General features: G+C 46.8%; 5 protein-coding genes and 3 long non-coding RNA genes across 19 annotated transcripts; 3 read left to right on the top strand and 5 right to left on the bottom strand.

Moving 5' to 3' along the window:
* The first annotated feature begins 2,725 nt into the window (after positions 1-2,725).
* LOC128107267 (uncharacterized) lies at positions 2,726-82,859 on the top strand. Its single transcript, XR_008217028.1, has 5 exons — positions 2,726-3,056; positions 47,284-47,447; positions 78,727-78,810; positions 81,505-81,610; positions 82,635-82,859. It is a non-coding gene; the product is annotated as an uncharacterized LOC128107267 (long non-coding RNA).
* Positions 78,554-95,382, bottom strand: LOC128107269 (uncharacterized). Of its 2 annotated transcripts, none has more exons than XR_008217031.1 (3): positions 88,953-95,382; positions 81,522-81,655; positions 78,554-78,790 (listed from the first exon to the last, which is right to left on the bottom strand). It is a non-coding gene; the product is annotated as an uncharacterized LOC128107269 (long non-coding RNA). The 2 variants fall into 2 exon arrangements; XR_008217032.1 differs by lacking the exon at positions 88,953-95,382 and adding an exon at positions 82,853-82,958.
* Positions 95,383-102,393: 7,011 nt separating this feature from the next.
* On the top strand, positions 102,394-436,911 carry Msra (methionine sulfoxide reductase A). 8 transcript variants are annotated; one of them, XM_052732958.1, is made up of 6 exons: positions 102,414-102,849; positions 234,964-235,032; positions 260,625-260,744; positions 319,171-319,275; positions 348,594-348,700; positions 436,143-436,911. In XM_052732958.1, exons 1-6 carry the CDS (start codon positions 102,714-102,716, stop codon positions 436,305-436,307), a joined length of 702 nt encoding a protein of 233 aa, XP_052588918.1. In that variant the 5' UTR covers positions 102,414-102,713; the 3' UTR covers positions 436,308-436,911. The 8 variants fall into 8 exon arrangements, with proteins under 8 accessions (XP_052588922.1, XP_052588918.1, XP_052588923.1 ...); XM_052732963.1 differs by lacking the exon at positions 102,414-102,849 and adding an exon at positions 126,146-126,879; XM_052732964.1 differs by lacking the exon at positions 102,414-102,849 and adding an exon at positions 126,146-126,870.
* LOC128107266 (uncharacterized) lies at positions 288,899-312,228 on the bottom strand. Of its 4 annotated transcripts, XR_008217024.1 has the most exons (6): positions 310,386-312,228; positions 310,086-310,236; positions 297,803-297,965; positions 296,523-296,686; positions 295,827-295,987; positions 288,899-293,655 (listed from the first exon to the last, which is right to left on the bottom strand). It is a non-coding gene; the product is annotated as an uncharacterized LOC128107266 (long non-coding RNA). The 4 variants fall into 4 exon arrangements; XR_008217026.1 differs by lacking the exon at positions 310,086-310,236 and having other exon boundaries at positions 310,386-312,225; XR_008217025.1 differs by lacking the exon at positions 297,803-297,965 and having other exon boundaries at positions 310,386-312,225.
* Positions 436,912-444,314: 7,403 nt separating the features above from the next.
* LOC128107910 (serine protease 52-like) lies at positions 444,315-454,940 on the bottom strand. The gene is made up of 5 exons (XM_052734248.1): positions 454,859-454,940; positions 449,449-449,647; positions 447,314-447,564; positions 445,955-446,097; positions 444,315-444,787 (listed from the first exon to the last, which is right to left on the bottom strand). Exons 1-5 carry the CDS (start codon positions 454,938-454,940, stop codon positions 444,530-444,532), a joined length of 933 nt encoding a protein of 310 aa, XP_052590208.1. The 3' UTR covers positions 444,315-444,529.
* Positions 454,941-463,602: 8,662 nt separating this feature from the next.
* Prss51 (serine protease 51) lies at positions 463,603-465,997 on the bottom strand. Its single transcript, XM_052734249.1, has 4 exons — positions 465,978-465,997; positions 464,985-465,244; positions 464,070-464,212; positions 463,603-463,899 (listed from the first exon to the last, which is right to left on the bottom strand). The coding sequence occupies exons 1-4, from the start codon at positions 465,995-465,997 to the stop codon at positions 463,603-463,605; spliced, it is 720 nt and encodes a 239-aa protein (XP_052590209.1).
* A 7,489-nt stretch (positions 465,998-473,486) lies between these two features.
* Positions 473,487-488,068, top strand: Prss55 (serine protease 55). The gene is made up of 5 exons (XM_052731872.1): positions 473,487-473,508; positions 481,911-482,100; positions 484,184-484,431; positions 486,345-486,487; positions 487,742-488,068. The coding sequence occupies exons 1-5, from the start codon at positions 473,487-473,489 to the stop codon at positions 488,066-488,068; spliced, it is 930 nt and encodes a 309-aa protein (XP_052587832.1).
* A 42,986-nt stretch (positions 488,069-531,054) lies between these two features.
* On the bottom strand, positions 531,055-542,270 carry Rp1l1 (RP1 like 1). Its single transcript, XM_052734250.1, has 3 exons — positions 541,653-542,270; positions 537,529-537,670; positions 531,055-535,907 (listed from the first exon to the last, which is right to left on the bottom strand). Exons 1-3 carry the CDS (start codon positions 542,268-542,270, stop codon positions 531,055-531,057), a joined length of 5,613 nt encoding a protein of 1,870 aa, XP_052590210.1.
* Positions 542,271-576,716: the final 34,446 nt, after the last annotated feature.

Below are 576,716 nucleotides of genomic sequence, written 5' to 3' on the forward strand. Positions count from 1 at the left end.
CTACAAGTGACTTTAAAGGAGGGTGTTGACGTCTATCTCTTCGGTTTACTTAATCTCATGGGCTTGTTTGCTCCTCCAGATGCTGTGCTGGAGATGGGTTCTGAAGCAGAAATGCCCCCTGTGCTCTAATACTCTATCCTTGTGGCTTATTTATTTTTCCATCTTGTAAATTTGAGGAATCAAACCAAGATTCCCAGTTAAATTCCTATTTACTTTCTAGGCCAAGCAGCAGTTGGAGGGGTATTCAGATATTTAGGTGGAGGTCTCCAGCCTGCGCTGATTCTGTGGGGACCGTCCCTGTCTCTTCTCTGGTCTTTCACGAAGAGAGCCTGTGGAGGAGAATGAGATCATGTCTGCAAAGTGAGCCGAACTCCTTGGAGCGAGAAGCTAATGATCCCAGGGCCTACGAGTGCCATTATCTGTCTCCAATTTCTAATCCTGATTCAAGGGCCAGACTGAGTTTATCTTGCAGAACTGGTCAGCTCTCGAGTCAAAGAGCTGAACTCTCTTCTTTTCCTCTTCTGGGTTTTCAGATGGTGACAAGAGCCCCTACTGCCATGGCAACGGGAACGGTGGAAAACTTAACCCTGAAATGTGGGCTGGAGTTGGCAGCTTTTGTGGCAGGGCCAGTCATCCCCCAGAGGCTCTTCCTCCATTTTGACTTTGCTTACCGAAGCTGGGATTGAAGGGACCCAAACCAGAGGCTCTGGGGGCATGCGGTGCGTTCTTCGTCGGGCGTGAAGAATGGCTCCGATACTCACAGGCTGCATGACGCTCAGCAAGTCACTTAACCTCTCTGAGTCCACATTGTAGGGACGCGACTTAGGCCCTTAGATGAACTTGAGAGTGCTCTATCCATGGGGTCTGTTTGAAGCAAGAAGTCTAGGTTGTCCCCTATCAGCTCGTGCTTGTGAGTTCATCATTCTGTAAGAGTGTGGGCCAGGACAAACACCTGAATCTTAAGTTTTCTTAGGGAAGGGAGATTTTGGGAAAATCAGCCTAAAACTTTCTTTGTAGTAGACATTTCTTCTTAAGATGTGATAATGTAAAGGACCAGGTGTCCAGCTCAGTGGCAGAGTACTGACCTAGCATGCATAAGGCCACGAGTGCAACACTGCAATAAAAAAAATGTTCACACCCGGGCGGTGGTGGCGCACGCCTTTAATCCCAGCACTCGGGAGGCAGGGCCAGGCGCATCTCTGTGAGTTCGAGGCCAGCCTGGGCTACAGAGAGAGTCCTAGGACAGGCACCAAAACTATACAGAGAAACCCTGTCTCAAAAAATCATATAACATTTTTTTTTGAAGGGAAGTAAAGAAAAAAAATAGTGTGATAGCATGGAGAGAAGAAGAAATTTGCAGCAGCCAGCCAGGGAACAGAGAACCAGGCCTCTGCAGGTCTGGCCCACAGATACACTCTGAGTCATTCGCTTCCTCTCTCTGACTTAGGACTTCCACTTTGTCCTGTGGATTTAAAAAGTGGAGGGTTCTTTGAAAAAACAAAACCAAAACCAAAACAAAAGAAAAAAACAAAACAAAACTGAATAAAATGCCTTTCAGAGTCGGGACGAAATTATCTTCACCTGAAAAATGGCTTTCTCTCCAGCTCTCCCAGGACTGACATCCGACAGCCAGTGCCTCCTCGACAGCACGTTCCCAACAGGGCTCCACTGTCTGGGCTCAGGACAGCCCCCGCACTTGTCACCGAGGGGGTTCTGGCGCTAAGACTGGAGAGGGGAGAATCCACAGGGGAGAGAGGGAGAGGAGGGCCTAGAAGCTTAGGCTCAGGTGTCGGTTTCACCTCTGGGTGCTTTTCTGGGCTGGGCCACCAGCCCCTCGCCAGAGCCTCTGTGTCAGAAACGGTGAACGAGGCATTCCAGAGCTCCCTGTGAACTTCAGGAAGGCCACCGCGTTTCCCCCATCACTCTGTCCAAAGAACCAGATCCCAATGACATAAAGCAGGAGGGCTTTATTTGAATTCATTGCTTCAGAGGGTTCAGCCGGTCATCGCCTGGTTCCATATGCTTAGGCAGAACAGCATCCTGGCAGGGACCTATGGTGTAAGAGAGCGAATCACTACTTCATCTGGGAAGTAGAGAGCAAGCCAGGAAGTGACCTGGGATAATATACGTCCAAGCATCTGCCCTCCATGACCAACTTCCTCTACTAGGCCTTACCTCTTAGAGTGGCCATAGCCTTCCTAAATAGTGGCCCCAACTGGGGGCTACACATCCAAACCATGAGCCTGTGGGGACCTTTAATATTCAATTTATAACAAGCTATCGTGTCTCCTGGGGCCCTAATGGCTACCTACATCCATAAAGCAAAAGCATTGGCCCTTCTTGAAGCTGAAGCCTGAGTTACACGTCTGTGTGGCTTCGGGGCTACAGGGTCAAGCATGAGCAGCTTCTGCCTTGGGGCCTTTTCAGGGCCTGCTGGGAGAGAAGGTCAGCCGTGGCTCTCTTCAGAGTCCCTTTGCAAGCTCTCAGTGAGGAGGAGGAGGCTGGGTGGATGGAGGGATTCACAGGCGAAGGTGAAGATAGATTGACAGGATCGTTTCCTTTTCATGGGTGGCGTTATTTGCTTTCTAGAGAAATCTTTATTCCCCACCCAGCAGGGACTTGCTCACATCAGTATACAAAGTACATGCTTTGTGTGTCCTGGGGTTTCCCAGTTTTTCTCTCTTTGTCCTGCCTTTTCTGTAGCTGCTCTTGCTTCTCTTCCTCGTGCCCCCACACCCCCTACCTCTTTGGTTTTTCTCCCCAGGCTGGGCTCTCCCTCAGCTTGCCCTCCCTATCTCTAGGCTCTGCCTAACTCGGGAGGCTGAGTGTTTTGGTCTGCTATGGGCAAACATCAGCCAGACAGAGGCTTAGGAGAGGAAATCCCTGAGGGAGTTCAGTTGGTCTGCAGCTCTGAGTGACAGACTGGGTGGGTTGCCTGTGTGCAGCGGAGGGCAGAGGCAGGAGGCTTCTGGTGCCTTGGTGATGAACTCAGCCTCCAGGCCGGGGATCCCGCTGCAAGACTCAGCTCCTGTGCATTCCCAAAAGGGATCATCAAGGTACAGATGATGACATCATCTTATGTTTCTGAGAGAGAGCCTCACTGCAGCTTAGGATGCTTGTTAGAAGGGAGTAAGAATGTGTTTGGAAGAGCTTTGCTGAACTGCAGTGGAATATGACTCTGGGTGCAGGGTGGGAAGTCATGGTTGGGCTGAGGAGGCAGGCTCAGCCTGCAAGCCTGCAGGAATGTGCGTTGTGGGAGAAGGCTAGGTATGCTGCTCACGTAAGGGAAAGCAGAGCGATCAGTCCCATCAGAGCTCTGTGCTGGCCCAGGATTAGAACAGCCCTTTTTTTTCCTGGGCTAGAGTAATTTAAATGTAATGGATGGGATATGCAAATATTCCAGTTAACGACTGAGGAGAGAGGACACAGTTCAAGGACATGCATATGTGTGGAATGGGGCTTCAGCTGCACGTGTAGCATCTGGTGCCCTGACACTCCAGGTAGCACCTGGGATGCTAAAGTCAGAGGGATGAGGGTGGAAGAACTGGAGTGTGGTGAGGATGCTAAGGTGTGACTGGATGCCGGAATGTGGCTGGGATGCTGGGGTGTGGCTATGACGTTCATGAGAGCATCTTCTGTCTGAAGGATGATTCCTGGTGGATGATCACTAGACTTGTCATAGCTCCTCAGTAAATTGAGTGCATTTTTACATTCTGTTGAGGCAGAAGAACTTTAGTCAAGCTTATTTATCATTTGTATCAAGTGTTACCTCTCTGTGCTCTGTACCCATTTTCCACTGGCTTATTTGTGCTTTTCGTTGGATTCTTGGGGGACCTTAGTATCTCATACATCATAACTTTTATTAAATTGCTGCAATAATTGTTACAAATCATGGCTGATTTGAGCTTCTTTGATATATATAATCTTTGAGGTACAGTTGGTACACAATAAACTTCCCATAGTTATGACATTCAATTTTATGGGTTTACGAATATACACACCAATGAAAGCATCACAATCAACTAACATATTCATGTCCCCCAAAGACCCCTGAACCTCCTGGTCATCTCTTCTCTGTTGTACCCTCACTGAAGCAATCTATGATCTTTCTGATACCATAACTCAGCTTACATTTTCCAAGTTTTCCTAAGTAAAGCTGTACAGTATGCACTCCTCTTTTTAAGATATGACTTCTTTACTCAACACTCAATGTAAGATTTTGGACTTTATCTACATTGTTCCTTGATTCCATGGTGCATATTCTTTGTTGCTGAGTATGGATTTGTTACCATTCGGTTAGTCATTTCCCCAATGGTGGGCATTGTCTCCAGTTTGTGGTTATTAAAAAATAAACCTGCTGCAAAGTTTTTGGCCATGGAATTTTGGTAGTAGAATTCGAAAAAAAATAAAAGCATGTTTTAGACAGAGATGAACAGGGTCACAGAGAAGGAAGGGCCAGGGCATGGACAGGGGACAGTGAAAGACAGAGTGTTAATATGGAGGGAAATGAGGAAAGACAGAGCTGACTGGAGATGTATTTCAGAGAGGCTAGAATTTATGCATGAGGAGCCATGACAGTTCTTTATTAAGGTGCAGAGGACATGGTAAAATTTTCAGTCCTTCATATTGACATCCCTTCAGTTCATATTGAATGACCAAAGTTCACACTGATGTCCCTTGGTTCACACAGAATGAGTAGTGTTCACACTGACATCCTTTAGTTTATACAGACTGAGCAGCATTCACACTGATGTACCCTTGGTTCATACAGACTGAGCAGCACTCACACTGACGTCCCCTCCGTTCATACAGACTGAGCAGTGTTCACTCTTGCATCCCTTCAGTTTATACAGAATGAGCAGCATTCATTCAGACATTCCCTCTGCTCGTACTTACTGAATGAGCAGTTTGCTTTCAACCTTGCATTAGGAAACATCCCCTTAAGCTTGGCACTAGGAGCTGATGAGCAGTTCAATCCCCACTGCTGCAAAATAAATTTGAAAAATGAAAAACATAGATTTTTTATGAATAACCTCTAGTTTTGAGTCAGGCATGGCGGCACTAGCCACTCAGGAAAGGCTAAGGCAGGAGGATCTTAAGTTCAGGACCAGCCCGGGCAACTTAGTGAGACGTCTATCTCAAAATAAAAAGCAAAAGGATGTCTGGGAATCTAGCCTGTGGTAGAACACTTGGTCAGCAAGTGTGAGGCTTTTGGTTCAATCCCCACTGCTGCAAAATAAATTTAAAAAAATGAAGCTTTAGTTTCACAGTAATTTCCACTAAAAATTGAGACTGTGTTAGCATGGGAAGATACAACATCACAAATGAAATATTTCCTCTTATAGACACCATCATGTGGTAACAGGACAGGACCCAGGGTAGACAGTTGTTGGGGGATGTGCAGGTAATTAAGAAGTCAGCCTGCCTGCACTGAGGGGCACAGCCAGTTGGAGATAACCCCTCAAATGCCCCAACCCCTTTCTCATCATTGCCATGGGTTAATCCCAGATGGAAGCCTCCATGTGGTCCAGGCAAGTAGACAGGCCTGCTGAGCGGGCCAACGTGTGGGCACATTTGCTCCCTTCATCTGCCCTCTGTCCTCCATCCTGATTCATATACTTCAGGATCATCGGTACCCTCTGACTTAGATTTGACCAACAGGAGGCACCACCAGGGGGAGTGACAGGGTCTTTATTTCCCTGCTGGCTGCTGCAGCCTGGACCAAAGGACCAAAAAGGACCAAAGGACCAAAGGCCACACAGCTCTTCCTATTAGAAAACTCTACCACCTTCAAATGCTATTTCCTTGGGTTCTAGCAACCAGTAGATTCCCACGTCCCTTTAGATCCAGGGATGGTAATGAGTCCCTGATAATGGCAGCCCTGGGCACCACACCATTCCTGGCTATTTTTTCTAATTTTGCTGATGGCTTTATGAATTGTCTCTTTGTGTCTGTCCTTGGTGACCTGGTTTGTATTCCATCAGTTTCTTACCAGGACTGACTGTTACAAATAGACTAGGTCCTTCCTTGCAAGAGAGAGGAAGGCTGTATTTCAGGGAAAGATCTGTTAGCACAATTTCTTCTAGCATGTTCCAGCAGAAAGGAACACAGGCTGCATTACAGCTGCATCAGCTAGTGACCCTAGCACAGCTAAATGAGTCACTGGTTTTAGACTTGTTATAGCTTCTCTTTTAACAGGTTGTTCCATCTCCAATTCCTAGTCCACTTTTATTAATTAGGCTGCTGAGCGCATCATCTTACACCCCACTCCTGCCCCTGTTCCCCAGATTCCTTGCCTGGGGTGGGTGTTTTCTAAGGTTCTTGGCAAAGTTGCACAATTTGTAGACTTTTCTCGTGATTCTTAGTTCTCTTTAATCAATGGCAGGGTTGGGAAAGAGCTGATATCCCACCACTGTTAGAGGCTGGTGGTTCGTTATGAGGCCAGGCACCTGGAGATATGCAAAATGCAACATGAATTATAACATTAAAGACAGCCAGGCAGTGGTGGCGCATGCCTTTAATCCCAGCACTCAGGAGACAGAGGCAGGTGGGTCTCTGTGAGTTCAAGGCCAGCCTGGTCTACAGAGCTAGATCCAGGACAGCGGAGGCTATCAAGGACATTTGAACAACACAAGTGTAATCAGAAGTAAGCTGTTCAGGAGGTCGCGGCACTGGTGTGTGGGTTCATGTGGATCAGTGGAAAGAAAACTCAGAGGCACCTTAAGAATGAATTTAGCCTTTCTCGGCTGCAGGGGGATCCAGTCTCTTAAGGACTGAAACACTTTCCCTTTGCCGAGGGCATTTTTATTTTTCTCTATATTTACAGTTTAGTCAGTTGATTTCCACATGTTCAAAACAACCTGAAAGAAGCTCCCAAAAATACAATGCCAAGTACAAATTCCTCGATTCATCAGGTACACAGTTTTCCGGGTTTCCTGAACCAAGTTTTGCATAGGCCTTTGTATCCTTGGGAGACTCTGAGACAAGATTCACCTAGGGAGAAAAGAGAAACAAAAGGTGTCTGCTACACAAAAGATGGATTAGGGCTAGGTGCTACTCTCTGGAGCCAGGCCAGGTGTAGCCCAGTGGGAGCACAGCCACATTTGAACAAGATGAATGTAATCAGAAGTGAGCTGTTCAGGAGGTACCTACTGAATGCATGCTCTGGGTCAGGCAGTGTTCTAGGAGCCAGGGGGAGGACTTCACACTGGGGCTATTTCCTGCCTCATGCTATTCTTATTATGCTGCTATTAATAGGAATAATGAGGTATAACTGGCATATTAATGCATTGAAAATCTGCTGTCTAATTAAGTAATTAAATCAGTGACTGCTTAGCACACACAGTGGGGATGTATTGGTCTTGGTGAAGTCAGCACTGAGGAATGCTGGTATTTTGGTGGAGGTCATTGAAAGCTCTGTCACACACAGTGTAGCGTGTGTCAGACAATATGGTTTGTGTGTGAATGTGAAGGGTCCAGAGAGTACCATAGGACAAGCTGGTCTTCAGAGCCTGGCTGTGCCTGTCACTGTATGTGAGCTCTGGTGAGCTTGGGGACCTCTCTGTGCCTTAGCTTTCTGGCTTGTCAGCTGTAATGCCTGCATCATGTTCTTCTAGGGTCCATGCTTGCTCTCTGCGTGACAGCTGCTTAGGAGCGGCCCTTGGTGACCCTTGATGTCCTCCCTTGACTTAGTGATTTTAAGACTTTATTTTAAATTGTGCCTACATGTGTGTCTATCTGTGGGCATGGACACATGAGTGCAGGTACCTGTGGAGGCCGGAAGAGGGTGTTGGAGCCCCTGGATCTGGAGTTACCGGTGGTTGTGAGCCACCTGGTGTGGATGCTGGGAACAGAACTCAGGTCCTCTGCCAGAGCAGCAAGCATACTTTATGGCTGAGTCATATCTCCAGTCCGGACTCTGTCTTTGCTCACTCTGTCTCCCCTCTGACAGACAGCAAGCATCTCCAGGGCAGCTCTCTGCCTCTCCTGGGGATAAACAGAGGTACTTGATGGAGCAACAACTGAGAAACAACACAGCTGGGAGCATTTCTGTGGCTTAGGTGGCGGGGCTGACCCTCTGCACAGGAGCTGCTGTCCAGCTCTGTAGTTGAGCAAATAGAAGGGTAGAGGGCACCGAGTAAGCCAGCTTAGGGGCACAGAGATAGTAGGAAGCAGCGTCAGGTACTGGAGATGAGCAGTAATAGGAATGTACATGATGCTACAATTAAAAATGCCTGGAAATGGTTAACCAAAACAAGCAGAGTCAAGAATCGAACCTATCCGGAACTGCATTGTTCTGTCTCTCAGAGGTGCTTAATAAAGTTCTATATTGTGGCTATCAAATCGGGGTGCTGGGAGTCGGGTAAGGAAGGCTATACAGCTCCTTGATTCTCCAAACTAGGGAGGAATGCAACTTTTTCACCTTTTTTTTATAAAGTTTAGTTTTGTTTTAATGCATTTATTTGTTTATTTAGTTTTCTGAGATAGGGTCTCTCTCTCACGTAGCCCAGACTGGCCTCAAACTTGCTATGTAACCAAGGATGACCAGTAAGTCTTGATTTTCCTGCCTCTACCTCCCGTGTGGTAAGACGCCATGAACCACGACATCCCATTTTATGTGGTGCTGGGAATCAAATCCTGACTCGTGTGGTAAACAAGCACTCTACCAGCTGAGCTACATCCGCAACCTCTGAAGTCCTTAAAACAATTAAAAGTTAAAAATATGTTTGTTTATTTATTTATTTCCTTTCCTTTCTTTTTTTTTTTTTGAGATAGGATCTCACTATGTAGCCATGACTGGCCTGGAGATCATTATCTAGATCAGGCTGGACTTGAACACATGTAAGTCTGCCTGCCTCTGCCTCCCAAGTGTTGGGATTAAAGGTGTGTGCCGCCACCATACTGGCTATTTAATTTTATTGGTGTGTGTGTGCCTATTTGAGTTTGTGTGCATTATGGCATGCAGATACCCACTGAGGCCAGAGGGTATTGCATCCCTTGGGAACTGGTATTGTAGGCAGTTATGAGGTGCCAGATTTAGGTGCTGGGAACTGAACGTGGGTCTTTTGCAAGAGCAGTAAGTGCTTTCTATCCATTGAGCTCTCTCTCCAGCTCCCTTTAAAAATAATTTTTAAAGTAATATGTAGTGATGTGTTCACTCTTTTTTCCTTTTTAAAAATAAGTTTTAAGTTAGAATGCCAAGTTAATTACCTACCAATAGCTCCTCAGATAGGGGTGGGACTCTGTGCATACCTTTCCACTCCATGATGGGATTTTGTCTGACTTGAGGTTTCCCAAGTCTTGTATACACTGTCACAATTTTTTTGTTGTTGTTTTTGTGTTTCAAGATAAGAGTTTCTCTGTGTAGTCCTGGCTGTCCTGGAACTCGCTCTGTAGATAAGGCTGACCTGGAATTCAGAGATCTGCCTACATCTGCCTCCCAAGTGCTGGGATTAAAGGCATGTGCCACCACCACTCTGCTACAATTCTTAACATAAGAAGTTAAGATGGTGGCCAGCTGAAGAGGATACTGAGTGTCTTACTTAGGGTTCCTATTGCTGCAATGAAACACCATGACCGAAAAGAAAGTTGGGGGAGAAGGAGCCTATTTGGCTTACTCAAACCGGGCAAGAACCTGGGGATAGGAGCTGATGCAGAGGTCATGGAGGGGTGCTACTTACTGACTTGTTCCTCATGGCTTGCTCAGCCTGCTTTCTTATAGAACCCAGGACCACCAGCCCAGGGGTAGCACTACCCACATTGACGGGCTCTTCTCCATTAATCACAAATTAAGAAAATGCCTTATAGCCGGATCTTATGAAGGCATTTTCTCAACTGAGGTTCCCTCCTTTCAGGTGACTCTAGCTTGTGTCAAGTTGACATCAGATTAGGCAGCACACCGGTAAATGCTACCCAGACTCATCTTTAACTGGGACTCTTGGCTGTGGATGGCTTAGCGCTCCTTCTGGCTGAGACTTGTTCTTGGCAACAGGGAAGTGCCTCATCTAAAATTCCATCCCTTTCTTTTCTCCCTTGGTGTGGCATCCGGTGATGGGCTTATAGAAGAATACCAAGCCAGGTGTCCCTGTCTCACTTTGGGGCAATTCTGAAGTGCCATAACAGTCCCAGAAAGCCAGGTCTCGGTCTCAGTTGCCTCCACACCCTGAACCTGTTCCCACCTTATTTCATTCTTGGTGACATCACAGCACAAAAACAGACAACGACTATATTAAATTTCCAGGAAGGTGGAGTTCACCTAAGCAATGAGTACTTCCATGAGACAAACCTACTTTTCTGAGTCTCTTGTACAAAATGGCTCAGCCCTGGACTTAGGGGGCAAGGAATAAAGTTCAAGTCGATGTGTGCACTACCATGATGTATATGTTTGTGATTCAAATATCAAAACTGCTCTGGGGTGAGTAGGTCAGGGTTCCAGATTCTGCTCAGGCTTCTCCCAGTTGCCTAGCCTCACCCACCCTCTTGTTCTGGCTGTCTGATCATCAAAGGACCCCAGCTGCTCTTCGGCCACCCATCTCCTAATACTGCCATCTGTCTCATCTCCCCTACTGAGGGCTAGACTTTGGCAAGGCCACCAGGTCGTCTGCTGTGGTGGCAGCAACAACAGCTCCAGTGTCTGTGGGTGACCTGCACATGCCCTAGGCACAGAATTTGGTTTCTCCAGGGCTTCCTGGAGGAGCTGGACAGCATACTCTGGATGTGCAGAGGGTTATAGTGTCCCATGGGGTGATCGGTGATGCATGAGAGAGAAGACATGGAGGATCCAGCAAAAGCCTGGCTCTGTTTGGCCCCGCTCTGCCACTCTGGGCTGCCTAAAGTACAGAGGTAGTGTGTGAACTCTGACAGCCAGTTCTGGTTAACGAAATGATGCAGATCAAATGACTTAGAAATAAGAGGCACTGTGTGTGTGTGTGCGCGTGTGTGCGTGTGCGTGTGCGTGTGTGTGTGTGTGTGTGTGTGTGTGTGTGTGTGTGTGTACACAAGTGTGAGTACAGTGTGTTGGGGTATACATGTGTACATTTGCAGGTAGAGGGCAAAGGGCAACCTTGGATGTTGTTTCTGAGGTACCATCCACCTTTTTATTTATTTATTTTTTTTTAATAAATTAGGGGCTGGAGAGATGGCTCAGCTAGGCTGGTTAGCTACTGAACCCCAGGGATCCTTCTGTCTCCACCTCTTCAGTGCTAGGGTTACAGGTGGGCACCATCACACCCACCTTTCTTACCTGGGTCCTCAGGAATCAAGCTTAGGTCCTCACCACCTAAGCCATCTCCTCAGGCCTCAGACACTTCTTTGTAGTGCTGGAGACCTGGGAGTCCTACATCACAGTCCTACAGTGTGTCTGAGATGGGCCTCATATGCTTTTCAAGTTAAGCTATGTGTGCTTACGTGTTTTTAAATTGGAAATTTACTTGGCATGTTATCTGCCATTGCTTTGCGTTGGAGCAGGGAAGGACACCACAGTCTTCATCGGCCATGCTTCCCTGGATGTGAATTGCTTCTAGGTCTTTTTGGAGTTAGATTTATTTCCTTGTGGGCACAAACTATCTAAAAACTTCAGACCTCAAAAGCTGAGACTTGTGGAAGACACTAGAATGAGAAGTGGTGTTTTTTGGTGCTGAGGACAGATTCCAGGACCTCACGCCAGCCCAGTGAAGGAGTTTCACTTAGATGGTATTAGAGAGAAAATTGGTTACCCATTGTGTATCTTTTTTTTTTTTCTGAGACAGGGTTTCTCTGTGTAGCTTTGCACCTTTCCTGGAACTCACTCTGTAGACCAGGCTGGCCTCGCACTCACAGAGATCCACCCTCCTCTGCCTCTCGAGTGCTGGGATTAAAGGCATGCGCCACCACCACCGCCCAGCCCCATTGTGTATCTTGCATTGAGTTTCAATGAAGTAATCAACAGGGATTTGCCTTACAAGCTATAAAGATCTCTGTGACTTGTAGTTGACTGAAGAAGGGTTGTCAGTGGAGGAGTCTCTTTCCGTGAACAGTTGAGCCTTGTGCAGGGGAGAAGAATTCTGGTTTAATTAATTAATATGATTTATTTCATTTTTATTAAGCATGTATATCTGTGTATGTATGCATATGTGTGTGTTTGTATGTGCGTGTGTGTGTGTGTGTGTGTGTGTGTGTGTGTGTGTGTGTGACATGTGTATGAGTACCTTCAGAGGCTATCAGAGGGTATCAGATCTCCTGGAGCTGGAGTTACAGGTGGTTGTGAGCTACCTAATGTGGATGCTAGGAACTGAACTTGGGTCCTCCAGAAGAGCATCAAGTGAGTACTCTTAACCACTGAGGCATCTCTCCAGCCCTCTACCTTTTATTTCCCATTCATCCCTACCCTAAGGCTCTGGTGCTATCGCCAGACATAGACTGGAGCCCATGCCAAAATGAAGGGAGAAACATCTGGTTATTCTAATCAATTCAATAAAAACATGCTTATAAATGCATCCAAAGATTCGGAACACAGACGACAAGATAAATGACTTCAATGACTGGCTGAATTTTCTTACTCCACAGATAAGGCTGCGTGGGTTGTATGGATGCTTCTTATGAGGGCAAAGGTCACGCAGCAAAGAGAGAATCTAATCAGGCTTAAGGCTTGGCTCTCCAGCCTTAGGCAAGTCTGTGATCTGAGAGGGGTCTCTGAGGCTGTGGATAGAAGCAGGGGATCCAGACAGGACAGAGGGAGCTCATCCGGTTTCATTTTTCAGGGTACTGTCCAGGGAGCTCCTTCTGCATGTCCTTGTCCTCCAGCTCTTCCCAGCTCCATTTTAATGTCATGGGTGATGGATCACTTCCTGAGGGATGCCTCTTCCTTAATGCATCCATTTTCTGTCCTCAGGGGACTGCCCTTCCTCATGCTTTTCCCTGGATGGCTCCATCTGGGCCAAGACACTGGACCCACACCACCCTAGGGGCTCTCAGCTTAGCAGGAGTCCCACCAATTACTTCCCTTTCCCAGAATCACTTTACAGGCTGAGATCCAAGACAGGCCCAGAGGACAAGGCAGCAAGGAGGAAGTTCAGGAAGCAAGCTGGACTGGTGAGGGGAAGAATGAGAAAGTGTGTGTGTGTGTGTGTGTGTGTGTATACACATGCCCATGCATGTGGAGGCCAGAGGATTTTGCTTACAAAAGACATGTTATGTGATTATGTTACTCTCCTATTATTTTTAAAAGTATATATTAAACATTTAAAATTAGATTTATTTATCTCATTGTATGTATGAATGAATGCTTTGCCTGCATTTCTATATATGTACTGCATATGTGCTTGGTGCCCACAGAGGTCAGAAGAAGGCATCAGGTCCCCTGGAACTGGAGTTACAGATGGTTGTGAACTACTATGTGGGTGCTGGGAATGGAACGCACGTCCTCTGAAAGAGAAACAAGTGCTCTTAACCACTGAGCCAATCTCTCCCACTCTCCTGTTCAAAGTCTTATGACAAAGGCTAGGAAATCTAGATATGCTTCCAACCTCCTTTATAGCTAAAAGTAGTCATCTGACAGCCCTAGCTAGGGAGATCTAGTTGGGATTTTCAAGGAAGGCCTGTGTTCCTAATAGATTCGGCGATGTTATAAAGTTACTTCTGCTTTGTCTTTCTTGAGTGTGCATGTGACATCTGGAGCAGAGTCAGCCATCCTGAGACCGTTCTATCACAACCCAACAGGCTAGAGATGGAAGAATCGAAGCTAAGAAGACTTAGACTTTCTGGTGTCCTCATGGAGGTCTAAAGCAGCACAGACAGCCACACATGCTCAGGCGCCTAACTCTCTAAAATGAAGTAATGTGGACGTCCTGGGAGGGGGTGGGCAAAGGATGAGAGCCTGATTTCTGCCTGGTTCCAAGGTCCTGTGAAAGGAGTGTCTGGGCAGATAGAGAAAACGAGCCCGCTATGAGCTGTCCGCCAGCGTGGTGCTGATCTGCATATTCTTTCCAGGGACAACTGAGGAGCCTGGGAGCTGTCCTTGCTACTGCCCAAGTGAATGCCTGCTGCTCACCTAGGCATCCACCAGGGGTGGTCAAGGATATGTGCTTGCATGGGTGTGTTTCTCAAAATAAGATATGACTGCCATTCCAGGGGCTCACCTTTAATTGGGACAACCCCTGGGCTTTGGCTTTCCAAAGCCTCCACTAACAAAGAATGGAATATGCTGGGGAGGGAAGTTGGGGTTCTTATGGGGTCTGGGGTCAGGTAAAAGATCATAAATTCTTTCCTATCCCCTTTAGTCCTGGGGGGCACTGGCCCAGGGAATGTGGGATACAGAAGGGGGGGGGTCTGAAGACTAGGCTATCTGGTTTGATGCTGATTTTTCAACCCCTGAAGCTTCTCAAGGATGGTTCCATTAGGAACCATGGTCTGTGACATGTTCCTCAGGCCATTTTTGACAGCGTGGGGCTTTGTTTTGCTTTTCTGAGAAGCACAAGAATTGGGCCTCCCCCCACCCCTTATCTTTTATTTCCTGTTCTGTCTTGTTACCACTGTGACATTTGGGACAGGGCATATTTCAATACTTTGCTTCCCATCACTCAGTTAACACACAACCCTAAGCATTTTTACCCCTGATAGTTACTACCGAGAAATTGACATGGGAAAAAAAGGAAAACAAAACCCAAACGTAGGTCAGTTGCTAAGTTACGTGGACTCTTAAAAGCTTTGGTGAAATAGCTGGTGTTGATCTTGGTTGCAATCTAAACAGAACTCCTGGCTCCACTTAACCCCTTTCTGACCCTTCCATAAGCTCATCTGTTGGCTTCTCAATCATCCTCTGATTTCTTTGCTGATTCACTGGCCTGATGCATTTGAATCTTCCACTTTTCTAAGACCTTCCAAGAGACCTGACAGGGGGAAAGAGCTGGGTGAGGCTGGCAGCACAAAGGAGAGGATTACCTCTACCTGTGTGGAAACTCCTCTTTACCCTATCCTCCAAATCCTACACCATTCAGGAAGTCCTTTTTGAAAAGACCTCTGTGTCCACCACCTTGTATGGGTCATGGCAGTATTAAATAATATCCCTGAGATCTAATAGTATTTTTTAGCTTCTCAACTTATTTAAATTGAGACTTGCTTTGCATATTTGGAATTTCTTTGACATATCAAACTATATCATTTATCTCCACCTATCTAATTTTTTAAATTTTGAGACAGGATGTGGTTATATGGCCCAGGATGGACCCAAACTCATGATTGTCCTGGCTGCCCTTTGGATAGTAGGCTTTCAGGCAGGTGCCATCACTCTGACTTTCTCCTCCATCTTCCTATGCCATGCAAACCCTTTCATTTTTATTTAATTTATTAATTTATTTATTTATTTATTTATTTATTTATTTATTTTTGGTTCTCTGTGTAGCTTTGTGCCTTTCCTAGAACTCGCTTTGGAGACCAGGCTGGCCTCACACTCACAGAGATCCACCTGCCTCTGCCTACCGAGTGCTGGGATTAAAGGCTTGTGCCACCACCGCCCGGCTTCACTTTTATTTTTTATGATTGTTTACATGTGTATGTGGGCACACATGTGTGTTGGTATGCACATGAAAAGGCCAGAGACAACTTTGGGTCTCATCTTTAGGGAAGCCAACTGTTTAATTTGAAACAGGGCCTCTCATTGTCTTGGAGTTCACCAATTTGGTTAGACTAGCTGGCCAGTGAGCACCAGGAATCCTACTGACTGTGTCTCCATAGCTCTGGGATTATAAGTATGTGCCACCATACATGGAATTAAAAAAATTGTGTGTGGGTGCTTTACCTGCATGTATGTATGTACCTGCATGTATGCTTGGTGCCTGTAGAGGCCAGAAGAGATCTTCTGGGCCTAGAGCTACAGATGGTTGTGAGCTGCCATGTGAGTGCTAGGAAATGAACCCCAGTTATCTGGAAGAGCAGCAAGTATTCCTAACCACTGAATTATCTCTCCAGCTTGATGCCATATATTTTCACATGTGTTCTAGGGATTGAACTCAGGTCTTACAGATACTCTATTGACTAAGACATCCATGTAGCCCCCATGTAAACTCCATATAAAGGCAAAGGAGAAATTCTCAACCCTCTACCCCAAATAGTACTGGAGACTCAGTCATTGTTGAAAGAATGGACAATTGCTTTGGTATTCAGACTTGGGCTATAAGGAGGGTGTACTCTATTTTTCGGACAAGTGTGATAATCCTAAATGACTATTGGGGATTAGAGCCTGCTCACTCTCCATCTCCTCACCCTGTATACCTTCTTAGAGATTCTATGCCAGGTTTTCACTTGATAGGTCTTTTTATTTTGGAGTCCATGACTTATACTCGATTACTTAAAGACAGTCTAAGCAGTTATGCCTCTGGATTCAGCTTTGATTGCCTTTTCCTACCTCCCTTTCGAAATTACCTAGCTTTCTCCATCTTTCAATTTCCCATCTGGACTCCATCTTTTCTGGGAATGCATTCCAGGAAACACAGCACAGAGGCTGTCTGCTTTTGGCAGTGAGAGTCAAGATATGCAGGATTATTCAATTAACACTAAATTACTCATGTCTTCCATGGCTTCCCACTAGAATGCCTCTCTAGCTAGTTAAGAACTCGCAGATGCCCCACAGGTAATTGAATTACTAGCATTTCAAAAACACTGCAGCTATCAGCACTTGGAATTAAAAAAAAAAATCCTTGACAGTCTTATACATTCACATAATGAATTTTTGTCCTTTGGCATTTATTTATTACTATCATCGTGAATGTGTGCATGTGGGGATCAGAGGACAACTTTGAGGAGTCAGTTCTTACCTTCCACCCTGTTGAGGCAGGGTCCCTCCATCTTGTTTTTGTGGTGCTGCACCCTTGAGGTGAGTTGGCTCCCGAGCTGGGAAATTCTCCTGCCTCTGCTTTCCATCTTGAAGAAGTAGTGTTGGGGCTGCAGACACCTGCCACCATGTCTGGTTATTTTTTTTCTGTGAGCTCTAAGGATTGGATTTAAGTCTGAGGCATCTCGCTAGCCCCAAATTTTGGTCTTTGTCACCTGCTAACCTATTTCACCCCCTTCCTTCTCCCACCGAAACTGTTATTCCAGTAAGTCCTCCTGTGCCCCCTCTCCGCCGTGAGCCACTGAGTTTAATTAGGGTTGTGTGAGCATGGGTGGAGGGCTATTTACTGGAATGCCATCAACTTATCTGTGGCTACACTGCTGAAGGAACCCCGCCCTCCACTGCACAAGCAGCCATTAACTACCTACAGTCCCTCAGGGAGGCATGTGGCCTAATGAACCCCCTTTCCATCCATGATGCATCTTAGCACTAGAGATCTTCAAGGTAGGCTAGGGAAGAATTTAATCATGATTCAAGCAATATCTCTCCATTTTGGCCACTTATCTTTTTGAGTTCATTTTTTTTTACATTTATGAATATGTGTGTGTGTGTGTGTGTGTGTGTGTGTGTGTGTGTGTGTGTGTGTGTGTATGTGTATGTGTGTGAACATGTGTGTATATGCATGCATGCCACAATGTACTCATGGAGGTCAGAGGACAACTTACAGAAGTCAGTTCTCTCTTACCATATGGGATCTGGGAATCAAACTCAGATCCTCAGTCTTGGCAGTAAGCACTTTTCCATCTGAGCATCTTGCTGGCTCCAGTTACTCATTGCACTACGGGCTGGTTTTGTGTGTCAACTTGACACAAGCTGGAGTCATCAGAGAAGAAGGAGCCTCAGTTGAGGAAATGCTTTCCTGGGATCCAGCTGGAAGGCATTTTCTCAGTTAGTGCTCAATGGCGGAGGGCCCAGCCCATGGTGGGTGGTGCCATCCATGGGCTAATAGTCCTGGGTTCTATAAGAAAGCAGGCTGAGCAAGCCATGAGGAGCAAGCATCTCTCCATGGCCCCTGCATCAGCTTCTGCCTCCAGGTTCCTGCCCTGTTTGATTTTCTGTCCCGACTTCCTTCAGTGATAAACAGCAATGTTGAAGTGTAAGCCAAACAAACCCTTTCCTCTTCAACTTGCTTTTTGGTCATGGTGTTTCGTAGCAGCAACAGAAACCCTATCGAAGACACTCAGCTTCTTTTTGGCCCACCTCCTGTGCTGTCTATCAAGACACCTGTCCTTTTCTAGCAGCCCCCCTGCCACTCCCACTGGCTACCCAGATTTCTCAAACTCCTCCCGAGTCAAAAAAAAAAACGTGACTTTTTTTCTTTTCCTGCCTACCTACTCATTTTCCCCAAGGGCAGGCTCTATTGCTTTTTAGGACGGGTTCCTCCACCCCTAGATGCTGTTTCCAGGACACAGACAAGCTGCGTTCTGTCAGACATCTTGGTGGTGATGTTCCTGGCGCAGGCTGTTTGGGAACCTCAGCCTTGTAGAACTCTAGCTTTAACAAAAGCTTCATTAGTGGGTGATTATTCACTCCACAAAGGATTCCTTTAAATAGAAAATTCCCCAAATGGGCTTAAAATAGCTTTCATTTAACCCAAGTCCAATTTGTATGCCCTATTCAATAACACACTGATTGTTAAGGATGAGGTACACTTGTGCTTATTTATAGACCACTTGCTTGTTTGTCCTTTTAGCCCCCTGCTTCTTACCTAGTAGACCACACCCCCTCTTTCAAATTCTTCCAGACTCTGTTCTGAGGAGAAGGCTATGCATTTTCTGGATGAAAGGGAGTCCTCCAGGTCTCAGTCTGTGTGTTGTCCTGTGAGTCCTGTTGTTAGTACTACCCGTGACCCAAGGGGATTTCCTCCACCAGAGACTACCCCAAGACACAGCCACTTCCTCTTCTCTTCAGATCGCTTGATGTATGCTACCAGTTACTGTAATGTCTACACTTGATTTTAACTGTTTTTTTGTTTTTGTTGTTTTGAGACAAAGTTCTCTGTGTAACAGTCCTGATTGTCCTGGAACTCACTTTGTAGACCAGACTGGCTTTAAACTCACTGAGATCTGCCTGCCTCTGCCTCCCAAGTACTGGGACTAAAGGCATGTGCCACCACCGCCCATCTTTTAACTGGTTTTCTGAATGCCTCCATCAGGGTTGTGCCCATCCTATTCAAGAGCTATGAGAGAAGCAAGGGAAAGTCTACATCTCATTACCCAAAAACTAGACCAAGAGACGTTTTCTCCAATTCCACAATAGATACTTTATTAGTCTCTTTAAATCATTGCTATAAAAAAAACACTCATGACTTGGAAGTTTACTAAAAGAGCCCCGTTTAGGAGGAGGAATGTTCATACGGCATGTTACTGGTTCTGGTGAAGGCCCTTGAGGTGTAGCACATTATGGCAAATGTGTCATGGCTTGAATATATACTTGAGGGAAAGATCACATGGTGAGACAAGAAGCCAAGGAAAGACCATGACCATGCCAGGATAGCTCTTTTATAACAATCTTCTTCCTGGAAACTAACCATCATCCCAAGAGAACTACCTTAATTTCTTCCTAGAGCAGTGTCCCCTGTGACCTAATTACCTCCACTAGAACTTACCTTTTAAAGGTCCCATCACCTCTCCAATCGTACACTGGGGACCAGGCTTCTAACACAAGAACGCTCGGGGGGCACACTCAGCACATACCCAAAACATTGCACATTTTAGTGCAACGACCTGTGGTTATCACACCACAGCTATGTCTGCAACAAGAATTGTTTCAATGTTTCACTTGCTACCTGGATATTTTAGAGGATATTTAGAGTATATTTAGAGGAGATAGTGGCCCATAGGCAACTGTTAAGATGCTGTTTGATGTGAAGGTCTAAAGTTTATTATTGTTTTGTAAGTAGTCTTCCAAAAGCATCACATCTTTCCAATGAGAATCTTCCCTCTTTAGTGATGTATCTCTATTTTCAATGTACAGCTGAATCTGGACACTTTGTCTAAAGTATAGATTCTGGGGTTGGGGAAATAGTAAAGTTCCCAGTGCACAAATATAAGGACCTGAGTTCTGATCCCTAGCATCTATGTAAAGGGTAGGTACGGCAGTGCCTCTCTGCAATCCCCGTGCTGGAGGGACTGTGATGGTAGAGAAGGTGGATTCCTGTAGCTCATTGACCAGTGTGCCTAGCTAATCATTGGTGGCCTCTAGATTCAGTGAGAGACTTTGTTTCAAAAAAAATAAGATTGAGGAAGTCACTTGACACCCACCCCTGGCCTACACAAACACATGGATTTTGGTTTGGTCTGTTTGGGATGCAGCCTAAGATCTGTATTTTGCACAAGCTCTGGGACAATGCTGGTGGTGCTGGGGACCACACTTCAAACAGCCAGATGCATCCATCAGTAGAGCTGAGATTCTAAATGCAAGCCTCACCATGACAGTTCCCTCCTTGCAATCCATCAGTAAGCCCCATCACTGAAGGTTAGGTCCAGTGTCCTTAGTTGACACCCAAGAGTCTTTAGAATCAGCCTCTTGCCAACTCTTTCAGTGTTACCTGTCACTTGGTTTCACAAGACTGGGCATGCTCTTTCTCATCCTGTCCATTGGCCTGGAAACTCTGACTCCAGGAGTCCCTGCCTGTCATCCTGTGCTTCTTCCTTGGGCCTCCCATGTCCTTGCCTTGTCATCCTTGGTCACACTGTGTGGCTGGAAAGTTTTGTCTCCTTCTCCTTCACTCCACTAGACTATGAGGTCCTATGGAGACACAGAGCACCTTTCCTTAATCTCGGAGACTCCAGCACCTAGCACAGTGACTGCATGCACTCTTAGTAAACATTTGCACGGAGGTGGAAATGAACCTGTGTGTTTGTCTTTCTTCCCCCGAAGCATGGCTTGCCCAGCTGAGGTCAACCTGTCTCTGATTGTTGTTTGCCCAGACCTTGTTCTCAGAAATCTACATTTAAGCTTCTGTCTGGAGAGATGCCTCTGATGTACGGGAGTCGTGTCTAATTCCGTGCCCTGAACATTAGCAGCAGTTCATCAGTTGCTGTTGTTTGGAAATGTTACCAGATCAACAGTGCTTTTCTGGTGCTTGAGGTAAAAAAAAAAAACCAAAAAAACCAAAAAAACAAAACACAACAACAACAACAACAAAAAACCAAATTACTCTAAGAGCAGTATTTAGCTCTTTAGGTAACTAAGTTCTGTTAGCCAAGGCACTGGTTTCCAACTCAAGCCACCCTTTGGAACCACTTGGAGATCTTTTCAAAAATACTGATACAGAAATTCTCATGTAATTGGTCTTGGGTAGGGTCTGGCATGAGCATCTTAAAAGACTACTCAGAGATTCATTGAGAGTCACTGTACCAAGTTAGGCATCATAACTAGCAATCATAGGGCTGTCCTAGTAACCCTTGGCCACTTATATGATGGTGGATTATCCAACTATTGTTCCTCCATGCAAAACTTTGATTTAGATTTCTTCTCGACATTAGTAGCACCACTCTTGATGCACTTCTTTTCCCAACATATTCACGAGCTCCCATTTACAGCTATGTTTCTAGACAGCCTGGCATTTTGCTAAGAGGTCTTTAGAAAAAAATTATTTATTTTATGTGTATGGGTATGCCTGTGCGTATGATGTGTATTCAGTGACTTTGCAGGTCAGAAGAGGGCATTGGATCCCCTAGAAATGGAATTAAAGATGGTTGCTAGCTGCCGTGTGTGCACTGGGAATTTAACCCCAGTCCTCTGGAAGAGTAGCCAGTGCCCTCAACCATTAGCCCTCTCTCCATCCCCACTAAGAGCTCTTTTGAAAGAAAAACCTGTGCACATAGATCGCACATGGAAGGAAACTCATCTCTGGGCTGCTTTCCATCAACTCCAGAGGATGTTGTAGACACAGGTGTAGGGGGAATTTCAGATGAGGGTATTATGGGGGCAACTTTTTAACTTCCTGGGTCAGTCTTGCTGGAGTAGCCTCCTTGAAGCATTGTATAACCTCAGGAGCCCTGGACATGACTTCTAGATTCACAATTATCTTGCAATGAAGCTGTTAATGATATTTTCCCCTTGGCACAGAGAACTGATGACAGTGTTTATACAACCTTACTCCACAGAGCCCAGAAAAATGGGAGGAGCCTGCTTCCTCTTGGAGGGGATGGACTGTCAAGAGTTGAGTCCATGTGCCTCAGAGGAAACAGGGCAACTTCCCAGTGGTCCACAGGATCCCAGAAACCATCTTCCCATGAGGGAATGGGAAGAGTCATATATATTGGACCACAGGACTGTGGACTATTCCTCAGGGCTGTTGCATTTTCTGATGTCAAATGCATGGTAAGAAGGGGTAGCTGTAGGAATGAGACATAGGCTGGTCAATTTCTAGTCAACTGGTGGTTAAGAGGCCACTTCTTGTCCAGTGTAGTTCAACATGACTTAGTTCACCTGGTTCTTTGAGTAGGTTGGTCCTGTGTTATTATACTGGATTAAGACATAAACCACACTCTGTGAAAATTCCCAGAATAAATCATAGAATTCCTTAATTCCCTCAATCACTGTGAATTAAATGTTGATTTTTCATTGCTTTATTTGAAGTGTTGGTTAAAAATCTCAGGTTATGTGGCCTTTTTCTTTCCTGAGAATTCTAGAAGGTGACTTAAGGTAGAGTCTTAGACTTTGGACTGCAGGAAGAAACTTGAGGTAGACGTACCTCCCCCTGTTATGTTCTAGCTGAAGGATGGCTGTCCCTGTGTACTCCATTAGGGGGCACTCAACCTCTCCAAGGACCCAGGGTGCGCCATTGTTTGAATAGCTTAAGCTACTCCTCCTGTATATACATATATATATATGTATATATATTTAAATTGTGTGGGGCTGGAGAGATGGTTCAGTGGTTAAGAGTACATGCTACTCATCCAAAGGACCTGGGTTTGATTCCCAGCACCCCACATGGCAACTCACAACCATCTGTAATTCCAGTCCCAGGGGATCTGACACCTTCTCTGGACTCCGCAGGTACTGGGCACACATACAACACACAGATATCCGTGTAGGCAAAACACCCGTATACATAAAATAATAAAATAATTTTATTAAAAAAAAAGAAATTTGTGTAATACATCCAATAACAGATTGTGCACTCACCTACATTGTTCACTAGTTTAGCATATGCAGCACGTTCAGCCTTGGGAAACCTGGCATGAGTGATTCCCATATACTTCCCAACCTGCTCTCCCCCACAGGGACTTTCTTTCTCAGGGTTGGTGTTAATTATTCTATGCTTTTTGTGCCTTCAAACACTTTATCACTTATATAAGGATTGGCTTGTTTTAGATTTTATTACGGAGTATATGGCAGAGGTGACTGCTAGCAAGGACCTGGGCCAAGGTGCCCCATGGCCAGCCAGTTGTACATTACTGGGAAAGTAATTCATCTTTCTTGTGCCTCAGTTTCCTAGCCTGTGAGATCAGAGCAATGGCAGTTCCTGCTTCATAGAGTTGCCGTGAGAAATAAACATCTGTGTTGTTTTCATAGCAGAACTTGGGTTCAATAAACCACACCATTATAGTAACTGTTGTTGACATTAAACCAATCCCTACCCTTCTTGCAGACCAGTTCCTCTCAGCTATCTGGTGAAAGACTGTAAAAATAAAAGGACATTTTCAGGCCATGGTGGACTCATAGGTTTGTGAAATACAGTAACATTAAATAATTAGATATGCAGGATTCAACCCTCACATTTTTATTGCCAGAGTTAACAAAAGTAAGAACACTAGGCCAGACTGCCATCTGTGGTTTAAGCGATTCAGTTTCTTTTCTTTCTTCTTTAAAAAAGATTTGTTTATTATTTAATTATGTATATGCACACAAATGCTGGATCTCCCTCAAGTGGCTGAGAACCACCTGACATGGGTGTTGGGAACCGAACATGTGTCGGAGCAGCACGTGTTCTTAACCATTGAGCCATCTTTCTAGCCCAAGCGATTCTGTTTCTGTGATTGCTTGTCATGAACTTGGAGCCAACAGCTTGTGACTGCCACCGGCTCAGACACACCCCAGCTGCTCTGTTCCAGGTTTACACATGTGGATTCTAGGTCCTGGGGGAGGCCCTGTCCTTCCTCAGGAAGAAGGGTTTGCAGCTTTCAGCCTGGCAACACCCAGGAAGTGGTTTCCCTTCTTAGCATTTTGCACTTTCTAGAAATAGAAAGGATTTAAAAATAAACAAACACTCTTTGCAAGAGCTAGTGATTGACAGAGGCCACAGTTTTCTGCCTGCTTTTTAAATACTCCTTTTCCTTGTGTTAAGGAATCTTCTCTGCAAAGACAAGCATCTCTAGGAGAAGTCCACATCGTGAATTTTCAGACTTAGAAATCCAAACTAGAGCAGACTGGGGATTTTTCAAATCTTTGTGTGTGTGTGTGTGTGTGTGTGTGTGTGTGTGTGTGTGTGTGTGTGAGAGAGAGAGAGAGAGAGAGAGAGAGAGAGAGAGAGAGAGAGAGAGAGAGAGAGAAAGAGAGACAGAGAGACAGAGACAGAGAGAGACAGAGACAGAAACACAGAGACAGAGACACAGAGACAGAGACACACACAGAGAGAGAACATGCATGTAGAGACAAGGTGGTGACTCTGGGTGTTGTCCCTCAGCTGGTGCCCCCTTTTCTTTGAAATGGAATCTCCTACAAACCTGTAGCTCACCTTGTAGCCTAGACTGGCTATTGAGTAAGCCCTAGGGTCTCACCCATTTTACTCTGCAGTGCTGGATTACAGTGTGTTGGACCACAGCTGTACTTTTGTTGTTGGTTTGTTTTTTGTTGTTGTTACTGTTTGACAGGGATTCTGGGGCTCGAACTCAGGTCCTCTTGCTCATGTGGCAAGCACACTCCAGACTGAGCTGTCAGCTTCCTCACCTCTGATCGCCTGAGTTTGTATTTGCGCTGTGAGCTCTTTGAAGCTTTGCAATTCCTCTATTTGGCTGGCGTCTATGGACAGAAGTGTCTGTCAGACTGTCCATAAGCTGGCTTAAGACAGCTCTGAGGAGACCCACAAATACTGTGTTGAACTGTGTGATCTAACTTGCCATCATTCTGTCCCTTACGACAAGGACAAGGTCTGTTTCAGAGAACCCAGTCTCCTCCATAGGCTTCAGGCTTGACCCATTGTATCTGGGAAGGATGACCTGGTGACCTTCTCTTGACTGTACAACCTAGATTTTCAGAGTTGCTGCCAGAACCCAAGGCCAAGAGTGGGCTCCCTAGCCCCCCACACTGCTCAAAGAAGACTGCTTTGCCATTCAAGCTGGGTAAGAGCCAGGTGAACAGAACTGTGGGGGTCAAAACCAGAACTTGGGAGTTCTTTTCCAAGATCCCTTGTGCATTTTCAGCCCAGCCCATCCTGTCTTCCACGTGGATTTCTATGGTGGCCACAAGTGTCTCCACACTTGACTAAGACGAGGATTTAAATCAGACAGTAGCTCAGAACTCCTTCACAGTGAGAAAAATCTACTCATTTTACTATTTATTTTTAAACTATTAATGCTCATACAAGACTAGGGGTCAGAGGCTCTGTCTGCCTGATGTGAAAATTACTGTTTTTAATTCTAACAACTGTGAGGCCGCTTGAATTTTAGTCTAAAACAGTCAACTGACCCCAGTTTAACAAGTATATTTCCCAGTAAGCCCCAAGAGATGAATTTTTATAGTCGTTCTTTTTGAAAGAAGAAATGTGTCACTTTTAGCTTGCCTGGAATATGCCTTTACAAGATCTATGCCTGCCACCGGCCCTCAAACTAAGGGACAAGCTGCCAGAGTCTGTCACAAGCTACTGATCCTTCACCGTGATGTGGGCCTGAGAAGAGTGTGGCCTCTCCATGACAAAATCTGTCCTTCTGTCTTTTTTGTTTTTCCTCCCTATGATGGGCTAAGTTGTGTACCCCTACCCCCCAACTTGTCTGTTGAGTCCCCAACCCCTGATGTGTCCAAATGTGCTTGTGTTTTCAGACAAGCCTGTATAGAGGTTAAGTTAAAATGATGCCATCAGGGGAGAATTAACCCGGTGAGATTGGTGTCCTTCCAAGGAGAAGGTGAAACACAAAGGTGTGTCTCGATGAGGGAATGGCCACACGAAGAGGCATCAAGAGGGCAGTCATCTGCAAACAAGGAGAGGCCTGAGAGGAAGCCAGACCTGCCACCACCTTGATCTTGGATTTCCAGCCTCTGGACGAGGGGAATTCTCTGTCCTTATTGGTTCTGAAGTGCTGTGACTGTGTGATCGAGACTAGATACAATCTCTGCTGTTGTGGGGCAGTTGTGTCCTGCAAGGGCTGTTCTGCAGCATCTGAAGATTGTTTTTTTTTTTTAATTAAAAATTTTTTAATTGTATGAAACTACATGCATGACTGCACGTGGGTATATGAACATGAGTGCAAGTGCCTGTGGAGGCCAGAAGCATCAGGTCCCCTGGAGCTGGAGTTACAGATGGTTGGGAGCCTCCTGATGTGGGTGCTGGGCATGAACAGGAAGTGCTCTTAACTGTGGAGCCATCTCTCCAGTCCCCTAGAGATAGTTTGATTCTCACCACTTGAGGGAGATGCTACTGGCATCTGGTGGGTAGAGGCAAGGGATGCTGGGGGACTAGCCTATAAATATACAGAATGCCTTCACAGCAGAGATACCTGGTTAAAATGCCAGTAGTACCCATGGTGAGAAGCCCTGCTGGGTGACCCAGGCACTGAGCAGTGATGGACTGAGGGTGTGGCTCAGTTGGTAGAGTGTTTGCCTAGCATGCTCGAAGTCCTGGGTTTGATCCCAGCTCTGCAAAAACCAGACCTGGTGCAGGGTTGCAATCTCAGCACTCGGGAGGTGGAAGCAGGAGGATCAGAAGTGTAAGGTCCTTCTCAGCTACATACCGAGTTTGAGAATAGCCTGAATATATGTGACTTTGTCTCCAAACAAGTAAAATAAACAAGCCAGATTTATGGTGGATTTTTCATTTCTCTGACAAGACTCTGACAGCTCGATTCCTGCTTCCGGGGTTCTGCCATTCACTCTGGGATGGTCCACAGGACAATGTTGACCCTCGGGACACTCTGCAGATCTCAGATCTCAGGGCCCATTCCTAGCAGGGTGAACTTCCAAAGCCACATTATCTATCTAAGACCAAGCAGGCTCTGCTGTAGATCAGGTTGACATTGCCAGCTGACTGTACTGTGTTTCCTTTCTCAGCTTCTGACCCGTGGACTTGAGAACTCAGGCAGGCCCTTGTGATTCTGATCAGAATCTTCCCATGCCAAGTCCCTAAGTTTGTAAAATGTTGTAAGACAGACTTTGTGTGTGTGTTTAAAAAGGGGGAGGGGCAGGAGCGTGTGTGTGTGTGTGTGTGTGTGTGTGTGTGTGTGTGTGTGTGTGTGTGTTGAAAACCGCATATTCAAGCCATTGCCTATTCCTGCACCTCATCCTGCCAATTACAATCTGCTTGGTGGTGTGAAACTGACAGCCGGCAGCAGTGATGGAGACAGGAGGGCCAGGGAACAAGGGCTTTGTGCATTCTCAGCTTCAGAGAGAATGTTCAGCGGGGCGGACAGGCATGTAACTGGCAGGTTTAGGAATCAGTCAAAAACCAAGAGCTGGAAGTCCTAATTTATCGTCTGTTTCAATACAAGGCTAGACACAGGCTATTTAATATAATGCATTGTTTTCCAGTGGAGGAGAGTGGAAGTTATTGATGCATTACAAATGCAGGCAAATGCATCTCATAAGCCAAGGGGTAGGTAATAACAATTGCAGAAGACTAAATTTGACTTTAATCCCCTGAAGAGTGGCATGCATGCAGCTTAAAATGATAAAAGCTGGAGGGGGTGGGGAGAGAGGGAAAAGAAGGGGGGGTAAGAAGGAGTCTGAGTGAGATGGCAGGGTGGGAGGGTGGAGGCAGACCGAGAGATGGAGAGAGAAAGGAGAGCTGATTTTTCTCTTGGGATTGTGCATTTCTTGGTTAGGAAATAGAGTGGAAATGGAAAGAAGAGATGAAAAGGGTCTTGTTTTGGTAAGCAGCACTCTGCTTGGCAGCGTGTGTTTTCTGGAGCAGGTCTGGCGTCATGCGTGGTCAAGCAGCTTGGAGCTGTTTAAAGATCTTCCAATCCCTTAGATAATCCCAGAGGCAGAGAGAAAGGAAACTCTGGGTCCAGGAGCACATATAGCCTGTCCAGTGTCCCCCTCCTAGGATCTCTGGAAGCCTGGCCACAGCAGATGTACTGTCTGTGGGTTAGAATTCCTCACCACAGAGGATAATACTTCAGATATAGAGGTGCCACCCCATGAGCACTGGCAGAGAGAAGTGTGAGCAACGGAGATGCTAGGCTGAGACATGAAAGTAGCTTCAGAGTGAACAAAATAGTGTCCTCCAGCAGGGTGTGGTGACATGCACCCTTAATCCCAGCACTCAGAGACAGAGGCAGGTGGATCTCTGTGAGTTCGAGGCCAGCCTGGTCTACACAGCAAGTTCCAGGCCAGCCAAGGCTACATAGTACAACCCTGTCTCACCAAACCAAAACCAAAAACAACAGCAACAATAGAAAATCTCCTCCCAACCCATACTAAACACCACTGTAACTGACCAGGGTGTTGAAATTCTAGGTAAAAAGTCATGTGATAGGGTACCTCTTAATCCTGGGCAGCCTACTCCTTGGTAGAATGGGATCTAAAGTCAGTCAATACGTATTTGGTATGTCTTGACATGCCCATGTGCCTCTCTCTTAATGCTTGTATTTAAGCTTAGGAAGGATCCATCATACTCCCCTTTGAAAGATGTGGAAAGTGGGGTACAGCTGATGATAGAGGAGTGCTTCAGACCTAGGTGTACAGAAGCTGTGGACTGCATTTCTTCTGGGTTGAGCAGAAGTTTGCTTGCCTTTCTGCTACCATCCATTGAGTGGTCCCTAATGATGCCGTGCCCGATGCTGGCTTTCCATTATCAACACAAGTCACATTTGCCTGGTTTATAGATGTGCTTGCAGGGCACCATCTGCCTTCCCTGGTGATCCAGTGACAAACAGAGGGAGAAAGACGATTGGCACCAGAAGAACTTCCTGGAGCAGCTTTGGAACAGTAGCAGCCAAGTGTATCCAGCTTGGGTCATGGAGCACAGAGTCCCTGGTCATAGCTGCCTGAAGTCAGCGTCTGTGGGCCACTTGGAGATAAACAAATGGACTCACTCACGAGAACACATGGTGCCTGCTAAGGGGAGCCAGTGATTTCGCTTCTCTAGGCTTACCCCGATGTAGTAGACCCTCAGTCAACATCCGCTAACTCTCTGATCTGGCGGTGCTCAACCCAACCACGATGCTGCCAGTTCACGTCCCAAGAAGTGCTTAGCCCACAGGGAGAAATCCTTTTTATTTGGAAGAATGAACTTTACCATTTGCCTATGACTATAGGGTAAGTAGACCTCACAGGTTAGGGTCTTACTCCCTTGCAACTGGCATGCCCTTTTGTGTTCTGTGTCTCTTGGCTCTTCACTCATGAGGAATGATGGGGCCACTGTCTGGTCCTGGTTTCCTTCTGGGAAGTAATCTCTTCTCTCCAGGATAGACATGTACTTTTAGGATGCTTCAAGGAGAGACAAGCTAAACTAGAGCCAACGAAATACACAGAATGCCCTGAACCGGGTAGATCATTTGCTTCTCTTCCTGAGAACTCTTTCTATGGGTGGCAACTTAATTTTCATCATCATATAAACTTGGGAAATCAGAGGTATCTTTGTTCTCTCTGGTGACTCCCACACCCAATCTGTCCTAGTGAATTTGAGTCTCAAAGCATGTGTAAGGCTGGTTTAGGTCTTCCTCTCTCTTGTCTGACCTGTGTTGCTACAGGAGCCCCTCATTGCTATTCTTGCCCCTAGCTCTCCAATTCCCTTGATGAGTAGCAGTTTTTAAACTCTGCTCACCAAGACTTAGGTTTTCGGAGACCCGTGTGAAGTCCTCACCCACTAGTGAAGGATCAAACCGAGTCAGGATGAGGCTCTTAAGCCCTCACTGCAATCCAACCTAAGTTCTCATTTAAAATATTTTTTAGAATTCTGAAAAACAAGACTTAAAAAAGAAACCCTCGAGGGACAACTCTATTTTTAAAATCTGTTTTCGGACTTTTGGGTGAGATTTCTCTTAAAGAAATCCGTGGCTCAGATTTCTGGAGGGCATTGTGTTAAGTGGAATAAGCCAGGCTCAGAAAAAAAAAAACCCCACACGTTCTCACTTACATATAGAATCTTTAAGAAGGTGATTTCATGGGAGGATGGAGTAGATCAGTGCTGGGGAGGAAAAAGGACAGAAGGGATAACTCCCGGTGTTCTGTAGCACAGTAGGATAACTATGTTAACAATTCAGTGAATACTTCGAAGTAACTAGTAGAGAGGCTTCTGAGTGTGTTCAACACGAGGAAGTGAGAAGTGTTTGAGGTGAAGGGATATCCCAATAACTTTGATCTGATCACCGCTACACATTGTATTTGTATACTGAAATGTTGTATTGCACTCCACAAACATGTACAATAAAAATCAAAACCTTTAAAATGTGTTGTGGTTATAAAATACCCCTACAGGCTTGTGTTTTGAACACATTTTGAACACCTCCCATGACAGGTGCTGTTTTGGGAGGAGGTAGAAAGTTTAGGAGATGTGGCTCAGCTGGAGATTACTTGGAGTTTATGCCTGGGGCTGTGTCTTGCCCTAGTCCCCTTCCTGTGTTTCTCCACCATTTCCTGTCCCCTGCGATGTAAATTACTTGTCTGCCGCTTGTCTGCAATGAGCTGGAGAACTCTTCAGCACACTGCTGCTATGATGCTTTGCCCACGCAGGCTGCAGCCTCTAAACTATAGGCTCAAACAAACTTCTTCTCCCATGAATTGCTTTGCTGGGGTAATCTATCACAGCAGTGCAAAAGTCACCGATACCACATGGAGCAGAAATCTGTTGTTAAGAGCGTTGAAAGGGTCTTGTCCCCAATGAAAGAGACTACCGAGGAGGCTGTGAGGTGCAGGCTTAGTCTAGTTTTTCTTTTTTTTTTTTTAATTTTAATTTATTTTGCAATACAATTCAGTTCTACATATCAGCCACGGATTCCCTTGTTCTCCCCCTCCCATCCCCCTCACCTTCCCCCCCCCCCCAATTCCCATCTACTCCAGGGCAAAGCCTTCTCCACAGCCACAGACTGAGGTCAACCTGGTAGACTCAGTCCAGGTAGGTCTAGTCCCCTCCTCCCAGGCCGAGCCAAACAATCCTGCATAGGCCCCAGGTTTCAAACAGCCAACTCATGCAATGAGCACAAGATCTGGTCCCACTGCCTGGATGCCTCCCAAACAGATCAAGCCAATCAACTGTCTCACCCATTCGGAGGGCCTGATCCAGTGGGGACCCCTCAGCCATTGGTTCATAGTTCATGTGTTTCCATTCATTTGGCTATTTGTCCCTGTGCTTTATCCAACCTTGGTCTCAACAATTCTCACTCATATAAACCCTCCTCATTCTCGCTAATTGGACTCCCAGAGATCCACCCAGGGCCTTGTCATGGATCTCTGCATCCAGATCCCTCAGTAGTTGGATGAGGTTTCTAGCACATACCACCTTACGCCTGTCAGAATGGCTAAGATCAGAAACACTGAAGACACCTTATGCTGGAGAGGATGTGGAGCTAGGGGAACTCTCCTCCACTGCTGGTGGGAATGCAAGCTTGTACAACCACTTTGGAAATCAATATGGCGCTTTCTTAGATACAGCTTAGTCTAGTCTTGAAGGCTCTCCTAGAGCAGGCTGTGAGTGGGGCATTTATTCATACTAATGTGGCTTTATTGGTTCTCAAAGGCTAATAGGGCCCAGGACACTGGGTGTCTTCCAAGCCAAGGGTGAGAACGGTGGGCCTGAAGAGAGAAAAGGGAGAGCTTGGCCAGGCTCCCTCTGTTCCATGGAAGCTTGTTATCAAGACACCAGAAAGATAGACATTGGGAGGGTTTGTGCTGAAGCTGAGCTTGAACGGGGGACTCTCTTGACACCCCCACTGCACACCAGTGAAGGACAACCTCCTGCAGTTGGTGGGTGGATGTGCTTCATGGAAGTTCACAGAGGGAAGCAATTTCTAGAGAAGTCTCCCCTGTTTGTGTTTTACAAATAAAACCCAAAGCGACAAAAGCTCCGTTTAAAGTCGACCCGGGAAGGAAGGGTTTGTGGTCCCACTGCCTGGTCCCTGGTGTGGAGAAGGGGCTCCTCAACCGGGGTTAGGGGTGTGCTGCCTCCAACTGCGGCTGAGGTGTCACTGCTGCTCTTCAGGAAAGGGAACTTGTGATATCTGTTTGGGAGGATTTACTAAGTTTGGTTTTCATGGATGTGACCAACACTGAGCCCGGTTACTGGGAACAAATGGTCCAGTGTGTGTAGAAGGTAACCTAAGGTTCACTATCCACATTCTGTCTATAGGGTCCACCACAGCTCAGCCTGATGGCAAATCCCATGTCCTTGTCACTGTGGCATAGCATTTAGCCATCATGGACTGTTATATAATTATGAGATATTATTATTATTATTATTATTATTATTTTGCTGATTGAGAGAGCATGAAATTCTAGGTCACAGAGAGGCTGTATTCTAATGTTCTTATTATTACGTTTATTTACGTACTTGTATGTGTGTTTACAGGGTGTGTGTGCATGTCCCTCAGTGTGCCTATGGAGAACAGAGGAGAGCTTTGTGGAGTCATTTCTCTCTTTCCGCCAAGCGGGTCCTGAGGATGGAACTCAGGTTGCCAGGCTTGGTGGCAGGTACCTTCTTCACCACTGAGCCATCTCACCAGCTCAAGGCTGTATTTAAAGAAAGCAACTATCCCATGCCTTTTCTCCAAGAAATGTCAACTGGTTCGGAATAAAAGAGAACTATTAACACCCTACTGTGGTTTGCACGAGAAATGTCTCCATTGGCTCATGCATTTATGTGCTTGGTCCCCAGCTGGTGGCACTGTTTGGGAACCTTCCGGAGTTGCAGCCTTAGGGGAGGAAGTACAACATGGAAGGGCAGGCCTTGAAGTTTTCTAGTCATGCCCTGCCTCCTCCTCTCTCTGAGTCCTGTGTGGGGTTAAAAGGTGAACAGTCAGCATCTTGCTTTTGTTTACATGCCTTCACTGCCATCAGGGTCTAACCCTCTGGAGCCATAAGTCAAAATGCACTCTTTCTTCTAGAAGTTGCTTTTGGTCATGGTGTTTTTATCACAGCAACAGAAAGTAATTGATACGGACTCTGAAAATTTAATTCAATAATGAGACAATGAGAATAAGTCATGAACGGGAGCGGGGAGGTCCTTACAAGTCCAAAATTCACAGACTGGATGGCTGCTGTCCTAACTCGAACAAGCCAGCCATGAGCATCTTCCCCAAACTCAGTTCTGCACTCTCGTGTTGGAAGCAGCAACAAGAGAACTATTTATGCCCCAGAAACCGGCAAATGCTTGGGGAGAGGGGGTTTCTGTTTCCCCAGGACAGTGGGCTGAAGGACATTGATTGACACTACCCAGCTAACAAATGTCACTGCAAGTTAGTATGATGTGCTTTGGGGATTTGGATCTGCTCTCTGTAGGGTGCTGACTCTGGACTCCCTGCTTTCGCTGAGATGGCTTCCATTGTAACTTCTGATACAGGGGTGGCATCAGCTGTGGCTGTGCAAGTCATTTGTCTCATGCTGTAACATCATAATCAACAGAAACAGCTGATGGGAGGAGAGGTTTAGTTTGGCCGACGGTTTCAGAGAGGTTTCGGTCCATTATGGTAGGGAAGGCATGGCCATGGGGGCTATCAGTTTGTGGCTGTTCACATGGTGTGGACCAGGGAGCAGAGAACACAGGCCAGAACCAGGGATGATTATAGTCTTTGAAGACCTGTCCCTAGGGACCTACTTCTGCTAGCCAGATTCCACCTCTTAAAGATTTCATAGCCTTCAAAATTGTACTAGAATCTGGGGACCAAGTATTCAAAATAGATGTCTTTGAGCGATATCTCAGATTCAAGCCATAACAGTGAGCAAGTGGCTAAGGTAAGAAAGATTGTCTCAAAGATCCTGGTTTTTAAGGAACAAAACCCATCTGTTTTAGTCTGCTTTGTGAAGCTCTACCAGGGATATCTGAGACGAAGCAATTTATAAAGAACACAGATTTATCGTGGTTCTAAAGATTAAGTCCTAGATAAAAAAAAGAAAACAACCCTACATCTGATGAAGGATCTTGCTACATGGTGGAAGGCAGAAGGGCAACGTAGGGTGCACGTGAAAGGGGCCCACTCGTGTGACAATTAATACATTCCCGTGACAGCAGCAGGCACCCATTAACGAAGGCTGAGCCCTCACAGCCTCATCACCACTTAGCAGTCTCCTGCCCCAACACTGGGAATTGAGTTTCCACGTTCAAATCACAGCTCCAGAGAAAGCCATCAGAAGAACCAGGTGTCTGTCCACTAGCACAGTGACGGAATGACTGCTGGGTCGAATGACTGGGTGGAAGCCGTGATTGGGACACCCTCAGGCAGGAAGGCTTCCTCTTCTTCCCCATACTCCTCTCTTCCTCCTTACTCTACCTCTCTCCTTCCATCCTTTTCTCTCTTATAAACCATTTTGGAGACAGAGTCTTGCTATGTCACTCAGGTTAGCCTCAAGATTGCAATCCTCCTGCCTCTGCCTCCTGAGTTCTGAGATTATAAGTGTGCATGGCCATATTCATCTACTATCCATATTCTCATTTCCCCCTTTCTGGATATCTGCTATGGCTTTCCTCTCTAGACAACATTTCTTGATCCTGCTTTCATTTGGACCCATCACAATGTACACAGTCTTGACCACGTTCCAGGTTAAGTACCGAAGGAGGCTAGCGAGAATTTCGGTCTCAATGATTGTGTCTTAGTGACAGCATCTGACTAACCTTGCTGGGATCAAGTGGCCATTCTTGGTTCAATCACCTGCAGTTGATGGGATGAAGTCACTTGTCATTGGTCCTCAGCAGGAATATTAGAACTAGCTCTTCTGAGAAAGATCATGGCAAGGCAGCAAGGCAAACCAACCATGGGGTCTGTTGTGTTGGTGTCCTCTGTGTGCATGGGTAGTGAAGGTGCCAGTGGGCGGTGGGTCTCCTATCTGTCAAATTCCTCTGAATATGAGAAGTGATCTCCCATGTAAAAAAATTGATGAGTATTAAAACCCCCCTAGTTCTGTTCTTAAAAAAATAACTAGAGTATTGCCTGCAACCCAACTCTCTCGTGAATGTTCACTGTTCACATATTGGCTATTCTAGGTGAAGAGAAAGAATGGTGGGAAATGGGTAGGAGAGGAGAATTAGAATTATAGCACCAAGGAAAAAATATCCAGCAGCCCTCTGTTTTAGCCAAGAACAAATTCTGCTCGTTGACTCACACAGACAACTATTTTAGATTTGTATGTGGGACTGTCCTGTTCTTTTGATCCAGGGTCCAGACACTCCACACGGGGAGCTTGTCAGGTGGTCCATATCTAGGTATCATATGTAGATCTATAGAGTCAGGATAGAATCTTCTGTTGCCAGAGTTTCTCCACCAACCCCTAGAAAGTCAAAGGGGCATTTGAGGCAGGGGAAAAAAAATGATTCGTGATCTAAGATCATGTGTCCTTGAGATGTTCCTGGTCTTAATTTAGTCTTTGATGTAATTACACTGTTTTATCAGGGTCAGGGTGCAAGGGGACCTTATCAAGGGCAGGAGGGAATCTGACCAGTTTGTTCTAACACGATGGGGGATGTGAACCGCTCAAGTCCTCGGCCTCAGGGCTGCTGTTGGCGGGTGGGGTGTGTCAAAGGCTTCAGACTGGCAGTGTTTCTGCAGCATGGGGAAGGGAAGCGATTTCTATTTGGATTTGACAATCACTTCCTGGCAAAAGCAAGAAAACTGTAAATTCCTAGTCCTCTCTTAGTACTCTGGGGACATAGTATTGCACAGTGGAGGGAGGTAGAGAGCAATGGAGGAAAGGGGAGAGTGTGCGATTTTGAATATCGTGGAGGAAAAACCGACCAGTCCTGAGGTGATTCACAGTGAATGACTAGCACGAAAGCAGGCACTTGCTCCTCTTTAAGCATGCTAGGTGAAGACTACTTAAAAGCTGAAAGAAGAGACAGATATTTTCTGAAATGAATAGTACGCATAGCGACACCAGGGAGCAACCATTTCAGCACAGAATGGCACGGAACAAGAACACAGTCTACCGCATAGAGATCGGCAGACAGGAGAAAACAAACTAACTGTTCAGGACCAGACAAAGGCTGTGCTTTGTCACATCTGATTAAGGGTTTCCATCCATGCCTTAATGAGGAAAGACTGGAAGTTACTCTAAGAACCCTGCCATGGGTTTCCTGTTGTTTAAGTTAACCCTACACAGTATCCCCTCTTATCAGTGTGGAAAAAATACCATGAGCCACGATGGATGCATGAAGCTACAGCTGGTACCACGGGCTAGGGAGATAATGTTTTTTTTTTTTCCCCTCAGCAGACATACTTACGATCAAGTTTCAAATAGAATAATTGTAACAATACATTACAACAAATGCCAGCATTATGACTCCTGTGCTTTGGAGTCATTATTGAGTAAGATAAGGATCATTTAAACACACATACTGAGATATTAGACAATTGATAGGATTACCAAGTTAGTATAAGTAACTAACAAGAGAGGAGTGTATATAGGGTACATTCTCTAGACAAAGGTCAATTTTTTTTCCTCAGCAAACAAGCTACCCCTCCAACCCCTCCAAACCCCTTGGGATCACTTTCACTTCTGGAATCATCCATTCTTTCAGCTAATATTTTTGAATCAGGATTAACCATGAGTAACTGAAACCATACTATACCATAAATGTATACCATACTATACATTTTAAAGTTACATTTATTTTACTTGTGTGCATGCGTGCGTGTGTGTGTGTGTGTGTGTGTGTGTTTATGGCACGGCATATGTGTAGAGGTCAGAGGACAAGTTGCAGAGTCAGTTCTCTCCCTCCATCATGTGGGGTCCAGGGACAGAACTTAGGTAGTCAGGCTTGGGAACAAGTACCTTTACCTTCTGAGCATCCTGATGTTCCCAGCTTATTTAGGTTTCATTCCATAGCGCACAGTCATTGAGTCACTAGCTGTCTTTGTGTTGTCCTCATGGTGCCCCGGCTTAGAGAATTTCTTCGGAGGTTCTTGCAGACTGATCTGAGAGCCAGCTGGATTTCTCTGACCTCTGCAGGCAACACTGGAGTCCCGAGCATTGGCCTTATGGAAAATGGACTTAGCCTGCAGTATTTATAGGTCTCTCTGTCTTAGATCATCACTCCAATTCTTCAAGGAGCTGTTGCTTTAGTTTCAGTTTACTGCCTGTTTCTATTGTCTGATAGGTTTTCCCTTAGCGTGTATGTGTGGTCTTCCTTAATCATTATCTATCTTATTTTTTGAGACAGGGAGTAAACATTGAACCTGGAGCTCATCAATTTGTCCAGACTGGCTTTCTAGCAACCTTCGGGGATCCTCCGGTCTTCCCCTCTCTGGTACTGTGTCTGCCCAGCTTTTTTATGTGGGTTCTGGTGGCCACACTCAGGTTCTTATGCTCATATGGCAAGCACTTAGCTGCTGGAATAATCACCCCTTCCCTATCCCCCAGCTCTTTCTCGATGAATCCAAAGATTTCAGAACACTCAACACAAGAATGAGATGGCATACAGTGCCAGAACTGAGTCCATCATGCAGTGTCTGCTCTGCGTAGAAGGAAAAGAAAAAGAAAGGGGAACAGGAAGAGAAAAGGCAGACACATGCAGGCAAAAGGGAGTTAGGCAGGTTATTACTGGGCGACTGTTTGGAACAAGGTAGGAATCATTTGTGAGGCTCAGGCACAGCAGCCTGGAGCAGGGACTGAGGACTTCTGCAGCCAGCTGTGGGCTAGCAGGGTCCTCTTTGAGATGCATCCCTTTGTGTTCCTAGATCGATTAGTCTTCTGACTTGTCTCATTCTTTCCTCACAACATCTGTTTATAGGCCCTCGGGCAGAGCAATTGCTCCGCTAACATGTGCCCTTGACAGGGACACTTTGTGACAGACATGCTCCCTTGCAACAGCTCCTGGAAACTGGTATGCCTGCCGGGCTTCCATGTGTTCAGAGACTTGACGTTTTCTTTTCTTTCTTATTTTTACATTTTTTTTTGGCATAGTGCACATGTGTGCATGAATGCATGTTTTGAATATAGAATCTCTCAATTAAATGCAGAAATTACTGACATGGCTAGTCTATTAGTTGGCTCTGGGTATCTCTGGTAGACAGTTTTAGGGCTGGAATTAAAGATGGGTCACCATACTTACATGGCATAGACATGGGTTTATAGGGCTCTGGACTCTACTCCTTATGCCTGCATGGCAGAAATTTAACCAAGGAGCTATCTTTCCAGCCTGCACACACCACACACACACACACACACACACACACACACACACACACACACACACCCTTAGAGTGGAGGACTGAGGAATGAGAAGGTAGGTGATTCTAGGCAAATTTCCCAAGGACTCTGAACTGCCACTTTCAGTTAATTGCTAGGGGCTTGACTTTGCTCCAGCTTGTAAAATTCTGAGCCACCACTGGCCCACTGGATCACTGCAGATGAGACCTTTCCCTTAGCTCTATTTTGGCATCAGTGAAGTGGAAAATTCCAGGTCATTTCCCTGTGAATCCTTTATGGGGTGTTAAAGTTTGGAAACGTCCTCCAAAGGCATGGATGCTGAAGGCATGGATGCTGAAGGCATGGATGCTGATGGTTGGTTGGGTCCCCGGCCTGTAGCACTATCAGGAGTTGGTGGAACCTTAGGAAAGGTGGGGCCTAGTGGGAGGAAGTTGGGTCATTGGGGGCATGCTCTTAAAGAGGACACTGGGACTCTGGCTTCTTTCCTTTTTTCTACTTCCTGACCACCATGAAGTGAGCAGCATTGCTCTGCCATATGCTCCTTGCCATGACAATCTACCTCATTAGAGGCCCCAAAGCAGGGACATCAACTAGCCATGAACGGACACCTCTGTAACCACGGACTACACTATTTCCTTATCTATCTGTCTGTCTATCTATCTATCTATCTATCTATCTATCTATCTATCTATCTATCTATCTATCTATCTACTTACTTGCCTATCTACCTATCTACCTATCTATCTATCTATCTATCTATCTATCTATCTATCTATCTATCTATCCATCCACCCACCCACCCACCCACCCACCCACCCACCCATCCATCCATCCATCCATCCATCTATCTATCTATCTATCTATCTATCCATCTATCTATTTATTCTGAGACAGGGTTTCCCTGTATAACAGCTCTGGCTGTTCTGGAACTCACTCTGCAGACCAGGCTGGCCTCGAACTCACAGAGATCTGCCTGCCCCTGCCTCCTGAGCGCTAAGATTAAAGACATGCACCACCACCACCTGGCCAAATCTTTCCTCTTTTAAGGTTGAGACTCTTGGGTCTTTTGGCCCAGCTATGGAAAGTGAGCATGCACACAGCCAGTGAAGTTGTAGTCTAGAGGGTAAGCACTCTTGGGAAAAGAGTCTAGACTCAATGTTCTGTGACACTGTTATAGATTCAAAAGGCAATTTCAGAGCATTTCCACTCTGGCAGTGTCTGTTACTTGTGAGGGAGCTGCAGGCTGGAAGCCTGTCTTCCTGCTCCCTTCCCAGTCTACTCTTCTCTCCTTCTCCTTGCCTTTGTTTAAGGCATCTTGTCAAGCCTGCAATCTTAGACCTTTAGGCTCCTGTGCGCACCACTCAGAAATGATTCTATGCAGATCTGGATGTCATTAATCTTGCCTTTCCTTAACAATGTGGTAAGATTGGCATTTTAGCAACCTAAGTCCTTTTTTTTCTCCCCTCTAATAGATAATTATTTTTTTTATTCACATAAAGCCTGTGTTATAGTTTGAATGCTGGGAGAATAATTTTTTTTTTTCGTTTGGAGTTTGAGGCAATTAGAGCCACAAATTAATTTCTCACATTAAGAAGAACGTTTTGTCTTCCGATCTGCACCTGCTCAGCCCCATTTCCAGTCATTTGGAGGCTGCCGTCCTAAACAGGAAGAGGAAATACACATGCAGGGACAGAGGGAATCACTAATGGCTAATCAATAACCATGCAGTGTTTCAGAGCTCTAAAGAGATGTGGCGTGGGGTCGTGAAAAACCGGGGGAACAATTAGCTGCGGTTTCGCTTGTGTGTGGGGTTACCAGGAAGATCCGAAACTTATCCTCAGCCATCAGTGCACATGTCTCAGTCACTTCAAACTGGAGAGTGAATTTGCTGTGCTCATCTCCACTCTGCCCTTCTCCAAAACCATTCCCGTCTCTGTTTGGGTGTCAACCTCTGTGCTATCATCAAAACTAGAGGCTTTCATGCTAATTTGCTCCCTCGTTCTCTGTTAGGGACAAGGGTGAGCTGCTTACCCAGCATCCATTCCTCCCTTCTCTGTTGCTCCCGACACTACCAGATTTAGCTCGAGGATGCCATTTTGAGATTGAGGCAAAAGTAAACTCTACCCATCGCCCAAGTGGTGGGTCCTGACTAGTTAAGGAGAACGAAGGTAACTCTGTCTTCTTTGCCACAGAGATTGGCTGAGGGGCCTCGTCAGTGTGTGGCCGTCTCTTATCTCTGTGGTTGCTTCAGGATGGTTGAAACAGTCTGATGACCTGGGAGAGAAAACTTCTTGCTTGTGTTGAACAAGGTGGGACATGGGGCGGGGGATCTGGACACTTTGAGTCCATTTTATTCTGTTGCTGGATCTCCAGTTACAAGGAGAAATTGGTTTTCTTTTCTGTTTTTGCTGTTTTGTGTGGAATGTTCTGGCAATCAAGTCTCCTTAGTTAATACACCCTTCCAGCCACTCACTGCATCCTATCATATATCTTAAATAAAATTCCTTGATTTCCTGGGTTGTACTAGGTAGTTCAGTACCTTAGTTACTGGACTCAGATGTGTGCGAGAGTGTGGGATATATACATGTGTATGTGTTTGTGAGTGTGGGATATATGTATGTGCATGTGTTTGTGTGTGGGGGATATATTCATGTGTATGTGTTTGTGAGTGTGGGATATATTCATGTGTATGTGTTTGTAAGTGTGGAGTTGAGAGGTCAACATGGGTTGTGTTTCTCAATCATTCCCCCCCCCCCCCGCCCCCATGCCCCCCCTTCGCCGCCCCCCCCCCCCCCCCGCCTTTTTTTTTCCCGAGACAGTTTCTCTGTGTAGCCCTAGCTGTCCTGGAACTCGATCTGTAGACCAGGCTGGCCTCAAACTCACAGAGATCCACCTGCCTCTGCCTCTTGAGTGCTGGGATTAAAGGCGTGTGCCATTCCCTACTTTTTTGAGACAGGGTATCTTACTGAGCCTGGAGCCCACTAATTGGCTAGACTGCCGATGTGCTCCAAGGATCTGTCTGTTTCTACCTCCCCAAAACTGGGATTACAGGCATGTTGCCACACCTAGTTTTTTATTGTGCATCCTGGGGATCTGAACTCAGGGCTTGTGGTTACCTGGCAAGTTCTTTACCAACTGAGCCATCTCCCTAGTTTAATTTAATTTTTAAGTGGTACTTTTAACTTTGAGAAATTTCCCAGGGATGCAGAAGCCTGCTAATCCAAAAATGAGAAAGATGACTGGTACTCACAGAGCTATGAGATATGGAGTGTGTGATAGCCCACAGAAGGGTCTTATGTGAATAAGGCCCTTGCAGGATTTGCTTCACTCTCGTTTTCAAGCCTTGTATTCTGTAACCCTTCTCACACACCCCACATGGCAGCCATGTCATGCTTCTTGCACTTTGTCAAGTTCTATATACTCTATGGCTTGGAATGTTCTTTTTTTTAAAAAAATAATTTATTTATTTTTATTTTATGTGCATTAGTGTTTTCCCTGCATGTATGTATTTATATGTGAGGGTGTTGGATACCCTAGAACTGGAGTTACAGAATGTTGTGCATTGCCATGTGGGTGCTGGGAATTGAACCCAGGTTCTCTAGAAGAGCAGCCAGTGCTCTTAACTGCTGAGCCATCTCTACAGCTCCATCTTGGTATGTTCTTAATGCCTGTATATATTCTAATTCTTTTGTTTGGAAAAAAACCTCCCATGATTCCTCCTGGAAAGACTTACTCATCATCTCAATGGAATCTCAGGATGTGTTGGTCTGCCAAACCGGGACCAATGAGGCAATACAGAGGCTTGACCGGGACCAGGGATGAGAAGAATTTGATCTTAGGCTCTTGAATAAGGTGTGTGTTGCTGGCATGCAGGTATAAAGAGGGCTCAGTAGACATCACAGATGAAAATTTTTCAGGGTCAGGTCCTGGAAGTCCAGCAGAGACCTGAGATGTCATCCAATAAGGGCCAAGTAAGTGGTACCAAGAGATGAGGAACAGAGAGCAGATTCTAAAACTCCGGTCTACAGATGTGCATAGCCTTGGGCTCACCACAGTTGTTTTTGGTTTTTTGAGAAAGGTTTCTCTGTGTAGCCCTGGCTGTCCTGGGACTTGCCCTTTAGACCAGGCTGACCTTGAACACACAGAGATCTGCCTGCCTCTGCCTCCAGAGTGTTGGGATTAATGGTGTGCACCAGCACCACCCACCAGTGGACTCACCATTGTTAATGGTGACCAGATGGAAGCTAAGAATTAAAAACAGAACTGTATCCTTGATTGGGGTCACAGAGGGACACTAAAATTCAGGCCAACCTAGCTCAGGGAATTCATCTAACCTGGGAGAGACAGGGCATCTAGGTAAACAATCAGAATTACGTAGGAGAAGAGTTTTCAGACATTTTTTTTTTTCAAAAGGAGATTGTGAGGCATTGACCCTGATTTTAGCCCTGACTCTTATGAGTCTGAGGACATGAGAATATAGGGATGGACAGGTAGGACTCTATGGGATTTGAAGAAAGGCTATAAGTAATGCTGACGTTCGCTGTGCTGGGCCTTTGTGGCCAGCATTGCACAGACTCCTGGATCTGCTTCTTCCCTCACATCTTCTTTGTCGTCTTTCTGACTGTGTTCATATTCTGCCTGTGCTCGTGTTGTTCCAGAATGTTCTTTGCACCTTGCCTTCTTGTTATGCCCCAGCTTGTCCTGGTCATCTCTAGCATTGATTAGGACATTGTACTCTTAATTCTGTCTCCAGTGTTTCTCTCCTCCCTCGACCCTGGGTGAAGTTCCACATTCCGTTTGTACTGTGGGCACCTGGTGCTCTGCTGTGGGATTCACACTTCACTGTGTTGTCATGTGTCCACCTTTCTGTCCCATGAGAGGGTGAACTCTTGGAAGCCCAGCGCTCTGGTCTTCCCAGCTTTGAAGTTAGCTGTGCTTTGCACATTGGCTAGGTTGATATTTCAATACAGTGTCGATGAGCAGATCTGGACTCAGGGCACCACTGGGGATATAGGAGACTAGAATCTATGATGTTTGATAAAGATGTCAAACGTTATCACCACTATTTAGTACAACCGAACATCTCAAAAGTCTTCAAGTTTTACTGGCCTTTTCATGTCCGTCTTGCCCTCCCCCCTCCCCAGACATAATCAATGGCGTCTTCCTTGGAACTGTCTTGGTATGCTCCGTTAGGCTTTTTTTTTAAAGGGTGGCTTTATGCAAATCACCAGCTCTGTCTCAGTAACTACCTCCTTCACTAGACAGGGAGTCTTTTAGGAGTGGGACAGACAGCATCCTCTGGGTTCTTGGAATCCCTGTCAGCACTTTCTTTCTTTTTCCTTCTTCCCTTTCTCTCCTTCTGTTTCTTCCTCTCCCTCTGGTGGTTTGCATGAGATAGTCCCTCCCCATAGCCTTGGCCATTTGAATACCTGGTCCTAAGTTGGGAGTGCTGTTTGGGAAGGCTTAGGAAGCATGACCTTGTTGGAGGAGTATGTCACTGGAGGTGGAGCTTTCAGAGTTTAAATACTCACACCGTTTCTAGTTCGTTCTTTCTACTTCATGCTTGTGGTTCAAGATGCGAGGCTCTCAGCTTCCTGCTCTCTTCATCGTGACTTTGTTCTGCCGTGATGGATTCCAACCTTCTGGAAGAGAAAGGCCAATAAAATTCTTCCTTCTGTAAGATGTCTTGGTCATGGTGTTTATCACAGAACAGGAAAGTAACTAATGCACCCTTCCCTTCCCCCACCCTCCTTCTCTCTCTCTCTCTCTCTCTCTCTCTCTCTCTCTCTCTCTCTCTTTCATGTGTGTTTGTTTGGACAGAGGGACTCACTCTAGAGTCTCTCAACACTGGCTTTAAATTCATTCTGCAGTCCAGATTAGCCTTGAACACATGGTGATTCTCCCGCTTCAGTGTTTTAAATGCTGGAACTATAGGCATAAGCCACTATGCCCAGCTTGAATCAGTGATTTTGAACATTGATATTAGTTGATTTTCAGTTTCCTGTCCTCCTTGGGGTCAATATCTTTGTGATGGTTAATCTACACTGTCAGTGTGGCTGCATTTAGAATCATCTAGGAGATGCACTGTGTCTGGGCATGTCTGCAAAGGGAGAGGTTTAACTCAGGAGGGAATTCTCACCAGGAAAATGGATGGCATCGTCCCATAGGCTGGGCTCCCAGACTGGATAAGAAGAGGAAAGCAAGCTGAATACCAGCCTTGATCTCTCTCTCATTCTGACTGTGGACATGATGTGACCAGCGCTTCATGTTCCTGATACCACACCTTCCCCGCTGTGATGCACTGTGCCCTCAAATCGTGAGACAAAAGTCAACCTTTACTTCCTTGAGGGGCTTTTGTCACAGCAGCAAGAAAAGTGACCTAATATTGCCCTCACCTGTACCCACTTCCTCTTCCTGCCAGGCTCACAGGAGGCAGTAAAGCTCCTCCATCTTCCTTTATTGCATCCCTGGACTTGAGGAGGTCTGGGGATCTGGAGCTGTCCTCAATCACAGACAGCTGGCATATCCTTGCCACGGATAGATCAAGAAGCCTCCTTGATCATGGAAGAAGAGCCCTTAGGCTCAGGCTCTGTTACTAAATAGGAAAAACAGAAACCAGTGACTAGGGTTGGCAGAAGCAGGTGAGAGGCCATGAAATAGTCTGAGAAGAGGAGAGAGCTTTCAAGCACTGAGGGAGTCCCACAAGGACTTGTTAGGGTTTGGGCTGGGCCAGAAATATCCCTGATTGGGGAAGGATTAGGAAACAACTGAGCATGAATTGGGTGGACTTATTTAGATTGTGCAAAGCCTTGTGGGAGTCCCCTCTAGAGCTGACTTTGAATCAGTTTAGCTGGAAATCGAGGTGTTTGAACTTGAAATACATAGAGTGATCCAGCTTATTGACCCTGTTTTCCCTGGCTGCTGTTCGACTGATAGCTGCTGTTCCCCCTAACACACACACACACACACACACACACACACACACACACACACACACACACACAAAGTAGGCCTGAGTTGAACACTGGTGACAGGGGAAGGAAGGCCTCATTCCCTAGGCCTCAGACATGCTGGATCCCAGAGTCTTGGCCAACATGGAATTAGGTACTGGTAGGCATCCCCCAGGATACCCTAAGTGCCTTGCCAGAAGTCATTCAGACAGACAGTCTGGAGGAGACCTTGAGTCCTGTCACTCACTGTCTAGAATCTGTTCCCATTACTACAGAGGGTATATTTATAGACAAAAGGCTCCCTGAAGGTCATACAATGGCAGCTATCCATCCCCAGGGACTGGGAGTCCATGAATAGGGCCAAGGGAGATGATCAGACCAAGAAGATGCTGAAACTTAGGGGCTGGGGAGATGGTTCCATTGGCAAAGTGCTTGCCACCCAGGCCTGAGAACCTGAGTTCAGATCTCATGAACCCATATAAAAAGCTGATACAGCACTGTGCCTATAATCTCAGCTCTGGGGAATCGGATACAGGAGGCTCCCCAAGGCTCTCTGGCCAGTCAGTCTAGCCAAGATTGGTGAATTTCAGGTTCACTGAGAGATACTGTCTTAAAAATAAGATAAAGAACAATTGAGGAGGGGCTGGAGAGACGGCTCAGCGTCATCTTGTTGCTCTTGCAGAGGACCCAGGTTTGGTTCCCAACATCCACACGGCAGTTAACAGTCTGTGACTGCAGTTACAGAAGGTCTGATCCCTCTTCTGGCCTCTGCAGGCAGGCCCTGCACACTTGTGGTACACAGATATACATGCAGGCAAAACGCCATACACATGGAATAAAAATAAATCAACCTAAAACATAGTAACAATTGAGAAAGACACTTAACATCTGCCTCTGGTTTCTGCAAATACATGGACACATATTCACATGTGCCTGCACACACATGCACACAGGCATGCGCAAATGAGCATACACACACGCATGCACAGGCTAGCTCCTTCTGGATCCAGCAGTTTCTTAGCTATACTATTGCTGTGTGCTAAGGGTGTGCTCACGACAAGCAGGCTTGGTCCTTGTGTGGTGTCGTCACCCCCCCCCCCCCCTTTTACTTCTCTCCTCCCTCCCTCTTTCTCCAGACACCGGATCTGCTGGTGCCTCGATTTTGGACTTTCCGTCTCTAGAACTGTGGGAAGTCATCTCCCCCCCCACCTCCCCACAGCCTAAGGGAAATACAGACAGAAGGAAAAAATGGCAGTGCCGCAATCTGCTGTCTCAGGTCAACTCACTGTCAGTTTACTTTATGTTCCTCTCAGTTTTCCACGGCGTCGGTAGGAACTCTAGGGGCAAAGGGCTGCCCCACGGTGAGCCTCCTAAGGCCTGCAGCTAGACTCAAGGTGAATGACAGACAAATACTTACTGATTTACTGCTTGAGGTCACCCCGATTTGCATGTGAAGACAGATAGATACCAAAATCGGGCCTTGATTTTGTCATAGCAAGTGCTAGGCACGATTTGTCTCTCCCTGGGTTCCAGTTAGGTCACCGAGGCTCCTTCTGACACTAAAGATCCATGAAGAGCCATACCCTCCCTGGCTTTTCTCCCTACTTCTCCTTTTTTTGATTGAGACAGGGTCTCCTATAGCTCAGGCTGCCCTCCAGCTTACTTTGTGGTTGAACTTTTAGTCTTCCTGCCTCTGCTTCCTGACTGCTGGGATTACTGGCACAGGCCACCATGTTGGGTTTTATGTGGTGTCACTTAGAGAGCTTTAAATGGCATGCTTTATTTCTTTCTCTTTTTTTAAAGGTAGTTTTTAGAATTACATTTATTTATTTAATAAGCGGGAGTGTGCCCCAGTGCTTGAGTGGAGGTCAGAGGACAATCGATAGGGTCCATTTTTTTCCTTCTACCATATGGGTCTTAAGGATCAAACTCAGGATCAGTTTTGGTGGCAAGTACCTTTACCCGGTGAGCCATTGCGCTGGCCCTGACACACTTCATTTCTTATTCCAGACCCAGTGTACTGAGTCTTCGTTTTGTAAAAAGAAGCCTCATTCTCTTCTTGTCTTCCACCTCTGCCTCCTTCCTTCCCTTCAAGGACAGCTGCACGTCATTCATTAACCACTTCAAATCTCCCCATGGCCTCTCTATATGTGGATTCGATAAGCTTCAAACTGGTAAGCCTCATACACGTTATTATGGTCATGAAAACATGTTGACTGATGTGCAAACTACTGGCCTGGGTTGTATTCTCTGTGGACCCACTAATATCACTACCACTTTGCTGTTCACTGGAGGCTTCAACTCGCCATTTGCCAAATGGATTCTTTTCTCCATATTCTTTATATCTCAGTCATGGCATTTGTATACTCAAAGCCCACTTCTCTTGGGCTTAATTCCCAGAACTTTTGTGACTCTGCCCTCCTGGATGGGATTTGGTCCATCTTCTGAGCCCATGCCTTCACTCTTGTTTGGTACCACTATTATTTTCTGGGTTCTGTCTTCAAGGAGTGTCCCAAAGGGATTGTGACCAGTGGGGTTGAACAATGGCCACTCAAAAGTGCCTGTTCACTCCTAACCTGGGAATAGAGTCTTGGGCTCATGTATTTGAACATTTGGTGGCACTGTTTGGGGAAGTTAAAGAACCTTTAGAGGGTGGAGACTTGTTGGAAGAAATATGCCACTGAGAGCAGCTTTGAGGGTTCACAGTCTTCCCCTACTTCCTGTTATTGTTCCCTGCTTCCTGTGTGCACAGGAAATGTGATCTCTCAGCTTCCTGCTCCTACTGTCTTACCTTTGCTGCCATTATGCCTCTGGACTGTAAGTAAAAATCAACCCCTTTCCCTTAAGTTACTTGTGGTCGTGATATTTTTCACAGCAACAGAGAAGTAACAAAAACACATCCCTTTACTCATTAGGATGGCTGCCATTTTAAAAACAAAGCCAGGTGTGGTGACACACGCCTTCAGTCCTAGCCCTTGGGAGGCAGAGGCAGGTGGATCTCTAGGGAGTTTGAGTGGTCTACAGAGTGAGTTCCAGGCAAGCATACATAGTGAGACCCTGTTTCAACAAACAAACAAACAAAAAATAAAAACCTATCCAGAAAACAGCGAGCGTAGTTAAGGTTGTAGAGAAATTATGAGCCCGGCGCACTGGTGAGAACGTGAAATGGGTACTGCTATGAAAATCAGTGTGGCAATTCCCCCAAAAATGGGAACCCAGAATTGGCATGTAATTCAAGTCTACTCATAGGTACATAGTTGAAATCAGTATCATGAGGAAATGTTTGTGCACATATGTTCATAGCAGAATTAGTCACAATAGCTAAAACATGGAGGCAATCCAAGTTTTGATCAACAGATTAATGATTAAGCCAAATGTGGTATATTGTGATGTTCTTCAAGTCAGAATGGGGCCATGCCCCCATACATGCACTGCAGATTGAGGCCATCAGACATCAAAAGCAAATTCAGCATGTCCAGCCTATAAACAGAGCTTAGCAACACGGTGTACTGTGGAGTGTTGGTTGTTTACCCACACTATAACCTGGCTGACCAGGAATTACAGCTCATGGCTGCTGCCCAGCATGACAAAGAGAATATTAGATCACAAATCACTAGCCTGGAAAAAAAGAAAACAAAACAAAATAATCCCCAAATCCCACAATGCTGTTTCTACCATTATTAAGATGAAATCTTAAGTCAGGGGCTGTTTGTATATACATGGAAAAGGCCGCACCGTCACATGCTGCAGGTGGATAGGGCTTGAGGGCATTGGGCTACTTGAACTAGCCAATCCCAAGAGAGGTCTACTGTACTGCTCCACTTACACAAGACATTTTTGAGGAGTCAGAAATTACAGAGACAGACAGGGAGAAAGTGTTTGCCAAGGGAGAGAGACTTGGAAGTTGTTCAGCGGATAGAGTTTTGGCTTTACCAGATAAAGAGAGGGGTGGAGAGGAATGCCAAAGACGGTGACAACAGTTGACATTGAACTGTGTGCTTAAACATGGTTAAGACGGTATGGCTAGACATTTTTAGATTTATTTCATTTATGGGTATGAGTGTTTTACCTACATGTACATATGCACACCAGTGCATTCCTGGTGTTCTTGGAGGTCAGAAGATGTTATTGGATCCCCTAAAACTGGAGTTATAGATGACTGTGAGCCACCATGTAGGTGCTGAGATTCAAATCTGGATCCTGGGCCAGAGCAAGTGCTCTTAACCACTGAGCCATCTTGCCAGCCCCAACATGATGTATTTTTCACATTGATTGATTGATTGATTGATTGATTGATTGTGTGTGTGTGTGTGTGTGTGTGTGTGTGTGTGTGTTCGCACACACGGGGGCCACACACACATGTTTGTATATGTAAAGGACAGAGGACAGCTTGAGTCAGTTGATTCTCCCTTTCCACACCATGAGGCTACCAGGGATTGAATTCAGATCAACAGCTTTGGTAGCAGCCTCCTTTACCCACTGACCTATCTCACCAGCCCAGGATGGGAACATTGGTTAAGTGTGTTTCACTCCAAGTTTTAAAAACTGAAAAGGAGAATTTCCTCCAAGTTTTGGATTGCAGAGCAGTCCTGGTTGCAGTTGGTCTGCTCACAGTAGGAGGGGGGAGCTGGAGTGGACGGACTGTGTTTAGTACACAGGCATTCATCCGTCCTAGGACCACTCCCCACACCTGTGCATAGGGTTTCCTGCATTCTCGAAGTCTAGACTGAAAGCTTTCAGGCCCTGCAGACCCCTTCACCTGTACCGTAGGTTGGCCTGCCTGTGTTCTCCCTCATCAGTCACGGCTTGTGTTAGTTACGTCTGACTAATTGGGATTAAATGCCCATAGAACAACTTCAGAGGAAGAGCTCCTTCGACTCCCAGTTTCAGCGATTTCAGCCCAGGGTCCTTGCTTCCCATCCATTTCCTGGTGAGACAAAGTATCTTGGTGGGGGTGTGTGGAGGAGGAGGAAGCTGTTCTCCTCATGGCAGACAGGAAACAGAGGGAATCAAGTAGAAGTTGCAAGTGAGGAACAAACTGGGGACCAGGAACAGTCTTTGGAACACCTTGGGTGACCGACTTCCTTCAGCTAAGTCCCATTGTCATTGGTGGATGTGGGATCTCTGCTAACGCTGGTTCAACCTTTCTTTCTTTTTTTTTTTTGGTGGGGGGCTTTCCGAGACAGGGCTTCTCTGTGTAGTTTTGGTGCCTGTCCTGGATCTCTCTCTATAGACCAGGCTGGTCTTGAACTCACAGAGATCCACCTGCCTCTGCCTCCCGAGTGCTGGGCTTAAAGGTGTGTGCCACCGCCTCCCAGCCTCCTCACCCTTTCTTAATTGTCCAGAACCTCCTTCAAAAGTGCCACCTACTGGGGACTTAGAACTCAATACATGAGCCTGTCAGGACATTTGATGTTCGGACTATAACACCACTGTTTCGTTTGCATTATGTCTTCCAGCCACGCTTGGCGCTCTTCTCATTTCTTGGCCTTGTGCTTGTACCTTTCATTCTCTTTACCTTTTCATGAGATTCTGAAAGGGAAGGAGTTAGTCATGTGTGCTGGTCACTTCCTCAACTATCCAACCAACAGAGGTATGAGCTTTGTGTAGAAATGACGATTCTCTGGATTTTCAACTGATTCCAGATGCAAAGACTTTGGGTTTATTTTACTCAAGGGCTGGGAGGAATCTTAAACTAGCAAAGAAATCCCCAAATCTTCTAGGTGGAAATGTGGGCCTTAATTAATAAACTCTACCTCATACTTGTATCAGTCATAGTTCCGCCAGAGAAGCAAAGCCACTAGATATTTGTGTGTTTAATTATCTTACATAACTGTGGGAGATGTCTTTGTGTTTGATCTTGGGGCAGGTATATAAATGTGAGGGTCAAGACAAGAGCGTACCCAGAAGTCTGAGCTGGTATCCATGGGGATGGGCCAGATCTATGCCAGCTCTTGCTGCCTTTGACTTTGTGGATCTCTCACAGGAGAAACAAGTGTGCTTTGTCACAGAGCTAAGTATATATCTTGTCCAGGATTCAGAGAAGCTGGATGAAGGTCTGAGGGAGGGTTGGACATCCTCAGACTAACTGCTGTCCCATGATACCATCTGAGCCAGCAGGTAAGTGATGATGAGTGGGAATGGACTGGTCTCCTGCAGCAACTTGATAAACATAAGACTCCACCTTCTCCATCTGGGCATATGCTCCATCTGCGAGCTTACAGGGAAAGGGATTATAACAACCAGCTCAGACTGGTCACACTGGCACATTACAGAGACTTCCAGAAAAGAAAAATTACACTTAGAGAGATGACATACATTATTGGAAGCTTGATAATTCTTTCAGTGGCAGAACTTGGATGAGAAGCCAGGACTCTTGATTCCAGATTCCAGTGTCTTTTCAGACTTTCATCCCCATCATAGATATGACACATCCTTATTAAAAACAATTTGAATAACAGGAAAACGAAGGTAACAACATTCAACTGGTCCTGGTATTTTAGCTTAGCCCCTCCTGTCCCCTCTCTAGGCATAACTTTATTTGGATAAGTATGCTACATATGTATACAGATATATTTTGTTATGCATTAAAATCTTTATCAGCCCAGTCAGTACTAATTCACTTAATCATTTGTTTAAAACAACAACAACAAAACCCCAAACAACAGTGATAACATTGAACTGGGCCTTGTGGCACAGGCCTAGAATCCCAGCTATTAGGGAGGCTGGGGCAGGAGGGCCACAAGTTTCAGGGCTGCCTGATCTATAGAATGAGTTGAAGGCTGGGGTAGGTAGTTTAGTGGTAGGTGCCTACGTAGCAAGCACGGGGCCCTGGTTAAGTCTCCAAGAAAGAAGAGGAAAAGACAAAACAATGCAAAAAGAAATAGACTTTAAGTGCGAGGCTGAGGCAGGAGAATTTGAGGCCAACATGGGCTACACAGAGAAGACCCCGTGTCAACAAACAAACAGGTAAAAACAAAAGACATTAAGGCTACTGCTATTGTTTTGTATTTTAGTAATATAAATAATGATCTGTGCCCTTGTGCATACATTCTGATTTCTATTTTATCATTAGAATCTAAAAATTGGAAGCATTTATTCTGAAATTGCTCTCACCAAAGATTATATCAATTTATCTGAAATGTACCAGAATATCTGTCCTTCTAAATCTTGACATCTGTGGATTTTGTCTTTCACATATCCTTTTAACAAATTTTGTTTTCCCATTGTTTCACTTTGTATTGCTTTGATTACTCGAGAGGGTAAAATTTTCACCTGTTTGTGGATCACTAATATTTAATTTCAGCAAACAGTTTGCTTACCCACTGATCAACTGAGTGCCTCATTTTTTTTTTTTTGTTTAATTCTTTGCTGTATTAAACTTGTCATTTTGTTACAGGTGTGTGTGTGTGTGTGTGTTTGTTTCTTTCTGAGCAATTCAGCACTCCGAGTCCTAACCAGAACAAAAGGCTTCTGGAAACAGAAGCAGCAGCCATGTGGAGGGTGAGGACAGGCTGACATTTAGAAATATTCTGGTCAAGAGTCCCAGTTGTTGTTTAGCGAGGATGCGGGTGTGAAGCTCAGCTGAGTCATGAGGTTTCACAGATAATTCTTGAGCTGACAGCAAGGCCAGGTCGGGCACAGGAGAAGACAAAGAGGCAAGTACTCTGGGGCTGCTGGTTAGGGGAGGTGATGGGAACTGTTGAGAGAGTGACTCTGACATCTTAGAGTTCGCAGTCAAGGGCTGTGCCCAGATTTTAGAAAGCTTTTTTTTTGGAAAAAAAAAAAAATTCAGACAATGAATGAATTTGGTTCCATTCTCTCAAACAAAGGCAGCTACTTGGAAACATTACTCCGACACACAATGTGCAGGGATCCTGAAGATGTAAGTTGGGAGGGAGGAGTCCAACAGCTTGCTTTTCAGTATACAGAGAGCAGCACATGTGGGAAGGTACACTTGGATACGGGTTTTACTCTGGAACAACCAATACATTCCCTACATATTGATTAAGGATGTATAGGACACAAGTTCCCTTTAATGTGTGATGGAATATTAGTAAAGAATTGTATCTACTCTTATTTTCTATTGTCTATGACACTGTAGTTTTTTAAAAAAGACTTTAAAATTTTAATATATGTGTTTGTGTCTTTGTTAAATGTATGCAGGTGTTCACAGAGGCCAGAAGAGGGCGGCAGATTCCCTGGAGCTGGAGTGTCGGGGTGTTGTGAGTCTTCCCATATGGGTGCTGGGAAGCTGGTCCTCTGGAAGAGCAGTAAGTGTTCTTAACTGCTGAGCCATCTTTCCAGCCCCAGAACTGTGCATTTTGTTAAAGAATCCTGTGACTGCGTCTGAGTTCACACAGGTGCCCTTTTCAAGATTTATTTATTTGTATGGAGAATCTGGGGGCTGGAGAGTTGGCTCTGCAGTTAAGGGCACTTGACGCTCTTGCAGAGGACTCAGGTTAGATTCCTAGCACCCATATACTGGTTCACAACCATCTGTAACTCCAATTCCACGAGACCCAACACCTCTTCTGAGCTCACAGGCATCAGACACACACGTAATGCACAGGCATACACACTGGAAAAACACTCATACGCACACAATAATAAAAAAATTGAATAATAAAAGAAAGAGAAGCCCGGTAAGGTGGCTCATGACTTGAAACCCAGCACTTGAGAGTGCCACAAGATTGGGGCCATCCTGGGTTACAGCATGATTCTATGTCTCAAACAACAACAAAACAAAACAAACAAACAAAGCAAACAACACCAAACAAAGCTGGGCATAGTGGCACACACCTTTAATCTCAGTACTCAGAAGGAAGAGGCAGGTGGATCTCTTGTGAGTTCCAGGCCAACCTGGGTTACATAGTGAGACCCTGTTAAGAAACAAAAACCTAAGAAACCCAAACAAAATAACAACAATCCACAACTCAAACCCAGAAAACCTTTTTATTACTGTAGCAGAGAATTAGAAATGAGAACTCTTTGTTTTTCTTTTATAAAAAGCTGAGCGAGCTATCAAGCTGGACCTTCAGTGCTGGTGTAAGGCAGGATGGTAGTATCCCATTTCCTAACTCTGGTGATGCTGGTGTACTTTCATTTGTGTCTCATTTCATCCCATAAAGGGGTTGATCTTTCCTGGCTTTGCTCCGCTGCCTCCTTTAGTGGGAATAATTCCCTTTCTTCTCTTCTCCATCTGCCGAGCTTCTATGCATACTCGGAGAGCCAACTCGATTATCAGCAGCGTTGTGAAGCCTTTCCAACCCACCAAGGCAGAATCAACCCACCCTTCCTAATGCTGGCGCCGCCATCACCTTTGGATTGATACTAGTTTCTCCTAGATTGCAAGTCCCCTGAGGTCTCGCTGTACGTCCTCGGTATGTAGCCCAGAGTCTACCACGTACGCCCAGCCCAAGGGACAACAGCATAGGCCTCTCTCCGAGCAAACCTGTGTTTCTATACAGAGACTCCGAAGGTAACAAACACATCAGGCCTGGCTTTGCTCCCCACTCAGGGCTTTTACTGGAGAATGGCACCTTTGCGTGCGTAGGCTCTTTAGTCAGCCTGTCTCCACCATGAATGCAATCTCCTCCACTGGGTGGGTGATCCTAACTCAGGGGGAGAAGCCGCGAGTGAGTTCATGCTGCCCTGATTCCAAGCCAGCTGTTACCGGCAATAAGTCTCACTGCCACTCTCCGTCTGGCTCCCCCGAGTCTCTCAATTGGTTCCTGACTCGGCAGGGGAAGAGATACATTATCTATTGCTCCCCTGCCAAGCCCCCAACACCTGACATTTGTGTAATGCTTTTCAGTTTACAAAACACTTCCACATCTGATATTTCAAGGGTTGTAAATAAGGCACACCAGTGCTGTGGAGTACCGGGAGAGGTGATTCATTTCAGTTGGGAAGCTGGGGGATGCTTCACAGGGAGCCGCCTGTTGGTGGGGTTTTAAATTTTTTTTTTTTTTAAGCACAAATAGTCTGGCAGGTTTGGACTCTGCCTCTTTTAAAGCCTTATAAAAATATCAGTACCCAAAGAGGGTTTTGTCCCTTTCGGTCACAGCGTCTGCCTCAGCCGCCATCCAGTATGGGTTTCTGATCTGCAGATCCTGCACGGCTTCCGACTTCTGACGTCATTGTTTACACACGGTCTTCCTAAGTCTTACCAGGAGCCCCTGTCTTTGTCAGTCTCGTTGGGCACCCCTCTGTGACATGAGCTGTTTGTGGTCCTGTGCTCTGGCCACTCCTTCTCCTGGGTTGCCACATCAAAGGGTCTGGTACAGGCGACAGCTCTTGAATGCCAATACTGTACAACCATTGGGCTTAGGAATGGTAGGAGCTGTGTGGGACTCTTTGCTGGGTCTCAGGCAAAGCCTCACGACTTAGAGTTAGCTCCGGGGCACAAAAAGGCAGACTTTGTAGTCAGTATTGGTTTTCCTAGGACATCAAGTCCACCAAGAGGTGTGCAAAAAAGGCATTTGGGGACAAATGGCTTCCATAGAAGTGCTGAATTCTAATTGACATTGTTTTTCAAAATGTCAGATACTCACTGAATTTCAATGCAGAGAGGGAGAAAAAAAATTGAAAGTAAAACTGAATTGACAAGCGGAAGTAAAAGAGTCAATTTAATTCCAAAGCTTGTCCTGAACAAGGGTAAAATAACAAACTAGGTTTGTGATTTAAAAAAAAAAAGAATATCTAATATTTATAAGGAGTTCGACATGTAAGGGAAGATAAATTGCACTTGAGAGGAAATGCTACATTAGACAAATTTTATCTTGACACAGAACCCTTTAAAATGCTTGTAGAAAGTTGTCGTGTACATCTGCTGTAGCCCACATACCAGTCTGTCCCTGGTAGTCACTGAGGGTTATTTTGCTGAGAAAAATCTGTTTGACTTTAGGAGCTGGAAGACAGGAGAGGGGAAAGCTCAGAGATTGGAATCTAAATGAGTAATAGAAAAATTTCAAAATGCCACCAGAGCAGGGAAAAGATGAAGTCAAGTCTGCGTTAACTGACACGGCCTTTTCACATTTAGTGCTGTCCTCTGTGGTCTCCAAACTCTCTGTCTGGTCTCACATCACTCAGATCTCTTTGGAATCACAACAGCGAACACGGCAAAGGAAATCAGCCCCGTGGAGCGCAATGTTGGGAGAAGTCACCTGAGGGGATGGGGCATTGGATGGATGGTCCTGATTTGTCTGGGACCTGAGCTCCTGCAGTCCCTGATAATACCTGAAGGCCGAGGAAGACTGATCCAAACTGAGAGTGTGAGGGTCTGGGCTAGTAGGGAATGTGATGGTTAATTTGTGTCAGCTTTCCCCAGGCCCAGATTAGCTGGCAAGGCATTGTTGCTGGGCATGCTGGGAGAAGTTTCTGGAAGAGATCAGCTTGTTGAGTAAAAAGGATCCATACTCACTGGTGTGGGGGAGCATCATCCAGCCATGTTGGGATTCTGATGTAACAAAGATTCAAGGGAGGACGGCTTTGCTTTCTCTTCTGGAGCCTGGATGTCCATCTTTTCTGGTTCCCAAACACTGACACTTGTTTCTTTCGACTGTGGATTAATTTTTTTAAAACATTTACTTATTATTGTGTGTATTGTGTGTGTGTGTGTATATGTGTGTGATGGTGTGTATGTGGAAGTCAGAGGATAGTTTGCAGGAGTTGGTTCTCTCCTTCTACAATGTGGATTCCAGGGATCAAACTCAGGTCACCAGGCTTGGTAACCAGTACTTTTACCCACTGAGCCGTCTCACTAGTCCTGGTCTTTGACTGTAACTTACACAACCAGCCTCCTGGCTCTCTGAATAGTAATAATAATAAAATAATAATAATAATAATAATAATAATAATAATAATAATAATAATCTTTTTGGGACAGGCTTTCATGTACTCAGGCTGGCGGTGAACCTGCTTTATAACCAAGGGTAGCCTTGAACTCCTGATCCTCCTGCCTCCACCTCCTCAGTGCTGGCAATACTGGCCTAGGTCACCACAGCCAACTCTGGACTGGATTTGCACCTCTGGCTTTGTTGGGCCAGCATCTACACAATAGATCACAGGATTTTTGGGCTTCCACATCCTTTTGGAAAATGTTTCTCTATATTCCTGTATATGTTCTCTTGGTTTTGCTGGTTTCATAAAGTCTGACTAACCCAGAGAGCAAGGGTCCAGCTGCAATTCTATGTGAAATACAGGTAGAAGCATGTGTGTGTGTGTGTGTATACACATATATATATATATGTATATGTGTATTGTGCATGTACATATGGTGTGTACATATGGTGTATACAAATGTATGTGCATACTGTGTGGCCATGACCTTCGGCTGGCATTCCTTTTCCTTGGTTTCATGATTCAGTTTGTCCATCAAAGCTTCTAAGGGGACATGTACAAAACTAACGTTCAGTGACAGATGCGATTTTAGAATGAGCTAGGAAAAGAATGTTTAGTATCAAAGGTAATACATAATATGGAATACATCTTTATTTTATATATAAATTATGAGATGATTGTGATATTGTCATACCACATAAACATTTAGTGATGAACATTCAGTGTGGCACTGTGAATACTGACTAGATCTGGACTCAAATCCAGTCTGTACTTTATCTTAGGAGTTTCATCTGGGTCCTTTGAGCCCAGTTTCAAGATTTGGAAACTGAAGGTTTAGTCTACCTTAAAAGCTTGTTTTAGAGATTACATGTGAAAAATCTGTAAAGAGCATAAAAGACATCAAAAACTCATTAAGTTTCCTACTTTCTTCCTAGACTTCAGACACATTTTATTTTTCTAAAGGAAAAAGTGTTAGGCTAGATTTTCATTTAAAAAAAACATTTTTTAGGCCTCAAATGTTTGACCAAGGCATTAATTCTCAATTATTAAAATGAAAGTGACCACAAATATTGTTATTCCTTTTTGAAATTTTATTGAGAAACAACTGAAAAATTGTAGAATTTGAGGACCAGTACAAAGAATGCATGACAAGGTTTAATCTATTTTAACTTGCAGTTAAGTTTACCTCATTATCTATCATCTGTCTATTTCTGTCACCTGTCATTTATCTATCCACCAATCTCTCATCTATTTCTATATCTACCTACATTTACATGTGTATGTATGTATTATGTACTTATCTGTATATATCATCTATGTATGTATATACCTCTCTATCCATAATATAGTTTGTATCTATCTACAATCTATCGTCTATATGTTTATATATCTATCTCTCTTCTTATCTGTCTATATAATCTATACATATATCAACTCTCTCTATATATATGTATCTACTTACCTACCTATATATCATCTCTTTATCATCTATATATGTATGTATGAATCTGTATCTAGCTGTTCATGATGACAAACAGCTCAGTCCTTATCCTTTCATATTCCAATTTGTATTTCCTAGGAATAAGGAATATTCTTTTTCTTTAGTGTAGTTTACTCATCAAATTTAGCTAACTTAACATGGATAGAATATTTTCGCTAGTCTACTGTCCTAGCATAATTTTCCCAATTTTATCAATCCAAACATAATGTCCTCTATAAAACATTTCTTTTTATCTGCATGCAGTGGACCCAGTGAAGGATTGGGTGTTACGTCTGGAGGAGCATCCCCTTAGTCTGGATTATCAGAAATCCTATTTTATTGTCATTTAAAATCACTGATAAATAATGTCCCTTTACATGGCTAGCCGTGTATTTAGAATCCAATATAAAGAACAATAGAATAACCAATTACTATTTATCTAGACATTCTCATGGCTTCCTTCTGTTCATAGCAATGACTAGAAGCACATCTACCTGACTGTCTAGTCCTCTGTAATCTTCCATATGATGCTTTATTTTCTCTGTCAACCTGCCTGGGCTATGAGATGCCCAGGTATCTGGCTAACCATTATTCCCGTGTGTCTGTGAAATGCTTCCAGGAGGCATCATAATGGGGGTTGGTGGCTTGAGTAAAGCAGTTTGCTTTCCCCAATATGAGTGGTCTCTTCCTTTCTGTTGAAGACCTGAGTAGATTGAAAGGGTGGATAGAGTCCATATTTCTTTCACACTGGATGTCTGTCCAATCTGAAATTTATGTTTACAAATACTGACTGTAATTTGTGAGTGACAGGTACACATTAAGTTTTAGGGGACCTAGGATGGTAGTGGGGTTGGGTGCTCTGACTTCCTGCTGGCTAGAAACTCACTTTTGCCCTCTTGCACTAAAGTAGCTCCAGTGAGCCTGTGGCTGATTCAGTGTGACTCAAAATGACAATTTTTACATGCTTCAGTGGGAAAATTGGCTAGGCTAATAGGTGGTTCAAAAACCTTTTACAACAAAAAGCTCAATAATTTCCCATTTTTATAGTGTCAGCTGCAGTTAACAGTTAACTGCCAGCAAGGGCTGCTCCACAAACAGGCGTTTGTGCGGAGGACTTTAGTGTGAAGAGTTGCTCCGAATGACCTCTCAGGGCCTGCCCAGCAGGTTTAATCAGGCTGAGCTAACCTTCAGACCCAGTGTGAGCTCAGAGAAGAGTGCTTATCTCCTACTTTGAGTCATTCTGCGATGGTCTTGAGGCTCACCTCTTATCCCCCAACTGGTAGGTTCTGAAAGGCCAAAGATGTTGAGTACTCATTAGTCTCCCACAGCTCTGGGCACAGCAGCAGGCACATAGTAGGTACTCAATAAACACTAACTAAGCAAGATCTTATAACCCAAGATACTTGTACTAGAGGGGCTCTTAAAGGGAGGTCAGATCTACAGAGGACTCTAAATAATGAGCCCTAAGCGCCATTGTGAAATGGATTGTGTGGACTCCTCGGGGAAGCTCCATGGGTGATGTTTTCATTTCTGGCCCCAGATGCCCACTTTGTTGCTGTTCTTCAGGAGGGACTTAAGTGATTGAATGGGTTTCCCAGATGCCCACTTTGTTGCTGTTCTTCAGGAGGGACTTAAGTGATTGAATGGGTTTCCTTTCTTAACTCTCACTCCCTTCTAGCCTCGATTCTGACAATGTTTCATAGAGAACTGTGCCTGGATGTCCCTGATGGAGCTTCTTGGGTTAGAAATGCTACATTGCTAGAGATGTGTGACCCAGCATCCAAGCTCTAATATTGGGAGGGACAGAAGCAGGAGGGCAGAGTGAAATTGGATATCAGAATTGCCCTCCTCAGAAGAATGAGGAATGACTTCCTCCCCGAATGAAGAATACTAACATTAAAAATGATCCGAATAGCAAGGGTAATTAAAACTGTCTAGTTGAATTTAAGGCCTAGGAAGGAAGTCATGCCTAGTACTGTAAACCTAGCCAACTACTCATGACTAGAGAGGTCATGGACCCTGGAGGAGAACCAACTACTGCCATTTTCCTCAACCAATATCATTTCTAATGTATTCTAAATACTTATACCCACAGATAAATGTGGCTCCCCTCATGAATGGATTAGTGTTGTTATTTCCAAAGCAACTTTCTTTCTTTCTTTCTTTCTTTCTTTCTTTCTTTCTTTCTTTCTTTCTTTCTTTCTTTCTTTCTTTCTTTCTTTCTTTCTTTCTTCCGTCCTTCCTTCCTTCCTTCCTTCCTTCCTTCCTTCCTTCCTTCCTTCCTTCCTTCCTTCCTTCCTTCCTTCCTTTCTCCTCTCTCTCTCTCTCTCTCTCTCTTCTTCCTTCCTTCTTTTCTTCTTTCTTTTTTTTTTGGGGGGGGCAGGTTTCAAGACAGGGTTTCTCTGTGTAGCCCTGGCTGTCCTGGAACTCACTCTGTAGCCCAGGCTGGCCTTGAACTTTGAGCTCTGCCTGCCTCTGCCTCCCTAGTGCTGGGATCAAAGGCGTGCGCCACCACCGCCTGGCCAAAGTGAGTTTCTTGTATAAAGATGGGTTGAACCCTTCTTGTTCCACTTCTCACCCCCTCTCTGTCATTTCTGTCCGGAATGAGGTAGGGTAGGGAATCAAACACTGGTCATCTAAAGTGGGGAGAGAGAACGGCAGGGGGTGTGGCCTTCACCCTTTGTCATAGTCCTTGCCTGCTCTCTAGGGAAAGTGGGACAGGGAAGACTGCTGATATAACCAGGAAATTCTTGCCGAGGAAGGGCATACCCATGTAATGACTGCTGTATTTCCCCCCCTTATCACCTCCTTTTCCCCTGCCTGATGCAGTGGTCACAGGACCAGGATTATAACTACAAGGATTGGAAGCAAGATGATTCCTAAGCAAAGAGCAGGGTGTTTTTGAAGCCTTGTGTGACAGATCCTTAGGGCCTGGGGGTAGTGGAGTGTGCCTCCACTCTGACTGGCAAAATTGGGGTTAACAGTGAACGTGGTTGTTGCCTGGGGGGTAGATGCAGCTGTTAGTTCTTTACTTCCGGTCTCCTTTGCAGCTGGTCTCAAGGCGACTGTCTAAGTGGAAGACATTTGCTAGAGTTGTGCTGCTGTCTGCAATCCGAATGAGCAGAGTGGACAAACCTAGTGTCTCTTTCGAACATGGAAAAGTTTGTGTACAAGTGAAGGGAGAAAGGGTGTGGGGGCTAATATTGATTGTCAACCTGACAGGCTCTGGGATCGCCATGGAGACAAGCCTCTGGACATGCATGTGAGGGAGTTTCTAAATTAAGTTAATGAGGTGGGAGGACCCACCCTAACCCACCCGTGGCGCAGTCTCCTGAACGGGGTCCCAGGCCAAATAAAAAGGAGGAAGCAAGTTGAGGATCGGCATTCATCTGTCTTCGTTCCTTGAGTGTAGCTCCACCATGACCAGCCATGTCACACTCCTGATGCCTTGGGGACCTCTCCACCACTTCGGTCTGTGCCTTCAAATCGTGAGCCAAAAATACTCCTCCCCGTTACCTGAGTTGCCTTTGTCAAATGTTTTCTCACAGCAGTGAGAAAAGTAGTTAATACAGAGAATGAAGGAACAAGCAAGGGGGTTATATAAGGAGTATGGGAGAGGCGATGTTATATTAACATCTCAAAAGTGGCACAGGAAGAACTGGCATTGTCTCTTAGCTCAGTGACACTACATGGACACCTGTGAGGGTGAAGCTTGTTGAAACTGTTCTTGCTTTTGGAAGCTGGTTGAGGGCCAGTGGAAGCCTATAAACTGATGCGGTTTCACCCCAGAAGACAGAGCCACACAGTCTGATGGTGGACTGGACCATGGGATGGCTTTTTAGCACTGTGCTGGTATCTATCTGTCTATCTATCTATCTATTAATCTATCTATCTATTAATCTATCTATCTATTAATCTATCTATCTATCTATCTATCTATCTATTAATCTATCTATCTATCTATCTATCTATCTATCTATCTATCTATCTATCATCTATCTTTTTTTTTTGAGTGAACCATGGAAAGAGGCTATGAAGACTTCATTCCCAGAAGAACCAGCCCCAGATCTTCCTTTTCTTTCTGTCTTCATCTCCTGATCCCAGAAATAGAAAGTATAAAGACATCCCCTCACAAAGCTTGTCTCTAGCTTGGGGCACATTTCTGCCTTCTCAAGGGTGTACACAGAACCAGAGTTCAGTAGTGTGCCTGAATCCACTTCCATGGCTATAATATTTCGATATATGCAGCCTTGGGTGCTATCCTATGTAGGGGTGGCTATCTGTGCTTCACCCCTGAAGCACCGCCCCTAGTAGGCAGCAGGTAACTGCTAGGTACCTGCCCCGACCCGGGGCGTGGCTGAGACAGGAACCCCTTAAGAACTAAAATGCATATGTGCTCGCTTTCTGTTGGCTACCTCGTGGTCTTGGAGGCTGCATGCTAGGACTGCGGACCAGGGCAGAGCTCTCCAGAGAATCGCGTTGGACAGTGCCTCACCTCCCCTGGACCCTGCGACCAACACCCCTTTGTTTGTTGTAAGTTGACCCAAAATAAACCCCTTTGACTATCAGACTCTGTGGAATTACCTCATTAACCCTATTTCAATTTTTTTTTTCATACATGAATCCTCAAAAGGACTGAATATCTTTTTGTATGGTGATAAGCTGACTGGGAACTTACAGTCACCAGGTAACTTCAGGATAGGGGCTTGGGGGCTGCCATCACCTATGGAAGGAGGCGTTTAGAAAACTCCAAGAAGCCGGGCGGTGGTGGCGCACGCCTTTAATCCCAGCACTCGGGAGGCAGAGCCAGGCGGATCTCTGTGAGTTCGAGGCCAACCTGGGCTACCAAGTGAGTTCCAGGAGAGGCGCAAAGCTACACAGAGAAACCCTGTCTCGAAAAAAACCAAAAAAAAAAAAAAAAAAAAAAAAAAAAAGAAAGCTCCAAGAGGACAGCTCTCCCTTCTCTCTCTCTCTCTCTCTCTCTCTCTCTCTCTCTCTCTCTCTCTCTCTCTCTCTCTCTGTCCTTGCATTGCAGATCATGCTTCTAGAGTGTGTCCTTCTCCTTAACATTCCCATTTTAGAAGTTTCTTTTGAGGCTGGGGATTGATGGCTCAGTCAATGAAGCAGCTACCGTACAAGGATAAGAACCTAAATTTGGATCCCAAACACCCGTATAAAATCAAGGCTTGGTGTTGGGAACCCTAGTTGCTGGGATGTGGGGGTGGGTTCTTGGAGGCCTATTGGCCAGCCAGCCTTGCTGAATCAATAAGCTTCAGGTTCAGTGAGAGATCCTACCTCAAACATTGAAGCGGGAGTCATCAAGGAAGACATCCAATGCTGACCTCTGGCCTCCACATGCATGCACACAGATGTTCACAGAAGTGCATGTACAACACACACACACACACACACACACACACACACACACACACACACACTTGCTTGCACTCACAGTCCTTTTGAAAAGGACTGTTGCTATCTATAATGTCTCTCACTGTCATTTATTTGAAAATTCCCCCAGCCCTAGAAAAGTATTTTGCTAGGTATCTAGTTTCAAGTTGACAGTCATTCTTCTGCACCTCGAAGATGTCGATTGTGTCCACTTCTCAACATGACGTGATTCCAGTTGTGTAGATGTGGTTGCAGTTGTGTAAATGTGTGTATTTACTGGCAGTAAATACACTGTCAATTGTGCGTCTGCTGCAGCTGGAATGATAGGTCAGTGCTCTGGTTGCATCACCTGTATCTCAAACCGAAGACACGGGCTCTTGACTCATGCCTTCTTAGGAAGGTTTTGTCAGAGATGTACGCTTAACTTGAATATAAAACGAAGACCAGCCGGGCAGTGGTGGCGCACGCCTTTAATCCCAGCACTCGGGAGGCAGAGCCAGGCGGATCTCTGTGAGTTCGAGGCCAGCCTGGGCTACCAAGTGAGTTCCAGGACAGGCGCAAAGCTACACAGAGAAACCCTGTCTCGAAAAACAAAAACAAAAAAACAAAAACAAAAAAACAAAAACAAACAAAAAAAAAAAAACGAAGACCAAACATCTCAGAGAATTAGGACGACAAAACTGAATACAAATAGCATTATAAATACTTTCAATCCAGGGAGATTAATATTGCTTACAAAAAAGAAGAAATATAATGGGCTGTGCATGGTGGCACACATCTTTAGTCCCAGCACTTGGGAGGTAGAGACAGGCTGGTCTCTGAATTCGAGGCCAGCCTGGTCTACATAATAAATTTCAGGCCAGTCAAGGCTACATAGTGAGACTCTGTTTCAAAAACATAAAGAAAGGAAGGAAGGAAAGAAGGAAGGAAGGAAGGAAGGAGGGGAGGGAGGGAAGGAGAAGAAGAAAAAGAAAGAAAGAAAGAAAGAAAGAAAGAAAGAAAGAAAGAAAGAAAGAAAAGAAAGAAAGAAAGAAAGGAAAGAAAGAAGAAAGAAAGAAAGAAGAAAGGAAGGAGAAAAGATGAGTGTGTTTGTTCAGGGTTATGAGATGGCTCAGCAGTAAAGATGCTTGCCTCACAAGCTTGGTGACCTGAATCGGATCCCCAGAAGCCACATGAAGCTAGGAGAGAACTGATTCCACAAAGTTGTCCTCTGGCCTCCACACACACGCTATGGCATGTGTGCCCTTATATGCATGAATACAAGTTTTAAAAAATTTTTAGAAGAGTTTTTGTTTCTTTATTTTTAATTATAGATAATATTAATGGTGTCTCAAGTTGGCATATGTACAGATTTTTAAACTAAACGACTCTGACCTTTTTTTCATTTAACCTTGAAGGGCTATTTTTGGAAAGTTATCTCTAGTGATGAATAAGTATTTATCTAGACATCAGCAATCCCTTTGATTTCTCTTTATTTTCTATTCCTTCTGTTAAATTAAAATAAAATTAAATGTAATGCTTTTTAATAAAAGTAGAAGCTATATTATAAGCCTATTGTTATAAAAGTATTTCCCTGTCTGGTCTATGTATGCAGAGAGAGCTTCAGGAACTGTGTGTACTTTAATATTAATAATGATTTATTTCATGTATTGGTGTTCAGGCTAGATTTTAACTTTATTTTATATTTTCTATATTACTTGAATTCTTTATTACATATGTATTATTAAACAGTCAATATATTTTCTAAATGCAGCATCAGCAACTTCACAGGGCATCGTGAACAGGGCAGTTTGCTCCTTCTTATATGCTCTGTGCCCATAGCCCTGGATTTAGTGATCAGCTGATTTAGTAACGTCTGATCTTCCTCTAGAGAACTGTCAATCAATATATGCAAAGTCTGAGTTACCTGTAAAACTTTGGTTGGTCCTGGGGATGGAGCCTAGAGCCTCCTCTGTGCTGTACAAGGGCTCTACCACTGAGCTGTATTCGAACTCAGACTGCCCTGCAGTGTTCAACCTGTTCTGGCTGCTCTTGTGGCCACCACATTACAACCAGGCTTGTTATGCTCTCTCTCTCTCTCTCTCTCTCTCTCTCTCTCTCTCTCTCTCTCTCTCTCTCTCCATATACTCAGTTCTGGCTGTCCTGGAACTTACTATATAGACCATACTGGCCCCAAACTCACAGAGCTCTCCCTGCCTCTGCCTCCAAAGTGCTAGGATTAAAGGTGTGCACTACCATGCCCAGCTGCCACGGTTTCCTAATGCTGGGCTTTTATGATGCTTCTGCTAAGAGTGGCCATTTTGACCAAATATACTATAGCTCTACCACATAAATCTTTGTTCATAGCTTTGATTATTATTATTTTCATAATTCTTAGAAATAGTGTCCACGTGGGACTGGTAAGATAGTTCAGTGGGCAAAAGTGCTTGATGGCCTGAGTCCAGTCCCTGGATCCCTCAGTGGAAGGAAAGAACTGACTCCTGAAAGTTGTCCTCTGACCTCCCTGTGTATGTGGTAGCACACCCGCACTCACACACATCGTACTTACAGACACACAAAGAATAAACACAAATTTAAAAAGAGAAGTCCAACTACACATACTATTATATGGTCAAACTAATTTTTTTTTTTTTTTTGGTTTTTCAAGACAGGGTTTCTCTGTGTCATTTTATTGCCTGTCCTGGATCTCGCTCTGTAGACCAGGCTGGCCTCGAACTCACAGAGATCCGCCTGGCTCTGCCTCCCGAGTGCTAGTATTAAAGGCGTGCGCCGCCACTGCCCGGCTTGTCAAATTGATTTTTGAAAGAGTAATTTTACTTGGTGCTTCCACTGAACATGTTTCTAGAAGGGTCTCTCCCCAAACTTTTTGCCCTACTAACTATATTTTCCATTGCACATTGGGCTTATTTGGTAAACAGGCATGCCATTTCATGGATGTCTTAATTAGTATTTTTATTATTAGTGGGATTGAATGATTTTCATGTAAGCACTAATTTTTTAAAGACGATTCAGTAGAACTTTGTAAAGGAGCTAACGTTTTACAGGTGTATGTATATGTGTGTTTAAATGCCAATCTAGTGGGAAGTGTGGCTGGGGGATGTGATGGAGTTGTAGGGGAGACTTGGGTAATGGAAGTGAGGATGTGAACTGCACCGAGGCAGGAAGCAAGCTCAGCATACCCTGTTCCCACCTCTAACTTCCTGCTTTTCTATCAGTTTTCCCCTTCGAAAGTTAACACAGCAAGAGCACTTCACCCCGATTAATTCACACCGTTCCTAACTTAGTCAAAGGCTGGGGGCCGTTTTGTCATTCTCCTAACAGGCCAGTTCCTGTGCCCCCCTTCTATGGAATCAATAATTCAGAGAATTTGGCTGCAAGACTGTGACATTTGTTCTCGCATGACTCCTGTGGGGGAAAAGCAGAAACGGATTCTGTGAATCTGTCGATGATGCAGGAACACTAACTTTTGCTAGTATCTGTTAGTCTGTTGGGCTTTTATCTTAAAGTCTTTACGTGCTGTCTTTTAAAAATAGCAACTCGAAACATACATCAGCAGGTTTTAGCCAAACCGAACCCCGATGAAAAGAGACCAGCCCTGTGTGATTCTGCGTGGAATTGAAATTCTTTGTTCTCTGTAGCTTTCAGATAAAAGGACTCATGTGGGATGGTAGATAGGGCGGTTTTAATTTGGATCAACCGGACTTACTGCTGGATTTTATCCCAGCCATGCTGTGAGGCGGCCTCTTTGTTTTCTGCAATTATCAAACTAAGCCTAATTAAACTTGCTTTGCTTTGATGTACTGTAATGTTTTCCATAATTTTATATTCCGAACCACTTTCCTAAGCCCTTGTTTGAAATCAAGGGTAGACGATAGATCCCTTTCATGCCTGTCAAGCCGTGATTGAGTGTGGCTCTAATCAGGTTAGGAGAGGCCTGGTTTTGGTCGATAGAACGTAACGTGGTCACCATACTCGTCCTGGTTAATTGTGCCTTTGCAGCTTGGACCTGTGGAATTATTTTTAGATACAATGTACTCTAGATGGATGAGAAAACGCGAAGACTTTCAATTCTACCAATTAATTATGACTGTTAAATTATTGAATGAATTCTATTCTGTAAATTTTAATTGATTTCCTCTTTGGTTGTGTTGTTCTCGAAGGGGCTAATGAAATTTTATTTATTTATTTATTTTAACTCATTTGGTACAGTTGACTTGTATATGTTTCCTTGGTGTAAATGGTTAAACAAGGTGTCTTTTTTCTATATGTGAAAGTTGTTATTTCTCACTTAGAGGTACATTCATATTTGGTGACTCTGGCTTGGTGGGTACTAGAATAGATTGGAGGACTGAATTTTTTTCTTTATTTTTTATTTTATGTTTGTGGGTGTTTTGCCCAAATGTATGCCTGTGCAATGCCTCAGAAGCCAGGAGTGTTGTCGGGTCCTCCAGAACTGGAGTTCCAGATGTTTGGAAGTTGTCATATAGGGGCTGGGAGCTGAAGTCAGGTCGTCTAGACAAGTGACAGCCCAGACAGTCACTTGGACATCTCTCCAGCCTGCTTGAATGAGTTTTAAACATAATTTACTTTTATTATTTTAAATTGCCTATCCATGTGTGTATCTGCATGTGGGCATGTGCCTGTGAGTGCAGGTGCCCTCAGGGGCCGGAGGTGTTGGATCTCTTGGAGCTGAGTTACAGGTGTTGGCCGTCTAACATGGGTGCTGGGAACTGAATCTGGGACCTCTGGCCGAGCAACAAATGCTCTTAATCTCTGAGCCTAGACTGAGCAATTTGTAAAGAGCCGGTTTCTTCACCAGCTAATGGATATAATTTGAAAACACGTTGGCTTCAGTCATCTGTCGTTCTCTTTGGAGTTCCTATTAACTCCACACCCTTTGCTGCCTTTAAATGCAAGTGTCACTGTTTCTGCTGAACTGACCCAGCTTCCTGTGACTTTTAACTTCCAGGTTGGAGTGAGTGCAGGCTAAAACCAAGCGATGACGTTGCAGAGTCTACTCTGAGCCTAGATGGTATGAGTGACCCCAGTCGGCACGTCGAACAATGCAATGTCTGTCCTTGCACTGGTCACAGGGAGCTAGTGTTTCTGTCTGGTTTTGTGGAAATCAGAAAAACTGGGAGCTCAGCTGCTTTCAGGGATAGGAAAGCTTGGATTGGTGGGCGCACTTCGGTGGCATTTGAGCAAAACTGTTGACATGTGACCTACCCGAGAGCCCAGCTTAGTGAATTCTTATAACAAATGCACCTATTTAAGCCAGTGGCCAAAGAAAAAGACTGTGGCCAGCACCCCTGGGCCCCACGCTCCCAACCACCTTCTGTTCTCCTGCCTACTCTCCAGTCACCATGAGCCTGGATAATGGGAGAATAAAGGGGGCATAGGTAGAAGGAGGGGCTCTTCACCCCTCACTCAGACTGGGTCTGGTTAAAGCTGCTTGTCAGTGGAAAGTCAAGAATTTTGCACATGGAGCTGGAGAGATAGCACAGTGGTTAAGAGCACTGGCTGCTCTTCCAGAGGAACTGAGTGCAGATCCCAGCACCCACATGAGAGCCCACAACCACCAGTAACTCCAGTTCCCAGGGGATCCAACAGCTTTTTCTGCTCTCCAGGGGCATCAGGTGTACACACAACGCACCTATATACACTCAGGCAAAACATTCACACATGGAAAATCAAGATAAGTAAGCCTTGAGAAAAGGTTTTCAATACAATTAAAAATTTCTGTAAAGACAATTTATATAGAGACATTTCCCTCACTTCCTCCCTCCCTCCCTCCCTCTCTGCCTGCCTCCCTCCCTCTCTTTCTTTGGAAACAGGCTCTCAAGTATCCTAGGCGAATCTGGAATTTACTATGTAGCTGAGGCTGACTTTGAACTTCTAGTTCTGGTTTCCCCTCCTAACTGCTGGGTCACAGGTGTGAGCCACCATATCTGGCCTATCTTTTTATAGAGATATTTCAAATAAGAATGCTAAAGTAGCAGTGAGCCATGCTGGAGGCCTGGATGTTTGACCTTATCCCTTTCCTAGCTGTAAACCTGCAATTTCCTGAGAGTCTCCTAAGACTAGAAACTTGTTCACAGTCAAAACATGGGTCTTCTTTTTATAGTAATTACTTTTTTTTTTTCTGTTGCAATTTGAATTTCTCCAGACCTTATGATCCTATGGATACAAATAAGGGCAAATCAAAACATGTCTTCTATTTCTATTTTTTTTTTTTTGAGGCAGGGTTTCTTTGTGTAGCCTTGCGCCTTTCCTGGAACTCGTTTTGGAGACCAGGCTGGCCTCAAACTCATAGAGATCCACCTGCCTCTGCCTCCCTAGTGCTGGGATTAAAGGCGTGCGTCACCACCACCCGGCTATTTCTATTTTTAATTATATGGATGTGTGTAGGTCTGTGCACGTGAGCACAGTGCCCGGGGAGGATATTAGAGAGCAAGAATCTCCCGGGTCTGGAGTTACAGGTGAGCTGCCTGACATGGGTGCTGGGAACTGAACTTGGGTTCTGTGCACATATCAACCTGTGGCATGTGAGCCCTAAACGCATGCACACATGCGTGCACGCACGCACGCACGCACGCACGCACGCACGCACACCCACACTAAATAAAAAGGTGCATGCTATCACCCAGCTCAGCTCAAGAGTCACACCTTATGAATTCATTTACTTAAAAAAAAGGTTCTTTAGAAATCCTTTAAACATGACTTCCCTCTCAAGAAGCCCTCATGTCTTCTCTGTTTCCTGTGCCTGCCCCTTCCTCCCCCCTTTCCCTTCCTCTCCCATCCCCATCCCTCCCTTCTTCCCTCCCTCTCTCCCTCCCTCCCTCCCTCCCTTCCTCCCTCAATGCCTGTGATTAAAATTGTATTAAAACTCTCTCTCTCCCCTTCCTTCTTTTCTTTCCTATTCCTCCTCCTCCTTCTTTTTTAGAGACAGGGTCTTACTATATAGCCTTGGCTGGCTTGGATCTTACTATATAGACTAAGCTGGCCTTAACTCTCAGAGATCTGCCTGCCTTGTCCTCTCGAGTGCCCCAGAACTCAAGGTGTGCACCACCACAACTAGCTCTAAAACAAGTTATTATTATTATTATTATTATTATTATTATTATAATATTTTAATGAATGTGTATGGATGTTTTGCCTGCATGTGTGTATGTGCACTCCTTGTGTGCCTGGTGCCTGTGGAGGTCAGAAAAGGGCATCACATCCTTTGGAACTGGAGTTATAGATGGTTGTGAGCCATCATGGTTGTGAGCTGATTCCCAGCCAGGGTCCTCTGCAAAAGCAACAAATGCTCTTAACTGCTGAAGCTTCCTAAAACAATTCTTTTTTATCATTATTATAAGATAATGTTTAAAACTTTTAATGAATTTTTTTTTTTGTCCATGTATCTTTACTTGTAAGTGTTCATTTCCAAGAGTCATTGGTCTGGTTCGAGGCCTCTGGTTTCTGCTGGGCCCTCACTGGGATTCCTCTTGGATATCCTGTTGAACTGTGTCATGGAGATCCTGAAGCTTTGGAGCTGCAGGACTGGCCCCTTCACATGCCCAGCAAATCACAGATAGGGTGGATGTTGGGGTGGGTCAACTCATAACCCTGGTTCTGGGCCTGGGTAGCTGCAGGGTTGGTCAGCCCACCAGCTCTCCCCTGTCCTCACCACCAGGGGGAGCTCTCCAGCATTGCCCTGGCTAGTTCACCCCTTGCAGTGATGAGCAAGGGGCGGGGCCAGTTCTCCTGCTGTTTTGTTTCATGCTGACTTGCCCTGGAGTGCTTTTTGACAGTCAAGAGCCCCCACTTCACCCAAACGGAGGTCTCTGAAAAGAATGCAGACCACTGCAGGCTGCAGTATGGAGCTGTGCCTATTGGCTTTTGCTCCCACTGACTGCCACTTTCATGACTTCTGACATGCAGCTTAGTTCTGTCTGCCTTGACACAGCATTTCCACGATACATTACCCAATATGTTACCTGCTCATGTCTAGTTTCTTTCACTCAACATTATGTGAGTGACATTCACCCATATCATGCATTCATTTATGGTTTTATGCTATATGAACATACCACAATTTATCCATTTTCTTACAGAATGTTTTTGCCTTATATGAAGGGGACATGGGCAGAAGGTCCTAGGAATATGGAGTAAAGTGACTTTACATGGCAAGTCTTGTCTCTGTCCGCTGTCAGCAGGAAATGCAGACAAAGATAGGCCTTGCCTTCTGGGTGTGTGTCTATTCTGCCTGGGCAATACTTTGAGGATGTGGGTCTCCCAACACAGGCACTCAAATGAATGTGGATGTGATTCAAGACACCACATAGGAACAGAGAAACAGTGAAAATTAGCAGGATGTAAAACACAAGGCATGGTGGAAACAGTTCAAGGCCTTCCAGATGAAACAGAGAGGCTCAGGGACAGGGACATGGGGGCCGGGGAGCAGTAGGTCAGACTGTACCAAACCTTGACTGTGCTCTCAGTGTCCGTGAGTCTGATTAAGTCACGTTCACAGGACAGTGCTAGTCCTCTGCTAAAAACAGACCAGGCTCTGTTTGCTGTTTTCTGCTTCTCGTGGTTGTCCATTGGTATCTTAACTTTGATCACTCTAAGTGTATTTCGTCCAGTTCACATGATTTTTTCCCCCAGTCCCCGAAACAGCAACTGAACTGAATAAACCAATCATTATGCAAAGTCATTGCTCATCACAACAGCTATGTGAATGCTTGATATTCTAGCCAATTTTGATTTTCTGCTTTGCTGTTTAATTATTTTTTTTAATTAGGATCTGTGGATCCTATATACTCTAGGTTTTTTTTTTGTAGAACATATTATAATTTATTTTTTCATTTCTTTTATTGGCTTGATTGAAGTTGCTCTGAAATCTCAATAATCAGCACACTAACGTATTAATAATTGTGGCTAGGTCTCAGCAAGCGGTAGGAAGATAATTGCCAAGCTAATACCAGCACAATATATAAATTATTCATTAAAACATATAGTGCCTATTTGATTATGTTACGACCTACCAGCAAAAACATGCTTTACTGGGGACTCTCATTTTGATTAAAGAAATGAAGAAGGGCCATTCATTTGGGCAGACTCAGAGAGGTAATAATTTGGCTGCTTTAGGGATTTATCTCAAAGGGAATGTAAATGATCGACAGAATTGAAAATACATCAGGGTGGGATTTGGCTTGGTAGATCTCTGTTCCACCTCTGTGCTGTAGCTGGAAGGGCTGAAACAATAGGAATTTAGTGTCTCCTAGGTCTGAAGAGTGGAAATCTAAGACCAAGGGCTCAGGGCTCAGCTGAACTGACTTCTTGGCTTGTTGGTGGCCATCTTGTTTCTGTTCCTTATATGATTGTTCCAAGTCTGTGTCCTCATATCCTTTTCTATGAGAATATAACATGAGGGCCTACCCATTTGTTCACATTTCGCCTTCATTAACCCCTGTTTTTAATTGTATAAATATTTTACATTAATTAATTGTGTGTGTGTGCGTGTGTGTGTGTGTGTGTGTGTGTGTGTGTGTGTGTGTGTGTGTGCGCATACTCATGCCACAGCATGTGTGTGGAGGTCAGAGATAACTTTGGGGAATTGGTTCCCTCCTAAAACCATGTGGGATCTCGAAATCAAACTCAGGTCGTCAGGTTTGGCAGCAAGTACCTTTATCTATCAAACAATCTTGTCAGACCCCCTTAGTTATTTCTTTAAAGGCGTTGTCTCTAGATGAAGTTATATTTGGGGTGGCAGGGTTACTGGGATCTCACTGTGGCCTGTCCTCCACTCTCCGGTCCGTGTGTTCTCCATCAAAATGATTCAGACAAGAGTACAATGTAGAAGAGAAGTGGAGCTTATTACAGAATAACAGGAGGTACTCCCAAGGGTGAGAGTGGGCAAAGACCAAAGGGACCAGTGTGGAGGAAACCATTCTCACGGGGTGGGGGGGACAGTGGACAATGGCCAGAGAGACCATTGTGTCACCCGACATGATAGGTGGGCTCTGGAGTATTTTCTAAAGCCTCTGAATTAGATAGCTTTCCCAGAGGGCATTTTCTTGCTCAGATGATTGACAGGTCCATTTGGATGAAGGAAGACAGTGCTGTTTTCCTTCTTTCCTAGAGAGACTCCTGCTAGATAGTGACCTTAGCAAAATTTCCCTGGCAGTTCAGAAGTCATGTTTCCACCCAGGGCAAAGATGCAACTCACATCCCATTATTTGACCAAAAACCACAAGATAGAGCAGATTAAAAAGAATGGGAGAGAGAGAGAGAGAGAGAGAGAGAGAGAGAGAGAGAGAGAGAGAGAGAGAGAGAGAGAACAAAAATAAATCTACACGTTTGGCCGTGCTTACCAGGGGGAAATAGCCTTAACGGGTCTCAGCAAAGCCCTGCTGCCTCCACCTCCTTCCTTTTGTCTAGTCTATAGCTATCCTTTCATGTGGTGGTCTAAATTCTAAAGAGGAGCAGTTGTGATGTTTCCCCTTCTCAACATCACTTCATACACAGAGACACGGAAGATGGGGTCCAGAGCTAATGATGAAGTCCATTCTCAATGACTGTCCTTCAAACCTGACTAGCTACCAAATGCTGGGGGCTTAGGACTTCACAGCAGGTGTTTGGAGGGCGTGCTAGTTTCTCACTGAGGTGACAGAACGGCAGTACTGTCTGGCTCATAGTCTGAGAGCACAGTCCATCGTGGCGGAGAAGCCGTGGTGGCAGGTGTATGAGGCAGCTGGTCACATTCCATCCACAGTCGGGAAGCAGACAGAGATGCTCACACCTAACTTGCTTTTGTCAGTGACTGAGTCTGGGATCCAGTTCATGGGATGGTGCCACCTACATTCAGCACAGTGAGACCCATGGCTTTGTATGCTAACTTAAAACATTCATTTTAAAAACTGGGTGGTGTTGGCACACAGCTTTAATCCCAGCACTCAGGAGACAGAGGCAGGAGGATCTCTATGTTCGAGGCCAGACTGTCTACAGAGTAGACAGTAAAAAAATATAAAAAGAAAAGAAAAAAAGAATGTGGTCAAAATACATGATACCCATGAACAAAAACGTAAAATCCTTGCTTTGCATGATGAATATATACCTGCACACTTCTATCTATCTATCTATCTATCTATCTATCTATCTATCTATCTATCTATCTATCTATCTATTGTTCTTTTCAAAACAGGGTTTCTCTGTGTAGCCTCACTGTCCTAGAACCCCCTCTGTAGACCAGGCAGGTCTCAGAGATCTGCCTCTGTCTCCCAAGTGCTGGGATTAAAGGAGTGCACCACCACTGGCTGTATTTCTTTTTAAGACAGAAAGACTTTAAAACAAAAGAAAATCAAAGGCTTCCCCAAGATGGCAGGTTAAGACAGGGACAGGGTATCTGCTGATCTTCAAGCTCAGGGAGCAGTAAAGTTAGAAGAGAAAGGCTGCAGGGTCAGGTCGTAGTGTTCCCAATAAGAAAATAGAACCGAGGAAGTCAAAATGGACAAATAGGAGGTGGGTGGCCCCTGGGTGTGTGTGACAGTTCAGCTGGTTGTGAAGTGGGCCAGCCCTAGAGGGTGTCGCTGCTAGTCTGGCTTTCCACTCCCTCTGCTTCCCCTTCCTTTTCTCTCACTAACAGTGTACTGGGGCAGTGGTTCTCGACCTTCCTGATGCTGCGACCCTTTAGTACTGTTTCTCTTGTTGTAGTGACCCCCAACCATGAAATTATTTCGTTGCTACTTCAAAACCGTAATTTTGCTACTGTTGTTAATCATGATGTACATATCTGATATGCAGGCTATCTGACATGTGACCCCGGGGGTCACGACCCACAGGTTGAGGAGCACTGCTGAAGCTGAAGGCTTTCATCTGCCTGCTAGAGCACTAGGACCCAGTCCTTCCTCAGACACTGTTTTCCAGGAAATCCAGACTAAGATGATGTCTTATTCACTAGGGAAGCTTTGGTCTGAATAAGAGAAGTGGCCATGTATTTACATGACAGAAAGAGGCAATGCTACTGTATATGTATATGTATATGTATATGTATATGTATATGTATATGTATATGTATATATGCATATATAGCTTTTTCAAGACAGGGTTTCTCTGTGTAGCACTAGCTGTCCTGGAACTCACTCTGTAGACAGTCTGGCCTCGAACATAGAGATCCTCCTGCCTCTGCCTCCTGAGTGCTGGGATTATAGCTGTGTGCCACCACCACCCAGTTTTTAAAATGAATTTTTTAAGTTAGCATACAAAGGCATGGGTCTCACTGTGCTGTTTTCACAAGGATTTTGGTTTCACGGTCACCCCCAACCACCTTCCCTGCCTTTTCTCAATGGCCTTCCTCCTTCTCCGGCTAGTCCCTGTCTGTCTTCATATCACATCTATTCTATCTCCTTATCTTTCTCCCGCTCCTCCTTCTTTACCCCACCACGCTTTCCTTGAAAGAACGGGCCTGCTCATTGACCACATGTGACAAAGTTCACCTGACTATCACCTTGATGCAAGCTTTCTGATGTTTTGAGGGGCAGGAAATCTGTGCTTCCACACTCTAGAGAGATAGGAGTATTCAAGAATTAAGATGAGAAATTGAAATCTCTGGGAAGCCTCAGAAATTTCTCAAGTCATAACTTTTCCTGGCTTCCCAGCATCCCACATACTTATTAATTCAAAGGTCACAATGAGTGGGTATAAAATAGTAAATTGTCATATGCTGTGATGATTCAAATACCCAAATGCTTTTTTTTTTGCATCGAAAATAATTCATGCCATGTAATAAATACCTGGCTTATATTAACTTAATATTAACATACATATTTGATAGTAAAAATGCTGGAAGAACAAACCATTAGTACTAAATAAATGCCAAACAATCATTGTGAAATGTGAAAGATAACATAAATCCTCAGAGATTAGAAGTTGCCATTCTGAAATCTGAAACGGACATTCAAATTTTTTCTTATGTCTATTTGTGTGTGTGTGTGTGTGTGTGTGTGTGTGTGTGTGTACATCCATGCACACACAACACAGTGCTCTTATGAAGGTCAGAGGACAACTTGTGAAAATCTGTTCTCTCCTTCTACTATGTATGTCCCAGGGATTGAATTCAGGTCATCAGGCTTGGTGGTAAGCACCTTTACCCATGGAGCCATCTTTCCAGCCCTTAAATGGACTTACTAGAGCACATTGAACATAAATTACCCTGCCCAGTCATTGGGATCTTTGTTTCATGACGGGTATTTTGGATGTAGAAACTTCATTTTGTGTTGGCTTTGGTGGAGTTGTTAAGGCTGCATCCAACATTATTTTCAAGTTAGAGTTCAAACTACCATAGCTGAGTGTCTCTCTGTAACTCTCCCCTCTGGCTTCCAGCATGTTAGGCAATGCATCACCATTGAGCCATAGTTCCAGCCCCTCGTTTCTCCTGTTAAAGATACAAACATTTCATTTGCTTTCTTCAGCCTTGCTCTCACGTGGATTGTTCTTTGCTGACAGAATTTTGTGTCAGTTTCTGGTCTCGGCTGGAAGCACATCGTGACATTCCACATCTCATTCATTTTGCCCTTTTTTTTTTGTTGTTCTAGTAAAATATTTATAAGAAACTACAATCTCTAGAGCATGTGCACACAGGGGGAATGGGTGCAGTGTTGGGTCTCATTATAGCGAGTTTAATAACACCAAACAGATGTAACTTAAGGACTTACTTTGATTTTAGAGCTTGCTCTTTCCTTTAGTTTTGAGATGGGACTCCAGCACTTTAAGTTATTAGGAGAAATCTTTGATGATCATGAAAGGCTGTCAAATATGTGGTGACCCTCGACTGATATTTTGATATACAATTTTCACCAGTTGTTGCCTACCAGGGGTTATGCCAAACAGTTTCCCAGGGTCTTTTATGTTTAGATTCTTTGTTGTAAGATCTGCTTCGGATGATATGGCATCTGACCATATTAGATCTGTTAGCAGACACTGGGAGTGGTGTGATAGGCCAGTAAATCTATTACCCAGGAGGCAGAGGCACGAGGACCATGAGTTTGAGGCCAGCTTGGGCTACATAACCAGATCCTGTCTGAAAAAAACAGAGTAGGTGATTGGGTTCTGGGGACATGGCATAGTCAATCAGTGCTTTCTCTGTAAGCATGAGGTCTTGCTTGAGTTTGGATCTAGAACATCTGCATAAAAACTGGGGTGTAGTGGCCTGTACCTGTAATCCCAGTGCTGGGGAGCCAGAGAGGAGGCTCTCTAGGGCTTGCTGTTCAGCCAGCCTGGCAGAAGTGGTGGGCTCCAGGTTCGCTGAGAGACTCACTGAACAAACAAAGTGGAGAAGGGCCCAGGAAAGATACCAGTGTCAACCTCTGGCCTTCACATACATGTGCACATGTATGCTCGCATACCCAAACACACACATGACCACACATACACACATACACACATATACATATACATACAGAGGAAAAAAAAAAGGTGTTCCAGAATATGCTGTGCAGACTGTAAGGGAAAGGGTGGTGAATGATCTCCTGCTTGATGGTCTGGTAGACTCATACAAGGCCACGGTTGGGAAGCCATGTGGAAAGCTTTCTTGTGGTTTAATTTCCATAAGATGTTTCTCATAAGGCGCCCATCAACATGTGACTCCTTTCTGTTAACCCTGCAGGCTTCATCACACTGAGGAGCAGTTTGACCTGCGATAAGCCGGGGCTTTCAATGGCGGGTGACTTAAGCATTTGTATTCCTGTTACCAGGGGCAAGTAGATGACCGAAGAACTGAAGAAACCTCCTGCCACTGACGGCATAAGGAACCCACATCTGCAAGAAGGCATGAGAGAGTAAGTAGTTAAGGCCCAGGAGGCAGTGGGTGGCTGCTTTAACTCTTGCTTTAGTGAGGAAAGGGGGCAAGAGTGGAGGGAGGGATGTAAGACAGGGCGCAACCATCAAGCCTTCTTTGGGATGAGAGAGCTGCAGGTTGCACTTGGAACCAGAGACCATCATGTTACCAGAAGACACACAGGACTGTACAGAAAATGGGCTGGCAATAGCCCTTCCACATCGGAAGGCAATTACCTCCCCAGCACTTCCTACTTTCTTGGATTTGTGAAGGACAAGTGGCAGAAATCATGAGAACAATAATAATAATATAAAAATGCTGTTAATGTGTTTGAGGCTCAAGGTAGAGAGAACGAATTCTGAGCTGTTACGGAGAGTGGCTGGAGGACTTTGAAACCAAAAAGCAAATGACCATGTGGGACCCGCAGGGAAAGAAGGCAGTGAAATCACTTCTGTCCACCCAGTTGCCCAAGCTAGACCTGGAGAGACTGCCTCTGGCTCCTGTTTCCTCCTCTTTCCTCCAAATGGGCTCTGGCAACCAGTGGTATTTAGCGGGCATGTCAGGTTTCCAGAAAGTAGCTTCAGGCTGAACTGGGTTGGGGGGTGCTGTACAATGGGTGTATAGTTTCTGTAAAAGTATACATAGCCTGGTGTTTATGGGCTGGGTACAGTGGCTCAGTGGCAGTTGTGACTCGTGCGGGCGTCAGTGAGAACCTAGGAGCTTTTTGAGACAGTTCTGTGATGTTGCGCTCATGGATTTTGAAGACTGTCCAGTTGACTCTGGGAGATTATTTATTAGCAGGTGCTATCTACTTTTGGGGTCAGCAGCTCCTCCTTCCTTTGTGACGAGTTCTCATCCAACAACTTCTGTTAATTCTTGTTGTTGTTTTTATTTTTTTGAGACAGGATCTCACTGTGTAGCCCTGGCTGGCCTGGAACTCAGTATGTAGATAGACTAGGCTGGCTTTGAATTTAGAGATCTGCCTGCCCCTGCCTTCTAAGTGCTGAGATTAAAGGTGTGACCACTATTCCTGGCCTCTTAATTGGTGTGTGTGTGTGTGTGTGTGTGTGTGTGTGTGTGTGTGTGTGTGTGTGGTCTTGCTGGCCAGGGAACTCTGAGGATCTGCCCATCTCTGCCTCCTAACACTGGGATTGTGGATACACTACCCACCTGACTTTTTATGTGGGGCTGGGGCTCTGAACTTAGGGCCTCATGCTTGTGAATCAAGCACTCTACGGACTAAGCTGTGTCCCCAGCTCTAGACCCTCTTAAACTTTCAAGAGCAGAGTGCAGTGTTGTGAATGATAAGTCCCAAGCCACACACTCCTCCACAGCCTTTCTATCTTTACTCCCTCTGTGCAGCAGCCCCTCCTCCCTTGTCCCTAGCCCGGCCACCATCCTTTCCTTTTACATTTTTGGGTTGTTCTTTTCTTGTCCTTGATGGTCTCTTCTATCCCAAGAGCCTGTTGTACCTTCTTGTCCTTGCTTGTCTTCTTCCTGAACATACTCTTTCCAGGTGCCCTGACAGTACCCACAACATGATTCTGAAGCCACCAGAGGGTTCACCAATTCAGCATTGCTTAAATATGGGTGATTTTTTTTTTTAACAGACTGCTACACATCATTGGAGGAAAATAGTCCTATGCAAGAACATTTATCGACACAGAAAGATGTCACTGGTACTGCTCAGTCAATAAACCATGTTGTAATGTTGCATGGATAATGTGATTCTGTTTGTACAAAAATAGATAAATACACAATGTCATTTAAAGGAATGTTCACCAAAAATATTAGCAGTGTTTATCTCTGGGTGGTTGAATTATGTGTGATTTAAGTATTATTTTTGCTTGTCAGCAATTTCTAGTTTTTCTACAAGGAACAGATATTGCTAGCATAATGAAAAAAGAAATATACATCATGAGAAAAAAATTCTCTTAGGATATGAATCCTAGTCAGCCAGTTGACTGTAAAACTGCAATAAATATCCAAGCAATTTCTCTCCCGCATTGTCAGCTCCGCTGAGGGGAAGGGGCTCTTCTTGGTTACTGGCTGGTTCTTCTTCAAGATATGCTTACAATTTTTGTTAACACAAGCCCCCTCCCTCTGCTTTCTGGAGACTTACTCTATGGAGCAGTAATTAATAGACTAGTAATGACCAAGTCATCAGCATGGCATTATTTCATTTCTGCAACTATCATAAGGACTGACCTTGCTGTGTGCCACTGGGACACTCTGGAATGTCGTTAGCCCAGGAGAATGCAAGAGACACTGAAGCCTGAGTCGGGCCATGAGCTAGTCTAACAGGTACCAGAGTGTATCATCTGGATGAGTGCTTTTTGAGCCTAGGCTGGCCTCAAACTTGATATGTAGCTGAGGATGTCCTAGAACTTCTGATCCTCCTGTCTTCACCTCTGGAGTGCTTGGCATGACAGGTGTGCACCTCTACACGCAGTTTCTATGGTCCCAGGGATGGAACCTGGCAGGGCTTCATGCATGCTAGGCAAGCACTCTACCAGCTGAGCCATGATTGGGGGTCTGGGGAATGAGTGTTGTTGAAGTTGTATGATCAATGGTGCTAGTGTTATTATTCATAACATTTTTGGGGCAGACTGGTTTAACTGAAAATGATGGTCATGATTTGTTGTGCATTGACCCCATGTAAATGCCACATATAACCTCGGTTTAATTCTTATAGGCGATTGTACTACTTACTTTTCTTGTGGCTGTGAGCAAACACTTGACAAGAAGGAAGGAGGGAAGGGCTTATCCTGGCCTGTGATTTGAAGGTGCAGTTCATCATGGTGAGTAAAGCTTGCAGCAGGGACCTCTCTTGGCTACGGTGACACCTGGAAGCAGACAAAAAGGAAATAGGGTAGGGCACTTTCCCAGTGACCCACTTCCTCTAGCAAGGCTCTGCCTCCTAAGATTCCACAACCTTAAACATTGCCAAACCAGCTGGGGACCAAGTGTTCCAACGCTTGAGCCTCTAGAGGAACATGGCATATTCAAATTACAACAGCACCCTATGAGATAGATAGGTGATGGTCTCATTGTATAAAGCAGAAGACAGGCTTAGAGAGGTCACTCAAGGTCAATGGCAAGGGGAGGAACAGGTTTCAGATCCTTTCTGTGTGGTTCCAAATCTGCTGACAACTCATACAGAAGAGTTATGTCCTTATAAGCATGGTTCATTGCATTATGTGGTAGTTTGAATAAAAACGGAACCCATAGGTCCATACATTTGAATGCTTAGTGTGCTGGATAGTTTTATATCCATTTGGCACAAGCTACAGTCTTCAGAGAGGAGGGAACCTCAAATTAAGAAAATGTCTCTGTAACATTGGGTTGTAGGTAGGTCTTTAAGGCATTTCTTAATTAGTGATTGATGAGGAAGGGTCCAGTCCATTGTGGATGGGGCTAACCCAGGGCTGTGGTCCTGGGTTCTACAAAAAAAACAGGCTGAGCAAGCCATGAGGAGCAAGCCAGTAAGCAGCACTCCTCCATGGCCTCTGCATCAGCCCCTGCCTCCAGGATCCTACCCTGTTTGAGTTCCTGTCCTGACTTCCTTTGATGATGAACAGTGATACGAAAGTATAAGTATAAATAAACCCTTTCCTCTTCAATTTGCTTTTTGGCCATGGTGCTTCATCACAGCAATAGAAACCTTAACTAAGGCACTAAGGTACCAGGGAGTGGAACTCTTTGACAGGATTAGAAGGTTTAGGGGGTATGGCATTGTTGGAGGAAGTGTATCACTTGGGGGTGGACTTTGAGGTTTTCAAAAGCCCACACCCCGTCCAGCATTTCTCTCTTTCTTTTTCTCAGTCTGTGGATCAAGATAAGAGTATTCTTAGCTACTGCTCTAGCGCCATGCATGCTGCCATGCCCTCTGCCATGATGATAATGGACTAAACCTCTGAAACAGTAAGCCAGCCCCCAATTAAATGCTTTCTTTTATAAGAGTTTCCTTAGACATGGTATCTCTGCACAGCAATAGAGCAGAGATTAAGACACACCAAAGCATTAATGCTCAGTTCAGTCACCTGTTTCAAAGGTGAGAAGTTGCCACTAGAGGCAGTGATGGAGAGACTGTTCCTTGGTCCTGCTCTGAAGACCTGCATCTTCAAAGAGGCATCCCCGAAATGAATATGCATCAGCTACTGAGTAGCCTTCCATAGGCTCTCTAGGGAGAACATCATCCAGAGCTGAGAGTGTACACATGTGTGAGATTTTCAAAGAACTGGAAACAACAACAACCACAAGAAACGATTCTAAGTATTTTGTGGGGACAATGTCATTTTCTTTAAAATTCTATCGCTTGGAGAATCTGAAAAGGAATTCCTTAAAAACCCTTGACTTTTTCATATGTTTTCATCCCCCAAAAAATAAAATATGAGGTAATGCATATACTAATTAGCTTGATTTAGCTATTCTACAATGTTTACATATTTCAAAACATCATGCCATACATAACACATATAATGATTATTGTCAATTAAAACAAAAGAATGTATGAATGAATTAGGTGGGAAATATCCTGATTTGAGTCAGAGAGATGGGGTTCTGTCCTTTACCATCCCTGTGACCCCAGTGTGTCACTGGAACTTCAGCGTCTCAACATCTCTGAAGGGGTTCTTCACCAACATCATTCTCTTGTTGGAGGGAGGGTTGAAGGATCAGGGCCCCAGCTCAGAAGGCTTTCTGCACACCTGGTCTATAGCATCATTCTTCACAGAACATGAGCTCCAAGAGTCTTCAGATTGTAAAGTACTTTTACTCTTCAAATGGCTGATTAACTCCCAGAGGGTAGTGTCTTTTAATGCGCGTCCCTTACGTGAAATGAGGTGCCAAGTTAACAATGCAGGAAAACAGAAGGCTCGTGTTTTTCCGCATAATAAACTGTGAAGGAGTGAGCAGGGCGAGCTCTGCAGCCTCTCTGTTAGAGCTAGTGCTGTAAAACATGGAACACATGCACAAAATCTTCTTTGAGCCATGGTGTTACTCTGGCTGACAAGAGCATGGAGAGGGTTATTCAGGGGTGTTCTTGAACTTGTCATTAAACTTTAAGACAGCTGGGGCTGCTCTGTTTAGTCCTCACATGTGAATCTTGTAGTTTGACAGACCCTGGGTATTAGGGATTCTACAATCCATAAGGCATGATGATTACAAAAGACCACCCACAATTCATGCCTGGGTCTTTGTTCTCAGTAGACAGTAGGCAACAGAAGTAGACTGCAGCAGGTTGTCACGGTACTGTGGGAGCATGGAGGGTCAACCCCACCACAAAAGAAGGCCTGGCATGGAAGTTGTCAACCTCAGTACAACCCCAGTGAAGCCAAGTTAAGGTATCCACAGGGCTTCCACAGGTGTCAACAGAATCTCTGTCACACTTGAGGTGGTAGTGGTGGCCTTGACACTCACAGAGCTTAGAGCTCTGAAACTCCAATATGCCTCCATCTTCATCTGGCCAACTCTTCCACATCATTAACCCAGGACACCATCAGCTATATTAGTCACAAGGCCCCCTGCACAGTTCCATTATGACCCCATCTTAACCAATTCAATCTGCAACAACTCTTCTTGCAAAGGTTACGTTTGAGGGTAGGATTTCCACGTATTGTTTTAGGAAACAAAAGTCAAGCCATGGTAGGTACTTTCGCATCTGAGTACTTTTGCTTTTAATGGCTTACATTTGCAGTGTGCTCTCCAAGGATATTTAAATCCTGTATTTGGAAGAATCCATCAGGCTGGTAAAAAAAAAAAACACAATAATGTCTGTGTTACAGTGTGTTATGAAGAGGGAGAAATGAGGTCTTTTAGGTACAGTCCTCTTTGGCACACAGTAGGTGTTCAACTCATGTTAGTTCTTGTGTGATTCTATTTTCTGTTGCCATAACAAAATACCAGAGTATGGATAATACTACGAAGAAAAAGGATTTATGGAGCTCACGGTTCGAAGGCTGAGAAGTCCAGATTGGGTGGTGGCTGTATTTATCCATCCCCTGGTGATGACTTCCTGGAGAAAGGACTAATAATGGCGGTGTAAAAAAGAGGGATCACGGGGTAAGACAGGAAGTCGGGGAGTTCTTTCATAACACCCCTTCTCACGGTGCCCCTGTGGGCACGCTATTCTCTTCTGAGGACAGAACTGACAATGGTCTGATTACTTGGCCTTAAGCCCCACCTCTTAAAGGTCCCCCCTCCTCCCATCATCGCTGTCCTGAGGACCAAACTTGCAGCATGTGAGTTCTCATGGGTACAAACCACACCCAGAGCAGCTACACATATCTTCCCTTTCGATAGGTGGAGTACGGCAGCCAGTCTTGGGAGCAACCCGGAGTTTGGCAGATGGAGGAGGAAGACGGGGTACATAGGGTTGTGTGTTCCTCAGAGAATCAACCTCCTCTTCTTAGGGGTTTGGAGAGCCACCCAATAGCTTCCTGCAACCTCAACAAATGTACTTCTACAGTCTAGGAAGCCAGTGAAGAAATTATAGGGAGCTTGGGTGGGAATTTCTGTCTTTCATGGGGAGGGGGTGGTCAGTTCTCTAAGCCTGTGCTATTGGGTCCTGTTGGGCCATGGTTGGAACATGGAAGTGGGAAGGCCTGTGATCCCACCTCATTGAAGTGAGATCCTGGGGGGCTCCTTGTCTGGCTCATCTTCTGAGATTCTTGGTGAGCTCTGTCTTCATGGCTGAGCTAGGACTTGGCATGCTCCACAAAAGCATGTTTTATCGCTCTTTTCTAATTTCCTCCCCCAGCCAGAAATAGGAGGAATCACTTAGAATTGTTGATGTTTGGTTAATTCATGATCCACTCTTAGACATTTGGAAGTAAAATGCTGTGACTCTTGTTGAAGGAACTTAAAGCATCCGCAAGCAAACAGGATGTCCTTTCTCTTCATTCAAGAGAACTGATGCTCTGAAATTCCTGGAGTCCCATCTGGTTCCAGCCTGTTGGGAGGTAGGCCTAGAAACAGTCGGGGAGGGATAGTAGCTGGGCTGTTTCACATGGCTATAACTGAATACCAAAGAGTGGCAATTTAGAATAAATGAAAATTTGCTGGCTCATGGTTCTAGAGGCTGGGAAGTCTGAGACCAAGTCAGCGGCACCAGGCAAGGCTTCATTATTGAGTTATTATACAGCGAAAGGGCAAGAGTAAGCCAAACAAATCCTGTTACAGTGCCATAACTTCTACCCTTCTGGAGGAGAGGCCATCACAGTCCACCAGGTACTATACTGGGATGCAGGGCATGGAGTCTTGACATTGCTCCACCCGTGAAGATCCTTGCACTCTGATCTGACTGGGGGACTAGGCAGTCCCATTCATTTCCAAAATATTGGGGAAATCATGGAAGGGAGTAGCCAGCTCTCTGACGTCTCCTTCCTAAGGATACTTAGGAAGGAGATCCTGTTCATTAGAGTTCTTCCTTATGATCTAGTCACATGTCCAAAGGTCTCATCTTTTAAAACCACCACCCCTGGGGGCAGGAGAGGGAGGGTTCCAAAGAATGAGGATTAGGGAACAGAGACCTTCATGTCATATGAACATTTGTACATGTATCTTGGAGTAACACATGTCTCCATTTCCGTTGGGGAAATGCAGGGAACTTCACCATGAGTATGCAGTGTGTGCAGCCATACAGGGCCCACCACTGATTTAGGTCACTATCTTGAAATCCTTAATAATGTCTGTAAAAAGGTCTCACATATGCATCTTCTGAGTACACATGTTCTCTAGTGTTGATGAAAAAAAAAAAAACCAAAACAACAACAACAAAAAACAACCCACAGCTCTCGCCTTAAAGGGAATCAGAGGTAGTTTATTTTGGATGCAAATTTGAATGACCAAGGCCCAGAAAACATGGAGCTAGGTTACCCCATGTTCCCACGGGGAGGCAGTTTCAGGAAAAGGTGCTTGCCACACAAAGCTAATGACTGAGTCTGACCTCTGGAACCCACGTTGTGTAAGGAAAAGACCCGACTACAAAGTTGTCCTGTGACCTCCACATGGGGACTGTGGCATGTATGTACACACATCCTAATGACAAAGTTTAACAACTACTATTTGAGTTCTAGAAAGTGCGCACTTGCTGTAGGCTGTTTTTCTCTTAATTGAAGTAAAAGGAGCACAGAGTTGAAGAAGGTAGCCTCTTTGCAGGTGTGCCTCCCACAGCAACTCAGCCAGCCTCAGACCATGTGCAGCGCTCTCTGTGGCAAAGCACATCCACCAGAACAAAGGCTTCCTGAAATCCTGCTATTTCACACCAGATCCTTTGCCCTTGTCTAGCACCTGGCTGCCTTGCTCTAGAAGGAAATTAGATCGATCTAAAAGGCTGTACTCTCCCAAAAGCTACCTTTGCTGTGGTCACAATGAGATTTTCTGAGTATTTCCATAAGGCAACCAAAATACAGTTTATGGAAGGAGCCATTTCTTCACGACAAAAGATGACTACTGCATCCTGTGATTTTTAAAAATGCCATAATAGAAATAATTCCACTTCTTAAGTGTTCCAATAAACACAACACTTTAACTTGTTCTTTTGGACACATTTTAAGTGCACCAAGATGATTCGAAATAACAATGAATGAGCGTCACTCAAATGTAGAGCTGAATAAAGAAAATGCTAAAATTCACCCAGTCAAGGAAAAAAAAAAAAAGCAAAGAGTCACTGATAGGTGGGGAAGGCACAGATGCTGCTTCCCACCCCTCTCCCATTCCCACCCCCCATCTACACACAGGTAGGGACGACTCCAATCAACCCATTAGAGGATTTTTAGGAATACTGACAAATCCGAGCCAGGTGTGCTGGCACACGCCTTTAATTCCAGCATGCAGGAGAGGTAGAGGCAGATGGATCTCTGTGAGTTTGAGGCCAGACTGGTCTGTTTGATAAGGTCCAGGCCAAACAGGGATGCATAATCAGACCCTGTCTCAAAAAAAAAAAAATTGACAAGTTCATTTCAAATCTATCAAGAATAGGGAAGAACAACCAAAGTCATGTTGAAAGACAATTTGTTAGTTGTCAAATAGTAAAAAACAAAACAAAAACAAAAACCTGTTTCTTGTTTACTTGTATGTGGGAATATGCATGCCACAGGATGCACATAGAGGTCAGAGGACATCTTGCAGGAATCCCTTCTCTCCTTCTGCCGTGTGGGCTCCAGAAACCAAACTCAGGTCGGCAGGCTTAGGGAGGGCAAACACTTTCAACTGTAGGGCCATCTCTCTGGCCCTAGTCTCAAATGTTTTATCATAAGAAATTGATCTTATCTGGAGCTGAGCACAATGGCTCACAACAGCACTTGGCTGATTAATGCAGGAGGACCAGAGTTCAAGGCCAGCCTGGACTATATAGCAAGTTGGTGGCCAGCTTGGGCTAGCTGAGATGCTGTTTTATAGAACAAAACAGACATGAATATGATCTTATTTGGGAAGTTTCTGGGTTTTTTTTTTTTTGTTTATCTTTCCATCTAAGGTTAGCTCAGAACATGTGTGTATTTGTGTGTGTGTGTGCGTGCATGTGTGGTGTGTAAAAGTGAACCACAACTGACCTGGTGGGCTAATATATCCACCCCCCCCCAGGTGGATGAATATATCATGAATATAGAGGAGATTCATGCCAATACTATTCTTATATGGATATCACTGCACCCTTTAGGACAGTCCCTACTGATTCCCTGAAAGTGACATAGAGCTTTTAATATTAATAGAGGGCTCATTCTCCTGCCATTAGCACATCCTGTATAATGCTAAGATGTTGTGCCTGGTTCTGTGAGCAGATGGATGTCAAGAGTATTTAAATGACAGAAAAATAAGTGTATTATTGAAATTTCAAGTAACAGACAGATTCAGTGAATCACTACAATGGCTTCCACAAGCATCCTTCATAATTTCTGGTCTCTCATTTTCATATTAACTGGAATGAATTCCTTCTAGAATGCAATAGGATGGAAGATGAGAGGGGACAAATGGAGTTATTGATGGAAGAGAAACAATCCTCTCACCCCATAAAGAATCAGGTAGCCTTTTAATTTAAAGGTCCAGCTGAAGAATCACGCTGTTATTTCCCCAGGGAGACGTTGAGTAGGATTTCCCTGTGGTTTGAGAGAGCCAGAAAAAGACAGAGGCACATTTTCTCACCTCCGCACCTGCAGGCTCCCCAGTCTCTTCTCATCTCCATCCCTAGTGCTGGCAGGGGCCAGGGCTCAGTGCTCTAGTCAAGGGTGAAGATGAGAAGTGACAGCCCGCTCAGGGTGAGGATGACAATTGCTCTGATTGGCTATGGGATGATCATGCAGCCAGACACACACGATGGCAATTCTTATTTTTAGAACTTTACATAGCATCCTTGTGACTCTGGATCTCCCCCCGCCCCCCAGCCTCCCGCGTGCCCCACTCCAGAGTCATTTCTAGGCTCTGCAGAAGATTCTCAGCTGTTCACCTGTCTGCTGAGCTGTCTGAATGCACTGGCTGTACAGGAGAGGGTGCCTTCCTTCCTTCTCAGTGTGGGCACTGCAGGGGTTGGGTCACCAACAAACACTTCCTTTTCCTAGAAAAATTGCCTTTGATCTGTTCCAAGTCTATACCTTCTGCCTTGACCCCCTGCAGTGTCTCAGGCCTGCACCTCCTGCCACCTGCGGTGAAGGAGCGCTGCCCCATGGGGACGCTGATGTGACTGCTTCCAGAACTAGACTCATTAACTCTGGCTCTTCATGCTTGTCTACCCAGCCTGTTGTCCTCCCGCAGAACAAAGTGCCTGGAAAATCCTCCCTCTTGGTCGATAGACCACAAATCTGGGAGTCATCTAAAATTCTATATTCTCTTTCTGGACTAGGACCGGGGCATGTTAGGCAAGCACTCTACCACTGAGCCACAGCACGAGTGTTATGTCAAGTCCTTTATGCCCAAGTTACAAAGACGTGCTATTCTGCTCAATTATCTCCACAGTCCCATCCCTGCTTCTTCACCTGGAACCCCCCCATAATGTCTGTTAACAACCTAGCGGGTTTTCTAAGTCTTCTGAACATCCTTTCATCCTTTCAACACAGTGTCTGTGCTGCTTCGGAAAACACAAACAGCCGTGGCACGAGATCACTGTCCTAGCTTACCGTCACTCAGTGACTCCATTACTAGTGGGGCAGCCTCGGGACACGCCAGTCACACACAACCCCTGGAGGAGGCCTCTGCCTAATGGTTGTTGTTTCTAACCTCACTCCGTAGCCCACTGCCAATCCTCCTGCCTCTGCTTCCCAGGCGCTGGGGTTACAGGCGCGTGCCAGCCTCTGGCCCCGCCTAACCAGATGGGATCTCAGATGCAGAGATCCAAGGCCAGGCCCCAGGTGGAGCTCCAGGAGTCCAGTTGGCAAGAAAGAGGAGAGTTTGTACGAGTGAGAATTGTTGAGACCAAGGTTGGATAAAGCACAGGGACAAATAGCCAAACGATAGCCGCTGCTTAGCCGCTCCTCCTTCTTACCTGCGGAGTGTCCTGCAGCTGCCTCTTGCTTCATTATTATCCTTTACCCTTCCGCTTGCCTTGTGAAACGAACTGGCCTCTTCCTGTCCCGGGCTGTGCAAGTCTGTCAGTTCTTGTGAAATGACCTCATACTTCAAGCCTCTCAGAGCCTCCTCAGGCCTCTCCAGGCAGGAGTGACCTCTTCCCTCTCTGGGAGGTAACACTCCATTCTGTAGGGGTGAAGGTAGAGCCTGAGTGGCTATGGCCTGGCAAGCAGACTCCGTGACCCCTTTCTTGTCCTCTCTCCTCCGAGAGCTTGGAGGAGAAACCTTTGGCTAAGTTAGGGAGGGCTGCACCTGGGACCTTGTTTACCAACACAGTCCTTGGTCTCCCAGTCACGACTCAGCTCAGAGGCATCACCATGACCTTGAGGGTTAAGCATTACACAAAGATGTGAGTATTCTTGGCTTCGTGGAAGGTGGGGTGTCAATGTGTACAGGGCCTTTGCAGTTCCGTTGTCTTGCGCGCTGTTTCTAAAAGAGCAATTCTGTTTTGGTGTACACTGCCTGTTCCCGAGGGGAGCCAGCTGTAGGGGTTGAGTATAGGGTGGAAGAGATGTAGCTGGTAGATTTTCCGTCTCTACTGCGGCACATCTAGTCTCACACTCACTGAGGTGCTTTTGTGATTTGGCCTGTGTTTCCTGAGGGCACAGGTCTCCTCAGAATGGTTTTTTATAACTGTAACATCTAGGCACTCTCCTGGTATGTTAAAGACCATTCAATATCAGTTGCCTTCTTTCATGAATAGAATACACTCTCCTCCCATTTCCAATAGTCTCTACCCTGTTGTTCTTATTTTAAGGTGTACTTGGTGTTAGAACCATTAAGATTGCTCTTGGAATTTTCATACCTATGCATTCCTTGGGTACCAGCTCATCAAAACACACCCCTGTAAGGGATGGCCAGGAAAGGACGGAGTTCATATTCACTGGGCATGTCTGCTGAGTAGATGATGTAGTTACAAGTGGGAGCCACCAGATGGCTGAAGGAAGTGAATTTATCTCCAGCTGAGAGACAGCTTAGAAATCTGGGACTTTAAAAAGCAGCCATCGGAGAACAATCAAAGGCTTCTCTTTAACGAACCCCAAATAACCAACGGCAGCCCCTCACTACCACCTGACATCCTTGATGGGTTTGGACAGATTTTGCAGTGAAAGCACCATCTTTCTTTTTTTTTTTTTTTTAACCTTCTAATGTCTCCACGCTTTAAGAATTACAGAGTAATCACTGAAACTCAATTTAATTCCACAAATATTTGTCGAGTGCTTAAGTCTCAATTAAACCTTCTGAGCGGCCTGTGGAAGCATATGCCACCCAAAGCACAGCTTGCTAGACGTGGAAAAATGTACGGAGGACTCACGGCAAAGATGGATTCTTCTCCCTTTGTGTTTGTGAGCTAAGGTCACCATTTCAAGGAGAAGCGCTGGTGGAAAGACAATGGCGGCCTAGAAAATATCTGTGTATGATAATTGGTAGGTGATGAAAGTAAAATAAAGCGAAAGCTGTGAGCGGCTGCCGTATTTATAAACTAAGGCGTGTTTTATCTTGCATTTGCATATCAAAACCAGGGTTGAAGTTATTTGGTTAAAAAGTCACTATGGTCATTTGAAAATAAGCCTAGATGGATTGTCATCTGGGCAGACACAGACTGCTGGTAGATTGTGTTCAATCGGTTATTTTCTTTTTCACCTTGAACATTTAGTACCATGTAAAGTGTTTGGAATATACCTGATGGGCTTTTATTATTTGGAGACGTAAGTTAAAGATAATTCCATTCACGTGCAAGTGCTTGGAGGCCAGAGGTGGACACTGGGCATCCAGCCCTGTCACTCTCTACCTTATTCCTGGGGACCACATTTCTCCCTGAGCCTGCAGCTTGATTGGCAGGTGGCAAGTCGAATGGCTCCTCCTGTCTCCGCCCCCTGCAGTGCTGGGTTTATAGCTGTCTGGGAGGCCATGCCAGCTTTTTAGGTAGATGCTGAGGATTTGAACTCGGGTCCTCAAGCTTTCATTACAAACACTTTTCCTCCCTGAGCCACCTCCCCAGCTCCTAAAGTACCTGCTGTTTAGTGATCATATTAAAGAAGTTTGTTTTTAATAACTTTTCAATATCAGCTCATTAAAAAAATTCTGAATAAAAGTTGAAGCAGGCCAGGCACGATGTCGCACTCCTACAGTTTGAGAACTCAGGAGGCAAGGGCCAGAGGGTCAAGAGCTCTAGGCCAGCCTGGGCTACGTAGCAAGACCCTGACTAAAAGAAACAAAGGGGGAAAAGAAGTTGAATTAGGTATAAGGGAATTCAGAAAGGACTCTTTCATAATGCGGAGAGCATAACATGTCCTATAATTACTGGTTATCGGCTTAGAAATATTTGTATGCTAATAAGAATTGAGTAAAACAGACTTCCCCAAACAGAGAACCAGACCCCTTTGAAATGTAAACTGAAATTGGACAATTAACTACTTAAAGCTTAGATTTCATCTGAGGGGAAAGCAATTCTTGATAAACCTGAAGCAGAAATTTTTACCTTGCTCTTCCAGCTAGGACTAGAGTAACGGGATAAAGATTAACAAGGTCACTCGGCTTGTGTGGGCGAGAGAAAAGCCTGAACTGCTCGAAACAGGTTACTTACTCTTCCTTTTTACCAAGGTGTGGTGGTCCACCTTTGCATTTATTTATTTTGTTAAGCAAAGGGTTTATTTATTTATTTTTTATTATCTGGGAAATTCTAAAATGGAAAAGTGTAAAGGAAAAAGTGCAAAATAGCCAGGCATGGTGGTGTATACCTTTCATTCCAGTACCCAGAAGTCAGAGGCAGGGGGATCACTCTGAGTGTGAAGCCAGCCTAGTCTACAGGCCAGTCAGGGTTATAATGAGACCATGTTTTAGTCAGGATTACTATTGGATGAAACACTATGACTGAAGCAAGTCGGGGAGGAAAGGGTGTATTTGGCTTACACTTCCCCAGCACTGTTCAACATTAAAGGAAGTCAGGACAGCAACGCACACACCGGGCAGGAACCTGGAGGCAGGAACTGATGCAGAGGGCACGGAAGGGAGCTGCTTACTGGCTTGCTCCTCACGGCTTTTTCAGCTGCTTTCTTATAGAACTCAGGACCACCAGCCCAGGAGTAGCATCACCCACCGTGAGCTGGGCCCTCCCCCCATCAATCACTAATTAAGAAAATGTTTCACAGGCTTGCCTACAGCCTGATCTTACAACTGAGGTTCCCTCCTCTCCGATGACTCTAGCTTGTGTCAAGTTGACATAAAACTAGCCAGCACACCCTATTTCAAAAATTAAAAAAAGCAAATTATACACATACCATGCACACACACACACACACACACACACACACACACACACACACAGAGAGAGAGAGAGAGAGAGAGAGAGGTGGATATTATTTTTCTTTCGGTCTTTTCTCCTTGTGACTCTAATATGACAACTATGCAACTGTATGTACCCCTGTAGGTGGCCAACTCAAAACTTAAGGCAGAGAGCCATCAAGGACTTCCAGACAAAAGATGTTTTTTAGGGCTGTGCTAAAGCAGCTGCCTAGTGTGTGTCAGGACCTAGGTTCAATTTCTAATTTCTAGAATCCTGTCTCCCAGAAGAGATTTTTTAATACAATCAGGGAGGGGGGCATCCTACTGCTCCCTCAGTTTTTCAAGAAGCTAGATGTGTCCTCAGGGTACAGGAATAGATGGTCTGCCTTGGGGATAGGTTCCCAGGACCTTTCCTCCAAAGCTAATGGAACTAGATTTGCCCACGGGTGCTGGTAAGTCTGTAATAGGGAATCAGATTTTCCCAAGGGAATGTCCGCTGGCAGTGTATGCCTGGAGAGTAGCTTTGTGCTCTTTGTAGGAAAAGGGCTGTGGAGGGAGGTGCGCTGCAGAGAAGCCCCACTAATATGTATAGAGGTGAGCATGCATGCATGCATGTGCTTCTCCTGGACTTAGGGACACCTTGGAAAGAAACGAGATCAAGTCATTTTGACCCCAGAACTCAACTTCTTAAACTGTAGGTCACAACCCCATCATGTGGGGGTTGTATTTAAAAAAAAGGCAGTGGTAAAAGATTTCTGAATGCTCAAGGAGAGAAAATCAATTCAAAATCAGATACATAGTGAGTGTGTGCAGGCCATAGTCCATGTTGCATATGTGTGGCTTTACTGCAGCCATGAACGCAGAACACAGCAACACATCACACCTCTTATACATATACCACATGGTACCAACAAACATCTCAGCTCAGATTAGAGACTCTTGCATGTTATGTATGTGTTTTTGCTATGTATACAGTTGCCAGCTCTTGTAGAAACAGTGGCCTGATTTTGGTAAACAAAGACTTCCAGCGTTTTCCTGCCATCATTCCTCAGGGTACAAGTGTCAAATTAGTTTAACTTTTGTATTGTTTTATGTCTGAATGTACAGTTTTAACCATACTGTTTATGTGGCTGACTTGCATTTCATAAAACATTGTTAAATACGTTTTTGTTTGGGATTGGACAGAATTTCTAATTCCTGAAAAGTCCTTAATATATACTTCTGCCATTTTTGTACTGTGTGTTTCTGTGAACTAGTGTTCTCAGCACTGATGATTATAATATCAAAATCTCAGTCAATTCTGGAAGATATTGAAGATGTTCTAAATCCCGTAATATCAAATAATCAGAAAAGATGCAATTCTTCATGTGAAAATTAACAAGTGCATCTGTCTCATTATCATGCAAGTTTGCTTTAGTCTTTAATAAAAAGTAAATATATATACCTATCAAAGAATTGCTTTAAAATGCATTTCTTGATGAATTATTGTCAGTAAATATTTGATCTGTAGAAGTATTTTTATATACCTATGTACTTGGGTTTCATGTAAGTATTTCTTGGGTGAAAAGGGGTCACATGTGGAAAATATAAGACACAAGTATGCCTAGGTTTCCAGGGGGGAGGCTCTCTTGCAGCTAGCTACTTCTCTGGCAGTGGAGTCCTGTGTCTAGGTGTCATGTGGGAAGTTTGACAGGGCAGCAGCTGAGGTCTGCAAGGGGCACCAGCAGTGTAACCTGTAGACAGACAGGCTGGCAATTCAGTCACCAGACCGTGGACCTGTTTCTTCATCCCCTGTGTGCCCCCCCCCGCCGCCCCCGCCGCCCCCTCAATCCTGAAAGAGCCTGAGCCTAGGAAAGGGAGGAGGGAAGCTGGAGTAGTGCTGGGCTGGGAGGGAAAGGGAATGTCACAGACAGGTGAGTGAAGTCTCCCAGGGTGGAGACTGGCCTGAGGTGTAGTCTCAAGGGGTGACGGGAAGTTGGGGGGACCCTCTGGCTGTCACTGGGTGGGGGGGACAGAATGAGGCGGCGCCTGCTCTTCCTCTCAACTCTCATCTTTCTCAAACAATGATAATGTGTTTGTAATTAGAAAGTCAACAAAGTTCATTAACTGCTTACCATGTGCCCTGAGTTCAAACTATTTAATAAATGAGCCATTAAACTGCTTTATCTTTTTCTTAAAAAAAATGCTATTAATAGTTGTGAGAGAAAGGATGAAGAAAGTAAACATCTGCTTACTGTCTAGAGATTTCAGTGTGGGTGTGCTTTGCTGTGCTTCCCTCCCCCTCTCCCTTTCCTCTCTTGTTTTGTTTTTAGACAGCATTTCACACTATATCCCATAATGGTCTAAAACTCATTATAGAGTCCACAGGCTGGCCTGAAACGCGAGGCAATCCTCCTACACCAGCCTCCCAAGTGTTGGCAAGACAGGAAGGAGCGGCCATAACCAGAGACCTCCTCTTCTCTTTTTCTTTCTTACACACACACACACACACACACACACACACACACACACACACACACACACAGAGAGAGAGAGAGAGAGAGAGAGAGAGAGAGAGAGAGAGAGAGAGAGAGAGAGAGAGCTGCAATTTCTACAATAGCACTGAAAAAAAAGATGAATGATATATGATATACATATATTATGAGGACAACTCCCTTAAAAAAGACATAATTTGCAGATTGCATCATCTATCTTCATACAGGTATTTGACTGAGTTATCAATGAGTATAAATACTCAAATAAGTATGCTACCCAGTAAGCTTTAAAATAGTCTATCTAGGGTCTGGAGAGACGGCTGCACAGTTAAGAGCACTTGCTGCTCTTGAAGAGATGAGTTCATTTCCCAGTACCCCGCATCACAAACTGCCTATAACTCCACCTCCAGGGTGTCCAGTGCCCTCTTCTGGCATTGTGGCCACTAGCATGCGCATGCACGCAACCACACACACACAAATAATAAAAATAATGACTGAAATAGTGTACTTAAAATAGGTTTCAACGAGATACCCCACCCTCACCGCTTCACTGTCTCAGTCATTCAGCCCACGGATTCCAGAGAATTCATATGCTTGAGAGTATTGTCTTATGTGAGAGGATCCTGGCAGCTGTACGCAGCAGGGGGCTTTTCAATGCCACCTTTATTCGGGTGAACTCAAGAAGCACCCGCTGATGGACAGATCACAAAACGCGCTCTTTCTTGGCTTACAAAGTTTGCGATTCAGGGAGTTTAGAGAACCTGTGATTTCTCTCTCCTGTCCTCTCAATGTCACAGATGAGAAAAAAGATGACACAGTAAATACCTTGTCAAAGGTCACAGAACTACTTAATCCAACACCAGGTTACCACTGAGGCCTTCCCTGGGATGTTGATTCTCCTTGCTCTGTGCTCCATTCCTCAGCCAATGTTGTGAGTGACCTCCAGTGCTCTGGGCTTGTTTTTTCTTTAGACTAAAGACAGTGGCAGTAGTCACAGTTGTTACTTTAGGCATCCCGTGGAGTGTGCTCTCTGGGATCGTCCAGTTTCATTGTCCTGTATTTTTGATAAATAATTAGAGAAGAGATAATGTTGATAAGTTTGTTATTTATTATTATTATTATTATTATTATTATTATTATTATTATTATTGTGTGTGTGTGCGTACACGTGCCTGTGGAAGTCAGAAGACAGCTTTTAGGAGTCAGTACTCTCCTTCTACAGGAGTTTCCAGGGATCAAGTCCAGGTCATCAGGTTTGTATGGCAAGCACTTTTATCTGAGCCATCTCAGAAGCCTAAATCACAGTTTCATAAAAATAATCTCTCACATCCTTTTGGGGATTATCTCTCTCTATGTATGTATGTGAGAGAAAGATTCATTTTTGTACAAATCTGAAGGCATTCAGATAATGAAGTAAGAGCTGAGGCATCTCTCTTTCTTTCCTTCCTTCCTACCTAGTCCAGGCTACCCTCAGACTTATGATCCGCCTGCCTCTGAGTGTGGGAGGAATACTCTATGTATCTAGCCCACTGAGCATCCTGCAGTGAAGACAGAGATGGATTCAGGTAGGTGGTCAGGAGATACTGAGACCGGTCCATGATGCCATTCTACCAATGTCGTCTCAATGTGTACTAAGAGTCTGACCTACAGTGGGCAGGTTTTGGGAAGCAGTTATCAATCATTAAACACTGACATGATTCCTGCCTGCATAGAGCTTTCTCTCCTGTGGAGAAGACACATCTCCCCTGATTATACAATTTAATATCATTACAGTCACAATAACATCTCCATGTGAGGCACATCTAGGCACTTTCCCATCTTCACTTATTTAATGGTCATCAAGGAAAGTCAACAGAACAGTGAGGTGTGGGGGTGCTCAGTCACTGTTGTAAGTTCAAGGCCAGCCTGGTGTTTATAGTGAGTTCCAGGTCAGCCAGGGCTATGTAGTAAGTCCTTGCTTCAAAAGAAAACAAATGAAAACCAGTAATAAAACCCTCAATTGAACAATACCAAGTGATTTTATTTATTCATTTATTTTTGGCAGTACTGGGGAGTGAACCTAGGTCTTCAGGAAGGCCAGGCAAGCACTCCACTACTGTGCTATACCCCAGCTGTCTTCTTCCTGCTCCTTTCGGGACAAGTTCTCATGAAGTTGTTTAGATTGAACTCTGCAGTCCAGACATGACTAGAGTTTATAATCCTCCCATCTTAATATCCAAGGTAGCTGGGAATATAGGAGTGTGCCACCAGGCCTGGCTCTAAAACATGTGATTTAGGGGCTGGAGAGCCAGCCCAGGGGATAAGAGCATTTACTGCCCTTTTGAAGGACTTGGGTTTGGTTTTCCCCACCCATATCAGGTGGCTTACAACAACAGCTCCAGGAGATCTGATTCCCCTGGCCTACATGAGCACCCATATGGTACATAAACTCATGCGGGTTCGTGTGCACACACACATACATAAAAATAATAAATCTCCTAGCTAGGCAGTGGTGGTGTATGCCTTTAATCCCATCACTCAGGAGGCAGAGTCAGGCAGGATCTCTGAGTTCAAGGTCAGCCTGGTCTACAGAGTGGTCTACAGTCTAGAACTACAGAGTTCTAGGACAGCCAAGGCTACACAGATAAATCCTGTTGGTTGCTGAGCTCTGTTTCTCACAGGCTCATAGCTCCATGTCAGTCATTAGGTAAGGAGATAGGATAAAACGGTGCTTGTCCCTTGGGAAGAACCCTGAAGGGGAGCTTCGACCTTTCACCTAAATCATTCCATTCAGTGTCCTATAAAGACCCAAACTTCAAAGTCAGTGTTGAAGAGCTGAGGCATTTATCCGAGTCATGTCCACCCAGCTTTTTTTTTTTTTTGGTAAAGCTGCGATCTTGAACTTAGGACTTTGGAAAGCTCAAATTTGAGTCCAGGTTCTCTCTCTCTTAGTAGCTGTTTGTTTGGGCACCTCTCTGAGCCTGAGTTTCTTCACCTCCAAAACTTTGAAAATGGGTTGGAGCGAAGGTTAAAAACAAAGCACGCAGAGCTAACAGGCGCTTACTGTTTAGTAATGAAACCTATTCTTATTTTATCTTCCTCTTAAAAATTCAGTAAAATAATCCATGCAATTAATTACATGCTTCAGACAGCTTTGCATCTTCTGGAGACAGGCCATATATAAAGCCACTTGGTTATAAGTATGCAAATGTAAATGTCACTTAAGCTTTTTAATTTTTTCATTTATCAGGGTGTCTCTCTACCTAGGTAAGTGAAACCTTATCTGTTTGAGTGTGCCAGGGTACCCTTGCTGTATTCACAGTTTAATGAAGAGTAGAGGTGATAGCTAAATGCCTAGCACATGTTGGCTCTTGAGCCAAGTCGCTGGCAGTTTTTTCCTTCAGAAGGCCTGAATTTTCCGTGTGCATGATCCCACTGATGCTTGCCCTGTGGTGGGACACAGTGAACTACCTCATAAACCAAGGAAGGATCTAGCAGAATCTATGAGTAGTAGTAGTAATACAAATGCATATTAAAGTAAAACAGCCAAATGCTGTTTGACTTTGGTGATCAAGAAACAAGTATGTTTTTGTCATGGAAGTAGTGTGTCTATATTAGATAACAATGGACTTTCTGATTCATGCTAGACGGAAATGTCTTCATGTGTTGACATCTTACATATGATGGTAGTTGTTTTCTGGTTTGGATACAGAGCTCATGTAGCTCAGGCTGGCCTCAAGCTCACTGAATAACTAAGGCTGGCCTTGTGCTCTTAATCCTCTTGCCTCCACCTCCCTTATACTGGGATTGTACCACATGCTTGCTTTTCCTGTTGTTGTACGTGTGTGCATGCACATGCTTCTGGAGATCAGAGGTCACCACTGGGAATCATTTCTCCATTCCTCAGGCATGCCATCCATCTTGTTTGTGTATTTACTTATTTTTTTAGGTAGGTCCTCCTGGCCTGGAGTTCACCAACTAGGCTAGGTTGGCTGGGTAGTAAGTCCGAGGGATCTGACTGCCTCTGCCTCTCCAGAGGTAGGGTTACAGGTGTTAGGTCCAAAGTGGCCCCCCAAATGGCAGTGATGGTGACATTGTCCTACAGAAAGTCTGTTACCAGGCAAACAAACATAAAAGCAGGTTTCTGTTGACCAGAAAGGCAGATTTCCTAAGGAGGGTTCTGTTTACCAGTAACCAGCCTTAATTTCCCCTCAAAATCAACTACCTTGGGCAAAGGCACCTAGTTCCTAGTCAGTCTAGACTGTTTGTGACTGTATCAGCTCAAAAATCCCCACCCTCCTGGCATATAAAATCTGCTTGCTTTTCTGGCAGTTTGTTTGTCTTTCTGCCCCGACTCCAACATTAGTTTAGATCACCAATAAATCTTTCTACCCATGGAGTGGTCCAGTTCAGTGGTTTCCCTGAGCCCTGAATTACAACAATGTCCAGCATTTTTATGTGGGTTCTGGGACTAGACTAAGGTCCCAGAAGAAAGAGCATGAGCTCTCTCTGGCCCACTCACTATGGAGGAAGAGCCGGAGTTCTGCTTAGCAGGAGACTGTTTCCTTCTAGGTTGACACACTGAAGAGAAAGAATCTGTTTTCTCAAACTGGTTGTGTTTTGAGATTCTTTGTTGTTCCAAAGAGAATGTGCAGACTGTGTCTTGAAGGATATAAATCATTAGACTTTGTCAGAAAGCCCGAGTATAATTACAAGGACGATAAATCAGCACGTGTCAGGAAATGTGGAAGGTAGCTCAGAAGGGAGTAGTTGGAAAGTCTGAAGGAAAGCAAGGCCTAGTCTTGAAAACAGCATAATTATTTCTCTCCTCAAAAAACAAAACACAGAGGTTGGGCAAAGGCAGGTAGATCTCTGTCAATTCCATGCTAGCCAGGGCTATAGAGAGAGACTTCGTAATAAACAAACAAACAAACACACACACACAACTCAGCTAACACAGCTATTTTAGTAAATGAGGGAAGAAACCATTGTTTAAAGGAAACTTTAAAGAAATTGAGATAGTTCTTTTCTTCACAGATGTTTGTTTTCATGAGTGTAGCATAACCATTTGGGTCCTCGAGAATATTAAAATAATGTACAAAGAACACTTAAAAATGTTTAAAGTGGGGCCAGAGAGACGGCTCGGTGGGTAAAGGTGCCTTCTATCAAGCCTGAGGATCTGAGCTGGATTTCTAGGACCACAAGGCAGGAGAGAAACTTTAGTAGCATCTCACTACTCCGAACAATAAAATTCTAAACATTGCTTTTATCTATCTATCTATCTATCTATCTATCTATCTATCTATCTATCTATCTATCTATCTCATTTCCCCTTAGTGGGTAAGTAGAAATGCTTGCATTTTTATAAATCTTATATACTAAATGTTTATGAACTGTGGTTCTGGGGTACCTAACATTACATAAGTAGTTTCCCTTAACATTACAAATTCTGTGGTTACACGGTCACAGTATTTACTTATGCAGTATTTCTTGCATGTTTCCTAAGTCCCATCACCACAAAATAGAAAAAGCAAGTCAGTATGTATCAAAAGGCAGTAAGTTAAATGCACAACATATTTTCCTTGATAGATTTTTTTTTTCTTTAGTGACCAGGCCCCCTTCGAGCCTGGAAGGGACACCGTGGGATGATTTCAGGCAAGGCCTTGTAGAAAGAACCTGCTTGGCATAATTTCATGGCAAAAGCAAATCAAAAGTAAACTGTTGATACAAGCAGGCCCAGGGGACTTCTACAACATAAGGTAAATACCTTAATCTGTTTAACGTTGTATATCTGGTAACATTCTATACAGCACACTAATCCTCCTGTCCTTCTATTACAGCCCCACATGAACACAAAGTGGTAACTAAACCCACGGAGGAGCTTAGGTTCAAAGCTTCAAATCCCTGTGGGGGCTAATCCTGTTCCTTCCTTCATATGAGACTATCCGCCCATTTTGGCAGAGGGTGTAAACCACAGTCTCATAGACGGACCTCTCGAGTCACTCATCTGGCCCTAGACACCTAAAGATTAGGGCGAGATTTCTTCTAGGAATATTCTCTCACGATTTCAGAAGACTGACTCAGCTGCACCATTAATTTCACCTAAACAGCGTTAACAGTGTATTTGTGCCTGCATCCTCTATTTTATGGGCTAAAGAATGGATTTATCCATACATACACATTTATATATATATTTCACGTTGAGTACGTAATCCTTTGTGGTGTTGAGAATTGTGCTTTGGATCAATCTGACTTATCAACACAGTCAAATTTCCTAGCTGTCCACCCATCCATCTTCTTACAGTCTGCCTTTCTTCTAGCTCGCTGCCTTTTTATGCACACACTGATTTCCCTTTTCTGCTTTGTGGTTGACTGAGCACGAGAAACACTCTGGAAACCCTGCTTGGCTAAGCCCTTCCTGGGCACCCGGAACACCGGCCGCGAAGGTGGTGAAACAGGAGGAACTTTAACACCCCGCGGTGTTAAACTTTAACACCCCGCCCAGCCAGCATAATTTTTGGCCCGAGCTGCTTCTCGTACTCGGGAAACTTTGTCCCTCAGAGACAGCCAGGCTTGGAGGTCGGCCCGCGGGACGGACACGCCGCCCATGCTCTCCGCTGCCAGAAGGGCTCTCCAGCTCCTCTCCAGCCCCATGCCGGTACCAAGGATGGGCGACTCAGCTTCGAAGGTCATCAGCGCGCAGGAAGCCTTGCCCGGCCGCGCGGAGCCCATCCCCGTGGCAGGTAAGACGGCACGAGCGCTGAGCATGCGTGCCGAGCCTGCGCACTGCGCCCTCCCGGAGGACGCCGCGCCGGGCCTCGGGCGGGTCCCAGGTCGGGGTCTGCGCGTGCGCGCAGCGGCAGCGCCCCCCCCCCCCCCCCCCCCGCTTCTCTCCCTCCCACGTTCGGGAGGGGTGGGCACTCAGCGGGGGCAGTCTCCTGTCTCAGTGCTTCTCTTTGTTTGAGTCTCTTAGGACAAAACAGGGCGCTCTGAAAGAATCTAGCGTGGGGATCTGACCCAGCTGGGCTGCAGGCTTGCAGCTCCATATTTAGAGCTAGGAAGAGTGCACTGTGAGCCCTGCCTTAGACGCCTTTCTCACCTAGGCCCCTAGGAGAGTCAGCCTGTTGCCTGTTCCCAGGAAGTGCTCCAGGGAGACCTCATGATGCGAACTTGTGGTTTGAAGTGGAATTCTAGGCCAGAGCTGGTTGCCAGAACCCTCCCAAGTTTCTAATTATTTCAAGGGCCTGCTGGGGTTTCTCCTTGGTTTGCAGGAACAACTTGTTCTATGGATGAGGCCTCCTGGAGGTGTCTGTGCACATACACTTATGCCCTAGGTGCACTTGGGACCATCAGCTGATGACATGTGGGACTCAGTTTTCTCCTTGTACCACTTAGGACCCTGTATTGAATTCAGATCGTGGGGCTGGTTGGTAAGCGCCTTTACCTGCTAAGCCTTGTTAGCCCTATTGTGTTTCTGGTCTCCACTCTTGGGGTATTCATCCTTGACAGGTTCTCACTGGCCCGGGTATAGAATCCAAATGCATTTACTTCCCATTTGGAAAGGGACCCTAATATTTGAGAGAGAGTGTTTGGAGACACGAAGATTTATTTGGTAAGCTAGCAAAACCAGAAGGTGGCCTGGTAAACTGTCTTAACCCAGCACAGGTTTTTCAGGGTCCTTTTATCTTCAGGCAGAGAGGGGTTTAGGTTAGGAAAAAACAGATCACTGGAGGCTTCGAGGCATCTCTCTGGTGGTTTGGAATGGGGCGTCATAAATCTGGTGGCCGGTGATCCGCTCACCTGGCTTGTAATCACAAGGCCACTGGATGCTCCTGTAGACAGTGAAAATATCTTATCTTGATCTCTTCAGACTTGAAGGGGGAGGGGAGAGGCTAGGAGATTTTGCTAAGCCATTAACCTTGTGCTCCTCAGTTCAGACAGACATTTCTTAAGTACCCGCGCAATGTAGAAATGTGGTTGGATACAACATGGAGGATGTGAGGCTGAGTTTTCTTTGAAGCCATAAACACAGCGACTGTCACAGCCTGTCTATCTCAGGGGTTATCTGCAGCAAAGATGGGAAGAGACTTCTAATATGTTACGCAGCTGCACAGCCTCCAAAATTAGTGATTTTTAAAGTCAAGAAAAAAAGGGGAGCACGGGCAGCCATCTTGTGTCTCCCACCCACACGGCAGGCTGGAGGGTCTCTGGTGGGGAGGGGTCTAAAGTAAGTAACTGAAAGCAAGACAGACTAGAGGATTTGTTTAGGTTTGCCTTTGGTTCCAGCAACAGTGTGCCTTACTCTTGTTATGCCCAGATCTCGGGACCCCCCCAAAAGACCACCACGGAGACCGAATCCCATATGCAAAAGCCAAGAGCCTTTATTTTCAAGCTCGGAGCTTTGTCTCTCCATGCGACTCAGCAGTGAGAGCAGAAAGCCTGGAGCACAGGCAGGGTGGGGTTTTTATCATAGCAGAGGTTGGGGTGAGGGCATTTCCAGGGTTCAGGACCCTGATTGGCTGACATTTGTCTAGGGGTATAGGGAATGTTTGGAATGTCAGGTATTTCCCCTTAGATGCAGGCCCTTTCTGGGTGGGGTCAGCGTATGGCTTTTCCTGGGTCCAGGTGTTGCCTGCCAGGAACTGTTTGTGTCTGGGCCTCTAAGCCTGTCATGGCAGCTGTTTTGCCCATCCCCTTCCCTGCTCCCCCCCCCCCCCCGGCCCCCACATAACTATATCTAGTGAGTTTTGGTGAGCATGTCTTTGAAAGTTATGGACTTCATATTCCTAGTTCAAAAGCTATTCTTCTACCTTGCATCTTCAGCCCGCCCCATGTCTCTATATCATCCATCTAAGTCTGTTGTTAACTGTAGCAGATTGTCTCAAAAGCTCTGTGGCCAATTAGAGGACAAGGTCTCTCTGTTTAGGGTTGCTCTGGCTAGTCCCTGGTGTGTACTATCATCCAGTGCTCGGGGAGCTAACCTTATCATCTTAGCTCCAGTCCTTCCTCCTTCTTTGTGTCCTGGAAGACTGTTGAACCCTTTTAGCAGCTGCAGCCTAGGGGTAGATTTACATTTTGCGAGAAAGCAAGATTCGAACCTTCAAGACTTTTAAATGTTTCATATCTCTGGGTCACTTCGAATGGATGGGAACATGAGCAGACTGGCTTGGGTAACTGGTTGTTGTTTATATGGTACTGTGTCCGACTGATAAGGCAGTCGATTAGAGATGGACAAATGGAGGAGGAAGAATCAGAAGCTCTTGGGTACCTACAGGAAGATGGTATATGGTGAAAGTGACATCTCAGGTCAGTGGGGAAAACGGTTTTGGGACAGCTAGGGAGACTTGGGGGTTTGACTGATGCTATTTCTGGCCATCACACCTTAAAAAGAAAAGTTAAATCCCAGGCAGATGTGATGGTAATAGCCCACACTTATTGATGTATTACATACCAGGCACCATGGGGAACTACATTAATACATTTAATTTTCACAATAAAGTGATGATGCGTTAACCATCATTATCCCCATTATGGATGTGGAAACAGGCTAGGGAGGTCAGATAACTTATCCAAGGTCATACAGTGGGGCTGGTATATGCACTATGTGCTAGAGTTTCTGATACAACCACTCTTTTCCCATGTATGCATGTATGTATGCATGTGTATATGCTAGTTTTGATATAGTTTTGATGTCCATCTCGGGTTGGTCTTGAATTCATTGCGTGACCCACGTTGCCTCTGAACTCTCAGCGATCTTTCTGCTGCAATCTTCTGAGTGCTGGGATTACCGGTATAGAACACCATGCTTGTTCTCTGTAGTTAAGAGCAAAAAGTGAAATAATGAGTGTGAGAAAAGGAGCATTTCTTTATAATTGTGTGAGGAAGGCCTTTGTACTTACAGCTAGAAAATCAAGAAACTGGAAATTAGATCACATTAAAAGTCTGTGTGGGGCCGGAGAGATGGCTTGGTAGTTAAGAGCACTTGCTGCTCTTCCAGAGGACCTGGGCTCAGTTCCATTTGTAACTCCAATTCCAAGGGATCCAACACCCTCTTCTGGCCTCTGGGGGCACTGCACACACACGGTATACAGACTTACACTCAGACAAAACACCCATGCACATTAAATTTTTTTTTTTTTTTTTTTGTTTTTCAAGACAGGGTTTCTCTGTGTAGCTTTGCTCCTTTCCTGGATCTCGCTCTGTAGACCAGGCTGGCCTCGAACAATAATTTTTTTAAAAAGTCTTTTTTAAATTATTTTTATTTATTTATTTATTTATTTATTTATTTATTTATTTAAATTTTTCGAGACAGGGTTTCTCTGTGTAGCTTTGCACCTTTCCTGGAACTTGCTTTGAAGACTAGACTGGCCTCGAACTCAGAGATCCGCCTGCTTCTGCCTCCTGAGTGCTGGGATTAAAGGCATGTGCCACCACCGCCCAGCTAAAAAAAGTCTTTTGTGTGACAAAAATCACAGAAACAAAGTCAGAAGACAGCCTGGGGTACAGCACCATGTACCGAAAGGCAAGGACTAGTTTCCCCAATAGAGCAGAACCTTCTAGAAGTTTGTAAGAAAAATGTCAGGAGTGATTAAAATCAGGTAGAGGTTTTGAACAATTTGCCCCCCAAGGAAGTACAGTCGGTTCTTAAACACATAAAAAGATGCTCAAGTTCACTCAGTGAGGAAAATGCAAATACCAGTTTTCATTTTTCAGATTGGCAAAGATCCAGAAACAGTGATCCATTCTGTCAGAGAGAGAGAGAGAGAGAGAGAGAGAGAGAGAGAGAGAGAGAGGCTCTTGTGTGTTGTTAGAGGGTGTGTCAGCCGGCTCCACTCTTACGGAAGGCAACTTGGCTGCATCTACCAAAAATTTAAATGCACATTTACCTTCGATCTCAGGAATTCAATTTCTGGGAATTTGCACACACACACACACACACACACACACACACACACACACACACGCCAAATGAGGACTGCAGCAGGCTGTTCACTGGAGCTTCATCTGCAGGAGACTGAGATTGGAAGCGTCACAGGTGCCCATCAACAGGGGCTGGTTACAGGAGCAATGGTGCAGCCTCAGGGATACTGCACCCAGGCCCAGAAGATGGGGCATCTCCAGGAATGGAGGAGTTGCCAAGATACTGTAGCTGCAAAGGCCAGGCCAGACCAGTGTGCTGACTTCTGTGTGGACAGGGAGCAAGCTAACAGTCCATATGCCCGAGGAAGCTTGGGAAGGACAGGGAAGAAAGGAAAGGCTGGGTTTGGGTTGAGATGAGGGTGGTTGGGCTATTTAGGGTTTATACTTTGTGTTGTTTTCAACAACTTCCTTTGTCTAATGTGGCTCTGTTGTTGAATTAAACAGCTACTTTGAAGATAGTCTTTGGCTGTTTTCAGCTCAACCAACCACCTTTCTGTCATCCTTTGTCATACTTCAACTTAAAAAAAAAATTGCTCTCTTTTTCTTGTCAAGTATACATATATATTTTCCCCCCAACTTGCTTTTGTAATCAAAATCTACATTTTGGCGTGATTTTAAAAAAAAAAATCTAAATTTAGAGAGTGAAATTGGAATAAGTTAATCCAAGTCATTTTACATTTCATAAATATTCATTTTTATTGAAGCGTCGATTGTGGTGGCATGATTTATACAAAGGAAGGGCCTTTGGGGACGGATTCCTTCCACCGTGGTGTAGAAGGCATTATGTGTTTCTTTTATGTGACGGGTGTACATAGATTTTTAAAAAAGAAAGCGATAGGAAGCTGTTCTCCTTTTAGAAAAAAAATTCCCTAGTGTGTGATTAATTTCTAAATTGTAGGACGCAGAACTGTTATTTTTCTTCTCGCATCCTGCCCAGAGCTCTTAGATTGTTTTATGCTTTCTTCCAGAACCTTCTGTTTCCCTGCCGCCCCCGCTGGGGAAAGGCATTTCCCACCTCCCACCTTCTGATCTTTACCTCCTCCCCAGCCTCTTTTCCCACCAGGCCCCCACGGAGCCCATCTTCTGCCTGACAGGATTCAGTGTTCCGCCTCTGCGGTCGCCCACGTGAACGTATCCTTGTGGATTACTACTCTGGTCTTTTGATTTATTTCTTCATTAAACGCTTGCATAGGTAAAGTGTTGTATTTCCCACTATTCCTTATTTTACTCTTTCTTCAAGATTTGCCTGGCTTGAATTCTGTCTTTCCTGTAAACCAGTCCCTCCTCCCTAGGGCCTAAGTGAAGGCTTTCAACTCCACCGGGCAGACCCTCCTGACTACTTCCGACTCCTCCCCATAGGCTCTCTGGTTGCTTCTTAGATGTTCTGCTGCCCAGTTACCAAAGCTGTGCCTTCTCTGTGCAGTAACAAGCCCTGTGCTCCCTGCTCGGATCAATAGCGCATTACAAAGGAGGATGCCCACACCAAACATTCAGTGGTGGCTTACGGATACTGGGCGGCAAATAGTTAATGTCTAAAAACAAATACAGAAAAGGTGGCCTTTCCGTGTATCCATCATGCGAGCACTGGGCTGCGGGGATGCCAACCCTTTGTCTGGGGCATGTGCTCTAAGTTGTTACCCCAGCACTGGTGATGGATCTGAGCCAGTTTCTTTACACCTCCCCACGGTAAGTTTTACTTTTGGCCCGGATGCAGGGTGAGCCCGCCATCTCTGAGCCCCGAGCAGAGACTTTCTAGGCACCCACAGTGTGGGTATGTGTATGTCAAGGGGTGAGCTCAGTACTATCAAGTGGGCCTGGACCTGCATCTGTACTTGGGGTGGGGCAAGGGGACATGGTTGGAGAAGGGAGAGTGAGGACACCTGTAGCAACTTCTGGGAGCCCAGAAAGGTGAAGAGGCAGTAGGCGAGGCATAGGTTTTGGGGAGTGAATGGATACCAGGCCTCAGCAAGTGCAGGGTGGAGGCCTCTTTGCTGAGGTGTTCTCTGTTCTTGCCTCTCCATGGGTCCCAGAAGCTTCCAATAGGTGATCCGCCCCTTTTCCGTGAAGAGCTCCTGTCTGTCTGGTCCTGCTACCCTAAGCTAATTAAAACTGTGGTTTCTCTGATAATGGCTGAAATACCGAATTGTGCAGGAGGTGACCTTGGGCTGTCAGTGTGTGGTGAGGGTGAGGAGGGGCATGGCAAACCTTTTTGAAGATGCTCCTCTGCCTTTTCCTCTCATAAGTTCCTTCTGGGTCAGAGATTCACAGTAGCCCTGTGTGTGAATGCATAGCACTAGACAGCGAACTGCTCAAGGGCAGGGGTTGTTTTACTCCTTGGTCCTGGGACACTGCAGGGCAGTGATTATTTGTTGAGTAACATGCCGTGTGGCCCAGGAAGAGTGTGAGACATAATAAACACATACGTGAGCTACAACATGGTGACTAGCAAGTAGTCAAGACACGCTACAGTGAAGGCTGAGGACGTGGCCCAGTGGGTAAGGCGCCTGCTACACAAGCATTAGGGCATGAGTTCAGATCCCCAGCACCAGTGTGAAAAGCTGGATGTGGCACTGTACACATGTAATCCCAGTACTGGGAAGTACAGACAGGAGGGCTTGCTGGCCAGCCAGTCTAGCCAATCAGTGAACTCCACGTTTAGTGAAAAACTCTGTTCCCCACAATAAGATGGGGCTGATAGAGGAAGACGCCTAATGTTGTTTTCTGGTCCCCCGCCCCCCCCACGCACACATCTGCAACTGCACCTGTGCATACATGCTGTGTGTTTGCACACTCACACCTGTCAGAATGAGCGCTGTGGAAAACTGGACGGAAGCAGCCTGGACAGACAGGATGTTGAGTTGCTGGGCTCCATGGTACTGGATTGTACATCACATCTGAAAACATTACCGGCTATAAAGAATTTCTGTAGCTAGGTGGAAATGTGCTAGGTAGGAGTGGACCATGCCACTTGCCCTGTGACACATGACAATTTACTGGCCTGCCATATCCCCTTCCCTAGCTCAGGGAATTAGCCCAGGATTGGCTTCATGGGTCAGGCTGTTCCAGGCTGCTGTAGAGGTTGAGCACTGTGGGGTTCCCAGTGAGCACAGGGTTGTCATCATACTGTAGTTCAGTCATATGTCCATCTCCTCGTCATGTTTCCATCTAAGTGGTGGTAGCAGGTTGGGAGTGTGGCTGCATCATGCTTCCCTGTCTTCTGCTCTCTCTTCTCCCCGATGCCTGGCTTCTTCATGGCGCCAACCACTCTCACCCTTGTGTGGCTCCTGAAGTCCACACAACATCGTTTGAATGCTCTGCTTTTCCATTTCCCACCATCCACAGGATGTGCAGGTCTTACTGTGACAGGATGTGTGGGTGCTGCTGTGACTCCACGCTCTTCAGTTCCGGAACCCACTCTCCTTTTCACAGGAGGGGTTGTGTGTCTAGCTTCCCCATCTCACTGGCCCTTCTTCCAGTGTTTCTCTTTGTGGAAAAGGTAGACTTTCTGCCTTTGTTTTTCATTCAGTCTGAGATATATTGGTCCCTGTTTTCTGAACCCCAAGTCTGCTGACAGTGCCCTGATGGCATAGCCAGTTTTGATTCCAGCTACCGATTTAGCCAATGTTCTGTGCTAACACTCTTCCCGATTGGTGAGATGTGTGACAGTGTTGGCTCATGATATTTGGTATGGGGTCAGGTGAAATCTTCTCTGTAAGCTGGGCCTGCCATGAGAGGTGACAAAGTTGTTACCAGTGTGAGGAAGACATGGGCCTTATATATGACCCTGTCGATCATTCCTTTCTTCTCTCCCCCTTCTATATTTATTTAACTTTGGTGGGGGCCGAGTAGAGTCTTGCTCTGTTGCCTAGGCTGATCTCAGACTCATTGTGTAGCTCAGGCTAGTCTTGAACTCACAGTGATTCTCCTGCCTCAGCCTCCCCAGTGTTGGGATTATAGGCATGCCTGGCTCAGTTCCTTATATTTCTGTTGCCTTTGTGTTGGTATCTGGAGCTTCACAGTGGGTCTTATTTCTAATCGTCTTCCTTTCTTGAATGAGTTTATTGAATTTACACGATATAATAGCAAAGGCTGACTGTGGGGAAGCTGGAGAGATGTCCTGATATTACATTTATGTAGATGAAGAATAAAACCGAGGAACAGAGAATGTCTCCTGGAATGCATATAAAAGGAATTTTTAACCATAGTAAAGTGATGTCAGTATTGCATTAGCCTTTGTAAGTTTTTCCTCTTTTTTTTTGGAGCTGAGGATCGAACCCAGGGCCTTGCGCTTACTAGGCAAGCGCTCTACCACTTAGCTAAATCCCCAACCCCTGTAAGTTTTTCATATTCTATTTTTGATTAAAAATATATGTACTGTTAGGTAGTTGATAGATTGCTTGGGTCAAATGCCTTGCTAACAGTTAAGAAAAACATTGTTCAAATGATGACACCAGTTATTCTTTGGCCTACTGAAAAAAATGATGTTTGGAGAGGCCGTACCCAAAGGGAAGCCTCGTGGAAACAATGTGCTTGCCCACTCACAGCCAAAGAAATGAAGACTGAATTAAAGAATCTTGAGTATACTGAGAAGAAACTGGGTTCGATTTTGGGGAATGGTGCTGCCTGCTTGTCCAATGTCTTCCCCAAACAAACAAACAAACAAACAACAAACAAGCCCCTGAGCCACTTGCAACCCAGGGTGCTGTGAATGCAGCCTGACATGTTTGTAGGTGATGTGCCACTGTGTCAGAAGATTGGCATGCCGGGAGCCTGTAGCTTGCCTTGGTTTCTTTCTACTGTCTTCTGCAGGAGGTTTGTGGTTTGGATGAGTCCTGTTTTGGCGTATGCTTTTTGTGTCGAGCCTAAAAACTCTGCCTTGTCTCGACCTTAATGGTCTTCTGTGCATTGTTTCTAAACTCTTTCTAGTTTTAATTCTATATTTAAGGCATGATGCATTCTGACTTGATTTTGTTTCAGGCTAGGGTGGAAGTTGGTACTTATGTTGTTATGTAAACTGGTTGTCAATCTCAGGTGAGGATCTCAGTTCCTTGGGGCACAGCAAAGATCATCACCACGCTCATCACCAGCAATATATAGCTGAACACTGCCCTTTGCAAGTTAGTATCAGGTTCACTAAGTGAAATACAGCAGTTAAGCTCTAGGTAGAATAATGCTCTAATGCCCTAGTTTATGGAGCAGAGACATAGCAAGTTAAGTTTCAGGACCATATGTATGTCTCATAGCCAGAAGATCTCCCCTGGCTGCCCACACAGGGCAATTTGTTTATGAACTTGATTTCATGCTGCAGTGAAAGGGTTGTGTCCCTTCCTGCTGGGTGATAGATAGTAGGGTTGGGCAGGTGTCATGGGATATACTCCAGCAAAACAAAAGAGCACATGCTGAGCTTGCAGCATGGGAAGCTGTGTCACAAAGGGCATAATCCTGGCACAGCTGTGTGAGTAGAAGGATTTCAGGCCCCAGGTTTGTCTTTAGGGAGCCCCGTGGGGCGTCTGGCTGAGTGGGGGACACTGCCTTTCTTAACAGTTGTCTGACCCACGGATGTTCAGGCGCTCTATTGCTATTTGTTGAATGTGTCTGTTGCTTTGTTTTATTATTTGTTTCAAAAATCATGTTGCCTCTGGGCGTGGTGGCGCATGCCTGTAATCCTACCATGCAGGAGGCAGGGGCAGGAGGATTGCAAGTTCAAGGCCAGCCTGGGCTATATGGTGAGTTCTGGTCAGCCTGGGCTCCATAGCTAGATTCTGTTTGAAAAAAATAAACAACCATCACAAACCACATGGCCATAGTTGTGAGGATCTGTTTGTTGGTTTTTATGCTTTCCCACTGATCTGTGGGTCTCTGTCAGTGCCGACTGTCTCCGTTACTGTAATCATGGGGGCCTTAATGCTGGGGAGAATAGCTCCTACCACTTAAGTATATTTTGATTCATATAAGGCCTACACTTTTCTGTATAAAATTTAGAGTCATCTTGCCCATGCCTAAGAAAATCTGTGCTAGGATTTTTATAGGAATTGCATTAAAACTAGAGATCAATTTGGAGAGAATTGATAACTTCGCCGTGTCTTCCGTCTAGGGCCACAGCTTGTCTCACATATATTCAGGTTTGGCTTAGTTTTTAGTTTTTGTTATTTCCAGTGCATAAAACCCAACATATTTGTTAAGTTAAAACTTAAATTTTGCGTGTTCTTTGAAGTGTTTGTAAATGCTAATGAGTCTTTAATTTGGGTCTTCATGTGTTCATGTTAGCATATATATTACACGTGAGTTTTTGAATGCTGAGTTTGGGGACACTGGGCCTTCAGCCTTGCTGGCTTCCCTTATTAACTCTAGGATCTAAAATAAATTTTTTTTTTTAAAAATAAACTTCCTGGCGTTTTCTATACAGATACCACGTCATCTGGAAATACAGTTTGTATCTGTGTGTCCTTTATTATTTTTTTTTCTTGCCTTATTACAATGATGAAACTTCCAATACTGTGTATTTCCCCAGTCTTAGGAGCTAAGAGGTCAGGCCGTCTCTCAGGTGCCATTGAGCACGCAGTGGCCCCAGGCTTTTGCAGTACTGATTTGCAGCTGATCTTTTCTGCCCACCCTCCTGGGAGTGCTTCGCCAATGCATCTTCTTCCACCATCTTTTTATAAAGCAAGCTGTACCGAAACACATACATGCTTCTTTGCTTGTTTTTTTTTTTTTTTTTTTTTTTTTTTTTTTTTTTTTTTTTATCGTCTATGCCTGTTTCTGAAGTCTAAGGACAGAACTGAGTAGCTGTGAGTGAGACCATTTGACTCTAAAAGCCTGAGCTGAGGCTTTTATCATCTGGGCTTCTGCAGCAAAGGACTTTTGAAGACCTTTGCAGTTTTAGAAACGCGTTCTTCCGATTTCAACCCCCGTCTCTGCTGTCAGTTATCGGCTCGCTTGATGTTATCTGGTCCATTCATTCCATGTGGGTATGTTACATCACTAAGACCTGGAACCCCAGTCACTGGTAGGTTGTAGCCTCCAGGGAAAGCAGGGAGATGGATGGAGGTGCAGCTGCCTCCCAAAGCTCCTGCCACTCTGTATTTGTACTGCATGTTGGGTGGTTATGACCTAAAACCCCATATGAACACTATGCCTGTCACCCTAGAGAAGTTACTGGTGCCCAGCTCACTGTCTGTCCTTCTGCATTGCTGTCCTTCAGAGTGTTGGCGTACTGAAAAGACACACGACTCTGGTGACTGGAAAGGGTCCAGTGGCCCCCAGTTCTACAGGCATGGATTTGTTAAATAGTATTTATTGCATCTTGTCTGCCCCCGCCACTCCCCCACACCCCGCCTAAGGGAATGTTAGTTCATTTAGCTTTGATGAATTTCTTGTCTGCCTGAAGACTGGGAAGTCTGCAAATGAGCGAAGATGCTTCAGTCACGGGAATATGAGCCATAGCAGTTGGTGCTTCCTGGATGCTAATTGGCAGAGATAGTAAGTCTGGCATCTCCACACACACACACACGCCACTGCTGCTTGCTGGTCTGTTCTCCACACCTGTCTCCCTTCTCGACGACACCCTCTCCTCATCTCTGACTCTCCCTCTACTCCGGTCTCTTCCTCCAGTGAGCCCCGTTGGATTCTCTTCCTATTTTCTTCACCTGCCCATTTCCCCTGCAGCCCTATTGTTTGAGATGTCCTCTGTTATCTTACCTCAGCTTAGCTTTACAGCGGTGGCTTAGCTTGCACATACACGTGCGTCTTTAGTTTCCTGAGTCTGGTGAGGCCTCACTTGTCTGGCGCTCTCATATGCCTCTTCTTCGTCACATTACACAGTACCTCCGAGTTCCACGAAAGCAAAAATGACCACGCTCAGACTCCATGATGCTGTGTTTGGAAGTTGTTTGTTTAATAAAGTCCTTTTTTAGTGTGCACAGGTCAATAGATATTAGTACCAGTGAGTCACCACAAATAGGGTGCTCTGTTCCCAGCTCTGTTCCCAGGGAGCGCAAGCCATCCGTTTTTAGACATGTGATTCTAACTGCTTGCTGACTGGCCTCCCAAACTGTTATTTATAAGAGCTCTGAGCTCTTACCCTCTGTGTTACTGTTTATGTTTAGTGTTTAGGGAAGGGATGTCTTTCTACAAATATGGAGACATACTGGTGGGTGCAGGAAATTGCCCCCAGGAAGACTGCAGAAAGTATCCTAAAAAAGATCAGCAGTTATGTGCGGTCTCCCCAAGGTTGTGTTAACATAAAGTAGACATTGTTTTATGGTTGAGAATCAAGAGATGATTCTGTGATTTAACAAGTTCTGCACAGAACCTTTGCAAGCTTATCAGCCCCCGAGTACCTGCCACAGAGACCACACGGCAATATGAGCCCCTGGATTTATTGCGTGTGCTGGCTGCCTGAGTGCTGTTCATAGGCTTCTCCCCAGGGCACCACTTTCCCCTCTTGACTCATTTCTGCTGCAGATGCAGCATGTGATGCTGGGAAGCAGTGCCTGCTCGTTACTGCTCTGCAGGACTTGTTATGACCACACGTAGCGGTTGGTCCATACAGACGGTGATACCCAGGAGTGGATTCCTTTTGTATCATGTGTGCACGGGTGTGTGTGTACAGGTGTGTATGCATGTATGTGCACATGTATTTGGATGGCAGAAGATGACCTCCAGTGCCATTTCTCAGGTGCATCAACCTTTTTCTTTTGGTTTGAGACAGGGTCTCTTACTGTACTGGGGATTGCCAAGCAGGCTAGAATAGCTGGCCAGCAAGCCCAGGGATCCAGCCATCTGTAGCCTCCATCTCTCTAGCACTGGGATTATGGTTATAAGCATGTCAACATGCTTGGCCTTTTTTTTTTTAAAATATGGGTTTGGGGGATTGAACCCAGGTCCTCATGTTTGTGAGGCAAGCGCTTTACCGACCAGGCTCTCTCCCCAGTCCCAGAAGTGGGTGCTCTAGTGAGGGGCTGTTGGGTTAGTGGGCAAACAGGCGCTTGGCCTTCGGACGGTGTCAGAACCGTTCCTCACCGCCCCATTAGCTTGGTGACCTTGAATGAATCTGCCTCAGTTTATCCTTTCCTGGACGGGAGACAGTGGCAACAGCTTCCTGTGGGTGTTTCTGGAGATGAGGCGAGAAAGAGCTCTGCACAGGGCCTGGCTCCCCTCAGGTGTGCAGATTCACCTAAGAACTACCTAGGACAGGTCACTCCCATGCTGCTGCCTGGTTCTGGGAAGGCAGCTTCTGTCTGCTTCTCACCTCCGCAGCCCCCCCAACACCCTCCTCCCCCCCCCCACTGAGAGAGGTGCAGTGCATCTAAGGAGGCTGCCACGATACAGCCTCATAGCGACCTTGACCCAGCGTGTGTTTCCTTACAGTTCCCTCCCTCCTGGCTATTATTTCAATTCCAGGGAGACCTTGTAGATTAAAAAACAAGATCAGGAGTTCTCCCTGAAAATTTAAAAGAGATCAACCTCCCACCCGGCCACCTTTCTCTTCCTGAATATCAGAAGGGCCATAGTTTGGAGATTTTTAAAGACACAAAGACTGCAGACTTTAGTAACCACAAGCAACAGTGTAGGCTTACAGAGTTACTTTGAATTCAGGAAACTCAAAAACTCAGGTGAGTTTTGATTCCCTGCTGATGTTCCGAAGCAGAGACATCGCCAAAGGGCTGTTACATGGCAGCACTGTTTTGGGGCACATGACATATTTCCTTGTACTTTTGAAAATCTCATGGGTATTTTAAGTTTAATCCATCTGATTTTGATCCAAATATAATTTACTCACAATAACAGGGAAACATTTGATACCAGAGAAGCCTGCTGGCATTCTTGAAGCTTTTCTCTGGGGAAATAAGAAAATCACATTTCTTCAAGAAGGAATCACAAACCTCCAAAGCCTACTTTCTGCTTATTTAGCAAAGCCCGAGTTAAATATCAAATCGAGCAGTTCCAGGCCAGTTATTTATTTATTTTTGAGTGGTTCTTTTTAACCATGCAAAGTGTAGTTTCCTTGAGGCTTTTTTCTTCCCACCCCTCTTTTTCCTGACAGTTCTCTCTGCTGTAGTCCATTCCTCTCTGCCCCAGTCCCAAACAATCATTTCAGATGATTTGAGGCAGTAAAACACTTTCAGTGTCTGTGGCTTAACAGTGTCTGTATTTAAGATGTTCCATATTGTCAGCAGCTTGGACCTAGCCATGCAATGTATTGCCTAATTTTAATTTTAAAGTACATTTTCTGAGAATTAGATGCTAGTCCTGCCAAGTGTTCAGAAATTAACGAAAGGGGATTTAGGGCAAGGTACAGTCAGACTTTGTACTCTTGGAAGGCGTGACACCCATGGGCTGTGCAGGGATGCACCCCTGGGAACTGGGGGTAGGGCCCTGCTGTTCTGAGGTGCTGCTCCTGAGCACCCCAGTTCCTTCTGGGGCTTCTGATGTCTCCATTCTGCTTTCTTCTAGAATTCTGAGGATGGTTCCCAGCTCTCCCTGCCTCAGAGGAGGCTTTGCCTGACTGGCTTGACCTTGTTCTTAAGGTCGTAGTTCACTGGCCAGAAGCCTGAAAGGGGAACTCACTCTTGCCCCACGATCTCTGCTGCTCTCTGCTGCCCAAGCAAATGGCAACCAATCCTCCAGAGCCAACTGGGATCTGGTACCTGGACCCTTGCCTCAGTCTTTTGGGCCACCCTTCCTTTAGTTCAGAAAACAAATCACAGGCAGACACGCTTCTCAAGATGGCATCCCCCAGGAGACAGAATACGCAGTCTGGGGGTGGACTGCCTGACATCAGGCCCACTTGTCAGCCCAGCTGCCCCAGCAATTTATAGAACGTTGAGCAGGCTGGTCTGGGTTGCATGGTCTGAAAAGTGGGGTTGGTAGTATTTTTATGAGACCTGGGGTGACAGCTTATTTGGAAAAGCATTTGCCTCAGAAGTGTGAGGACCCAAGTTCAGCTTCCTCAGAGCCCTCATAAAAAGTCAAGCGAGTCATTGAAAATCCTGGCAATATTGAGATTGGAGATGGAGACAGGAAGTGCTCACTGGCCAGCTAGTCTAACTCATCTGGCCAGCTAGCCTAACTCCAAGCTGATGAGACAGCCCATGTCAAATAAAGGTGCCTAAGGAAATGTTATGGGATATCCACCAGAGAAGACCACTTGGACATGAGTTTAAGCCAATAGAAAGTCTTTATTAGCCACCAGGTGATGGCACTGGGTGTTCAGGATCCCAGTGTAGTCCCAAGCCTTTCTCAGGGAGAGCTTTTAAGCACAAAACCAAACCCTGGGTTGATACACCTCAGTTAACAAGACCTACAGAAGCCAAAAAGCAAGGTTAGTACATTTAGAGACTTTCCCAGAACTATGAGCTTTGATGGATTAGGTCTTTGTTTTTTTTATCTTGGCAGATGGTGCTATCTATGTGCTAAGTTTTATGGACTAAATGGTACTTCCATCATGGAGTCAGTTGTGCTAAGGTCTGGGGTTCTGTAACAGAATTAAACCCAAGGCTGTGCTCTGACTTTCATGTGGATGTATACACACATGTATGCATGTACCCCTCCTACCAGTATCTTCCCACACAAACCTGCAAACATAGGCATGTGCACACACATCTAGCTCAGACACACACACACACACACACACACACACACACACACACACACACACACACACACACAGCATACACAGCACACATACCCTTGGCATACCTCCCAGCACACTCACACATACACACACACACACACACACACACACACACACACACACACACACACACATACACACACACACAGCACATATACCTCTGGCACACCTCCCAGCACACTGACACATACACACACACACAACATGCACACATCCAGTGCACAGATAATATGTTTATGAGTTGGAGGTGTTATCAGAACGATAGAAGTGCTAACGGAGAGCTCTGGAGTAGAGCATGATGCACGCTTGATGCTCGGCAAATTTCAGTTCTTGTTGGATTTGTTGCGTTTTTAGAGTTTACTATGGACTGGCCTCTCCTAGAGTGTGAGAGACACAACATGGTACTGATGTCTTGAGGGTGGAGTATCACATGCCATTAGGGCACAGGGAAGAAAGCATCCCTTCCCAATCACCTTCAGCCCTTCTGACTCCATCAGGGTGAAGGAAGCTGCCCAGGGCTGGGCTGGTTAACCTCTCCCAGGCTGGCTCACCTTTCTGTAACAGACAGGCCTTGAACTTATAGATAGCTCTCCACTTGGAGAATTTGATGACATCTTTGTTAAGGAATTTGCTATTTCTGGCTGATGTTGTATGTTAAATATAAACATCTCTTTAAAAATTAATCAGTGGTACAAAGAAGTGAGCTGAAAGGCTTTTTTCTGTAAGCTGCTGTGATGGCTATTCTTGGTTGTCAACTTGACTACCTCTGGAAGTAACTATAAATAAAAAAGTCACTGGGCATACCTGTGAAGAGGGATTTTAGTTAGCAGGATAATTTGAAGTAGGAAGACCCACCTTAAAATCCATATCACTTGAACTTGGAAGACTCACTTTAAATCCATATCACTTGAGATTGGAAGACTCATTTTCAATCTGGATCCTTTGAGGTAGGAAGACCCACCCTAAATCTGGGCCCTATCTTCTCTTGTCAGCTTATATAAAAGATAAGGAAGAAAGACACTTTCTCTCTTTTCCTGCTTGCCCACACTCTTCTGGCAAGTCCATTCCTTCACTGGCATCAGAGCCGACTTCTTTGGGATCCTAACATATACTGAAGACCAGCTGAGACATCCAGTCTCCTGGACTGAACTACTACTGGATTCTGGGGTTTTGTCTGACAGCTGGAATCAAAAGGCTTGAGAGTCACCAGTAAGTCATGTGCAAATGGGAAGGGAAGTGATATATGTGAGTGTGCACAGTCCAGCTGCTTAGTGTCCCACACTGCACAGAGGACAGAGCCCTGTCTGTGTGGGAGGCTGGGATGAAAAACAGTGGTAGCAGAGAATTAGAGGGCACAGAGGTTGGGGTTCAGGCCTGAAGAAAGCTTGAGGAGCTGCCAGGATGCTATGTTTGGAGAATGAGGTCTTCTGGGAAGAGAGGACATGGTCCATGAGAGGTGCTGGCTGTCAACATTTTGACTTCATTAGTGCCTGGTAGCCAGGTTAGGTGTTCTCTAAGGAGATGGGCCCCTGAGAGTGGGCAGAGGAGCCCCGTGCAGATGGAGCTGGGAATGCTGGAGTCAGCTGGGACCAAACTAAGAGGCTGGAGCCACACCAGGAACTAGAGCTGCTGAGTGGATCCTGGGAGTGGATTCTAAAGGGCAAAGGCTTAGCTGGTGTTTGGCAAGCCCTTTGTGTGACAGGCCAAAAGGGTCACCAGGGCTATTTCAAGGTGGCCAGTCATAGCACTTATAGACATTGAAGATGCATGGAACGTTTTTAAAGTGGCAAGATAGAAGCTACACACAAGACTTACCATGCGTTGTTTAACCCATGGCTTTTAGGTTACCCCACAATTTGTGTAGCTCTGACTCCAAACTGATTCATGGTCACTCATTCTTCCTTCTGTCCTGATCCAGGCAACCATGAAGCTTTTTCCTCTGTCTACAGATTTGCCCATTGTGGACTTTTCATATAAACAGAGCAGTAAAATATGTGCACCTTCATTCCTGGCTTCTTTGGCTCCGCCTCACTTCCATGTCTCATCCATGTAGTAGAGTGTATCAGGGCCTCATTCCTTTTCATTGCCGAGTAATATTCCATCATGTGTTTATATCATACTTGGTTAGCTTATGGCTTCTTGAGTTGTCCTTACTCTGGCTGATGTGAATAATGCTGCTCTAAACATCTGTGCACAAGTTTTTGTGCAGATGAGGTTTAAAGTTCTCTTGAGGCACTATCCAGGAGTGGATTGGCTGGCTCCAAAGAAACTCTATGTTTCATTTTTTAAAGACTTTTTTTCTCCCAGCTCTGTGTGTGTGTGTGTGTGTGTGTGTGTGTGTGTGTGTGTGTGTGTGTGTGTATGAGTGCAGTGCCCATGGAGGCCAGAAGAGGGCATCTGAGCCCTCAGAGCTGGAGTTAGAGGTAGTTGGGAGGCACCCAAGTAGATTGAGTGGGAACAGAACTCAGATCCTCTGCAAGAGCAATGAGTTCTCTCAAGGACCAAGCCCTCTCTCCAGCCCCTTCGTGTAGGATCTTAAGACTGAAAAACAAAACAAAACAATAAACCTATATTCTGAATAACTGACCTTTATCAGACACGTGGTTTGCAAATGTTTTCCTGTTCTGTAGGTTATTTCACTTCCATTACAGAAAAAAATTAATTTTCTTCCTTTCTCCTCCCCCTCTCTCCTCTTCCTCTGCCCTTTCTTCTATCCCTCCCTCTCCCCCTTCTTTCTCTTTCTCTTTCCCCACTCCTTCTCTCCTGCTTTTCCTTTTTTTGGGGTGGTTTTTTTTGTGGTGTCATACTTCTGAAGCAATCACCATCAAAGTCCCAGAAATGTATGCCCCTGTTTTCCTCTAACATTCTGGGGTTGTATTCAGTAAGCTGTCACATGTGGCATGAGGTCAGAGCCCAGCTTCATTCTTTCTCAGGTGGAGATCCAGTGGTCCCAGCTGCAGGTGTGACATGACCACCCTGTTTCCGTTTTCCTTTGAAGCTTGTTTAAAGTCAGTTGACGAGAGCCGTGTAACTCCTAGTCTATTCTCTGGATCTCAGCGGTCCTCTGTATGTTAGCGCCACACTGCCCGCGTTGCTGTAACATGGCGCCAAGTTTTGAAATTGGAAATGTGAGGCCTACACTTTAGCTTCTTCATTTTAAAGATGATTTTCGGATGTGCTGGGTCTTTGCATTTCCATATTATTTTTAGGATCAACCTGCCAATTTCTGCGCAGAAGTCGCCTGGGATTTCTGACCGATTTTCCACTGGATTGTGCCCCTCGGTGTGGAGAGCACTGTGGGCTCCACAGGGTTAATTCTCAGTTCGTGAACATGACAGGAGGTCTTTAATCATTTCTTCCAGTCGTGTTTGTGCTGTTCACTGCACAGGCCTTTGGTTACACTTACTCGTTTATTTGTTTTGTGCTGCTGGGGATAAAACCTGGCGCCTTGTGCACGCTTGCTGAGTGTGTGCCCTACTGCTGAGGTCACATCCCCAGCCCCATCCTTTAGTATTTTGTTTTTACTCTCTTGTAAGTATGATAGCCTTCTTAATTTCATTCTCAGATTGTTTACTGCTAATGTATAGAAATGTAGCTGATGTCTGTGGGTTGTGGGCTGGTTTTATATCTGAACTCATTCCTTAGTGCCATACGTTGCTCTGTTAGATTTTCATGTTAGGTACATGCACATATGCTTACATATATATACACCATAATCTGATATCTGTATGTAAGACTTGTCATCCACGTGTGGGGCATTTTACTCTGCCTCACTTATCTGTCCTGCCCATTGCATGGCATCAATTGTGACGACAGCCATTGCTCCACAGCTGTCCTTCAGTGGTCAGCCAAGTCCTCTTCTCCAACCAGTTGGCTCTATGCTCTTTTCTTTTTGAACTCACAAAGCCTGTTCTGTAAATGCCTTTCTGTGCCTGCAGAGGTGATCATGTGGCTTCTTTTCTTTATTCTGCCAACGTGATGTGTTGTGTTGACCATTTCCTATTGTTAAACAGGCTGTGTGTTCCCAGGGTATAATGCACTTGGTCAAGGTTGGCAATCCTTTGTGTATATTGCTGGATTCAGGTAGGATCTCACTAGTATTTGGTTCAGAAAATTTCCATTTGTATTTATAAGAGATATTGGTCTGTGGTGTTATTTTTAATTTTATTATTTTTTGAAATTGGCATAAAAGTATAGTTATGGAGGACAAGATGAGTTTTGAAATAGCGTGCATTCTGTGCAGCGGCCTAGCCAAACTAATTAGTATACACATCACCTCACTTGCTTATTGTGTGGGTGGTAGAAATGCTGTGGGGCTACCTTTGGCTCTCTGCAAGAACAGTGTGTTGTTCAGAACTACGGCTGTGGTGTGGAGCAGGAGGGCTCTTCAGTTTCCTCTGCTGATTTAATTAAATGGTTGTGTGCTTTGACAATCTTCCTTAATCCCTCCCTCTCTACCATCTTAGCGCCAGGAACCAATGTACTCTCTGCCTCCATGTCCTTTGATGGGGCCCACATTGAAGTGAGTGGCAGGTGTCCATCATTTTGTGTCTACTTTATTTCACTGGGTACCTTGTAGGTTCATCCACTCTGTTATAGTCACAGGATTTTCCTCCTTTTTAAAGGCTTAATAGTCTTCCATCTTGAGTATATGTCTTATTTTCTTTATCTATTTGTTGATGGGCCCCCTTGATTTCATATATCAGCTATTGTGAATATTGTTATAAACAAAACACAAGTACAACCATCTCTTCAACATGGTGCCACTAGATATTTACCCAGTGGAGGGGTTGTGGATCATTGATTGCTCTATTTTTAATTTTTTTTTTTTTTTACCACTGTGTAGCTCAGAATGTCCTCAATACCCCAATCCTCCTACCTTGCCTCCCATGTGCTGGGGATGACAGGCATGTGCCTCCACACCTGTATTTAATTATTGGAGAAACTGCAATATTGGTTTTGTAATTGTCTGGTGTTCCCTAGCATTTCCATGCTGATCATATGCTCGTCAACTCCTGGAGTGGCTCCTCTTTTAGACACTGGCCATCCGGCCAGTATCAGGTGGAGGTCGGCCCCATCCTCATGTCTGTCTGTTTTGATTTCTGTTCTCTTCCCTTGCTTCTTCCCTAGTCTTTGTCATTTCTTCTTTGGTGGCTACCATGGCTTGCATGTCCCCATAAGATACATTTTGGAACATAATTCTCACTGTGAAGTATGAACACAGGGATATAACTATGGAGTTTGGAAGTGGTGCTTTGGGAGTCATTCAGGTTAGACAAGGCCTCCAAGCAAAAAGAAACTTTTCTGATGAGGGATGAGAGCCACACTAATCTATGGGTATGCAGGTAAGTATTCAGAAGGCAGTTTGATACTATGCCCATGTAACATCATCATCATCATCATCATCATCATCATCATCATCATAATAATAGCTTCTCTCCTCAGGCCTAAGGCATCCCTAGCCATGGGTTCTTGGTCCAGTTTTCAATTCCAGGCATGAGTTCCCTTTGTTGAGTGGGACTTAATCCAATAACGAAGTGATTGGTTGTTCCCATGGCGTTCATGCCGCTGTTGCAGTGGTATGCATAGCTTGCTATGCTGGTCATTATTATAGTTCATAGGGTTCACAGCTGGTGAGCCCTTGATGACTTTTCTTCCTCTGGCAGTCTGCACAGCAGGCAGGGAGCAAGCTTCTATGTCAGTACCTGCGTGATTTCTCTATCTTGTGACCTGTGTCTTCAGCAATAGTCTATCGGCAAATTCTTACGGACAACCAACAGTTGACTCACTTCTTTCTAACCTCTGTGTTTTCTGAGGAATCCTGTTGTTTATTTATTTAGCGTCCCTTGTAATGATGAGTCACTTCTCTTGCTGCATTTAAGGTCCTCTTTGTCTTTGGTGGCAACAGTTTGATGGTGAATTTAAAATCTGCCGAGATCCTGCCCTTGTTTCATTATCCCTGTTCGAAAGGATAGCTAATGTGCGGCCTGGTTTCTTTAGTGCTTTAATTGAACCCTCATAGTGTTTCTATAGCACTCCCTTGATCTGTCAGCTTCATGACTTAGCAGTGTGTGGTTTTGGTTTTTTTTAAAACATCGTCCACAGTTTTATAGAACTTCAGAGTGATGTTCGTGTGCTCTTTTCTCATAACTTGTCCCATCAGGAGGCTTGCTGACTACCATCGTATAGAGGTTTTGGGAAGACTTTCACTTTCCTCAGGTAAGTGACACATAGCCTTGTCTGTGACGATGCCACATCCAGTTGGTGACCTGAAAATGAAAGGATATTTTAGGAGCCCAGAGGGAGAGTCACTCATGACTTTCTGGCCCTTCTTAGCAGATGAGAAAATTAGGCTTGACTGGATTAAGCAGGTTTGTGACCTTGAGGTTATCCTAATGAGAGAGCAATGGAGCCAAGGATGAGAACTCAGACTTCTTGACTCTTCCTATGAAAGCCTGCTCATTCCAGAGCACAGGTGTACTGACAGTCTCAGCTGTCGGTGTTATCCACCAGCCAAGCAAGATGCTTCTTTAACCAGGTAAAGGAGTGAAGTTCTGACTGGCTAGTTTGTTTCCAGAAGTGCACAGGCCACAGATTAAAATGAGCCATGTATGCTTATTCTGTTATATCACCATACATTTAGAGAACAAGTGATGACTGAGACTCGGGTGTGACAATACGGTTGTCTGTGCATACATAGATATTACTAATCACACTGATGTTTTTGTCTTCCCCTTTCCTTGATATTTCTGTTTTGAAAAGATTTATTCTTTTTTCTTCCTTTCCAGCATAATTTTGAGTAAGTACAGTTTACATACAGTTTCCTTAAAACTAAGGGTAAATGATCAATCAGAGCCATGTTCATTCTCCAGAGGATGAGGCATGACAGTTTAAATTTTAATCCCCATGTCTCCCTTTCTGTTCTCCCATGATTCTTTGCAGCAGGGCAAGGGGAAGCAAATGTTATAAAGAGAGTGCTCCTAAAGTTCCATACATCTCCCCTCGTAGGGGAGCTCAGCTTTTTTGCAGGTTGAGCACATGTCGCATATGGACATTTCTAGAGAACAGATTTCCCCATCTCCAAGCAGCGAACACGTTAGCTCACTGCGGGGAACATGCTAGTGATGCTGGGGAAGGGAGGGCACCAGGACATCTGTAAGGTGATTTGGCAGCAGCCTGTGCTGTCATGCCAGGATCTGGGTACTGCCCCACAGCTTCCTGTTTTCAGATGTATTAATTGATCCGCAAAGGACATCCTTTGGAGACAAGAATTCAGACAGCCTGGCATAGTCTGGACCTCCGCCAAGAATGCTCGGATGGTTGCCATACTGGGAGGGAAAGAGAGAGTGAGGGAGAGAGAGAGAGAGAGAGAGAGAGAGAGAGAGAGAGAGAGAGAGGAGGGGGAGGGAAGAGAGGGGGAGGGAGAGAAAGAGAGAGAGGCAGAGGGAGAGCAGAGGAAATTTTAAAAAGGCAAGACTTGGCAGAGCTCAGTCGCATCAGCCTCTTTTGTCTGTTTCTCGGCTTGAGCTTCAGAAAGAAAAACGTCCTGGGATACTCACAACTTTTTGGTTTTCAAACTTAGAAGGCTTTTGAAGTCTCTTGGGCTGTTTGAGAGTGTTGTTTCTTACTATGGCATTTAGTCACCAGCATTTAGGAAAGAAAAAAAAAAGCCTGTTTCCAAAAAGGCATCCTCCCCAGTGTCCATACGTTTGGGAAATGATGTATTTTTTATTTTATTTTATTTTAATTTTTGCATGTATGATCATGACCATGAGAAACAGAATTACTGTAGAAGATGGCAAGGAGAGTGTCTAATTAGAAGGAATTGTAGTTTTCTACAGAATAAACATTGCTCATCAATACAAACCTGCTTTTAAATCAAATCAGACATCCTCGGAGTTATGTTCGGAATGGCAGCTTCTAGACTGAAATACTTTCATTTTACTTAATCCCCACCCCTCCCCCCATTTCTAGAGATTGAGTTTTCAAGGAGTTTTTCTAAGATTTTATGACAACCTGGCCAGGGAGGGAGTCTGAGTCAAAGTTGTTTCATCCATGTGTTTGAGAAAAACGGTCTCTTCAAGCCACAGCTTTGATGTCTTCAGCTTCATGCCGTCCTAAACTACACCCCCAGCAATTAGTGACAATACCGAAGACCAGGAAGGCAAGCTGAAGACACCCGACTTCGCTTGAAGGGCAAACGGGAACTGTGAGCTTGGTCATTATTTATTTATTTTTTTTGTGTGTGTGTATGTGTGTCTGTCTGTGCGTGCGTGCGCGCGCATGCATGCATGCATGCGTGTGCGTGTCTGTGTCTGTGTGTGTGTGTGTGTGTGTGTGTGTGTGTGTGTGTGTGTGTGTGTTCTCGTGTGTGTCTTTCTTGAACCATTTTGGGGAGGTGGGTGGGGAGGTGGGTGGGGAGGTGCCTGTGCAGGGATGTTTGTGGTCGGTGAATTCGCGTGGAGGAAAGGAGCAAAGGTAATTTTTATGATGTTGGCAGAAATGGCTGGAATGGTAGAGAATAGAAATGTAAACCTTTGGGGTAAGAAGCTGTGAGCTGTATATGAGAGAGCCGGAGGGAATAAATTTCATCAGTTTTGAGTTGACTAAGGTTTTATTCAACAATTCTGTATCTTATCTCTCTCAAAATGTTTTTTTTTTTAATGTAGCAAGTTGATCGATCTTCTTTTAAAATTCTACCCAGTGTTACCTAGATATGTATACTTTTCTATCTATTTTCTTAATAAATACTTGCTATGAGGCCTGGTTGTGGTGGATTGTGTGAGGGTTTTGCTCTTAAACATCAGCGTTATAATAGGGGAGGTTCACAGGCAGGGACAGGTTTTTGTGGATCGTCCTAATTGCCAGTGAGTATTCTATTTCTAAAAAAGAGAGTTGGGGCTGTGCGATTAGAGGACGAGCCCTGCAATCCTCACTTTCTTTTTACTTTGTGGCCTGAGAGGATACTGGAAATCAATCGGCTATATTCGTGTAAGTGCCGATCATTTGGGGCAGTCTCAAAGGCGTTCTGAAACCCATGCTTTTGTTTTGAGTTTGTAACCATCTATTTGTAATCCTCTGACAAAAACAAATTGTTCATTGTTTCCTGTCAATGCGCGCCTTCAACGATCGATTGTTGAGGGTGGTTTTTATAAAAGTATAGAGACACACCAGCCATCCTGGAAATGACATTTAGTGCGCAAATATGATTTTAAAGCACACAAGTGCAGGTGTGTGAAATTAAAAGCTAAAGTATTTTCTTCCACCTCTTAAAAGAAACAAACAAACTAATCGACATTTTGATGTTTAATAAAGCGAAATCGTACAGTGTTTATGTGGGTTTCCAACACAACCACCTTTCATCTACTCTCTTCTAATATTCCTAAAATGGATGCTGAGCTAAGGGCAGGGTGATGGGCACTGGAAAGGGGCGCTTACATGACCAGTCACAGAACATTCAAGTCCACCTTGAAAACCACAAGGAGTGAAAAGACAGTCCAGTGGATCAGCTCGGATCCCCTAGCCATCTTAGCTTCGCAGCCATTTAATATACCTTGTTGCCATTGTGGATTGCTGAGGGTGTAGCTTATTTGGTTTAAGAGCATTTTCCCCCTTCAAGTTAAGAGAATTATTATTTGCAAGTTTATTGCTTAGCTTCTTTGCAGCGAATTCATTAAAAGAACAAACTTGATCCAAACTATTATATGACCAATTATTTTGACCAAAATAATAAAAGTAAGCAAATTAAAAACAAAGATGTTAGAATACATCTTAAGAAATACTAATTTTTTGATAGTACTAAAACTGTATTTTATATTATAACTGTGCTTCAGATTTGGTAAATATTACTCGCTTTACCCAACAAAGTTTCTTACCAATACATTCTGTCTGGCCTACCTGCTAAGTATCCTAAAATGAAAAACGTTCTCTGTTAGCATGTTTGCTGTTACCTGGGTATTAACAACTCCCCCTCAAGTAAGTTTTTCATATAGCTCTAGTTAAGAAATTGTATTGATAAAGTTTTCTATAATGAACAATTCAACTTAATATACACTTCTTTCCTTTTGATCCTTTAGACAACAAACACATCAGCATTTGTTAACTAGTTCTGTAACATAGGAGCATTAATAGTTTAATTCTTAACATATCTAAAGACTGTGCCCTCCTTAGGCACACACACATCACACTTGGACTTGTATTCTATTTTATTAAGACAGAAACGGATTAATATTTTATTGTTTCCCCATGACTCTTCTAAAGTTCCATTTCAGTGTAGATACCTAAATATCCAAGCACACTGTTCCATAATCGAATGCAAACCTCTCAGGGGGCTTTCATCCAGTATCTTATAATTATTCATTCATTCATTCAACAAATGTTTACTGAGCACCCACTTATGTATGCTAATATTTTACCGATGGAGTTATTCTGGGTAACCGAGAAGGAAGTATATCAGTGAATAGAAGAGAGAATAGATTTAAAACCAAGCTCAAAAGGCCTGGACAGAAAAGAGCAACATTGTTATGGGATTTATTTCAATATATTAAAGGATATTCACTTTTATTGTGCAATATTCTAGAGCACTGTTCTAAAAATGAAATGGAGGTTTTCTCTAGTCTACCCAGTTTTAGAAGTATGGCTTTTGTCACATTTCCATGCCCAAAGCATCTTGATAGTTTGGGTCGTCTTACATAGGTGTGGGGCAAACGCTGCGGGGAATTAGATGGAAGGGTCAGGCCCATTGCTCACATGTTAGAATCTACCAGTGTTACAACAGGTTCACTGCGCTCTCAAAGGCACAGCTTTCACACAAGACCAATAGTGGATGTTTATAACAGTCTTCTTTTGTTTGCTTTGTATTCTGTTGTCCCATAGACGAGGACCAAGAGGCCAATCTGGCCTGGCTAAACCATCATAGTCTCTGAAAGTATGTTGGCAAGGGGCTGATGTTCTTCAGAGGGAGCAATGAGTCTCCCCTTCATACTATGTGGGGGTAGGGGGCTGACTTGTTCCATCCCCTGCGTTGAGCTCGGTGACTTAACTTTATTCCATATGGTTGTTCTCCAACATCTCCAAAGTAAAGTGGAGATGTAGACTCTGAAGAGGATTTAGACACCACATGCATTAGGGGGTGAGCAAGGAGGCTGTGACGGTGTCCCTGATGTGGTCGATGGAATAATGATGGGCAGAGAGGCTCAGTCACAGGTGCTTAACATTCAACATCCAGAAGGCCTGCTCTGGGCAGACAAATGGCACATGATTGATTCCTACTGTAGCTGGGTGTGGGAGGGGACAGAAATAACTGATAAATATTTATCTCCCTGTAGTGGGAGCCAAGAGCTCCCACCTAATTCCATCAGCAAGGCCAGCACAGGGATGGGCATGCCATGGCCACTTGGTACGTCCCACAGAAGGAATATAGAGCCCAGTTCTCATCTCATTTTGTCCCTCATGCTTGAAAAAGAAAAAGTCAGTTTGCTTGTTTCTAATCTTGATTGTGTGTTTCTGGTTATGAATTGAGAGGGGGTGGAGTTTAGCTCCCCATTCATCGTGACTGTGTTAGACTTCCCCAAGGCCACCACTGGAGACTATGAAAAATAAAATCCACAGGGAAAAATGAGTCCTGACCCTTCTCCAGCTGGCCACTCAGTGTCCTGCATTCTTCCTGCTTCAGGGGTGTCCCGCGGCTCGGAGTCTGACCCTCTAGGATCAGGTCTAGAGTCAGGGCATTCCAACGATGCATCTTGAACCATGGAAGGCTCAGACCCTCCGTATCAACCTCACTCATGTTCCTCCTCCTAGCATTCACTCCAAGCTACTGTCTTCCATTTGAAAAGATCAAGTTGCTCTCCCGAACCAGGTGTGTGCAACTCCTTCATGCTCAGAGGAACCCCTCCTTGGAGGCAGTCTTCCCATCATACACACACAGAGAACATGTCCTGCAGAGCTTCCACAGCCTGGCTGGAGAGTTTGGCTCTGTCCTGTAGGCATGGGGCTCTGGTCAAGTTCCGAACACCCATCCGGGTTTCCATCTGTGAGCAGGGCTCATGGTACCTCCTGCAAAGGCTGTACGGAGGGGGATTGAGGGAATATACACAGAGCACTTTGCATGGGATTTGGTACATGGGTAACACTGGGTAAATGGGAGACATTAATTTACTGTTTAACTTAACCATGTTTAAAAATTGTGTTAAGATATGTATTACATACAATTTATCATTTCGATCTTTTCTGCACTGACTACATTGACACTTGAATGCTCCCATTGCCACGATCCAGCCACAGAAATATTTTCATCTTGCAAAACTGGAACTCTGTGCTTGGTAAGAGGGACTTGGTGTCCCCTGTGGTGTTCTGCCTCCTGTTGCTGACATCCTGACTTCTTTAGTCCCTGTGTTCCTTATTCTGTGACTGGCTCATGGTCTCTAAGGTAGCAGGTGCCAGCATTTCCTGATTTTTGAGGACTGAATGATATTCCACTGTGCCTAACTGTTTACCTCTTCATGAGCACTTCCCACCTCTCATCTGTTGTGAATGAGTCTGCATGGACTTAGATGTGCAAATGAGTCTTCGAGACCTTATTTTCAGTTTTTTGGGTCTTATCTCTTGGAGAAGAATTGCTGGATTCCTAGGCAGGTTTATGGCTCAAGTTACAAGGTTTGGAACCTCAAAGGCAGAAGTGAGCTTGACTTCCTAGTTCAGTCAGAGATCTAATAGGAGGTCTGGACCAAGAGCTCAAGAGGCCTGTCTAGCTTTGTGTGGGAATTTTCAAGTACTACAATGATAAGCCATCTATAAATTATTTCGTGTTATGTTTCTCAGGAGTGTTGATCAGGGCACCACCCTGATGAAATAGTAGGCTGTCCCAGGCTATCCCAGTCAAAGTTCATCTGTCATACCAAGTGATGTCTTAAGCATCCCTCCCCCTTCTGTTTGGAGAACCTCCTGGAGCCATGTTTTGGGGTGGGTCTGCTGGTTGCAGCTTTCTTTAAAGGACATGTTATCTTTGTGTGTGTGTGTGTGTGTGTGTGTGTGTGTGTGTGTGTGTGTGTGTGTGTGTGCGTGTGCATGTATGTGTGTATATATAGCATTTTTTTATGTTTGTGTAGGCGTGTGCTTGTGTTGAGTGTAGGTTTATATACACACGTGTGCTTGTCGAGGCCAGAGGTTGACATTGGGTGTCTTCTGGAACTCACAGAATGACTAGGATGACTGGCCAGTGAACTCCAGGGAATCACCTATTTCTGCTCCTCCCTGCCCTAGCTCTGGGCTACAGATGCATCACTGCCAAGCCTTTCACATGGATGCTGGGGATCCGAACTCAGGTCTTCATGCTTGAGCAGCTGTCTCTCCCGCCCTTCCTGAAGGATGTCTTTGCCGGGTGTAGAATTCTAGGCTGCTAGTTTCTTTCTCTCAGGCCTCTTGGGACCCTTTATACTTTGTGGGTTCTGATGGAGAGCTGCTATGTTTTGCCCTTGTAAGATATTACCATTACTTTCAAAATCTTCCTTCTTGTCTTTAGTTTTCAAGGCGTTTGATTGAGATATGTCTTTTCCTACATTTGTCTGGGTTCATTCTGTTCTAGGCTCATTCATTTTCTTGAATATGTAGGTAACATCTTTTTCTGAATTTGGGAATTTTTCAACCATTATTTCTTCAAGTACTTCTAGAATATGAACTTTTGTTACACTCCTATCTAGAATTTGTTTAAATTGTGTGTGTGTGTGTGTGTGTGTGTGTGTGTTTCTATATGTTCCTATGAGTGCAGGTGCTTACAGAGGACAGAGGAATTGGATCCCCCTGGAGTTACAGGTGGTTGTAAGCCAGCTCTTACTTCTTACTTCCCTGGGACTAGTGTGTGTGTGCCTACAGACACCAGCACACCAAGTAAAAGACGTCAAAAGATAAAATGCCAGTTTCTACTTGATTATCTTTGGAATTTTTTATAGTTCTCTTAACTAGGGAACATTTTGTGTGTGTGCGCGCGTGCACGCACGTTTAGTGTACATGCAAATGTGTGGGTGTTCATGGTCAGTGTTGGATGTCTACCTGGTTGCTTTTAATTTTTTTTTTTTTTTTAACCAAGGCAGCATCTTTTGCTGAACCCTGAGCTGGGAGATATAGCTGGTCTAGCTAGCCAGTTTGCCCTGGGGATCCCGTGCAAACACTGGAATTACAGGGAAACTGCCACGCCCACCTGGCTTTTAGGTGGGTTCTGTGCATACCAACTCCAGCCCACAGGTGGGGAAGTGCTTTATCCACTCAGCCACCTTCCCTAGTCTTTGGAAAATCCTACCTTGAGAGGTTTTCTGTTACCCTCCTCATGAGCACCTTGTGAGATTTGAGATGATGTTTACAGCTTATCTTTAGAGACAGCCAGTGTATTAGAAAGGCTCATCAGGAGAGGTGGATCTGACTGGACTGTAAGGGCTTCACTGACAGAGAACTTTGTTTGTTGAGTTGGCTCTGCTTTCACATGGAGAACCAGACCTTACAAATGATGTGTGTGTCTCTGAGGTCATAGATCTTCAGATCTCTCTGAGCATCCGTCCCTGGAGATGCCCATAAGGGAATCTCAGCAGTGGATCCATTCCTGAATGATCTTGGGAAAAATCCTCAAACTCTAATGGTTGATGTTTCCTGTCAGTAAAATGGCTGTCTTAATACCTGTATCCAAGGGTTGGCAAGAATACCAAATGGAGTAACGTGCCTAGAAGCTGTTTAACTGATATGGCCAAGCACAGGCGTGAGCGATAATTATCTAGTTTAGCTCCCCCCAGCACATGCTGGTGATGGATAACCATGATGTGCCTGATGTCTTGTGCTTTTCAGCTGCACATGCCAATAGATTAGATGAGTATCTTTTTAAAATGCTCAAAACATTTTTAATTAGGAAAAACTTTCAAACACAGAGAATAGGATAGAATGAATACCCAGTTACCCATTATGCCAGACAAACACATGGCTGTATTTATTTCCTTCAGGTATTTTTTATTTAGTAATAATACCAGATGTAAACTAAAGTCTGGAAGTTGGCAGCTTTCTGGTACATACTCTATAGTCTTTGCTACACACAGCTGTATACAATGTAACTTTTATGTTATATACAGCCGTATACAATGTAACTTTTATGTTGTTACACAATTACAACTTACACCAGCTTTAAAACGGTGTTGAGCCCTTGCTATTGCCTCTCTTGCAAAGCTGGTCAGGTATATTAGAGATTTATCTACGCTGACAGCATGGGTCCGTTGCAGTCCATCTATTGTTTGGTGGGTGGATAGTTCGGTCTTTGCCTAGTGCTAAGGATGCGGTCGCACATCTCCCTGCATATCAGTTGCATGTGTGTGGGCCATCTGGGGCAGGACCTGGACTTGGGGCCTCACTGCTCAATATGTCGGCTTTCCCCTGTAACACAGGCTTATCTTCCAGGCAGCTGCCCCACTTCTGTGCTGGGGAGGGAATGGCTCGCTTCACACCTGCCAGGGTTCAGCTTTAACTTTGAGCCAATCCAGTGGCCGGAATGTATTTTGTTGTTGCTTTTATCTGTGTGCCTGTTTGCTTAGTGGGATAGAGTGTCTTTCTGCATCAGTAATTATATTTCCTTTTCTATATATTATATAGCCTTTGCATAATTCTCTCTTGGCTGCTTTGTCCTTATAAATTTGTAGCATGCTTTACAATGTGTCCTTTATTATATGAATTATGAATTGAAAATGGCTTCTCAAAAAAAAAACAACCTGAAAATGGCTTCTCAATCTTTGTTCTATATTTCATTTTTCTTGGTGGTATTTTATTTTATTTCATTTTTTTTCTTTTTTTTTTTTTTTTTTTTTTTTTTTTTTTTTTTTTTTTTTGGTTTTTCGAGACAGGGTTTCTCTGTGTAGCTTTGCGCCTGTCCTGGAACTCACTTGGTAGCCCAGGCTGGCCTCGAACTCACAGAGATCTGCCTGGCTCTGCCTCCCGAGTGCTGGGATTAAAGGCATGCGCCACCACCGCCCGGCCTTATTTCATTTTTTTAAAGACACAGTCTTGTGTAGTTCAGGCTGGCCTCGAACCAGGCTGGTCTTGAACTCCTTATTCTCCTGCCTCTAATGCCCAAGTGTGAGATTACAGGTATGTACTGTATACTCTTTGTGGTACTTTTGAAATAAACTATGACATATTTTTAAAATATCAAAATGGTTTCTTTCTTTTTTTTTTTTTGTTTTCAGAGACAATTTTCATCACAATACATGCTTGTAGTCCATGCTCAAAGGGGACTAACTAACATTTCTTCCAATGTACTGGACTTGTATCCTCTTAAGAGCTAGGGGATGAAGTTTCGAATTTTCTGTGTTGACATCTTGGGCAGATTCTTGCTTCCTAGGAGTCAATCTTGGAGCCCAGGGCTCTTGGGAAATTTTGTTTGCAGACTCTTAGAGTGCACCAGCAATGTAGACGTTGTCCCAGCCTGCTTGCAGCTTACCAAACAGGAGCTCTCTGCCCCTAGAAGTGTCCTTTTGATTCGCTCCCAACCGTTTCTACATAGTGAGCGTACTCTGTGTTGTGGGCTCTTTTCCCTTCCCTTCCCTCTTAGTTCTTCTAACAAAATAAACTAATTGAGAAAAGCAAACTGTTGGGGCCAGTGGGGCTGAGTTGGGGCTGAAGCCCTCACTCCTCTTTTGTTGTGCAATCAAGTAGCACTTACTCACCCCGGGTGCTGCCCTCCCACCCAAACACAGCCCTCCTAATCTCCCAAATCACTTTGCAAAACAAAAGAACACAGGGAAGACACAGACAAGAAGGGGCGGGGCGGTGGCTGTGTTGCACTGGGCACTGCCCACTCTGTTCACTTGCTGATGACTACAGAAATCTGTGTAGGAAGCTTTTTACAACTACATAAAGTTTTAACGGGCACTTTCTTTACCATTCGACAGGGATCTTGGAGAAAGTTAGCTGCAGTCATCAATGAAGTTCTGAGTGAGAATTAATAACTGATGGGAGCCAGGGCTTGCCAACCTAAGCTTGCTGGGCTAGTCTTCCAGACTGGATCCGGCCGGACCGCCCTCCCCAAGGGTGGAGCCTGGGTCTCCTCCCTTGGTGCATACTGGCCATCTTGAACTTGACTCCTACTCAATTCTGTGAGTGAGCTGTAGACAGAGAGGTGGGGGGGACCTGGGAAGGGTCCCCTTCTCCCTGAGCCTTGGGTCCTTCTTCCTGTACTTTCTGGATTCTTCCCCGTGTTCGCGTCTCTGTGTGGCTCTCTCCTGTGTCATGGTTTAAGTCTTCATAAAGGGTATGCTGAAGTAATGCTACATGTAGTTGCAGACTCTGCCCTTTTCATGTTATCTAAGCCACAGACAGATAGACAGGCACACCCCCTCCCCCCAATAGGTAAGAAAATTGTAGCCCAGAGAAGTGCAGCTTGGCCTTTTTGGTGAAAAGGTTGGTGCTCAGCTCCAGCCTCCTGCCTCCAGCTCCATTGCTCTTGCTGTCCTTTGGCCACGCTCACTCTGTAAGTGGCTCAGTAGGAGAATCATGTCATGCTGTGTGCATGCACATGCTGTGTGTGTGTGTGTGTGTGTGTGTGTGTGTGTGTGTGTGTGTGTGTATTGCACATGCAAGCGTGTGCATGTGTGTATGGAGGCTAAAGGGGTTCTTAGGTGTCTTTCCTCAGGCACTGTATGTGCTTTGGGTTAGATAGTCTTTCATTGTCCTAGAACTCACAAAGTAGGCTAGTCTGGCTGGCCAGTGGGCCAAAGAAATTCACCCATCTCTGCCTCCTCAGCACTGGGAGTATAAATACTCACCACCAGACCTGACCTGTTGTTTTTTTGTTTTTTGTTTTTCCTTCTTTAAACTTAGGTTCTCATGCTTACAAGGTAAACACTTTGCCTCAACTGAGCAATCTCCTCAGGCCAAGATGCTGCTGATTCTGCTTTTACGGCTTCCTCTTTCCCTCTACTTCTTCCTCTTCTTCCTCTTCCTCCTCCTTCTCCTCTTCTTTTTTTTTTGAGACAGGGTTTCTCTGTGTAGCTTTGTGCCTTTCCTGGATCTCGCTCTGTAGACCAGGCTGGCCTCGAACTCACAAAGATCCACCTGCCTCTGCCTCCTGAATGCTGCGATTAAAGGTGTGCGCCACCACCGCCCGGCCTCCACTTCTTCTTGTACCTCCTCCAATAGGGAACATGGGTCCTTTCGTAGCCTAGGTCATCTGTCCGTTCATCCAAGCCATAAGTCAGTCTGTCCTCTTCATCCTGTCTGAGTCCCTCAGGGTTAAATGACGAGACCGCACACACAGCCCAGCCTCACTAAGCTCTCAGTGGAGTGGGGAAGGACAACAGACAAGTAGTCACAACCTGGTAGGCCACCATTGTTGTGACAGCAGAGGAAGAAGGGCCTGGGCTGTAGGTCTGTTCACTGCCTGGCTTGTTTCTGTCCTTATAGAAAGGGACAAGAGAGAGAACATGGACTTAGAGAATATGAGGTCATTTTGAATATATATATATATATATGTGTATGTATATATGTATATATATACACATATGTGTGTATGTATGTGCATATGTAAATATCTCTCTGTGTGTATGTTTACATACCACTGATCCATCTTTCTAGTCCTTGTTTTTTTATAGCTCTTTACTCAGTGTTTCATTACATGCGTACACATAGGCCCATACACACAAACAGCTATAAAAAATGGAGGCCAGAGAGAAGGCTCAGCAATTAAAAGCAGGTTCTGCCTTTCTGGAAGATCTGAGTTTGGTTCCCAGTACACACATTGCTCATAACTTTACCTCCAGGGGACCTGATGCCCTCTCTGGCCTCCATGAACACTTCCACTCATGTGTACAATATACACAACACACATAAGCACACCCAATTAAAAACATAAAATATTTAAAATATTTTAGAAGTGTTTAGTAAAGAGATCATCGGATTAGTCTCTTTGTGGCTAGATGAGTGAGACTCTCCAGTCTGAGTCCCAGCTTCCTGAGATGAGCAGTGTTTGATGTGGAGGCACACAGCAGAGGATGGCTGCATCATCAGCTCAGAACGTCCCCACACACCATCTCCCACCCATGTTCCTGTTAATGCTTTAGAAGAACAGATCTGCGAGGATGCAGTTTGGTTGTTTCTGGAAATATATAAAGGAGGAGGAGGAAGAGGAGGAGGAGAAAAAGAAAGAAGACAGAAACCCAGGGTACTCTTTAAATAAAGAGAAGTGAGTTTTAGCTCCGAGTGTTTTTGCCATTTTCTTAATGCTCATTCTCCTTCTGAGAGCTCATTACAAAGGAATGACAGAAGCTGTCCCCTGGCTGGGCCACATCAAGGCCAGAGGAGCTGGCAGAACTGCACCTAAGTGACCCTACGTAGTTGGCAAGCTATTCTGCTTTTTGAAAGACCTCCAGGGAGCACCCCTAATCTCCACTGCTCTCCCTTCCCGGTGTTTAATAACCTTTGCTGCCAGGAAGCTCTTCCATTTAACCTAGCTCTCCCTTGACACAGCCAATCCCATTTCTCTTGTTGTCCTTGGTGGCGACAGAATAGCGGGTCATTATCTTCTTGATGATACCCTTAATGTTCTTGGGGATGAGGGAGGTTTCTGAGAGCCTACACTTCTGCAAGTGAGATGATTATAGTCTCCCCTTTCTCCCTCACCTCTTTCTCCAGGGCCTTATTTAGAAATAGAACTGCTGACATTTTGCCCTTGAGTCTCTGGTTCCAAGTAAGGCCCACCTTGGGCAGTCCTGGCCTCCAGTGGATCCTCTCATGTGTCTCCCTGCAGGTGACTCCCCAGTTAACTGCCGTTTGCTGACCCAGCTGTGAGGCCCGTTCTAGAGGCAGCAGGATGTGAAGTGCACTTCTCACTCACCTGGGAGGAGGAACCCCAGGTCTCTGTCCAGGATGGCCCTCTGACATACCCATTTCTTCTTCATGGACACATTTCCCCACTCCTGCTTTACATTTTAGCTGCATTTGGAAATTGGATCAAAATCAACCATCTATCCCAGTTTTATACATGTAGACAATGTGTTTTGATCATGTCCTCCCCCTTCTCCTTCCAATTCCTCTTAGACCATTCACTCATATCTCTCTCCTAAGTTTATGTTCTCCCTGCCACCCCCCCCCCCCCCCCCCCCGCGCTCAAAAAAGCTTATTGAGTCTAATTAGTGGTGCTAGCACATGTGTGGATATAGAGCCTTCCACTGGAACATGGGCAGCCTACCAGGGGCCATGTCCCTGGAGAAAGATGGCTGTTCCTCTAGCATCAGCCATCAAATGCGAATAGTACATCAGCTGGCGGTAGGGCAGTCTGAAGACCAAACCCAGAGCCATGTTTTGTTTTTTTTTTTCTTAATTCACCTTATAATAACCAAAAGGTGGTTGTCACATGTCAGCCTTGTTCTAGAAGTGATGGGTGAACCCGTCTGTCTCCACTCAGTTCCTGTGAGGGGTATGATGAGTCTTCAGGTCGCCTCACCCTTCAACAGCAATGTCTGACATTCTTAAACTGCGTGGTGTGGTGGTTGGCGGTCACATCGGCTGCTGGGAATTTTGCCTCATTTTGTTTTATCCCACTTTCATTTTCATTGTGTTTTAGCTCCCTTTCTCTCCGCTCCTTCCACTGAAGCATAAAAGCAGCACAGTGCTTTCTCCTGGCTGCCAGCGCGTAGGCGGCCCTCCCACCTCGGCTGCCAAGCTCTCTGCAGATGAAATAAAAGTCTATTTATAACTGGTCTCTGATGGATTTCCTCCCTACCTGTGGTTGTGCTCCATCAGCAGGTGTGCCGAGCAGATGGAGGAGGGTTTTAATTTTTTTTTTTTCAGTTCAATTAGATCAACTCTCCAGGTTCAGACCAGTACGTCCCCTTTCTCACTCAGTCTCTTCCTCTTGGCGTTGAAATTGTCGAGCATAGCAAAACTGAAATTAAGGCCAGGAGACGAAGCGAATATAGTGACTGCCTTTAAAGTAAGTGCTTTGGCAGAGAAACCCTATTGGATATGGTAGGCCAAGCCAGTGTTAACGCTTTCCTTCCTAGTGCTTGATCCCAATGTGACTTAAATAGTATTCAGAGCATTGGCATGCTAAGGACATCCATGCTGTCTTTGTTTCTTTTCTTTCTTTGTTCCTTTTTTTTCTATTTCTTTTTTTGAGACAGGGCTTCTCTGTGTAGTTCTGGCTGTCCTGGAACTTGCTCTGTAGACCAGGCTGGCCTTGAACTCACAGAGATCCACTGCCTCTGACTCCTGAGTGCTGGGATTAAAGGCATGTGCTGCCATTGCCCAGCTGCTTTGTTTCTTAAGGCGCAAAAATGCCATGCAAACTTATGCATCTGAAACTCTTATTATATGGTCTCTGAAGGAAGAGTTAGGTAGTTCTGTTTGTGTGATGGGGAATTTTAGTGAAGAGGTGAAGTCATTCATTTCATGAATCTCACTGGACATCTTTTAGACAGGGGAACTGTCCAGAAAAATGTTTAGGCACTATCCTGCAGTCCAAACTATTGGCAGCATAGCCCTTGCTAGCTTGGGGTTAACACCAGGAACAAGTGAAAAGTCAGTGAGCTGGAATCAAGTCCCAGCTCCAAAATCTACAGAGTTAGCTGTGCTGGCTAGTCTTAGGCCAACTTGACACAAGCTAGAGTCATCTGAAAGGAGGGAACCTCAGTGGAGAAAAATGCTCCGTAAGATCTGAATATAGGGCATTTTCTTAATTAGTGATCAGTGGAGGAGGGCCCAGGCTGGTGGTCCTGGATTCTATAAGAAATCTGGCTGAGCAAGCTATAAGGAGCAAGTCTGTAAGCAGCATCCCTCCATGGCCTTTGCATCAGCTCCTGCCCTCCATGGCCTTTGCATTAGCTCCTGCCTTTGGGTTCCAGTGGTGCTTGAGTTCCTGTCCTGACTTCGTTCAGTGATAGGCCATGGTATGGAAGTGTAAGTCAAATAAACCCTTTCCCCCCCAACTTGCTTTTGGTCATGGTGTTCCTCACTGCAACAGACAACTGACTAGGACATTAGGGCAAGGGGACCATGCTCTTCCTTAGTGGGGTGATGAGTGTTGCTCTTTCTCAAGAGCCTGGGATTTTCATTCCAAGGCTTGAAGGCAGGAAGCTGAGTCTGACTACATCACACGTACATCCACACATTCCACAGACATACCTGAGCTCCTGGCCAGTGGTATCATGTTATCTTGACTGAGGCTTACACTCTGGTCCTTTGTCTTTCTACATTATTTCATTGCTACCTTGTTTGAGGATGGGTTTGAAACAAGCGAGGCTAGGCCTATTCTGATGAAATTTTTGTTCTGATTATAAGAGACACAGGGGAGAGAGAGATGGGTCTGTGGGTTAGAACACTTGTTGCATAAACATGAGGACCTGAGTTTCAATATCCAGAACCCACATGAGTTTCTGTAGCATACCTGAGTCTTCTGCAATGCCAGGGCTCCTATGGAGAGATGGGAAGTGGAGATACAGAAATGCCTGGGAGCTGGTGGCAGGTGGCTTGCACATATGACAGAGCAATAAAAAGAGCCTTTCTCAAACCAGGTCAGGACTGACCACTGAGGCGGTCCTCTAACCTTAGCATGCACACTGTGGTATGTGTGTGTCTGCCTTTACGCATGCTATGTGTATGCATGCACATGCACACAACTATAGCAGACAGGTTTTCCCCTCTCTGTTTTATATCATTTTTAATTACCTCTGGATAATTTTTTTCCCCAGGCTGTAGATTCTGTGGGCCTGGGGCTCTTCCTGTAGTCTATCCCAGCTTATTAGCTGTCAGGATTCCCATGGGGAGGGTGTCTGGAGCCGAAAGAGAGTCAACCATGCTAGTCTCACTGCTGAAAGGTTTAGAGTTTGTTTAGAGGAATCATCCATGTAAGCTCACTTCTCACCAGCTTGGCATGGTGAACACCTCTGGAAGAACCTCTGGAAATGTGCCCTGGGCTTTTTCACACTCTCTTGACGGAGCATGGCTTCCATATGTTCACCAGGAGAGTCACTCCTCTGGTCCTTCCTTCTCTTCTCTGGCATCTGTGACAAGCGCCTTCCTCAGTCCTTACAGAGGAGATGCCGCTCTCTTACTGGTACCTGGCCCGGGCTGTCTTCAGCAAGCTGTTTTCCTGAGCCGTGATGGCCTGGTCTTCCCTTCTGTTTCTGTCATTTTCCTATTCACAGCCCAACTTTTTTTTTAAAACCGTCAAGGGTTGTTCAGCCCAAAGACTAATTCCAGCACAGCCTTTTATGGATTTGGAAAAAAACCTTGCTGTGCACAACCCGTTCTGCATGCTACAGTCCAGTTCCATGGCCTCCCCTAGGCCCTGCTGTGGTTAGCTACTGCTTCATTATGGGTGGCATGCAGAAAAAAAGGTGACATTTTATCTAGTGCAGCCTGAGAAGTATAGACCTTTCTGGTCTTTGCCCAAACCCTCTCTGTGCAAATCTTACCTGAAGGGCCACTTGGAGACTGATTCTCTCTGTCTTAGACTTTCTAAGTGCCCTTTCTTCCGACACCTCCTAAACAGGGCTGCAGCCTGTCTCCTGAAGATGCATCCCTGCTTTGTTGGGGGCTGAATCCCATGACAGAAGATGGGACAAGATGGGGCAGTCTGGAGAGAGACTGGAAAAAAGACCTCCCCAGGCCTAGGGAGAACTTGGAGCACTAAAGGAGAAGCATTGCCCAGAAGGAGAAGCGTGAGGAGAAGCATGAGGGTCTTGGTTGTGCATTTAAGTGAAACAAGAAGCAGCTAGATTAGTAAAGCACATGTCTGGGTGTGTCTGAGTGTTATTCCAGAGAGGGTTAACTAAAGGAGGAAGAAGCATCCTGAACGTGGGCGGCATATGCCATTGGCTGGGGGCCTTCGTGGAATAAAATGAGACAACTCAGAGCACAGGCCTTCTCTCTGCTTCTTAGCTGTCCAGAGGCAAGCGGCCTCTGCCACACAGTCACCTCACCAGCACATTCCGCCTCACCGTGGACCCAGACTCAGTGGAGCCGAGGACGATGAACCTAAACCTTAGGCACTGGGCAAAAGCAAAACTTTCCCCCTGTGAGTTGCTTGTCAAGTAGTATGTCCCAGTAATGGGAAACTGACCCCTCACCCCCACAAGAGTCCTTGGAAGGGGCAGCAAAGTTAACCTGAAAAATCTATACCTTTCTCTGGCTGGGTCTACAGAACTCCTGACCCAGCACAGGCCAGCATGATGTGTTTAGTTAGAAAGGGTTGTGGGTGTGTGGGTTCTGGCTCTAAGATCTGCACTCTGGATGTCAGAAAGGACCTTAGCTGCTGGGATGGTATCTGTCACTCATCAAATACAGCATCTTATGCTCACAGATAATCAGTAATTCAAGGATACTGATGATGGTATCTTTAAGAACAAGCAAATATATTCCAAGCTCTTTGTTGCCATAGCTGTGAGGATTTCTTGCTACCATTAAAATGTTTAAACTTTTTGTATGTCAGGCTATTTGCTCTGATGAGCCAGTTAGGAAACCATCAGAGTAAATCTACATTTACCCTCATTTTTGTGAAAGAATCTCTGATTGCTTCAATAGTGAAAGATCCTAGGTTCCCGCTCCTGTTGGCAGTCACACAAATATGACATATCATTTTGACCAGGGCAGAGTGTAAATACAAACATAGAAACCCTTCATCACTCTGAGGAGCTGTTTAATTTCCTCCATCATCAAGAAAGATGCAGGTGCTGAGTCAAAGGTTTAAGTTTTAGGGAAAATCCCCACTGTTTTTTTTTTTTTTTTTTTCCTGATTCTCTGTCCCCTGACAGGGCTGACAGGGATGCAGGGCAGAAGCTGAGGATCTTTGGCATACATTGAATTTCATGAGTCTGCATTCTTGTTCTGGGTGACGTTTTTTGTTTTGTTTTTTTTTTCATTGCCTGGATAGCCTTGGTGGGGATACTCAGTTGTGGGTGTACATGCTCATTATAGGAAAGACTACATGATAAAGGCTCTTCGCCATTTATTCAACATCAGCTGAGAGTTGTACACCATGGGCATGTAAGGGGGGACAACAACCTCATCGAAAGAGTGGCCCTTGGGTGATATAAATAACAACAGAGGCCATATCTACTTGTGATTTATGAGTTCATTGAGGGAGTACTGTGGGTCTAGCCATATCTCCTCTCAAGAGATTTCTGTGAGTTCCCATTAACCGTTATAATAAAGTCCAAATGCTTCACTGTAGTCTCTGAAATTTTCCACAGCCAAACTGTCGCCATCTTGATGTTCTCATTTCCCACTGTTTCCCCCTCTACCCCAATATATCGTCTTTGACACAGTCCTCAATTTGAAACTTTTATCGTGACTTCTGTAGTCTGTAGCCACATTTAAAGCAGTTTTTTTTTTTTTTTGGAGACTATAGAGGAAATACCCCTGTTTCCAGGACTTTGGGAGCCTCTTGTGAACATGGAGGGGTCTGGGGGGTTACCTTTTAGCCTCTTGGACATTGATATAGACTATAATTCTGCCTCCTTATAATGCAAAGTTATATCTGCATATGCACCCTCTAAGATCACCGAGAGAATTGAAGCTATTAGCTCCATGGAGACCCATTATCTGGGGTATTATTTCTGGCAAATTCTAATAGTGATATATAATTTGTCCATAAAATGCAAATCTTTATAATAAAATATGAACAGGCCTTTGTGGAAAGAAAAGAGTCCTGTTGAACAAGATGACAGGACACAGCAGGGCCTGTCATTTGTGTTTTTGTTGGTCACATTCCTTAGCATCTGGAGGAAGTGACAGGACCCGCTGTATTCATTCTTCGCTGATGCTGTGGGCTGACGGACTCAAGTGTGGGTACCTCTTATATAGAGGAGCAATTGGGGTGTGGTGCCTCTGTGTGTTTGCTTCTCTGATCAGCATGTGGGTCCCCAAGATGATTCACACTCAGCCCTTGTCTTGGAGAGAAAACTGTTCAGAGATGTTGTGGCAGATTTTTAAAAAAAGTGTTGAGTGTTCAATTCTTGGAAAGTTCCAGATGGTCAGTGAAGGTGAGCCTTTGTGCACAAGAGGCAATGTGGCTGGAGGGCTGTGTTTTAGAAGTGCAACTTGGGTAGGATATTGGGGACAGTGAACTTTGGAGTTGTTTCTACAGGGTGTTCTAAGCTCCTCGGGTAGGCTGAGAGTGTAGAAGAAGTGAACTCGGGGTGAACAAGTGACCGCAGTTCAGGAAAGGCACGATCTACAAAGGTGTGGCCAAGCTCCAGAGAAACCAATGGGGGTGAGCAGAGCCCACGGGAGCTGGCATAGTTTTACTACTCCTAGGCTAGAAGAGGCAGTAGGAGAGTGTGGTTATGAGAAAGATAGCAGTGTGGCTGCAGACTACAGATTCACTGTTTTCAAGTCCCGCAGAGCCCTCGGCATTGCTGAGGCTCAGTTTGGGTTGTGCTTCGTCAGTTCTTCTGAAAGTTACTCTCCATTTGATTTTCCAGATCCCCTCTGTACCCTCATCTATGCCTGGATGGACTACACATGCACCAAAGGGCTTTCTGGCACTGCCTCTGGCATGCTGACCAATGGGAGACACTGTTAGGAGACTGGACAGCCGAGAGATTGGTCAGGAATTGGTTTCCTCATTTCTCTTGCCTGAGTTTGGTCATGGAAGAATTCCTCTATTGAAAGGTGCGGTTACTAGAGCCAAATACAAATGCTGTGGTGTTCTCATTGTTGAGTGCTTGCTCTGTTAATTGGAAGAGGCTGATGGATGGAAACATGGACCAATAAGTACCACACAGACACGTGCACACACACACACACACACACACACACACACACACACACACACACACACACAGACACAGACACACACACATAGACACACACACAGATACACACAGACACACACACATAGACAGATACACACAGACACACACACATAGACAGATACACACAGACACACACACATAGACAGACAGACAGACACACACACACACACACACACACACACACACGCACACAGAAACTTTTGTTTGCATTCAAGTCATGTCAGAATTTTAGAAGAACTCAGTGAAAGCTGGTAACTTAACCATGCCACTGGGATACAGTGGGTGCCATGAGGCTCTTGGCATGGTTAAATCTAGTGATGGTGGGTGGATGGTGCCTGGATTTTTCTGCAAAGTAGGAGTGAGATGATACCATGGGATCCTGAGGCACATAAAGGTTTGAGAAAGATGAGGTGGAGAGAGGGCTTGTTGGAGCCTGGAGAAGGGTGCCATGGAGCACTGACTACCCGAGGCAAGAGTCCATGCTTGTCATTGCACCAATCCATGGCTGTGGAGTGCTCCAGCTGTGCTCCATAGGATTGGGTGAAAGGAGAGACAGGTGTTCAGACAGTCCAAGGACTTGGTGGCGTGGATATGGTTGCAGCGTAGGGGAGGGAAGATTTGTTTTGGTTAACCGTTTGAGGAGGCACAGTCCACTACAGCAGGGAAGGCCTGGTGACTCCGTGCTGGTGGGTGATCGTGGGCCTGCTTGCCTGCATCCCTATGGATCAGGAAGCAGAGACAGGACTGGAAATGAGACTGGTTATCAATCTCAAAGCGCACCCTTCCCCAGACCCACGTCCTAAAGGTTCCACAATCTCTCAAAATGCCACCACCAGCTGGGTGCCAAGTTTCAGATTATAGGTCTGTGTGGGACATTTTACCCCCACACTATATTCTTAAACTACTTTAGGATCTCTGAGTTCTAACTCCAGCTCTCAATTTCTGTAGAAATGTGGAGTTGCGCCTTTGGCCACTGCAGACATGAATTTACCAGAAAGGTGGGATTGTGAACATCATAGGAGTGGCACCATTCTAAAAAGAATGCTCCATGTGTTACCATAGTAACGCTGAAAGAGCTAATGGCACTGCCCAGCATGCGGCAGGTGCTGTTAACAAACAAGTTATGCAGGCAAGACTCTTACCTAAAATAAATAAATAAATTAAGTAAAAGTAGCTATCAAGCACACAGTTCCCTTAGGAGTCGAGACAGCTTCCTGAAGCTGGTAGAGAGAAATGACCGAAGGAAGAAGTCAGAAGGAAAGAGATCAGGGCTCAGTGGAAGCTGCAGCCTGCTCTGCCCAGAGCAATCCACTCAGTGGGAGCCTGGGATACGGAGCCTGTCCCTGTGAATCCACAGCATGATGGGTTTCAAAAGATAAAAGAGCTCTCAGGATGGGCGGGTAGCTCAGTAGAGTGCTTGCCTAGGATGCATGAAGCTCAAGGTTCCATCCCCAGCACCCCATAAACTGGGTGCAGTGGTGCACATCTGTAATCCCAGTACTTGGGAGGTACAGGCAGAAGGCTCAAAGTTTAGGGTCATTTTTACCTACATGGAATTTGAGGTCAGGCTGAGATACATGAGACCCTGTCTCAAAACAAGCAAGCAAACTAATCTCTGTAAAGAGAGAGAGAGAGAGAGAGAGAAAGAGAGAGAGAGAGACAGAGAGACAGAGACAGAGACAGAGAGACAGAGAGACACAGAGAGAGACAGAGAGAGACACAGAGAGAGAGACAGAGAGAGAGACAGAGAGAGATAGACAGAGAGAGAGACACAGAGAGAGACACAGAGAGAGACAGAGAGACACAGAGAGAGAGACAGAGAGAGAGAGAGACAGAGAGAGAAATTGAATTGTGCTCTGGCTGGAAAGGGAAGCACACCAGAGAACAGAGTAGAGCTGAGGCTGTCAAAGTGTGATGCTGGCAGAGAGCAGGTGTGACGGGAATACCATGTAAGGCAGTGCAAATAATGGCCTATTGGCCCGGGGGCTGCAGGGGTGGAGGGGTACATGTCTGGAGATAGCTACCATGGGGGTCGTGTAAGCAAAGGGAATTCAACGATACAGAGGAACTTAGAGGCCAGAGGGTCTTGTTGCGGACATTGAGATGGCTCCAAATGATGCCAGGGTGTGGGATGGACAGGCAGATGGGAAGACAAGTGGTGACCATCAGTGTGTTTGTCAACATTTCCGGGGGGGTGAGTGGTAAGAAAAGGCTGCGAAGTGGGGGCTGGTATGATGATGTGGGCAGCAAAGGGCTTCTGTCTAGGGAGAGAGGGAAGATGGCGTTCCCTGGGCCATTCAGGGAGTCCTTTTCAGCAGGTTCCAGCTTGAGTTTTCGTTGGGTGTGGCGCTGCCACGTTTAGGCTGCTTGCCTGCTCTAGGTATGAATTCTGCAGAAGAGCCAGACGGCTTTGGTGCTGTAATTGGATCTGAGACGCTCTCCCTGCTGCTCTGATTCTAGTTTGATATTAAATAGGCTATCTTCCATGAGACATCAGTCGGTAAATAGAACCGGAGGTATGGCTAAATAGTTAAAATTATTTTCGTCATTGTGATTGTGATCTGCCTCGCCGTTTCCAACCAGATAGCCACTTATCTTCCTTGAAATTTTGCAAGAAATCTATTATTCAAGGATGCAGACGTGATTTGGGGGGTGGTTGAGTTAAACATTTTTTTTATGGATTAGATATGAATTCAGTAAAAATAATTGAATTAAATTGAGTGACATGAATAATTCATGACATGTAATTTTACATCAGTTCTGGTGTCAGAGTAAAACGATCAGTTTGTGTGCTGGGAAAATGTATTTTATTATTTAGCAAGGTAGTGAACATTTGCTATTTTGGAGGATAATTCATTTTGTCATTAAATAGAGATATTAAATGGTGAGAGTAAAGGAAAGCATACACTTCAACAAGAGGCCCTGACGTAATTCGCCACTCTCCTCCTTACGCTGAAGTCCTTGCTGCTCTTTGTCAGTCATGAGTGACCCCAGTGGACTGGCTTAGTCTTCCAGATCTACCAGATGAGTCCAGTAATTGTGACAGATTGTTCCATGGAGCACGGAAGGCTGGAGCTTCCTTTGGGGCCGCTCCTTGACTGCTGGGAGACTGTCCGACTTCCACATCCTGTGCACTACTGTGTATGATTAGACTTGGAATGCCTGCAGGGAGAGAGCTTGGGTCAGGGCCTCTGTTGACTGTTGGTGTGGCCGTAGAAATGGCTTCCACGGTGGTGTCAGTGCCCTTGAGACAGCTTGTTTGAAAGCCTGACCGTGGTGGGAAACCTTGAACCAGTGATGTCAACCATTCTTCCAAGAGCCCAGGGCACAAGATCAGGCCTGGCGCACTCTGGCAGGAACCATCACAGCCGCGAGAAAGTTTTGATGGCATGGAGGAATGAGTGGCGTCTGAACCATTTGTACCCATCTTTGTTTAAGCAACTCCATTTCGAACCATGGTTTAGAGGTCATGTTTGTGTTTAGTGGTCACTTTAATGGTTTGTTTTGTTTCTCAAGGGCAGCTGTGGTCAGAGTAGAGTGTCTCTGGAACAGTGAGAAGATGTTAGTGGAGGAATTGATGATTTCTAGAGGTCTTGTTAATGTGGAAAAACCCTCCCCTGGCTGGAGACCTAACATTACAGATGACCCTGTGGTCAATCACTTAGCTAGGGACCACCTCTAGGAAGGCAGGTTCATGCTTAAGCCATGCTGAAGAGATGGGTGGAATAATTAGTCCTTCAATGAGACAGTGTGCCTTTCCTTCCTCAGATTCCCATCCTAAGTGCAGTAGCTTATGGGGCTGCAGGTAATCTGCTTCCTAAGTCTGCCTGAGTTCCTGGAGTATTCAGAGGAGCGCCATTTCCCCTTTTCTTCTTCCTGTATCTGTTCTAAGCATGCTTTCCCTAACACTTCGGACTTTGCTGACATTTTGGACTTTCTTTCTTTTTCTAGAGACTTCTCTCCACCATGTGTCTGCCTGTCCACCATGTGTCTGCCTGTCCACCATGTGTCTGACTGTCCACTATGTGTCTGACTGTCCACCATGTGTCTGCCTGTCCACCACGTGTCTGACTGTCCACCATGTGTCTGCCTGTCTACCATGTGTCTGACTGTCCACCATGTGTCTGCCTGTCTACCATGTGTCTGACTGTCTATCATGTGTCTGCCTGTCTACCATGTGTCTACCTGCCCACTATGTGTCTGCCTATCCACCATGTGTCTGACCCCTATGCCAGCTTAAATGGCATGATGTTTTCCCTTCTCTCCTCCATGCTTCTCTTTGGGCAGGAGGTTTATAGCTTGCCTGTCTTGAAGTTTTTCCTCTTTTAAACCCTAATGAAGTTGTCCTGGGCTCTCACTGTTGTCTATTCTTAAATTCTTTTACTGACAAGACTAAGAACCCAAATCCCCTGTATCATCTGGTAACCATAGAGGGACTCCAAAATGCAGGCACACTCCCTGAAGCCTTCTTTTTGACATCAAAACAATCAATGAATTTTTGATACTGGGATTCAGGCACTTTTTTTATTGATAAAAAAAGAATTGGGTTGCCATAGCTAGCTTGATTAAAAGTCAAAAGTCTGTAGTCAAATAGGAGGGATCAGTAATTTAAAAATACCAGAGTTTGAATAAATACAGGTAAAGCAGTACAGATATAAACACCTATTGTTTTAATCTTTATGGTATATGGATATTTAAGTCCTACTGGATTTGGGGTACTTTTTCCTCCAGAGATTCTAGAAGGTTGGCTTTTGTATTGCACACATGTGGGATGATTTCTTTGGATGGGATTATGTGCCACCTGCCCAGGGGTTTCAAGGGGATTTGTTCCTAAGCCACAGCATGCCAGGGGCCTGCCTGTGGACCGTGGTTTATTTGGGGAGAGGAGGACAGAAGATTGGTGCTCACTGTTGCCAGATGGTTCTCAGAGACCTTTAAAGTTTCTCCTTAAAATTCCAACAGGACAAAACATTAACGTATGTAGATTGGAGGTCCAATGGTACCACTGGAATTCCTGTAGTTTGACTGCTAGACTCTGAACCACTCACATTAGCCTGTTCTCCTGAGGTGGAACCTTTGAGGTACTGTTCAGCGGGTCTCCCTGAAGGGAAAGGGCTGCCATATTGCACCTGGTTCCTCTCCACCTGCAGTAAAGGTCTTTGTCGCTTGGCTCTTCCTTCTCATGCCAGTCATCCAATAAAAGCTTGTACGTGCTTGTTGTGTAGTGGGCTTGCAAGAGTGAGTGGCGTCCAAAGCCTGTTCTGTTCATTGTATTTTACATTGACCTTTTGCAGGACAGGTGCTCAGGAAGACAGTCTGTCTCTTTGGGTAACTTCCAAGTGTCTTGACTGTGAGTGTTTCTTGGACCTTTAGACTGGGCAATGTGCTGTCTCCTCGTGTTCATTTTTCTACTAGTATATAATCGTGTGTGTGTGTGTGTGTGTGTGTGTGTGTGTGTGTGTGTGTGTATGTGTATGCACATGTGTGCCATGGCACTATGTGTGTGAAGGTCAGAGGACAATCTCATGTGTTGGTCCTTACCTACTACCTTATTTGAGACAGGGTCTTTTGTTGTTTACTGCTGTGGATACTAGGCTAGCTGGCCCTCAAGCTTCTGGGAGTTACCTTGTCTCTGGCTCCCATTTTGCTTTAGGAGTGCTGGGATTATAGATGCACAGTACTGCACCTGATTCCCATATTGCTTTAGGAGTGCTGGGATTATAGCTGCACAGTACTGCACCTGATTCCCATTTTGCTTTAGGAGTGCTGGGATTATAGATGCACAGTACTGCACCTGATTCCTATATTGCTTTAGGAGTGCTGGGATTACCCTCTTCTGGTTTGGTTTCTGTTGCTGTAATAAACACCATGACCAAAAGCAGCTTGGTGGAGGAAAGGGTTCATCTGGCTTACATGGCCCTGTCATAGTCCATCATCACTGAGGGAAGTCAGGGCAGGAACTCAAGCAGAGTTGGTGGAGGAGTGCCGCGTACTGGCTTGGCTTCCGTGGCTTTTTCAGTCTACTTTCTTACATAACCTAGGCTCACATGCCTATGGTTGGCACCACCCACAGTGGCCTTGGCCATCATACATGAATTAGCAATAAAGACAATGGATCACAGACACAGACATGACCACAGGCCAGTTGGTGGAGGCGGTTCCTCCTCTGAGGTTTCCTTCTCCCAGGGACTCTGGGTTGTGTCAAGTTGACTGCTGGAGCTAAGACATTTGGAAAATGTACTTGACTTTAAAAATGAGAATTAAATACACATACATCTTTCAGGGTTGTGAGAGAGTTGAATGAAGTGAAGCATATATAAAATAATGAGGGGAAGAAAGGACCTGAAACAATGTTTCCGTGGTTTATCATTGAGCCAGTGCCCATCTCCCACTCTTGTCTGGCGGCCTATGGTCAAGCAGTCCACGAGTGTGAAGATGCAGCATGGAGGAGGGAGGTGGGCACAAAGTCTCAGCCCTAGCCGAGGATCTATTGGCAGTTGATAGCTGCTGGGAAAGGAAGAGTTCGTTTTCTTTAAGGATGTGGCCCCTGGTATGCTGACCATACTCTAGTGAAAGACCCCATGGCCAAGAGAATACGGTCTGCACAAGCTGGACTAGGTGGGTCATTTAAAAAAAGACACAGTGTTGGGTGTGTATAGACTGGGAATGGATCTAGGGGAAGTTGGTGGAAGGAAGGTAAATATGATCAAAATCTATTGTATGATCTCCAAGAGTTGAAAGTAAGAAAACAAATTTAAAAATCAGAAAAGACAAAAGATGGAGGATCCTGGGGAGGACAGAAAAGCGACGGCAGCAGGAAGGAAGCCTGAGATGGACACAGAGCCAAACCTCAGGTTCCGTTGGCTTGGATGGTGCACATCAGAAAGGCGGAGGAGCTGCTAATGGCAGCATGAATCCCCCTTTCAGTCCTCCATCCTAGCCACAGGAGGCCCAAAAAGCAAAGAACTGGGGACCAGGCATTCTATGTCTGTAAGTGAATTGAGTCTGCATCCTCCTTACCTGGTGAAGCTCTGTGTCTAGCTCACATAGAGTCAGTATTCAGCCAACACTAGCTCCATGTCCTGCATTTTCCTTTTCTCCCTCTAGAGATACATACATGCATATCTAGAGTACATGATATGTAATATGTAGTAGTATTATGAATCTTAGACTGTGTGCCCATATGCCCCTACCCATCCATGTGCTGGCAGTATTGACAGCCCTTAGGAATGACAGGGAATATGGATGGGGAGGCAGGGCACATGAGATGTACTTCAGGTGATAACAATGACTGAGCTGAATTACTGGCATTATCATGGATGGTAAATGTTTAGCACAGCATAGGGCACACCCCCTCTCCCTGGTACCCATCAGATCATTGTCCTGGTGAAGGCTCAGGTAAGAAATGCTGACTGTTTGTGGTGCAGAGGAATGCTTTGAATGCTTAGAGACTGCCTGAATTCCACCATAATAGGTAACTACAGTTCAGGGGAAGTTGAGAGCTTGAACTTTGGCTGATATATGACTCAATGGAAATATCAACCGGAATCTTAATCCCTACCATGAGAGTATTGATATGTTAAATTCCTCCATATATGTGAATATTATTTCAGATTTGAGGGTACCACAGACACCATTCTCTTTCTGTCAGCATGGGTAAAATAAGGGCTGTTACTATTTGGATTATTGCCCTCTAGACCTTTCTTCACTGGGAAACTATTAGATAAAAATTGGGTTGGCTTTGTGGACGAGGCATTTCACCAGAAAAAGAATGTTCACGTCACTCCATGCTCACATGGAACTGCACACACAAAGAAACTTTGGAGGGCTCTTTTGATATCACACAGGGAAGTGGGCAGCGCCAATAATAGCATAGGGCTATGGCTCTCACGGTGCCTTTGAAAGCATACAAAACAAATGACAATTCCAGTGGTAGCTAAGGTGTGTGTGTGTGTGTGTGTGTGTGTGTGTGTGTGTGTGTGTGTGTGTGTGTGTTGCAGTGGCTAGAAACTAGCATTCTAAGCAGAGTCCAGCACATTGTCCCTGTGGCTTTGAACGCACATAGAAAGCTAACAACACCTCAGAGGAATCGCCTTTTTGGGTTTTAGATACCACAGATGCCAGAGATGCTAAAACCAGGATATAAAATCTTTCTTATAGGGCCTTTCAGAATCCTGCGCATGCTTTTATTAGCAGGCTGAGCATGGCTATGGAAATGTTAATGGTCTGTGGAGCAAGCTCAGCTTGTTTTCGCCAATTCCACAACCATAAAAGTTATTGGAAAGGACACAGGCTCCGGCTCCTTCCTTTGTCTCTTTGTTTCCTGTTTATTTCCTTCCCGATGGACTGTCTCTCACACACCCTGGATACAGAGGTGAATTTGATATGGACTCTTCTCTCCTGAAGAAAAGGGGGCGTATGTGCATTCACACCCACAGTGCAGCATGGGAGGCCAGATGTTTTACACACAGCACAAAGTCAGTGGAAATTTAAGCAGGGCAGAAATGACCTCCAGTTGATGGGGTCTAAGCAGGCTGAGCAGAGGAGAGAGATGAAGTAGCATTTAATTGTTTTCACTTAGGCAGGATTGGGGCAGGTAGCAATTAGCTTGCAAAGAGAAAGGTAATGACCACAGGGCAGGCACTCTGTCCTGGTAAGATGGTGTTTGCAAATATCTGAGCAGCAAGTAGGGGCTGCTGAGTTTCTTGACGTGTAATTCTGACCTCTCAGAGAAGGAATTATTGGCTATTGATTAGTGATCTGGAACTCCAGGCTCCACACAGAGATTCTAGTTTACATGCATATAACCACTGGCTCAGAAGATGTCCCCCACTGCCTGTGACAAGTGTCACCTGGCAGCCAGCCCAGAGACTCCATTGCTGCATGTGTTCTGACCTGGGGGCAAAACATTAGGCTGACCTGAACAGAAGGCACTTGACGATGCCTTTTCCTAGAAGCAGAAACTCTGCTTTCTCTCTTATGCAGCTAGCAACAGCTCCTATTGCATGCCATTTCCTTTAATGGAAAAAAGCAGTTATTCTAATTGGAAGCAATGGCTTTATGGGGAAGACATGAACAACGTTGATAAGCCTCCTATGTGATTGAGGGTTTTGGTTTCTCAACTGATTAAAAAGGGGAAACCAGGGAAGATTGATATGCATTGTCTCTTCTCAAGGTTTTGCAGAGTGGAACTGCCCAATTTGTCAATCAAATGCTCAAGATTGATTGCCATTTTCCATTCATCTGAGTGTGCTGTTCATTGATGTGACATAGGTCCTGATCATTCTGTGAATAGGGAGTTGGGCCAGAGGAAGTGAAGTCTCCATTCACAAAACAACTTTGTGTCAGTTACCTTTCTCATAGGAAATACCTTAAGGAAGGAAGGAAGGAAGGAAGGAAGGAAGGAAGGAAGGAAGGAAGGAAGGAAGGAAGGAAGGAAGGAAGGGTTTATTTAGGCTCACAGTTTGAGGGTGCCGCCCATCGTGGAGGGAAAGTCACGGCAGCAGGAACATGAAGCAGCTGGTCCCGTGGCATCAACAGTCAGGAAGCAGAGAGTAGTGAATGCTGGTGCTCAACTCACTGAGTCTCCTTTCTACTCAGTCCAGTACCCCAGCTGTGGAATGGTGTCTCCCGTATTCAAGGTGGGTCTTTTCGCCTCACTTAACCCAATAGAGACTCTCCCTCACAGATATGCTCAGAGGTTTGTTTCCATAATGATTTGTAATCAAGACGGAAGACAAATGGGTATCAATCTCATCAAGTTGACAAGATCGCCCATCCCAAATGTGACTCTCCAATGGCTTCTCTGCCATCACTCGTGTCAGATCCCTGCATAGCTGCAGCCCTGCCAGGCCCTGCTCCGATGTGTTTGTGGCATGGTTCTCAGTAGCATCAGGGCCTGGTTACAGTAACATTGTAGTGTGGGCTGCTACAGCAGAGCCCTGTAGCTCTGGAGGCTCAAGCAGCAGGTGTTTATTCCCTGCAGTTACAGAGCTGAGGCATCCACGGTCCAAGGACCTGTGGCTTCTGGTGAGAACTGTTCCTGAGTTGTAGATGACCACCTCGTTGCTGAGCTGAGGAAGCTTCTCAGAAAGGCATGGATCCTCAGAAAGGCATCCACCCTTGGGGCCACATTATCTTCAAGAAATGTGCCTCCTAATAATATTACCACATCGAGCTCTTAGGGCAGACAAATGTTCAGAAAGGAGAGTATTCTGTGACCCACCCAAGAACAAAGAGCGGTCTTTCCCAGTTTCCCAGCCATGTCTGAGACATGCAAGGCTGCTGTTCCAGTAGCCTGGCTTTGTAACATGAATGAACTCCCAGGACATGTAAAAGCCCAACACCAACCCTGCACAATAGTTAACGAGTATGCTGCCAAGTGCCTGACTCACAAAGTCTATGGCTCACTCAGCATCGCAGTCACAGGGCAGACAGGTCACAGAGGGAGTACTCATCAATAGCGTTTGGACTTCCAGCCTTGCTAGACTCCACACTTAGGAGAACTGCCTTAGGGCCATTTATATACAGACACTTGGGCTGGAAGGCTGGGAGTTTCTACAGCAGGCCTGGCCTTGTAGAAATTGTCCTCTTTTAACAGGGACCCAGCTTTAGCTGAGTTCTATAAGAGTGCCTTTTAAAGGCCTAGCACTGCCCAACATTCAGGGTTGGAAAGTCACTGGGTGCAGATAGTTTGGAAACATGTTTGTGGTTCCCCAACCTGTGCTATTAAGGTATTCCCCTCATTGTTTTGAACTCTTGATCTTCCTATGCTGGGCTTACAGGTGTGCACCATCTCACCTGCCTGAGGGGAACCTTTGGAACCATGTTTTTTCAAGGACCATTAGTAAGAGTGGTTGGAGGCTGGGGGTCATTGTTGATGGAGCATCAGCCACTGTGCATTGCAGTGCATTGTATCCTCATGACTACCCTCTAGTAGTCATAATTATTGACACATGTTAGAAAGAGGAGGTCCCATGGGGGTGCACTGGCTTCCAGGCCCTCTACCAAGAAGGCATTTGGATAAGATAATCTTGGTCGTGATTTTGCCTGCATGTTGTGAAAGCAGGGCCATGGTGACATCACAACTGAATTTCAGACATCTCCTTCTGACACATGTAAGATCTGCTAGCCTGGATTCAAATTCTGGCTCTGCCGTTCACCATCTGTGTAGCTCATCCCACCACCTCTGAGCCTGGCCACACCTGAGCCTCGGCAGTGCCAAGATGGAAAAGTCACTGATTAGTGCTGGTGCACAGCTCAAAGCTCAATGGCTTTGTGAAGGGTTGTACTGGAGAGCATGAGGCACAGCAGCTGTCACAGAGGTGATCCTCTGAGGTGGACTCTCACGTGGATGCACATTCTTACTCATTCACCCGCCTCTTCAGATTCTGTCCTGGAATAACCTGTGTCTGAGCTGCCCCACACCTGTGGTCACGCTTCCCTGTCTGGGTCTCTCCGCTCTGCTGTTGGGAGTGAGTGTCGTGGAATTCCAGGCACAAATTGGTTGCTCTTGACAAGGAAACAAGAAAAGATTTAGCTCCCCACAGCCTGGACCTGGACCTGGGGCCCACCCGCTGGGACAAGCCGCACTCGACGTCACCAGTGTGGCTCTTGCTGGAGTCATCAGACAGATTGCATGTAGAGCTTCTCGGGCCAACTGATTGATACAAAGTGGGGATTTGAATTCATGTCTGCATCCCTGTTGCTGTCTGTGTGACACACACACCAGCACTGTCAGTTTTCACCTTCTGCTTGAACATTTCAGTGTGTCCTCCCAGCTTGACATGCTGTCCTTCACTATGGGGCAGAGTGGCTCTGATGACTTACAAGACACCTTGGCCCATAGTCACAGCAGTGAGATAAATAGAACCACATAGCAGATAGGCCTGTGGCAATGGGGCAGTTAACAATACCTCTTGGAGGGAAGAGGAAGGGTCCTAAGGCTTCCATATAGTCTTCTGACCATCCCCTGAGGTTCTGACCTGTAGCCTCTCCTGCCCCAGCTACACATGGGTTTTAAAAATGTTAAAATATACGTGAGGTAAAGGGCTAGAGTGTAAGTGAAGGGTTTGCCTTGCAAGCACAAGGACCTGAATTCAGTCCTTAGAACCCCCATTTTAAAAGCTGGCTCTAGTGGCCCATGGTTGTTACCCCACTGCTGGGGGGGAGGCAGAGACAAGCACATTCCTGGAGGCCTCTCTGACCAGCCTGCCCAGCCTCATTGGCACATTCCAGGTCAGTAAGAAACCCTGTTTCAAACAAGAAAAACAGCATGACACTTACGGAATGGCATCTTAAGTTCTCTTCTGGATTCTGCAGGTACAAACACATATGTACATACACACTTGTGCCCATACGTGTACCCACCCATACAGGAGCCAGCACACACATACACAAAAAGGAGATCAAAGGTTGACTGGAGGTGGTGGAGCTTTTCCATGGTGCACCTGCCCTTAAGTCACCCATGTTCTGTAAGGAACCCTGAAAGACTCCACCAGGCTAGACCAGACAGCTTTGGTCTGTCATCTCTCTATTTGGGGTGAATACCTGTCTTTTAATCTCCCTAGGAAAGTCAGGAGACAAGAGCCCTTGGGCTGTGGAGTTCATTGTCTGGCATGGGCTCTAGAGTAATTGTCCTTGTGGCACATGGCTACTGTACAGTCAGCGGACCGTTGTGACTGTATGCTTTGCATCTGGGCTCTTCAGTCTCACAGTGACCCAAGAAAAGCCCTGAGTGTTTTAGAGAGACAGGAGTGGGATATTCAGGAGGACAAAGCTTCCTTTGACAGAACATGGCAGCTAAACCAAATGTCTAGTTGAAATATGTCTGCAAAGAGCCCACTTGAATTCTTTGTTTAACAATGTCAATGTCATTACATGTTCTGTTCAAATGCTGTTTTACAAACAGCTCTCACTGTGGGCTTTCTAAGAAATCAGCTCCAGAGAACTCTTGCTGGAGTATTCTGTAGCCGAGGTAGGCTATGAGAGTTGGAGCTGTTGCCAAGGGAACCAGCAGAGGAACTTAAACGAACAAATCTTGCAGTTGCATTTAAATTTTGTATGACATTTGACCTCAGCTTTGATTGAAGGTAGGGAGAAAAATAGAGAAGAAATCACAGTAGTCAAAGATGAATGAGATGGGCACCCTTGTTTTAGGGCCAGATACTTAATCTTTGGTGGTGTTTCACTCTTAAATACACAGTGTATTTATAGTCTCTCTCTCTCTCTCTCTCTCTCTCTCTCTCTCTCTCTCTCTCTCTCTCTCTCTCTCTCTCTCTGTGTCTGTTATGTATATATGTATGTATTCATGTGTGTATGCACGTCTGTGTACATGCATGTGGAGGCTGGTGGTTGACACTGAATGTCTTCCTTAGTTGTGCTCTATCTTATTTTTGAGACAGGGTCTCTCACTAACCTGGAGCTCATTGACTCAGCTAGCAGGGCCAACAAGCCCTAGAGATCCTCCCATCTCCTCCTCCCGGTGCTAAGATTACAGGTGCACCCAGCTGTTGTGTGGGTGCTGGGGATCATACCTGCACTTGGGTGGCAAGCACTATATCCACTGAGCTCTGCCTTCAGTCCCTCTCCTTTCCTCTGTAAGAACCTTAGAGAAGCTCTAACGTAGTGTGAAGAGCCTCTCAAGCCGTGATGGGGGAAGCTGCCGTCTCTTGCAGGGGACAGGGGTGCTGACTTCAGAGAAAGGCCATGTGATGAAAGGAAAGGAGATGTATTTTATGACACTGCTACGCTAAAATGACAGGAGAAATTCCAGCGCACTTGGTGTAACAGTCCCGTCAGGGCTGTTCCACCTCAGGGGTTTTTTCTTTTATCCCACAGTGTTGAGAACCAGTGGAAGTCATATTGCCACAGGGAATATTGGTGATCTCAGTTGTGTAGGGGTGTGGTGCATGTTCCAGGTAGTCTATTAAGTGTTTGATGTACATTACCACACTTAAGTTTGTACCGCAGTAAAACATGAGTGTGGCTCTCAGTCCCCAGAATGCACCACATACAGCGGCTGAATTTATGTTGGTGGCCACATCCTGTGAATTTTGTTGGCCTCTGTGCTGAGTAAACTCAGGCTGAATGGTATGAATTGTCATTTTTGTGAGCCAAGGAAGCTGGATATCAATAGTTTCAGATGGTTCAGTCCAGCCTACATTTGCTTATATCCACACTGGCAAACACTGTTCTGGAAGTTCACCCCTGCACATTTCAGAGGCCTTAAAAATATGTGGAATTTTTCCAGAAAGGCATCACCAACCATGCAGAAAGCAAAAATCTTCAAATGTTTCATCTGATCATCACCAAGCGAAAAGCCTGTGGATGCTCAGAAGGTGTGGTGTCACGCCAGGGCTTCGTAGAAGTAGGCTCTGGTTGCGGGAGGCTGGGACCACCACCGCACAGCAACTTCCAGAACACCATGGCTCACATTCCCCAGTTGGTCTTGGGTTTTAGACCATCAAAGCAAACATGGCACGTGACATATCTGACTGAGAAGACGACGACGACGACGACGACGACGACACATGGGTTCCAGGCCGGAGAGATCTGCTGTGTGGAGGATACTGAGGGAGGGTGGGCTGGGCACAGCTCAGAGCTTTCCGCTCACACACTGGCAGGAGAAGCTGAGTGAGGAGTAGACCTGGCTGCCATCTTGAGCCAACTGGGGTATCTTTCTTTCTCTCTGTCTGTCAGAAAGGCCTGCAGGTCTGCATACGACAACTTGGCTCAGGAGCAGGCTGCTCCTTGCTTCCAGACCTTCCCCCAAAGGGTCTTGTTTCCTTCCCTGCCCCCAACACAATCTTTACCCATCTCAACAGCCTGCAGGAAGCTGAATCTCAGGGAGAAATGGTTCCAGTTTCAAGTCTTCCTTTTTCCTCTCCTGACCCCCAGAAGGGCTTCGGTACTGTACAGACTTGCTGACCCTGAGCTCAACTGCCACCTCCCCATTCCTTTATCTCCACATACAAGAATAAGGTTCCATCGGGCTCAGTGGGCAAAGCTTCCCATGCAAGTGTGAGGGCCTGAGTTCAAATCCACAGAATGCAGTAGAGCCAGGTGTGGCAGCACTTGTCTGAGGCCCCAGAGATTGAGGGCAGAGACAGGGGAATTCCAAGAATCTTGCAGGAAGCTAGCCTGCTTTGTGCTGGGGCAGACAGCAGGCGACTCCATTTCCAACAAGGAGCAAGGCAAGGTGCTCCTGCAGTCTCACCCAGGAATGTGCTCGCACAAGATTAAAGCTTGGTCTTATTTGACACTGAGTGAAAATGCTTGCATTCAGTGTAGCCATAGGTCACAGACATCTCTATAGGATCGTGGTTTGAAAGGACTGGAAATCAGGAAAGTCTATACTGCTTATTATTTAGGTTTAATTCTTTATATATTGTGGAAATAGGCTGATGGAGTCAAAGGACCTGACCAGGTGGTGCCTCTTGGAATGCATGCAGTGGCCTTTCTAGCTAATCCTGGGGTGAGGCTGGTGCCACACCCAGGCCAGGGTTAACAATGGACCTCTGTCCACCTATAACTGTGGCCTTACTTCTTGCCTTCACTAATGGCTTTATTAAGATTAGAAAGTATGCTCCAGCCACTGCATTTCTTCCTGGTGCTGTCCCCTGAGGCACCCCAGCTCATCATTTCCATACGCTCAGGAAGACAGCTCCTCATCATACGGCTGCATGCTGTAGTTTCCTATGGAATTCTGCAGTAACCTTGGTGTTGGCCGGAGACAGGAATTCGTATGTCTCAAATCCGTGCTCTCCACTGAAGGCTGTCCATGTTTGTCATCACTGGGATTCTGGGTAGTTCACCTCATCCTTCTTGCTGCTTTTCTCCTTCTGACTCTGGTTTTCAGAAACAGCCTTTCCACCATTATTTCCCAATCTTATTACCGTTTCTCTGAATTCCCTGTAGGTCAGCATAGAACACAATGGGTTCCTTGGTGACATTTTCATACAGACACGACATTGTATCTCATTCTAAGTTTCCTTTCCCCCATGCCCCTGCTCAACTCAAGTTCCCAGTGCAGTTTTGGAAACTGGCCTTAGTATTTGTGTGTAGAAAGGGGTTGTTTATGGGCTTGTTAAATTTAGGCCTTTACAGTGTGCTCCATGGTTGGAGACCATCATCTGAAAGACCTTTTGATGCCGAAAAGTTGCTACTTGGCTTCTTTTATAGCAGAAAGGGCTGCCCCATTTAGATCACTGAAATAGACATTTGCTGTTATTCTGGACACGCTTCATTCTAAGGGGATTACAATATACTGAGGAATAGTTATATGGAAAAATTATTTTGTATCATACATGGACCCATTAAAAAGAGTTGACCTAAGTTTAGTTGAAACCAGTCCCATGATGTTCAAGTCTAAACAGCTCATAGTGGTTTTCTAACCTCATTTACTGTGGGACACTATTTCTCAATGGAAGTCTTCTTGGGAACCTGTGTTAGACATCTGTCACTATAACAAAATATTCAAGACAATTCATGGTACAGAGAGAAAAGTTGTTTCCATTCATGGTTTTAGATGTTCTGACTTATGATAGGGAGACTCCTTGCTTCTAGGCCTTTGTTTGAGGATATGGATGGATGGTGATCTTGGGGAGCATGTGGTAGAACAGACTGATGCTCTCATGGCCAGGAAGTAGAAAAGTAGGAGAAGGAGGTTGGGTTCCAACAGTCCCTGGTGACTAAAGGATCTCCCACTAGCTGCCTCCTCCCTGAGAGGCCACCACCTCCCAAGAGCACCACCATGGGGTCCAAGCCTTTAACACATGGCCTTTGCAGGAAATTCAGCAACCAGGCCATAACAAAACTATGCATCAAGCAGATGGGAGCCCCGTGTGCTTGTGGAGGTGATGTGAGGAGCCCAGAGTGCGTGGTGCAGCCAACTCTGCTCTATCCTTTCCTGAGGCAACTTCCTGCACAGAAGTTTAAAAACTGTTATGTGAATATAGTCACTATATAAGATAATAGAAATAAGCCTAACATCAAAACTTTCAAAGGATGTATTTATTAATTGTTTTATTTGAACCCAAGGGGAAAATGGAAATAGCAAAGGCATCATTATCTCTTTTGTCCCCAGTTCTCATAAGAGGAAACAATATCAAAGGGGCTAGGAACATGGTGAAGGCCACTCGGGTACTGTAGAAGGCGGCAGAGATTACCATGAAGCTCTCATTTGTGGGGTGTAAGAGCTGGTTAGACATAACCCCGTGTCTCAGAACTAGTCCAGCGTTTCTGGAATGCTTTGCTGAGTGGTGAAAGAGAAATGGGAGTGTGTTCAGAAGAGAGTGTGATAGGATATACTCTTCCTAGCAAAGAGACAGGGTAGACCAATGAGGGGGAGGTCATACATGGTGTGAGCTGGTGTCAGGAAAGGGGACCAGAGCTACCTCAGAAGGACTTGAGTCACAGTGCTTGGGACAGTGTGTGGAGGGGGACAGATTCTTCCTGCGGTGTCAGGGGTAAGCAGCCTGTGGCTTATGAGACACGCAGGACCACCGACTCCCACAGTGTAACCATTGTCCTTGTTCCTGAATGAGAAATTAGAAGGCTGTCTTCATGTCACTGCTTCTCAAATATGTTACCATTTTAGTGACATCCTTTGATTCAATATAGTAGGTAATCTGAATTATAACAATATGGTGTGTTTCCCCATGGGGCTAAATTATGGCATTTGCATTTCGAAGGCAATAAAAGGCTCTGAAAAACTGTCACCCCCCTCCTGAATCATCCCTGGGAAGAGAGCTTGCTCACCATTTGTTTTGCTTTGTCTTTCACAATTCTAGCTAGATAAATCCAGTTGCAAAAAACGAAACAAAGCCCTGCACCTATCCATAGGAGGAATAGGTGGCATTCCACCATGGCAGAATAGCCACGCTACCACAGATCTGCTCTCGAAGGGGAAGATGCTTGAGGAGAGATTTGGAGTGACTTAAATAGTGGTGGCATCCTGGCATCCTGAGCAGCTGGCCAGTAGCTGAGATGACATGGCCAAGTGGAATCATTGTGTAGGCAAACGCTGAGCAATGTCTGTCCTGGGTCCGAAGAATAAGTTGAGTGTGGGTAGTCCATTGGTCCTCTCTGTTGTTCAAATGCATGCATGTGTGCATGTGCATGTGCGTGTGTGTGTGTGCGCGCTTGTGCTTGAGTGCATGTGGAGGTCAAGGTCAGAGGATAACCTTGGATGTTGTTCATCAGTATTTCTATTCACTTCTCTTTTACTTTGCTTTTTTGAGACAGGATCTCTCCCTAACCTAGAGCTTACCAATTAGACTAGACTGGTTACCCGGAGAACCAAAGGGGTTCTGACTCCCTAGCATTAGGATTACAAATGTGTGCCCCAACCTACCTGCATTTTTTTTTACATGGGTTCTGGGGATTGGGATCAGTCCCCCATGCTTGGGAGGAAAGTGCTTTACTTGACAAAGCTATCTGCACCTGCTCTGTGTTTTCGAGACCCAAGAGTCCATCATTTGAAAGATTTTCATTACTACCACAGTAGAAAGGATAATTTGAGTTTTCTGTATTTGAGTATAGTACATAGGATTGAGTTTGTGGCTTATGAATTTTTCACTCTTGTCACTGAGAATACTATGATGCTTTCATTTGGACCAGATTTGTCTATATATTTAAGAAAACATGATTATGGAGTTGGAGGGATGGCTTAGTGGTTAAGAGTACCTGCTGATTTTTTTAGAAGACCAGTAATTCAGTTCCCGGCGCCAAAATGGAAGGCTGTTTTCTGTGCCTGTAGCAGCAGGGGATCCAATGTCCTCTTCTGGCCTCTGTGAGCTCTGCAGTCACATGCACATATACACATACAGAGACATATACACATAAATGATAAAAATTTAAAAAAGAATGTACAATTTGTAAGTGAAAGAAATTCTCTGAATATAGGAAGGTAAAACAATATTCTCCATACTTTTAATTAAAAAAAAAACTAGCACTTTTTAGTGTTGGCACAGCATAGGAGTTGATCAGGATATCTTTGAGTGAAAATATACAAGGTAATTGTGTCCCTGAAGGTTGTGCGTCAGAGCCTCTGTTAATTCCTTTGATGTGTGTAGGGGAGGGTGGATTCCTCCTGCTGCCATTGCTGAGCTTGTAGTGGAGCACCTGAAACAAAAATATGACCAGGATAAAATCTCACAGACTTGCCTATAAAATTTCAAGCCTTATTCAATGGGGACCAAAGGAAGAGGGAAGGCCATGTGCCTTTGTGTTCAGGTTTTACAGAGAGTGGACAGTTGCAGACAAAGAGGTGTGAGCTGATAGTAACACATGGGAGACTTGGCAAGGGAGCTTCTCCTTGGCCCAGTTGTCTGCCATGAGTTCAGGGGAGCCACCTCTTAAATGGAGTTGTCTAAGGACCTGCCCCAGTTGTGTGTGTATGTGTGTGTGTGTGTGTGTGTGTGTGTGTGTGTGTGTGTGTGTGTGTGTGTGTGTGTGTGAGAGAGAGAGAGAGAGAGAGAGAGAGAGAGAGAGAGAGAGAGAGAGAGAGAAATCGATCCTCTGGTTTCTCTAATGACAAGGGGTCATGTTTGTAGTAGCGGATCCCCAGCCCCATCATTTACATGGAACTTCGAAGATTTTCTGTTTGTTGTTAACTCACTTTCTCAGCGCTCAGATGCTGTATTCCCCATGCACGTCTAACTTGCCCTTCCTCGTCAGCTGTGCACACGGAGTCTTTAGGAGGTTGTTGAGACAGCAGCGAAGGTCCTGATACTCGAAGCAAAACAACACATTGAAGCCCCAGGGGAGCTCTTGTCTTACCCATTCTCCCATTTCTCTGTTTCTGACTAGGCTCTTCCTACAGCAGGGCTGGGTGGAACCTTTCTCACCAGAAGCCATGAACCTAGAAACCATGAAGCCAGGTGACCAAAGCAAGACAGGCTGATTTCTTTAAGAGGGAAATGTGTGCTACGTCTCGGATTTAAAACACACACACACACACACACACACACACACACACACACACAAACAAACAACCAAAGGAATATAAAACTTTGTTCAATCGAGCCGGGCGGTGGTGGCGCACGCCTTTAATCCCAGCACTCGGGAGGCAGAGGCAGGTGGATCTCTGTGAGTTCGAGGCCAGCCTGGACTACCAAGTGAGTTCCAGGAAAGGCGCAAAGCTGCACAGAGAAACCCTCTCTTGAAAAAAAAAAAAAAGAAGAAGAAGAAAAAAAAAAACTTTGTTCAATTGAATGCTAACAATAAAGTCTAGAGCTGGCTTCTGGAAATGACAGGATGGTTCCACTCATGAACTCCCTGCAGCTATGGTGACATGACACACATAAGATCAAGCCACCAAGATCAAGGACCATTCCAACAGGCTGCACTCAGTGGCTACAAATAAAAAATACAATAATAAAACAGAAAATGAGCAGGCACGAAGGAGGGAAGAGATGTGTTGGGGGTGCCTGGGCAGAGAGCAGGGAGCTGGGAGTGAAGATGATCGAGATACATTGTCTACATGTGTAAAATTGTCAAAGAGTAAATCAAAATAATTTGTTTTGAAAAGATTAAGCATAATTAAGGGTGAATATAAAAATAGGGAGAGAGGGGACCTCAGAGGTTCAGGGTAAGAGAAAGAGATGTCAAGAACTGAACTCGTGGAAATGAACATGCAGGTTCATGAGCAGGGCTCACAAGCCAAACTCTTTTCTGGGGTTCGGCAGGTAATGATGGACAGCAAGGGTCAGTGAGTGACTGAAGAATCTAGGGACTGCCCTGAAATCTACAGAAACACTGCTGTCCTCACTGGTCACCAGGCTAGGGCCCTGGATTCTGAATACCCATAGAAACCAAATCCAGGACTTGTCAGCACTCACTGTGTGCCTGGCCTCACTCTGTGTGCCATACCCTTAGTGATATGGTCCTCACAATAGCCCTGGGAGGAAACTGAGGCACAAAGTTGGTCCCTCATTCCTACTGTATCACACCCTGATAAGTGATGAGCTGAGATTTGAACCCAAAGGGTATGTACTCAAAACAGCAAATCTATGATGAAGTGACACACCCTGTCACTGAGGAGACCCAGTTCTCTCCCTAGCTCACTTTCCACATCCTTTCTCTCACTACACGGCAGAGAGAGAGGTCACTGAGCAGACACAAAGAAGACTCACTCAGAGCTGGGCTCCAGGAAATGACAGCCCAGCCTTCTGACCTGTCACATCAGTGACTTGTGTCATGATTCCCGAGTACCCAGCACTGCTTTGTGTCTCTCAAAGGCATACAGATGGGGCCAAAGTGAAGAAACCCACCCTTGGCAAATGCTTGCTTTAAAAGCTTAACTCTAGCATGAATCTTAACTGGTCCTATCAATAAAATCAAACCTGAAGCCAGTTATTGGGGTGAATGCTTGAAGATCAGAGAAACTGAACAAGCGACAGCTACCTCACCTTGCCAGTTCCTCAGCTGATCCTGTTTCCTCAGACTGGATGCCTCTGAGTCCTTATCCAGAATGAATCTCAGCTGAACTGCTGCTAGAAGACTAAAAGCTTAACCAGCCAAAAGCTTCTAGTTTCTGGTCTTCACGCCTTATATCTCTTTCTGTTTTTGCCATCACTCCCTGGGATTAAAGGCTCACTTTCTGGGATTAAAGGCATGTGTCACCATGCCTGGCTGTTTCCAATGTGGCCTTGAACTCACAGAGATCCAGAGGGATTTCTACCTCTGGAATGCTAGGATTAAAGGTGTGAGTGCCACCATTTTCTTTTTTGTTTTTTTTTTTTTTTTGGTTTTTCGAGACAGGGTTTCTCTGTGTAGCTTTGCGCCTTCTCTGGGACTCACTTGGTAGCCCAGGCTGGCCTCGAACTCACAGAGATCCGCCTGGCTCTGCCTCCCGAGTGCTGGGATTAAAGGCGTGCGCCACCACCGCCCGGCAAAGTTTTTCCTTTTTTTTTTTTTTGGTTTTTTGAGACAGGGTTTCTCTGTGTAGCTTTGCGCCTTTCCTGGATCTCGCTCCGTAGACCAGGCTGGCCTCGAACTCACAGAGATCCACCTGCCTCTGCCTCCCAAGTGCTGGGATCAAAGGCGTGCGCCACCACCGCCTGGCGAGTGCCACCATTTTCTAGCCTTTGTATCTAGTGGCTGTTCTGTCTCTGACCCCAGATAAGTTTATTAGGGTGTACAATATTTTGGGGAACACAATACCACCACAGTTAATTTTTTTTTGTCTGTTTGTTTTGACATAAAGTTAAAGTGACAAAGCAAATTTGCTAGCGAGGATATTTCAGATAAAGACGGCATCCCAGTATTATTATGGTTGTGCCTAGCTTGGAGTGTCGATCAGACAGTAAGTGTGATCATGGCTTTCATTATGCAGCGTTATGTGGCTGATCTTAGAAGCTTCTTTAAGCAAGCATATGGGGAAACTGGGACCTAAGAGGGATCTGTGACCTGATTGAGATTTTAAAAGTTGAGCCAGTCCCCAAGCACTACTGCCTCAAAGCAGTTCTTTACTACTGGTTCTTCACTACGGGGCCAGATTGCTCTTCAATGACAGACAGCAATCACCAAATTCTTAGGGAAATGAGCAATTGAGTTTGTAGGAATATAGCATGGCGGAAGAAGCTCAAAGCTCTGGTTTTGCTTTCATGTCCTATGTAAGTGTTACAGCTCTGGAGGGAAAGGTATCCCTGTTGGAAGCCAGGCAAATACCTGTAAATGTTACAGCTCTGCTCTGGTGAAAGTTGTTACTTCTCTGCCCAGCTCCGCTTTGGTGAGAGAAGGTCGTCACCCAAACCTCATTCAAGAGATTTATTGGGAGGGAGAAATCCAGGAGAGTGACTGCCTCTGCCAGGGTGGAAAAAGGCAGCTCCTAACTGAACAGGCACAGGCTTATATAGGGCTTCTTAGGGGTAGAATTTTTCCAGGATGAAAATTTTCAGGGTGGGAATTGGTTGGATTTTAATCCCTGAGCTTGGACAAGCTCAGAGATTGGTTGGATTTCGTGCTCAGGGATTGGTTGGTTTTCATGCCGAGTTGGTCAGGGACAGGGTGTGTTTCTTTCACTGACCCTTTTTAACCTTTTGGCTCTGATTTCAGGGTCAGGATGTGTTTCTTTGGCTGGCCCTTTTACTCTACATCTTAGAAGAAGGATATCAAGTATCTGTAGTGCTAAAGTTTCAGAAAGCCCTTTTTGAGATCTTTAATTCTTTTTACAGAATGCTTTTCAGGATGCTCTCTCTCATTCTGTGTGTGTGTGTGTATGTGTGTGTGTGTGTGTTGTGCATGCTTGTGTGTGTGTTGAATATGTTCATGCACATGTGTGTGCATGTTTGTGTGTGTGTTGTGGATGTGTTCCTGAATGTTTGTGTGCTTTTGTTTGTTAGGGCCAGAGGTCAATGCCAAGTGTCTTCGCCAGCCAATCTACACTTTACTTTTTGAGGTAGGGTCTGTCACTGAAACTGGAGCTCACCAATTGTATCAGACTAGTTGGCCAATGAGTTCCAGGGATCCTTCTGCCTCTGCCTCCTACACTGGAATATAGTTGCACACGTCTCTGCTTGCTCTTTGTGTGGGTGCTGGAGGTTTGCACTCAGTTCCTCAGGCTGACACCAGGTACTTTCTCCACAGAGTGATTGGCCTCCGTCCCTCATTTGTTTCTAGTGTGATCATGTGCAATTCCTCAGCAACTGATACAGACTGTCAAGGAGGGGCCTTAAATCCTGTGGAGTTTTGTTTCTTAGTTTCTAGGCTATTTGGTGAGACCTGTTTCTAAGGGTCACCTGTGAAGTCAGTCACAGTGCTGGCCCTAACAGTCCAAGCAAGCTCTCTGTCAGTGTGCAGTTCCCTCTTTGTATCCTTTTGGGTGCTATTTTGAGCAAATTCTGGGGGAAAGAGAACATTGTTTTAAAATCATGATTTTTTTTTTTTTTGACAAGATTTCTCTGTGTATCCCTGGCTGTCCTGGAACTAGCTATGTAGACCAGGCTGGCCTTAATGCAGAGATCCACCTACTTCTGCTTCTTGTGTGCTGGGATTAAAGGCATGCTCCACTATAGCCTGGAAAAATCATGCTCTTTAAAGAACAACAACAATGACAACAAAATTGCAATAAAAATTTTAACAGCCCTGGAAACAGAGAAGGTACCTTCCCATTCTCTTTCCCATGCCTTATTTTACTTCTGTTCCCTGGGAACTCTGCCTCACAGGACCATGCTTGGTTCTCCCAATTCCTGCACCCAAGGAGTTAAGCATCATTTTACTGACAGGATGCTGGGGAAGGAAGCTCCCTCCCATCATTTTGTTTTGTCTTCTCCTTCCAGGGGAGGGGAAGCAGAGATGAGCGTGGTTGCTCACTGTAAATGCTAAGCATGTGTGTTTGCCCCTCATTTTATGTGCGACCCACTGAAGAGGGGGCATTGAGGGAAAAGAGAGGAAAGCTGATGCTCGCCGAAAGCACGACATTCGCATCTTAATTTTAAGAGCATGCAGAAAGCAAAACATTTTCAGGGAAGGGCCCTTCCCGGAGTAATCTGCCTGGTATGCCATCCCAGTTTGTTGTATAATTTCAGACCCGTTGCCATGGTAACCTGCTTTGGTGCTACAGTGATTGTTAATCAGGATTTGTCCGTATTCCCCTTTCATCCCAAACCTCTATAGCCTTATGGATTAAATCACAGTTCTCATTGACAGTGGCATAGATCAAACATTATGGCCAGACATAAAATCCTGTCCACTCCCTGTCATTTCCTGTTACCAGACAGGGTGAATACAAGCCGAAGCCCAACTTGACAAGGAAAGCAGGGCTCCTCTGATGGCGGCTCTCAGAATCTGGCGGGCTGGCAAGAGGACCACTGTAGTCTAAAACTGCCTTGTGCCTGATGGAGCCGATCCGACTCTGCAAATGTGAATCCAGGAGAGAGGAAGTTTCCAGGTGACCTTGAATCTCTTTTTGGGTCCTTGGTAAAAATACATTTGACCGAACCCTAACTCTCAGAGCACCCTACCTCCCCCTTTCTGATTAGCTTTCCTGGGTTTCTGTTTGCTGCTTTTCTGTCTTCCTAGAGAAGGGAGATCAGGTGCTAGCTACCCCAGTGCTGAGACTGCCCCATCAATGGGCCCTGTGAGGCACCCCCACCCTCCACCAGGGTTACTGCTTTTCCCACATTAGACTAAGTGCTAGGACTGGGGAGTTGGTGTCTATACAGTACAGTGACTGCATCTAGCCTTGCTGTGTTTGGTAGAAGCAGCTTAGAAGAATGTAAGAAGGCCAAGTTGTGGCTACACAGAGTGACAGGTGATGTCTCCAGCCATGATGCCAAGCCACTCATTGCTTTGTTAGGGACCAGGTCCTTTCACCATGCTGGTCAATCACATTGCCTGTGAAGCTAGGCGGCCCGGGTTCCGTGTCTGGCTCTACCCTTTTCCTTCTGTGCTTCCTTGGCAAGTTTCGGACCCTCTCTGAACTTCAGCATGATCAAGGAGGGTAATGCTAGTTCCTACCTCAGAGTCCTGGTAGTCCTACCACTAGGGCCTGGGGTCTCTGAAGTACCTCCCTAGCAGCGGGCATTGTATGAGTGTTGCACAGGCAGGTGTTTATAAATAAAGGAAACAAGAAACAACATCACATGTACATGCACTGAAAATCATCCAGATCAGAGGACTGGATTCAGAGAGAGGTTCAGAAACCAGCCCTGCCTTCCCCCTCCCCTCTCTGCTCCCAGGCTTCTCTCCTGGATCTCCGCAGCGTGCCCAGCCCCCAAGTATCATTCTGATTGGCTAAATTAATTCTGCAGTATCCTGCTGTGAATAATTATGTTGATCCAGTGTGTATTCTGATGCCTTTTTTCCCCCCTTTGCCTAAATTATAATGTGACAATTGCCGCTCACAGCTGGCTCATCAGAGGTGGGCAGTTTGGGAATTGGCCCATCTGAACACGCGCTTCTCTGTTAACTCTCTGTCTTGATTGCTTAAGACAAGACATATGTAAACCCCATGATTATTGCCTGGGTTTTTTTTTTTTTTTTTTTTTTTGGACTTTGCAAAGACTCTGCCTTCAAATATAAAGCTGCTGGGTTTGTTTTGGGGGAGGGGGGACATGTTGGAGTCTCCTCTCCCTCCTCCTTCCCCCTCCTCCCTTCTTTCCCTTTCAGACAATAAATAGCTGTCAGGCTTATGTCAAGGATGAAATTATAGGTGCACGTGAGGCCTTGATTACATTGTTTTGGAGAGATTGCTATTAGCATACTGAAATGAAGTCTAATTTTTCACTGACGGAGCCGAGTCAAACTCCAGTGACGGTGGCAGGGCAGACAGGGGGAGCAGAGAGTGGCCCATAGGCAGGGGCACCTGTTCTGTATCCAGACTGGCACTTCTGTATTTAAAACAAACAATAGAAAGAAGATAATTAGGAAGAATGTCTCCGTGCTGGGGAAGATCCGGTGATAAGGGGTGGGATGAGGGGGTCGGGTTGGATGAGGCTCTGAGTGTGGTTTTCACGAGCTTCCTTCCATCCGGAGGCAGTGTTTGGATTGTGAAACAACAAGCCTGTGTCTGAACTGAAGTGTGAGCTGCCTGTAAATGCATCTCTTCTGCCGGTCCCAGAAGCCGGACTGGGAGCTGTGATGTCATGAAGAAAGGACAGACACACAGACTCGGGAAAGCTGGGGTCCAGTGAGGTGTACACATCCCGATGGAGAACACCTCCTACCGTTGCAGCCTTAACCCTCTCTGTGTTTAGTATGCACAGCACAGGGAGGGGAGGTCTCTCTAGGCTGACAGTCTCGGGCTGTAAATGTCCAGAGGAGGAAGCTGCAGTTGCTAGTTTTCGTACACACTAGTCACTCCCTCAAACTCAGACCCCCGAAGAAAGCTTTGCCATCCCTCTGAGCCTGGCCCATATGACAAAGCTGTTCCCCTGGGGCTGAGGCACTGGGATCTTTGACATGGCCATGCCCATGTCAACAATACACATTCACTCAGGACTTCACTAACTCAGGGCTTCCTCCACTCCCTATAGTGTCCACACCAAAGGCAGGGCACACACCTTTTCGACATGGCTCTTTATCTATTCTGAAGATGTAAACCTGGGGTCTGTTTGCTTTCAAAGTCTTTCATTAAAACAAGTAATTCCTTGCAGAGGGTCTTCCTGAAATGTTTGAAGGAATGGAGTTTCATAGGATGGTAGGTTAATAATGGTGTGTGGTGTTGTAACTGTCTCTGCTCACGATTGTGGAAGTTCAAAAGCAGATGTGACTTGCAATCCTAACACTTGGAGGTAGAGGCAGGAGGATCGGGGCTTCAAGCACTCACTGCCTGGACTGCAATAGACCTCACCTCCAAAACAGAACAACCATCCCCACAAATGTACACACATCTCTCTGTGTGCATGTGTGTGTTGGTAGTGTTTGGTATATCCTGAAAGATTAAATAGCATTGCTTCATTATCTTTAAAGGAAAAGTGGAGAATTAATCTGTAATAGCTACAGAGAAAATGGTGTTCTTCATTGGGGAAGCTTATCTCAGAAGAGAAAATTCATAGACTGTGATATTGCGTATCTGAAGTACATATGCTAAGCACCTACTATGCATCAGGTGCTGCACCATGGTAAAAATGGTGCCTGCTGTTAAGAAGTATGTGGTAGGGACTCAAATGGAACCAGTCTGAGTGTGTGAGACAGCATGACCTGACTGCAGTGAAGGACAGGGAAGGTGGAGAAGGAGGCTACTCTTTGCTCAGGGTGTTTGCCCTTAGCAGTGTAGAAACTGGGGGGCAAGGTATGTTGAGGGAGAGGAGCACTAGTCTGGGGTTAACTGGAGGAGGGCACGATGGGAGTGCACCTCAGAGTTTGGGAAGGATGTCAGATATGGGAGCAGAAGGAAGGCATCCCTGGCCTGGCACAGCCTAGGAGCATGAGCAGGGAGGTGCTGAGATGCTCAACACAGTGATGCCTTTGAGTCACTGGAGAACTGTTAATTAAATGACTCCAGCTGGAACTCCTTTGAGACAGAAAGTAGATGACTGCCTGCCTGGGGCTGGGACCTGTGAGAAACGGGGAGTCATTGCTTGAGAGGATGGTGCTTCTCTGGGGGTGATAAAGACGTTCTAAAGTGGAACATGATGTGCATGTATTGTACAACCTTGGGAACAGCCTAAAACCACTGAGTTGTACTGTGAATGTGAGTTATATCTCAATTAAGCTATTATTATTATTGTTAAAGCTCGCACTGCAGTCTCATTAAGTCAGACTGTTGGGGGAGGCCTTGGTCTTTTGTGAAAGGTCCTCAGGTGACTGGCCTGAGCCTAGATCTTCATCTGGAGCCCCAGACTGCAGTGATGGAAGACACAAGAAGGCACTGGGGTTCTTAGCCTAGACATTCTTGCTGGAAGATCTGTGTTTCTTTTGGAAAAACAAAGCCACTGGTAGTTTGAAGTCAAGGTCCAGTGTGGGGAGACTGCCTTTTGAGAACCACCCAACAGCCTTTCCTGTAATCTCAGCACTCAGGAAGGCTGAGGTCCAGATGACTGCAGGCTTGAGTTCAGCCTAAGCTACAGAGTAAGACCCAATCTTAAACAGAAAAAAAAAATCATAACCCAAAAACTTGTTCATGGTGTGTGAGATGCCGGCAGGGCTTTTTTTGAGTTACCAGCATAGAGAGGAGCTGTCCCTGAACTAGTTAGTACATGTGAGAGGTGGTACAGGTGAGCAGAAAGGAGGAGGCACCAAGAAATAGAGGTGGCCGGGGCCTAGTACTGCCCGGCTTGAGTGGAGGGGGGTCTGAGGGAGCATTGGCTTTCCAGGTTGTATTCCTGCGGGGGGATGGGGAAGCCAGTGCAGATAGGGGGTGAGCAGGAGGCCTTAGGGAATGGGCGTGTGAGCTTGGCATCTGCTGGATTTAAGGGGCTAACAGTCCATCCAGGAAAGGAAATGTATAGTTCAGTAAAGAGGTGCCAGTCTAGTTCTGGCCCCAACCAGAAAAGAGGCAGGAAACAGACCAGGGGTATTCAAAATGACCAGGGGGACCCTTTTCTCATTGGCTCCCTCCTCTGAGTGAGTGAGTGAGCGCGTGAGTGGGTTAGTGTTGCTGTGACCTAAACCAAGAGCGACACAACCTTCCCTTCTGATGGATGCTGTTGGTCACATAGTCCAAACCCAGTGTAGAAGAGAGTACTAAAAAGGGCCTAAACCCAGGAGGCTCAGGCATGGGATCCTCTTGGTTACTGCTCTCTAGCTCCTGGCACTGTTCTGCAAATAGTAAATGGCACAGAGCAGTGAGTGGCACAGGGCAGGCCATCGAAGAGTGGACCTCGGCTGCCCCTGGCCCAGGCTCATTTGTGTGGAAGCCTGTGCTGCCTGGAGGATCTGGGGCTTTGTGTGCCAGAGAGATGAACATGACCCCGTCTCTCTGCCCCTTCTGGGGACTCACTTTGCTGACTCACAGCACACACAAGACTCCTGGCTTCCACTGCTGACCCTAGTGCTGAGCTGCCATGCAAAGCTCCAAGGATGAGCAGTGACTTTGGTGGGCTGGGAAGAACCAGCATATCGCCCCAGTCACCAGAAGCCCTGATTTGGGTCCTTATAAATTTGTCAGTTCTATGGTGACTTCCAAAGGGGTGCTGCCATGGGCTGCTGTGATGGCCACCCACGTACCCTGGCTGACCTTGACCTGAGCCTAGTCAGGCTGAGTGCTGGGGGAATAGGCTGGACTGACTCTGTTTCCTTAGAGTGCCGCTCAGACCCTCACAATCTAGAAAGGGCAAGTGTTTTCAGAGAACTGTTATAGTCAAGACTCCATTTCTGGAAACACTAGGATGGGGTAGATCTTTATTAATAGTGTGAGGTAGATCCCCTAATAAAATTCACCCTTTTTCTTTATTCCATAGCAATTTCATGCATGTATATAATGCATTTTTAAATCAAATTAACACCCCGACCTCTCTTGTCTCCCTCAAACTCCCTCTGGACTCCTTCCCAATGGTTCTGCCTTCCTCCTTCCCCTCTTTTTTAAATGACACAGACTTTAAGGAGAGTTGCTTGCATGAGCATGGATTGGAGATTGTATTTCCTGGAGAATGGGCAACAGCAGTGTCTACACCACTGAAGAAAAGTGACTCCCTTCCCCAGCAACCATTCACTGCTAAGGGCTCTTCAGCTGGGGGTGGGGCCTCACAAGCCCCTCCCTCATCTTGGTTGGGATGTTGATGTGCTCAATCTTGTGCATGGCTGCCAAGTGCAATGGCTACATCGGGTCCAGAAGACAGCAATACACTACACTCCTCCCCATTTTTTGGCTCTCACAGACTCACCTTGTCTGTGGGCAGAGCTCCAGCTCCCTTAACCATGGCGGTGGTCAGGGCTTCTCTTGGGAAACAAATGCTGCACATTTGTAACTGGAGTACCTGATCTTGCTGTCTGCTACTTGCAAATGCCAATGAGCGGAGACAGGAATTGAATCTTTAAAGTTGCTCTTTATTTAGAGAGCCTGCAATCTGGGAAAGCAAAAGATTAACATATTCAAACTCTTGCCTTGCATCTTGTCCCCAGCCAGCAGATTAGACCGGGTGGTGCGCTGAGGGGTTTTTGTCAACTTGATATAAACCTAGACATATTTGGGGAGAGGGAATGTCAACTGAGAAAATACCTCTGTAAGATTTGCGCATGGTAAGTCAGTAGGGCAGTTTCTAAATTAATGATTGAGGTGAGAGGGCCCCGCCCACTATGGGTGGTGCCACCCTGGGTTGGTGGTTCTGGATGGGATAATAAAGCAGGCTGAGCAAGCCATGAGGAGCAAGCCAGTAAGCAGCACGGCTCTGTGGTCTTGCATCAGCTCCTGCCACCAGGTTCCTGCTCTGCTTCAGTTCCTCCTCTGACTTCCCTCAGAGATGGAGTGTGACCTGAGAGTTGTAAGCTGAGGTAAATCCTCCCCTTCCCAAATTGCTTTTGGTCATGGTGTTTTATTACAGCAATAGAAACCCTAACTAGGACAGGTGGGGACAAGCCAGTCAGTCCATCATTCTGGAGCTCAGGCTTACCCCTCTGCTCAGTTGTCAGTCACTTTTCTGAGACTTGTGGTGTTTGAGCCTCTCTTGTTAACATTCCTTGGACTCTTCCCTCATCTTGTGGATGTGGGCTCAGGCACTTCCTGAAACACTGAGTCAGACTGACTACTGGTCAACCTTGCCCTGCTCCAAAGGCATCTGGGTTGACAGTGGGTTAACTCAGAAGAAAGAAAGCACTAACGGTGTGTGTGAATGTATGTTTGCACCCGCATGTGCAGGCACACACTAAGCTAGCAATACCCTATATTTGCTGACTCCTTTTTACAACATGGAGTACAAGTTTGTCTGTATAATATGTGCCCTGTCACATTTATAGAGTGTCTGAACAGTAGGGCTGTTGGGAGAACTCCCAGGGGTGGCCTGACTGATGTTTGGCACACACTGCCTTAGGGTGTGCCCCTTAGGTTTCATTCCTGTTCCTATTGTGGGAAGAGGCTTCTTCAGCAGTGCTGTGGTTAGCACCACCCTACCGTAGCCTCAGTTTCATACCTTAACAACGTGATGGTCCTGCCTACTGTCCTCCTCACAGGACTATTGTGAGACCCGAATGGGATAGCCTTGAACAGCTCCCATCACTTAAGGCAAGCAATGAACGCACCCTTCTATTAAACCGGCTTTTCCTCTGAGAGGTTTTTATGCAAAACAGCTCTAAGAATAGGCATTGGGGCTTGGCAAGACAGATCAGTGGGTCAAGGTGCTTTGTTGTCAAGCCTAATGACTTGGTCTTGGAGCCACATAGTAGGAAAGGACTGACTTCCTTCAGTCCTCTTCTGACCTCCACATGTGTATGTGTGCACACAGACACATACACCCAGGTGTGCATATGCACATCAAATAAGTAAATATAAAAAAGAGAAGTTATTTTTTACATTTCTATGGGTTTTTAGAAAATATTTTTTAAATGCATTCTAGAATCGGACTAAAGAAACTAGATATTTCTTTTATCTTCTAGATTTGACCTCCAGGCCTAATGACTTTTCCACACAAATTAAGAGTTGTAGAGTCTCTCCACCCACAGCCCTTTGACAACGCATTTTGAGTTCTGGACATTTCCACCATACTCCAGTCTTTACATTTGTCAAACTAAGAATGTAGTCCTGTGGCCTCATTTATTTCGTTTTGATCTTATAGATGTAGTGAGTCCTGATGATTGGTGGAAGAAGTAGGGAGAGTGCTGTTTGCCTGTAAAGAGCAGCCCACCCCCTCTTCTGACAGAGGGAGGCCAAGGGATGAGGTAGGTGGTGAGGGGAGATGCAGTCAGAGAGCAGGACCAGGAAGGGTAGCTTCAAGGGCAGCCCTTGGTTACCTCAGAGTGTGTGTTTGTGTGTGTGTGTGTGTGTGTGTGTGTGTAAGAGTGACTGCATCACCACTGGAAGCCACCTGCTGGCTCTTGCTGGATGTGACAACTGGGAGATGCTAATGGGTTCCCAGGCTTTGGTTCAAAACAGTGATTTTGGAAGACAGGCAAAAGTTTCAGATAAACTCCTTAATGCCTGTGGGTAATTCTTTGGGGCCAGGAGCTTCTTTCAGTTGTGGGTGCAGGATAAAACACTGAGTGTTTTTGCCAACTTCACCTGAGATTTACGGCTGGATGATGCTCAGCCCATTGGTAACTATGGTTTCCACTGCATTCAGTTGCACTCTGTCTTAGTCAGGGTTTCTATTGCTGTGATGAAACATCATGACCTTAAAGCAAGTTGGGGAGGAAAGGGTTTATTCAGCTTATACTTCCACATCATAGTCCATCATGAAGGAAGTCAGGACAGGGACTCAAACAGGACAGGGACATGGAGGGGTACTGCTTATTGGCTTGCTCCTCATGGCTTGTCAATCCTGCTTGCTTATAGAAGCCAGGACCACCAGCCCAGGGATGGCACCACCCACAATGAGCTGGGCCCTCCCACAACAATCACTAATTAAGAGAATGCCCTACAGGCTTGCCTACAGCCTGATCTTATGGAGGCATGTTCTTTATTGAGGTCCCCTCCTCTCAGATGACTTTAGCTCATGCCAAGTTGACATAAAGCCATCCAACACACACCCTGATGGGAACTGTTAGTCTCCTTGTGCTGTGAGATTCCTCTGTAAGGTTGGGGACTCAGGAACAAATTAATAAAATGTTTTGTTTATGGGCTGGTAAGATGGCTCAGTGGTTAAAGTACTGCTGTGCAAGTATGGATCCTCAACACCCACGTAAACAAAACGTGGCAGCATACTTCTGTAACCCTAGAGCTGGGTGTGATGAGAGGGCAGGGGAGAAGCCTGGGGGCGTGCTAGCCCATCTGGCCAATATGGTGAGCTCTAGGTTCAGTGAGAGACCCTCAAGAATAAGGTGGAGAGTGATAGGAAATACATGTAATGGAATCTTTGGCCTCCACAGGTGCCCACACATGCACATCACACTTATATGTGCACACACGCATACATACATACATACATACATACATACATACATACATACATTCATGCATACATACAAAATTCTATCAAGTGCTATGGGAATTCTGAGCAGAGACAAAAGATGCAGGAACTCTGAGCAATCTGCAAAAGGGGCAAACAAAGCTTTAGTGCAGCTTTTAGGATGCCCATGGTCCTCACAGCTTTCCAGCTCCTTTCAAATCAGAGGAAGCGAATGAGACAGAGACATCACTAATTAGGTCTGTGAAGTCTGTGGACCGGCACCATGGCACAGAACAAGACCAAAGCAACTTGAGAGAGAAAATTCATCTGTCCTATTTGTACAAATATGTGTACTTCCCTGATAATTACCATAGCCATTGTTTACTATTGCTCCTCTATATTAATTATCTATTCAATGATAATTAAATACATAACTTGAAGCATCATCCCCAAACAAATTACCTTTTGTCAATTGAAACAAACCAATTAAAAATTTCAAAATGCAACCATGTAATCAACAGCTTAATACATGATAATTATAACCAAAATTTCAATTAATGTGTTAATATATGACCTCAAATCTCCAGATACAAACAATAATAATAATAAAAGCAGGCTCACATAGCAATTATGGCCTGGTTTGATTGACAGATATCCCTGAGTTTGTTTTTCTGTCTGACTTGGTAATTTGACTTCTATCAAAAGAGCCGGCATGTTCTCGCCCCTGTTTGGAAGTCACTGCATGAAATGTACCCAAGGTTCAAACACGCAGCCTTCTTTTTCCTGCTCTTCTTGGTCTTTCCTTGTCCTTCTGGATAGCTGTGTCCCTGTCTGGTTCTCTTCCAGCTGCCTCTTGAGCCCAAGACAGGCAATATAACTTATTTCTTACTGTGTGTATAGGCACGGTGTGGCAGGAACAGACTCATGTGGCTGTGTGATTTGAGATCCTGCCAAATGGTTCAAGTCAGGTTGAAAGACCAGGCAAGCTGTTATATGACCTTTTCATGACTGGTGCTGGAATCCAAACTATTCTCTAATGTATACACATACGTGGGAATGTGTGTGTATGTTTGTGTGTGTGTGTGTGTGTGTGTGTGTGTGTGTGTGTGTGTGTGTGTGTGTGTGTGTTTGAAGCAGAGGTGAGAATGATAAGTCCTGGTCATAAGCCCTAGTAAACTTTTTGCTTCATCTGACCATAAACAAGGAGGCATGGAATGGAGGAATCCTGTCTACACACGGAATGTCAAGGTTTGGAGGAAACTTAACTTGTTGGAAGGATATAGCAGGAAGAGATTGGAATGAAGAATGTTCCAATGTGCATGGGTTGGGTCAGGGCACCAGTTTGGCTAGAATTCAGAATGGGCATAGACTCACAGTGATAGGAAAGAAACGTCTCAGTCTTACATTTCATTTTCTGTATGAGACTTGATGAGAAGGCCATATCTTGGTATGTACGTAAAGGACACGGTCATGTGAACCTCCCACCATCCATGCTCCATCAGCTGACCTTACTTCCTGGATTCTTGCTAGCCAGTTTCCTGTGAGATGAGATTGGTTCCAAATAGAACTGAGGATGCGTATAAAACCATCCTTGGTTTTAATTAGTCTGCCGCTTCCCTTGGAAGCTCAGTCCACTTCACTAGATTGGTATTAGACATCTTGTGTATGTATACAATGAGCAGGAGAATTCTCCTGAAAGTTTAGAAAATTTGACTTCAGCTTGAAAATTATAGACAATAGACTCTCTATATAAATATATGTACATGTATGTACGTAAAATAACATAGAGACACATGTACGTGTGTATATATAAGTAGGATAAAGCAAAATAAAACTGAGTTGAGTCATAAAAGTCTAAATATAACAAATGTGAAATCACTGGTGGGGTTTGTCTTCATGACTCAGACCAAGAACTTGCGTGTGTCAATTTCTTTTTGCCTAGTTTCCACCTCCTTGACAGGAGGATGAGTCACTGATCTGAGTCACAAGTCAGTCACTTGCTGAATCCCCAGCAGACCAAGCTCAGCCTGAATGCCTGCAGTCAGTGACAGGGTAGCAGGTAAACTGGGAAATCAACACAACACATATTTCTCTTCATTAAAAAAATTATCTGGGCAACCTGTTTAATGAAGAAATACCTCTGAAAATTATATCAAGGAGAGACAATGCTGTGCCTGGTGCCTGGTGAAGGAGGTTGTTACAATTCCTCACTCCCCACATGCAACAGCATTATTCATAATCACCCAAAACATGGTTCTAACCCAGTGTCTATTGATGGATGAGTGGATAAACAAGATGTCCATGTGGTGGACCGGTAGTCAGTGTATTAGCAACTTTTTTGTTGCTGTGATAAAACACCAGTCCCAAGGCAACTTACGGATGGAAGAGGTTATTTGGTTTCTGGTTTCTGAGGGATAAGACTCTATCATGGCAGAGAGGCATGGCAGCAGGCAGGCGTGGTGGCTGGAGCAGGAAGCTCAGAGCTCACATCCTTGATCACAAGCAAGAAGTAGAGAGAGAACTGGAAGTGGGTAAAGCCATAAACTCTCAAAGCCCACTGCCGCTGTTGCATTCCTTCCAGTAAAGGCCACGCCTCCTAAACCTTCCCAAACAGTGCCACCAGCTGGGGACCAAGTGTTAAAATGCCTGAGCCTGTGGGGAACATTTCTCAGTCAAACCACTGTGGTAGGCCTTAGAAAAAGAAAGGGATTCTGATACTGCAAAATAGGTAAATCGTAAGTTATTATGGGGGGCAGAGAGAGAGAGAGAGAGAGAGAGAGAGAGAATGGGTTACAGAAGGACAAGTAGTGCATGGTCTAGTTCTGAGGCAGAAGAGGGCTGCCAGAATCTGGCAGTGGGCTGGGGAGTTTTGTTTAATGAGAAGTGAGCACGAGTCTTACAAGATGAAACGCTGTGGGGACAGCTGCACAAGAGTGATTTTTATCAGCACAGAACAACATGCTTTATTAATGAGGTAATTCTGGGGCGTGGACAGTGTGAGGTTGTGCCAACATTTCAGGTAAGAATCAAAGGCCATGTAATCCTGTAAAATTTTACAACAGTTAAAAGTCATCTTACCAGCCAGGCGGTGGTGGCGCACGCCTTTAATCCCAGCACTCCGGAGGCAGAGCCAGGTGGATCTCTGTGAGTTGGAGGCCAGCCTGGGCTATGGAGCAAGTTCTGGGACAGGCACCAAAACGACACAGAGAAACTGTGTCTCAGAAAACAAACAAACAAACAAAATTGTCTTACTACAAACTTGTCAAATATAAATACTCAGTTAAAGTGGCAAATCTGATGTTATGTGTATTTTGCCTCAGTTAAAATATGAAAATAGCAATAAGTGATGTGAACTGTTGAGGGAGTTTGAAGGCAGAAGGCTGAGAGGCTAGCCCAACCAGGCTGGGTCTGGAGGTGCCATGCCGAAGGAGGTGGTAGGTAAGGAAAGAGGGCACTGGGCTTTCCTGAGCCAATGATTCTCATCTCTATAACTCCCTCTGCTCCCAATGGCTTCTCCGGCCTCCTTCCCACCTACCTGCTCCATTCGTTTTTTCCTTTCCGTTCCTCCATCTCCCAACCTGTCCCTGCCATCGTTGACGCAGGGGAAAGCCCTCACCACACTTGTTTGACTGACTATTCTTGTCACAGTGACAAAATGCAACACAGAAGCAACTTGGGAGGTGAGTTTGAGTCACAGTTTTAAGGGAAACAGTTCAGCATGGTGGGAAAGACATGGAGGCTGGGGGCAGCACCATTCACAGTGGCCCCAGCACCAAGTGGTGCCTCCCAACATCTTGGTGGATCAGGAAACAAATAGCTTAGGTGGGACCTGTCTCTGGTGGCTGATGTCCACCAAATAGGTCCTACCTCCTAAAGGTTTAAAAACCTTTTAAACCAACACTACCAGCCGTGACCAACTGTTCCAATGCATGAGCCTTTTTGGGGAGATTTCACATTCTAGCAATGACAATTGTATATACTATTTCCATGTCCTTGTCCCTTTCCCTGTTTAAAGTTGACCAAGGTCAATGGAGGGGCCCAGGTGGGAGTGGCAGAGTTCTAGTGAGCTTTCTCATTTCTTGGTGGATGTTAAGGATGTCAGTTCCCAGTTGAAGACTGTCCACCATCCAAACACATGACACTTATTGTTCATCTTCTAGGTCCTCTTCTCACCATGAGGGGTATGTCACCATAACACATTGGGCAGCATTCTGCAAAGAAATCATGAGGTTCGTTTTGAATTTTACATCCTCATTTTCTTTTTTTTTTTTTTTTGGTTTTTCGAGACAGGGTTTCTCTGTGTAGCTTTGTGCCTTTCCTGGAACTCACTTGGTAGCCCAGGCTGGCCTCGAACTCACAGAGATCCGCCGGCCTCTGCCTCCCGAGTGCTGGGATTAAAGGCGTACATCCTTATTTTCAACCCTTTGTTTAGGATCAAGGTTCCAATGTACCAGATTCTGACATCAGCTATTCACATCTAACATCATATAGAAAGAAAGTCAGAAGTGGAGTATTTGGCAACATTATTAATGCCCTATTACTGGTAAAATGGAGTATCTGTCAAAGTTTAAATTCAGACCACCACAGACATGTGCTCAGCCTTCATCATAGATAGTAATAAGAAAGAGGAAATAATGGTCCAGGGTCCTCAACCCTTCATGGATTGGCCACAAAATGCAGTGACAGATGAGGCCTGACCTTGAGGGATGAGAAATGATCAAAAGTACTCAGCAATTAAATCTGTTTTGGTAGGGTGCCTGAGAACTTTGCTGAAGAGCCTGAACCCAAATTACTTATGGTTCTCACTAAGGCCACAGTAGCTGTAGCTGCTCAGTTACAGTGTTCCCTTGCCAGAGTTTCCTCAAATCAGGATACCAGCTTTTATGGGATGCCAGCTTCAAGGCTATGGATTTTATGGAAATAATATGCTTGTGTTTTCAGTGAAGCTGCTATGGAATGATGCCAAAGATTGGGTCACATATTAATTGTTAGAAGATCATAAAGAGCCGGGCGGTGGTGGCGCACGCCTTTAATCCCAGCACTCGGGAGGCAGAGCCAGGCGGATCTCTGTGAGTTGGAGGCCAGCCTGGACTACCAAGTGAGTTCCAGGAAAGGCGCAAAGCTACACAGAGAAACCCTGTCTCGGAAAACCCAAAAAAAAAAAAAAAAAAAAAAAAAAAGAAGATCATAAAGAAAATTATTTATTTACTGAAAAAGATTTTACTTCTTCTTGGAAATAGTGACCTATTGTTTCTGTGGAAATCCGAATTCTAGTTGACACGTTCTTTAATGTTGACTCAAAAGCTTCTCATCACCTGTTTAAATACTACAGGTACAGGAAAATTGAATATGAAGGTGAATGTTAATAGGGTTCCATTCTTATAAGTACACACAGACTGATGTTATATTCATATTTTAAGAGAATAAGGTTAACAGAATTAATTAAAAATCTTTTCATTGATAAGCTTGCCAAGGAGAATTTTTGAGAGGGTTAGATTTTTGAAATTGAGTGTATACATGTGATGCGGGCGCCAAATGAGTACATATGCAACGTGTGACAGTCAAATCAGGAAATTCGCATCTTCCTCAAGAGTCACTCCTTCTTTGTGGTGGGGACCTTTACACTCCTGTCTTCTAGTTTAAAGGATCTTATATTAAAACAAAGATCCCCACACTGCAGATAGTCTAACGGCAAGAGACCTTTCAGAGGCACATTGACATTTTAAGCACCAGTGTTGTGTTAGTGGGGATGTTAATGGTGAAATTCTGAAACCATTGTGTGTGTGTGTGTGTGTGTGTGTGTGTGTGTGTGTGTGTGTGTGTGTGTGTGTGTATGTAGAGAGAGGGGTGTAGGTAATAGAACATTTATCAAAACCATTCATTCACCAAGAAGTGTCATTGACTGAGTCCCAGGTGCTATTGTAGGCACTGAGATACAGGAGGAAACCAAAGATAAAGTATTCTGCCATCATGGATTTTAAATTCAGCTGAACGGGAGTGTGTAGTTCACTCCTATGCACATGAAGATAATTGTCATGTTAGATTCTAAGGCAATGCTGCCCTCAGGGTAGAGTCATAGGACTGAGTTCAGAGATGTTTGGGGAATTAGGTGCAGGAGAAGTGGGTGGCAGATTGCATACAGTACTGTGTAGGTTGTGGTATGGACTTACCTGGAAGGTTTGACAAAGGAGCAACATAATCTGGCTGAATGGATTAAAATTGACCCGTATTAGATAATGCATTGAACTTAGATTGGGATGGAGTCAGGAAAGCCAGCTGGGAGGTGAGTTCAATGATACTGGGGACAGATGAGAGTGGCTTGGCTGTCACTCAGGGGAGTGATAGGATTCTGGATTTGTTTTGAGGGACAATCTAAAAGTCTTTCTGAATATTGGCTGTGGACCATGGAACCCCAGAGAGAAGGGAAGGAGGGAAGCCTCCATGGTTGGCAGCCTGATCCAGGGGAAGGAGACCTGAGGTATTAGTGAGGGCTGTGTGTGGGTGGAACAGCAGCCACAAAGTGGGTAATGAGGAGTTGGGACATGTGTCAGCATTGAGGTTCTGAGAAATGGCCTGGGCATGGTTGGAGCAATACAGGGACCTGGAGGTCAAAGGATGCCCAATGGGTACAAATGTGAGGCTTGGACCCAGCTCTGCAGTCAGAGGCTGTCCATGCCAACCCTTCCTAGGTAGGCTGAATTTCCTATCAGAAAGGAGGAAGCATGGCTGGCTTTCACCCCTGTCAATGCAGCATGGGGCATGTTTGGGGGAACCCTGAGTCCTTGCTATCAAGAATTGGTAAGTACCCCCAAAACCCTGTGTCTTGGGCTAGTGGAGGAAACAGCTCTCTTTTCTGGAGCCTTATGATACTCTGTCCCCTTTTAACAGAGCTCTGTTCCTTACACGCTATGGAATACATTAGGGAAACATGTTTTGGGAGTGGGGATGCAGCCTAGCCTACAGAAAGCCATGATTTTGGTTCCCAGCACCAGATAGACTGGGCATGGTGGTACACACTTACAAATCCACTACTCAGGAGGTGGAGGCAGGAGGATCAAAAGTTTAAGGTCATTCTTGGATGCCTAGTGATTTTTGAGGCCATCTTGAGCTATATGTGACCCTGCTGTCAGTGTTTGACATCTGTTCCCAGACAGCATCACTGTTAAAATGCCACATGGAACTTTTGATGAAGTAGATGATACACTATGGTGAGGAGAGAGGCCACCTCTTGGGAGGCAGAACTCAGTTGGTAGTATCTTTTAAAATCTTTTTTCCTAGAAAAATTCTTAAGTTGCTGTTTGGATTTAAATGCTGAGATAGCCATGAATCATAGAAAGATAGAATCCTGCCAAGTGTCTAACCAAGATACTGGTTCCTACAGCTTCTGAGAGATAAGTACGGGATTTGGGGGTACTAAATTTGTATATCTATTGATTTGTTTTTTAAAATTATTTTTATATGTGTATGTGTGGGGACACATATGTGGAGGTCAGAAGACAACTTGCAGGAATTGGTTCTCTCCTTCCACTGTGTGAATTGAACTCAGCTCATCAGATTAGGTGGCAAGTGCTTCTACCTGATGAACCATTTTATTGGCTCTTAGATTTGCTTTAGTGTGTGTGTGTGCATGTGTGTGTGTGCGTGTGTGTGTGTGTGTGTGTGTGTGTGTGTGTGTGTGTGTGTGTGTGTGAATGTGCACACACATTTCTCAGGAGCCATCCACCTTTTTTTTTTTTTGAGACAGTGTCTCTCGCTGAATCTGGAGCTTGTAAGCTTCTATGAGATTGACTTTTCCTCCCACACAGAGGGAGCTCGAGCACTATGTCTTTGTGTGCCTGGCTTATTTTCCATAACACTATTAGGAGGTGTGGCCTTGTTGGAATAGATGTAGCTTTGTTGGAGAAAGTGTCACTGTGGGGGGTGGGCTTTGAGGTCTTATATATGCTCAAGCCACACCCAGTGTCTCAGTTCACTTCTGGTTACCTTTGGCTCAAGATGTAAGGACTCTCAGCTCCAGCACCATGTTTGCCTGTATGCTGCCTTGCTTCCTGCCATGATGATAATGGACTAAACCTCTGAACTATAAGCAAGCTACCCCAAATAAATGTTTTCCTTTATAAGAGTTTCTGTGGTCATGGTCTCTCTTCACAGCAAGAGAAACCCTAACTAAGACAGTATCTATTGGCCATTTTGTATGTTCTCTCTTGAGAAATATATACTCAGCTTTGTTATGGCTTGAATATGAAAAGTCCCCCATGTGCTTTTAATTCTGGGTCCCAAGATGGAAATGCTATTTTGGGAAGCTGTGAAACCTTTATAAGGAGGTAAGGCCTGGCTGGTAAGAAGTAGACTGTAGGTGGTGGGCAGTGGGCATAAAAGGCTATGCCCATCCTGGTTCTGCCATGCTACCTTTTTCTTTTTTTTTTTTTCCATTGAGATGTGAACAGCCTCTGGTTCTTGCAACTGTGACTTGAGCTGCCCCGCTGTTCCATCCTTGCCATGATGGATGAAAACTTTCTGAAACTCTGAGTCAGAATGAATCTTCCCTTACCTAAATTGTTTGGCCACAGGGGTGCAACAGTAATTAATGCATTAAAAATGTACTTATTGTTGAGTTGCTTCAAATCCTATTGTGTTTTGGATAATAACCCTCATAGATGTATACTTTCCAATGTTTCCCTCATCTGTAGTTTCTTTGTTCAATTATTTCCCTTCCCTCTTTTGTTTAGTGGAAGCATTTAAGCCCACTTTTCTATTTTTGCTCTTGTTAGCTGTGTCTTTGAGTTCTTTGCTAAAGAGAAAAAAAAAAAAAAACTTTGTCCAGGTAACATAATGCAGCGCCCCCCACTCTGTAGTTTCATGACTTGCATGTAAGTCCTCAATTCATTTTGAACTGATCTTTCTCATATGTTGAGTAAAAGACAGGGTTGAGTCTCTCCAGCTTAGGATGTCTGATTTTTCTTGGACCAGTTATAGAAGAGACTTGCTTTTCTTCAATATGAATTCTTGTTATATCTACAAAAACAAAACAAACATAATGACAAAAACAGTTGGGTGTTGGTGAGCGGGCCTATTCTGGGTTATCTGTTCTGGTTTTGGGCCACTCCCCTGTTCTGTGGCCACTCTGGCTGCAGTGTATTTTGAGGACAGTTGATGTGATGCCTCCAGCTTTGTTCTTTTTGTTTAAGGTCACTTCTGTCTTTTGTGGGTCCATATGAATTTTGAGATTATTTTTTTCTCTGTGAGAAGAACATTAATTGGTATTTTAATGTCAATTGCACTGAATATGTAGGTTGCTTTGTGGTATTTTAAGAATATTGATTATTGGTACTTTCACAATATTAGTTTTGTTAGTTCATGAACATGGTATAACTTTCCATTGATTTGTAGCTTGTTCACTGATTAATTTCTTTCACTAATGTTTATAGTTCATTTAATGAGATTGTCAACTTCCTTTTTCAATTTTTTTTTAGTGTTATATCTTTTGTACATATTATAAATGGAATTGTTTGATTTTTTTCAGACTGTTTTTCCTTCAAACTGATTTTTATATGTTAATTTTATCTTATAACTTTGCTGAATTCATTTTTTAATGTATTTTGTAAAATGTTCCATCTATATATAATGTATCTCATGTCATCTGCAAACAGGGACAAATTGATACATATTTGAATGTTCTTTCTTTTTGTCTGTCTGTCTGTCTGTCTGTCTTTTGCCTAATTGCCCTGGTGACGACTTCCAGTGCTATCCTGAGTAGAAGTGGTGGAAACAGGCAGCCCTATCTTCTGGGATATTCGTTCTTCATGGACTTTCCACTTTTAAACTTTGAGAGAAAATGTTCATGAAATTTCTCCTATTTTTCGCCTTTATGACTCCAAGTCTTTTTAAAGCTCTTAGGAAAGTCGGCAGTCTTCTTCTTAGCAGGGTGCTGGAATCAAATGCTTTTCTTCTTCTCACTGCTCACATTTTGTCAATTGAATGTGGGAAAGAAGTTTATTTGAAATTCTCCCTGGGCCACAGCTCTGTTATGGTGGAAGTGGGCTAAAAATATTGTAAGAAAAAAAGCGAACAAGTGATTAGAAGCATGGCTCAGTGGAACCAGTAGCTCCCCTCGGAGTGACCTCATCTTTCCACTGCACAGGTGAGGCAGGGGGTTCTGTTTAGCTGGAAGTCTAGGTAGTGTTGTAGCAAGCTTTCTCATCAGACTTTCTTTGGACTTTTTCCTTTACTCTGCAGATATAGGCCAATTAAGAGGGGATGGACAAATAGATTTGATTAAACTAAAGGTGACCCTAAAAAGTCACTTGAATTCCAAATAAATGAATTTATAAATTCACTTAGGTTCTGGAGTAAATGGAAGTAATTAGGACCATATTTGTGCAGCATTAATTAACATTGCTAATTCTCTGTACATAATTATGCTAAATAATAACACTAATAAAATGTAAATATCAGATGAAAAAGACACTGTATTACAGCATCGCTTATAAACACACAGTGTTACCCAGCCTCCAGAAACTCACTTTCTAAGCCCAGACAGGATGAATTCTAATGAAAACGTGAACTTGTAGTATAAATCTTTGCTGCCTGGTTCAATGAGGGGCTGCCCAGCAAGGCAATAACTCCATTCCTTAGAGCATTGCTGCAAATATTTATATAATTAAATATCATCTGCTTCCTCATTTAATTCCTGGTCTCCCCCCACCCCTCCCCCACGCCTGACATGCCATCTCCCTGGGTAGGCATGGCTGTGGTACTGATGGATCATCTTCATTACATACTTGGGTGATGAGTCCCCGAGTAACTCTGAATTTGATTTACCACATGTAAACCCTAGCCTTTTCTCAGAAGCCCTAAGTAGGGCAGGTTTTATGTAGCTTTCAGCTGGGTTGTTTGACAATGAGAGAGAAAAATAAGCTGTTTTTACAAAACAATTTTGGACAATATCTGGTCTCTGAGGAAGCCCCCCCTTTACAGAACATCGACACGCCAGTGGCACTGTGAACCCTTTTTGATAAAGAAGCGATCAATGAAGAGAGAGCATGGAGTCAGGGAGGCACAGAGAAGAGTGGGCTGTGCCTGGGAAGCATCTGGAGCCAGGTAGAATGAATGTCTTTGCTTGTTAGGGAAGCACAGAGCTGGAACACGGCCTTCAAGGCCCTTCAGTAAGCATTTGAAGGAGGAACACAGGCTCTGGAGCTGACAGACCCACATGTGATTCTGACTCTGTGCCCGCCATCACAGGTCTGTTCATCTACACTGGCCTCGGGCTCTCCATGCTGAAAACCCGAGCCTGCTGCTCATTTGACCCACCTGCTACAGGCTGACAGGACAGCAAACAGGAGAACACACCAAAGCACGTGCAGAAAGTACACCCTCCCGGCTGCCCCAGTATCTAGGAGGCATGTGCTGTGGGACTTTGACACAGAGTCCCAAGACTTTCGATGTACCATGGTTAAAGAAAAAATGAAGCAGCTGAGTCTGCTGTGCATAGAGAAGCTGTCCACAGCAATAGAGCAGGCCAGTCCCATAGCCCTGAGTCCAGGTGTAACTTTATTGTTGTCTTAAAGAGGGCACTGGCAGAATTGAGGCCTCAGGTGGGGTGCAGGTCACAAGCACACCCTGGTGTCACATGGGGTGTCCAACACTCGTGGGTGCCACCAGAGCTTCTGCTTTAGCTCACAGCTGTCTGATCTTGGTGGGGCCCTTGCTGCTGAACTAGAGGTGTGATCATGAAGGAACTGGGGGCTGTTAGTGACTGTGTTGTGGTGGACTGTGAGGGTCATGTCACACTGTGGTGAAGAGGAAACCTGTAGCCTTCTTGGTGGTCATAAAGAATCAAGAGGCTAGATTGACTGCAAAAGTTGTTTTTCCATGGACCTGGTAGTGAGTCTCCCTGGAGGGCCCCAAAGACCAGGGGTATTACAGCTTATGTGATATGTCTGCTTCCAACTCTACAGCTTTGGTTGCCACAGGAAAAACCTCTGGTTGGTGCTGTTGCCATTTCCTTGGTTCAAGATGTATTTCTGTGTTTTTGCCCCCCATCCTTCCATAGTGCTCAGAGATATTGGAAGAGGGGAGAGATGGAAGGTCCTTGCCTGGAGGAAGGACAGGGGTGGGAAATGGGCTTCTAAAGACTAGAGAAGTGGAAATGCAGAATTTGGGAACGGGAGAGATGATGGCCCAGTCAGTAAAGTGTTTGCCTCACAAGCACGAGGACCCGAGGACCCAGGACACAGTTACAAATGCTAGATGTGGTGGGACGCACCTGGAATCCCAGCACTGGGGAACGTGACAGGATGGTTGACGGAGCTCACTGGCCAGCCAATGTAGCTGAATCAGGAAGTTCCAGATTCAGCAAGAGACTCAAAAAGTAAGAAGAAGCATGCTGTCACATGCCTTTAATCCCAGCACTTGGGAAGTGGAAGTTGGGAGATTTCTATGAATTCAAGGGCAGTCTGCTCTACATAGCAGATTCTAGGACAGCCAGGGTTACACAGAGAGACCCTGTCTCAAAGAACAAAAAACTCTTAATGTAAGAAGACTCCCAATGTGGACCCCAGACTTCCACATGCACGTGCAGCACACCTACATGTATTTACACATGCATACACAAGAACAGGTACACACGTGGAAATGCAGAATCTGACAGTTTTCTCAATCAAGATCACTTGGACTAAATAGAATTCGTGCAAAAAGCATGAAAAATCTCTAGAGAATACATGGCCAAGAGCTGAGTACCAAGAGCCCAATGTCAAACACAGAGATGTGAAGACACACCCAGAGTTCCTGGTCGCATCTAGAGCAGCTGCTCTTGAGGCTTTCTGCTGTAGGCCTTGTGCTAAGTACCTAATACTCATTTCATTCTCACAGCTCTCCTGAGGTGAGCTCTCAGACCCACTTGCTGCTGGGAGATTTTAAGTGGCTGGCTCAAGGTCACATGACTGGTTAGCATTCTCATTCATGGCAGAGTTATGCATGATGGAAGTCCTTGCAGTACCTGCTGTGCACTGAATACTCATTGGCTGAACAGATCCCCACGCAGCTGTTAACTTGTGATGCTTTTGAAAGGTGATGAAGACCTGTCTTAGGGTTTCTATTGCTGTGAAGAGACATGACCATGGGGCAGGAAGTATGGCGGTGTACAGGCAGACATGGTGCTGGAGAAGTACTATATCCAGATCCTTCAGGCAGTAGGAAGAGAGAGTGACTCTGGGTCTGGCTTGAGCATCTGAAACCTCAAAACCTGCCCCCAGTAACACACTTCCTCCCACAAGGCCACACCTACTCCAACAAGGCCACACCTCCTAGTGTTGCTACTCCCTAGGAGCCTATGGGGCTATTTTCATTCAGACTACCATAGAACCTGAGGGTGGAGCCATCACCAATGAAGTCTGTGCCCTTAGGAAAGGAATTCAGAGGAGTGTTCAATTTTGGGGCCATGTGATATGACAACAAGAGGTTGTTATAGCCTAGAAGCGGGCTCTCACTGGAAACTAACTGAATGTTCCCCTGAATTTGAACTTTTACTCTTCAGAACTGAGAAGAGTAAACCTCAGTGGTTGTAAGTCACCCAGTCCGTGACAGTTTGTTACAACACCCGGAATGGACTGAGACAGTGTCTTGGCATCAGAGTCCATGTGCTAACAACCCAGGGCATCCTTGGTTCTTTTGCCATCCCCTTGACTTTTGATAAGCAGCACCCACCTCAGTGTTGTGTGTGAAGCAGCTGCATGTGTTGATAGGTACCAGTGACTTCATAAGACCAGCAATTATCGTACATACAGCTGGGTGTTTTGCCATTGACCTAGAGGGATGCTATTTGGGCCTTCAGAACTGCAGAGAAAAAGGCCTGCTTTGGTCCATACCATAAACCCAGATAAAGCAGCAATATGGAAAATTAAGTGTGAAATCAGTGTGGCATGGAGTAGAAGCAGAATTCTATGGCATGATAACGATGTTTCAGATCAAAGGCACATCTGTGTATCAATAAGAAGAAGGGGAATGGTCTGGGGAGTGCCTGGATCCAGAGGCATCATTGGGGGACTGGTAAGCATCTTAGAGGGCCCTCAGTCCCTGCCTGGATGAACACTGTCTGCCTGAGTGGCAGTAGGCAGCTCCATGAAGACAAGGCACAACACAAATACCAATATGGTGGCCTCCAGTGCTTGCCTGTGTTGGCAACTGAAGATTCCCAGTGTATTAAGAGAACTAGCCTTTCTGTGCTCCAGACCCTCAGCCTGCAGGGGAGACAAATTGCTAGGTCCCTTCCTAGAAACCTAAAAAAGGGTCATTCTCTCTGCCTTTCATCTCTTCTGTTTAATTTTCTAGGTCCTTCTCTTCCGATTTTGTTTTTCATCATCTTAATATACCCCACATGCCTCCTTAAAGCCACGTGCTTTGAACAGACATAAAGAAAAAGCGAGACTAAGGCTTGCGTAGGCATTTCTTCCGCTACTCTTGAACTATTGGCATTTACAGTGGAATGAAATCCTAGTCTGGTTACCCCTGGTCTCTCTGTTCAATTTCTCATGAGTTTTCCCCCGTGCTCAGTGCCCATGGCTGCAGACAGTCAGTGTTTTCTGGATATTTTGGCAAAGGTTGACTTCTTCCACTCTTGGGCTGTGTAATGGAACCAGAGGTGAACCATTGAATCTTTGAGCCTCTTGAAAGTTTAACACTATGTTGATTTAAAACGCATCCCTCCCCTTTCTAGGACTCTCCTAACTGATAACAAAAAAATTCAGAATTTAGTAAGCCGCCATTACAGATAAAGGGAAAGTGCTTGGGATTATAGGCTTGTACCTGAGGCCTAACATAATTTTTATTTTTGACGTTAATAGTATGCTGTATTTGAACTGGAGTACAATGCTTGGGACACAGAAAGACTTGAAATACACTAGCTTCTCTTCCCCCTAGAAATAGCTTGGACTTAAAATTGCAAACCTAAGCTAAGACATGCTTAAGAATTGCTGGAGTAACTTCTTAGGAAAACATTCTGATGCTGGGACTCTCCATCCTTGACCGTGAAGTTAGACTCTCAGGGCTGAGGCCTCGGGGGTAGTAGTTTTCAGATGCTCACAGGTGATGCTGGTGTGCATCTTAGACTGGAGCCCTGCACCAAGGGAATGCAACTGGCTCTTGTTTTGCATTGTACTTTTGGAGCACAGGCCCTAGTTAGGCTTCATATCATTATGTTAGAGGCATTTGTTTAGTAAAGAATTTGATGAGAATTACCACCCATCTCTTCAAGAGCATATGCACTGTCTCTGGCTTAAGCACTGTTTTTAAAATTTTTCACTTTTAAAATTATGTGCAAATGTGTATCTGTGTTGGGGTATGTGCACGTGAGTGTTGGTACCCAAGGAGGCCAGAAGAGGGCATTAGAACTTTGGAATAAGAGTTGTAGGCAGCTGTGAGCTATCAGATGTGGGTGTTGGGAACTGAACTTGGATCTTTGCAACTGAGCTTGGATGGCTTAAACACTGAGCCATCCCTCCAGTCCCTACACTTAAAATAGAAATCTTGCCACCCCCCAAAAAAAGTCCAAGCATACATAAGAAGAGGACCTTTGAGATGTGATCAAATAAGATTTAAGTCCTATTCCCTAGTAAACCTTGCCTGAAGGGTTACTCCTAGGCAAGGGAGTAGGAGCAGGGTGGTAGGGGGCAGAGCAGGGAGTCACTTCTGAGCCTTGTGTTGGAAAGTGAGTGGCCGTTGGTACACATTGCTTTTCCTTCTGTTACTCTGCAGAGCTCTGTGGGTCTTCGCAAGCTGTCATATGCACCAAATCAAGACCTACAGTCTTGAGAGTAGGACGGGATGTGTGAGATCCTCAGCTTCCTCATCTTTAAGTTGGAGGTGCTGAGCAAAGAGTCACTCAATGGATGGTGGCAGGGAGGGTAGAGTCATTGCTGACTAGGGCCCAATACCATCCTAGGCTTAAAAAAGAAAACATATAGAATCCTCTAGAGTGTGTGCTGCTGTCACCTCCCTCTTCAGCTGAGGAACGATACATGTGAAAGCTAACACACTTGCTCAAGATTCCAGATTGGTCCACAGTGTAGCTGGGATCTGCATCTGGGTCATGATTTTGCAGTCAGAGCATAAACCACTGTGATGTATAGCTTAGGGAACACAAAGATTCCCAGGCTGATGTGGACAAGGAAGGTCCCTTGGGAAAGGGGTGTACCCATGACTCATGAGGTCAGGATATGTGATCAAGGTGACCCCGCTTCCACTCAGAAAAGCCAAGTTAGTCACATAAGGTGGTATGGGGTGGGTAGGTAGGGTGGTGGTTGCAGGCTTTTCCCGAAGGTTTGGTTTTCCAAACTGCAGGAATGAATAAACTCAGACCTTCTAGTGAATAACTGTCAAAGGCTGACAACACAGAAGGCATATTTTGGCCTAATGGTGTGTGTGTGTGTGTGTGTGTGTGTGTGTGTGTGTGTGTGTGTGTGTGTGTGCATGCTTTTTGTGTATATGTGTGTATTGTATATGTGGTGTATGAATGTGTGAATGTATTCATGTTTGTATTGTAGTACACATCAGCCCCCCTACCACACCCTTAAACTTGGCATTGTCCAGGCTGAGAATCAGAGAATCTTCTTGTATCCTGTGTTCCCTCAGCAGAGTCACTCACATGAGCAGAACTTGAAGGACCACTGAAGTTCTGTCCTCTCAGCCAAGCCCTGTTGGCTAGTGATGTGCCTACCTCATTCGCCTAGGCAACCAAGTCCATAAATCTCAATCCTGGATGCTCATCAGGAGCATCAGAGGTTCTCAACCTGTGGGTCTCGACTGCTTTTGGGGTCAAATGACCCTTTCACAGGGGTTGCATATCAGATATTTACATTATAATTCATAACAGTAGCAAATTGCAGTTATGAAGTAGCAATGAAATAATTTTATGGTTGGGGTCCACATGGGAAACTGTATTAAAGGGTTGCAGCATTAGGAAGGTTGAGAACCACTGATCTAGATGGATGCCCACTCGGGGTAATAGCTCTCTTCCCAGCCCTTCTCTGCTAACCCCTATCAATGTTTTCCCAGGGTGGAGACACACCCAGACCCATCTAGCCAACTTGTGAGTCAGTCTTGTACTAGCTGGAGAAAAGTGGGTGACCAGTGCCTTGTCTCTGGGTCAGAAAAACCTTCCCCTCTCTCCTCCTGTTCACTTCTCTAGCCTCCTCCAGTGCCGCCCACTGCCAGTCTCTCTCCCAAACAGGAATTAAAATGTTTTGTTTGGAAATAAGTGTACTGTACGACCCAGCCAGCCAGGTAAACTTGAATGTGAAGATTGGTGTTCAGAGGCACTGGAGAAAGCTGAAGCCATTTCTATTGTGCTGGGAGTCATGGGGAGACCAATCAAATCGTCATCTCCAGTATGAAATATTCAGCATACAAGGTTATTAACATATAAAAGACTTATGGGCAAATCACTTTTAAGTATGACAAGGTCTCTAAATGTTCTTGGGCTGAGCACAGGGAAAAAAGGGGGGATTTTGGGGGGGTTGTTTATCAGCAGCGCCATGAGGGAGGCTTACTTCTTCCCTTAAATCTGGCTGAATATGCATGTGTGCGCGGCATGATAATGACAGCCACGCCAGCCGGGAGATTAGCTGGGCTTTTGCTTCAGTAATTCCAGCATGCTAATTCAAAAGATGGGAGGAGGCAGGGGAGGCTGGGTACCATCTCCCCTGTACCCCAGCCTCTGTGCTGTGCTGTCCCGGACAGCCGCACTGGGAACCCTCACAGTGTTCAAAGCCTTGTGTTCAAAGCTGGTCCTCTTGTTCTAATTGTGATATAAACAATGCGAAGAAGCTGTGCAACTCAGCGAGTAATTGCGGTTTCTCATGCATCCACCCCCTCCTCTAAGGGCAAGTGCTGGTGCCCTGCAGAGGACCCCCGTGTGTCCTGCTGTTATTTAAGGTGAGGTGGCCACACGGGCACATAGGAAACTGGCAATGAGAAGCTCTGTGGGCACGTGGGACTGCTGCCCTTCTTAATGGACACTGTGGTGTTAAACCTTGATAGTCTGGGTCCCATCTTTGTGGCTTACTAGCTTTGTGACTCTGGACAAGTCCTTTGTGGTCCTTGTACTTCAGTTTTCCAACCTACAAAAACATGTCAGTTGGGTGTAATGGCCTGCCTGTACTATCAGCCCCAGAAGCTGGCTAGCAAGATGAGCCATATCTATGAGCTCTTGGTTTGATTAAGAGACCCTGCCTCAGTGAATAAAGTGGAAGGGTAATCTAGGATGATTCCCAGCATTAACCTTAACTTCCGCATGTGCACATGCACCTCCACATCACATGTATATACACACATATACCGTGAGCACACACAGGAAATTGAAAAAAGAAAATGAGGAATTAGCCAGTTTTTTTTTTTTATTATGAACCTGTGCTTTGAAGTCAGGATGACAGCTCTGAGGAGTGGTTGTGAGCCTCAAGTGCATGTTAACCACAGTTTCTTTGCTAATGAATAACCCCTGTTCTATAAATGTGTGTTATTTTCCATACGGAGTTCCAGGCTTGGCAATAACAAAGGATATTGTTTACTGATCCCAGTCCTCCACCTCACCGGAGTGATGTCCCCAGCCAGCTCAGATGTCCCTGTATAGGTCGTTACGTATACGTGGATTATCCTTGCACTCTCGTGTTGAGTGTACCAGTGTGACAGACATTACAGTAACTAAAAAGAACATGTTTCTTTATTCTTGAGAATTTCATACATGTCTACAATGAAATATGATCATGTCCATGATCATTTCTCTCTTCCAACTCCCTCCATGTCCTCTACAACACATCGGCCTCCCAACTTCATACCGTCTTCTTCTTCTTCTTTTTTTTTTCTCCCTCCTGGTAACCCACTAAATCCATTAGTGCTGCCCATCTGTATTTGGATGTGTGGCTCCACAATGAAGCATGAGAAATCTACCAGGGGCCACACCCTCCAAAAAGAATGAGTTTACCTCTCCCAGCAGCCTTTTCTTGGCCCACCAATCCCATCATGCCCCATCTGCTCCAGGCACCACTTTCAGGACTGACATTGTCTAGGATTCAGAGTTGAGTAATGCTGTCTTTTGGACATGACATGGCTATCACAGTTAGAGAATCACCCCAGTCACCAGAGAGAATCCTACAGCATGATTGTTGGAAGGTGGGAAAGAGAGAGGCAGCATCATTTCAACATTTAAACAGTGTTTGAACCATTGTATGTATGTGGGGGAGACTGGTTGATGAAGCGCTTGTGTTCCATCTTATAAGTCAGGGTAACGAGGTTCAGAAAGGTGAGGCTACTGGCCTGATGTCACCCATCGAGGAAGGGCTTTAGCTGGAATTTGAAACTACTTCTCTTCTGAAATCTTGGACCAGTGCTTGCCACCTGAGGGTCTTGAGGCTTACACAGTACACCCTCCACCCAAGCAGGAGTCTCCCACACTCCCCCCAAAGTGACATACAGCGGAGGCTTTGCCAGAATAAATCATCCACTTGGAAGACGATGGCATCTTAAGTATGCCAAGTATGTAACAATCCACCCGGCATATTGTTTCCAGTCACTGGCAATGCTAACTGACTTCAGGGTATGTGCTCAGGATAAGGAATTGCTTGTTCTTAATCATTGTGTGGTTATGTGCAGGTCTTTAGAGGTGGATCCTAACGAAGTGAATGTTTTAAGTACATTTGCATTTATGTAATTTTTCTCATCCCTGTTTCTCTCAGTGGTTGGAGATAGTTCTGTCTTCTAAATATTCAAATTGAGACTGATGCACAAATCTAGTAGGGAGTTAGGGAGATGGTTCACTGGGTAAGAACACTTGTGGTACAAGCATAGGACCTTAGTTTGAATCCCCAGAACCCATGTAAAAAAGGTGGTCATGACCATTCATAACTATAACTTCATTATTGAGGGGTAGAGTTAGGCCAATCCCAGGAACTCACTGGCCAGCCAGTCCTGCTGAAAAGGAGAACTTCAGGTTCAGTGGGAGACCCTGTCTAAAGAGACTAAGGCAGAGGGTGATAGAGGCAGATACTAATATCCTCCTCTGTCCTTGGCTTTGCATGCATGAGCATTGGGTATGTGCATCCACACACATGTGCGCACACATGCATATACCACCAATCCCGTATAACAAACAAACTCCTAGTTAGACTTCAAGTTGCTTTTGTTAGTGTCAGTGGTAGAGTGCAGAACCTGGCCGTGCTTAGTAACTGACTTGTTCCTTCATTTTCTAAGGAGCCTAACTGACCAACGAGTGAATTCATCCAACAGGAACCTGGAAATTCTATCAGTACTGCAGAAGAGAGGCTGGGATCCCCACCTCTGTGTGACTTTCTGATTCCTGCCTGTTTCTGTGTCTCATGGTATTGCTGCTTGCATCTATCACTATTTCCTTCTTTTATTTGAATTTTTAAAAGTTATTTATTTATTTAGTTCGTTATTTTGAGGCAGGGTTTCTTCTGTGTAACAGTCCTGGCTGTCCTGGAACTCACTTTGTAGATCAGGCTGGCCTCGAACTCACTGAGATCCGCCTGCCTGTGCCTCCTAAGTGCTGGGATTAAAGGCATGTGCTACCACTGCCTGGCTAATTTTAAAAATTTATTATTGTGTGTGTGTTTCTGTGAGAGAGAGGGAGAAAGAGAAAGAAAGAGAGGGAGAAAGAGGGAGGGAGGGAGGGAGAGAGAGAGAGGTGTGGGCACAGGGTCACGTTCCTGGAGTTAAGAAGATGACTTGCAGGAGTTGGTTCTCTTCCTCTTTGTTGGGGAGGGTTTCTCTTGTTTCTGCTATGTTGCATGCTCCAGCTAGCTGGCTTTAGGGTGATTCCCTGATATCCACCTCCCGTTTCACTGTCGGAGTGCTGGGATTGTAGATGCACATGACTGAATCCTACTTTTTAAATGTGGTTCTGAGGAGGCTTGGGTAGCAGGTGCCTTTACCTGCTGAGCCATCTCACTGCCCCTGTTTTCTTATCTTAGAACCATTTACCTTATGTCTTATATGACATTAACTCAAAATATATCAGTAACCTAAATGTGAAGCCTAAAGTTGTCATACTTGAGGACAACGTTGGAGAGAGTCTTTCTGACCTTTGAAGACTGCAAATGATTCTTAGGACATAAAAATAAGAAAACATTCAAGAAAAATGATAGTTGCGTTATTCTGAAGATATTGCCGAGGGAGGTAGAAAGACAAACCTGAACAAACTTACTTTACTCAGTGTCGTAAGCAGTACCTCAGTCTCCTCCCATTTCTAGCCACTCATTACTAGATAAATTTATTTGGTTTTTCTGTGTTAACCTTGTCTCCTCAGACCTGTTAGACTCACTTACTTCTAGTAGTATTTTTGCATATTCTTTGGTACTTCTATGGAGACTCTTATAAACGGAATGTGTATGTCCTTCAAAACTCATGTGTTGAATCCTGACTTGGCTGGCTAGGGATTTGGCTCCATATGAGCACTTGCCTAGATGACTGGAGGTCCGAAGAGCAGTCTTCAGTCCAAACAAAGACCTGGGGAATCCTAACACTCAGTGTGCTGGTGTTGGGAGGCAGGGCTTGGAGATCAGCGCTTATTATTGCTGACTGAAATATCCCTGTAAGCTCATGCTTTAAATGCTAGATCCTTTGAAAGCTGTGGCATCTCTGGGAGTGGGGTCTAACTGGTGGAAGCCAGTGATGAGGGGAGGGCCTTTGAGTAGGGTGATGACTCTTTCAGATTCCTGGTCCATTGCCATGTGAACAACCTGCCACCTCATGCTCCTGCCACAGAGTATGGAGCCACTCTGCCCTACTGTCCCTGCCATGATAGACTGAGGTGCCCCTGAAATCAGGAGACAGAACAAGCCTTTCCTTTCTGAAGCTGTTGCTATTAGAGATGTGGTCATAGTGACCCGGAAGTGAACAATCCAATGCTCCCCCTTCCTTTGAAAGAAAAAGACCTCGTGGTTATCCCTACCCCTTTAATCATGTGAGGACACGTGAAAAGACAGCCATCTAGGAGCCAGAAGAACTTCCCCAGACGCCAGCAGATGGTGCCTTCATTCTGGACTTTGGGCGAGAACTACATTTCAGTTGTCCACAAGCCACCTCTGGCAGTGTGTTCTTGCAGTCTTCATGGACTGAGACAATAATTATGCCTTTTGTGAACACTGATAGTGTTTGCCAGCTTCCTTTGGGTTTTATCCCCTTTCTTGTTTTATTGTGCTGGCCAGTACCACCACAGGGATGGTGAGAATTGATCTCTGCCTAGCCTTTACCTGGTTAAGGACGATGGACCCTGCAGGTTCTCTGAGAGCCTTGTTATTACTGCTATTTTAGTTGAGAAGATTGCAGCCCCCACCCCACCCTCCTTGTCTCCCAGTTATTCTTCTATACCTGTAACACTCTGCTGAAGGTGGGGGGGGGGGCAAGCGCACACACTGCCACTTGAAAGTCTATTTCAATGTGTTTTAGAAGCATTTGGTCTCTCTGCATTGTTGACTATTCCCCTGCCTGTCTGTCCTTGTCTTTCTGAACTCCCTGACCCTGGGAAAACTGTGAATGCTAACATTTTAAGACAGTTAACTCCATTTTAAACATTGCATTTGGAAAATAAACCTTTAAGAAAATAAATAGCTCCTTGCACAGCCGTGTCTTTGTATCAGGGCTCTTAACGAGTGCCCTCCCTTCTAGTTGCTGTGAGAGAAAACAAGGACTTTCTGTCCTCGTTGATGAGATATTAAATAATGAACAAATTATTATTAGTGAATAGAACTGTAGGAAAGAAATATACTCTTAAAGCTGTCAACACCACTGTTGCCCAGCCATCAAATTGCTGCACGTTTGACAGCATGGGCAGACAATGCAAACCACCAATATGGAAGCACCCAGCTAATTACACAAGATGAGACTTTGGGAAAAGGCAAAATCATCAGCTCAACCATGTGAGAACACTTTTGAGAATCATCTTTAAAGTGCCTCTGCAATTTGTCTGGCTGATACTGGTGCTGGCGCAGAGTTCATCATTTTAACAGCAGCACAGTCCTGTTAACATTGCTTGAAACTACAATGTGCTCCATTGTGCAGTTCTGCTAAGGCCTTCCTAAACTTAAATGTTATGGATGCTTCTGTGTCTCCCATCAAGAAAGAGGACACAATATCTTAGGTCCAAAGAGTCTAGAGAAGGCAGTGGGAACAGAGAAACTTAAGCTGTAGGACAGGGAATGTATAGTGTCACATGCAATTATAGGGACAACAAAAATAAAAAATGTCTGATAAACATCCTCCCAGCAGACAAGGGATGCTCTACTGCAGCTGGGCTTGGAAGAATGGGATTGTGGCAGAGGTGTGTCACACTGTGTGGGGACAAAAACAGTGGGGCCTGGAGAGGGAGGTGGAAATATGTGTTACCCTCCTCAGGTAATGCTAGCTGCTAAAGGAGCTCATGGCTTCTAGAACCGCCAAGGAGCACCTTGGAAAGGCCAAGAAGAACTGATTGAGATTGGAGGGACTCCTCTGAAGGACATGGCTGTAGGACTTCTTTCTGGTGTTGACTCTGGAGCCTGGGCAGAAGATTCCAGCTGGGGTAGCTGGGTGACAAGGAAGGATGGCTGAGAGAAGATGGACACTAGCTAGAGAACAGAATATTAACTAAGGGCAGAGATCCAGGAAGTGTGTTGCTGGACAGCCAGTTCATGTAGAGGATGGACTGAACTTGGGCTGGGGGTGAGGGTGCAAAAAGAATGGGTGTTAGAGAAGAAAGCCAGAGAGGAATTCTCAAAGAGAGGCCAACATTGTAGGAAGAGCCCATTTCCCAAAGAGGGGGAGGAAGTGTTGTCACTGATCTGCAGGACACAGAGAGTCTGCAGCTTGCTTCCTCTTTCACAGATCTTTTCTTCATTTGTTGGTGTGGTAGTCACTGTTCTTTTGCTGTGAAGAGACACCATGACCATGGTAACTCTTATAAAAGAAAGCATTTAATTGGGACTGGTTTATAGTTTCAGAGGTTTAGTCCATTAGCATCATGGCAGGAGGTATGGCAGCATGCAGGCAGATATGATGCTGGAGAAGTAGCCAAGAGTTCTACATCTGAATCCACAGGCAGCAGGAAGCCAGAGACTCTTGGCCTGTCTTGGGCTTCTGAACCCTCAAAGCCCACCCCCAGTGGTACACTTTCTCTAACAAGGCCACACCTCTTAATCCTTTCAAATAGTGCCACTCCCTGTTGACTAAGCATTCAAACCTATGAGCCTGTGGGGCCATTCTTATTCAGACCACCACAGTTGGGCTCTACCTGTGAGGGACCTGCAGGTGTTGTTGGGAGTAGAGTATTCACTAGGCATATGCAAGGCCCTGGGTTCAATCCCAAGCTCTAGCACCAAAAATAAATACGAAGTCCTTATAAAAACAAGGAGCCTATGACATGCTAGGCCGGCCGGGTACTGAGCTACAACGCTGAGTGGATCTTGAGGAAATGATATTGATAGTGGGGTGACTAAACCATCTCCAGTGCCAAAGCAGCTAGAAATGGTCACAACCAAGACAGCAGGAAAAGTGAGATGACCTTCCCGCTGGGTCTCTTGAGAGTCTGGAAGGTGAATGGGGGGAGGGGAGCACAGAAAGAACCTTCCAGATGGAAAGTGGAAGCCACTTTGGAGAGCTTCTTTTTTTCTTAGCCATCGTTGTGAGCCCCTCTGCTCATAGTCTCTCAGTACAGCCTGTTTTATTTTAAACCTTAATACTTCTGCCTGCAATATGTGGTTCTTAAGCTCTTCAGAGAGAAGACAGCTGAATGGCAGGCCGCCTCTGAGCCGGAGGCTCTATGCCTGCCTGGAGCCTTTGTTCTTTGCTGTGCGAGTCTAAAGGCGGCCTCGGCCACATCACATAACCCAGGCCTTGTGAAGTCAAGAGAGTGTGGCAGCAAAGAAGCCGGGGGTCAACTGAACATCACGACACAGCCCAGCCTCAGGATGCAACTTTATCTAGTCAGATAGAGGTCATATCCGCGGCTGATTCACCCTGTGTTGACAGGGGCCTCTCAGTCTCTCTCTGAACCCCGACCTTGAAAACTCAGTTTCCTCCGAATGCCTCCAGGCATTGCCCAAAAGCTAGGGTTTCAATTGCTCTCTAGGCATCTCCCCAGTACCCGCAAACGTATGCTGCCCCCTCCGTGGGCCCCATGCCCAGGAAGCTTCCTGCTTGTCTCCTTTCTGGGCTTGCAGCCAGGCTCCAGTTTTCAAGATGCTGCATCTCCCAGATCCTGCCTTGACTAGCTCAGTCTGCGGGCCTCATCGCCAGTTTCCCTGTCATGCCTGTGCTTTTTCCCGCAGTCATCTGTGTCCCTTGTCTGTCCCGTGCTGAGCATTTGCATCAGAAAATGGCTGCATTTCTATTTAAGTTGCACACGGCAGCATTTGTCTCCACTGAAAATGACCTGGGCTGTGTGTGAGGCTGTGGAGAGAGTCTGGTAACCCCTGGGCCCCATGGGCTTGGGTAACAACAGTATTCAGCGTCCTCCAGCCCGGGATCCATTTTGGGCAGGCTTCTGAGGGGAGAACCCCTAGCCTAGGGTAAATGTCTAGGGCAGATTGGGAGAAGGAACTAGGGCTAGCCCTAGTGCTTTGTGTGTTGGAAAAGGTACTAGGTGCTTGGTACTTGGTGAGGTTGGGGAAATGGGGTGAACCCATACCCCATCCTCAAAAGGAAAGAGGACAGGAGGGACACAGATAGAAGAGTTCCTGGTAGTGTGTCGGAGAGAAAGTGGGCTGACTGAATGGCCTTCTGGGTGAGCAGAGGGCAGGTGAGGGAGGACTCAGGCTGGACCGTACTCAGGAGGGTGACTGTGGGCCCTGGCCCCCCACTGTGAGTGGCAGCCGCCTTGCTTGCTGACCTTGACCAGATGTCCTCCCTATTCAGATTCCCTGCCGGTTTCCTTCTCACCTAACATTCTACCGGAGGTTCTTTGTTCCTGTATCCTGCATTTGGTGTAAACAGCTTAGATGCAAGAATGTAGAACATTGGGTAGCGAACTTCTGCCCTCCGGGGATCCGCCATTGTGCTGTAAGCCTGTATTTAAGGTTTCCTCTCTCTTTCAATAAACGGCATTCGACTGGCACTCGGCATTCAGCCGTGGCGAATGACTCGCTGTCTCTTGTCCCTTATTTTTTAATCCACAGCCCCTCACTCGGACACGGGTGGTGATAGCGCAGGCGTTATCCCTACAGGTGACAACAGCCAGGCAGTGTCTGTGGGCATATGCCATGCTTTCCCATGGTGGTTCCACTCAAACCTCCCATCCTGCCCATAGTTCTCTGGCTGGTACTGCCCCTTGTTCAGATGCCCTCCCAGCTCACAGTACCCTGCTTCCTTGTGGGAGCAAGTAGGAGGCCCAGGTACCCATAAGATACCATGATGTCCACGCTGCCTCCTGAGCCTTCCCAGCCTGTCTTGAACACTGTTATCCGCCACTCCCCCACCCCCCATTGGCTTCCTCTCAAGCTGCTTATTTCTTCGGGGCACTCTAATAAGGAATTGTGGATGTTGTGGTTTTGGTTTTAAGATGATCACTCTGATCTCCCCAACTTGATGCACACTGTTAACAAATCACCACAACTGTGCTTCTCCAAAGGCCAGAAATGTAATGTAGGAGTAGTACATGTCAGCTAATTATATCTGGGATTCTTGGTTAAAGAAAATTTAGAGAACTTACAAGTAATTGTGTTTATTGGAAAACTCCTACACTGGGGTATGGCTACCATGACTGTCCTGTCTCTCTTGAAGAGAATCAGGTCTCACAAACATTTGTACTGCCAGCACCTAGCCAAGAAGCCTGATGTATTGACTGGATTGTTGACTGAATACCCAACTCACATGAGCTCTCACATTGAGGATGATTGTTTCCGTTTGGATCCCATCCTTGTACATAGCTGAACATTGTAATTGGGGATTGAAGGTTTTTCAAATATGTGACACATTGGATGAGGCCTTTTGCTCTCTGTTTTTATCTTGGTAGTTATGACTCTATTCCTGTTTTGAATATTTACTTGTGAAGCCTTATCACTCTATCACATTTCTTTCTTTCTGATTCATTCCTCACAATAGATGTGGGTGGGTGGGCCAAGGCTGCAGCATCTTCTTCCATTCCATTTCATCTTTTATCAGCAGTTAACTATGGATGCCTTTCCTGAGTCATCAGTATTGGCCTAATGGGCTGGAACAGCCCAAGTTGAAAGGTAATTACTTACACTGTCGCTGATAGCCCAGATGAAACCAGGACTTATTAGAACTGTAGTAATGGAAGTCTCTGTTTTTTTTTTTTTTTTTCTTTTTTTTTTTGGTTTTTCGAGACAGGGTTTCTCTGTGTAGCTTTGCGCCTTTCCTGGATCTCGCTCTGTAGACCAGGCTGGCCTCGAACTCACAGAGATCCGCCTGCCTCTGCCTCCCGAGTGCTGGGATTAAAGGCGTGCGCCACCACCGCCCGGCCGGAAGTCTCTGTTTAATGCAGATCTTTTAAGTAGTTTGAAGTGATCTCAAATTCATCTCTCTTTGCCATATGTTAAAATGTCACATCGTAGTTTTAAAATTCAGGACAAGAACAGAAGTTTTAGGAGAAGCCTGCCTGTGGAAGAGTTCTTGAATCTCTTTTTGAAAAATCAGAAGCATTTGTTCATCTCAGATTACAACGTCTCCCAGAAGGGAGCCCAGCTCACATTTGTCTGAGCACCTGCAAGAATTGAGTTCAGGTCATAAGGCTCCAGCCTGGTGGTCTTGGGTGGTGGGTGGCCACCGGAAAGGCTCAGGTATTTGGCTGAGTGATTGCATGATGTGTTCAAGGTGAGTTCCAGAACCAAATGCCTCCTCCTCTGTGCATCAGGAACTCAGCTCACTGTCAGCCCCCATACTCACACCCATTTCTGTAAATGTGATCCAGACATGTCTGCAAAGAAGTCCTTCATACTCCAAACCCATGTTCACATGAGTGATGTAAAATGGTTTCACCAAGGTCCTGTTAACACTGGATCAGGCCCAGGTCAGAATGGAGTTCCCACCCAGGCTCCCAACACACTCGTAGATCTGTGCTACAGTGGGAACTAACAGTCATTTCATGCTGCATTTCCAAGTTATTTCTCATCTGTCTGACTCCTTCCTGGGAAACAGTCAGAAATAACTTCATTTTCTCTCTCAGTAAGTTCCTATGGTGCTAGGGTTTATATTGGGCTGTATAAATGTAGGCTGCTGCCTGCACTGACCCACAAGCCAAACTCACCCAGCACAGAGCGTGGTGCCTGTATGGGCTGCTCTCCTTGTCACTGTGACACTTGCTTGTCAGAACAGCTTTAGAGTCAGAAGATTTATTTGGCTCATTTTCAGGAGATTTAGACCATCGAGGTGAGGAAGGCACAGAGGAGCTCTTGGTAATGAGAAGGTTCTGCTAGGGTTCTTTATATTTCAGTGGCCAGCAGTGGAGTAGTTTACAACCCTCAAAGGCCTGCCACCAGTGGTTACCTAAGTGCTACCTAGGCCCCATGGCCACAAGGTTCCATCACCATCCCTAAACAGTGCCGTCAAAGAGGGACCAACGGTTCAAACACGTGAGCCTGTGAGGGACATTTCACACTTAGCCGGTAACAGTGCCATGACATATGCTAGGCCTTTTCAAGGCTGAGCAGCTTGAGCTGGCCAGTTTACTGGGAAGGGGTTGGTTTCTCTTCCACGGCTCTGAATTATCACACACAGAACAGCATAACCCAGAGGCATCTGGCAAAGTCCCTTGTTGGTTGTGTGGGTACCAAATAGTATTCTTTGAAATTAGGGTGCTCATACTATGTTTGTTTGTCAGTTGGATGTGTGCATGCCCGTGTGTGTGTGTGGGTGTGTGCACAGGGGTGTGTGTGTGTTAACACATGTGTTTTTATATATGCATGTGCATGCGTGTTGGGACCAGAGGTCAACGTTGCATGTTGCATATTGCTCCTCAGGTGCCATTCACCTTTATCTATCTATCTATCTATCTATCTATCTATCTATCTATCTATCTATCTATCTATCTATCTATTTATTGAGTCAGGGTCTTTCCCTGGCCTGGAACTTGCCAAGTAGGCTAGGCTGCCTGGCTTATGAGCCCCAGGGATTCACCCATCTTTGCTTCCCCAGCACTAGGATTACAAATGTTGTACTACCACACTCGAGGGAGATGGTAATTCTTTCTGTGTTTTGATACATTTTTTACTCTGTGTGTGTGTGTGTGTGTGTGTGTGTGTGTGTGTGTGTGTGTGTTTGGTGTGATTTATGTATGTGTGCAGGTGTATGTACTAGGTCTCCTATTCTCTCACTTGTTCTTTTGAGATAGGGTTTTTTCCTGAACCTAGAGCTAGGCTGGTGACCAGCACACCCCTGTATCCTCTTTTCTTCAGTTCCACAGTGTCGAGATTACAGACGTGTGTGTATGGCCATGTCTGGCTTTTTTTATGTGGGCGCTGGGATCTGAAATCAGGTCCTCATTCTTGTATAGCAAGTGCTGTTAGCTGCTTTTTGTTAGGACATTTTCTCTAAGTGCTGTGAGTTTACTAGGTGCACAGAGCTTCACAGTTATCCTAGGACCAACCTCTAATTGGGGAGGAAGTTGCCACATTTCAGTAGCCATGGAAACAGCTGTTCTTTGTGTGTATCCACACTGACTGCTTGCTACATGTTTTAATGATGTGATGTATTCCACTAGAGACATAAAAGAACTTTTTTTTTGGTGTCGATGTAGTGGTTTGAATGATAAATGTCTCCCATGGGCTCTAGCATTTGAACACTTGCTCCCAGTTGGTGACACCTTTTAGGAGATGTTTAGATGGTACAGCCTTGCTGGAGGAAGTATGTCACTGAGAGCAGGCTTTGAGCCATAGCCACTTCACTCTCTCTGTCCCATGCTTTTGGTTCAAGACATGAGCCCTCAGCTTCCTGCCCCTTCAGCCATGCCTGCCATTTCCTCCTGTGCCTCCCCACCATGACTGAGCCTTCTCCTTCTGGTACCATAAGCCCAAATAAACTGACTTCCCTAAATTGCTTTTGTTCGTAGTATTTTATCGCAACAACAACAAAAAAATAACTAATACTCCTAGTTCACATCTGGTGTTGACAGATGTTTTACTGATGAACCTTTTTTAGCAGTATATCTATGGGCAGTTCTGGAATATTTTAATACCAGTATTGAAAAGAAGAAAAGCTATGGAAGCTTTGGATGCCAAGGTGGGAGTTCATGTTACCTGCCTAACACTCCTCTCAACTGGGTATTTTAGTTTGGTGAGGATTCTAAGAATTGGAGGTAGTTTTCCTAGTTGAGAAAACAATAATAAAGGCACTTTCTCTTCAGAATCTCGTAGCACTAGATCTAGACCCCAGGAACCTTGAGTTCTATATATTGAGTACCTCTTAGTCCAGAACCTGTACATCCCTAGGTCCAGACCCCAGATATCTTTAGGTATAGATCTTGGACACTTCTAGACCTAGGCCCTGTGCACTTTTAGTCTGTTAAATCGAGAACCTGGGTATCTCTAGTCTAGATCCTAGGCTGTTCTAGTTCTAGATCCTGAGACACTCTAGATCTAGATCCTGGGAGCCTCTCGGTCTAGGCCCAGCTTCTCCCTGGTCTAGCCACTGACCTCCCTACCTCTTGGCTTATGTCCTTCCCACCACTTTGCCTAGCTCCATTTTTGCAGAAACACAAACACTTTTTAAAGAACATCTGATCACTTCCTAATGAGTACATTTATACCGGAGGCTGGCAAACTTTGTGATTCTATCAGAGCAAAAAATCTTATTTATAAAGAGGCTGGCTAATTATCCATGACATTTTAAATGTCTGAATTGTCCTTGAGCCGAGAGTGTGAAATCCAGAGACTCAGGGGTATACATTCCCTATAGATTTGCTTAATTTCACATACTCAGACAGTAAAAACCAAATGAATCTGAGCCGTTGAACAATCACAACATTCCAAGCAGGAAAGCAATGTGAAGAACCTGTTAACTGAAAGGCTGCTAATTTTGTATCACAGAAAATACCACTGAATATGAAGAAGCTCACTTGAATATGAGATGCTCACATATATGCTTTGCTGATGGGTTAATACTCAGCTGAGTGGCTGGACCAATGAAGGTAACAGTCACTTTAATCTATCACAGTATGGGAGGAAAGGCAGAGCTCACAGTCACTTGAGAAGCTCATATGCTGTTTCTTTTACTGAAACCCAGAGCACTGTAGGTTGACCAGTAAGCCATGGTGAATTGGAAGCTCTTGGATTCTCAAGGTTGGGATTCAGTTGAGATGCCTGGACATGTTAGATAAAGAGTTCAGTGGTTGAGTGGAACATGGTAACACAGTATCTGGACCCATTGCTTATAGCAGCTGTCCCAAGCAGAGAAGCCTTTTGTGTGTGCATATGTACGTATTTGTGTGTATTAGTGTAGACGCACACATGTCATGGCATGTGTGTGGAGGTCAGAGAATGAGCTTAGCTGTTGGTCCTTGCTTTCTACCTGAAGACAGTCAGTTGTTATTTGCCACTGCCCACACCAGGCTAGCTGACCTGGGAGCTTCCAGAGATTCTCTGTCTCCACCTCCCATCTCACCATAGGAGTACAGGGACTGCCGATACTTGCTGTTGTGCCCAGGTTCTGGGGATCCAAACGCAGATCCTCATCTAAACCATCTCCTTGGTCGGTCCTCATGAAGGTTTTTGTTGGCTTGTATCTTGCTGTTTTCTAGGGTGACATTCTTAGTCTGTGGTCAAGGCCTGAATACACTGCCATCCTAATGGGGCATATGAGTTAGGAATGTGGATCTGGGTTTAAAAAATCTGGGTTCAAATCCTGGTTCCAATTTTCTCACATAGAAGGTGGGGCCCTGCTGCTTTGTGGGTTGGCATGAGATTTCATGAGAGACTGATGGTTCAGCCATCTCTCTGTGCCTGTCAGTCTCTCTGCACTCTCCCCCAGGAGGTTTTTAATGTACAGGAATATGACCATCAAGTTGTTCTAATGGGGAAATTCTGTTGGTCCTACATTCACAAAACATTCCTAACACCAAATATGTGGATTTCCCACTCCAAAGCATTCTCTAATTCCCTACACACACTAAATGGGTGTCCAGCAGCTCTCCCTAGACCTGTCCTAAGTCCCCAGAGCTCCTGCCAGACTTCATACATTAGGTTTCAGTCCCAGAAGACTGCCCAACCCCATTTTAGATGCCAACTTCAAGTCTCAGCTTGTCACCTCTGCTTCTAGGGGTATTCCCAGCACCCTCCTCAGGCTCCATGTTTGCTTAGAGAACTCAGGAAAGTACTTCACTTATGTGTGTTAGTTTGTTGTGCAGGATACGACTCAGGACCAGACACATGGGGAAACATGAGAGGTGGGGGCTAGGACAGAGCTGCAAAGCTTCCATACCTTCCTTGGGGCATCCCCTTCCCAGATGTTCTCCACACCCATTGTTTGGGGTTTCGATGGAGACCATTCTCTAGGCATGGCTGGTTCAGTCATTGGCCTCATTCTTCCCTGGAGGTCAGGAGGTGGGACTGGAAGTTCCAGCTCCAATCACTTGATCGATTCCCCTGGCAGCCTTCCCCTCCCCATCCCCTCTGGTCCCCTAGGAGTCCCCTTATCAGCTAAACTCAAGGATGGGGAGACTTGTTATGTGTCACATAAGATGTACCTCTTACCCCTTTCATTCAGAAATTCTGCAGGTTTGTGTGTGTGTGTGTGTGTGTGTGTGTGTGTGTGTGTGTGTGTGTGTGTGTATGTGTGCCAGAGCCAATGCTGGGAGTCTTCCTCCGTTGTTGTTCATCTTGTTTTTTTCAAGACAGTCTCCTTGAGCTCATTATTTTGGTTAAACTGGTTGACCAGCAGAAGCATTGGAGCTATCTGCTTCTGCCTCCAGCCCTCCAGCACTGGAGTTATAGATGTTTACCCTGTATCCAGCATTAACATGGTGCTGGGAGCCAAACTTAGCTTCTCATGCTTTCACAGCAAGCACATTATCTACAGATCCATCTTGCTTATGTCACAGTTGAGTACATTTAACATATTTGTTTAGTACAGGGCACCATTGGAGAATGTGTTTTAGTTTCTTTCTGTTGACTGTGTTGAAGAAAAGAATGGGAAACCAAGTGTTTTAAGAAGTTAGTAGATTGAGAAATGCCCTAAATACTTTCCTTGATTATTCACTACTTCCAGATATTGCCAAGTGGTTGGAAAATACCCATGTCTTTAGTTGGCTTTCTGAACTTGATCTCTTATCTATGATGTCTACCTTGATGACTTTCCATTTTAGCCTTCTTTGCTGGACTTGTTTATGAAATACACAGTCAGTGCAGCAAACACTGAACATAAGATGCTATCCTAGATACTGGGGATAGATAAAGGCAAGATGGACAGTGCCTACACCCTCAGTGGGACATGGGAAGGGACAGAACAGTGCCAGTAAGCACAGAATATACTGTAGCTTCAAATATTACCAAATGTTATGGGGTAAACTAAACAGAAGAAGGTGTGAGAAAGGGACAGAAGATTCTGTTGAACAGAGATTGGGCCAAGAAGACTTCTCTGTGGAACTAGTCCCTGAGTAGAAACTTGAAATGAGAAGTGAGATAGGCAATCATCTGCAGGAAGAATGTTCAGGCAGCTGGAACAGCTGTGCAAAGGCCTTGTGCGTAGCATCTTGGCTTGTTCACATGATAACATGCTGTGTGACTAGGAGGAGAGAGCAACAGGGAAAGGAAACATGGATGGAAACAGCCAGGGGCAGTGCTTTGGAAAGGACCCCAGGTTGAGGTGCAGACTATGGGATTCATCTTAAAGATGATGTACAGCTATAGAAAACCATTGCACACATTGCTCAGTCAAAATGGATGCAGGGAAGCTCAGAGAGAGGGGGAGGGAAGAGTCAGGAGATTGGTCAGTGGTATAGGAAATGAAGTGAACTGGCTAGATGTGATAGAGATGGTGAGACATGGTCACTATCCAGAGCCCCAGAGGTGGAGCCAGTGGAACGTTCCTGGTATCAAGTTTACGTGTCTTATGAGGAGCATCAGGGCCTTGGAGGCCTCACCTCTCACCCATGTGCCATGTTCCTAAGATAAATAACATTTTTCCATGGGGATGGTGCCTTGCCCTCCTGGGACCAGTGTCCATTTTGTTTGTGGGAATAGGTGGAGAGATATATTTACTTCTTCTCAAAATGCAGATATGTAGGTGAAATATCAGAGTTGGGTGGAGAGAGCAGTGTCAGTTTCTTGGCACCTGAACTTGTCTACAGCTTCCATCTGGAACTCCAACACTTTGAAGCTGGAGTGTGGGCAGGAAAAGGCAAGAGGTTTCAGTGGCTTGCTTGTTTTATCCTTGATACTATTCAGTGGAGTCAAGCTTCCTGTTTTTTTTTTTTTTTTCTTCCTGGTTCTTAAGCCAAGTTTCAGATAATTGCTCATTTTATTTATAGAATGTCCAAGAATATCCAAAATAAATAGCAAAAGTGCAGATTTTGAGTTCAGGGATATAAACAACAATGTGCATTAGTTATCTATTGTTTGATAAATTATACTGTAACTTGGCACCCTAAAACAACACACATAAATGATCAGTTTCTAGGGTTCAGGGTCTTAGATATACTCAACTGGCCCTCTACTTTAGGGTTTCACTAATGTCTTAGGCTGGATAGAGGTCTTATGTTGAAGGCTCCATCTGGGAAGGGATCCTTTACAATCACCGATATGGTTGTTGGGTGGATCCAGTTTCTTAAGAGCTTTGTATTGAGGGTCTCAGGTCTTGCTGGCTGCTACCCATAGCTATTCTCAATTTCTTATCACACAGGTCTTCTTAGTGTGTTACCTTGCTTCATCAAAGCATACAAGAGAGAGTGTCAGCTATCAAGATGGAATCACAACTTTCTGTAGTTTAGTTCCAGAAGTGGGGTTGCCTTAATACCATATTCTATCAGTTAGAATATAGTTACTCAGGGAGAAAGGATTATGCAAATACTTGAGTTCCACCAGGATATGAGAGCCTCTTTGGAACAGACACAGAGACTGCTTGACACATAGTGGCTTGTATATGATGAGATTGTGTATTGTAAATGTTCTAGGGTAATACTAGGTCAGAAAAGACATCAGTAATCACACTGGATCCTGTAGCACGAATCTTAAAGAGTCTTATTAATAAAATCAAACTGGAGGCCAGTTATTGGAGTGAATGCTAGAAGATCAGAGAAACAGAACAAGCCACAGCTTCCTCACCTCCACAGTTCCTCAGCTGATCCTGTTTCCTCAGACTGGAAGCTTCCCAATGGCTCTCAGCTGAACTGCTGCTCGAAAGCCTGAATGCTTAACCAGCCAAATGCTTCTAGTTTCTGGTCCTTGTGCCTTATATATCTTTCTGCTTTCTGCCATCACTCCCTGGGATTAAAGGCTCACTTTCTGGGATTAAAGGCGTGAGTCACCATGCCTGGCTGTTTCCAATGTGGCCTTGAACTCACAGAGATCCAGAGGGATTTCTGCCTCTGGAATGCTAGGATTAAAGGCGTGTGCTACCACTGCCTATCCTCTATGTTTAATATTGTGGCTGTTCTCTTCTCTGACCCCAGATAAGTTTATTAGCGTGCACAGTATTTTGGGGAACACAATACCACCACAGGATCCTCCTCAGGCTTTATAGGGAAAACCCAAGAAACTCAAAGAGGTACCAGAGCCTCAGCAGCTTTGAGATAGAGATGGACTTTTTGACCTTCAGCCAGTAGACAGAGTGGGTTGTATTAGCCCAAGTTAGTCATTTTTGAATTCACAATTTCTGCCTCAAAGGCTTCCATTAATTGTACACTTTTGGGGTGGGGAAGAGAGAGAGAGAGAGAGAGAGAGAGAGAGAGAGAGAGAGAGAGAGAGAGAGAAAATGAGAGAATGTGTATGTATACTTCCATGTGGAGGCCAGAAGACAGCCTTGATTATTGTTCCTCAAGCACTGTCCACCTATTTTTTTTTCTGAGACAAAGTCTCTCAGTGGCCTGGAACTCACCAAGTAGGCTGGGCTAGCTGGCCTAGCAACCCCAGAGCTCCATTTGTCTCTGCCTCCCCAGTGCTGGCAGTATAAGCACATGCTACCACCACTCCTAGCTTCTTGTTTTACCCAAGTTCTGGGGATTGGACTCAGGTTCTTATGCTTGTAAGGCACGTACTGTCCCCAATGAGCCATCTTCCCAGCCCCTCATTTGTACACTTTAAATATACCATTGTTATGTCCAGACCCAGGCCTGTATCCAAATGGATTGTTTTAATAGCCCATCCTGGGCTTTGTTTGAGACCCCAGGTACTGAGTGTATGCTGAAGCTTATCTGAGGTCTGGTGTTTTCTGTTTTTGATCCTTTTTATTAACATGCCTTTCAAGCATAAGATGTAGTCTTGAGGTCTTTAAACACACTTCATGATTCAACTGGCAGCCTTACCTGTCTCTAATATTTTCCTTTACAGTGTCATTTAGAACCAGAGGTCATCATGTTACAAATCCTCATCAAATAGTTTAGTTTAATCTAAAGTCTTATACTTTGTGTCCTGGCCATGAGTATGTCTTTTTTTTTAGGCTGATATTGCAACAGATGCTGGATGCATTAGAGACAGGTATGGGAACTAACAGAAGGAAGGCCAGCAGCACATCACATCATATGGTACTTTAGTCCCTTGTCTCCAGGGACCAAATGAGAGCAATGGGTCAGGACACAAGATCTGCAGAGTGCTGGGTCACTGCCTCAAGTTTACTGTTACTAGTATCTAGATGGATACTACAGCAGAGAAGTCATAGCAACGTCGCGGGGGGGGGGGGGGGGGTCAATGTGTCCACAATCAAGGATAGCAGTGTTGGGGGGTGGTCAATGTGGCCACAATCAAGGGCAGACCAGAGAAATCACAGCAGTGTGTATGGGGTGGTGGTCAATGTGTCCACAATCAAGGGTAGCAGTGTTGGGGGGTGGTCAGTGTGGCTACAATCAAGGGTAGACCAGAGAAGTCACAGCAGTGTGTGTGGGGGGCTTGGTGGTCAATGTGTCCACAATGAAGGCTAGCAGTGTTGGCAGGATGGTCAATGTGTCCACCATCAAGGGTAGCAGTGTTGGGGGGTGGTCAGTGTGGTCACAATCAAGGGTAGACCAGAGAAGTCACAGCAGTGTGTGTGTGTGTGTGTGTGTGTGTGTGTGTGTGTGTGTGTGTGTGTGTGGTCAATGTGGCCACAATCAAGGGTAGACCGAAGTGCTGAAAGCTTAAAGCAGTCACCATGAGAGCAAAAATAAAAAAGTAATTTATGACTTAGAAATCCAGATTGAGTAAAGCTATAGTGCTAAACAGAGAGCTGGAAGTGGCCAAGCTGGGCCTGGGATGCCTGTGCTACACTTCCTTTTCTCCTCCTTCTTTTCAAGTTGAAGGTAAATGGTGTGAATTACATAGGATTTAAGAGTTTTTAGTATTTTCAAATACTTCCCTGACAAGTTCCTTTAGAACTTGACCTTTTATAAGAAGTCCTCTTAAACAGCTACCGGGAACCCTTAGGTTTGCCCGATGAGCAGAGGTTCTCAGGTCCATTTTCTTTACCCAGCCCACATAACAACCTGGCACATTAAACAGAATGGTGCCTGATAGATGGAGAGATCTAGAATCAGAATTGTTCAGTGATAGGTCAAAGCACACCCAGCTGTGGTCACGTAACTAGTGCCCCTGGGACTCACACCTAGATCTTCCCTTTGTAAATGTGATACTCAGATCGAACAGAAGGTAGCCGGATGGCATCACCTACTCTGTGGAAGAAGAGAAAGGGTGGACGAGGGCAAAGAAGTAAGTGCTAGTGAAAAAACATGAGAATAAGCAGTTGGCAAGTGTGGTCTGACGATCATTATTGCCTGAGACCTGGTTCTCAACTGTTCTTTCCTCATGTTCCTTCAGCTTTTGGTAAATATTCCCAACATTTGCCATGACATCTTCTATCTCAAGGCTAAAGGGCTGCCATTGCCTTCTGCAGAGCCCCTGCCAGTTCCATCTCTGGAGATGGCTCTACCCTCAGTGAATGAACACCAGTCCTCTGCGGACAATCAGTGATGGGGTAGACAGGGGGTGGTTCATCAGCATGCATTGCGACCAGGGTCTGGCAGACATTGGAATTCATCATAAATTTCCCAAAGTCCCAGGAATCTCATTCCATTCTTCCTCAGCAGCTGGATGATCTAGGTCTACCCCCCAAAAATATTACCTAAGCATGATGGGGATAGGGGAGACAAGTAGGTCAGGTGATCTGACAACAGGTAGATGGAAGTGAGGTAGAAACTCTGTTTATGACTCAGAATAGATGCTCTAAAGATGCCATATGAGGGATTCATGAGATCCGTGGGCACAGTTTAACCCCTAGTAACTCTGGTGGGCCAAGGAATAATCCTGGGTGTCTTGGGAAGTCATTAAGAAGTTGGGCATCGGCAGAAAAGGGAAATGGAGAGAAGGAATGGTTGTATGCCAGGATCTAGTCCCATGACCACCTTTTCTGCCTCAACTACCAGGGATGTCTTCACCTTGGACCAGGGGCTGACTGACATTCAGTTCTCTTCTTCATCTTGGAGCCCCATGTTCCTATGGAAACCCACTCATCTTTCAAAGCTGAACCCTGCTGCTCAGCTGAGTGCTTTCTCCTGAGCCACCCCCTTACCCTTTTCACATTGACTCTGAGACAGGGGTATTTATTCCCACTTATTCCTTGAGATGAGGATATTGATGTTCAGAGGGGTCACATGACCGGTTCAAAGGCAACATTCTGGTTGGGACCAGAACCCAAAGCTACAGCACATTCTACCCTATACTACACGTCCAACTGATGTTCTCTCTTTAACGAGATCCAGTCCTGCATTGGATGTGGATATGGTAAGCCGAGTTTGACTTCTTTGCTTCAGGCCTTTCTCACATAGCCCTGTCCATATGAGGACTCTTCCTTCTTACTGAGTCTTGACCCCCTCCCCCTCACCATCCCAACATCACATCCTAATATTCTTCTCAAGCTGGTCTAGGATAGGGCTGACAAACGATTTCTGTAAAGGTCCAGATGGTCCATGTTTTAGGCTTTGTAAGCCATGCGGTCTCCATCACAGCTTCTCATGTCTGCTCTTGTAGAATGAAGACAACATGGACAGTATAGACATAAGTGAGTGTGCCTTTGCTCCAGTAAAACTTTACTTAATGACACTTGAATTTGAATGTCATAGAATTTTCATGTGTCAAGGACCATTTTTCTTCCTGATTGTTTTTCATCAATTAAAAAAAAAAAAAAAAGGACAGAAAATACCAAACCTCGGCTCATGGACCATGGACCATACAAAAACAGGAGATAAACTGGATTTGACTGGTTGATCTTTTTTTTTTTTTTTTTTTTTTTTTTTTTTCCAACATGTGTCATAGGAATGTTGGATGGTGACCATTTATTTACTGGTGGGTAAAACTGTCTCTCTGCTCATTCCCTTAAAAGCATGTATGATTTAAAGCTTCCACTGCAGGTGAAAGCTTTGTCACCCAGAGGGATTTGGGGCAGGGGTGGCTGGGATGCAAGGGGTGGGAGAGGTAACAGTGAGCGGATAGCTGCCTCTGCGTGAAATAAGGTCAGTCTTGCTGGGAGACTATTGTCTCTTCAGTGAAAATGTTAGATTTAAATCCTATATGCCATTTATCTTTGAGCTCTGTATAGAGAGAAAGGTCTTGCTTTGGTTTCTGTAAAAATACCAGGCTTAGATCTCTTTGTGTGAGCTGTCATCAGCCATTCTGAGGGCTGATCCTGTAAATTCATGCTCTTTAGTGTTGGCAGAGGGATTGCTTTTGTTTTCGAACAATTTCCCGGTGTGTTCTTTTCAGCTGGGACTTACATCAGGTTTCAACTTTAGCTCCACTTTTCATCTCTGGTGGGTTTGAAAGACATGGGTCCCTGCCATTGTGCCACAGAAGACTGCTGTAGCGCCCTTTCTCTGTTCCAGAAAAAGATACGGCCAGCTGCCAGTCATCTTCTGTGTCCCCGAAGACAGCACTGCTGAGTATTTCTCTGCATTTGGTTACCAAGTGATCCTCAGTGAGCTGCCTGGGCTTGGCCCCATGATTTCTGGATGGTCTTGAAGGGATTGCACTGTACCCACTCTTGGGTGTCCCTGGACTAAAAAATTCCACCAAATATCATCACTGTTTGCAGAATTTGGAAAGAAGCACAATGTGCTTGTTACTTTCCTCCTTGCTGGGGTGAAATACCCGACAGAAGCAACTTTGGGGAGGAAGGTTTTATTTTAGCTCAGGCTTCACAATGGGCAAAGCATGGCAGTGTCCTACAGCTCTGTTGGTGGCAGTGGGAGCTGGTGGAGCCTCTCTCACATCTCAGCAGATCAGGAAGCAGGGAGAGAGAGGCAAGGGAAATGAATTCAGGTCAGAGGCAGAGCTGGCCCATAAACCCTCAATCTGCACCCTTTCAGACTAATATCGGCCAACTAGACTCCACAGCCTCCCTAAACAGCGCCACCAGCCGCAGACCCACGTTCAAACACACGACTCTGTGGTGGGTATTTCACATTCTAACCATAATATACAAGAAAGGAAATGGAGACTCAGACAGAGCTTGGTTTCCTTGATACGAGGCCAGCATCTTCTTTATCCTCTCCTTGCTGTATGCTAGAGGCCTCATGAGGGATGCTACAGCCAGGATTCTATGGAGGGACATGACTTACACAGCGACCCTTCAAGAAGACCCCCCCACACACAAATGAGCATTTATAGCGTACCTTTCTTTGTAAACTAGGTTCTGTTCATCTGTGTGTGTGTGTGTGTGGGGGGGGTGATAATAACACAACACAACTTCTTTGTCAGTGTTTCTGGTTTTCATTTTATTATGTTTTCTCAGCAAGCAATAGTTGTGTGCTACTCTTGCTTTAAAATTAAGCTTATAAGGTCCTTTGACATCTTGTTCCCTGTTGGAGTAGATCTATTGTCTGGCTATTTCTCTTCGAAGTAATTCTGTAGTGATTCTGTTCTAGTAGAGAAGTGACCGGGACCCTCAGTGCCGTGTTAAATACAGAAGTGAAGTGTAACTGCTCTCTTGCCTTGTTCCCAGTTTAAGGCTAAAAACTTTAATTTTGTCATTAAATATGATACTAGCTAAAGCATCATATATAGGTTTTTTTTCCTTAGTATATCTTTTTTTGAAGCTTCCATCCCAGCTTACCAAGAACTTAAAAAGATTCATAAATAGATCCTGAATTGTATCAAATGGTTTCAAGAATCTATTAAGAAGATCTGGATATTTTTTCCCCTGTTAGATTATTAAAAAGGCAGCTGTAGGGAGACAGAGGCAGAAAGAGAGGGGGGCGTGGTCTGACCTTAGGTAGGACCATGTTTATTCACTATGAGGTGGCGTCTTTGTCACGCCTGTGTGGATAACCAAATGCCTACAGAAGAAGATGGGATATGACCTCTTAAAGGGGCAGAAATGACAGAAATGACTTCTGTAGTCTGCAAGGGAAGCTGGGAAATGTAGTCTTTCAGGAGGAAACTCTCTCTCTCTCTCTCTCTCTCTCTCTCTCTCTCTCTCTCTCTCTCTCTTTCACACACACACACACACACACACACACACATTTGTAGTCTATTATCATGTAGTAAAATCTATTACTTGGCTTTCTGGATGTCAAAATGACAAGTTCTTGGCTCAACCCACTGGGCCGTGCTTCTTAACCTTCTGCTCTGTTGCTGCGTTCACTGTTCTTAAAGGGTTTTTCCGTTTATGTTCACAGGGACGTGTCTATGGTTCTTTGCTGTTTTTTTTTTTTTTATTCCAATTTTGATATCATGGTCCTGCAGGTCTTATGAGCTGAGAAAAATTCCTCCTTCTTCTCTTTCATGAAGTCGTTTACATAGGACTGACAGTCTCCCTTCTTTAAATCCAGAACTTTCCAAGGAAAATACATGAGCATGAAATTTCCTATGTCAAATTTTCTAATTTTTTGTGTTACTTGGGTAATCTGCACCTCCCAAGGTGTGTGAATTTTGTTGCTTACATCCATGTATACCCCTCTGCCTAAGTTCTGAGATGAACACAGGGATTGTTGGGTGCTATTCATTTCGCATGACCCCAGGATAAAGCACTCTTGGGAGAGGGAACCCGGGAACGTTGCTGGAAAAGGTCTCTCCTGACATTTCTTATGGAGTCAAGGTTGGTGTGGGTGTGAGGACATCCAGCAGAGCCTGCCCAGTCACGGCCGCAGAACACACTTCCTGTTTTCTTAGACTCAGCAGGTGCTTACCATTCCACGGGAGACCAGGGCCCCTGGGTTGCCCGGGCCTGCACTGTTGCTGCTCACAGTTGTGCCCAGAACCTCTGTAGATGCTCTGAGGCCTTGCCCTGGATCCCAACTGCACAGGCATAGTGGTTACCCTGGTTGTACGTTGTCTGCCTCCTGGGGAAAAGTTGAGCATCTTTCAAAGGGTTCCTACTGAAGCCCCCCGTTTCCAAGGGTATCTTTCCCTGGTCCTCTACCTCAGCCTTAGTGTGCCATGGCAAGTTTCCTCAGCCCAAATAGTGACTCTTTCATTATAGTTAGTATTCTGGTCAATAGACTCCCCAGGTTAGCCTACTGTGTGGTTCCCATCGCCTAATTGGACCCAGAATGTTGTGTAAGAATTGTTGGTAAGCACCCCTTGAGTTGAGACTTTTGTCACCTACAATTTTTGTCCTCATTTTCAGGACGCGTGGGAGAAATGGCTGTGCATTCACCTGACAACACTTCCCAATGTCAACCACAATTAAAGTTTCCAGACTTGATTTTTATTTCCTTACACAAGCGACAGAAAGATCTGTCAGTATATCACCATGAGTAAAAAGCAATCTAACCATCTTTATACTTTCATGTAAAGAAAGGGCGGGGGAGCTCTCAGATTCAACTAAATAACCAGCCAACCGAGCAAAACTCCACAAAATCCAAAAGATGCTCTCTATTGTAGTGAAGCCTTTGGCATGAATTTAAGTTTAGCTTCCCTGGGAATTCTGGGAAAACATTTTTCTTCATTCTTTTTCTAAGCCCTGCAAAGCAGAGCTAGAACTTCCCCAAACAAAGCAGCATGGGAAACCACTAACAATCCCCTGGATAACACAAATGAATAAAAATGGCCAAAATCATCTCGAAAGTGCTAAAAGCTGGGCTTGGTTACTTTCCGCAGGATCCCTACTGTGGTTCAGAAGTGCCCGCTTTAGCAATGCCCTGCACATGGGAGCAGGGTTGGGGAACATCTGTGGAGAAAATAAATCACATAGCAAGTGTCTCCAACTTAGAAATGGCTCCTGTTCCAGACGTTGATTTGTGAATCAGTGAGACTGGAAATTTATTTATTTTTCCCCTATGGAAATTAGCTTTATAAAAAGTGGTTTGCTTTCTTGGCCTATGGAAGGTTCCTGCCTTCGCCTTTCTGGAGTCCTACATTTTCAAACATTGATCCCATTTCATTCAGCAGAGGCTCAGCGAGTCATCAGGCCATTTTCCCAGAAGTGACCTATTAGTAGAATCTGCAAGTGTTTCCTTGAGCATACACACAAAGAAGGTAATAGACACTCAGCATTTTGCCCTCAACCCTGTCCCTTTGTGTGGTTAGATGCCCAGATCCATGTGTAGAAAGCTTAGATGTTCTGATTAGCATAGAAAGACAAGTAAAAATAACCACAGAAGGTCTTTCTGTGTCATTTCTAGAACTATGGTTGAAGATTTTTGTTCATTATGTTTCTCAATATGGACATGTACTGAGTTATCTAACTTCCCCTAATTAGCCGTGAATGCACCCTGCTATCTAAAAGGCTAGGTCCTTTTAGTGTCTTCAGGGCAACCAGTTCAAAGTTGCTCTATGTCCAGGAAGAGTTGATTCTAAAGATGTGTGTGTGTGTGTGTGTGTGTGTGTGTGTGTGTGTGTGTGTGTGTGTGTGTGTTGTTTTTTTAAGCAAACCTCAGTGTGTCATACACACTCTCCTATACTTTCCCTTCCTTGTTCCATATGGGGGATGCATTCTTATTCCACAGAATGCTTTTCTGCAGCAGAATGCTGCTGGTACCCTTTTTATATCTGACCCCTGCACTTCATATTTATCCACAAGCAAAGGGACAGCGTCTCATCTTGCAGGTCCAGTCTTTGCTGAACCTTGCCGGCTTCCCACCTCTTTATCAATACTTTATTCTCCTTAGAACCTTTTCTTCCCTTCTGATCTCTCAGAACAGACAATGACTTCAGAAACTGGGAGCCTCTTCATTTAACAGAGGCCAACTGTACAAAGCCAGCATTGTGTTCATACCCACCACAATATGTCTTTCTGAAAATCATGTATTTTTAGCTGTATCTGTCTCATTCCCCGTATGAAGGGCAGTGAGTGGAGATGAGTTTGCTGTGAGGTTTGTACCAATATAGCCTGGGCTTCCAGCACAGAACAATGTCCGAATAGCCATAGAGCCAACCAGGCCCACTCTCTCCAGACCTAAGTGGAATGCTGCCGGATACTGCCAGAGATACTGTGGGGAGGGGGGTTATCCACCGGAACAGATTGCATGGGGAGGGCTGGGCCCCACAGGCTCATCTGAGTTTCGGGCTGACCATTTATCACTGTCAGAGAGTGGGGTGGGGGCGGGGAGTCATCCGGCCCCTCCTGCTCAGCTGCTGACTGACAGCTGACAGCACCATATACCACTTTCAAGCAGCCCATGCACCGTCAAGGGAAAGCGTAGTTACCTGCTTGAGCTGCTGACATGTTTACGGAGAAGAAAGAAAAGATCAGCAGAATGCTCTGGGGTGTCAGTGAACTGTGAACCGCCTCCTCTGCACAGTGTTGTGTGGAACTGTTACTGGAAGCCGAGTTCAGTGTGTACAAGAAGCGCCGGGTTAGGCTCCAAGGAAATAATGTGCCTGGTGATTGGATGAGGAGATGCCTCTGAGGTCTGTGTACCTTTATTACATTCCAAGGGCTTGGCTGTGCTGTGAAGCTGCTGTTTTAATATGCCCAAACTGATCTCCCTGACAGATACCAGGGAGAAAGCGAATAACTTTGCGTCAGCGACATGCCAGGGCCGTAAAGCAATGCGAACCCGCAAAGCTCAGCCCCTACGAGTCTTAGAAGACAAACATTCTTAAAAACAATATTATAAGTATAAATGATTCCCCTGTCTTTTCCCAAAGATATGTTTGCCATGCATATTAAAATCTATACTGTGCTTTCGAAGCCATAGGTCACAGAGACACACGTTAGTGTGGAAGGGGCTAGTCTTGACTTCCTCCGGTACCCCGGCATTTTCAACAGTTCCAGTCACAAGGACATCACTCAGTCCTTCAGGCTGAAACGCAGATCTTAATCCATAAAGTAGCTTTATTTTAAATGCAGTTTATACTCTCAAGATTATCTGTTTTTTTTTTAAATGTGTGTATGCATGGATGTGTGCATGCTGTGTGGATATAGTATGTGTGTGTACATGTGCGACACCCACACACACACACACACACACACACGCACACACACACACACACACACCCGTGTGGAGGCTCTCCACATTGCTGTTTGAGACAGCCTGTCACAGAACCTGACATTCACTGATTGACTAGACTGGCTGGCCATTGGGTTCTGAGGATCTGCTTGTCTTCTCTCCCTCCAGCGCTGGTGTGCAACCAGCACAGATGGGTGCAACCATGCTTGGCTTTCTTTAAATGAGTACTGGGCATCTGAACTCAGGTCCTCATGCCTGGGTGGCAGGCACCTTATTAACTGAGCCATCTCCCCAACTCCAAGATGATCTGATTTTGACAGTTGTTAGGAATTACTGGCATGAATGAGGGGGAGGATTTCAGGAAGTCAGGAAATTTCCATCCTATAATGATGTATGTATTCCCAAGCGCAGAAGTTAGCTGTGGTTCAGTGTGGTTCAATGTAGTGATTAATAAAAAAATCACCAAAGTGAAATGCTCCAGATGAAAGGGATGATGGTGGAATGCATTTCCTGGGGTGATGATGGGGTGAGCCTGGGAGCTCGGGGACCTCGGGGAGTGCACCAGAACAGGGAGCTTTAAGAGCAACAGCCTGCTCTGGCACAGAAGCCTGGAGCGTGGATATGACCGGCAGTCCTGAGGAGGGTGTGGGCTGTGCTAGCTGATGAAGGGTGGTGACAGGGAAGACACTTCCTCTTTCTCTTTGTGTCACTGACATGAAGCACAGAGCCTGGCAGAGAACCAGCGACCCAGAAGCTTCCCAACTTGCTTGGCTAGAGGATGGATTCCTCTGCCGTGACATGCTGGGGCGGCTCTGTGCTCCTCCCCCCCCCCCCCCCCCCGCCCCCGCCACACACACCCAATCTTCCTCATCCTTCCTGCATGCGCCTGCCTCTTCAGTTTATGAACTAATGAACTCATCAGCCCTGCCCAAGTCCGGAGCAATGTCTCAGCCCGCATCAGACAGAAACAAATAGCCTGACCACACAGCTGCTTCCATTGCGAGTCCCTCGCAGCTGAGCCCTTGTCCCTCAGGGCAAGACTGGGTTCATGGTGCCTGGAGCATAGAGGGGAAGGGTCTGGTGAGTCCTGACAGAAGGGGCAGGCAGCACATGGACCTGCTGGTAATTTCATACGCAGAGAGGCCAGTAGCAGGCCAGCAGGCTTCTCTGTATGTGAGATTGAACCCAGAGGAAAACATTTCGATCTTTAAAATACTGTTTTTTAATGTTTTTTCGTTTTTATTTTTAGCAGACTGATTATCAAATAAATGCCTCTCAGGAAAACACAACAACAAAACTAGAGTCCACAGTCATGTGAAGAAGGAAGAAAAATCCCCTGTAATCCAGCACATTACAGCAGCCACTGTCCTGCTGTCGTTTTTCTGGGCCTTTGTCCTTTCCTTACTGAGCAGGGGTTGTGTGACCTGCTCTCCCAGCCCTATTCTTGTTACTTCCCGATGCTGTAGGGAAACCACGTATGATAATACATTAGAAGTGACTGACCTTCTATCGTAGAACGTCAGAACTTATTTTTTGTTGTTTTTGTTGTTAGCCTTTCCCCAAACACTGTAGTCCCAAACTAGAAGAACAGAATGCCAAAAGTAGATTGGACTCCAGTGCCCATGGGCATGTTTGCCTGGAGACTATTCTCTCTCCTCCCCCAGGGTCCCTGCCCCACATCTCAGTGACATACAAACTGTCCTTGATGTTGTGAAGTGGACCTGAGGCAGGATCTGGTCAGTGTTCTGGAGGGATTCTTTTACTGAAGATGGAAGAGACTGGTCCAAAATTAGATCTTGAGGGTTGTGTGAACCCTACTTACTTCTTCCTGATGTTTTGAATGTGTGATCCAGAGAAGGAGCAGTAAAGAGTTAAGGGAAGGTATTCAGAGACTCTTTTGTTTGGGGAGGTCAGCAGACTTTTCCTTCCATCCCAGGCCCAATGAGAATGTTGATCACCATTCTCATTAGAAGCTGGGGTGCTGGTTAATTTTACCTGTCAACTTGATACAACCTAGACTCGCTTGAGAAGGGATTCTCAATTGAGGAAGGAGTTACCCAGATGAGATTGTCCTGTGGGTGTGTCTGTGGGGATTGTCTTGATTGTTAATCGAAGTGGAAAGACCTAACCAGTAGTGAGCAACTCTGTTTCATGGGCTGGTCCCTTAACCGTGTAAGAGTGAAGAAAGGTAGCAGAGAACTAACAAGTAGCAGCATACATTTCTCTCTGCTCTTGACTCTGTTAATCCCACCAGGTGAGAATAAAACCACTACCACAATTTTTGAGCCAATTTTGAAGCAAGCTTCATTAAATACTGGCCAGGACAATGGACACTGGCCAGTGCCATACCTAGTATTCCCAGAAAATGGAGGAAATTATGTTAGGCAGGTGCTTATAAAGGCAAACCCCACAAGGCTACATACTTCCTGCCTTCATCCAATAGGGGGCAAGCATACATTCTGACATACTTCCTATCTATATACCTCCTGCTTGCATGTGATCAAGCACATCCTGTACAGTTGGGGCAACCAACCTTATTTACAGAAGTAAAAACACAGGGCTTGTTATCTTATGTGAACAACAGCCCCCAGCATCCCAGGAAATTATCTGTCCTTGGGCAAGTAGGGCTTGCAGGTTAGAGGCATTTTTATTTTTTAGATCTCTTAAACACAGTAATTTAAACTTAAAACATAACTTCTGCCCTCACAACTGTAGATGTGATGTGACCAGCTGTCTCAAGAACTTGCCACTGAGACTGCCCTACAATGAAGCATTATAACCTGGCATTATAAGCCAAATCAATCTCCTTCCTCCCAAATTGCTTTTATCAGGATATTTTTTGTGAAGATGAGGGTGTTGTCCCAACAAAACAGTTTCTACCACTTACCACTTTGAAGGGATGGAAACATAGAGTAAGAAAGAAATTTCTCACTGAATGTGGTGACATTGGGAGTCAGATGGCTGGTATTCTAAACCCTGTGTTTGGGAATATCGACAGTGCTTGAGGAAGAAATGAAACGGGGTCAGTTGCATACAGTCTGGCAATCTCGGTAAACAATGGTATGGTTGATCATTATTTCAGGTCTGGTTTTGTGAGGATGGTTCTGTGAGGATGCCCTGGTTCTGGGGATGTCTATTGCTCAATCTGGTCATTCGGTTCTCTACATTAAGATGTGTATGAGGAGAGCTTAGGTCGCTCATCGTCGGGTAATGGTCACTCATGGAGTGACCTCCCTGCAAGCATCAGTGTTCCTCGTCACTCAGTATCTCCAGTCCTGAAGAAGCTAAGAGAAGTTAGGTGAACTGAGGCGAATCAGCCTCATGTTACCGGTTCCGGGGCAGCCACTAGATGACCTGCATGCCCACGTGTAGGGTTGAGCAGGAATCTGACTTAAAGGATGACAGTTGGCAAAGGAGATGACATAAAACGGAGGCACAGATGCTGAACTTGTCCCGCTTTCAGCTTTCAGACCCCTTTCCTCAGTGTCTGTGGCCTGAAGTGAGGTCAGCACTCTGTGGCAAGTTCTTGTTGCAGGTGTAGTCAGGTCCAACGCTCTTCTACCCTGTGGTGACTGAGTTCCGGTGGCTGAGCAGGACTTCCGGGACAGCAGCCATTGTTCTTAGACTCTATAACTGGGCAATGTCCCATTGACTAGTCGGTCAGGAGGAGTTCGGGCTCAGGAGAAGCCTAAGGGGTGGGGTCTGCTCCCCTGCTACCTGCCATCCTCTTCACTCATAAGATACAGGTTTTAGCCATCATAATTTAAATAGGAGTCAGGTGGCTTAGGGCGGGGTGGTTATGTATGGGTCTGAATTACTGCAGACATGCTTTTAGGCAGTGTTTGTTGTCCTTTGTTCAGGAAAAGGAAGCTGCCATAATATATGGGAGCATCTTAGACTTTCACAGAGCAAAATCCAGTGGCATCAGTGCCTTCTTCTGAAGCCTTGAACGTGCCCCTGAGCCCCTTTCAAAATGCCCGTCAGAGTTGACTCTGACCCTTGCTTACATTAACCTTTGTGTTCTTCAACCAGGAGACTTTCAGAATAGAGGAAGAGCCACCCCCATCCTCATATACCCTTGACAGAGGACACATCATCACCATGAGCTGCACACATGGCTTTGGAAGGGCCCCCACTGAGCAGGGAGCAGGAGCAGGGATGTGTGTTCAGCCAGCCAGATTGGAGGCCTCTACCCTGCTGTGCCTGGGCCACAGATGTCTCTGCCTGTCACCCCTCCTGTCCTTCCCTGCAGTAATCAATAGTGAGGACCCAGCTAATGCATGGTTTTTCTGTTTGGTGAGCTGGTTTCTTGTGGTGAATCGAGCCACTGATTTTGGAGCATAACCTTGTGAATGCTGCCGTTTACAAACATCCATGTCACCCCCAAATAGGTAACCAACATAGTATGTTTAAAGGATGTCTGACTCTGTGGTCCCCAGATATGTTGCTGTAGCAGAGTTTCAATGGAGGAATGCTCTTTTGCCTTCTAGAAATAAATCCTTCATTGCTGGACTTTGTTGAGACAGGATCTCTCATAGCCCAGGCTGGCCTCAGATTCTCTGTATAGCTGAAGTTGACATTGAACTCCTGGCTCTCCTGCTTCTATCTCCCATGTGCTGGTTTTTAAAGAACTCACATTTCTCACCCCCCCACTACTCTCTCCTTATTCTAAAACTGTATATTGTATTGCTTCTTATTTTAAATTTCGCTTTTTTTGAGGTTTTAGTGACCTGGGATCAACTATAGCCCAAAACAACTAAACAAAAAAATTCTAGAAATAAACAAGAGTTTTAAGCTATGTACTGTTCTGAGGGACATGATGAAATATTGCACCCTTCCACTCTGCCTTGCCTAGGATATGGATCATTCCTTTGTCTGGTTTCCTGTCCCTTAGCCACTTGGCAGCCATCTTGGCTATCAGATTGATGTTTGCAGCATTGTGGTACTTGTGTTAAAGTAACCCTTATTTTACTTAATCATGGTCCCAGAATTCATGAATAGTGATTCAAAGGAGACACCAGGCAAAAAAGGAAAACTCAAAAGGCAAAACTAAACCAAAAAAACACCCCACCCTCAATACCCACAAAGAAAGATGGAAGGACAGATTAATTCTGGTACCATGTAGCAAGGCTGCTGGTCATGTGGAGTAAAACACAGTATGTATAAGGCTGGCCCCATCTGAAGTTGGAAGCATCCTCTTGGACTTCCTCCTCCATAGATGAGAGGGTACTTCTGCAGGAAATTTGGTAGATTATCGAGGGGATTTTACTACAGTTTATTGGTAGAAGTGAGGAAGAAAACAACTCTTTTTTTTTTTGGTCCCATCTTTCTGTTTCATTCACTCAGGCCAAGAATGACAGGTGATTTTGTTCCATGTTCCATCTCTGAATAATTGACTCTCTGGGTTGTTATAATGTGAAAGGATTTTGAGAGAATGGGAAAAGTGACTAGTGATGTCTGCCATGACCACGGGTGTGGAGAAGGAAGAGATCCACCATTTCCTGATTCAGATCTTGTTTTTTTTTTTTCCATCCCACGCACACTGGTGGTTGTACAACACTTGGAGTGCGCCAGGCTGTACATATCTAATGTAATTCTCAAAGGCACCGTGAGGTAGTTCAAGTGAGGAAACATGGAATGGAGAGAGTTTTCCAAATGAGGAAGAGTCTCACAGAGGTTCAGTGATATGTCAAGGTCATGTAGCCAGGACATGGTAGGGGTTCAAGATCGCACAACCTCCTTCCAGAGCCCTGCTGCTCATCCCTAGCCTGTCCTGTCTCTCGCTTGCTAATGTTGCATATACTGCCACAGGGCTGATGTAGGACTCAATGATCTGTATTCTAGAAGAAAATGCAAAATCAATTTATAAAAACAATTATCTGTGGGCCTCGGGCTCTGGAATAAAAGATGAGATAGGGGACATGTCACCAGAGAGGACAGTGAAGACTTCTTCCTGTCCAGTGTGGAACATTTTCACGTTTATTTCCTTCAGCATGGCCATCTTCCCAGAGGCAAGGAGGTAAGCAGCTAAGCAGGAGGCGCCTACATATGAGGGTGAGACGTTGACTCCCTGCTCTCTAGGCCACCCAGCTGGGTCCCTGTTTCTGAGTGGCTATTTTAAGTGTTCACCTTTATATGTGGGAAACATGTTCTTTGTATTTTTTTTTAATAAAGGCTACTACAGGACTGTGCAAATGGCTTAGTTACTGAAGTACTTGCCTTGCATACATAAGAACCTGAACACACTTAGAAAAGCCAGACATGAGCCTGGAGGTAGTGGCGCACGCCTTTAATCCCAGCACTCGGGAGGCAGAGCCAGGCGGATCTCTGTGAGTTCGAGGCCAGCCTGGTCTACAGAGTGAGATCCAGGAAAGGCGCAAAGCTGCACAGAGAAACCCTGTCTCGAAAAACCAAAAAAAAAAAAAAAAGAAAAAGAAAAAGAAAAGCCAGACATGGTAGTGTGTTCTCACTTCTCTAGTGCTGGGGAGGTAGATACAGGTGAATCTCTGGGGCTCCCTGGCCAGCCAGCCTAACTGAGTTGGTGACTTCCAGGCCAGTGACAGATGCTATCTCAAAAATAAGACAGGTGGCACTTGAGGGATGACAGCTGAGCTTGTCCTCTGGACTCCATTGTACTCAACACACATAAATGTGCACCCCCCACACACATACATGCACACAGACAGATAAAATCCATCTGGTCATATGTCTCAACAATGTTTGAATCATAACAGACCATAGCTGATGGTGGCCTAAGATTTCATTGCAAAGTTAGTGATGTCTTGGCCAAGTTTAGTTTGTGTGAACATACAGAATGGTGTTTAATAATCAGTGTCTTAGACTATGTCCCATTAAGTAATATAGCAGTGTGTGTGTGTGTGTGTGTGTGTGTGTATGTGTGTGTGTGTGCGTGTGGCTATTTACTGGATCAAATAAGATACATCCTTCATATTGGCTTGAAGAGACTTTTAAATGCTATTTAGTTCATTGATTAGCTTAACAAATACTGAAAACCTGTGTGTCACTACATGCTGGGATCATGAGATGATGAGATGTAGGATGTGACCACTGCCCTCCTGAGCTTGCCATTCACTGGGAGATTTGGTCTCTTTGTCCATGTAGGAGTGAGCAAGGCAGAGGTGTCTGTAGTAGAGGGAGGAGAGATTTGCTAGTCAGTCTTTACAGATCCTTGAAGTCCAGCAGAAGCATTGACTCTAGCCTCGGACTAATGGGGAGCCAGCAGAGATGGGGGAAATGGGGGTAATCTTGACTGTCAACTTGGTTGCATTGAGACTTGCCTAGAAGGTTCATAAAGCATGCCTCTGGGTGTGTCTGTGAGGGTGATCCCTTTAGGGGTGGGGAACCTTCCTTGAGTGTGGGTGGCATCACCATGTAGCTTGGTGGCCCTGGTGAAATATAAGAGGAAAAGGGAAAGAGCCCATAGACACAGGCGGTCTCTCTGCTTCCTGGCTGCCATGATGAGGGCACTCTGTTCCATTTTGCCTTCCCACCCTGACAGACCGAGACTCTGAGACAGAACCAGATGACCCAGTCCTCCCTGAAGCTGATTGCTCAGATTTATTTTCTTTGTATGAGTAACAACAATTTTGATGGACATGGGAGGGTACTTGGGGGTTTATGTCATATAATTTGGATTTTTTTTTCATGTTTGAGAGATAGCTGTGTTACGCCGGGAAGAATGAATGGGCAAAGGATGCAGAAATGCAATCTCTGGAGGCCGGACGGAGAGGTCAAGGGCACTGAGACAAGGCCAATTCGCATGGTAAAGGGGGGGTGAAGTTAGCTAGACTCAGGGACACAGTATGTGTGGGTAGCGCAGGAGCAAGAAGAAGCAAGCCCAAGAGGTGGGGGGATGGTGGCCTGTTCCTAAGGCAGGGATGCAGGCAGTCAGGTCTGGAACCATCTCCGATGCCACCACAATGCCACAGAGGGCTCACCTTCTCTTTAAGTGTGAGCTTCACCTGAGCTATAGATTAGCCTTGGCACGCCCAGGAAACCAATTGCTAAGGGAAAGAGTATACGAAGAAGTCTATGGTTTTGTGGGTTTTTAAAATTTGGAGTATTTTCATCCTAGACAATAAGAAAAAGAATCTAACAACGACAAAGGCAGTATCGAATGGAAAGAAATAGCCCTCACATTTGCTGTGTTTTCACTTTCCTCTCAATACCCACACTTCAGTTCGTTGTCCTTGTAGTCCACATGAATGGTGTAATAACATTGTTTCCTCTTGCCAGTACTGCAGATATGATATCTCTTCATTGCTCTAACTAGTGCTTGAGAGACATTGCTGCCACATCTGTTGAGCCCAGGTAGAGAGATCATCAGCAAGCCAAGAAAGGACTTCATCCGAGTCTAGCTTGGTGACCAATGAGTCTCCTGTACTTGCTCACAGGAACATAGGTTGACTAGACCATTGAGAGTCCCACCAGCAGCATGGAGGACTGATGAGAAGCTGCCTCCCTGACAGTCCCATGGGCAATTTTTAGGCAGTGGCACTACTTGGATCCCTCACTAAGTCAGTTTCTCTCTTATGTAGCCATGGGGAGAGGGACCTCTTGGAGATCCCTGAAGATCTCTCCTGAAGGCTCCCAAGCCTCCCAATCCCTCCATAAAGGAAGGCTAGTAAGTCTGATCTCTTGAGGGTAATGTGCTGGTGATCATAGCTGCTCTGACTCAAGATGATGATGATCATGTCTAGTCCAGAGGGAACAGCTGCATTTGATAAAGCCATGAATGTAATTTCTAAGCAGAACTTTGCATTCTTTTATGTATATCCTCTTTTTTCCCACCTACATTTTTTCTCAGGTTAAAGTCTTTCTCAGGTGAGGCTAGTGAGTTAAAGGAAGGAGTTTCTGATTTTTTGTCATGGGTAAAAGTGACATTCCAAACTCACTGGTCAGAGTTAAGGGATGGGCCAGGGCTACTCATAAGTCAGAGCCTTGGTCTCTATGTGTTTACAGGGATGCATTGACCAAGGAGCTTAACTATATGAGTGAGCCAGACAGGGTCATCTGGGACCTTCCATCGTGTCTCTGCTGATTATGTCCAATAGTGGCTGAGGGCCCCAGGCAGCCGCTGAGCCTGCCAGCTGTCTGTCTCTACTCTGGGCTGTTCCTTTCCCTTCTCTCTGCTTTTTTTTACTTACAAATCAGTAGAAAACCCTGAGACGAGCTTAAGGAATGAGCTAAAAGGGGCCTCGCAGACTCCCAGGGTCTACATCACCTAGGCAGTGCTGCAAAGGGTGCTGAGAAACCCATGGTCTGGATGGGAGCTTAAAGCCTCCTGTGGCATGGTCCCATCTCAATCTAGTGTCATACCCCATCACACCTAAACCAGATCATTCTGTGGCTCACCAAGATCCTCTGACGCTCACGCAGGTTGTATCCTAGTCGCCCTTTCCTAGAGCTTAGTAGACATAGTGTGGCCATTAAGTCATGGGGAGGCTGAATGTCATGAGTGAGCTGTTCCTCCTGTGTGTTTCTATGTAAATACTCATATTTGAACATCGCCAAGGACATTACCAAATGTGCTCAGATGGAGTGTTCTCCGAAGTTCCCTGCTTGGGAGTCTGAGAACAAGTGTTGGAAGCCCCAACCTGGAGGCTCATTACATCTCTACTTTGCACTGGTGGTGGTGGGACTTCAGGGCTGAGGGGCTGCTGATAAGCACTGGATATCCGTGGGTCCCAAAGCAGTTGTCCCTGGGAGAGTTCTTGAATCACAGCGGGATACCATGGCCTCCTGCTGCACTTCTTGCTTAAATACCAACTTTATCTATATGCTGATTGTTGAACATCATCAGGGGGAGACATCCCTATTCAACCTGGATTTCAAGGATCCCCTTGTTCTCTAGGGTGGTCAGCTTCAGTAGGAACCCTCTAACCAGGGGTCCAGCATTTTTCAGTTGTCCAGGCCTGTAAGAACTTGGACCCTGACACATTCATTTACAAAAATCATGCCAGAGTTTGATGTCCAAGCCACTTTATCATTGAGATTGAAACTAAGTAAAGGGCTAGGGAGGTGGCCCAGTCAGTAAAGTGCTTCCTCTGCAAGCCTGGGGACCTGAGTTTGATTCCTAGAACCCATGTAAAAAGCTGGATGTGGTGGCATGTTCTTTTAACCCCTGTGCTAGGGAGGCAGAGACAGGTATGATCTCTTGGGCTCCTTAACCGGCCAGCCTTGTCAAATTGGTGAGCTCTAGGCCAGTGAGAGACCCTGCCTCAAACAAAACAAAACAAAACAAAACAAAACAAAACAAAACATGAAACAAAGTGGATCCTACCTGAGGAATGACATCCGAGGCTGTCTTCTGGCCACTGTATGTACATGCACACATATGCATGTCTGCTTCCTCAACCCCACATGGGCCTGTGCACACGTGCACACAAGTGCATGTAACACACTCAGATTTATAAAAACCAGGTGACGGGGGTTCTTTTAAGAGGGTAAGCTTTGGTGTGTTCCTAACTCCTGAAGAGAAACAGACTCACTGACACATTTAATGACATGTGTTAGTATGCATGTCAAACTTTACACTTAAACTCACATTTCTTTCTTTCTTTTTCCAGCCAAACACCATGTCAGTGGCAACAGAACGGTTGAACCTTTCCCAGAGGGAACACAGATGGCTGTATTTGGTAAGATATCAACTCAGAAAGAAAACCCAAATACTGTGCAAAGCTTCCTGCCAACTTTCTTAGCTGTAGTAAGTGTCCTCGGGGCTTCAAAATCTGGGCTCTTCTAGATATTTACAAGTCGTTACAGCCAAGAAAACTCTTGAGTTCTTAGTAATTTCTGGGCCCAAGAATACTTACTTTGTAGAATCCAGTATGTTTTCTTGTCTAACTTTGACAGCCCTGATATCACACTGTAAGTTTGCACTTCCTTTTGTCCACACTGTGAATTAACCTAATTAACTTAGGGTTTGAGCTTCTCTTTCTTTTTCACATAGATGCACAATTTTATCAGGTTGTTTGGAGTCATTATGGTCACCTAATTGAATGGTCTCTCTCTTCTCCATGATTTGAGCACATTCATTGGTAGAAAATAGTTAAAAATATTTCCAGCAGAGCCAAGTCCAGTCCTTGGTTACATACCTAAAAATTACAGTTGTGAGTTTTTTTAATTTTTACTTATTATTTATTTATTTTTGGCTAATTCCGAACCATTTGGTGAAGACTTCTTTGTCCACGTTTCCACCTCCATAGCGTCTGTCTGTCTGTCTGTCTGTCTGTCTGCCTTGCAAATAAATGTCCCTGCTTCTGGCAGCTCCCTGCTGCCCTTCCTTGCTTCTGTCTCTGGACTTTTCTCTCCAACAATGCCCTGAGGTCCTCTCAGGCAAGGCCACTCTCATCTCCTGGGATCTTAGCTTGCCCTCCTCCGCTTCTGCTTTCCAGCCACCATGAGGTTAGTCGCTTTGCCGTGCCGTGGCCTCCACGCTATGATGCTGTGCCTCACCACAGGACTCTTAGATGATGAGTCAAGCCATTGTGGACTCAAGCCATAAGCTATAACGTATTTTCTCAGGCATTTTTTTTTGACACAGTGATGACTAATAAATATCTCGTTGAGAGACAAATGTCTCCTGCAATATAGTGGGAACTAACACACATTGACCTCAGAGTTGGAAACACCAGGGCATGTAGCTCCATGTCAAGATTCCTTTTCTTTTCCATTCCATGTTAGTTCCCAGAGGTTTACTAAAACCTCACCAAAGGCCTTCACAGTTTGACTTTGGACAAGACACTTCTTAGCTTTCTGTTGAGTGAATCCTGAGACCTCTCTAGGTCTGGGCCCTTTGTCCTGCTTCCTCCCTACTCGAGATCTCAGGCTCAAGTGATGATCATAGTGAGCCTGGAAAATATGCTGCTACTGGCTGAATGGCCAAGAGGTGTGATGTGAAAAAAAAAGATGACTCCGAGCCAGGTGTGCTAGCAACGCCTGGGATCCCGGCACTCGGAAGGCAAAGGTAGAAGGATCGCTGTACGTTTGAGGCCTTACTTAAAACACAAACAAATGAACAAACAAACGGAGATGGACCTCTTGCAGAATTCTTCAAGTTCTCAATATCGAAAGGGCAAAATTATACAGAACCGAAAATAGCATATGCCTGACATCTAAAAATTCTGTCTTTGTAAGTGCAGCTTGGCTCTCTCTGCTGCTTAAATGAAGTTCCCGATTTGGTTAAGTATATGCAGTCATTGCAGAGTGAGGTTTCCAGAGCTCTGCTCCTTTTATGTCACTTGTCCACCTGGCCTGTGGTAGATGAGAGAATGGTTGGCATGGGGAGAACTCCTGTCATCCTGGGTTGCTTATAGCTGTGCTGAAAAGGTCAGGTTAAGACAGCACTTGACTCTGAAATATACAGGGCACTTACCCTGCCAGGGCTTCAAGAGGCTGGTGGGCTAGCTAGGCAGTTGGCTCAGAGAGGTCATGTGACTTACCCAGGGCCACTGGGCCTTTGGAACTAGGGTTTGAGCGAGAGTCTACTTGGCTTGGAACTAACATCTCTTCCTGATGTCGCCTTTTTCTGTACTGCTTGAAGGAGCCCTGCTAGGGCCTGAGATTGAAAAATACCTTTTAGTCGGATCCACACACAAAAGCATGATTTCCAGCCAAGCCAATTTAGTAAATTGATTTGTAAACTCCTGTGCATTCCCAGAGTGCTCTGAAGGACTCTTGAGATGCAGCTTTTGCTGGGAAAATGCTGTTTGGAGTGAAAGTCTCCATCCGGCTCCCTCCCACTGTCGATTTTAGTAGCAAATAATGCGGCCAGCACTGGCTGCATCTGTCTGCCTGTCAGTTACCCAGAGCAACAGGGGAGCTGCTTACCTGTCCAAACTCTTCCTGCAGCCTTGGAGGTCTCAATACATTAATGCCAAAATAGTGTCACCAACTGTAACTTCATCTGGTAGCTGAAGATTTGAACATGCCGAGTAGAATGATGTCTACATGGCGGCTTTATGGTTTAATCCACTCTGCTGGTGACTGCTGAGCTACAGTTAGGCTTTTAGATCAGCTTAGAGGGATCAAGGCCCACTCTGGTGTGAAAAATACAGAAGTGTGTGGTACCCAGTGATCAAAGATGGCTCCTAAATCATAGTTCCTGCCATTCAGTCTTTGCCAATTATCTTAACTCAAGACATATTTCTTATTCTGTCTTCTGTAGTCCATCTGTGATTTTTTTTTTACAGGTCTCCTTCATCAGCTGGGCCAATGTTAATGAGGGAGACCACAGGCCCTGGTCCTCTGGTCTGCCTCTGATGCTCACTTTCTGGTTAGAGGGAGCTCACACTCTGCAAAAGTGCAACAGAACTTTTTTGCAGTTATGTAATACCTCTCTGTCTGTGATGTCTGAGAGTGCACTGTGGCTATCCCCCTTCTAATCTATACGGCAGTCCTGGGAAGCAGGCAGAGAAACTGCAGCATCTCATCTGGAGATTAAAGATCCAACCAAGCCAAGAGGCTGCTTTCTCCCGTATGAGAACATCGCTGGCGAGACCTCCATGCCTGTCCCAGGAAGATTTTCTCTGCTTGCAATATCTTAATGAAAGTGACAACTGTTGGCTGTGGGCCACTCTGTCCAGCAGAGCGTCTGACTGTAGCCTTCTGGGGCTGGGGGAGTCCTGTCAGTTCAGAACAGCTATGGAAAACACCCTGTAGACAAGAGGATCTATCACAGCAAATAAAATAAAACTTATCAATGGAGAAGTGTGGGCAGTGAAAGCAAGGGCAAGAGATTGTAGTCACAAGCTAGAATTGAAAGATGAGTTATTTGAAACTTTAGGGGCTACAGAGGATGCTCAGTGGTTAAGAGCACAGTCCTTGGGGCTGGAGAGATGACTCAGAGGTTAAGAGCATTGGCTGTTCTTCCAGAAGTCCTTAGTTCAATTCCCAGCACCCACATGGTGGCTCACAACCATCTGTAATAAGATCTGGTGCCCACTTCTGGCCTGCAGACATACATGTGGACAGAACTCTGTACACGTAATAAATAAATTTTAAAAAAAAGCACAGTCCTCTAGCAGAGGACCCAAGTTTGGTTCCTTGCACCTATGTCAGGTAGTTCACAACTGCCTGTAATTGTAGCTCCAAGGGGATCCAATGCCCTCTTCTGGCCTCCACACTTACCTGCACTCACATGCACGTATATACTTACACATAGGCACACATCCATACACATAATTTTTTTTAAAACCTTTAAAGTACAGTCTTTGAACATCTATTTGCCACCCAAACTCTGACATTCCCAAATATGAAAGCTTGCCCTTAAAAACATCTAAACTGCAGATGAGGTGCATACCTGTAATGCCAGCATGTAGGGGCTTGAGACAGGAGAATCACAAGTTCCATGCCAATCTGGGCTGTACAATGAGAGAATGAGACCCTGTCTTAATTAAACTTTTTTTTTTAAAAAGAAAAGAACTAGAAATTATATCAAAATAAGATATAAGCTTATAGGAGTTCAGGTAACTGGAATATAACTTTTAGATATACATTAAATGAGGTAGACATTGAAAAAAACTAAGGTGGACAAACTGAGGTTTAAAAAGGTTGCAAGCCAGTGGATATCGTCATGTTGCCACTGTATCAGCTCCTGGGCTTGAGCCAACTTGGAAGGCTTTCCTCAGTACTGGTTTCTGCCCCTCTTCCTGAACGCCTTCAGATTAAAAGTCAATGCCCAGTTCTGAAACCTATCGCAAGGCCATTCGGTGGGAGTTGGGGAACTGACTGCAACTTGTACTTTTCATAGTGTACTAAAACTGTCCAGTGATGCGGGCCGGTGAACTCTCCATCACAGCAAGGATGCAAGTCGTCCGTTTCCAACCCACACAGGCAGGGGTTAAATTGACTTTCAGGGTCTTCCCTTCCAATTAGTGAGAGTTGACTGTGGCTCAGAATGGTAAACCTATTTACTTTGTGTTTTTGTGTGGGGGATGGGGGGAGGGGCTATGTGTGGAGGTCGGGGGTTTCTGTCAGGTGTTTTCCTCCATTGTGATCCACTTGATCTTTTAAGACACAGTCTCTCACTGAACCTGAGGCTCACCATTAGCTAGGCTGCCTGGCCCGTGAGCTCTGGGGATCATCCGCCTGTCTCGACTCACATGTTTGTTTGTCCGTCTATCTGTCATTTGAAATGTGGGTGTTGAGGCTCTAAACTCAGTTTTTTTAAATTTTGTTTTGGTTTATTTGTGACAAGGTTTTTCCGTGTAACCCTGGGGTATCCTGGAACTCACTCTGTAGCCCAGGCTGGCCTCGAACTCAGAGATCCACCTGCCTCTGCCTCCCAAGTGTTGGGATTAAAGGTACGCACCACTACACCTGGCCCTAAACCTATTCTTAAGAAATTATTTTATACTCAGAGTTCTTTTGTCTGCTTGTTTCAAAGCCCACATCTAGGCTGCTCAGATACAGGATCCTACAAGGAGAACTTTAATGTGGCAGGATAGTTAGGAAGGGACAGCAGCTGCTGTCCCTTATTGTCCCTTGGCCCTTGAGAGCCTGACAGTAGCTTTTGGGGAGGACCAGCCTCTGAGAGGCCTTTCAGCAAGGAGAGCACATTCCAGCCTAAGACACCGGGGGACAACTTCCTACTGTTGACACCAGGGTCAGTCCTTGGCAGGCCTTTCCTGGAGTAATGTATAGAAAAACCCATGAAAGGGGTGTGGGGACCAGCAGGTGTCAAAGGCCCAGGGATGTGCCCTAACTCCTGGGGACACCTTTGTGTGAGGAATGAGATCAGTGTCTCTATGAGGAACCCATCACAAAAACAACACCCCCGCCCCCACCTTGAATTGTGATTTTTTTTTTCTTTAACAGTCCTAGTTATTTGATGGCCAGCCGAGAAAACAGACTTAGAAACAGCAGGCAATATGTCAGACTTCAAAGGAAAATGTATTGGTGTCTTGCTGGCTCACAGCCAACATTATGTTGGTAAATAATCAAATCCCAGTGTGGCGGGTTTCTCCCTGAACCTTGACTGAAAACTACTGAAGCTGGGTCTGGGACCGAAGAGTGGCAGCCATGCATTCCAGGGGAGAGGCTGGGGCGAGTGTTTGTAATTAAGCAGTCCATCTATGCCCACGAGACTGATGAGCAGCAAGCTGAGAACTGGAGCAAGCTTCCAAGATGGAGAAGCAGTGGGTAATTAGAGGCAGGGCCTCTCCCCAGGTCATGGAAGCATCTCAAAGGACAGGAAAGTCCTTAGATATTGGAGCCTTTTTTTTTTTCCTTTGGAGACAGGATCTCATATATCCCAGATTGGCTTTGAACTCACTGAGTAACTAGTAGCCAAGGACGACCTTGAACTCATGATCCTTCTACCGCCAGGACTATAGGCCTGCACCACTGTCATGGATGCTCTATGCAGTGCTGGAGATGGAGTCCCGGCTTCCTGCTTGCTAGGCAAACCTCTCCCAATTGCATCCCTAGCTTGGGAGATATATTCTAAGGCAAATTTGTTTGTCATTATCTTTTTCACATGTTGATGATCTTGACTTCCATTTTATCCCTGGATGCTGACAGACCTGAGGACAGAAGGACGGGGCCCAGAGGTCTCTGAACCTGGGTCTGTGGTGTCACCGCCGAGGTATATCCATGTTGTTTTGAGAGAGCAGGAAGCTGTCTGGAGTGGGGAGAAGAGACATGATTCTTGCAGGCATTTCCAGCTTTTTGACATTGTGACACAATGCTATCTTCTACAAAGTTTGTGTATAAGGACCATGTACTCAGTTTACAAAAAAAAAAAAAAACAAAACCCAAACCAAAAAACAACCCCCCCCCAACAAACCATGTAATTTTAGAATTTTGATATGAGCGGCCTTCATAGCTTTCGTGGGCCTGTGGGCTGTGGGTGGGACATCCTGGTGGGGCATGGAAACTGGAGTTCAGGTGGGAATTGTCTGTATTTGAAGGACTGTTCTGGGCAGGAGTGAGATGACAATTCACCACATTAACACTTTATTGGTTTAGACATCACTTTCCCACCAGCCGCAGTCATTTGCAATGTAGAAGAGCCCAGAGGTAGGCCCTCCCAATAGAACAGCTGAGGGGAGGTCCAGGAAGATCTGGGGTGCTTCCAGATGAGTCTCTTGCCCCTCTCTTGTGTAATCTATGAGGTGAAGAGGAGAGGACAAGGGTAGCATGGGACTTGGGTCAGACTGTTGCAGAGAATGCCTCCCGGGCCAAAGGGGACATGAGATCCCCGGAGCACTTCTCATTGGCTCATTAGCGAGTCTGTTGAGCTACCCCTCCCTACCCAGGTTGTCATCATGGCCAAGGTCCTGGAGAGTGATCTCAGCTTCATTCAGTTCCATTGATTCTAGCATCCCTCCTTCTTCATGCCAGACAAGACCTTTGTCTCTAGGACACTGAGAGTGACAGCCTGTGTCACAGCTGAGAACTGACTTCCCATCACCCAGGTCCCAGTACTGACCTTTCAGCAAAGCCCTCCCACACTGGACTTGACTCGTTCAGCCCAGGCATCCTCCCATACCTGGCAGAGAGCTTTGGCCTCAGCTATGAAACCAGCTGATTATGAATGTTATCATCCTCCTTTGCCCCTAATCCCCATACAACAGGCCTCTTCTTTTTATTTTTTTTAATTTTTTTATTTTTTTGGTTTTTTTTTTTTTTTTTTTTTTGGTTTTTCGAGACAGGGTTTCTCTGTGTAGCTTTGCGCCTTTCCTGGAACTCGCTTTGGAGACCAGGCTGGCCTCAAACTCACAGCGATCCGCCTGGCTCTGCCTCCCGAGTGCTGGGATTAAAGGCGTGCGCCACCACCGCCCGGCTTATTTTTTTAATAGGAAAAGAATCAATTTATTTACAAACGTGGCAGACATTTCTCAAATTTCTGAGAAAGCATGAAAACCAGGCCAGGGAGCAGTTGTGTTCCATTGTTCTTCTCCACACTCACGTTTCACAGACAGTGAACAGATGTAGAGAACAGCAAAAACTGAATTGATTATTCAGCCTCGGTGAACCAAACTAGCATTTTTTTTTTTTTTTTTTTTTTTTTTTGAGTACTGAGGATCAAATCCAGGGCTTTGTACGTGCCTGGCAAGCATGCTACCACTGAGCTGAACCTGAAGCCCCTGCCTATCATGTCTGAGGAAAACCTGAGTACTATGGGTCAAGTACAGGTAACATAAAACATGACCTTCTTTCCCTTGCTCGTACCCTCCTCAGCTATTTCTCAGTCTTGAGTTGTAAAACACATGAAATTATGTGCAAGGCATAGTAAAGCAGCATACATCTGAACTCTGCTGGATCAAAGAAAAATAAGGGCTGGCGAGATGGTAAAGGCACTTGCCCCCAAGCCTGAGGTCCTGAGTTCAATCCCTGGGACCCACATGGTGAAAGGAGAGAACCAACTCCCACACATTGTTCTCTGACCTCTACATGTATGTATGTGCCCACTCCCATGTACATACACACACACATAAATAAATGTAATAAAAATTTTAAAAGAATGACACAAATAAGGAGTATAAGCCATATTTATAGACTTATAATTTATGAAACAGTGCGACTTTGGCTTGGTTTTTTCTAACAGCAACATAAAGTATGATCAGTTGTATGATATAATTTGTTTGGTAAAATAGAAAATACAAAAGTATACTGTTTTAACAGTTTTAAGCATTCAGTTTAGTGTTGGTCAGTGCACTCACATTGTTATGAATCTTTACCATTGTGCACCCCAGACTGAAGTTCTGTGGCTGTCAAACACCCGTCCTCAACCTATTTTCCCTAGCCCCTGATAATTCCCATCATGCCTCTCTCTTATCAGTCTGACTCTTCTAGTGTCTAGGTGTGGAATCACACAATACCCCTTTGTGACTAGCTTGTTTCACACAGCAGAATATCTCACGGTCCATCCGTGTCACACTGTATGTTACATCTCTTCCTTTCTCTGGTTGAGTAAGATCCTATTGTATGTATGGACCACGGTCTGTTTATCCATTTAACCATCCACAAGAACCTGGGTGGTGTCTACCTTTTGATGTTTTCAACAATGCTGAGAGGAACACAAATGCAGACCTCTTTGAATCTTGATTCGAGTTCTTCTGGTGACTATACCCAGGACAGAATACTCTTGGGGGTTCTTTAGGCATGGCCATTTTGTTTTTCAGAACAGTTGCACCTTCCCAGGCCCTAGAAAAACATAAGTACTGTTCCTCTACATCTTTCTCAAGACTCTTTACTGTTTATCTGTTTATATTTTCCACAAGAGGCAAAATAAGTATCAACCTGAAATCCCCATCAGTGGGTGAATAGGTTTAAAAAAAAATGCATCCAGGGTCAGCATTGATATGAAGTAAGCTCCATCACTAGAGCAACAGGAAGGAGCCTGAAGGGCATTTGGCTCAGTTGGTAAACCAGGCACAGAAGGATGGGGCCACCATCACCTCACATGAGGAATCTAGAAAAAGTGATCTCATAGAAGCAGAAAGTAGAATCGTGGATGCCAGGGCCTGGGGCTGGGGTGCAAAAGAAAGGTGGAGGGACACTTATCAGAGGGTGGAAAATGTCACTCTGATGCAAAATAGTCACATCCGGGAGAGCTCTCGTCCAAGAGTCGACTACAGTTGAAATTGTTTGAGATTACATACCAGGTTGGCTTACCGCCCCCAATGGTAAATACATGGGATGATGTGTTAATTAGCTTAATTTAATCACTCCACAGTAAATACATAAGGTAGCACATTATATACCATAATTATTTTCAGTTTTTATTTTTAAAAGACAAATTAATAAAAATAGTTTTGAAAAGATTAATAAAATATGGGAGGGGGCTAGAGAGATGGCTCAGTCAGTAAAGGTCTTGCCTAACAGGTAGGAGGCCCTGAGTTCGATTCCCAGCACCTATGGACGGAACACTGACCGTGTTGACACACACATAGAAGCCTAGCTCTGGAGAGGTGGAGATTGGTGGGTCTCCATGGCTCGCTGGCTAGCAAGTCTAAGCCTGATTGTTGAGCTTCAGGCTAATGAGAGATCTGTCTCAAAATACAAAGTAGACAGTACTCAAGGAATGATACCCAACTCTGTCCTCTGATGTGCACAATATGCACACATGTGCACTGCATACATTTGAACACACACACACACAGAGAGAGAGAGAGAGAGAGGGAGGGAGGAGGGAGGGAGGGAGAGAGAGAGAGAGAGAGAGAGAGAGAGAGAGAGAGAGAGAGAGAGAGAGAGAGAGATTAATCAAACATGCAGGGGTTAGCAAGCTGCTAATACTTGGTAGAGAGCCTTAACTGTTGGCTGTTCTGCTTTCTCAGTGCTATAGGGCCAGGACCCAGCTTGTTCCAGGACATGGAGTCTTGGCGCACACTTGATATAACATGCTCGATTCAGAAACAAGAGGCCTTCCTCATTCCAGAGTCCACTTTCAACAAATGCAAACAGCCTGTGACAGTTTACTAATATAATTTATATATTACATTGCCCTATTTATATATGCCCATATATGTAACATATGCTCTTCCATGTTGTTATAAATTAGAGGATTTCATTTTCATTTAATTTAAATTTAATTTTAGATTTGTTTATTTTGTGTGTATGGAGGTTTTGCCTGTTTGTGTGTCTGTGTATCATATTGCTTGCTTGATGCCAAAGGATATCAGAGAGGGCATCAGATCCCCTGGAACTGGAGTTACAGACAGTTGTGAGCTGTCATGTGGGTGCTGGGAATTGAACCAGTGCTCTCAACCCTTGAGCTATTGCTCCAGTCGTCAGATTTCATTATTCTCATGGCTAAATTGTATTCTGCTTAGGGTGTTGTCTAAACACATACCACAAATTTTCTTTATTCACTAAGCCACCATGAACACTGGGCAATCTCATTTCTTGATTGTCTTAAACAGTCCTCCAGTGAACCCAGGAACACAGACACCCCTTCAGCACATCAGTTCCACTTTCTCTGGATAATACCCAGTAGTAGAGTTGCAAATTGCTGGATGGTTGAGGAACCGCCACGTTGTGTTTTATGATGGTTGGACTAACTTCCATTCTGTGTTTCTGGGGGATACGATTTGAGGTTATGCATGTGTACCAATGTGCAGCAGCCAACTGACGACATCTGGTCTCTTCTATTGCTCTCTGCCTCATTTCCTGAACAGTGTCTCTCCCTGAACCTAGAGCTCTCCACTTTCAGTACACTGGTGGCCAACAGGTCCCAGTGATCCTCCTGTCTCCAGCACCGAGTGCTGTGGTTACAGGTGTGTGTGGTTATCACTGCTTTTGACTTATGTGGGTGCTGGTATCCTCATGGTTCTGTAGCAAGCCCTTTCACTGAACCATCTCTGCCACCCACATTCTTAACAGCGTACACAAGGCGACCATTCTCTGCATTGTCATCAATGTTTTTTGTCTTCTTGATCTTAGCATTCTAGCTACAAGGAAGGTGATAGCTCATTGAGGTTTTGATTTGCATTTCCCTAACAGTTAATACGGTTGGGCATGTTTTCATATACTTGTTGGCCTTGTGTGTGTTCTTTTGAGAACTGTCCGCTCAGATAATTTGCCCATTTAAAAATCATCACCACCATCGACATCATTACCATCATCATCATTAGCTACTATTGAGCTGTTCGAGCTCCAAATTTGTTCTGATTGTTAACCCCTAATCAGATGAGGAATAGTTTGCAAACATTTATGCCATCGTGCAGGCTGTCTCTTCATACTGTTGCTATGCAGTATATTTGCTATAACAATTTGCTATAACTCCACTTATCTCTTTCTGCTTTTGTGTATGCTTTTGAAGTCTTATCCAAAAATTGATTGCTCATGTCAATGTCCTGAAGTGTCCCTGTGCTTTCCAGTTCTGAATTTATCTCTAGTCTATCTTCTTTGAGTGGATTTTCCTTCAGGGGGCTACTTTCATGGCTATCCACTTTCCCATCATTATTTATTGACAGATTGCTCCATCTTCACTTATTTTCTTGGTGCCTTTGTTATAAATTCAGTTGGAATTCCTTTGGACTTACTTGGGGTTCTTTGTTACATTCCATTGGCTCATGTGTCTGCTGTTATACCAGGGTTACACTGTTTTGGTTAGTGCATTTTGAAGTTTGGTATTATGATGTCTATAATTTATTTTCTTAAATCTTATGGCTCAGGTTGGCTTTGACTGTGGTCTTTTGTAGTTTGATATGATTTTAGGGTTGCTTTCTCTATTTTGGTGAATTTCATTGATGTCTTTGTTAGGATGACATTGAATTTATCAGTCACTTTGGGCAGTTTGGACATTTTAGTACTATTAATTCTTCTAATATGTGAGCCTGAAGTATCTTTTTGCTTTTGGTGTCTATTTCCATTTTTTCCTCAGTGTCTTATATTTTTCATTGTATTGTTCATTTACTTTCTTGTTTAAATTTATTCCTAGCTATTTTGTGGCTCTTGTTGAGTGGGGTGTTTTAAAATCTAGGTCACCCGTGATGTATAGAAACACCACTGGGTTTCTGTATCCTGCTTTCATGTCCTGCAGCTTTACTGAATTTAATGGACATTAATTGACCACTTACTGAATGCCAAACAATGCCATAAGAAGGGTATTTCCATCAGAGAAAACACCGAGAACTAGGGAAAGTGAAGGAACAATTGAGTGTAATGACTGCTTGACATGTGGTACAGGAGGTGTAGGGTGACTCAGAGGTAAGAGCTTCCCGAGGCACCAGGTTCCATGGCTGCTTGTGGCCTGCACTTGGATTCCTGGGTTGACATTTGAGCTGAGCTAACAGCAGAGCTCATCACCGCTGACGTTTCTTTTACCATCTTTCTGGAGTAAAATGGTGCCTGTCCAGTTCACGAGGGGTCACAGCGACACTGCTCAGCCCCACGCAAACGCTCAGCTTGTCAGCTGCCTTGTTCCTGCCTCTGTCTCACACCACCTGTGCGCTGAAAAGAGTGGCTTTTCCCTGACCCTGCCAGCTGTCCTCTTTCTTCCGGAGAAGAAGAGCCATTTCTGCTGACCCAAGTTGTCTTCTGCCATTTTACTGCTTTTCAAGAAAGCTAAGCAGAGGGGCACGCGGTGGCTACAGATGGCTTTGGGAAGCTTTCGGGAAAATGTCTCCATCTGGGGCCTCTTTCCCACCTCCGTATGCCCTGCACTCCTTTAGGAGGGAGCTGGAACTGAGTGCATCCCTCTGTGGTAACTGGCATCCATTGCAAATGTCATGGCCATTTGTTCATTGACATTCCATGGGTCTTCTACTCCTTCTCCAAGGGAAAACCAACTTGTTAGTACCTTGCAGAGTGCAGAGCCCATGACAGATACATCTGGGGAGCAGAAGAAAAGTAAAGGATGCTCTTTGCCACACTGAATGCTGGTTCTGGTTTCTCTGGGCTTATATTTGGCCCCAACCAGATGCTGAGCAAACTTGTCAGGTTCTGCTGGCACCCTGTGCTCTCAGCCAGCTTCACTTCCTCTCGAGAGCTATTTGCATTCCTGGAATTGAGAGTCTGTGTTTGTCAAATCCTTTGCTGTCCTCTGGCACAGCTTGACGCCACTGGCTCTCCAGCTGCCTGGAGACATGTTCAGTTGGTTTAAGAGCCAGGCTTCCATGTACCTGGGGCATTCTGTTCAGGGGAATGCAGGGCCTCCTTACGCCATCCCTGGGGAAGCATCCATGGCTCCACTGTCCTTTAAAGGTTACAAACTCACTGGGGTACATCTTGAGACAAGCAGATGGCCTTGGACCCAAAGGTGTCTAGTGAGGAGCAGGTGTGAGGACTTGTAATCCACGTGGCACAGGGGGAGCATCACTGAGCTCTCAGAGCTGCCCTCACATGGTCGGTGAGTCATTAGGTTGTAGGGAGGAGAGGCTGGCTTTGTTCTTTGTGGCCTCAAAAGAGAGGAGTAGAGGAACAGAGGGACATTCCAGGGCTTTGGTTCAATGGAGGTTTCCAGCTGTTGTTAGCTCTACAGAGGAGAATTGGGCTCCTTCAAGCTTCTACTAGACAACCAATTGCCAGGATGCATGAGGAGCTTTGAACATTTACAAGGCATCTAAGCTAGATTAGAAGCAGAGTCCTTCCAGCCTGGGGTTCTAGTTCTTGAAACTTTCTGGTAAATCCTTAGGAGAGCAATCCTGGGGAAGGGGTGAAGCTTGGCCGTGGTGAGAATCCAGAAATACCTAAGTCTGAGTGGTGCAGACGTGCGCACATCTGGGCATGCATTCAATTAGAGGGGAGCCTGAAGAGAATGCTTTATCAGGTTCAAGCAGCATTAGGAACGGATGTGGACAGAAAGCAATTAGCCGTCATCAAATATTAAAAATATCAATCAGCTCCTACTTGCTGTATGGCATCTCTAATTAGCAAAACGTGTTTTTAAATTTTGTACTTTCAAGAAAGAGTTGTGGTAAGGGAGGCACCTTGCTGAGTCTTTAACACAATGTGTAAAACTAAAGTCGTTGTGCAAAACAAAGGGAATACCACCGTTTTTATCACACGCTCATCTTCCACGAGAGTCAAAGCCCGTCTTCAAACTCCTCCTTTCTTGTCTTCTCCTCCTTGGGATCAGCAATGACTGGACCTGGCAAGCAGTTTCTGTCACTAGGGCCCACAGAGTTGCTGCTGGCCCTGCCCTGCCTAGCTCTCCTTGAGCAAAGTAAGGTCTGCGCTGTTCATTGTGGCTGGACTTGAGTATCCCTGGGGTGCCCTGGTGGGAGGTCTCCTTTGGGTGTCACTTTGTCCCTTTCAGGAGGACAGGGAACTTAGTGACAAGGGCCTTGGAGATGGGTGACATAGTGTATATTCTGTGTATATTGTCCCTGATAGCCATTGGAAGTGCAATTCTGTTGTATAATGCTCTTCTCCAAATAGCCACCATCAGATTAGCTGTTCCTGATTGAGAAAGTCCATCTGGATTGGACCTGTTGATTTATGTTCCCTCTGAGAAGGAGAAGATAGGGAGAGCCATTAGCCCCTCGCCCCAAATTTCCACACCCCTCCCAGCCATCTGTATGTAGTTCCGCTGTGATGCTGGCAGCCTCTTCCAGTGCTAAGACTATAAAGGCTGTAGGACGTTAACTGGTGAAGGGGTCCATTAGGGTGGCCATCATCCATGTTCGGTGGTGACTTTTCAGCCAGTGACCCCTCACCAGTGTTCTGTAAGGAAGCCCAGTAAACTCACTGGTTCCCAGGGTGAAATGTGCTGCAGTTGTAGTTTGGCTTGATCCTGGGATCTTGTGAGGAGGGAATAGACATTGTGTGTGTCTCCCAAGGGAAGATTCATAGAAGAAATCCCAGTAGAGTGCCCTTTAAACTCTCCCTAGGCCCACAGGCTGTGCTTAGTTAGTGGGTGGTGCTGAACCCCCGGCAGAGAAATGCAGCACAGAAGCAGTGTCTAGTTCAGTGGAAGTGTTGCTTAGCTACCCGCAGTCCAGTGTCTGAGGCCGTGTCTTGGGTGACTGCAGGAGAAGGAACAGCATCTTTTAATTCCATGCAAACCCGAGTTGAATCCCAGCCTGCCTTGATTCTGTCTTTGGACAAGTGACCTCAGCAATCTGAACTTCCATCTCCTCCTTCAAGTAATGTGTCTTCATGGGGTTTAGGGGAGTCCATGGGCACAGAGGCCGGCTGGTGCATTTTGTGGCTCCCAGATGACAGCTGATGAGAACCAATTCCTTCCTTCCTTCCTTCCTTCCTTCCTTCCTTCCTTCCTTCCTTCCTTCCTCCCGTCCTTCCTCCCTTCCTCCCTTCCTCCCTTCCTTCCTCCCTCCCTCCCTTCCTTCCTTCCTTCCTCCCTCCCTCCCTCCCTCCCTCCTTCCTTCCTTCCTTCCTTCCTCCCTCCCTCCCTCCCTCCCTCCTTCCTTCCTTCCTTCCTTCCTCCCTTCCTCCCTTCCTCCCTCCCTTCCTCCCTTCCTCCCTCCCTTCCTCCCTTCCTCCCTCCCTTCCTCCCTTCCTCCCTCCCTCCCTCTCTCTCTTCCTCCCTTCCTCCCTTCCTCCCTTCCTCCCTTCCTCCCTTCCTCCCTCCCTTCCTCCCTCCCTCCCTCCCTCCCTCCCTCCCTCCCTTCCTTCCTCTCTTCCCATCATATAAAGAAAAGGGCAACAGGGTGTTTATTGACTGTGGGGATGATTTCATTTCCTTGTTGGTGTTAGTGCTAAAGTCACAGTTTGAGGAAAGGAGGAGATGAGGGGATGGGTTTCAGGGCGCCTCACGTCACTCCATAGCTGGCATCACTTGGTAGTCAAGTTGAATGTTTGCAATGTTAGTTTCAGTTGTCTTCTAGATGATAGATGGAGAGTTCAAGACCCCATAGTATGAGCCAGAGGCCCACAACTAGATGCCCATTCAACACCGTCATTCTTCTTCAAGCTCAGGGTACCAGAGACCTAGCCTGTGACAACACAGAGGTGACAGAGAGAAGAGGAATGTGTGGAACATTAGGCTTTGAAAAGTTGTGACTCCCAAGTGGCCACTGAAAGGATGGGTTGGGTGGTGACCAGAGCAGAACCACAGAGTAGTGTGATCCCCCAGAGACTGAGGGTAATGGGAGAAGCAGCTCTTACTGTGGGCGAGGGTGTCTGGAGGGTGAGCGTGTGTGTTAAGAAAACAATAAAAATTTAGACTGTGGTAACGAAAAAGAGATTGTTGGGTGTGGAGGCACTTGAGTATAAGAGGAGACGGGATACTGAGTAACCCAGATGTGCCGAGGAAAGCATGTGAGTGAAGTGTGTGTTTGAAATGCTTGTCTATTTTTTGCCTTCAAATCAGCAGGGCAGGGGCAGTAAACATAAAAAAAAATAACCCAAACTAGAATACTGTCACATAAAATAAGAAAGGGTGATAAGCAGAAAGCAAAACAAGGCTCCATAAATAATTTAAAATATATAAACAAGAGTAAATATATTACTACTACTAATAAAAGAAAGTTCTCAAATACTGTTACATGCTCACAAGATGCATATCTAAAACACAGACATATGGAAGAATTAAAAATAAAGAATAGGAAAAGATATGCCAGATATATACAAAGAAAGTTAACCCAGGGGCATTGTTATTAGTAAAAATAATTTTAAGAGCAAGTCTTTTAATAGCATTCAGTAGAGATAGTAAACAAAGACAGAGTGCCAAGAAGAAGGTGGAACAGCAAGGGCCTCGTAGACGCTAATTATACAAAACCAACAGAACAAGGGGGAGCGCGAGCTAGTAGAGGACATTTCATATAACGTAATGTGCCAGAATCGTGACTGGACCCAGGTGATTTCGATTAGGATGTCCCAAGCTTGTACACTAATGTCAGGAAAACACTGTACCCAAGCCATCGAGTTCCCTAGTTGGCTCTAGCTGTCAGTTTGAAATAGCCTGGAGTCACCTGACAAGGGTTCAGTTGAAGGATGCCCAGGTAATTTTGGTCTGTGGGCATGTCTATGGAGGATTGCCTTGATTGTTGATGAATGCAGAAGGGGCCAGCCCACTGTGAGTAGTGTCATTCTCTGGGCAAGAGGTCTTGGGGTCTCTAAGAAAGCTAGGTAAGCATGGGTCTGGGACCGAGCCAGCAAGGAGCATTCCTCCATGGTTTCTGCTTCAACTTGAAGAACTTCTTGCTTAAGTTCCTGTATTGCCTTCCCTCAGTGATGGCCTTGACCTGGAAGTGTGAGCTGAAATAAACCCTTTTCTCCCCTAAGTTGCTTTTGGTCAGAGTGTTTTTTATCACAGCAACAAGCAGGAAACTAGCGCTGAAATGTTTGTAGTATTTAAGTGCATGTGAAATACTTAGAAAAAGTGTGTTCTGGTTACAAGATACATTTCTAACAAGATATGGTAAAAGCCAGTTTCTAAGCCAATACAATAAAATTAGAAATGAAGATGAAAAGATAGAACAATGAACAGCCATACATTTTTAAACTGTGTACGCTTAGTTAATCCATGTGTTAAAAGGAAGTAATATGGGGGCTGGAGAGATGGCTCAGTGGTTAAGGGCCCTCACTGCTCATGCAGAGAACCTGGGTTCAGTTCCCAGCACCCATGTGGTGGCTCACAACCATCTTGTAACTCCAGTTCCAGGGGATCCCACACCCTCTTCTGACTTCTGAGGGCATTGCATGCACATAGTGTGCATGTGTACTTGGTAGTCTAATGAGGCATTCTCAGTAAGGCGTATATGAGATTAGGGTTTTTTTTTTTTTTTTTTTTTGGTTTTTCGAGACAGGGTTTCTCTGTGTAGCTTTGCGCCTTTCCTGGAACTCACTTGGTAGTCCAGGCTGGCCTCGAACTCACAGAGATCCGCCTGGCTCTGCCTCCCGAGTGCTGGGATTAAAGGCGTGCGCCACCACCGCCCGGCGGTTTTTTTTTTTAATTGAAAATTTATACAACATATTCTGATCAGTTTCCCCTCCCCATTTCCCAAATCCTTCCTGCCTCACCACTCAGCCAACTCCATACCTTCTTTCTCTTTAGAAAACAAATAGGAAAAAAAATAAGCAAATAAATTAGAATTAAACAAAATAAAAAAACCCAGCAAAAATGGACAAGAAACACAAAACAGACATACACACATAAATACAGATGTTCACACACAAAAAGCAAGACCCATAAAAACGCAAAATCAGAAACTATAATATACAAGCAAAAAGCCAATAAGATAAAAATTGCCCAAACATGGCAATACAAGACAAATATAATCTACAAAGACACAATTGTGTTTGCTTTGTGTTGGTCATTACTACTGTGCCTGGGGCCTACCCTTAACTGTGGTTTGTATATTTAGTGAGACTCCACTGGAAAAAAACCTGATTTTTCCTTTGCAAGCAGTTGTTACTCGGGGATAGGTTCTTGGTTGGGGATGGGAGATCTTACGTCACCCATTTTACTCAGCGTTGTACAAAGGTACCAGCAAGGAGGGAGGGAATGAAACTCTCCTTCTGGAGAATCAAGGAGAACCTGGAGACAAACAGAAGAACTAACAAGAGATTCCTCAGGGCTCTCTGAGTATAGAGGAAGTCCAGTAAAACCAGCAATAGTTTATGCTACAGTAGGAAGCAGTGAGAACATGTAATAGAAGAGCATGGTATTTGTAAGAGCAACACAAGTCAGGACATATAGAACAGTGTTGATAAAAACACGTTAGCTTGTGCAGAAACTGTATCATGGTGTCAAAGAATAGTCAAGAACATTTGCATAAATGAAAAGTGATATTAGACTCATTGATAGAAAAATTCAATATTATTAGCATGCCAAAATACTTTAAAATTAATGTATAAGTTCAATATAGTTCTAGTAAAAATCCTAAGAGGATATTTTTATGGAACTTGACAAGCTGATATGAAAATAAATTGGGAATATTAAAGGGCCAGAATAGCAAAGAAGACTTTGAGGAGTAACATAAGAAGATTCACTCTGCCAGATATCAGGACTCATTAAAAGGAGGGTGAGTAGAATGCTTGGTCTTTTTGATACATTTGGACTCCGCTCACAGTACTCTCTGCACCAACTATCAATGGGAGAATTAGCCCTAGCTGTCGCTTCCTCTCCCCCTACCCCTTCCTCCCTCCCTCCCCCTCCTTCTTCCCTCCCTCACCCCTCTCTTTCATCCTGCTTCCCTACTGTCAAGGGAAGTCTGTCTTCAAAATATATTCCAGGGCCTGGGAGATGCTCAGTCAGTAACATGCTTGTCTTGCAGTCAAGAGGCCTGAGTTCAGATCATCAGAATCCGTATAAAAGTCAGGTGTGGTGGTACAGGTCTGTAAGCCCAGCACTGGGGAGGCAGAGGTTGGTGGATCCCTATGGATCCTTGGCCAGCCAGCCTAGCCTAATCCATGAGCTCCAAGTTCAGTGAGAGATCCTGTCTTAAAAAATTAAGGTGGAGGGCAACTGAGGAAGACACTTGATGTCAACATCTGGCCTCATACACATGGACACACATATGCACATGTATACATACAAACTATACAAATACATATATTAATATATATATATATATATATATTGTATACAGAATATATGTGTGTACACATGTATATGTGTATGGACTTTATATGTGTATATTCCAGGGTCAAATCATGACTTTTGACTATCTTTGCCACTGACTCATCTCCACAACCAGAATCTCCCACCTGACAGCCAACTTCCTATTCTCAGTGTCTGTTTGTCCTGTCTGTTCTATATAGAGAACAGCCAGAGAATCCCTAGCAAGACAACAGTTTTACTGTGCCATCCTCTGCTCAGCACTCAGCAGCATCTGTCCATCTCTCTCAGGTAAAATTCTAGAATCCTTACATTGTCTCTCAGGGCCCTACTTGATCTGTCTCACCTGCCTGGGTTCCTATGTCACCCTCACTTCACTCAGGCCACACAGTGTCCTTTGGTGTGACAGACTCTTGCTGGTACTTGATCGCCCCACTGCCTCAGCATCTTTGAAGTCAGCATCCTTTTAGGACTCACTTAGAACACTGTTAAATCGCCCTCTCCCTTCGCTCCCATCTCTCCGATAGTGTTCCACTCTTCTTACTTTTTAAAGTTCTTTGTTACTCTCTCTGCATCATCTATGTATTGATTCTTATGTTTGTGTTTATTCCCTGAAATCTGTACCCTAGAAAAAGGTAAGATCATGTCTATTTCTTGGTTCAGGTACTCCAAATGCTTAGAACACTTCTGGTATCTAGCAGACACTGCATAAATAATCATTGAATACATGAATGAACAAGAGTGTAGTATGGGTGCCAGGACAGAGAGATGAATGGAATACAACAGAGATGCCCGGGAGAAAGCCATATCTATTGATATTCTGGGCCTCCATTAGAGACTCCATGATGTTTGGTCTGTGGGGAGGGGAGGATAGACTATTTAGTAAGTAACTATTGACTTGGGATATTTGCTCTCCACATTAAAAATAAAATAAAATAAAATTGAATGCCTACTGTATACAAATGTCCCACAACACCCTTCTTTACACCTCACACAAAATTTACTTCCAGATATTCTAGTAAGCAAAATGAAGAGGAAACGTAGCTTTCTTGTTTAAGTGCTGGTGACTAACTCGAGGGGCAAGCATTCAAATGCCTGAAGCAATAGGGGATATTCTCATTCAAACCACCACATTCCACTCCCTGGCCCCCATATTCTCATGACCATCTTACAATGCAAATGCATTTAGTTCAATTTCAAAAGTCCCCAGTCTTTCACAATATCAACATTGTTTAAAAGTCTAAAATTCAGTCTTTCTGAGACAGTCTCTTAATTATAAGCCTATGTGAAATAAAAAGGAAAATTACATACTTCTAACATATAAGGGCACGAAATATACCTTACTATTTCAAAAGAGAGGAGTGGAGGCATAGTGAAGAAATCCTGGACCAAAGTCGTATGGAACCTTTGAAGGGCAAACTTCAAATCCTGTAGCTCCATATCCAGTGTCAAAAGCTTTAGATGGCTCCACCTTCTAGCTTTGCTACCTGCAACAAGCACTCTTGGGGCTGGTTCCACTCCCTGTCTGCAGCTCTCTTCGGCAAATATCCCATGACTCTGGCATCTCTGACATCTTGGGGTCTTCCAGGCAATCCAGGCTTCGCTTTCACAGCTTTAAGCAGGAGCCTTTCTGGGCCTCCATGTAGAGACTCCCCCGCCACATGTCTGGACTCAGCGGCTCTCCTTAACCATGGAGGAAAATTCTGCAACCACTTTACTTGTGTGTCCTTCATGTCTCTAAAGCCAAAAGCATGTGGACAACACTGCCAAGTTTGCCTGCTTGCTTGGGATGGAGCTGGCCCCCTTGAATCACATCTGCAGCCATTTTCCTTTGTTGTTGCTATTTAGGAGCAGAAACATTCTTTAGGCCTTTCCTTTTCACAAGTTAGAAGCTGAGCTAGATGAAGTCTTGCCCTGAGCGTACCCTTCCCTTTATCACAATGCAGATCAGGCCTCTCTTGACCCCCTTGTCTGCAAGCCTTGGCTGCAACATTAAGGTTCCTGGTTCTCTTTTTTCTTATTGAACTGTGTATTTTGTGTTTCTTTTAGTCCTACTTGCTCTTTTTCATTGTAGATCTACATAAGGGTGATTACTAATAACCGTGTGATGGAGTCAATATTAGGCTTTCTTGATGTTTCCTCCACCAAAGAAATTAGTATGTTACTCAGGCAAGTTCTTAGGATAAAACCAGACAGCCATGTTCTTTGCCAAATCTTTGCCAATTATTACACGAATGATCTCTAGCCCAGTGGCTGATATTGCTCCCTTTGAGACCCCCTCAAAGCTGGGCCTCCACAGTCTGCATGCCTTTCAGCCCTGCTGTCTTCTAAGCTCTACTGGGATGGCCCATTAAGCTCTGCTCAACCACTTTTCTAGTCCAAAGTTCTTTGTGTTTCTCTATGAAACAGCATGGCCAGGCCTGTTACCACAATATCCCACTCCTGGTACCAACTTCTAAGGCAACTTATATATAAAAGAGTTTATTTGGATTTATGGGCATCTAGGTTGCAGAGGGCTAGATTTCACATTGGTGAGCAGAGCAGCAGGAGACCGGGACTAGATGCTGAGAGCAGAAGCTTGGGGCTCACTGTTTGAACTTAAGCACAAGGCAGAGAGGAAACTGGGAACAGTGTGAGTCTTTTTTGCCTTTGTTTCACTGTGTAGCCCTGGCTGTCCTGGAACTTGCTCTGTAGACCAGGCTGGCCTCGAACTCAGAGCTCCACCTGTCTCTAATTCCTAAGTGCTGGGAATAAAGGCGTGTGCCACCACCACCCAGCAAGTCTTTAAACTCAAAAATCCCACCCCCAGTGATGTACTTCCTCCAATAACACTGTTAGGATCCTGCACATGCGCAGCTCGGGCTCTTGTGTCTTACGTCAAACGGCAGGCGCTGGCAACTATGTGGTCACGCAATCTGAGCCTTAAAAAAGCCGGAAACGGACCCCCACACTCTGTGTGCTCTCTCCCCGCTCCCTGCTCCCTGTTGTGCTCCCGCCATCTTTCTTTCTCTCCAGGTCTGGTTCTCCCCCCTCCTCTCCTCTCCTCCTTTCTAATAAAGCTCTTTGTAACTCAGGTAGCCTGGCTGTGACTTTTCCTCCCGTAACCAGCTCCGCCGCCAGCGGCACCACACCTCCAAAGCCTCACCAAACAGCTCCACCAGCTGGTGACATCTCATTCAAACCTCCACTGCTTGTCTTTAAAAGCTTGCATAGAACAGTCAACCCTTATCTGTGGAGGATGCTTCAAGATCTGCCTGAAGCAACAGGCCGCTCTATGTATGCATTCTGTGGGTTCTATTCTGTGTGTTGGAATCCCTTTGATTACCACTCTTGAACTTTGAGGCCTTCACTAAGGCCAATAAGGGCTCTCTGAATACTAGCACTGAAATACTGCCACAGTTGATCTGATTTCTGAGATGGCACAGTCACTAATGGGTGGAGGCATAGACAGAGTGGACACACTGGACAAGGGATGGCTCATGAACTGACTGGGAAAGAATGGAGTGGTGTGAAATCTCCTCACACTACACGGGGCGGGGTACAATTTATAAACCGGGAACTGATTATTTCTGGAATTTTCTACTGGATACTTTCAGATAATGATTGTTAACAAGAAAGTAAAGCCACAGATAAAGGGAGACCACTGTATCATACAGATGGATGGCCTGGACAGCCTGGGACCAACTGGGCCTGCATTGAAAGGTCAGGGAGGGATGGCGGTCAAAGGGCCTTTTAAAATGCACCGCTTGTGGGAGTCCATGGCACCCTTGTGCACCATCACTGTCAGTCATGGTACAGTACAGCACTGTATTGTTCACAGAGCCCCACAGATGTTAGACCCTCTATGGTCAGTGCCCTCAGCTCAGCACAACTCTTTGTACCCCAGCGGGGAGCTGCCCAGCTCCCTTTTTCCTTCTCCAGCTATGCCCTGTTGTCTTGGCTAAGCCAGGACACTGCGAGAAAACCAGCTTGCCAGTGACCCCACGTGCCACAGCCACGGACACTCGGTTTGAAAGATGCTCAGCACACTTTATATTTACTTCCAGCAAACAATTCATTCGACAACAGGAGAGATGATATTATAGCAGCACTCAAGGGACATAGACTCTTATGCTGTCACTACGTGTTCTGCTTTTTAAAAATGGTTATGTTTTACATTTTTAAACTAATAGGAGCTACTATAGGAAAAAAAAAACTCTTTCCCCCACAGGGTTTCACTCTGTAGCCTAGGCTGGCCCTGAACTTGCAGCAAATCTTGCTACCCCAGCCTTTCCTGTGCTGAGATTACGGATGTGAGCCACCACACCCAGAGACGGAAAATTCCGAAAAATAAAAAGAAAGCTTTTTTACATATGTCATTCTGATAAAACCCTGGTTACAAATTTAGTATATTTCTTTCCAGTCTATTTTGGTATGATTATTTCTTTATAGTTATAATAAAAGCATGCATATAATTGTGTTTTTCCTTTTTAATTTAGCTGTAGATAATTATGATATAATCATATACATGTGGTACTATCAACATAATGGTAATTTTTACTGCATTGAATTTCATTATTTTGATTTATCACTGTTGAAAGCTATTAACCTATTTTTGCTAGATTTCTGCTCCCATTTTAATAGTAGAATATTTCTGTATACTGTAGAACTTTTTGTCCACCATCTTTTTTTAGTTACCATGTTACTTTGAGTTTTTTAGAAGTATAATATTAGCAAATGTTAAGAAATGTCATGAAGTATATATTCTTATAGTCCCATCAAAAGTCTAGCTAGTGGAGAGCTTCTGTTCCAAAGGCAGGTGCTCGTTCACCCACTTGTTTCACCTAGAACTTAGTGTGTTGATTTGGATAAAAAATGTTATTTGAACACTTGGTACCAGTGAATGGTGTTGTGAGGGTTATGGAACTTTGAGGAGGCGCAGCCTTGCTGGAGGAAGTATATCACTGGAGAGGGCTCTGAGGGTTTATAGCCTCATCTCACTTCCAGTTCGTCTTGGCTTCCTGTGTGTAGTTGCAATATAACCTCTCAGCTTCCTGTGCCTGCTGCCACGCCTTCCCCACCTTCACGGATTCATCACTCTTTGGAAATGCAAGCCAAAACAGGCTCTTCCTTAAGTTGCCTTTGGTCATGGTATTTTATCACAGCAACAAAAAAGTAACCAATAAAGTCATATGTGACTCATTGAAGGCATATGAAACTTGGGAGACAGAGCAGTCTTGCTTACCTATGTGTGGAAATGGGTCAGAGAGCAGCAGGCATACTAAGCAGCTGGGGGTCTTCCTGTAGAAGGTGGAGGTCCTGTGCTGGGCAATGCTGCCTTTATCATGTGTGCATGTGGGCTTTGCAAAGCCAAGTCTTGGTTTGCGTCAGATGGCCAAAGGGATCTAGTGACTGCTGGTCTAAACATGGTGATGGCGGGTTGAGTTTGTTGGTTGCTTGTAGTTTCTTAGCTGCCCTGAATCCCCTTTCCAAACCCTCATTCATTTGCTAAGTAATAGAACTCACAAAATTTTACTTTTGGGGTGAACCTTGCTTTATCACTTGCAAATTTATTGTGACTTAATATTTTTTAAAGCTGAACGTATCTGTGAAGTTGTTAGTTGGCAACAACTGCCTCAATCTTTATTGATTTTGTATATTTCCCCTTTTTAATCAATACAGACTTACACATGTTTGTTACAATGACCCTGATCATTACATAAATTTATATTAACTTATGAAGTAAATGTGGAAATATTCTTAAAATAGTTATCCTTTTACTATGTTATTTGGAAAAGTATATTTTTGCTATCTTTAAATTATTTCAAGGTGTTTTAATATGGTCACTTATTATTGTTCGTGTGTGTGTGTGTGTGTGTGTGTGTGTGTGTGTGTGTGTGTGTGCGCGCGCGTGTGTGTGCATGTGGAGGACAGAGCACATCTTCCTGGGAACTGGTTCTCTCCTTCCACCTGTTGAGGCCTCTTGTGGTTCCTGCTGCTCTGTACATGGTCCAGGGTGATTCTGCTGAGCTCAGCCCACCACCGTTTTGTCACAAGAATACTGACTGGGATTACAGATGCAAGCCTTCACATCTGATTTGTGGCTCTGGGGATGGAACTCCAGTCATCAGGCTGTATAGCAAGCCTTCTACCTGCTGAGCCATCTTGCTGGCACTATATTATTCTTCAGTGCTGAAACCTTTGCTTTATATATTTTTCAGTGTTAAAAACTCTGGGCGGTTTTGATCAGCTTCTCCATTCCAACAGGTGTGGTGACACATAGTGACCGCCTTGATTTGGATACACGATTTATCTTTGTTTTGTTCTCTGCAGGAATGGGCTGCTTCTGGGGGGCCGAGCGCAAGTTCTGGCTCTTAAAAGGCGTGTATTCAACCCAAGTGGGCTTTGCGGGAGGCTACACACGCAATCCCACCTACAAAGAAGTCTGCTCAGGTAGGGACAGTTGTTCAATCACTGGAAGAACATGGGAGGGCTCATCCCTGCTGGTGGGTGACAAGATCTTTGAAATGCAAATATATTTAAAAATATGTATTTTTCTCTGTCTTTTTTCAACCATTTCTGTAAATATACCTCCTTGCTTCTCCCATTATAGCTTTAGAGGATAATGAACTTCCTGTGGAATGTATTTCACTTTTTTGCTGTGAAAAAAAAATCGCATAACTCTTAGTTGATTGGAATAATTGTGCTTTTAGCTCAGGAAACTGGGCAGGACTCTGTTTGGCAGTTCTTTGAGGCTCACCTGGTCTCACTCATGGGACCTTAGTCACCCTGTGGAAAGTTCAGGACCAGCTGGTCTCAGATGATCTGATATGGCAGTCCATGCTGGCTGCTGGTCACTCACTGCTGGCTGGGGAAATGGGATGTCTCAGGTTGGTATGAGCTAATGCAAACAGTGGTGTGTGTGAAACAGCAAGATGGCGAGCCTTGTTCTCTTGTACCTTATTTGATATTGCCCCACTGACCGAACTGGGACACACAGTCTAGCCAAGAGGCAGTGTGCCCACCCCACCACAGGGATGCAGAGAGATGCAAAGAAATCAAGACCATTGCTACAGTGGTCTCCACACATCTCAAATGTCTCCTGCAGTAGACATATTCTGGAGGGAAATCATGAGAAGCCATGCTGTGATGCATGGCTCTGTCAATCAATTACCACTCCTGGGCCAAGTTCCCCTCCCTGGCTGTCTATAAATAAACATTTTCTAAAACACATCTGTATTAGTATTAGGTTCTCTAAAGAATGAATATATATATATATATATATATTCATTCATGTGTATATATATATATATATATATATATACACATACATATATATACACACACATATACATCTATATCTTCAAGGTAAGAATACATATGTATGTATATATACATTAAAAGGAGATTTGTTAGATTGTCTTACATGATCTGGTGAGGCAGACCAACAATGGCTGTCTCACAGTGGAGAAGTGGAGAATCTGGTATGAGGCTGACGTCTCCACAGTCCCCACCTGGTGTTGGAGACCTCGAGGATTCTGCTGATCTTCAGTCTACACTGGAATTCTGGGTGAGGTGCTTCTATGAAGTATCAGTGAAGGAATGCTGCAGCAGCAGGATGGATGGACTTGCCAGTGAGAGTGAGGGCCAGCAAGCAAAACGCAGCTTCCTTCTTCCACATCCTTCTATCTGGGCTGCCGCCAGAAGGTGCTGCCCAGTTAAGGGGCCTTCCCTGCTTCTAATAATTTGATCAGGAAAGTCCCTCCCAGGGGCACCCAGCAGCTTGGGTTTCAGATGATTCCAGATGCAGTCAAGTTGACAACCAAGACTGGTCACCACAACAGCTATTCTCACTGTTCTGTTTTTCCAGTGTCCACATGTTTGTGCCTCAAGGGCAAGGGTGTGTGGCTCTAGCAGATACTGTGTAGACTGCAGAGCAGCAAGCACTCACCGCCTAGTCATCTGCAGAGAAAGAAGTGCTGAATGCTGCTGGGGGAACAACACAGGAAGATGTATGTCCATGGCAGGTTCCAACGCCATGCCACTTCCTGCTCGGCTTGGTTTCTGGGCATTCAACAGCTCCCTTGTTTTCCTGCTACCTAACATTGTATGGCAGCTTTTATTATTTTTTTAAATAGGGTTATTTTGTTCACTATCTTAAAAGGTCTCAGTTAGGAGGGCTTGTGGAGACCTGTGACCTACTATGTTGACACAAGCAGTATTTGAAAATATAGTTGGGCCTGGTGGTATAGCCCTCTTCATCCACATGTTAAGGAGGCTGAGGCAGGAAAATTACAAGTTCAAGGCTCATCTGTAGCGTGAGTTCTAGGCCAACTTAGGTAATTTAGCAAGATATTGTCTAAAAATAAAAGGGGGGCAAAAAGAAGGCAGAGGATACATCTCAGTGGTATGTGGCTTGCCTAGTGTGTGCAACGTCCTTGGTTCAATCCCCAGCACCAACAGAAAAATAATAAATAAAATGATGGTCTAGTATGTGAATAGTTTTATCTTTTAACAATAAAAGTTTGAGGACCAGGCATGCTTGTAATCCCAGAACTTGGGAGGTTAAGGCAGAAAGATCATGGATAAAAGGCCAGCTTGGGCTATATAGGTTTAGGCTACCTGGATTTCCTAGTGAGACCCTGTTACAAACAAACAAAATTTTTTTTTAAAATGGACAAAAAAAAGCAAAGGGTTGGAGGGCATTATTTATGAAAGATCACCTAGAATCGTGGACTCCTGAGGGAGTAGGAAAGAACCTTGTTGAAAAGTCGACATGCTGGTTTGTGGGCAAAAGCGTGAGTTTTGCTTTTGAATGTCACTGCAGCCATGAAGGTGCCATAAAAATGTGTGTTCTTGTTTTTCCTCCTCATTGGGAAGAATTGAAATACTCCAGCACTAGGGATGTGGAACATGGAATACTTTCTTCAGTGGTCAATCCTATGTTTTTACTTCTGTTTCAAAATTAAACATGCTGATGTAGAGCTATAAGTGGAGATGCCAATGGACCCTGGAGGTCATCCAGGTGTATACTCTCGGGCCCCAGCAATGTAACTGAATAGATGTCTTCCTGTAATTCTAGACATGGCATAATGGCTCAGGAGGAAAATGTTGCCAAGAAAACCCACAAGGGCTGGGGAGATGGACTGCTGGGTAAAGCCACTTGCTCACAAGCTAGATGACTTGAGTTTGAATCTTCAGAACCCATGTAAAAGCATCTGCAATCCCAGCATCCCTTACCTGGAGATGGGAGGCAGAGACCAAAGAATCCATGTAAGCTGGTGTCCAGCTAGCAGGGCTTAGGAAGCAGTGAAGAGATTCTGTCTCAAACACAGTGGAAAGGTGAGAACCAATACTTCAGGATTGTCCCCTGACCTCTATATGTACAGCATGGTACACACACACACACACACACACACACACACACACACACACACACACACCCCTAAGTACCTGCTCTCCATACTATTAGCCTCACTCTGCAAAGGGCAAAAGCCAGTTCTGATACTGTAATAGCTGGTTTGTGTAACCATAGGCACTTTCCTTATTGACAATATAATTGTCATCTGAATTCCTATTGTATGTTAGCACCGTAATAAGTACTTTTTAAGTCTGCTTTTTTTTTTTTTTTTCTCATGCAATCCCATGGCATCCTAGTCTCTATCCTTTACAGAGGCATCGTTGAGGCTCAGAGAGCTCATGTGACTCAGCCTTAGTTGCTCTCCACTCATAGTTTATGCCATTGACCTTGGTGTAAGTCTCCCAGCTGTTGCTAGGGCCTGGTTGTCCTCCATTCAGCCCTTCCCACTTCTTTCCTCTTTCGGATCTCTTCATTGACTGAACTTCCAAGTATATTGCTGTGTTTTAAAATGACTCCTCGGTGGGGAGTGTTTTGTCCTACAGATGTTTGAATTTGAAAGGGAAGAAGGACCAATCCCTGTATAATTCAGTCCATGCAAACAGCTGGTATCAGGCTGCAGCAGTGGGTGAAGATGAAAGTCAAGGGGTTAGAGAGAGAGAGAGAGAGAGAGAGAGAGAGAGAGAGAGAGAGAGAGAGAGAGAGTTGTCCCTTCTATCCCAACAGGACTGCTAAGTTAGGGCACAACAAAAGGCGTGGTTGTTATGGAAACTGATTCCAGAATACAAAGAGATGATGTTGGGTTCTACCCAGACTCCAAAGGAAAGGTGCTTTCTTTGTCTGCAATTTATTGTTATGATTATAAAAGTTAGACTGGGTAAAAGGTACCTCTTGTGTAAGAGTGACAAAACCCTCAAATCCCCGAAAGTAGCAGGAAAGCAGCACCCAGCTAGGGTGATAGAGGGAAGGAGCCAGTGAAAGATTTTGGACTGAGAAGGGTATGTAGACAAAACAGGTCCCCTGTCTGAAGCCCCCAGTGCTCCCAGCTTGGCTGAAATTTGTCACCCTGGAGGGGTTGAACTGGCTAAGAAAAACAAATGGGAAAAAACAAAACCCAAAGCTGTCCTGAGAGGCACAGCTTGCTGAGGTTCAGAGTGAGGTGAGCTACTGTACGTCCTCCAATCAGCGACCACTTCACTCATTTTCTCGTGCATCTAGCTAACTCTGGAGTTGTGATTGCAGCCCATGACTGTTTCCTCGAGGTTTCTGCTGATGGAGAGGGGGCTGGAGCCCCTCCTGTGCTAGCAGGGCTCCTGAACTTAAGGCTCCCTCTGGTTCTTGGGCCAGGTACCGGGACTGCAGGGAGGGTTGGTGTCCAAACACCAACCCACAGGATAAGCATAGCCCACACTGCTCCCTTCAGACCATCTACCATGATGCCAAGGCAGTGTTGCCACAGGCTGTGTCTCTACACACAGATCAGGAGCCACGTGCCACAGAGCCAGAGTCTCCCGAAGGCCATGCGATCTTGCCTATGGGGATACAGTTTCAGTAGACAGGCAAGTGTGTTTGAGCGCAAAAGCAGTACGTGTACAGAAAGGGTATGTCTCCTGTTCCCATGGTGTTTCTGGAGTAGGCAGATGGCAGGCAACCGAAACCGAGACAGATGGGGCACGTGGAAGAGGCATAGACACCGACTGGCAGCTGAGAAGGGAGGTGACTCAACAGTGACACAGGGAAGTGTCTCAGTTTCTTTTCTATTACTGTGACAAAACACCATGACCGAGACAACTTATAAACTAAAGCATTTAATTGGGCTTCTGGTTTCAGAGGGTCAGCGTCCATGATGGTGGAGCAAAGACATGGCGGCAGGAACAGCTGAGAGCTCACATCTTGATCTGCAAGTAGGAAGCAGAAAGGCACATTGGGAGTGACAGGAATCTTTTGAAATTTCCAAGCCTGCCCACAGGGACACACCTCTTCCAACAAAGTCACGCCTCCTAATTTTCCCAAAAGCTTTAGTAACTGGGGCCAAGTATTCAAATCTATGAGCCTATGGGGGCCTTCTCATTCAAACGGCCACAGGGAGGGGTGCCTGGCGTCTGCTAATTCCACCAGCTGAGAATAGGACCACTACCATAATTTCTGAGCCAAATTTGAAGCAAGCTTTAATTAAATACTGGCCAGGATGATGGACTCTGGCCAGGACCATTCCAGGGTTCCCAGAAAATGACAAATGAGTCACATTTTGCAGAGGCTTAAAAAGGCAATCCCATAAGGCCACTGTCTTTATTTCCCATCAAGTCCAATCAGGGGCAAGCATTAGCCTGGATTAATCTTGTGTAGTCCAGGGTGACTTTGAACTCACAGACATCCAGATGGATCTCTGCCTCCTGAGTGCTAGGGTTAAAGGTGTGTGCCACCACTGCCTGGCCTCTATGTCTGATCTAGTGGCTGACTCTGTCCTCTGATCTTCAGGCAAATTTTATTGTTATAGTACAAACAAAATATCACCACAGATGTGTGCCAGGCTATCCTCATCCCTGCATGTGACCTGGGCCTTATGCTATACTAATTACTGGGTGCTGATGTTTCTTTCAATGTTTTAAATAGTATAGTCCCTTGGGAAAGGAAGAAAAGGATGGCTGTATTGACGTGCTGGAGTGGCCATCACTTGGGTGGGAAGAGACTGGATTCAGACTTACTGGACCCAGAACAACAGCTGGCCAGCCTTGACTATATAAAAGGAAGCCCAGGACCTCAGCAAGAAGTTGATGAGCCTTTGAGTCCAGTAGTGGGAGGTTTTGCTGGTACCTCTAGAGTGCTGGGGGCAGACATGCAGCCTCTAAAACCGTGACACTCTCAAGTGCTCCCACCAGCCTCTTGCTCTGCTCCTTCTGCTGTAGAACCTTCGTGTCTGTTGACCTTCTGTGGAGATCATTTCCAAGAAGAAGATGCAATGAGACCAGATCTGTTAGGCAGACAGATAAATTCTCATTTCAAATTGAATCAGACGCCATCCTCGATGCATATCTCAGTCTATGGTGAGTTTCGTCGGCGAAGGTCATTCTCTGCCAGTTGGATTAAGCTAGGGCAGCACTGGAGGATGGTAATGGAGTTTAGGCCTTCAATGCTGAGAGGCAGAAGGTAGGGCTCTACAGCTCCACCAAAGGCTGTGACTGTCATCTTGCATTTCCCTGGAGACCCTTCATCCTTCACATGGACCCCACATTCCATCGTAATGTGATTTCTTTACTTACCTTCTCACTCACAGACCTGTTTTATAGAGTACTAACTCTACTGGGACATGGGTCCAAACTTTCTTTCCTCAGACTTGTCAACTGCTGAATCTGTAGCACAGGCAGAGCACTGTGCTATGGGGTTTGTGTCATTTTGTAATGGTTCTACCGTAGCTCAGGCTGGCTGGACACGTGCAGTCCTCCTGCCTCAGCTTCCCAAATTCTTGGATTACAGGCATGCCACTCCCCTTTCTTGGTTGTCCCAGGTGTTTCAGGCCTGACCTTTGACCCCTCTTAGAGCCACACTCCTGGGGTCTTACACCATGCACGTGGCCTCTGCTTCAACGTGGGACGGCCTTGCTCATGGCCAACAGACCTTGCAGAAGCATTCTCTCTCTCTCCAGGACTTGTTTGCAGTGCAGTGATCTGAAACTCAGTGGCCACCGTTCCCTTCCTAAAGCCATTTGCAAGGATTTTCTCTGCTAGAACCCAAACGTGACATTGCTGTGAGGAATCTGCCTTCTATGGAGGCATTTTCATATAAATAAATAAACAATAACAGAGATAGCTAGCTAGATATGAATACATTATTTACTATGAGTGGCTTACATGCAAAAACATGATACTTGATCCTGGTAACACACAATGTGAAGACAATAACCCCATTCTGTCTTCTGGAACTTTCTTCCCTATGGTTAATGAAACTCTGTTCTTCTAGGCTTGCTTTAAGGGGTTGGGCTGGCTCTGGTTTTCTCTTTATGCACATGTGCCACATGCAGCACGCGCGCACGTGCGCTCACACACACACACACACACACACACACACACACACACACACCACACACACACTCCGCACACACTCCACACACACGATGCGTCTGAACACACTCCCTCAAAGGATTGTTAGCAAACCTGCTGATTAGCTGGCATGCCGTTGTCTCCCTCCATTGATTCTAATTGAGCTATTCAGAGTCCTCAATGCCCTGGTAGAGAGTTATTCTTACACTTTGTAATAACAACCATGCAGATGAAAATATGAAAAGGCATTCTGCAATGGGTAAGCACTCTGGGTTAATTTCGGCACATTAGCCCAACGTACAAACTCCACACTGCTGGTGAAGGAGCCCGGGCTGTGCATTCACTGGGTGAGGTCTTCTCATATTTTGCTTACAGATGTTCCAAACAATGCCATGTTTATCATTCTATTCAAAAGCCCTTTGAAGTCTACTCAGCCAAGTGGCACCAGAACCAAAGGCAAGAAAGGGGCCAGGCCACTCTCCCCCCTCGGAGCTCATATGGTCACCAGGACAGCCTGAGGCTTATGCACGTCAGCAGGCGAACTGCTCCACAGAGGTGCCCAGTGGGAGTTAGTTCTGCGAGCATCTGAGAATGGCAGTCTGTCTGTGACCTTGCAGTGGTGTTCGTCCCCAAGGGACCCTCCCCAGCCTACTTCCTCTCTTGTAAAGCAGGAGTGAAGCTACTTTCTGAAGCCAGCATAGTGGTTGGTGATTAAGTTCTTTTAAGTTTTATTTTATCAATGTTTTGTGTACATGCAAGTGTACGTGGTGCATGTGCCTGGGTGTTCATGTGAGGAGCACATCAGGTGTCCTGTCCTATCATTTTCTGCCTTATTCCATTGAGACAGGGTCTCTCACTGAACCTGGGGCTCATCGAATGTGCTAGGCTAGCCAACGCCAGTCTCCACTTGTCTCTGTCCCAAAGTGCTGGTGTGATTGGTGTGCTCAACCATGCTCAGCGTGCCTGTGTGTGCCGGGAACCTGAACTCAGGTTCTCATCCTTGCACAGTGAATGTTCTTACTCACGGAGCCATGTCTCCAGCTCCCTGATTTCTTATTGAAGATAAAATGATTTCAGAGCTGGGAGATGACTCAGTGGGTAAAGGTGCTTGCCACCAAGCCTGACGACCTTCCCTGGAACGCACATGGAGGAAAAAGAAAATCAACTCACACAAGTTGCCTTCTGGCTTCCACATGCCTTTCATAAGTTAAATAAATAAATGCAAAAATGTTTTAAAAGGAAAACATTTCAAATCAGACGTGTCTTAGAAAATCTGGGAGTTGCCTTGGAGGCAAGAAAGCTGAATAGGTATAGGTATAGGCATTGGTATAGGTATACGTTAGGTATAGGTATAGGAATTGGCATAGGTATAGGCATAGATATAGGCATTGGCATAGGTATAAGCATTGGCATGGGTACAGGTATAGGTGTAGGAATAGGCATAGGTATAGGCATTGGTATAGGTATAGGCATTGGTATAGGTATAGGCATTGGCATAAGTATAGGCATTGGTATAGGTGTAGGCATTGGCATTGGTATAGGCATTGGTATAGGTATAGGCATTGGTATAGGTATAGGCATTGGTATAGGTGTAGGCATTGGTATAGGTATAGGCATTGGCATTGGTATAGGTATAGGCATTGGTACAGGTATAGGCATTGGTATAGGTATAGTTTTAGGTCACAGTACTTGGCTTGGCAGGCTGAGTCAGCCTCTGCCTATGCACATGGCCTGACACCTGAACCCTCGTTTCTCTCCCCCATTTCTGGGCTCTCATGGATCTTTTCCCACCCTTTCCCAAGTGCCTGTTACCATCTCCTGAAGCTTCAGAGCTCCAGCTGAGCATTAAGTCAGCCTTTCTCTGTGTGTGTAAAGCACTCAGTGTGTCTTTTCAGTTCAAGGTAATTTCTGCAGTGTTTGGGTGGAGGTGCCGAGGCTGCGATTCTTCCAGGAGTTAAGGGCTCCATTCTTCAGAGGAGGGAGGCGCTGGAGCAGAGCTCGTCAGGTGCTGGAAAACTCCTCGATCTCTCTCAGACTGCATTCACTCTCTGAGTGCGTAGTCAACCTCATTGTACCGTTGTCAATGCCATCAAGGAAAATCACCAAGTTATTGACACACCTCCCCACATGCAAGAATCTTGGTGTTCACTCCTGCAACGGGCAATTTCATGGCTTTTTGTCACCCTTATTTGAGACATAAAATTGGGCCTTGAACTTGTCACAAACAAAATGGAAATGCTTTTCTCTCTCTCTAAAAAACAAGGAGGAAGAAAGTTCAGAGGCCAGGGAGCTTCAACTCACAGTTGTAACCCCCAGGACCTCTAACCCTGTGCACCTACTATTCAGTGAATAGTCCCATTGCCCAGATGACTGCAGCATATGTAGAGGAGGAAAATAGAGTTTATTCTGTTTGAAACCTAGTCACCCCTAACAATAAACTTGGTCCTTGACAAGTGGCATCCCTCAGGGCTGTCTGTCTTCTTGGCTTAGGCCATGGGCACATGACAGCATTTCAGGCCCAGAAGGGGCTTTAACCGGCTCCTAGTGTGGTGGTTTTCAAAGTGGAGGACCACAGCATCAGGCTCCGGAAAGCTGCTGTGAAGTTTCTACCCACAGCGAAGTATGTGCCCTAGATGGATTTAAGCTACATACTAACTGTCACAATTTGGCCCTAGCTGTATGTTGGAGTCCAGCTGGATATTCTGTGTAAAGTGGCTCTTTAAAATGAGTGACGTGTACAGAGACTCCTTGTTTCGTTGGGGAAACTGAGGCCAAGAGTGATCTAACAGTGAGATTGGTGGAGAGGGGCTGACAGCTCACTTCGCTTCTCAGATCACAGCCTTGCTGAGTCCTGAGAGGATTTTAAACACTTTATTCTGTCCTGTTAGGTGAGGCCTGCCATCAGGACTCTAGAATGGAGGGGACTTTCAAGTTTGCAACGTGATGAGCTTAAGGCACTGGTATTTTTATCAGTTGGTCCTTGCCCATCTTTCTGTTAGGCTGGATTCTCCTCTCCTTTATGATATTTATGATAAGCATTCTCCCTAATCTGTGTGGCATACATCCCAAGACTCCCCTTGGATGCTGGAAACTGCAGCTGATACTGAAACCTGCATGCATGTTGTAAAAACAAACAAACAAAAAACATAGTTCTCATCTTTTTTTTGTTTTGTTTTGTTTTTCGAGACAGGGTTTCTCTGTGTAGTCTTGGTGCCTGTCCTGGATCTCACTCTGTAGCCCAGGCTGGCCTCGAATTCACAGAGATCCACCTGGCACTGCCTCTTGAGTGCTGGGATTAAAGGCGTGCGCCACCGCCGCCCGGCTCACAGTTCTCATCTTAAAGAGAATAAGAGATAGTTTATTTTGGAGCCATTATTAGTGACCACGGCCTGGGAACACAGATTTATCTTACCCTAAATTCCATGTTTCCCAGTTTCACAGGGTTTTTATAGTTTTACAGACTGAAGATAGTCATAAATCAACTTTAAAATACATCGGTGGACGCCCCAGAGAGGAGGGTACCACAAGATGGGAGGAGCTATCTTACAGGCCCAAGATGTCCTCTGACGACGTTTCCAACTCTTGGATTGGTGGAAGCTAGTGCTCGGCTAAGTTTGTAGTTTCTACGAGGTTGTTTCTTCATTATCACGAGGTGTTAGTTCAGAAACACAGTGGGGCTGTTCCACAGGGCTGAAACCAGCCCAAGATAAAGCAATTAGCCTCTGAACCTACACGACGACGACGCTAACCTCTCTCCACAGCACTGAGATCCCAGAGGCCCTTCAGTCTCTGCAGGTAAAAATGCTTCTTCTGGGAGGTTTTGTTCACAGGCAGACCCAGCTTGTGTTCAGGAATCTTTGTTCACAAGCACTATAGTCTCAGTGCATATAGATTGGTGGTAGAATTCCACTTATAAATTAGGCACAACAAGGGAGAAACACCTCAAAACAGGACCCTCAAGACAATAGGGTGTGGTTAAGTTATGTAAATGAGGGCTCTCGGGCACTCTATCTTCCTCCCTTCCCTTCCCTCCCCTCCATCATAGGATACTCACCCTCCTTGTTTCTCTCAGTCTCTCCCGACTTCCCCCACCTATTTTACCATACTCACCCTGATTGTCGCCCCCCCCCCCCCCGCCCCGTCCCTTTCCCCCCTCTCACTATCGTCACCTTCCTTTGTTGTCTTGACCCCGGAAACGGAAACTGCAGGTGACCCCATGGACAAGGTCTGGCTGTTCTGGGCTTCCCAGTGGACAGTGCTCATGACCAGGGTGTGCTTTTCATGCCGGCTGCTGCAGCTGGAAGTGGAGCTGAGGGCCTGACCGAAGAGCTCGCAGGAGAGTGCCTCCTGGCATCATCCCTTCAACCCCACCCTTTCCCAGCGGCTTCCTGCCAGCAGAGCCTAAGCACCTGACCTGGAAGAGTGCCCCTCACAGCTGCTTCAGCTCGGAGGAAAAGGCAAAGCCACCAGGCTGAGTAAAACCCACCTTCCCTCTATGCTGCCCAGTCCAGGCGTGTCCTTGTCATTCCCCACGTCCTTCTTCATGGACTCTGACAGAGTTATGTGGTCTCTTTGTCTCACGGACATAAGATTCTGCTGTGTCTAAGGCCCCCAAAGCCAAAACAAAATTGACCCACTTTCTCCACACAGTTTACTAGAAATATTTAGAGTTTCACTAAAATGCTTTAATCCAGTGTGAATGTCTGAGAAGAGGAGAATTTTCTTGTACTTTCAAAGAACTGAAGGCTAGCACACGCCTTGCAAGAGGCACCAGGAGGCTGTCCTTGGGTGGCAAAGGAGGTTGATGACTTTTTCCTCACTGGATCCATGGCCCAGAGACACCAATTATGCATCCCCCTGTGACCTTGAGATTTTTGACCTTTTCTGGCTGGTTTGGTTAGCTGACCCACCTCTTTCTTTGAACAATTTAAATCCTTGCTAGGGCACAGGTCAGAAGTCACCAGGCCAGCAGACTAAGTAGTTAAGCGTGTCTGATACTTGTGCATCTCTGAAGGTACCCTCCAAATGGGCCATTGAAATGGAGAATAAATGGAAAGAAACCCTGACTGATGCAGCCTTTATAACCAGTCCAAACTGTCCACTCATTGTCTCAGGATTATATTCTCAAAGATTTAGAAGGGAGATTAAGGGGAAGCTGCTAGGTTAAGCACTTCTTAAAATGTAATTGCAAAAGCCACTGATGGATAGGCCTGCCCTGAACTTTTCACATGACATGTAATGGGGCCATAATGTCACATGAGACCATAACCTTACTGTGGCAGGAGTCAGCTTCTCTGGTGATTTTATGTGATGAACTGGGTCTTAATTACTTCCAAATGACTAACAGTTTTTACAGCCTTAGAATAAGGCTTCTTTGTTGTTGTTGTTGTTCTCTGTAAGTTATATTAAAAATAAATATCTGGGTCAATGACTATCCCACCTACTGAGCAAAAATTACCTGAGGGACTCTTGCAAACACCCGGTCACCCACTGTGCCAGGGAAGCACCCAGGCCATTTACCAGTGTCTACCTCCCACTGGGCTGGAGCTACGGTTCTGAGAGTCCCCTCAGCTGGCAGAGAAGCCTCACCTAATGCATTCCAGCCTCTAACCTATTAATGAAAGCTGTTAATTTCTTTTACAAGGTAACTAGAATTTTGAAAACTGCCTGTCAAACATAGCCAGGGCTCTGGAGCCACTTGGATGATCCTGGTCCACAGAAATGAAGAATTTTTTTTCTTTGCCTAGTTACTTCCTAGAACTCATCTCTCCTGGGTGTTTTTTTTGTTTTTGTTTTTGTTTTTAAATGTGTGTACATGTGTGTGCTCGTGCATGTTTATGAATGTACATGGAGGCCAGAGGATAGCCTTGGGTGTCATCTCAAGGCACCATCCACCTCTTTTAAGGCATCAGTGAGGTTAATGGTTGGCCCTTGAGCCCAGTGGATCTCTCTTCCTATGCCTCTGAATGCTGGGGTTACAAGCATGTGCCACCATACTTGCCTTTTTCGAGTGGGTTCTGGGAATTGCCCGCATGTCATGTTTTTGTGTCTAGTACTTTACCAATTGAGTGGTCTCTCATTCCCCAGCCCCCAGATGAGTTTTAAAAGTTAGACGGCGCATCAGAATCTTTTCTGTGGATGAAAATTGTACTCATTAGCCCAGTATAAAACTATGTCCAAGACACTCCAGCTGGAAGATGGGCCTTTCTTGAACACTGTCCTTGTCATTCTGGCCACAGATGCTTCCTGAGGACCCAGAAGGAGTCTACTTTGTCCATTAGCACAGGGCCAAAGACCACCATGCTCTGGGCTGAAATGCTGGGGGACAGTTGGCCTTCCACACAGCAGCACCTGTTGGCGTTCTGGGTTGCACAGGATGATCAGTGAAAGAAGGTCATATCAGGATGGGTTTAGGCTTGTGGCTGCCGGGAGGAACACTCTCTATGAACTGAACTTTGAACAGTCCTGCAAAGGGGTGTTTATTGATTGTTACACAAAAGCTGTTTTTTGGGTAAAACAAGTTCCTTATACCAAAGCCCCTAATCTACTCTATATGTGTGTGAAGGAACTCATTAGTCCTTTTTGTGTACTGTTTGCAGTACTTCATAGTGCAAGATGTTCTGGGTGTGCAGGACAGACTGGTGATGAGAGTTGGGCAAAGGCCGCAGAGCTCCATCAGCAAAACAACTCTACAGATAACAGAAAACAGTGTTTTCCACAATGATCTCTTCAAGGTCAAAGTACTTCTAGAAAACGATTCATTCTGATGTTTACCCTAAAGGCGTTGAAAACAACTGTTTCATTCTAATGTTTACCCTAGATACAAGAATTCTACTAGAATTCCACTACAGTACTCAGTACTTACAGATGGGGGGTTGGGCAGAGAGAAAGCACGGGAACACACTGGAAGGCTTGTACACAAAGCAGTGATGTTTGCATGAGTTCAGGTCTTTCACACAAGTGACAGAATCTTCAATGACTTGGGTCCATCCGTGAGCCTATGTACTTTGAAGCTGTGCTCACCGATAGTCCTGGCCATAGAGACTCGTCAACTACTGTAACACCAATGATGCTGTCAGTGGACCTATCTTCCCTGGGAGGCTTGACAAAAGGGCCTGAACCTGAGTATGTTTTTGTGCACAAGGAAAAACAACAACAACAAACCACCTTACTCCCTTTATCTTGTTTAAGACTTGTTTGGCTCTATTTGATAGTTTGAAATGTTTTAGGGACAATTATTTGTCCCCAGTGAGACAGGTTTTAAAATGGACAGAGCCAGTGGGAATAGAGTGCAGGAGGATCTACAAGACTTGGGGTTTATCTTAAATTTTTTTTAAGTTAATAAACTTTTTTTTCCAAGCAATTTAAAATTGAACAGGAAGTATAGAGACTTCCTATGTACTCTCTGCCTTCACACACCTACCAGCACCCCACTTTCCACATCCTGCTCCAGAAGGCTGCATGTGTTGCCATGGATACACCTACCCAGATAGGATACATTAAGCTTCCTCTCAGTGCCACACATTCTGTAGGTTAGATAAATATGTAATGGCTTATCCCACCGTGGCAGCATTGCACTGAATGGTTTCACAGCCCTGAGAACCTGGGCTCTGTCTGTTCAGCCCCCTCCCCTACTCCTTGACAACCATCAAACTGCACTTGATCCTATCTCTGTGGGCTTGCCTTTTCCAGAATGTCCTAAAGATGGAGGCATGTAGCATGCAGCCTTTTTAGCTTGGCTTCTTTGCTTAGGAATGTGCATTGGAAGCTCCTCTGTGGGGCTGAGATTTTCGTCAAACAGACACAAACTAGACTTAGTGGGAAGAGGGGAACCTCAGCTGAGGGATTGCCTCCATCAGATTAGCCTGTACGCAAGTCTTTTGCGGGGTACTTTCTTGGTTAATGATTGGTATGGGAGCACCCGGTTCACTGTGGGTGGTGCCATCCCTGAGCAGGTGGGCCTGGGCTGTGTAAGAAAGTGATCTGAGCAAGCTATGGGGAGCCAGCCAGTAAGCACTAGCACTGTTCCTCCCTGGTCACTGTTTTAGTTCTTGTCTCAAAATTCCTTCCCAGTTTCCTTCAGTGATGCTTCCTAGGTATGGGGGAAAAAAACAAAACAAAACAAACAAAACTAGAAAATAGTTTGAGAAGAGTCCAGGAACTCTTGAGTCCTGAGCAACAAGAGGCAAAGGCCTCCCGGTGACTTCAGAGAAGTCTAGAGGAAGCCAGGCTTTGCCTGGGATAGCTCACAGTGGGCTTTGCCTGGATAGCCTGCAGTGGGCTATCTCCTACCTTGAGAGGACAGCAATTGTACACATCCATCTGCTGCCATGGACCCCGTGAGGTCTAGTACAACTTTTGTGGGACTTGGGGCTGCATACTAGGAAAGACAGACGAGGGGATTCAAAACTGTAGCACTCCACACCCTGCCAGCTTTTTGCTCTGGCTGCCTCACCCCTGCTGTGAGCCCCCACTGAACAGGGTTCTATTGCTTGTGGCCTTGGTTGAGCACGTGGCTTTGGCTGGGCATGTGCCTTTTGAGGAACAGAAGCTCCAGATGTGGGAACCCTGACTGCTTTGAGTCTGTACCACACAACCATGCCAGAGGTGAACCTGCAGCTGAGTTATGAGGTTCATTTCCCAGTTTGGACTGAAAATAACCTACAGAGACAAATGGTCGCACCATAACCGTAGGCTCCTTCCAAAGGCATGGCAGAGCCGAGAGCTATGTGCAGGTGAGCTAGGGATGCAGAAGATTCACCCTGCGATTTGGACCAGTTGCAACAGAATGAAAGCTCCTTCGGATGAAGAATTGCACTTGGCAAATAAAAGCTGTGTGTCCCCACTGCGCCTGGGCCACTTGTGCAGTGGTCTGAAATGGCACGTCTCTAAATTGCTACCCATTCAACATCCTTAATGTACTTATAGCACAGGTACAAATGCTTTTAAAGATAATTCATGTATCCATCAGATACTGTGGTGGCACAGAAGACCAGTTTCTGCCTTCAGTGTGTTCATACTTTACCTAAGAAAAGAGAGCTTGCAGGAAAATAAAGCATGAGGTGGGTGTATAGATTTCCCATGTTACCCAACCCCTACCAGCACTTGCACACTTACCCTGCTCACATCTGGCATTGTTGTAGACACTTGTTTTCACTGATGTACTAACACTAGTATGCTACTATTAACGTCCCTGGTTTACATCAGGACTTACTGTGTGTGTGTGTGTGTGTGTGTGTGTGTGTGTGTGTGTGTGTGTGTGTGTATGTGTGTGTATGTGTGTGTGTGCGCGTGCATGCACGCTTGTGGGGGTATCTGCAATCTATGAACTTTGATCAATGTGTAAGAACATTATTGACCATTATAATGCCATGAAGAACAGGGTCACTGCTCTAGAATGTCCTGTCTCTGTCTGTTCATGCCCAGCCCCACAAACCTTTTGTGACCACTGACTAACTGCTTGTGTTCTGGATTTGGGCCTTGTTGTTAGACACCGTAATGTCTCCTTGTTTTGGTTTACAGCTCCTATTGGCATGGTGTGGAATGTCTTTCTCTATGCTTCTGTGATCTGTATGTCTTCATAACTGGAGGGCTAGACAGAATGGCTCTAGAAATGTGGTTTTCAGGCCTTCAAAGCAGGCATTTTATTCCACACTGCTGAGTGTTATCACTCACATCTTGTTCACTTACTTCTATTGACCTGAAAATGGCTTGTACTCTTGGTGCCCCCCCCCCCCATTGTTTGCTAACACTTCTGCCATCTGGACCCTGGATATTCTCTCTGACTTCACATTCTCTATTCCCTGGCTTTTCCATGTGTTCTCTTTAAGCACAGATAAAGGTGAGAGACTTCTACCCTAGGCCACCATATTTAAACCCACAGTCAACCACACATACATCATATATGTACACTCCTCGGGGAACCATGGAAATACATTGCCCAGTTTTTATAACACATTTAATGATAGAATAATAAGGTCATTAAGGGCAATCAGTATTTTGTTCCAGCCTTGATTATAGTCCTGATTATAGTTTGCTGTCTTTCTTAATATGAACATAGAAGGAATAAGTAGTGCATCTCTTCCACCTTTAATGAGGACCAGCCTAGTCCTGGGCTGCGGTGGGAAACCTTGTCCACAGCCTGATTGCATATTGTTTACCCCATCCCCTCCTGGGTGGGGTAATCATGGTTCCTGCCATTTCCTGGAGAGGACATAGGGCTTAATCATGTAATTATGCTTCTGGATGGCTGTCCCAAACAATATGAAGCGTACTGTCTGCCACTCGTAAGAATAGCAGAGAAAGAATAGCAGAGAAAGTTTCTTTGGGTTCTCACTGTGAAGACACCATGGGGGTGGGGGTCGGGGGCACAGCTGTGGTGCCTGAAGACAACAGCTCATGGACAGATGGAGTTCATTTTGGAGAGAGACAATAAAGCAGTGTAGATGTATCTGGATTTTGCTTTTCCTCCTCTGCCTGTCCTTCCAGTGTCCACTCAGGCTGCAGGCTGTACTTTCCCAGGGAAGAAGAAGCTAGTCCAGTCGTCCCCAGTACTCAGCCTGACCTGTACAATGGCCACAGTTCTGCATAGCAATAGAGAGCTCTAGAAATGGAAACTAGGCTCCAAGGATTGGGGTCTCCAACCCGAACGTCCTTTACACCAGCTAGGACCAAAGACCGGTCATGTAGGGGCTCCCGTTGCTCCTTCCTTATCTTCCAGACAAGGGAGTTGTTCTAGTGTCCCCACAGGCACGTCAGGAGTGCCACCTACCCAGTACAGTGTTCCTACTAAGGCCACATGGCCAGGCTTTCCTCATCCCTTCGTTCAGAAGCACAGATGTGGACATGTTCGGCGCAGCAGGTATTGATTGGTCTTCCCTTCTCCAGCAAGCTCGCCTTATCCCACCACCAAGCCTGAGCTGAGGGTATCCCTCACATACCCCATTCCTCCAGCAGACTTCCTTCATGGCATTTACTACACTGCAGTGACCCTTTCCTGCTGGAGGAGAAGTCTCTTCAAAGCCCTGGTGCCATGTAATAAACACTGGATACATTAAACAAACAAATGAATGGCTTCTCGGATGAGCAGGCAGCGTCCTAATAAAAGACTCGGTGGCCTCATGGAGGAGACAGTATGCCTGTGATGAGCAATTCATTTATTCGTTCTCAAACAGACTGGGGCACTTCATTCTCATGTCACAAAATCACTTTTATTGACACTTAGGATATCTGAGTGCAGTGTGTATTGCTGAGAAATGACTTCTAAACTGAGTAGAGGAGATCTGGAGGGAATTTACTCTTGGATCTGGCCATTCTCCACCTGCATATAAGTAAGCGTTGGCTTCCTGTGGTGCCCCCTCTCTCCTCCCTAGAGTATGTTGGTCCCTCATTACACATGCTCACAGCCCTGTCGACTGCCTTTCTTACTCCAGTTCTTTCTGTGTGTGTGAGGGTGTATGCATGTGTGTGCAGGTCGGTGTATGTGTGTGGGGGTCAGAGGACAACCTCAGGTTTTAGCTTCAAGTACACTGCTGACCTCCATTGAGACAGGGTCTCTTATTGGTCCGTAGCTCACCAATGAGGTTAGACTAACTGCCTGGTGAGCTCCGGGGATCTTCATGTCTCTGCCTGCCTAGAGCTGGGAGTTCAAGCGTGAGCTGGCATGGGTTTTAGGGCGTGTCAAATGTCGGTCCTCCTTGCAAGCACCTCACTAACTGAGTCCTCACCCTAGCCCTGGGACTTTCATTCTTCGATTGACATCTATCTCCTCCCTCCCTTGTCCTTTAGAGCAGGGCCCAGTGTGTAGTAAATTCTCAGTCAACTACTCCTGCTAGGTTCCAGTAGGCGCTCCAGCAAGTTCTGCACGAGAGAGAATGAAAAAGACAACAATTCAGATCTCAAAAGTGAGAAGGCCGCAGGCTCTTCTTTTGCCACCATGAGATTCTAACACAGTGCTGGGACTCAGTACTCCTAAGAGCGACTCCAGGGTGATTTTACTTCTCCTCCTCTTCTTTCTTTCTTTTACCGCTTTTTGTTGCGACAAGGTCTCCCTCTGTAGTCCAGGTTGGCCCCAAACTGTCAATCCTCCTGTCCCTGTTTCCCAAGTGCTGATGTTACAGGGATGCGCTTCTGTGCCCGGCTCATGTTGTTTTTCTAAGCAGACTGCACTGAGCCATTGCATCCATCTCCATATAACTAGCAGAGCTAACCAAGTGAAGAGGCTTGTCTCATATTTCCTTCCTAGAATCCAAGTGGAATCCAACTTCTAGCCATTGGAACACAATTTTACAGTGGGAGCCTTCTCCCACCTCCTGGGACCCTTATTTTTAGTTTTCTGGAAGACATGCAGATTGGAACACAATGGCTCCGAAGAGATAAGACATCCCCTGAAACCCACCTGCAGGCCTTCTCTCTGTTCCTCAGCAGTCATTTGTCTCCAGGTCTGAATGCTTCTCTAGTGCCTGTATTGGCAGCTGAAAATGAAGTGCTAGCCAATGCCGGCACATTGTTACCACAGAATGCAACTGGCCACCACACGTTGTGTTCAGATAATGGGCAAGAGTAGAATTCATCCAAACAATTGTGCTCAAAGAGACCACACTGCAGAGTGAGCCATTTAAATGCTCCCATTGTACGATAGTCCTTTGTGGACCCTTCACTGGAAAAATAAAGGTTTAAAGGAATTTCATTTCTTAAAGAAACAGAACTTAGAATTTGAAATATATTATGATATAGACCTGCCTCTTAAAACAAAACAAAACAAAACGAACCATATTACCATGGACTCCTGGATCACTTTTGTTGATTCCTGTGAGGTTTTTGATCACAGGACATACATGTATCTGGACAACGAGGATGGTTATCTCAGGAAGCCACCAAGGTGGTGATGAGCATGGCACCCAGGGGCAGCAAACATGGCCGTCATCTTGCTGCTGCTCGAGAAAAGCATCCTCTCAGCTACCTCATGGGTTTGTTAAATGCATCAAAGAAGGTGAAGTATATTCATAGCATTGTGGCAGTGAAGAGAAGTGATTCAGCTCTTCTGGGGTCTGTACATTCCTATGGGAACCCAAGCTGTGCATCAGGGGTTAGGTCTTTCCATAATATGATATAATTAGAAGTATTTGCTTTGTTATGTACCCATCTTTTAAAGTTTATTTATATGCCAGGCTCTATTTCAAGGAATAAAATAAAGTCCTGGGCTTAATGGGTTATTTTAAAAAAGGGCATGAGCTTGAGCTGGGAGCTGGGCTGTGTGGGGTAATGGGAGGGCAGGGAGGCGGAATAAATGGAAGGTGGATATGATTGTGTTTCATTATATACATGTATAAAATTCTCAAGAATAAACAAAAAGTAATATCAAAATAAGCCAGGTATGGTGGCACATGCCTTTAATCCTAGCACAAAGGAGGTAGGGGCAAGTGATTTCTATGATTTTGAGACCAGCCTAGTTTACGTAGTGAGTTCTAGCAGAGCCAGTACTATATAGAGAGACCTTATCTCAAAAAATCAGATAAATAAATAAAATAAAGTTCTGCCAGCAACAACTATTTCTTGCTTCCAGCTAAAGTTCAGAAATGTGGAATTGTCTTCAAAAGGCAGCACAATATCATTTGGTGGGATGTCACATTTCTATTTTTTAGAAATTCTGTCTTCTTTTGAAAGAATACAGAAAATAATCCATAATGAATGCATCACCTTATTCATGTGATTAAATTTTAACCCAAGCTTAATTATAGAGAGATAGAAAAAAGAATTTTGCAGATTAGTGTTTGGCAGCTTGGTGTTTACCACCTATGATACTGTCACAGTGATGGAGGGGACAGTCACCAATAGCAAGTCAGGAGTCATGAGGCCATATTGGAACAGCTATGGTTCTAACATCTGGGCAGGATGCCAGAGAGGAGTCCAGGGTCCTTCGGTGAGTATAGCCAGGATTCTCTAATTTCATGAGCATTGACATGAGGACTTGGCACAGCACTTAACATTAGCTCATTCATGTGTGAAAAATCGAGGGCCTGCTTCGTTCCATGGTCTTTGGGGATTTCCTTAACAGGAGAGAATTGGCCAGAAGGCTGAGGGACACAGTGTGGGAATCTGTAGCCTAGACCAGGTATCCAAGCTCAAAGGCGAGCTGGGAACCTGCCCACAGCCTGGCTGCACTTCACACAAACATGGAGTTGGCAAGAATCTCACTCCATCCCTGCAACAGAAGCTTCCGTTGATTTCAAACCCTCACTTTCCTGGCTTTGGCAGTAAATGACTTCAAGTTCATCGACAAGTTTCCTTTTTTTCTCTCCTACAGAAGAATAAAAGTTTTCACCCTTTTGAAGAATGCTCAAAACTTAGTAAAAAGAAAACTAATAACTTTTTGAAAGTAGGCAAAAGCTCTGAATCAAGTCATCAGAGAAGACCTACAGATGACATATAAGACATTTTCTGAGATGTTCAACATCGTTAGTCATCAGAGAAATGTAAATAAAAACCACATTCATCTGCTACTAGCATTCTGTTAGAATAGCTAATTTAAAGAAAATCACTGTCAGGGAGGAGGTGGCTCAGTGGTTGAAGCGCTTGCCATACAAGCGTGAGAACCCAATTTGGATTCCCCAGGACCCAAGTCAAGCCTAACACAGTAGCTTGAGTCTATAATTCCAGAACTCATACAGTGAGATGGGAGGCAGAGACAGGAGAATCCCTGGCAATGTGAAGGCAGCTGGCTTGGGATACTCAGCACAGGACAATAGAGACGCAAGATAGAAAGAGAGGACAGAAACCCAAGGTTGTCCTCTGACTTCTTCATTTGTACGATGGCACCCACACACACTTGAGCATACTCCCCTACCAGAGGTGAGAAAACAAGAACTGTCAGCACTAACGAGGATGCTGAGCAACTAGAACTCCTGAACGGCTGAGAGCAAGCACAGTGATGAGGCCACTTGGTAAAAACCATTTGGAAATGTCACGTAAAGTTTAATATACATGAATCATATGGCCCAGGAAACCTATGCCTGTACATTTCCAAAAGAGAAATGAAAACTTACGTTTAGATTAAAAAACCTATATAGGAATGTAAAGAGTATCTATTTCTATAACAGCCCCAAACTAGAAACCACCTAAATGGTTACCAGCAGGTGAATGTATAAGCAAATGATGGTATATCCATTCAGTGAAACACTACTCAGGAAAAAGGGGCGGGGGAGGACCACAGCTACAACAAAATGGGGAGCCTCAAAACAGGTATGCTCAAATACATTTTTCTGTAGGAAAAAACCAAACAAACAAAAAGCACATGTATTGTGATGGCTGCATTTTGGTAGATCAGGAAAGGGTGGGAGATTAGCATTGAAAGGAGGAAATCTCTGGGAGCACCAGACCTCCATGTGGTGATATTTTTTTGTGATCTAACAAATAAAGCTTGCCTGGAGATCAGAGTTTGGAGCTAGCCACTAGAGGCGAGGCAGTGGTGGCACACACCTTTAATCCCAGCACTTGAAATCTCATGCCTCTGATCCCAGTACTTGGGAGGCACACGCCTTTGATCCCAGCACCTAGGGAGGAGGGAACAGGAAATGATATGGCTGGGTGGAGAGAGGAATATAAGGCAGGTGGAGACCCGAGCTCGGCCCCCCTTTCAGGTTTAAGAGTTAGTGAGGTAAGAGGTGACTGTGGCTTGCTCCTTTGTCTCTCTGATCTTCCAGCATTTACCCTGATATCTAGCTCCAGGTTTTTATTATTAAGACCAACTGGGATTCGCACTACACCTCCATGGTCATTACTGAGGCTACATGAAGACTTGAAGGGAAGTGAATGGTGAACAACCTCACCGTTCTTTTTAAACATGTACACGTTATTGTGTTGATGGGGCAGCTCCTATTTCCTATGCCTTTAATTCTCCATCCACTGTTAATGTAGTGATAACTTGAGTCAGAAACATCATTGTGTAGCAACCCCTAATGAAGTGGTGCCTCAGGTGATGTTCACTCTGCTAAGAGCAATTGACAGATATCACTGTGGTCACTTGAATCTCCAGTTCCTCTTAGAATCTCTACAGGTCTTAGTTTCTTTTTCTGTTGCTGTGAAAAATTCCCTGAAAAGAAAAACTCAATAGGCAAAGGTTTATTTTAGCCCACAGTTCAAGAATATATCCCCCCTACCTTGCCCCTGCCACCTGTGGTGGGTGAGGGAGCTGACCCTCCCCCCACTTACCAGCTACAGCTCACGGGAAAGTGGGCCTTCCACCTTGTCGGGGCGACACAGCAGAGCTGACCCTATTGACAGGGGTATGGGTGAACTGGCCCCAAGAACATGAGGGGGGGTTGGCCCCACCCCTCATCTGCCATATGGTGGTGTGGGTGGGGAAGAGATGCCCCCCACCCCCTCTCATACCTCCACCCCTTGACACCTGTGACAGGTGGGAGAGATGGCCCTGAGATGATAAAAGTGGGAGAGCTGTATTTGCCCCTAACTAGCTGCTGCACTCAGGCAGTTTGCCTGGGCATTACAGTAGAGCTGGCTCTGATGGCTCCAGTGTGGGAGAACAGCCCCTGAGGATGTAAAAGTCAGAGAACTGGCCCCGCCTCTTGCTCAATAATGCAAGAGGTGAACTAGCCAAGGCAATGCTGGAGAGCTCACTGAGGACAGGGGAGAGCTGGTGAGCTGACCAACCTTGCAACTACCCAGGCCCAGAATCAGGGTTATGAGTTGACCCACCCCAACATCCACCCCATCTGTGACCTGCTGGAGCATGTAAAGGGGCCGGTCCTGCAGACTCAAATCTGCAAGATCTCCACAACACAGGGCAACAACAGAATATCCAAGAGGAATCCCAGTGAGGGCCCAGTATTGATCGTGTAGCAGAAACCAGAGGCCTCGAACCAGACCAGTGCTCTTTGCAATGAACACTTGCAAGTAAAGACATATGGACAAAAGAACACTACATCTTCCATGATGAGATTTTTTTCTTTTCTTTTTTTCTCTTAAATTTTATTTTATTGCAGGGCGGGGGGGGGGGGGATTGCAAGGGCAGAGGGTAGATATGAAGGGACGGGGAAATGAATGGGATCGAGATGCATGATGTGAAAGACAGAAAGAATAAATAAAAAGTTAAAAAATATATCCCAGCATGGCAGGAAATTCAAAGTAGTAGGAGCTTGAGGGAATTGGTCAATTAGTACCCACAGTCAGGAACTAGAAGGAGCTAGTTCATGTACTTAGCTTGCTTTTTCCATTTTCTACAGTCCAGGATCACAGCCTAAGGAATGGTGCTACCCACAACTGGCAGCATCTTTTCTAATCCATTCATTCAATCAATAACTCCCCCAAGGCATGTCCAGAGGTCCTTTTCCCAGGTCATTCTAGATCTCATAAAGTTAATGATTGTGATTACCTATCACACTACACATGATCTAAAACATATGAAAATAGAGCATCCTTTGGTGCATAGAACTGACATTGTGTAGGTATCTCCTAATGTGATGTATGCTGGGACACACAGCACCATCTATAAGAATTCATGTTGAGATAATTCAACCTACACAAAGTGATAGTATGATGTCCATGCCTAGTGTACTGGATATGATAGGGGCAGAGAAACATCTTACATGACACATCTCATGAAGAAGCAAGCAGGCAAGTCTGAATGTGGGATATCCTGTGGATAGCAAACCTTACACATCTGAGTGTATTTTTAAAGGATGCATATTCTCTCTCTCTCTGCTGTGTATATGCCTGTGTAAGTATGGTGTGTATTTACATGTCAAGTGTCCTGCTTTATTTCTTTCTACCTTATTTCCTTAAGACAGGGTCTTTCACTGAACCTGGGGCCAGCAAACCCCAGATCTTACTGTCTCTATGCCCAGTGATAACTAAGCACTGGGGATTTGAACTCAGAACCTCATTCTTGAAAGCAAATGCTTTTATCAGCTATGCCATCTCCCTACCCTAAATGAAACATTTTCTACCTAAGGGACTGAATAATGAAATATGAAGTGTGAGACACAGGATGGACATTGATTGAGAAGAGCTTAGATGGCAGCAGTCAGAGAGGTTTGAATATGGACCAGGAGCCAGCTGTTCTAAAGCACAGCTGCCAGTGTTGTTAGATGAGGAAGTGGAATTCAGTCATGTACAAAATATCCTTAAATTTATATGAATGACTTCAATTCTTATTTTCAATTATGTGTGAAAATATTGAGAGATGATGTGAAAGGTTTGCTATCAAGCAAGAAAAGAGAAAGAGGGAGGGGAATTGGTGAGGTAGGCCTTCAGCTGGTTGGGACAGGCCCACCCACTGTTTGCTTCACTCAATTCATGATCTTAAATATTCATCTTTTCCAAAGATCCTTTTCACAGCCACGCCCAGGATAACCCTTGACCAAAGGACATAGACATGTTGATGCATAAAACTAACCATCATGTTTATCCATGCTTCAAGACCAACCTCAAATAGATTGTCTACACCAAGACCTCCACATGCCTGTGCCACACAGATGTGTGTATCTTTTTTTTTTTGTCATTGACTGTAATTTGGATACAATGCTGGGGCTTCTCTCATCCTTCAGTCACTATGGCCAGGTATGGAACAATGTAGGTGAAGGTCTGCTGAGTGAGGGTGAAAGGAGGGATGATTCGTTTAGGAGGAATTCTAAGAGCTAGAAAAGTCCATGCTTCAATGTTCTGAATTTGGATGGGCCCTTGGGGAGAGTGGGATTCAGGAGAGACACGAGCAGTCACACAAGGTGACACTCTTTCAGAAAGGAGACCCAGGAAGGACAAAGGAGGTTATCAAGCTCCCCCTTCTCTCTCTCCCTCTCCTCTGATGTGGAGGGGAGGTCAGGGGATAAGGCCTGGAGTCCAGTCTCACCTTCGTCCTGGTGTGTTCTGGAGATCCGACTTAGGCTTCATTGCAAATGCTTTTACCCCCCCCCCCCCCCCGAGCCATCCCTTTTCATAAAACATTTTAATGTATTCTTTGATTACTTATGATTTCATGCATACAAATTATTCACTTGTTTCACTGGCATTACCCTCTCTTACCCTGTCTCTCACCCTCTCAGAATTCCTTTATCTTACCAAGAAGTGACCTTTTACTTCCATGTGTTTTTTTCTCCCTTCCCTCTCTCTAAATGATCCACTGACTTTAATTAGGGTTGCTTGCATGAACAGGAGTGTGGGATTCTTTATTGGCTACACCACTGAAGAAAAATGACTTCCCTTCTGCTAGCAACAATCAATTGCTTGTAGCTTCTCGGTTAGGGGTGGGGCCTCATGAGCTCCCCTTCCACCCATTGTGTGGCTTAATCTTGAGTTGTGAGTTCATGTAAGTGTTATAATAAAACAACAATGTTAATGATGACCATAATTGAACATATAAACCTAGATTTCCCTGCCACCTCCCTCCATGTACCACAGTCTCTTCATCTCTTATCTGCATCAATCATACCTTTTTAGTAAACCAGTAAAGAGTGTTAGCATCATGACCGTAGAAATATGTTCTCCACCGAAGCAGATACATTTTCACACTTTCTCTGGCTGCTCTTCTGTTGTGCTTTCACTTTATATGTTGGGAAGTGTACACTCTGTTGCTCAGCGTTTGAACTCACCTTTTCCATCCACGGAATGGTCCTCTTGTGGGACATTGCCCAGAGTGAGCTGAGCTAAAACTCCTGCCAGCTATGACTGTAAGAGGACTGCTGATACCATACCTTATGCTGTCCTGGACAGTTGGAGTTCACTCAGGAGGCTGAATATAAGTATGGAAATTTAGATTTATGACATTTTCTATTTACCATCTGTGAATTGGGGGTGTAGCATCCTTATAAACCAAGGAAGTTTGAATTTAGATAGATTTTTAAAGTATATTTTCATTATTTTTATTTGTGTGTGTGCATGTATATGTGCAAGTGAGTGCAGATGTCTGCAGAGTTCAAAAATGTTGGCTCCCCTGGATTTAGAGTTACAGGAAGTTGTGAGCCGCCCAACCTGGGTGCTAGGAACCAAACTTGAGTCCTCTGGAAGAGCAATAAGTGCTTTTAGACACTGAGCTATCTCTCTAGTCCCCTAGAGTTATTTTTAATGTTTGTTTGCAGAAAACATAAACTATATAAATGATTTTAAGCAGAGATGGGGTTTACAGTATGATGTATCAACACAGTATATTAGCTAAATGGTTTCCTATCTGGATGATGAAAGGTTACCCTCATAGGTCCTCCTGAGCCTCCTAAGAGCAAACTTCTCTGTAGACATGAGGGCTGGAACAAGCTTACCCTGCAGGAGTCTGAGACAGGAAGCCCCCAGGACCAGAAGAAAATCTCCTTCATCCTCCCATATTCTTCCATGGCCATCTGCTGACAAGGCTTAATACCAGACTGTAATGTTAAGGGATCATTCACAAGGCCTGTTCAATTATCATAGAGCAGTGACAGAAGGGTCACTTTGGAGCTTGAGGGATGCTGAATTACAAACTGGTTTTCCTGTTAACTCCAAAAGCCATCTAACATGCTGTTGTCATCAAAGGCTTGGCTCTTTGTGGTAGGAGAGGAGTGTGTGGTAGCAGTTTTTTAATACTGGAGAAAAAAAAACTGCCATGCAAGGGGCAAGGTTGTTAGCATTTTTTAAGTGAATAACACTGGAGAAAGAGAAGAGGAAGCTGGCTTCAGTATGCCCAAAGGAATTTAGATGTGTATGTTTTTAAATATCTCCATCCTCCTTCTTAAGAATTATGATGCAGAATCCAGAGTGGTTCTTGTTGTTGTCAAACTGTGAGACTTTACCAGGAGGCGAGGTTAAGCTGCATGACCTCCAAAGTCAAGTTCAATCTAGAGAAGCTGTGAACTTTTCTTTGTTACTTAAGGGAAGGCATGACTATATATCTAACAACCAACATTACCATTTGTTATGTATATAATCTATCCATCCATCCATCCATCCATCCATCCATCCATCCATCCATCCATCTTTCTGTTGGCCATCCATCCCTCTTTCTAGCCAACTACCCAGACACTCTTTATCCATCTACACTTCTATCCTTTCACAATTACACTTATCTGTCCATCTGTCTATCCATCTGTTCGCCCATCCGTCCATCTGTTAGCCATCCATTCATCCATCCATACATCCTTCTATCCATCCACCTATTTATCTATCTGTCCACCCATCCATCCATTCATCTATGTTTTAAGACTTGGCAAAGTAATTTTACTCAATTAAAATTAATGTTATCTGGATGTATTTATTAAACAGCTTTCAAGAGGTATCGTGTTAGTAGAATTAACCAAAGGCATTCATTATATACAAATCCATCATTTTCATTCAGTTTAAATATTAGAATTGATGTTTCATTTGCTCACTTCTATAGATAGGCATCCTTTTTCTAAAATGTCTATTATGTGTTAAAAGGTCAAGCCATGAAAGTAAAGAGACTGAATAGAACCCCACCTAGCCAGGCGTCCCTACGAGAACATACACGTATTATACAATACATGAAATGGCTGTGAGGTCATTTCATTGGGTCTGAGGTTTGGAACAGACACATACAGCTGTCTAAAGAGAAGAGCAGAGGCAAGTATGAGCCTTCTGTGCCAGCAGGCCAGGCCTTATTTCCCCAGCGCAAGCCTTGTCGGAGAGGGTTAGTTACGGTTTTACTGTCCAAGTCTCGATAGGCTTTCTTTTCTGGCACTTGGGAGTTCTGGGAGATTGGAGTCCTAGAGCAGAAAGGAAATGGCAGAAAATGTTTATCCCTGGTCAAAGATGAAGTCACTCCTGACTCTGACAACAGTCACAGCTAACTTTGAGAAATAAAACTGAGCTTTGGGCTCTGGGTCTGTGGTATTCCCCCATACCCAGTAGTACCCTTACTGTCAGTGTGAGTGTGTGGGGAGGCTCTGTGAGCAATGTGGAGCTGGTCCACCCTAAGTTCTAAGCCCCGAAACATGAGGCTAGGAGTGGTGGTTTGATTCCTGAAGGAAGCAAGACCCTGAGAACACACAGATTTTCCTGGTGTCCTACAGCCGCAGTTCCACATCTTGACGCCCAGCATGGAGCTTGCTTTGTCCTAACCTCCATTTTCAGTTTCGTCACATAGGCAGCTGTCTTACTTATGAAAACCACAGTCACACTTGGGGAGAAAGTTCCTTCTACTCAGGCGTGTGAGTGTCATATCGTATGTGCATGCTGGTCACAAGATGTCCCCCAGTAGCTGCCTGATGACCAGCACACTGCTGTGTGTGGAGGAGACGAGCAGAGGGAGGTGAACACAGGCCAGTGGTTGCTGCTCTGTTGCCTTCGAGTCAGCCTTTTTCTAATCTGTAACCCCTGGTTGTGGGTCCTTGACTGTGCATCCCGCAGCAGCTGCAGGGGCCCGAGAGAGCACGCCGCCATCCATGCCGGCAGTGAGTCTGGTAATCATATATAATCCACCCCACAGAGGGCCGCCTTGTCATTGTTCGGGACCCTTTCAATGTCTTGCAATTTCCTTTGTCTCTGTACTTCTGGTCGCGTCCTGAAAACTGTCAGGCTTCCGTGTTGCTCTGAGGACCTGGCAATTCTAGACTCACAATGGAGCTCAAATTGGACCAGCTGCTTCCTCAATGGAGCAGGCTGCCCATCTCCGAGGCATTAAGCCCAAAATTATTTCGAAAATTGAAGCCTTTGACTTGCTGTGGATTAATGTGATTAAGCGAGGCTTGCTTTAATTCATACTCATCTCTTCCTTTATTAATAACGTCTCATCGGTCAGGGCAGCATGCATGTGCACAAGGCTACAGAAAGTTAGGCTGATTGCAATTTGTCCATAACAGAAGTCTTTCATGTTTCAGAAGCAACTGATTCGAGGCTTTGGTTGGGGCACACTGAAACTGCCTGTTATTCTTAATGTTTTTATATGGAAACCTAATAAGCAAATGAACCCTCCCTCCTTCTCCTTTATCCTCACCCCCACGGAGGTCCCCATTTGATTTACAGCTCCCTGTAAGTAATAAAGAAAGGATCTCTTTTTCATCTGGGTTGTATCAGCGGGTGAGATCTGGACGAAATACCCTTCATGGTTAAAGAAGGTGGAATTAAAAGGGATTTGAGTTTTTTCTCCATATAATTGAAAGTGTATCACTACCACGACGATTATGAATCATCCAGTAGCTTTTCTAAATAAGGAAGTATTACCTCATGGCATGATACTGTGGTTTTTATAATGACAGCAACAGATTATAGTAAAAGAAATTGGGGCAATGTCTTAAAATCAGCTTTAATGATGTTTAAGCTCTGTGAAATTTTTCTGATGAAGTTTACTCCAGCAAACTTAAGACAGCTGTACAAGCAGGTCTTATGTCAGTCTCTTTTGCATAACAAAGCTAGTGAGTATATATACCCAAGCATTTGTCCTTTTAAACAATACTTTTTACATGCGTGTGTGTGTGTGTGTGTGTGTGTGTGTGTGTGTGTGTGTGTGTGTGTGTGTATTCCTGGAGGTCAAAAGAGGCACCAGGTCCCTGGGAGCTGGAGTTACAGGTTGTTGTGAGCCACCCAATGTGGATACTGGTAAGGGAACATGGGTTCTCTGAAAGAACAGAAAGTACTCTGAACCAGCAAGCCACCTCTCTAGCCCCCAAATACATTTATTTATTCATTTGTTTATCTGAAGATAGCCATTTATTTGCACAGTGCTTTTTGTATTAAGAACAGGGCTTGCCCTGTAGTCGTGGGCTGTGATCTGAGAACTATTCATAGCAAGATGTGAGAAGATGCTAATAGCTTATTTCATTGTCCCACACTGGACACGTATCTCAGAATGTTAAATTATTTGCTGCTGTGTTAATTGCTTTCCTCTTCCTTGTGCCAAAATGCTGACAAAAACAATTTCAAGGAGTATGAGTTTATTTGGCTCATGGTTTGAGGGGACACAATCCTTTGTTCCTGGACTTAGGGTCAGAGCCTGGGCAGCAAAGCCCTGATAAACCAGAGTCACTTACTTGTCCTCAATGAACCAAGTAAAGAAACAAGTAACAGTGAAAAGCAGAAGAGGGAGATTCATGAAATGTGGCCACATTGGGAAGAGGGAAAAAACAATCCCAGTGACCACCCACCTCCCAGGGTCTTGATGAGGTTTAGGTTTAAAGTAGAGGACAAGAGGTATGTACCAGTAAGCTGTTCTGGTCAAGGTGTGGTCCTGCCCATCATCATCTCAGCTCCAGGAATGTCTCTTTAGGATATCTGCATCCCCACCAGGATAGTACAGCATCATGGTGGAGAAGTATCACTGTGCTTATGGTAGTCAGGCATGCAGCTAGGGCTCCTCTAATCTTGGAGGGTGACAGTCAGAAGCAGAAGCAGAAACAGACTTTAAGTCCTACCCTGCAGTGACCCACATCTGCCAGCTGGGCCTCAGAACACCTCTCTTCATGAGACTTTTGAAGCGATAGCTTGGTCTCTCTGAGTTGACTTCAAAGTACTGAGGCGGCTCCACATTCCTGCCTGACTCACTTGACATCTGGACTGGTCCTCAAAATTCTGAGCTGTGGGTCTTGCAGGCCCATTTCGGTGGTACTCACATAGACAATGGTCATCTCCGTGAGCATGCCTGGTGAGCTGACACTGGAATTAGATGTTTTTTGTTTTCAATTCTTTTTGCAACAAGCATTTAGGTTGCTAATTGTATGAGAATCCTGTGGGTTTACCTTTTACTGTAATTGATTTCAAGACTCTCCTACTGAGAGACCATTTTAAGTGTCTCTAAGAGCCTGTCTATTCACTAATGCACCAGGAATAAGAATTCTTAACTTGCTAGGTGGGGCAGTAGTGGTGGTAATGAAGGTGTACACTGCATGTCTCCCATGTAACTGTTCAACATACTATGAGGTGAGTTAATCAATGTAAAGTAGCTAGCTTCCCAGACCCTCATAATGAGTGAAGACAGGAGGAGTATGAACATCCGTTTTAGAAACATACCATAATATTGGGGTTATCAAGATGGCTCAGGGGTAAAGGTGTCTGCAGCCAACCCTAACAACCTGAGTTTGATTCCTGGACCCACATGGTAGTGCAAGTTGTTCTCTGACTTCTACATGCACACCATGGCACACGCATGCAAACACACACATACACACACACACACACACACACACACACACACACACACACACACACGGGAGGGGGCAGGGAAGGACGGAGAGAGAGAGGAAGAGGGAGAGAGAGATGAGTAATCTAAAAACTACTTTTCATTATGACCCAAGTGAGGCATCTCTTTTTGGGGGGTGACCTTGCTTGGCCACTTGACCTCAGAAGTCTGGGCCCAGTGTCTCAAGTGCTCTTCGGCCATCTGCAATGCACTCCCCTGCCTCAGCTCTGCTGGAGACTGCTGTGGCTAGCTTCCAGCTCCCCCTAGATCCAATGTGTTGGAACCCTACTTGTTGGGTAGTCCCAGGCCTAGCATAATCATAATGCCTAAAACTGCTGTCGTTGTAAGAAAACGTATGAACAGTTTCATAAACCTAATACCCAGAAGACGAGCTATTTTATCGCCCACTGACTGATGGTTCACCTCCGCCTGTGGATCCATGCTCTTCTTCTGAGTCGCAGGCTGCGTTCAGAGCCTGTGATGCCATGAGCGATGCTCCCTGGAATGTGTTCCCTCAGATAGCCCAAGCGTCTGCAGACTCCTGAAGAAGAGGCCAGTGTCTAGTCTGTGCTTGCTCTTCCACAACACCACACAGCAGGGAAAGCGGGGCGTGTGCCCTATTTGCACGTGTGTGTCTTGAGTTCCCCTTTTCAATGATAGATGAAGACTGGAGGTCTCGTAATTGGGAAACGGTAAGTGACTCGATGGCAATCACGCAGTCTGACAGAGCAGCATTTGTGCTGGGTGGCTTGTCTCTTCTGCCAATGGCATGGTTGTCTTTGACTTGTTAAGGATGTCAGCATGATTGACAGGAGGTTTTCCTGCTCTAGGCTTTTGTGTGTGCATCATCTGGTTTCACTGGAAGAAACACCAAATTTGGAATCAGACCTGATTGTGGATTCAGCTATGCCATTTACAGGCATGTGACCTTGGCAAAAATATTTGAACATTTTGCTATTTTATTTGTTTTTTTTTCTAAGCCTGCTTTATACCACTGATGTGAGAATTTAATGAGATCCAGGATCCAATATGTAGTTATTTAGAATGCTCTCAGCAATAAGCTGCAGGAATCTCAGAGAACACTGGCTTAAGTACTTTTTTTATATAACAAGAAGTCAGAATGTTCCAGAGGAGTTAATTCAGTATTTTTTAAAAAAGAAAGTCTTAAGAATTCAGTTCCTATAGTTTTGCTCTGCCATCCTAGGCTCTGGCTGTGTCATCATTGTCCCAGGGTGGCTGTCACAGTTTTATTCATCAAGTTCTCAACTCCAATAACCCAATGTCAAGAAGACATCTTTTTGTCCTTTATTGAGGAGAATGACTTTGTAGAAGTCCTCCTACAAGGCACCTTCTTATGTCTATTGGCCAGAACTCTTTCACATGCCCGGATCTAAACTAAAAGCTAAAAATGGGAATGAAATAGCCGGTAACAGAACAGTTAGGGAATGCCTTGGGATATCATAGTGACCCCACCTGCCTGTGATTATCTCCTATAAGGAAGGCACACCTGTAGGCCAACAACTGTTGGATGGCCAGCAAACAATGTCAGCCAAAACATGTGCCAGGGCTTGCCCAGCCGTCTAGGATAGTGGCTGTGATGGTTTGAATGAGAAATGACCCACATAGGTTCATGTATTTGAACACGTGGTTCCCACTGATATCCCTGTTTGGGAGGTTATGGAACCCTTAGGAGGTAGAGCTGTGTCCACTGGGATGTTTGTACTTAAGCAGATGTCTACTAGTGTGCATCTACAACCCTGGTGTGTGTTCTCCCCTAGAGAGTTTGTTTCATATTCACAATTCTTGTTCTTCAGTCACATGAAGGCATAGGATTAAACCCAGTCTCTATTAAAACAAATGTTTTAAAATGCTGTAGAATTTCATATTTAGATACATCCATTTGGATAAAAAGTGTTCTCTGTGAGTCTTTGAAGTGAGCAGCTATGAAGAATTTTATAGACAGTCCCCCTGCCTACTATACAGATGTTAAGACAATGCAAAACACCTCTTCCATAAGTGTTGGGCTCAGAAGAGAACTGCTCCTATGTGGTGATCTAATTTACCTTACTCTTGGTGACTTGATATGAAGATCTGATTTGCTCACAGAATTGAACTAAGCAGTCTTCCTAGCCATATTTTTATATTCTGAAAACTTATAATAATCACTACTTTATTTTACTGTATAGTGGCTGGAAGGTTAACCCTGAAAGTGAAATGTGTGTGTCGGCCTCTTCCAGCGGTCTTGCCCATCACCAGAACATAAGTCATGGACATCATTGAAACAAACGAGTGTACACGTGTACTCTTCCACCATCTGTGGACTGGTTGTCCACACACTTTACACTGTGGGTGCCGGAGGGAACAGAAGCCCACCAGACAACCTTACTGTAACCCAAGTAGTTCATCATCTAGAACAGAGACAAGAGTTCTGATTTGGGTAGAAATGGCTGAGGTGCTCCAACCCCAGTGGAGAAGCGAGTTCTGGGGGGTAGTAGGACAGGAAGGAGTCACCAAGGAGCTAGACAGATGAGGTTGGGAAAGAGGGTGAATTCAAGCCAAAGCATCCAGCCTGTGTGAGGAACATTAGGAAGGGGTTCCCTGAGGATTATGATGGGAAGTACTAGCTGGAAAGGATAATGGCACCAAATCAGGAGTCTCACATCACACATAAAACCTTGTAACACTGAATAATGACCCACTAACACAGACATGTGTTTCAGACTACTTCAGAAAGATAGGAAGGCTCATCAGTTTATTCCGTCTTCTGAACTGTCTCCATGAACCCCACCTGATCTCAGGCTCTCAAAGAACAATGCATTAGAGTCTGGATAAGGGACACTTGGTGATTGGCTGAGACATGGAAATCTCTGATCTTAGATGCCTAGGGTTCAAAGAGAGAATGCAGCCCAAACTTAGATTTTCAGAAGATTGGGTCCCAGGCTTCTCCCAGCAACTAATCCCAGGCTGGTCCTACTGCCTCATTGCATAGTAAATGAGGAACAGTGGTACAGCCAACTCATTTTGCTCACCTGGAGGAGAGAGAGAGATGGGTAATCAGCCCAACAGGCCACTTTGTTGAGTTTGTATCTGATTTTGCTGCTTGGTCATCAGCTCCCTTCATATCTTCCAAAAAGTTGGAAGCAGAAACAGGAACCAGCTGGATACTCTACTCAATCTTCAGAGCCTAGGCCTAGAACAATGCAGGAGAGGTTGAACACCAACACTGTCATGGGTTTTGGACCACTTGTGTGGGACATGTAGGTGGTTATAGAACTCTTTAGACCAGTATCACACAGAAGGGTTTCAAGAGATTTTTTTTGGAGGGGTTAGATGGCACAACCTTCCCACCCAGAACCTAAGAAGGGTCAGCTAAGTGGATGTTTTGTCATTACCTCAGATCAAATTTAGTAGGCTCCTAGGGATTGGTAACTTACTAGTCATTCCTGGAATTTGTGGGGGATGAGGTAAGGATGTAGTTCCTGCCTGGAATGAGCTCCAAGGCAAGAGCTATGCATGCCACTAGAAAGAGTACACATGGGTATATGCTAGGTAGATCCAGCCAAACTTCAGCTGTGTGCTCTAAGCTTGTGTGTGTTTCAGAGCTAGACCCTATAGAGGACAGCCACCTTGACATGTTTTCAAACATCTCTCTCCCGTGTATTGGTGAAATTATTAAGGCCACTCCACGTAATTAAAAGGGAAGTTTGTTTAGTGGCATAACTTACAAATGAAGGGATAGGTAGGTTGCAGGGTCTGGGAAAGACGTAGTGCAGTCCGGAGGTGTTCTCTGGAGAACTCTGCTCGGTCTGCCTCCAGCGTCCAGGGTCCAGGAAACAATCGAGCCCACACATCAGGATCTCAGGTCTTCAGGGTCCTCTCCTGGCCCCGCCTTTAGGCGTGACAGTTACCAAAGCCTCAATGAGGGTTGGAACTTCCAGATCAAGGTTGGAATGGCTACCCACTACACCCATGGGCCTGAGAATATGGGTCAGAAAGTGTAGGAAGCATGGAGGTCCTTGTGCTCACTAGGGGAACCAGGCATGTTAAATACGCAAGGTTGTTCCTTCAAAGGAAGAGATGCATAACCTGTTATCCACCCAGAAGACTAGGAGCAGATATGGTTAATAGCCTGGTGTCTTGGTTTGGGTTTTTATTGCTGTGAAGAGACACCATGACAAACTCTTAGAAAACATTTCATTGGGGTGGCTCGCTTATAGTTTCAGAGGCTCAGTCCATTATCATCATGACAGGGAGCATGGCGGCATGTAGGTAGACATGATGCTTGAGCTGAAAGTGTTACATCTTGACTAGAAGGCAGGAGGAAGTTGATCGACTGGTACACTGAGTGAAGCTTGAGAAAAGAAACTTCAAAGCCTGCCCCTACAGTGACATACTTCCTCCAACAAGACTGTATCTACTCCAACAAGGCCATACCTCCTAGTAGTGCCACTCCCTTTGGGGGCCATTTTTTTTTCAAACCACCACACCTGGTGACATTTTGCTCTGTCTATGTGGCTGAGACCACCATGGATCCTCCCCTAGACCCTTATCATGAGCTTGTCAATCTATAGAACCTATCTTTATAGAACATGTAACGTGTAGTCCATAAAACCCATTATTAAAAATGTCACATGTCTTTTATAAGGAGTTCCAATGTAGTCATGTCTTAAGCTTTGTTGTGCACACAGGATTGAGTTAATTATCACCAGGAATAGTTTCATCAAATTGTGCTGTGCTTAAATATGCCTAAAATAAACTACTCAGGGTCAGATTCCCAAGGTTTAAACCAATACCAGCTACTTAGTTGTATTGAACAAAACTCCCTTCTTGCCTCCTGCAGAAGGTAGGCATCCTTACTCTGATGGTTGGGATGGTTGCAGAGTCAATAAAGGATACAAGGATGAGGGCCTAAGTTTGATTCCCAGAATTCAGTTAAATAACTAGGCACAAGGGCTGGGGAAATGTCAGTGGGTCAATTGATAGGTCTACAAGTATTAGGACATACGGTCAGATCCCCAGTATCCACAGAAAAAGCCAGGCGTAGTAACAGCATGTCTCCAGCTCCAGCACTGGGGGAAGATGACAACCGGAACAGACAAATCCCCAGAGTTCACTGGCAGGCCTGTCTAGCCAATCAGTTAGGGGGCTCTAGGTTCTGTGAAGAGAGCCTATCTCAAAAAATAAGATGGAAAGTATTAGAAGAGGACAGATGATTGTAGACCTCTGGCCTCCACAGGCATCAAAGTACACACACACACACACACACACACAAGCTGGGTGTGATAGGGGCAGTTATAATACCAACATTGGGAAATAGAAACAGGTGGATCTGTAGGGCTTGCTGGCTACCCAGCCTAGCCTACTGTGTCAGGGAGAGACCCTGTTCCAAATATCAAGGTGGATGGTATCTTAGAACTGACATCTGAAGCTGACCTCTGGCCTCCACACACACTCATGTACATGTGCACAATGCAACCACATACGTGCATACACACACACACACACACACACACACACACAAACACACACACACACACACACACACACACACCATTACCTAAGAGCATCTCTTGGAGGGACAAAGGAATTCCTATTGAAAAAAATGTGTGAAGTAGATTGCCAGACACCAGAGGTGGGAAGCAAGCAAGGCAGGGCCGCTCGGGCTGGCATCACAGTTAACAAAGACCTGTATTTTCTCATTGTTCTGATCAAGATGTCATCGGGGTTGGTTCTCCTGAGGCCTTCTACTTGTCTTCTGCCTTTGTCCCCAGTGGTCATCCTTCTGTGTGAATCTATAGTTTAATGTCCTTTTTTAGATTCATTTATTTATTTTATGTGTATTAGCGTTTTGCCTGCAGGTATGTATGCCCACCATTTATGTGTCTGGTACCTGTGGAAATCAGGAGAGGATATCAGATCCCCTGAACTGGAGTTATGAATGGTTGTGAGCTGCCACATTGGTGCCAGGAACCAAACCCAAGGCCTCTGCAAGAGCAACAAGTGTTCTTAACTACTGAGCCATCTCGCCAGCCCCTTAATCTCCTCCTTAAAAGAGCAATAGCCATTTGGATTATAGTTCATCCTGATTCCCTCATTGTAATTTAATCACCAAATAAAGTTTCCAAAGATAGTTTCATTTTAAGGTCCTGGCTCTTGGGCCTCATTATACAAGTCTAGGGAGAAAGACAACAGCCTCTGCTCTAGGGGTTTCAGTCTCTGCCTTTGAAAATGATCGTTTTTAAGCCTACATGTAAGGCTGGACTCAGCATGTGCACCGTGTGTGTGTGTGTGTGTGTGTGTGTGTGTGTGTGTGTGTGTGTGTGTGTGTGTGTGTGTATCTGTCTGTCTGTCTGTCTGTGTGTCTGTGTTTAAACCGTTTTATTCTGTGGTTTGAAGGTGGGAAGGAGCTGGAAGGTCTGTGGCCTCTCTACTATAGGCACGGCTCGACTTTTCCTGCCATCTTTTCTGTCTCCACACTCAGCCCTGGAGAGGTCAGAGAGAGAGAGAGAGAGAGAGAGAGAGAGAGAGAGAGAGAGAGAGAGAGAGAGAGAGAGAGAGAGGACAAAGCCCAGAATGAAGAAGCCAGCCCCATCTCCTGCTCCAGCTTCCTTACATGAGGCATCCTCAGACAGGAAGGGGAGTGGAATGTTCTCAGGAGGGCCTCACCAGCCATATCAATGCTGCTCCTGGGTCAGGGTCTAACTTTTAATTAACCCAGCCATCCCATGGTGCTATTACCATGGTTTATTTTCTAGTTCATTTTAAAGTTGGCTGCAGAAAGCAATCCTGTTTAACTTCCTGGCAGACACCTTCCAAGAATCAGGGCACTATCTCCAAACACCGTTTTAGATTCTGTCATTTACAAGGCTGAAAGGTAAAGGCTTGAAGGTTAAATCTGAATAGACTAGGGAAAGGGAGTTTCAGTCTCAGCCTTTGCAATGAAAACAACCCTTTTCAGGTGTACATCAGTGTGGGGTCACAGGGTAACTCAGTGCAGTAAATAACATGTGTATTTGCGTGGATAATTAAATGAATAAGTTAAATTCTCAAACGTAGTGTTAGTTATACCTTGTTCTTAAGAGTGACAATAAAAGTTACGGCCGTAGTTCTGCTTTCCTGCGTGACTCACTGTGAGATACGAGGCAGTCCAGGACTACACCAGGTGTTCATTTTTAGGGAAAATGAGATATTTGATCCATAAAAGGAACTCTGTAAAGTTAATCGACGTTGCAAAGCCTACGGAAACCCGACACATGGCTCTACTGCAAAGGTCCTACCTCATTCCAGAGAGTGAGGCCTCTGGTTGCCCCACCCACACCCAGTCTCACTTCTCCCCTGCAGTGGCTGCTCTGGGAAGGCGGCATTTATCCAGCAGGTGCTCTTCCTTGACACTTTTGTGCATGTGTGTATCCCAAAGCAACACATCCATGTTGTGAGTGCTGCTGTGCTCTCCATATCTTGCACAACTTTTGTTCTCACCAAATGTTTCGTTCTTTAATTTTAATTTTTTATTATTTTTTAATTAAAAAATTGATTTATTTTACATACCAACCACAGATCCCCATCCCATCTCTGCTCCTGCTCCCCTCCCAGCCTCACTCCCCCTGACCCACCCCCCCCATCCCTTCCTTAAAAAGAGTAAGGTCTCCCATGGGGGGGACAGCTAAGTCTGGTACATTCAATTGAGGCAGGACCAAGCCCCTCCCCGCTGCATCAAGGGTGAGCAAGGCATCCGACCATAGGTAATGAGCTCCAGAAAGCCAGCTCATGCACCAGGGATAGACCATGATCCTACTGCCAGGGGCCCCTCATACAGACCAAGCTACACAACTGTCTCCCATGTGCAGAGGGCCTAATCTGGTCCCATGCAGGTTCCACAGCTGTCAGTCTAAAGTTTGTGAGTTGCTATGAGCTTGGTTCAGTTGTCTCTGTAGATTTTCCCATCATGATCTTGACACCCCCTTTCTCATATAATCCCTCTTCCCTCTCTTCGACTGAAGTCCCAGAGCTTGGCCTGGTGCTTGGCTGTGGATCTCTGCATCTGCTTTTATCAGTTACTTGGATAAAGGCTCTATGATGACAATTAGGGTATTCACCAATATGATTACCAGCATGCTCAATCATACCACAAGGACACTAGCTCAACTATATTCATAGCAGCATTATTCATAATAGCCAGAACCTGGAAACAACCTAGATGCCCCTCAACTAAAAAATGAATAAAGAAAATGTGGTAGGTACATATACACAATGCATATACACAATGGAGTATTACTCAGCTGTAAAAAAACAATGACATCAGCCGGGCGGTGGTGGCGCACGCCTTTAATCCCAGCACTCGGGAGGCAGAGGCAGGCGGATCTCTGTGAGTTCGAGGCCAGCCTGGTCTACAGCGCGAGATCCAGGAAAGGCGCAAAGCTACACAGAGAAACCCTGTCTCAAAAAAACCAAAAAAAAAAAAAAAAAAAAAAAACAATGACATCATGAAATTTGCAGGCAAATGGATGGAGCTAGAAAATATCATCCTGAGTGAGGTAACCCAGACTCAGAAAGACAAACAGGGTATGTACTCACTTGTAAGTGGATACTAGATATAAATGTTTCATTCTTGAGATTGACCGTCAGGACCTGTGAGCTCTAGTATATTGGCTTTTTTTTTTCTCCCACTGGCCACCTATTTTTTCACAGTTGTGTGTTCAGCATCTTTTAACTTACCTATAGGTGAACATTCAGTTGTTTGTGTGTGGACCGTGCCCTGCAGGCTCCTATATGTGAACCTTTGGTCTGGTGGTGGTATCTAGGGAGGCTGGGGAAACTTTTGGGCATGGGGCCTAGCTGGCAGATAGATATAGGACTGTAGGGAGCAGATTACAGGGTTATAGTCCAGTGCTGGTTTCCATCCTGCTCTCTGCCACGTAGTCAGCAGTTGCCACACACTTCAGCCGCCACGGAGTCACCTGCCACTGTGCCTTTCTCACCGTGATGGACATATCCCTTCACACTGTGAGCCAAAATAAACCTTCTTTCCTTGAACAGATTCTGTTGGGTATTGCCACAGACTGGGGAAGATTCTTTCCATTTCCTCTTCTGTGGCCTCACAGGTATCTCCTGCTAGCTGCCCATAGGCGACTGTGTCTGTCTGCAGGGGTCCAGACTGTTGGGTCTGTAGAGTAGCCTCAGCCGTTGATCTCCAAGGTAGGATGTCCCTATTATAGAATGTGTTTTTGTTTTTCATTCTGTGGGTTCAAATGGCATCTATTGTGCTTTTATTTGCACTTGTTGGCCATTTTCCTTTTTCACCTGTAAAATCCCTATTTATATCTATAGTTAATTATTCTACTGAGGGTTTTTTTTTTTTTTTTTTTTGCTATTTACTTTCTGATTTTAAAGAGTTTTTTTTTTTATGAACTCCGGATGCTAATTCTTTGATACTCTTATGAATAACAGATATTTTTCTTTATTGTGTCTTGTGATAAGCAAAAGTTCTCAATTTAATCTTTGAGCAGAAGTTCTCAATTTAATCTTTTTCTTCACAGTTTATACATTTTGTATCTTGCTTAAAAATATTTCCCTAACTCAGGATCATACAATAGTCCCTTCTTTTGTCTCTAAAAGAAAGGATTTTTGCCTTTTATAACAAAACTTTTAATATAAATAGAATTGGGTTTTAATTTGCCTGGGTGTCTCTGGGTTCCTGCTTCTCCTTGGGTCTCTGTGTCTAGTGCTCTGTCAAAGCACCATGGTGATCATTAGTTATGTGTTTGGGAAGAAATGTATTTTCAGAGAATTTTTTGGAGCATCTCGGCCATTCTTACCCCACTGCTCTTCCCCACACACTCTAGAATCAACTTTCATGAATGTGCCCAGTGCGGGTAAATCTAAACAGTATGAAATTTTTGAATCTACACGTATTGCTGGGGTCAGTTTACCATTAAGTCTGATTTGGTGTTTGTGCTTTGGTTCACTGATGAAATGGACTTCTGACAACCTCTCTTCCTCACCCTGGACATCTGATCTGGCCATTGGAGTGTACCAGCCTTGTAGAATGCACTAGGAGTGCTAGTTCCCTTTTCTGTCAGTTTGAAGAGCTTGCATGGCCAGGACTGTTTTCAGACTAACTGTGGTGATAGTTGCCCAACTCTAAATATTCTAAAAACCCTTTGAATCATGCACTTTAAATGGGTGAATTTTATAGTACGTAAATTGTACCACACTAAATTTGTTACCAAAGGGAAAAGCATTTCCTATGGAAGCCACCAACAAGTTAAAATAGCCCTGAATTCCCTCCTTAAATCTGCATGGGCTGATTCTTATTCTCCCTCCTGCTTCCTCTCTTCTCCCTTCCCCATTGGAAGTATCAATTAAGAAAATTTAACTCATTATCAAAAAGGGTTGATTTAAAGAAAACCCACAGAAACAATTAACCTGGCTCCTAGGAGCTCGCAGAAACCAATAACCAGGGAGCCTGCATGGGACTAACCTAGGCCCTCTATATATTTGTGACAGTTGTGTAGCTTGGTCTACTTGTGGGACTCCTAACACTGGGAGCAGGGGCTGTCCCTCATGCTTTGGCTGGCTCTTGGGAACCTGTTCCTCATACTGGGTTGCCTTGCCCAGCCTGAACACAAGGGAAGGGGCTTAGGCTTACCACAACTTGATGTGCCATGCTTGGTTGATACCCATGGAAGGCCTACACCTTTCTGAACAGAAATGGAGGAGGGGAGGACTGGGGGAGGTGTGAAGGTGAGGTAGTGGGAGGGAATGGGAGGAGAAGAGGGAGGGGAAACTGTGGTCAGGATGTAAAATAAATAAATAAATAAATTTTAAAAAAAGAATTAACACCTAAATTGGCATACAAAAATCATGTAAGTTGAAAAGCATCAGTGTGTGTATTTGTTTTTGAAAATCCATTGGAAGTGAATTATATATATATATAGTTTCATGAAATGAAGATCATCTAACTGTGTGTATACATATATGTGTGTATATATGTATGTATACACACATAGTTTTATACACACACACACACACACACACACACATACACACACATATGTATGTGTTAATTTAATAAAAATGAATTGGGATGATGGACAGGACCATCATCTTCCACCAAGGATTATGTACCAGCAGTCCAGGCTGACACGGCTTGACAGTATGGTGGTACTTCCTCACTAGCAAGCACAGCTTAGACCCTATGGTCCCGAAAGCACCATGCTGAAACAACGTAGGTCTGGGGAATGTGGAGCCAGCAGGCCCAGTACAACTGACCTCAGGAAAGTGTTAGACATACAGAAATATCTTTAAAGGACAATTCTGGCTTGCGCTACAGGGGGAAAATGGTATCAAAGCTAAACAATGACCGGCCTCTGTGGAGTGGGTCCTCTGTAGGGAATTCTACTTTGTTCTCTATGCCAGAAACTTTGACCCCGCCCTGTGTGTGAAGCAAGAGCCTGCTTTGTGAAGGGGCACTGATCAAGACCACAGCCATTGTTGTGCTGGGAGCCAAACATCTGAAGCTTATCACCAATCACAATAGTGGAGGCTTCTTAGCCACATTTCTAATTATATTTCCTCTGCTTTTGAGATAAAGGGACAAAGCAATATGGGACCTACTTTTGAGGTTTTGAGGCCACTCTGAAGTGTTCTCTGTAAAATGGAAGGAGGTGATTTTGTTCTGTCATGGTGCTGTGAACAGAGTCTGTACTTCCCAAACCTCCATGGTTGTGCATGTGGATGTCAGAGATGCATTGGGACCTAAAACAATTCATTTGTCCTTGATAATGAATGGTAATAATTTATCATTTGTACTAGTCAAAACCCTTTCATCCATGAAAACAAACAAGCTTTGCAAACAGTCCCCTCTCCCAATCCCTTCAGCAAGTATCAGGCAAGTGTGAACATCAGTTCAAGTGTGAGCATTGGGCACGTGTGAGCATTGGGCAAGTATGAGTGAGCACTGGCAGTTTGAAGAAGGGGCCAAGGCAGAGAACATGCCACAGACATCAGGACCAGTTTATCTGTGTCTTGAAATTCATGTTTCCAAAGTCAAACTGACCTAATTGTCATTCACGATGTTGGTGATCTCTGTAATGGGTGTCTATCTGCCCAGACAAAAATGGCAAAATTCATTTACCAGTTACTTTCTGGCATTAGCATGCCCACTGACATCAGAGTTGCCAGCCTTGTTGTCATTTTGGGTACAGGTGTCCATTTTGTGCCTGCTTTGTGGCCAGCCTAATTGACTCTGAAGTCTGGGGTGACAGAAATAGCCACAGTGACACCGAGCTGGTTGGAAAGCCTCTCTGCCATCTGACACATTCTCTGCTGATCTCTCTCTCTCAGCTCCTAACACCCGTCTCCCCCAGGCTTTGGAGTAGTCTTGCCCATCCCTGACTTGAGAGTCTTTTCTTAAAAAAAAACTTCCTTTGATTGAGTTTTTCTAAAGTTAAACTTAATTTTAATAAAAACAAAGCTCTGTACCTTTTCTAGTTTTTTTTTTAATTCTCTACGTTGATATTTGGTTAAATTATTCAATTGCAAGATAAAGAGTTGATCTAAAAGTGTGGGGAAAAGGGCAACTGTCTTGGTGAATGTGGCCATCAGCCACAGGAGGAGAATGCTGGCATTAAACAGGATAGAGCTAGTGCCTAGGTGCTGTGGGTGGTCACCATGGTTACAGAGAAACTGGCGTGAATCAGTTGCTGAAGACACCCTTCCCATTCTGTGGCCTCACATCTCTGTCATGTGCTGTCACTTGTCATCCAAGCCTCCCTCCTTCTAGCTCTGTCTGTCTGTCTTGTTTCCTGCTGTGGTTCTAAGGTAAGATGTCTGTCAAAAGGCTCATGGATTGGGATGCTTGGACTCCAGCGGGTGGTACTGTTGGGTGGGTTATGGAACCCTTAGGAGATGGAGGTTTTGATGGAGGAAGTACTTCACCTTGGGTTGGCCTCAGGGCTTTAGAGCCCAGGCACATGTCCTATTCTCTTGCTTTCCTGCGGAACTACAGATGCCATGGACACTGTCTATGTTCCTGCCACTGTGTCTTTCCGACCACCATAGATCACACCTCTCTGCAACTATGGGCCAAAGTGGAACCCTCTGCCTTCGTGCTGTTTCTGTCATGGCGTTTTGTCATAGCAACACAAGTAAAACTGATACACACCACTTTCTAGTTCCCTGTTAGACGCTCTTTCTCTGTGACACCTTCTCTGTTTCTCCCTCTCTATGAACTTTGGAGAATTATCTGTACCTTTCCCACAGTGCCCAGCTCATGCTATCGCTGTTTTCATGAGTTCCCTGAGAGCAGGCTCGGTGAATCATGGCTTTGGGTTTCTCATAGCCTAGTACTATGTGTGGAGCCATGATTCTTGGCTTATTTTTTATTAAATCCCACCTTTGTCAGGTTGGGGTAGAGGAAATTAAGTATTGGAAATTAATTTGTAGTTGACAGAAACAGTGTGTGTGTGTGTGTGTGTGTGTGTGTGTGTGTGTGTGTGTGTGTGTGTTAATCCTGATGCCCTTTTGGCATCTTTATTATAACTGCTGTCTGGTTGAGGGGCCGAAGACTCAGGAAGGCTGAGGAATTCATCAGAGTCACATTCTGACTACAATGCCAGTGTCCTTGGCACAACTTCCCAGCACGTCATTGTTGAAACCATTTGGTCTGCTCCCGAGGACATGTCTTTGGGGTCCTAAATTAATTACTAGCTGTCATCAAAGCTTACTAATCAAGGTTAAAAGATTCCCAGTATCAACCTAACTACAGCTGAGTTTGGCTTTATAGGAGGCCATTGGTGCAATGATATAGTGGCTAGCCCTTAGCTGGAGTGTTCATGGAAGTAATATCATGGTCATTAAAAACAGTTGGATTAGACTCCAGTGATCTAAGCTCCTAGAATTGCCTTGTTTGGGGCTATGCATATATTCTAAAGAGTTTCTAATATATATATTAGATTATATTAATATATTAGAATTTATTGATATAATATTTTAATATATAATATGTAATATATTAGAATATATTCATATATTCTAATATAATATGTACAATATATTGTTTGGAGCTATGCATATATTCTAAAGAGTTTCTAATATATATTAGATTATATTAACATATTAGAATTTATTAATATAATATTCTAATATATTGTATATTCTAATATATATGTAATATATTAGAATATATTCATATATAGAATATATTTATATATTTTAATATAATATGTATAATATATTCGAATGTCTATATATAATATATACATATATGTGTATATCTATCTATATGTATATATAGGCTACATCTTTCTGAATGAATATAAACTGTATTCATTTAGAAAGATGTAGCCTTGATTGCTTATCTAGTTTGCATGGTTTTGAGATAACAATGTTGGTTGACTTCTTTTTGTGCCTCGTGGTTCAACAGGTATCTTGGGCCTGAACAGGTGGAAAAAGCCAAAGCTTCCCAGGCAACCAATAGTATTTCTATGTGGAGCTATGTTCCAAATAAATCTTAAGGTTTGGCTTTTAGTTAAATTTCTTTCAAAAGTAGTTAAACTGGGGCTGGGGTGGAGTTCAGTAGAACTGAGCATATACAAGGACTTCTGTTCAATCTCTAGCATCACTGATAAACACCCCCGCCACCAAGTTAGGGTACGAGCATGTTATCATTCATGACTTTAGACATTGAAATAAGTCAGAACTATTCTTGCCCTGTGATCATCAGGGTATATTCTGTGTGGGATGCTTGTGTACAATGAACCATGTAAGTTGTAAAAGTATGCAACCATCACACAGACCTAAAAAGCACATGTCATGTGAGTCAGATGCAAAGGAATGTGAAGTTCTGTGGATGACCTCAAGCAATTCCCATGAACATAATGTGCAAGCAGCTACTGGGTTATAATAGCAGCCTCCAATAAGATGTCATTTCTTGCCCATGTCATTCGAAGTGAGAATCCTATTTTTACGAGTATGAAAAAGGTACCCGACTGGTTTTCAAGACCTTTTTTTCACTATGATATCAGGGACTCTAGCTGTCTTCTAGTCCTCAAGGAGCACAAACACTTTATGCAAACCTACTTTCAATAGCTTACTCAGACAAACCTACCCAAGAGCCGGCCCTGCCAATACAGCTGTGCAAACTCAGATCCTAAATCTTCGAATGGTTCCAAGGTGAAGGAATGAAGCTGCATTGTAACGTGGCTCATCACTCTTGGTGTGTGGTAATAGCAGCTCAGTAACTAATGGCAGGGTGTAGATTTGATTGCTGGAGGTACATTCCCAAAGTGCTTTCCATCATCTCTGTGTTAGAAGGCTTCCAACACAGTACTATAGGATGGATGAGACAAGTGTGATGATCCCTACTTCACAGACAAGCAACTTGTGGTCAAATACTATAGGATGGATGAGACAAGTGTGATGATCCCTACTTCACAGACAAGCAACTTGTGGTCAAATACTATAGGATGGATGAGACAAGTGTGATGATCCCTACTTCACAGACAAGCAACTTGTGGTCAAATACTATAGGATGGATGAGACAAGTGTGATGATCCCTACTTCACAGACAAGCAACTTGTGGTCAAATACTATAGGATGGATGAGACAAGTGTGATGATCCCTACTTCACAGACAAGCAACTTGTGGTCAAAAGGGAAGTGACTCTCTGGCAGTTGAGCCTCAGGTGTATATGGCTTCTGACTCCTAGTCAGTGCCCATTTAGCAACCCACAATGCTTTGAGGCTTGAGCCTTCTGAAGGGTCATTATGGTGAGACAAATAGTCTCTCAAAGGCACAACTTGGACCCAGTGTAGAAGGAGGTAGATTTTGATTCAGTAAAGATGGAGTTTGCAGCAGCTAGGTTAGTCTAGCAGTGACGTGAGCTACTTTGTGCAGTAGTGTGGGCCCTATGTGGATGGTACAGTGAAGTGAGATAATATATGCAGGTGACCTTCAAAACCCTTAAAATTTTGAGACTGTTTACCACCATGTGTTCAAAATGCCTGCCTCCCTTTCCAGCTCTGAATAGAAGGATCCATGGAAGTCATGAGAATGCCCAGGCCTCTCCCCAGGTGTCCTGTGTTAGAATTCTCATCAGGAGTCAAGGGGCAGGGGTGAAGATGAGTTTCAAAAGGTGCTGCAAGGGGATGGAAAGATGGTTACCAGAACTTGCTGTTCTTGTAGAGGACCTGGGTTCAGTTCCCAGAACCCTCATGGCAGCTCCTAACTCCGGTTTCAAGAGATTTAGCACCCTCTTCTGATCTACAAGGACACCAGGCACACACACACACACATACAGTAGTACACTTACATACATGCAAACAAAACATCCATATACATAAAATAAAAATAAATAAATCTCCAAAAGGTGCCACAAACAATCCCAGATGTAGTAGTTGTGAAACGCTTTCCATGTGCAGCCCACTGGTGACCAGGTACACATGGCCTCATTTCATACTGAGGGGTTTAATCTCGTTGGTTCAAAGGAGTCCTGTTTTCTCAGTGTGCAATGCCTGTGTTATTGTCGGGCCATCATCCAGTGAAGCTTGCATTTGTTCTTTTGGCTCCAAAGGCCTCTGCCTCTAGACTGTCTGCTAATATCTTACACTGCCTATCTGTTTCATGGCAGGGAGGCACTGGTGCAAATCTGTAAAATGAACACCAGCTACTCCACACATCAATACTTCATGTACTCACTGTCCTGTAAACCCAGCTCACTTGGTGATGTCTGCCTCTGCAATCAGCATATTGCCCGCAGATACAAGTAAGCAGCCCATTCCCATACTAGGACCCAACTTTTACCTTCGCATACCCTTGGCAGTGGTAAGAAAGCTGGAGTGTCACCAAAAGTTAAAGTTGACTGCTGCCTTGGGGAATTTTCCTGAGCAAGTACCCACCTGTGGTTATTGTAGTTCTCTGAGAGAATAATCTCAGGGTGATGTGTCCACATAAAATATGCACCAGCAGATTCTGACACTCCCCACCATGTCTCCCAGATTAAAAAAAAAAAATACAATCACTCTAACAGATTTTTTTCCTCCCACGTTTCAATCAATAGGATGCTTTTTAAAAGCTTACATTTTTCGTTGGACACTTTAAGTGACGGATGAGACAAAAGGAAGAAAGCCAAGATAAAATGGCAGCATAGACGCTCCTCAGATCCTATAATGAACTCCACAGGGCATCCAATTTTGATGTATTAGGACTTTTTTTTATAATGAGTACATTGTTAGAAATCGCATTTTCTATCGGCGGGAGCTAGAGATGAAATTGAGCTGACACCTTACCTCCTTGTAGTTAATTAACAGGAGAAAAGTAGTGTTCTGAATCTCGGGTGGGAAAGGGGAATATTATTCATCCACCCTCTCGCCTGTCTTCTCCCTTCAAACACCTGGGTCTTTTTGTGCTCTTTTATTTGGTTCTGTGGCTCAGCTGAATCTGGTTGGCAGGGAAAGGATGCGGGGATATTGAAGAACGGTTATTATTTAATGAAAAAAAAATCTCTGTAGCTCACTTCTCCCATTCCTTCAGCCTGCAGGGTAAATAAAATAGATCTGATCTTTTTATTCAAAAGATCAGTTCCTTACCTAGACTGCGACGCGAGGCAATACCCGTGGGGCAGGGGCTCCGGGTTGTTACTCTATCACCATCCGTCATCATTGAATCCTCAATACTTGGCCCAGCATGTGGGACTTTGTAGGCTTTGATTCATGCTTATAAATCAACGGATAAATAAGATATCCTGTTGGCCTATCTGTACGGTGGTATTGTTGTTGTGGTTCATTCGGTGTCTTCCTCTGGGAGGTAAGATGCCCATTTTAGGATGGGAAGTGGAGTTCATGTCAGATTTGGGAGGCTAGAGGCAGTGGGTTCAAGCCCAGCATGTGCCATCAGGCTAGTGGACAGGGTTGGGATCTTCATGGACTTGCATCTGGATGAAGGCTAAATGAACGGTGGGAAAATTCAGCGCATGTTCTCAGCTGATCCATGTGTGTTTAATCTTGTGCTCTGTCCCAGGAGCTGCGGGGAAGAGCGGCTGTTACTGTCTCTTCACTCTAGGATCTCACTGTGTCCTGGAGGGGAGAATAGAACATTCTTGAAGACAGTAAGCGTGGAAGTATTACCTTCAGAGAGCTGACCTGTGGGACTGGGGGTCCAGGAGAGGCTGGCCATGGGGGTTTGGGAGGAATCCTCATTTGAACCCTTTCCGTAGGCTGGGTTCTGGGTGCGGCTCTCCTCCTCACAGAGACCCTTTGAGTGACTTCAGGGGCCACAACTCTGCTGAGGTGCTGAGGAGTTAGGCCCTGAGCCAAGCTGGTCCCACTGGACCCCAAGGGCTGTGCTTGCCCCTGTGTCCTAGCTCTTCCTGTGGGCCTGACTCTGTATGGTTCTGGAGAAGGCTGGGTATTGTGAGGCACTGGGAGTGGGCAGAAGTCCACGTTGCAGCTTAGAGGCTCTGTGGGTGGGGGATCTGGGGTCAGGCGGCAAGGGAACTTGGATTCAGGAGGGTGTGGGAAACAAAGCTGGGATCACACCTGTCCTGGAGGGTCCTGAGGCCAGACCAGGGCTCCACATACCACTGCACAGAGGACGGGGGAGCATTGCTGACTGCGAAGTTCTTGCTTGTCTCCTTTGCTTGTGAGCTTAGCCTTGGCTTTCCTAGCACTAAAAAATGGGCTTTGTAATATCCATCTTGAGAACCACCCAGGGTGCGGAGGTACTGCAAGGCAGGCACAGATTCAGAAGCAGCACGCAAGGCATGGGTGGGGGTTCCTGTCTCTTCTTGACAGGAGTAGGTAGCTAGGGAATGGATGGCTGTGAACCTTTACCAATGCAAGGCGGCAAGAGCTCCTCTGGACAGAGACTCAAGCCCGTTTCCCTTTACCCTCCCCGGGATCCCTGCCTTTTCTGTGACCTTTGCTTTACTGGGGATGCCTTCCCCTCCTTCACACTCACCCCTGCCTTCTCCGGCCGTAAGGAACATGCCTTTCTGTGACTCTGACAGTCCAAGATACACGGGACCTGTCTGTATACCACCTTCCTTGTCTCCACATTCCCCCCTCCCTCAGCCGTCTCCGCGGGACTCAAATCCAGTCCTCCTCATTTCGTATGTACTTGGGAAAGATCTCTTGATTTCTTGGTTTCCTCCTCCAAAGAATGGGAAGAATTCTCTGTGGTATTGTGAGGGTCAGCTTGGGCCATTCGTATCAAGAGCTTGGCACATATACTACCTGTCCATATTATCATTATTACTAGAGAATATGAGGTCTCCATTCTCCATCTGCTCCTCACTCTCTCATCACAAGCCTTTACAAAGAGCTAATGGCCTTTGTTTCCCGTCTTCTCCTCCCCAACTTTTCACCTGCTCCCACCTTCCTTTAAGGCTCTGAGTTTCCTGTGCCTCTGTCTACCAAGACAGCAAGTGTTGGTGCAGGAAAGCATGCTGGCCCCTTAAGAAGCACATGAGTTCACTCCAGATCTGTAGTTTTTGAACTATTAGAAATTATCTAGAGAATATTGTAAGAGTACAGATCCCCAGACAAAAAAAAAAAAGAAATAACAATAATTCACTAATCATAACAGTACCAAAGAGGCTATTATTGATATAGTTGAAGTGGATGTATTCTGTGTTGTCATATGTGATGTTTGCACAGCTCACCTGTTTGTATAGCTGTCCTCCTTTTCAAGGAAGCTGTCCAATGTAGCATGGGACATGAGGATTGCATAGGACTTAGGAGTAAGGAGGGTAAGGCAGCAGTCCTGTGTCACTGTGTCACTAGGCTAGTGGACAGCGTTGAATCTGCAAGGACCCCTATCTTAATGAAGGCTAAGTGGGTATTAGGGAAAAGCTAGTACAGAATTAATCTTGAGTACAATCCTGTGCAGTCAAAGCTATTAATGTTCCCATTTTGCAGACGATGAAGCCAAAGGCCAGAGAAAAAACAGAGCTTCCAGAGACTCTGGAGATCACATAGCTGCTAAGTGGCCAAGAGGCTACTCAGCTACCCGACTTCCCAAGCTCCTACAAACTGCTCATTCTGGGTGGCATCTGCCTATGCTTGTCCAGAGACACCCTAATATCTCTTCCTGCTTATTTTGCTGGGGATAGTGGCCCCTTACCCACTCCTCTGAGGTCATGGACCTTCCTTTGGGTCTGGAGGGGCAAGCAGGGGAACAAGATGTTCAGAAAGAGCACCTGGCCCTTCTCTTTTTTCCCCTCAAAATACTTTTGTCCAGCAGTGCAAAGACAGCCGCTGTGCTGCAGCGAACTGCTAACAAGCGTGTTTGCACATCGCTCCCATCATGCTGTTTGCATGGTGGAATGTGAAGACACAGCTCGAAATATTTTTAAGATCTGCCCTTTTTATCTCAGAAGCACAAAACAGTGTTTGCAGTTTGGCCTCTGGAATGAAATTAGCTCAGCGCATTAGCTCGTCCCTGCCAAGCTGGAGCATTTCCATAAAGCTCCTGAGTCCCTGGAATCCTTTTGATCATTTGCGGTGTGTATTTTTACACAGGTTCTTTTGCTTTGGAGACAAAAAGTAAAGAAACTGAAAGGTGAGCTTGGCCAGGGCACCCTCTGGACTGTTTGCCAATGCAAATTGGGGCTTGAACTTAAATGATAGTTTCCTTTAAATGGCCAGGCTTCTTCAAGTCTCTTTACAAATAATGTTGGTGGAAATCATAGCTAGAAGTGTTTGCTAGGGACTGAAAATCCTTCCTGGGCCAGCGAGATGGCTCACAGGATGGAGCTTCTTCTGAAAACACGGTGACCCGAGTTTGATCCCTGGGACCCACCTATGTATAGAAGGAGAGGACCAACTCCACAGAGTGGCCCTCTGGCCTCCACACATGCCCCCTGGCATGTACACACCTATTCTCCCCCTCCACTATATGTAAAATAAAATTCTTCCTGACCCCACATTGCTATCATAGAAGAAGAAACTAATATTTTGTTGTCAGCCTGGGTATCCAGGGCCACACAGGTGTGACTTTTTATATGGGTCACTGCTTGTGTGACATTTGCTCTCTCCTGGTGACTTCAAGTTCCTCTGTCCTAAAATCTTCACTTGGGGTCATTGGATGGGCAAATAATTCACCTGCTTTTAAAACTTGGTGGGTTTGGATCCTGTTGCTTCCTAGCTGTGTGACTTGTGTGAGAATACTTGCGAAGAGATCTTAGCTTGCTCATCAGTGAAGGGGGCCATGTCTTTCTTAACACCACTAAACAGCAGTATTTATATCCTGTGTTCATAGAAGCTAAACAGCAGAGGCAACTCAAGTGTCCACTGGTGGATGAATGGATACACAAAATATGGTTCATACATGCATGCCAGTGTGTGTGCACGAGTGCATACACACACACACACACACACACACACACACACACACACACACACACACACAGATGGGACAAAAGGAACATGGATCTAAGGACATTATGCCAAGTGAAACAGGCCAACCACCAAAAGACACATACTATATGATTGCGCATATGATTGCCACTGTTCTGTGCCGTCAAACTGGTAACATTTAATCAAGGATATTTGCGTTTCTTACAGTACTCTGCCATTGTAAAAATGGCACACCGAGCTGAGGCAGGTCCAAGCCCCTCCCCGTCACACCAAGGCTGCACAAGGTGCCACACGGCAGGCACTGGGCTCCCATAAGCCTGCCCATGCACCAGGGATGGATCCCGATCCCCCCCACATACCTGCCCGGGTGTTCCCCAAACAATTCAGGCTAAACAACTGTCTCCCACATCCAGAGGGCCTAGTCCAGTCCCATGGGGCTCCACAGCCACTAGTCCACAGTTCATGGGTCTCCACCAGTGTGGCCAGTCATCTCTGCAAGTCTTTCCATCATGATCTTGACGTCCCCCGCCCGCAGAATCCCTCCTCTCTTCCATCGACTGGATTCCTGGTGCCTGCTGTGGATCCCTGCATCCACCTCCATCAGTCACTGGATAAAGGCTCTATGATGACAGTTAGGGTATTCATTAGACTGGTCACCAGAGTAGACCAGTCCAGGCACCCCTTTGATCACTGCCAGCAGTCCAAGGTGGGGTCATCCCTGTGGATTCCTGAGAGCTTCCCCAGCACCCTGCCTCTTCCCACTCCCATGATGCCTTCATGTATCACAGTATCTCCTTCCCTGCTTTCCCACTCTGTCCCCACTCCAGCTCAACCCTCCCATTTCCCTATGTTCTCACCCCCCATTCCTTGCCCTCTGCCACTCCCCCATCCCCAGCCCGCTCATGCAGATTCCATCCACTTCTACTTCGCTGGGCGATCCTTGTGTCCCTCCCAGGGCCTCTTCCTGTCAACTAGCCTCTCTGGAGCCATGGGCTGCAGTCTGGCCAGACATTGAGAGCAACAATTAATAAATGGGACCTCCTGAAACTGAGAAGCTTTTGTAGAGCAAAGGACACAGTCAATAAGACAAAATGACAGCCTACAGAATGGGAAAAAATCTTCACCAACCCCACATCTGACAGAGGGCTGCTCTCCAAAATATATAAAGAACTCAAAAAACTAGACTTGAAAATACTGAACAATTCAATTAAAAATGGGCTACAGAGCTTAATAGAGAATTCTCAACAGAAGAATCTCAAATGGCTGAAAGACATTTAAGGAATTGCTCGACATCCTTAGTCATCAGGGAAATACAAATCAAAATGACTCTGAGATACTATCTTATACCTGTCAGAATGGCTAAGATCCAAAACACTGAAAACAGCTTATGTTGGAGAGGATGTGGAGCAAGGGGAACACTCCTCCACTGTTGGTGGGAATGCAAACTTGTACAGCCACTCTGGAAATCAGTATGGCGGTTTCTCAGAAAATTGGAAATCAATCTTCCTCAAGACCCAGCTATATCACTCTTGGGCACATACCCAAGGACACATGCTCAACTATGTTCATATCAGCATTATTTGTAATAGCCAGAACCTGGAAACAACCTAGATGCCCCTCAACTGAAGAATGGATAAAGAAAATGTGGCACATATACACAATGGAGTACTATTCGGCAGTAAAAAACAATGATATCATGAGATTTGCAGACAAATGAATGGAACTAGAAAATATCATCCTGAGTGAGGTAACCCAGACTCAGAAGGACAAACATGGTATGTACTCACTCATAAGTGGATACTAGCCCTTATATTTGTGAGGCAGGCACTTTACCACTGAGTCCTCCCCCTGGCCCATTAATGCTTTTCATATTATCAAGTCACTGATTCACTTTAGTAATTAAATGACTCATTTTGGCATTTCAAATGATTAAATCAGATGTATAATGGACCAGAAGTGTTTGCCATAACCACTGTTACTCATGCTGTATCTTCTAAGCTCTCCATGACCATTCCTTTTATATTTGCTAGCATAAAGTCTACTCAGGAGAATGGGGTTAAAGTGCTTGCCGCAAGTGTGAGTCCATAGTTCAGATCCCCAGAACTGTGTAAGTGTCATGGTGGCTCACCTGTAATTCCAGCCTCTGGAGGTGGAGACAGAGATCCCCGGGGAAGGCTGACTAGCAAGGTTGACATTGGCAATCTCTGGATTTGATTGTGAGATCCTGCTTCAGTGAATAAGGCAGAAGAGGATTCGGGATGATTCCAAACGTGAGCTTCAGGCCTTAGTATGCACGTACACCCATGCAGGTGTACCCACCCATCATTACCCATGCACAGGAAAACACGCTCACCACATGCACACGAATATGGGGAAAACAACAAATAAATAAAATCTGCTTAGATGCTAAATTCTATGACTATGGTATCTGAATAAAATTGTATGGATTGATTAATAATAAATAAATTTTAATATATTAGCCACTAGTAGCTCATTGTAAAAAGAACATAACCAACATTAAAGAAGAAACTAAATTGGCCAATCAACATGGAATTCAGTGTTTAGTAATAATGAGCCCACTCCAGCTGAGTAGAACCCTCTCCTCTGGCTATGAAAGCTATGGATTAAAAAGACCATAATAGTGAGTGAGACTGGCCTTCATGCTGCTCACGGGGAAAGAAAATGTGGGCAGCTTTACTGAGGAGGAGTGTGGCTCTGGGCACCAAGAAATCTTTTAATATTTATAAATGTTGATCCAGAAATTCCCGTTATTCAACTGTGACTTGAGATGCCTCTGAAGTTTGGGAAAATATTTACATTCGAGGCTAGACATAGGGTTCTGTGTAAAAGCCCAAAGATAGGAACCGAGTGAAGAAGTAATGGGACAGCCATCTGATGGTGTGTTCTGTGGTTCTTGTAAGTGGTATTCTCTCAAACCTTCACTGCACTGTGTGATTCTATTTCCTCCTTGTTACTTCTCTTCCATTTTTTATGTCTTCTTGGCTTAGCATTATTCATAAACATTGCTCCTATAATAAAAGAAATTTGCATAATAAAAAATTAGAGAGAACGAGAGACTTTATTCCTTTTCTGGGCTGAGGTTCCTTATGTTCACCTTGCTCGCTCTCCTTTGACATAGTGAATGGCCCTTGGATGTGGAGTTGGCAGGCACATGTGTTTAGGTTATAGTACAGATATTCACTAGGTGTGTGGCCCCCGGTGATTTAACTTATGTGTATCTTGGCTGGTCTGTAAAGTGGAGTTTCTGTCTTCCTTGCTATCAGACAGAACTAAAATGAGAAAGCTCACCTGCAAGTGAACCCTCTGACCTGCTGAACCTTAAGTTCGGAGCTCTCCCCAGACTATCTCATAGTTGGTCATTTGCATGAAGGACCATCAGAATTCAATGGAAGAAAGGTCATGATTTATTACCAGGACAGAGCAGAGCTCCAGATAAGCTAGAGAGACAAAGCATAGTGTCTGGATGGGTTCCAGGGACTTCCAAACTTTCTCCAGCAGAGCTGGGCTAAGTTCATCTCCAGCATCCATGCATGACAGTGCACAAGGTATTGCTGAACAGCAAAACTCACCTAAGCTTTGGTGTCGCAGGATTTTATGTAGGCACCACCTAGTGTGTCAGCATGATCAACAGAGTGATTGCCCAATGTGGCTGGAGTCAGGCCCCAGGTTATCCAATAGCATGCCAACTAAAGGCCTCCTGGTTGTTCTTTCTGCACAGTCAGTCCCACCTTAATTCTGTCTGTTCAGTTCGCCTCATCCTGAAGTCCATTGTGAACAGCCTCCTTTCTGTTGGATATCTTATAGTTCATCTCCCAGGCACCCAGGGCAAAGACCAGACCCCTCTTTGGACAAGGCCAAATTCTTTATGATACAAAAGGTGACAGATAAGAGAGAGTGAGCAGATTTGAATACAGACATAGTGTTGTCTGGGGAGGCCTATTATGCAGGGTTCTGAGACTGGCCAACAGGAAGAACACGAACTTGATGGTTACAAGAAGTATGCAGGCATGCATGTCCCTCGCTCTCCTGGAAGCTTCATGATTGCCCATGAGAACAAACTCACTTACAGTGTACCCTGCCAAAGACATTTTCCAGCATTGGTATTTACCACAGAGAGGGACTGGGCTGAGAAAAATACAGCCTTCTGGGAGCTTGACTCTAACTCCGCCCTCAGTGTTCAGAGCACAGCGGTTGTGTCTTACCACTAACTAATTTATCTAATCGGGATGAGTTCTCAGTCTGTTTCTGCAGGTTTCTCTCTCTGGAACTGCTCAGCCTACTCCTTGTAGCATAGGGTGATGAAAAAAGAAACCAGGCAAGTCCCTTTTGCAGAGTTTCTGGTCCTGAGCACTGGGTCAGACTGGCTCCAGACTTCATAAAAGTCAGACTAGAAAAATGAAAATTCAGCTTGGGGACACAGCTCAGCAGTTAAAGCATTTGCTTTACAGGTGTGAGAGCTGGAGTTCAGGTTCCCCAAACCCCACACATAAAAGCCAGGGCGGGGGGTGCGGCCGCCCACCTGTAATTCCAACAGCAGAGAGAGTAAAGATCCTCAGAGCCAACTGGCAATGAAACTAGCCGTATTATCAACCTCTGGGTTTGACTGAGAAATCTTGCCGCAGTGAATATGGTAGAAGAGCAACCAGGAATAATTCCTGACATTAACCCGAGGTCTCCACATATGCACGCCCACACACACGTTCCCACACACCTGAATAGATGCAGGGTGAAGGAGGAAAAATGAAAACGGAGTTTAGTTCTCATATTAAAGGACACAGGAGAAATCTTCATCCCGGAATCTCCAGCGGGATAACTATGCTTTTATAACTCGGGACAGAGACTGGGATGAGACCAGCAACTGAAATCCAATTACACTTGTGCCCTTCCATCAGAGAGAGGAGTTCAGCTTCCATCTGCAGGGTCTTTTGAGCACCAATAGCCTGCAATGACTTGATGTTATCAGTAAAATTGGGTTGTATGTTCTATCTCTCTCCAGAAAAAACTGGCCATGCAGAAGTCGTCCGGGTTGTGTACCAGCCAGAGCACATCAGCTTTGAGGAACTGCTCAAGGTCTTCTGGGAGAATCACGACCCGACCCAAGGTAGAGTGATGAGTGAGCCAGTATTTAATTATCTTACTAATTACAGCTGGGATAATTAGTGTTTGAGCTGCATGGGAGAGATGAACCTTGAAATCACACAGGGGCTCAAGAATATGATTGCAGACATTTACTGACAGAATGGGGCGGGGGCACAGGGGGAGTAAAGGGCTGAGAGAATAAAGGCACAGCCACAGTCAGCGCCCCTCCCCCCTTTACAGCTGTCAGGGGTGGGAAAATTCCCACAGAGAAAGACGCCAGACAATGGAGATCCCTTCACCTTTGATTATTGCATTATTCTTCCTTAATGCAGCCTTTTGTCTACAAAATTAAAGTGTCTTTCCAGTAACTGCAAAGTTTTCCTGATTTATGGTCCCTTTGTTTTCTCAGAGTTTAGCCTTTCTCATCTTTTGACGTTATCGGGTTTGTTTTTTAAGAAACGTCTGTGGGTGATTACAGGAAGGGGAAAAAAGAATATAAAGGTGAAGAACAGTATTCAGTAGTCCACAATGCTTGGGTTATTCAAACATTTCATTTGTCCTCCTTGGAATCTGTTAGGTGGGAATATTAATGTATTTTGACTACAAACAGTGTCTGGTGGCATGGATACACTTGCAAGCAGAAAATCCCCCGTTGGCTAACACTATGGTAATAGCCAATAGTGAAGGATTTCTCCACTCCATCCTAACCACCTCATCAGGGGTGGCTTTGGGGATGGGGAAACTTCTAAACTGGGATCTTGGACAAGCACCCTTTGTCCAGCCTCTATCTACTGTCGCGTCCGCCTCGACCAGCAAGGAAGACGCAACACCAGGCTCTTCTCCAAGCAGTTTATTCAGGAACCTTGAACAATCTTCTGACCCCGGGGAAAGCCATCTTCTCACTCTCACTCTCTCTCTCTCTCCTCCAATCTCTCTCTCCTCCTCCGATCTTCATCTCCTCTCTCTCTTCTTTCTCCTCCTCCGATCTTCTATCTCCTCCTCCGATCTTCATCTCCTGGGGAAAACCAGCCCACGCCCTTTATAGCCACTGGGCAATCAACCCCATAGTGCCACGTGGACAATGCCGATAGGGTCAGACATACGCAAGCAAGCCAGATTAGGTCCAGGTATGCGGAAGCAAGCCAGATCCTAGCCTTAGCCAAATAAGGAGCATCTGCCATCGGGAAGGCAGAAGCCGGACGCCGGCGCCATCTTTGAGGCACGGCCGTGCACGGCTCTCTACAATCTACTCACAGAAATGATTTTCCCTTTGGGATTTTCTGTGAAGGGTTTGCCATATTGACTGACTCATGAGGAGTGGACATTTCCTTCCCAGATATGTTTGTGCTTTGGTAAAGTCTTAACATGGGCCCATCATAGCAAGTTGGTAGGTCTTAAGTGCTGTGTGTTGTGTTGAGTGTGTCCTCCAATATGCCCCACTAGAACTATCCACGACAAGGGTCATTTGCAAAGGTCAAACATCAGAGTGAAAGGCAAGTATAGTAGAGTGAGAGCCATAGCAGGACCAGGTAAGTCGACCAGGTAGTGATGTCTAAGATCTGGGTAGAGCTGTAATGACAACATCTGGCTTTCTATGGTTGCAGGCCCTTGGTAGACAAGAACTCAGATGTGGGGCAGTATGTCAAGGCCTGCAGGGACAAGAGCACTGCTATTAGAAGGCTTGTTGTCACCACAGTTTGGATCGCTGGGCTGGCCTAGCACAGGAGGAAGGCTATCCTGACAGTGTGGACATTAAGTTCTGACGGGTGCATACATCTAAGAGCTCATGTTAGTAAGTCTCCCATCAGATGAGGCAGACATTCAGCCATGTGTATGGCTGTAAAGCTGAGAGTTAATATAGAATGTGGGGAGGTTCTAAACTGTCCAGGAGACCCACATCAGGATTCCAGAAAGCCTGAGGCCAAGGTCCCTGCAGGCTGGGTTTGTCGCCTGTAACTTAGCTGGCTTATCCAATGTTCTGTCCCTGTAGGACTCCGGACGCCTCACTTTGGCAGCATCTCGGGCAAGACCAGTGTGTCCCTGGCTTTTCTGTCTGTGCCTCCTTTAATATCTTACCCATTCCACTGCGTCTTTATCAGCACAATATATTAGCAGGTACTGGCCCTTGAATGTCTGGTAGACACTTCCCTGAGGGAGGCCTTTGAAGACTCTGTTCCCCTCCACACTTACATTACATTTGCCTCAACAGTCCTCACTCAATCTTCTCCTCTAGGTTTTGTTTGTTTGTTTGTTTGTTTATGGCCTGTGCTACTATATTAGTGTCATAAGGAAAAACAGGCATTTATTTCCTCAAAGTTCTGGAGGCTCTTCAACCAGCAAGTTCAGGGTCAAGGGGTTGGCAGGTCTTATTTCTCCAGAGGCCTCTCTCCTTGGAGTGCTGATGGACCTCTCCTTTGTGGGTCCTCACATGGTCTTCCTCTCCTTGGAGTGCTGATGGCCCTCTCCTCCCTGGGTCCTCACATGGTCTTTGTTAGGTGTGTTTCCTTTTCCTACAAAGACACCAGTTGTATTAGATTAGGGCTCACCATAGTGACCGTGTTAGTGTTATACTTAATTACCTTCTATAAAATATCAGTTGGGGCTGGAGAGATGGCTCAACAGTTAAGAGTACTGCCTGCTCTTCCAGAGGATCCAGGTTCAATTCCCAGCACCCACATGATGGCTCATATGTCCTTTTCTAGCCTCCAAGGGCACCAGGCACAGACATGGTACACAGATATATACACAGGTAAAACACCTAAAAGTAAATGAAAAAGAAAAACCATTAACCTACAAGTTCAGTCACATTCTGTGGTACAGGAACAGAGACTTCAGCTTCTGAATAGAGGGGGTTGCACCATTGCACCCCATGGCACTCTCCACTGGTGACAGCCCACAGCACTATCCCTTAGAGGGACAGATTTGCCTGCTTTTCTTCTAGGGTGCTTTTTAATGCCACTCATAGACTTATAACCTGGAAGTTGTTTTAAAACCCATCCAGGTGAACATCATGGACTGAAGCCTTACCTTTCAATGTGCTTCCCATGTCATTACCAGAATTACTTTGGGGATAGTTAAATGCAGTGGAACATAGTAATGTCTTCTCTGTCTCTCTTCCTTGCCTCCCTTACAAGGTTCCTCAGGAACCTTCTAGATATCAAGTTAGATTCACTGGCCTAAGGGGAAAACGACCTTGGTCAGGCTCTTGTCCTATTGCCTAGGGAATGGGTGGGTGACCCAGCAGAGAGGGTTCAAGTCATTACCCAAGGTGTTACCCTTTGCTGGGGTGCCAAGGCTAAGGTGGTCTGTGTGGGGGTGTGAACAGCCTGTTCACAGGGGAAAGAAGATGAGTCGAGACATAAAGATGTAAAACCCACCAGAAGGCTCTAGGCCCGAGACCTGTCCTTCCTGCAGCTAGCCTCCTACTCTGCCAGCTGTCCCATGGCTTCCTGAGCCCCAGAGCCATGTGCTCTCCCTGCTCTTTAGCTAGACTGTCAAATGTCTGTGCCTTCAACCATGGAAAGTCTAACGCATCCACCTGTCTAATTTCATCACTATGCTTACCATATTAGGAACTGCTGGCTATGCCTATTGGACTTATAAATCAGAGGTCTAAGCGGTTTGGTTCATAGTCTCATTGTTGATTCAGATATGAAAGGGAGGTCACTATTATGCTTCTTCAGGACTTGGTGGCTTGATTAGGGGTTTCCTCAGTAATTCAGAATCAGTATCTAGGATTTGGGATATGTGGCCGGCAAACATGTGAGACCTTCCTGTCACCATCTCTGAACTGCTATGGGAGCAATTGTCCATTCGGGACCTTGTGTGTCCTCTGTTTGTCGGGCATGCCATTTGGTGATGCTAATCACTAAGTGGTCTGAATAGGTAGGAGGAGCCAGCCCCTGAAACAGAGGGAAATGCGTTCTCATAAGAAAATAGTCAGAACTCAGTGTACCAAGATCAAATGAGTACTCAACTAAGTGTATGTAAGACTGCACGCTGGAAAAATAGAAGCCAAAACAAAAATCAGAAGAACCCTGGAACATATTCCCAGGGACCCCTGAAGCCTCAAAACTTGTGGTCATGTGTAATTTTTCCAAGGTCAGATTTGAAGTCCATTGCCTGAAGGGTAGGCAGCTGTCAGGAGAGAGTTAGCCTGGGAATGACCTTGACCTCCTCTCCTCATCATGTTTCCCAGGGAAGTGGCTGGGCAGAGAGAGCTGCTTACGGCATGAGTGAGGGGAGGGGAAGCATGGAAGGTGCTACCTCATGCAGAAAGAGAACTTTCAGGAGAGAGCAGTAGGGTGGGTGTGGGCAACTCTGGGCTGTGAAGCAAGAGCTCCCTCAAGTTTCATTTCCGGAAGCAAGAATAAGCAATTCCTAAAGCCACTAGGGGAGTGTTTCCGTCTGTATGAGAACTGCTTATTGGCAAAAAGACAGACAATGCTCAAGAAGTTAAGAAGGGCTATCTGGTCTTTGACTCAAGAATACACCCAGAAAGCATACACATCTCCCCAAAAACACGACTCCAGAGGCACAGATCATAAATAGCATGTTGGGAGATTTTTAGAACCTTCTTGATAAAGTTGTTAAGGGTCTGAAGGGTCGCTCACATTTTTGGATTTGAGTTTAATGTATTTGGAGGGAAAGTAGAACCCTTGGGTGATATTCTCAAGTGTGGGGATTTTTGCTAATGTCAAAGGTCCAACACAGAAGAAGCAGCAGTCATTTAAGCTGAAAATCTCTTTGCAAGTAAGTCAGATCCTTGGGACGGAGAAGAAACAGGAATCCTGTGTGTTCTTCTGTGCTTCGAGGGACCAAAGCAGCACTCATAGTGTCTGCCCTTATGGGTAGAGCAGAGTACAGACATGGTCACCACTTAGGAAAAAAAAAGCAATGCTGGCAGGAAGTGGAAGATTCTGGTGCTTTTGGATAGTGTTGGGAACTGGGAAGGTAACAGTCAGTAAAGTACTTGCCATCCGGACACGAGGACAGGAATTTGGAGAGTCCGGAGCCCGTGTCAAAAGCCTGACAGAATGTCACTTGCCTGTAATTCCAGAGTTGGAGAAGTAGGGCAGAAGTGTCCCTGGGGTTCGCTGGCTGGCCACCCTAACTAAATTGATCAGCTCATGGTTCAGTGAGAAACCCTGACTCAAAAAACAGAGTAGACAGTTACTAAGGAGGGCTACTGACTTCAGCCTCTGGCTCACCTGTGTGGACACACACACGCACACACACACTCACACATGCATACACACACACACACACACTCACTCTCTCACACTCTCTCTCTCACTCTCTCTCTCTCTCTCTCTCTCTCTCTCTCTCTCTCTCTCTCTCTCACACACACACACACACACACACACACACACACACACACACACACACACACACACAGTTAAAGATGAAGCCAGAGACCTGTCCTTCCACAGTCACTGTGAGCCAGTCCCAAGAGATGTCACTCAGTGAGTGGGTCAGCTTGCAGTGGAGAAGCTGACTAGATAACCTCAGCTTACTTTTGGCTAGGGAAGAAGAGAATCTTTCACATCATCTACCACTTACCATAAAATCTGTACTTTGGCCCAAATCCTCAAGTTTAGGCCAAAGAATCCTGTGTTTGCTTTCTGTCTTTACCCACAGAGCAGATATAACTAGACTTCTAAAGATGAAGTGGAGTGTACCCATTAATGACCTCTTGGTCCCTTAACTGCTGAGATTCCCCAGGGAACATAGAGGAGACTAAGATTGAAGAGACTTTTGTTGGCCCTAGTTTAGACCTCTCCAGCCTTGAGATGTTGGTCAAGATATTCAATTCTCCGTCTTTCTTATCTGCTAAAGATATGGCCTGGTCTCGTGGGGTATCTGGCATAAGAATTAAATAGATTAGCATGAAGACCTCAAGGTACCAAGAGAGTGTCAGGTGGTGCTAGATCTTTCTCAACACAACCAAATTTCACCAGATCTTAAAGTTTGTGTTTATAGCTGCATTGCCCTCCATCCGCTAGAGGTTGGATTTTATATTCGCCCAGATCTCTTGCCCTTGTGTGATTGGGAAGAGTTCAGAATTGCTTGTGTTTTGGTTCCATGATATTGTTGATGCAGACAGCAGCAGCAAACTGATGAACCTCTCTCACAGACTTCTGAATTTTGCTGCTGAGACAGGAATGAAAAGATCTGGCCTCTCATGCCTAGTCTATCTAATTCGACCCAGTGTGTGCACACACCGGTAACACAGTTAATTCAGTATTCCTGCCTAGGGCACAGAGTACAGTAGTCCTGCCATGGGCCAAGCCCCAATATACAATGCAATGTCAAGATTCCAGCTCCTAAATCTGACTCCTCAGTTATAAGCTATTTCATCTCTTCTATCTGGGGACCAGGGCCCCTACAGTTATTAAGGACCTTTTAGGGGCTAGCCTTAGCAATGAGTGTTTTATGCTTTTGACTTACTTCATCTTGTCTGTAGTCCTCATTTAATGGGAAAGGAGAGGTAAGGTTCCTAAGGCCTTAGAAGTTTGCCCAGTGTTGGTGGGCCCCATGTAGGCTGGAGCTCAGTCTGTATTCTTTCCCTAGCACTAGAAGGGAACAAATTTCCTGGACAGGAGTACCTCCTCCTATGATAAATGTGCTGATGGGTCCCTTGTGGTGACGGTTATGGCTTCAATGTCCTTTTTTAAGTGAGTGCGATAGATACTACTACTATGGATTTAATTCTACTTAAAGTGAAAGCCACATTTTATTAACCATCACATCCTCTGGGAATGGGAATGCCTGCCCATAGAATACATCCCATGGCCACTAGGCCAGGCCAGCCCACTGTGGGATTTGCAGGTCTCTCATGGTAACTCTGAGCCAAGAACAACTTCTAGATATTCCTCTGGGAGCCATGGCCTGTTCACAATAGCCATTGGCCCAGTATCTATTTCTCTACTTGGATAGCTTATCATTTTAGCTGGATATGCACCCATTAATAAAGACTCAAACTTTGGGGCTGAAGAGATGGCTCAGCAATTAAAAACAACTGTGTTCTTGGAAAGGACCCAGGTCCAACTCCCAGTTATGGAGGCTCACAAGTGTCCATAACTCTCTCTAGGTATCCAGTGCCCTCTTCTGACCTCAGCAGGTCAACAGGCATGCACCTGGTGAACAAACATACAGTCATACAGAGAAAAATGAAATAAATATTTTTTTTTCAAAAGACCCAAACTTCCATATTCCTTAGAGTGAAGTATGGTTTATATTGGAAGTTTGACTATTGAGGCATTAGTGAGTGTGTTAGGGTCAAGTTCCAGGCTCTGGTATACATCTGGGAATGATATTTACCATCTCAACATCACCTCCTCCTCCTCGTCCTCACTATCATCATCATCCTTTTCTGTGTGTGGGTACAATAGAGCACTGTATTGTTTCTGTCCTCCTCCCTCTTCTTCCTCCTTCACTCATGCACTTTGATACAGTAGGGAGCCATCATGGGCCACAGGGATGGCAGAGCTACAGCAGAAGTATCAAGTCATCATCCAAGTCTGAGCTCTTCAGACAAGAACTGACTTGCTTGACCTACTGTGACTTTGGTTCACATTGAGCCTCATTCCCTTCTCCTTTCCAGGAACCTGTCCTGTGTTCTCACTAGCACAGCTCTGACAATAAACTGATGGTGAGCTCCTATCAGCCTTCCAAAACTTTAATTAAAATGCTCCATGATGCAAGACATCTGTAATCACACTTACCGTGTGAGTGTGGATTCAGGGTGGTGATGCAGTCCCTTCTCTCTTCTTCCTTGGCCACACTCAGGAATCCTTCCTGGCTCATCCTGCTGTTACCAGGGAAATGGACATTACCTTATATTGGTTCTTAGTCTTGTTAAAAGAAGAATTTAAAAACAGACTCAGAAGACAGTTTGAGGACTGTTTTATTGGTATGTGAAAGAAAAACAACAGGACAAGCAGGCTGTAAGTCCCAGTAGCAACCAGGTAGAGATGGAAAAGAAGAAGAGAGAAGGTGTAGCAAGCTTTCTTGTCAGACTTTCTTTTGGGACTGCCAGGCCCCAAAAATGACATCAAAACTTATTAATTATGAAAGCTTTAGCTTAGGGTTGTTCCCAACTAGCTTAAATTAACCTGCCTTTATTAATCTAATCTACATTCTACCACCCGGATTTTTACCTCTCTTTCATTCTGTATGTCTGACTTCCTTCATGTTTTGCTGGCATTTCCCCCACCTCTCTTCTTCCCAGAGTTCCTCTCTCTCCCTGAAGGTCCCACCTATTTTTTCTTGCCTAGCTATTGGTCATTCAGCTCTTTATTAAACCAATCACAGTGACACATCTTCACACAGTGTAAGCAAATATACTGCAACATTTCCCCCTTTTTGTCTAAATAAAAAGGAACAGTTTTAACTTTAACACAATAAAACTATATACAATAAGAACAATTATCAGGTAAGAATTACATTCACAATGTCCAGCCCATTAGTATTTGGCAAATTTGGAGAAAATACTCTGTTATCTATTTTAGCTTGATGAATCCAACATTTTATACCTAAAGCATTTTTATCATAACTTGTATCACCATCCTAAAAATATCTTTTTTGACCTTAAAACATTTTCTTAGCTAAACAACGTAAGCTTTTATGTCTCTCAACCTTATAAACTTTACATCTCCTTTGTAAGTTTCTTTTCTGAATTTGGTAATAAAGAAAATGATATAACTATCTAGTCTTCAGACCCCATCAGAGATCTGAGAGGGATAAAATTTTACCTGAGTAAACAGGAAGTGCAGAGCAAACAGCTTCCCTAACTGTAGAAATGACAGAGACATTTGGCTACCTGCATTTCCTCTGCAATGTTGAGGCATCTCTCTTCAACCTACAGGCCTAGAATATCTGACAGACTTTTCTGTGAAGCGGGAATGTTGAAGGACTGTCCTACCTTGTCTTGACAAAGTTCAGCAGTCTCCTTCTTTTGTGTCCTGCTTGTCCAATTTGGACAGCATTATGTCAGGAGTTGAAGCAAGGAGTTTCTTGCCCAGTGGATAGCTTTGCCACAAATGAAAGCAAACCCCATATGGAAGTTCTTCAATGCCCATCATCCTTTTTTGAAGTAGATTGGTGCTACCAGGAGCAGACATGTCTCACTGTCATGAAAAGCCTTATGTTATTAGAACACCTTAAATGTCATATTCTGTAGGTCTCTAAATTATTTGAAGACTATCTAAAATATCTGTTTAACCTTGAAAACATAACTAACATGACTACAAGTTTGATTGTAATAGATGACTAATTACTGATCTGTATTTCTTAATTATCTTAAATAGTTTGTAATAATTTTACATCACATTTTAAAATGAATATAGGTATAATACATTAATCAAGAGTAGAAACATGTATATAGTAAAAATAATGTAGTGGGTAGCAATTTCAGCTTTGATCTGAAAGTTCCAACCCCCATTGAGGCTTCGATAACTGTCACGCCTACAAGGTGGGCCTGGGAGAGGACCCTAAAGACCTGAGATCCGGATGCACTGGCTCTCTTTGTTCCTGGACCCTGGATGCTGGAGGTAGACCGAGCAGAGTTCTCCAGAGAACACTGCCGGACTGCGCTACACCTTTCCCAGACCGTGTTACCTATCCCTTCACTTGTACGTTACCCCACAAAATAAACCTCCCTTTTAACTATGTGGAGTGGCCTTAATAATTTCACCAATAAAATAACCTTAAATTTGTATCAATATACAAAAATCCATACCAATGTAAAATATTTGACATTAATAGTTGCTCTTTAGTTTAAAAGTAGATTCAATAATCTACGCTTTTATCCTATCATTCCTATATCCTCCCTTTTTTGTAAATCTTTTTAGAGAGAGATCCCTAAATCTAACCTCCTTTGCTCAATTTTCTCCATGACTATGACCAATAACAGCTTGCAACCAAACCCCCTAAATGATGATAAATATCCATAACCCACTGAATGACCAAAACCACCTACCCCACTTCTTGGAAATGTGGACATCATGTTTTCTAGGCTATTTTTTGTTGTCTGTGGATGACAGCATCTTTAGGGGACCCTGAGAAAATTGAGATAATGGTCAAGTCTTAAGAGAGCTGTTGTCCAGTCTCAGTGTGATAGGAAAGTTCAGGGCTTATTTGAAGTCCTGGCTGGAATAGTCTATGAGGCTGGACCATCTCAACTAGCAGTTTTGAAGTTGTTCTGATTATAGATTTTTGAGGATACTGTAATAGAGTCATTCTGTGAGGTTGGATCACTTTATTGGTATCTGGTCCTTAAAAAAAATACCCACAAACTTTTAAAGGTAACATACATATATGTATTAACATAAGTATGGAATTGTGGTATGCACAGATCAGCTGAAGCTGATTCTCTGTTCCATGTTTGAGCAGGTAAAAGGCATCTGTCAACTTTATAAATCTGTTTGGACTGCATAACCAAACTGTCATGAGGACTCTGTAGCCAACAAGATTTATCATGTCTCCTCAAGTCTCAGAGCTATTTCCTTGTAGAGGAATCAGCTCATACATCACCTGTTTTATAAAGTTTTGTTTTATTTTTGTTTCATATCTGTAGTCATTGTTTTCAAGAGGTCTCCCCTGTCAAATCTGATTTTTATTAATTTTGAAGCAATCCATAGCTTTTTGTTTCCTATGGAAACAAAAGCATAACCTCTCCCCCAACTCAATGCATTTTCTGACATCCATTCTAAAGTTAAGACATCCTTAAAATATATAGGCTGGCTTAATTTATTAGTTTTTTTCCACAGTCCAATATCTTTCAGCAGTGTTTGCCTTTAGCTCATCAGCATTAAAAAAAATTCCAAGTGAACAAAGCACCATACAGGATCCAGACACCCTGTGTATTTCTCATCCTTATGTGGCTTATTTTTCTTACACTACTTTACTCTTTCTTTAAGAACATTATTATTTTTAAACTATTTATTTATCTATTTATGACTGTCTATACCCATTTTATTTTCTTTCTTCAGCAAGCTAAGCACATTCCAACATATTGTACCTGTTCAGGGTTTTTCTTGTTCTGGACCTGACCTTTTACACATCTGAAGGCTCCTCTGACCATGTGAGCCAAACCTTAAACTACTAGGCAGTGTCTAGGCTACCTGCCATGTAGTTCTACTTAGCACATGGTGCTGATGGCTGGCTCCGCCCCCTTCAGGCCCACAGGCACAGGTGGTAGCTGCACATAATGGTCCTAGCCATGCCTAACTGTCCCAGCTCTGGGAAGCTTGCTGAGCTCAATTTCTAGAGTCCTTGCAAGTGGCAGCTGGCTGCTGTGAGTGTTCAAAGAGAGGTCCAGGCAGCAGCTTCACTGGCTGGTGTGACTTCTCCTTCTGTGTGGTCATGCCCCACACTGGGTGCCAAATACAGCAAGCTTTCTTGTCAGACTTTCTTTTGGGACCACCAGCCCTCCGATAATGATGCAGAATCTTATTATTAATTTATGAAAACTTTGCCTTTTTAGCCTAGGCTTGTTCCCAACTAGCTCTTATAACTTAAATTAACCTGCTTGTATTAATCTACATTCTGCCATGTGGCTTTTTACCTCTCATTCTGTACATCAGACTTCTTCTGTGTTTCCCTGGTGTCTGCCTGCCTCTCTTCTTCCCAGGGTTCTTCCCTCTCCCCAGAAGTCCTGACAACTTTTTATTAAACCAGTCACAATGACACATATTCACACAGTGTAAACAAATATCCTGTAGCAAGAAGGTCATGCTTTTGGAGATAGGGTCCAAAACAGCCAGTGCATTCAACAGTGGATGTCAGTAAGCAGCTGCATGGTGGGGGTGGAGGCTCCGAGAATGAGTGCAAACCCCCAGACAATCGGGAAACCCACACTGAGGCTTTTGGCTGGTATCAAAAAACAAACACCAATAAATAAAAATAAATAAACAAATAAATAAATAAATAAGGTAGAAGGAAAAGTTACACTTTTGCATCAGAACTCAGAAAGGAAGATAGGCTCAGCAATGCTGCATGGATGATGCTCTCTCTGCAAGCAGCTGCATAAGGGGAAGGGCTTCTGGGAAAGGCAGCGCGTTATCTCATTAAGGGCATAATTATTCCTCCCATCTCCTTAGCATGTCTTCATGCTGAATCAGCCTTCCTGAGGGGTGTTCTGGCCAGATGACTGACAGGCCCAGATGGATTAACTCTTAAGAAAGAGACAATAGTATGTTTCAATAGTATCTGTGGAGCAGGTCACAATGGCATGTCTCCATCCAGGGTCAGAGGTAGAACTCAGATTCCATTCTTTTGACTTGGAGAAAGTAACTGTCACTTAATGGGCCTCAACAAAGCCCTGTACCTCCACTTATTCATGCTTCTCACTTCCTTTCTTGTGAAGCTTGTCCTTATGGTGTAACCAGGGAAATAGGAGGTGGAGTCTAAAGTGGATTGTGGAGGAAAGGTCGACACTCAATGGCCTCCAAGCTTGCTAATCACTGTACCACTGCCCTTTCCTAATCCATTGTCCACAGTATTAAGTCACAAAACAAGCCCTCTCCTGCTTCAAGCCCTTCTCTGGTTGTCCGTTCTCTTTGGGACCATTTATAAACTCTTTACAGTGGCCAGTGTGACCTTAGATAGCTCCCTCTCCCTGCTCAAGGCATCTCAGATACAGTGGCCTTCCTTCATTCTACTTTTTGAAGACACAAGCGTTTTCTTGCTCTAGAGTCTGGCCCTACTGCTCAGTCAGTCAACTGCCCTTGACAAGCCTGCTTCCTTCTTGTTCTCTTGATTTCTACTGTCTTCAAAGAGGTCTTCATTGACTTGCCCAAGCTGAAGTAGGACTCTTGCCCTTGCTGCCTCTGTGTATTGGTGAAATTATTAAGGCCACTCCACATAGTTAAAAGGAAGATTTATTTAGTGGGTAACTTACAAATGAAGGGATAGGTAGGTGACGGGTTCTGGAAAAGACGCAGCGCAGTCCGGCGGTGTTCTCTGGAGAACTCCCCTTGATCTACCTCTATTGTCCAGGTCCAGGAAACAAGAGAGCACCCTGCATCCCAATCTCGGGTCTTCAGGGCCCTCCCTTGGCCCCGCCTTGTAGGCATGATAGTTACCAAAGCCTCAGTGGGGGTTGGAACTTCCAGACCAAAGCTGGAATGGCTACCCACTACATCTGTGTGTGTGTATGTTCCAGGTAGTCCAACAATGGCTGTCCACACTGGAGAGGCCAAGCACAGTAACTGTTGAGCTCATGCAGTCCTAATATGACACTGAGGCCTAGAGAATTCCTGGATTGCAGCCGCTCTTTGGTCTACACTGAAATCCTGAAGAAGCAGGTCTTCATATCAGTGAAGGAAGACTGTAGCAGCAGGGTGGATGAACTTGCCAGCAAGAGTGAGGGCAAGCAACAAAAATGCAAAGTTTCTCTTTCTTCCATGTCCTTTTATCTGGGCTGCCATCAGAAGGTGCCACACCCATTTAAATTTCCTCATTAAGAAAGTTCCTCCCAGGAGTCCCCAGCAGCTTGTGTTTCAGGTGATTCCAGATCGTAGGCAGTTGACAACCAAGTTTAATCATCACAGTGTTTGTTTATTGTTTCTCTCCTTCAGAGGGTCAGCCTCACAGGAAATGTTTTCTCTCTGGGCACACGAGCGGCCTCAGCTTCTGCATTTGGAAAGCAGTTCCTGTCTGGTGGGTGTGTGTCAGGATGTAGGAGCAAATTTGGTTTGCAGCCCAGAGCACAGTGCCTGCATAGAGTACATTTGGGGGATGTGGAGTTGCCCCTCTGAGACAAGAACTCGATCATACAAAATCTTTAGATGCTCACGTCCCTTGGAGGAAACAGCATGGACTCTGCAGAGCCAGTGCTCAACCTGCTGCACATGTTAACTGGTCTCTAGATTGCCTGGAACTCTTAACACAGTGTGAGAACTGTGCAAATAGCTGGGGTGCTGGATTGTTGAGGGAATCCTCACAAGGGGGAAGTGTGCATGTGTTCCATGCTCAGGTGTTTCCCCGTTTCCTCTGTACCACTGTCCATTCCAAGCCCACGTAGCCCACAGGTGTAGACAGACCACAGTGGCTGCAGCCCCCACTGCCTGTGGAAGAGTTGGTACGTGAACCCTGCCTGTCCTGCTCTTTCACAGAGTCCACCATTTCTATATATGCTTTATTAATCTAGCCACCCTTTTCCCTGGCTCCTGCTCCAATTAATCCTGGCAGATTCCTAGTCTTTGTCCATATACTTTTAAAACTCTCAGCTAACTCCTCCTTCTCACCCCTCCTGCCCCACCTCACATCTGACAGCAAGGTTCTAGATCTCCTCTGGAAACATGGTTGGACTGGCCAACCAGCTGTCATCCATGCAGGGTTCCTTAGTTCATGCATAGGTTTGGAAAATCCCAAGGACTCTTTTGTGTGTGTGTGTGTGTGTGTGTGTGTGTGTGTGTGTGTGTGTGTGTGTTTTGGGGGTGCTTGTGTGTGGTATGTATTTGTGTTTGCTTGTAAATTTGTATTTGTGTTTGTTTGCACACACACACATATCCATTCGGATGCAGATAAACTTGTGGAGGCCAGAAGTCTATAACAAGTATTCTGTCCATGGCTTTCTACTTTGTTTTTTAAGGTGGGGGTCTCTCACTAAACCCAGTATTCACTGTTTGGCTGGACTGGCTGGCCAGAGAGTGCTGGGCATCTGCCTATCTCAGCCACCACCTCCAGCACAAGGCTTACAGACATACACCAACATGCCATCTCTCTAGACCTCCAAGGACGGCACCTCTCTAGTGAATTCCCTCTGGCCTGCATGTCCCCCTCACACATACTCTCCATGAAACATTACTCTAGATGTTTCAGTGTGGTTGCCCCATAGCGTTTTTCCAGGTGCATGTAAGAGCAGCCAGTGTCTCCCCCATATACCCTCCCATGCTGTCTACTGGGAAGCCTTAACTGCAGGGAGAAAAACCCCATTTTCCCCATTTCCCCCATTTCCCATCAAGCGGGCAATTAAGTGCTGGTGTACATACATTTGAACTTGCCAAATTAATATCTGAACTTTATTGTGCTGACCCTTTTAAGTTAGTGGTTTTTTTTTTTAATAAGTCACCAGTTTTGAAGGACTATCCTTTTTTTAGACCATGTATAAGAAATCTATCATCTGCAAATAATTAGACAGTGGGAATTATATTGTATTGCTAATGAGCAGATGTGCATGCTTGTAGTGGGGGAACAGCTGCACACACACAAAATGCGAAAGTGGCTCAAACCCAGCATTATGAATTCTGCAAGGGGCTTCAGTCTTTTAAGAATTTCGGGGAAGAGAGAAAAATGAAACAAAGAAACTAGTATTTTTTCTTTATTAATTGGACTCTCAAGTGTGCTTCCCCCATAGCATTGTCATACATGTGCACAGTATCCCTGCTGTTTGCACCCTCAAATGTCTTTTCAAGAATGCTTTTTGGTGTTGTAAGGATCTGGTACCTCCAAACCTGATTGGAGGATTCTTGGTGGGTACCATCTTCGTGATGGCCATGGCACTTGGAAGCTTATGCATGTAAAACGCTATTTGATTCTTAAAAGCACCCATGAAAGTTAGACCCATTCTGCAGATGAACAGACTGCCCCAGTGAAGCAAGAGAATTTGTCTGGCACCCACTAGTACATTACCATTATGTGACAAGGATGGAATTTGTTCGCCGGGGCTCAGTTCCAAGCAGTGTGTTCCTCCTCCGGTAAGACACGTGACTCCACATTGTTAAGTGATGCTTTCATAGAGCAGGAGGCATGACCCACGGTGACTGGAAAGAGCTGCACACTTGCCAGTGGCTGTGACTCCTGCGGTGTCTGTTACAATTTCATACATGCTGTTAAGGATTAGCAAGAGGAAGATAATTGGGCTTTTGGAAACATTCAGAGGAATTGCACACATTTTACATCATCATTTAGAATGTGAAAATTTTGCACTTAAGCAGTAAAATATGAAGTCAGAAGAACTAATACACTTTATACAATGTCCTAAATTAGGTAAGGGGAGGATCCGAGCTGATAGCATTAGTGGGAACTGAAGTTTCTAGGCTGCAGTATTGGCAGATTGGGCCATTCAGTTCAGCTCACCCACTGAAAACAGCTCAAGGTGGTGGGTAAAATATTTAGAACACCCTGAGAGCATCACAGGCAACAGCCGACAAGTTGTGAGGAATGACCAGATCAAGATGAAAGGAAACAGGAAGGGAGACAGGCAGAAGAGGACGGAGACACCACATTCTGAGAGAATTCTCTGACGCCATAAATGTAGGTTTGGGGGTCCTTACTAAGACGTGGAAGGTGTCCTTAACTCAGGATCCTTAACTAATTGGACACATATGAAGTACCTGAAAGAGGCCTGTCTTCTCAGTCATACACAGAACACACACTAGGCCAGAAAAACAGCAGTGTGCCTAAAGGGTTTAAAGTCACATAGATTAGGATTCTCTTACCATGGCATTCTACTAGAAATCAGTAGCAGCGAGCTATCCAGAAAAATCCTCTTATGTTAAGAAGAAAAATTTATTTCTATCTTAGCCTTGTAGTTTGCATGGGAAATACGTCCTGCCCTGTCCTGCCCGCAACCCCAGACTCCTGTTTGAACACTTGATCCCAGCAGGTGACTCTGTTTTGTAGGGTTGTGGAGCCTTTAGGAGGTGGGGGTTAGCAGGAGGAAGTGGCTCACTGTGGGGCGGGCCTTGAGACTCCGGTGTGATCCTGCTTCCTGATCTACAGTGAGGGAAGCAAGCAGATATGGGAAGTTCTGCCAGCTGTTTTGTTTCTCCATTTCAAGGGACTGTGTCCCTTCAAACCAGGAGCCAAAATCAACCCCCCCACACACTACAGTTGCTTCTTCTTGTGCTGACGAGGAAAATCAGTAGCAAATCTAGTTATTAAGGATAAATTGTGAACGGTTAGAAAATAATTTTAATTAGGTGATGATTCAGATACTATGTATCCAAGTTCACAGGGCATGGCTAAACAGATCTTACACCCATCTGTGAGAAGAGAGAAGATCATCTATCTCAAGAAACCAGAAACCAACCACCAGATAATCCCCACCAGCGGGAAAGAAAGAATGAAGAACATAAACCAATGGCGTGGAGCTCAAACCAGCAGCAGAGATGACCGTGCAAGCCAAGGCTTTCCAAATGCACGTGCTGGTGAAATGTTAGCAAAGTCAGCCAATAAAAAACATGGCAGAGATTCCCAGTCTGAAGAAAAATAAATAAATAAAAAGGAATCTCACTGCAGACACTGGAGATACAGCCAGACTCAGAGGACATCTAGAGCATCAAACTTGAGAAGAAAGTTACGTTGAAAACAAACCTCTTAAGAACCAACAGAACTATCCCTGTTTCTCATCTATCTTGTGGTGGCATGAGCAGGGGAAAGATGCTCTCCCCTCCTTCCCATCAATGCCTGAGGCAGGTGGGAGAACTGGCCCTAAGGTCACAAGAGCAGGAGAGCTGTCCCCATCCCCCACCAGCTGCAACACTCTGGAGAGCAGGCCCTGGGCCTCACCTGGGCAACACAATAGAGCCAACCCAGTTGGCAGAGGTGTGGGTGAGCCAGCCCAGAAGTTGTAGGCTTGGGAAAGCTGTCCCCACTACTCATCTGTCATGCAGTGGTGTTGGTGGAGGGGAGATGCCACACCTCACCCCCCACCCCTTACCACCTACAACAGATGAGTGAGATGACCCTCCCCCTTACCAGCTGCAGCACTCAAGAAAGTGAGCCCTGTTCCTCACCTAGGTTGCACAGCAGAGCTGGTCCTGTTGTCAGAGGTGAGGTAACCCAGCTCTGATGTTGCAAGCAAGGGAGAGCTGTCCCCATTACTTAACTGACATGTGGCGGTCATATGCAAAGGAGAGATGCCCTCCCCCCAACCCCTACCCATCAACACCTGAGACTGGTGGAGGAGCTGGCCCTGGGGTCATAAGAGCGGGAGGGCTGTCCCTGTCCCTCACCAGCTGCAGCACTTGGGAGAGTGGTCCCTGTACCTTACCTGGGCAACACAGTAGAGCTGGCCCTGGTGGTATAGGTGTGGGAAAGCTGACCCTGAGGGCACAAAAGCAGGAGAACTGGCCCCACCCCTTGCTCATGGCTGCAAGGGTGAATTAACCAGGGCAATGCTAGAGAGCTCATCATGGTGTTAAGGATAGGGGAATATTAGTGGGATGACTAACCCTGCAGCTGCCAGGTCCAGAACCAGGGTTATAACTTGGCCCGCTCCATCCATCCACCCCATCTATGATCTGCTGGAGCACTGGAAGGGGCCTGACCCAAAGACCCAAAGCTGCAGGCTCTCCATAACTCAGGACAACAACAAGATATCCAAGAAGAGTCTCAGTGAGGGCCCAGGATCGATGGTGTAGTAGAAACAGAGGCTCAAAACAGACCAATGACTCTTTGCAGTGAACACTTGCAAGTAAAGATATGTGGACAAAGGGGTTTACTGTGTGACTCACTGTGTCACACTGCAGCTTCCATGACGAGATTGTTAAATTTTTTCCTTTCTTTTTTTCTCTTAAATTTTATTTTATTGTGGGGGGAGGTATTTGCAGGGCCAAAGTATAGATGCAAAGGGATGCAGAAATGAATGAGATCAAGATGAATGATGTGAAAGACACATTGAATAAAAAAAGAAAGTAAAAAAAAAAGTAGAGCCCAGTGAAATGAAATGAACTTGGTATTGCTAAAGAAATTGAATCCATATTTGAGGAGCTCAGATGCTTCTACTAACATTTAAGAGAGAAACCGCTGCTGTCTTGAGGGATGTTATTGGTGTGGTATTAAGGCAACTCCATGTAGTTAAAAGGGAGGTTTGTTTTGTGGGGTAACTTACAAGTGAAGGGATAGGTTACAGGGTCCGGGAAAGGTGTAGTGCAGTTCAGCTGTGTTCTCTGGAGAACTCTGCTCGGTCTACCTCCCGCGTCCAGGATCCAGGAACCCAGAGAGCCAGCACATCCAGATCTCGGGTCTTCAGGGCTCCTGTAGGCGTGACAGTTACCAAAGCCTCAATGGGGGTGGCACTTAAAGGTCAAGACTGGAATAGCTACCCACTACAGGATATCTCGCAATGGCTGAAGAAAATGGAAGTTTGCTCCATGCCTCTGCATATTCTTGATACCCAAATCTGAGCATATGAGAAAACAAAATCAAAGGGCAGTTTTACCCAGGAAGGTTTATGCAGAGATCCTCAGTGGACTGTTAGCAAACTGAAATCAGTGACATCTTGAAGACAACATCTGTCACCAAGTGGATTCCATGACACATGGTTTAACATTTCAGTGTTAACCCTGGAAACTGGCCAGAGTGTTTACTGGACAGATTAAAAGAAAAACATGGCTACCAGAATCTATGCAACAAGGAATTCAACACAATTTCGTATTCATAAGTGACAAAGCACGGAAAGGGATCTGTGCAAAGGCCTACTGTGTGCACACACACTAAAAGTGAGATATTCAGAAACTGCAGCATGTTGGAACAACTACTGTGGGGGGGTTTATTGTTGTTGTTTATTTGTTTGTATTTTGTTTTGTTTTATTTTTGGTCTCACTCTGTAGCCCAGGCCAGCCTGGAACTCATTATCATGTAGCCCAAGCTGGTTTCGAACTCACAAGTCCTGTGACTAGAGATGTGAGCTACCAGCCCCAGCTCTATTACAACCTCTATTCTGCCCTGTACTGGGGTGGGTGGGGATCCTCGTTCAGACTTAAGTCAAGGAGAGAATGACTGAGTAACGCTCACTTCTCCCCAGCTCTCTGGGATTTCTCCTTCTCCTAGTGGCCATGTGACTGAGTTTTGGCCAATGGAATGTGGCAGAAATGACCCCTTCTACTTCCGATCTTAGCTCCTAAAACTCCTGCCTGGCCTTTGAGCTCTGAACATAGGCACCCAGGGAAGCAACCAACCAAAGATACATTGGCTTCCACCAATCTAGGTCCCCCAGACCCCCAGGGGCAGACGAGGTTAGCAGCCCTCTTTACCAAATGTTCTTGGCGTGAGCAAGAAGTAAACTATTAGGCTCAGCCATGAGAACTTCAGAAAGACGTTCCTTGAAGAGAAGTACCATTAATAAGTCTCTAATAGTGTTCACTTAGCCATGGGACAGCTGGAAGATCGGAAGCAGCTTGTGAACATGTCGTTGCTCTCAGACTCTGTAAATTTAGTAGAAACCCCAGTGAAACCCCTATGGTCCTGCTGCCTCCATGTTGCTCTTCTCACTCTCTTCCTCCTCCTCCTCCTCTACCCCCTCCTTCAGACTTGAAAAAAAAAAGATTTTCAGTGTTTACAAAAGCAAATGTTTCCTTATGTAACAAGAACACAGGGAACTTTTCCTTCTGTGTGTCTTAGTCATTGTAAAACAGCACCTGTTAAGCTGCTGTGCGCTTGATGTGGGGACACGTCAACAGACGAGGCAGAAGAGCGAAGTAAGCAGTGGGCGGGCAGATCCAACCATCTCCAAATTGTGGCTTATGGCAAAGCATTGTAGGGCCTGGAGAAATGACTCTGCAGTTAAAAGCCTTTGCCGCTCTTACAGAGGACCCAGGTTCAGTTCCCAGTACTTCATGATAGCTTCTAACCACCTGTAACTCTAGTTGCAGAGGATCTACACCTTCTTCTGGCCCCTGAAGACACCAAGCAGATACCAGGTATACATACAGACATGAAAGCTAATGTTCCTACACATAAATTAAATAAATAAAAATTAACCAAACCAAAGCATTGTAAATAAAATGCCAATTTTCTTTAATGAGATTATATCTGATAATGGATTTATATCCAGAATATTTAAAATATATGAAATAGATTTTTTTTTTTTAGAAACACAGATTGCTGCAAAGGAATATCGCCAAGGTATTTAAATAGCAGTGGAGAAGCACAAAATTAAAAACAGCATCATTATCAATTAGAAAAATGCAAATTAAGATCAAGTGAGATTACATCATGAACTGAGCTGACAGAAAGTAGAATATCAGACTTGAGCACATTCTGTGAATTGGCAGGTCCTCAGAGCTTCTGGCTTCTGGATGGAGGAATATGGGTTTTGTAAATCAGGGTAACTGGTCTGAAAGTGGCTTACATGTAGTTACACTGAAGATGTGCAAACCTCACTGACCAGCATCTCCATTTTTAGGTGTGTTCCCACAAGTATCTCATGCATATGTGTAGCCGAGTGCATATTGAAAATGTTCTTGGCAGTCCTGGGCTGGTCATGCTTATTGCAGGATGAATGCATTCATGGTGGGTGGGTGGGTGCTCATTCAAGAGATGTTCTGAAGCCACAGAACAAAGACATGTGAGATTGGAACCACTGTGCAGCTTCATTTGTATAAATTTCAAAAATAGGCCAAACTATACTAGAAGGCACTTTTGTTAAAAGGGACACATGGGGGACAGTGGTACTCCATTTATTTATGTTGGTGGTCTTTATCTGAACATTCACTTCATGATAATGAATAATGATGCCATTATCTTACTGTAACATCGAAGTGAAGTGTAGAACTGATAAATCTTGTACTATGTTTTATGTGCTTTGGTACATGCTTTATATACTTTTCTGTGTTGACTCTTAGTTTTATTTCCTGTTGCTGTGTTAAAATAATCTGACAAAAGCGACTTAAAGGAGAAAAGGCTTATTTTTATGTCACAGTCCAAGGTACAATCCATCAAGGCAGTAGGCGCTTGAAGCAGCTGTCAGATCCCATTTATAGTCAGCAGTAGAGAGTGGTTGATGCATGGTTGCTAATGTGCAGCTCACTTTTTCCATTTTATGCCATCTGTTTATGCTTGGTGTTGTTTTTGTAAACATCCTGAGAAGCTCATTGATGGTCTGTGGTGATCACTGATGGTCTGTGCTGGTCTGTAGTGAATCACTGAAGGTCTGTGCTGGTCTGTGGTGAATCACTGATCACTGATGGTTTATGCTGGTCTGTACTGGTCTCTGGTGATGACTGATGGTCTGTGCTGGTCTGTGGTGAATCACTGATGGTCTGTGCTGGTCTGTGGTGGTCACTGATGGTCTGTGCTGGTCTGTGGTGGTCACTGATACACACTCATGCATGTGAAAACCCGAAGTCAACCTCAAGTGTTATTCCTACTCACTGCCCATCTTATTTTTCAAGACAGGCTTATTCACTGGGACCACTAGCTGAGCAAGGCTAGTCAGCCAGTGAGATCCAGGAATCTACTTGTCTCTACCCCACTAGCACTGGTATTGTACATGTGCACCACTGTGCCAAGCTTTTTAGTGGGTACTAGAAATGGATCCCAGGTCCTCATGGAGGTGCAGCAAACCCTTTTCTGGCTGAGCCATCTCTCCAGGCTTTGTTAGCTATTTTGATGCCTCTCTATCTCCTTTTTGATGAAACAAGGGCTATCCATTCATCTCCTCATTTTAAATTTAAAATGAGCTGTCAGTTAAAATTGACAGAATTAATTTTTCAGTCAGGCAAAGTGAGACTGCTCAATATTCATGGGTTTCATCTCAGACACCTGAGAGAAAGGCCAGGTGTGCCAAGAAGAGCTCTTGGGTTACAGTCAGAAGCTGTGTGTCACTGCAAAGGACAGATGCTCATGACCTGGTGGAGAATGTTGGAGCACTCCGGTGTGCTCTTCTAAGGAGATCCTGTTTTCCAGCCACAGGAAGGGGGCAATGCTGGAGTGAACCGTGTGAGCTGTGGTCTTCTGTGCCACTGAGGTGTGCAGGTGGCTTTCAATGCCATCTCTGTGGAGATAAACTAGTGAGTCAGTTCACAACAAGGAATAGAAGACCAGTTCTTCCATGAGTGTGAAATGACTGTGGTTCTGAGCCATTCACCAGCAGTTTTACTTTTCACTGAGATAGATTTTGAAGAAGCAGCTGGAGGTGTTCAGAATTTTGGAGCTAGCCATGGCCTCTAAGCCCCTTCCCATTCTAAAAGAGTCAACCACAGAACATAGAAGTACCATCCCAAGCAGGACAAGATGGTGTATAGGACTATGGACTTTCTCTGAGAGTCACAGAATGTAAGAAACAATAGAATGCAAAAGTGGGCAGTAAATCAGCTTTACTGGGGACAGAAGTAGTGATGGTCATGGAGTCAGTTAGCTTCCCTGATGCAGAGCCTGTGATTGGAGGGGGACAGAGGAGTGAAGAGGAGAACCTGTAAGTGAATGTGAGAAGTAGAGAGGGAAAGAGAAGAAGTTGAGTGAGGCTGTAACCTCTCGAGAGGTCTTGGCCCATTCGTAGTGGAGTGGGGAGTTTGGGAGGTATGGCCATGTGACCAGGTTCTGACCAATAAGATATAACGAATGGTGCGGGGCGAAACTTCTAGGAAGGCTGTTTAAAGATAGAAGAAGTCAGAGCAGGTTGGTGGCTCTGTGGGTGAAGGCACTTGTCATGCAGGCCTGGAGACCTGAGTTTGATCCCCAGAAATTCAAAAAGGTGGAAGAAGAGAGCTGATTCCACACAGTTGTCCTCTGTCCTCCACATGTGCACCATGGCATGCGCATGTCCACCCCCACACGTCATAGACTCATAGTAATAATACATAAAAATTAATAAAGGTAAAGATGGAGGAAGTAAGAGATCTCGTTCATTCACTTTTCCTCCTCCTTCCTTCTCTTAGTGTGCACTTTGGCCACGGTGGTTACAGGACCAGAAGCTGATGCTTGTTCTTGAGAGTGAAACCATGTGCTAAAAATAATTGAGTGAAAAGAAATCGGCGTCTCTGGTGACCATGGAGCCACTTCAATTCCCAGCTTCAGGAAAGCTTCGCTTATTAACTAAAAAAGCAGCAGCCCAGCTCTGTCTTGCTTCATCATCTTTGTTTTCATCCCTGGTAACATGGATGCTGTTCCCATGGGTACCATGAGACAGGACAGATGCATAGAGATTCTTGGGCAGTGTGGTAGCCACACTGGTCCCCAGCAAAGACAGGCTGCTTGCTGCCTTAATGCTTCTCTTGTCTCCTGCCCAGACTTGTAAATAAGAAGCAAAAAGAGCTCTTGTGGTTTTCTTTATATAGTTGAGAGCCTCAAAGCTAAACTGTGTACGTACTAATTTTAATTTTTACTTACCTCAAGTCTGTTGTTTTAGATTTTTAAATGTCACTTAAAATGCTGCCTTGGAACACTCAGTCCTAAATGGGATATTGTCATCAAACCCCTCCCCTCAGGGCTCAGGGAACTCTTTGGAAGAGGAGGCCGAAAGATTGTAAGGGCCAGAGGGGATGGAGGACACCAAGGACCTCCAGACACAACAGAATTGACACACATATGGACTCAGAGACTGTGGCAGCATGTGCAGGGTCTGGACAGGTTCAAGCCAGACAGGTTCTCCTCTTAGTTCCAGGGCTAAGAGGAGAAAGGAGACGCGAGCTCCCATTCATAACCAGGAAGTTACCTCCAATTGACAACTACTTGCAGAGGAAACATTATTTTCCTACAATAGAGTCTCACTGGGCATACAAACCACACTTAAGGTCAGGCTCCATTCCCAGCAGTATAGGCTGACAGAAAATGAACTCAATGGTATTTTTGTAGTTTTTGTCTTTCATATTGCTTTGTTTGAGCATTTATTTATTTATTTTTAATCTTACTGATCTTTTGCTTGTAGGTTATGGTTTCCAATTTTACATCTTTATTGTCTTGTTTTTGTGTGTGTGCATACCTGTATTTCTCTGTCTGTGTGTATGTCTCATGCCTTTTCTTTGTTTTTATTATTCTATTTTTAAAATGTGCTGGTTTGTTTTCTAAAGAGAGAGAGATAGAAGGCATGTAGTTGGATGTGTGGGGAGGTAGGGAGAGGATCTGGGATAAAATGAGGAAGGGGGAAAGCAAGATCAGAATGTATTGTATGATAAAAAATTTTCAATTAAAACTGCTGTTTGACAAAAACAAATTAAAAAATATCTTGTATTCCCTTATGCAAACCTCCATTCTCTTGAATTCTGAAAAAGTCAGCATGCAACATGTATGCATGTGGAATTGTAAATGAAACAGTTAAAATTAAAATGAAAACAAACCACACTAGCGACCATGGAACTTAGTGGATACAGACATGAATGTAGACATGGAAGACTTCCATGATTCCTCTGGAGTTGTTGGTTTCTCCCCTCCTGTGGCCCCCACTTCCTTCCATTGCTTCGCTCAGCTGCCTTGAACATGAAGGCTGTATGTAATGATATCGGAAGTCATGGTTCTTTAATATAAAGGAACAGGTCTCAACAAGAGGCAGTTTTGCCACCTAGGGGACATGTAGCAATGTATAGACTTAATTTGGCATGTCACAACTGGGTGGGCATCGATTGATCGAGCCTGAGGATGCTACAATGTGTCCTAGAATGCATAGGGCAGCCCAAGGACTAAAGATCTTCTAGCTCAGGATGTGAGCAGTGCAGAGGCTGGAGTGTCTGTGTAGAGAAAACACCCACTGCATTTAAGCACCTCAGTTGTCTGACCATCATTAAAAACACTTAGATTTTACTTTAGGGTATTAATTGATTTCTTCACTTTCCCTCCATCTTGAAAAGAGCCCAAGTGAGCTTTGCCCGGCTGCACCCCAATGACCTAGTTAACACTCTCCCTAGCTAGCAGCTCATTAGCTCCTGGGAGACAAGAGTTAATGGAAGGTTGATGCTTAACCAAGATGCACATTTCAGTGTTACCTCCTGGGGTGCTGTGACTTAATTCTCAGGAGTTGAACACATTTATAATCTAAGCCCAATGGATTCTTTGAAGGCAGCTTTGATTTATATTTTGAAAGTATTTTTTGAGGACTAACACACGGAGAAGAGCTGGTCAACGTGTTGGCCCTTATAAAACTTAAACTCAATAAGCTGAAACTGTTAGTCTAGCATAAAAACTGTGAAAATGTGTATGTTTTATAAAAGGGAATTACATACCATGCTCATTTTTTCATCCCATTTTGTTTAAGAATGAGGAATGTGAAAGTGATATCCCTGGCTTTGTTCCTGGGAAGAGGAGGTGTGAACTGTGAGGTGCGCAGTGTGGAGTCAGAGATGGAGTAATATGGTGGGATGACCCACCAGGGGCATGTGGTAAGATGATCTGCAAGACCACTCACTCATTCAGTTTGCACACTGTACTAGTGACTTCTTATTGCTGTGACCAAGGATTTGGCTGAAACAAAGGAGGAAAGACTTACTTTTAGCCTGGGGTTCCAGAGGGTTCAGTCCATGATTGCTTGGCTCTTCGATTCTGAGCCCCATGGTGCAGACATAAGACAGAGGATACTCACCTCAAGGCAGGAAACAAGGTACAAAGGGGTAAGGCATAAACATCCCCTACCCCCCACCCTAAGTTACCTACTTCCTCCAGCTAGGCCTCCTCTCCTATAGTTTCCACAAATTTCCAAAACAGTGCCACCAGCTAGGAACCAACACATGAGTCTGTGAGGGATGTTTCACACTCACCATAGCAACAGTCCCAGAATCAGAAGCTTTTGTGATCCAGCTCCGGAGCAGCACCCTGCAGCAGATCCATTGACTCTGCTTTTACCACCACACCCCCTGATGTATTGATCTCCATAGGGTGGAAGGCACTGGTGAGGGTTGTTGGAAACAGAGGGAAGGCTGGGAGGTGCCAGTAAAACATGGATTGCTCCAGGTTGGAAGGAGGGCTGCTCATGCCAGAGATCAAAACAAAGTGAGACCAGTAAGAGAGAAGCAGCAGGGTTGAGAACAGGACCAAGGACCTAGACACATAAATGCTGGCAGGCATGTGGCAATACATGACCAAAGACTGAATGGGGGTGGGGGAGGGGACACTAAAGACTCAACTGTGCAGACTGTAAGCGGGAATGAGGAAGCTGCCATTTTGAAGGGCTCAGGGCAGGGAAGGAGCAGCTGAGTTCAGCAGTGAGAAGGACAAGGGGAAAGTAAATGGCGGCAGAATGGTTAGGATGAAGGAAGGCCTTCAGTCAGAGCACTGCTGCTGTGGGGAGAAATAAGGAAGGGGGAGCAGAGCAGTCTAGGAGAACAAGGACAAGCAGGTAAAACCAGATGTGAGTAACTAATCAATTCGAAATTCTCATCAACATCTGATGCAGTTGTGTAAAGTTTTAACCTGGGCTATTTTACCAAATCAAAGTCTCAGAGTCCATTTGTGTGTGTACACAGAAGGTATGGGTGTGTTAGTTTCACTTCCTTAGCTATGAAAAATACCTTGGGATAAACAATCTAAGAAAAGGAATGTATTTTAATATGAAATTCTGAAAGGTTCCAGTCCATCATTGTGGGGATGTCAAAGCAGCAGGAACTGGAAGCAGCCATTCATATCCACAGTCGAGAGCAGAGAGAATGCATGCCTGCCTGCCTGCCTGCCGGCTCAGCCGACTCTTCTCCTTGTCATTCAGTCTTGAGAAGGGGCAGCCACTGCCACCCACCTCAGTCAACCCAACTAAGAACATGCCTCACACTGATGTCCACAGGCCAATCAGTCTAGACAGTTCCTCGTTGAAATTCTTTTTCCAGGTAATCCTAGATTGTGTCAAGTTGACAGTTAAAACTAACCATCACAGCAGGTGTGTATGTGAGCATGTAAGTGCCGGATATGTGCACATATATGTGCTGATGCACACTTGTGCATGCACATTTGTGTCCATGTGTGTGGACATCATGCCAGAGGATATCAGTTGCCCTGATCTACCTCTCTCTGTCTTGTTCCCTTGAGACAGAATCCCTCACTAAACCTGGAGTTAGGCTGGTAGAGCCCAGTAATCCTCTTGTCTTTTCCACCACCACCACTGGGGTTACAGGCATGCACAGTTACACATGGCTTTTTTGGGGGGGGCGGGGCTGGAAATTTTGACTTAGGTCCTCACACTTCGACAGCAAGCATTCTTACCCACTGAACCATCTCCCAAGCCCTGGAGTCCATTTTTAACAGGATGTTGGGAAAAAATTTAAAAATGTATTATAGACATCTCTCTTACCTGCAAATATGTAAATAAATCATCTTCAGTTTACCTGTATCCCTGGGCCCTTGGTCTTAACTGTACTGGTTATAAAACATTAGAGATAGGATACATTTAAATATGACTTATTCAAAGACTTACGCATATCCTCAAGAAAACACTGGGAGGGCTGGCTGGGCCCTCTCTGCTGTTTGCCTAAGTACCCTCCCCCACGTCTGTGTGTTGAAGACTAACTCCCCAATTCATGGCACTATTGGGAGGTGATGGGACTTTTAGGAGGCAGGGCCTGGTGGAAGGAGGTTAGTTTCATTGGGAGCATACTCTTCAAGGGAATATTAGGACCTTAGCCCCTCCTCTTCCTCTTGTTTGTGAGGTGAGCATCCCACTCCACCATGAGTCCCTGATGGTGTGCTGCCCCACCATAGGCCATGGTGCCCAGCAGTCATGGACTGAAAACTCTGAAGCTGGGAGTCAAAACCATTCTTCCCTCCTACAGGTGGATTTCTCTCAGGTATTTGCTGCAGTGATGGAGAACTGACTCTCCCAGAGCACCCCACCCAACACAGTATACATCATAGTGATAAATAAGTAAATTATTCTTTAAGTGTTTGCTTATAAAATGATCATTTATGGAGTATCTAATGTGATCCAGGCCTGTGATAAATTTACTTAAGTTCAGAGATATTTGTTCTAACTAAAGATTTATTATTTTTAAAATTATATGCATGTGGGGAAGAGGGTATGTACATGTTGAGTGCAGGTGCCCACAGCCCCTGGAGCTGAAGTAACAGGTTGTGAGCCACCCTACATGGGTGATGGGAACTGAACTCAGGTCCTCTGTAAAAGTAATACACTCATTTAACCACCGAGCCAACTCCCCAGCCTCCTTCATTATAATTAAAACAGATATATTTCCTGGCATAGTTAGGGTTTCTATTTCTGTTAAGAGACACCATGATCATAGCAACTCTTATAAAGGAGAACATTTAATTGGAGGTGGCTTCAGTTCCAGAGGTTCAGTCCATTATCGTCATGGCAGCATGCAAGAAGACTTGGTGCTGGAGAAGGAGCTGAGAATTCTACATCTTGATCTGCAGGCATCAGAAGACTCTGCATCTCACATTGGGCATAGCCCACCTCCACAGTGACACACTTTCTCCAACAAGGCCACACCTAATAGTGCCACTCCCCATGAGCCAAGCATTCAAACTCTTGAGTCTATCGGGGGCATACCTATTCAAACCACCACATTTCTATACTCATTTCAAGAAACTGACATCAAGATAAAATTAAAATAAGTACTTAGTAAAACTGGTCACAGCAACCTCATAAAAAAATCTACACCCTTCAGCACTTGTCTACTGGTGCCAGCACTATTATCCCAGCAGCCCTCTAATCTTCTCTATTCTGGCCCTCAGGTATGCGCCAAGGCAATGACTATGGCACCCAGTACCGATCGACAATCTATCCCACCTCCAATGCACAGATGGAAGCAGCCCTGAGATCCAAGGAGGAATACCAGAAGGTAGGGCTCCCTAGCTTTGGCCTGCTCAGGCCAGTGTGACCTGGGCCAGCTCAGTGTTAAAGGGAAGCTTGGTTCTGTCCACCTGTGACCATACTCCAAGGCATATGTTTTAGCTAGTTCTGTCAGCCTTTCAGCAGAGCCATTCAACCAAAGAAATTATGTAGTAAGAGTCCAGGAGTGGGCCCATGTGTATTTGTCCTTCAAATCAACTCATTCCAGTGAATATGTGGGGCTGCCCCTCTGTCAGAATCTGTTTAACTCACAGACCTTGCTTGTCTCTGTTTTGGACCTGGAATCTAGAATCAAGGCAATGACAAGGGGGGGCCCTTTTTCTGGGGCCTGAGGGAAGGACCAGTCCAGACCTTTTCCCTAAAAATGTCACATGATCTTCCCTCTTGGTGTGCTTCTGTGTTCAGTTCTGCGTTTATAAGGACACTGGTCCCGTTCGATTCAGGCTAACCCTAGTAACCTCATTTAACTTGATGACTTCTGTGAAGACCCAAATCCAAATAAGGTCATGTTCTAAGAGCTTAAGGCTCCAATAGATCCTTTCTGGAAAACATAGATCAACCCGTGATATACACTTTTCATTGCCAGCAACAGTAAACCTAATTATAATAAAAGCATTTATCAGAAATATATACATTACATCATGAAATAATTGTTCTCACGATTAACTTCTATAATCTTTTAGAAAAATCTCTAGTAGAGATTTGGTTCTCTTAAAAAGAAACCATCTTGAGTTGCTCTAGTTTTTAGAGTTCTGTGATAATTCTCCTATTTTAATTAAGATAGTTTCTGATTTAACAATAGAGCTGGTAGCTATGCCTGGTGCTGTAAATATGTAGGACAGACACCACCGTGGTAGATGGATAATGAGGAAGACTGGGATGAGACTTGTCTGTTTTTGAGGTGGATGGCCTGGTCAGTTCCACTGTGATAGGAGATAGGGCTGAGCGAGATGCTGAGATGGTTGCCTCTCCCGTCATGCATCTAAGGCTGGTATATCAGATGGCTGGTATGGCAGGCAGTTTGGGGCACAATCCCCACAGCTGCTTTCCATACATGGCTCCCTCTGTGAGTAAGGACTGGATTTTGTGACATTTCTCATATTTCTATATGGAGACTGTGATATCAAGAGAGCTCCATTTTCAGGAACCAAAGTGTCTCGTGATGTGTACCTATGGGTACGGGGAGGGAGCAATAAGGCTAACTACATACCTGTGCCTAGGAGACCACTAGGATGTCTGTCTTAGCCCAAGTCCCACAGGTGGCAGAGCTCATGGTAATGGGCTTGTGTGTGAGGGCTTTCCAGGATGGTACCAGGAAATGGGACAGGAGGAGGAGAGAGGATTAAGGCCCATGCTGCCGCTGCCAATAACGGGTTGCTTGAGCCTCATTGAAATCACCTGTCATTCTCGGGAAGAGGCATATTTCCCTGGGAGCCATCATGCACGGTGTCACCTTGCACTTCTGTCTGGGAGACTTCATCTCGGGGTAGGAGGCAAGGGGTATATGGCATGAGGATGAGAGAGGCATTATCGGTTCAAGAAGCTGCAAAAGCTAAGAAAGGGCCCTGCAGGACAGGCCCCACAGAAGCAAGGTCTGTGGGAGAGGCAAGTGAGCCCCAGGACCTGACGTGACTGAGAAGGGCCTGGAATTAAGCGTGTGCATTCTAATTTCTGTTGCTGTGATAACATATCCTGACCAAAAGCAACATCAGGGAGAAACAAGTTCATTTGCCTTACAATTCCAAGTTACTGTCTATCATTGCTGGGGAATCGAGGCAGGAACTTGAGTCAGCTAGCCATCTTATAACAAACAGTAGAGAGAAAGAAAATAAATGTATTTATCTGCCTGCCTGCTTGTGCTTAGCTAGCTTTGTCCTCTCCTATACAGTTCAAGACTCCCCTGCCCAGGGAATGATGCTACCCACAGTGGGCTGGGTCTTCCCATATCAATGAACTTAATCAAGTCAACCCCCCAACAGGCATGCCCACAGGCCAACCCAATGTAGATAATCCTTCATTGAGACTCTCTTCCAAGGTGATTCTATGTTGTTTCACATTGACAATTAAAGGTACCCATCCCAGTGTGTAAGCAGCATCAGAAGCTGTCTGTCATCCCTCTCACCAGCTCGGTTCCCTAGCCAGGAAAGACTGCTAACTTCAAAGGCTCAAGGTTGATCCCACCAAGGGGCTCTCTGAGGTTGTGATGGAGCTGAGGAAGAAAAGCTTGAGGTGATTTCCCAGTCGGACCTCCTGCTGTGATCAGATAGTCACTTGGGAGATAGCTTTAGATACAGAAGTTATGAGCAGAGTGATGTGTAATACATAAACATGCTTATGGCAGAGATAGTCAAAGTAGGATTGCAGCCACAGAAAAGGGTGCTCACTGAATGCCAGCCACTCTTCTAAGTTTCCTGTATAAGTGAAGTCTTTTACAAAGCTTTGATTATCCATACACTAAGTACCTATGTATCTATATCATCTCTCTGCCATTTTGCTATCATCTGTCTATCTATCTATCTATCTATCTATCTATCTATCTATCTATCTATCTATCTATCATCTATCTACCTATCTATATGTAGATGTGATAGATACACTTAGACACAGTTGTGTATATCTCTCTGTATCATTGTTGAAAATTGCATGTGTTGGTGTAGTTCTGAGACCTTGTTTCCACTTTGGGAGCTTGTGTGAATTTCTGCCCATTCTCTTTGTATAACTGATAATATCTATAGCCCACCCCCAAATAAGTCAACAATTTGCCTATGAAAGGTGATACAATTAGCTTTCACTCAATAAAGAATCAGTCTTTTCTTTTACATTTACCTTAAAAATGCTCTGGCTTCCAAAGGACCCCATACCATCAAAATTTTTGTCTGGTCAGAGGGCAGTCCTGGATGGTCTTGCTTGTGCTTCATGTCAAGGGTGACCTTGGATAAATTTGGGGAAACAACAGAGACACTTACTCCTAGGGGCATCAGTTCTTCACAACACCAGTGAAGCTCTTGGCCTCCGGTATTTTGCCCCAAACACTCAGACTCATTTTGAGAGTAGAGTCTCCTTCCGTTCATTCCTCTTTGCCCCTTCAGAGCTGGCCATTAGGGGCCTTCCATCCCGGCCATTGATCTTCTCTGAGTCTGCAGGGGCCTTTGCACACTAACTATAATGTTGACTTAGGTTACTAATTTGATGGCCTCTGCTACTTTGTCCCCCAGTTTGTCCCCCAGTGACCTGCAGGAAGCGGCTTCTTCAGCAACTTCGTTATATGTGGTGTTGGAGTAACTGCACTGCTTACCACAAAGCAGCCATTTGAACATCAAATTAGCTGATTTTATCACAGGGACCAATTGTTGAGCTAATTAGATGTGTAGGAGTGCTGAGGAGCCAGAAACCGAAAGTGATTTTTCCCTCCAAACTGTGGTTTTCTGCAAAGTTGGCTGGGCTGTCAATCCCAGGCCCGCCGGCAACCTGAAGAAGAATTTTTCTCACTTCTGATCTGATGGTGGGGGCCGGGGAGGCAAGAAGGTTCAGGAAGGAGGCTCAAACCTGCAGGAGTGAAACCCAAACTTCAGGCTGGATTTAATGACCTCAACAGGGCTGAGTTCTGCTAATGGAACATAAAGCTACTTCATGTCTTGGTGAGCTGAGGATATTCATGAAAATGTGTCCGGCGCTCTCATCTTTTAAGGATATGTGTAGTATTTTCCTAATCTTGTCTTTATGCTACTTCATGTCTTGGTGAGCTGAGGACATTCATGAAAATGTGTCCGGTGCTCTCATCTTTTAAGGATATGTGTAGTATTTTCCTAATCTTGTCTTTATGTGCAAACCTCTTCCCTTAAGGAGTTTTACGGTGTGGTTATTTGTAAGCAAATAACTGGAGGAAATATTCAAAGGTAATATTGCTTGTGGATTATCATACACTGTGGATGATTCTCCCAAGTCAGTCTGTCCTAACCAATGTCTTCTCATTGTCACCTGAATGAATCATGCCCTCTGGGAATGTTAAGGATAGGATTCATGTGGGATTCCTTCGTACTCAAAATGTGACTCCTCCCCACTTAAGAATTCAATATTTTGGTGGGCGGTGGTGGTGCATGCCTTTGATCCCAGCACTCTGGAGGCAAAGGCAGGGGGATCTCTGTGAGTTTGAGGCCAACCTGGTCTACAGAGTGAGATCCAGGACAGCCAAGGCTACACAGAGAAGGTCTATTTTGAAAAACAAAGCAACAACAACAAAAAAGAATTAAGCATTGTAATCCCTGGTAGATTGTGGGTCTTGAAATTTAAGAGACAATAGATGTGAATGAAGCTAGTTGCGGCCTATCGTATGACCTAACTCATTCCTAACTCCTCAAGACTCATGAATGGAAAACAGGATTTCTTTGAGTACTTCTCTTGTCAGAAGAGAGAAGAAAAATCAGTGTTTTCCTTTGTGTACATGTTATAACATATTGAGCTTTAATAAGCATAAAACCTTCTCAGGGTGCATTTTAAATTACTATATTTCAAATATTAAACAGTGTTTAAAAACTGTCTCCTTAATTTCTCTGTCTGTTTATCTGTCCACCCACCCATCCATCCATCTACCCACTCACCTATCCATCTACCCACCTACCCACCCACTCACCCATCTACCCATCTATCCACCCACCCACCCACCCACATATCCATCCATCCACCCATCTACCCACCCATCCACCCACCCACCCACCCACATATCCACCCACCCACCCACCCACCCACCCACCCACCCACCCACATATCCATCCATCCACCCATCTACCCACCCATCCATCCACCCACCCACCCACCCACCCACCCACCCATCCATCCATCCTTTCAGCTACCCACCCAGCCTCTCCATCCATCTAACCACCTGTCTATTTATATAGCCCCTCTTCCATCAGCCTGTCTACTCACCCATCTATTCATTCTTCCATCTATGCATCCATCTATATCTTCAATATAACTATATTCTTTAAATAATTTCTGTAATTTTATCTTAATTTTCAATTATTTGGCAATTTATCATCTATCATCTATGCATTTGATTATATGCAGTTCAATGTATAATTTAAAGAAAAGCACCCCAAAAATATACAAAACAGGATGTAATGATTGCTTCAAAACAGCCAGTAATTTTTAGAATAAAGTCTCACCTTTGATTATTTGATTCTCTTCCCATTTAGATTGCAGCTGTATACTCACTAATGCCACATCTTCCCAGTGAGGCCCTGACATGCATGGAGGGGTGTGTGTGTGTGTGTGTGTGTGTGTGTGTGTGTGTGTGTGTGTGTGTGTATGAGAGATAGAGAGAGAAGACACAGAAAAAGGCAGATGGAGAAACAGAAATATTGTATTCTCAAATAACCTCCCTACATGTGCTACCAATGAAGTTTCTGCCACCTTGCTCTTGTGTGTTGTAAATGTTTTCTCTGTACCAAAGATACTCAGTTTCATGACCCAAAGAGCCCCATGGCCTCCAGATCCCTGTATAGAAATACTCACTTGCTTATTTCTGCATCCTTGTCCACACAGCTAGTCCTAGATTGAAGACTTTTAAATAAGTGAGTCTGGGTCCTTTCTCCTACCCTCCCACTGACAGCATCCCTGGGAGCCCCGCACATCCATCGCTTGTGTTCACCCCTCACCACCACTTAACCAGGTCACTGAGGCTCACTAGTTGCTGGCCTCATTGCTGTGACCACATACATGAGAAGAGGCAACTTGAGGGAAAAGCGGTTGGAGAGGATACAGCCCACCATAGTGAGGAAGGCATGGTGGTAGGACTGTGAGGTAGTCAGTCACACTGCCTACACAGTCAAGAAATAGAGAGAACAGGAAGTGGGGTGCAGCTGAGGAACCTTAAAACCTGCCCCACTAATGCACCTCTTAAAGCTATGCTTTACCTCAAAGCCTGCTCTGAGCTAAGGACCAAGCATTCCAATGCAGGAGCCTCTGGGAAGCATTTCACACACATTCAAACCACAGTCTCTGGATTCTACCCACAGATACAACTCCCATGTACCCGCTTCTCTGTCATAACCTCAGTCACTGCCATCACTTAGGTACCACCATCTGTTCCTGGACCAGTGAACTTTTTATTTCTCCATTGCTATAGCTGCCTTTACAGGGCAGCCAGAGTGGCCATCATGCATATCCAGATCATTTCCCTCCCTGGCGCCTGACTCTGCCATGGCCTCCTTAGTGCCTGTCTGAAACCCAGTCATTAGTTTGGTCTTCCAGACTCCATACAATCATGACACTCTCTTCCCATAAGACATCTGTAACTTCTAGTAACAGCCCCTCTCATGGTATGTCTATAATGTAACATGTAATTCCCACCCAAAGCTCAGAGACTTTGAATGAAGCTGGAGGGTTTCTGGATACCGCAGACTTGGGTAGGCGGTGCCCTTTCAGGCATTACTGTCTTGCGGTCTGTATCTGGTTTTGCAAGGAGGTTGAAATGTGCATGTTTATTCCCTCTACCTTCAAAAGAGACCCAACTTAACAACTCCTAAAGGAAAGCGGCATATTGAAGACAGCCAAGAGTAGTCCTAGAGCTGGAGGAATGTCTGTGACAGCGAGCTCTCTCTCTCGGAATCTCTCACTCGGAATCTCTCCTCCTCCTCTTCTCCCCTCTCTCCCTTCCTCCCCCATCCCTGTTTCTTCCTCTCCCCTTCCTTCATCTTCCTCCACCTCTTGCCTTCTCTCCCCTCTCTCTTTTCAAAATAACATTTGGAAGGTTGACAAGAATGTTCTAGTCTTAGTTACCCTGAGCTTGAGTTAATTTCTCTGGGTAACAAATTTCTCCACAGATTTGCTAGAAGAACTAAGTGACTTTCATATATCTCCTATATATATAAATATAAAGAAAAATGGAGATATATATAAATATAATATAATATATATAATATATATATTATATTATAAATATATATCTCCATTTTTTCTTTTTTTCCCTTCCCTTCTTTCATCCAGCATACACACACACACACACACACACACACACACACACACACACACACATACACACCCACCCTACAGTGTGGCATTTGCATCACACATGTAGTGATCCAATATAGATAAATTGAAGTTGAGTCCTCTTAGTTTCTGGACCCCCAAAATAGTTGTAATTATGCCAGCTCAACACAGAAATCCATTATATTAAATGATTATTCCATAATACCAGTACCACCAGAGTACAGCCAGACCAGTGGCACCCCCCCACCCCAGGAGGTACATGCAGATCCTATGTGGCTCCTTCCAGGCATCTGTAGGCTGAAAATGACTTATCTCTTTCCCTTCCCCAGTAAATTAATAAATTAATTACCTTATCAAATATTAATTATGTACTGATTAGTTGCCAGACTCATACTGCAGCTGTTTTGAGCAGAGCTGTCTGAAGAAAGATCTTTGGAAGGTTGTTGTAACCAACCATCCCTATACAGTCTCCAGTGCTCACAAGTCACACATACCCTTCCCTGAAGAGAATGTCTTAGGACCTATTCTGACATTTTCTTTTCTAAGCCAGCCTTTTGGGGGCTCCCATCTTTGTGCCCCAAGTGCCTGCAACTATGCTTGGCTGCTAACACATCGTCTGCAAATATTTGTTGACCTCAATTAAAGAGATCCAGGAGATGAACAAGTCTGTTGTATTGTCCATTATTATGGGATGAAAATTTCTATCTTCTCTCCACTGAAACTCCTCTGCTAAAGCCTTGCCCTTCCCTGGTGAGATGGTTTTGGATCCGGGTAATTTGGGTTAGATAAGGTCATGGGGTAGAGTGTCATGGTGGGATTAGTGACCTTATAAGAAAAGACATAGACATTGGGGAGGCCATTCTTTTTCTCTTTTTACTCATGCATTCAGAAAAGTTGTGTAAACACAATCTAACCATCTACAAGGCGGGAGAAGGGGCCTTGGAATGCAGCCTGCCTTGTTACACCTTGCCCTTTACCCAAGTCCACAGTTGTGCTGTGTGCCTTCTAGTCTGAGGTATTTTTCCAGAGCAGACTGAGACAGCTGTGTTGTGTGTGCTCAGCTCCACTGAGGGATGGGAAGAATCATAGCCTTGGATGAGAACAGCCAGCTGGGGCCCCGGCTCTGCCTTCACCCTCCATGACCTTGGATTAGTCTCTGCAGCTCCAGTTCCTCGTGTGAAGTGGAGAGAAGACACACACCGAAAGTCTTCATAAATCTCAAGGGTTCTTAGCATTTTTCTTCCCATTATACCGAATGACCGTCACACCACACAAGGGCACAGGGCAAGATCTGTTCTCCTACCTCTGTTGCTAGGAAACCGAAGCCCAGAGGGGTGCATTCTCATTCCCAGAACAACCCCAGTAGAAAGTTTAGAGAGTTATGGTCACTTGACACAGAACTCCATGTGTGTTTCAGCCATGTTGTGTGGATAATAACTACGCAATCTGTCTGGAAGTTTATGACTATTGGGTTGGCATGGGGTGACTCCAGAGATGAGGTTGCTAGCTGTGGCTGGGTCGTCTTTTCTGCAGGCCTCACATCCCAAACGACTGTTAGAAGAGAGGACTGAGAAATCTCCCCTTGGTCACAAAAATAGCGGGACCATTCCATATTCTTTGTTCCCAGGGAAATGAGTAGGTTCCATGTTATTATATTCTCTCCGTTGCTATCTTTAAAACCTGTAAACACACCAAGAATTCCTACAGAAAGACACCGCAGCCATTGGGAGAGCTTGTGTAGATGTGGGTGTCGGTAGCTGTTTTATGGTTTGGGAATTTAGACAGCTCTTCATCTTAATTTTTTTTAAACTTGTGCTATTGTTTACAGCATGGAGTTATGATTTAAAATGCCCGTAGGAGTTCTTGAATAATTCATGCATTTATTTACCTTAGGCTAAGAGGACTATCCTGTCTCTGTGCTCAGCACTAGAAATGGAATTCCTGCTAGACCCCTCTTGGAGCTTTGAAGTTGTAATTATGGATAGTATTATGAACGGTAAATAGAAACTTGTGAAATAAATATTTTTAAAATGCTCATTTCTGTGAGCCAGGCATCTGTATTTCTGTGTTTTAGCCAGACAGAGGGCTAACTCTTTAGCCTAATGGCTCACTTGCATCTTGGTGATTATTTTCATTTCCACTTATTACTGCATGTTAGACTCCCTGTGTATGAGTACAGATTGCCCTTTCTTGCACTGTATTTAGAAATCTCTGCATTACCCCTGGGCATTTGTTCATTAATAGGGGGTGGGCAGAGGAAAAGCTTGTAATAATGGGCTTTATGCATTAAACTGTGCACATCCACATTCAGACCTGAAGGAAACAAATCTGGTTTGTGTTACTGCCCCCTGGTGGTTGTAGATCTTCACTGCAGTGTCAAGGAAGCTAGTCTTCTGCAGGGGACTTGGGGCTTGCAAGCGGCAACTCTTGAGAGCTGCACAGACCTGGGCACCGTCAGGCAGCCTTTCACTCTTGATCACCACTTTTCCTTCAGTGAGTCACAAACACCCGAGGATTTCAGGTGCAGGCCAGATTGTTGATAAAATACAGCAATCTTGGCAGGGCTGGGAAGACGTTTCGTTTCGATAAAGGTACAGACACAAAAAGCTCTACCAACATAGGGCGACATTTAAATGAGTGAATGAAAATTGTTGGTGGGACCACCCCTCATCTTTCAAGGGCATGGAAAAGTCCAATAGCACCCAGTGATATATGAATCCATTGTGATACATTCTCATGTACATCTAGGTGAACAATGCTTTTTATTTTAATTACTATGTGTTTAAGGGGTGTTAGGAAAGCTTCAGAGACTGTTTGAAATCCATGATCTTTTGAACTTTGTTGCTTAGATCTGAAAATGACAGATACTCTTGCTCCTGTGTTTCCTGTGGGGTCGTATCTTCTGTCAGTCTCTAGGCAGGTGTACAGGGCAGTATGGCTATCTATGTCCTTGATGAATGACCTTGGACTGTTAGCCACTCTAAGCTTGGGTTTCCTGACATTTTTAAAAAACAGGATAGCAGTAGCTGCCTCTTAGGAAGTTCTATGATCCATCTGGCGTGCTGTGTATGTAACATGTCTGTCACAAAACAGGTACTCTGTCAATGCCAGATTCTTCCTGCTCATCTCTTCACACCCCAGGACACCTCTCTCAGAGCCTGCCTCTTTCCACATTCCCATAATGCCTTGCTTGCAACCCTCCCATCATCAGACCCATTATAAGAGTTTTTGTGCTGTTTCTGCCTCTTGGTGATAAATGAGATCTTCTTGGCTCTGCTTGCTCCCCCCCCCCCCCCCCCCGCCTCCCTGTGGCATTCCTTGGCACAAAGCAGCCACTCTGAGCATGCTGGTCCTGTGAATTAAACCCCAGTGCAAAATAACTCTCTGTAGCATTTCCTCATCCTCCCATACATGCAATGACTGTCATGCATCAGATTAGGGCAGCACCTATGCCTTCGCCCCCTTGTCCCCAATTCCCATGATCTGAGGTTAGCATCTCAGCATTGGGCTAGAAGCAGAGAGGAAAACAGGCCACTGGCACCTGGCATTTTCCTAGTATTTATATAATCTCTTAACAGCAAATATATGGGTTTATCATATTAATGTACATATGTGTACCAATTCTGTGTAGGAGAAATGGAAAGTGGTAGAATTTTTTTTTTTTTTTTTTTTGATGCAGCAGTTCAGCTAAGATAGATCTATTTTAGGGACAAAGAGTCTTTGGGTTGAGACAGGTAGACTTATGAGCCTTGCCCCAGTTTAGTCCGTATAAAATGGCCTTTGGCATGATATGATCAAAGACCCCATGGGGAGGAGGAAGGGGACACAGAGACTCTTTCATTTCAGTGGCAAACGTATGAAGCCTGGAGCCCGGTTTGTCGTTGCCTGGAGAGCCCAGTGTGTTTGCCTTTCAATTTCCCCTTGATTGGTCTCTGCTCTGCGTGATGCTAGGTTCCTTGGACTCACCCAAATGGAGCCTCCTGGCCAGTCCCTAAAAGACAGCAGAGCGCTGCCTGTTCGCGGTTGGGCCACCGAGGCGATGTTCATTTGAGGCTAGGAGAGATAACAGCTTTCATGTCCGCCTAGAAAGCTGTGAGCCTCCAGCACCTCAGGAGCAGAGATGAAAGGCCATTTGTGTTTGTGCGTGTATGTTTAGAGCTTAAAGGACGGGGACAAGAAAGAAAATAGATGTTACTGCTCCACATTCCCTTCCAAATGTGACTTACTCCCTCTGGTGGGACCATTTAACTCCAAAGGCACGGCCCCTCCTCTTTTGCCCCCACCGTGCTCCCCACCCCCAACACGAGCACAGCAGCCCATGTGACATCTGTTCTGGGCACCACAGAGCCATCTTCCCGTTGCCATGGCAGCTGGCGGAGCAAGCCCGCCCACTGGCTGCTAGTGGAGGAGGAAGAAAAGGCCCATAGCGTCAGGTCTCTCGCCCTGCCGCCCTGCCAGTGAGCAGCCATCAGTGGTGCTGGGCCGCGAGCACAGTCACCCGTGGGGGCCACCGGGACCCCCCCTCAGGCTGTGTGCACTGCACTGATGGGATGGAGTGGAGGTCAAGGTTTTTAGTTTCTGCCTCAAGCGGGAGGCCTGTGAAGGACAAAGCAGGGTAGGCTCTGCGGAGTGGGCTGGCCTTCTCCTTCACCTTGAACTGCTCTGAGTTGAAGTCTTTTGTAGTGTCTGGATTTGAAATTCAAGGGGTCCCCTTGTACTCTCAGAGCCATAGTGGCTGTGAACTCAGATGGGCCTGAGTTCAGCTCCCAGATCCTGTTAGTGATGCAGTGCCCGGACAGAAGGGGCCTGAGCTTCGCTGTGGAAAGCTCCTTGGAAAGGGATGGTTTCCAAATCGTCTTCTTCCTGCTGATGTCATCTCCAAATTTACCCAGGCAGTTGGAATCACTACTGGCTCAGAGCTGCAGATTACCCTGTCCTGACCCCAGGCCCCGGGAATCTGATCTGGTACCTAGCTATACAGCTCATTCCTGCCCTTCCTTATGATGTCCTTAGTGAGAACTACCACAGGGGCGTCTTATCCTCTTCATGCCAAACTCGATGCCTGTTGTAAATTAGCCAGTGGACAAGGAAGAAGACAGCGTTTGGGCTGGGCCACACAGAGAAGTTAGGTAGGCTCTGCTCTCCATGGAGGGAGGGGGCCCCCTCAATGACGTTCAGCCTCTATTGCCTTGCATAACTTGGGTTGTGATTTCCAAAACTGCCTCTCATGTGATAAGTTACAAGTCTGTATTTAGTCTCTCATTAGATATGTAGGTTGTTTTCAGCTGTGTATGTGTGTTTACATATTTTCTTAAAAGTTGATACATTTCTAGACACAGGGTCCAGTAAGTAAAAGGCGTTTATTTCTAAGTCTATTTTTTTAGACTCAAGGTATGCCACGAGCAAAATGGGATCTTACTAAAATTAGCATCTTCTCAAGACAGACTTAAAAGTTCTGTCCCTGTGTGTTGTGTCCTTTTTTTTTTCATAGCAGGACTGAGGCAGGCCCTGGCCACCATTCCCAGGCAGAGCCAAGGATATAGGGTACAGAGCACCCCCAAACAAAAGCAGCCTGAACATGCTGTGCTGTGGGTGCATGTCTCACAGTTGAAATCAATGATCTGTATTTGAAGGTAAGCTCACACATCCTTTTTGACAGCCACAAAGGATGCCATCAGAGGGTGAGCCAGCCCTCCAGGAACCCACGTCACCATCAGGCAAGACCTTACCAGAAAAACTGCTAACAGCATACAAAGAGGAGCATGCAGTCCACTGTACATTGATCTGTATTCAAGCAGGTTCCTCTGGCTTCTTGAAAGTGGTTAAATTTTCTGGTTATAATATCAAACATCATTATGATTTCCTTGGCGATATCATGTGGTTCATGACCTCCATCTTGTCTTATGCTCCCCTTCAGCCCAGGCTTCCTCAGCTGCACTGAGATGCAGCACAAGCTGCTCAACTCTCCCTACGCAGTCACGTCAGGAACATGTGATTAAAGCATCATTAGTACGCAGCAAGGTGCCCTTCACTGGCTGAATCAGTTTGCAAAGTGGTCCTCACAAGCACACACTTCCTTTGTTATGACAGCAAGGCTGTGGGTTTCTGGAGCAAGACTAATAAGTCCTGGAGGTCGAAGGGAAATTAGGTGACCCAGCCAAGCAAGGGTTAGGGAGGCTGATAATAGATAAGAAAAAATGAACCCCAGGGCCAATCAAAGAGCAGCAGAGGGAAAGAGTGCCCTTCTGTGGGAGAAAAGGCAAAGAGAATTGCAGGGATCAGGACTGAGAAGAAAATGCAAGCCATTGTGTGCACGCTGAGTGTAGAAAGGGGATCTGGAAAAATGAGCCCAGAGAAGGAAACAGTCCCAGAAAGCAAAGGTGGTCCAGAATAACTGCAAGGAGGCAAATAGTATTTTAGGGTTGAGAGAGCACAAGAGGGGCCCAGTGCACTGTGCATGTTTTAAAGCCTCTTGCACCCTTTGATAGAGTTGTGGGATGCATGGGTGACTCATTTACCTTCTTAAATGTCATAACCTAATCCACAGAACAGAACTATCAGCTTATCCCCTGCCTGCTCACACTGCGGACTGTTGTGAGGCTCAAGGGAGACTACCAGCTGTGAGGACTGCAGTTCAGGAACCACTCTGCCAGGGCAAGGCTACAGCAGAACCAGGAGTGTGGGGAGCAGATGGTGGGCAACCACTGTCATTGCCAAGCTGCGTTTTCCACCTGGGAAAAGGCCCCATACTTGATCCTGTTCTGTTTCCTCGTTCACTGGGATTATCACCATGTCTGTATGAACCGAGGTGACTTTCCATAGAGTTGAAGTTGAAGATGGCTGGTATGTGAAAATACACTTCATCCTTCTGTGTCACCAGCAGGTACCAAGGGGTCCTGTGTTAGTTATGTTCCATGGGCGTGACCCGAATGTCTGATGGCAACAGCTTAAAGGAGGAGGGATTTAAGTTTGGCTCATGTCAATCATAGCAGAGTAGAGTGATTAGCCTGTGCCACTGAGAGTGTGTGCCTGAGGCAGTGTACATCCTGTCTGATCAGGCAGTAGAGAAGACAAGACCAAAACCCAGGGCTGCCTAGACTATCAACTTCCAAGACACTTTTCTCTCCCCAAGAACCTATATCCTTCTCGAGGCCCTCACCTCCTAAAAGATCCACGGCTCCCAAAATATCACCACCAGCTTGAATAAGCTTCAAAGCATGAGCCTGTGGGAGAGATTTCACATTCTCACCTAACAGGCCCTGTTTCTCCAGCCCTTCAACACGTGAGCGGAAACTGTAATTCACAGGTAGTTTACCAAGGGCTCTGTTTGAGATAGAGCTTGTAAAATTCTCACATGACTCACTCTCTCTCTCTCTCTCTCTCTCTCTCTCTCTCTCTCTCTCTCTCTCTCTCTCTCTTTCTCTCTCTCTCTCTCTCTGACTGTGGAGCCCTTGGGAGCATACTTTGCTGGTTAAGCAACCTTTCTTAGGAGGGTACCCAGCTCTGGACTGGGTCTGTGTCATGAATTGCTGGAGTTTGTGATTCAGGACCTATACCAGCTACTTCTGCATGAGGTCTCTGATGTGGACCGGATAGGGTTGAGAAACAAGCCCGTGGGCATTTCTGTAAGAGATTTGTCTAGATATGGTTTATTGGAAAGAGAAGACTCACCCTAAATGTGGGTGGCATCATCTATCGGCTACAGTTTGAACTGGATAAAAAAAGAAAGCAAGCTGGGCGCCAGGGTCCCACTCTGCCTTCCTGACTGCCAGGGCCGTGTCACCAGCTGCCTCAAGCGCCTGCTGCCCCGCTTTCCTCTGTGGTGGGCAGCACCCTCCAGCTGTGAGCTAGAAAGAGCTCTCCCTTGTCTATGTTGTTTTTGTGGGGCATTTTGTTACCACAAGGGGAGAAGGAACCAATATAAGATCTATGTGGAAGTCAACATATACACCAGGAATCAGATAGCTTTCCGCATCTGCCCTGTCCTTGGCTTGAGTCCTTGTTGGCTTGTGTTTCCTGTAAGGCAATGGGACTTCCCACCACATTGTCTCACTATGTAGGAGGGGACATATGGGCCCTCTTATGGTCCTCTCAGGCCCTCTCCCACCCCATCTTCAAATGTCGGTGAACTGTTAAGACAGCTGTACTAACTTGAGGTCCATTCTGTGTGGCGTGAGAAATGGAGTCCTCATGCATGCTGAGATAGGGACCGCAAAGTTAAGGATACAACCCCCAGATACCAAGGAGCCATGATGGCCTATTCCAGCGAGCCTCAGTCTGAGCCAATGCCAGCACCTAGATTCTTTCAGGCCCGTAGCATCAGACTGTTGAGCTATATTCCAGTGGTCATGTGGGGGGTCCTGCCCCTCTTTCACCCATACATGAGGCTATAGAATCCTATACCCACCTTACCACATTCATTTCCATTCTCAAAGTATTTACCGGTGCCAGCATGCTGCTGAGAGGGCTGTCATAGAACACTGTAGGCAGAACCAAAATCTACAAACATTCGTGAGTGATTGCTGGATATGGAGTCATTGGTGACACACCCGTGTGTCAGTTTCTCCAGTCACTTGGTGTCTGTTTGTCCTCATAGAGAACAATTCTTACATGATGATAAAGTCTTATTTCTTCAAGAAAAGCATGACCCCGGAAGAGCCAGCCAGGCGTGTTGATGTGGGCAAGCTCCCCACCTCCCCACGGTGTTTGTAGCTGAGGCCAAGCACAAGCAGGGTTCTCTGATAGGCTCTGAAGCTTCCAGAGTCCCGCCCACATCCGTGGAATTAGAATCTCCAGGGGTAGAGCTGATGAAAGTGAAAATTTTTAAACTCCCCAAACGATTTTGATGCTGAATTCAATCTGGCACCTCGGGATAGTGGACCTAAGATTTGATATGTAGATTTGGATAGCAGAGAGACCTGATTTTGTATTTAAACCTGAGTAAGTAACTCACACTCTGCCTCCATTTCCTAGTCTCTAAAATGGGTCTAACACCATATTCCATTGAGAGTGGGCCCCGGTCTACAGTGTCAGCCTCATTGTCTGTCTTCTTTCCCTAAAGGTCCTTCCCGTCCCAATACATCACAATTCATATAGAAGTCTGCAGAGACACCAGCAAAGTGACTTTCCTGGGTGGGGGTGGGGGGTTGACCTTGACCACTCAGATGATGGGGAACGTGTAGGCAGGGAAGATACCGATAACTAGGGGAGAATTATAGCTGTTTCCTAGCAATGACTTTCTCCCTCTGACCTGCCTTTGAGGGGTGAGAGGAGGTGAGCTGCAGTCAGGACTTTAGGAGAGAGTTAACACTCTTAGCCTCTATGCTGTGTGATGGTGGCTGGGCCTGCTCAATGCATGGTGTCAACAATGTCTACTGATGAGTCAGCTGTGCTGCAGTGAAATGAGAGCCCAGCCTTTCTGGTCCTGCCTCTGCCCTCCTCTGTTGCAGACTCTAGGCCCGTGGGTTTCCATTGTCCTTCCGACCTAACCTTGAGCAGTGATTCTCAGAATCTGGGCTCTCAGGACCTCTTTAAACTTTTGAGAATTCTTCAGGAACACCCCTCCAAAAGAACTATTTGATATTTATCATTCAGAGATAGGAACTGGGCAGTTTCTGAGACCCAAGCACATGTCTCAGCTGCTGGAGTAAGGCTGTTATCATATCCACGTAGCTCCTGAGAAACTCTACCTACACTCCTGAGATCATAAGTTCCAAAGAAGAAATATACCACGTTATCATATAAAAAGGCTTTGAGGTTGTGGACCCTGGGAGAGATCTTGGTGATTCCCAGGGTCTCTGAGGCACATGGACCCATGCAGCTTGAGTACAGAGAGCATGTTCCACACGTTTTTCTGTTACTGGATGGTAGATTCTTATAACTCAGATACAATAGAAATGAACCTGAGCTGGGGCTGGAGAAATGGCTCAGTGCCTAAGAGCATCTACATCACAGCTCCCAACCATCTGCAGTTCCAGTTTCAGGGTATCTGATGCCCTCCTCTTGATTCCACAGGCATCAGACATACATGTAGTGCCACAGACTTACATGAAGGCAAGATACCCACACGCATAAAATGAAATTGTTTATGGGGTGTATGTATGTGGATGAGCCCAAGCAGCATGCCATAAACAAACCAGACAAAGCTTTACTGGGACCTCAGCTGAAGCGGCAGGGTATTGGAGCAGTGAGTTGTTCACCAATCAATGGATTTAGTGGCTTTATTGATTTTTCTGCAGTGGGCTAAAGTTTGGTGATTGTCCATTGGTCATGGGCACAGTTTCAAAAGATGTTTTTCTGTCTCGTGTGTAAGCAATCTGCCCTAGAGGTTTGCAGGCTAATGGATGGTTACCTAACCCAGGAACTGCCGAGTCCTCCTCAGCCCTGGCATCGTCATCCTGCATAAACATCCTGGCCTTATGGCTGACTCCTCCTCAGCACTGGCACCATCATCCTACATAAACATCCTGGCCTTCTGGTGGGCCTTCTGATAAGGCTGAGAGAGCTATAGGCTACAGTCAGCAAGAAAGCACAAGAGCAGAGCAGAAGAAACGTGCGTGCCTTCCAAGGTCGCCCTGTGTTACAGTCCTGGGGAAAACACTTCTGCGCTGATCACCGTGGCTGTTCGTAGAGCTGAGTAGAGCCAGCACAGTGGAGCAGACACAACCTTAGGCCAGAGAGGCCGCCTCGCTCATCCCATCATCACCCGTTAGATAACTTTGTATTCTCATAAAGCCCTCATGGTAGCAAAGGCAGCCTTCAAGTGTCTTCAAAGGAACCTAGGCAGCTGTTTTCCTGACCCACACATCAGCATGTCATCTCTCGAGAAAGTGATGGGAAGCTGACCGTGTGTTGTTCCATGCTGGGAGGCCTCCAACTAAGAGCAAATGCCATGACTTGCTCTGACAGTCTGAGGTCCAAGTTGCCACTGAGGCTACTGCAGGAATCATAGGAGAGGAAGTCTCTTCCTTACCAGTTCCCCTGGCCTTTGCTTGTCATGTGTTAGCCATCTCAAACCCCATTAGTTTCTGCTTGTTCTAGTCTAAAGGGCCTCTTAGTCTGTAAACACTCTGGCCTTGAGGCCTAAACGGGTCACAGTGGTGTATATATTGTGTATCATGTGGTGTATGTACGTGTGGGTGGGTGGGTGGGTGCACTCACCCAGCAGGTATGTGTGCCCCAGTCACGTCTCTATCTCATTTTGCTTTATGTATACTGTTTTCCCTGCATTTATGTCTGTGTATCACATGTATGCCTGGTACCTGTGAAGGCCAGAAAAGGTGGTTGGAGCTCCTAGAACTGAATTTACAGATGGTTATGAACTGTGATGTGGGTGCTGGGAACCAAACTGGGGTCCTCTGGAAGAACAGTCAGTGCTCTTAACTGCTGAGCCATCTCTCCAGCCCGTCTAACTTATTTTCTGAGACAGAGTCTCTCATTGAACCTGGAGCTCACCATTTCACTGGCTCAATGACACCTCAGCATAAGGGCATCCCAGTTGTTGAAAATGCCTTTGTCTGTCACCCTTCCCAACAGTACATAAGCAGAGCTGACACAGGCTATAATTGGTTGCACGTCAGATGCAACAAGCCATGCTATACATCCTGCAGGAGCGATCATGTTCTGAAGGCAGCATGAAGGCTCATAATGAGCTGCGGATTGTATTATTACAGTTGAGCAAACGGAAGCCTGATTTATGATGATTAAAATTTGTTTCTAGCATGTGTTTTTCTCCACACTCCCGCCCAGTGCAAAGCGTATGTCTGTTGTTCCACCCATTTGCAAATCGCTTTCCAAAACCATTGTCTCCTGATCAGTTCAGGGGAGATCACCACGATGGGAGGCAACCCAGTTCTCTGTATTCCACAAATGTAAATGTGGCGTTTTATTCTTTGGGGGGGTGGATCCCTTGACTGCAGTCAACAGGTTTGTGACTCATCTTTAATATCTTTAAAATGGAGTATATGCATTTGAAGATGTCACGAGCAAACAGAAACGTAACAATAATGGCAGAGATGTTTAAGTGATGTCCTGTGAATACCCAGTTCTACATATCCAGCCAGGGATCATCTGCACACGATGGGCCCTGCTAGCTCAGATCCTGCTCTGACATATGTGTGTATCAATAATGAATGAGTCCATTGATTCATCCTCTGTCTTGCTGAGTAGCTCTCTGGGAGACACCGCTTGTGACTCTTGTTTACCCAAAGATCCCTTTGAAGGCAGAACACACCATAGTCCCAAGTAGCGGCCTCTTGCTTAACACTGGCATGTGATCCTTAGCTCTGAGCCGTAGGACGGGAGCCTCTCATCCTGCAATAGGTGAGCAGGCGTCACAAAAGAAGATGCAGGGGGAGGCCTGAGTTCTACTGTTGCCCTGCGCTCACAGCGGTGTGACCACCAAGGCAAGGCCTTCATCACCCTGTCTCCCACTCATCGGGCCACCGTCTCTCGGCAGCTGTTCACCTGTACCTGTGGTTGATAGAGGCCAGTCATCTCCAGTGTGTCACACACAGTGGGACTCACGCCGGAGTGGGTGAGTTAGCTGCAGCGATTTCTCCGTGGTTCCAGAATGCAGCTCTTGCTCCCCTCTCATGACTGTGACCAAATACCGGATGAAGACTGTTGGTTTCAGGGTTCAAGGACGGGTAGTCCATCACAGAGAAGGCATGGCAGTGAGACCATAGTCAGGACACAGAGAGGGGACAGGAAGTGGGCCTGCTGGAGAACTCCAAGCCCCACCCCAAGTGACCCACTTCCCCCAGAGAAGCTTCACCTCCTAAATGCTCCTCACCTCTCCAAGAACAGTACCACCTACTGGGCACCGCGTGTTCAAACACATGAACCTCTGGGGACATTTCATATTTGAGTCACAAGAAACGGCATCCAAGGCACCCCGTCAGGGATTCTCAGTTCACCAAGATGGGCTCTGCTCCAAAATCTTCAAGTCCACTCTTGGGCCTGTGAGTGACTGTCACGGACACGCTTGTTTCTCCTTAGTGCACCTGTCTGCTCCTGCCTAGCAGACGGGCCCAAGCCCGGTGGTTTAGGATAGAGATGGTCCAGTGGTGTGACTCTGGTGCTTGCCTGTGTTTTGTGCTCAGGCTGCCCGGCTCATCCGTGTGACGGCAGTTAAACTTGTGATGCTCTGGTCCCCTCCCTGTAGTCTTTCTCCTTCATGAGTGTCAGCTGGGCTGGCCTTGCTTCGGGGGCGGGGGGAGGATGGCAACTTACTGAGCCCCAACTACAGAGCTTAGCACACCTCTGCTTCCTTTTCTGAGGTTCCCTTGGCTACGAAAAGTCATGTGCTCAAACTCAGAGTTAATGGAGGAGGGACTCCAGCTTTTAGACCAGCAGGCATGATTCATTCTGGGTATTTGTGGTAACACTCCACCCCAACATATAGGAGCCTCAATTTTCTTCACAGTTAATTGAGAATCGCTTGCAAAGAATGCTTTGGGGCAGCCCAAGAGTCAAAAGATGTGATTTATATGGCAGATATATCTCTAATAAGTATGATCATCATGGGCTCCATTGTCTTAAGGAGTACAAGCAGATCTGTAACCAAGGAATGTGATCCAAGGCCCATTCATCACCCCCATAACACATACACTAATACATATTCCCTGAGCATGCACTTACACATATTCCCTCCATACATGCGCACACACACACACACACACACACACACACACACACGCATGCATGTATATGAACACACATATTACACACTGTTTCCATTTCCTATCCAATGTAGAAGTTAAATGGGATTGGACATATCCTCAAAGTGGTGAAGAGCCACACAAATTCAGTATCTTACTCCCAGCAGCACTGGGTGTCTCTTAGATATTAGGCCCAGCTATTGGAACACAGCCCAATGGAGTTGTGTTGTGAGAAATGCCATCTACAGAGTTCGTTTCTTTGTTTTCACCTCACAATAACAAATTTTAGCCAGAGCTGGAAGATGGCTCAGTGGGTAGAAGTGCTTGCCGTACAAGCCTGAGGACCTGAGTTCACATCCCCACTACTCACATAAAGTGATAGGACGGCCTCCTGGCCACGTGGGCCTGCAGTGTCAGTATTGCGGTGTAGGGCAGGAATGCTGGAGCTTGCTTCAGATGCAGTGAGAGACTCCCAAGAGAATAACATGGAGATCGATAGAGCAGTATACCTGATGTCGTCTCCTGGCCTCCACACACATGCACATACCACATTCAAACACACACGCACACACACACACACACACACACACACACACACACACACACACACACACGTGCGCCAATCACTGTGTGTTTATATGAAGTTAAACTTAATCAATAGGGATTGGAAATCAAAACTGCTGTTTGGGTGCAGCCTGGATTCGAACTGGAGACTGGCTAGCTCTCTGGGCATTTATCACAATGCAGTTGGAGTTTGTCTCTTGTCTTCTTCCCTCCTCATGTTTGTGTTTGTGTGCTTGCTCTTTGTGCTGTTTGTAACCATATGCACACACGAGGATAGTCTAATGTGACCTCTTTCTCTGTGTCTCACATCTCTAGTAGGAATCCCATAAGGATCTGGGGACGTCCATGGACCTTCCTCCTTCCAAAGTGGCAAAGGTTGTATGACTTTCCTCTCCTTAGTAAGCGTGTAGTGTCAGCCCCCATCTAGTCATCTGCTTATTCTCTGGACATGAAGAGATGAGGTTGAGCAGTAAGAATCTCCCATAATTCTGCCTTTACATTCAGTGTAGATTCCACCCTCTGTCTCACAGTTTATTAGTCACTCATTTTTTTAAGATTGGATTTTTAATTATTTGTATATATGTAGATATGTGCACATGAGTGCAGTGCCAATGGAGGCCAGAAGAGGGTGTCAGATCCCCTGGAGGTGGAGTTAGAGGTGGCTGTGAGCTACCTGGCATGGGTCCTGGGAACCAAACTTGAGCCCCCTGTAAGAGAAATACACTCTCTTAACTTCTAAGCCGTCTCTCCAACCTCTTATATGTCATTCTTTTCATTATTGTTTTGTCTTGCTATGTAGAACAGACAAGCCTCGAACTCACAGAGATCCACCTGCCTCTTGAGTAATGGGATTAAAGACATGTACTACAATACCTGGCTTTATTGATCATTCCTAATGTGAATGCTTGTCCCTGCTCTTCTGAGCCCAAACTCTCTCTGCCCCGGCATGCATCAAGGGGGTTAGAGGTCACATGCCCTCATGCAAACAAGGAGAGGGTCTTGGTTCAGAGCTTGCTATGGTAAGGGCATTGGCCACTGTAACACAGAGACCCACGAAGGCAGAGGAAAGAGGCTTCAGAGTAAAGGAAGGTCTTCAAGTGAGACCCATGGAAGTGGTAGAATTGACATCCAGCAGGGGCCTATGTGATGGATTGGGGCATATGTTTGGTTTTCTTCCTTGAGACCAAAGTTAGAAGCTGGGGTAAAAGTTAAGAAAACAGTAAGTTTGGGCTGGTTGCTACAGGGATTATTGTGTGGCCTCCTGGGATGGTCACTGGATGGTAGTGTGGCTACCTGGGATTATCACTGTGGGTGGTAGACACCTGGAATGGTCACTGTGGGCATAGGGTGGCCTCCTGAGATGGTCACATGTGTTTAGGCTCTTGGATTCCTTACCTGATAAAGATAAAATCACCAGAATAATCCAGTGCCATGCAGAATGCCAGCCTGGGTGAAAAGAAGAAATAAAATGCCTACAAAAATCCAAGAATGATATGCAATATATTGCTTCATTTTAAAACATGATTAGGTAATGCAAATTATACACCATAACCATAAATTAAAACAATTACACACAAAGCAGAATACATGTATTATTTAGCTGCTAAAGTTTATATTTAGAAATTGCTTTTGGTGGGTGACGCGTTCCCGGCAATGGTAGGTTCACCTTGCCTGCTGTGGCGGTTGCTGTGGCCTGTAAAGCAGCCATTTCGGGTTCCGTTAGTGGCGGGCAGTGGTCTAAGTAATGAGCAGTTAGTTCTTCCGCTCCGCTCCACGCCGGCAATTTCACCATGACCATTTGCCTTCACAGGTGCTGTCTTCTTGGCTGATGTCTCCCTACCCCCTTCTCTTTCCTTGAGTCTTTAGTTTATTAAGACACTGACTCCCATGGAGTGGAGTCAGTCTCTAATCTGCAGCCTCCTGGTGCTACACGTTTGTCTGTGTGCACCTGGCCTCTTGATTCCCCTTCAGCTCGGGGCTCTCTCCCCTGTACATTTTCCCCTGGCGCCCCTCAAAGACAGGGTGGGCTCTGCCCGAGTTATTTTTGCAATATCCCACCCCCCGCACAGGCCCCGACACTTATTCATCAATGAACATAGCATTGGTGCCTTAACAGCTTGATTCTGAGGGTATTGCTGCCTTCCCCTTCCCACTCTTTGAGGCCCTCTGGCCACTGGATCGGTCCGTTTTACATTACTATAACAAAATGCCAGAAACAAACTATTTAATAAATAAATGAAGAGGGCTGGAGGGTGGCTTGGTCTGTAAAGCACTTGCCTCACAAGTACAAGGGTCTGAGTCTGTATCTAGAGAACTCCCGGAAAAAGCTAGATGCGGTGATGCACACCTGTGATTCCAGTGATGACGAGATGGGAGGTGGAGTCAGTAGATCCCTGGAAGCTCACAGGTCAGCTAGCTTAGCCTGTATGGCAGTGTTCCAGCCCAACGAGAGACCCTGACTCAAAAGGTAGAAGGTGTCTGCCCAAGCGTCAACACCAGAGGTTGCCCTCTGACCTCTACATGCATACTGTACAAGCACATACCCATGCCCACATATACACCTGCAGACAATGTGTATGTGTGCACACGCACACACCCATGAGAAAAGAGGCATCACTTTTGTTCACAGCCTTGGGAGTCTAAACAGCATAACACAGGTTCTAACAAGGCTCTCCAGGCATTTCCGCACAGCAAGAGTCTGTGTGTATTGTGTGCATAGCTCTATGTGTCCCTAGACCCTCTCCCTATAAAGCCACTGAGATTCAATCAAGGGGGTCTCATGAATACTCTTGATTGTCAACCAGGTAGAATTTAGAATCACCTAGGAGAACAACTTCTGGACATGTCTAGTGTTTCTAGGGAGGATTAAGTAAGGTGGGAAAACCCACCCAGAGTATGGGCAACACCATCCCATGATCTGGGGTCCAGGACTGAATGAAAAGAAGGGAACATGCTGAGCACCAGTGTTCATCTCTCTTTGCTTGCTGACTGTGCATGAGATGTGACCAGCTTCCTGATCCCCCCACCATGCCTTCCCACCATGATGCATGGTGTCCCCTCTTGAACTTGAGCTAAAATAAACCCCCTCCCTTCCTCGAGTTGTTTTAGCTAGGCATTTAGTCACAGAAACAGGACAAGTAACTCAGGCATGGGCCTCTGTCCTAATAACCCAATGTGATCCAATCAGGTCCTGAAGGCCCCTTTTCAACAGCACAGCTGGATACATTTCTGCTCTCAATACTATCAACAGAAGACTTTCTATTCAGCTCATAACACCCACTTGTCCTTAATGTCTGGGACAGGTCAGTTTGAGCTCTCTGTAAGAGTCTCTTAGATGTTAGAATGTCAGAGTCCTCAGGACCCTCTCAAGTGACCCCCTAATGTCACAGACAAAGTCCAGAGTGACAAGGGCACTCAGTCAAGGTAAAGCCTCCCCTTGGGCTACCCTAACTTCTGATTTGAAGGGAAATTGCTAGGCCCTGGAGTCAGCAGGCCTTGATTTGAATTTCATTTCCCCTTAACCTGCCAGGCCATTTGGGGCGCTTTCCCTTTTCATGTGAAGTCACGAGTCATCAACCAGTGACCTTTAAGTAGTCTCAGGGCTTTGGTCTTTTTCCTTCCAAGCTTGAATTTTAATGCTTTTCAAATAAAACATCCCTCCATGGTTCTCTTTCTTCACCAACAGACAGCTGTGTCTACAGAAATCTTTGCACTTTCTACTGCTTCTCAACTAGGGTTCACCTACCTCAAGTCTTCATGCGCTCACAGTGTTGGGAAGGTCAGTCCGAGCCTTTATGGCTTTCCTCTCACTGTCTTTGTGGCTCCTGAAGCCTTTTGAATGTGACACCCTTGGGTGGGTAGGCGGAGCAAAGCCCTGGTGTCCTGTGAATCTACTGGGAGGGTGAATTTCTGAGTTACAAGGATCCAGACTCACCATAGCTGCCTCACTGAGTTAGACCCACCTCTTACCTCCATCCCCAGAGTTACCAGCTTCCCCTCTGCCAGGCACAGGGTGACCCAGGACTGTCAAAGTCACCACAGTCAGCCAGGCTAGGAAGGGTCAGCATTCAGAAGTTATCTTACTGCCCTGCCCTGATGCTGACCGAGTAGATGTTTAAACCTGCCACACAAAACTATTGTTCCCTGTTGATTCTTTGTGTCTGCTCTAGAATTGCCAGACAACACAGCCCAGCTAAGCATCCTGAAGAGAATAAGATGCCCCATTTGGTCTGAGACACTGGAGCTTCTTGGCCGGAAGCTGACTCCCCATGTGGCACCCATGTCCAAATGAAAGCCTGTATAATTTCCCTCTCTGAGCTCATTTCTACCAAACACCACTGTGTCACTAATAGTGATAGTTTTTTTTCTTCTGGAAGTAACTTTTTTGTTTGTCGATGATCACAATAAAACATGAGAGGGGACTGGAGAGATAGCTCCATGGTGAAGAGCATCTGCTGCTCTTCTGTTCTTGCAGAGGACCTGGTTCAGCTCCCAGTACCCGCATAGAGTGGTTCACAGCTGCCTATAACTCCAGCTCCAGGGGATCCAACACCACCAACCTCCAGGACACCTGCACTCATGTGCACATTCACACACACACACACACACACACACACACACACACACACACACACAAGATATTTTAAATCTTTTTTTTTAAAAAACCATGAAAGCTATCCATGAGAGCCTGATGCTTACATCTTCACTGGAAACCTGATTAAACTGTCTCCCTCACAGGTTAGTGCAGCCCGTAGGAACATGTGGCAGGATAGACTCTAAGACCTCTTCCCACAGTAACACGACTGCTAAGGGTTGGTTACCTCTCACAACCTTACCGCACACCTGGCCCCTGGAGCTCTTTAGGTCTTGGGTGGAGCCAGAGCTGGTATTTCTAATAAGCTCCCAGGAGAGGCCCCAGGTTTGAGGTGGCCGGTGACTTTCTGTGGGCCCAGGCTACTGCAGTCCCAGTTAATGAGAACAGAAGCCGCTCGCGTAGCTGCTGGCTTGATCGAGGCAGGCGCCCAGAGCAGAGCTGACTGATGAAGCTGTGACTTCAACGTTCATGAGCCAAATTGCCATGAGTTCTAAATAAAACCGCAGAAAATGTGGGAGTTTGGAGGAGGGGAGAAATGAGCTGTACAAAACAGTTTCCCATTTCCTGATCCATCATGAGGCATCAACTGCTTTGTTGGCTGGGGCTGACGACCCGGAAGAAACTCAGCCCAAAAGAAGTTGTAGCTGAGTGGGACAAAATGGAAGTCCTACAGAGTTCATTTACTGGGTCATCTCAGGATCCAAAAATTGTTATGTGTAAAAAAACATACAAATAAGAAGACACTAGAAATATGCACAAGGACTGTGCACGTGCATGCCTGGGCACCATACACCCTGTGAAAGGCCAGTTTCTAATATGGAAATCAGCAGATCTAGCATTTGAATGTGTTCTTTTATGTTCTTTGGGGACCACAAGTTCAGCACAGGGCAAGACACTGGAACTGGAGTCAGGGGTGGGGATAGGGCAAAATGAGGCCACTGTGATGTTCAGCTTATAGCCCATGGCTTTAATTTTGGTGTGTGCCTGGTCCAAGGAGTCAGCTCAATGCACAGGAGATCACGGTTGCAATTTGCTGGTCGGTCCCTTGTTTTGAATGCTTTCCTGAAGTGCCATTTTGTCTCGGTAAAATGCTCCCTAAAAATACTCAAATATTTTTAGTTGTAGAGTACAAATCAGATTGAGCTGCACATTTCCCTGGTGAGCAAAAGTGATGAGTTTGTGTTCATTAACTCAAGGCCATCTGGTGCAGACACACTGCAGTCTGTGAACCAAACGTGCATCAAACTCTAGGGATCAGAAAGCACGCCAGACCCAGCGTTTTGGAGAGTCGATAGCAACCAGAGGGAGGAAGAGGCCTCGGCTAGCTTTTTCTTTTATTTTAAAAATCAGCTCCGCTGTGCAGTAGTATATCAGAGCTTCCACACTGCTCAGCTGGCAGACGGCGTCGCCTTCTCCTCATGGCCATCTGAACTGTCTTTGGGGTGTGCTTCCGCGGGCGAAGTCACTTCACCCATTTCCATCTCCATGTGGGTGGGAGGAGGAGGAGAGAGCATGACAGTCGCTTTCTCTACATTTTTTTCCGTCACTGTGGACCACAGCCAGAGCACGCTTATGCAGGCACACATTTTCACTGAGACAAAGACTTCAGAGCAAAGTCATGTTCAAGGTGTAGCTGCCACACTCCGGGACATTCTTAGGAAGAAGGAGCTGCCTCCTTCAGAGGATCGGTGTCTTGAGTAAACTCAGCTTCTTGGGGTCTTACCCAAGGCCCCCCACCCCTACCCCCACCCCCACCCCTGCAGCAGCGGTAAGCTTTCTGTTTTAGCACATTCACCAGAGACTGCTGTGCTGAATCGTGCTGCTGATTGTCACCACACTCCTTCCTTAAGGGCCAGGGAGAGGCCCCAGAGATGGAGTGAATGGGGGTCTTCTTGGTGGTCCTTCCCGCCTCAGAGGCTGTACTGCCTATATTTGGAACTGATCACTTGTGTTCTTGTGTCAGGGGTTAGACCTGGAGAGCAGGGTGACAGGCTCATCTGCGCCTCGGTGTGATTTTTGTGGGTAGCCAAGGCCCCGCCTTTCAACTGCAGTTCTCCATTAGCAGCTCAGACATGTTTGTGGGGGAGACAATGACTTGGAGAAGATGAGGATCATATTCTCACTCTCTCCTCCTCGCTTCCCTCCCTCCATCTCTCCATCACTTTGCACATCCACTCACTGCCCTTCACCTTCTATGTTTTGAGATGCCAAGCACATGAACAGCTATCCACTTCAAAAACTCTTTTGAACCCTACACAGGACAATAACATGCAGAAATAAATAGACATTTTCCCATGTAATGTGTAGGAAAAATTGTATTTCAAAACCCACAAGATTAAACGATGAAATGAAATACTTTCAAGATGCAAACAGTCTTATTTGGAAAGGGAAGCGGGACTGTTAATGTGTCAGAAAAATTTCCCAGAGCATGGCGAGTTCTCATTGTTTTTACAGTGTGTTAACTTGTCCCAGCATGCATTTCTCAGTGCAGGACACTGCCGTATTGCGTACCTTGCTGAGGCCATCCCACCCCAGCTGCTGTCCTTGGGTTAGCATTTGCCGAGATGATGAACAGGTAGGAGCACGCTGCCTTTATTTCCTGTATCTTTCTTTGGCCAGCACCATCTTTTACATGCATCAGTTTGATTTTGGGGCGAAGCCCTGAACAAGGTTGCTCTTACGTGCACGAGGGCTCACCCCCGACTCTGCAGAGATGTCGGCTCACTGAAATCTTGCTGAGCCTCAAGTTGGGTTACCATGCAGTTGCACTTGAAGTTAGTGGAACCCACATTGTTTGTGAAATCCCACTGTATAATGCAGAATAAACACCCAGACTCAGGACACGTAGCAAGGGTGAGTCAGTGAGGGTCATATGAATTCTTTTTTTCTTTTTTTTTTTTTTCCAGAGGACTGAACCCAGGGCCTTGCACCTGCTAGGCAAGCGCTCTACCACTGAGCTAAATCCCCAACCCTGGTCATATGAATTCCTAAGGAATTTTCTGGAAGAATGGAATTTTGTTTTAATTTCTGTTTTTATAGTGAGTGGCCATTTATTAAGGAAAACACAGATAAGCAATAAGAACAGAATAAAAAGAACCTTTGCTAATAATTTTTATATTTATTTGTCTATGTGTTTGTGTGTGTCTGTCTGTCTGACTGTGTCTATTTCTGTGTCTGTCTGTCTGTCTGTGGTGAGGTAGAGGGTGTACCTGCCACAAAGCATACCTGGATGTCAGAGGACAACTTGTAGGTCAGTTCTCTTCTTCCACCATGTGGGTCCTAGGTCATTAGGCCTAGAAGAAGCACCTTTGCCCACTGCCCATCTCACAACCCGATTTTCAAGTATTTTTGTACATAGGCTACTTTTCTCTGGTAACAAATCCCTTGAGCATCAAGAGCCTACGGTAACGTACCTTCTGGTTTGCACTGTAACTTTTCATGTAACTTTATCACTATCTGTAGTAGTTCCTTTCTGTTGCTGTGATAGAACACCATGGCCAAGGAAACAAGAAAGAGTTTACTATGGTTTATGGTTTCAGGGCATTAAAATACATCATGGCAGGGCAGAGGCATGGCCGCAAGTGGCAGGGAGCTAAGAGTTCACATCTTCAACAGCAAGCACAGAGCAGGAAGAGAAAACTGAAGGGACAGAACCGCCAACGCCCACCTCTGGTCGCACACTTCCTCCAGCAAGGCCACACCTCTAAACATCCCCCAACAGTGCCACCAACTGGGGACCAAATGGTCAAATATAGGAACCTATGGAGAACATTTCTCCTCCAAGCAGCGACAGTATCTTTCATACCTTAAATGTTACCTTATTGTGTTGTTAATATTGCTGCATTATAAAGCACAGTGTCTGTTAAATCAATATGCCATGCTTTAACCAGGCCAGTATTGTTTATCCCTTGGGCTGTTTGTGTTTCTTCCCCTATACACTGCTGTCACATGCATAATTAGTTCCCTAGAATAAGTTCCCAGAGGAGGAGGAGTTGCACAAACAGGTATACAGACTTGTGTGGCTTTGGTCCGTGGGTCAACAGTATCATGGACTTTTTTGTTGTTGTTGTTGTTTTTGTTTGTTTGTTTGTTTTTCGAGACAGGGTTTCCCTGTGTAGCTTTGCGCCTTTCCTGAACTCACTTGGTAGCCCAGGCTGGCCTTGAACTCTCAGAGATCCGCCTGCCTCTGCCCCCCAAGTGCTGGGATTAAAGGCGTGCCCCACCACCCGCCCAGCCCATTTCCTTTAAGGTGTTATTGTTGGACATATAATGCTCTTGTATTCCTTCATTTACAGTTCTAAAATTGTTTCAAAATGTAACTTCAGGTCTTACATCATGTTCTTTTGTTGTTGTTGTTTTGTTTTGTTTTTTGAGACCGAGTTTCTCTGTGTAGCCCTGGCTGTCCTGGAACTCACTCTGTAGACCAGGCTGGCCTTGAACTCACAGAGATTCGCCTGCCTCTGCTCCCTCTGCTCCCCAAGTGCTGGGATTAAAGGCGTGTGCCACCACTGCCTGGCTTGCATCATGTTCTTAAAGCATTTGTATCATTAGAAGACAATATGCTATGATTTTGATTGAGTGATTTTTGGCATGCCTCTGTGATCCCTAAGGAGTGAACTTTGTCTGAGATTTGACCTGAATATCAATTACCACAGAGAATCCTCTTCTACTTCCTCAGGTTCCCCCAAGATAGAGGGCAGTCTCAGATACAGGCCCCTTTGGCAGACCTGGGGTTTTATGTAAAGACAGGTCCCCTGGAGTTTTGGAAGGGTGGGTTTATCTGCCTTTTCTGGTTTTGAGATCTCCTTATGCTACTTCACCAAGTATAAAAGCCATGTGGTGGCGGTGACGACGGTGGCGGCGGCGGCTTACTTTTAGAAGCATCCTTCTTAGTTCTCCTCACCATGCTTCTTTGGTCTTTGACTTGTCCTTTGTGGTTTCTGACTGCTCAATAGAAATTTTGCTCTCGTGACTCCATGGCTATGTGGAGCCCACTATTTGCAGCCTTGACTGGATTTGCCCCCAGACTCCATGCTTATCCACAAAAACCATGGATGTGTTGATGCTGGTCCCTCAGATACCTATGGCTTCCCTCTGCTTTCTCCAGCATGGCTGGCTGCCCAGTGTCTCATGACCACTGCTGGCCTTGTCCATTGTCATGTTCTTTGGGGCTATCCTGTCACCTAGTTGGGTTGTAAATGATATGAGCTGTGGGCTTTGAGTTTAATTTCTCAGTGTGCTTTTGCTATGACTCTGGGGCAATACCACAGTAGTTGCCATATGTTCAGAACCCCCCGGTGGGAGTTAAAGCTGATGGTAGCAGGGCTTGCCATGGTTGTCCAGCAATAATTCATACAGTGTCCTGGGTATGACATGCAGCCGGCATAAACTGGCACAAAGCTGTGTTTTGGTAATGTGTCTTTTCTCCCAAGAGAATGGCTGTTCATTTAGGTGGCAGAGACTCAAGATCTAGGCCTAGTCTGGGAGGAGGCCTCCCCTAGGGTGTGAACAGGGACTCTGCTGCTGTTCAGCTGAGATCCCAAGTTACAAGTGCTCAGCTGGCTTTCTAAATTCCCTGCCTGCCACTTTGAATGAACCTCCCTGACCGGGGAGAAGAGGTTAGGCAAGCCTGCGGCTCTCCTGCCTCTATTCTAGTGCTTTCTTCAGCAGCCACGTATCTCTGCCTTGGCTTCCCTCCCTAATTATAAAGCAGTTTTCAACCCCATAAACAGCCTGGCCCAGCTAATAGAGCCGAGCAGTGCCCTGGTGGCCTCTGCCTTTGTCCTCCCAGGCTCACAGCTCAGGTCATGTCTCACCACCCCCACATTTAATGAGCAGAAAAGTATTGTTTCTTGAAGACATAATTCAAAAGGCATTTGCTACCTTCCCTGAGATAACAGGCCTTTTGAAAGGCAGAGCCGAGAGCAGTAATGCCTTCCTGTTGCTGCCATGAGTCACGTTAATAGCTTCCTAGCCCTGATTGGCCAACAGCTCTGGAGGCTGTGTCTAAAGTTCATTAAACTTCATTTGAGAGGTGTGTGCCTGGAACCCAGAGCCCATGTTTCTTTTTTCCAGCTTGAGCCTCTAACTCCTGTTTACACACTGGTGACTCCAGGCGAGATGAAGAAACGGTCCCATTGACTCTGCCTCTCCCTGGCGGTGAGACAGATATCTTTGGGTACTGGGATGCATCAGCCTGTCCTTTCAGCTCACAAGGATCCTCAGGACTGGAAACTCAGAATAGAAGTAGAAACTGCTGCTGAGAGACTCTCCTGATCACACCCTGCCTGCTCAGGAAAGTTCTGCCTTCCTCACAACTCCCACCGAGTCATCTACATTTGGCCCTTTGTTTAAATGTATCTGCAATGCCCAGCTATCCACATAAAATAACTCTCAAGAGAAGTTGGCGAGCTGGGGAGAAGGTTCCGTGGGTAAAGTGCTTTGCTAAGCAAGTCTGACATCAGAGTTCAATACCTGAACCCCACAAAGTTGTCTTCTGACCTCCACGCACACCATGGTATGCATGCTCGAGCACACACACACATACACACACACACACACACACACACACACACACACACACACACACACACACATACATATATAGACATACATGCACACACACTCATGCAGTGCACACGCACACAATAGTAATAAACTACTCTGTTAAGGCACTCTGACTTTCGCCATGTGAACCATGTGTCCTGACATACACTTAACATCTTAAACATGAGAGTGTCACCCTCCTATGTGTCTTTTACCTGCTTGTCACTGCCCCTCCTCTCCGTGTCCTGGTGGAAGTAACTTCCTGCACACAAACACTGTGCTTTCTTTCACTCTGTCCAACTGGAGTTTCATTTTGCGGAACTCTTTTTTTTTTTTTTTTTTTTCCCCAAGAAAGCAGAGTGAAAATGCTTGACTTGCAAGACAAAGAGAGCTGAGGTTTCCATTCTGGCTTTGCTCTAACTTCCTGTGAGACTTGGATGAATTAGTTAATTCAGAGCCTCAGAACCTGTAGAATGGGTATGAAATCCCCACCATCACCTTGTGGCCACCAGAGTAATCTGATAATAACTGTGTCTGTAGACAGGCTTGGAACGATGGAAATGATTAAGATGTAACTGCCTTTAATAGGAAGCACTCCCACCAGCAAATGTGCCACCCACTGCCAGAGAGAAGTTCTGTGATACTTGCCCTGTGGGTGAGCATCGTCCTTTCCTCCTGTGTTGTTAAGGAGGTGTTGGACAGCCAGTTAAGGGAATCTGAAATACCCATAGTCACACTGAGAGCAAAAAAACCCAAACCCAAAGTGGGTCCAGCTCATCAGCAGTGAGGGTGGTAGGAAGAGAACCTGAGACATCTCTGCCCCTTTCCCTCTCTGAGTTAGGCTTGAGCCAAACGTTTCCCATTCCTGGCTCTTTGAATAGCCTTGACCCTTGGCCATGCTATTCGCAGAGAGTCCAGCACCCACACAGAATCCAGCACCCACAGAGTCCAGCACCCACACAGAATCCAGCGCCCACAGAGAGTCCAGCACCCACACAGAATCCAGCACCCACAGAGTCCAGCACCCACAGAGAGTCCAGCACCCACACAGAATCCAGCACCCACAGAGTCCAGCACCCACACAGAATCCAGCACCCACAGAGTCCAGCACCCACACAGAATCCAGCACCCACAGAGTCCAGCACCCACACAGAATCCAGCACCCACAGAGTCCAGCACCCACACAGAATCCAGCACCCACAGAGAGTCCAGCACCCACACAGAATCCAGCACCCACAGAGAGTCCAGCACCCACACAGAATCCAGCACCCACAGAGAGTCCAGCACCCACACAGAATCCAGCACCCACAGAGAGTCCAGCGCCCACAGAGAGTCCAGCACCCACACAGAATCCAGCACCCACAGAGTCCAGCACCCACACAGAATCCAGCACCCACAGAGTCCAGCACCCACACAGAGTCCAGCACCCACACAGAATCCAGCACCCACACAGAATCCAGCACCCACACAGAATCCAGCACCCACAGAGAGTCCAGCACCCACACAGAATCCAGCACCCACAGAGAGTCCAGCGCCCACAGAGAGTCCAGCGCCCACAGAGAGTCCAGCGCCCACAGAGAGTCCAGCGCCCACAGAGAGTCCAGCGCCCACAGAGAGTCCAGCGCCCACAGAGAGTCCAGCGCCCACACAGAATCCAGCACCCACAGAGAGTCCAGCACCCACAGAGAGTCCAGCACCCACAGAGAGTGCAGCACCCACAGAGAGTCCAGCACCCACACAGAATCCAGCACCACAGAGAGTCCAGCACCCACAGAGAATGCAGCACCCACAGAGAGTCCAGCACCACAGACAGACTCTCCCCTTATCTCTCCACTGTTGCCTCCAGAGGGGAGGGTGGTCTCAGATGGAGTCTCTTTTGCCAAGTGTTGCTGCAAAGACTAGGGGATGAGTTCATGCCTGCTGGTCCTGGATCCCTCCTGGCCTTTGTCTTTCCTTGTCCATTTCTACCCACAGTTCCCTCTCCCACTCATCCCCACCTCCTATGTGTTCCGGTTCCTACCACTGCCCTCCCTCCCCACACACTTAAATGTCACCATGCAACAACAGAATGCCATGCTTTTTCCCAGCATCTTGGTGAAGGAATTTCTTTTTGATCCATTTGGTGTAAAGAATACTCATGGGATACATTCAGGAATCCTTGCCAGTCTCTCACCAATGTGGTTCACATGGTTGGCGTGGTTGGCTAGGGCTAAAACCAGCAGAGCATTCCCCAGAACTGCCCCTCTCCTGCCTCATACCCTCTTACAGACTTCCTTGTCTCTAAAAGTTCCTATTTATCTTCTGGGAGATGTCCTGTCTCTGGCCTGTAGATCAGGGGAAATGGCCATCTAGTGTTCTGCTCTGGACTATAAGACGAAGGGAAGGTGGAGAAACCGTGTTCCTCCCCAGAGCAATAGGTCAGAAGGGGAAGGAACCCTTTCCAAATTCATCTGAATGGACACAGCCTCTCCCAGAGGAGCTAGGAGCTCAGAGCCCCTCAGCCTTCCCATTGTCTTCTCTAGACCTTACTAGGCTACATCTCAAAGTGACTCTCTGCAGCCATACGGCAGGTCCTCAAGGCAGGAACCACAGCTGAGTCATCCCTTCGTTCCTAGTGACATAAAACTACTAAAGGTTTGCTGAGAGGCACAGACTCTTCACTCAGCTGAGGGGTCCTAGCCTCTGAGTGTGGACAGCATCCCAGCCACGCCCAGCCGAGGAGACAACACACTCACTTGAGTTCTCTAAAACCTCGGAGACGGGATGGATGGCGGCGGAGCACGCCTTTAATCCCAGCACTCGGGAGGCAGAGGCAGGCGGATCTCTGAGTTTGAGGCCAGCCTGGTCTACAGAGCGAGATCCAGGACAGGCACCAAAACTACACAGAGGAAACCCTGTCTGGAAAAACAAAAGCAAAACAAAACAAAAACAAACAAACAAAAAAACAAAACAAAACAAAAAAGAAAAGAAAAACCTCAGAGACCATTTGCTCATCACTCAGGGTCCAGATGAGCAATTACTCCGTGAATTCAAGTTTTGATTAGCTTGTCTTTTCTATCTAGACACTAGATTGCCATACAAGGACTAGTTTAGCCCTACTCACCTCACCCAGTGTCTCTTACCAGGGCCACAGCACTTTGGATTTTGTTAGGCTGTTGACCAGCACTCGGGAGGGAGGGAGGGAGGGATTCTTCCTGTGTAGTTACATCATCCAAGCCAGCTCCTCTGGCTCAGCTGGGCTGGGGACCTTCGGCAGCTGCAGAGAAGACACTGCCCAAGGTCTCACCCCGGGGCTCTCGCGGCGCTGGCTTCTTCACCAGGTCTGTCCTCCTGTTCGTTTTCGGTATCCTAGAAGGAGAGTTGAGGCCATCAGCAAAAGCATCCCTGCTGCTTCCCGGCACTGTAAAAATTAGAAAACCATTTTTAAATGGTTCAAACAAATCACACACACACAATCACACAGTCACAGACATACTCATAAACACACACACAGTCACACACACACACACAAATACACAGACCGTCACACACACACACACACACACACACACACACAAATACACAGACCGTCACACACACACACACACATATACACAGTCACACACACACAGTCACACACACACAATCACACAGACAAATACAGTCACACACACAAATCACACACACACACACACACACACACACACACAAGATAATCACACACACATACACACACACACACACACACTCAGAGGACAAGCCTTGGACACTCTAAGGGGAGGCTGTAGGGAGCAGCCTTTTGAAAAAGCATTCAGATGTCTTCATTGACTTTGAGTGGACCTCCTGACCTGTTTCCAGGTCAGCACACCAACACCTTGCACACCCTCTGAGCCCACAGTGGAGGGGACAGTAGAAGATTTATTGGCGGGGGTCTTCAGATGAGAGGCTCCGCCTTTGCTGTGCAGGTCTGCCTTTCTCAGCCTCGGCCCCTTCCTCCTGTGATGTCATTCTCTAGGCTCAGGCTCCCTGCTCGATATGGTTGCACATCTCTGTTGAATAACACACTCGACACTCCCCTGTCTCATGTGTCCCTCGTGTATCCTCACCTTTCGATTTCTCAAGGAGCCCACATTTTGCCCCACAGACTGATCTGAAGCCAGATCAGAAGCTCTTCCCTGCTCTTGATGTCTAAGGGCCTTCCCGAGTTTCCTCAGAGCAGCTGAAGAGAGTAAGCAGAGACCAGAAGAAGCAAACTTTCAGCTAGTTACCATCTCCCCCCCTCTGAGCTCCCAGTACCGTTCTTAATTTCCTGACCAGCTTGTGCCCCTCCCCCGCTCCCTCCGAGCATCTGTGGCGGTTTCGAATTGAGCCCTGTACCTGCTGCTCTCAATCCTCAACATACCATACCAGTTGCATAGCCAAACAGCGAACTGCCAGCCATCTGCCATCCCAAGGCAGAATTTACATTGTTTTATCTTAAAATAACGCCTCCGGAATAGCAAGCCACGCTATGCATCAGGTTTTAAAATTGACAATCAGCCAGAATTAAAAACAAATACCAAATGGGCATAAAAAAAGAACAGGGTGTGTGTGGCAGGGGGGTGGGGGGCTGGCATTTGACAGAGAGCTTATTTTTCAGCTTTTTTTTTTTTTTTACCTGACTTTCTACCAAAATAGCTATGCCACTTAATTTTATCTACAACCGCAGGAGCTACTTATAGTCTAAGAATATTAACATGTTCCTTTCCTGGCTCTGCACAGAAATGCAGGTCTGAGGGCCTAGAGCAGTGGTCTCGGACCTATCGGACCTAGAGAGATGGTACCTACCGTAATACCACATTGTCTCAGCCTCCTTGCACTGGGCTTCCTTCCTGTGGCTAGAGAAAGCTTAGGCAGGACAAGATGGAGTTCCTTGACCAAGATACATGCTGACTCATGGGTGAAGCACACCTTGAACCCAGGACTCCTGGCCCCACCTCCTCTGCCCACCTCTCCCTCCTTAGCCTGTTTTGACTCACCATTGTGCTAGAGGAGGCCCTCCAACACCCTTCGTTCTTTTTGTTTGGTTTGGTTTTGTTTTGTTTTTCGAGTCAGGGTTTCTCTGTGTAGTTTTGGAGCCTGTCCTGGATCTCACTCTGTAGCCCAGGCTGGCCTCAGACTCCAGACCTCCGCCTGGCTCTGCTTCCTGAGAGTGCGCCACTACCGCCCGGCTCCCTTCAGTTCTTAATGTCAACCTATAGCAGCCTTCAGGACAGACAAGAATGAACAGGGGCTAGAAAGATAGCTGAGCAGTTAAGAACTCTTGCTGTTGTTGTTTTTGTTTGTTTGTTTTGTTTTGTTTTGCAGTGGACCCGGGTTCGATTCCAAGCACCCACATAGCATCTACAACTCTGGTTCCAAGGAATCCAATGCCCTTTTCTAGCCTCCTCAGGCACCAGGCACACACACACAGTGCATAGATATACATGAAGGCAAAACACCCATACATATAAAATAAAATAAAAAATTTTTCAAAAAATTAAAAAGAATGGGCACACATATACCTGCAGGGCTTGGGGGACACCAGGGACCTGTGATGTTGGCCTGTGGTCTCAGAGGAAGAGCCACCAACATATCTGGATGGATTTCCAGGGCAGATGGTCTCAGAGGAGTGTTTTATTCTGCAAGAGAGAAAGAAAAGGCTTTGGGCTTCTTTTAGAGAAACCATTCCAAGCAGAAGCAGGTTGGGGGAAGGTGTGAAGTCTGAGTGGGCTGAGGAAGTACAGGGCTCAAAATCTATACCCAAGATGCCTGCCTGCTGTTTGGAGTGGCACTATGGGTGTGTGGGTCAGAGCTGGGAGGCTCAGAGAAAGCTCAGGCAAGACATCAGGTGGTCAGAGCCAGGCTGCTCAAGGCTGGAACTCTCCAGGAGCCAGTAGTCGGGGACATTGACTAACTTTCCTTTCTAAGCTCTCCAACCTGCTCTAGACCGGAAGCCTCCAGCTTAGCCAGGCTTTGATGTGGGTTGAAGCATGAGGGGAGCTGTTACTGTTTCAGCTTGCTTTAGCCTGTGACTAGATGGAGGCCCATCCTTCTATAGCCGCCTCTCATCCCCAGTGGATCAGGACCCTCTTTCCTCCCTGTACCCTCAACCTGTGTTGAGTGCTGGTCTCTCTGTCCCTCTTGTGGGTCCCTTGAGATCCACAGCCACCTTCCTCCTCTGTGGGTCCTAAGCAACATCCTCCATTTGTAAATACCCGATGCCTTGGTAATAGGGGCTGGACTGACTCTGCAGACCTGAGGCCTGGGGCCTGGAGTCACATGTCTGAGAACCTATGTCTGAAGTCCTGAAGTTACCAAGGCAGTGATCACTCTGATCACTCTGACTCCTTCTATTAAGAGTATACCCATGTGCTAGCCTTCCTGCATTTCTCTTTAATGTAACATAACTCAGTTTATTATTAATAAAATAACCCTGCTAAGTGATGAGCCAGTGCAAGCATGGGACACTACTTTGCCCCAGTCACAGCTGCTGAGGAAACACTGGGACCCATGGCTCACAAGAGCTCTGTGGAGATGGTCCCACTGCTCTGTCTCCAGCACTGGTGGCCCTCACCAGACCAGGACATATATACACTGTGGACAGTCTACCTGACACCCACAGCCAACGGGGTGTGTGTGTGGGGGAGGGGTAGTCAGCTGAGAAGAGAAGCTGAGGAAACCCTCCAACTAGAAGAAAATGCCTAAGAGACTGATGCTGCCCTCAAGGATTAGCTGGGCTGTCCCTCCAAGACAGAGGATGTGCTCTCTCAGTCAAGAGGACAAGATGGGTGTGCTTGCTTATTACAAGGGACAGAAAAGGGGTGCTCCCTACTCTAGGCTGTAGGGGAGACTTGTGTGTGCTAGTGCTGGCCATCAGGAAGTAAGTGGAACTGCCTAGCAGAAGAGCCCTCTAGCCCGTAGAGGAGTGAGGGTCTCACAGAGCAGGGACAGGCAGCCACGGAGTGACCACCTGTCACAAAACCATGGGAAAGAACTACAGAATCTCATCCATCCTTCCCAACTCTAAGAGCCATTTGTTCAAAGCCATTACTCCAATCAATCAGTGCATAAAGCAGCAGTGAAGGCTGGGGAGATGGCTCGTGTGCGTGTGTGCGTGCGTGCGTGTGTGCGTGTGTGTGTGTGTGTGTGTGTGTGTGTGTGTAAAATGCCTGCCATGCAAGCATGAGAACCTGAGTGTGATCCCCATCACCTATACAAAAATCAAGCATGGTGGTGTGGGTCTGTAACCCTAGCACGGGGAGGCAGAGGAACGCCAATCCTGCAGCTTGCTGGCCAGCTAGCCTAGTCAATCAATGAGCTTGAGGTTCAGGGAGAGACCCTGTCTCAAAAACCAAGCTAGAGAACAATAGAGAAGGATACTCAATTTTGACTTCTGGATTCCATATACATATATATGTACTTGTACACAAGCATGCACATAAATATGTACATATATACACAAACATACACACACACACAAACCTATACAAACACACAGAGGTAGATCTGTGGTTGGGATGATGCTTTTGTTATATTGCGTTTTTTAAATTTTACTTATTTTTGTGTGTTTGTGCTCACATGCATGTGACGGTCAAGGACAGCTTGTGAGAGCTGGTTCTCCACGTCCCCCATGTGTGTCTGGGGACTGCACTCTGGTAGCCAGGCTGGGCAGCATGCACCATACGCCACTCAGCCATCCCACTGCCCCATCCGCTGCTTCTATACAGAATAAATCATCTCACGTCTACTCCTGCTCACTCGTGTGACCAAACAAATGCAGACAGTCAAAAAGACACAGTTGAACCCGAGAACAGGATGAGCTGTGCTACCGCCACTTGATTTGCTGAAAGGTGTCTTCCTCTGCAAAACCAGGACAGGGAAGAACACATGGTCCCTCCTGGCCTGCACGAGCCCAAGCTGTAAAGCCACATGTGTGCTCAGGGCCAAAGTCAGTATGGCCCTGTCTTGCCCATCTTGCCCATTTTGCTTCTAGTGATGAGACCTGTGTGGCATGGCTGACTGTCAGCATGAGCGTGTGTGCTCTGCAGTAGAAGAGCACCGCTCCCTTGTAAAGCAGGTGTGAGCAGTATCTGACTCTGAGTGAGTGTCACTGCTGAGGAGGCTTCTTGGACAATGCCACCCTATTGATCTGAGCCTTCATCTCAGCAGCACCTTCAGCAGGAGGAATCTGCCCCCCCCCAGCCCCGGAGCCAGCGTCACCCTTTTCTTGTTAACGGTTAGCGTCCCCTCTTCTATGGCAGTGTCTCGACATTCATCACTCTCGGGTGCCTGCTGTATCCTTGCTTGCTTTTTCCCAGGAGCCAGGGCAGTCAATTCTGAAGGAGTCTTTGTCAAATAGCCAGACCCTATGGTCCCCTGCCATAGAAAGACAGGTGTGTAGGAACAAGGGCATAGGGTCCAGTAACTCAAAAGCAGGTATTGGGACCCAGCCTTATGATTCTCAGAGGGTTTAGGATGAACTCTGCATCTGTTTGGGGTAGGGGAGAATGCTTTTATATCCCGGTGGTTAAATATCTAGTGACAAGTTATTAAAGGCCATAACTACTGAATATTTGTTCATATTAAGTATTAAAGACTCCTTAGGTAATGCCAAATGTGGTTGTTTTCATTTTTCAAAACATCCTTTTTTTGATGAAGAAATACAGATTCCTACCCCCATCTCCAGCTAGAAGTAATCTAGACAAGCTTATGCAGAAAACCATAATCGTGACCCTACTGCCACCTAATGGTAGACAGCCTTAATTGCAGATAAAGTGCCTCAGAGATCAGACATTGTATTTTAAAGATATAATCACAGCAAATAAGAGGCCACCTACCTAGAGGGAAAGATTTTGTGCAAGTAAGACATTTTCACCTTATGACCTTACTTGCTTTTATTGGTAGGACTGCCTTAAGCACGAGTCCATTAAGGAAAAAATATAAAAGAATCATGAAAATTTACAGTATATCAAAATTTGACTTTAGTGTAAAAAACTGTTTTGAAAAATGGGATACAGATTAAAATAATTATTAAAACACGATAGCTCATGTTCATCCAGTATCATATGGATTGCAGGATAATAGCCAAATAATGTATTTGACTTGGTTAAGGTCTATTAATTGAAAAAAAAAAGAAAGAAAGAAAGAAAGAAAAAAAGAAACTGTTTTCAAAATAGCAATAGGGCAAAATTATATATGCATATGTGAAAATTGCTGATTATTTTTCTGGGGTTTAAGATACTTACAGCAGGAAATAGAAATATACCCACTAATTCATTCTCTCTGAGATTATGGAAGCAGGAGTTTGACACTGGAGTTACCACACGGGAAGTCCTCCATAACTCTGGTCCTTCATAGGAGCTTCACCTGTCCGGTCTTTTTTTGAAGAAGAAACTCACTGCTGAGCCCTCACTACAGGCAAGCTCCCCTTCATAAACCTGTGCTTTGCCATAACTCTTTGCTTCCTGCTCTATCGATAGGCAGCATCTGTATTGCGCTTTGTAATTGCAGAAGCCTTTCTCATGTCATTTTCATTCTCCCAGCCACATGATCATTGGTACCGATGATGGCTAGCTTTAATTGCCAACTTGACACAACCTTGAATCACCTGAGGAGCCAGTCTCAGTGAGGAACTGTCTACTTTTGATTGGCCTGTGGGCATGTCTGTAGGAGGTTATTTTAATTAAGTGGGTTGATTTGGGAAGACCCAGCCCACTGTGAGTGGCACCATTCCCTAGGCAGGAAATCCTGAACCATGTAAGAGTGGATGCCCTGAGCTGAGCACAAACCAGTGAGCACGTGAGCAAGCGTGCATTTCTATCTCTGCTCTTGACTGTGGATGGGATGTGTTGTGGTTAGTTTCTTCAGGCTCCTACCACTGTGACGTCCCCACAGTGATGGACTGTAACCCAGGAGTGTACGCTGAAATAAACCCCCTTCTTTCCTACGTTACCCTTTGTCAGAGCACTTTATCAGAGCCACAGAAATGAAACTTTGCTTTCCAGGTGGGGAAACTATCCATTCGAGGAAATGACATGATTTTCCTGTTGTCACACACAAGTGGCACAGGAAGAGGGTGAATTGGCCTTCCTGACTCTATCCCACGCTTCTCCCACCATGAAGTGTTGCTTCCCACGACACAAATCAGGAATGGAAGACTCTCTGGTGTGTGATGGCAGAGTTCTCACATAACCAGTCAAGGGATAGTGAGCCAGGCAGCTGGCAGGAAGTAACCCCGTGTCTGAGGGTTGTGAGGAAAGCTACTTCATGCATGCAGAGTGTGATGCACATGGCTTTTAATTCAGGGTCTGTTGTCATTCATTCATTTCTTCACCTGACAATGTCATACAACAGCAGTGACCTTATCCCCTCACCGTCCTCTCAGAGGGCAAAGGCCTGGTCAGTGGCCTTGGGGATTCTCGTCTCTGCCAACCGCTTTTCCTGCCCAAAGTGTATCCTGAGACTCTGAAGCTGCCGTGGGAAACAAGAAGCCACCCCCACACCACCACCACCATGGAAAAGTCTTGTTGATAGCCTGAGATTGACATACATGCTTGTTATTTTGCTGGGTGACTTAAGTCAGCATGGGAATTTGCTGGAGCAGATAGGTGTCTGTGTTACCATGGAGAGTAGGTGCTGGTAGTTTGTTCCAGAATGTGTGCCACACATCTTCATAGTCAGGGCATGAGAGAAGGTGTCTTTGGTAGGCTCTAAGACTGCTCTCCACAGCCCTCCCTGCAGAGGGTCCTCACCCTGGGCACATTATGCCTCCAGGGATGTCTTCAAATTGCACTCACACACTGCCCACCTCCAATGCCCAAGAAAGATGCAGAGTTCTCTGTCAGAAGAGGCGACTGTTATTTATATCATGTGTAACTTGGAATAAGATCTGGAAGGAAATAAATTCCAGAAGGCATTTGAAAGACAAAAAGGAAGTGGTTTGGCTCTTCAGCCTCTAGAGGTGGTGCAACCTTAGCGTAAGGGAAAGTATAGGTTATGGGTGTGGGGAGTCTGCTTCCATGGACCCTTCTTCCTGCTGGACAGAGGGAGTGTCCTCAGACCCACACGTTGGCCCCTGCCTTCCCCAGCCCCATCTATAGTCAACAGAAGAGCAGCACAAGCCTTCCCAGGAGGTCCCTGTGCTTAAGTGAGGGTCATGGTTTGAATGTGAAATTTCCCCACAAGCACTTTGTCCCCAGCCATTGGTCTCAGAATGTTTAAGAACTGAGGCCTAGCTGGAGGAAGCAGGTCCCTGGAGAGTCGGCCTTGAGGTTTATAGACCGGCCCTACTTTGGTCCAGTCACTCTCTGCTTGCTGGTCCACAGAGATGTCAACAAACCATCTTATATCCTGCTACCATCCCAGCCTCAAGCCCCTCCCATCCCCACACCTGCCCTACAGTACAGACTGTAGCATGAAACCCTGAGCCCGAGCAAATCCTTCCCTTCTTAAGTTGCTTCACGCCAGGTATTTGGTTACAGCCAGAAGCAAAGTGAATCAACTTACAGAATGACGGAAGTGTCTGTTTCTTGTACTCAGCTGTTAGCCTGGCCAAGTAGGGCCGTGAAGGCAGGTGGGGAGGAGGAAGAGGCCGGTCATCTGTCCTAACGGTGTGTGGACCCCTCTGGAAGCCCGGGAGGCTGTACACACTCTCCCCACCTCCCTGCACTCTGCTGAGGCATCCTCATTTGTTTTGATGTCATTGTGACATCTGCGGTCTCCGGAGACCCCTACCTGAGAGGAAGCCCTGTGGCACCTGCTCTACTTGGTCCTCAGACTCTGGATCCTGTGGGCCATGGGAGGTGGCAGGCCCAAAGTCTGTTCAAGACCTGACTCTTGGATTCTGTGACTAGGAAGTCTCTCCAGGTCTTCACACTTTGCCATCCTGTCCTCCTCCAAGTGAGATCAAATGATGCTGACACCCAAGAGACCTGCCTCGGCAGAACCCTGGGGATTTGAAGCTGCTGCCCTTGTGTTTGGTGACAGATCACATCCAGAATGATGGTCCAGTATTGGCAGACACATGGCCCTTGAAGGAGCCTTGTCATCCCTTAGGCCAGGCCGTAGCCTCCCACCTTTCACCTTCAGCCCTCCTGGGCTTCCCTGCTGGGTGTGGTAAGCCGCACAGGGCAGCCCCTGCCATGTGAGCCAGAGGGGTCCAATTAGGAATTAAGAAAGAGCCGATTATAATCACAGGCCTCATTGAACTGAAAGTGTTCAGAGTAATTTTCCAAGTGAACTCTGGGGAGATGGTTTTCACTGTGCTTGCAGATAGGATAAACAGATTCTGTACGTGTATGAGGTGTGTGTGTTGGGGGGCATCTGCAGCATATTGTCCCAAGTGAAAAAGAAGGGGGTTGCTTTCTCTCTTCCTAGATAAATAAACCAAGTCGGAGGCTCTGACTTAGACAACCACTGTGCTCTTAGCAACAGAAGGGATCCAGTCAGAATGTACCTACCCTCCCACTCCCCTCTGGATGGGAACAAAGAAGGCAGCCAGCAAGCAATTAAACAAAACTAAGATTGAAAAACCGTACTGAACAACACTGAGCCGTGCGAGACAGACTGGGGGGTGCCGCAGGGATTTGCAAGAGAAGTTTTCTAGTGGTCCGGGAGTAATAATTGCAGTAGCAGCCCCCAGTTTGGAAGGTTTGAGTGGGGCTTCATTCCCAAGCCTTTCACACTGGCAGCTCCTATTTTAATTATTGTCCCCTGATCTCTTGACCCTAGACTGAGAATGTAGCTCAGTGGTCCATCCAGTGCTTGCCTAGCCCACACAAGGCCTAGGGTCCATCTGCAGCAGCATAAATAAAGAAGATGGAGGAGGGGGAAGGGGGGGAGAGGGAGGGAGAAGAGAAGGGAGGAGGGAAGGGAGGAGGGAGAGGAAGAGGAAAATGGAGGTAAATAACTAAAGCCAGTTTAATCAACCTCAATAAAACTTTTAAACAGTAGGGATTTGTTCCCCCTCACAGAATCAAGAGTGTGTCAAATGCTGTGCCGAGTGGTGATTGACAGGCATGTTCATATTTGCCATTCTTCCAGTCTGTAAAGTAAGGACTGTTATTATTGTTACTTTCCAAAGTAAGATTAGATAAATTGTGCTGAGTGACTCATTTGGGTGGGAGCTATGACTCCAACCCAGGCCTGTGTCTGGTGCCAGCACCATGTCGTACCGCTGCCTACCAAGACCTCATGGAGGAAAGGGGGCAGATCTGTCACTTGAATAGGGTCAAAGTTGGCCTTTCTTGGGAGAATGCTCCCAGAAGGAAGCCAGTGTGACTAGAGGCACAGAAGCAGAGCATGGCGCAGTACAAGGACCCAGGACACCTGCTGTATGGCTGCCCTGGAAAGAGATCATGTCCAGGGCCCTGCAGATCAAGTGGGAAAAGGAGGAGTGAACTGGATTAGGAGAGACCTTCAAAGCCAGGCCAAGGGTGTACGGTCTGGCAGGGAAGCCCTGGAGCTCCTGAGGGCCCTCTGTCGGAGTAGATGAGAAAGTTATCTGAGGGGATCTTGAATGAGGTTGTGGTGCCCAAGGTTTGGGGTCTGCGGAAAGCCTGAGCAGCCCTGAGGGCAGATGTGAGCTCACACACTGCCTCCCGCAGTGCACCACTCACTCTGCTCCTGGCTTCCTCCTCACAAGCACAGGAAATGTGGGGGAGACATTCCCCTGCTACCAGACTGATTGATCGAGAAGTCAAGCTGCCTTATGTTCAGCACTGAGAGCTGATGGGCTTTTGTTCTTCAGGCCAAATTGCTAGGATGCTTTTCATCCCAGAGCACTTTGCCTGTGGAGCTCATGAGAAGTACAGGAGTGAATGCAGACAGCAGATTTGAGTTTTACGGACGGAGCTATAATAGAGGGAATAGCGCGGTGTTCCTCGGCTCAGGGCCTGGAGGTGTCAGGTCTGCTGGCTGCCTCAGTGGAGCTCCTGATGCCCCTCGAGCAGGCCTCAGCACCCTGTTGGAAAGTAGTGATGGATCCCAAGTTTGTTGTATGTCAGACTGCTAAGGCACCTGAGTCTTGTGTGAGGAAGGTATTGTGGGCCTAACTGTACAGATCAGCGAAGTCAGTCATACAAATGTTGTGTAACTTGCTCCAGCCTGACACTAGTCTATCCGTGGGTCCCCTTCTTTTTGCTAGAGTTCGGAACCATGCAGAAGGAGCTGGCCAGGTCAAGGTCTTTGCTGTGCAGCCTTCAGAGTCCTGCTGTTTCATTTGCATTTCCCCGACTTGATTTGTCTTTGAAATCCCTTGTGCATCTGCACAGACAAGAGGGCTTTGGCCCTGACTTTCAGAGTCACACCTGCTCCCTCCCTCTCTCCTGCCCCCCTCTCCCCAAGCATCTCTCCTCTACATCACCCATACATTCAGAACCAAGCAGGGCTGTCATCTGCTCTCAGGCAACCTGACCTCTAGTTAGACTAAAGCCATCAGGAACAACCTGCATCCTACTGCACACAGAGGCCCAGTCAGGGCTTGTCAGCTCAACTCGGATGGACCACTTGAAGGGATCTTTGGCCTTTGAGGTAGATGAAGCTCTGCTCTGTCCTATCTGAGGTGGTCCCATCATTTTTATTTGCAGAACAAGATGTGTGTGTGTGTGTGTGTGTGTGAATTTCTTTTGTTCTTGTTTTTATTTTATATATTTATTGTTGTTGTTGTTGATGTTTGTGTGTCTGGTATGTGTGTGAGTACACAGGACCACATGCTGTGGTGTATGTGGAGGACAGAGGACAACTCTCTGAAATGGTTCTCTCCTTCCATGTGGGTTCCAGGGATTGACCTCAGATCATCAGGTTCGTGTAGGAAGAGCCTTTACCCACTAAACTATCTTGTCGGCCCATGTGTTTCTGTCTTGTGGCCCACTGGAGGGATTTTTGTGAACCAGTGGTTCTGGGATGCCTCAGAAAGAGCAAGGACTGAGGGCAGCCTACATATCCCAGCAGGTGAACCCCAGGCAAGGTCAGCGGGGGGGGGGGGGGGGGGGGCTGTTCCACCTGACTTCCAGCCAAGTGCCTGGGCTTTGGCTTTTTCAGAATGGCAGTCCTTTGCTAAACCAGCATCCAGCTCTCCTTGCCCGTTCACCCGTGAGAGACGACATCACAACAGAGACCAGGGACAATGCACAGGCACACCCACAGTTTCCTAACAACCTGATGACAACCAGCAACTCGCTTGGGGATCAAGGTTGTGAAGTAGGGACTTGTCAAGCAGCTTCCAAGGTCACTGCCATTCTGGGATGGCTGCCTTGCCTTGGCTTCTCTGAGTGCGGTAGTTGATTCTGATCACTCAAATGAGTTACAAAAGACCTCGGGCACCGAGGCACACCTCTAGACATGCCTATGAGGGTATTTTTAGAGAATTTTGACTGAGGAGGGAAGACCCACCTTGAATGCATGTGGCATCATCCCACAGGCTGGGCTCCCAGACTGAATGCAAAGAAGAAGAGGATAAAGAGCACCGATGGTCCCCTTCTCTACTTCTTGGTCTGCCGAGAGTCCTGGCCATACCTCCCAGCACCACAAACTCCACCATGCCTTCCATACATGGTGGATGGTATCCCCAATCTGTGAGCTGAAATAAGACCTTCCTCCCTGAAATTTTGTCACAGAATGTTAAAAAAAAAAAAAACCACACACCAAAAACCTGATACGCTGAGGAGGGGAGTCTCTCTCTTATTGCATCTGAAATGCCTTCAGGTTTGTTACATGCTTGGTTCTCATACTGTGATGCTGGCTTGAAGGTCTGTGGCCTTTAGGATGTTGGCTGGTAGAAACAGATCACTGGGAATGGCCCGTTGAGGGGGATGTGGCCTCTCGGGCCGGCCTGCTTCCTCTGCTTCCTCTGCTTCCCTGTCCACACCAGATGGATATAGCAGCTCTAGCCATTGTGTCTCCAGCTGCACCTCCTTCTGTGCTTGTGTGTCTCTGTCAGGTGACTGGCCGTGGTGATGGGAGACACACCTACACATCCCTTCCTTGCCCTAGAGTGGAACAGGGTAGTAAAGCCAATCAAATCACACCAGGGAATGTTGAGGTAGTTATTGATGGGGAAGTTCCCAGCATGCGTTCCTGACCTCCCCCACCAGGTTGAGAGCTTCTCCCTGAAAGGCCTTGGTGGCTGTGTCTCCCTGGATCGGTGAAGGAACAGGGTCGGGGTATTTCACTATTTCACTCAGGTTTCCATAAGTGGATCCCCTTTCTGGTTGCAGGCTTCTATTTCTGACATTCTAAGTAGCACATTCTGGTTTAGGGGACAGAAATCATTTTTCTCCGAGTGAATCACTTGGCAGACATCAGCCCCACTTGTACACCGGAGGTCACATATGCCGTGCTAGTCAGTATTCCACCAGCATAACAAAATACCCGAGACAATCAGTTTCAAAAGAAGAGAAGCTTATCTGGGCTCAGTGCTGGAGATACCAGTCTGTGGCTGGCCCTGTTGCTTTGGGGCCTGTGGTGAGGCTGCCCATCATGGTGGGATCAGATGTGGCACAAACTGCCCATCTGAGAAGTAAAACAGCATGGAAGAGACTGACACCCCGTACACCCCTTTCAGGGACTGCCACCAGTAACTTTAGACCTCCACTGGGTCCCACCCCTAAAAGTTCCAGTACTTCCCAGTGGTACCATGAGCTGGGGGATACTTTCCAATCCACAGTGCATTCTCCCTCCCTCCCCTCACATCTGTATTCCTATGGGGAATAGCCAAGGCCATGCCTGTCACTTAGCTCCAAGGCTCCTTCAGACCTGCATGGGTATTTGTGGTGAAGTGCAGATGAAGAAATTGCCCAATGGGAGGTCCTGGCTAAGGCTGTTCTCACTTCTGGGTTTGAACCTCAACTCTTACTGTGTGCTCTTGGGTGTGGTACATTGCCATTCTGTTTTGCCTCAGTTTCTCAATCTGTAAAATGAGAATAAGGACAGTTCCTGCTTTCTGAGGATTAGCAAATAGTAAATGGTGTCCCATGTAAAGGTCTTAAGAGAGTGACTGACACACAGTATGTGCTCACTTAGCCTTTGTTTGAGACTAAAAACCCAGAAGAAAGCCTTCTTTTTTTTTTTTTTTTTTTTTCGAGATAGGGTTTCTCTGTGTAGCTTTGCGCCTTTCCTGGATCTCACTCTCTAGACCAGGCTGGCCTCGAACTCACAAAGATCCACCTGCCTCTGCCTCCCGAGTGCTGGGATTAAAGGCATGCACCACCACCACCCGGCTTGAAAGCCTTCTTTTACCTCTCCAATTTATTTGAATTTTAAAACTGGTTTCAGTTGCCTTGTTCAACTCTTTAAAAACCTAATTTTAATCATATTTGGTTATTTGTGTGTTCTTGCCCACACACATGCCATGATGTACTCACAGAGGTCAAAGGGCAGCTTAAAGGGAGCTGGTTTTCTCCTTTCACCATGTGGGTCCGCAGGATTGGACTCAGGTCTGTCAAGGTTGGCAGGCCAGCATCTCCACCAGCTGAGTCATCTCATTGGGCCGCTCTCTGCAGCTCTAACCGCTGCAGACATTCAGTGGCCGTCTAAACGAGCTGCTGAGGACTGAGTGGAAGTCCTGCCTCTCCAGGAACCTTAGTCTAGTGGAAGCAGTTCCCCTGGGCACAGCTACAGCCAGTGCCCAGGCGCTTTCTGTGCGTTACAAAAAGATCTCCCTTAAACTTAGGAGGATGGGGGTTTTAGACAGCCTCCATTCTCTATGTGAGCTGCTTGGCAAGACTTTCAGCTTCTTGGGTGTGACTTGGGTCCACAGAGCCATGCCTTCTCTCCCTGTGGCCGCTCACACGGCAGTCCTGGATAGAGAGACCACGTTGGGGCCTCTTCACGGACTGGCTTGCAATGCTTCCTGGAACCGTTCCCCCTCTGTACAGGTGGGCCCAGCCAGAGGGTCAAAACCAGGCCAGGGTGCCCACATGGTTCCACATTAATTGCACTTGACACTCTTGGCTAGTGGCCTCCCCAACCGGAAGGTGGCCTGGATCCCTGTAAAGGGGATTTCTGCCAGCATCTTCTAGGTGGGACCCCTGACTGGAGGCACAGCTTGCCTTGTTATGAATGTCACTTGCAGCCATTTTTTTCCCTCTGTCAGAAGCCCTATCTGTTTGTGTAGCTGTATGGTATGGCCTGTAGGTTGGTGGATGAGAAAAAGACATCTGGAATGGGTGAGACCAAAGGTGAGGGTGGTTATTTTTGTGTTTGTTTTTGTTTTTCATCAGTAATGTACATTGGTTTGACCTGTGCCTACCAAGATAAGTACCAAAATGGTACAGAGGCCCCGAGGAAGCCGTGAGCCGGGCGTAAGTGATCAGCTAATGCCTCTCAGAACTATGGAGCTGCCTGCCTGCCTGGCTTCAGCTCTCTGATCGGATTGGAATCTCTACAGGTCTCTTGTGTGACTCCTTTATGGGAGGTTCGCAGGCTAACTCCCACTGGCCAAGCGCCAGTTCAGAGGGGCTAAGTGCTCACTGTGGAGCTAGCTGTGTCCCCAGAATGTCACTAGGATCCATTCTGCACTGTTCCCGGCCCACCAGGAAGTTTCCTGGCAATTCTGGGCCAGGAAGGTCCAAGTTTGGGCATGGGCCGTGACAGCTGTGTGTGACCCCCACCCTGGGAGCTCTGGCCCCAGCACAGAAATGTCTAATCACTGACACCTGCTCAGGATGTAGACCCAGGTGGCCAAGCTGGCAGATGTCTTTATTGGTGACTGAATGCTGGCACCAGAGACAGAAGGCGCTGTGGATGAGGTCATATGCCCTGGGTTTGGGTCTCAGCTCTGTCACAGCCAGCTGGCTCCTCCCCTTTAGACCTTGTTATAGAAAAGATGAAGGTCTGGCCTGTGAGATGCTCAGCAGGTAAAGGTGCTTGCCTCAGGCCTGATAGATGGCCCGAGTTCTATCCCTGGGGCCCACATGGTGGAAGGAGAGAACGTCTTCTGTAGGTTGTCTTTACACACACACACACACACACACACACACACACACACACACACACACACAATTAATGAATGAATTAATGTATTTTTTAATTAAAAAAGTAAAAAGATACAGGGCACGTTAGATGGGGCCCAAGTTGCTAGTTCTGGCAGCCTGTGTACCTTCAGATCCTACTTTGACAACAGAGAAGGGGCATTGCTTGTGAGAGTCATTAAGTGTGTAGCTGTCTCAAAGGAACATCTCATGGACAGCCCTGTGGTCATCACCACACACCCCGGAAACAGGATCGCTGGCTTGTAACTGACCTGCCTGTAAAGACCTTCAAGTCCCTGAGAGGCCAGGAGCTCCCAGTCAAGGCTTTGTCTCAGATAGCTTGCTGAACTGGTGACCTTGACCGTGAGCACCTTGGAGGAGGCTCGGGCACCTGTGGCCGCAGAGCCTGCTGGCTGCAAAGTCCCTCTCCTTCACAGAGGTCACTTAAGGGTGTGGTCTTAATGGTCTCGGTACCATCTGGGAATATTTTAAAAATGCAGATTCTGGCTGCACCCAAACTTCAGACTCAGAAATCCTGGGGTGGGTTCCAAGAATCTGTCTGATACCCTACACACCCTGCATGTGTCCTGGGGCTCCCTCGTGTGAGAGCCACTGCACGGGCTCACTCGGCCCACCGCTGTGGGTCTGGCTTGCACTTCAACCCTCTCTTAGTATTAAGACAATGCTAGAGCCAAGGAGGCATGTTTAAACCCTCACCACCCAGGCCTGTCACAGCATCATCTCCCTGTCATTGTCCCCTTGTACACATAATGGTTCTTACCCAGAGGGCTTCACTTCACGCAGATGTCCTTGTGATGTCTGCTCTCCACTTAGGTTATTATCGGCTTCTTCGATGCTTCATGACCTTGGTGTTCATCCCTTTCCACTTCCCTCAACTGTAGAGCACTCCCCGCCATGACCTGCTCCACATCCTTGACCATCCTGCCCTGCCACATTTGGGAACCTGTCACTTTTCACTATTGGACAAGTCACCTGCCTGCCCAGGGCAAGGTCAGCTTCTGGGGCATTCCACGTGACCTCCTGTCAGCTCCATGTCCAACCTTGCCTACGGAGCTGTAGAGGCCACTGGAAAGACATTATTTAATGAAGGGGGCGGGATTAAAATAGCTAGCCATCAGGAGCAGATCTTGAGTTCCCTGTGCTATCTGTCAGCGGGCCTGTCTCTGCCCTTCTTCTCCACTTCCTTAATCTCCTCATCTTCGCATCTCATTTTACTCACAGGTGGCCTCAGCAGCAGAAGGGGAGCCAGGGCTGGGGCTGGGGCTAGGGCTGGGGCCTTAGCCTTAGTGCCAGGCCTGCCTTCTGGTCATTTCCTGAGCATCCTGGTCTCCCAGCAGGAAGGCCCCTCCTTCCTCTCCTGCTCCTCCTCCAACCCTAGCACACCCCCACCCCAAACTCATTGATTGACTGATCTGCCCCCTAGTGGTAGCCCCTTGGTTTTCACAGGCCTCAGACTTACTCTGCCATCCTAAGAACAAGGCTAATGTCTTCTAAATGACTTGGTTAGAGTACAGAGCCAGGGTCACTGATTCTAGGGTGACGTGTGTGAGGAGTGTCTGTTCATACCTTTGTCAGTCCTATTAATGGCAGTCTGCATGTGTGACCTCTGAGCTGCTCCATCCTGCCCAAAAGACAAAGTCCAAACTTGAGGACATGGCGAACTGGATTCTTTGGAAGCTGACTCATGGATCACAGCCCCAGCTCAGACACCTGAAAGGGCCAGGTCAATATGGGAAGTAATGGCTTGCCCAGAAAACTCCCTAGGCTGCGCATGAAATAAACAGAGAGAATGCTGATCTGAACAGTCACATCCAATGCCAAGTTCCAGGGGAAGGGAAACAGTGGCTCGAGCCTCTGTTAGGGATGAAGTTCAAGGTTTTGCACATGCTAGGCTCAGATCCGGGTTTCACCCCCATCCCCAGTCCCCTGGAGCTTTACTTGGGCTCCACCTCTGCCCACTGCTGTCCATTCCCAACGTGTACTAGCTGTACCTGAGTGACCACGCTCCCGCTGGCCTCCTTTGGTGTTCTTTTGCCTTCTCTGAGCTGTTTCCTCTGCTGAGAGCATCTCCTCCCGTATCTGGATGCTTCCTCCTTGTGCCTTCAGACTCAGCTACAAGGGTTGCTTCTTGCCGGAAGCTTTTCAGAGCTCATCGAGAAGATGCTTAGCCTGGGGTAGGGCCCCTGCTCAGGACAGCCTGCCATTTGCCTCCCTTTTGAGATCATCATGACAATTCCCGAAAGAGTACCCCAAGGAGCTTATAAGAAATGCTAATGGCGTGTGTCTATTAAGCTCTTAGCATAGTCAACCCATACTGGGCTCTAGATCCTTCTTACAGACAAAGCAAGGCAGGAAACAGCAGTGATCTTTAGTTATCTTCCCTGTTTGAGACTATGTTGGTGTGTGTGTGTGTGTGTGTGTGTGTGTGTGTGTGTGTGTGTGTGTTGCTTTCCGTCTTTGTTCCGATCATGACAAGAGGAAAGGGTTGGAAGAAATCAACTCTGTGCCACCCTGGAGCAGCAGTCCAGCTTCTCCGCTCCCCTGGCAGCTGGGCTCATGAGAATGAGAGCGTGCATCTTTCTGGAGTTGCCAGATTGAACCACAGGGTGATGTACCTCACCCCGCTGCCTCTTAATGTTGTAGACTGTGGTGGCCGGTGACAGAGTGTGTCCTACTCACAACTGAAGCTAAAGCAGGTGTACTGGAAGCTGATGAGACTCCTTCTTTCCTTAGGGATCCCTGGAGTGTCCTGGCTGCCCTAGAGACTCAAACATTCACCCTGGTACTGTCTGCTCCCTGCCCTGGCTTGGGCACTGGCCTTTCTTGGGATCCTCAAGGACCAGAGACATGTCAGGGCATGAACAGATCACTGCTGGGAAAAGTAGGATATGGTTGGAGAGTAGCCATGCTGAGCCCTTTCACCTGGACAGGGTAGGGTGTGGGGGAAACTGAGACCCATTAAAATTAAGAGGCTTCCCAGATGTTATACTGCCCCAGTGGCCATGAGCTCAGGAGAGGCTGTGGATGTGAATAGCTTGCTTGTAGCTAACTAAGCTTTTATTTTAGCTGGAACAGAAGGGCCACCCGTTTCTCTTCCTGACTGCTGCCCGAGACCTCAGGCAGTACCAACAGCTCCGCGGCGGCCTTGAGCTTGAAAATGGCCCTGCCCTAGGCCCAACCGCTTATGCTCCTCCGGGTCTTTGGAGAATCCATGGCCCTGGCCTCCTTTGTCTTCTCGAGACACGTGGAGTTTGAGGAGATGCCAGTAGCTAGAGTCCCCTGATCTGAGTGTAGTGCCCAGAGCTTCTGGTGGCAGCTGGTCCTGCGACCTTCAGGGAGGTATACCTTGAGTGCCCTGTTTGCATAATGACCAGACACTGTCATTCTACACCTGCCTCTCATTTGGAGTTCTGGTCTAGAGTCATAAAGGTGGTGCCAAGAAAGAATGCTGCCAATGTTTCTCACAGAAAGCTGGCCAACGGGCCTTTGGGGTCTGCTAGCTAGAGCTTCAGGTGGCATGCTCAGTAGCTCTGCTTTCAGATTCACAGGTGGCAGAGAGTGACAATGGCCTAAAGTGATCATTCCAGGGCAAGAGTGGTTTCTGGAATCTTTTTCCCATAATGGAAACCTGGACTGTGCTTGGAAGAGGTCCTGCTCACTCCCCGACTGGCTACTGGTGCTGACTCAGTTGACCAGTGTCTGCCTCTTACCATGTCCCTTCCTGACCCCACCTCACATCCGCTCCCCACCCTCCCCGCCCACTCCTCTACATCCCTTCAGCTCCCACATGTTTCATCCTCTTTGGAAAACTTCTGTGGGATGGGGGAGGCTCAGTGGGTAACAAGCTCGCTGCACAAGCAGGAGGAGCTGAATGTGATCCACGGGCCCCACATAAAAAGCCAGGCGTGGTGACCGGTGCTGGAGAGGCAGAAATAGGAAGATAACTGCTAGCCAGCCCACCTAGACTGAACAGCCAGCCCCAGTTCTCAGTAAGAGACTCTTCAAGAAGCCCAGGTAGATGGCGCCTGAGGAGCAACGCCTGAGGCTGGCCTCTGGCTTACACATGCACACGTGTGCGCCTGCACACACACAAAAAGGAAAAAGTGAGAACAGCTGCTTCCACTTCTCCTGCCGTGCTGGGTTTGAGACTAGGATCCCTGGACCTTCTTCTTTAGAAAGGGCAAGGAGCGGGGACTTCTTTGACATTCCAGAAGCGTCCAGGAGAACTGGAGGCCCAGTGACGGCTCAGGGTCACTGAGCCCATGGATGGCAGGGTTGGGCCGACGAGCGAAGGTGCTGGGCAGCTGGGCCGAGGTGGCTGTGCAGGCCCAGTGGCACACCCATGCAGCCTGTAAGAGGGGCTTAGTGTCCGTCAGGTCCTTATACGTTTTGTATGTGTTCAGTCATGACTTCCCACCGCCTGTGTGTGTGTGTCTGTGTCTGTGTGTGTGTGTGTCTGTGTCTGTGTGAGTCTCTGTGTGTGCACACACGTGGGAGGGAGGGTGACATGTATAGTCTATTCTAACTCAAGCTACTTTAAGCTCTACTAAAGTTGCTTAGTTTGGTTCTTGTGGCTGAAAAGGTCCCTGAAACATTTCAGTGAAATTATAACTTCTTCATTTAACTGCTTGTCACTGAACTTCTTTCCAGGTGGTTTCGGGTTGACAGTGAGTTTGACATTTGCACAAATGTTTAGGAAACCATATCCGACACTTTGAAATAAGGAATTCAAAGTACTTTTGCTCCAGGAAGCCTGAGAGGCATTATTCTTATGGCCACTCCGAATCAAATCTCTCTTGGCCCCAATCCATGCACATGAAGGCCAGTGACAATCTGTAAAGCTGTGGATACTTCTCAGCCACCTCTGTGACTCCCCTCCTTCCCTGATCCCCTTCACTGCAGTTCAGCTTCACTGAGCACAGCTAAGGTGAAAGCATTTTCATGTTGTTTGGGGGGGTTCTTTGGATAGTAGGGTAGAAACCTTAGGGGCCATCTTCATACATTCACCCCACTCCTTTCCCAGGGGCTTGGAAGGAGGGAGGCAAACACACTCATATTCTTGAGGTTTACTCTTGTCTGTGACCTGGGGTCACCCCTGCTTCAGGAAGCCACACACTAAAATGTTATGACATTCACCTACCTGTTATGTAATAGCTATGAGCCTAGACCTTGTAGTTTAAATTAGAAATGCCTGGCATACAGGGCTGTGCCATCCTGAACAACATGTGACATTCCTCTGTGCCCTTAAGGGAAAGGAGAGGTGGCAGCTCCCCCTTTGAAATAGAAGCATGCCCTTATCCTCAAGGCACTTGCTCTGCCACCTTCAAATCATTGCAGATCATCACCAGGCCCTGTGCCATGCTGGCAATGCATGAAAAACACCCCCTCCCCTGGAACAAATTCTAGAGAACTCTGTAAGGAAGGCCTGGTGATGGTCTGGTATACAGGAACCTTTCCAGGAGGCCTCACCACAGAAGTCAGGGCACAGGTTGTTTTCTCTACCCTCTTGGAGAGGAGAGAAGGATGTCTAGAGAGAAGCTTTCAGTCCAGGTTGTGCATGGGGTCACCCATGGAGTGTTTGGAAGTCCCCAGGCACAGTCAGGTATTCAACTTGGGTATTTCTCGAGTGTGACCAGACTGAGCATGCGTGTGAGGTAAGAGTCTTAATCTGCGAACAGTAAGAGGAAAAACAATGATTCCATAACTCACTGGAGGAGGCAAAGATGCCTTTGTGAAAGTACTATTAGAGTGGAGTTTTGGAGTTGGGAAAGGTAGTCATGCTCAACTCTGAAGAGGGCAGAGACTTAGGAATTCCCAGCCCAGGAATAGGGAGGGGGGTGGTGAGTGAGAATGGGGGAGGATTCTGGTTCTGTCAATCAAAGGGATTGGATGGCAACCCCGTTAGGTATGGAGGGGATCATATGGTGAGCTTGGAGAGTCTAGTTATATCAGTTCAGTGAGTTCTTATTATTGTTGGATGATATAAGGAGAAATATAAAAACCCAAAGTCAGGGCCTTGTCCAGAATGGCAGGTGGATACCATGCCACCATGCAGTAGAGGAGGCAGAAAGAGGAACATATGATCTGGCCTTCCTGAGATGAGCAGCCTGACATTGTAAAAGACCCCTTTGTTGTTGAGATATCCTGGGCTTCAGTGTGAGGGATGGCATTGGAGGGGCTTGCTGGGCAATCCACATGGAAACTTCCAGAAGGCAGTGAGGAGGTAGAAATAGAGAGCTACCCATGTGGGAGGTGTTGACATTGAAGTGGCATCTGCAGGCACAGGTGGGTCACGAATACCTCTACTCATCTGGGGAAGACACTCGGTCAGAGTCAAAGAGGGCAGCAAAGTAGAAAGTGAAAGAGGAGCTTGTAAAGGGGACCAGAGGGAGTGGTGACGGGGCTGCATTGTAGACACCCACTATGGCCTGAATAGAGGTGTCCTTGTGTGTTCCTGGTACAGCGTCGTCTGCAGTTGTCTGTGTGTGTGGTACAAATGCCCCCTCCTCCTGTGGGAAATCTGGCCTGCTGTCCTCCAGGATCTGGCTAGGCTGTCGATTGTCCAGGCAGCCACTGTCCTCATCTCCGTCCACCACAGGAAGCCCATGGCCTCCCAGAGCATTTGTGACAGCGTAGAAAGCAAAGTGAACATGTATAGAACAAGGCCAGTCATGGCGGTGCACGGCTTTCAGCCCAGCACTCCCTAGGCAGAGGTAGATGGATCTCTGTGAGTTCAAAACGAGCCTTGTCTATGCAGCAAGTTCCCGAATCTAAGAGACTTGTTAGGGAGTGGAGACCAGCTTTCACGCTGTTTCTGTGCATTGTGCCTCGTTTGAGCCTCCATTTTGAAGACGAAGAAATTACAGACTTAAGAACACATACAACAAAACAAAAAACAAACAAAGAACACCCCGCAGACTGAGGCTCGGGACATGGCTGTTTGTGAAGTCCTTGCTGCACCAGCATGTGGACCCTAGTTCAGTTCTCCAGCATCACTTCCATTCCGCTCTTGGCCCAGAGCTCTGCCTGCCGCCTTCATCCCTCCCTCCCACCCTCTCCTGAGACCCGGTTCGTCATGCTCGGTCTGCTGTGGGTAAATGCCCTCAGTAGCCAAACATGTTCTGTAATTACAACACACCCTGGTGGCTAAGTGTGTCACTGTGAGTATCCATCATGCTGGATCAGCAGTGTGGCCTGTGGCCATCACTGTTCCCATTGCCCCTTGTTTTGTTTTGTTTTTTTCATGGATGATATTAGAATAGTCAAACTAGTTGACTTCAAAGGGCTGCTCCCTAAGAAAACGACCTGTGTGCCTGGGACATGCACTTCGCAATGGGGGTAAGGCCTCTCTCACTACCCATAACTGTCCCAAGTGCCAATTTGGGAGCATCAGAATGTGGTGCCCCTACCTCCTAAGCACATCTGTTTAGTGTGGGAAGAAGGAGGCCCTTCTGCTTGGGCAGTGAGCGAAGTACCAGGCTGTCTGCTCCTGGCTCTGGTCGGACTGGTTGGATGGTTTCATGTTGGTAGTTTGCTCCGAAAGGGTGGACATGTTTTTGCTGCCTTCTTTCCATAGTCCGGTTTTCAGACACAGGGCCCCAGTGTTAATGTCTGCTGTACAGCTGACAGAGGCCTCTTGGGTTTGGATGAAAATGGGCTTGTATTCTAGGCACAAAAATGCCACCTCAAAGAGAATGCACACTAATTCTGTGCATGACATGCAGTTGCTACATAAGGCGCTGGACAGGAGGGACCCCCCATATTGTGACTAGTGCCTTGGTGCTTCTAGGGACAGTGACATTGATGCAAACGGAATGTGTGGTTTATGGCTGGCCTGGAAGTGGTCTGTGTATTCAGTTGCCGTGCAGGATTGTAAGTGCTCGAGGATGGGCTAGATATAGATGCCCCATGTGGCTTCCAACCTGCACACGGGCAATTGCTATGTTATGTCATCAGCACGTGGGTTTGGCCAGACACCTCCATGACCAGTAAATAAATGTGCATTGACTCGAGTCAGGATGATTTTGTGACTATTCTTGGAGTCTAGGACTAGACCCATGATTACCGTGCAGGTTCCACGCCTGTATGTGAGTGGGGCTGGCATGAAAACACCACGTTTGTGGTCATGCAAGCTGCAGGGTGGATGACCAGACAGATGGCTGGTAGGACTTATGTAGCATAAACTTGCTACAGACAACAGATGGGGCAGATCCTAAGACCACAACCCATGTTCAGAATGGGTTTCTAGGGATCTGATAGCCATGGCTAGCTGTGCACCTGGTACATTAAGATTGACACTTAGGTATCGCATCACTTCATCTGTCTTCTGAGAGCTGCTCTCATGCATCTTCCTAGAAGAAGGAGGATGCTTAGTATTTCTTTTGTAGAGAAGCTAGAGTTAGCATTAGGCACCTGCACTGCTGGAAGCCAGAGCCTAGGGTCCCAAGACAATAGTTGGTGTTTTCAAACAAGCTGTTCGCAAGTACCATGGAGTCCACCAAGACCAGAGGCAGGGATTTCCAGCCTCCCTCCCCCTTCCCTGTGTGAAACCCAGCAAAGGGGATGGCTAGAATGATAACAACAAAAACTCGCTTACCGTCCCAGGACTTGCTGAGTGATCACCGAAGAAGCACTAGCACTCAACAAGCCCACGTCTTAGACCACTAAACATTGTAAACATCTAGCTGTGTTTTTGTGCAGGAGATTGCTTTCGATCAGAGTCCAAGGCACATCTCCTGAGATCTCCAGGATCTCATGTCCCAGATGATAAATTGGATTAGAGACACATGGATAATGGCAGCAATAATGTGTCTATCATTTTAGTCTGTTTATTAAGCAAGATAAAGGACACTCCTAAGGCAAGATTGGATGTTATTGTGGAAGTCCGGGTAGTATTTTGCATGATCCACCTCAACTCAGGCAGGAATGTTAAGATCACTGCTCCTCATTCATGGCGAAATGTTGGGAAAGTCTACATTTCCCGATTCTGTGTGCACCTTGGCTACGGAAGTTATCTTTCAGTACAGGACAGCTGAAAGACTCCCTGAAGCCCAGAGGAAAACACACCCATGTACCCCAGCTTCTCCCCAGCTTCTTTTTGCCCAGCCTGTTTGAAGAATGCTGAAGCCTGAGACTATGGACAGCCCACTTTTTGCAGCTTCGGAGGCAATAAAATAAACTAAGAAGAAGGTGGTCTGAAGCATAGAGCCCTATGCTGCAGTTTGACAGGGCATTTCACAGAGAGTCCTCTTTCTGTCAGTCTGTACCTGACTCTCCGGTGGGCCATGCTCCAGTGGATGCTGGCTTCCCCACACTGCTCATCAGGATTCCATTGGAATCCCCCATCTGTGTGTGGCTCTGCATCCTCGACACTAGCACATCTCCCCAGAACACAGAAGGAAGCCTGCACATATCTCCAATGCATGCCCTTCAGAGGCATCCCTTCCCCCACTCCCAAGCCCCTCCCTGCCCCGTTGTCTGCTTAACGTCAAGTGGCAGGGCCTGTGGAAGGAGCTGCCACTTCTCAAAGACAGACAAGTGGTGGTTCAGTGAGTTCTCATTTCCCCACATGGAGAGCTTCAGTGCAGAAGAGGCTGTATCATTGAAGGGAAATGCCACTAGGAGGAAACCCAGAGACACGGTGTAGGGAAACGGGATTGAGATGGGCTTTTAAGACCATGATGAGAACTCATATTTGGTCCCCTGAGCACATCCTGGCTGTTGATGCTCTTCAGGATGGTGCAGATGGCGGTAGACTCTGAAGGGAAAGGACTAAAGATGAAACCTGGAACTTGCTACCAAGATAATGGTAACACATTTGTCGAATGCCCTTTGTTCTTTACTAAGAGGTGCCACCCTTAGAAATGTTTCTTGTTAGCCTGGCATGGTGACACATGCCTTTTATCCTAGCACTTGGGAGGCAGAGGCAGGCATGAGTTTAAGGCTAGCCTGGTCTACACAGTGAGTTCCAGGTCAGCCTGGGCTCTCTACAGTGATACCCGGTCTAAAAAGGAAAGAAAGAAATGTTTCTAGTACCTTCTGCTTTGTTCTATTTACTTGTGTCTTGTTTTGTTTCTTCAAACAGTACTTTTATTGAAGCTCAGTTTGTTAAATGACTGAAGTTCCTCAAGACCACTGAGGGTGAGGATATGGGGTGTGGCCCCCACCCTGAGATAGCAGTAGACTGTCACCATGGTGACTCTTGGCTTTCTCCCCATAAGAGCCTCCCAGATCTTGGTGAAATCCACTGGACAAAGCCTTCCTGGAGCCTCCAGCCAAAGCTAATCAGTCTGATATTTGGGCTCCAATGCATGGCCTCTTGTGGACTTCTGTCATTGGCTGCCATCCAAGCAGCAACATCGTGAGTGCCCACTGTGTGCCAGACTCCATCTTTCATATCCTGGAATTCTGTGTAAGGCTCTCCATCCCCAGACAGCTTGGAGACTGTCTACTGAGCTGTATAGTCACAGCTGTGTTTCTGTTTTAGCAACAGGAAAAGACTCAGTGACCCAAGAGCATGTTTTACCTTTATCTCTGGCTCAGTCTTCTCCTACACCATGTACTTCCTCTGGCCATGCTGGGTTTTTATGAGCCTCTTCTGATGTTTGTGGAATAAATAGTAGGTATAAACAAACCAAGGGTCCAAACTACTAGAACCTTCTCTCCTTCCATATTACTTCCCTGGAACTAAATATGGATCCTGGTACTTTATAGAAGCTGCATGAATATCCCTCTGGTTGAACCCATTTGCAAGGAAAGTCAGAAGACCACTGACCTGCAGAGCATAGGATTTGGGAGCCAGGATTCCGGTGGGTGAGGAGATCAACACAGCTCATCATGAAGGAACCCTAGAGGCTGCTGGGGCTGGGGGCCCTTTCCTAGCACCCTAGGCTGATCCAGGCTTCAGTGGGCTGTCCAGAGGTCCCCTGGGGACAGAGCCCTATCATCTCCATGTTTTCATTCAGGATGGGAGCTAGAAGCAGGCTGGTACCCACCTGGAGAGCTCTAAGCTTGAACACTTTGCCAGGGAGAGTTACTGCATCTTCTCCCTACTCTCTTGCTTTAGACTCCCATTTTAAAATGTGCCACATTGTGCAGGAGGTTGTTTGTGAAGTACTGAGTGTCTGGATGGAATATTAATGCAAAAAACTCCCTTAAATAACACTGTGGGTTTTTTCTTAGTTTTTAGGACTTTTTATTCCTGTTGTTCTAAATTACCAGAAAAGAAAAAAGAAAAAAGACAGAGAAACAAGGCCATTGTCACAGGCAGAGCAGGCAGAAGCTTCTGCTCCTTCCTGAGTTAACTCTGACCTTGGTCTGTCTCATCATTATCCTGCTAGGCAGAGCAGACTGGGCCCAAAGTAGACTGGTAATGCTGTGCTTCTGATCAAAGAAAACTGATCTTTTAAGTTCTGTATAGAAATCTACTTTTTGGAGGCTCTTTAAACATGTGAGTCTCAGGCTAGGAATGAAGCTCAGTTGGTGGGGTGTTTGCCTAGCATGCCTGGAGCCCTGCATCCCATCCCCAGCACCATCTAAACCAGGTATGATGATACATGTGGTGGTGCATGCCTCAGATCCCAGCACTGAGGAGGTGGAGCTGGGGGATCAGTAGTCCAAGGTTATCCTCAGCTACATGGCAAACTCAAGGCTAGCCCCAGATACATGAGACCCTATTTCAAGAAAAATAAAATGGTCTTCCTGATTCCCCACACTGTCTTCCAGGGCACCCCACCCCCACCAAATTGAAGAAGCTGGATTCCTCTCACTCAACCCAAAGGAGGTTCTTACAACCCTCCTGGTGGACTGGTGGCCCACACCTGGGTGAAAGGGCTGACTACCATCTCCTAGTCAGATACCTCTATGGTAGGGACTGTTCCCTTCATGGTGACAAAACTGGATTCTGGCTTTGTGGCACTTTGTGGTACTTTACTCACCTGTCCTGCTGCTTTAGTGCAAGGTAACAAGTCTCCTCTCTCTTTCAACAGAGGAATCTCCTCAAGGGCAGCAGCAGGATTCCCTGGAGCCACTGTTTCAGTAAACATCCCTTTCTCCCTAGGATCCCTCAGATCCTAGGAACCCAGAGGTCATCCACTGGGATTCCTTTGCCCTGAGTCAATCCAACTTGCCAGTGTCATCAACAGGAGAGTGTGATTCTCAGCCCCAAAGGGGCCTCTTCTGCCTGTGCAGTGTCATGCCCCTGCCTCGGTGCTAAGGAGATGCTGCCTGCTGCCAGCAACTCCTCACCAGCTGCACAGCCAAAAATAATTCCTCAGCTGCACAGGGCTGATCTTTCCGCTCCCCTTCTCCTCAGAAGCGAGAGTCCAGCAGCCTGCCAGCTGGAACTGGAGACTGAGTTTTTTTCCACCCAGCTGAAAGGAAATGTGATGGAGGGTTTTTTTTCTTTCTTTCTTTTTCTTTTCTTTCTCTCTCTTTTTTTTTAACCTTATTATGTCAAAGGAGTTGTCTTGTTCTTAAGGGCAAAAAATATCACCATTCCTTCTGAATCCGCTTTGAAAATAGCACTGGGAAAGGGAGGGCTGCGTCAAGCTTTTTCTGGCTCCTGGCAGAAACACCTATCAAGGGAGGCAGATGCAGCCCCGCTTGAGTGGAGGGACCGCTCTGGGAAGAAGCCCGAGGCTCGAGTTGGGCTCAGCAGATCTGCTGCCAGCCTTGGATTGATAAAGTGCCTATTTGCACAGAGGACAGGAGCAGCTGCCTACACTGTGGAATTTTCCAAGGGCTGCAGAACTTTAAAAGCCGAGTTTGAAGTCATGCAATCCTTTATTTAGCAAATATTTATCGGCACCTGCTGTGTGCCAGGTTCCGGCTGGGGCCGCAGAGGTGAAAAGAGGACAGTCCCTGTCCTCGAGTGCCCCACATCCAGGGGAAGAGATGGACAAAACCAAGACAGACGAGCCGCGTACAAGATCTCCTGGGCTGAGTGGTTGGTGGGGGTCTCCACCCACCACAGCGTAAGAGGCGGTGACGGTGGGGTTGGGCTGGTTCCGAGGCCGGATAGCAGTACTGGTCATCAGTGTCGCTGTCAGGCCAATAAACTACAGCATGTAGGAAAGACACAACCTTGCTTCAGGTGCACAGTACTGGTGGCAATCTGGGACCATCACCAAGGAGGTGACAGCTGAGCTGCTCTGGAAACACAGGGTGGAGTAGGGGTGTGAGGACCTGATAAGGGAAATGATGGGAGAAGGCATGAGGATTAAAATGATTGGGACCAGAAGCTTTGGAGTCTGGAAAAAGAATCTCTCTCTCTCTCTCTCTCTCTCTCTCTCTCTCTCTCTCTCTCTCTCTCTCTTTCTGCGTGTGTGTGTGTGTGTGTGTGTGTGTGTAGACTGGCACACTACAGGGTCCTTCTGCAGGAGGGACAGAGGCTGGCCTGGCCTGGCAGAGCTGGGACAATGTGAGAAATGGTAACAGCCTCTGTGGAGGAGAGGCAAGGAGACAATGAGCAACAATCAGAGATAGGGTCTTGAGATCTCCATGACATGGAGCCAGTTCAGATCGTGCATGTTCTTGTATGTGTACGTGCATGTTCTTGTATGTAGGTGTGTGTGTGTGTGTGTGTGTGTGTGTGTGTGTGTGTGTGGTGAGTGAGCAAGGCCAGAGCTAAGAATATCAAGGTTCCCATGGTGTGGCTGACGAAAGGGAAAACAGAGGAGTGGGAACAGATGTGCGAGAAGAAATAAATCTGTGGGTCCATGCTGAGTCTGAACGCTATACTTACTTCTGGGGCCTACACCCTGCAGGCCATGGCAGTCTAGTTGAGAAATGTCCAGGATGAACCATTACCACCCTGTCGAGGGGGTCGCATTGCTGAGATGGCAGGGATGTGAGAGGAAGGCTAAGGAGCACGTTTAAGAGGACATGACTCAAAGGTATGGTCAACTGATTTCCACCAGGGTATTGTGTTCCTGTGGCAGTATGCCTGGGGTGGCTTTTGGCTCCCAATTTCAGAGGATACAGTGCATGATAGCAGCTGAGCCTGGTTCATCAGGAGCAGTGGGAGCTCCTCCCATTCTTGGAGATCACAAAGCAAAGCAGGACTGGAAGCAGGGTGGGGCTATGACCTTCCAGACCATTCACTCGGCGACCTGCCTTCTCCTGCCAAGGCTCACCACATCCCAGAAGTTCCACAGCCTACCAAAACAACACCACCATCTGGGGACTGAAAGTTCAAACACACAGACCCATAGGGGACAGTTCACAAGGGAACCATGACAGGGGGTCCTTGGGAAAGGTTAGTATTTTCAACAGATGCTGCTGGGATACTTGAACACCCAGATCTGTGAGTGGAGGTGTGTGCAAAAGAGCCTGAGTCCTTGCCTTACACTATATATACAACAACAGGCTCAAAATAAGCCACAGACCTAGACCAAGAGCTGAAACAGAATGTTTTAGGAAAGACACACAGAAAAATCTCCATTGGATTTTCAGTGGATTTAATATGATTCTACATTGGTTTCTGGGCTGTGGTACCCAAAGCAGTTCGAGACAAGGAAATAAATTGGACATTATCAAATTAAAAATTTACGTGCATCGAAGAGTGATTAGGAACATGAAAAGACAACCCATCAAACTGGTAAAGGGTTTTCTTTTTTCTTTCTTTTCTTTTCTTTTGTTTTTTTTTTTTTTTTTTTTTTTTTTTTTTTTTTTTTTTGAGACAGGGTTTCTCTATATAGCCCTGACTGTCCTGGAACTTGCTCTGTAAACCAGGCTGGCCTCGAACTCACAGAAATCCGCCTGCCTCTGCCTCCAGAGTGCTGGGATTAAAGGCGTGCGCCACCACTGCCATGCTGTAAAGGGATTTTCAAACCATGTGTCTGATAAGGAATTAGTCTCCAGGTTATAGAGAAAACACCACCACTTCTATAAGAAAAATACAAATAACCCGTTTTTGAAATGGGCAGTGGCTGGAGTGTGGGTCAGCAGCAGAGACCCTGTCTTGTGTGTCCAGGTATCTGGGTTCAGTCCTCACCATTGAGAAGAAAAGAAAGAAAAAGAAAACAATGTTGTAGAATGTCACCAATGAAGATATAAATTACCTGATAAGCCCATTAGAGAATGTGCTTATTAAGAAAATGGAAAAGTGCAAATCAAAATGACAGTGAGGTATTCATAGCCTCAAGGATGGATGGTATTTTAAGATGCAGAAGATAGAGGACAAGATGTGTTGGGAGGAGGCACAGATACTAGACACCTGCATACTGAGATGGCAATACAAGAAGCACTCCCCTCTGTTAGGCAGTTCCTCAAAAAGTGAAATCATTGAGTTCCTGCATCTCACTGTTGTTCAGATGGTCCCTCTTGGTTGGACATAATGCTCGCCATCTTGAATCCAGAGCAGCTGTGATCTCCAGCATGAGGTTCCTTGGGTCATTAGGCCTATTAACCTTCCCTCCTGAAGAGACTGGAGAGAGTCAGGAGTCTTCATGCTATTCTCATGAGGTCCCTCAACACCCCCATGTATATGATTGTCTCAGTTTCTTTTCTGTTTCTATGATAAAAAATACCCTGACTAAGGCAACTTAAGATAGAAAGGATTTATTTGGCTCACAGCTCGAGTATAGTTCATCACTGTGGGGGAATCAAGATGGCAGCTAGTCACATTTCATCCACAGTCAAGAGCAAGAAAACAATGAATTAAGGCTTGTCAGTGTTGAGCTAGCTTTCCCCTTTCTTATTCAATCCAAGACTCCTAGCCTAGGGAATGATGCAGCCCAAGTGAGCAAGTCCTCCCACACCAATGAACATAGCTAAGATTAAGATAATCCCTCATGGGTGTTCTCAGAGGCCCTTCTCCTAGGTGATTCTGGATTCTGCCAGCTTGACAAAATGAACCATCATGGGGAGGTAAACAGTGAGTGGGGAGCTCCTCCGTAGTGTAGCTACCTGTATAAGCTGTCCATGACAGTCCTCAGCAGTGTAGCTGCCTACACTCACGCATGGTCAGTAAGCACACTCACTGTGTCACCAAGATGAAGTTGGATGGAATCCTTCCTTTGTTCTCTTATTGGCCTCTCTGTTTGGAATGAATAGACATTTCTTGAGTAGTCTCCCCAGGAAACATCGCAGGACATACAGCCATTCCACTCCTACGTTTCTACTCAAAGAAATTGGATGTGGGAACTCAATCATTGGTACACAGGCATTCACAGGGCACAGGTGACAGGTACAGGGTGACAGGCATACAGGTGTATAATGACCCATATATCGTCATTCACAATAGTTAAAAGAACAATGACCCAATTGTCCATTAATGATGAACATATGAACAAAAATAACTGTGGCCTACATGTGCAATGGAACAATAATCAGCCTGAGAAGGAATGAAATTTAAATACGTGCTATAATATGAATGGCCCGTGTAGTCATGATACAAAATGAGATAAGTCAGACCCAACAGGACATCATACAATCCAGCTACCAGGGAGTTGGAGTAGGCAGATTTCACTGAAGCCAAAAATGGAATTGAGATTCCAGAAGCTGTGGAACGGGAGCATTGCTTAATGAGTACAGTTTCTGTTTGGGATGATGGGAAGGTTCTGGAAGTGGGTGGTGGTGATGTCTGCACAACACTGTGAACGTACTTAATGTATTAGATTTCACACTTAAATCTTTCAAAAGGGCAACGTTATGTGAAGTAGAGAGGAAGACAGTGTAGACCTTGAACATGGAAGGCCCTTGCTCAGATTCACTGGCTCTCCCATCTGGAGCGCACCTCGAGCATGGCTGTAGCTGAGGGCTGCTATTCACTCTCTCCATGATTCCCCTTGCCTCGGCTGTACTGGCCTTAATTCCTTCCCACTCCCAAGCGTTTAGCTGATATGGAGTTGCCCCTAAACTGAGGAAGAAGCCCTTACGGAAGTGCTTCTCAACCTTCCTAATGCTGCGACCCTTAAATACAGTTCCTGGGTTTGTGGTGATTCTTTGTAACTGTAATTTTGTTACTGTTATGAATTGTAATGTAAATATCTGATAGGTGACCCACCAAAGGGGTTACAACCCACAGGTGGAGAACTGCTGCCTTATGGAGTGCATCTATCCTTGTCAGGGTCTCAGACTCCTATCAGGGCCTGGTGAAGAGTCCTGAGGGGCCTCTGTTACTGCAGGCAGCTGTCATGTTCTTGGGTCTCTTGTAACCAGTAGCTCTTTCTGGGTAGAAAGTCTTCCCTGTGCATGGAGCTTCCTCTTGCCATAGTTGTCCCTGAGGTGGGAAGCTCTGGAACTGCATTTTGCACAATATCATTCCAAATGAGCAACCATATAATGTCCTCGCTCTGTGCCGTCCCGTAGCCTAGGTTGCTCAGTGGAAGCACCTGGCAGCCTCTAGTGTTCATTTCCAAATATGGCGGCTAGCTTTGGAGAGAGGCACAGAAAAGCAGTGAGAGTGTCAGCAACAGAACCCTTGTCCCAACACAGGCGCGGTCAGGCTGGGCAAACCCCTCTGCACAAAATGCTTAGTTGCAAGTGGCCCACAAGCTCTTGGGAGAATATGTTTAGATGGTATCAAAGGTGAGTTCCTTTCACAATATAGAAACATCAAGGAATTCTCCAAACTCAGGGTTTAAAAACGTGCATTTGTTTTCCCTGCCTATGACCCTCGCAATAGGTCATAAGCCTGGTTGCTCCCACTGTCTGGAACGGTTTATTTCTGAGGCTCGAAGAGAACATCAGACCTACTGAAGTCTTTGCCCACAGAACCCACAGCCAAAGCACCTCCTGGCTAACAGAGTGAGGTCAAGTATCTGGAAAGAAACTATCTTCAGAGCAACCAGATAGTAAGTCACCAGGCCTGTGCCTCAAAGCCACCATCCTTAGTTCCTGCGTGGATCTTGGGTACTTGCTCACATGAAGCTGGGGATTCTTGCTCTCCAGTCCCTATGAATGGGAAGCCACAGGTGTGAATGTTCTGGGGCTGTTCGGGAAAGGTTCTGTAAACTTGGCACCCAAGATGAAAGGAATGGTGGCCACAGCATGGAGAGAAAGCAGATGTGTGGAGTTTAGAATCCAGATGCCTCACTGTGTGACATCCCTAAGTGGCACACCCAGTCACAAGAGCAAATCCTATGGCCCCCTGTGAGAGGGAGAGTACCCTGTCTTCACACAGCTCAACAGACCTGTGCTGAACTAGTTGGACACTGGGGTCCCTGCTCCTACAGAAGGGCCCTATAGACCCTGTGACTGCTGGGGTGGGCCAGATCCAAAGGAAGCTAAGAGGGCCCAGACAGGTAGCGCCTCTAATGTGGTATAGTTGTTCCTGCCTGGTATGTGGGCTTTGCACTGGGCTGTCACACCTTCAGAAGGCAGGCCAGCCATCACATGGCCCTGAAAAGCCAGAGGCCACAGTCTATATCCCACATTCTGGTAGCCTCAGTATATACCAGGGAACCCAGTGTGTTCTCACAATCACAGGCACTCACTGAGGCCCAACAATTTTAGGATGTGTTGGGACACAGATGTGAGGAAGTAACAGCAGCTGGCTGGGCCTGGGCCCTGTGACCCCTGAGTCCCTGTGCCCTTGACAGCCCAGTCCTCCTATCTGGGGAAGAGGTATAAAAGCGACACCTACTACTGAGGATGATTTGGGGTTAACAGAAGCAGAGTAGGCCATGCCCATGAGCCATGGCTATTTACCATGAGGAACACATAAAGACCCGGTGGCTGGTGAAAGCATGACAGATGGTGGTGTGTATAACTCACTTGGAAAGATTTCTCACTAAAAGTCGTTACAGTATTAGAGTTTTTTATTTTATGCTGATAAAGTGAACTTCATTTACTTAAAAAGAAGAGCCCAGATACTTTGGAAGATCAACATCCACCCCAGGGTGGACCATAAAGAAAAAGGTCCAACCCATCACCTCAGTGCCATGCACATGGGGGCACCCTTTCCTACAGAGCCAGGAAGATACCCAGTGCCATTTTTTTTTCTGCAGAGACACTTGGGGTGTTCACCACAGGAGGTCTAGGGCTCTCCCCAGGATGGTTCTGGACTTTCTCCTTCCCCACAGGGAATTCTACTGTCTCTTCTGCCCATGAGAGTGGCAAGAGGCTAGAACCTATGTCCAGGGAGGCAGGAAGTGGTGGTGGGCACCTTGCCTGTGTGGAAAGGAAGGAACAGGGTTCTCTCACTGCCTCCCTCCACACCAGGCACACAGTTGGCATTCTTGTGGGCCGGCACCGTGCCCAGCTCCAGGCCACCACAAAGCACACCCCCCACCTCCGATCTGCCGTCAGCAGCTGTTTCTGACAGGTGTCCCACTCTCCACTGCAGATGGTGACCAAAGTGGGCCCATTGGCAGGCAGCACATGGTGCCGCCCCCTGCACATGCTGATGTGTTCACTGACACACAGATCAGCCTGCACTCTGTTTTGAGGTACCTCGCCTCTGGCTGCAGGTGCAGCCAGGCTCCTCTCAGAACCCTACAGGGTTCTGGGACCCCCCCCACTTCAGCCTGGGACCCTTCAGCATTTGATAGACTGTGAATCTAGTGGGTCCTTGTTCCAGGCAGGTCCGACTCACTCTCCTTCATGGTAGTGGAACTGTGTGTGGCTCTTTGCTCATGCATTTGATACAGCACAAGACTGGATTTCCATAGCTTCCCAGTGAGGTGACAAAGGTTGAACTGCAAGGGCCCCAGGGATCCAGATGTAGGGGCTGAGCCACTCTTGATTCCTTCTATCTGTTTTCCTGAGTGGGGTCCATGTACATAAGACACACAAGACTTCTGGGAGCTGCTCCTCTGGTAAGGTGAGTCTGGTCTCTTGGTAAATAGCAAGCTATGGCTGTGTCCATAGCTTAGATAGGGATCCAGGAGGAGAAGAGGGGGTCAGGAGGGAAGGCTGACCTTCTGATGTCCTCTTTCCTGCTGTCTACCTGCACCTTAAGGAGAGAGATGTCTCTGGGCATCGCCAGGGCTCAGCTTTTCTGCCCACAGCCCCACAGGGGCCCCGCCTGCCCCGTGTTTGGGCTGTTCATTCCAAACACTGAGCTAGCCAAGGCCGCCAGATGAGAGTGACATCTGGCTGAGACCATGGCCAAGTCTCTGCTGCTCTGTCCCTGGCAAGCAAGAGCTATGTTCCCAGTGCCAGACTCTCAAAGAGGGAGACAGAAAGATGGGGGCAGAATAAAGCTCCGCGCCCCCTGCCCAGCCATTTTTCTTCTTTCCTCCATGACACTTCAGTTGCCTCTTTGATTTTGTTGGAATCTGCATAGATAAGGAGTAAAACGCATCCTCCAGAGTGCTGGGGACGGTGGGAGTGGGTAGAAAGAACTAGAGGTGGACAGTGAGGAAGCATATGCATATACCACGTACACATGCGCGCGTATATTGTGGGCCGCAAAGCACAGAGGACACTGGGGGTGCCCTGCAAAGAGCCTCTGTAGTGCGGCACCTGGTGTGGCCTGAATAGTACCTGAATAACACAGCAGGAACCTGTGCTGTGTCCTGCTTTCCCAGTACAAGGTCAGTCTCTCCTTCCCGTAACTCTCTGTGGAGTGACAGTCTGGTGCCTGTAAGCCAGGCTGGAGCTAGCAACAGGAATCATCCCCCGTGTCCAGTAGGACAGGCATGAGAGCGCTTCCATCGGGAAGCACTAAAAGAAAGCCTTATGCTGATGGCCCAGTATGGCCTCCAGCGGTCGAGGCAGCTTGTTAGCTGTGTGACCTCAGGCAAGCAACTGAACCTCTCTGTTTCTGTTATTCCTATGAAAAGTAAGAATAATAGCCACTTGTGCTGTTTTGTGAGCTTAAGTAATACCTCTCAGGGGAATATTGTCGTTTTAGAAGTGTGCAAAGTCAAGTGTGAAAAGGTTAAGGGACTTGACCAGGGTCCTGTAAGTGGAGAAGGTACTATCAGGAAAGGGGTTATGGAGTCCACAGAGAAGCCGCTCGCAGTTCTCCGAGGGCTGGGGCAGCATGGCTCAAAGCACCTGGAATCCCCTCCTCAGCCCTCCCTGCTATGAACTCCTCACATGTCTGTCCCTCTTGGTGCCTCCGTGACACCTCAGTACACCCATAAGTGACAGTGGTGTCTTTTCCTCTGTGGGCCATGTCCCCCAGTTCTGTTTCTTATTTTGACTTCTCTCAAGTTTACAGGGATTTTCTTTCTCTCTGTAAAATCCATGGTTCAGGCTGCTTCCCTGCCACCTGAGTGCACCGTGAAGTCCGTGTACTGGAGAAGCTGTGGGGACTCCTGGTGGGGCTGGGCTTAAGCCTAACCTCGCTGAAGTTTATGAGTTGTGTGTGTGTGTGTGCGCGCGCGTGTGTGTGTGCGTGTCCTTGAACAAAGGACAAAAAAGAGTTCCATACTTCAAAGAGCAGAGCGTGATGGAGAACCCTGGGCCTTCACAGTTAGGCTCCATCAGCTCCCTGGGTCCACGGTCAGGGGCTGGGGACCCAGTTTACAGTGGTAATGTGAATCAGCAAGACCAGTTTCAGGTGATTGACAGATCAGCAAAGGCAGTAGTGGCTAGAGCTTGGACATGTGGAGAGGACTGTGGTAAGGCACGGTAAACACAAAATAAGAAGGACAGTGCAGAACACAGCCAGGGCCCTTACGGGGCAGCATTTAGTCTCCTCAACCCCAGCACCAGCCTGCTGATTCTAGACCTTGTCTCTCAGATGCCCAGGATGTGGGGGTTTTAAGCAGGCATAAATGGAGATGGTCCTTCTAGGCCATGTCCGGATTCTCTCTCACAGTGTGTGCTCTGTGGCATCCAGTATGTATGTGGACAGAGTAGGGCACTTGGCAGATGGCCCCGGAGCACCACTAAGCTGGATGACACTTGAGAATCAGGTCACTCATTTGGGTGGGACAAAGCTTAAGCTACTCAGGCTCTTGATTCTCCCACCTGCTCCAGGCATAATCCATTCCTCATAATTCCCCTGGTGCGGCGGTCCATGGGCTCAGAAAGACCACAGCATCGTGGGCTGTCTGGAGACTGCTGCCGAAAATGAACCCACAGAACACCTTCCTTCAAACACGTGATTTCATTTCTTTGCGGGAGGGGGAGAGAGGAGGAGAGCGCTGAGAAGAAGGCTTTTTATCCCCCTCGACTGGAGAGAAAGCCAGGCCTCCAAGTCAGATACCCAAGGTTATTTGGTTTGGCGAAGCTCAGGCTGGTTCAGAAGCAACCTCTATCCACTTGAGAGCTGCCGAGGATGCCACAGGGAACTTTTGACACCTACAGATACACAGTGTGTCTGAAATGCATCATGCCTTAGCAAGAACTCTAACGAACATGGATTTTATTGTCTTAGCCCGAAGGCATACCAATTATATGCAAATGCAAATGATGTAATTAGCTTCTGTTCTAGTTCTCTTCTCTGAAGGGATTTCCAGTTCTTCTCAGCACTGAAGAAAATAACAATTGTGTTTTGGCAGAGTGCTCATTGCCTATTTTGAGTTCTCACCCCTAATACATACTTTCTTCCTTCCTCCCTCCATTCCGCACTCCCTCCTTCCTTTTCTCCCCTTTCTTCTTCTCAAAAAAAAAAATAATAATAAAATTAAGATTAAAATTTGTTTTAAGTCTAGAGGCTAGGCAGATGGTTCAGTTAGTACAGGTCCTTGCCGTGCGAGCAGAAGGACCCGAGTTTGATCCCCAGAGCCGCAGAACAAGCCAGGCAGGGTGGCACACTCTTACAAAGCCAGCATTGGGGACAGGAGGGTCCCTGGGGCTCACTGGCCAGCCTGCTCCACCTACTAGGTGCCCTCTGGGTTCAGTGAGAGACCTGTGTCAAAACTGAGACGGTAGAGGAAGATGGCTGACAGCAACCACCTTCTCCACAGAACAGGCACACGGAAACACTGACATACCCATGGACACACAGAGAAATGGGAAAATAAGTAAAAGTAACCCCCCCCCTCTTCATTACTGAGAAGCCTCGGCAGCCTTCACGGAGGCCTGTGCGTCTGACCTCCACCCATTCTTCCCGAATCTTCTAGTGATGCCTGGATGGAGGAGCGCGGGGGTGCTATTGTCTAAACCATAAAGCAGTTTTGCCTGGACCCGCCGCCACAGCCTCGCATCCAGTCTTGAAGTCACACAGCCTCTCTCTGCACGTTCACACTGGGGACCACACACTCGCGGAGGCGCCCACGCCCACGCCGCCGGCTTCCTCAGCTTTCCGAGAGACCCACCAAAGCTGCCCTTCTCTTGCTTTTATGTCGTCCAAATTCTCAGCCATGCGAGGCTGGAAGCTCAGTCGCAGCAGCTATACATCTTACATGCGTTTTCTCTTCTCACTCACATATTAATTGACAGTCCTATTTTTAGATTCCTTGGGTAATGATTTCCAAGGCCCAAGCATTTCATTCTGGGCTCTGGCCAGTGCAGTGTGAAGTTATTCGGATCGCAGCTCACGGGGGAATCTCTGCGTGCAAGCTGGCCAGGCTGTTGCAATGGGCAGATGGACCCTCGCCCAGGGCAGAGGAAGTCTCAAGGGAGGTTTTAATTCCCTAATACTGAAACAAGAACAATTTTTCTTGTCTTAATCAGTAAATAAAAAAAAAAAAAAAACCAAGTGGCCAAGTTTCATTTTTATTTTTGCTTGGCATAAGAGAATTTTAAGAAGTTGCAATTGCTTTTCATACACATTGCCATTGAAAGTTGATTCTGTGTGTTCAAGAAGATTCTGCCAGCAGTTCTGCAGATAGGGAGTTGTGGCACCATTAAATAAAATATTTTCACCACCTCTGGGCAGGGGTGTGTGTGCACTGTACCCTGGTAATTTTCCCTGGACTTGGCCTTCATTGTGTTCCATATCTGCTAGACAGAAATGCCCACTTGAAATTGCTGCACAGGCCTCTTAATGGAGGCTGCATTTCTCCAGAGCATAGGACACTTTAAGCAATGGCTGTGCCGAGCAACATTTTGACTCTTAATTAAGGAGAGATTTACCAATAACAGCGAACAGCCTTTATAAACACATAGTGGTGCATTTTTGATAGCTTATGGGAACATGTGATTGATTTGCCACTCAAAAATTCTCATGTATTTCTTAATTTAATCCACATCTATTAAAAAATGAGTTTCTAAGTTTCTGGGCTATAACTGGTCAAGTCTGAAGCCGGGCAGAGAAAAAATGTTTCCTGAATTAAACCAAAGGGTTCTCTCTCTCTCTCTCTCTCTCTCTCTCTCTCTCTCTCTCTCTCTCTCTCTCTCTGTGTCTCTCTGTGTGTGTGCATGTGTGTGTGTGTGTGCATGTGGGCAGATAGATGCATACATAGATAGAGATACTATGTACAATAGAAATATTGTATTGAAGATGTAGAAGCAAGGAGCTCAGTGGGACCATGCTAGAGTCTTGGGGCTAGATGTTATACATAGATATCAACATACAACTTTAGAATATACCTAGAGCTGTGAAAAGGTCAACAGCGAAAGCCAACCAAGTAGCTAAGAAACGAACAAAAGCCAGGTATGGTGGTGCACGCCTTTAATCCCAGCAGAGGCAGGTGTATTTCTGAGTTCAAGGCCAACCTAGTCTACAGTGAGTTCCAGAACAGCCATGGTTGCACAGAGAAACACTATCTTGAGAAAAAGAAAGGAAGAAAGGAGCTGGAGAGATGCACAAGGGCCTGAGTTTGATCCCCAGAACGCACAATAAAAAATGCTAGACATGATGGTGACATTTGTAATACGAGAGAAAGGTGGATCCCAAGGTCTCCCTAGCTAGTCAGCTTAGACTCTTGGTACATTCCAGACCAATAAGAAAACCCTGTCTCGCCGGGCGGTGGTGGCGCACACCTTTAATCCCAGCACTCGGGAGGCAGAGCCAGGCGGATCTCTGTGAGTTCGAGGCCAGCTTGGGCTACCAAGTGAGTTCCAGGAAAAGGCACAAAGCTACACAGAGAAACCCTGTCTCGAAAAACCAAAAAAAAAAAAAAAAAAAAAAAAAAGAAAACCCTGTCTCTTAAATTAAAAAAAAAAAAAGCGGACAGAGCCTGAAGATTGACACCCAAGGCTGTCCTCTGACCTCCACATGCACGTGCACACACAGATGCATGTGCACCTGTACACACCCATGCACCCACCCACACACAAATATTTGAGTAGACATCTCACCTAAGAAGGTATATGGAAAAAAAAAAAAGAAGGTATATGGAGAGCAAATAGTAAGATTGAGATGTGTCCAAAATTGTTATTAAGAAAGTGAAAATGAAAGCTAATTTGCTGTTCCCTGTCTTCCAGTTAGGATGAATACATTAGGAATTCTGACAGTTCCCAGGGCAAGGGCGAGAGCCAGGGCCACTCTCAAACATTTTAGGTGAGAAGTCCAACTAGTCCTGCCAACTGGGAAAAGCATTGTGAAACTTTTTACCCAGTCGAATACACATTAACATCACGTGACTCAGCAGGCTCACCCCCATGTTTCTACCCAAGAGAGATATGACTTGCATTCTCAAATACTTGTGGCAGCATTTTTCGTGATAGCCTCCCACACTGGAGAACAGAAAGGGGCGAGCAACCTGAAGACACAGATGCCTAAAGAGGTGCTGTTTGGCTTCAGGAAAGAACACTCCAGAAGTGTAGTGCTTTGGCGTGCTCTGTGTTTTTGAATTGAAGATATTCGAAGGTGTGGATGCTGCCTCAGAAGCAAGGATTTTCTAACCTTCTTTTGTCCCCACCCCAGGCACCCAGGGAAGGGCTGTCTCTGAAGTTCCCTCACCAGAGGGAGGAAAGTTCTTGCAAAAGAAATGTCATTCTCTTAAGCCCCCTTCCTAGGAATCTCATCAAAGAGCAGGAAAGATTAGCCACTGGCAAAGAGGCTCAAAGTCCCCAGCCCAGACAGACTTTGATCTGTTCTTCTGAGGGTGCCTCTGAGAGGTCACCCAAAGACTTTATCTCAGACAGAAGTTAACTTTGTTCAAGGTACAATTCTGTCCCTCACCGTGCTCTAACCTGCCTCCCCCCAGGAGAGGAACTTCTTCCCAGGCCATTGTGTGCTCTTTGGGCTCAATCCTTTCTCCTCAAAATCATTTACTAGCCTTCTAAAATAGCCAACGCCCAAATACCAGCTCCATTTCCCTCTGGGAAGAGAGAGACTCGAAACTTCCACCTGCTTGCCCTTCTTTTGAGTTTCTGTCTTGCATCACATCCATAAGCATGTGTGTGTGGATGGAACCTGTTCACCTTCCTTTCCTGATGCGATTGCTTGGTGTCCATGGAAGGGAGCTCTCCCCTTGACCCTACAGCTCATGACCCCAAGTCAAAGACCGAGCAGGAGAAATGGTAGAGTTGGAAATAGTCTAGCATGGACAGTGCCTGTGCTGTACACATAAATAGAGACAGCACAGAAGTAGTAGGCTCGTGGCTTCTAAACATCTAGGCAGAGACCAGCCAGGGGCCACAGGGAGAAGAGGCACAGTTAAAGAGTGTTATTAAAATAAACGAGTTTTATTATTTCTGAAAATATGGAAACAGTATTCATCAAAAAGGAATATCAATAAGGAGACAGAAATTATAAAACGAGTGTTACTAAAATAAAGTGGTGGTGTACCCTTTAATCCCAACACTCAAGAGGCAGAGGCAGGCGGATCTCTGTAAGTTTGAGACCAGCCTGGTCTACATAGTGAATTCTAAGACCGCAAAAGCAATGTATTGAGACCCTGTCTCAAAAGTAAAGAGAGAAAAAAATTATAAAACAAAGAACCAAATCGATATTTTGGAAGGACACAGAACCAGGTGGAGAGTCCAAGCTGCACCTTCAATGACAAACTTCTCTAGACAGAGGGACTGAGTTGGCAGAAGCAAAGAGTGAGCTCGAGGACAAGTCAAGGGAGAATTTCTAGACCAGGAGTCAAAAAGAAGCAAGAACGGGCAAAAGATGGTTGCACAACTCTAAGAATAGCCAGCTTCCATCACTGGCAGAATACAGAGAGTCAAGAGAAACACTGCAGGCTGATTGTCGTTCATGGTTTCAGAATTTTCAGTCGGCTTTGCTTGGTCTGTTGTTTTAGGACTCTGGTGTATGGTGTCCAGGAAGGAAAAAAATGAAAGGAAGAAGCTGGGGTCACAATCGCCCTTTCCAGGGTAATCTGCCAATGACCTAAGCTCCTCCCAATAGATCTCACCTTCTAAGGGTTCCACCAGGTCCATCGCCCTCTAGGCTGGGAACCAGGTTCTTCAACTTAAGATCTTTTGGAGAATATTCAAGATGTAAACTGTAGCAATACCAACTGCTGAACGGTAAGCTCTAGGGCTCTGGAAGACATGAGTCAGAGAAGGTTTCAGAGGGTTTCTCCATGTTTAACTGTCTCATTTCACACTTGGGGAAACAAAGACCCAGGTGGGTAGCAGCAACCAACCAATCCGTGTAACAACTGGAGATGAGAGTCTTTAATTGTTCTGTGACCCGAGACCCTCCTCACTTTACTGCTGAAAGTTCTGAATCCCGGGGAAGTCCCCAAGGCCTGTGGACAAGCAGCACAGTTGGCCACTCTGTACTGTACAAACAGGGACCAGTCTTGGAAATGCTGAGATTCTAATGTGAGTTCTGAGTTCCTGCAGCAGTCATGTTGCTTTGAGTCCTTTTTCTAGTCAGTCTCTTGGGATGAAGGAGCTTTCCTTTTAATGAAATCTGCATTTCATCCCCAAGGTGAAAACCAGTGTCCTTGGCTCTTCTGAGAAAGCGAGAAGTGGTTTCTTTTGTGTAATGAATGCTAGGAACACACAAAAACAGAGGTTGTTCTTAATTGACTGCAGATATGGAAAAGCAGATCATAATCCCTAAAGATACATAAAGCCGGAGGGAGAAAGGGGAAGGAGGGCAGAGAGAAGAGGGGGGTGGTGGTTCTCACATGACTGAAAGCCACAAATGGAAACCTGACTCAAGGATGAAGTCATCTGAATTCCTTGTGACAACCAGCAGATGTCAATAGCAAGATCAAATCCAGAGAAGCCTTCGATCCTTGGTCCCATGGTTGGTAAGAAGGGTTAGAGGTAGAATGCACAGCCTGTAACACCCCAGCCATCCAACTCTGAGCCTTGTCCTCTGGCACCCCACAGGAGGACACTCCTTTCAGGCCCAGAGCTTGGCCAGTAGAGAAGGGATTTGGACTATCTAGATGCCCCTGGGAAACATGAGAGGGCCATCCTCTTCCTCTGGGTCCCCACTTTAGTTCAGTCACTTACAGACCTTGCTGCAGACAAGCAGGGACGCCTCAGAGGCACCGGCCACCCTCGCCTAAGTTCAGGTGGCCCCTTTGCCCCTGTGGCACGCTCCTCCAGGCCACTGTGTTACAGAGAGGTGGGAGAACTCAGGGCAGAGCTGAGTACTCAGGTGGGCATGTGGAAGTAGACTGCCAGACCTCCCACTTCTGGGGCAATCTCCTCCTGCTCTCCCAGGCATTCTCTCCTGGGTTTCCTCCTGGGCCAACCCATTTCCTGTTTATCCTTGACAGCTCAGGGCTTGCCTTCCTCTCCCTCCAGACCTTCCAGAACACTGCAAATCCATAATCATCACCCCATTCCTTGCCTTCAGTCATAACATCCCCCTTAGCCCTTCATGCCACCAGGGCGGCCCCATCAAAGTCCAAATTCAGTCCTCCTTCTGTGACATGTCCTCTAACCTGGATGACCTCCACCTCCACACCCTCGAAGGGCATTCTTTGCATCTCAGACATTTGCAACTTTCCCTCTGCCTCAAGGTCGTGGGACTCTGACCTGATGCACAGGTCACCCAGGGGATGAGGAGGGGCCTTAGATGCTGTGGGAGCCATCCTGGGCAGAATTATGGACCTTCCCCCCAGCAAGCTCTCAGATCTCTGCCATTCTGTTTTGCTACACTTTAGCTATTCAGTGGTACTCTTGGGCCTATCCTCATCACATGGTCCGATGCCTTCCTAAACCACAAGCTTTTGGAACACAGGGGACTTTGTCTTTCTTGGTCCTGCATCCTCACCTGGCACATCATCTGTGACAGTAACTTGAGGCTCTGTAGTGACGGGCCACTCTGAGGCCCCACAAGCCAGGGTCATCAGTTGCCCTACTGTGACCATACCCGTCGCTTGTAGCCCATGCACCACAACCGTTATGCGGCCAGCTAAGTGGAGCTGGGGAGGTAGAAGCTGATTGACAGAGAAGAGAAGGCCGAGCCATTCCCGTCTCCCCAATGCTTTCAGTAGCACTGCAGGTGGGGGGGGGGGTGAGATACTCTGTATGAGAGAACCGCTCCCCGGATGTCGTCACCCCAGCCCCAGCATGTGGATCTGACCCTAACAGGAACACTTCTGGTCACTGTGGCCAAGAAGGGAAAGGGACAAAGCCCCTGCTGCTTCGTACATTCCACCCGGAAACCAGAAGTTAGTTTGAGTCACAGTAGTTCATTGGTCAAGGCAAGTGTCACGGGCAGCCTGAGTTCAAGAGGGGGGTGAGGGATGTGGCAGACCCCTGCCACTGTCTGCCACGTTCCTCCCCAAGGGCAGAGTTCCTCGGAGTGTCACTGTCACATGGGCCCCTACAGGTTCTTTTTCTGTGTATCTACGCCCATGTGTGTGCAGGGGTACATGTGGGAGCCAGAGGACAACCTTGAGTATCATTTCTTGGCCGCCATCCACTTTGGGTTTTGAGACAAGGCTCTGGCTGGCCTGGAGCCCACCAAGTGGGCATGGCTGGCTAGCCAGGGGGCCTCAGGGATCCATCTGTCTTACCTCCTCAGTGCCTGCGTTGACAGTATGGGCCACTACACTGGACTTTTTCACATGGGTTCAGGGATCACACTCGGGTCCTTGTGCTTCTTATGTGGTAGGTACTTTGCCAACAGAGCTATCTCCCCAGCCCCCCTGGTGATCACTTTTAAATGCAGGGTCCACTTCAGGAGGGCTGGCAGAGGCACAAAGGTAGGTTCTGAACAAGCTGTGGCCATAGCCCGCACACTGGTGCTTGAGATCCTCACTGGCTAGACAAACAACTGAGGTCTTCCCATCCTCCCTCCCCTCTGTGCAGAGACAGAGCTCTGCCTGTAGTATCTGTCACTTTGCTTTGCAAGCCAAGGGGTCCGAAGGCTTTGGGGGTCCCCTCAAGGATGCAGAGGACAGAGGAATAGTCATGAAAACCATTTCACTGTGTGGCCGAACTGCGGATCTGGGGAAGGGCACCACCCAAGAGTGCAGTGTGTTCTCAGAAGCCAAGTCCTCCGATGATTCGCGTAGACGGCTCTTAGATTTAAGACAGAATTAGATGGAAGTGTGTCACCTCCTTCCCTGCTTTCCCTACTGAGGGTTCGAAAGGCAAAGGAGGGTCAGTGCACTCTAACTCAGCCTCGCCAGGATACCAGCAGCCTCCTGTCATTGTCTTTGACCTTGGGGACCTGTCCTTCTTGCATGTGCCATGGTGATTGCTTGACTTATGGGTACAGCGCCCTCCTTTGGGTGGACTCCCTGTTCTCCCTGTACTGGACCAGATTCGCTGCTCTCCTGAGGGTATGAGGAGGCACAGTTAGTGTGCCACCCTGCCGCGTCTTCACCCTGGAGGAAAGCCAGCCCACCCCTCACCCTCCTGAAGGAGCCCCACTCTCCTGTGGCTGCACCACTCCGGCAGGCAGGCCCACTCCCTAACTGGTTGGCCTTCCTGCTCTGTGCCACACTGTACCACAGACATGCAGACCCCTCTGCTGGACTCGGAATGGACAGTGGCCGCCTTTCTTGTTTCTAGCAGTTTTGCCGAAAAGAATGCAGACCCCTCTGCTGGACTCAGAATGGACAGTGGCCGCCTTTCTTGTTTCTAGCAGTTTTGCCGAAAAGACATTGCAACTGCTTCTGAACCTCCAGACATCTTTTTCTCTTTTGTGTGTGACATGTGCTCATGCATGTGTGTTTCCATGTGTGTGGTCTTATGTGTGCATATGTGTGGAGGCCTGAAGTTGACATAGGGTGTCTTTTTCAATCACTCTCCACTTTATTCATTGAAAAGAGCCCCCCAGTTGAATCCAGAATTGCCACTCAGGTACACTCACTAGCCATTTTGCCCCAGGACCCCCTGTCTCCTTCTCCCTAGTGCTGGCATCACAGGTTCTGGGATCAGAGCTGTGGTGCTCATGCTTCTGTGGCAAGTGCTTTATCCGCAGACCCATCTCCCAACTCTGCTCCTCAGACAGTTTCATATGTGGCATTCTGGTTGCCTGGAAGCCACCTGGAGACTAAACCATTGGGTGTGTGTGTGTGTGTGTGTGTGTGTGTGTGTGTGTGTGTGTGTGTTTCTCTGTGTCTGTCTGTCTATGTGTATGTGTGTGTGTGTATCTGTATGTGTCTGTGTGTCTGTATGTCTGTGTGTGTTTCTGAGTCTCTCTCTCTGTGTATCTCTGTGTATCCCTCTCTGTGTCTGTCTCGTGTGTGTGTGTGTGTGTGTGTGTGTGTGTGTGTGTGTGTGTGTATGTGTGTGAAGGACACACCATAGTACAGAATTCAGTAGAAGTGAATCTGAAAGAAAGCAAAGTGATCTCTAGGTTCAGAGAGGAAGGAAGATAGGAACCAGTCAGACAGTGTACCTGGTTCAAGCGCCCTGCGCCACTAGAGGGCCGTCTGAGGAGTTGAGCCCCCCACCTCCTCATGTCCTGCTAAAGCAGAGGTCAGCCTCCTGGAAATCAGACCCCAATTTCCTATGGACACAGGATCACAAATTGAACTTCTGTTCTAGAAAGCTGGTTTCATGCTATTAAAATGTTTACGTGAGCACTGATTAAATACATATATACATTTTACAAATAATTACATAAAAATCTAACACTTAAGCCTAAATTCTTTTGGTCAGTAGAGGTAGGGTTTGGATATAACTTCATGTTGCCTTCAGTAGCAGAAGGGTGAGGGGGTTTGAGTTCCAGGTACCCTCTCTCTCTCTCCTGGAGGGTTTCCTTGGAACCCATGCACCTGCTTCTCCTCATAAGCACCTCAGACTGTGACCAGGATTAGGGTCGTCTGTTTTGAAAATGTGTGTCAGTGATTGGCTGTGCCTGTACATTTGAGGTCAGCACCAGCTCTGGGACTGGATGTATTTCTAGCTGGGCCTGCTGCTGCTCCACATGGCCTGAGCTGAGGGGTCTCTGGTCTGCTTTCCTGGGGATGGAGGAACGGGCGGTTTCCATGCCGTGTGCCAAGTATGCTGGGCACTTGGGGAATATCGGTGACTAATGATAAACGTATTAGAAGGGCTGCAGCACACAGAATGAGCACATATATTTGTTAATTTTATTAAAGGCAGGCCTTGAAGGTCAGACGGGCCCACTGTGCCTCTGCCGGACACTTCCTTGCTTCTGTGGTGCTCACAGGTGCGGCTGGGGCTGAGGCCATCTGTCTGGGCCTGAGGTCACTGTCGCCTGTTCACAGGGATCTATTCAGATACAGAAGAGGGGAGTATGTGGAGGGGGTCAGTGGGGCTCCTTCAGGAGGGTGAGGGGTGGGCTGGCTTTCCTCCAGGGTGAAGACGCGGCAGGGTGGCACACTTACTGTGCCTCCTCATACCCTCAGGAGAGCAGCGAATCTGGTCCAGTACCCACTGGGTAGACAGGAAAGCTTTTTCCAGTGGGATCTGCGGGAGAAGGAAGGCCTGGGAGGCTTCCTGGGTCACAGCAGATAAGGGATTGTGACGAAAGCAGACTGATGTCGCTCCAACCTGGGCTTTTTAGTTATATTTTTCTCCTTACAACATACACTTACATACAAACAACACCAGGAAGGGAAGGAGGAGAGGAGAGGAGAGGAGAGGAGAGGAGAGGAGAGGAGAGGAGAGGAGAGGAGAGGAGAGGAGAGGAGAGGAGAGAGAGAGAGAGAGAGAGAGAGAGAGAGAGAGAGAGAGAGAGAGAGAACAAACACAAACCACTTTAGCTGCTGAGACAATGTTTCGCAGTCATCAAGATGGGAGATCGAGATGGGAGATGGAAGGGAGTGGTCCAGCCAGATGGCGCCCTCCTCCTGAAGAACTAACTAGTCCTGGCAGAGGCCTGTGGCCAAGGAAGAGCTGCACCCGGTGAACCAGGCTGGGGCTGCCTAAGAGTCAGGAACAGGGGTTTGTCCAGCACAGGACCTTCTGCCTGGCAGATCTGAGCCAACTTCATCAGTTTTCCTGCCCAGGACCCATTTCAATGCCAAGAGGTGGCTAGTAGGGCCTGAAGGAAGAGCCAGTCCTAGGGTGGGTGGGGTTCAGGAAAAGGAGGTGGCCCGCAGTCTGTCTCCTGGTAGCTGTTTCCTATTGCTTCTGAGAGGTTTTATGAGTGACGTTCCTGCCATCTTGTGGCTGAAACTGGTACTGCCTGAGCCCCAGTCCCTCTTCCCTCCCCCTGCTCCCCAGCCCTGCTCATCTATCTGGTGTGCCCTAGGTGGGAAGGGTAGCCTATGAGGACAAGAGGATTCAGAGAGGTCTCTCCTCATAGTCCAGCCTCAACGAACTTTCCGAAGGCTCTGAGTTTGGGATGGCCACTCATTCATACAAGGACCATCATTTGTGAAAAAGAGGATATGCGTGGACAGTGTAGGAGGAGGAGCCAGGTCCTGTCCACCTTCCCAAGAGCAGACCCATCCAAAGGAGGCAAAGAACAGACCTGGGTGACCTAGGAAGGGGGTAAGGGAGCAGAAGACCCCCTCCCCCTTAATCACAGCATGGCAGTATAGTTGAGGTCAAAACAGGAGTCCCCTTCCCAGAGCAAGGGAGGGGCAAACACTCTCTAGGCAGATGCCTCCACAGTGAGAGTGCAGAGCTCTGAAGTCAAAGGTGTGTGCATTTCTGGGTGGAGACTGAGAAGGTGTGAATGCCACTTGCTCAGGCCTTTGACTTGTGCGTAGACATGGCCACAGAAGGCAGAGCTGTCATAGTCACAGAGATCAGACCCCCTTCGCTTGCCCTGGGTCAAGAATGTCAAACTATGAACTTGGCTTTTTCTTTCTGTGAGCTCTCTGCCACCTGAAGCAGATGGTATATTCACGGCTTGGGGGTGCTCTTCACTGTAATATTCCATCCTTACCACCACCTTGTGTCCCAGAGCCAGCTGCATGTCAGGATGCTGGTGACGGTTTGGTGGCCTGTTACTGCTGCACACCCAGGACACTGGCCCACCCTCCTTGCAGTGAGGTTACCCCTCACTGATGTAACCGCGCCAGCAGCTGCCAGCCCAAGTGCTCATCCTCTGGAGGCTCCCTTTCTCTGAAAACTCTGGTACCAGATAGCGAGCTAGCTGGGGTTCTAGCATGGAACGGAGAACTTTCAAGGTATCCCAGAGATGGAGTTGACAGAGGGAATTGGTGTTCACAGGCTCCTTTGAAGGGCAGTTAGAACAGAGACCAGGAAAAACCCTTGGTTCTAGCATACAGAGTCATCACTGAACCACAGGAACTTATTGCCATGAGACCTCAATTGATCATAGCCCAGGACAAAAGGCCCTCAGAGGTGGCCAGGAGGAACTGTGGCAGAGTCACATGTGAGCGCTCTGCAGGCACTTGTACCCATCCTAATGACTACACCTTGCAAATCTCAGCCTTTCTTTGTGTCAGCCACTTGATTCTACTTTGGTTTCTCTCTTGAGTGGGACAGAAAGTGGGTGGGTACTGGCACTAGAATCTGGGCAATGTGGTCTCAGACATTCTGCCTCTGTGGTCCCAGGCCACCCAAGCATGTCAGAGATCAAGACACATGATCTCACGCACACTTTTATATGGTTGATGACAATAAAACTTTTCCTTGGTGGCAGCTGTGAGGTGGAAATTAGCACATGAAGTCTTTGCCCAGAGTCTGGCATATAGTAAACTCTCAATAATTGCTAGTTAAAAAAAAAAAAGTTTAAATGGGTTTAGAATGGTTCCTTGTTCTCATTTCTAACTCCTACAAAAAAAAAAAAAAAAAAAAAAACAAAACCAAAAACCTGGCTGCCTCTGTGTTGTGTGGTCCAGCTGCGTGCTTTGACAAGGACACCGATCCTCATTCTTTCTAAGCCTGGCGAATCTGCCTCCTGGTTAAGAGGGCTGAGCAGAAAAGGCCTGCCTCAGCGAGTGGCATGAGGACAGAGGTGGGATCCACTGGCTGGAGGTCTGGGGGTTCATCTCAGATAGAGCAGACATCGTAACCTGGCCAGCACTCTCATCCACGCACAGGCTGGGCTGCTCCGGACTCAGCGCTGCGAGTGAGTTGCTAATGCCTGGTGCTCCAATACTTCAGGGCAACTGGCAACAAGATAGAATAGGAACACAGCTGAAATCCAAAAGGGAAAAAGGCAGGGCTGTACTCCACAGGGAGTCATGTCTGTTTCCTAATCTGTCTCCTGCCCCAAATAGCTCAGCTCTCCTCCCCCACGTGTGTTGACGTGTTTCCTCCTGGGCAGCAGATGCCACCCAGACTTAAACTAGGTCACAGAGGGCTGTGATGGGCTGACTCAGGCCCACAGGTCACGTCCTCCTCTGACTAGGATCTCCAGGTTCCTGGCCCAGAGCTCAGAGCACGGACTCCGGGAACCACAGAGCACAACTCTCTAAATGTGGTGGGAGTGGGGAGAGCCTGTCCCTGGGCTGGGGACATAGCCCCTGGCTTACCTGTCTTTCTGGTCCTCTTTCCTCCTGGGAAACCAGGGAGCCACAGGGCTCTGCTGCTATCCTGGAGGAGGTTTGGAGCTGCCATCCAAAAGCAGGGCTCCTGTCAGGTATGGGGCCGTGAGCAGAATATAAATTATACAAACGAAACATTTGACTCACAGACTCTAAAGCAGGTCAGGGCACTTGCTGCCAAGCCTGGCAGCCCAAGTTCAATCATCACTGTCCCCTGGTAGAAAGAGAACACTAATGTTCACAAGTTGTCCTCTGGCCTCCACACGTGTGTTATAGTGCTTGCACGCGTGTGTGGGCACACGCACGCGAGTACACACACATGCACATAATAAAAAGAGAATACTTCAGACTCTGACTCACACTCAATTTCAAGTCCCAATCCACCAAGGCAGATTGATAAGTATCCATGTAGAATTATCTACCAGGGAAGGTTAGCACCGGCACATGACCTAAGCCATGTGTCCCCTGCTGGCCACACTCCCTCCTTCTCAAGGAGTCCTGTGTCCAGCATTGGGTCCTGAGGTCTCTCCCTCTCTCTCCACAGGTTCTTGCCAAGAATGGCTTTGGCCCCATCACCACTGACATCCGAGAGGGCCAGGAGTTCTACTATGCCGAAGACTACCACCAGCAGTACCTGAGCAAGAACCCAGATGGCTACTGTGGCCTTGGGGGCACTGGAGTGTCCTGCCCAATGGCCATTAAAAAATAATTTCCCTCCACGAAGTTGGCCCTGGAGGTTCCAGCAAAACCATGGTTGCTGGATGGAGCGGCACTGCTGTGATTCACATCAGCTAATTTCCAAAGAGCGCACATCACACCGGCATTTACATGAATCTGGTTGTCACGGGGGTTCGATTTACCGGAAGTGCTATGACAAGCTGATAAATTGTAATTTGTCTTCTGATCAGTCTGGGTGGGGGTTGAGCATGACATTTTAGTGGATCATTTGGGATCTAAATGGAGATAATGAATGCCCTGTGTCCACCTGCTTGGGCTTGAAGGGATGCTAAGGGTTCTGAAGCAGGGAGATGGTTGGGAGGGCAGGGGGTACTGGAACTCCTTGGTCTATGCTGACATACCTCACCCCACTCCCCTGCCCTCAGGTGCCTAATTCATTAATGTCTACAGGCTCCATGAATCATTTGCTGAAACGCTTTGCTCCACTGACCCTAGACGTATGTAAGGGGTTTCCCTCCCTCCTCCATCCTCTCTCTGGTAGAGAAAAGACATGAGTGACCTTAATGAATTCTAACATTCTGCTTACAGCTATGAAAAAGCTTGTTCTAATAAAAATCTACAGTTGGTGATAGCAACTGCCTGCTGCATGTCTGACTTTCCTTGTTCAGGAAGGATATTTGAAGCATTGCAAAGCCAAGTGAAGGCTCAGGAAGAAAGAAACCAAAAACAACATAAGCCCTCCCTGATTATTCTTCCCTAAGTGGGAAATAATATTAAGTTTTTTGGCAAGTGTGCACCTCTCTGACTCTCTGTGGCTTTAGTAACAAATAGTGATTTTCAAGGTGCCTGTCACATTTTACGTCAAGGACGGTTGTACTTAGAGCAGACATCTTCAGTCTTTGCCCGTGAAGAGAAGAACGCTCTCTTCAAGACAAGAAACCGTAATCATGTAACCAAATGAATGGGTAAGCTAACTTCAGGTCTTGATGCAGGCTAGAGAGATGCTGTCTCTGGGGGCCATGGAGCTGTGTGCAGGGTCATCTCAGCTAGACAGATTCACCACAGCCCCCATAACGTGGCGAACTTAGAGTATAATGGTCTACCACGTGCAGCAATCTGCAGGTGAGTGCGTGCCAGGAAACACACACACACACACACACACACACACACACACACACACACACACACACACACACACACGGGTCAGCTGTAACAACCAACAGCTGTCGGTTCCTCACCCTGTATTCATCAGCTAATAGAAGGGTTTCTAAGCAGAAGGGCTAGAAGTCCAAGTGATCAGGGCAGGATTGGAGAGACTGAAAGGCCAGTGGGACTTGAGTTTGCAGAAGGGTGCCCTGTGGGGAGCTGGGTAAGGTGGGCAGGGCTGCCTCAGGGAGGATCATTGAGAAACCTGAGAAGGAGTCTTTACCGAATGGCAGCACTGGGCAGCTCTGACTCCTCTCCAGCTTTTGCCTGGGCACACTGAGCAGGGTGTTATTGGCCTGTGAGGGCACAGATCTGGGCTGGGGATGGGTGCATGGTCTTGGCTTCGCTGCAGGGATGTGGAGTAAGCCAGCTTAGGGGCAGATCTTCAGCCTGGAAGGAATCTGAATGGTAAGCTTGGGAATGCTCTGCAGCCAGATGCCGTGGAAACACGTGAGATCATGTGGGAGACAACGAAGAAGTCTGAGGAGTGGGGGCCTCTAGTGATGCCCAGAGATGTCTGGTCAAAAGAGAAGCAGAAGACCTTGGAAAGTGACACTTGAGGCTGGCTGTGAAGGAAAGATGGCCCCCAAGGAGAAGGCACAGTGCCCTCAAAGTGCTCCAAGGGAGCACCCCTTGAACCTTGCCCTGAGCCTTCCACAGAAGAAACTGGGATTTTTCACCAAGGTGTCCCTGCTCTGGGCACATGAACCTAGCCCGGGCACCCTCAGCATTGCAAGCTGACAGTGACAGACAGGAGTCCCACGAGGACCACCAGATAGAATCACAGAGACAAGTGGGGTCTTGATTCGAGGTAGTCTCGTGGGACCTGGGGCATCTGACTCTCAAATCGGAGGTCCTTCCCCACGCCCAGGAGACACCAGTGCATCAGCCATGTCTCTAGTACTGTAAGGCCCACACTACAACATCTTCTTTACGTCCATACATTGGCATGTCTTGTTCTACAAAACCCACTGACCCAACCCAGTCTCCTAGACCTGACCTTCTGTCTCTACCCTCACTCTTCTTGGCCCTCCCCTGAGAGTGTGCGTTTGTCCATACAGAAACCAATAGAGAGTTCACATGCCCAACCGCCTCCTTGATTGGATTCTAGCATTCCTAGCCACTTTCTAGCTGCCCGCATCAGCACAGGACCCACTGTGATTATTCTAACCCTTCCCATAGCTGTGCAATCTGCTTGTCCTGGAGGGTTCATCTTCCTATAGATTCTGCAGTAAAGCCTCCTCCACATCAGGATGCTGCCCTCCCCCGCCCCACTCCCCCGGGTTTCTCTGGGCCAGTCCCCATGCCTAATCTAGAACCTGCACAGAACACGTTATCTTTTTAATAGTTCAATTTTTGGTACAGGATCTCACTATGTAGCCCTGGCTGGCCTGGAACTCATGTCAACTAGGCCAGCCTCAAATTTAAAGACATCAGCCTACCTCTGCTGGGATTAAAGGCACACACCACCACACCCAACTGAAAAGTTGTCATTTTTCTTTTGTGAAGATTTTATCTTTATTTTATGCATGCTATGCATGCATTTGATTGCGCATGTATGTAAGTACACCACATGCATGTCTTGAAGGTTTTGAATGTACCAAAACCTCTTTTGTGGACCCGAATATCATCTGCTGTGGTATCTCATGCTCACCAGAGGAGCAATGCATAGTTCGTTGTTGCTGGTGGAATAATCTACAGATTACATCAGAGTCAGTGGGCGGTGTGGTCCAGGCCTTCTCTCTCCTTACCAGTGGTCGCCCTGCCGGCCTCATCAGGTAAGAGAGAGGTTGAAACCTCCAGATTGTGGGCATGCCTTTCTTCATACAGTTTCACTGAGCTTGCTTTGTGAAAGTGGAGACTCTGTCCCTAGGGACAGGAACATTTAAGGTTTTCACAGCTTCTTGATGCAATGACCCTCTTCATTCATTCATTCATCCTAGCGGCGGTACCCACCCACCCCCTTTTTTTTAAGAAGTCCTCTTTGTCACAGTCACCCTGCTTTAGGAGGGTTCACAGGTGTGGTGGGTAGTCTTGGTTAGCAGCTCGACCTCACATAGAGGCCATTAGGAAGCAGACTCCCAAGCACCTGTGAGGAGTTTGCTGGGTTAGGTAAGTTACATTTGCCTATATGTTCTTTATTCTTTGGTTGGCTCGTGTTCCTGCTTATATCCCTCTGCTTGCATGATTTGGTCCTTCTTTTTTTTTTTTTTTGAGACAGGGTTTCTCTGTGTAGTTTTGGTGCCTGTCCTGGATCTCACTCTGTAGCCCAGGCTAGCCTCAAACTCACAGAGATCTGCCTGGCTCTGCCTCCCGAGTGCTGGGATTAAAAGTGTGCACCACCACCACCCGGCTAGTGCTTCTTGTACTGATAGATTCCTTCTTATTTTGGACACTTGGGAAAGTCTTCACTTCGTTTTATCAAATACACTTTTGCCTGGTATGACTTCTTTTTCTGTCAGTAACTTAAAGGTGTTTTTCACTCTCTTTTCCTCTCCTCTGGTGTGCACAGTTTCCAGGGAAATCTGCTGGCATCATTTCTCTGTTCCTCTGTATGCGGTGTACAGAGTTTTTTCACCCATCTGTTGCTTTTATAATTTTCTCAATCAGGTAATTTGAGCATACTGAGTCTAACTGTGCTGCTACAAGATAATGCAGTATTTAAAATAGGGCTGTTGTAGAATATGCATTTGCAGTTTCTCTCTGTTGCTTAGTTTTGTTAACTTGACTCATGCTGGGAAGAGGGAACCGCAACTGAAAAAATGTCTCCATCAAATTGGCCTGTAGGCAAGTCTGTGGGACGTTTTTAAAATGGGTTATTGGTATGAGAGGGCACAGCCCACAGTGGGAAGTGCCACCCTTGGACAAGGTGGTCCTCGGCTGTACAAGAAAGCAGACTGAGAGAGACATTAGGAGCAGGCGAGTAAGCAGGATTTCTCCATCAGTCCCTGCCTCAGATTCCTGTCCCGACTTCTCTTCAGGAGGGAGTGGAAGCTATAAGCTGAAATAAACCCTTTCCTCTCCACGTTGCTTTCGGTCTCAGTGTTTATCACAGCTACAGAAAGCAAAGTAGGACACAAGTCCTCAAAATCTCCTGGCTGATGGAACAGCGTTCACTAGTCAAACCCGCTCTCCACCTCAGCTCTTCCTCAGGACCTGACTGGCTGATCTGGGCTGGCCTGTCGGGGCCTTGATCAGGCTACTTGGCACACTTGCCCTTGTGACTAGGAGTTACGGCTTCGGTCTCTTTTGTCCCAACTCAGAGGGTAGATAGAGATTCCCAGTTCCATGTGAATGCTTCAAACATGTGCCATGGGAACAGGCTGGAGTGGGAAGGAGCTGTGCCTTTCTCAGAAGGCCACAGTTTTCCACTCTGTTTAAACAGCCAGTGAGTGAGCCATCACTCCTGTTTGAAGGCACACACCCAGGACCTGCCCTGAGCCCTCTGTCCCAGATGAAATTAATGACATTGGAATTGAGTGGCTGTCATCCCGTGCTCCGATACCCTAGCAGACTTGTAACAAGAAAGAATTGGGGCACAGCTCAAACACAGAAGTGGAAAAAGAAATGGGCTGAAATCCACAGGGAGAGCTTTCTACTTCTTCATCTGTCTCCTGGCCCAAATAGCTCGGCTCTCCTCCCCCGGCTCGCGTTTGTGTGTTACCTTTCTCTCTCTTGTGGCAGATGTCAACAGACGGACGGGCTTGAAGTAGGTCAGAGAGAACAGAACGGTGATGGGTGGATACAGCCCTCCAGCCCTGTTGTTCCGTGTCTTCGTGCCTAGCAGGCTTTCTCTGGCATATCAGGGTGATCCCTGGACCCCAGAACCGAGGGGCTCAGGGAGTCTCCTGCTCAGACCCTGGGTTCACCTCTTTAGAACAAGATTCTCAGATCCCTAGCTGGAAGGAGACAGGAAGTCCTCGACTGTCCTCAGCCCTTGGCCTCTCACAATCCCAGTTCCTTCTCATCACTACACTATAGCACTAACAAAACTTTGCCAGAGGAGCTACACACTTGTCACAGCAGCCAGAAAGACACACCGGTTTTCTAAAATGCCTGTCACACGAGGGGCCTGTTTCAAACCTATAAGCTCAAGTTTGGGGGGAGGGGGTCACGTCTTGGGACACAGCTCAGCAGTAGAGTGTTTGCCTACCATGTATGGAGTCTGAGATTCAATCCCCAGTACCAAATACAGATATTTTTTTGTTTTGTTTTTCGAGACGGGGTTTCTCTGTGTAGCGGTGCGCCTTTCCTGGAACTCACTCTGTAGTCCAGGCTGGCCTCGAACTCACAGAGATCCTCCTGCCTCTGCCTCCTGAGTGCTGGGATTAAAGGTGTGCACCACCACCGCCTGGCCCAATTACAGATCTTAAATGGTGGTCCATGCCTGTAATCCCAGCACCCTGGAGGCTGAGGCAGGAGGATTTCTACAAGTTTGAGGCAAGTCTGGGCTACACAGTGGGTCCCAGGTGAGCTGCGCCACAGCATGAAACCATCTTTGACAAATGAATAAAAAGGCTAAACAACAAATTAAAACCAGACAAGATCCAGGTCAGGGCTCCTAGGGCGACTGAGATTGCAGAGCTGTGCTGTGTAGAGGATGGGTTTTCAGGTCAAACAAACCTCATTCCAAGGAACAGACATGAAGGAAAGTCAGTGGATTGTTCAGTGTGGAAGAGTGGGTGGTGGAAGCCAGGGTCAGACTGCCCCAGAGCTGGGTGTCACCTTTTCTGTCCCAGGTAAAGCTTGCAATACCCACAATCCCCATTTCCTCACATGCCATTGATAATTCAGGTGCAAGCTTTTTTTTTTCCCTCAAGATGTTTGAGAAAACAGATAAAGCCGACCAATATTTAGTATTTGAGAGGGAAATGTTATTATACAAAAGACTCCCTCAGGAGTATTGAAGCAAAGGTCATGATGAGTACAGTGGACTTGTGAGCAGAGCATCTAAACCTTTCCTGTTGAAGTTTTAAAAGCTAAGCCTGAGGGCTGGAGAGGCAGCTCAGTGGTTCCAGCTAGAACCAATGGTTTGGAGCACTGTCTTCCAGAGAACCCGGGTTTGATTCCCAGCACTCACATGAGCTCTCAGCCCTCTGTTAATCCAGGGCATTCAGCACCCTCTTCTGGTCTCTGAAGACACGGGCATGCTCATGGGTTCATGGTGTACAGGCATGCATGCAGGAAAACACCCATATCCATAAACAAACAAACAAACAAACAAAGCTAGGCATGATGGTACACACCTATATAACCAGAACATCTAGCCTCAGTCATTTCCCAGTTCTGAATCTTAGCATGCTAATCATGATCTCCAAGAGCCAACACAGCCTTTCCTGGGACATGGTACCAGATGGCAGCTATGGAAACAAAGGTGATGTATTAGTCAGAGTTCTCTAGAGGAACAGAACTGATTGTTGCAGTGGGTAGCTGTTTGAGCCATGCCCTGAAGCACTGTCCCTAGTGAGGCAGCTGGAGCTGTTACACTTGCCTATGACCTTGAGGTACCTGCCTCTGGGGCAGGGCCACCGAGGACCCTTAAGACCAGGGATGCACATACACTCCTTCTTGGCTACCGCGTTTCCGGATGCTGAGATTTTGCACCAAGCCATTCAACATGGGACATAGTTCAGCTTTCCCGGGCCCTATGATAAATCTCCTGTGGTTGTGAGTTTACTCCCAAATAAATTCTTTTGATCATTAAATTGGCCATGGATTTATCCCATTATGAAACTACAAATGAAGAGAGAAGGGAGCTGAAAGTGTTTATTTCATGAGCTACCTGCTGTGTGGCTTATCCCAGAGATAATGTAAAACTCAGTATCTGCCTTTAATTTGCCATGGACAGCCACAACCCAAAGAACGACTCACTCAAGTTCATTTTGACAGATGAGATGAATTTATTAGGGGTGACTTATGGAACAGAGGACAACCATGTATTGATGTATTTTCCCCAAATCATCCTCCCAACACATACACACACACACACACGCACACGCACACGCACACGCACACGCACACGCACACGCACGCATACTCCTACAAAGCTCCTCTTTTATATGGTTCTAGGTTTACAGAATTTCTATTACACCTGGTTCAAGGTGCCTCCTGGTCTTAAAGGATCAGAGACAGAGGCTTGGGAAACACGAGACACAGACACAACAGAGTCTAGGAAAGTTCTGCGTGTATGTGTACTCCACCCTTGTTCCCTTCAGGGATTCTGACGGCTTTGACAAACGTCAATGCTGGAGGAGACACTGTGTTTCTTCTGCAGTCTGGTTCATAGCTTGCTGCAAGATGGCGGACTGGTCTCACTCTGTGACTGCTCTGCAAGGTAAAGGCAGAAGGAAGCATGTGTGTGAGAGAGGAGTGAATGGGCTCCCTGCCTCAAGGTTCCCTGGATTGCCCCTTTCCATTGGATTGAAGGTGAGTCTCAGGGATTCTTGAGCTCATCGGAGAAGGAAATCGAAGATGGACACAGTGACAGTGCTCTCTCAAAACATGACAGCAGGCTCAAGAGCGAACAGTTGCCCCTGGAGTCAGGTTTTTATTAGGTTATCATCTTTGTGTTTGCAGGATGGCTTTGCGTTTTCTCTGTAATTATGTGGAATTATGTAGAATCCAGTCCATGTATCATACATAGAGTCTTCCTATGTGGCAGGTTGGGAGTTTTTTTCTTTACCTTGCATGATTCATAGAGGCCTGTCACAGTGCATGGGGTGAGTGGCATTGGCTTTCCTCAGGGTTGTTTGGTTGATTTGACCAAGCTATTTTCTTGGCCAATTATTTACTCACTAGCTGACTAACCCCAATATTAACCCCCTTTAGAAAGAGACTCTGAACCTTGGAGAGGACTCACCCCACTTTTCAGTCCCATTTGAAACTCTGCAGTGGTTCCCAGGCTTGTCTGGTACCCTCCTACAGCTGTGCAGTGAGTTCAGGTGAAGCCCGAGAATCCTCCCTCAGAGCTTGAGTTCGCCCTGCTCCTTATTTCATACACTGAGAATGACACTTGGCTTGGGGACAGTGTCGTGTTTAATCACCAGGTTAGAACATTACAAAATATAGGAACACGAGAGGCCAGCACGAGATGGGCGAAGAGCATGCAGAGTCCTCCACATACACGTAAGGCTTTCCTGCCTTGGCTGTCTCCTTTCTAATCCACTCCAGGTAATGCGACACCTTGGTGTACACTCCGGGTACGTTCTTCCTGCCACAGCCCACGCCCCAGCTGACAATTCCCAACTGGTACCAAGTGGTTATGTTTCTCTTCTTGTTGCAAACTAGAGGTCCTCCGCTGTCACCCTAGGAGAGAAAAGTTGCTGGGGAGTGGGAGGGCAGTAGGAAGCCACTCCCATAGCCTGCGGAAGTGTGAGCTTCTTGACAGAAGGTACTGGAGAGTCCCCGTGGTGGCAGGTGTCTGTTTTTTATTCAGTTCTCCAGCCACACAGCTGTGACTGTTGCATAGGGAGCAAGCAAGTTAGTTAAAAGGATTTGGATGAGTGACAACTTGATGAAAGACTGATTTCCACCACCACCATCACCACCACCACCACCATCACCACCATCATCATCACCACCACTACCACCATCATCATCACCACCACCAACACCATCACCACCATCATCATCACCACCACTACCACCATCATCACCACCACTACCACCATCATCACCACCACCACCACCATCACCAACATCATCATCACCACCACCACCACCACCACCACCACCACCACCACCACCATCACCACCACCACCACCATCACCATCACCACCACCATCACCACCATCATCATCACCACCACTACCACCACCACCATCACCACCATCATCATCACCACCACCACCACCATCATCATCACCATCACCACCACCACCACCATCATCATCATCACCACCTAGGTCATTGATTAATGTATCCTTTTTTTTAACGTTTCTGTATCAAAAACTTATGCTTTCCCCAAGAATGCATTTTCTTCCAGCTCAGCTTTCTCTATTTTCCTCACAATTGCAAAAAGTGAACAGAATAAGCAAAAATCCATCATGCCTCATAAAAAACCATTGGTTGAATCTACTGGATACACAGACAAATATACAGCAAATGCAAAAAGAGCAGTGTTATGTTAAAATTATAAAATGTAATACTTAAAGCACCACTTTTTAAATGACTCGGCGGGGCGGGGAGTAAGTAAATCAGAAGCCACACTCGTGGGCAAACATTAGAGCAAGGCCACACCAGGAGCTAGAGAGGTGGCCATGGCTCCCCTTCGAGAGCTGGGGAGGGAACAGGCCTTGCCCACATATTGATTTAGGGCTTGTGTCATCCTGAGCTGTAGGAGGATCGTGTATGTTGATTAAAGCCACCCAGCTTGGGTTATTTGCTACTCTGGTCCCAGGGAAGAGATGTGGCATCTCATCCATTGGACAGAAAAGCCAACCACCCTCCCCAGGCGGAGCCCAACCCTTTACCTGGCAGGCATCCTTCCCAGCATCTCGAGCCCCAGCACACAGCATATTCTTGGTTAGTAGAGGCAAAACCTGACCGCACCAGTCCCATCCGAACAGCTCCACATTGACTTTCTGCAGTTTTGAGGGTTGGACTTTTACTAAACCTGACCCAGAGGAGAAGCAGGGGAGAAGAGAGAGTCTCAGCTAAAATGGTCCCTTTAAGTTGAGTGCCAGGGCCCTCCCACATCACCCCAATACGCAAGAACTTCTGCTAGCCCAGAGATCAATCCAGTTTGGTGGGAATGTGGGAGAGGAATAGGTGTCTAGAAGACCATCAAGATCTCCCAAGCATCCATAGTTCCCCAGGACTAGGACCCTGCCTAATCTCAGCCTGAGTTTAACATCTTCCAATCCTACAGTAGGCACAAGCCCCCGCTGGAATCCCGGAAACATGTTTGTTTGAATCCATGATGATCAAGAGAACCCAGGCAGATACGTGGGCTTGTACCACTCTAGGCTCCTTGAGACATTCACCAGGGAGGGGCACTCACTTCCCAGGGTGCAGATGCTTTCTCTCTCTTTAGGTATTGCCGAATCCTGTGTCTAGGATGCTTCCAGAATAGAGAAAAAGTCAAGGCATGTGTATTGAATGATACTTGAGGACTCTGGTGTCAAGAACTTGGTTGTTGTTTCTTTTAAGCTCATAAAAATCATCGAAGACAGATTCCCACCCAGGTTGGGACTTTGGAACCCAACACCAGAACACAGGTTTGGCCATGTGAGGGCCTTCACGGAGGAACAGCATGACTTGCAAGGTGTTCCCTGCTGATGGATTATGGGGCAAGACATGCTTACCAAGAACCTGGACAAAAGGGATCAGTTTACAGGCATGACTGGGAAGGGGTCTAGGAGTGAGCTGCAAGTTGCTTCTACAAAGGACATTTTATACTCAGTGATTTTTTTTTCCTTGGCCTGGGTCTGGGCTTTCAGTTAGTTAGAGCCCTTGGCCTTAGTCAAGCAATGCTGACGCCATCATCCAGAGCAGAGGCGGTCTACACTGCTGCCCTGTGTCCTTCCATAGTCCCCCAGAATGCTACTGAGTGAACTTTTGGACTTGGCAAACTTCTCTCTGGGTTTCTCCTGAGGTGCTGTCCAGGGTTCATGTTCTAGAGTATAAGCACACCATTTTCTCCAGAAGTCTCATGAAGGCTGGCTGCTTGAGGGACTGAGGATAAGGGACGATATGGGCCTTCAATGGGAACTGAAGTCACCAGGTCCACCAGGCAAAACTTCAAGGGCCAGCAGAGCTTCTAGACTTTTCTAACCCTTCTGAACACCAGCCACATGCCACCCTGTAATACCCAAGCCAGAGTCACTCACTGGTATTGGTAAGGCCCCATCCTGTCACCCAGCAGTTATCCCATGCCAGTATGTTGGAAACTTCTGAAACGCAGATGGGTACACTGTTGACAGTCAAGTTTAATGGGGATCTGAGCAAGAGCAAAGCTATGTCATTGTCCAGGAGCCAGCTATCAAAACTCGGGTGTATGATCACCTTGTCTACTTCCTTATACTTCAAGTCCTCCATGTTGTTGAAGTCATCTCTGCCATGCATGATCTCCAGGTTCGAGCTCATTTAAAATAAGAGGAGAGAGAAGGTAAATGATAGAGGTGGAAAGGAGGGATCCCTAAGGAAAAAAAATCCTTCTGCCATCAGGGGCTATATCCTACTTAGTGAGGGGCTAAAGGGATCTGAGCAGAGGAGGCAGCTGGAGTTCCAGCATCTAGCCTGACGATCTTACTTGGACAAACCAGCATCTAGGCAGTTGGAGGACACCAAGACGTCATCCTTGATTCTCAAGAAGAGCTGGATTGATTATAGAGCAGGAGTTTGGGAAGAGTCATGGGACTCAAGGACTTGTACACCAGCCCAGAGCTGGTGATAGGTGCTCGAGGGCTGGAGCCCCACCCTCCCACGCCAGTGCCTTCCGTGTCCCTCCTACTCTGCGGTCTTTCACCACCCACTGGGTCTCCAGCAAGAGCAAATAGTGATAGACCTTTTTTTTTTTTTTTTGTCTATTTAGGGTTTCTGCTTGATTGTCTTTAAGACAAGGTCTTCCTTATGTAGTCCAGGCTGGCCCCTGACAAGTCATCCTCCAGGCTCATCCTCACAGTGCTCAGTGAGAAGCAGGGACTACCGTAACCAGCTTGGAAAGGTGTTTATTGTGTCGGATCATATCCACGGGCGCTTAGCGAGCCGCAGAGCCTGGAGCACACCACAAGATGGATGGGATCCTGGGAGGAGAACCGTTCACCTCCCAGAGGCCAGGTGGAATACTCAGCCGCACAGGCCATTTTAGCACCTCATGGTGTCACACAGCTGGCTGAATGGAGTTCCAGGGTCATCAGCCTCTGGGACAAGCATTCAGCAACACTGGTTAGGAAGAAAATCCTGAGTGTTAGCCTGTTGACACAGTCCTACAGGGTCAGCTACTGGGGAAGCTGAGGCAGGAGAATTACAAATTCAAGGTCTCGCTGGGCTATAGAATGAGTTCCGGGCCAGCCTAGAAACTTTGTGAGACTTTGCCTCAAAATAAAAAGCCAACCCACACAACAGACTGCTGGCAATGGTCGAGAGACAGCCCGATCTGACCTACTCTGGTGATGGGATGGCCAAACACCCTAATTGTTGTGCTAGAAACCTCATCCAACTACTGAGGGATCTGGATGCAGAGATCCATGGCTAGGCCCCGGGTGGAGCTCCGGGAGTCCAATTAGCGAGAATGAGGAGGGTTTATATGAGCGAGAATTGTTGAGACCAAGGTTGGATAAAGCACAGGGACAAATAGCCAAATGAATGGAAACACATGAACTATGAACCAATGGCTGAGGGGTCCCCACTGGGTCAGGCCCTCCGAATGGGTGAGACAGTTGATTGGCTTGATCTGTTTGGGAGGCATCCAGGCAGTGGGACCAGATCTTGTGCTCATTGCATGAGTTGGCTGTTTGAAACCTGGGGCCTATGCAGGATTGTTTGGCTCGGCCTGGGAGGAGGGGACTAGACCTACCTGGACTGAGTCTACCAGGTTGACCTCAGTCTGTGGGGAAGGCTTTGCCCTGGAGGAGATGGGAATGGGGGGGGGGGGGGGGTTGGGGGGAAGGTGAGGGGGACGGGAGGGGGGAGAACAAGGGAATCCGTGGCTGATATGTAGAACTGAATTGTATTGCAAAATAAATTAAAATAAATTAAAAAAAAGACACAGCTGGAAACTACTGGCTTATACATTATAGAATAAATTAGAATAAGTCACTGAAAAAAAAATGCCAAAAGAAGGCTTGGACTGCAGAGAGCACTTGCCCCGCATGGGCCCCTAGGCTCAATCCCTAGTACCAACACACACGCACACGCACATGCACACGCTCGCGCGCGCACACACACACACACACACACACACACACACACACACACACACACACATGCACACTCACCCCAAACTTCTTACAGGAACACTTACTTGTTGATTTGGCCGAAGCAATGGGATGCAGTTAGAATCCACCACTCACTGAGAATAGATCCCCCACAGACATGATTGCCGAGACTCATAATCCCCACGTGCCATGGGAATTCCCAGATGTTCACAGGCTCCCCTCCCACGATAGCAGAAACATTGTACTGTGGTTGAGATCTGGCGCTTATTCCCTGGCCACATGTTACTAAAAAAAAAAATGAGGGAGAGGAAGAAAGTTCTAGGGCCCCAAAGTCGAGTTTGGGGGTCTTGGAGGAAGCTTAACTACAAGCCTGTTCTCCCCACTCACACAGGCCGCAGGGCTCAGCAGTGGGACCCACAGACTGATCCAAGTCCACCACATGTCTCTCAAGGGCTCGGCTACACGGGTGTGGAGTGCACTGGACGCCTCCTTCGCTGCCATTTGCTTCTTGGAATGATTCTGTGAGGCCCTGAGAAGGGAGACTCGAAACCCCACGGCCTGCAGCTGGATCTTGTAATTCCCCCTACGTCTGTACAGTGGTATCCCTTGCTTTAAATGGTGCCTCACGTCCCCCGAAAGATGCCGAAGGGCTGGCGTCCCCCTGTACACAGTGAATGTGCACTTCCCTGGACCTTCCCGACACCATCAAACCAATAGTCAGAAGAAGATGGTCCCACCCGCTCTCCTACTCCTGACTTTTCTATTGTGATTAGGGAACAGGCTTTCATGCAACTTTAATTCCAAGGATTGTTCCAGGTCTCCCCAGAAGGGATTTTGACATTTCCTGTATGACAGGGTTGTTTTGACATCTCTGCTGCCTTTCCAGTACTATTTCATTTTTTTTCTCCTCTTTTCCTCCTCTTCCAGTTCCCTGTCCTTACTTCTTCCTCCTCTTTTTTTCTCTTCCCTTTCCAGCTCCTCTTCCTCCTTCTCAGTACTGTGGTTCAGTCCCTGGGCCTGGTACCTGCTAGGCGAACATGTACCTCTACTGCCGAGCCCACCCACACCCTTCCAGTACTATTCCAATTAAGCAATAAATAAATGCAATAAAATCTACAGTATTGAATACTCACTGTTTGCAAAGCACTGTCCTGTTTCGCCTAACATTATTGCTGCCCTGTTTTAAAGAATGAAGCCTGAGGCTGAACATCAGGCCAAGTTCCAACAGCTTCTATACAGCAGAGCTGAGTTGGGAGCAAGGGCCGTGGCCTATTGACAATGGCATTCACATGATTCTTACAGGAAAATACAGCAATGTTTCTATTCCAGCTTTCTCTAGTCACAATCCCACACCCACGTCATCATAGCCACCATCCCACCACACGTGGTGCTCTTCCACACACTACCTTCTCCACCGTATACACCCCATTAACATATGCCTACCACCACAGACCTCTGCCACATACCCTACCACTATGCAGCCCTACCACACAATCACACCATACACTCCATCCACACAATCTCACTGCACACCCCATACCCGTACAGGCCATCACCAAAGAGCTCTGTCGCCAAAGAACTATATCACCACAGAAGCCAACCACCATACACCCCACTACCACAGAACTCTATCGCTGCCACAGAACTTTACCATACATCCCTGCCACACAGCCCCATCACCAACACACACAGCAACACCACAAACCACTACCACACATTCACATCACCACCACAACGCTTGTGTCACCACCCCCACTTACCAGCCACTGCTTCTCTGTCTTTCCATGTCTCCCCCAATACCGCAGGCGTTCTTTCAATTCCCTGGTAGTGACCTGCCGCTGCCTGCCTCATGGCCCTTCCCCTGTCTCCTCTCTGATCTGTGCCTCTGTCTATCCTGGGCATCTTAGCTCAATCCTAAAGTAATTTTTGCCAAGCTGGGCAAAACTGAGGCAGGAGAAGTGTGAGTTTGAGGCTAACCTGGGCTACGAGAGTAGTGTGTGTGTGTGTGTGTGTGTGTGTGTGTGTGTGTGTGTGTGTGTGTGTGTGCTTTACATTGCCTTTCTTGCAGTATCATTTTTGTATCAGGTATTCTCCTTGGAACACTAGCAACAGTTAACAAATGTTTGTAAACTCTTGACATCTGTTTCTTTCATTCGAGTCTAATTCCCATGAGGGCAGGAGCCATATGTGACTAATTCTTATGGCCACACCACCTAGGAAAAGAGGCTGGCATCACGCAGGAACCCAATGCACAGTAATGGAATAAATGGGTGTACTGGGGTGGTGAGATAAGCTGGATGGCTGAATAGATGGAGTAGACGGATAGATATGTGGGTAGGTAGTTGACTAATGAGTATATAGATGGCTGGATAATTATGAATGATCATAGTATCAATGGTAAAATTCCTTGAACCATTGGCATGAACAGGGAGCTGGGGATTGAGGAGCCTTTATTCAAAGGCATCAACCCTTTGAGTTCCTAAATCAGGGAGCCCGAGTAGAGGGCAAGTGGGTGATCAACAGACAGGTCATCCCATTTGAGGGAGAGCAGGTGGTCTGCAGAAGCATCGTCGCATTTGAAGACGTAAAGAGTAACTCCAGGAATCCCTGCCTCATCTGCCTCGCGCATGTCAAGGAGGCATATCTGACCCTTCCTGGTGGAAGCCGTCACACTAGAAAACACCTACAATCTCATCTCAGATGGAGACACCTGGTATTCCAGCAAGGGAACCTTAGAATTCCTTCACAGTCAAAAAGGCACATTGGGGTGGGAGAAATTAAACGCTTTCTTGAAACGACTGTTTGTGAACAAGTACGCAGAATGAGAGCACTGGAAGTGAGGTTGGGCTCACACAATAGCGCACTTCAGTCTTATCTTTTGGAAACAGTCACATCTGCCACCTCTTGAGCATCTTCGCTGAGCCAGCTACTGTGTTACATGTGTGAGCAAGAGACTCTCAATAACCCCAACAAGGCTCCGTGGTGTGTCTGCAGTCTTGCTTTACGGTGAAGACAGAGAGGATTGCTCAAGCTCACACGGAAGTAGGCAGCAGAGAGAGACTTTCAGCTAAGTGTGACTATTTCAAACCCAGCTGCTCCCTTCTTGCTCAGAGCTTCTGAATTCCACATACTGCCCAATCTTTAAAAGCCTTAACTGGACCGGAAGCATGTGGTTTAGATGATCGCTTACTGTGAACCTGGGACATTCTAATGCAACACTGATTGTTGGGACCCCATCCACCCTATTGAGGACCGGCATGGGAGGAAGGTTTCCCTGGAGAGCTGGGTCTGTTATGAATAGGTAGTGACTGTGACTATTGACATGCTCTGGGCAATCAAGTCCGATGCTGCACCTAAGCTTAGCAAACTGCCAGCAGTTTCTGCTGACAGGTGGGCAGCGCTGGGATGCTGGTGGGATTCTGAGTCCCCCAGCCCCGAGAAATGCCTCTCAAAAAGCAAATGAAAAGAATCATCTGAAGTCACGGGATGGGAGGGCATAGCCATGCAGGCTGCAGAACTGAGTACCGACTGATAGTGGTGCATGTTGCACTGTGGATGGACACAATCTTACCAGATTTAAACCCAGTATCACTGGCAAGGACAGACAGACAGGGCTAGGTGTGGGAGCCCGTTTTCCAGTTCCTCGTGGCTTTACCAGCAGGTCCGCATAGAGGATGATTAGGGCCACGGGCCTGAGTGCAGGTGTCTGAGATGGTCTGCACTTGGCTGTGCTGGGGGAGGAGGTCTTTTGCTCCACCCCTTGGCGGCTCTATAAATATCCTGGGGCAGAGACAGTCGGGGCCTGGGGCCTCTTGAGACTATTCTTTATTTTATTTTTATTTTTTTTTTTGGTTTTTCGAGACAGGGTTTCTCTGTGTAGCTTTGCGCCTTTCCTGGAACTCACTTGGTAGCCCAGGCTGGCCTCGAACTCACAGAGATCCGCCTGGCTCTGCCTCCCGAGTGCTGGGATTAAAGGCGTGCGCCACCACTGCCCGGCCTATTCTTTATTTTCTATCTCCACAATCTAAATCCTTCTATCTAATATTTCCTGCTGCTCACACTCAAGAGAACTCTGGGGAACTGTGGGGTTGGTGGGTAAACGCCCCACAGCTAGGGAGAATACTCAGTTGGTAAAGTGCTTGAAGACCAGGATTGGATCCCCCAGAATCCATGTAAAAAGCTGGGCTCAGTGGCGCCCTCACTGGGAAGGTGGAGACAGGCAGATAGATCCCTGGGACTTGTTGGCCAGGCAGTCTAGAGGAACCAGGAACTCCGAGTTCAGTGTTTTGACAAAGGTTGGCAATCTGGGGCCCAGCAGACCTCTTAGATCTGCACTGGGTCCTCTTTCCCATTTATACCAGCCTGTCTGCTTTGGCAGTGTATTAAGCTCCTTCCCTGTGCAGGGCCTTTGCACGATGCTTGCAAATATGCCTCCCCATCTGAAGAATCAAGTGTGATGAGTACGGAAAGACCCTAGCTGACTGATGTCATTGGCTCCGCCCAGGTTCCCCCCAACACTAGCCTGTTTTGTCTGTTTCACGCCATTGTACAAGAACACAGCCAACGAGGTTTACTCAGGGATTTTGTTGATGTCACACTGGGGAGAGGTAAGCATTTTATCTGTGAGCAAATGTTCCCCAGCTCTCTTTTAGCTTTTTTATGATGAGAATGGAGTCTTATTAAGTTGTCCAGGCCAGCCTTGAGCTCACTCTTGTAGCCTAGGCTAGGTTCGAACCTGAGATCCTCTTGACTCATCCTCCTTGGTAGCTGGATTAGAGGCCTGAACCAACCGTCCAGCTCTTGTGTCTATGTTTAAGGCGTCATGCCCACCACCAGATAGCCCAAAAACCTTGAGAGAAAGAAAAAAAAAAAACCTATGTCCTTCTCTGCTGTAAACAGAGTTTCTAAAACAGCTCACCCTGTGGCAGGGGTTTGAAGTTTGTTGACCAACCCATTGCCCTGGACTGCATACATGCATTCTCTGACTCAGACAGGAGCCCACCACTGGGGACACTGATGTCCCATCTTGCTCGAGTGCTGTAACATGGTGGCTTTGCATTAGACCTTTCCAAAGGTTTTCGGCATGGTGGCAGAGGTTCTCTAAAGATCCTTCTGGACTTAAGCCTTCCTGATGTGGCCAGTAGGCATCACTGCCCCAACAGCTGGCTACCTTTTCTGAAATATGTACCCGTGTGGCCACTAACCCTAGGAAACTCCAGTACTTACATAGATAGCAAATCACACACACACACACACACACACACACACACACACACACACACACACACACACGGCTCCCCCCCCCCAAGTATCTTTAAAGGGTAGGTGTTGTAAGAATCTCAGTGATCATGTGATCAGAGACCAGCTACCTCAGATTCCTAAATCCTGCCCCTCCAACTCCTGAATCAGCATCCCTGGGAACTTGCCTTTGGAACTGGCTCCCAGATGATTCTACCACCCCTTAGGGACTGAACCACAGGGTCCCCAGAGACCTACATGCCAGTGAGCTACATGCCCAGGGCAACATGAAGGCCAATGGCAGCAACAGCCCCGCTCTTCCATCCCTCCATCTTTTCATCAGCTTGCCTGCACATCAGTACTGGGGAGCTTCAGCTTGGGCAAGCGGATGGAGGGCGGGGCCTAGGCGACCACTGAGATCACAATAGGCCTGGGTGGTCTCCTGAGTCCTCCGGGAAGAGGGGGATGGGGGAGGGCGCAATGACGAGGGTGAGAGGAGGTGGAGTGGGGGAGCTCCATAACTGTGGTGCTCCCCCAGACTGATTTGTGGATGGCCCAGAGCACAGTGACTGAAGACACGGCCTTTGCTAATGAGAAGGACACTGAGGTGTGTGGTTCTAATAAACCAGATGACATGGCAGAGGTATCAGTGCACACTCTATGGGCATCAAAGCTCATGTCACCAGCAGGAGTCACTGAACTTGGATGCGATGCCCTTATTTATCTGAAAATCAGTGATGATGACACATCTCTGTGGTGTGGAGAGGGTTAGTGCACCTAGACAGTGGTTCTCAGCCTTCCTCACGCTGCGGCCCTTTAATACACTTCCTCACGCTGTGGTGACCCCCAACCATGAAATTATTTTCATTGTTACTTCATAACTGTAATTCTGCTACTGTTGTGAATCTTAATGTAAACATCTGTGTTTTCCCATGGTCTCAGGTGGCCCCTTGTGAAAGTGTCATTCAACGGCAAAGGGGTCGCAGCCTACAGGTTGAGAAGCATTGCACTAAGGCTGATATCCCAGCCCAGGACCTGTAGGATTCCAAGCCTCTGATGTAATCGCTCAGGTTCACTGCTACTATCTCCTTGCAAAGACAGCGCCTTGACCAGCAGCTCCTCTCAACGGGAAGCTCAGTTGGTACAGCCTGGGGCAATGGGGGCACACCCTTTGTGGGGTGCTGGGCTGGGTCCTGCCTGTACTCACCTCTCATTTGTGTTGTCTCCAGGCCCTGTTGAGCATTTCGACGTGCCAGCCTTGGAGGATGAAGCCAGGGGAAACAGTGGATATTCTCTGAGCTCTGGGAACTCCCAAGCCAGGAGAAAGACAGAGCAAAGAGAGTGCTTAATGCACCATGGAGTAAGGGTGTGTCACTGGGGTCAACGGAAGGTCACTGTGCCAGGTGCGTTCAGTAAGGGTGTCCTGGAAGGACAGGGCAGGGTCACAGTGTGGGAGGGGCCATGGGGCAGCGTCCTCAGAGGAAAAAGTTGAGTCTCACAGTGACCTGGAGGAAGAGCAGGAGGAATTTGCTGTAGATTGGACTGTGACCCTCAAAATCCCCGTGATTGGGTTGGGGAGGCGACTTAGTTCATAAAGTGCTTATAAGCACAAGGATGAATTTGATCACCAAACCCACATAAAAATACTACTTTTTCACTGCCGAGTGAGGACCAGAAATGATGTGAAAAACTCCTCCCCCTGTTCCTTCTTAACAGAATCTTGTGGTTCTCACTGTTTACAAAACAGTGGGGCCCTGTGTGGGGTGGGAGTGGGTGGGTGGGTGTCACATGTGCGTGTGAGATGGAGTAAAGCTATTTATAGAGATTTCCCAGAAACTCCCATACAGCTTCCCAGCATAGCTTCCAGGAGAACACATATGCATTATCCTCGTTTATACCCCAGACAATCTCCAAGCATTCACATTCTAATGAAAACAGCATTGGGCCAGGCCTGGTGGCACAGGCCTGTAATCCCGGCTACCTAGGACAGAGGCAGAGACAAGAAGATCATAGGTTCAAGGCCAGTCTGGACTACAGAATGAGTTCAAGGCCAGCTTGAGTAACTTAGATCATATTTCAAAATAGGAAAGAAAAAGAAAAGGGAGGCTGAGGATGCGGCTTAGTGTTCAGTACTGGCCCAGCATAAGTGAGGTTCTGGGTCCAACGCCCTGTTCTGCGAAAGAAAGAGGAAATGAAAGGCAGAAAATACATGTCCACACCAAAAAAACAATTCCCAGCTTTTGTAGCGGCTGTTTTATAACTACGAAACCCTGGTAACAATCTCCCTGCCCATGCTTAGGGGACAGGTTACACAAAGTGGCGCACCCACGCGACAGTAAGACCACTCAGGAGTGAAGAGAAGCCGTTACCGAACGAACCAGCCAGCGCCCCAAACACAAGCAGAGCAGGTCGGTGATGGAGTCGGATGGCTCCTCGCCGCAGTTTCGCAGTAGTATGACCTTCTGGAAAGACAAAACCACAGGCGTAGAGAAAGCACCTGCCATCGCCAGGGGCTGGAGCTCAAGGAGAGGCTAGACTGGGAAGAGGGGTAAGTTCCAAGTCTCACTGTGCAGCCACGGGCATGACTTTCCATTCACAGAGCCTTGGAACAACAGCACGCTGTTCCGTAGAAGCGAGAATGCCAAAGCCAGACTTTTAAAACAGCACTGCCCTGTGGACACAAACAGACCCGCTGATGTAAGCAGCAGGGGTGGTGGTCCTGCTGCGGTTTGAATGTGAAATGTCCTCTACAGGCTCCTGTGTGTGAACACTACGGCTGCCTGCCGGTACTGTTTGGGGTGGGTAGGACGGAATCTTTTGAACTTAGGGCCTGTCTGTCTCATTGACAGGACCTAGCAGGAGTGGGTCTGAAGTTATAGCTGGCCTGCTTCTCCCTGCCACCCACTGTGTGTGTGTGTGTGTGTGTGTGTGTGTGTGTGTGTGTGTGTGTGTGTGTGTGTGAGAGAGAGAGAGAGAGAGAGAGAGATGTGTATTGTGTGTATGTGAGAGTTGGGGTCTTTATTGCTGTCTGCCTTATTCTCTTGAGACTCTCTCTCTCTTTCGAGACAGGGTTTCTCTTTGTAACAATCCTTGCTGTCCTGGAACTCACTCTGTGACCAGACTGGTCTCAAACTCACAGAGATCCGCCTGCCTCTGCCTCCCTAGTGCTGGGATTAAAGGCGTGCGCCACTGACGCCCAGCAAGACAGTCTCTTACTGCACCTGAATCTTGCTGTTTGGGTTAGGCTGGCTGGCCAGAAGGTTATGAGGATCTTCCGCTCTGCCTCCCCATTGCTGGGGTCCTGGGTCCTTGCAGCCATACCCAGACATGATGTGGGTGCTGAGGATTCAAACTCAAGTTCTCATGCTTGCATAGCAAGTGTTCTTAGCCTCTGAGTCATACCCCACGCCATGAGCCTGCTTCCTCACTCTCTGCTGCTGTCATGATGTGACCAGTTATGAGCTCCCATTGCCATGACAGCAGCCAGCCCTTCCCTTCCATGATGGACTGTGTGCACCCTGGAACCTGCTGAGTCAGCTTCTCTACTCTGATGAAAGTAGCGAACACACCCCACTTGCTGACCGCACCTTCTCGGGAATTCCAGGGCCCAGCATGTGAGCAGAAATCACTTTTTAATACTGTCTTCCTCTACCAAGGTTGCCACCACAAGATGCTGCAGGCTGAGTGGATAAAACTCTTGGTGCTTATTTTCTGAGTTAAGGATGGAGTTGCTGGAAGTTTCTGAGTGTTGTTAGAAGTCCAAGATCCAGGTTCCCAGGGAAGGTTCTCTTCTGAGCTTCCAGTCAGATGGCTTCCTGTGTCCTTACATTATGTGTGCGTGTGTGTGTGTGTGTGTGTGTGTGTGTGTGTGTGTGTGTGTGTGTGTGTGTCTTACAAAGGTGTTCTTAGGACACTATCCTGTAGACTGGACCCCACCCTCTGACCTCACTTAACTCTAAATGTCTTCCTTCATGGCTCCACCTCCCAAACACAGTGGGTTAGGAACAGACACCTTGTTCAGAATGTATCCACAGCCCTGCTGTGGTAATGCTCGTGGTCGTCTGTAAATCAGAGAGGGGAGGGGGATTCAGAGCATAGGGCAGAGAACTTGGGGCAGATGCAGAGGCTGATGGGGGTGGGTTATTAGGTATGGCTGAAGGCGTGTTGCAGGGTGACATTCACCTTGCTTTGCCTCCGTGGGAATGGGGCAAGGTTTGAAATCAGGTGAAAGTCCAGGTTTCGTTGTTGTGATTTACATTATACTCTCAGCTACTCTGCTGAAAACCCTGGGGTTCTGCTGAAGGCAGCCTCAAAGCTCCCCCTAAGCAGATCCCCAGCTACCCATAAGAGAAGGGGTCAGGAAGGGACAGGGGCTGTAGTCTCCCAAGGCTCCTATCCCTACATAGAGGACAGGCTCTCCCAATCTCTGGCTACCCAGAGGGCTCTGCTCTTGTGACTCTAGGGAGCAAAGACCCTGCTCAGAAGCTCTAGGAGCTGTGTGTCCTTGTGAGGTCTGTGCTCCGAACTGTAGGCCAAGAACCTGGGGAGCCCGGTCAGAGGAGGACATGGCCTGTGGGCTTGTGTCAGCCCATCACAGCCCTCTGTGACCTAGTTTAAGTCTTGGTGGCATCTGCTGCCCAGGCAGGAAACTCGTCAACACACGTGGGGGAGGAGAGCCGAGCTATTTGGGGCAGGAGACTGATTAGGAAACAGACATGACTCCCTGTGGAGTACAGCCCTGCCTTTTTCCCTTTTGGATTTCAGCTCTGTCCCGATTCTTTCTTGTTTGAGACCAGTTGGATTACCGTGTGTAGTGGTACAGAAGTCTTTAGGATAGGGGTGCGAGGTGAGGGAGGGCTCTGGCCTTGCATTTCCGTAAGGAGTTTGCCTGATGACTGTCCATCCACCTGGAGATTGCCAGAGCAGCTAAGAAAGGTGGACTAGCCTGGGGATTCAGTAACCCTTGAGCCTCTCTCGACTGTCTGTATCCCCTCCTGGCCCTTTGAGGTGGAATAAGGAGATTGATAGTTCTAAAATCAGCAAAGGCCTTGGGTTAAGAGAGTAGAGCTGAGCTTGGTTAGGGAGGCGCTGGAATTCCGTTCTGAAAACTTGAATAGAGACGTTCTGATGTTGGCGTGAACATCATGGACATTTTAGCAATTAAATGGGCTAGCCAAAGCAGTCAACCATGGGGGAAAGAGAGACTCTCTCCTCCCTAGACCCAGGGAAAGCCACAGGGGTGAAGACGGTTGGGGGATGGGCATCCATGGAAACTGGCCAGTAGCAGCACTGGGACCTTGACCTCACTTTCTGCTTTTACTTCGGTCAAGGCTTTCTGAGGGGAAGCCTAACAGCATCTGGGACAGCAGGAGGCTCAGGCCTCAGGAGGCAGCTTTCTCAGACCCAGGCAAGAGCTGCAAACAGACCTGGAGTGCGAGAGCTGGAGCATATGGGGAAATAAAAGACCAGCATCTTCTGGAACTTTCTTCTGGAGGATGAGTTGACTGCTGTGAGGCATGCAGATTGCAGGACTAATAAAGGCACCCAGTTACCTGTGATGAAGCCTCATCGGATGACTAGGGAGTGTGAACTTGCCCCTCCTGGCAACTTTCTGCCAGTTAGTTGGTCCCCACATTAGAGATTGCATTTTAACCCAGCGCCATCTCTGCCATATTAGCCAGGGAAGCTAGCCACTGAACACTGACAAACTATGTTTCTCAGATGCCCAAGATGCTTTGAAATGAAGCAGAATAAGGGACATGTCTTGGTTTCCTTTTCTACGGCTGCAATAAAATACTCTGACAAAAGCAAATTACGGGCGAAAGGGTTTGTTCTGGCTCTGAGTTTAAGGATATAACCCAGCATGGTGGGAAGTCACAGCAGCAGGAGCTGGTCATGCTCATTTACAGTTTAGAACAAAGAGTGATGAATGCATGCTGTTGCTCAGCCCCTTCTCTGCTTACACAGTCCAGGATCCCAGCCAGGGGATGGTGCCACCCACAGTGGGCAGGGCTTCCCATCTCTGTTAACACAAGATAGTCCCCTACAGCCACAGGCCCATCTCCCAGGTGATTCTAGACTCAGTTGTGTAGACAATACCAGTCATCATAAGGTGAAATCATTTTCTCAGAGCAATTGTAGGCAGGCATACAAACACCATTAGGTGGTGGCCACGAAATTTAGCCACAAACTTCAATCCTCCCTGATACTGAGGATAACTAGGAGATCATTAGCAGGAGTGGGTCTGGTGGCTCCTGTATTTGGTCGAGCCCCGGCAGGACGCTACCTCCCCTCCTCTCCACCTCTGCATGGAGCCTTTCAGTGCGTCCCAAGCCTTTACTTGTGTCCTACATTCCTTTCTGCCTGAGGCACACAGAGTGCTTCCTGTGTCCTTGACACGTTCCTAATTGATACAGACTTTGTCAGTAAAAATTCTAGAAAATAACACTTCAAAGATGAGACTGTTAGGTGTGGTTTCAGCCTGGCTTGTTTGAAGGCAACAATGACCTCATTGCTAGTGGGAGATAGATTGTGGTGGTCTGTGGTATGCTGTGCCCCTGAGCCAAGTAATGGCCTGTCATCCTTGAGCTCAGTTACCAGTGAAAGGGAACCAAGTGGCTTTGCTACAAGGCTCTGTCTGCTTCAAGGCTCTACATCATTAAACACAGTGGCAAGTTTCAAAACAAAACAAAAACCCACAAAAGGGCAATACCCCCACCATCTTGGAGTTTTAAATTCTCCATGTCAGTATGTAATCAAAGAGCTTGAGAAGCTTCTACAATTGGTTCCAAAAGAAAGTTATCCATTGTATCAAATAATAGGCCTGACTGTTTCTGAATACCAGAGCTTTCCTTGTTGTCTTATGGCTCTGCTTTCCCTTACCTTTTATTCACAGGCATTCCCTAGATGATTGGTCAAAATATCTCCCATAGTCCACCTTACTTCAGCAGTATTCCCCTGTGTTTCCTTTAACAAACTCAAGAAGAATGCCAGACAAGGAATTGATCTGAGAACCAAGTGATGGAATCCCACTCCTGGGTGGTTAATCTGCAGCCACTCCCTTAAACATGGTGTGAAGGTTAGGATTTACCTCCATCAAGTGCTCCCAAATAGTGATTCCCATTTCACATGCCACTGTTAGATCCTGACACCTTAGTAAGCCCAGATCACTTACTGCTGTGGGTGGAAGCTCTCAGTTCTTGTCTTCTCAAAGGGAAGAATTCAGTCAGGAGACACACATGGTTTAAGCAGAAATGTATTTGGCAAAACAAAAAGAAACTGGAATGGGCTGCCCTCAAGGTGGGTATCAGCACAGGGGGTCCTGCATTGTGAATGTGAAGGTTATATGAGTATTTTGAGATGGGTGGCACATTCATGAGATAGGGTAACCCTTTCTCCATCCAAAATCATGATGGACCGATCTTCCTTTTAGGGTACTTAGTGTTCCCTCATGATCCTCTTGAAAAGTTCACAAGTGGGTTAACCGCAATGAAATTGATATAATAATTAAACCAAGGTCCTTTCAGGTCACATATCTTTCCTTAATGTGAACGTATAGAAACCAGGAAAGTGCCCAGCACCATGGTTTCTTAAAAGAGCACATCCTACCTGCAGCTTCAGGGATGTTTAACCACAAAGAAGCATTTTGACCTTCAGACGACATATCTACCAAGATCTAGCTACAGTTTGCCTTGGTCATGCATATCTAAGTCCTTATTTACCTAGTACCAGGTGTATTGCTTTGTGACTTGTTAGTTCAAGGTGTGTATCTGTGTGTGTGCTTGGCTACAAGGTAGGATATATTTCTTACTGTAAGTTATAAGGTATCCCTGCACTTTGTAATCCCTGTTGTGGTCCAGTGCCTCTTCTACAGATGTTAGACTACTCATTCCCCACAATTCCTAGAAAATAGATGGACAATAGAAGATAGAATGAAGTTATATAACATTTATATATAGTATATATATATATATGAAAATGTATATATGTATCCTTACTATACATAGTATTCACAAAGTATCCAAATGAATAAATGGGCAAATAACTCCCATGTCCATATAATTGGTTGCCTCCCTTGTATCTGTGCCATATGGACTTGACCAAGAAAAGATCTAGAGATGCGACCACCATTAATTCATGGATACATGATATGACACTGGTCTTCAAACAGGGATGTGTGGCTTTCTCAGCCTAAATTCTTACCCTTTGTTTTGTGACTGGCAATAAGCTATTCTGTTTATTGTCTCTAGTAGTGGGCATGTTGGCTCTGATGTCCCTAGATTAGTTCAGTCCACTCTCACATATGATGGGTGGTGACTTTGGTCATTGGGAAGTCTTAGTCTCCATGTGCTGGAGAAGTAGATAGGCATCAGTGCCTCTGGAACAATTTGTTATCCAGAAGTATTTTTTTGGATAAACTAAAAAATGGAAGGAAAGGTGTGGTCTCCAAGTCCTGAGTCATAATCTCCCACTTTTAGCTTGCAACTGGACCAGAGAGCCCTTGCCCTACCTGCTGCACACAGAGATCTTTATGCATGTCCAGGACATGGAGGCATCTGCAGGCTAGGTTGGGAGCTCCCTGGGCACAGTGCTCGGTTGGGTGCTGGACTGACATAGTAAGACTGGTCTATGGCTGGATCTTATCATGTCCCAAGAGAGAAAGAAGCAATTCAGGACATTGGAGAAGAGACTCACAATGCAAATGGAGCCTCCTTCATAGGAAGGATGGGGTGACTTCCATGGGAGATTTTCAAAGATTTCCTGAATCATGCCCTTCTGGCCCTCCTTTGTCAGAGGACATGTTTTCCTCTGGAGTCCCCCCCAGCACATACAGCACTTCTTTCAGCATGGAGCTTGACATTCCTACATTAGAGTGTGAGGCAGGGAACTAAGTCTGTGGTTAACTCATCTGATATAGAGACCAACCCATAGTCAGCGTTCCTCAGATGCTTGTGCCAAGATAGGAGAGGACAGACGGGGCAAACGGTAAGCAGGTTCAGAGCTTAGCAATTTGATTTATCCCCGGCAAACATGGCAGCAAACAGTATTTGAGACCCCAAGCTTAGCAACATGGGGTGTCGTGAAACGCAAGTCAAGGGGCTTCTCGAGGCTTTTGAGACGGTGAGGGCTCTTCCCTCCCTTTGCGTCTCCTCCAGGATCCATGGGATAAACTGAGCCACAGACACAAACATACCGGGCCTCCCCCTGGAGCCTGAGGTTATGCCCCAGCTGAAGACACCCACTTGAAAGAGCCTCCGAGTCTCCCAGTTAGCACAGACCATGGGTGCCCCGCTGTCTCCCTGGGAATGAGAAAAGCAAGAAGCACAACCTGTGAGAGGCCCGTGGAGCCATCCAGCAGAGGATACAGAGGGATGGCTAGTGGCATGAGCAGGGGCCTCCCTCCTGGACTCCTTCAGGGAACCTAAGAATCGTGGGGTGTGGGGAGGAGGGTGTAGCGGGGGCTGAGTACCTGGCAATTGCCGTTGGTGCCTACTTCCTTCCAGGCACAAAGCATGCTCCTGGAGAGCTGAGCCACCCTCTTGGCACATGCTCGCCAGTTAATCTGCACCACCCTCAGCTTCGTCATGTGCATGTTGAAGCCTCTGGTTGAGCCTAGCAAAGTAAGGAAGCTAGCCTGAGGATGAGCGTGCGTTGGCCACAACAGTGGCCAGCCCGCACACATCAGAGCGGAGGTCCTGGAAGGTTGCAGGGCCCAGCAAGTTGGATTCACAGGTCCCCTAGGATGGATGCTTTAGTGCAAGACCCCACTCTGCCATCTAGGTGTCCCAACAAGTAGTCCTTCTGCTAATGTATATGCCCGGAGGATGCAGGCTCTCTCCAGAAGCAAGCCAGTCCCTTTGGTGAGCCCAATGGAGACACTTGGAAGAGAAGGCACATCAGGATGTGTCATCTTGTAGGGGGGAAATAACCACAGTGCTAAAGAAAATTCTGGCTTTCTCCCTGTTTGTGGTCCGTGGGTGACCAGCCTGGTGCTCTGTAGGAAAAGGAATGGAGTTGCTGGTGCTCACTGCCCCAGGGAAACCACTGGATTGATTATATCAGCAAACGGTGGACTCTATGTGAGGCTCACAGCTGTGTGAGCCACACGGTTTTTATGGGATCCATAAAAAATGACCATTGCTTTCAAGTTTTGGGATTCTTCTGTGTCCCGTGTGTTTGCAGGGAACTTTACATAATTTCATCTACATGATTCAGTTGAGGGAGGCATTGCTGTTATGCTGTGGATGGGAAAAGGTGATGATGAAGAAGGGCATGTGTGCTGCCACAAATTCAAACCCGAGTCTTCCCCATCTAAACCTCATTCTGCTCAGCAGAAGACAGCCTACAGGTGAGCTTCATACCAGCAGGAAGGCAAGGCACATACCGTGGCCGTGAGTTGATGTCCACTCAGCCATCCAGCACCGGTCCCAGGAGCTCTCCTTCTGAGGCAGGCAGATGGGTATTTTGACCTTATTAAATTGGACTGGCGTGGCGAGCAGGAGCAGGCAGAGGTCGCTGTCAAGGTGGGGCGGCTTGTAATCCTTGTGAGCAATGATCTTCTGCACTTGCTTTCTCTCCAAGTTGAAGTCGCTGAAAGTCTTGGTTCCCATGACTACAGTGATGTTCACCACTGCCATTTCTAATCTGAAGAATGGATACAAAAGCACCACAGCTGACAATGGTCGTGGCCACTTTGCATCTGCAGACACATTTCCAAGCAGTGGAACTTACCACTAAATAGTATAGAATAGTGGGTAAGCTGTGGGGTCAGGGGGGTATGCATCTAGAGACCAAGGAGGTCAGAGTCAGGGACCAGACCCAGAAGGATCTCTGAACAGGTGAACCATTAGCTCAGGAGAAGCTCCCACCAACACAAGTGCAATGTGCCCATTCAGAAAAGAGGATGTGAATGCCTCAGTGAGAGGAATCTTGGCTCTCTTATTGACTGCTACATCCCTATCTCTTAAAACTGTCCCCAGTATGTGCTCAATGCATGCACGATGAATGAATTTAATGTGTCTTAATATACAGGGGGTGGGCAGGAAAAGGAAACTTACACTGATTTTTCTCCAACACTGGTGCTGAGCTACAAGAAGCAGCCAACTTGGGATATAGTTGATGAAGTCAAGAGAGATGCTTAGGTAGGAGCAGACTTTGGTCCAAAACCACTGGGCACAGAGCCTATGGCTTCAAAAGCTTCATGTACCAACCAACCAAGTGGCTAGCCCAGACTGCATGTGTACTACATGGGACACAAATCAAGGCGATGCCCAGACACTTACAGGGTTCTTGGGAAGCAATGTGCTGCCGTCAGAACCCACCACTGATGGATGATGGAGCCTCCACACAGGTGTTTCCCAAGCATCTGGATACTCACTTGCCATGGGAATTCACCATTCTGGACTTCAAGCAGCTCACGGAACGGCAACCATGATGAGTTTGGAAAGGCAGGTCTGTGGCCACACAGAACTGATTTTGAAAGAGAAAGCAGAGACATTGGTACACGAGGGGCCCAGAGAAATCCTCATGTCACATTCCCAGAGGCTTCCCAGCTAAGAGCAGGGTGGCATCTGAGGGAAATCAAAAGAGAGGGCCCACAGGACAGATCTTAGAAAATACCTCCAAACTGAAAATGGCCAGGGCAGGAAAATGCGAGCTCATAAAAATAGACCTGCCTCAGAAATCACAAATTCATACTCTATGTTTAAAGGATGTTGGAAGGGCAATGGAGGAAAAGCAACAGAAATTTACCAGCTAATGCTGTTGCTTGATAGAATTGTAAAAAGCTGTGAGTGACTTTGAGAAAGATGAGTACATACTATGCATACATACGTGGGGTGGGGAGGGAAGAAGGGAGGGAGGGGAAGGAAAGGAGGGAGGGAAAGAGGGGGAAGGAGCAGATCAAATACAGCAAAGCCACTTTGTGAACCATAATACACGCCAGCATCCTTTTGTGTGGGGTCCTGCTGTAATTCTGCAGAAAGAGAACCAAACATTTGCACATCTGGTCTACCCACAGAACTTTCTCTGTGGGGCATCTCCCAGGACCACAGAGCAAATGTTACATGAACCGACTCCTTACACCAACATGACCTAATACTTTCTTAATTAAATGTATTCCTCTTCAACCCCACACCTTTCTTCGGCCTCTTTCAGGGTCTGGGCCTGGAAAGAGCCTCGGTTCATTTGAAGAGAGGGGGTTGAGTGGAAGAAATAATGCCAGTTGTTGATCTTGCCCAAGTCTCCTGTGCTTCTCGGACTCTGGGCCCAGATCCTGGGGGATTCACTGTAGGTAGCATCTTCAACCAGTCCAGGACATCTGCTTTGACCCATCAGTCACACTCTCCTCATTCCCTGAGCCAGATTCCATCTGCTGTCACCTCTGGCAGTAAAGAGCTCTGGGTGTCTCTGGGTGAGAGTTTATGTTCTCTGGATCTGGGTTAGAGACCTCTAACTCTGCACCCCCTGGAGCTCCCCATCCACTCTAGGGGATCCAGGGATGAGGTGGCAGGCTTTTCCCTACCTTCGTTCTGGGCTAGCCAGACACTAACCTTGGTGGTCCTGGGCGTGTCCCTTAGATGCCATGAGCAATGCAATTAGAAGTGAGAGCATCGCGTCGTCTTTGCAGCCCAGTGTCGCCCACCTTGATGTCCTGCCCACACTGATACCACAGCAGCTGCAGCTGCCACAGGTGGGCATCACAAATGCATGGCAAAGCCTAGCCTGGTGACATCACAGTAAATGCTGGGATGGAGAGGAGGTGCAGGCACAGCCTGATGGAGCCACGTCCTTCTCCCCGTTCTTTCTGGTTACCGATCCCTTTGCATAGTGGGTAAGGGACACCCTGAACGCTTCATGCGGAGTATCATCTGCCTGTGTGCTCTGGCCTTGCCCTTGACTCTGAGCACGTTGAGGAGCCATTTATGTTACTACCACCATTGGCAGTAAAGAGCTTTGGGTCTCTGGGTGCGATTTTATATTCTCTGAAATTGGGTCTCATAAATTCCATGTGCTTTATAGGAAATTCCAACTCTATCATGGGTTGGTTAGAGGAGAAGAATTAAAGTGGGTGTTACTCTTCACAGACCTCGAAAAAACAATACTCAACTTCATATGGAAAAACAGAAAACCCAGGATAGCTAAAACAATCTTTCACAATAAAACAACTTCTGGAGGCATCACCCTCTCTGACTTCAAGCTCTGCTACAGAACTATAGTAATAAAAACAGCTTGGTATTGGCATAAAAACTAACTTGTGGACCAATGGAATTGAATTGAAGACCCTGATATTAATCGGCACACCTATGAACACCTGATTTTTGGCAAAGAAGCCAAAACTGTACAAAGGAAAAAAAAGAAAAGCATCTTTAACAAATGGTGCTGGCACAACTGGATGTCAACATGTAGAAGACTGCAAATAGATCCATATCTGTCACCATGCACAAAACTCAAATCCAAGTGGATCAAAGACCTCAACATAAATCCAGCTACACTGAACTAGACAGGGGAGAAAGTAGGAAGTACTCTTGAATGCATTAGCTCAGGAGACCACTTCCTAAATATAACACCAGTAGCACAGACAGAGAGCAACAATTAATAAATGGGACCTCCTGAAACTGAGAAGTTTTTGTAGGGCAAAGGGCATGGTCAATAAGACAAAACAACAGCCTACAGAATGGGAAAAGATTTCCACCAACCCCACATCTGACAGAGGGCTGATCTCCAAAATATGTAAAGAACTAAAAAAGCTAGACATCAAAATACCAAACAATCCAATTTAAATATAGGCTACAGATCTAAACAGAATTCTCAACAGGAGAATCTCAAATGCCTAAAAGACATTTAAGGAATTGTCATCAACATTCTTAGTCATCAGGGAAATGCAAATCAAAACGATTCTGAGATACTGTCTTACACCTGTCATAATGGCTAAGATAACAAACACTGGTGACAGCTTATGTTGGAGAGGACGTGGAACAAGGGGAACACTCCTCCACTGTTGGTGGGAGTGCAAACTTTACAGCCACTTTTGGAAATCAGTATGGTGGTTTCTCAGAAAATTGGGAATCAATCTACCTCAAGACTCAATGATACCACTCTTGGGCATATACCCAAGGGATACTCAATCTTACCACAAAGACACATGTTCAACTATGTTCGTAGCAGCATTATTTACAATAGCCAGAACATGGAAACAACCTAGATGCCCATCAACCAAAGAATGGATAAAGAAAATGTGGTACATATACACAACGGAGCATTACTCAGTTGTTAAAAAAAAATTACATCATGAAATTGCATTGCAGGCAAATGAATTGAACTAGAAAATATCATCCTGAGTGAGGTAACCTAGACTCAGAAAGACAAACATGATATGTACTCACTCACAAGTGGATACTAGATGTAGGATAATCAGACTACAACCCACAGATCCAGAGAAGCTAGAAAACAAGGAGGATGCTAAGAGGGATGTATGGATCACCTTGGGAAGGGGAAACAGAGGAGATCTCCATGAGTAAATAGGATGAGGGAGGGCAATAGGGGAAGAGGACGGGGGATGAGAACATGAGGGAATGGGATAGTAGTGCTGGGGGAGGGAAGGAGTGGGAGAACAAGAAAAGAGACACCTTGATATAGGGAGACATTATGGTGTAAGGGAGAAACCTGGTGCTAGGGAAATTCCTGGGAATCCACAAGGATGACCCCAGAATAGACTACTAACAATAATGGAGAGGGTGCCTGAGTTGGCCTACCCTGGTAATCAGATTGGTGAATACCCTAACTGTCATCATAGAGCCTTCATCCAGTAACTGATGGAAGCAGATGCAGAGATCCACAGTCAAGCACCAGGCTGAGCTCTGGGAGTCCAGTCAAAGAGAGGGAAGAGGGATTATATGAGCAAGGTGGGGGGGCTCGAGATCATGATGGGGAAACCCACAGAGACAGCTGAACCAAGCTCAAAGGAACTCACAAACTTAATACCAACAGCTGTGGAACCTGCACAGGACTAGACTAGACCCTCTGCATATGGGAGACAGCTGTGTAGCTGGGTCTGTTTGAGGGGCCCCTGGCAGTGTGATCAGGATCTATCCCTGGTGCATGATCAGGCTTTCTGGAGCCCATTACCTATGGTGGGACACTTTGCTCACCCTTGATGCAGCGGGGAGGGGCTTGGACCTGCCTCAACTGAATGTACCAGGCTTTACTGACTCTCCATGGGAGATTTTACCCTTTTGGAGGAGGGGATTGGGGGGTGGGTCAGGGGAGGGAGGCTGGGGGTGTAGCGAGAAGAAGGATCTGTGGTTGTTATGTAAAATGAATAAAAAATAAAAAACAAAAAAAATAAGTGGGTGTTGAGGTTACATTAAAATGTTACTTACATTAAAAGATCACTCTAGGGTGGGTTGCAGAGATAGTTCAGTCAGTAAAGAGCTTGCTTGCCTAGCAAGTGCAAGGGCTTGAGTTCAATTTCTAGAACCTGTGTTTTATTAAAAGGGTGGGGGGGGGCATGGTGAGGCATGCTTGTAGTTCCAGCATTAGAGAGGCAGAGAGAGGTAGAACCTTGGGGCTTGCTGGCTAGTCAGCCTAGCCTACTTGGCAACTCCCAGGACAGTTAGACACCCTATATTCAAAAAAATTTGCAGGGTCAGGGGTGGAACCTGGAGCAAGTGACTCATCAATTAAGAGCACTTGATGCTCTTGCAGAGGACCTGGGTTCAAGGCCCAGCACCCACACGTTGGCTCACAAAGTCTGTAACTCTAGTTCCAGGGAATTTGGTATCTTCTTCTGATCTCTGAGAACACCATACATCACACGGTACATACACGTGCATGCAGGCAGAACACTCATACACATAAAATGAAAATAAATACGTATTTTTTAAAATGATGAATAGAGCCTGAGAATTAACACCCAAGTTTGCCAAGTTTGTTCATAGCCTGCACATGCACTTAAACATGTACCACACACACACAAACACACACACACACACACACACACACACACACACACACACACACACACACACGGAAAAGAGAGAGAGAGAGAGAGAGAGAGAAGGAGAGAGAGAGAGAGAGAGAGAGAGAGAGAGAGAGAGAGAGAGAGAGAGAGAGAGAGAGATTACTCTAGCTGTACCATGGAAATATGGATGCTATTTGGGAGTGGGTAAAACCAGAACAGAGAACATCCCACAGGAAGTCATCCAGGTGAGAGATATTGGTGGCCTGATGTTGGTGGGACCACTGAGAAACAGAAGAACAACAGCTATTGGTGTGCCATGGCCACTGGCTCCACAGCATGTCCAGTCCAAAAACAGTGCAGATCGGAAGTTTGGGAACTAGAAATAATCTGGGAAAGGGTCCATCTGTGAGGTCCTCAGATGAAAGTGATGCCTGGGAGAGTATGCAGAGACAAGAGAGGACTGAGCTGCAATGGCCTCCTCTACCTTGATGTTGACTAGCAGGAGGCAGAGCCAGAAAGGAGCCTGGACATTGTAAGGGAGCAGAGAAGAGTCAGAAGTGGTACTGGGTGAGAAGTGGGGGTGGGGGGATGATTGTCTGGGAATAGCATCCTGTGAGCTCTGAATCTCTGCCCGGTCCCGCCACCTGTCCATCATCCATCATTACCCTCTCCATCTCATCATCCTTCTCATCAACATTTTAAGATGCTAGTTATCCCTAACTTCAAACAGACAAAATAAGCAGCTCCAGGATGCATCCCCTGGCTTACTGGAAGACACCGCCTTATCTGCTCTCACTCATCGAGATTCCTGTCACTCGGTGAAGGAGTGCACACTGAGAGAAGGAATGAAGTGCCTGCTTCAGAAACAGTGTTGTGTTTAACGTTCCTAAGTTATCTAGAAGCTTCTCAACTTCCTCTAGGCTCCAGTCTCTTGGTCAAAGAGTCCTGCCTGGATAATTACTTACTCTCTTGCTGTGAAAAGATGCCCCTTAAGAACGCAACTTTTTTTTTTTTTTTTTTTTTTTTTGGTTTTTCGAGACAGGGTTTCTCTGTGTAGCTTTGCGCCTTTCCTGGAACTCACTTGGTAGCCCAGGCTGGCCTCGAACTCACAGAGATCCGCCTGGCTCTGCCTCCCGAGTGCTGGGATTAAAGGCGTGCACCACCACCGCCCGGCTCAAGAACGCAACTTTAAAAAAAAAAAAAAAGTGTTTCTTTTGCCTCACAGTTTGAGGGTACATTCCATAATGGTGAGGAAATCAGTGGTAGGAACTTGGGGCAGGTGGCCACATTCCTCCATGGTCAGGAAGCAAAGGAAGATGGATGCGGGTCCTCAGCTTGCTTTCTCCTTTTTATTCCATCTAGGATACCATCCTCAGGGATGGTACTGCCCATAGTTGATGTGGCTTTTCATACCTCAGTTAACTTAATCTAGGTAATCCCTCTGAGGCTGTCTCCTAACTGATTTCAGATCCTGTCATTTTGACAGCATTAGCCATCACATTGCCCTTGCCCAAGCCTCTCTCTATGTCCTTTGCCTGCCTCAGTATTATCACTTTGTAGTCGCCCCCCCCCCCCCCCCCCCCCCCCGGTCCACGTCAGGTTATAACTCTGGTGAGGGCAAGGGTCTTTTCGTTTTCTTTGCTCTTACACCCTCTGTTCTTAGAGTGCTGCCTGGTACTTATTAGGGACTTAATAAATAGTTGGAATTGGAGTGGGTGGGGACACCACGAGGGGGCCAAAAGACAAATCAACTCTGGGCCCTTCAACGTTTACCCTTAACGTCAGAGTATGTGTTTCCTTCACCCTCAATGCTGACCTCTCTCAGCTTTGTTGTCAAACACCAGATGAGGCCACACAAGGGGAAGTTTATTGACTGGTTAGGGTCTTCCCTGAACCCTCAGATTGTTGAGGCAAGCACCCGCTGGGTGCTGCTAAGTGAGAGACACTTGAGATGGCCCCAGGATCCATCCCATACAGCCGGCACCCCTTTGCCTAGCTTACAGCTGAGCAATATATTAACTTCCCACTGGCTTTGCTGACAGATAACACCCCTGACCTGTGGGTTAGGGTAACAGTTACCTAGCTTCCTTTGCAGAATGTAAAGGTGCCTTTTTTACCAAACTAGCCTGCCCTCACAAAGTCAAATGAAAGCCTGCTGTACTCTGGTGTGTGGTGCAGTCTGATGGATGTCCTCAATCCGCCCTTCTTGCATCCCTACCCCCAGTGAAGCTTTGAATGTCTTATTCAAAATATGTGCCCTGGTCTCATTTCCATTGCTTCCGTACCGAGAGATCCCTTATTCCCACATCAGAATAAATAACTGAGTGCCTGAGAAGTCTTGCCTCCTACTCAGGGTGGAGGTTGTTCCATCCTGGACCCACCCTCCAGGGCCTGTATTATCTTGAGCAAGTCGTTTAAAGTCTAACAGTGTCTTCTTCCCTCATGAATGTCCGAGAACTTTAATTATAACTATGGGAGAGTTAGAGGTTGTCTAGAAACACCCACGAAAGCAGCAGGGCCCTCAAAACATGTCTCTTCCCCCCCTCCCCCCCACAAAACAAGGGAAGGGCTAGCTTAACATAGTTTGTGGGATTTTTCTGCATGCTGAAGAATACGGCAGCAAATTACTTCATTGCCTGGAGGAGTCACGAGAGCAAATCAGCACCCCGTGCCTGAGGTGTGCCTCACTTTAAATCTAAGAGAGGGGACAGCAAGGTGACCTCCAAGTTCATGGCTAGGACAAGCCAGAGACTACAATCTTTCACTGACTCCAAACGTAAATCCAGTGGTTAAGTTGTGACCTGGGTCATAGATCTCCCTTGTCACTGTCACAGCAAATGTGGTCACTGTGACCACAGCCATCTTCCCACCAGCTGAGAGGGCTGTTCCTGGCAGAGATGAAATCCCCTCAGGTCCCTTCCGGGCATGGCGGAAGCTGCGTTTGAAGGTGGGTGACCTGCACATCTGACTGCAGAGTCTGCACTATCTTGGAATATGAAGGCCACCTCCTGTCGGTTTGGTAACTGTCCATTAGTCACGGGCGCTGTGAACAGAGGGAGGCCTCCACGAACAAAGTGTCCCCAGGTGAGGTTCATGGCCTTTGCTGGATACTGGTGAGGCCCTGTGCCTGTAACACGATGCCCCAGTTGTGACAGTGGATTTTATTAAGTTATCATGGTTAATGGCTGCCCACACTGCACTACTGAAGGACATTTGAGGCCAATCCTTAGCTCCACAGGAAGCAGTTATGACCAGCTGGCCAAGGATGTCATAAGAGCTTGGGCATGAGTGGAACATGTCACTCCTACTTGACATCTGCCTTCCTACATCAGGTGATTTGTTTGGTTCAGATTTCCCACAGTGCTGTGGAAGAAATCACAAGACTCTGGCAAGATTTTCCCCGATGGCCATAAGGACAACCTTGCATCAAAGGCACCTGGAAAAGGAGGGTAACAGGACTGCAGTGTTTGCACCGAGCAACACAAATGTGGTCACTGTGCAGGGTCTATGATTAACTGCAGCTCAGAGCTTCCTGCTCTGTTTATACACCGTACAGGGGAATGACCTGATATGCTCCGACAGAAATGTGGAGACATGGCTTCTCCATCAGTCTTGTGCTATAGTTCTGAGGTCATTGTACCCAAATCCAGCTGCAATTTCTCCTGGCCACAGTCAGGACTTTTATTCTGACTGGGTGAGTGTTCAGCTCCCTCCTCAGACAAGGTCTGAAGGTCCATGCCCTGTTCAGCACTGGCTCTGCTCCCTCTTCTCCAAGAGTCGAAGCTGGGGAAGGTGCAGGTCAGGTGAGCTAACCCATGCAGTACAGCCATGTTCTCTGGGTCTGGAGGCCACTCATGGCCAATTCTTGTGGGTGGGCATGTTCTCTGGGTCTGGAGGCCACTCATGGCTAATTCTTGTGGGTGGGCATGTGTTGCTGGAGTTTTCCTGCCTGGCCCACAGTCAGGACAAATCTCTCTCACCTGCCAGTCCCAAGCCGCTCAAACCCGATCAAATAAACACAGAGACTTATATTGGTTTCAAACTGTATGGCCGTGGCAGGCTTCTTGCTAACTGTTCTTACAGCTTAAATTAATCCATTTCTATTAATCTATACCTTGCCACGTGGCTTGTGGCTTACCGGTACTTTACATCTTCCTTATCCTGATGGCGGCTGGCAGTGTCACTCCCCTCAGCCTTCCACTTCCCAGCTCTATTCTCCTCCTTGTCCTGCCTATACTTCCTGCCTGGCCACGGACCAATCAGTGATTTATTTACTGACCAATCAGCAACACATTTGACATACAGACCATCCCACAGCAGGCATGTGTGTGGGATTCTCTCTGTTCTGTGCAGGCCAAAGAGAAGCTATTATGGTGTCAAGGTCCCATTCTCCTCACAGTCTCCAAGTGTCCATCCCCTGTGCTCACCTTCTAAAGACTCCCTGCATCTTCCCAGATGGTATGGATGCATCCTAGGACTATCTCAAGTGTCTTTCCCCTACCAGCACCCACTGGGTCCTCTAACAAACTAGAGGTTAAGGGGAGACCCTACACAGCTACATCCCCCTCAACTCAGCCAACCATACTCTGGATTTCCTGGGTATAAGCCAGTATTTGGCCCTGAGATGGTACTGTAGACTTGTAGAAAGAGCTTCAGGAAATGCTTGGCCCTGATTCGTTGCCCCGCTCCACTCCCCTAAACCCATTTGATCAAAACCTACAGGCTAAGCCTGTAAGTTTGCACACAAGGCTTTCCAAATAAAACATGGAATGTCAGCTAAACATGCATTTCAGATAGTACTTTTTTTTTTTTTTTTTTTTTTTTTTACTGTTTGAATGTCCCTGCCATTGCATGGGATATATGTAAATGTAAAAAGTCATTTTTGATGGTGGCTCACACTTGTAATCCCAGCAATCAGGAGGCTGAGGCAGGATTGCTGGGAGTTCAAGGTGGGATGGGCTAATTAGTGAGTTCAAGCAAGTCTAGGCTACAAAGGAAAATTCTGCATCAAAAAATAAATAAAATAAGCCGGGCGGTGGTGGCGCACGCCTTTAATCCCAGCACTCGGGAGGCAGAGCCAGGCGGATCTCTGTGAGTTCGAGGCCAGCCTGGGCTACCAAGTGAGTCCCAGGAAAGGCGCAAAGCTACACAGAGAAACCCTGTCTCGAAAAACCAAAAAAATAAAAAATTAAAAAATAAATAAATAAATAAATAAATAAATAAATAAATAAATAAATAAATAAATAAAAAAGAGCAAAAGAGAAAGGCATCGGCAATTTTTACCCTTCTGCACATCTTTCTCAACAATGCTCCAAGCTGCTTTTCAAGAGTCAGAAGATCACTGGCTCGGACTTTGGTGACACCACCAAGAGGATGCCGTTCTAGTCGCCTCTGGAGCATCAGCCAGACAGCCGTCCCTGAGTGGCATGTCTTGCCCTGTACCTTCTTTGGAGTTTCTGCAAATTCTTTCAGGCCCTGAAATTGCTTTCTCTCCTTTGGTCCCAATGCTCATCCAATTCTAGGGAGGAGGAGGAAGGTGTCTACTATAGTCTAGGGCAGGCTTCTTGCCTTAGTTGCTGTTCTATTGCCATGAAGAGGCACAGTGACCAAGGCAACTCTTATAAAAGAAAGCATTTAATTGGGTTTAATTGGGGACTCGTTTACAGTTTCAGAGGGTTAGTTCATGACCATTATGGTGGGGATTGTGGCAGCAGACAGGCAGGGCTGGCACTAGAGCAGTAGCTGAGAGTGTACATCCTGACCCTAAGGTCACAGGCAGAGAGAGGGAGACTGAGCTTCTGGCATGGGCATCTTTTGAAACCTTAAAGCCTACTCTCAGTGACACACCTCCTCCAGCAAGGCCACACCTACTCCCACAAGGCCACACCTCCTAATCCTTCTCAAACAGTTCCACCAACTGGGAACCAAATGTTTAAATATATGAGCCTATGGGGGCCATGTTCATCAAACTATAACATTTTTTTGACTTTTTAAAAAAAAATCTGTGCTACCTTTTCACCAAAGTATATAAAACATATATACATATCAAACCTTTATTTATATAAATAGTATTTATTTTAAAACAACTCTGGGATACACATGATTTTACCATTTACTAAAAATGAAAGCAAATTTGTATATTAGAGAGATGGGTGAGCTTGTTTAGTTTTATATAAAGAATTAAATCTTATCAGGGGTGGTAGTATCCATCTTTAATTCCATTTCTCAGGAGGCAGAGGCAGATGGATGTCTGTGAACTCAAGGCTAATCTAGTCTACATAAAGAGTTTCAGGATAGCTGGGGTTACATAGCAAGACTCTTTCTCAAAAACCAAAATCTTGGCTGAATATTTGACAAAATATCTTCAATGTTTTTCAAGGTTGATCAATATTTTTATTTTATAATCTCAGTGTTGAGAATGAAACGTCATATAAACAAAATGTCAGAAGGACGGGATTTTTCAGAAGTCATTGGAAATTCTGTCTTAATCCCAAGACTAAATCCACCGAACAATTTGTGAGACTCAGTAACTTGAACAGCAATTTTTAAAAATCAAATATCCTAGCCCAATACAATGCAAAGCTATCCTAACGTGATACTTATGTGCAGAGAAATAATGGCAGGAAAATATCAAAGGTCTCTGTTTCCCATCATGAAACTGTTACTGTAAGAGCAGAAAACTGTAGGTGCAGGAAACACACCACAGCCCATGACATGCAGTCTTGAATCTGAGTTTAAGGCAGCATTGGTTGACATTGTGAAACATGGCATGTACAATGCAAAGCATACATGTCGTACGTTCAAAACCACAGACATGGCCAAGTCACACAATGCCACACAGCCAAGCTGTGCCAGAAACACTTCAGATCACTCCTCCTTTTATTTTCACTCACTGTTGCTCAAGTTTTCACACACCCCACATTCAGTTACGTGAGCCCCTTATGGGGTCATGACCCTCAGTTTAAGAGGTTATGGACTATTGGGACTGTGTTCTATGGACTGTGCAGGCTCAGTCCGTGTGGCTGGGTCCCATAGCTCTGTTCCTATCATCTGTTTTTCCACCCGCTGGGACATGGGGCGCTGATAAAGACTTCCAACGTTTTGGTCATAGGTGGTAGGTATATCAGGGTTCTTCAGAGGATCATAACCAATAGAATGAATACATATGTATCAAAAATGGGACTTCTTAGATTGACACACACAATGTGGGCTGTGTAGTCCAATCACGGCTATCAGCATGCCAAAAGAGGCTGAGAATCTGGTAGCTACCTAGTCTATAAAAATGGCTGTCTCAGCAATGTTCATCCAGTTCCCAGCCTGGCGGCCAGTTTGCAAGTCTCACCTGACTTTTACAGTTACAACTCAATGTGATAGGCTCCCCAGAAAGGGAAGCCCGTGGACCTTTAGAAGAAATAGTTACGACAGGACCAAAAACCCCAGTGTCCAAAGAGGGTTGGGTGATACGGATGGGAGTCAGGCGGCTATAAGGGAAGTTCTAGGGATAAAGCCTTCAAGGATGAAGTCCTGGGTGAGGCATCACAGAAGGGAAAGGATTTAGGAGGAGTCTTAGTGACTTCATGTGAGTTCTCAACACAGCCATTATGACATCGATAGCCTGGCTAGCCTAAGGCGTCTGAACAGCCAGTGGGCACCATTCACTCGGCCCAGCCTCCTAACCTCCAGCATACAGCACAGCAGGGGCCATGATCCTGCCCTCCATTCTGCTACTTGTTGCCCACACCCTGGGAGCAAATGTTGGTACGTGGACTCCTCTCCCTCTGGCCAGAGCTGCTGACCCAAGCAGGTCTAGCCAGGACACTTCTCCTCGCCTCCCTTCGTCCTATCGATATGTGGTGAGCATTGAGGACAAAGGAGACAGTGGACATGACGCAGGAGTTAGCCAGTGGGCCACCAGGAGGCCACCTCCAAGAGCACAGACCCCCCCCCCCCACCCATCCCTCTTAGTGGCTACCTGTCTAAACTTGGAGTTTTGGCTTGGAAAATTAAAATTCTACCTCACCAAAACCAAGGAATAAGGAGGTGCCCAGAGCTTGGGCCAGGGAGTAGAAGTGACCTAATTTTTTTTCCTGTTTCTATGATAAAATACTCTGACAAAAGCAACTTAAGGGAGAAAGGGTGTATTCTGGTTCACAGTTCAAACTTATAGTCCACCATGAGTGGGAATTGAAGTGACGGGAGCTTGGAGCGGTTGGTCATATCAACACCTACGATGAGAAATCCAAGAGTGACGGACGCATGCTGCTGCCTAAGCCCCATTCTCCTCTTATACAATCCAGGTTTATTTTATAACTTCAGGGGTGGGGAAATTAGCCCAAAGCCACTCCACAGGGACAGAGCTTTGACTTGGACTAGTCTGAGCTATACCCAGACTTCCTTCCAGTACTCTTCACACTGCCTCTGAGCAGAGCAAACATGTCTGCCTGGCCTTCAGTGTGGCCTGGGGACACTCCACGGAGGAGGGCACGGGACACCATAGGCAGAACTGGTCCCTCTGGAGTCCAAGTTACTCAAATGACTCCTCCCTGTGGGGGCCGCTGACATTGCCTTCAGGTTTTGTGTCCTGGCTGCCTCCACGTTGGCATTATGGGGGTGTTCTCAGGACCAAGGATGTAGAGAGTGGAATTTTCTGCCAGTTCCATGGGGGCTTCGGTGCAAAACGGATCTGAGAAGTCCCGAACCAACTGTGGCTTGAGGATTTTGCTCTGTGCCCAGCACTTTGAAGGGCCCTTCAAACACCATCATCCCGTTGGGTCCGTAGGCTAGCCTGATGGGGTGGAGTCTCATGCCCATCTTAGGGATGAGAAGAAAGGAGATGAGCCAGGCTAAGTAGTGTTCCCTTGAGTCATTGGATAAGGAGATCACAAACCAACCTCTGCTGTCTGTGCAAAACCTAGGCCCTCGCCAGTTCCGTAGCTGCATCAGAGAGAGGGGCCTGGAGCAGACACTCGCCAGTCAGTCAAGTCTCTCTCTGGGGTTATCTCGATGTATGGGCTCCCGCAGGTGGGCCCACACTTCTAGCAAGACAAATCACATAAGGTTCAAATATGATTTGTTGACGTTATTACATTTTAATTTAGTGTGTATGGGGGGGGGGTGTGGGCCTCATAGCACACATGCGGAGGTCAGAGAGCAGCTGTGGGAATCAGCCGCCTCCTTAGACCATTTAGTTCCCCTGGGGTGGAACTCAGACCGGAAGGCTTGGCAACAACGGCTTTTCCCACCGAGCCCTCTCACTGACCCCTCAAACCTGATTCTTATCCTGATGTTTTCATTCAAGTTTATATCACAGGTACCTCCCCCAACATCACTAGAAACTCCCCATGAGCCTCATTGACACGGCTGAGAAATCGTTCAGGGCACAGATACCATGACACCAGCTTGTCTTCCGTCTGTTGCTGTTGTGAACCCCCCGGAGGGGAGGGGACGTCTTCCAATACCCAGATTTTCCCCTTAAGACAGTTCTAGCACAGAATCCTTCTGCCAGAGGATTGAGTCTCCCGGTCATTGAGTGCCTCCCTGACAGGTGGTATGGCCCCATCCTCAAGACACAGCATCACCAAGACATGCATGCTGCTTTCTCCACTTGGAGCTGGCATTCTGGGGTCAGTGGCAGACAGAAGCGCTCCGCAGTGATGATGTCCACTGTAACGCAATGGAGACACCTAAGGCAGCATAGACAAAATGGAATGGCCAGGGCACAGGGTCATGTTGGAGGAAGCGTCACTGAAGAAGCGATTCTTGTGGGGAAGCCTAAACACAGAGAGCAAGCAGGCCACCAAGGAGGGAACATTCCAGGCACAGAGTACTGAGGAGCAGGTGGCCTGGCTTTAGATTTTGGTCAGGCCACTGACTAGGCTGTGTGCTCTTAGACAATTTACTTAACCTTTGTCTGAGGCAGCACTGCTTCAGTGTGATCGTGAAAACGAATGTGAGTTCGTCTTTTCTACAGCGCCTCTAACAGTGTCAGATCCAAGGTGAGCACCGTGAGTGTGTTTGGTGAACAAAGAGGATGTCAAGGTCAAAAGCCCGGAAGAAGACATTTATGTGTTACAGACAGCTTAAGGCTCTTGACGAACACTGTCAGCTCTCGGCTTTCTTTCATAGCCCAGCAGCGGCAGCCTCTGCCGCCAGCTGCCAAGCAGCACAACTGTCCTATATGGACCAGATGACAATACTAAAGGCTTCTAGTGGCTTCTGGCACTTTTCATGACTCCTTGGGGGGTCTTGTGCACCTCTTCCTTACCCAGGGCTTCTGTCACATCAGCACAGGTTAGATGGTTTAAGTCACACCAATTTCTTCTCAGTGGTCTGCAGGCTAGAAGTACAATGTGGGGATCCCAGGGTGAAGGCAAGGGTGGATAGGACCATGCCCTGCGTGAGCACTGGGGGAGAATTGCCACAGTCCATGTTCTGATGTTGAGTGGCTGGTCTGGATCTTTGCTTCCTTCCTCAGAGTCAGCGCTGTAGTATCTCTCTTTGCCTTGACTCTCCCTTTTCTCTCTCTCTCTCTCTCTCTCTCTCTCTCTCTCTCTCTCTCTCTCTCTCTCTCTGTGTGTGTGTGTGTGTGTGTGTGTGTGTTTGCCTGTTTGGGGCAGTGCACATACGTATGCACGTGTGTGTAAAGGTCAAAGGACAAACTCAATGTTCCTCAGGTACTGTCCACCTTGTCTTTTGTGACAGGGTGCCATCATTGGCCTAGAATTCACCGAGTAGGTGGGGCTGGCTGAACCCCCAGGGTTATGCCTGTCTTTGACTCCCCAGCACTGATACTACAACCACACTACCACACCTGGATTTTTTCACATGGCTTCTGGGGGCTCCAACTCGGGACCTTGTGCTTGAGTGGTGAGAGCTTTGCCAACTGAGCCACCTCCCCACCCCCACCTCTGTTTTCTTCGGGGCCTTTATGACGACAAGACCACGCCACCAACCATTTGATGATCAGTGCATTCATTCCATCCCACAGGTCTCTGTTGCTTTCTAAGGGGAGAGATTTGCCAGTCCTGCGACACAGTTACTAGACCTGGTGTGTGCCTCTGGTGGTCCCGCTCTGCCCACCACATAGGAGTTGGCTTCTGAAAGAATTTTCTTCTAGGTTCGCTGGCTAGAAACAGGCTTGGTAAAGCTGCCATCCTGAAAGCCCATGCAGGGTGTAGACAACCAACACCTTCACCCGACAGCCAGAACCGTAGGCTCCTTCCTGTCACAACGGGGAAGCCTTGGTGTCCTGGCCTCAGAGCACCCCCAGGGATTTCTCTCCCCAAGCTAGACCCAGCCTGGCCTGCCAGAGGTTGACTGACAGTCTGTTTTGGTTTCGCATTCCTGCAGAATGTGGCGTGAGACCCCTGTATGACAGCAGAACTCGACACTCCAGGATCATAGGAGGGCAGGAGGCTGAGGTGGGTGAGTTTCCGTGGCAGGTGAGCATTCAAGAAATGAGACATCATTTATGTGGTGGCTCCATTATCAGCGAGTGGTGGATCCTCACCGTGGCTCACTGCTTTTATTCTGAGATTTCGTAAGTATTGAGGGCTCAAGTTATCGGAGGTAGGGGTGGCGGGTCCTCAGCCACACACAGGCTGTGAGAGGGATCCTGGAGCAATTGCCCCCTAGACAGACAAAAATGACTCCCCTCCTCCCCTCCAGTCTGGAGACTGATTCAACTGACTGGAGACAGTGCCTAAGGTCACCCCCTGTCCCTCTTAGGAACACATGCAGATGACAGGGCCAGAGGGCTTGGCCCCATACCTCTCCTAAGACATTCAAGTGCTCCTAGAGGGAAGTTCTAACTCTTCACATCCAGTTTTCCTGGCTGTCTGTTGTTCCGCTTCTTGGTTCTTACAGAGATTGATTTGTCCTAGGCCGTCAGTGGGCACCTAGAATTGACTGACAATTACCCACGCTCCAAGGTCTTTGCTAGGACTTTTCTTATATACTAATTTATTTGACTCCACAATGACCTTTGGAAGGAGGTAAAAGAAATCATTATTTTGTAGATAGGGAAACCGAGGTCTGATGACTGTATAACTTGCCCAAGTGTGTATACCCAGTAGACAAAGGCAGGAAAGAAATTCTGGAGTTTGCCTTCGCCTCCTTTAGAAAGTTCAGGAAACTACAGGAAGAGAAGGCATAGCTTGTAATCCCAGCTGCTGGAAACCCGAGGCAAAAGGAACGCTCATTTGAGGCCAGCTGGGACAACAAACTGAGGCCTTGTCTCAAAAAAAAAAAAAAAAAAAAGATATAGAATGGGATGTAACATGGCTTAGTGGTAGCGTGTTTGCCAAACATGGTTGATGTCATGGGTTCTGTCTCCAGACCTACCCAAACCAAGAATGCTGTAGCTCCTCCTCTTGCAGGAGACTTGGAGACTGGTTAAGATAGTTAAGAAGCCCCTGGCCATCTTTCCTGACTGTTGCTTTGTTTTGGAAGCTCTTTCTGTGTGTCCAGTGGAAACTCCAAACGAAACCCTGGCCCTCATTTCTAAATGGTTGGGGAATCTAATGACATAAGCAGGGACTGCTGCTGTGTGTACCACCACCTTGCCTCTGACAGTTGGTTTTCTCTATGCCAATCGGTCCTTTGTGGGTGTCTTAGTTAGGGTTGCTATTGCCGTGATGAAACACCACAACCAAAAGCAACTTGGGGAGGAAAGGGCTTATTTGGCTTACACTTCCACATCATAGTCCATCACTGACGGAAGTCAGGACAGGAACTCAAACAAGACAGGAACCTGGAGGCAGGAACTGATACAGAGGCCATGCCTTGATCTCATTGGCTTGCTCAGCCTGCCTTCTTATAGAACCTAGGATCACCAGCCCAGAGATGACACTGCCCATAATGGACTTGTCCCTCCTCTATCAATAGTTAAGAAAATGCCCTACAGGCTTGCCTACAACCTGATCTTACGGAGGCGTTTTCTTAATTGAGGCGCCTGCCTCTGGATGACTTTCACTTGTGTCTAGTTGACATAAAACAAGCCATTGAAGGGGGGGGGGTCTTCAGAGAGCCCAGAACTGAACTCTGTTCTGCTCTGTTCAACACTAGTATCTCATTCAGGTCTGGAAACCCCAAGGTCACAAGTCTACTCCCTCCATTAGTATCTGAACATGCCATGTCACCCACAGGTTCGTGTGTTCAAACACTTGGTCTCCAGGTTGTAGTGCTGTATTGGGAGGTTGTGGAACCTTTAGGAGGTTGGACCTAAATAGAAGAATTAGGTCACTGAGTGGGGGACCTTGATAACCCAGACCACTTCCAGCCACAGTCTCCATCTGCTCCCATTTCATATAAATATGAGCATGTAGCCTACTCTCCCACACCATGCCTTCTCTGCCATGATGAACTATATCTTAAACTAGGTCCGAATAAGCTTCTCTTCACACAGTGTCTTGTCAAATATTGGGTCATAACAGGGAAAGGAGATACCATGTTCTTTCCATACTCTTCAAATCTGTAAACTCTCTGAGCAACTGCCCCAGCAGGACAAGTCCTAAAAGGCCTCTAGAACTACGGTGGGTTTAGAGTTTTAGACCCATTGACCTCTTCTGTTCACTCCAGCTTCCGTTCTTCTTCCTTCCTTCCCTCTGGTTCTGTGCCACCAGCCCAGAAGGACTGACAGTCATAGTGGGAACCAATGACTTAACTACCTCACCCAAGGAACTGCAGGTCAGCAGCATAATTCGCCACAAAAACTTTCAAAGATACAACATGGACAATGATATTGCCTTGTTGCTGCTGGCCACGCCCATCAAATTCAATGATCTGACAGTGCCCATCTGCCTGCCTTTCCAACCCACCCCTTCCAGCTGGCATGACTGTTGGGTGGCAGGATGGGGCATAACCAACTTAGGTACGTGACTGCCCAGGGCCTCATGGGAACTACGGGATCTGGGGGAGCAGTGAGGAAGGACAAGGAAGAGTGAGAGGGTAGTGGGGTGGCTTTCAGTGGAGGAAATCTCCACACACCGGGCTCTTAGGAGCCTGGGCTCAGCCTCTTCTGGGTGCCAGAGAGATGCTGCGGCTGAGATGCCAACTCTGAACCAATCCCTGGGTGTGGTCAGCTGGCACAGAGTGATCTTGTCTATGTGCTTAGTGGAATTTCAACCACCATAGTTGTCCAAAGGCCCTACTGTTCTATTTTTAGTTCTCACATGGTAATGACTCCTACCTTGTTCCTACAGGCTTCCATGATGCCCAACTCAAGGCTGGGCTTCTAATGCTCCTAAAGTGTTGCTTAGCCACTCTCAGAAGTTAATGTTACCATTTATGACATGTTAGGCTGTTACTTAGTCAAAATAGGAAACATATATAGAGCAGGAATGTGTGAGCAAATCCCCACTTAACTGTCCCCCTAAGAAAACCCCCAAAAGAAACAATGGGTAGGAGAGAGATAGGAACCACCCAGCCTAAAGCCGAAGCAAGCCTCGGGCCCATGACGATGTCTTGTGTGAACTGAGCCTGGAACTTGACTTCTCTCAGCAGCTTAGCAGAGGAAGACAGGTAGAACATGGCTGCTGGCTCCAGACAAGACTTAGAAGTGGGGAAAGAGGCAGATGGGGATCTACAAGGTTAAAGCATCCTGTGAGGGAATAACTGAATTTCTGTGATAAGAGTTGAGACATTCAGGCAAATTCCTGCTACTGGAGGCCAAGACACTGGTTCTTGTCATCCCTTTTGTACTAATTATTTTGTGTAGGACCAAAATATCTCCCAGAAACATGTGAGAAGAAAGGGTTATTTTGGCTCAGGATTTCAGGGATCTTGGTCCATTGTTTGGGGAAGGCCGGGCATAGCGGCTCTGAGCCCAGGGGTGGTAGCATGGGGCAAACGCTGCTCACGCTGCAGTAGGCCAGGGAGCAGAGAACAGGACAGAATGGGGAAGCAAGAATCATCTTCAAAGGCCTGCTCCTAGAGACCTACTTCCAGCAGCTAGGCCCCGCCCCATAAAGGTTCCACAGCCTCCAAAATTAGCCCCATCTGTGGTGAAACAAGTGTTCAGACATGGGCCTGCTCTTAGAGGCATTTCAGATTTAAACTGTGAACCTCCTAAAGATCCGGCTAGGAGCTGGCGAAATGGCTCAGTGTACCTACTGAGTTACATACTGCTCTTGCAGGAGGTCTGAGTTCTGTTCCTAGCACCTGTGTTGAGAGGTTCACAACTGCCTGTAACTCCAGCTCCAGGGGATCTGATGCCCTCTTCTGGCCTCTGTGGGCACTCACTTGTGTGCTTATGCACACACACACACACACACACACACACACACACACACACACACACACACATATATTTAAAGTTTAAATCATTTTTCAAAAGACAATCCAGCACATCTAATAATAATTTTTTCACTGTGGTACAAATGTATTTTCAATGGCCCCATAGCAGGGATGGGAGCTAGGAATGGAGTGTTGTGTTCACATAGTAAACAATAGTGATAGGAGTTGCAGGGAAAGGTTCACAAATATGTTTCCTGGGGATGTCAAATCCTGGAGCTTGGTGGAATTGGTCCTGAAGAGAACTAAGGTTCTAAATGAGAGGAACATTTGCAGGAGGCGGGGTTGATTAGAAAAGCTTCAGTGATGATAGATAAAGTTCAAGTATAGGTTATCTGAAGGCTGTGGGTACTGAGTCTATAAGGAGCATGAAGAAGAGGGTTTTGGGCTGGCACAGGAGGGTGGCTGTCTCCAGGCCAGATCAGCTTCATTGTCTGCATACAGACCACCCCCACCTGGTGGCCTGTCCAATGTGCTTTCTCTCTATGCCAGTCAATAAATCATCTGCAAAAACCGACCTGATGAAGGCACCGATGCGCATTACAGACTGGAAGGAATGCACAAAGATATTTACGAAGCTGACCACCAACATGCTGTGTGCTGCATATGACAATGAGAGCTATGATGCCTGCCAGGTAACGAGGGCAGCAGCCCCTCCCTTAACCTGTAGCCCGCCCGTAGGTGTTTCCCTTGCAAGAGTGTCTCCCCTCCCCTGGGAATAGATTCAGATTCTAGAGCCCGGAAAGGGCTCAGTAAAGCAAGCTTGAGGACCCTAGTTTGGTCCCCCAAACCCATGTTTAAAAAAAAAAAAAAACAGGCCAGGCATAGGGGCATACACTTGTATTCTCAGCACAGAGAAGGTAAGAGACTCCCTGGGATTCTGAGGCCAGTCGGCCTAACAGGCAAGTCCAGGCTAGTGAGAGAACTATCTCAAAACAAAACAAAAATCGTTAGTGGACACAACGTCTGAGAAACTGGAGGTGAAGTTGTTCTTTGGCCTCTGCACACACCTGAACCTATGTGTACACTCAGGAGCGTTTATATGCATGCACATGTGCGCGTGTGTACACACACACACACACACACACACACGCACACGCACACGCACACGCACACGCACACGCAAGCACACACGCACACACGCACACACGCATGCATGCACAGAGTCTGAAAAGCACATAGGCATGAGGGCCTTGAGCCATGGAACCAAGGCAGGAATTCTGAGTCTTTGGGTAAAGGCTGCACCCACAGTATCCCTGGCATTGTTGGGGTCCCCCTGGAGGGTCAGCGTGCAACAAGTCCACAGACGATTTCAGGTCTTCAGGTCACTAAAGCCCACAGGAGTCCACCAGTTTTCCACCTGTCTCTGACTCTCTGGCACTGGGATCACAAACTTTTGCCACCATTCCTAGCCTTTTTAATGTGGGATGTAACACACGAGGCCAGCAGTGTGCAGGATCAAAGAGAGAGGGCTTGAGGAGAAAAACTCCAGAGAGGGTACAGAAGACAGGCTGTGGGTGAGAGATTTGTCCCAACTGCGGGCCAGGTGGGACACAGGAAAACTTACAGCTACAAATGGCGCCCTCTACTACATTTGACGCCCAATGTGGGACTCGAATCCATGACCCTGAGATTAAGAGTCTCATGCTCTACCAACTGAGCTGGCCTTGTTTGTTGCACCCCATGACTCCACAAACCACTCGTCAGTGGCACATTTCTCCCATAGGGCCAGGATGGGGTGGTCACCTTGGTCAGTGGTAACCAAATTTATTTGACACATTTATTTGAATAGACCAGGTCAATAGATCTCTTCCCATGAATGAGCTGTACCTGGCCTCAACGGACAGTTAAAAATGGACTTACTATGGAGCTGTGTTCTCTGTCCACAGGGTGACAGTGGGGGACCACTTGTCTGCAACACAGAGCCTGGAAAGAAGTGGTATCAGGTGGGCATCATCAGCTGGGGCAAGAGCTGTGGAGAAAAAGGCATTCCAGGAATATACACCGTGTTGTCAAACTATACCCTGTGGATTGAGAAAATAGCCCAGATAGAGGGGAAGCCCCTGGATGTTAAGCATTTGAGGGACTCTGGCAAGAAGAAAACCCGAGGACGCAGCCATTCCTCCAAATGCCAAGCACTGGGCTACCCCAAAAGCTGGTTCCTGTCCTGCCTTCTGTCCTGGGTGCTACTCAGAGCCTTGTCCAACTGGGAATAAAGCAATGCCGTCTCAAACCCCAAAGACAGGCTGGAGCCCTGGTTCAGGGACTGAACGTAGACACAGCCAGATGGGATGTACTGGGGACAGCCCACTCTGGTGAACCTGGTTGTCACCCTTGGTCACTTGTCAGGTTCAAGGCAGTTTCTGGTGGGAGGGGCCTTCTCTAGCTAGTGACTCCTTTCATCCCTCCTACCTGAAGTCCCTTCCTACCCATCACCTTCAGAGGCTGGAGAAATGGCTCAGTGGTTAAGAGTGCTTGCTGCTTTTGCAGAGGACCCAGGTCCAGTTCCCGGTATTCACGTGGCTGCTCATCACCACCCGTAACCCCAGTTCCAGGGGATCAAATCCCCTCTTCTCACCTCTCTATGCTCCTGCACACTGATGTGTGCCATCCATACCCTCAGGTACACACACACACACAGACTTTTGTTAAACGTCCAACTAAAGGGGATGTAGAAATGGCTCTAGAATAGAAATCATCTGATCTGTTTGTTTGTGAAATGGGAAAATTAGTCACAAAGACTCGACTGAGTTCACACGGCTTTTACATCTTGCTGTTGGTTTTAATCCCAATCCGCTGTTTATCTGGTTAAGAAATGGGTCTGGGATTGGGAAGACACTCATCTAAATGAGTGGAGACAAGTTGGGGCATGTGACAGTCACTGGGCTTCCCACAGGCTTGTCAGTCCTTGGAGGAGACCCTCCTGCCCCTCGGTGGGGATATGCTGCTAGCCAGCCCAGCCATAGACAGACAGTCCTCACTTTAGCATTTTGCTGGTGCATCAGCAGAAATAACCCTGTACCGCGGGGACCTTTGCACCCGTGTGCCTCTCTGCCTGCAGAGGACTCTAGAGCACCTTGGGGTTTCTACCCTCTTGGCCACTGACCCCAGGGACATACTCTGGACTGGCAGATCTCAGGTTCTCCAAAGAGTGAACAGGCAAGTGGCGTGTGCAGAAAGATAGCATGTGCCTGATTGGGGGTGGGGCAAATCAATCATCCCGTGATGGTCCTTATAGAAGAGTCCTACCCTCCCTTCAGTACCTCACAACCTGACTGTGTTTGGGGATGGGGGCTGTAAGGGTTAATATGGCTTGTCAACCTGACAGTGCTCAGGTAACCCAGGAGACAGGCCTCTGAGCAGGCCAGTGGGGGAGTTTTCACAGTATGTCAGCTGAGGTGGGAAGACCCACCCTGAATGTGGGTGGTAGGAATCCCAGTGCTGGAGTCCCATCTCAGTGAAAAGGAGAGTGAGCTGAGTACCGCATCCATGGCTATCTGTCTCCTCACTGCGGGGGCCACGTGACCAGCTGCCTCCGGCCCCTCCTGCCACCATGCCTGTCCTGCCGTGATAACTGTGCCCTTAAACTCGGAGCCAGAATAAACCCTCCCAATGTCGCTTTCTGTCAGATATTCTGTACTAGCACAGGGGTCTTTAAAAACGTCCTTAAGGTGAAATGAGGTCATGAAGGGGACTGGGTCCAGGGTGGCTCATGTCCGTACAGAGGAAATCTGGACACAGACAGGGCCAGGGGGACGACTGTGGAAGCTCAGACTCACACAAGTGAATTTGCAGTTGAAGCCCCAATGTGAGAGTTTGGGGTGCATTATGACCCTTCCCAGTGTCACCCCTCAGCCCTGGCTGCCCAGCTGACTAAGGCAGCGAAGGGACAATCCTGAGAACTGATGATTCTCTAGACTGTAGGCTCACAGCACTGTTCCCTCCGCCCACACTGCACTGTCACCATCCCCAAAACATGTCCGTGTGATGGTCTCCTGACCTCTCGGGTGCCCATGAAAGAAAGCATGGGACAGCTACTCAGGGTGAAGCCAGAAAGACGCCCCAGAGCGTCCGCTCAGGAGCTGATCTTTTTAGTCTTTTATTTTACTGAGTCCTCAAGTCCCAAAACATGAAATGCACAAGCCCAGCTCCTAACCTGCCATACAATGGCAGAGGAGATCAAGTGTGACTTTGTGTATGTATGTATATACATAAATATGCACACACACATATATATGTGTATATATATGTATATATATATGGTATAGAATATTAATGATGGTAACCTTCTAGGGTTTGCCATGAATTATTATTGAGCTTCTGTTTTAGTAAGGCAGGAACAGAGTTATACACAGAAAAACTGCCTACAAGATGGCATAGGCTACCTGCAGTTACACCAAACAGTAAGTGTCTAGAGAAAGCATATCTGATGGTCTTGAGTCAGTCATCAAACCTGGATGAAGCAGGGAGCAGAATATCTGCCCTCCATACTTCCAGGGGAACAGACACAACACAAAAATGTCACTGTCTATGACAGGTAAAAACAGAGCAGGAGAGGGGGGAAGGCTTGGCCTGGGGAGAGCAGCTCCTTGGTAGGTTCTTAGAGAGAGCTCACAAAGAGAGGGGAGCTTGGGGGAAGTTAAGGGCAGTCTGTGTGAGGACACAGCCAAGAAGCTGCTGAGACTGGCCGGGAGGAGCTGTCATTCCCAAATGAGGCCACGAGATGGCAGAGTGGTTCAAGACAGGCTGTCTTCTCAGGCCTACTCGGGGAAGAACTTTGGTTCCTCCCAAAGAAGAGAACTTGAACAGGCCTCTGAGTGACAGGACACCCAAGGGGTGACAGACAGAGCCCTGAAGGGAGAGAGGAGAGAGGAGGTCGTATGCTGTGCCTGGCAACTGCTGGGAGCATTGTAATAGCCTCCGCTCAACCCCACAAGTCAGCGCTGGCCCGGCCCTGCTGTGGCTGAACTGTGGCTCAACTGGTGTCGTCTTTAAAGCAGAAGTTTCTCTCTGCTATCAGAAGGATGCTGCCCCTGGAGGCAGAAGCCCTGGGTTGATGAGACCAGGCCCAGCAAGCTCCCCGCTTTTTCACCTCTGGGTTGACCCAAAATGCCCTTGACCTCAAGCCTGTGTCCATTTGGAACGTATCTCAGATCAGTAAAGGAAAGAAAGCTAGCATGCTACAGCCAGGAAAAAACAGGAGCACGGTGGCCAGAAGCTCGTTCTCAGCAAGTCTGTGTGCTGCAGACTCCTTTCCTGCAGGATAGAGGTCAGGGCAGCCTGGCCTCAGCCTTGTGGCAGTGAGATGGAGGATCTCAGTAAGCTTCAGGCACCCCAGATCTTCAAAGGCTCGTGTCTCTGAGAGGAACTCTCGGGTCAGACTCACTGTAATGCCAGCGTGGAGTAGCGAACACAAGGCCTTAAAAGGCTGCAGCAGAAGCACCAAAGGAAGATGGATCCAGGATCAGAGTACAAGGTCCTGCTGTTCTGCTCACCACCACTTGGTGGCAGTCACCAACTGTGGGTTTTAGGGTTTTTTGTTTTATATTTGTGTTGTTCATGGTTTGGGGTTTCTTGGCTTTGTTTTTAGATGGGTGTTAACTGCGTTGCTTGCTTTGGCCTTGAATTTGGCTCCTTCCACCTTTGGAAGGCTGAACCACTATGTCCTTGCTAACTAGGACAATAATAAATAATAATAATAAGAAGAAGAAAATAACAATAATAAAATAATAATAAAAATAATAAGAATAATAATGTCAAGGGTGTTCCGGGTCTTGGGATTTGTATTGGGAATCCTGATGTAGTTTCCAGGATTCCCCTAGCCAGACCCCTTTGTTCTTTGGGCACAGCTATCCAACCCTGCTCCCCACTGTGGAGTCAGGGTTTCCTGCAGTTTCCCCGCTTCCATCCTACCTGCCTTCCATCTCCCCGCTTGCCCCATGAGAACACAGGGACCTTAACCTGATGAGGATATGGTATTGAGGTTTCTGCCACATACACTTCCCCCGTAACTGTTTTCATTCCATGTCTGTGTAGACCACACAGAGCAATTCAAAAAAGAGGGCGGGTGTGCACATGTGCATATGTGCATGGACATGTATGAAGGGAGGGAAGGCAAGAGGGAGGGGTGTGGATTCAGCTGTCGTGTCTCCGTCACATTCAGGCAATGTGTTATTAAATCGCAGTCATTCCTACTAAAGAATAACTTTTCCTGCTAAGGCCCCCACAGCCAGAACAGGCCCTGCCTTCTCCCAGGGCCACCTTAAAGGCCTTGCTCTCCTCACTGTGTGGTAGTGTCTTCTTATTTCAGAGCATGCGTCCAAGTTCCAGAGAGAGGGCTTGGAACACTGTCCTTCTGGGAGGGCAGCGGAAGGATGTCCTTTACTAGCCATCTACGCTCAACAAGTTGTAAAGGCCATGCCTCATAGCTGCAGGTCAAGAGGTACAGGAAGCAGTTGGACACTCGGGCCTTCTCCCTGACCCCTTCCAGCTTGCTTGCCCTGGGAAATGGAAACCACCTTGGCTTTAAGAAGTGCTCACATGCTCCCTCTTTCCCTCTCTTTCTTGTGCTGTATTGAGGCGGACTGAGTGGTGAGTGTGTTTGTTTCTGTGTCAGGAAGCAGAAGACAGACAGGTGGCTCGTAGTTTCTGTCTTGGGGTAACCCAGCAGCAGCCAAATTTTGCATCTGTGTGTGCAATGCAGTCAGAGGTATGAACTGAAGGCCACTGTGTCCCCGAAGACCGAGGATAAGCGGTTCTATGACTGTGTGCTGGAGCACCTTGTCCCACAAAGGGACTTCCCCTTACAGGCAAGGCTGACACCTTAGTCCAGGGTATGAGCTATGAGGAACAGCAGGGTTGGGAGACAAAACAGTGTCTTCTCGTCTGCACTGACCTTCACTGGCCTGTGTTCTTGAGTATGAGGGAGAATCCTTCACCATTCCATTTTGAGTTGGGACCTGCTGTCCTCACTATGACACCCTGGCATGCCCTGTGCTAACCAACCATTTCTCAGAATAGGACCTTTGAGAAGTCTGGCTTTTGGTGCTCCTGCCCAAAGGGGTAGATGAATAACAGACCATCACCCTTTCAAATAACAGCTAGACAAGGCCACTAGGTATTGAGAAATGCTTCAAAAGATGTTGAGGTCCCTGAGGAGATAGCTGAATGCCCTACCTCCATGAGGCTTAATAGCCACACTTCAAGAAGCAGCTCCTTACATCTTGCAGGAAAGAGCAGTAGGAGCCACTGGTCATGAAGAAACCCTTGGTCTCCTTAGAGTGACACCAGGACTATTTGATATAAATTCTAACCGATGCCTGCAAGGTGGAACTCCTTGAGAGAGACATCCTGTCAATAAACACAAAGTCAGAGATGTCAGGAGACGTTGGGGATGACCTCCTTCTAGTCCCCCATGCACTGTGTGAAAAAGCCAAGCCTGCATTTGAGTCGGGAGCTCAGGCAATCCAAGTAGACAGACCAAAGACAGGGATTCCACCAGACAGACATGCTTTGACCAAGACAGGGGGAAACATGCACCCAGTGAAGAAACCACAAGAAATATGGGCAAATGTGCAATCAGAGGTTACTAGCTGCCCAGGTTTCTTCCTGGTGCTGTGATAAAGTACTCAGGGCAGAGAGGGCTCAGGGTTCCAGGTCCAGTTAATCACTGCAGGGAGTCACAGTGGCAGGAACGTGAGAGGGTCAGGGGTCAGAGAACTGCAAATGCTTGTGTTCATGTCTCTCTTTGTCCTTTATGATGCCACTCACACACAGGCAGAACTTTCCATTTCAATCAGCCCAACTCAGAACGTCCCTTAGAGGCACGCCCACAGGCCTCCCTAATCCAGACAGTTCCTCATGGAGACTCCTTGTCCAGGTGAGTGCAGATTTTGTCAACTTCACGAGTAACACTAACCATTACCCAAGTACTTCAGGAACAAACAACTCAATAGCAAAGAGACAACCTGATTTTTAAAGTGAGCAGAGTCTGAATATACATTTCTCACAAGAAGATAGAAAACCAGTCAATATGTACTTGAGAAAGCTCGGCACCACCAGTCACCAGGGAAAAATAGGTGAAGACCACACGTGAGAACACCTTCATCTACCCAGAATGATGGCCATTGGAGATGATAAGTGTTGATAAGGATGTGGAGATAAAGAAGTCACATGTGCTGTTGATAGGAATGTGGACTAGTTTAGTGAATGTGGAAAAGAGGTTCCTCAAAATTAATAACTAGAAGCTGGGGTTGTAGCTCTGGGTAGGGTGCTATTTAGTATGCATGAGATCCTGGGTTTGGTCCACAGCACTGAAAAAAAAAAAACCAAAAAAAAAAAAAAAAGCCAAAAACCAGAGCTACCATGTGGCCCAGAGATCCCCAGCATAGTGGCTGAGTTGCAGCTGGCATCAGAGAGCAAACCTTGTGTTCCCCTTACCAAGCTCTACAGAACATCTCCACCCCAGCTTCCCAGCAGAATCCTGGGCAGGTTTTGACGGTATGTTCAGGCCAACTCTGAAAGACACAGAGGAGAGTAGCTTTGCTTCAGTCTCTGGCAACCTGCGTGGTCCACACCGGCTTCACGAAAGCACAGTTTATCAGGGTTTCAGCAGAACAGTGTGTAACCCTAGAACACAGAGAACAGAACCTGTGAGGAATGACTGACGCATCCCCCAGTCTCCCAGGAAGGCTTCTCTGGATCAGATGTGGGAAACCATCCTGCTCCACTCAGAGCAGAGATGCAAAACCTAAGGCCACTTCACCGTAGCACCTAGACTTCGCTCCTCAGCAACTGGCTGTCCGGCTCACAGGCTCCTTTTGCTCTGGTGGTGTCTCGTGTTTCCAGTCACCCGGAGCTGGTAGCTTTGGCTTATGTTTTTCTGTCTTCATCTGACTTCAACAGTGACTGGCTGTGCTAGGCCTTGGCCTGTCATGTGTGTGGTGACAAGAGCTGATGCAACGGTAGGAAAGAACCCGGAATATTGTGGTTGGAGTTTTGGGGTGCAGAAGCACACATGTGTGTGTGTGTGTGTGTGTGTGTGTGTGTGTGTGTGTGTGTGTGTAGGCCAGAGGGCAACCTCTGGAGATGTTCCTCGGGTGCTTCCCACCTTGTGTTTTGACACAGGGTCTCCTCATTGGCCTGTAGCTTGAAATCAGGCCAGGCTGTCTGGCCAATAAGCCATTTCTGCCTCTTAGTTTTGAGATTACAAGCATATACTACCATGCCTGGCTTTTTACATGGATTCTAGGGACCGAACTTAGGTCCTCACATTTGCGGGGCAAGCATTTGATCTACTGAGCCATCTCCCCAGCCCACTGTGTTTGGAGTTTCAACTGTTAGTTTTCATTTTAAATTAATTATGACACCACAGAAAGGTGTAAGATAACATATAAGAGGTCTTCAGTATTGTTTCCCACAGCTTCCCTCACAATAGCATCAGGGGTTGATCCTGAAGGTGAAGCTAGTACAACATACGGACTCTCCAAGTTTTGCATTTGGAGAAGTATGGTTTTATCCACAAGCGCCATCTGTGGTCTCAATAAACCACAGGTTACTCAACCAGGTACCTGTTAAAGGCCATCCAGGCTGCTTGTAGTTTGGGACTATTACAAATAAGGCTGTGAGTGCTCGCATACAGGTTTTCACATGAGCTAGAACTTTTCATTCCCTGGTATAGATATCTGAGATCTGATACTGGGCTGTGTGGCAGTTTCCTGTTCTGATTTAGAAGACACTTTCCAAGCCATTCTCAGAGTGACTGCCTAGCCCTGGGTCTTAAGCTCCTGTTTAACTTCCGTGTATGTTAGTGGTGCAGAACACTGCTCTCAAAGTCAATGGAGGCATTCCCAGGGCTGCAGGACTTGGGGATTCCTGCCGGGGCTTGGCCAGTCGAGCAGAGGGTGTTAGCATGGGATCCAATGGGCTTCATTTGCAAGAAGGATTCTTGGGAAGTCTGAGTCTTTCCCAATTGCTGAAGTAGGCACCGCCCCCACGCCCCACTTCTCTTTGGTGCTTAGATGTGGCCTCATCAGAAGTGACCTTCTTGGGGCTTCGTTGATGTTCAGAAGCCATTGTATCACATCTGGCATCTGTTCTGGTCATGGATCAGGAGTGTGGAGGACAGTGTCTGCACTAGGGACATCGGTAGGGCTTCCTTGGACTCGTTTCCTGAAGTGCAGGGGATGAGTTGGAGTCATAGAAAGTTCTAGCTTCCCCTGCCGACAGAGCTCTTGGTCTTGTTTTTTTCCCACCAGCGCCTTCCATGATTGATGTGCTCACTCAGGGCTTGCTTGGGACACCTTCCACAGGGTTGTAGGAGCCCCTGCACCTGCAGCAGCAGACCACAGCACGCGATGCTCTCTCTCCAGAACATTCCCTCATGGAGAACTCAAAGTCTTTCCTAAACCCCAACACCCTGCCCTACCTGGTCCCTCTCTGTCGGTCGCAACCCCTCCAGACTCTTGGACCAGGGAAGTCAGGGAAGGGGATCACTTGCTGAACAACAAATTTTTTTTAAAAGGGGAAACCGAAGTCAGTGAGCAGGAGAAGAAATCCCCTGCCCTCCCCAGAGCACACAAAGGAGGCGGTGGGAGAGGAAAGTCCCAGCCAGAGGAGCAGAGGGTCCCCTCATTGTTCTCCCCCAGGTTGTGATGACAATCCCAGACTCAGGTCACAGCCCCCTTCCCTGCATCCCCACCCCCTCCACTTTCCCACCTTGGGCCCCTGAGAAAGATGCCTTGCGGCAGATGTCCCTGGGCTCAGAAGTGGTTCCCACAGGGGGAGGAAGTGTGGGCTCACAAAGAACTGGCCTTTCCCTGAGGAAGCAAGTGGCAGTGGGTGTGCAGGGACTGACTGCCCAAGGATGAGGGACAGGGGAGGCTGAGACCCAGGGGACAGCCCTGGAGAGGAGCTGGCTCTCCGGAGGGAAGCAGCCATTGTGAGTATTTGTTTACGAGGGACAGGGGGCCTGACCTTGCCGGTTGTCAACAGGCTGGAGGTTCCCTCCTCCACCACCACGGTCCTGGGTCCTGTATTGTTGTGGAGCTGGCCCATTCATAATTTTATTTGGGGGTGGTTGGGTTTTGGCTTCTAGCCCTGCCCCCAACTGGCTCACTTTCAACATTGTAACCCAGATAAAAGGCAAGATATCCTTCCCCTTTCAAGCCAGCTTCCTATCCGGCCATTAACCCTTGGAAGGACAGGAGGGGAAACAGGGGCTCCCCTCCACAGAGTCCCTTCTTTCCGGAATTGACTGCGGACGGTAGAACCAGGTTCTAGGAAGGTCCGGGAGAGAAGCCTTTGGGCATCATGGATGTAAACACTGAAAGGCAGACCGCTGAGACCCAGAGAGGTGCAGGTAGAAAGAGTTTGGGACAGTGCTCAGAGTGGCTGCTGCCCAGAAGCCCCCAGATCATATCCAGGCTTCCCAAGGAGAGTGGAGAGACCAGTGAAAGGGTACAGGGCTGCTAGTATGGGCAAGTCTGGAAGTTACCTGGGAAGCAGATCAGATCAGTGGGTATGGAGGTCAGGCCTAGAGAAAGATGAGGAACTGGGATGGGGGCTCCAGGTCCTCTGGGGCCAATTATTCTTTGAAACTATAAGACAGGACTAGAAGTAGGGAGGGGCTGCTGGGAAGCTTAGTTTATGTCGCCATGGATGCTCCCCATTGTCAGAGGCAGATGTGGACCCCCAGGGGAGCAGTGAACTCCCAATAACTGGAGGTATCTTGGGGACCAGGCATTGTAGGCCAGGGTGCTGAGGTTTTCCCTGAGGGCTATTCAGGCTGCCTAGAGAACCCAGAATGGACCCCAACAGGGAGCCTGGGAGCACCCCCAGAGCAGCCCCATCCCATGAGCTCATCATTCACTCTGAGGCCAGCTGCTGTCCTGGAGTCTCTGAACAAGCTGCAGGTGAAGCGAGATCTTTCCCGTGGAGGCTCCGGGTTCAGAGGGCTGGCCAGCTCCCCTCCTTCTCCCTCTTCCTTCATATCCATGCATACTCAGAACCAGGTCTTCCCTCAGCCGGCCCCTCACACCTCCTGCTCCCCTCCCTGCACCCCTAGATCTAGTTCAGAAAATTCAAAAGCTTGGCAAAGATTCTGACCCCCCAATCGCAACCCCCACCTGCCTCCCACTCCAAAACCATTTTCCTCTCCTAGAGGTGTCCACCTGAGTCTAGCTGGTTAGCAGCATGGCTCACCTGCCCCTAGAGCCACCTCCTGTAGGTCACAAGGTTCCCAGGGGCTCTGGCCACCCCACCTCACAGCAGCCACCATCCCCTTTGCTCCACATGGAATAGAAGTGAGCCGAAGGCAAAGCCTGACATGCTAGGTGTAGGGAGGGTGACGCCCCTGCCTCCTTTAGGAAGGTCACAAGCTCATAGCACACACCTACCTCCACCCTGAGAAACCTCTGCAGTCCCGCTTCTTCCTGGGGCACACCCTGAGTCATCAATACACGGCGGCTGGGCTGGGGGGGGGGGGGCGGCATCGGATCAGGCCACCATGATAAATACCATAGACTATAGGCTTGAACTAGAAACATGTTTGCTCAGGCTCCTGGTCCTGAATGGGGTGGGAAATCAATGCTGAGTTGGGACATAACTGTTCCTTTGGTGGCCCGTCTCCTTGCATGGGGATGGCAGTCTTCCCCCTGTTCCTCATATTTTGTCCCTCTGTCCATGGGTCCTTCCCTCTGCCCATGTGTCCCACTTCCCTTTCCCTACGGGGACACTGGCCAGATTGTGTTGGGACTCACCCTAATGACTTCATTTATCCTCGCCATCTCCTTAAGGGCCCTGGGGTTCAGGATTAGAATGATGGCGTGTGGCTGGTGGGGGTGGGGGCGCTCTTTAGTCCACAGCAGAGGACTGGAGTGCACAAAGGTCTTCTCTGGAAACTCTGGTTCTATGACTAGCAAAATGGTGTGAGAAAAGAGCAATGGTCACAGGAAGGGCAGTGGAAGGAGCAGCAGCCGAGAGTTAAGGCCTGGGGGGGCCCTGCGGCCCACTGGAGGAGCAGCTGTACCCTGGATGGTTCTTCGGTCACTGTAACTCAACATTTGGGATAGTCCCGAGCCCACTGGTGGCCATCCATGGACTTATATTCTCAGTCCAGCTTGAGCAAAAGGGCAGTGACATTTGTGACATAGACGGAAATCACCTGAAAGAAGCTGGGTCCTCTATGTGGGTCGATGGTGCCTTGGGAGGGAAGGCCAACTGGAACAAGGCAGGCAACACAATGGGGTCAGGCTGTTTGAAGGACTGTGGTGCTCTCAGACCCTCACAAAGGACAAGCACAGCCTTCTTAGGAATCCTTGCCACATGTGAATGTGTGTGAGCATGTACGTGTGTGCACATGTGAGTAGATACTTGCTAAGTATTTTCATGTGTCTGGGTGTGTGCATGGACACACAGACCTGTATTGCACACACCTGCATCTGCATGTATACTGGGAGTGTTTGCTTGTGCCCGGATGTGTGTAAGTGGATATGTGTGCATATGCACATGTGTCTTCATGCATGCTGGATGTATTTGCGTGTGTGTATACATGGGCACATGTATTTTGTACATGTACATGTCCGCATGCATGCTGGGTGTGTTTGCAAGTGACTGGGAGTGTATGTGTGTGGATATGCATGTATGTGTACACATGAGTCTGCGTGCACACTGGGGGTGGTCATATAGTCTAAGTATGTACACTACAACTGACTGCATGTTGGGTGACGTAAACAAAGGGCCTGCACTTGGTGAGCTAGCACAGCTTGAACTCAGGCCTCAAGCTCATTGCCAATGCGATGGCCCCGGCACATCAGGCACCAGGCTCCCAGGGGCCTGTCCCTCTTCCAGGGCTTCCGTAGGCTCAGGTTTGGGCTGCTTGTTTTTCTCCAACAAGAAACCTGCTCTATGGCAACAGAGACTATGAGGATTTGAGGGTATGAGGTATTTTTTGAGCTGGAGTGAAACAGATCATTCTAGGAAGCCCGGCCACCCAGTGCTAAGACACACGCCAGGCCCTCCATACCATTCCCACAGTGACTCTGAGCAGGGGTTAGCATTGCACCAACTGCGCAGCTTGGCTGGAGGAGAGACTGGGAGCTTGGCTCAGTCGCTGTGCAGTTGTGTGACTCTGGACAGAGTGAACTTCTCTGGACTCCAGTGTCCTCTGATATAGAATGGGGACGTGAATATCTTTAAGGGTTCTCATGGTGCTTGGTGAGATAAAGTAACAAAGCAAGAAAAGGCTCACCGTGAGTGTGCAGGCCTCTTCTACCCTTCCTGCTTACAGAAAAAAAATGGCCACAGTACGAGAGAGAGACAGACAGACAGACAGACAGACAGATGGACATGGGGGTCAGACAGAGATAGAAACAGAGAGACACAGACAAAGACACACAGAGGAAGAGAGGAGGGAGGAAGAGAGACAGAGACACAGAGACAGATGGGCACCCATGGGGGTGGGGGAGGGGAAGGGTGACAAGGAACATATTTTCTCACTTTCCTCTCAGCTTGTCCTCAACCCAGACCTCGGATGCCTCTCCCCCAGCTGACTTAACTGGGACCCATTGAGGTCAGAGGTTTGCTGGTGATGGGGATTACCATAAGTTTTCCTTTTCATGTCCAATGACTCAAAACCAGCAAAACTCCAGATTAGAACTGAGAAGATAGGGTGACCTATCTTTTGAAACCTATAGGAGTTGAGGATCTATGGCCTACAGAGCCTCCCCTTTCCACAGGCATGCTGACAGCAGCTGGGGGGAGTTGAGCAGATCTCCACTCTTCCTCAGTCCCTCACACACTTTCCCAGGTACTCACTGAGGACAGCCCAAGGAACATAGTAGAAACAGCCCTGTTCTCAGCCCAGGGACCTGGCCCTCAGCTCCAAGTGACCAAGAAAAGACAAACAGTAAGAAGTACCAAGTTCCATCACTTCCTGTGCTTGTCACTAATTCCCAAGTGAGGGACAGGACAGGAGCCTAACAGCCTGACACCCCATCGCTTCCTAAAGCCCTTCTTCAGTCTTGGGCTTGGAATCAGAAGTTAACCAAGTCATGATCTATACTCAGCTCCTGGCAAGGAGAGCCTGTCATCAACTTCAGAGCCATGGTCACCCAAAAGACAAAGCCATGGCTTTGGCTTGTCAAGCTGTTCCCATGTTTTGGATAGAGCATGACAAAAAAAAAATACCTCTCATGGGAGAACTTCAGGTAGGCTCCCCCAGCACCCTGTTCCTGACTTGGACTCATCTTTGGCTTCCAGATCTGTCCTTGAGGAATTCAGTTTTGCTCAGAATCTGGGCAGGTCAGCTCATAGGTAATCTCTATCCTGTTGGTGTCTGTTCACTTCTGATAGACAAATTCCTCACCCCACCACCCTGGCCCACCTTCAGCAATAGTCCCCTGATGATGTTCTACCAGAAATTTCTATCTTCTAACCCCCTCTCTGCAATGGCAGACATGTCCAGCCTGTGCTTACTCTTGAGTTAAACGTCTTTCTTTCTTGTTATTCCAATCCTGGTACCCATTGGAAGGGTCCTCAGCAGTCCCCCTTACCATTCTGACATGCCAGGACATACTCTTTAATAGATGATGAGAAGAAGTAAAAATGATTATCTGCTCTGTGTGCCGTGACATACAGATGTTCACTCATATGTGTTATGATCTGCCAGCTGGTTGGCAGATCAATTGTGAAAGTTATCACCAAGCCTGGGAAATGGAAGATGGAGGCTGCCAGAGTGCCCTTCGGGAGAAGAATCTGGGTCATGGACGGAAGCCTCAGCAGCTCCAGGCACTGCCTATCCTTGGAGAATGGCAGACACTGTTCTGTTGATGGCTATCAACGCTGGATACATCATCAGAGGGGCTGGTGGAGCAGGTGCTGACCCTCAGCCCTGACAGTCTCCTATGGCCAAGGGGCTCTGGCCGAGGAGTCTGTGAGGCAGTATTGGCCCCCAGAGTTCTGCTGGCTTCCTGTGGAGAGAAAGCAGATGGGCTCAAGCCCTTTCCAAGTGGTAGCTTCCCTCTATGGGCCACATGGACTAAAAGATGTAACATCAGTGAATTCCCAGCATTTGGGGGTTTGGATACCCTCTGGATCTGATCTGATGCTCTTCTTCATCTGATAGCTGGAAATGGAACCACTGGGCTACAACTCTAACCTCATACCAACTTTCCAAGTGGGAGTCAAGCCAGTGTTAGAATCGACAGCTGGTGGTGAGAGGGGCCCTTGTCAGCCTCGAGTCCCAGAAGATTGCAGTGACCAGAGACAGAAAGCACTGAGCAGTTGCTTTTCACAGATATTTCTTAGGGTTGGGAGGACACCTTCTACAGTTTTTATTGTAAGAGTAGGAAAAAAATAAGCTGGGGCTCAGACGGGAACGCAATTTTAAAAATAAGTCTTGGGGCCAACGTGTTTAATGCCCGCCCCGTGGGGATCTCGGGCCCATAACTCAGAAGCACAATGGCTTTTCTTGTTATGAATGAGTGTGAAGTGCCAGCAGAGGAAATAGGAAGCCCCCAATGCAGGCTGAATGGACCTGTGAACAGGGCTAATAAAAGTTGTCCTGGATTTCCGTTACCACCAGGTGTTTCCGCCAGGACTTCCATTCATTCAGTACCCGGGGATGGCCGATCCTGCCAAACCTTCCCCCCACCGACCCCAGCCCTTTGCTCTGTGCTCCTGCCCTCACCCCAGCCACAGGAGGCCATTCATGCCTGGCAGGCTCCTGGGCCTCTGAGATGGACATGATCTGATCCCTTGTAGCTCCATATTCATAGAATTTGTCCTAGAGGACAAGGGATGGCCAGAAGTGGAGGAGGGGAGAATCTGATGAGAAGATACACACACACACACACACACACACACACACACACATGCACACGCACACACGCACGCGCACGCGCACACGCGCACGCGCACACGCACACGTACACGCACACGCACATGCACACGCACACACTGAGATCTGATATCCCCTCAGTTTCTATAGAATAATCATGGAGATGGGTGCCCACAAACTCTGGATGACTAAGACACCAGGGCCAGGAGGTGCTGTAGTAGGGAGGATGGGATTGGAATCTGAAAAGGACCATCCATCTTACATGAGTGCTGAGACCCATCAACTCAAGCACACATCCCAACAGCCAGGGTGAATATATAGGAGGCCATCCATATCTTGCCCTATAAACTTGATGGTGTCTCTCATATCATCAAACCCATCCTCCAGTTCTCAGAAGGGAAGCTGGCGATGGCCTGGCCACCTGGTACAGCATTCCATCATCGAACCAGCTGATGATCTGGGACTGGCTCTAATCAGAGCACAAGAGGCCTCCACCTCAAATGCTCCTATGGACAGGCAGATGAGTCCGGTTGGTCACAGAATAATGTAGGCCACAGAACATACACGTCCCTGTGACATGCTAAGAGCTTTCTTGACGGATTCTGGGAAGCCACTGGGTGAGATGTCAGAGCCATGTTTTAAATGTCTTAATGAAAAACTTGCAGCTATGTTACCCTAGTCGGGGAGAGCGGAATGTTCTGGAGTGGGGGGAGTCATCCTCTTGAGGTTGAGAAGAAAGGCTCAACTTCCTTGGCTCTGTCCAGGGTAGGTGGTTCTGTTAGTCACTTTCCTCACTGCTATTGCCAAACACCTGACAAGCAGCACCTCAAGGGGGGAGGTTCATTTTGGCTCCCACCTCGAGGGGAAGCGTTATGATTGCAGAAGGGTCAGGTAGCTGTGTACACTGTATCTGCAGTCAGGAAGCAAAGAAAGAAGGAAGTAGGGCCAGGCTTAGAAACCTCACTGCCTGCCTCCCAGTGACCTACTTCCTCCAGCCAGGTCCTCCTCAAGGTGTGCCTCTAGCTGGCAAGCGAGTGTTCAAACACATGTGCCTACGGGGGAGACACTTCACATTCAAACCACAACAATAGTTTACCTACCACACACACTTGCTGGATGAACAGGAGGTCTTGAGCTGGCCAAGATCAGCCCTCCTCATCACTGTGGCAAGTGAAGGAAGTGTGTCGAGTTCCACCATTTCCACTCAGCCTCCTCTGGTTCTGCCTTTGAGATAGACCAGGTTGCCAAGTGATCAGTGTTAACAAAGAGCCTGCTGGGAGTAGAAGGATCTTCCTAGGGAGACTGTTCGTAGCTCAGGACCTGACAGTGGATGGTCCATCAGCGTGTCTTCATCAGCTACCTCAGGCCAGAGTGGGAATACTGACATCCACGAGAATGTGCATCTTCACGTCCCTGGGCCACAATGACGAGGAGAACAGTAACAGAGATGACATGATACCCTGGATAAATAGCTTTGTGCTGAACACTGAGCTGGCATTCATCATGTCATGTGTTTTATTCCTGGCCTGACAGCTAAGGATGTGTGAAGGGAGCCAGCCAAAGTAAGGACCAGAGCTCTGAGGGCTCTAAGAAACACAGGAGGTGCCAGAAACCTGGTAACTGATAAGGGACAGAGAGGATCTTTGTCTTTGGGGCCCAAGGATGCTGGTCTGCAAAGCATTGTGGACCAGTGTTGACTCAGAAGTCACTGAGTTCCTCAGCGTTGGGGATGTTTGCTGGGCTCTGAAACACTGCCAAGATGGGGTGACTTCAGCTTCTTATCCCAGAAACATGGGTGCCAGATCCTCCTCTGACTCTGGAGAGCCAAACGAACTCAGGGCCTCAGCTAGAACCCTAAGATGATGATAAGAATCCTTTGCACATGCACTGTGCTGGGGGACCAACAGGCCAAAGTCCATGAGAAGCAGAGTAAGAAGTTAGTCCCCGTTGATGCCCAAAATCTTCAGTTAAAACACAGACAGAAGCCACTCAGTGGCTTTGTGGTCTTACCTAGGTGAGCACCTTCCCCTGGTGTCCCCAGCTTCCTCATCTGCGAAGTGGGGGTATTAAACTAGATGCTTGGGGGTTCTGCCCAATTTGTTGTTGACTGCTTCTAAACAGTGCAGCAGAGGCCTCTCTGATGCTACCCTGTGTCTAGAATAATTGGAGACCAAGAAAGAGCAGGAGGCAGGGGGCTGCCTCCAATGAAGTAGCACTTTCTCTGTCTGCTTCCTATCCAAACCCAGTCACACCCTTGGAGTAAGATCCTGCTGTGGAAAAGCTGCTCCCAGGAGCTTCCAGACCTTTCCTTCTCAGTTGGACCTAACCCCTGGCCAGGGAGCACTCCCTCAGCCTCAGATCTGCCCACTCTGAGCTGCAAGGTTGGCAGACAGGGAGAGCTGGAGGGTTTGATGGCTGTGGCTGGGTGAACATGAAGCATTCAAGAAGCTTCCAGACTTCCTTTGTGGTGGGAGGAGGCACGTAAACGGGCGAAGTTCAGCTTTGTCTTAGCATCCACCCCACATCTGTCTTTCTCTTCCTCTCTCTGCCTTCTCCCTATCTGCTGCTCTGACGTCATCACCGCTGCTAAGCACCTGGCTTATCATCTCCACATTGTTCCATTTCTGCAGCTCTCGCTGGAGAGTTCCACGGAGCAGACTCTGGTCCACCTTCTCTGTCACTGTGTGCCCCACAGGTAGAAGAAGAAGGGAGACAGTCGGTGCTCAATTAATGAGCCTGGGTATCACTATGCCCAGGTTAGAGATCAAAGAAAGGGCAACACCAAGAGGTTAAGCTTTCTGTTTATGACACAGATCGGGACAAACCCAATCCCAGGTCTTGGGAACCTCGGTTACATTAGAGAGGGACATGCCTCACGGTCCCTGGAAAGCAGTGTCAAGCTCTTCAGGAGTCTTCCTTTGGAATTCTGGTCTCTGTGAACAGCCCTTGCCCTCCCCCATCTTCGACCGCCTTTCCTCCCTTCTGTTAAACAATGGGAGCCCCTTTCAGGTCATCTAAAGGCCACGGGTTATCTTATCTTTGCATCAGGTTAGCAGGGCTCCCTGGGGAAGGTCTGCAGCTACCTTTTGCCCTATCAGAGTGGCCTGGTGAAGCCTCCCCCACATCCCTGCATCAACTCCACCCCATCCAAGGCCAGGAGTCGAAATGGTTAGGACCCTGTTACCATCACGTATGATTGTTACTAGAGCTATCAAAAGTGGGAGTTGGAGATTTGGAGCTCAAGGGGCTACCCCCTTCTCCCTAAAAGGCTCACTCTCCCTCTGAAGATGAAGTGATGCTTTACATGGAGTGGGTGGAAGCACCAAATGGAATGAAACGTTCCAAAGTACCAGAGTGTACCGTGAATGGTTGGATCTCCATGAGTGACAGCTGTTGTCCGCAACGAAGATGAGAAGCGTAGCCATGGTCACAGAGGAACACTGTGGTCCTCATAGAGGGGATTGTGTGGGCCCTGATCCAGGGCAGGAGCACTTCTCACCCTCAGGCAGATGGGGAGAGGGGGGCCACTACGGCCTCAGCACCCAGCATTTGGCTGTGAGCCAAAGATGCCATCCTGTGGGCCCGGGGTGGGGGTGGAGTGTCCAGGAAGGAAGGTTTAGTGGGAACATCCTTGGTGGGCCTGGCAGAAGAAGACTTGTGGTTCCAGCTTCCCAGCTGCATGACCAACCAGGCAAGTTCTTCAAGCCCACCACCTCCCTTTGCAAAATAGAGGAGGGGAGGTTTCCGAGAGGGAATCTTTGTAAACTGGGCCTGGAAGCACCAGAAGGATTTAGAAAGATGGAGGAGGGGAATGGGCATGGGGGTGGAAACCTGGATGGGGAGAGGTGATGAGCAGCCCTGTCCATCAGAGGCATGCAGAGGGAGATAGATCGGGGTCCTTGGGTGTCAGTCCAGAGGAGCTTTTTGGTTGAAGGTTTAGGCCCGGGGAGGCCATCTGCCCTGAACCTCTTGACTTGACTCATAAGTAGTCTCGTGATGTCAAAGGATCCCCTTGTGCATTCTAGGAAGCACCAGCTGAAAGATTTACAACAAGCCCCCACGGTCAGGCGTGTCTGCATATGCCTGGCGGATACTTCCGCCTAGCTAGGTCCAGGTCCAGATAGCCATTTCCGGGTCAGGGCATCTCGCGTGACCAAGATCCATGACGTCCCACTGGCCACGTAAGCGCGCAACGTGGCCATGTGATCTACGCGCTTGCGTGTAGTAGTGACGCTGATCTGTCCACGCCCAGCCTTTAAAATCAGGCGCCATGTTCCCGGTTCCCTTCTTCTCCACACACGTGTTTCCCACAGGCCTGCTCACTCTCTGTCCCTTTAATAAAACTCTTGTTAGCGGATTCTGTCGTGTTTCATGGCATTTCCTTGCAGGGTAAGCACACAACGCAGCCGAAAAACTAACACCAGCCATGGCAGAGTATGTGAAGAGCCCAGCAGCATATCATGCTCTTGCATGCCTTTCTATAGGTCTGTGTGGCTCAGACAAAACTTGGGCCACTGAGCAGTGTGTGTGTGTGTGTGTGTGTGTGTGTGTGTGTGTGTGTGTGTGTGTGTATGTGTGTGTGTGTGTTCTAGTCTTCCCACCATACTGCTGAAGCCAAAGAGAGCAAGGACAGGCAGGCAAGATCTCTGGAAAGTTCTGCCCTAGGATTGTAAAGAGCAGCAAAGAGAAGGAATGCAGCAGCATTTGGGGTTGGGATAGAAGTAGCTGGCCTGGGCCTGTGAGAGCTGGCCACCAGAAGTCAGCATGGCAGAAGCAGCCAGATGGAGAGCTGGCGCTGTCTCAAGTCAAAACAACAAAGTGTTCTAAATCCTCAGACTCTGGGAGTTGGGCGAGAGCTTGCAGGTAGGATCAGCAAAGCCAGAGTTCAGCGTTTAGGGTCCAACCCCTGATCCTCTGGTGGATCCAACAAACCTGTGCAAAAAAAAACAAAAAACAAAAACCTCATGAGCTTTCAAGACATACCATGCTATCAACTTTTGAGGGCTACCCAAGACAGTGTGTGAACTGGCACAGATGTGAACAGGGTCACCAGGTCCCCGTGAACTAGAAGGGGCACCAATGTCGAGTCTGATTGGTTATAGCTCGGAAGAAGGCAAAGGGTGGGGTCTCTGGCCCACTGTGCAGGCAAGAACAAATGAACAAGTGTCTAGACCACTGGTTCTCAATCTTCCTAATGCTGCGGACCCTTTAATACAGTGCCTCGTGTTGTGGTGACCCCCCCAACCATAGAATTATTTGCCTTCCTACTTCGTAACTGATTTTGGTACTGTTGTAAGTCATAGTGTAAATAGCTGTGTTTTCCGATGGTCTGATGTGAAAGGAAGTCATGACCCACAGGTCGAGAACTGCTGGTTTAGACAGACCTGTGTTACATTTTGTCCCAGAACAGAAGTGTCTTGCCTCTGTCTTCCCAGACACAGAGTAGATGTGGTCACAAGTTTGGAGCCAGAGTCCAGAAAATCACCCGTTGTTGGCAAGTGGCTTTTTGTCAGACACTGTCCTTGCCTCCGGCTCCTTGGCTAGAGTTTAGCTGCTTGATTCTCTATGTAGTTAGTCACTTCGTTTGGTGGCAGTGGGGATCAAACCTAGGGCTTCACATGCATCAGGTAAATGCTTTACCACTGAGCTAAACTCCCAGCCTACCCCCATGATTTTACTTTGTTGGGAAACCAGGAATGTGGATTTTTTTTTTTTACCTTAAGAACTTCAAACCTAGGCAGGGCAGTGGTAGTGTATGCTTTTAATCCCAGCACTAGGGAGACAGAGGCAGGTGAAGCTCTGTGTGTTCAAGGTCAGTGTGGTCTACAGAGTGAGTTCCAGGACAGCCAGGGCTATACAAAGAAACCGTGTCTTGAAAAACAAACAAATAGACACACACACACACACATACACACACACACACACACACACACACACACACACACACACACACACACACACACACCCTTGCAGATCAGCAGGAAGATAGATTTCCCATAGCAGATAGTCCAATAGCAGCAAAGCAATGATATTTAACTAGGTTTCAAAATTGTCCACTCTGTCAAACAAACACAAGCAACCGAGGCAGATACTTGTCCCTCTTGTGGGGGACTTTGACAGGTGAAGGGGCATCCCAGGGAAGGAGAGCTGGGTTGGCAGCAGAGTCAGGGCACTCCTGAGGATGAAGCTTCTTGTATGTGGTGTGAGGTCAATTGCTGGGCTGGGGTTCTCTGAGCGTGAGGATTAGTTGAGTTATAGAGTCAGGACTGTTCTGCATACTGGAAAGTGCTGTAGAGATGGGAATTATTCTAGGTTTTAGGTTCATGGATTGTTCTTCATAACCTGGGCATGCTCTGTTCAAAGACACTCTTATTAAGCTCAGCTTGTTCCCAGCTTTCCCCGGGTAGCTAGGATGGTGGAGGAGCAAGCATGTCACTGGCTCAAGTGAGGCCTCGGTGGTGGGTAGGGAGTACAGGGAGCACCCAGCCAGCTACCCCTCCCCCCACTTGGTGGAGAGGCTGGCCATGGTCTTGTGCTGGGAGCGCTGGGAAGGAGCCTCCTGGGAGTTGCTGACATGGATACTTCCTGAGTGTGTCCTGAACAACCTTGGCAGCCTCTCTGGAGCTCAAAGGCCAGCACCTCACCTCCATCTCTCACTGCTGGAAGCAGGGTGGTATGGGAGGAAGAAGCTAAACATGAAAAAACTCAGTTCCCACTTTACCCTGTCACCCAGTCGCTCTGTGACGTTCAATGAGTCTCACACTCCATCCCTTCCAAGCCTTAGTGTAGGGCCTGGAATTATTTCCAAGATCCTTGCTAATTCTCTTTAAAAATCATTTTTGGGTTTAGATTTATTAATTTTGTGTGTATGAGTGTTTACCGTGCATGTATGTATGCATACTGAAGAGGACTTTGGATCTCCTGAACCTGGAGTTAGGAGTCTCCATGTGGGTACTGGGAACTGAACCCAGGTCCTCTGCAAGATCAAATGATGCTCTGAAGAGCCCATCTTTTCGTGCTTTGAGCTGTGAGCACCAGTTTGGACAGAGAGGCTCCAAGGTCTGGAGGGTGTATGCACAGGGTGCATGCTCAGAGCCCAGCTCTGTGGATGAGCCTGCACAGGACGTGCTGTGGCTGGCCCTCGGGATGACCACCAGCAGGACTGTGCGACCTTCGCCTCTGTATTTCAGAATTTACAGCTAAACATAAGCCCTTCCCCACTCATTCTCCAGGATGAGAACTGAACCCAGGGCTTCTTGCATGAGAGGCAAACACCCTACCACGAAGCTACATCCCTAGGCCTACAACTTCCCTTCAATCCCATTAGATGACTCCAGACCAGTGCCCTCTGTGTCTAGAATATCCATCCAGGTCTTATCCTCTCTCCTTGAAGGTCTTCTCTGACCTGCTGTCTTTTCCTAAACTGAGATTCAGGCCCCAGAGAAAGGGATGGGGACCCCCCGGCAATTAGAGCTCCTTGAAATCTGGTGTCCCCGCCCCCCCCCCCCCACTTCCCCTGATCTATAATGCATGCTCTGCTTGCAATGAAGCCCAACTTTAAGAGACAGTTATTGGGTATTCCTGTGGGGCAGGGGTTATCTGCTGAGGCAAAGATTCTGGATTTGGGAAGACTGTCCAGGACTTGACAGGCCAAGACACATGGACAATAATGGGCTGTGCTTCCTCACTAGAGGATGAGGTCGCTCCGTGATGAGTTGGTACCCAGGCAGATTAGCAGCTGGATGAGTTTAGAGTGGGAGCGATAGAGACCAGGATCTTGGGAGACAAAAGATACACGCAGCCTGATAAGTGCACAAGAGCCAAGCCCAGTGCTCAGATAGTTTTTGCTGCCCCTTCTGTAGTCCAGGGCTATCTCCCCAGCCCTCAGAGGAAGAAGCATTAGGAGCTGAACTGGGCTGTGAGGATGCTCCTTTTGCAGGTGGGGAGTCAAAGGCAGGAGGTCCACACTCACTCCACCAAGTGACGGCATCCGGAGCATTTTCTCCAACCTCAGTACTCGCAAAGACAGTACAGGACCCCTCACAGTCCCCCAGAAGGTCCCCCAGAAAGCCAGCCGGCTTCCATAGCACTGAGCTCTCTCTGTGTCTGCACCTTTCAGGGCGGTGGGGCCTCAGTGGTCGGGGCCATGCTCCAGTTCAGGCCGCAGTGAATGGGGATTGTTCCAGGAGATGGTTTGCACTGTACTCTTCTGAATTGTTTGGGTCTGGGCCAGCTCCTTCCCCGAGCAATGCCCTCTTGGCTATTGTGTCAATTATGGCTGATGGTTATCTCGCTTGTTTATCCAGTTGCTGTATAGATTGACTCTCTGAATGTCAGGGTTTGGCTGTTTCCATAACAGGAAGCCGCTTGCTGTCTTACTGTATTAAGAAACTCCAGTCAACACAATAGAATCTCAACAAAACCCTAAACACTCCGTTTGCCCGGGGAGTCTCATTGAATCCAACTCTTATTGTTCCATTTAGAATTGGAATCCTGTATTTACAGTCAGAAGGGTGTGTATGTGTGTGTGTGTGTGTGGTTGTGTGTGTGTGTGTGTGTGTGTGTCTGTGTGGACACGCACGTGTGTGTTTGATGAGGTCAAGCCTGGCTTTTCACTTTCTAGGTTCCCCACCCAAAGCTCCGCGAACTCAGCAGAGACAGGGCGCCAGGATTCCCCAGCTGCAGACCTTCGGACGCTGGAGGGTGGGGACATGCAGGAGAGAGTCCCTGGGGAGCTTCCTCCTGGTCTGCCTGCCTCGGGTCAGAGGAAGAGGCTTCTGTTTTCACACTGAGGCACAGACAGACAGTAGAACAAAACGGCAGTGTGGAACAGTGTGGAACCGAGGCGCCCCAAACCCTGCAGAGGAAACGCGATCAAAGAGAAGCCACCGGGCTCTCCCTTCTCTCTCCCTTTCTGTTTGTTATGCCTTGCGGTGGCTCCCATGCCCTGGGAGTTTCCAAGAAGCCCTCTGGGTACCTGCTTAAATAGTGTGCATTTCTTTTCTTCTTTTCTTTTTTTAAATTTGGCGTTTCTCTCCCATCCTCAGCTTGGCGGGGGGCTTAGAGAAGAAAGCCACCAGCCCACAGTGATAAATGTGATTCTGTGTGAAGAGCCACCTCCTCCAGGTCAGACTTAGCACAGCTAGTGCTGTTGCAGAGCTCCAGGGGACAGATCTCCCAGTGCGGGAGGCATGGAGCGAGCTTTAGGCATTACCAGTGTAAAACTGAAACCTGAGGATAAAGTTCAAGTAGAAAATGAATCTAGATCCCATGGGTGCAATCTCCTGATACTATTAAGCCCTGAGAATATCACCGATATGAGCCTTGGCATTCTTGACTGATTAGTTAAGCCAATGAAACAGCTTGTGAAACCATCCACATGGGTTAAGTGAAGGCTTGGATGCCAGGTCCCCTGCAAACCGAGGGCTCTCCTTACTATCATTCCTTCTTACAGCACAAGCGGATAGCTACGTCCTGTTTTCCAATATGAACACAGGCTACAGAGTTACCTGGAATTAGGCACATTAGGGATGCTCTTAGTGCGATCTACTCTTATTCTATTCCCAGGAAAGTGACTGGTCCACCCAGAGAGAGGCTGCTGTCAGAGGCCTGGGAGAGAGGGGAGTGGTGCTGCTGGGTTTGGGAGGGGAGCTGGAAGACAGTGCAGGTGTCATCCAGTTCACGTCCACTCATCACCTCACAGGTGAGGAGGGAAGGTGAGAGAGCCTAGCAAGTGCGGGCTCAAAGGAGGCCTCAGTGAAAGGGAGCAGGGTAAAGGACTCACCCTTGAAAGCCGGGTGGGAAAGGAGGACAGCGGCGTCGCACAGAAGCCAGGGAGTCAAGGGAAGGTGGACAGGCGGCTGAGTCAAACGACCTGAGCATGGTTCCTTAGATCACCATGTACTCTACCCTCCAAACCTCTTCAAGTTTTCTGGTCAAGTATTTCACATTACACAAAACACAGGAGGCAATGGGCTTTACCTCTTTTTTAAAAGATTTATTTTTATTTTATGTGTACAAGTGTTTCAGTGTATGTTTATAAGCATACCACGTGTGTGCCTGCCGCCCATGGAGTCCAGAAGAGAATGTTACAGAGGGTTACAAGTTGCTGTCTGGGTCCAGAAGAGCTGTAAGTGCTCTTAACTGCTGAGCCATCTCTCCAGCCTCCGGTCTTGACCTCTTATATTGCATAGAGTTTCCAGAGGGATATGTGTACTGCTTAGGATATGCTCTGAACTACACAGCCTTCCTTTCCCCTAGAGAGATGTGGATGTCCCCAATCTGCTGGAGCTAGCTAAGTAGAAAAAGTCCTTTGGCTCCTGATGGTCCAGTAAATTTAAATATTCTCTTATCTTGATACTAATAGAACTCTAACCTCTACCTCATGCAAAAATCTAAATAGTTATCCCTTGATATTCACAGGGGGCTGATTCCAGGATCCCACACAGGTGTCCAAATCCCAAGAAATTCAAATCCCTTATAGAAAACGGCATACTCTTTGCATGGAACCCACGCACAGCTTCCTACGTATTTTAAATCATCTATACATTACTTACCATACTTAACACAATGTAAATGTTATGTAAATATTTGCTCTGGTGTATTGTTTAGGGAATGGCAGGAAAAATGTCTGCATGTTCAGGACAAAAGGCAACCAACATAAATAGACCTAATCTACAGGTGGCTCACCCCTGGGACACAGAGCTCCTAGTTTCTGAAGGCCGCTGTAGGCTGCTGATGCAGAAACCTCTGTTTTGGTTAAAGATGCTTGGTATCTTACAGAACACACCATTTTCACCTGTTCAACTTCTGTTGACTAGTCCAAGCAAAGTAGCAGACCTAGGAACTGTAATGTAGGAAAGAGAGCAGTAGAGGGCACTGTTGACCTAAACTCAGATCATGACCCTAGCAGGAACCAGAATTCTGATCACTAAGTAATCAATCATCCAAAGGGGCCCCAGGGCTCCTCCAAACCTTGTCTAAACCAGGCCAGTGAGCACGAAGCCTGTTGGCTCACAAAGAGCTTCCCTGCCTTGCCCAGGAACTCAGACCTCAGCCTGGTGAGCTGTCCTCCGTGGAGAATGGTTCACACCAGCCTGGGTCCATTGTGTTGGATTTCCTCCTGTTCCTCTTGTTCTGGTCCACTGACTTTGAACCTTGCCTTTACATCTCAGGAGACCAAATTACTTCCCCCAAGATTCCTCCCCTCTACTATTCTTGTTTACCAGGCAGTTGCTGCCGTGTGGATGTCTCTGGGGTAGGGTGGGTGTAGTACAAACTGGACCCACTTTAAACATTGGCAGAGTCAGATTAATACCGCTTCAGAGCTGAGGAGAAAGATGGCTCTTGGAATCACCCTTACTAGGTTGTGTTTCTTGGGAAACACAGTAGCACTATCTAAGGGTCAACCAGGATTTTGTGGGTAAGGTTTATATCACCTGTGTTGAGTTTTTGGCCTTGATGTATATACCTTTAATCCCAGCACTTGGGAGGCAGGATCCGAGTTCAAGGCCAGTCTGGTCTACAGGTCAACCATGGCTACACAATGAGACCCTGCCTCAAAACAAACAAACAAAATAACACCTATCCTGCTCCAGTGAGGATGCTGATAGTGGAAGACACTGTGCTTAGGGGGCAGCATGGGAACATGGGAAACCTGTATGCCATCAGCTTAACTTTATTGTGAGCTCAGAAGCATCTTGGACAATAAAGTCTATATCAACATATGCTAATTGTGATGTGTTTGTTCTTCCCAAATGAATGCTGATTTCCAGACCTAATGGTGGAATCATGATCTTGCATTCTGCTTCCCTGAGAGACCTCCAAGTAGTTGAGGACCCACAAAACGTGTATCTGCCCTGTCTGTGGGTACGAGAGCCTGTCAGAGCCTGCATGATTTCAGGCTCACAACTCTGCCAGTTTTCCACTCCGAGCATAAATACCAAGAGACTGAAATAGCACTGCTGTGTCTTTGGGTGTGGCTCATGGGGCTCACCCTCTGTGATGTGGTGCTATTGGAGGGCCTGCGGATCAGAGTGTAGAGAATTGTGCTCTGAGATGACTGGTTATTTGGAAGTGTCTTGAGGTAAGACACAGAGACTCATGGGGAGCATTTAGTCTTCCACAGCATCTAGAAGACACAAAGAAGAGGCTTTGCAATTCTTTGGGGGGAATGACTTCCTGCTCTGGTGTGAGAAGACCCTTCTGCATCCATCTTGTCTCCATTCCTGGAGTTTCTATCCTCTAAAGGGCTTGAGTCATTAGCTCAAGAGTGTTGAGGGCTTTTCTCTTTCTAGTAATTTCTAAGTTGACTGTGGGAACATAATTAGTGAACTTTATGTCATTTTTCTCAAAAGTCCTACTTCACTGAGGTAAAATAAGTTTTTTTTCATAAATTAGAACACACAGAGGATGATTTTTTTTCCTTACAAAAAGCCACAATTCTGCTTTTCCCCAGGCAGATGAAGAAGGGGTGGTTTCAGACCCAGAAAGCGGGAGGCTTCCAGGCTGTCTTGACCCAGACACTGTAATATCTGATGTTGCCAGCAGGGGGCGGAGGAGACACACCGCCTGTAGAAGAACCATTAACCTCACTGCTGCTGGTGGGGTTTTTTTTCCAGGGGAACACAACAGCTGTGTTGGCTTCTTCTGTGCTCACAAGTCCTGATAAAAGGGCGCCACCTGAGGAAGCAGAAAAGAGCCTGGGGTCCAAACTTCGACAGGCTGCTCTGAGGCCACAGTGGGAACATCCCCAGACCTCTTGAGGTCAGTTTCCCTTTCCTAGTAGACCAGAAAAAATTTAAACAAATTGCTCCAATCACACTTGCATTTCAGAGGAGAAAGGGGCAAGATTTTAAATGTTTGGGCTAAATATCACGTGACTACACTTGTTCTGTTTCACTTAATTGAGATCAGGTCTCTGGAGCCAGGGCTGGCCCCAAGCTCAATATTAGCAGAGGATGACCCTGACCCTGGGACCCCCTGGCCTGCACTTCTGGTGCTCTGATCACTGGTGTACTCCACCACATCAGAGAGATAAACTCGTGCTTTTAAAACTGTTCTTCACTGATTCGAACATTCAAATTTAACTAGGTGTCTCGTCGTTTTAATTTGCTGCGTCTGTGGCACGCACTTTTCTCTTTAGTGCTCTAGAATATTCTAGACCAGTGCAGATCCAAAGGGAGTTGTCCCCACTTCCTGCTAGAGCTTGTTCCCCAAGCTCTGCTAGGTGCTGTCTTATTGGGTCTAAACCGTTCGCTTCAGAAAGGGTCCAGGGACAGCAGGTTTTGTTCACTAACGACGGTCCCTCAAGCATTTCCCTTTTCTCAGCCTTCCTTGGCTTTCTCAATAGCATCAGCCTATGCTTCACAGCCACAGACTGGAGGTGCCCCGCTCCATGGGGCATCGGAGGGGGTACAGAGATGGGTGGTGCCACACGTGCCTTCTGAAGTCACCTGGACTGGAGTCTTGTTCATCATCCTCTGCTTTAAGGACCCCAAAGAAGAGAAGGACCAGCCAAATGTTGCACTCTGTCACCCTAGTGGAGCAGTTTGTCCGGGCTCTGGGATGGGCCTGCGGGCTCGATTGTGTGTGGCAGGACACCTGGCATCCACCGCCCAGGAGACAGCCTCAGTGGTGGCCGTGCTTTCCTGTGCAGCCACCGCAGTGTGTAGGATGCTGATAAGGGACAACAATGTAGCAGAGGAAAAAGTGGCAGCCGTGGGGACAATGAGCGGCGGCAGGGACTCTCCCAGGCTGCGGCTCAAGAAGGGTTTTTGAATCCCAGAAGTGACAAAGACTGTTCTCTGGGTGTTGTAAGCTCTATTCCCCCAAGGGATATGCCCCTGTCAGTTGGCCTCCCAGGCTCTCCTCTTTCCACGGTGGAGCAGACAGAGCTACTAACCCAAGAGGGACCCTTGCAACCTTCCCCAGGAGACAGGTAGATGTCAAGAGCTCCCAGGATGAGCCGGGGCTAACTTCTCCAATTCTCTCCCCTGATCCCCAGTAGTCAGGGCATGAAGTAAGGACAGGGGTAATACACAGCTTTCAGTTACAACTTTGAACATTAATGGACTAAATTCCTCAATCAAAAGACACAGACTAGGGCCAGTGAGATGGGTTCAGCAGGTAAAAGCATTTGATGGGCAAGCCTGATGACCTGAGTTCAATCCCCAGAGGCCAAGGTGGGAGAATGGACCAACTCCTGAATATTATCTTCCAAATTCCATACCAAGGCACAACCACATAACACACACACACACACACACACACACACACACACACACACACACACACACACACACACACACTATTTTAAAAAAACTATTTAAAAGACATAAGCAAGCAGGAAAGATTAAGCAACAAGAGCCATGTATTATCTCCAAGAAACATACTTTACCATCAAAGACAAATGCAGCCCATAAGAAGGCTTTTCACCCCAGTCTGGTCATTAGGCTGGGACGAACAAGACCCCAGGCAGGCCTGATAGTTCCTCAGATAGGCTAGCCTTTGGAGGCTTCAGGGAAACCACACACCTTGAGGCTTGTGCCCAACATGAAACCAAGCTTTCCTATGGTCCAATGGTCCACAGATATCAATCCAGGGGTCTTCTGGAGGTTCAGCCACCTTGCAGCCAAGACAGACTAATGATGACAGGACTGTCATCATTGACCACTTGAGGAATACAAGTGTGGTGGATGTAAAACTGCACCCTCTGGGGTAGAGCCACTGCAGACCTGGCCCCGGGTGCATGAACAGCCTTGAAGATCTGTCGTCCCTTCCTGGTTACAGTGCAGAGCACTGTTCGAGACTGGCCTGAGCCTTCATTGCTGAGCCCACCTTCTGTGGACTAGGGCTTAGAGCCGCTTGTGAGAGGTGACCAGCATTCTACTAAGGGAGTGAAAGAAAAAAAGCAAGAGGAGAGTCAGGGAGGCAGGGAAGGAAGGCACGATGGAGCCAGGGATGGGGAGGGAAGGCATGATGGAGCCAGGGATGGGGGGGGCACGATGGAGCCAGGGATGGGCAGGGAAGACATGAAGGAGCCAAGGATGGGGAAGGAAGACATGATGGAGCCAGGGATGGGGAGGGAAGGCATGATGAAGCCAGGGATGGGGAGGGAAGGCACGATGGAGCCAGGGATGGGGGAGGCACGATGGAGCCAGAGATGGGCAGGGAAGACATGAAGGAGCCAGGGATGGGGAAGGAAGACATGATGGAGCCAGGGATGGGGAGGAAGGCACGATGGAGCCAGGGATGGGGAGGGAAGGCACGATGGAGCCAGGGATGGGGGGGAGGGCACGATGGAGCCAGGGATGGGGAGGGAAGGCATGAAGGAGCCAGGGATGGGGAAGGAAGACATGATGGAGCCAGGGATGGGGGAGGAAGGCACAATGGAGTCAGGGATGGGGGAGGAAGGCACAATGGAGCCAGGGATGGGGAGGGAAGACACGATGGAGCCAGGGATGGGGAGGGAGGGCACGATGGAGCCAGGGATGGGGAGGGAGGGCACGATGGAGGCGGGGATGTGCCAGGCCAAAGACGGACTGTGCACTATGAAGTCCGGTGCCGAGGAGCTGTGCTGACAGAAGAGCCCTATCTGCCACAGAGCTTCAGAGGAGCAAAGTCCCTGATGTGCTGTTTCTCAGACCCAAACCAAAGAGATTCTTGCCCAGTGTCCTCAGGGAGAGAGCACAGTCTGAAGCTGGAGCTGGGGGTTTCACTGTCCACAGCCAGAAGTTCTAGGCCATTGCTGGGAGCCTCTCAGTGTAAAGCCAGGGTAAAGATGGAGGCCAGTCGGCAGAGGTCAGGAGGGACCCCTGGTCTAAGGACACAGCCTTGCGCATCTGGGCTCTGGGGAGGGCAGGTTTTAGTATGCTAGAGAGGGGGAATTTGTGCTCCTACGACTCTCAACCTGCCCTGATTCTGTCTGTTCCCTGTGAGGTGCCAGATAGTAAGGAGTTGGGAGTGTTCCTCTGGGGACACCTGGGGATCCCAGTGTGTGGCCTTAGTTCCCTGTGCCTCTGTGCCACGCTGTGCACCATAATGGATCACCACCCTCCTGTGGGAGAGAAGACAAGATGTCAGAAAGGCTATTTCTCTCCCTCTATTCTAAAGATCTCCTACGATATCAAGGTCTGGCTTAACACAGTGTTCTGGGTCGCTAGGTCACTTGACCACCACTGGGTCTGCTGGCAGGAGCTGGGGAACGGTGGCTCTCAAGGGCCCCAGCCCTTTATCCCCGGCATATTCAGTTCTCAAAGAAACTGCACACCTTGTTAGCTGCCACTCCTTCAGTGAACCCCGAAAGCTTATGGCCATGCTGGATCATTTCCCAGCAGTCCCTTCCCCATGCAATCAAGGACAGAGCACTGAGCCCCTATTATGGGCTGTTTTGTCAGCACTTGGCATGCGACCATGGAGGTGACACCAATTACTTGTGTCACAGCTTCTGGGGAAGACGGAGATGCATGAAAGCCAGCTCAGGGCCATCATCCATCAAGACTGGAGGGGGCTGAGGGCCTGTCCCGATGACAGGGAATAGAGAGAAGCAGGGTCTCTCAGGGCCCTGAGTTGGCAAAGTGTGTTCTATCATCAGAATTGACGCCTCTGCAGGCGGGATGGGCCAGGGTGAGAGAAGGGGACTTTGGGGGCTAGGTGTCAGGTCACAGGGCCACCCCCTATCCTCAGGCCTGCCTCTGCCTTCTTGCTGTCGTCCGCACAACTGAGCTAGGTATTGCTGTTTCCCCCTCCAAACACTCCTCAGCTCTCAACTCCCCTTGTCAGAGCACCCCTGTTTCTTTGGGGAGCCAATCACATGCTGCCTCTTATGTGGGGCCGCTCCAGTCTAACTCCATGCCTGTTAAAATGTGCTCCACAGGAGTCCTGCGCCCCTAAGCCAAATGATAATTAACCTGTTGAAGTAATAGCTACTTTATTATATTCTGTGGCGTGTCTACACCGTCTGCCATACCATCAGATTCTCATGACCACGCAGCACGTAGGAATGAAGCCAGTGTTGGTAGATGGGTAAACTGAGGCTAGCAGAGCTGTTAACTCACCCCTAAATCCTACTGTTGACATACATACCATCTGTTGGGTATAGAAGTTGGGCAAAGTGGGCACAGAGGAAGAAGTGACGGCGTTCACCCTCTCACACTTCCAGACCTACTACTGTGCCTATGGGGATCGTGTGGTACACTGAGGCTCCCTGAAGAAAGTAGGCCGCTGGGGTCACCTCGCCCAGGAAGTCCCAGGGGCCTCAAGAGATTCTGGGATTTGGGGGAAATCTTCCAGGGGAGGGAGATACTCTTAGACCCCTGATCAGCATGCCTTTACTTCTAGCTGTCCCTGGCTCTGCTCTCTAAGAGCCTTGGAGAGCGAGGATTTTTCCCGTGCTCTACCATTGTGTATTTATTCACACCTTATCTCACTGCTGTAACAAAATACCTGGTAGAAGCAACGTGAGGGAGGAACATCTGTTTTAACTCTCGTTTTCTGGGTATTTTAGTCCATGGTGGGGCAGGGCGGGGAGATACGGAGTCAGGAATACCTTGGTCCCTGTTGGAGAGAGTGTGGGGCAATAGGTCCCTTCCTGGTACCCCACCTGGAAGTAAAGACTAGGACTCAGAACCAGGCTCAGAGGCCCACTCTCAGTGATCTGCCTTTATCAGCCAAGCCCCACCTCCTAAAGGTTCCACAACCTTCCTAAACAGCACCACCAGCTGGAGACCAGGGGTCAAAACACACGAGTCTGGGGAGGGGGCACATTCCACATTCAAACCACAACATATTTTGTTTCTCCTCCAGCCTGTTCTGAGGGCCAAAGGATCCCAGGTGGGGGCTTCAGAGAGCATAGAAGACCCTGAGCTATGGAGAGGGTACGTCTCTGCCAAGGTCAAGGCAGGCTATAGCTGGGGGAGCCAGGCTCTGGACCAGAACCTCCCAGAGTTTGCACAGCGCAAGCACAACGTAGTAATGATGTAGCAACAGAGAGAGGTCAGGTATCCCAATAACTAACTCAGAGCTGGGAGGAGCTTTCCAGCATTGTGGGTGACTTGGAGGAGTGAAGGAACAACGTCCAGGTTCTCTAGAAAGAACTGACCCCCAAACCCACATCCCTGAGCTTCCAGTATTCCCTGTGCTCTTTCTAAAAAGACAACAAGGAGTAAGCTATGAAATCTTCCATCTCTGCTGCAGATTCTTCACCCAAGAAACCATTTTTACCGGCAGTGTTAGGAGATGCCTCAGTCCCCATGCCCTTCAAAGATTAGCCAAGGGGCATTGGGCACACGCCGCCCCAAAGATCTGCAGGTGACTGGCTTTCATTGTCTGTCTTGTCATTTAGGAAGTAGAGGATACACAATGTCTCCCAACCTGAGCTCGAGAAGGACTCTAGTGCAGTGCCCTGATACCTCCACCAAGTTGTGGTCATACCCGTGTCACCCCATGGTACAGACTGTCACCTGCACCCTGGTCTGCTGGCCAGGATCCCAGAGGCTTACCCAAGTTTTTCTCCCTCCTTCCTCCAACCCTGGGTTCAGCTCACCCCCTCAAACTCCAAAACTCAGCCAGTGTACCCATGTCTATGGTGTAGGTATTCCCCACCCCACCCCCACGCCCCATAGTTGCGGCTGAGGTGCACCAGGGGCGAGAAATGCAGCCATCAGCACTTCTATTTACAGCGACCCTGTTGTGTTAATTAATTAAAGCTCGTGTCTCTGAGAGATAGACACCATGTTATTCTGGCTTAAAGCCTGGGGAGGGGGCTGTGGCTTTGAGCTTGATCCACCCCTTAGAATTAAAACACGAAGCGGGGTTTGGGGTTCCAAGAAAGGGATGTGGGCAACTCCCCTCTCACCACCTCTTTGTGGCCACACACCTGAGTAAATTGCTTGGCTGGCCTGGCAGACCTGAAAGGGCTTTCCTGGCCTCCTGCTTAGCAGGCCGTGGGGGAGGGGCTTCCATGTCGCCAGTAGAACACATTGATGAGGGGGAAGTGGGGAGGGGAGGACCACAGAGAAGATACGCATCGGCTTCGGGAGAGCATAATAGGAAGACATCAGCGTGATGTATGGTTCTGGGGACATTATTAATGATTTGCTGATTTTTACCTTTAAAACCTTTGGGCAGATTATTTATTATGTCCTTGGCGTGTCTATGATCTATGGAGGGGGCACTAATCTCTGAGCATCCCCCCCCCCCTCATGTCCCTACTCCTTTACAGTGTCTAATTAGGCTGAGATGCTGCCCTCTCTACCAGGCTCCACCCCACACCTGAGCAGGGAGGAGGCCAGATCGGAGATTCACGTTTTTTGCCCCATGGAGCCTGCAGAGCAGGAAATCTGGTTCCTGTGCCCGGCTATGCGTGAGATTGCTGTGTGACCTTGAACCGAAGCATGAGGCGCGACTTTTCTGGGCCTCGTCTCCTGAAGGAGGCTGCTGGAGAGATCAGGCGTCGGTTAGAGTAGAAAGCAGGACACATTGGCCCTGCTGGCACTAAAGTCTCCAACTCCTGTGACAAGGAGGACTAGACCACAGTGGGGGCACTACCAAAGGCTCCTTCCTCATCCTGACCTTCTGTCTGCTGCTGCTCAGCACAAGGCCTTCGAATCCTCCAGGATGGAGAGACTTCAGAACATCTACTGGTTGGGGACACAGTAGGAACAAGAAGCCAAATGCGGGGAGAAGGCCATCATGGCTGGCAGAGCACACATATCAGGCAGAACTGTGAAAGAGAGAAGAGTGCAACCCCCCCCCTCCCCGGAAGTCCCAACCCCACTCCAGGAGCCCGAGTCCCAGGATCAACTTCCTACCCTGATGATTCTCCTCCAGACGTCAAGGGCCTCCTGGCAGCAGCCTTACCTCAGGTTGCCAAGTTCTCCTCCTATACCAGGCTGTATTTTGAGGACCTAGTGGGTCTTTGGGCCAGGGCTTCGGTGGCTAGCCAGCTGGAAGGAGTCCCGTCCTGCCTAGGGCCTGGGGAGAGGCGAGGGGTGTGATTCTTGAGGCCTGTTTGCTCCAGCTGAATTCTGTCATCTCTGAAAATGCAGGAAGGAGGGTTCCAAAGCCCTGGTCCCACCTCTCCTGAACTATGCTTTTCTTTCAGAATGGCTGTCAGGTCACCATCAGGGCCATCAGAAACCCTCTTCAGTGAATCTCGGCTCCTTCCCTGCCGAGCACCACTACCCATAGAGCCCCCTGACCCCATGCAAATACACACATGCACACACAGACATGCACAAATACATGCACATGTCCATACATACATACCCCATGACTTACCTTTCTCATCATGGGTAAATCACCCCAAACCACAGCCCCTCACCCCAACCTCAGCCATGACTATTGATCCCACTTCTAGTTTTGCCTCCCAGAGCGACCACACCCTCACTAATAATATATGTCCAGAACCTCCAGTAACCCACCCTTTGGCTGCTGTGGCTGGGGTCACTGTTGAGGCCGCTCCCACTGTACCTCAGCTTCCTTAACTGTCACCCAGTGGGTACCACAATGGGATCAAAACCACCTGTGCAGCAGGAGGTGGGGCTCCTGACCAATGGGTGCAGGATGGGTAATCTAGCTCGTGTGCATGTAAAAAGGGGAACAACAGGCAACAGTTTCCACTCTGCATAATCACCTGTGGCCACAGGCCTGGCACAGACCAGTGGGCAGAATGAACTCAGCACTCTCTAGCTTTATCCCAGGGTCAAAGGGCTTTGGGCCCAGGGACCCAGGGACCCAGGAGCTCAGGGTCTCAGAGATCCAGGAGCCCAGGAGGGAACAGAGACCTGTTTGTCCTACAGAAACCTTCCCACCCCCTACCCTTACATTCAGAGCTTCTATCGTTACTATTACTGTTATTATTGTTACTTTTGAAACAAGACTTATTTTATTTTATTTACGTGTATGTGTGTGTACACCCGTCACATGTGTCCAGGTACCCTTGGAGACAGCCTGATGTAAGTGATGGGAACCGAACTCAGGTCCTCTGGAAGAGCAGCAAACTTTCTAACCACTGAGCAATCTCTTCAACCCTTATTGTTACATTTTTTTTTTTTAAGATTTATTTATTATGTATACAGTGTTTTTCCTGTATGTCTGCCTGCCAGAAGAGGGCACCAGATCTCATAATGGATGGCTGTGAGCCACCATGTGGGTGCTGGGAATTGAACTCATGACCTCTGGAAGAGCAAGCCAGTGCTCTTAACCACTGAGCCATCTCTCCAGCCCTACATATTTTTTTTTGAGAGAAGGTCTCACTCAGTAGCTCAGGCTAGCCTGGAACTCACTATGTAGCCCATGGTGGCTTCCAACTTTCAGCAATCTGCCTGTGCCAGCCTCCATAATTCTGGGATTACAGGTGGGAGCCACCACAGCCTTTTGTGGGCTTGATTGTGAGGTACAGGAAGGGACCTCAGATGTGCTTGGAGGGCAGAGGCAGGAGGGAAAAGCTTGCTGCTTCTTGACAGCAGACGGAAAGGGATCTGGAAGCTTCTCTTCATCCTGGCCCCTGGCGTTGTTTTGCAGCCACATGCTCCGTCTGGCCTGCATCTCCTGGCAAGTACAAGCCCTTGTGCTGTGGCCGAACCAAGGAGGATGTGAGGTTCAGGCTTGTCCCAGAAAGTGAGTCACACCACCCTTCCGTCCCTGCACCCAGCCAGTGCCTGTCCTCTGGCTTTGTCCTTTCCTGGAACCGCATGACTGACAGATTGACGGGGCTTTGAGAAGTCACCCAGTTCATCCCGGGCCTGGAGGCAGGGTGCTCCAGAGCCAGCCTTGGGTTCAGGAAGCCATCCTGCTGTTTCTGGGAAAGAATGTGGGAAGAGTTAAAAGCCAGGAGAGGGAGGTGCAGGCCCACTTCCCTGAAGCCTTGGGGTCCAGAGGGAGGCACCCCATTCCCAGTTCCGGCCTTCTCACCATTACGGAACTGTGACGACCCCTTGCAAGGCATCTCCGGGCAGCCAAGTGCTAACCTGCAAAGGAAAGAGAACTTAGGTGCTGAACTCAGAGAGAGGCTGGGCACTTCACCTGGCACAGGGTTCTGGGTCCCCGGGGTATCGAGCTGGTGGCAAGTGGGGTCCAGGAATGCTGCAGAATGCAAGCCTGTCATCCAGATCAGAGAGTCCAGGTCTTCTGGGCCCAGGGCATGGAATCTTCAAGTCCTGACAAGTCCTGATGACCAAGCTATCCTGCATCTGAGGTGTCAGCCCAGGAGGGGACCAAGTACTCATCAGCACACTGACCATCAGGCCCAGGCCAGGGTGAGCCCACAGGCTGAGCAGGGAGACTATACCCCCCAAGTTCAGCCTGTGGCCCACACAGCTGCTCCCCCAAGGGCAGCCTCCGTTTGGAAGTGAGCCTACATCTTCTTGTTATAGCAGATCAGAAGGAAGGAGGGAGGGAGAGGAATGGATGCGGGGTGGGGGAGGTGGGAGGGTGGGGGCTGTGGAACCAGCCCAAGTGAAGAAAGAAAGTTGGCTTGCTCTGCTTGGGGGTGGGGGCAGGACGATTTGGTTGGTGCAGCCCAGATTTCTGTGTTCTTGGATATTGGTCTTTACAGAGGCCCAGGTGGCTTAAGCTGTCAGCCGGGCTCTGGACAAGGGAGTAGGGACAGGGTCATGTTGGGAGAATGACCTTTACCCACCTAATTGCCTCTCAAGAGATGAGTGGAGAGAGAGAGGCTGACTCTGGCTGACCCACATTGTCCCTTGGGCAGACCATGTAATGAGGGAGGGTGAGGAAGCCGACCCCTGGGTGTGCACGAATGCTTGTGTGTGCGATGAGTGTGTGTACGTGAGAGTATATATACACATGCATGTGAGAAGGAATGTCTTTGTGTGTGCACACATACATGTGTCTAAGTGGGAGAACATGTGTGCGAATGCCTGTGAGCCTGCATATGTGTACAAGCATGCATTCATGTGCATGGGTCCTTAGGTGGAGCAGGGCATGGTGAGTGAGCCTCCCTGGGAGGCCCAGTCCTGGTGCAGTATCTGATGACTAACTCCTTGCAGGCAATGTGGGAAGGGGTGTGAAGCTGGTTTTCCTCGGGTGCTATGGAAATTCGTGGCGAGGCTGACTTCAGACACCTGGGACAGAGTGCCACCGGAGCAGAACTGTCTGTTTCCTTTCTGCTTCCCATGACCTTTTCCATGTTTTCTTTCTCCATGACCATGATAGTGAAGGACAAAGCCGCTAGCCTGACGTTGTTTGGGGTCCCTCTTCAGGCCTCCCTGCCACAAGCTGGTGTCTGTGGCAAGGCCTTCACAGCCTGAGGACAGGTCACCTCTCCCTTGGCCATGTGAGTGGTCAATGAAGCTTGTGTCTGGGAGACTCGGGGGCTGGGATTTGGTGAAAAGGAAGGTAAAGTCTGCTGGAGAGGGGTGTGTGGTCTGGATGTCCAGGGACTAGTAGATCTGTTGTTCACTGTCTTCTATGAGGGTTTCTTTTGCCTCTGACAAGGGGTATTGAGATATGGAGGAGGTCTGGGGTCTGGACCCAGCATGACTACTTCTCCAGGAAGGCTTGTCAGTTGGAGGTAGGACTGGTCAACTCAATGGAGTGTCCAGCTCCTCTGGTATTAACAAGGAGCGGAGCAGAAGTCCTAACCAGATCAGCATGACCCGTCTCTGGGTGTGAACCCCAGACATAGGCTTTGGCTCCTTTGACACTGTAAAGTTGGCCCTCTGACCCCTAACACATGGACAATAAGGGTAAGGCAGAAGGGTCGCTCCACTCTCCAACCATTCAAGGCTGAAAAGGTTTGGGGTTGCCATGGATCCTGGGAGACCTCATAAGCATTTGGATGATGGATGATTTGGGGTTTTACCCAGGAGCCAGCTGAGGGTATAGGAACGCCACAGACGCTCCTACGGCTTGGTTGCCATAGTGAAAAAGGTGGGGAGGATATATCAAGGTCCCCACCTTCGCTATGGCCACCAAACTCCTTATCTCCAAGTGGAAAAAAAAAAGGTCAGGTTGTCCATTAACAGCAACTGTTTTAAAAGATAAAAGGCAGAAATATTTGCGGACTTAAAGTAGGTGAATTTGTAACCGAGAGAATCCCACAAAGAGATACGTTTTCAGTGTGACGCTGCCCTTCACAGAGCTCGGGATGGCCAGCTCCTGATATAAGCCCATGAGCAGAACATTCCTGGGGACATAATACAATCATCCCAGCAGAAAGAATCCCACTGAAGTCACTTTCCTAAGCCTTCAGTATTTTTGCAGTAAATTCACTCAGCAAAGTGTTCCCTGCCTTGATTCAGGTTACTGATTCACACAACTGAGATTGGAAAGAAAGAGAATGAAGATACAATGGAAAAGGATGTGGACTTTGAGCGTGGGGTATCTCCCTTGCAATCCTGGCTTTGCAGCTATCTAACTGGGTCAACTTAGGCAGGTTTCCCCTTCTCCTCTGTGCCTCAGTTGCTTCGTTTGTGAAGTGAACACGAAAATGCCTCTTTGCATACCTAATAGATCCACCTGGGAGATTCAACAGGACTGATTCTGTGAATGGTACAGGATGGTACCAAGGGTACTGTAAGCCTTGAACACAGGGCAATGAGAAACGCAGAATTGAAAATGCCCCAGTGTTCATGTAACGACATCTCTTACATCTGCTCATCTGCTTCCACAACAACGCAGGGGTGGTGGAACACCAGTCATCCATTCCAGAGTGTGGAAACAGATGTGAGCCCTGGATTTGAGCCCAGGTCCTCCAATGCCAAGTCTCATGCCCTTTCTACTGTTCTTATTTTTTTTTAATATTTTTATTTTGCTGTGTGTAGAAGATGCACACATTCAAGAGCACTGGTGTAAAAGTCAGAGGACAATTTGCAGGAGTCAGTTCTCTCCTTCTACCATATGGGGCCTGGGGACCAAGCTCAGGCTCCCAGGCTTGGCAGCAAGCACCTCAACCCACTGAGCCATCTTGACAGTCCCTGTCTGCGCTTGATGAGAGAAGAGTAATGCCATTTTAATGACGTTCAGGTTAGCAGAGGGTAAGGCTGGCTGGCTGCTGCTGCTGCTGCTGCTGCTGCTGCTGCTGCTGCTGCTGGCATTTGGGAGGCATTGGAACACCTCCTGGTGAGGACTGGAGACCTCATGTCATAGATGAGGTATGTGCTGGATGCTTCCTGACAGCTAGTGTGATAAGGGCTGGACAACTGTGCATACCATCACATCCAGACACCTGGCCGCATCTTGGCCACCATGCAATCTGCTGGGAGAGGGAGGCTGATAGGAATTAGATTAACAAGTGGCTTGCTAGACTGTGGTCATCCAGGCCCTCCACCCAGTGTCAATATCAACTTCTACTGATTGACTGTTGGGAAATCAATTCATTTGGGAGTGACTGTTCAGCTTCCAGGAGCATCATACCCCAAATATATACAAACGTTGAATTCATGCGTGCGTGCGTGCGTGTGTGTGTGTGTGTGTGTGTGTGTGTGTGTGTGTGTGTAATTATTGTAAAAGCTTTAAAGAATGGCCTCACAGAAGTCTTAGAACATGTCAGATTTTATAAAGACCATCCTCACCCATAGAAGAGTGGCCACAGACACGCAGATTCACTTCATCTTTGCATTGAAATGGCTGCCACCAGTGATACTGTGAGTGATAAATCTGGATGTGGCTAATGATTAAGAATAGGGAAGTGGATGAGATCCAGAAATTTTTGTTTCCCACTAAGGAGCCCCCTACGGCGGCAGGACACCAACAAAGGCTTGCTGTGGAAGGATGTGAACAGAGGGCAGCTATTTTTTAAATATCAAAAATAATAAACAGGGCTAGTGAGATGATTCAGGAAGTAAAAGCACTTGTCACCAAGCCTGAGGACTTGAGTTTGATCCTCCAAACCCACACAGTGGAAGGGGAGAAGCAACTCCATAAAGTAGCCCTCTGACTCCCACACACATGCTGTGGTACTCAAGGGCCCCGATAGAATAGTAAACAAAAGAATCTAATAAAAGATTTGAATAATGACAGAATTTTTTTTTAGCCTACAGCAAAAGACAGATGTAAATCAATTCTTTTAAAAAAAAAATGCTAGGACCTCAGAAGAAAAATGAGTGAGCCTCGTCATATAATTTACAGAGAATGGATTTTGTTAAACCCTAGTAAGGGTTTTAATTTAATTAATATTCAAGTATACCTAGAATGGTGCCACATGAAAATGAGATCCTGTGCTTGCCCATACAGCAAGCAAGCAATCTCTGCTTTTGAAGGTCAGCAGTGAAGACTGGTGAGCACTTGGAGATGCTAGATAATGCTGAACTTTAGAAAAACAATGTGCCAAAATGTGCTATGATTCCTAAAAACACTGACATCCTTTGACCTTGTAATATCATTCCTGGGAATCAGGTCTAAACAACTAGAAGGTGGTCCAGGGGTCAAGGGCAGGGGTGAGGGTTGTTTTGTTTGCTGGTCTGCTGGGAGGTTTGGTTTGGTTTTGCTTTTTTGAGCCAGGCTTTTGCTACATACCCCAGGGTGGCTGCAGACTCATGAGGAAGCCCAGGCAGGCCCTGGAGTCATGGCGCTCTTCATATCTCTGCCTCCTGAATGCTGGATTTCCCAGCCTGCACTACCATACTCAATTTGGAATCAGTTTTAAGATCAAAATAATGGAAAACTAAGGTGTTTGTGGTGCAGATATCTGCAATCCAATGTAACCTCAGCACTGGAGAGGCTGAGGCAATAGAATCCAAAGTTTGAGGCTAGCCTGGGCCACAAAGCCAGCCCAGGCTACATAGCAAGACCATTTGAAACAGATTTTTTTTTTTTTTTTTTTTGGTTTTTCGAGACAGGGTTTCTCTGTGTAGCTTTGCGCCTCTCCTGGAACTCACTTGGTAGCCCAGACTGGCCTCGAACTCACAGAGATCCGCCTGGCTCTGCCTCCCGAGTGCTGGGATTAAAGGCGTGCGCCACCACCGCCCGGCCGTGCGCCACCACCGCCCGGCTGAAACAGATTTTTAAATGTATGGGTTTGGGAGGCAGATCTGCAGGTAAAGTGCTTGCTGTGAAAGTATGGGTTTGAATCTCCAGAACCCTCTAAAAAGCCAGGCGGCTGCATGTGTTTCCAAGTCCAGGGCTAGGGAGACAGAGACAGGCAGCTTCTGGGGGACTTTGGCCAACTAGCAAGCTCCAAGTTTGACAAGAGGCCCTGCCATTAAAAAAAGAAAAAGGTGGAGAAATGATTGAGAAAGACTTTCCACTGTTAGCCTCTGCACTCTACATGTGCCTGCTAGCCAGGTGCACTTACATTAATATAGTACACGCATGCGTATATGAGGGGGGCATAGAGGGAGACAGAGAGATAGAGAGAGGTCAAGGATAAGGAAATGGTGACTTTTTTTTTCTATCCCCATCCAGGAAAATTCTTCAGGAATTAAAATATGAATTCAAAACTTTTTTTTTTTAGCATTTATTGTATTCATTTATAGTATGTCCTTATATATTTAAGCGTTTGGGAAAGCAGTATATAAATATTATACAGAGAACAATCTCGATAAAACATCCAGAAAATGATGGAGGGTGTTGCATCCAGTCCCTTTCCAAAGCTGTCGACGATTTCTGGTCGATGGGCGATCAGTTTTCCTTCTGGTTCTTTGCTTCCCCCTTACAAATAGTATGAATTGTGGGGGATGAACCTAGGACATTGGGGTTGAGAACAAACTTTATCCCATGACCCTGAATGTATTTGCTTTTCCCAAGTGTTTCACATCTGCAGAGTCACCACATATATTCCAGGCCAGCAAAAAGTGCCTCAAAGTCAAAAGAGGTGAGTGTCCCAGAGAAGCTGGGGGAAAGTAACAAGGAAGAGAGAGACAGAGAGAGACTCCCTCATAAAAGTCAACGCAAACAGAAGCTCCAAGTTGTCTTTCCAGACCCTTTTATGCTCTTGGGCTGTGTGGACAGAGGAATGGCTGACATCTGTTAACATGTCAGGCTCACAGCTAATGCTGCACATTGAGTATGGGGGCCTTGAGTTTAGATCCTAGGGACAGCATGGTGTGGTCTCTCTTTGGCAAGTCCTTTTCATTGTTGTTACTGTCAAGGTTGAACCTAGAGCCACAAATACACCAGGCAAGCACTCTGCCACTGGGCTATAGTCTCAGACCCTGGAGCAATGTCACACTAAGCTGCCCAAGTTGGCTTTTGAACTTGCTCTATAGCCCAGGCAGGGCTTGAACTCTCTATTCTCCCACCATAGCCTCCTGAGTAGCGAGGCCCGCAGCTCCAGGGTGGGTAGCAATTCCTTGTCTTTGTCCATGTCCCTTGTATAGTGGTTTGATATTCCCTTGGGTACACGGGTATTATATTTATGCAGGCATCACTCAGACTCATTACTATCCTATCATTTGATATCTAGAAATCTAAATCATCCTGGCCAAAGCCATCTACCCTACCCCCAACCTGGGTACAAATCAAGCTTCCAGCTGTCTCTTCATCTTCTGCATGACAGACTTCTCCTTCCTCCTGCTTTGGAGGTCTTGGACTGGAGGGGGTTTCTCGTTCCGAAGAGGAACTTTCTGGGTACATCATGGTGACTTTTCTCTCTGCATCCAAGTCCCTGCTGTTCTTGGCTTTGGTGCACTTGAGCTCTCCACTTGGAAAATCTTCTTCTGAGCCCTTCTGAGACACCTGTGAGCAGTTGCTCAGAGATGATGCCCTGGTGCAGTGCGCTGCATGGCGGCGTTGGGGGGCTGGCCTTCTGTGGCGGTTGTGGAGCCTCCTTTCGTGGTCTAGGCTGATGTTTTCAGAAACCACCCCTCTCTGGCTCTCTCCTGAACTAACCCAAGGGCCGTTCTCCTTTTCATCTTGATTTCCTCCTTCTACCTCTGGCTGTCTTTCTCTGGAAGCGTCCCGAGTCTCCACAGAATGACTGCCACCACCCTGTCTTCCCGAAACCTCCGAAGCGTCTCCATCTCTAAAGCGCAGGTGCAGGGTTTCTTCCTTCTTGGTCACACTCTCCTCTAATTGCCGGCTTTCTTGTGCAGCACTGATGTGGATTTCCCTTTCTCTTGAAGTGGCTGCATCCTCTTCTGGCACATGGCAGCTAGCTCCTTCTTCTTTCAAGAACTCGGGATCCGTCTCTCCTCTCAGTCTAGATTCCCCCTCATCTACCCCAGGCCCCGGGGCCAACCTCAGCTCCTGCTTTCCATCAGTTGCTTGGACAGTTCTAGGGTCCTCCTGAGGCAACATCATCCCTGCCTTCTGAGGGGCCACCTCCATGGCCTCTCTATTCCTACTTCCTTTCTTGCTCTGTAGAATTTGCTGTAGGTCAAAGGCCTTTTTGACCGGTGCGCTGGAGACTCCTGCGGCATCCTTTGGGAATTTAGGGATCATCTTCTTCTTCTTCAGGCAGACTTCACAGGGACAGAACTCATCCCCCACGGACCCCACACCTGGCCTGGTCCCTAAGGCTGTCCTGAGAGTGGGCCCATCCTCCGGGGTGAGGGAGAGGGGGCCCTGGCCAGGGAAGGCGGAGAAGTTGCGCAGGCCCTGAAGGCGGCGCCTGCGCTGCTCTGTCTGTAGTGATGTCTGACCCCTGAGGGCTTCCCCGGGTGGTTCCGGGACCATCCTCCCTTGCCGGCTCTGGATCTTCCTGACTTCCCTGACAGTGCTTGCTTGAAGCCTTCGGCCCACATCCTGCTCCAGCTCGGTCACCATCTGGTCCAGCAGGCTGTTGTCGTGAAGGTTCCATCGGGCTCGGAGTTCAGTTGTGGCACCAGCCAGGTGAGCCATGAAGTCTTTCTCTACCTTCTTCAGCAGCTTGGACACCCAGACTGGGTCAGGGTCCAGAGATCCTCTGTGGGCCGTGGACGTGCTCGTCTCCCTGGTTCCTGAGCTGGCCTTGATACTGGCTTGCTCGCAGCCCGTGGCAGCCACGGTGGACACCTCTTCCAACCCTTGCTCCAGTATGTGAACACTTGGACTCTCGCGATCATTTGAGTTGCTCCCACTGAAACGGTGAGGGGACTCTGTGGGTTCCTCTCTCCCATCTAGGGGCCACAGCCCTCCAGAGGCAGCATCTCTTCCTGCTTCATCCTTTGACACTCTGGTGTCTTCTGGGGAGCGCTCCCCATCCCGAGAGCCAGCTCGAAGCATTTCCGGACTGCAGACTCCAGCCTTTTCTTCCGGAAGCCCCTCCCCATGGATACCATCTTCCTGTAGCATCTCTCGGACCCTCCCTTCTGCCTCTTCTGATTGGGCCTCCTCTTCCAGCCTTGTGCTTTCAGCTGATTGTTCTGGAGCATTGCCCCACTTCTGCTTCCCGCCACCTTTACCTGACTCCTCCCCACTGGCGGTGCCAGGCCACGCCTGGGAGCCAGATGAGGCTGCGGAATGACTCAGTACCTCTGGGTATCCCTGGTTCCTGGAATCAGGTCTTTGAGAGGGGGTTTTCAAGGGCAAATCTACCCTCTCGGGAGCCAGGGTATTATTATCCATGGCACAGGGCACACTGCTCTCACCTGAGCCTCCCGAGCCACTGCTGACATCCACGCCAGAGGAGGAGGTGGGTGTGCAGTCCTCGGTCCCCAGCAGAGCCTGGTGTGAAGTGAGCTTCCTGAGGCCGATGTCCAGCTGGCTTTGCCCAAGCTCACTCCCAGGCCACAAGGCCTGGGAGATGCTCAGCATCTCCTTGTACCTAGGGGACTCTTCAAGCCTCGCGTTGCCATCCAGAGGGCCCAGATCCTCATCAAAGAAATGGAGCCTGGCGAGGCAGGCGATGAGGGCCCCAGCCGAGAAGCTGAGCCTCTGGGCTACTGTGCTAGAGACCTCTGGTAGACTGCTGGGCCGGCCTGGCTTGGAGCCCAGCAGGGCCTTCATGATCTGTGTGGAGGCCGAGACCCTGCTGGGCAGCGCACATAGGCTCACACCGTGGTCCACGGTGGTCCCTTCTCCTACCCCAGCTTCTGCAGGGGCCTTGGCCCTTTCACCTGACGCTGTATCATGATGTGGATCACCTAGTTTGCAGCACACAGAACTAGTCCTTGGGAGGACTCCTGTCGGCTCTGGCTGCTCACCAGTGACCCCTTCTGAGGGCTGCTGTCTGGCCTGAGCCAGTTCCCTAAGGGCTTTCAGAGAGCAGCCATCACCAAGGTCATCCTCAGGACTTTCTGGGCCATCATTGGCCACCTCTGTGGTCTCACCTTCTATCTCATAGGTCATGAGTACCGGCTTTTCTGGGATGTTGCCTAGCCACTCACGAACCACAGCATCTGGAGAGGTGTAGGGCAGAGCACTGGGTGTCAGACCACCATCCCCTTCCTGCTCCTCAAGGCTTCCCCTGATACCAGGGGACTTTCCCAGCAGAGTCTTCCTGGGCTCAGCATGGCCATCAGCTTGATTCTGGTCACTGCTGGTACTACTACTGCTTGTAGGATCCTTTCTGGAACATATTTGCTCCTGGGGGGGAGTTGGACAGAAGCTGCTGGCCCCCCAGCAGGCCTCAGAGATGGGGGCCTGTGTTTGACCACTGGGGACTGTGAGGACAGAGGTTGCTGCCACCTGTGAGCAGCAGCAGTCTTGGTGGGGTCTTGGATCTTCTGCCTCAGGCCGTCTGTCCAGAGACACAGAGGATGAGGGAGGCTCAGGGGTGGTCCCTGCCTTGTCCCACAGGCAGCCAACATCTCCTGTGTGGACAGGTGTGGGAGTTGGAGAGTGAGCTGGGCACTCAATGTCCCCTGCCGGTTCTGCAGAGTGAGTTCTAGGATGGTAAAAGCTGGACACACAGTCTGAGTCACTCATTGGTATGGTGGTAGCTTTGCTGGTGGCTTGTGGGCCTTGAAAGTCAAGAGAACTAGAGAATGGTGATCTCAGATTGCTGGAGGCCTGATGCCCAGCCCTGGGTGAGTTTGGAGGAGATCGTGGTGTGGGGCCTCCTAGGCAGGCCTGTTGTCTTTCCTGAGGTATTGCATTTGTGTCCAGCGAGGATTGAGTGTTCCTACAGTAGTCACACTGCCTGGCATGGCCATTCTGAGCCACTTGGCAAGGGGCAAGGACACTGGGCAAGCACATAATACCAGCTGGCTTCTTCTGCTTTTTCTGCCTCCGTTGGGCTGGGGCACTGGCAGAAGCTGGGAGAGCATCTCTCTGTGTGTCCAAAGAGCTAAAATGGCTTGGGACCAGGGGCAGCCTCAGCTCAGGCTCACCTCTGGCCTCCTGCCACCTGGTGCTCTGTCTACACTTCTCTGTCTGAGGGTCCATGTGGCTCAAAGATAAGAGACTGTGGGTGGGAACACAAGGCCTGTCACCTTGGGTGGCTTGCCTCTGGGAAACCGTGACCCTCACCTGGTTTGAGCTTCTGTGATGCTGGCTACCATACTCACTAGACCCCTCAGGAGACTCAGCACTGACTGATGTATCAGAAAGGGCCCTTTCTATACCTCGGGTCTCAGGTCCCAAGTCACAGGGTCCTGTGTCCTCTAGGCAGGGGCCCTTACCAGCTTCTAGCTCAGCCCCACTCTGGGAAGAAGCTGAGGAGACTGGATGTAAGGTTTCACTGTCTGTCTCACCCTCTGGAGTCCAGGGACAGCAGGAGCCTGGCTGGGCACTTCTAGGGTGCCTGGGACTTGAGACTGGGCTGACACTATTGTTGCTATGTCCTTTCCGGTCATTGGCCCCCTGGCTCCAGTGGCTCCTGCATCCAGAGAGCTTAGACAGGCCCCACCTCCTCCTCTGAGTTGCACCTGCACCCCCAGAGGTGGTCAGGGGGTTCCTCCAAATGTCATAGTTGGGCTGTGATTCCTGGTCCACATCAAAGGCTGTCTGGTATCCTCCATCACAGGGACCCCGTCCCTGTGCCCCGTGTGCCAAGAACCCCCAAGGGTGGCCCTCCTGTCTGTAACAGAAGGGATCAGCCTCCCTCAGGACCTGGCCCTCCCCACCAGCTGGGGTGCAGACACTGGCATGCCCCACCCTCTGGGACCACCGCAGGGTATCCTCGCCCAGAAGTTGGAAGCGGACTTTCATCTCCACAGACAGGCTGCCATCCTCATTCATGCAGACCTTCTTCTCCACATCATCAGCAGCCACCAAGGAGCCAGGTGGGCCAGGTGTGTCCTGAGGGCACCTGTTCAAAGCAGGCCCTGGCCAGGTCTGATGACCAGATGCCGGATGGTCACTCTCTGACATCAAGGAAAACTGCCGCAGCCTTCTGCCAGACCTGGCCCTCGAGTGCATCACACTCTGCTTGGCGTTTGGTCCCCAGCAGCCTGTTGTACAGTGGAACAAGAGAGAAGAGAGTAACTAGAGCATGCAACAGCAGAAAGACAAGGGTCAGAGCTATTCTAGAAGGACCCGTGGGTGTCACAGAGCACTAAGAAGGACTGAGCATGGACCAGCCCAAAGCCACCAGCTACCTGCTGTGTCTGAATCTACAACCCATTAGCACTGCTTCGGGACATGCAGCCATGCATATAGTACTTGCTGCATATCGAGTTGCTGCACATAAAGCTTCTTGCACAGAACATTTGCTGCATATTAGTGCTTGCTGAATAGACACCAGCACAATCAGAGTCTGGAGAGATTGTGGCATTGCAGGTGAAAACACACCATGGGGATTCTTTGACCTGGCATAGGAGGAAGCTCAGGCTGCTGCCAGTGATAATCTGACCATACACTGTAAACTGATATGACTCACGGTGACCCATCTCCCTCACAATGGCCAGGCTCTTGGGCTGAAGAAAGATTGCCAGGAGAGGTCTAAACACACTACGTCAGTCTGTGATAGTCTAGCCTACCCCGCAGGCAGAAAAAAAAAAAAAGCGGGGGGTGGGGGGGGCTTGGGTGATAGAAAATAGCTCTAAAGCTGGGCAGTGGTGGTGTATGACCTTAATCCCAGCACTCGGGAGGCAGAGCCAGGTGGATTTCTGTTTTTGAGGCCAGCCTGGTCTACAGTGCGAGATCCAGGATAGGCACCAAAACTACACAGAGAAACCTTGTCTTGAAAAACCAAAAAAATAAAAAAATAAAAAAATAAATTAAAAAATAAAAAAAGAAAGAAAAGAAGAGAAAAGGAAGTAGCTCTAGGGAAGAATGGGGTCCTGGGTGTTTCTCATTTTATCTCCTGAGCTATGCTTGGTGGGATGCACCTGTGTCCAGCAGAACAGACCTCACAAACATTTCCGGCCAGGAGAAAGCATCAAGTAGGCCTGGTGGCTCTTGTAGTGTGTGCCTAGACATTGTCTTCTGTCCCAGCCACTAGGGTGCCACAGTTGCTGGTACTGTTCTTGGTCATTTTCTTAATGGAGTCCCACAAAACACAACCCCTTGTTCATTCACCAAACTCTATTATCAGTCCAGCAGTTTGGCTGTAATTTCTACCCTGCACTTGGGAACTGTGCCCTTGAAATCATGTATATTTTAACAACGAAGCCTAGACCCTGACCCTCTGTGGGTTTTTTTGATGGATCTCTATGTCCGAATGGATGGTCCATGGTTGTGGTGTGTTTTAATCATCGTAACCATTGTAGACCACCACTGCTGCCTAAGACAGCCACGACTCTGAAGGACTTAAATGTTCCCTGTACTCACAGGGCTCAGCACCTCCATGAGGACATGTCCACTGAGAATCTTAATGGTTATTTTAGACCCTAGAAACCTGGAGCTCAGATTTCCCTGTGTCATAATCTACGCTGATCTCAGGCGTTCCCAGCAATGCTCCGCTCACTTAAGGCTGACGGAGGAAGGAAACAGCAAGAGAGACCCAAAGTGGCTGGAAGACCTAGGAACCCAGCCAAAGCACCTTTCCCGTGGGTCTGGAAGTGATAACAACCAAGCCTGTGGAGCCACTGTCCCATTTAAAGAAGCCAGGAAGGCCCAGAATCTACTCACCACGTTCACCCCTTGCAGTCACACCAGAGAAGGTTCTGGTCCTGTTCTCTCCATCATTTTCCATCTCCAGGCATCTGAAGGCCTCGTTTCCAGCACACACTAGCAGGGAGGGACCATCCAGGAGTGTCTGCAGAGAGTCCACCTGGAGGACGTGAACATGGAGTTGGGAGCCTGGCCTGCAGAGACTCTCTGCTCTGGGAGGCCCAAGAAGGAAGGTCCCGTCTCCTCGGCCCTTCCTAACCCTTGCACATACCATTCTGGGCTCCCACATCCCACAATGCCTCCATCACAGCCAGGGGCTGAGAGCCCACTGCCTGTAGGATCTCTTTCTCTGTCTCCACCAGCTGAGAGCCAGACCACAGGTTACCCTGGATAGAAAGGAGGTCAGGACCATTAAGCTGCTTCCCCGAGCATACATCTACCAGCCAGAATACGTTTTGTAAAATGCTTGCAGCAGGACATTCAGTGCCTCCATGTGGAGATCTGATTCTCAGTCTGTCGTGTTCCCAGGTGGAGTCCTCACCAGTATTTGATAACTTTCCGTATAATTCAAGCCAGTTGTCTCTGCTTGAGTGGATCAGTGAGGGCAAAGTACTGCTCCTCTCCCAGAGAGTCCGTCTGTCCTCAGATTCTACCCTTCCCTTAGACCCACCAGCAGGACACGCTGCTGCCAACTCCTGGCTCAGAGATGCATCAGCAGGATGCATCACTCCAGTAAATAGGACTTCACTCTCAGAGTAGTTCCCTGGCCCCAGAGGCCCTGCATATCTGAAGGCCTGTGGTACAGCATGAATGGCAGTGTGTAGTGTCAGGGGCTTTTAAAGTGCGTAGTGTGTTCTTTAGAATACTCTCAAATTAGAAGGGTGTGCTCAGTCACAAAAAGACACCCTCCCCACCATGGAACTATTAGAATAACCAAACCCCAGGACAACATCAAATGCAAGGAGGTGGGACACCAGGACCTGTCACTCGTGCTCCGTGGGGATGAAAATTGGTCTAGCCAATCTGGAAGGCAGTTTCTTGTAAAACCAAGCACATGAGTCAGCAATTGTGCTCCTTAGTATTTATCCAAGGGACACATCTCCCCTCCCCACAATCACACACAACTCTACCATCCAGCCCAGTTCATTAGGAGGGCCCTTTGTTCTTTTCAACTTCAAGACACATTTCTTCTTTGGGTAGATGTCTACTCCATCTCACCACTGTAGCATCAAATGCTGAGGAGGCAGTGGAGTGCCAGGGACTCTTGCATTACAGACCCACTCAGGGGTCATGAAGGGTGTCGGGGAGGCTATCCAGGCGATCGCTGGATTTGGTTGACTCTTACAGAAGGAACAATGGATAGGTAGTGGCTAGGAATTTCATCTGAGAGTCAAGGACTCAGCAGGACCAAGATTGGAGGGTTGGTGGTAAGGAAATCTAGAGAAGCCGCTCCCAAAGGCTCTTCCACAACTGGCTGGTGGGTGAGGACATTCTTGTCATTGCTAAGTGGTCACCAAAAGGTGATCATCACATGGACAGATCGGCCTGCTCAGTGGGTGCCCGACACCTGGTGGGAAGCTAATCAAACCGAACCCCTCTGACACCGATGCTATTACGTAATGAGGACATCTCTGTTGGGGGCAGTTTGTACTCACTGGAATGGAGGAGTAGACTTTTGTTTTGGTTAAAGGTGGTCCTCAGCCATTCTCTTTTAGCATCACCATCGTGAGCTTTCAGAATGCCCACTTAACACCGGCACAACCCAGGAAGATGGCTGACGTCACAGCAGAAGATATGAGGCAGTGGGCTAACACCAATAGAATTTACTGTGTGTCTGGGTATAGTGGTGAACACACCTTTGATCCTAGCACTCGAGAGGCAGAGACAGGTGGATATCTGTGAGATCTAGGCCAGCTTGGAATACATAGAGAGTTTCAGGTCAGCCAGGGCTACATAGGGAGACCCCCATCTCAAAACAAACAGTAAGAATTCACTTTATAGCCATACGCTCTATCACCCTCATAATGTGGAATAGTAGGATGGATATTCTCTGGAAGATTCCATGTGGCAACCAGCCAGGGAGGTTGAGCTGTGTTCCTATAGGATGTGATATGCATTTCCAAGCAAGTGGTGTGAACTGCTTTGCTTTTCTATGGACCACAGACACCTGGGGATGAGAATGACAGCATAGAGATCATGTGACTTAGGGCGGGAAGTAAATATGGTGCTTTTACTTTTGTTTTTTGAGACTACCCTAGAATTCTGTGTAGCCCAGGCTGATCTCCAACATACAATTCTCTTGCTTTGATCCCCTGAGTGCTAGGATCATAGGCATGTACCACCACACCTTGTCATTGACACATCTGTGGCCCAGATAGATGCATACGTTACTTCTCATCCCCTCAGCTTTGGGCCTTGCTGGTTTGGTAGACTTGGGACCCCAGGGAGAATGCCCCATGGAACTAGAAGTCAAGGCATTCACCAGGCACTCCAAGCTAATGAACCATCGGGCAGCAGGAGGGTTCCTGTGTAGGATGGTTAAGAGGTTCTGATTATCAAGGGGGAAGTCCGGTTGCTGTTCACAGTGGGGATACCCTTGTTGGGAGCCCTCTGTGGCTGCCATGTGCAGTCGGACAAGGTAACAAAAGACCCCAGCAGCCCTGTATAAGAAGGACCCAGAGGACTCAGCCTTCCAGGACCATGGTTTAGTCACTCCATCAGGTTATAACCACCATCAGCAGAGGGGCCAACAGAAGGGGGAAGGAACGCCAGGTGAATAGTGGAAGGACAATTTAAACACTAACTACAGTCTTGTGGGAGATTGTCCGACTTTCTTCCCAGCTCTCTGAGATATGTATTATAACTAATTTCCCGGCTTTTGCTCTTGATTTCTTGTGCTACTTTATGCCAGGAATTCTGGGGGCTACTGACTTTGATAGACTTTGAGAGAGGATAGCAAAGTGGCCTTGTAACCAAACTAGAAGACAGAGAGCACGAGATGATGTGGCTTGGGGCAGAAAGCAAATATGCTTTTGCTTTTGTTTCTTGAGACTAACCTAGACTCTGTGTGTAGGCCAGGCTGGTCTCCAATGTGCAGGTCTCTTGCCTCCGTCTCCTGAGTGCTGGGATTCTAGGCATGTGCCACCACACCTAGTTAGTAAATACAGTTCTGACTAGAGGAGGCCCCAGGGCTAAGCAGATACAGGACCAGATTGTTGGGGGAGAGAACTAGATCAGCCTAGCTTGGTTTCCCGAAATGTTCACCTTTCTCAGAGACTTGTGTTCTGCAAGAGCTGGGAAGGCGCCAGCTACACTTACTAGCCTCTGCAGTTAGGGTCGAGTGCAGACTGTATTCTCCCAAAACTGGGTGCCTTTGATCAAGACTGAGAAGGAAGCTCTTCGGTACACACCACCTCATCCCCCTTCTGGCTGGTGTTGCTGTGTGCATGTAAGAATCAGGAGGTGATGGCAGCCGAGGTGGCCATGGCCGACTCATCCCTCTACAAGTCCTGTGAGTTGAGAGGCAACTGTGCTTCCTGAGCACTGTTTCCCATGCTTGGCTGTCGGCCCCACCAATGTGTTCTTGAACTCAACATTCCCAGTGCTTCCAGTAAAGGCATGTGCTACCTGCAGGGTGTGGTGAGCTATCTCTGTCGACCCGGCCCTGGTCCCACACTCCAGCTTTCCAGACCTGCCCCTAATGTCCTGCGTTAAATCTCTCAATGCTCAAGGTACCCTGAGTGATCTGTTTCCTGCCCTAAACTCCCATGGAAATATTTGGGAGGACTGCATAACAGATGAGGAGCACGTGCAATGCTCAGAGCCTGCTGTGTGCTAAGTGCTTACTAAATGGGAGCATGAGTAGGGTGGCTGTGTGTGTGTGTGTGTGTGTGTGTGTGTGTGTGTGTGTGTGTGTGTGTGTGTGTGTGTGTCTGACTTCTGACTCAGGTCCCTGGCAAGCACTTCACCAACCGAGCCATCCCCCGCCCCCCAGGCCTGATGATTGTTGTTTGGTTAACAGATTTGCCCCAATATCTCCACTCTTCACCTCTAATTAGCAGCGGGCAATCAAGGATGCCTTACTAGTCCACCTATGTATTTTGACCCAAGGTCCAAAGGTAATACCTGCCCCCACAGCCTACCTTCTTCCCGCTGATTGTGTACACCTGCTTCACGGGAAAGCGTAGAAGCTCAGAGGCTTTGCTGAGGAAGGCCATCAGGTTTCTGGTGTTCCTGTGACTGAGAACCACTGTCTGCTGGCATCTAGGATTCCCATTCTTCACCAGTGTCATCCTCCTTGGTGCCATGGGACCCTTCCAGGAAGAGGATGTCTCTGGAGCTTCATGCCCACCTTCATGCCCCCGTGACGGCCCAGCAGAGGGGCTTTTCCTTTGCAGGCGGCCGGGCTCTCTGGGAGTTTTAGGGGGCTTCTTGTCAGAGCAGAGGTAGCAGCCCCCATCTTGCAGCTGCTCCAGGGCACTGAGGCCATGTAAGCCCCGGGGTGTGGTAACAGAGCGAACCCCAAAGGAAAGAGGCATGCGCTGAGACAGTTCATCCATCAGGGCGCTGAAGGTCTTGAAAGTGCGCTGGTGAACAGCCAGGCGAACCCCAGCAAATTGGGGATCCCCTCGCTTGAGGAAGGTTATCTTCTTAGCTGGTGTCACCTCGGTGACAGAGGGAGTGTGAGCCACAGAGGGCAGGAGACAATGCCGGTGGCTTGGGGCAGGAGCTTCCCTCGTGCCTCCTGGAGTGCCGTTCATGATGTGGAGGCCCAGACAGCTGTAACAGACAAAGGAAGAGAGGCTCAGAGGGCAAGTCACAGGTTAGGACAATCTAGTCTCTTCCCTTTGTTATGGAGGTGCTTCCTGACACCCCAAATTAGTTCCATCCAGCTGTGTAGAGACAGTTTGATCCAACCTGGGTTAAAAGGTAAAGATTTCGTATTGGGTGTATCTATGCCAACCCCTACTGCCCACACTTGCTACCCATGTCATCTGGGAGGACAGTGACTTACTTAGCCCCATCTGCAGAATTCAGCTAGTCTGGATAGTTGTCATAGTACGCAAATGAATTTCTACATCTGAACTGCTTCACATAGAGCAAGGGTCAAAAGTCTTCAGTCTCTTCCCTCCTCTGGCTGTTTCTCTTGCCCTCTTCTGCCAACAGACAACCCCCCTGAATGTCCTCGTGTTTTCTCCTCTAAAAATGTGGGTAGGCAGAACAAAGAGTGACCGTCACAGGAAGAATGCTAGACACAGAGTCAAGAGCTCCAGGCAGCAGGCTTCCCTTTCTTGCGGTCTCTCCAAGCACCCTGGGGATCCCTATCTCTCTGGACTCCATTCATCCAGCTGTTAGGTGGGGGGGGGGAGCTGGGGTTCCAGCACTGGTTCCAAGCCCTCTAGGGACAGGGAATCAGACAAGGAGACTCCACACCCTTGTCTATATAACCTAAAGCAAGATGCATCACTTCATATCCTGTGTCTTCGTCACTGGTTGGTGTTGGCATCGATATTAAAAATAAGCTATGGGGCTGGCAAGATGGCTCAGTGGGTAAAGACACTTGCTGCCAAGACTGATGACCTGAGCTTGATCTCTGGGACCCACGTAGTGGAAGGAGAGAACCAACTCCCATAAGTTATTCTCTGACTCTCATGGGTGTATGTATACACACACACACACACATACACACACACACACACACACACACACACACACGCATGCACGCACGCACACACTGACACACTCACATACATGCATTCACAAACAAATGAAATATTTAAAAAACACAACTTTTTAAAGCTAAGGTCCCCCTAAAGTCTTTTCTTTGGGTGGCTATCAGCTTGATGCCACCAACAGGAAAGACTAAGGCACAGACCTGTCCCCACCGTCCATTTCCACTTCCACTACCCCACGGTGTGCAGCCCTCTGACCTCCCACGGGACACTTGCAAAACCCTTTCATCTGCCTCTCCTGTCCCAGGTCACCACACGCCCCTCTGCCCATGGCAGCCAGGCTACCCTGAAACCCAGCTTCTTCTTGTGTCCCCAAACCTTTCTGGCTCCCCAGATCTGTAGAAAAAAGTCTTCACCTTTATTCTGCTACTCCAAGTCTTCTCCCATACATCCCCTGTCGACTCTGTGAGCCTGGCCTCTTCTCACAGAAGGACTCTAAGGTTCTCCTGAGAGGCGGCCCTGTCCTTCTGCATCTCACTGTGGCTGACCTCTTCGTTGAGACCTCTCCAACTCCCATTGTTAGTGTAGCATCTCCCGAAAGCTCCTACCCTTCAGGACCTGCCTTCTCTAGCTTACCCCACCTGGGAAGCAGAACCCGCACTTTCCAGGGCCTCCAGTCTCATGTCTGAGAAATAAACATGCATTGATAACCTTTACCCTCATAGAGCTTCCTGCTGGGGGCTAGATCTGAGCTGATGGGGTTAGAGCAGGATTGTCCCGACTCGGGAGTGCTCAGAGTCACAGTGGACATCCTTCATGTGCATGGGAGGCTACCGGGGCCACAACTCCCTCCTCCCTGGTCCTGCTCTTCATTTAGTCCCATTTGTTGGACGGAAAAGAACTCTTCTCTCATTTTCAAAAGCATGGGGCACAAAAGAGCCTTGTAATCCTCTCATCTCTGGACAGATGTATAATTAGCTCCTGAGACCTCCTCCCTGCCAGCTAATCCCTGCAAGCTGTTCCCATTAGCCCTCCAGTCAATGTTACTACAGCTCCAGGAACAGTTATTCCCCAGTCCCTGCCCATGGGGGCTGTTTGTCCCTCCTGATGTTCATTTTCACTCACAATGACAGCCTTTGATGACAAACCCAGAGAGGAAGGAAACACCATACTGTCCCCAGCACCACCATGTATATGGGCATCAATCACCATGTCTCCAGTACCACCATATGTCTACCACATCAGTATGTCCCTAGAATCACCATGTCTACTGGGATGATCTTGTCCATCATACCCCACAATGCCACTATGCCTCAGAGATTCACTCAATCCAAAATATCATACCCTCCAGTCAACATATCCTCCAGCATCACTGTGTCCCACAGTGTCTCTGTCTACTCCAACAGAACCATGTCCTTGATTGACATCATCATGTCCCCAGCACCACTGTGTCCCTCAGTATCACTGTGGCCCCAGTACCATCATGTCTCAAGCTCTGGTGTTGCCCAGTATCACCGTGTCCTCTAGCACCCCCAGAGATAGGACTCCTGCCCCTGCAACCCTGCTTGTGCACAGAGGCCCAATGGGACAACAGTTTAGCAGGACACCCAAGAAACGGCACAAGTCTAAGGCAAAGACCTCCTTGGCTCCTCCAGGCCCCAGGCAGAAGTGCAACATCTCGACCCAAGGGCCGGATGGCCCCAGAATTCTGACACTCTTCTAGACTACAACTGCTCTCTGAATTGGGATTTCTGATCACCCAATAGGCTTCGTGACCTGCAGGACCTAAGTGTCAAAGCAGAGCTGGCAGGCAGTTCCTGACTCTTGTCCCAGTGAATGCCCTGCACTGGTGTGTGACAGCATTGTGCAGGCCACTACACATCCCTTCACCTTCACGTCTATCAGCACACACCCCCTCACACCATCCATACACATGGACCCAGGATTCCATTCATATCCTCAGACACACTCAAGCATACTTTTATGGGCATACACACACACACACACACACACACACACACACACACACACACACACACACACACACACACACACACCTTAGAAGGAATCTCATTCCCAGGAGAAGAAACTGGAGGAACAGGACTGCCCGGCTGGGACCTATGAAGGGGACACCGTGGAAGACATTACAGGAAGAGGTGGCATTGATCTCCAGCTTTGCCTCCTCTTGAATCCGGGGAGGTGAACCCTCAGTTCTGTGGGAATCACCAACAAGTGGAACTTGTAGCCACAGAGATGGGAGTCAAAGCAAGAAAGAGTCTCTTCTTGGAAGACATGTGACAAATCTTTTGAGCCCTCCCTCCTCAAGCCCCTCTGGTGTCACCTGGCTGTTTGCTCACTCATATTCACCAGAGTACTGAACATCTGCTGTTCTAGCTTGTACATTGGGTTACAGGAACGCAAAGACTAAAATGCCGTGGCACCCACCTACAAGGCCTGCACACTGAGTGTGTCCAGTGGATACACTATGACGAGTGGCTTTTATAGCTTTTTAGTCTTTGTGTTCCCATAACCCAGTGGGCAGCCCAAGACAGCAGGTGTTATGATATCTTTGGTGAATGAATGAATGAATGGATATATGGTTGAATGGGAGAAAGCAGCAAGTGATTGTGAATGGGAAGGAGTCAAATGCTCCTTGAACATGGACTGCTCAGTAACAAGAGCCAGAAACTTTCCCTTGGTGAGTATGAGTTGGAGTGTAGGCCATGGGATTTAAGCCTTGCACAGCGTTGACTAGCCAAAGAGCAGAAGCAGCAGCAGTAGCAGCAGCAGCAGCAGGAAGCACCCACATTTCTTTGGACACAGCAGCTAGAGCTGATCTAGGAAAAGAGCTGGGGCTGCCAGGTGGGCTAAGGCCCCTGTTAGATCACCTAGGTGTCTCATGTGCCACAGGTGTAAGCCCCCCTCCTCCAGGCAGATCTTCAGAGGCGATGCAAAGGACCAGGCACCGGCCAAGGCAGAATGGGGTGCATCTTAATTTCCCTCCTATTTCCTTCCTTTCCTGGTCTTTATCTTCCCTCCAGAAGGAGCCTTGAGAAGTCTTGTCCTTCTTCACCAGCCAAGCTGAGGCAGGTCTAGGCAGGATGCCCTATACCTGTGGGCACCTGTTCTAGAAGCATCAATGAGGAGGCCACAGCTGCAGAACCATCTACAGCACAGAGAAGATCACTCCCCTGACATTTATATCCGCATGAAGGTCCAGAGAAGATGGATGGTAAGACAGTGTGGTTCCCAGCACCACAGTCCTCCCAGCTGAAGTCACATGGGTAGAACTAGTGTAGAGTACATCCAGGAAAGGAGGAGGACCCCATCAGGTAACGCTGGGATCTATTGATTACAGGGATCTCTTTCTCAGTTTTCTAAGCATGTGGAGGCCCCAGAGTGCAGACAGGGCCACCTGGGAGTCAATATCTTGTTAGAAGTCTGTAACAAATGATCCTGGTAGCATAGAGTCCATGTGGCCCCACTATTGGTGATGGAGTATTCCAGGGAACTCCTCGGCCGAGGACACTGAGTCTGCCTGGAGGGGTGGAGTCCGGAAGGATGGAGAGGGCGGAAGGGTGCGGGGATTTCAGGGGAAGTGGACAGAAAGCAGAGGCTGCCAGCTTGGGGGAGGAGAGGTGGATCTGAGAAAAAACAGATTAAGGGCGAAAAAATAGAAACCACAGGAAATACTCAAAAAGGTGACAGACCAATGGAGGAATTGGGCTGGGTGGGCCCTGAGGGCCTGGGGGAGGAAACAGTTTAGCTGGCCAGAGACCTGGAAGTGGGCTCGGCTGGGGGACAGACGAGGCCAGTGAACAAGTAAGATAAGTGGATTCAGGAAGAGAGTAAATATGGTGAGAGGAGTCAGCAGACAGGGAAAGGGACAATGACATCACTGGCAGACCTAAAGGGGCCGGGCAGGAGGGAGGGGACATGCTGGGGAACCTTGAACAGCTGATGAGTTCACTCACAGATGCTAAGAACTATAGGTAAAAGGGCACATGGCTTCTAGAGGCAGCAAGAGCCACAGGCTGTCACTTAGCAAGGAATTAAGTCCTTCTTGGGGGTTCCAATTGCTAGATGGGGTCTGAATCGTCCCTAAGGGGTCATATGATCATTTTAGCGTGGACTTCTAGTGGCTCAACTCTACAAGAGTTGCAAGGAGATTGATGTAATGTATGATCCTCTAAGAAAGGAAGGAATAGAAATTTTGATGAGCTAAGATGTGGTATCAATAATAAACTGCATCTAAATTTCAGGGATATTAAAGTGTGGTGGGGAGACATATCTTTACATCGAAGGCTGACGAGGGCCAAGTGCAGTGAACACATATCCATGATGGAATGTCAAGCAGTGCAGCCCCCAAGTCCAGAAGTGTGGCAGAGGATCAAAAAATTGAGTGTGGCACAGAACCCAGCAATCCCACTTGTGAATTTACACAGAGCAACTGGAAGCAAGGTCTGAAAGAGATATGCGGACAGCAACCTTCATCCACAGAAGGCTTATTCAGAGGTTTAGTCACAGAAGCCAGAGACTGGAAATCACCCAAGTGCCCATTCTCAGATAGACGGATAAGCATCATGTGATCTGACCACAGAACAGAATGATTAGCGAGCTTTGAAAATAGTCTCACCGTTCTGACGGGTGCTATGATCTGGACGAGCTAGGCGGACACTGTGCTAAGTGAAATAAGCCAGTCAAAGAAGGATGAGAGCTGTGCCGTTCCAGTTTTAAGCAGTCCCTGGAGTAGCTGGAGACAGAGTGTAGAATGACAGCTACAGCCCTGGAGGAGACGAGGTAGGAGGAGTTGGTATTTAATGGTACAAAGTTTTGGTTTTGGAATAACAGAAAGTGTGCAGAGGTGATGGCAGAGATGGCTTGCACAAGGACATGAATGGGCCTTATACACTGAACCAAGCTCCTGAGAAGGTTAAAATAGTAACTTTACACATTTTACAACAATTAAAAATTATTCTTTTAAAAGAGAGGTTGCTCAGGGGATACTGTCATGCATCTGCAATCCTAGAGCTTGGGAGATGATGAGTTCAAGGCCATTTTGGGATACCAAGAAAGACCCTGTACTTAAATAGTTAAAAATAAGTGGCACTTGTGAGATGGCCAGCAAGTAAGTGCTTGCCTCGAAAACTGAGCCCAATCCCTAGAACTCACAGCAGAAGGAAAAAACCAACTCCCAGAAGTTGTCCCCAGACCTCCATACATATTCCATGGCACACATGTGCCTCCCTCTACACGCTAATAACAAATACATTTTTTTTTAATTAAGTAGAGTTAGGGCTGGAGGGATGGCTCAGTGGTTAAGAGCACTTGCTGCTTTTCCAGAGAACCAGAGTTGAGTTCGAAGCACCCGTACCAGGCGCTAGGCACCTGTAACTCTAGCTCCAGGGGATCTGACACTCTCTTCTGGCCTCTGAGGGCATGCAGACACAAATACATACACTGACTTAAATAATAAATCTTTAAAACAAAGCAAGGGGATTAGGGGCAGGATGAACTGCCTTTTAAGAAAGGCCACTTAGTGTAGGATGTCTTCCGAAAGCCAGGTGCTGTTGAGGGTTTGGGGAAGAAGACCATGTCTGTATGGTAGAACAGGTATTCCTTGCTGCTCAGAGTTTGCTCCTGGCAGAGAGCGACAGGATGAGTGTGGGTGTGGCACTCACAAACAGGAGCAGCTTGTCACCAAACGCTGATTGGCTCCTATGTGTCATACCTTAGCCAGACAGAAATGAGGCACAGGGTGGAGGGCCAGACTCCAGCCTCATGGACTTCATCACCCTGTGAGGAAGGGAACACTCCTGTGCCCGGGTCCTCACCTTTTGACACTTGAGGGACCCGCTGCTTCTGACTCAGCTTGGCTCTGTCAGGAATTGGCTAGCAGCTGCTTGGCTCCTCCGTGTTTCTACGACCTCAACCATAAAATGGGTGCTGCTCTAAAGGCCACTGAAGTTCTATAGGAATTGTCTGGAAAAGGCCTGCACACAAAGTCTCCCTGAATCTGGGAATCTTGAGAAATCCAGAAGACGTTAGTTCTGGGTCATAGTCTCACCACCTGTCACAATGATGGGGAAACTGTAAAAAAACAAAAACAAACACAATACCAAACCAAAACAAGAACTCCCTTTCTTTCCTACATACACTGCAGATGATGTCAGCATTCTGGGCCTCTGATGCCTTTCTACAGATCTCTGCAAAGGTCCAGAGCCCAGATTAGGAACAGAAGAGCATAGAGCAGAGGGACTGTAGAGAAAGCTCAGGACTAGCTAGGGGACTTGATGGCGTATGGTTTAGCCAGGAAAGTGCTTACATTCTTCTTAAGCCTGCAGCTACTAGGAAAAAGCTCCCAAACGTTGATAAAGGAAGACAACATCCATGACAACTAAGGAAAAGACACCTCGGGCAGGAAAAGCCTGATATTGGCACAGGAAGGAGAATCCCTGGAAACTGCCGAAAAGCAAAACAAAACCCAGCGTCGGAACATCTTCCTGCCCTCCACCCTGGCCCACTTGCTAACATTCCCTAGACAGCTTATCTGCAGGGGAAGCCGGCTGCAGGCATGGCCTCCACTTAGGGGGCTTAAGTGACAAGAGAGATGTGCAGTCTGGGCTCTTCAAAGGCAGGAAGGGAAACTGGTATGGGTCTGTGCCCTGGATTTGCATTCTGAAATGCCTGACAAATGTGTGTGGAGTAACTGATGTGGGGCCAGGAGAGGGGGTGTCTGTGCAGTGAGGAGGATTGGGAGGTGCAGCCAGCAGAGAAAGCTGGGACAGTGGAAATGGTTCTTGCACCTGATTGTGGGCCACTGTGTGTATGAACAGCTAAAGAAAGAAGATGTTCTGCAGCTGCCAGGGTTGAGGGAACCATGGAAGGTCTGGGATGTGTGTGAACATAGCGGGCACATGCTCATATGTGCTCTCACACATGTGCGCGCGCACACACACACACACACACACACACACACACACACACACACACTCACCACAGGCTACCCATGGCCCTCAGAGCTGAGAAAGCAATCCAAGGGCCTATGAGCTAGTGAATAGTTACAAGATGGAGCCAACGGCATCAAGATGAAAGCATCAATAGTAGGAAATAGGGGGAAGTTAGAGAGGACAGAATGGGTACATTTGAGGGAGAGGTGGCCCTGAGGTAAGGGGAAGAGCTGACCATTAATAGTAGCCAGGGACCCAGGGAGATGGCTTCGTTAAGTACCTGCCTTGTAAACATGAGGACCTGAGTTCAGTCCCCAGAACTCATACAAAGGGAGGAAGGAAGGAAGGAAGGAAGGAAGGAAGGAAGGAAGGAAGGAAGAAAGAAAGAAAGAAAGAAAGAAAGAAAGAAAGAAAGAAAGAAAGAAAGAAAGAAAGAAAGGTATAATGTATAATGCTGTGCACTTGTAATCCCAGCTCTGGGGAGGTGGGGACGGGTAGATCCCTGGGGCTTGCTGGTCACCTAGCCTAGTTGGTGAATTCCAGGCAAGTGAGAGATACTGTCTCAAAAAAAAATGATGGATGGGGTCTGAGGAAGACATGCACAGGCTCACACAGACACTGTACCTGAACCCACAGAAGTGTGTAACACACACACACACACACACACACACACACACACACACACACACATACACACAGAGGGTAGGGAGTTGCCAGGGTTTTCTTAAGACATTGGGGCAGCCATCAAAATTCAGGAAAACAGCATTGAACACCAGCTTTCTTGAGCGTGGGTGGGTGCACCAAGAATCAATGACAGAGACCCCACCGTGCCCATGACTGAGCCCACACAGAAGTCTAGAAACAGAGCCTATAAACCTGGTGTTGAGATCTTTTTCAGCCTGCAGGATTAGGAGAAATGGGCAGACAGCAACCTCAGGCAGAGAGGTGATGGTGTGGTATCTCCCAGTCACACTCAGACACCTACAGGGAAGGGAAAGCCAGTAGAGAGGAGACAGCCACCTCAGGCAAGCAGCACATGGGAAGGCCCGAGGAGTCAGCCGCTCACCACCAAGAAGAGATCATATGAAATAGGACAGCAAAAGTCAGCATGCCTAGACTGGTAAGGGCCTTTGACAGAAAGTGATGGGTGAGAGATGTCATGACTGCCATGTCTTAGCGACTGTGGTCAGCAGGCCCCTAGGTCAAGGAGGTCCTGCCGTGTTTGGCAGAGCTGAGTCTCCTGTTCAGCATTCTTAGTACATGCACAAAACGCTCAACTATCAGCTGTGCAAGAACTCCAGGAGGCTCCGAGAGGCACCGATGAGCTGACGCATCTGTTTTCTTGACTGGGGTGATGGTGGTACAGGGTTTGTTCATGTGTCCCAAATCATCAAGTTGAACACATCTCGCTTACACAGAAAATAAAAACACAGCTGTTTACAAGATAGTACGCTGAGGCTGGGGAGACGGCTCAGCCAAGAAGGTGATCGCCACACACACACAAGCACATTGTTTGATCCCCAGAGCCCGGGTAAGTCAGGTATGGTGGCACGGGCTTGTTATCTCAGAGCTGAGAAGGAAGACAGGAGGATCCTTGGGGCTTGGTAGAAGCCAGCCTACCAAACTGACAAGTCTTGGGTATGCATGAACGATCCCACCTCAAAAAACAAGACGGGCTAGTGAGATGGCTCAGCAGGTCTTGCTGCTACCCCTGATGACCTGAGCTTGATCCCCGGACCCCAAATCGTAGAGAAAACTGACTGTTGCAAGTTGTCCCCTGACCTCCACATGTGTGTCATAGCGTGCGTGCGCACACGCGCACACACACACACACACACACACACACACACACACACACACACAGAGCGAGAGAGAGAGAGAGAGAGAGAAAGAGAGAGAGAGAGAGAGAGAGGAGAGATGAGAGAGAGATTAATCATATATATATATATCAGATATATAATATATATCAGATATATATATCTGATATATATGATATATCTGATATATATTATATATATATATATATATATATATATATATATATATATACTATTAAGAAAACAATTTTAAAAATTGGGGCAAAGGAGCCATGACTGCCAGGCCTTCAGCAGAAGAAGCCATTGGTTACCCACTAAGAGGCAGCTGCAGCCGTTACACAGAGGGGATCTAACTGTTGCAGAACCCCAAGCTCAGGAAGGTTCGGAAGGGAGGGGCAATGCAGCTGGTGGGGGGGCCCCAGCCTCCATATCATAGGAGGTCCCCAGGGCTGTTGAAGTTGCGAACTCCTAGACTCCAGCCGCAAACGTTGGGCCTTTGTGTTTGGGCAAAAGCTTAAGCACTGAGACAACACAAGCTTTCGGTATTTGTAATTTTCAGACGGTGCTGGAACTCACCAAGGTCACCCAGTGGGCCTAGTCGAGTGGCAATCCCATGCTACCCCATCAGGACACTAAGTCTAGGTGCAGCTGAGGCCCTACAAGGAGGGCCCATCCTCCGTCAGAGCTCGGGAAGGTGTGCCTCTACACAGCAGGGGAAAGTTGAGGCCTGCAGCCACCCCACTGAAAGGAACTTGTTTGAGTGAAGCACATGCTAGATACCCGAGGGTAATGGTATTGCAGGTCTGGGGGAGGCGGGTTGTCTAAAAGCAGCCACTGCAGTCGGGCCCCACGACAACTTTGGAGCAAGGCATGGTGTTGCGAAATGGGGCTGGAGATCAAGACCCAGGTGCGGGTCTGCGCAGACTTAGGCATGTTATTTCAGCCTCTTCTTCTGTTCCTATGAGACGAGGAGGTTGGGAAAACCCCTCGCAGAGAAGGAACCAGGGGCTTGGCAAAGTGCCATGTTTCCCCCCATGTGCTCTGGTCCTAAGTGGCAGAGGCTAGGTCGGAGCCAGCTCTCAGACGGTAACATGGTTTCTTCCCTAGCCTGCTTTCTGCAGTGTGGTCTGGGTGGAGGCAGCCATCCCTGGTGGGTGAAAACCAAGGACCGTGGACCCCAAAAGGTTCTGTACCCTGGGGAAAATAATTTGAAGTCCAAACAGGAAGGGGGACCAGCCCGGAGCACTTGGAACGGTTCCATGGCAGCAGCAGAGCGAGGGACTCTGTGACACCGCGGTGGCCTCCGCGCAGAGAGGCTCATTTCCTCAAGAATGTTTTTGTCATTTGGTCATCACGCTTCTCACCACGGTCGAGGTCGCCCTGGAGGCCACTAGAGGCCAAGTCCCGGTGAGGAAGGAAAGAGACAGAGGTGGGGCAGAGCCCAGGAGGAGGCCAGGGTGAGGCCTGGGAGAGTCCAGTCCTCAGAGTCCCATCACCCGTCTCCTGAGTGACCCAAAGAAACCTGTAGCCATGATGGGCAGCAGACCCTGGGGAATGCCCACTGCCCCCACTTAGGGTCAGTTTGAAGTGGGTAACACTCGACGACACTTCACCGGGATAGAGACAGCTCATTCTAGAACATTCTGCTTCAGCCTCTTCTTCCCCCGAAATGCATGGAAGTAGTTTTCTGTCCTACGTGGATACAGAAGAAACTGGAGAGCTAGTCTCCGAACCTGGTATTTGCTGGGCAATTGTCCAACCTCCAAGGCTCAGCCCACATCCCAGTGCGAGGGTGGGTGACATCGTGCTTTCCAGGGAATGAAGTAAGATGGGAGGAACTGCTCATGCTTCGGTGCACTGACAGCTGCTGATTCTCTTCTAGTTTGACTAACCAGTGACCAGTAACTCTTCAGCCCAGTTAATGGTTTGTACAGATACCTCCACGTAAAATGCAAGGCAGAGGACTCGCAGTCCCGCCTCCATGTCCTTGTTCTCTTGACTCCTGCAGTGACTCATTTCTACCTCTCTCACCCCCATGCCAGCTGATCCTGTACAGCTGTGGGCACATCCGGTTTGTTTCTCCTACTAGGTCAGGAGATAGCCAAGGGTGAGGACCAGGCCTCACTCTGGGGGTCCCCAGTACATAGTACAGCAGGCAGCACACTCTAGGTGCTTAGGAAGAGCTTGCTGAGTGAATGAATGGGTGGGAGGATTAAACAGTCATTGGGCACAAGGGCCATCAGGTTTTCAGCCTGGGCTTGACCTGATGCCCAGGCTGTAGGCTGCCTATGAGGAGCCCAGATAGTTCTGATAGTATTTGAGGTCTGTGAAATTGACAGGCCCATCAATCAGATCCCTTTCTACTGGCCACATCTGGGGCTGGGACTAGAGTGGTTACTGCAAGCGACCCCAGTGCTGGGTGACCCAAAGCTTCAGGGATCACGCTGACGGTGAGAGTCAACCCCAAAGGTTAACTAACTCAAGATCATTAAGGGAAGAGACACTGGCAGAGCACTCAGTGCTCTGAGTCCACCCTGCATCCTCCGAGGATGTGCCTACGAGATGGTACCAGTGGGAAGCTTTGGCTATGTGTCTGTCTGGCAGAAGAGGAAATGGCACCTTTGGACTAGGAGCCCCAGAGCTGAAAAAATCCAGCAGACAAATGTAGTCAAGGTCAAGGCTGTGGCTGGGCTTGAAATGGGGAAACAAGGACACCCTCTCTCCTCTCTTTCTCATCCCCCACTGGTGCTTCCTGTTGTCTAACTACCAGAAGCAAGAAAGGCAAAAGAGCTAGAGAGACAACCCACAGAAGCCAGACATCTAGCAGAAAGGATATAGGGGTAAATGGATATTTAATAACCCTCAACGGTTTGTTTCCTGTTGCTATAACAAAATATCTGAAGCTGGGCACTAACAAAGGAAAAAATGTCTATTTAACTCAACTATTTTGGAGCAGGGAAGTTCAAGATCAATTGTCCCCATTGGTTCAGTCCAAGGGGAGGGACCCTCAGTGCTTGGCTGCATCTTTTCATAGCAGATAGATTGCCATCATAGTGGGACATGAGAAAGGGAGTGGTCACATGGAAGCCAGAGGCTTCCACAAGGGCTAGCCTTACTTGTGACTAACAGTGTGCTCTTGTGGAAATTCACTAGGATCCCGTGAGATCTACATTTATCCCTTCCAATGGCAATGCTTCTGGTGACCTAATTAGACAAGGCCCCACCTCTTAAATGTTCTACCACCTATTAAAGTCATCCCGTTGGGGACCAAGTTTCCAACACACAGTGAGAAGCCTGTGTGTCCCCTCAGGTCTCTTTCCCTCTTGGTACAAAGTCATCAGGATTCAGTCATGAAGATTCTATCTGGAAACCTTACCTCTTCCTAGTCACCTCCCAAAGTCCCTCCTCTATACACCATAGTCAGATGACATTTTCACCCTCTTAGCCCCTCACAAGGGGGATTATACTTTAGCACATGAAGCCTTGGGGGGCATCCTTAAACCAAATCCTAACCATAGCACTCCGTGATCTGGTCTCCATCCCACGGTGGCATCTTGTTGCTCCTAGCCACCCACTGAACTCAATGCTTCCATACTCTGTTTTTGTGGGTGCTCTGAAGGGCCCACCATTGCCACCCCATGGCTGTAGACCAATACCCGGTGCATTCGTGTACCCCACTGCTGTCAGCCTTTTCTGTTGGTTTGGGTTTTGAGACCTAGTCTCACTGTGTAGCCCAGGTTGGCTTCAAACTCTTAATCCTCTTGCCTTTCGGGTGCTGGGATTGCAAGCATGAGCCATCATGCCTGACCACAAATACCTCTCGGATGCCCGCCAACCTCTGGGCGCCATCAGAAAGAAGGCCAGAAGAGAAGGTCAGGTAACTTCTCAAGGGAGGTGAGGTTCCTTGTTGCCCCACTCTGCAGGTACCCATGACTTGAGAAATTTAAACCTTTGGTCTTAGCAACACCAGGCACTTCAGTCCTCCCTGCCCCTTGCTTTCCTTTCTGTGGGCTCAGTGCTGTTGAGGTCAAGGAAGCAGAGGGTAGAAGTGATGGATGGATGCCTGGGGAACAGGAAAGGACCTGGGACCTCTCTGTACTATGCAGACAACTTTTCTGTGGGTTTGGAACTATAGTGAAACGAGCAGTAGTTAACCTGAGAACATGGACCGTAGGCACTTGGGGTCAGTTGCAGCCCGGGCAGGACTCAACAGATAATGAAGACCTCTGGTTAGATTACAGCCCTGATGGGTAAGAGCTGTGTGGATGGGCTGCCCCTCATGCCGGCTGCTTCATCTCCATCGAGGGGACTGCCAGCCTCGCTCCCAGGTAGCACCAGCTGGAGTCAGTTCTAACCTGCTGTGGGCGTTGGTCTGACTCCAGCCTACCTAATCGTAGCCAGGGCGCAGACAGAGCTGGAGCCATAGGTGATGGTTCAGACAACCTGTTTTGTCTTTCTCCCTCATTTATCCACCAGCTCTCTCTTGACCACTTGCCCTGAGCAAGACACAGAAAGTGCTGTTGGTGTGTGAGTTGCTTCACCTCCTTGGCCTGTGTTTTCTCATCTGTACAATGAGTTATTGAGACATAGAGATGCTGTGAGTCTATGACAGGATCCTGAGAGCTCTAGGGCTCCTATCTTGACTTTGTGGAGCAGATAGCCTGCATCCCTTCCATCCTGAAAGGGTCTACTTGAGGAGAAGCAGGAGAAACAGACTTAAACCTGGCATTCAACATCTCAGCACTACCCAAGCATTCACATCCCTGGGCATGGACATTCCCTCTATAAAATGGACACACAGACATGTGCCCTGCAGTTTCTGAGGAATGGTGGGGCTGTTCCTGCACAATCATAGGGCTTACCCCCTCCTTCTCCCCGACTCCCCTCTGTCCTATCTCAGGGTTGGTGGCTGCGGCTCAAGGATCTTGCTTCACGGTGCCCCCTGGATGAAAGGCCCGGGCCACAGGAAAGCCTGTTGTTTCCACAGCTCTGGACTTCCTCCCTTTGTCTCAGCGTTATAAACAAGCCCATTCCCAAAGCCACAGCTGATGATCCAGCTGCAGGCGGTCAGAAATCCAGCCATGGAAAAGGCTCTTTGGTAGGATGAGTTTAGCCTTGAGCTGGCCTGATGCGGACAAGAGTCGGCCTGTCCACATAGTCCCTTGACACACTACATAAAGCCAGACCAGCCTTGGACCTCACTGATCTGACCCCAGCACAAGTGTCCTGCAGGGGATGCTATTGATAAGATGAAAGACATTGTCACCCATTTTCCAGCAACTTGTTTAAGTGGGGTCCTTAGAGGAAAATGATGTGAAGCTCAGAAAACAATGTGGGCAGAGAGTCCAGGCCTGGGCAGGTAAGGGGGAGCCCAGCCTTCCTGGATGTCTCCGAGGTCTTTCTCTTCCAGCAGAACCTTATACCTGCCAGCGCTCCAGGCTCAGCCTCGCAGCCCCACAGTGGCAGGGCACTCCTATCCCAGCCTTTCATAGGAAGGAATCGGATTGCCTTCAGCATTTACCTATTGACTACACAGCAAGCCAACCAATCAATAGGTTTCATGATGCCTACTGTGTGCTGGTTCATAAGCCCTACAGGCTCCTTGAAGCTCTTTTTGACAAGCTATTTTTCAGATGGGAGAAAAGATACCACAATAAAAGCTAGGCACGGGGCTTGGATGGGATGATGGCTCAGTTGGAAAAGTGCTTGCCACACAAGCGTGAGGACCAGAGTTCAGACCTCCAACACCTATGGAAAAAGCCAGCTTGGAATCCCAGTTCTGGGGAGGCAGAGACAGGAGGATCCCTGGGGCCCCACAGCTACCTAGTCTTGCTAAAGTGTTGAGCTCCAAGTTCAGTGACTCTGTCACGGAAAATAAGGTAGAGAACAAGCAGGACACTCAGTACCAACCTCTGATCTACACACATACATGCACACACATAGCATACACATAAGCTGGGTGTATGTTAGCACATGACTATAATCCCAGTACTTAGAAGGCTGAGGCAGAAGGATCACAAGGTCACGGATAACCTGGGTTACATGAGTTTCTCTCTCTCTCTCTCTCTCTCTCTCTCTCTCTTCCTCCTTCTCCCTCTTCCCCCTCTTTATATATGTACATAGTATTATATAAATTAAATTATATACAGACATATATAATATTTTTAAGATGCCTCCATTTACAGCCACATGACCTGCTGAGGATGAACTCTACATCCTTGTCACAGATCAGTTGATCTTTCCTGCCAAGAAAGAGTTAACCTAGCTATTACTTGTGGCAACTTATCTCCTACATAGGAGTTAATTTCCCTAAATTGGTGGAGGAGGGGAAAGGAAGGGAGGAAGTAGGAAGAGAGAGAGGAAAACTGCCCTAGGCTCCAGATCAAAGATGCTCTGAGATCCAGAAGGAAGCAGGGACTCGGGGTGGGGGTGGGGGGATTCTGAAGACTGCATCCTTCTGATAAGGAGCTGGACCTCGAGATGGCCTCTTCCTCCTGCAGGCAGACCCCAGCTGGGTCCTCTTTGCCACCAGAGCAGGCAGTGGCACTCACCACAGGGCCTAGAAGGTCCCAGAGGCAGCCCCAGGTGGAGGAAGCCTGCCTCAAGCCAGGGCATGAAAAAGCAATAGGAAATACCCATGTTGTTTACACGTTGCCAGGCTGGATGTGTTGTTAGCTGCAGGTCTAGTTCACGTCATTGATGTGTGTGAATGCGTGGTATTAGCTGAGCTCGCCCACCCATGCCAGCAAGGGCACAGTTAATTCCATGCTGTGTGTTCACAGGCACTTGTGAGTCTTGTTCAGGCCCTGAGCCAATTGTACTGATGGAACATTAGGAAGCAGTTTCCCTAGGCAGCTGGGGACAGGAACAAGAGATTCAGTTTTAATGCAAGAAAAATATTAAAGAATTGCAATAATTCATTATCTTGGCTGGTGTGTGTGTGTGTGTGTGTGTGTGTGTGTGTGTGTGTGTGTGTGTGTGTGTGTGTACACCTACGGCTATCTCCATGTGAGTGCAGTGGCCAGAAGCTGTCTTTCTGGATTGCTCTCCTGGATTCCTTATTTTCTGAGCTAGGCCTCCCGCTGAACATAAGAGTTATCCCATTCAGATAGACTAGCTGTCCAGGGGGCCCCAGGGATCCTCCTGTCCCCTCTTCCCAGAGCTGAGATTACAGCTGCACCGTTGCCACACTCAACTTTCTTTTTCTTTTCTTTTTTTTTTTCTTGTTAGTTTTTAATGGTTGCTAGGAATCCAAACTCAGGTTTAGATGCCTACATAGCAAACACTTGGATAGCTGAGCCATCTTCCCAGCTCCCTACTTCCTTGGTTTTTCTTTCTCATAAAATTAGATTAAAATTTCTACTCAGAGTGAGGAGTCGTGGCGGGGGGTTTGGGCTGGAGAGATGGCTCAGAGGTTAAGAGCACTGGCTGCTCTTCTAGGGGACCTGGGTTCAGTTCCTACCACCCATAAGTTGGTTCACAAATATCTATAATGCTAGATCCAGAAGGTCTGATGGCCTTTCTTGACTTTCTTAGACACTGCATGCATGTGATATACAGACATACATGCAGGAACACACCCATATACATAAAATAATTCTTGAAGTGATGAGCAAAGTCACTGGGCCCTGAACTGAGTGCCAGCAGGGAGCTTCCCAACAGAAGGTTATCCTTAAGCCCATTAGTGGGGCTCATCAGATGAGCATAAGCTCTAAGGCAGCTGGAGATCCCTCACCACTCCCAGAGAGCAGCTGAGTTGCTCCTGCTGGGGCTCCTGCACACCCTAGACATTGTATGCACAACACTATCATCATGGGATAGTTCTTGTGTCCAAGAGAGGGAATAAGAAGGGGCCAGAGAGAGAGAGAGACAGAGAGACAGAGACAGAGAGACAGAGAGACAGACAGAGACAGACAGCGAGGGAGAAAGAGAGAGGACATCCAGATGTCGTATTACAGGGATTCTGGGAATGCACATTTCTCCCGATTCCATTTACCTGCCCCAACTCTTTTCTCTTTTCCTCTTGCTGATGTTTCACAATTATTATTATTAATGAACCCTGTTATTGGAGCATCTTAACCGGGAGCCTGTCTCCAGACCTCAGGGAAATCTTGACTAGACTAAAGTTAGGCTACGAGGCCCTCAAACCACAAATATGAAAGAGGAATGGGTTGAACGTGCCGAATGGATGAAAGGCGTTTCTGGTACAAGGGAGGGCGTGGCATGAGTAAAGCCCTTGGGGCACTCTCCTTCTTTTAGGGCCTGGTACACAGATGCTGCCCGGTTTGTGTGTTCAGTGAGTCCTCTGCCTTGTATTTTATGTGGAGGTATCTGGATAAAGGCTCAGCGCTTAAGGGCACTGGTTGCTCTTCCGGAGGACCCAGGTTTGGTTCTCAGCACCTACATGCGACTCATAACCATTTGTAACTCCAGTTCCTGGAGAATCTGATGCCCCGTTTGGGCTTCTGGGGGTACCAGGCAAGCCAATGGTGCTGGTGGACATTTATGCGTGCAGGCAAAGTGCTCATACACATAAAGTGAAATTTTAAGAAAAGAGAGATTCACACTCAAAGATATAAGGAGAGGCACTACAATGTTTACTGTGCCTGTTACTATGGCAATTACTTACAAGTTATTTACTGTCTTATTTATTTTAATTTGCCATAGGGTAACATAGACTAATGCCTGGGCTAACTGCTTCTTGAATGCTTATCCCAGGGAATTAAAACTCTGACTCCCCTGACAGCCTGTGCGCAGATGTTCACAGCAGCTTTAAAAACAAATGGGGAGGAGAGTCAGGAGCTGACTCAACAGGTACACATGCTTGCCATGAAAATCTGGAGGCTGGAGTTAGCTGTACAAAATGCTTGTAAAGGTGAATGGAGAGAACCAAGTCTACAAAACTGTCCCTGACCTCCACATGTACACATACATGTACCCTCATACTCACATCGAACATACAAACACACACACACACACACAGACACAAAAAAAATAATAAAATAAATACATTTTGTTGTTGAGACAAGATCTCATTCTGCAGCCCAGATGGACCTGGAATTTTCTATGCAGCTAAGACTCACAGTGATCCTCCTGGATGCTAGGATTATAGGCTAGCACCACCACGTCGTCTGGAAACAGCCAGATGTCTCTCAGAGTGACACCGGCAGCAATGACAGGATGTCTGCACCTTGGAATATAAGTCAGCCAGGAAAAAGAACACAGCACACTCTGACTCCACTTACACAGAATCTGGAAATGACAAAATCACACACAAGAAGGAGACCCCTGTGCTTGCCGGGAGCTAAGGCAGCCTCAAAGGGAGGGAAGTGGGTATGGCATGGCTGCTGAAGGGCACCTACAGGCTTCCTAGGATGATCTTGTGACATCAGTGTCTCTGTCCTCATTGGATCAAGGTCAGTGTCTTGGTGGTTTTGTCACGAGCAGTGTGCGGAGGTGGGTGTGGGTGTATGGTGGGAGCCTGGCTGAAAACATGAGCAATTCATCTGCGTTAATTGTCACACCTGCATGAAAATCAGCAATTATGTACAATAAAAGACATAATTCTTTAAAAGCAGAGTTTTAACAAAAACTCCAAAGATGACAGAGATCAAAATCATCCATTCTCTCCTGGTTTGCAAATTCACCATGGAACTCGTGCATATGACACTCCATTAAGTATTTTCAGTTTATGAAACACTTCAACATTCCTTTCCAGGTGGCGTGAGCTGAGGGGTTTTAGGCGAAGCCATCTGGACGGGTTTCTAGGAAACCTCTTTAAAGGTTGCTTCTCCCCCTTCCCCTTGCTCCTTCCAGGTACCTGGAAAGTGCACACAATGGCTGGCACTCCTGAAACAATTTTGTAACCACAAGGGAATCCAGTCTTAAAGATAAAAGACAGAAGGAATTCCAGTGTCAATGGCCTCAGAGATAACACAGCAGCCTCAGACTGCCCCGATCCACTGAGAGTTGATTTTACATGACATGCCTTAGAGCCAGTCCTAACTGGGGCATCAATTCTCTCTGCCCAAGTTCCCCTGCTAGGTCCCAAAGCATCCCCAGCTCCCACAGAGGGACTGGTAATTGGTTGATTGGATTTTAATTGTGCTTAAAAGTTAAGGGGTGGGTTTGAAGGACTGAGGGAGCAAAGAAAGCCTGCGTTTATTCACACTAGACACCCACAGCTCAGCAGATCAGAACTGGCTGGGAAGTCAGAAGTGAAGGAAAATCAGAGGGAATAGCATCCACACCAGATAAGATTAGGAGGAGAAACGGTTCCAGAAGCTTCTTAGGAAATGTTTCTGGGGGAAGATAAGCAACTGAGATGTTAGGTGCTTTCCTACAGAACTGTCTCAGGGAAATTTAGTGGTGTTTTGGTAAATAATAGTTTATTATTTGCATACATGTATTCAGGCAGGCACATATGAAGGGGGTACTTGTGCACGTGTCTGTGTGTGCATGTCGAGGCCAGAGAGCAACCTCAAATGTTGTCCCTCAGAAATACTGTCACCTTAATTTTGAGAGGACATCTCTCACTGGGACCTGGGGCTCTGAGGAGCCTAGTGGCTGAGCCTCAGGGATCCTCCTGTCTCTGCCTCCCCAGCACTGAGATTACAAGTGCATGCCACCACACCTGGTGTTTTCATTTGGGTTTGGGGATCAAATTCAGGTCTGTTTTCAAGGCAGGCACTGTATGGACTAAGCCATCTCCCCAGCTTAGCTAATTGAGTTTAAAAGTTCAGTTTAAAACATAAAATGGTGCCTTTTTGGTAGTAAGATGTGCCTTCAAGTTGGCCACCTGCATTTGGGTTGCATAGACTTCTCTGTGGGTTCAGGAAACCCGAAGTAGCTGCTTCCAACAAAAGGGAAGAGCAAGCAGGGGATTTCAGGAGGCAGAGCAGACCATGGCAAAACTACCAATTTCCAAAGGGAAAAACAACTCTCTGAAGGCCAGGGGAGGGTTTTGCTTCTTCTTAGACCCACAAAGGCGTTGAATTAGACAAGCCAGGACAAATTTTGGGTTCCACTTCTTTGAAAGGCATGGTGCACAGTGGTGCCGGTCTGTAGGCTTCTCTCCTGCTGACCATCTTTAGTGCACCTGCTCTCCTGGATGGCCAGGATTCCACCAGTGACTTGAAGATTTGGGACCAGTGTCACAGAAAGGAAGGAGAGCATTCATGGTTAAGAGGAGGCTGAAAACGAGGCGGGAGAACACAGGTGAGAGGAAGAGAGGAAAGAGGAGGAGGAGGAGGAAGAGGAGAGGAGGAGGGGAGAGGGGAAGATGAAGGAGAAAGAAGAGAGAAGGAAGAGAGGAAGAGGGAGGAGGAAAAGGGAAAAAGGAAGAGAGGAAGAGGGAAGGAGGGAGGAAGAGGGAAGGAGGGAGGAGGAAGAGGGATGAGGAAGAGAGGAAGAGGGAAGGAGGGAGGAGGAAGAGGGAAGGAGGGAGGAGAAAGATGACACTGTCTTTTTTTCTTTCTCTTTCACCAGGTACCAGAGATCCTGGGAAGAGTTGGAATGAGGCCTTGCCTGCCTGCATGATGAAAACAGTCTCCAAGAGAAGGGCCTGGTGCAGCCAACAACCCGATGTGGGAGCTAAGAAAATGTGCCTTCCTTGCCTGGGGCTTTGCAGGCTCGCCTCACTCAGGCAGGCGGTGGTGTGTAGTAAGCCATCCAAGCTACGTCCAAGAAAAGGTGTTGATAGATCCATGGAAATTCAGAAGATGGAAGCCACCAGAATGTATGAGAAACTGATTCATAAGGCCAGAGCAATAAAAGTGGGTGCAGCCTGTATCATGCTGGCAGAGTGGCCTGGGGTAGGTGGAACAAGATCGGGAGTAGAAGGGAACAGAATCTTCCAACATCTGTCAACAGGGGACATGTAGCCAGGGCGTGGCTTGGGATGCGAGAAGGTTTTTTTCAGGTGCTGAGAGCATGCATCCCAATTCTGCTTTGGGGAAGTGTGCTCTGCTTCCTGTCCCTTTTATCTTGATGGGCCCGAGTTCCATTCAGGGAGCATGCAACCATCATTCTAAGTTTTTTTTCCCTCTCTGTGTAGCCCTGGCTGTCCTGGAACTCACTCTGTAGACCAGGCTGGCCTGAAACTCATAGAGATCCACCTGCCTCTGCCTAGGCCTATGCAATCGCTGCCTGGCTCATCACTCTAGTTTTACTCAGGAGTCCGGAGACAGGCAAGCCCACAGAGAGCTCAGCAACCCGGGACCTCACTTGGTGTGAGCTGTTTAACACATACCCCTTTGTTAGCAACACTTAGCAGTGTGGACTCCACCTACGTCAAACTGCACACACCCCTCTCCACACAGCAGTCAAGACACTCTGGCTTCTAGCTCCCTAGCAACCGTTAGTGACTCCTCTTTCGTGGCCAGACACATCCCAAAACGCATCCTGAAAGTAGGGATAGTGAGACAGTGCCCCAGAGACTGGTTTTGGGTATATGTGCAGCAGGGCAAATTGTGTCCTCTGAGTGAACTTTTAGGAGGAATTCCCTATTTGCTATCTTATACCTATGCATGATTGGGCGTGCATATGATTAAAATTAGATGCATTATGGGAAAGGATATGCACAGACAATAAAAGCTTGCATAACCTAAGCCTGTCAATTAAAACAGAAAAACATCCACACTGCCCCTAGCAACTTAACACCATTTCCTAGACCCAAGAAAGGAAGCCCTGGGCAGTGACCATGGCTTCTAGAGCTGCATGCTGGCTCTGGGCCCGCTGCTCTCTTGCAGTGTATCTAACCTGTGTTTCCACTTTGGCACTGAAAACAACTCCTTGTTACTTGGGTATTTGTGTGTGCTCCTTCCATTCCATGAAGCAGATGCCAAGCACTGGAGACAGAGACCCTGACAGCAGCCCTTCATTCTAATCTCCCCAGGATGGTGAGGTCCAGTGAGGAGCTGGATCAGGCAGGCCTAAGGAAACAGTCTTCGAGGCCTGCCATGTCATTGGAGGGCCACCACCTTCCTACAGCTACAGTCCCCAGAGCACACAGCCGGCAGCTCATTTTCTGAGCTGTTCTCCATGCTGAAACAGCCCTGCCCTTGGAAGGTACAGACCTGGCCATGGACCCTGATTTCTCACATGGAACTACAGAAAACAGTGATGGCTGAGAACGACCATCCAGAAGACACTACAGCACCCATGGGTGGATCTCTGCTTGTCCTACCAGGCCCCTTGGGAGGATGAATCCAGAAGAGAGCTGACACAGGCCCTGGAAACCCAGAGAATTCCATGTCCCTATGAAAAATATTTATTCAAGGGCAAGGAAGGCACATCCCATTGGCCTTGGACTCCATGCTCCTAAGAAGTGCGATGGTAGGAAAGACTGGTGCCTCTTGTCACATCTAAAGTGGTCCATGGGGACTCACAGACAGGTAGGGTGGCTCTAAGATGGCTTTTCCGTTTCTGGCCCTGGGGATTTAGACAAGTGGCTTCCGTATGGAACAGGGATAGTTCTGCCTGCTCCGAAAGTGAAACACAGGATAAGGCAGTGGTACTCAGAAGCCTGCTGGATGTCATTGGGTACAGGTCTTCCATCTTTTTCTTAGTCACTGTTCTATTGCTGTGAAGAGACACAATGACCAAGGCAACTTTTCTAACATAAAACATTTAATTGGGGGCTCGCTAACAGTTTCAGAGGCTTAGTCCATTATCAACATGGCAGAGAGCATGGTGGCGTGCAGGCACCGTGCTGGAGAAGAAGCTGAGAGTTCTACATCCTGATCCACAAGCAGAGAAATAAGAAAGACTGGGCCTGCCAGGACTTTTGAAACCTCAAAGCCCGCTGCCAGTGACATACGTCCTCCAACAAGACCACACCTCCTTGTCCTTCTCAAAAGGTGCCACTCCCTAACTACTAAGCATTCAAATATATGAGTCTGTGGGAGTCATTCTTATTCAAACCATCACAGTCTTCTCAAGGAACAGTCTTAGCCTGGGAGATTCCTCCAGCTGAGGAGCCTGACCCTGGATCTCCCCTTACAAGACAATAAACACCCATAGACTGTCCCCATCCACAGGCAGTCCCCAGGAGCTGCAAAGAACAGCGGCATGGTGCTGTTCTTCGTTCAGAAAGCCCTGCAAAATTGGTTCAGTGTCTATGCACTCTCCATGATGGCTGGCTCCTCCCTCTGCCCCCCTTCTCATTAACCTCCCTCTACAGGGATTTGTGACCAGGACACCTAAGAAGCCATGGCCCTCGGACCTCCTCCTCAGCTGACTGCCCAGAACCTGCCTGTGACAGGTGAGATCCTGTGACTCTTGCTGTACTCCTTGTGCCGTGTGTGTGTGTGTGTGTGTGTGTGTGTGTGTGTGTGTGTGTGTGTCTTTTGAGTGGTGGTAAAGAGTACCCATCTGTACTGTTTTAAAGTTCACCTTTCAAGGGCCGGGGAGACAGCTCAGCAGGATAAAGACGCTTGCTGTGAACATGGTATGCTGGCCATCTGTCCAGGACCCTGATTTCAGTCTTTTGGGGGTACATATCTAGCAGTGGCCAGTGGCCATACCATTTTACAGTCTGACTCACAGTGTTCAAGGCTTCTAGGTTCTCCACATCCTCTCAAACCCTTGCATTTTCTGCTTTTTACTGCTGCTATTATTTTTCAGTGCAGGTCCATGGGCCCTTTTATTTTATTGAGACAGGGGTCTTATTGTGTATCCCCAGCTAATCTGGAACTCACTATGTAGACCAAGCTAGTCTCAAACTCATAGCGATCCATCTGTCTCTGCCTCCTGAGTTCACGGCCACACCTAGCCCAAAGTGTTACACCCATTTGACCCTCACAGCTCTGAAGTCTAGCTAATGTGGATCCCAGGCCAGCACAAGTCTAATGCATGGTTCTGGGATTTTAAAACTATAAGTCAGGCCTGGAAATGTGCCTTCCAAGGTCCTGGGTTCTCTGTCCCTGTGGAGTGGTTTCCACATCTTTGCCTCAAATGAGCAGAATGAAGAGATAGGGTTGGTCTTAGAGGTCTTGGACCCTGCTGCTTGCTCTGAGATTCCAGCTGGGGACTCAGCTGGATTGGACACCTTCACTAAGCAATAACAGGGAGCACACACCTGAGGGATAGGACCCAGTGTTCCACCCTCCCAGCATCTACTTCCTTACATCTACCCTCTCCACTTCTGCACACCCCTTCCTTCAGCTGCTCCAATGCTCTCAGCCTCACAGCTTTCCCATGCATCTTCTCAGAAGCTGAAAGGGATTGGTGCCAGGGACCCACACTCCAGGCCTAAAGGTCCAACGCCATGGGAAATGCCATCTCTACTCCCTGTCCCTGCCTCCTCACATTCCTGAGCCCAGACAGGGATGAAAGGCTTGTTGGTGAGTTCTCTTCTTCAGGAACCCCTGATCCACTCCCTGTGGATTCACAAGGCTCTGAAGGAAGAAGAATGAAATCAGACCAGCTACATGACTGGCCTTCTCAAAATGCCAGCAAAATCCAGCCCACTGTGGGCTGTGAAGATGGCTTAATGTGTAAAGTGCTTGCCTTATAAGTGTGATGACCTGAGTTCAATCCCTCGAACCTTTGTTAAAAATATTAAAATAAATAAAAATTTAAAAGACTGAGTATGGTCATGTGCAGTTATAATCCCAGCCCTGGGAAGGCAGAGACAGGAGGACCTTGAGAATCAGCAGCCAGCCTCACCTACATAATGAGCCAACTGTAGCTACCCAGGAAGTGATGGACCTAAGAGGAAGCAGATATACTTCCTGTAGTGACACAGTGATGCTCAAGCGCTTTCCCAGGTCCAGGACTTCACCAGAGAGACACCATAGCCAATAAGTTCAGTAGGCTGTGACTTATTGATCGGTCCTAACCCACGGGGACCTGCCCTGCCCCTCCAACAAGATGACTTCTTTACTGTGATTTGCTGGCCCTGGCTACCAGGGAGCTCAGCATCCTCAAAGAAGGTAGCTGGGGAGAACCTGCCAAGTCCCTCTCTGGCTGTGCTTTCTGAGCCAAGAAGAGCTTGAGATGTGTGAAACGATCACCAGCAGAGAGATGCGGAGGAGGACTGGAGGGTGGATAGACGGGCGGCCGCTTCCCCTTAGTCCTTTCTGCACTGATTCTTGTGTCCACATGAGTCTTCTGGAGCATCCCATAGTTCCTGGGTCTCTTTTTACCCAGGGACTGAATATACAATACATAGCCCAAGCCAACTGTGCTTATTCCATTCCCCTGTTTCAGGGTATGTGACAGAACCCTAGCCAATGAGAAGATTCTGAAAATTCTCATCCATGAAAAGGGTACTAGTAGAGCACTCATCTTGCTTTTGGATGTTGTCCTTGTATGTGTGTGATGCCTGGTGCAGCTGCAACCACAGTGTAATCCTGGGGAGAAAGTCAAGATTTCAGAGTCTTTATTAACAATTGAGTTAGTCAACCACGCCTCTGGAATTTTTGTTAGATGAGTCAAGAAGTCCCTTGTCCTTAAATCCACTTCTAGCATGGAGCCCTTCATCATGTGGCCGGGAGCACCCTAACTGGTAACTGTGGGCTCCAGTGCAGCTTTGACCTAGGGAGTCAACATGACTCAGAGCATCCACAGAAAATGCAGTACAGTCTTGCATTATCCACATCCATAGGAACTAGGTGTCCTGTGACTGAGGCTGGCACACAGGATGGCTCATGGGGCACCCTGTCACAATACGGGTGAGGAAATGGAGGATTAGGGAAGTTAAAAGAACAAGATTTGGTAGCTCTTTGTGTTTCACAATGCGCTTTTATATAGAATAATTTACTTAATCTTTACAAAAATAACTCAGTATCCTCCTTTCATAAGGCAGGTGAAGCTGAATTAGACGTCAAGCTGTTAATGGTTATTTGACATTTCATAGTTTACAGAGTGCTTTGTGAATGTGTGTAGTTATTACCTGGAGAGAACTGTCTAGTCTAAAGGATGGAAGTTTGTAGCGAGGAAGGCTCAGCTAAGTGCCAGTGCACGCAGAGAGAGGACACCTGGGCTTCTCAGCCCTTGAACCTAGAGCCTCAGTACCTCCCCCTGGGGAGGGGCTTCTTAGAGGCACAAATTAACATAGCGCTCAGACTTCCTGGGTCAGAGGTTCTAGGGCCGTGGTTCTCAACCTTCCTAAGGCTGCAACCCTTTAAATACAGTTCCTCATGTGCTGACCCCCCAACCATACAAATATTTCATTGCTGCTTCATAACTGTAATTTTGCTACTGTTAGGAATCATAACGTTAATATCTGTGTTTTCTGATGGTCTTAAGCGACCCCTATGAAAAGGTTGTTTGACCTCAAAGGAATTGTGACCCACAAGTTGAGAGCCCCTGCTCTAGGGTGAGGGTGGTGTGTGGAGCCCAGTGGGGTGCTTTTGATTCCAGCCTCCAGTCGGTAGTGATGTAAAGATGTAAATAAGTCTGAGAAGCTTTGGCTTTGCACCCAACTGTTCTCTCCTAAGTAGTCCTCACCAAGTTAGTTTTAGGTCATGACCAAGACTGAATACTTCCCCGTACTGCAAACAGATGTTAACCCCAAACAGTGTGCCCAGCCACAGAGAAAAAAACAAAAAACAAAACAAAACAAAAAAACTAAGTTCAGTCACACTGCCAAGCCTAGACCGTTTGGTTCCCAAGCAGGGGACCGTGCGAAATGAAATTGCTTTTAAGGTTAAAGGAAACGCCTTTGATCTAAAAGCGAGGACAGTCCTGTGCAGGCCACATAGGTGACTCACGTTGTTGCTTATGTCTTGTTGCAACACAAACACCTGGCAGAAGGGACTGGAAGGATGTCTTTGCCTCCCATTTCGGAGATACTTTTGTTCATCGTGGCCACGGTGGAGAAAGCATGGCCCCAGGGTGGAGGCCTGTCCGTGGTGGTAGGGATGTGTATGCTGGGTAGACAGTGCACACAGCAGTGGCCCAGGAAGCAGGGAAGGCACCAGAGGTGGGCCACACCATAACTTTCAAAGGCCCATCCCCAGTGACCCGCTTCCATCAACTGGACCCTGCCTACTGAAGGTGCCATGACCTTCAAAACACAGCCACCAACTAGAGAGCAGGAGTTCAGTCATGAACCCGCAGGGGACATTGCTAACTTAGACCACGACTCTCACTCATGGAACACAGCACCCCAAGCTCACAGTGTGGTAGTCAGGATCAATGTCACCTGTAGGAGCTGCAGAGCACCCAGAAACTGGGTCACAGTGTCATAGTGGAAAGACAAGGGTTGGGGTAGGGGGAGGAGATGTCCGTTGTCACCTGCTCTGTGTCAGACGCCCAGGTAAGTGACGCTATCTCAGCTGCCTAGTGGGACCCTCATCCCCTAATGCCTTAGAGGATCTAGCTGAAAGACGAAACGGATTACTCAAGGTGCCTGCGGCTGTTGAGTAAAATACAAGTTTGCTTTCCTCCAGGTTCTGGGTTCTTTGAGCCACCTCACTTTGTATTCACCAGACTGTATCAGGAAATTAAGTCCTGCAAAGCAGCCCACATAGCAACGCCGATGTCCTGTCTGCAACCTTGGCCTTGGCTGGCTCCTGACCAGGGATCATCATCCTTATTGCTTCTGCAGCCTCTTGACGCTTACCCCTTGATGCACCTGCCTTTTGCTCTGGTGGCCAGGGACTTCCCACTCATTGTCCCTGCGCTCACAGTGCCTAGCCAACCTCTGAACCCAGCTGGTGCCCAACTGATGTCTACATGCCATGTTCTCAGAGATGTTGGGTGAAGGCCCTGATCTTTTGGGAAGGGTGCCATAAAAAAAGGATTGATGTCCTCCCCATGAGTCCCCAAGGCCCCAGGTCATGGCTAGCCAAATGAACCCCAGGTCTGAGGCAAGGTGAAAGCCCTTTTGGTTGTGGAGTGGTTGAGCTGTATCAGCTGGGCATCTCCCGCAAGCCGCAGGGTGCTTGCTTAAGAACTCCTGCTGACAGACTGATTTACTGACTAATTTATGTGACATACTTATGGAGTGACACAGGTCTCTTGGAAGAAGTTCAGAGGAAAACAGCCAGGATGATTAAAGGATTGGAAAGTGGGTTTTTCAGGGAAAGGTTCTAAGGACTGGGCCGTGGAGACGGAAGGTGCGTGGCCTCCTTCAGTCTGCTCCTCATTCTCTACGCGGTAGACCAAAGCTCAGGACAGAGCACTACCTGATCAGCCAAAGCAGGATCCCACCTGTGACTGAAAGGCCAGGGGTCCCCTGCCACACCAGCTTTTCCTCTTAAACACCCTCACACAGGAGTACACCAACACATGCACGAACATGCACACCCATGCCTGTATGATCGCCTGGATGTACACCCACATGTGCACACCTATCTCTCTTTGTGTCTTGCTGTCTCTGCCTCTCTGTCTCTCTGTCTCCCCTCCCTGCCCCCCCCCCTCTCTTACACACACACACTGGTACTGAGGCGCTGAGAATGGCCGACAGCTCTTCTCTTGTCTTGTGGGTTAAGACAACGGCCTGTCTGAGGTCACTCTGATTTGTAAGAGGATTTTTAGAAGTCTCTATCACTAAGAGGGTAACTAAGATTCAATCACACTCCTGCGGGCAGTGGGGGCAGAACCTCCACTGTCTGTCTGCCTTTCTGAGGCTACACCTTCCTGAGGGTTGGGTTGCAATCTTCCCCCATGGTTGTGTCATGACGAGGCAGTGGCTTATGCCTCTCACCTCTCCCTTCTCTCCTTGTCACTGTGTAGCAGTTGGGGAGGGTGGGGACTTCCCCTCCATGGAGGGAGCTTTTAGTGCTCAGTGAGAGGAATACAGGGTGTGGCCCCGTGAGAAAGTCAAAGCTGAGGTATGGGAACAGTGATGACCATGCTGGAGCTGGTCTGAGGAACCTAGACTCAGCATGAACTCTCACTCACAGGACTTGGGACCTTCAGGGCACCTACTGCCCCAACCTTGGCTTCCCCATCACTGAACCTGGGCCAGGGCAGCGGCACTGTCCCCACCCTCCCAAGGATTCTCTGACTGTGAAGAATATTCTGTTTGGCTCTGGGGTCCTTCCAGTACTCAGTTTCTCTGCATCTTGGTTACTTCCTGTAGAAATGAACAAGGATGCTAACCCTGAGGCTAGTCTAGAAAATTCCGTAGGTCATACTCAGGGTCCTCTAGGCCCTTTTTTCCCTTTTTCTTTTTTCTTTGCCCTGTTAGGGATGGAGTCTCGGGCATATTATATGTTAGACAAGCGCTCTACTATTGAGCCCTAGTGCTAGCTCCCCAAGACCCTGGTTTTGACACTCTGTGCTTGAGGTCTAGGTCTTCTGGAAGTAAACTGGACCCTTTCCTCGGAGCCAGCCCCTCCTCCCTGGATATCTTCACCCCTGCAGGGCCGGCTGACACCTCTCCTTCCACTGTGGGACCCAAATCGTCCTGGGAAGGAATTTTCCCTCTTGCTGGCTCTAGCAACTGCATCCTTCCCCTCAAAGGTCCAGATGGAAAGACTGGACAGGCTGCAGCATTGACACCCATAAATCAATCAGCAGGAACCTGAAACTCGGCTGCTGTGACACCACCGTGTCTCAACATGATCTGCTCCCAGCTCAGCAGGCTGCGGGGAGGCAGTGGAGCCTTGCGTCACCACCAGCATCTGCAGCAGAAAAGCCTCCCCATTTCCTAGGACTTCCCAGAGTCAGTCCTCCTATCCCCCACCCGCAGTGGCTTACCTCACTGGTTACAGGGAGCTACACACTCACCGTCTGCAGAGGAGCGCTTGGGCATGGCTCGGCTCTCTGAGCCCAGGGAACAGCCAGTCAAGGTCAGGCTGAGGTGGATGCTGCCCCTCTCCCAGTAGCTGCTGTGGGCCTTTTGATGGACCCTCTGGACATGCCTCAGGGTGTTCCTCTGTGGCTTCTGGAACTCTCTGCCCAGTCACTGGCCCTCTCACATGGAGACTCACCACCTCAGCAGCTTCCAGAAAGGCTGGATTATGACAAGCCCGAGAAGATTATGGGGGTTCACCATCTGCAGAGGGAATAATTAGCTTTGTGCACTTACACAAACGGCTTCTGGCCCTCGGCCCTCAGGATGGCTGTGAGGACAGTACAATACGGCCGTGTGTTCATGGGGAACCTTCAAGTACCAAGGGTCTCCATTTGACTTCAGCCCTTGCAGTGGCCACAGCCCTGGTGACAACAAGCAGGAGCACTAAGTGAAGAAAGAAAGGGAGATGTGGGCCACCAGCCCAAGGAGAGCTGGCCGAGAAGCAGGAGGAGAGTATATGGGATGGTATGATGGGAAATCTTGATTATTTGCTTGATGGGGTTAGAATCATCATGGAAACAACCTTTAGGCATGCTTGTGAGGGAGTTTCTAGACAGAGTTTATTAAGGTGGGAAATTCCATCCTAAATGTGGGTGGCACTCTTCCACAGGCCAGGGCTCGGGACTGAATAAAAAGGAGAAGGCAAACGATGTGTTGAAAGTTCTCTCCTTCCTGACTGTGGATACAATGTGACCAGCGGCTTCGGGGGGGGGGGGGGGGGGGGGGGGGGCGGGGGCTACTTTCCCTTTTGACTTCTTGCAATGATGGACAGTATCCTCAAACTACGAGTCCAAATAAATCCCCTCCCCCCTCTCCCTTGAGTTGCTTTTCTCAGGTATTGGGAGAGCTCTCACCTGTTTTTCCCTCCAGCAGCTGACATCCAGTTTCCCTCTGAGGGTTTCCATTACTCACTTTGGATTGAGTCAGCCATATTGGGTTTTGTTGACCACAACCAAGGGGAATGATAGGAGGCTGGAATAGTCAAATCCAACCTCTCTTAAGACAAAGCAATCTCTGTTTTACAAAAATGTCTCAGTGTAGATCCATGGTTGCCAGGAGGAAGGGGGTGAACTGTGACCTGCACCCCAGCATTCTGCTCAGTAGAAATGTGATGGGAGAAAGAGCAACCTGTGAGAATTCCTGGTGATGTTGCCTTCGGGAGACGGAGGCTGAGTTGCCATGCATCCGCTCCAGCCTAGTCAACTCTGCAATGAACTCAAGGAGGGTTTCCTTCTGGGTGACAGGCACATATGGTCATCCCAGTGATCAAATGGGCATGGATGTGAGCCACAGGGATGGGGTCACTATAATGAGCCAGCTGGGCCCACTCAAGGTATTTTGCTAAGTTATAACAACCATTATCAGATCTCATAGGCTAAAACACTAGTTGTTCCAAAACATGGGCAACATGAAGGGCTCTCAGTGCACACCGGCTTGTTTTGTTTCTGTCTACTGAACCCCTGCAAAGTGTGCAAGGTCACTGGTGTCTAAGAAATGCCATGCCACTAAGGATCTACATCAGCACACACGGGCCAGCAGAGTGTTCACTGGGGTTTGGGTTAGTTATGTTTTAGGCCAGTAAAAGGAAGGTATCATTTGTTCAATGTCTTCATTTAGTGAAATAAGGGGAGTGGACATGGTAGCCTTTCCTTGGGTGGCCACATATTTTTATTATCAAAACCAAGGTACTTTGAAGAGAAAATGGAGACACTACCAGTTAGGTTGGGGACAACAGGAGTAAACTTGGACCACCCTCAGGCAATCAGGACATCACGTTGCCTTCCTATGGGGGGCTATAAGTCAATGAGTTGGGTAGTCACCTAGACTTTAGCATACAGACAACAGATTCAAGTTATTTCATCTCTAAAATGGTCACTGTAGCCATCCACAGAAGACTCATGACTCTATAACATCCACCATATTCCAGCTGTCCTAGGAACCATGGTAGAGGATGCCATGAATTCTCAAAGATGCTGGCTTCAAGTTTCAGAGTCAAGAAAAAAGTCAGTTCAAGTGAAATGCTGGTCTAGGTTTCATAATAATTCATGCAACCCAAAGGAGAACCTGTCAACTGAGTAAAGTTGACAGCAGAGGCTACTAAAGTCCTAGAGCTAGAGGGGCATTGTGACAGGAATGACATCACTGATGAGGGACAGAAGGTAAAGGACAGTCCCAGTTATTTGGAACAGGATCTTTGTGCATACATATGCACCTTTTGCTCCATGTTCATCAACACAGAGAAGAAAGGAAAACCATAAAGATAGAAGTAGGCTGGTCCACAGCCCTGCACAAGAAGACTGGCCTGTTACTACTTCAAGAAGGAAACAAGCACAAGGTTGGTGGGAGGACTGACCCAGGCTTCCCAGGCTCATCCACCCTCCTCAAAAATAAAAGTTGTTCAGTGTAGCGTTTGTTACTTTTCTCTCTGCTGGGCCTAATCTCTGACAAAAGCAACTTAAGGAAAAGTTCATTGCTCAAGGAGACACAGTCCGCCATTTTGGAGAAGCCGTGGTGGCTAGAAGGAGAAAGCCATGTTGCATCCACAGTCAGGAAGCAGAGAGAGATGAATAATAGAGCTCAGCTCCCTTTCTCTTGTTGGCCTTTTTACTTGGTCTGGGACCTTGGTCCATGGGGTAGTGCCACCCACACTCAAGGTGGGTCATCATTCCTCTGTTCATCCTCTCTGGAAATGCCTTCACAGACATGGGCACAGGTGTGCCTCCTAGGCAATCGCCAGTTGACTTTGGACACCAGCCCAGTTGACAGTGATGATGAACCATCATGGGCACTGTGACTCTAGACCATCAGCTATCAACAGGCAGGCAGGAACTGACCCTATGGGACATAATACAAGGATTAGAAATGCTGTGGTCACCATAGTTGGCAGAGAGCCTGCTGCTAACATCTAGTCGGCAGAGGCCTGGGATGCTTCTCAGCAGCCAACAATGAACAGGGTGGCTCCCTATATCAATGCTGTTGAGGCTAGAAACTGGTTTATGTGACACTATTGGCCTCAAGTAGAGAGGGGTGGGACCAGCTGCATGATTAGTGACAGGAGCAGGGATAACCTCAACATCTCTGCGGAACAGAGCTTATTACGAGTCCCGGTGGTGAGACTTGGTTCTGACCAGAGCCTGGAGAGCCACAGGGACAATCACAAAGTCACCACATTCAGGGGGAAACAAAACCACTGAGGCCAAGTTAAGCCTGCAACCTGAGGCTCAGAAGCACCGGACAAATAGTATATGCAAATACAGAGAACTGATAGTTTAGGAAGTAGGGCTAGGAGGAGGAACTAGGCCAACGGGGATTGTGCCTGTGAAGAGCATATCTTGTCCTAGCATGCCCTTGACCCCCACTACCCTTCCCTGGCTACTACTGTTAGGTAAGCAGCTGTTAAATCCTGGGTTTGCCACCATGATGTTTTGCTTCAGCACTGGCCCAGAATCAACAAAGCCAAGTGACCATCGGCTGACACCTATGAACTCATGAGCCAAAATAAATAAGAGAGTGGGGGCAAGGAAGGGACACAGACTCAGGAAATCCATATGAACTCCAGAGGAAATCAGTCTTCTTGGGTGGTCTGATCAGGCTCAGTGAAGACTCAATGATAAAGACTCAGCAGAAGCCACGTGCCATACTTGGCTTTTGTAATGCTGGACCTTCCTGCTTCCTGAAGCTTCCTCCCTGTTCCCTTCCCACACTCTCGTCTTCCCCCTCTTTAACAAGCTGTGGGTGGATGCCATCTTCTCTCAGGAGGCACAGTAGTTGCTTGGCTCCAAATTCTGGCTCCCGCCCCTTGACCCACACATACCTCATCCCAACCCTCCCATCAAGAAGCCCACGTCCACCCATTGGATGCCCCTGCTCAGGCTGCTGTAACAGAGTTCTACACACCAAAGGACTCAAAGAGCAGACACATCCTCAGTTCTGGAGGATGGGTGTCCAAAGTCAAGTGTCCCCAGGGCTGGTTCTTTCTGGGGCATCTCTCCTTGGCTTTCAGATAGCTATGACC

This window comes from Peromyscus californicus, unplaced genomic scaffold (assembly GCF_007827085.1).
Source record: "Peromyscus californicus insignis strain IS unplaced genomic scaffold, ASM782708v3 Scaffold_12__1_contigs__length_115047231, whole genome shotgun sequence".
NCBI classification, from domain to species: domain Eukaryota; kingdom Metazoa; phylum Chordata; class Mammalia; order Rodentia; family Cricetidae; genus Peromyscus; species Peromyscus californicus.

What these genes read in the sequence shown, in the direction of transcription:
- Msra (XM_052732958.1), top strand. Translation starts at nt 102,714, where the DNA reads ATGCTCTCCGCTGCCAGAAGGGCTCTCCAGCTCCTCTCCAGCCCCATG. An exon ending in GGAGCCCATCCCCGTGGCAG is followed by an intron (nt 102,850 to 234,963) that starts GTAAGACGGCAC and finishes TTCTTTTTCCAG; the next exon opens with CCAAACACCATGTCAGTGGC. An exon ending in AACACAGATGGCTGTATTTG is followed by an intron (nt 235,033 to 260,624) that starts GTAAGATATCAA and finishes TGTTCTCTGCAG; the next exon opens with GAATGGGCTGCTTCTGGGGG.
- LOC128107910 (XM_052734248.1), bottom strand. Translation starts at nt 454,940, where the DNA reads ATGAAAAGATGGAGGGATGGAAGAGCGGGGCTGTTGCTGCCATTGGCC. An exon ending in TGCTTCGGCCAAATCAACAA is followed by an intron (nt 447,565 to 449,448) that starts GTAAGTGTTCCT and finishes ATTTTAAATGAG; the next exon opens with CTCGAACCTGGAGATCATGC. An exon ending in ATGGGGCCTTACCAATACCA is followed by an intron (nt 446,098 to 447,313) that starts GTGAGTGACTCT and finishes CCTCTGGGTCAG; the next exon opens with GTTTAGTAAAAGTCCAACCC.
- Prss51 (XM_052734249.1), bottom strand. Translation starts at nt 465,997, where the DNA reads ATGGTGAATTCCCATGGCAA. An exon ending in GACATCAACTCACGGCCACG is followed by an intron (nt 464,213 to 464,984) that starts GTATGTGCCTTG and finishes TTACTTTGCTAG; the next exon opens with GCTCAACCAGAGGCTTCAAC. An exon ending in GCACCAACGGCAATTGCCAG is followed by an intron (nt 463,900 to 464,069) that starts GTACTCAGCCCC and finishes TCTCATTCCCAG; the next exon opens with GGAGACAGCGGGGCACCCAT.
- Prss55 (XM_052731872.1), top strand. Translation starts at nt 473,487, where the DNA reads ATGGCGGAAGCTGCGTTTGAAG. An exon ending in TGCTTTTATTCTGAGATTTC is followed by an intron (nt 482,101 to 484,183) that starts GTAAGTATTGAG and finishes CTGTGCCACCAG; the next exon opens with CCCAGAAGGACTGACAGTCA. An exon ending in ATGGGGCATAACCAACTTAG is followed by an intron (nt 484,432 to 486,344) that starts GTACGTGACTGC and finishes TCTCTATGCCAG; the next exon opens with TCAATAAATCATCTGCAAAA.
- Rp1l1 (XM_052734250.1), bottom strand. Translation starts at nt 542,270, where the DNA reads ATGAACGGCACTCCAGGAGGCACGAGGGAAGCTCCTGCCCCAAGCCAC. An exon ending in ACACAATCAGCGGGAAGAAG is followed by an intron (nt 537,671 to 541,652) that starts GTAGGCTGTGGG and finishes CACGTCCTCCAG; the next exon opens with GTGGACTCTCTGCAGACACT. An exon ending in GACTGCAAGGGGTGAACGTG is followed by an intron (nt 535,908 to 537,528) that starts GTGAGTAGATTC and finishes ACTGTACAACAG; the next exon opens with GCTGCTGGGGACCAAACGCC.